Source organism: Chiroxiphia lanceolata, chromosome 16 (assembly GCF_009829145.1).
Source record: "Chiroxiphia lanceolata isolate bChiLan1 chromosome 16, bChiLan1.pri, whole genome shotgun sequence".
NCBI classification, from domain to species: domain Eukaryota; kingdom Metazoa; phylum Chordata; class Aves; order Passeriformes; family Pipridae; genus Chiroxiphia; species Chiroxiphia lanceolata.
This window is the reverse complement of record NC_045652.1, coordinates 14,058,748-14,508,377: the sequence shown is the minus strand read 5'-3', so window position 1 is coordinate 14,508,377 and position 449,630 is coordinate 14,058,748. Positions and strand designations below refer to the sequence as shown.

Genomic DNA, 449,630 nt, shown 5'->3' with positions numbered 1-449,630 from the left:
GTTCCCTTCGTAAAACTGTGAGACAATTCAAGGAAATGGGACATCGCTGCTTGGGACACGGTCGGGGTTGGCGTGGGTCAGGGGAGAAGCTGGCTCTGTTCGGATCACAGCTGGCTCCGGGCAGTGCTACTGGTTATTTAAAACCCAAATTCCTGAGGAGTCTTGCCTTACTGAAGCATGACAAAACAATGGAAAGGTGGAGCAAACTCCAGTTTATGAGGTATGGCTTTAAAGTGAAAGGAGGGTCCAGCCGAGCACTGCAAACTTTGTTGAATCCCAGAATGGTTTAGATTGGAAGGGACCTTAAAGACTATCTCATTCCAACCCCCTGCCATGGGCAGGGACACCTTCCACTAGACCAGATTGCTCGAAGCCCCATCCAACATGGCCTTGAACACTTGCAGGGATGGAGCATCCACCAGCCCAGCCCTTTTTCTCATGGAGTCAGTATCAAATCTGCCATAGATTTGAGGTTTAAATACAGAAGAGCAGGGACTGCGGTGAAACACAGAGTGAGCTGCAGTAAAAGCAACTTGTTAAGAAATGCTGCAAGTTCCCATGCCTTGAACACCATCTGGGAGCTGAGAAGCTCCAACCCTTCTGCAGCAAGCTGCAATGCTGGCTTAGCTCTTAACCTTGAGCTAGGAGAGGTAGGCAGAATTAAATTCTGGGTGAAAAATATAAGGGATCAGCACACATCTGATGCTATCAGTGGGAGCTGAAAGAATCCTTCTCCCTTTTCTTCTTTAGAAGGAAACGGCAAGGATGGAAGCCCAATGTTTCTGTGCACATTCATTAATCCTAATGATCAGGTGCTGACAGCTCTAAAGAAGGAGAAGAAAGCTCTTGGTTAAAATAAAATGGGAAGAACAGAATTGTTCCTGTTGCCTTCTTTCCTGCCTGTCTTCCTTCCAGGTCTGGGCAGACAGCTCTCTGGAGCAGGAGGCGGCTTCCTCATCATTCCCAGCTCCATCCCAGGTGTCTTTCTACAGTCTGAGTGTGGAAATCAGCGAACCCAGCAAAAAACTCCTGCAGCTGGAACATCTCTGACAAAAAAAAAAAATCTGTTTTCTATCAACGAGATCGAACCACTTAGTGTGAGCAAAACAAGCCAGTCAAGTAAAATTACACTTTTTTATTGCTATTATTTACATGTTAATGCCTTAAATTGCAGTGTTCCTGCTACACTGGGCAGGTATCAGAGTGACACAGCTGCACCAGCAGAGATTTGCCCAGGCTGCAAAGGAGGAGAGAAAGGACTCAAGGCAGCACATCAATGCCCTTGTTTTGCATTAGCAACAGGAGGTCACTGCATTTGTCCTGTGATTTCAAACCCAGGACCTGGCGCTGAAAACTTCCCACCCCAGCCCTGCCCTATCCCTCTTTGGAATGGGCTGTACCACACCTTGGATATTGACCCACTCTCAAATCCTTCCCAGCCCACAAAGTTTCAGCTGCATTGGCAGAAGCAGAGTTCAAGGCCATGATTTGCAGTAGGAGTTCGGCACCAAGAGCCAACTGCTGCAGCACCGCCCTCACAGCCACCAGAGCAGCAGAGCAATCCATGGGGAGACAGCAGATCCCAGAATCATGGAACATCCTGAGCTGGAAGTAACCCACAAGGATCATCAAGTCCAGCTCCTGGCCCTGCAAAGGACAACCTCAAGAATCACAGACACCTTTCACCTGACCAAGTTGCCCTATCCCTGGAACCATTCAAGGTCTGGTTGGATGGGGCTTGGAGCAACCTGATCGAGTGGAAGGACGGGGCTTGGAGCAACCTGATCGAGTGGAAGGTGCCCTTGCCCCCAGCAGGGGAGTTGGAACAAGGTGGTCTTTAAGATCCTTTCCAACCCAAACCATTCTGTGATTCTACAAATCCCACCATGTTCCTGAGAGCGTTGTCCAAACCCTCCTTGAGCTCTGTCAGGGTTGGTGCTGTGACCACTGCCTTGGGGAGCTCGTTCAGTGCCTGACCACCCTCTGAGGAAAGAACCTTTTCCTAATATCCAGCCTAAACCTGCCCTGACACAGTTTCATGCCATTGCCTCAGGTCCTGTCACTGGTCACCAGGGATAAGATGGTGACAGTGAACCCAGTGAGTGGGTGTAGAGGGGCTGTAGCATGGCAAGGAAAAGCAGGATAAGGAACAGGAGGATAAGGAGCAGTGCTGCAGTGGGATGCCTGTTGTGCAAGAGGCTCTCCCAGTGAAGATGAGGAAGGCACATCCTCCCCCAGCTCCACCCAGCCACCACTGCCCTCCCAACCAACCTAGGGAAGAGCAGCCGCCAGGAAGCCACGGGAGGGTCTGTCCCACAGCCATAATGGGAATATCGCCCACACAGCGACTAGGGCCACGTGGGGCTGAGCACACCACTAATTAGCTAATGAGTTTGTTCCAAATGTCTGGCCACGGTGCGAGTGACAACAGGGACAGCACTTGAAAAGCGCCGAACAATGACAAGTGCGTCCCTCCCTCCTCGCTGACCCCAGCCCCGCATTAACAAATAGGTCACAAACGACGGTGCTTTACAGTGATCTAATCCTCCAGCCATATGGCGGCTGCCCGAAAGAACACTGGGAAAACGCTGCACCAAGGACGCCCAAAAGCTCTGCAAAAAAAAAAAAAAATCCTAAGGAAAACTTGATAAATATATCCCTGCAGTTTGAAATTTGATTTCCTCGCCCTATTGTTTCTCATTTCCTGAGAGCTGGTTTGGTGGATCTCGTTTTCTGCCTCTGTCTCCAGTGCTTGTAAGCAAACAAGACTGAATCTCATTATCCTGATGCATGGCTCTGGCTGTGTGCAATCCGATCTCTAAATCACAGTCATTTTGCTCCATTACTGATTTTCCTTCCCACTCCTAACTTACAGGTCTTCGGAGCAATCAATTCAAAAATAGAGACGAGCATCATCTAATGAAGGTGTACTTAGTGTTCAGCACTTCGGTCTGTATTAAACAGCCAAGTAAGAACCTGCCTCCTGTCTTGGGAGGTTGGGCACCCTCCACTCACACCAATTCCAGTGGGAGCTGGAGTTTCTCAGCCTTCCTGGGAAGCCACATGCTTTCACATGGGGTAAACGGGGACTTAAGTCCTTAAGTGCCCAATTTGGAAAAATCTGCTAATTAAATAGTCTGGGCAAACACAATCATTATTGTCCTTAGAGCCAAAGCAGTGAGATGTTTCTCAACAAGCACAGACCCTCCTCAGTATTTTCTGAGCTGTCTGCACATTGCTGACAGTGATAGAGAATACATTCAGATTATACAACTTGATGTTCACCCCGGGTTATTCCCTCCTGGATTCATGAATATTTCATTGAAATATGCAAAGTCTGAGTTACATTCTTGTCTGCTTCAATTAGACACATGGATCCACAGGGTCTGCAGCCCTACCACATTTAGAGGCTTCATCTACAAGGCAAGGAGAACCAAAATAACAGTTGAGGTCCCATCACATTTAGCCTGATTCCTTCAAGCATCTTTAAATAATTGTAGTGAGCAGGGAGAAGTCAGAAAGGTGCTGAGTGAGGGAGAGTAGAGCCCAGTGAACCTGTGCCTGAGTTCAGTTGGAATCAGCCCAAGTTGAATCAGAACAGAGCGGGAGGGGTTTCGTTTCATTCGTGATGCAGACAAACTTGTAGAACTGTTTCCAATGCAAATGTTCCTTTTGACAAGTTCAAAATTAATACACCTCTAATATGGGTATTCAAAACAGACCTTTTCCGAACACGTTTGCAGATTCGTGAAAAGAGGAGAGGGAATGCAAGCCCAGCACATTCTGGTTTTCTCAAAATGAATGTGCTCTGACACTGCAAGAGGCAGTGACGTTGGAAATGTGCTTAGTTCTAGTAATTACCAAGTGTTGTGTTTCTTTAGAAGCCGGAGCTGTTCTCATCTGTGGGCACCTTCCCTCATTCCTTTCTCCTTACTGCTCCGTAGGTACAGTTTCTCCCATGCCACAGCAAGGAGCCAAGGCTACTGCACTGCTTACATTAAATCCCACTAAAGCCTCAGGGTGAAATTCCACAAGTTTTAATTGACCTAAGTCAGGGTGTTGTGGTTCCTGCCCTTCCTCCACCACCCCTTCCCATTCCCTCCCTACCACCAACACCAGCTTATACCACCTGTGGTGAAAACTAATCACCTTTTTTGGGGGGGGGGAGTGTTGCTTCTCAGCCAGTTCAGCTCCCTGAACCAGCTCAGAGGGCCAGATGAGCACCACATGAGCAGAAAAGAAGGGGATGGGACCACACAAGGCCTCACTGACTGGTGAGGGGGTATTTTTCTCGTTTTATAGGATACAATGAGCACATTTGACCTGAAGAGCCTGGATTTGCTGCTTGTTTCCAGGCTGGGATTACTCACCCATTAGGACCATCTGCACAGCTTTGAGTGGCAGATTCAGGCCCAGTGAAGTTGGGCTCATTTAGTGTCACCATCTGGCTCCCCAAAACAAGTCACCAAGTCAGAGCCTGTAAGCTCATGCTGGAGGACAAGTATTCCATCACACTTGGTACAGTTTGTTCTATCCCTCTTGGCTTTCTCCTTGTCATGACAAGAGGACTTCCTGCCCGGATGGAGCTGATGGACAGTGTCATCCAGAATTCCTCCTCATCATTCCTGCAGCCACCCAAAGAATGTCACCGGAAGAGTCAGACCCTCCCTTTTGCCCCAGGCCCATCCTCAGACCGATAGAGGCTTCACAATAACAGCCAAACTGCAGGATGACCTGTGTTGTTGCACAAGGATCTCACGTGGCATGGGATTATCCTCACTCCTCCCGGCTGTTCCTTGAGGGAAACCGCCCTGTGGGGCTCACCATGAGGAGAGTGTCAGGAGAGCTGTGCTCTTGGCTCTGTAGCATCCTCTGAAATTTGGGTCTCCTCTCCTCCTGGTGGGACAGGAATTTTGGCAGGAGAAGGTGGCAAAAGACTTTGTACACTCATAGGGTGGGAAGTGATGTGTACCTACAACCAAGCACCCAGCCACTATTCCCAGAGGACAGGGTACACTCCAGCACAAGGTGTTTCACATTTAAGCACAAAAATCCAGAAAAGCATCTCCTTGGCCATGGGAAGCAGGTGCAGCAATTCATCCACCACTTACCCAGGGTCAACCAGGGGTACCAAGGCTGAAATCTGCACCATCACACCACGGTTGTGGTGCTCACAACTGGATGCTGAGCTGCACAGCTACAGCCACTTTTAGCTCAAATTTCACAGCACTGCTCTCAGACAGAGACAAAGATGGGCCCCCAAAGCAGACCAAGGACTGGAAGCTGCAGTTATTTGGGATTCACTCTTTTAAACCAACACATTGAACAGCGGTGCCACATCCCCGGATTACAGCTGGATGCCCATCAATGATTATCCCAGCTGGAAAGCTGGTAGTTTTCCCCCTTGACAGATGAAAACTAATGGCTGTCCGTTTGGTTTGTGTTTGCACAGCACCCAGCCGGTCCTTAATTACTTGGCCCAATTTCTAGGTTTCAGATTCCCACTTCTGCAAGTAACTTCCTCCATTCCCAGGCTCACAGAGCCAGTTGAAACTTTCATATCTGTCTTCACGGCAGTGACTCCAAATGTGTCTCTGCTGCCCCATCACAAAGAGCATCTCATCCTCGACAGGGCTTCCCAGGAATTTTCATAACGTAAAAAACACTAAACAGCAGTGCAGAGCTGTAAGTACATGGTCCCTGTGTGATCAAAAAGCAGATTAAAAAATTCACCAGCTGGGCTGGAAGAGATTCACAACAAGCCATCAGGACTCCACAAAGCAAACAAACTGCACAGCACTGCAGGCTAGAATTTCAATCCTAACACTATCTGACCAGGCTGCTCCATGGATCAGCCCTACTCTGAGCTCCTCAAAACCAGAAGGTTTCCTTAGTTGGGGAAAAATGTCCATCTTCAACAACAGCAGGTCTCGGGAACCATTTGAGCATCTTACCTAGTCAAGCAGGTTATAATGGGCTGTAATTAATACTCCTACGAGCTTCCACATTCTTATGGGCTGAGATGGAGAAATACAGGATTGCTCCCTGACCCTGTGAACATTAGAGGAAGTCAAACGAACCTGTTTCCCTTCTGATCTTTAGAAATCAAACATCTCTGATCAGAGAGGGCAAGAGTTTCCAGCACTGCTGGGAACTGCCTGTGCACAGCCCAGCGTCTTCTGGGGCACAAACCACAACAACCTCAATCAAAAATAACTGCAGAGCAAGTTGCTACAGACAGCAAGTTTCCTCTGTCCCTCAAGAAGCCCCTTTTATGCTTGCACATGACTCAGAGCATGTTGAGGGGGGGCAGGGGGTGCAAACCATGGTGCAGCCACAGATTTTTAGCAATACTGAAAGTGTTGCTTCAGCCTTCGGTGAAACGCGTCAGCTGAACAACCCAAACCAGGAGGGTGAAAGCCAAAGAAGCCCAAACTGCCTGATGTCATGAAACCCCCACATCTGTCACCAGTGGGCCGGAAGGAGAGTTTGTGACACTTGCACAGTTCGGCTGAGAAGTGCTTTGCACTCAGCAGGATCTCACCCACTTGGAGAGGAAGGGCTGTGCCGTGCAGATGGTTTCCTCCAAAAAGCCACCAACTGACCCTCTAATGAAAGATGACAGGCACTTCCACCCAAACAGCCTGTGTACCTTGCTCTTCATTACAGCCGTGTTTCAAAGTGTGTCTGCATCAGCTTTTCCAGCCTGCACTTGAGAAAGAAACGTGACACTCCAGTGTTTTCCCTCCAGGCAGGGCAGGACCTCTTGTTTTGCTCTGAGATCAGAGCCTGGGGGGAGGCAGGAAACTGGAGATGCTGTCACTCAATGAGTGCCTCTTTCGAGATGTATCTTGCAGACACAGCTCTGGTTAGGGAGGTGTCCAAGCCCTGTCTTGCTGCACCCTAGGAGAACACAACAAGGAATTCTGTCTGCTCACCCGCTTTCAATACTTATCATAAAAATCACAGGATGGTTTGGGTTGGAAAGGACCTTAAATATCATCCAGCTCCAACCCCCTGCCATGGGCAGGGACACTTTCCACTAGACCAGGCTACTCAGAGCCTCATCCAGCCTGGTCTGGAACACATCCCTGGGATGGCGAGTCCACAACCTCTCTGGGCAGCCTGTGCCTCTACACCCTTATATTAGGGAGTTTCTTCCCAGTCTAACCTAACTCCACCCTCCTTCAGCTTAGAGCCATTCCTCCTTATCCCCTATCACTACCTGTCCTCATGACAAGTCCCCCTCCAACTGTATCCTCCCAATAACCTCCAAAATTCACTATAAACCATTACTGGTGTTCAGTTTCTGGACTGGACACCTTTGGTTTTAAGCAGGATGGATGCTCTTATCTTCCCACACGTTGGGTTGGCTCCCAGCTCCAAACCTTCATGTTTATCATCTTGGAGAGCAGAGGCCAAGTGCAGCACACCCACATGCTGTTTTTCTCTCAAACAGCTCTCCCAAACAGGCTGTCCTGGGTTTCTCCCAAAAGCCCCATCCCTGTATGCCTCTCCCTAGACTCTCCATTCCCTGGCATGTTCTCCACCTTCAAGGCTAAAGCCTCTACTGAGCCTTGTAGGCAGGTGGCACCTTTCCTAAGCCTTCAGCACCCAGGGGTGCTCAGAGCCTGTCCTACACAGGTAGATTTAAACATATGCTAAAATAACTTATTGAACCAGTAGCTGTCTCTGCCCTGGGGAGCCAAGAACAGCACAGCTGCAAACCACTGGAGGCTGCATTCCTGATCCCAGCTGAGGGAGCAGCAAGCAGGTATCAGCTTGGGATATAGAACCTGAGCTGTTCTCCTGGTCTCCAGAGGGAGAAGACACACGTGCCTACACTGGAGAGGGGCTGTAACGCTTTCCCAAGGCATTTTTGAGGGTCTCCCAGAAGCAACTCCAGTCCTTTTTGCTCAGTGTGCTCAGTCCAGCCTGTTCCTGTACCTCCACAGGTTCCCTGAGCTCCTCCAGCCACCTCATCCTCCACGTCACTGCCAGCCCTGCTTTGCTGCACACAGCCCAACCCACTTGGAACTGGAGCTTTCCCACAATCAAACTCTAGTCCTAATTATTCATCTGAGCCCTTGCAAGGCACCCAGTGCCCTATGGTGCCTCCAACTCTCTGCTGCTAGGCAATACCAGAGGCTGAATCGTGGAGTGTCCTGAGTCAGAAGGGACTCACATGGACCATCCAGTCCAACTCCAGGCCCTGTACAGGACACCCCAACAATCCCACCCTGTCCCAGAGAGCGTTGTCCAAACACTCCTTGAGCTCTGGCAGCCTTGGGGCCGTGACCACTGCCCTGGGGTGCCTGTTCAGTGCCAACCACCCTCTGGGGGAAGAACCCTTTCCTAATATCAAACCTAAGCCTCCCCTGACACCGCTTCATGCCATGAAATGACATTGAAATCCCAGTTCTGCAGCAGGGATGACCAGCAGGGCTATTCAGTGTGATGCACTGGGGACCTCCCTCCCAAATACTTCTCCAGTGAGAAGTGGGGCTTTAGTGGGATTTAATGTAACATTAATATGACAAGTAGACATAACACATGTCCTGCTGCCACCTCATCAGCAGCTCCATGAGCTGCAGAGGTGCTCAGCCTGCAGTGACCATCAACCAGCCACAGCTGCCCAGCAAATCCCCCAAACCCAGTTCCTCTTCCAGCCTGAGGGAGAAAGAGAGGGGAGGGAGGAAGGAAGACAGCAAATCTGCATTTCAGATGCTTGCTGAAAGGAACACTGTGTATAAGCACAGATATGTAACATTTTGCTAAGTGCTTTCCAAGTGCATCTCTGCGTGTGTGTACCATACACACACCTACATGGGAAGGGTTTTTATTACCTGTGCTAATGTTAGTGCCTTACATCACTCAACCCACGAGCCCTGCTGGAGCCACACTGTTCCTTTGCCATCAGCCTCCCAGGGAGATGGCCCAGGTCCCCATTTTCTTGGGGATCTCAAGCTCTTCCATTGAAACAAATGCTGTTTCCAGCTCTACAGGAATATTTCAAGAGAAAGCAGTGCCTTGGCTTTCCATTTAAGATGAAGAATTGCCTCCTAGGAGTGCTTTTGCTAAGAGAGCAGAAAGCAAGAACACACATCTCAGAGCAAAGCCCTGGGCAATGTTCCTTTAACACAGGCCACATCCTGGGCTCATTTACACAGACAGGTATCCAGAGAGGCTTCAGTGAAATTACCCTGAATTTCCACAGCTGCTGCGTCAGAAATCACAACCCAACACAGCCCCAGGCAGGAATCCATCAGTTTTATTGTGGCCTCTCAAAAAATCTGCACTCACTCTTTCCTCTTGCTTTGCACAGGCAAAAGCACCACTCAGGGAAAGTGGCACGAGAGTGCTGTGCCACCAAAGCAGCAGCTTTATTCAGCTTGGTTTTCCAAAGGGCAGCGGATGCAGCAGCACAGTGTGGGTTGGGACAGGCATGATCCCAACCACACGTGTAGATTCTTCCATGTAACCTTTGAGGCTGTTTGCTCATTCCAGACTAGAAGATGACAGGCTGGGCAGAGTCTTCACAGCTACTTGATTACTAAACATTTCCTGCAGATAGTCAGCTAAGGAGGGGAGCGAGGTCACGGTGATGAGGAACAGCCCAACCCTGTGTCAGACTTCAGGGAATCCACACAGACCTGCCTCCACAGGGCCCGGCTCTAGAGGAAAAAAGGCTGCACCAGACACTGTGGCAACAGGAATAAATCAGAGTGAAAGCAGAGCTGGGGGCACTCCTGAGTTTCCCCGCAGGAAAGGGCAGTGTGGAGCATCCTGGGAATCCACAGCTGCACCTGCATCCAGACACAGAGGGCTTCAGTGCTCCATCTTCCCTCCGCTTCCTCCCTCTTGTCTTGCCCATCTCTGCCCTGAATAGGCAGTTTCAGGAGGAGCACAGTGCCCGGATTCTCTGGGGTCTCACAGAGCATCCGGCACTCGGAGCATTATCCCGGTGGGCCCTGCTCCAGGCCCTGCCCGCCTCCTCCCACCGCCCGGCGCATCGCCAGCGTGGCCGGGATGTGGCATCACACACATCCTCAGCCTTAGGAAGTGGCCAGCAAAGGAGTCTCCTCCCTCTGGCCATTGGCCCTCAGCCCTAGGCTATCCCCAAGGCCGGCACCACCTGCTCTGGCACAGCCCAAATTCCTGCCCAAACACCAGGAGCTCAGCCAAACACACAGTGGCCAAACCCCAAGTTGCCTCTGCACTGGTGGTCCCCTGCAGCCCTGGGATGTGTCACCTGGGCATGTCCCCCCCTGCCATGAAGGGACACCTGCCCAAATCTCCCCTCAGAGCAGCAGGGTGGGGTACAGTGCCGAAGGAGGAACCGTGGCCACTCTTGCCACACTGCCAGAGGAAGGCATGACGTGAGCTCTGGCTTAATTGGTTATTAATAACTTCTTTGTTAACAAGCCAGCCCTAAGGAGGAACCGAAATTTGACTACTTCCCTGGTGGAGAGCTCAGCACCCTCTGCCAGCAATCATTCACAATTTCCCCCTGCATTTTTTTCTGTTCCCAGGAATCACAGCCCTCCCCGGTGAGTCACGGCGGTGACAGCACGGTCCCCTCACCTACGCACGCGGCACAGCCTTCTCGGCTGGGTTTTTCTTCCTAAATCCTAGAAAAATAACAGATGCTGTTGTTGAGGGGGAGCTTCTCAGAATCTGTTCAGGCACCAGGCTGTGTCTGGATGTGACCAAATCCGCAGTTCCCCTAAAACAAGCCCCGTGGGAGCCTCGGAGCTCCCCTGCCCATGGGTGGTTATTCCTGCCACCCCATGCTGAGGGCGAGGAGCCTTCCCCCATGGCAAACACAGACAGCAAACAGCCTCCACACCCAAATCCCACGCCTCCCTGCCCACTCTCTTTGGAACTTCCAGTTAAAGGGACCCTTCTGATTTCTCCCCCGTGCAGAGATGTGACCCTCTCCACCTCCATGCTGTGCTCGCAGCATGAAGCACAGTGGGTTCCAGCCTCAGCTGTCTGGGAATGGCTTTTGAGGACCCACGAGAGAGGGCAGAGAATTCCCCACCCCCATCCACGCTACAGCACCAGTCCATCCAGGAAATTTTGGTATGGGGACCTTGCCTTCCCCATAACCCACACAGGCAGCCCAACACCAACGATGAAGATTGGACACCAGACATTACAGCAGTTGCTCCCCCCAGAAACATCCATCAGACATTCCAAGAGCAGGATTCAGCAGAAAACATTCCTCACACAGCTTAAAGCAGAGCCTGACCTGGACAAGGGCACCCAGCAGGTCCCAGAGTTACCCACAGGTGTGTCAGGGACCACAGCAAGATCCCAGGACAGAGCCAAGGACTAGACATGGAACACACAAGATCTCCTGCCAGTTGAACACCAAGTACCTGTCCAGGCAGACCTGAACAGCTCCATCTTCTCCAGGTCACACACAGGGAAACCAAGGCCAGCTAGAGGGAGGACACTGTACAGAGGGACAACCCACCTTCTGCTCTTGGTGTGCCAGGCTGCCAAGGGGAACCATCTCAGGGAGCAGCAGGATCCCAGAAGCATCTTCAAGACATTGCCAGAACACCTCCAGCTCACCAGCCCAAGCACAGCAGTGGCCTCCATCTCCTTTTTATAGGGCCCAGGGAGGCCAATGTGCTTCAGCTGATGCTGGTCCTGGTGATTAACTCATCAATTGTTTACACTTCTGTAACCTGATCCTGGCCCCTGATGGGTTCCCCTCCCAGTCATGCCCTCCACCAAAACAGTCATCACCTGTCCCCAGAGCCAGGTACCAGCACTGCTCACGTCCATCAGTCCAAAACTGAGCTCTGGGAGCCCCGCAGGAAGCACCCAGTGTTCGTTCCCCAAAGGCTGCTCTGTCTGGGCTCTCCCTCCTCATCTAAACTGTGTTTGGCCCTTTCCCAGGAGGCTGGTCCCAGCCACCCTCCAAGGCTGCAACCCTCTTAAGGAGCCTGTTTGGGATGAGTGGCTCTCTCAGTGACCCTCTACTGCCAGTTTGGGGTTGAATTCCACATCTGACAGTTCATGACTTCCAGTCCTTTTCCAGATCCATCCTCAGGCCCAAGTGCTGAAAGTGAGTTCCCATCACCAGCCTCCTGCCCTCGGGCTTCCCCCAGGAGAGCACAGTCCTGCTTTCCATCCCACGTGTACCACAAGCAAGAGGGACCTGCTCTGATTTACCAGCCCAAAAACCCTTATACCAGCCCCAACCACCCATGTTGACCCCAAGGAGATGTAGCTCCATATCTGGAGGCCACCAGCACCTCAAGGAGCCTCTCACGGCCACACTGGGCCAAGCTTGGCCAACTGGCCTTGGGTCTGCAGGCTGCCCCTCCTGTGAATGTTTTCCTACAGATCCTCTGGGATGATGAGAGCTTCAGAGGGCTCTGATCCTCTGTACTCATTTACACCAGGGTGTAAATGGTGACACAAGTTCCTTGATGTGGGCTGGGCTTTGCAGAGAAATAGGGTTCCACAGAAGATCTGATGCTCGGGAGTTACCGACGTGGCCGCTGCTCCAGGGGGAAAGTGCTGACTCTGAAATGCTGTTTACAGGCACTGACGTGGCGTTTTCTAGCCCAGGATGTTGCTTCCTCTCCACATGGGGCCTCAGTGGGGCACCCGCTTCCTCGAGGGACATCCGGATCCCCATCCCAAGGGCTGATCCCGTCCCCAGGCACATGGGCAGCAGCACGAGTGACACCTCTGCTGACCTGTGTGCCTGGGTTTATCCACATGCAGCATCCAGGCAAGAGCTTAAATCCAGGCTGTGCTGCATTCCCAACCCCCTGTCACACTGCTGTGGGATGGGGCAGGACCTGTCTCTCCAGGAGCAAAGCCCCCTCCCCGTGCACTCTGGGGGCTGCAGAACAAGGCAGCTCACCTTGCCCAGCCCTGCACCATCCAGGCCCAGTTCGCAGCCCCTCGGGAGGCAAAGCCAGGTTGGAGACACCCCCTGCTCTCCTGTCCTCCCCAGACAGCACCAAGGGCCATGGCACAGCACGGAGGGCAGGGGCACTGGCCAGAGAGGAGCCGGGGGAGCCCGGGGTGCCTCCACAACAAAGCTCCCCAGGCCCCCGGCGGAAGGGGAAGAGGCTCCCCTCCCTCCTCTTCCTCCCTCTTGAGTGGGGATTTTTCAGCCAGGTAAACACAGGATGTTGATGAAACAGGGGCTGGGCAGATTGGGCAACCCAGGAGTCAGCAGGAGCTCCAGGCAGCTCCCAGTGCCCAGAGCAGCCATAGAGCTGGGAAAGGACAATGCCAGAGCCCCCAGCACCTTCCTCTGCCTGTCCCCAAGGTCATGGAATTCCTCTGCATGGAGGGAGAGGCTACATGGGCTGGTGGTTAAACCCAGGGCAAGGTGGGCTCCCACTCACTGCTGTGTGCCCTCAGGTGATGCACTGCACCTCCCTGGCATCACTTGGCATCTCCTTGCAGGCTGGGCTGATGCTCAGCACCTTGCTCAAGGCTGCAGGCTTTGGCACCCGACCAGTGACAACCCCGTGGCACCTCCTGGGTCCCTCTGAACACGGGAGACAAGCAGGGCACAGGGATGGGGACACAGATGCCCCCGTATCCCAGGCAGCAGATCACAGCTGGCACTGCAGGGACAGGCTCTGCCCTGCTCTGCTCCAGGGTGTGCTGCACAAAGTGTGGCTGCTTGACAAGGCACAAGAGGGGAGATGGTGGAAAAAACCCCCTTGTTTTGATATTTCTTGGATGTCTCAGGTCTGTGGTTAGTCAACCATTGGCTCCCGGTTGGAGCCTGCAGGGCTCAGCAGCACAGCCTCATGGCCGGGCATCTCTGGGATCCAGGCTTCTCCCAAGGGCTGGTGAGCATGGCATGGGGTGGATTTGGAGCAGGCACAAGGGTTTTGCCAGGGAAAGACGCAGCTGGACAACAGGATGTGACAGGCATCTCATGTTTTGCAGTATGAGGATAAGAGATTCCCTAGAGGGGTTCCCTGGAGGCAGCAGATGCTGCACAGGTACCAAACACCTCACTGGGCACTGCTCCTCTCCTGGCATCGGGGAATCCTGTCCTGCTCCATAGCAGCAAGTTGGGATGGGGCACCCAGAAACCACCTGGACATGGGAGTGTTTCACTCTCAACCCAGAAAAGGGGCTACAGGCTGCTCTGGCATCACTCCTGAGGTCGGGGGGCTGCTGTCACCCCCACAGTGACCATGTGTGCTCAGGCAGCAGCCAGGGACAGCAAGGCACAACTGGGACACCAGTGAGCAGGAGGGACACGGACCCAGCACAGGGACCACAGCCGGGGCAGCAGGAAGGATGGAGCGAGGGAAGGGGATCAGGGAGGGGCTGTGATGTAGAAGGTGGCAGGACAGACCTGACCGAGGGGCTGTCTGCTTCCTTTAGAGCAGGAGTAGAGGAGCAGGTGGCCTGTCCCCAGTGTCCCCAGTGTCCCTCTGGGATCTGCTGCCATCTGCTGGCAGGATCCCATCCTGCTGCGGTCCTGAGTCCAGCACTGTGCCAAGGCCTGGGGACCCCTCTGTGACCCCACTGTCCTGTGCCCCACACCCAGGCAGGTGGCACCACCCATGGCTCCAGCCCAGACACCCCGGGGTGGCCCCCAAGCCTCCCTGCTCCCAGCCCCAGGAAGCTGAGCCCCAGTGTCCACTTATGGCACAGGGATTGTCACCCCAAAAACCCTCTCCCTGGGCTGCAGGTTTCTCCCACACCAACCCTCCCAGTACCCAGTCATCCCCCCCACTGCCCTATTGTTCCTTACCAGGGAAATGGAATTCCATTCCTCCACCCTGGAATGGACTTCCTATCATCCAGTTTGGGCTGATGGACACAGGGACAGGATCAGGCTCTTGGCCACAGCAGGGTTGGAACAGTGGCTCTGCTGGGCTGGTTTCCCCAGGGAACATCCAGCTCCATCCTCGCCAAGGCTGCCAAGGGGTAGGGGAAGCTCTAGAGAGCCATCTTCCTGCTGCATTCCTATCCCCTGGGTCTCTTCCTGCTGCATTCCCATCCCCTGGGTCTCTCCGGGACATGGGGATTCACCAAGTCCAGTCCTCCATGTGACAGGCGAGCTTATATGGAGCCTCTTCCCACAGCCTCCCTGACCTTCCGGGCCTTCCCAGTGTCTCCGCTTCCCCTGGGACCAGCGGATCCCAGGGATAACCACTGGGGACAGGGGCCTCGCTGGGTGTGGGGACACCCAGGGCCACCCCACACATCCCTCTCCTCTTCCCATGGGCGTGAGAGCCTGGAAATGGCCTCAGTGGGGTCTTGTATGGGGTTTGCTTTTTGGATGCAGTCAGGAATTGGGATTAAGGTTTGGAGGAGGTGAATCACCGAGCCAGTGTCCCCACAGTGGCCCTGCAAGCACCACGGCTCATCCCACCCTGGGCAGATGGCAGCGGCATCCTGCTCCTCGCTGGAAAGTGCCCAAATCCATGGGCAGGGCCTGAGCTGCAGCTGTCCCTGCTTTAATTCCTCACAGCAAAGCAAGCCAGTGTCTGGCGGATTTTCCACACTCTTCGTGCCCCAGCCCACACACAGGAAGGCTGCACAGCATCGGAGACCTTCCCGCTGGGAACGATCCCCGGCGGGCGAGCCCTGCACACTCAGTGCCTGACGCCCACGAGAGCTGCAGGAAGTCGTTTCAGTCTAAAAGGGATTTTCGTTCCCTAGCCCTGCAGAAGAAGGCTGGGGAAAAATCAACCCACCAAAGGGGCACAGCCCAAAAAGCCAATGACAGTTGTGCTGAGATCTGACTGTTAAGAGCTGGGACATGGAGTGTTCGATCTGAATTCCAAAGAATCCAGGTGTGTGCATCCACCCACCGCCCTCCGCCATTCCCACCCCCTGGGATTTTTTTTCTTCTGCAACAACCATTCCCACCAAGCCACGTTTTGGCAGCTCAGCCTTGACAAGACATCAGAGACTCCCCCCCTCCCAGCACTGCCAGCCTGCCTGTGCCCTCCAAACACACTTCCCAACATCCTCAACCCGTGTCCAGCCCATCACCGTCCTGTTTCCATCCAAATCCCCACCGCTGCCCACCACCCACCGCTGAGGGGATGCACCTGGATCCCTTGGGAGATCCCTTTGTCCCCTGGCACCCAGGGGGGCTGGCACAGCTCCCCACCCCTCCCGGCACATCTGGGCAGCTGTGCCCGCTGGCAGCGCCCGCGTGGTGCTCCGGCAGCGCCGTGACATCAGCGCGGTTTCCTGCCCGCCGGCACTGCCGCGCCGTGTGCTCTGCCCAGAGCCCAGAGCCCCGCGGGGTGCTGAGCCCCAGGCAGCCCCCAGGCACCCCTCCAGACCCCCGGTGACAGCCATGGAGTCGGTGGCTCTGTACAGCTTCCAGACGACGGAGAAGGACGAGCTGCCCTTCCAGAAAGGGGACACCTTGAAGGTACCGAGGGCAGGGGGTCACCAGCCACGGGGGGGGTTGGATGCTGTTGCTTTTGGGGGAGAGGGTGGGCACAGGGCACGGGGTGACACCAGTGCTTTCACTGCCCCTGGTTTTGTTGCCTCTTTGGGGCCCTCTGTGGGGTATAAGGAGCCAACCGTGAGGATTTTGGGGTGCAGAACAGCATTCCCAGCGGTGGGTACCGCTTGTCTGTGCCACCAAGCACATCTCCAGAGAGGGACATGCCCAGCTGGCACACATTTTTCCTGCCCCACTGAGGCACTGGGGGCTGCAGGGATCCAGCAGCTGGGAGCATGTGCCCAAACACCCACCCAGGCACTGGCATCAGGACAGGCTCTTAAATGCCCCCTAGGAATCCCAAAAAGCATCGGGGGGGCTCAGAATATCCCTGGGGGGCTGTAGCCCTGCAACAGGGTGAGAGCACCCACACCCTCCCCTCCTGTCCTGTCCATGGGGCTGATGCTGCAATGCTGGCAACTCCTCCCAGTCCCCCAGCAGCGTGTAGCCCCCCATGGGTGCAGCCACCCCAAGGAGGAGTGAGGGCATGTCCTGGCTGTAACCCAGGGCCCCAAACCCCCGTGCCCGTCCCTGGCTCCCAGCGTGTTTTCCCCGTGGCCCCAGACCATGACCCAGGGTTTCAGATCCTGTTTGCACAGCTGTGCCACCCCCGGGCCCCTGCGTGGGATGCTGGAAAATGGTGTCACACACAAGTAGGTGTCAGCACCCTGCTCTTCTGGGGCACTTCCTCCCATGGGGCACCCACTGCCACTGTCCTGGGGGGATGTGGGGCCTGGCTGATGTCCCAGCTACTCTAGGGACAGATTTCACTCTCTTCCCTCATCAGGGGTTTGAGACAATGCCGGGCACATCCCAGCTGTTGGCATCCATGGCAAGCCAAGGAGGGCTGGAGGGAGCATCCAGGTGCCCCCAAGCCCCCCCAGACCATGTCACTGTTGGCAGAGCCCCCTTTCCCCAGGTTTTGGTGGGTTATGTGGGGTCTGGGGCAGCAATGGGGGTCCCACTCAGCCCCTCTCCCAGGGGATCAGCAGCCAGGCTGATGCCTCCCTGTTCCTCTCCCACCTTAGATCCTCAACATGGAAGATGACCAGAACTGGTACAAGGCTGAGCTGTTTGGCTGCGAGGGCTTTGTCCCCAAAAACTACATCAAGGTCAAGCCACACCCGTAAGTGCCATCCCACCGTGTGGGGAAGGGGAGCTCGAGCACCCACCACCCAGGCAGCGATCCCAGCAGTGCATCCCAATTCCCAAAGGTCTGCCACGAGCCAGGGTAGTCCCACACTTGGGGAAACTGAGTCACAGAGATGGGGTCTGACTGCTCAATCAGCCTGCCATTGCCACCACAGCCCCAGGGGGCAGGAGGCAGAGGAACACCCACGTACCCCCAACACACCAAAATCCAACCCTCACACCGGGCTGCCACTAAATAAATGATAATTGGGGAACAACAAAGCGTTACGGGATTACAACTGCATTAGACACAATCCTATTACCGTGTTATTAAAGCCCACTGTAATCCATCCCTGATTTAACCTGTGTTTTATGTATCATTAGCCCCCGGTAAACCACATTTAAATGCCAGAGCAAACGCGTGGGCTCGAGGCAGCCTGGGGCACATCCCGCTGCCTCTCCAGCTTCGGGGTGGCTGAGGTGCAGCCTCTTCTATGCAGCACCTGGGGGGTTGACTCTGTGCTGAAATCTGTGGCTGATCGTTCATGGGACAGGTAGCAGAGGGTCTCCACGGCCTGAGGGTCCGAAATGCCCGGACATGGCCTTGGCAGGGATGGGAGATGGGGACTCTGCTCCTCCACCTCCTTTTGGCAGCTGCCACCAAAGCAGGCAGCAGGGTTTTATCCTGGCATGGAGGGTTTTCTGCTCTACACCTGGAAGGGCTGCTCCCATGAGGGGCCAAGGGACACGGAGGAGGGGACAGGCAGCAAAGTGGGGGACGAGGCACGTGATGTGAGCGGGCAGGTGACAGGATGCGGTCGCGGCTGTCAGCGATGCTGCGCTCACCCTGCACGTGGGAACACCTCTGCACCCACAGCACGCTGTGGTGCCTCGCCCCACAATAAATCTGGAGGGGGAGGGAAGGGAGTGACTGCTGTGGGGGGCTCCCAGCCCTGTGTGGAGCCCTATGGAGACCCCTCTCCTGCCGGCAGCGGGGCTCTCGCTGCCTCCATCCTGCGGGGTGGGGACGTGGCACTGGGGTGTCCCCGGGTGTCCAGGACTGCCCGTGTGGCTCAGCCCGGTGTCCCTCCCAGGTGGTACGCGGGCAGGATCTCCCGGCAGCTGGCAGAGAAGCAGCTCCTCAAACGCAATCACGTGGGAGCCTTCCTGATCCGCGACAGCGAGAGCACCCCGGGGGAATTCTCCATCTCTGTCAAGTGAGTGGCCCTGGGACACGTGGCAGGATGGGGGTCCCTGCAGCTCCCACTTTGGGGACTGAGGCATCAGGCCACCCTTGCGTGGGGTCCCTGTGACAGTGCTGGGGAAGGGGCGAGCACCCTGCCCGGCCCCTGCCACCTCGAAGGGGTTGGGGGCTGCAGAGCCATGTCCCGGTACATCCTGGCACAGCCTCGCACAGGGCTTTCCTTTCCTTCCTCTCCTTCCCCCCCCCCCCCCCATATCCCCGCGCTCCGCCTCCAGCCCTCTGCTTCCTGCTGCCTGCACCGCTGGGTCCCTCCCAGGGGCACCCCTAAACACAGCCCTGTGGGTGAGGATGGAGCTGGGGACAAGCTGCAAGCACAGCCCAGGGGACACGGCCTGCGGGAACGAGCTGCCCAGAGCATCCCCAGGGATGAAGGGCTGCAGCATCCCGATGCCTTTGGCATCGACAGCCAGGGCAGAGCCTATCTCTAGGCATCTCATCCCATCGCTGCCCCTTCCCTGCCCCAGCTGGGGGAGCAGGAGCCGGCCCCAGGCCAGCCAGGCACTTTCTCACACTGCTAATCCCTAATGAAATGTTTCAGGAGGTTCTTGCCCATAATGAAAGGGAGCCGTGCTCTGCTCTGCGTCACCAGTGTGGCAGGTCCTGCCCCTGCCTGGGGCTCTGGCAGAGGCAGGTCCCTGCAGTGCAGACACCCTGACCTGGCACCCCCAGGTACACTCCAAGGGGTGCTGGCATGGGGGGCTGCGAGGGAAATCCTGGCCTGTCCCATCCTCCTGCAGCTTGGGGGTCCCCAGGAGTGCAGGGAAGCTGGGAGCCCAATCCCAACATTTTCAACCTCCTCCCCATACATGCTGAGCTGAGACCTGCAGCTCTCACCACACGTTCCTCAGATGTGGCCCTGGACAAAGCCACTTGCCCTACACATGGCTGGCACACTGCCCTCCCTGAGCCCACGGGCATCCCGCTGTGCCAGGGCCAGGACTGAGCTTCAGTTGCCTGTGGGATGAGTTGTAGCAGGTCTCAGCTGTAAGCCCTTGTTGCAGGACTAGGAGTGACCCCAGTCATCCCCACCGTGGCAGGATGAGTATAGTGAGACCCCTGGGCTCCTTCCAACCTCCTCAGCACCTCCAGATTTTCCTACCTTGCCAGAAGAGCGTCTGGGTGCTGCCAGCATCCCAAGGCCAGGATAACATCCATCCTCCTTCCACAGCTACGGGAAGCACGTCCAGCATTTCAAGGTGCTCAGGGAGAGGAACGGCAAGTATTTCCTCTGGGAGGAAAAGTTCAATTCCCTCAACGAGCTGGTGGATTTCTACAGGACGACCACGATCGCCAAAGAGCAGCAGATCTTCCTCCGGGACGAGGACCAGAGCCAGGAGGTACAGCCATGGAAGGGCCATGGGGACACGCAGAGCTGGGGTGTGGGGTGATGGCACAGCTGCTCCCAAACCCCTGTGTGTGAGCTCCCTGAAGCCTCAGCGTCCCCATAGAGGGGGGACAGGGACATCCTTGGGACACCTGGCCCTCAGCTCTCCAGGGTGGAGCAGGAGAGGGTACAGCAGCAATGCAGGGAGGAAAAGCCCCCAGAGCAGCTCAGCGGGACAGAACAGGGCAGGGCAAGGCAGGTCACTCTGGGTACTTACCACCATCCCTTGGGCCAGGGATGCTACCCAGGGCGGGTGGAGAGCTGACCAGCCCAGGATAGGGCACAGCCAGCCTGGGGCAAACTCCAGCAAAGCCAAGCCCTGTGGAGGCAGCAAAACTGGACCTTGGGAGCTGGGATGGGAGAGGCTCCAGCACCCAGAAGGGCCTGGGAAGGACCTGGGAAGGACAGGAGTGGCAGCTGCCTCCAAAGGGAAGGGGTCCCCTGAGCACCCATCTCGGCTCTCCCAGCAGCAGGAACAGGGAGTTTCCTGGGCTCTGGGGTGCACCCCTGCACCCCAGGCTCTTCCCTGCATCCCACGCTGCTCCTCTGCACCCCAGGCTGTGTCCTGCACCCCAGGGTGTTTCCCTGCACCCCAAGGTGCTCCTCTGCATCCCTGGCTCTGCCCTGAGCCCCAGGCTGTGGCTGCATCCCAGGATGTTCCCCTGCACCCCAGGGTGCTCTCCTGCACCCCAGGCTCTTCCTGCACTCAGGGCCATCCCCAGCATTCCATTCTTCCCATGGCAGGATTTCCCTAGTTTCCTTCTCTCCCCTCAAAATAGGCACCCCAAGCCCTCCCAGGGCTGGTCCTTGTCCCACAGTGGCACAGTGTCCCTGTCACTCTGGGGACCCAAACAGTGCAACCTGGTGCAGAGGGGCTGGGATGGGGACCCCTCTCCCCCCACCAACCCCTGCCCTCCACTTCCCTCCAGGTGGGCAGACCCCGATTCGTGCAAGCCCAGTTCGACTTCCCAGCCCACGAGGGCTCCCAGCTGCCCTTCCTCCGCGGGGACATCATCGAGGTCCTGGACTGCCCTGACCCCAACTGGTGGCAGGGAAAGATCTACGGCCGGGTCGGCTTCTTCCCTCGGAATTACGTCCACCCCATCCGCAAGTGACCCCCCCCGGCCCCGGGGGCGCGGCAGGACCCGCCCCACTGCCCCCACCCACCGGAGCCGCTTCGTGCCCACACACGGACTGTGTGTCCCTTCATCCCCACAGCCATGAAAACTTTTCCAGAGCCACAGTCCAGTGAGATGACAGCAACAGAGGGGGAGAGCAAGCATCCCCCAAAGCTTGGCTCCTCTCCGGACCCTGTAAGCGAAGAACCCACCTCCAGGGAGGGCTGCAGGCAGCCAGGATGCAGCTGGGCTCCGTGACCCCGTGGAGGGATGCCAGGACTCAGGGTTCCAGGGAAGGCTGATCCAGGGGGATTCAGTTCTGTGGGTGCTGTTCATAGCTGCAAATTGTGGCTTTATAGTATTTTTTTTTTTATTTAGAGCTAATAAAATGAGTTCGGGTGACACCCACGAGTGTGACTGCTCCTTTCCCACCGCTGCCAAGGTGGTCCTGTCCTGAATTCATGCCCCCTCTGCTTTGGTATGGTTTTGCTCAATCTGCAGCCCCCATTTTTCCACCCAAATCCCTGTCCCAAACCCCTCCCAGGGACTTGTTGCCCTCACAAGTGCCCCCCCCCACCTCACACCCCCTGGAAAGCACTCAGGGTCTGCAGTGCTGAGAACACCCAGCTCACTGCACAAGTGGATTTAAACATCATGTGTCCCAAGTGTGACAAATAAAAGCTATCACCCAAATCCCCATTTTCCCCCCCTCCCAGCAGCTTTCCCTCTCTCCAGGGGCTGGCTGAGCACTAGGCAAAATAGGCATAACAGAAAATATTGACACACATCAGGACAACAGCATTGATGCTGCAGACACGGGCCCAGAATGGAGGTTCTGTGGTGTCCTTGAGGGCCACAGCTGGGGGTCCCACGGCCTTGGATGGCTGCTGGATGTCTGGGTTGGATGAGCAGGAACCTGGCACAGAAATAGAGTGAGTGTGGGGGACAGACGGCCCTGGGGACCAACCACCTCCTGGCAGGAGATATCTGTGCCATCCTGCTGCCCGTTACAGGCAGGGAGTGGGGGGCACTGCTGTGCCTCCCCTGCCAGACACCCCCGAGGACACACTCACCATCAGAGGGTCCCTGGGATGTGCCACACACAGAGGGCTGGGGGGGTTCCTGTGAGAGGGTCCACCAGGTGAGATCCTTCAGCTGGAAACCAGGGTGAGATTTACTGAGAAACCCCGCCCAGCCCAGACCCCTGTGGGGACCCCCTGGCCGAGCTCGGGGTGCACAGGGTGACACTTGATGTCTCCATCCAAGGAGATCCAGTGGGAGGACAGGGTGAGGGGTCTGGGTGCCCCACTCACCTGGGCTGGGGGCGGTGGGGGGGTCAGCAGGCTGCCCCCCACCATGACAGCAGCTGTGGCAGTGGCCAGGAGCACAGCAAAGTGCAGGTAGTGGATGTCAGTGAGCAGCCAGGGCCGCTGGTCGGGGACCCCACAGCGGGGTGTGGGGTGTGCCAGCTCCAGCCCCAGCCTGGCCAGTCCCAGCGCCAGCCCTGCCATCAGGCCCCAGAAAGCTCCCTGCAAAGCCAAGGTGTGTTGGGGGGTGGTTGGAACAGGATGGTCACCCCACAGCAGGGACAAACCCCTCGGAGCTGCTCCTTCCAGCCAGCCCTGGGAGAAGGTCCAGTGGACCCTGCGTGTTGGGGCACGGTTGAGCCCTGGCCTCCCCTCTGCAGGGGATGTCCCCTTCCACCCCCATTGGCCATGCCACACTTGGTGGCCATGCATGGCAGCACCTGCCACCTCCTCCTCCTCTTTTTCACACCAGACACCCACCAGCTCCCAGGGGAACACCAGCCAGGCTCGGTTCCTCTCACCAGCCCCTCCAGCATCACCCCCTCCCTTCCTCCTCCTTCCACCAACAACCCCCCAGGCCCTGCTGGGTTCCTGGGAGCAGGGCAGACAGGGGGGTGTTGGTACCACCCATGTCCCCAGGCTGTCCCCAGGGCCACCCCAGTCGTGTACCTGCTCGTTAGCTCGGGGCCAGAAGACAGCCAGGACGAAGACAGCAGTGACAGGAGGAGCCAGGTAGCTGGTGACAGCCTGGATGTAGACATAGAGCTGGCCACCACTGGAGCTCTGCAGGATGGGGATCCAGACCACGCTGAGGGCCACCAGCACCACTGTGACCACCCTGTGAGCAGTAGGGAGGTGGTGCAGGTGATGTTCCTGTCCCACCTGCACTTCTTGTCCCACCTGCAGCGTCACTGTGGCAATGGGGGTCCCCAAAACCAGGGTCCCAGTGCCGGTGCAGGAGATGCAGGTGGGTCAAGGAGAGGACACTCGCTGCTGGGTGACATCCCCAGGGCCACAGAGGGTGCTAATGATGCCTGTGCTGGTTCCATTCTGGGCAGGTGAACACTCCCCAGGCCCCTGCCCAGCCCCAGGGGGCTGCTAAACTGGACCCCCCCATGGGGAAACACCAGGCAAAGGGCACTTTCACTATGAAAAGCCACCAGCTGCAGGTGTTGGGTGCTCTGGCCAAACTTGCTCTCGGCATCCCCGTGTCCAGTCAAGGCACCCAGCTGAGAACTGGGGACCTGAGCTGAGCTGCCCCGTGCTCAGCTGCCCTGGCCAGGCTCTGACAGAGGGGTGTGTTAGTCCCCAACATCACCCTGACCTCATCCTCGCCCAAATCCCAGCCACACCCCACAGCATCACCCTCCTCCGAAGCACGAGGGGTTGGCCAGACCCCAGATTTTGGGCCCAAGCCCAAAATGGGCAGGACCCATCCCAAAAGCTGCCATATTTATAGCTCAGCCTGGCTTATTTACAGCTTCACAGAATTTCCTACATCTCCATCTGCTCATCTCGAAAAGCAGAAGTAGGAAAAAATAAGAGAAAAAATAAGCCATGAAAGCAGCTCTAGCCAGAGCCCCCACTGCTGCCAGGTGCTGGGGAAAAGGGAACCAGCCTGAGCATAAAATACACACCCTGACCCACGGGGTGGGAGAAATCCCTCTGTTCGGAATGTTTGTGAGCCACAGAGGAGAAAATCAGAGAATGAATGGAACGGTTTGACTGGGAAGGGACCTTAAAATTCATCTCATTCCACTCCCTGCCACAGTCAGGGACACTTCTCACTAGACCAGGTTGCTCCAAGCCCTGTCCAACCCAGTCTTGATGCTAAAGGACTGTGGAAAAACACAGGAGTTCTGAGTGTGGCAGGAGCTGGGAGTGCCAGGCGTCCGTGCCCTGCTCCACACGCAGCCCGAGGTGGGTGTCTGGGCAGGGAATGGAGAGCAGCAGCTGGCACAGCCTGCTGCAGGGCACTGGGGGAATTTGGGAAGGATTGGGTGTTCCAACCACCACGCCACCGCCTGGGCACGGAGCACACATCAAACACCAGCGGGGATTTCCAGCCAGGCACCACGGCCCAGCAGGAGCTCAAACGCCCAAGTCCAGGAACTGGGAGCTCTTTCTGATCCTACAATCAAAGCCCTTTCCTCCCTGTGCTGGGAGGGGGTTGGAACGAGACGTGATCTCCAAGGACCCTTCCAGCCCAAACCATTCTGTGATTCCACGATCCCTGGATGGGGCATCCCCACCCCGGTGGGTCCAGGGGGGCGATTGGCCTCCCCTGGCAGCTCCTCAGGAATAACCCCAGGCTGCCTGTCTCTATCTATGCTGGCAGGTAGGAAAACATCAAACTTGCAGCTTAAATAGCTTTTTTCCCTCTCCAAAGCGCTTATCGTTGGCTCTATCCCCGCGATCCGCAGCGTCCTGCTCGCACTAATCACCCGACACGCTAATGAAGCGCCGGGATCCACCGCAGCAGCGACTCCCGCCCCGGGCGGGCAAAGCCCTTTGCAAACACTCATTATCCATCCTCGGGAAAGCTGTCCTGCGTTGTCACACCCTTGTCACCGGCAGCGAAGCCAGTGCCAGGGAGGGGCGAGGCAGGCCCTGAAGCAAGAGCCCTTCTTCCCGTGGGGGAGCACGCGAGACCACCGTTCCCCAGCATCACTGCCCATCCCCTTCCCACCCTCCGGAGCCGGAGGATGCCCAGAAACAGCTGCTCCTGCAGCCGCTGGACCAGCCAGCCCTCCCCGCAGCCCCAGCACAACCCAGCCAAAGCCCTGACCCAGATTCCCTCCTTGTTATTGTCTGCCCCGCGCCGAGGACGCTCCCGGCCCCGTGGCACCGTGCCGGGCATTCCGCAGCGCTGACTCCGCCGCCCCGAGCGCGGCACCGCGGGCGGGTTCCCGGGCTGCCCGCGGGCACCTGCCGTCCCACGGGAGCAGCCGGGGCGTGTGTGGGCAGCGCTGCCCTTCGCCACGCGGCCAAGTTCCCCCGTGTGCTTCGTGTGCGACCTCAGCCCCGGGAGCAGCTGCGGCTTCCCGGGGGGAAGGGGCTGGAGGCGGCGGGGAGAGGCTTCACACCGGCCAAACCGTCTCCATTTCCAGGGCTTTCATACATAAAACAACACAAGGGCTTGCATAAACCAGGCTGAGCACAGGCATTTTTCAGGCTGGACTGGCCCCACCAGTCTCTCCGAAACCCCCGGTCACTACCTGCCCACGAGGAGCAGCTCCCAGTCACCGGCCCCCGGCCTCAGCTTCCTCCAGATGTCCATGGTGAAGAGGGTGCTGCTGCTGTTGAATATGGAGGTCAGGGATGACATGAGTGCTGCCATCATCACCGCGATCATCAGACCCCGCAGCCCTGGGGAGGAGAGGAAGTGTCAGGGAGCAGCTGAACGGGTGAGGTGGCATGGGACAACCCCAGGATAATGCCTAACCCTCTGCAGGCACACTCTGGGGTCTCCTCTGGGGCAAGGATGGGGTTTGGGAACCCCCAGCTGCACCACAGGATGCTGAGACCCTGCTGTCACCCACAGGGTCACCCACATCCACTGACCTCACTTTTGGAGCCGCCCTCGGAGGGGCTGCGTGGGCTGTCCCATGCACAAACCCACCCAGACCATCCATGGGGTCCCCCTCAACACAAACCCACCCAGACCATCCATGGGGTCCCCCTCAACACAAACCCACCCAGACCATCCATGGGGTCCCCCCCAACATCCAAGCCATGGCAGCAGCTCCAGGTTGTGGCAGAACCCAAGGGAGATGGGGTGACCCCTCCCACCCACTTACCACTGGGCATCAGCTCCACCACCAGCTTGGGGTAGGCAATGTTGGAACAGCCCACGGCAGCCCCGCAGACACGGGTGCACTCCTCGGGGTCCACACAGGCCACGGAATCTGAGGGACAGAAGCAGGTGACATGTTGAGACCCCTCACAGGGCAGGGGCCAGCCCTGCAGCCCCTCTCACCCGCTCCCACTGTGGCAGATATTGACCCTTCACCATGGCCAGGGTACCCAGACTTTTGCAGGGGACGGGGTGGAGAAACAGGGAGCACACCCTGTGTGGAAATCCACCTCTGCCACCCCCACTCATTATCCCATCAGCCTCAACACAGAAGGATCCATCCCAGCAGCATCCCCTCACCTCCTCAGCACCAGTGGGACCTACCACCACAATAAATCCAGTGACAGCTGCCCTGGGGGGACCTCCAGAGCCCCACCAGGACCTGGGGCCACAGCCAGAGGTGGCAGAGCCCCAGGGCAGGCACTGTCCATCCCCATACACAGGGGCCAGCCCGGTTCCTGCACCGTTGTGGCAATTTCCCGGGCATGGGCAGCACCAGCAGCTCCCAGGACACACATGGCACCACGCCAGGGCCATCAACGCCCAATTATTTCTATGGCTCAACAAGCACTGAACCCTTTCTTTTTTTTTTATTGTTATGCTCATAAAATATTGAAATGGATGGAAATTAGTGTCAGGCATAAATATGGATGGGCTGCCTGGCTCTCCGGTCCACACCCACCCTCCCAGGAGCACGGGGACGAGCACGGGTGATCCCTGTGATGACAGGGAGCATCATCCTGGTTCTCCTGTGTGGTGACCCCCAACCCAAGTAGGGGGCAGCCCTCACCCCTGGTTTGCCTGAAACACCAGCTGGTGACACCTTGGGGCTTTCCATAAAGGAGCGTGGGGTGCGCTGGGAGTGGGACACAGTGTGGGCAGACCACAGGCAATGCTCAGCACATCCCAGGGATGTCGAAAGCTCCCAGCCTGGGCTGCCTTTCCCCAAGGTGAGAGCCAGTGCTGGGGCTCCAGTGACTCTGTCCCCCAGGAGCTGTGAGTAAAGCTGCCATCACCGTCCCTGCCTCAGTTTCCCCTCCAAACCACCACCTTGTGCTCGGCTCCATGCAAATGGTTGGTGGCTGGAGGGTGGAAGGTGCTCCAGAGGGCAGGGAGTTGTCTGGGTGTTGTATCCCAGCCAAAACGCCCATCCCAGGGCTCAGCTCAGCCATGGAACCCCTCGGTGGGACCCCGGAGCGTGCGGGAAGTGGGAGCCAAGCCCAACAGAGTGGCCAGAGCCCACAAGCCAGGAGCAGAGCCCAGTGCTGGGCCCCACTGCCTCTTTTAGGCCCTCTGCTAGAGATGGAAAATTAATTAGGAGCTTGTAATGACTGCTCCCATCTGCAGCCAGGAGGAGCTGGCTGCAGGAGAGGGGTTGTGTCTGCACCAGGCACTGCCTGTCCAGCTGGATCAGCCCAGGGACACCGGGAATGGTGGGGACCAACCTGCTCAGGCACAGCAACCTGTCCCTGCAAACAGAGGCTGAATTTGGGCACTTAATTCACTGTGTGGGGCAAAGACTCCTGGGTGAAGAAGTCCCCAGGAACTGGGTATGGGGGATCCAGGTGTCTTCGCCCCATACAAGGATCAGGGGATGCTCCAGGTGTGGAGCTCTGCCATCCCAATCCGCCCCCACCAGCTGTCTCCAGGAGCCAGTGCATCACACGATGGATGGGATGCAGCACTTACACCACAGGCAATAAATCATTAGCACACACACCCCGCAAAAGAGCCCGTAAATCTCCTGGCACAATAAAAACAGCCGGAGCAGGTGGCAGTGGCTGAGGTGGGGACAACCACAGCACACTCCAGCCACGCCACACACACCCACGCTCCATGCACCGAGCCAGGGCATCTCCCAACCTACCCAAGGGGGACAACAACTGGAATGAGGTCCTGGAGCCCTCCATGGGTGCTGGCTCAGTGCTTGCCTTTGCCACATTTACTGTCCTCTGCTCATCAGGGCTGGAATTTCACCTAAAATATCCAGTTTTGGCTCCAGCACCCTCAGTCTCTGCTGTACCACTCACTGGCAGGGCCACAGCATGGAGGTGACATCCCACCACCGGAAAATCCCTAAGGGGCCAGCACAGCCTTTCCATAAATTCCTCCGGTCCACCTGAAGCACCTCCTGAGCTGATATTTGGTGGGAACCAAATGCTTAATTCCCCCCAACACTGTAGATGTGGCACTTGGGGACATGGTTTAGTGTTGGACCTGGCAGTGCTGGGTTGGACTTGATGATCTTAGAGGGCTTCCCCAGCCTAAATGATTCTATGATCCCAACAGACAGCTGTCACATCCCTTTGTCCCCCAGCCCCGCTGCCACCTCCTGCACAGGACAAAGCAGGGCTGGGCACAACCCCTCACCTGACTTGTCACCGTGGGATGAGCAGGGCCACTGTGCCTGCAGAGAGGAGCACTTTGATGGCCGAGCAGCTGGGCAGACGGGCGGCTTTGCCTCGGGAGCCTGACTCAAGCAGGGCCCTCATTTATCCGGCTGCAGATCCAGATGAGCCGCACCAACGCGAGGGAGGGAGCGAGACACAGCCCATGGCACTTTCCTTTTTTGCATTGGCGCGAGAATCTGACCCCAATTCCTGAAATTCGTCTTCATCTGAGCTTCCAGGAGAAAGGTCCACATCTCTGGCTTGTGAACAGCAACTGGTGAATCCAGGGTGGGCTTTTTTTGTCCATCTCCCAGTTGCGAATGAAATCTGCCATAGTAAGGTCTGGTGACGTGACCGTGTCCATGTCCATGCTGCAAACCTTATAGAGGAAGGGACTGGACAGGACAGGACAGAGTAGAATATTTTCAGCTGGAAGAGCCCTACAATGATCTGGTCCCACTGCCTGACCAATTCAGGGCTGATAAAAAAATTAAGGGCATTGTTTAAATGCCTCTTAAACACTGACAGGTTTGGGGCATTGACCACCTCTCTAGGAAGCCTGTTCCAGGACTGAACCACCCTCTCCCTAAAGAAATGCTCCCTACTATCCTGTCTAAATCTGCCTTCCAGTAGCTCCGACCCTGTGCTGCCCCCCGGGACCCACCTGGGCTCCGAGCTCCCACACCAGCACAGGAGGGGTTAACCACAGGACAGAGCTGTTTTCCTGGAAAATATTGACTTACCAGCTGGCACACCGGGAGAGGGAGGGATTTCAGGGGAGAGGCGCGCTTTTTTTTTTTTTAAGACGAACACCCAAAGCCCTCTCCAGCCTCCCACCACCCCTCCGGCACCCACACGCTCCGAGGGGTTCCCAGGCTCCGGGTTCTGAGGCGTGAGGACACATCAGCCGAAAGAGTTAATCGGGGCAGGGCAGGGAATGTGTGAAGGCAACATGTGACTGCAGGTGGGGCAGGGCGGAGGGATGAATCACTCTTTTCCTTTTCCTCTTTTCACTTCTTGCTGTTACCTGTCCGGCCCCGGCACTGCGCGCTGGCAGGATCCCCGAGCCATCGACCTGCCAGCCAGGGCGATGCACAGGAGGCTGACGGGGAGCGTTCGCCGCCGCCAGACCCACGGGCTGACCCGCCGCTCCAGGGGGGATAACCAGGGACGGCGTCTCGGCCGAGAAATCCTGCTTCTCGCTGCCCTTCATTGAGCCAGTTTTCTCCTTGTTTCTTTTTTTTCCCCACTTTTTATTTCGTCGGGTGTGTTATCGTATTCTTGGGAGAGCGGAGGATGAGGAGAGCGTGGACTCGGAGGTGAAGGACCTTCCTGGTGGTGCTCATACACCCGGGGCTGTCTCTGCCCCGTCACACAGCCCCGGCCGTGGGAAGCTCCGTGTTTATCTTGCCTGGAGCCCTCTCACCCTGTGGAGCCGGGAGCAAGCCAGAAACCAAATCCTCCTCCCCGGCAGAGAAGAGCTCCGGCGTGGCAGGAGCCGTTGGAAAAGGGAGCGCTGCCTTTCCTGAGCTGCCCGTCGAGCCAGGGAGGGCGAAGCAAAGGGGATCGTGTGTTTAAAGACTGGAGAATAATTAATTCCTTATTTATTGCCGACATCCGGCGCTCGCTGGGGGCACAGAGCTCCCCCGGGAGAGGCGCGCGGTCACCATGGCTTTCTCCCAGGTGCAGTGCCTGGACGACAGCCACGTCAACTGGAGGTCCAGCGAGTCCAAGCCCGAGTTCTTCTACAGCGAGGAGCAACGCCTGGCCCTGGAGGCACTGGCCTCCCGTGGCCGCGACGCCTTCTACGAGGTCCTGAAGAGGGAGAACATCAGGGACTTCCTCTCCGAGCTGGAGCTCAAGAAGATCCTGGACACGCTGGAGACGTACGACCCCGGCTCCGAGTACATCCCGCGCCACGGCGGCAGCGCGGGGGGCAGCGAAGGGGATGGCAACAGCCAAGGGGATGAGCAGGACATGGCTCCTTCCCTGGAGTACTGGCCCCAGAGGTCCGACCGCTCCATCCCACAGCTGGACCTGGGCTGGCCCGAGACCGTCGCCTACCGCGGGGTCACCCGCGCCACCGTCTACATGCAGCCGCCCATCGAGGGGCAGGCACACATCAAGGAGGTGGTGAGGAAGATGATCTGCCAGGCTCAGAAGGTGAGGCGTGCCGCGGGGACGGGGCAGGACGTGCCCCAGGGCATCCTGCTGGAAGTCCTGCTCTGCCGGGCAGTGCCTGTCCCACGGGAAGCTGTGCCCAGGCAAAGGCAGCGCGGGCAAGCGTTCGGGTTTTTCCGTGGAACCAATATTTGGGGGTCAGGTCTTGCTGAGGATGCTGTTCGCCTGGTCCAGCACTCCCTGGGAATAACACAACCCTTCCCATAGTCCATATGGCCGCGTCGTTAATCCCAGGGTCCCTACAGGGCTGTGGGGAAAACCGCTGTGGGGAAAAATGGGTTGAGCTGCTTCCCAGCTGCGAGGCCACAGTGCCAGGCATCCCACAGTTGTTGTTCCCAGTGTGACAGCATGTGGCAGCACGCAGGAACCTGGGGTCACGATCTGGCCTTGGGTCCACCAGCTGTTTGGCCCATGACCCAAGGGTCATGGTCTGGCCTCCGCCCTTGTGTCCACTGTCTGCCCAGTGCGTGGCCCCGAGACCCAGTTCAGCCCTGGGGCAAAGTAGCCAAAGCCTCTGGTCTGGCACTGACACACACGAGGGTCAAGTTTTGTGGTGCTCCAAGCTGGCCTCGTCCTGGCTTTCAGAGGAGAAGGATGAGCCGGTGAGCAGGACAAGGCTGGGCAGATGCTGAAGGGATTTGGGTTGAGACTTGTCCTCCTTGTGTCATCCAACCAAGGAGCAGGGAGTGGGGGTGCATGAGCAATGGGTTCAGGCTGGTGTCATGGGCAGGAGGACCAGGGAAGGAGGGAGATGATGGCATGTGTTGAAGGCCGGTGGTGGCGAGCAGAGGTTGTTGGTGTTTCCCAGTGATCCCCAGCTGGGAAGTGCAGGAGGGGTCAGTACCTGCTGGTTTCTCGGTGCTTTGAAGCTCTTTGAGTTCTGTGCGTCCAATACCGTGAGAGCTCCAGGGAAGGAGTATCCCAACCTGGGGGATGCTTCAGCAGGAAAACAGGGAGACACTGCCAGGGCGGCTATGGAGCAGAGAGAGACAGGCTGGGATGCATCAGGTCCAGCTGGCTCCTCCAGGGACAGGGCTGGGGTTTGCAGATCCTGGCAGGAGAGAGGGAAACCTGGTGACATGCAGCCATCAGAGCTTCTCCAGAGTTGTGAGCACGAAGAGCCCCAGTTCAGGCAGGAAAACTAATCTCCCAACACATCCAAGGCTTACAGGAAAGGCTGATGTGGGTGTCAGGGCTGCCCACTGTGGGCAGGAGCCATCTCTGGCCACTGTCACCTCACGAAAGTCAAAGTGACCTGTCCTTACTTGTGACATTTTCCCCACCAGAGCACTTTGCAGTGAGGGCAAAGGGAAGGAAGGGCTGCAGTCCCGTGGGCTGGAGGATGGGAGAACTATCCCACAACAAATAATGTCTCATCCCTGGGTCTTTCCTGCTGCCTCTGACTCGGGCTTGCAGCTCCTGTCTGGCTTTGCCTACTCACCGCTTCCCACCTGCCCCATGCAAACGGCATCTCCTGAGTCATCCCACAGCTCCTCCTGCTCCAGAGTCAGTGGCTGAGTCAGGCAGCTGCACATCTCCACCTCCCCTTGGAGCCTTTCCAAGCCACAGGGCCATGGCTGATGCTGCTGTGATCATCACCAGGACCTTGATGCCCCCTGAGCAGGGCTGGGCAGCAGAGCTGCCTCCTGGTCCAGGCAGTCCCTGCCAGTGGAATGAGATGTGGTGACACCACTGGTGACATGCAGAAGCCTCCTTGATGCTTATGGCACCTCAGGAAATATACAGGAGGGTGAGTGCTTCATCCTGCAGGCTGCAGGGTCTGGGGATGGAGGAGTTATGGGATCTGGCAAGAGGGCTCTTCCATGGTCTCCCACTCTGTATTCAAGGACCACAGTCACTGCAGCTGAATGTGCTGTCATGCTTCAGAGCCCAGGTGACCATTTGTGGGTGCTCCCAAGGGTGGGGACCCTGGGATAGACCACCCTCCTCTGTGCCTGCTGATTTTAGCCAAGGCTTAAGGTCTTCACGGCAGCTCAGAGGTGGAAGAGTTTGGCTGAGGAAGCTGAGGGTGGACAGAGGGACTGTCCTGCTGCCACCCCATCAGATGTCAAATAGGCTGGCCATGCACTCTGTCCTCCCTGGGGAGATCCCTGCCGAATTGTCCCATCCCACCAGACACCAGCAGTGCTCTTCATCCACCTGCAAAGGGGCAGAGACTTGGGAGAGGTTTACTGTTGCATCCCTTGCTCCTGACATTGTCTCAGATCCTTGGTCTGAAATGCTCCCAGGTGCTGAACCCCAAACCCCACCGCAGGAGTTGCTGTCCTGTTGTCAGAAGATCAAAGTCCCCTGACAGGCCCCAGCTGAGGAAAGTTCAGAGCCCACGTGAGAGCTGCTGGTTCTGGGAAGGTCATGCAGGCAGAGCTGGGATGAGGAAGCAGAGAGCTGGCATGTGGGGCTGCTCTGAGGGTGCAGATGAACCCTGTTGCTTGCAGGAACGAGACCAAGCGCTGCTGAGTTCAGAGCCTCAAACCCAGGCGTGCTGGGCAGGGAGATGCAAATGGTCCTCTCCTCTTTCTGGGATTCCTCTTTCTGGGAATAAATGGGAGAGAAGAGAGGGAGGATCCTGTGGCCACATCCCTGCTCTCCCTGAAAATCCCCATCTTTGTGGCCAACAGAGGTGGTCAGGGATGTGGTGCACCCACCAGGCTTCACTCTGGAGACCTTCACCAGGTCCAGCCATGGCATGGCCATCTCTTCCTCGCTGTGGGATCCCCTCAGTCTGCAAAGCTCACAGGATGGACATCAGGAAGAATTTCTTCATGAAAAGGGTTGTCAGGCATTGGAAGTGGCTGTCGAGGGAGGTGGTGGAGTCCCCACCCCTGGAGGTGTCCAAGGAAGGACTGGACATGGCACTCAGTGCTCTGGGCTGGGGGACAAGGTGGAGATAAGGCACAGGCTGGACTTGATGATCTTTTCCAACCTCAAATGATTCTATGATGGGCAGGAAGTCAGATTTCCCTCCTCTTCTCTAAATTTTGGCTCTGTCTGACCAGAAATCGGAGCAGGCTGAAAACACTGACCTTGGCCCAAAGCCACCGGAGGGAGCAGCGACTCTGACCTCCTCTCTGCACTTGAGGTTCCAGGTTGGGATTGTGGTGATACAATTACCCTGAGCAACTTCCAGTGAAGGTTGAGAGGCCCTATTAATTACTGTTTACAAAACCTTCCTCCATTCCTGGATGAAAGGGTCGACAGGGGAGAGCAATTATTAATGTTACTTGTCCCACCTCTCCTCCATCCCAACACGCTTCCTCTAATTGTGCCTTGGTGCCTGCCTAATTTATTAAATGCCCACGTGGTGTGCCCCAAAACTCATTATCTGATGATTCAGAGTGAGCTAATAAAGAGCTGCAACTTCCTCTATAAGACATGATCCTGCAGTGCTCATCAAAGCTATTCCAAAGGATCCCAGCAGCGTTTGCCCGGTGTCTGGGGGGATGTCATGCTCACCACTTCTCATGGTTTTGGAACCTGCACATCTGCTGTATCCAGTGGATCCTGGCAGCTCCTGGGACCCAGGGAAGAAAAGCGTCACCCTCGTGGGCACGGGGAGCATCCAGCTGTAGATTTGGGGCTGATTTCCTCTGCATCTTCCATATGAATGGCAAAGGGATGGCAAAGCTTCCTGGGATGCCCTTGGCAAAGGGGCTTTGGGAAAGGAGATGTCCTTGCAAGGAGTGCTGCCCTGGTAGAGGTGACAGGGACAAGGGTGCCAGGCTCGCTTCCCACAGCTGGATGGCACAGACAGTCCCATTCCCCAAGCTGGAACACAAATAGCACAGAGGCTTTCCCTGCTCTGGAGCAGACAAACCTCCGTTCTTTGCTGGTTGCCCCCATGCCTGGATTTGGCACAGACCCAGCCGGTCCCAGCCCTAGTTCAAGCACAGGCAGCCCAGCAGCAGATTTCACCTCAGACAGTCTCCACCTGGGGAGTGCTGCCAGGACCATCCTCGCTCTCCCAGCCCACTCCATACCAGGGCAGTGTTGGCACACGGGCGTGAGATCCCGGAGACAAACCGAGGCCAAGCCTGTCCTGCAGGCGAGACGTGGCGGGGAGGGAAGAGGGAGCTGAGCAGTGGACAGGATGCACCAGCCAAGCAGGAGGAATGGGGTTGAAAATGTGGGCAAGAGGGTGAGAGCCAGGCTGCCTCCCTGTGCCAGAGCCAGCCACCCTGAACCACTGCGTGTAGTGCACGGCCCACTCACCATCCCTGTGGGAGCAGGGCTTGGCATGGGGGGTGTAATCATCCCCTGCTTGCACCCATACAAAGCTCCTTCACATCTTCAGAGCCACAGCAGCAAGCCAAGGCCTTGGGAATGCTGGGGCCACAGTGAGAAAATGCTCTTTTCCTCCCAAAATAAAGGTCAGTGCTATTGTCATCCCCATTTTATGAGCCCTCAGCTTCCTCTGGAGAAAACAGAGGGCACAGGCAAAGTGACGTGACCACAGCCATGTGGATCAGCGGTGTCAGAGAGAGAAGCAAACCATCTGCCACCAAACCAACCCTCTTAAACCAGGCACACACCATCCCACCACAGGTGCCCCTCACCCAGGACTCGCAGCAGACAGTTCAGCTCCTCCCCAATTAGTTGCTGTACACAGCAAATCCAAGCCCAGAGCTCCCAGAGCAGCTTTGAACCCATCCCACTTTACATCCATGCAAAGCAGGCACCCAGTTTCCTGCCTCAGTTTCCCCACCGGGACAATGAGGACGAGCAAAACACAGGAGCAGAGGCACAAGGGAGCGAGGATTTAGCCTTTCACAGCAAAGCCTGGTAAGAGGCTCTTGGGTGAGGATAAATGGGAATTCAGCTAAAACTGAGTGGCAGAGCCATAAATCCTCCCTTGTCACTTCCCAAAACACTTGTATGTGGCCAGGGCTGGGGAGGCCAGGGCAGCATCAGAGACAGCAGGGCTGGGGCTCCACACACAGCCTCGCTCCTCACCCCATCGCCTGCAGAAAAGGAAGAGGCAGCAATGTCATAACGCGCCATCCTCTGCTTAATTAAAGCTCTCCAGGTTGTCCTGTGGCACAAACCTAATTAAAAGGCAGCTTGGTGCTTTGAGAGCTCCAGACTGGATGTGTTTGACTGTGCAAGTGCCCAGCACCATCCCGGTCCCTTCCTTCCCGAGGGAGGAGTATCCCAGGGTCTCCCTGTGTCCCCTCACACTCCTATGCTGGTGTCCTCCCCAGCTCAGCCTCGTGCCACTGCCAGCAGAGCCATCCTGGAAGAGCAGAGGGCTGAGAGCACCCATCTTCCCAACCCAGGGCACCTTCCAGGAACAGCCACAGAGATGGGAGCACTGACACCTTTCCAACCATGGGACAATGACATGCCAGCACCCTGATGACAAGTTGCTCCCCTGGGATGAGGGGAAGCAGCCATCCCTGTGGGGCTGCCCCAGGATGCTCAGCTGGGCTGCAGGCAGCTGCCCCCAGCCCCTTTTCCTGCCATATCTCATACAGCACCACTGCTGCTCACTGCCACCGGCAATGCCACCTCCAGAAATCCAAATCCACAGGCACAGAGTGACCTTTGGTGCTCAGCCATTCCATGAAATCCCAGCGCAGCACAGATCCACTTTCCTATCACCTGTGAGACTCATCCTGGCCGTGCCAGGGCAGCAAACGCCCTGGGTACAAAGGGAGCTCCAGCTTGGGAATATCAGTGAGGTTTCTGTGTGACAAACCCAACTGTCACTGCATTCCTGGCACGGCCATCCCGGCTCTGCTCCGCTCTTTACAGCCCAGGAGGGAGGAGGGATGTTGTGCAGCTGGAGCAGCACCCCAGGCTGGGCAGTGAGACCAGGAGGGGTGTCAGCAGCCCCAAACACTGCCCCGGTGCTCTGCCTTGACCCCACAGTGTGGAGCTGACTCTGGATCCAACAGAGCAGCAGCCTCTGGAACAGCCAGGTACGGGAACTGGGAGCTGCAAACTCCTGGCTGCTCTTAAGGAACCTTGTCAGCTCACACCCAGGTCTGGTTTTACAGGGGATTAAAAGTCACTTTAGCTCCTGAGAGCACCTCAGAAGTATCTCAATATGCTCTACCAAGCTTAAAGTCACTTTTAGCTGTTTTTTATAGTGTTTCTCTAAACACCAGCATGTGATTCTCCATGATATGATAACTCCAGAGGCAGCAACCACCCGACACAACACACCCTTGGACAGACAGATCCATCATTTAATGGTTGGACTCGATGATCCTAGAGGTCTTTTTCAACCCTATAAATCAGAGGTCTCCCCTTCTGGTGCTCCCTGCAAAGGGACACCAAACTTCTCAGCCAGAAACTGGATTCTGAAATTTGTGGAGCTCGTTAAAGGCAGGAAAGTTGGATTCACCCTCAGCAACCAATTTTTCCTGAGTATATTATGCTATGGGCCACCACTGGAATCACAGGATCATTATGGCTGGAAAAACATATAAGACCATCGAGCCCAGCCACTAACCCAGCACTGCCATGTTCACCACTAAACTGTGTCCCCAAGTGCCACATCTACACATTTTGTGGAGATGAAACCTCCCACAGTGACAGCAAAGGAATGGGACTGGGGACTCCTGCTTTCCACCCTTGGGCTGGCTGGAGCTGGAGGGGATCCTGGGCTCCTCCACATTGAATCCCAGGCTCCTACAGAGATGACATTGCCTTGCCTCTCACAAAACAAGCACTGACCATACCTTTGGGTTGTCCCCGGCCCTGCTGCCCAGACTCATCTCTCGTCTCCCCTCTCCAGGTCATCGCGGTGGTCATGGATATGTTCACTGATGTAGACATCTTCAAGGACCTCCTGGATGCAGGCTTCAAGAGGAAAGTGGGGGTCTACATCATTTTGGATGAGACCAACGTGAAGCACTTCCTGCAGATGTGTGAGCGAGCCCATATGCACACTGGGCACCTAAAGGTGAGGATGGTCCGAGGAGTCCGAGCTGGGAAACCTCTCCAATGCAGGGATGTAACCAGAGTTATCCACTCTGCTCCCTCCTGTCCTGGGGAATCACAGCTCCTGAAACTTGGGCAGTGCCAGACGAGTTCAGTCCATTTCTCCTGTAGCCAAAGCTGAAAGTGATGCCCTAATCCAGGAGCAGCAGGATGGGGGGGAACGGATGAGAAACAGGGACGTGGATTTCCACCCAGCAAAGCTCAGTGCAGAAATCCCAGGGGGCTGCTGGTACCCAGCCAGTGCTGGAATTGGGGCAGAGGGATGTCTGGGGAGATGCAGCCCTGCAAGAGCGGGCACAGGTCGCACAGGGCACTGGAAAGCTCATGGCAAACCTGCGAGCTCAGCATCTCCTGGTGAGTTGAGGGAACAAGCTGGCAAGAGGGAAGGAGCAGCAGATGCCATGCCAGGGCCGGATCTGTGCCATTGCCAGCCCCATTCCTGCTGCTGCCCCAGGGGCAGGACCGGCAGGAGCAACCTCTGGCCGGTTCTCTTGCTTTCGGGCTTTCCCGCAAGCCAGAGGTTGGAATTAAAAAACTTGATTTTCCCCTTTTCCGGAGCCTGCGCCCCAGCACAGGGCCGGGAGCAGAGCAGGGAGGCACCCACGCTGCCTGCGGCCCTGGCAGCTGCCAAGGATGCCCTCACTGCTCCCGTCCGTGCGGGGCAGCACACACTGGTGGGACTGATCTGCCCACACACACCGTGCTCACCAGCCCTGGAGTGCTGGTGGATGCACGTGGAACAGCTCCTGTGCACAAATCCCATGTAAAACCAGGGATGGCAAAGCAGGAGGAGGGATGTCTGGCAGCACAGGGGTCAGTCCCCAGCCCAAAGTGCCCCGAACCCAAGGAGCCAGGTTGGATGTGGCTTGGAGCAATTTGGTGTAGTAGAAAGTGTCCCTGCCCACAGCAGGGAGTTGGAATGAGATGAGCTTTAAGGTCTCTTCCAACCCAAACAGTTATGGGATTCTAGGATTCTCCTTACACCTCCCTGTGTGTGCAGGGGTTGCAGAGAAACACCTATCAGGGTGTTCTCGTGCAAAGGCAGAGGAAGATGAAGGGGCAGAGGAGAGGATGGGGGGGTGTATCAGCCTCAGGAACAGCACCCGGAGTGGGGACCCTCCCTCCAGCTACAGGACAAAGCCCCAGGTTCCAGCCACAGGACACAGAGTTCCAGGCTTTCCTCTGGGCACAACACTCCCTTTGCCAGCATCAGATGCAAACACAGGGGAGCAGCCCAGCAGTCTCACTCAGGGCCTGCAGACACCCCTCTCCAGCCGTGAGTCGCTCGGCCTCGCCCGTTGCTTGGCAGAAAAGTGATGTTTCTGCTCCTGACGTCACCGGGCCATGCACCGGCTGCCAAACGGCTGCTGGGAAGGCCCATGCCTGGGCAGGCTCACATTTGCTTACGGTGAGGGCAAACCCCCGGCTGAGCAGGAACACGTCGGAGCCACGACACCCTCGCACCTGGCTGGAATGAGGTGGGACATGAGGTGGGACATGCTGGGGCTCAGGGACCCCCACGCAGGGAGCCGAGAGCACCGGCCGGCCAAGCCTCACCGTGCCCGCCAGCCCGGCTTAATTGCTGCTCCCAACAATTAAAGCAAAGTCAACCGAGCTTTTACCTGCGTCCAAACTCCCTGGAGAGTCTGGGATCCCGCAGGCTGCTGCCGCTCCGAGACCAGAAAAGCCAGCGCTGACGCACTCCGGTGTTTTCCTACATTAGCAGCCCGGTGGCAGGACTGGAAAAGCAGGAGAACATCTGCAGAGCTCGGCAAATGTCTGGAAGTTGGGATTTGCCGCACACTGCAGCCGGTTTGCTGGCACGGGAGGCAGCAGGGCAAGGAGGCGGCGAGGAAAGTAGGGCAGAGTCTGGGAGCTGCTTCCTAAGCCCAGAGATGATAACGAAACATCCCTCGTTATCTCGGTGCCTTCGCTTGGCAATTAGTAACTGGCTTGGGCAAGGAGGTCGCTCCGTTGAGCAAGGGCGAGTGCCTGAGGAGTGATTCACCCAGCCCGGCACCCGGCCATCCCGCCGGGCACCCGCCTTGGCACAGGCCAGACAAGCAGAGATACACCAGGAGCTGGGAGGAAAGGGGACTGGCACCAGGGAGGGTTGATCCCTGGGTGTTACCTGAGAAAAGCCCACGGCTGCTCCCTGAGTTTGGGCACAGGGTCGGCTCCAAGAGGGAGGGATCGACACCCAGGCTGGCAATGGGCAGAGAGCAAAGCCTTGGGTGTAAAGTTTGTGCACCCTGGGCACTACCAATCTCAGCAGCACCATGTGTAGGGATAACACAGGACAGGGATGAGAATTCCTACCCCAGCCTGCTTTCCAACCAGCCCTCAGCACCACCAGTGCTGCTGCACACCCACAGAAACTGGGATGTCCCCCCAGACACACCAGGCAAAAAGGCAAACGTTAAGGAAAAAACCAAATGCCACAAAAAACCCCACAAACTTCTCTACTCAGTATGTGAATCTTCCCTGGAAACACCGTCAGAAAAGCCTTTCTTTTCACATCATGCTAAAATCAATGCTGAGTCATTGTCCCTCCTACCAGACACGGGGGAGTGGGGAGCAGGGGAGCCCCTGGGCTATTCCTGATTGTGGTCTACAGGGAGAGAGGAGAGTCCAGAGAAGCAGATGAGAAAGGCTGGAGGAGGGGAAGACCAATATTTTTGGTGCTTTTCTTTAAAAAAACCAAAACCAAACAAAACAAAAAGCACACAAAAACAGCCACGGAGGGCATGACCCCGTGATAACACTGAGCCTTTAGCAATGGCATGACCGACATCCCGGCAGGAACAGGAGGAATGCAGACGCTTTCACAAGAAAATATTTGCTCCCCACCCAAGGGAGCCCTTTTGCTGTGGAAGATGCTATCTGGTGACTTCGGAATGTGCCAGTGCCCTCCACAGAGACTCTGGAGCCAGAAGCCAGACTGGAGATAGAAGAGTATTTTGACAGAGCCAGGACTGCCCCTCCATCCCTGGGCTCCCTTGGGGAGGACACCCCCATCCCTCCACAGGGACCTGCTCCCTCATCACCGGGTTTCACTTCCTGGGGGTGAAAAGATGTTGCCCCACTGCCTTTTTTTCTGCCCCACTCACCCCTAAAACCAGGCAGGACTGAACACTCAGATTTTGGGAGCACAGAAAAGGGGGAGTGTGGCAGAAAGCAAATCCACTGCCACCAGATCCACGTGTGCTGTCCTGGGGTCACCAGCTCTCCCTAAAGCCCTTGTACATCTCCCGCTGGGGAGGAGGAGTGGGATCTCCTCTCCCAGGGTGGCATTTCCATAGATCACAGGGGATGGAGAGTGCTTGGCAGCACCATCACACACTGCTCACCCACGGACACAGGCAGCACGGAGGTGGAAAACAGGGCCCAGCACGTGGGCAAAGCAGGAAATTCTCCAGGCTGAGTCCAGAGTTCACCGCGTGGCCTTGGGCGAGTTATTTTATCTCCCCATCGCTGTGGCCTCCTCTGAGCCGGCCGTGAAGAGTGTTCTGTTCCTCGGAGGGGCTGTGGAGCATCCGGGGGGGCGTTGGTGGAGGGGTGGATGATGCTCTCAGAGCAGCCCTGTGCTCCTGCTCACGCCTGTGCCTTTGCTCTGCAGAACCTGCGCGTCCGCAGCACCGGGGGGACAGAGTTCTTCACGCGCTCGGCCACCAAGTTCAAAGGGGCTTTGGCCCAGAAGTTCATGTTCGTGGATGGGGATCGAGCCATGTGTGGATCCTACAGGTAATCAGCACTCTCCTCCTGCCCTTTTGCCTCCCCCCATGGAGGTGTTGGTCAAAGGATCATCACAAACCCGCATGGCCTAAATCCTGGTCCCTGCCCAGCACGGCCCCAGGACCCCGTCCCAGACTTGCTCCCCTGCTCCTAAACTGGGAGACGACTTTGCAAGGAGATTTGGAATGGGCCCCAAGGAGTCCCCACCACCTCCTGAAACCAACAGGTCGAGGACACCTGCCATTCTCGGAGGTAGTGGGACACACCAGTTTTTTTCTGCCACTTGATGCAATAAGCACAAGGAAGGACCAAAGCACCAAACCACACCACAGCCAGTCCCAACTCTCACACTAACTTCAGCTTTTCCAGCTAAACATTTCCTACACAAAGTATTTTCCAGGTTGTCCAAATGAAAACTTACTTTGGTAGAAACAGATCACCCTCAGTCAGTTTCTGAGCTCTAAAAGATAAGTTTTATAAACACGGAGCTGAAACATTTCCTACTTTCTGGCCACAACAAATAACACATCCATTTGTGAGTTGCTTTTCTTAACTAACCTAAGCTGAGAAAGGAAAAGCAGCCAACACTAAAGTGAAAAACTAACTGACCCGCTGCAAATACCTTTTATTTCAAGTCCACTGTGCTCAAGACTTCAGCCCTTCACTCTAATTTGTGATGAGAGCTATTTCATCAATCCTATTATTATTATTATTAATGTTTACAATGAGATCATGTCCCTGCTGGCACCATCAATCCCCCAGGGAATGCCAGGGTTGGGGAGAGGAGTGTTATTTACCAGTGAGTGCTCAGAGAGTTTCCAACATGTTTCTGTTCCAGCTTCACCTGGTCTGCAGCGAGGACGGACCGAAACGTCATCACAGTCCTCTCGGGCCAAGTGGTGGAGGCGTTTGACAAGCAGTTCCAGGAGCTCTACCTCATGTCCAAGGGGGTGAGCCTCAAGTCCATCTCCATGGGTGAAGAGCCCGAACCTGAGCCCGTAACGCTGCCCTCGGTCGTGCCGGTGACCCCCGCCAACGCCGTGGTGAAGAAGCTGATAAACCCTAAATACGCCCTGGTGAAGGCCAAGAGCGCTGACCAGATCAGCAAGACTTCGTCTGAGAACCAGGACAAGAACCAGAAGGCAGACAACAAAGGCAAAGTCGTTCCCGAGGGCCCGGGGGGTGACCGGCACGGGGACATGGCAGACCTCTCCCTGCTCATCCACCCCGGCCTCCTGAATCTGGAGAAAGCCAACATGTTTGACTATCTGCCCACCTGGGTGGAGCCTGACCCCGAGCCCGGGAGCGAAGTCTTGGGCTACATCAACATCATTGACCCCAAGATCAAGAACGTGAAGCTCTCGCAGATGAACCGCATCAAAGTCTGCGACGTCTCCCAGGCCAGCGCCCAGCACCGGCAGATGCTGAAGAACAGGGAGATGGAGGCCAAGAAAAACTCAGACCAAGAGCCACCTCTGCTGTCCCCCTGCCAAAGACAGATCCCACAGCCCCCCATGGAAGCCCCTACAGCACCCACTACCAGCCACATGGAAGGCATCAGCTGGACAACGAAGCAAGCAGGAACATTTGCCTCTTCACCCTTGGGCCACCACTTGAAGCCACAGGAAGAGACACTGGAGACCATCAAACCACCAGTTCCAAAGCCAAGGACCGTCCCCGTCGGTGTCCTCGTGACCAAAGTCATTACAACCTGTGACAGCAGCACTGCCCTGGAGGGTGACACACAACCACCGCTGGCCGACCATAAGGGTGTGAAGCAGGAGCGGGAGGAGAAACCCAACGGAGCTTCCATGGAGACCTGCCACCTCCAGCCAGACCGGCCCGTGGCAGGGCCACAAGAGGACAAAGGGCCTCCCTGCTCTCACAATGGGCTGGGAGAAGAGGAGGAGGAGGAGGAAGAGGAGTACATCACTCTCAGTGACCAGGAGAGCTACTCCAGCAGCTCTGCTGACCACAGCTACCGCCGCTCCAACGCCTCCTCCATCTCGGACGAGTACTTCGAGGTGAGGGATCGCTACGGGCCGCTCCGGAGAACCAACTCGGACGTCACCCACAACGGGGAGATCCTTCCCATGCAGAGGAAGCTCAGTGACCCCCACATCAGCCGGGGCACCTTCCTCAGCCCCCTGGGCAGCCTCCCGTCCCTGAAGCACGTCCGCGTGGAGGACGTGACGAAGAGGAGGAGCAACGCCGTGGAGATCAGGCGTGTGCTGCCCCGCACCATCCTGGATGGCAACAGCTCCTACCCCAGCAGTGCCACCCAGGTAGGACTTTTTGCGATGACCTTATGTTTCTCCACCCTACAGAGGTTGCAAACCCAGAGGTGACCCAGCCAGCTCAGCCGAGGCGTGGTGTCATCCCGAGCTTTGGTGTCAGGTCCCAGATGCCGAGATAAGACTTCCCATATAGAATAACACCCTACACGTGGCGATGGTAGGAGTTACCCAAGAGGTTCTCCTGGTCGGGAAGGTGGTGGCCATGCCACAGGTCTTGGTGTCTAGCAATGGGAACAGCTGGTAAAGGGGAGGTTTTTGAGAATTAAAGATTATCCCACAGCGCTGGGCTGGGGATGGAGCTGAGTGGCTCCGGGCACAGCTGTGCAGATGTGCCTGGACTCGCTGAGCCCCATCCACAGCCCATCAGCAGCGGCACCGTGCCCAGCCAGGGACAGACTGTGCGTGCAGGCGTGTCCTTCTCAGGCTTGTTTTCCAGCACCTTGCCAGGGCGATTAGCATCAAAGGAGAAGCGCTCGGACACATAATTAGGCAGAGCAAGACAGCGGAGAAACAGGGACGGCAACCTCTGTGGGCGAGTGCCACAGTCAGCAGCTTTGTGGCTGATCCAGCGGTGACGCCAGACCCTGTCACCGCACGGGTGCTGCAATTCCATGGGGTGCATGCCCAGATCCCGCTGCTGGAGCACGGGGTGCACGGCAGCATCCCCACCAGGGCCGGAGCATCACCCTCTCCAGGCAGGGGGATCACAGGGGCAATCCCCTGTTTCCACCCAAGCACTGCAGCCTCTCGCACCACTGCCAAGCGTTTTGGTTTCTCAAGGCTCCCCGCCCGCTGTTTTTGGGGCATTCAAACCCCCAGGGCTAAATCAGCAGCTGAAGTCACTGAAACTGCCTGAGGGTACCCTGGCTGAGCATCTAATCTGTATTTACAGGGAATTAAATTTACTATCCCATAGTCCACTTGCTTCTCCCTTCCCAGCCAGTGACAGGGAGCTCAGAGCTTTAATCCTCACACATCAAATACCCCCTGGTCCTGCAGGGCAAGGAGCACAGAGCCCTTTGATGCTGTGACCCAGGTCCCAGGTGCCACCCTGCTCGGGGTGGCTGGGTATGCTGGTGTTCCTGCAGTAACTTGTTCTGGCCCTTTGATGAGAGGCAGATAATTAACACAGCATCAGGGTTAGGAAAGCCAGTGCTCAGCTGGTAGAGATGTACAGGGAAGAGTTTCTCCCATATGTAAAAACAGTAAACCAAAGCAACCCTTGACTAACTCTAGAAAACCTGAATCCAACAGGAATCACCATCAACCCCCACAAACATCTTTTTCTGGGGTCCACATTTCTCATATGCTGGCCCGTGGCCCAGCATAGCCCAAAACACAGGTGGGGGCTCACTCAGGGCAAACACCATGTTTTCCATTCCATGGAGAACATGGCACCCAAGTTCTCCCTGGAACATCACCTTCCCTAAATACACAACCCCATTCACACCTGGATGCACAGCAGGCTCAAGGAGGGCACTGGGGACACCCGTGTCTTCTCCTGCCCCTCTCCCACCCGCAGAGCCCCCAGGTCTGTGCAGAGCAGAGGTTTCCAGACAAGCCCCCACCCACTCATCCCTTAGTGACAGGGAAAATCCCCATCCCACTGGCTCCACAGCTGCGTGGGGGGGCCTTACCTGGGTACAGGACCCTGCTGATCATCCCTGGCATGATGATGACAAACAGGGGCAGCATCTTCAGGTAGCTGGCCAGGATGGAGCCGGCCTTGGCGTGACTGAGGCTCTTTGCAGAGAGCGAGCGCTGGACGATGACCTGTAGAGGGCCAGGCAGGAGGGATGAGCAGCACCAACACCACAGCAGCCTCCTCCTTGCCAAACTGCATCCCAAATGTTGGAGCCACTGGGCACAGGGCCCAAGCACAGCTCCCAAAAGCAGCATAGATGTGTTCCCAGCCCACAGCGAGGTTTCTCTCCAGACCAGTAACAGGCTGGTGTTACACCACAGCAGCACGTCCCTCCTGACAGTATCAACCATTCCCCACCACTATTCTTCCCACTCTTGCCCTTTCTATTCAATCTTCTCCCCAAAGAGTGCCCACAGTGACAAGGAAACCGAGTCCAGCCTCCTCCTCCCACAACTCCACTGCTCAGACCATCACACCTCAAAGCTCTGGCCAAGCCATATCCATCCACAACACAGCCAGCCCTGAGGTTTTGAGGCAATCCCTCTTAAATAGGCAACACCTGTAGGAATTGCTGATGTAAAAGAGCTCAGGGTCTCCACAAAGGCTTATAGAGAATGCTCAGCACCCAGCAGGATTCAGCCACCCTTGAGCAAGAACTGGCTCATTCCCCCAGTGGATAGGAGGGATGGGGTGCCAAATCCTAGGGTGGAATGCTTGGGGAAGCATGGTTTAACTTCTTTCCAAGAGCCAGAGCATGTCAGGAGCTGCAGGACCCACCAACCAAGCTCAGGCACCATGTGCACCACATCAGGTACATGGTGAGCTCAGAGGGAGAGGAGCTAAATCACCCTTGATCCTTCCCACCTGAAGCCATCTCGGACCTTAACACTGATTTTAAGCATCTAATAAAATTGATCCAGAACCACCTAAGGTAAACTGCTTTAACACAGCCCTCATGGTCAGCACAGGAGGTGCCTGCTCCAGGACCAAAGAGGCCTTTGGGATATTGGGACTAACTGGCTGAACCCTGAGCTGATGCCAACAGCTCGGTGGAGATGGGGCACTGGCAGCATGGCAAGGGTCATGGCAGAGGCTGGGCAGGTTGGCACAGCCAGCTCTGCAGCCTCCTGGCTCCAGCTCATCCTGCCATCAGCACCTGCACTCACCAGATCCCATCCCACCTGGTGCATCTGCAGTCACACCCAAAGAGGAGATCACTATCTGGTGACCACAGCCATGTGTTACAGCCTTACCCAGTCCAGAATTAAGATTAGTGGTGCTCAGACCTGATCCAAACGTGTGTCTCAACCCAGCTAATCAGAGCCACCCCCGCAGTGCTGTTGCAGCTCACTGTTGTCTCCTCATCCCACCTCCTCCCCCAACCCTCCATCCTTTCATCTGATCTTGGCAGTCACCTAATCCCACAGCTCAGGTCTGGATGACTGGATGCTCTTTGTGCCTGATATGAGGGCTTAGATGATTAAGACGGGTGTTGAGGCTGCTGCTGGAGAGAAGGTGTTGACATGCCTTATCCTGGATCTCCAGGTAGCAGGGACTTGGCTCGGGACAGCCTCCAGGCTGCTTGGGAAGTGGCTGCTGAAGCACTGCATGTGCAGGACTGTGTGTTATCACAGTAAGAAATCAGAGCAGCAGCCACGGTTAAGACTTGATGTAGTTCTGAGCTGCCACCGGTCTCAGAAGAATTTGGGCAAGGGACTACACCAAGTGCCAGAGGGATTTGTCCATGAGGACCAAGCCCATGTCACAGAGGTGTCCTTGCAGGGAGCAGCATCCTCACAACAGCCACAGCTCACCTCTTTCTCTGCTCTGTCACGAACAGGGGACGCACATCTATCGCTACCGACCCAGGACCCCCGCGGGCAGAGAGCAGGGCAAGGAGGTCTCCTGCTCCCCGACGCACGAGAAACCCCTCGGGGCCACCAAGTACAGAGGGGATGGAGCAGAACCCAAAAAGACCACTGCAGGCAGCCAGCCCTACTGGCAGAGCAAAGCCTTCAGCCCCAGCAAGCCCACGGCGCCCGGCCACCTCTCCCCGAGCAACCCCAGAGCGTCGGGCAAACGCTTCACCTCCCTGCCCGAGAACCAGAAGCCAACCGAGGAGATGAGGACACCCCTCGGCATCCCGCTCTCCAAACTGTCCCAGTCCAAGCACCTCAAGAACAGGGTCGCGGGAGCCCCGGGTGCTTCCGTGGACTCCAAAAAGCAGCCCCCCGAGAGCACGGGCCAGAAGGAGCACTAGGGGCTGGTGAAGGTGGTCCCCGCGGGGCGAGAGCGGTGGTAGAGCGTTGCCTGGAGCCCAGGCCACGCCGCGTTACACGGGGCAGGGGGTTCTTGTTTACATTTACCTGGTCGGTGCACCAGTACCACGTGGCCATGATGGACAGCCCAAAAGTCATCCCGGTCCAGGGCAGGTCTCCGGAGACCGGGTCTCGGAAGAGGTGCATGGCATCCGCTCTGGGCAGGTGGCAGGAAGTGTTGGGAACGATCTTGGACGGCACCGCTTTTCCGTAGGCCTCTTCCAGGTTGGGGTAACCTCCGATCTCATTAAAAGCTGGAAAGCACCATTGGGGGAGGTGGTCAGAGTGCAGTAAAACCCAGTGGTCTGTGAGATCAGCTGGCAGAGCACTCACCAGCTCGTTAACTCAGAAGTGCTGCCCAGAGAGGGAGGGCTCGTCCGTGATCGTGTTTTCTTCTAGTTATTTAAGAGACTCTTCTATTACCATTTTGCACAGCAGGTCCCATTGCAGCCCACTCTCCCTTTGGAGGGTGACCCGAGTCCTGGGACAAAGGCTCCTCAAGGGACCCACCTCTTTTAACCTTGTACTGTAAAAGCAACCTGTTCATTAAAGCTCCCTGGTCCCAGGGCAGGGGAACCTTGCCCAGGACTATTGAAATGCAAGATTAGGTGGCCTTCGACTTGATAAACTGCAGCTCAAGGTGCCTTGGCACAAGTGTCCAGCCAAACATTTTGTACTCCCCTGAGCATTTCCCCAGCATCCCCCATGTGCCCCCACCCCCAAACCTCCAGAAACCAGTAAAAAAAAAAAGAAAAAGAAAAAGAAAAAAAAAGACCCTTTTCACTGCATTTTTCCTAGGAAATGAGATCCAAGGTCTGAGCCTGAGCCTTGATGAGGAGTATGTGCCATGAACAAGCCCTAGCAAGTGAGCCTCCAAGCCCTTGGCAGATGCCCCGTGCTCCTCCTGCCTGCAGCCACTGCCAACCAGCCCTGGGCTCTACCCTGGCCCCCCACTACCTCCCTGCTCCTGGGGGGCACAGAATGAATGCAGCTCCCCCAGGACCTCCAGTGGGAGAATTTTGGAGCCAGAGGCATCACTTTCTGGAGGAGGGTGGGAGGGGAGGCACCCACCCCGCTCCCCCCACACACCACGGCCACCCACACAGCAGCCTGGGGGAGATGGGCAGGGAGGGGCACTGGCACCCCCATACCCATGGCAGCTGCTGGTGCTCGGGAGCAGAGAGGAGGCTCCAGAGGTTTCACGGAGGGGAGGAGACTCCAAGCAAGACCCACGAGCATCCCTCGCTGGGTTTCTCCAAATCTGGTCCAGCTGTCACATCCCATATCCCTTCTGCCCCTGCAGTTCAGACCCTCAGCTTGGGCCCCTCCAGTGCAGCAGCAGGAGGTGAGAATGTGCTCCCGAGCAGTTTCCCTCCCACAGGACTGTGTCCACAAGCCCTGCTGTCTTTAGACCAAATCCCTCAGGCATCAGGTGCTGGGCACTGGGATCACCATCAAATGCCAGCTTGAACAAATCCCAATTTCCAAGCCACCCATCCTGCCCCATTGTCCCCTCCTGCCAGAGGACAGCCCTCCCCCTCCAGTCCTCGCATTTCCATGACCAACCTACAGCCCCGTCCTCATCCCAGGGCAGCCCCCTGACCTGAGGCTTTTGGGGAGCTGGCAAAGGGGCATCACCCACCGTGTCCCCCCCTTGCAATCCGTCCTCCCGAGTTTCACAGGGAGTCAGCATTTGTGAACTCCTCCTGCTCTTGCACAAGCAGCCCTGGCCCCCCTCCAGCGCTTGGTTTATCCAGGCGCCGGCTACTCCCAAGCTTTGCATGGGCGTTGGGCACCAACAAAGGCTCTCCAGAGGCAGAGGCCGAGTACTGAAAGCAGAGATTGGTGCCCGGGGGTGAGAGCCTGCTCCCTTCCCAAAGGTGCTCACCAGCAAGTCACGGCACCTACGCCTGCCAAGAAGGAAGAGCGGAGCAAAATCCTCCAGGCAGCGGGAGCTCAGCCTGCAGATGCCAGGATGCAGCCCATGGGCTCTGCTGGGATTAACATTCCCGTGCTGAATGGCAGGATGACACAGAGCTAAGCAGAGCCACCAATGGCACTGCCAAGGTTTCTGTTCAGCAAAGTGAAAAAATTCTTCCCTGTGAGGGTGGGGAGGCCCTGGCACAGGTTGCCCAGAGAAGCTGTGGCTGCCCCATCCCTGCAAGTGTCCAAGGCCAGGTTGCATGGGGCTTGGAGCAACCTGATCTAGTGGAAGGTGTTCCTGCCCATGGCAGGGGATGGAATAAGATGAGCTTTAAATCTTTTCCAGCCCAAACCATTCCATGACTCTATTGAAAGTGTCCTTTATTAGCTGAGCTTTACAGGAGCTGGAGAAAACTGAACAGCTTTGGGGCACACCCACCTCCAGGTCCTGAGGTCTCCTGAGACCTGAGGAAAAACCTGTGCAACCAGCAGCTTCATCTTCTGGCTCCCCTGGCTCAGTCCCTCTGCCAAGCCCCCTCACCCCCCTGCACACACTGTGCCACGCTTGCAGGCAGCAAAGCCAAAACAAGCCGGGCTCTGCCGCTGCCGGAGGGGATTTTCCAGGCTTTGCCTACCTGCCCTCCTCCTCTGGCTCTGTGCAGCTGCACCAGCCAAGCCTGGCAGAGACAAGCCTCAGAGAGCCCCACGGCCAAGGACAGCTCCAGACAACGATCCACAACATCCAGGCACCACGTCTAAGGCACAGGCTGCAGCCACTGCTCTGTTCTGCCTCGACAGGCAACGAGCTCCTCTGCCCGGAGCAGCTCCGTGCCGCTGCTGGGGTAGTTAATTGTTGTTGTCCCTTCTCCAGGAAGTCTCTGTCCTTTCATTTGTTTCTTCTAAATACACCTTGCTGTGTCCAAGGGCTTGCCCAGGAGCAAGCTCTGCTCTGGCACAGGGGAGCAGCCACGGGACCAGGCTGGTCACAGCTCTGGGGCTGCTCCCACCTCCACAGCTCTGGGTCAAAGCCTTTCCTGCCTGCCTGCCTAAGCTGCCTTCTCCAGGAGATGGTGGAAATCGTCTCAAGAGTGCCTCTGGAAATCATCCTCTGTAGTTAAACTCATGCCTTTGAAGCTGGGACTTAACTTTTTGCTTCCTGCTCCTCGGGGCCAAGAGCCCCGATGGCAGAGCCAGGCTGATGAAAGCTCCCGTCCTCACAAGGATGCTCTAAGGCTGAATTTAGGGAGACACAACAGTGCTGGGGGTTCAGGAAGGGCTGGTGATGAACTATAATCACTCCAACCTGGAGCAGGGCATGGCACCACACTCCACATGCTCCACATCCCACCCCTGCAGCCGTGCCTTGTTCCAGTACCAACCTTCTGCTGTGCACATCCCCAGGCAGCGGGATCCTGTCTGAGGACCCCACCAAAACACCCGGAGCAGAGCTGGGAATGCTGCTTTGCTGTCAAATATTTGAGCAATCTCTCAGAGCGAGAGGCGAATGTGGAGCAGTCATGTCCACAGGAATGTCACCACTGCTGGGGACAGTCCCATGTGGAGCACCAGGGAGATGCTCCACGGCATCTGCACCGGCAGGAATGGCACACAGGGGAAGCAGGGGGGGACACAGGGGCACCACATTTAGGTGATTGCCACGGACCGAAGTCCTGCTGGGCATCTTGGCCAAACAAAGGGCTCAGACTGAGTGTTTTTATTTACCTCCACAACCACCTGAGTGAGGAGGGAAGGTCCCCCTGGAGCAGCTCTTACCTCTCACTGCCAGCACGACGGCTCCCAGGACCATGATGAGCGTCTGCAGCGTGTCGGTGTAGATGACGGCCGCCAGCCCCCCTGCACGAGAGCGAGGCAGGAGGTCGGGAATACTGCTGGATTCCAGCTTGGAACAGTCAGAACATCCCAATAAAGCTTCCCATGGGGATGTACCTGTCACCAGCCTCAACCTGCTGACACTGGGGGTGATGGGGGGCTGCAGCGGGAAGAGGGAACAGCTCCTCGGCAGCTCTGGTGTTGAGGGGGGCACAGCACCCCCAAAGGTGGGGTGGGGGGAGCAGCCAAAAGCCACAGGGGCTGCAGCCTCACCAGGGGCAGAGAGGGGATCCAAGGGATTGCTGGACAGGCAGGGAAGAGGAGCCAAGGGATGGCAGGAGGGATGCAGCCCCACATCTTCCACACAGTCAGGAGGATGCCAGCCAGCCCCAGCTCTTTGGGTGCTCCAGCAGCAGATCAGACTCAGGACATTGATCTCATCATTCACCAACCTCTGCCTAACACCAGGTTTCCCCTTTGTACACCCTTAGTTCTCCTCCAAACCCTACAGTTTTATTTTTCCAGCACATGGTGCTTAGTGGGGTCCCCTTGGCCATACAGCCAACAGCATTTCTCCCTCCCCATCCCAAGCTCTCCCTCCAGACCTGCTGCAAACCCAGCACCTGCTTACCCAGCCAGAAATCAATCACTCAGCACATGAGCAAAAGCATTAAAAAGTAGCAGAGCTAAGGAAAATGGGTCAAAAATTGAATCAGTTTCAACCCCAGTCACTGAATCACATGCTGGGAATTCAGGGCTGCACCATCCCTGGCCTTGCCTGGGATTTGGAGGGATGTTCTCAGGATCAAGGTGATGCAATGATCACACCTGCCTGAGCTCACACTGAGGTGCCTCACATCACAACAAGCCTTGTGGGCAGGAAAAACCCGAGATGGGATTTGCTTAAAACCAAAGTCTTGCAAAATCCACCCTGTTATGGATACACTTAAACCGTTTCCCCTTTCGATGGCCGGGGTGAGATAACGAGGGAATTTACTGCTGGGTGATTCCACTGGCACTACTAAGGGAGGGAATGTCCCAGCAAACATAATAACCCAAAGGGCTGGCAGGGATACACAGTCCCACGGTCTGAGCGGGGCTGGGAGCCAGGAACCCACAGTTTCCAACTCCAGCTCCAAACCCTCATCACCTCTGGATCACAGAAGAAACATTATTTGTTGACCCTGCACAAAAATAGCTGGTCCCACAATGGGGAAGCACGGGCAAGAAATATTCCTGAAAGCTTAGTGGAGAGAGGGCAGCAGGTTGCACTGAGGGCAGGGCAAGAGGGAGGGAAAGGAGTTGGGTCAAGGGCTTTCCAGTTGTAGATTCCATAATAATAGTCCTGTAATAGAAGAAGCCCTGATTATTGCTGTTACAAATAGGTACACACACAAGAAAGTGTTTAAGTACGTGGTGGGGGAGGAGTTATTACAAATGAAAAGATGTAAAGACAAAGGAGAGGTCATGGGCTGAGTCATCACCTGAGCTGACTCTCCAGGAGGCTGCTCAGATACTGGCTGGGCTGGGGCAGGGATGTGAACCCCACCGGTGTAAACCCCAGGGAACCTTCAAAGAATAACAATAGTAAAATAAAAGCAGGATGGTAAGTGGTGTGGCTCAATAAAAGAAGCAGAAAAATTGAGGCCAGTGGATGATGAGTGACCTACCTGCGATGGTGTAGAGCCCCGTGACCACCAGCATGAGCACAGTGGAGAGGTAGAGGTCCCAGCCCAGGCAGACTTGCACAAAGAGGGCCCCCGAGTACAGGTCTGTCTGTGAGTGGAAGAAGGAACAGGAGGTCTGGGACAGGTGACATCCACCACCCAAGGGCTGTTGCAAGAGCAGCACAGCAGGGAAACAGTCAGCTCTGTGGGTTCAGGGAGGACACAGAACCCTGGAATGGTGTGGGTTGGAAGGGACATTAAAGCTCATCTCATTCCCACCCCCTGCCATGGGCAGGGACACCTTCCCCTATCCCATCCAACCTGGCCTTGGACACTTCCAGGGATGGGGCAGCCACAGCTTCTCTGGAAAAACTGTGCCAGGGCCTCACCACCCTCACAGGGAAGAATTTCTCCCTAATATCCAACCGCTCCTCTTTTAATTTAAAACCATTCCCCCTATCGCTATCTGCCCACATAAAAAGTCACCCTCCCTCTTTTTTATAAGCCCCTTTAAGAACTGGAAGACCACAATGAGGTGTCCATGGAGCCTTCTCTGACATCTCACAGCACATTCCAGGAGGACACTCCTGAAGCTGAGGGTCCCAGGTGGGTGGCCATGTCTCTGCTGCAGATGGGTGTCACAGCCCCAAAGGAGCAGAGCAGGCAGCTCCAGCTGTCATTGTACACACGGGGGGGGGGAGGGTTGTCATGGTTTGGAGGAAATGAGATTAAAGTGGAGACTCGGAGCTGGGGCAGCTCCTCCAACAAAAGCAGCGATGCCGTGGCAGGACAGGACCAGGCACAGTGGCAATGGCAGTGCCACCACCACGTCTCCACCCAGGGCTGAGCTCAGCCATCCCCACGCTCAGCTGGGCCATCTTCACAAAAACCTTGTTTGGAGAAGGGAATGAGGCCAGAAGGGGCAGGAAGAGGCAAGACAAGCTGACTCCTCACCCTCGCCCGGGGCCACGATGGGTTCCCACAGCCAAGACATCAGCTCTGATTTGACATCTCTCTTCACACACCTCCCAAAAACCATCCCCCAGCAGCAGGGCTGTCTTGCCCAATCATGCAGGAGCAGTCTCTTGGGATTAGTAAGGTGTAGGACTGGTGTTATTTCCCATATCACACCTCCTTGCCCCAACTCTGCCCTCCCTCCTCCCAGCACTGCTCCAGGATGCTCCCACACAGGAGCTGAGGACCATCCTCCAGTGATGGAGAGGGGCCATGCTGGATCATGCAATGCAAAAGCCAAGGTGTGTGTTGGCTCCATCAGCCCAAACCCCAGTAGGTGAGCCCATGTCCAGCTTCAGCACAGTACAGAAGCCATTCCCCAGCAGGTGAGTCCACAGCATTGGGCATAACCTTGGTTAAAACAAGTCAAACAAACCAGAAGGGCACTTACACCACCATCTTGAGGATCCTAACTCAGGGACTCTTCCATGATATCTGAACCAGGCTTTACACCACAGTCATGCCTGGCATTCCCAAGGGAGGTACTGCGTGTCCTCAGCTGCACCTGGGATTGGCCACGTGTTTGGGAGAGTCCTTGTGAGCACCAAGAGGGAATTCAGCCCTGCAATGACCTCTTGAAGAGGAACCAACTAATGGGCAACCATGCCATAACCTCTACCAGTGGCTCCTTGATGCCCTTCCTCCACAAATGCAATCCAACCACAGCTTGATACCGCCAAGAACCCTACAAAAGGACACCTAAACCATTCACACAGTGCAAGCTTCAGTGACAAGGCAGAAAAGCCTCAACCAAGGGCCCTCAGCCACCTCCTCACAACACAACCTGAAGTGGGAACACAAAATATTTGAAATCTTCCTAGCACAGTGCCAGTCAAGCATCCTTGGTGTCTTCCAGAGCTCCTCACGTCCCTTGGAGGGATCCATCACTTGTCACGTCAGCGCCCAGCCAGGAAGTTTTTCTCCCCTGTGACTTCCTGCTTCTCCAGCAACCCTTCCCCACAGCCCAGCTGGAAGATTCATCCCTGGACAAGATATTTCATAATTGCTTCTCCTGGCTTTCTCAATGCTTAATCATTTTTGCAGTCGTCTGCAAATGAGTCGAAGGCTTTGCTATGAGGAAGCAGAGGTACCTCCACCTCCCTTCCTGGCAATTCTGCAAGGGTGGGAAAAAATAAAAGCACATGTGACCGAGTTGTTAATAAGACATCCCAAACACAAAAACAAGCTAATTAAAACCAGGCATGACCTATTCATAAAATAAGTCCTTTCAACCTTAAAAGGAGGGGAGAAGCCTTTGAAGTCAGGCTTCATAATCCAGAGAGGTCCCTGCCTCCACCGGTGACCTCACTTGGAAACTCGTTCTTACCCAAGGTTGTTAATGCCTTCCCAATGAAAATGGGCTTTGGAGACAGCTTGGGATTAACAATTGGTGAAGCCAAAGCCTCGGTAGAACAAGTTACCCAGGGTACAGAGGAGTCTGCAGGGGCTCTTCGCCAGGGCTGGGGCTCCTCCCATGTTCCTACCTGGGGGGGTGACATCTCTCAGCGGGATTTTGGGCTGCCCTGCTGCAGCCTGCCATGAAACCTGGAAAGATGGGGTCCAACAAAGGGGGGACTCCAGTAGAGGAGGGACTGTCATCCCCCCTGCCCTGAAAGAAGAGCCAAGGGAGCAGCACTGATACCGTGTCTCAGCTTGGGAGAGCGTGGAGCAGAGATCCATCCATAAATGCAACATCTGCAGGGAGAGAGGGCAGGAAAAGCCCAGCTAATCCTGGGCTTTGAGGCAGCCCCCAGCAAGGACCAAAGGAACCTCCCCAGGAGACAGCCCTGCCTAATTGCTCGAAGCTTCATACTCCCCTCCCACACTCCCCACTGCAGCCACCACCGGGGACAGGGACATGGGGACACTGGGCCAGTTTGGCAACGCCCCTGTGTCTGCAGACATTCATCCCAGCCCACTGCTGGAAACAGCCATTGTCTGTGGGCTTTGCTGTGAATGGAGCCAGATGCCAAGATAATCCCCTTATTAGGCTGATTCCTCTTCTGTTGCATCCTGCCTGACTCAGAGATCACAGAAAGCTCAGCAGACCAAAGAAACTACAGCACTGGCTGAGGAAAGGCTTGGGAAGAGGAGCTTGGGAGTGTCCACTGGGCTCCAAACAAAAGGTTGTGCTGAGAAGGGCCCAGAGGACAGCAGAGGTTCCCACTGGAGCAGGCACTGCCCAGGGGTCATCTACAGGATCATCTGGTGTTAGGCAAGGGTTGACACCACAACCATCTCCCAAGCTAAGGATGAGTTTTTGGGACCTCCATCCCCCTGGGCAAAGCCACAGAGACTGGAAACCAAAGGGACCAAGCACAGCCCCCTGGCATGGTAGGGCACCATCTGGCAAGAGAAGAGGGGATGTGGGTGATAGTCTGGAAAGAGACTCCAAGACAACTTCAAAACTACCAATGGTCTCTTCTTCAGACCATCAAAAACAAACTACCCCGGCAGAAATCCTATCCCAGCTTCCAACTTTTCCTTTTAAACACCAGCAGGGATCTGTGTGGATCCCACAGATTCCCTGCAGATCACAGAACCAGGGTCCAGCACCATGGACAAACGTGCTCCAACATCTCCCCCAGGCTCCTCCTGGGTCTTTGTTGGGAGCACAGGAGAGATGTGACACAGGAGGGGAATCAGGGACAAGAGTTTACTGGACATCAGGGAATAATCAGAGCATCACTGTCCACACTTGGAAACCGAACTGGTGCTCCAGGAGCCACCAAGATGATTTCAGGAATAATGCTGTAGGATTTTCAACAGTATATATGATTAGGATATAAAGAATATTAGTTTTATGGGAAGAACGCCCTTCAGCAGGACAGGGCATGGTTTTGTGGGGGAAATACAGGTGGCAGCTGCACCGATGGAGTCACCAGCATCACCTCTGCCACTCTGGAAGCCCTGAGCCAGCAGGGAAGGGCTGCCACCTCCCCTGCAACCTGCCTGTTAAACCCAAAACATAACTCCTTGCCCAAGGTCAGAGAGCAGCTTGGGAAGGAGGCAGGGGTCTCCTGGAGCCGGGGACATCCCCTCAGTGCAGGGCTCTGCCCGAGGGGGACGCAGCCCCTCCCTTGGCACCAAGTGCTGATGGGTGTGCACAGCGAGCCCTGTCTGTGGGCTGCTCCAGCCCCCACATCCCTCGGAGGGGGACCCGGAGGATCCCCCCATAGCTCAGTCCAGGGCCTGGGGCTGCAGAGACGCCGTGCAGGGAGGGATGCTGCATCCAGCCAGGCTGACAGAGCTGCCAAGCGCAGAGGCAGACTCTGAGCGCCTCGACGTGGGGAGACACACACCAGCAGTGCCCCTCCTGCCGCAGCCAGCCTCTGCTCACAGCCAGCCTCATGCAAAAGCACTTCTCTTGCAGCCAGACACCTGCAAAAGCACTTTTCTTTCAGCCCCAGCAGAGCCCAGGTCGGATCCACCTGCTCCATCACAGCTCAGTTGCTCCCTCCGGCAGATTTTCTCTCCAGGTTTTCCAAGCTGTTTGCTCTTGATCTCTGTCTCGCTGTCTCCAGCCCCCCAGGGCTGTCTGTGCCCGGCTCTCTCCTGCTTGCCCTAGACCTGGTATCACAGGCTCTTTGGCTGTTTTACCTCGGATAAACTCTTCCCATGGTTACCAGCGTGAGCGGAGGCTGCACACGGCGAGTTGTGAACGAGGTCAAAATGAGGGGAAAACATCCCTGTGGAAAAGTGCCTGGAAATCAGGCACTATCTGTACAGGCTTGAATATCTTACAGCTGCAGCAAGGCTTCCTTTCCTCAGAAAACCCACCCACGCTCCCTAAAGCAATGAATGCATTCCCAATTCAGTGCCTGGCTCTGCTGGGTCCCCTGGGGATGCTGGAAGTCACTGCCAGAGCACGGAGACAAATCCAGACCTCGGAGCACATTTCACCCACAACTTCTGCTACAAGGCAAGTTTGGGAATCCTGACATGCCCTGTCTGGGCCACATGGACATGGACATCACTGCTGGATCTGCCTAAGAACTCATGGGGTGTCACAGAGAGCACCTGCCCACAAATTCCCACTTTTTGTCCCACTGCCTCCTGGAGCATCCTGCAGCAGCTGCTCTCCCCTGATTTGGCTACACAAGGTTTGAGCCCAAAAATAACCTTTTGATAGCTGGAAATCAGCTGTGGATTTGTGACAAAGTTAAGGGGGAGCTACTCACTGAGATTTTGGTGAAGATGGAGAGCAGGAGTGACAGGCTGGAAAGGTACATCCTGATCCTCTCCCCTCCAAACCTCCGCTGGAGATACTCGGGCACTGTGACAATCTGCTGGGGGGGAGAGAGAGAGATCACTGCCCTGTCCAGGGCCCACCCTCCAGGGATGGGGCAAGGGGACAGCAGTATTCCAGGGCAGGACTCAGGGGTGCCACGGGACAGTGGTGACAGTCCTCCTGGGAGCAGAGGTCCCCACAGCAGGCTCAGGACAGCTGTACATACCCCAGATGAGATGTAGAGGGGCACGAACACCCAGGCGAGTGCCAGAAGAGCGTAAGTCGCCTGTTGGGAAGGAGGAACATGGCACAGCCAGAAAAAAACATGGATCCTGCTGCAGCTCAACACTGACTGCAGTCCTAGACCATGTCCCTGCTCCTGATCCAGTCCTTAATTACCCCTGAGGGCACATTTACAGCCCCAGATGGCTTCAGACTGCAGGCATGGGATTCTGGTGGAGACCCCCCAGCACCCCTGCCGGCAGGAACCTGCTCCCCTCAGCCCTTCAGCTCCTCACTGGACATTTCCCACCAACTCCTTGAGCACCACACAAGCCAAATGCCTTTTTTTTTTTTTTTTTTTGCTGCAGAACCCAAGGACTTTGGATTAAACGTGCAGGGAAGCAGGGAATGGGTGACCTATTCAGTCATTTCCCTGTCAGGGTCTGCGGGGGCTGGATTAGGAAATTGGATCCAAAATGTCCTTTTTCCCTGAGCACGTGGAGCTGAGCTGACTGCGAACTCACCCTACACGAGCTGGAGGAGCTGAGTTAGCAGGGCTGTGTTAATTACCCCCCTGCACGGCTCCTCCTAAACCTTTCGAGACAGTGAAATGGGCCATCTGCTGCTGCGACAAACTCATTTCCTTAATGACACGGCACCTTTCTTACATTCCACTCGAAGCCGGCGACAGCGATTCCCCCGGCGGCGCCGCTCCCGGCCAGGCCGATGAAGAGCCCGGAGCCTTCGCTGCTGGCAAAGAGCGAGGCCCCGATCTGTGGGAGCAGAGGAGGGGGCTGCAGGTGCCCAAACGCTGGATCCCCAAGGCTCTGCACAGACCAGCTTTGGTGCTTCCCCACCAGCGCAGCCCCGAGGGGATAATTCAGGAAAAGGAGGCAGGGAAAAATAATGCCTGAACGGGAGCAACAGGGCACAGACCTCCCTTCCACTTCTGAAACGAAGCGTGGCCAAAAGGCCCCCACGTGGGATTTCTTTTTTGCAAGAAAATCCCTTAATAGGTAAAACTCGGGTAGCTGTGAGTCCTGGGAACCAGCACGCCCATGGATCCAGCTCATCTGGACATCCCTGGTGGGTTTGGGATGGACTTTGTTGTCTTCAGGAAGATGAGGAAGAGCCACGTGTTGCTGCATTTGCCATGGTGGCCACTCACCCTGCCCGGATGGTGGCCACGTGCAAGGAGCCAGTACCAGACATGGGAAGGACCTACAGCCAGTTTGTCAAGATTGTACCAAAATGAGAAGGAAAAACCAAACTTGGGACACCCATGATTTGTTGGAGCCACCAGGAGCACGCAGGGACAGTGGAGATGGATGTTGGACTCCAAGGATCTCTCTCCAGGCTCAGGGAAGCCCAGTGGGCTCCAGCACCCTTTGTGCAACGAGAAGGGAAATGCAGCTCCAAGGACATAAATCCTGGCAGGAGGAGGTGGGCAGGGTGGGGGAGAGTGTGGGCAGTGGAGAAAGCAAGGAGGAGATTTGGTGGGAGGGACAGTGGTACACGGGATGTCCCTGTGCCCAGGGTGCCACAGAGGGACAGAGAGGTCTCTACTTACTGGCCACCAGGCCATGTCTCTGCCAGCAAGGAAATAGCCACTGACCGTGTTCCTGTTCACCCTGCAGGAAGACTGGGAGGAGGAAAGATCAGCACAGAGCACCCTTTCCCTAAAAACCCAGACAAGACACCAAGGCCCAAGTCTCCCAGACAAGAAGCCGAGAGACAGGAGACTCGATAATTAATGGGAGCTCTGCAACTCGAGCTTAATTACACGAAAGGGTGGCTGCTCCCCAGGAACCATGGAGCCATGAATGGCAAAGGAAGCTCCCTGAGAGGGGGAAGCACGGAGGATGTGCCTGTCCTTGTGCCATCCCGAGCAGACAGGTTGGCTAATAGGGCCCAGTTTTGGCCAGGATTTTTCTGCAAGGCAGAATAAATGGGTTTGGAGAGTCTTTGTCTGAAACTGCTGTAGCTGAGGGTTGTTTGTGTTATCAGGGCATCTGGCTCAACACCCTGTAATAGGCAAGGGGCAGAGCTGCTCACACCCAGCACACAGAGGCCAGGGGAGAGGTTTGTGCCATGGCTGATTCCACCTTGTTCCCAAGCTATAGGAGCCTTTCTATAGGGGGTGAAAGGGGCAGAAGGTTTGCACAAAACAGAGCAAATCACAGAACCCCATAATGGTTTGGGTTGGAAGGAACCTTAAAGGTTATCTTATCCCATCCCCTTCCCAGACCAGGTTGCTCCAAGCCCCGTCCAATCTGGCCTTGGACACTTCAGGGATGGGGCAGCCACAGCTTCTCTGGGCAACCTGTGCCAGGGCCTCACCCCCTCACAGGGAAGCATTTCTTCCCAATATCCCATCTAACCCTGCCCTCTGTCAGTTTGAAGCCGTTCCCTCTCATCCAAAGTCCCTCTCCAGCTCTCTTGGAGCCCCTTTAGGCTCTGCAAGGAGCTCTAAGGTCTCCCTGGAGCCTTCTCTTCTCCAGGTGAACACCCCCAGCTCTCCCAGCCTGGCTCCCCCCACCACAACACACAAAATACACAAGTGAAAACTACAAGAAAATAATGGAGGCTTTCACCGAAAATCCAGCCCTGAAAAAAACCCCACCATTCAAACAAGAAAGCAGAAATGAACAAGAGAAACGACTCTTACCCATATTCCCACACCAACGTTCAAGGAAAAATAAGCCACTACCACAACAAGGTCAGCAATGCTGAACTGCTGCGAGGGGAGAACGGCCCCGGCCGTGGAATTGCTCTCCATCATCCCTCTGCCTCCTTCTTCATCCTCAGCCTCACACGGACAGTCACTCAATCAGTAACTCGTTAGCAGCCCGAGGGCATTTATCATTAAACAACCTGGCAGCAGGAATTGCACTTCCAAAGGCGCCTGGGTGGGCAGTGTGGCCTCCGCTGCCTCCCACCCCTCCGCTCCCCAGGCGGCTGAGACACCTCAGTTGTGGTGCCTCACAAATGAACAGGTACAAAAAAATGTCCCAGTGATGCTGTACACGCTTCAATCCTTCTCCACCACTCCAGTGACAGCAATCCAGCCCCAGGGATGAAATTTGTCCCCAAATTCTTGAGCCCTCATCAATACCATAATTGCTTTGCATGACACGAGACAAGGCTGGGGTTTTGTGTTAAAGGAATGACTGAACACGAGTTGGGTGAATGCCTGAGGTGGAGCCTCAGCATGGCAGCAAAGGGCTGACCAGGAGAAACCCTCACAGAAGGGATCATAAATCCTGGAATCATTTAGGTTGGGAAAGCCCTCCAAGATCATCCAGTCCAGCCGTTAACCCAGCACTCCCATGTCACCACCAAAACCACGTCCCCAAGTGTCACATCTACACGGCTTCTAAATCCCTCCACCACTGCCCTGGGCAGCCTGTTCCAACGCTTGACAACCCTTTCCATGAACAAATTTTTCCCAATATCCAACCTAAACCTCCCATGGTGCAACTTGAGGCCGTTTCCTCTCGTCCTGTCACTTGTTACCTGGCAGAAGAGACCACTAACTGGCTGCGCTCTCCTTTCAGGGAGCTGTTGAGAAAGGAAGACATCGTTATTCCTTAAAGGCCAACACGAAACAGACACAGGAAACCTTTGAATTCCACGTTTTTTGGGTATTTAGCCATCAGTTTGCTGCACTGGAGGCTTGGCTGGCTCCTCCCCAAGTGGCAGCACGCTTCCACGAGGTCTCACTAATAAAATAAACACAGTGCAACTAATATGCCCATCACTGAGTCAGGTCAGCATTCCTCCTCCCTTTGAAGGAGCCGCCAGCAGCGGGAGCAGCTCCACACATCCGTGAGGAGCCGACCTTCCCCCTCGCTGCCCCGCTGGAATTTGACCCGCATTAACACATCCAAAGTACTGACAAGTGTGAATACATCAGCCTGGTGTACCCATTAACTGTTAAGGAAAACACCTGCTTTTATCCTCAGAAGTCAATGAACCCTCCAAAGCCCTTGGAAGTTCATCTCAAGCAGAGAATTGGTGTCGACAAAGGTTAACTTTCCCTTCTGAACACGCCAAAAGTTTTATGCTCATTTGTAGGACACGATGGGGAGATTAAACCAAACCACCTCTAAATGCTCCTCAATTCCAACGCTGTTTTCTCTGCAACAGGTGAGGAACTTCAAGTCTCCGGGACCAGAAGCTGTCTGGCAGCTGTTCCACCCACACCTGCCCAGGGATGCTTGGGAAAACAAACCCCAACAAGTTCAGCTCTGCACTACAGAGTGTTTTTTAACTCATCCACGCTTTCAGGCCAGGCAAGAAACCTCAGAAAAGGCCAGTTTACCTGTGATGAGCTGAGTTGGATTTTACCAGCTTGAATTTCCATCCTCCACCAATATTCCTAAGTCACAGAATCACAGAATGGTTTGGGATGGAAGGGACCTTAAAGGTCGTCCAGTCCCACGCTCTGCCATGGGCAGGGACACCTTCCACTAGCCCAGGCTGCTCCAAGCCCCATCCAACCTGGCCTTGGACACTTCCAGGGATGGGGCAGCCCAGGTCTGGGCAATCTGTGCCAGTTTCTAAGTCTCTGTTGCTCCCTGATATCCACCTGTAACACCAGCCAATATTTAAGAGGACAGAGTCTGGAAGACAAGGGACCAGCACGTGAACATTTTTAGAAAGCTCACACAAAACAAGTCTTTATTCTTTGTCGCAGAAAATAAATACAGGTGCATATTCCATATGCTTTTCTATAAAAGCACTCCTACAAAATCACTGAACTGCATACAACAGTACAACCTTTTTGGCTTTTAAAATGCAAATATTATACAGTCACTTCATTTTGTTATCATTTAAAGCACTTGTAGCAAGCAGCTTTGGAAAAGGAATGCTTAATTCAGAAGCCAATTTCTTGCCTCAAGTGTTTTGTGGGATTTTTCCATCGTGTATAGTGCAACTAACCTAAAAGCAACTAGAACAGTTTTTTGTAAAATGTTTATTCCCACCCATCCCCCCCCCAAAAAAAAAAAACCTGCAAAGAAAAAAAAAAAAAAAGCTCTCAAAAACTGTTCTACATCAATACTTAAACCAAGAGAAAACAAGAAGTGGCTCAACGGAAAGATTAAGGTAAAGCACGATGCTTCACAGCTCGTTCTCTGTTCGCTTCCAGTTTGGCCCGGGGTGTTTCTTTAGAGTAAGAGGCATTAATCATCCAGTCCTATATTCCTGAAAAGGTACGACATGGACTCCCCGTTGTGGATCCTGCGAATGGCTTCCGAGAGGATCATGCTGATATCCACAGTCTTGATTTTAGGGCACTGGAGTTTCTGTATTTCATGTGGAATTGTGTTTGTAACAACCACCTACGGGAAGACAAAATGATCAGGAGGAGGTAGCTCCGTTATGTTTTCCACCTTCCCTATTGGAAGTGTGAAAGGGAGTTTCACGGATCCTATCAAGCCACCACTGCTGATAAGATTTTACATTATTGTCAGGGTCAAAATCCTAGGAAAAGCCACACGTTGCCATGGATACCAATGGCACTGTCCTTCCTTCCTTTCCTTCATTCTGCCATGCAGGGCCAGAGGAAGGTACAAAAATATCCCCCACGCTGAGGGGAAAGCTCCACTGACACTGACAGTCCAGTATCTCACCACTTCCCACGTTTCCCTCTCCTGCTGTAGCTTAAGGACATACAGATGTTTCCTTAAAAAAAACCCCAATCATTTGATCAGGATTCAGAATCCACACTTACTTCATCGATGGCAGACTCCTCGATGAGCCGGGGAGCGTCTGAAGACAAGAGGCCGTGGGTGGCCATGACAAAGATCTTGTAAGCCCCCCTCTCCTTGAGGGTCTCGGCCGCAGCCAGGAAGCTGTCGACATCATCGATGATGTCATCCTGCCAAAACACCACCGAGTCACCCACGAGTCACCACGGCCTCACACACAGCACTGACTGACAGGGCAGCTGTAGCAAGTACAACAGAACCCAAACTATCAGAAGACTGCCCTTTTTTATGACAAGCCCAGAGATAACACTCTGCTTTACAGAAACCATGACTGAATCACACAATTATGGAATGGTCTGGGTTGGAAGGGATCTTAAAGATCATCTCATTCCACCCCTTGGTGTGGGCAGGGACATCTTCCAGTATTATCCCAGGTTGCTCCAAGCCCCATCCAACCTGGCCTTGGACACTTCCAGGGATGGGGCAGCCACAGCTTCTCTGGGCAACCTGTGCCAGGGCCTCACCATCCTCACAGGGAAGAATTTTTTCCTAATATCTAATCTAACCCTACTCTCTGTCAGCTTAAAGCCATTCCCCCTTGTCCTGTCACTCCAGGCCCTTGTAAATAGTCCCTCTCCATCTTTCCTGTCGGCCCCTTCAGGTCCTGGAAGGCCACAGTTAGGTCACCCCGAGCCTTCTCCTCTCCAGGCTGAACAATCCCAATTCTCTCAGCCTTTCCTCACAGCAGAGCAGCTCTATCCCTCTAATCAACCTGGTGGCCTCCTCTAGACTTGTTCCAACAGGTCCATGTCCATCATCTCAGCTTCACTAAAACTCCTGGACAGAAACACAGTGATTCTCCCCTGCTCTAATGTGCACCTGAAACCCCTGTCCTTCAGGGAAGCACTGAACAGAGTTTCACCTGCCCTACTCATGGAAACAAGGTCCAAACTCTGCTTTTCAGCATGGATCACTTCACAGTGTGCTCAGTCCTGCCCCATGGAATCAAAAGTCCACCAGCAATCCAAGTTTAGTGGCTGATACCGAATGTTTACTTGATTTCTTCAACTTTAACATGTTTAATATCATTGATGAGGAGTGAGGACATCTTACCACAATGATAGCTATTCTTCCTCCCACATCTCCAACAACTGTGATGGGTGGCTTTTCCTTGGGAATCAGCACTGATTAAGGGCAAATTGGTTTAGAGAGATAGAAAGGAGAAAGAAAAGAGAAAGTTTATATGATTTACTTTAATAATGTCTGCTGGGTCACCACAGTTAAGAGAGAGACATGGATCAACAACTATTTCAACAGCATTACTGGGAAAACCAGCAGGACTTTAATACATAAATGATCTTTTTAAGCTTAGTTAAAATATTAACTACACTCATTTACACTCAAACTGTTAACCAATTCAACAAATTCTTAATTTTAGCACAGAAACAAAGTGGCTGGCAGACACCACCGGTTCCTTTTCGATGGCCCATCACTGCCAGCCCCATTCCCCAAGAGAAGGCCAGGTAACACTTTCCCACACACACTTACTTACTGGGGATCTCCAAACTGGGGTGAATAGCAGCTACATATTTGGCTGTAGGTGGGGAGTGCCGACCATCCACCATGTCAGACTCGGCATCCTGAGCTTCCCCGTGGATCACAGCGATTCCCAACCGCAGGCGCTCAGCGAACGACTGTGCCCTGCAGGGAAAGGATTCAAAACCACCAGGAACGCGTTACATTTCAAATAATTCACCTACATACAGTCCTAACCTATTGCCATTTTATTTCTACCGTTTCAGAGGAAAATGAAATGATCCTAAAATTTTAGGAGAACACATGGAAGGAACCACTTGCCCCTTAATATCTTGATTCCACCAGGTCTGTGAGTCAGAATAACCCTGAAAGTGCCCATATGGGCCTTGAAGCAACAGGATAAATGTTGCAAGTCACATAATTCTGATTACTCCCTTCTGCTTTGCCCAATGGCCAAAAACCATTCCCTAGCCTTTGGCATCCTTGGGATTCCAATGCTTTAGGAAACTCATGTAACAGTAACCAAGAATAGTCTTGATGTCTGGATTGTCTACATTTAATAGGAAAAAATATATATTCACATGAAAAAAAAAGTATTCACCTATTTATTTTTAGCACTAAATAAAGGCAATATCCCTGACCTGCTGACACAATCTGAGATACCCTGTGGAAAAGGGGGTCCAGATGATCATTCTGCCTGGCAAACCACACTTCAAGTTGAACAGCCTGGATTTTATTATTAGCTGACATAAAGTTCCTTCACAGCACAGTATTTCTTTGACTAAAATTAGAAATTTCTGGAAAGAAGTGTGAGGTTAGCTGGGGGAGTGGGCAAAGCAGAGAGCCAGGAAAATGGGAATTTCACAGACAGTGCTTGTATCCCAGATACTGGAAGCAGCAAGTGTAAATCAGCACATCTATCCCACCTTACCTTGCACACCCAAAGTTTGGGACCCTGCCCAAGCCACCCCATCTCACCTCCTCTGGTCCAAGGGAATCCAGCACATCTAAAGTGAGTCACTCTGCTCTAACATCAGCACCTCAGACCTGTGCCTGAATCACCTCCTCTATCCTTAAGCCTTGTTTCACTATTCAAACAATCCAGAGTCCAGAGAATAATTTGCCCATCATGATACTCAGTTAATTAAAAATGAAGAATCTTCCACCCTGTGGTTATCATACAGTTACAATATTCTTGCAAGTAGTTAATTACAGGTAATTATTATTCCAAACATTAGGAGTTAGGACTTAGCAGGCATAATCCTATCAATAAAACCATAATAATTACGTTAAAATGCAATATTAAACTGAACAAAGTTCAAAGTAAGAGCAAAATGATTTATTAATTTTCCAGTGAGCTCAGAAACCGCAGAAACATTGTGAACTCCACCAAGCACGGGTTCTTTTTCACAAGTAGGCATTCATCACAAGTATTTTCCTGGACTGTTTTCAGCCTGGATTAGGCTGAGACATCCAATCACCCTTTCCCCAATACAATGTGCCTCTTCAAATACTGCCCTTAAGTGCTCGTAGGTCCACATGAAGAAGTTTAACAATACAGCTCTGGGAACCTCTCCTCCCCAAATCCCTGTGTGTGCAACTCATCTGTCTGGTCAGTTTGAACAGACTATTTGCTGGCATTGACAATTACTGGATGAGTGTTAAAATGCTTCAACAAAAGCCTGTCTACACCCAAGTGGCAACACTGACACCGTGGAAAAGAAATGGGAGAGAAACAAATGGAAAATGACTGGCCAAACCAAAAGAAATCACAAAAAGTACTGCTGGAGAACAAAGATGACACAAGTTGAATTGTTACATAAAATAACAAAAACACAAAGTATCACAAATTCCTTGGCATCAAAGTCTAAATAACTCTTCAACAAACCCTTGGTTCGTCACCACAGCAAATACAGCATCTCTTAAACCATTGTCCAGCTCTTACAGCACCTGCTGACAGCAGTGTAATTCCAAAGCATCTGGGAACAGTCAACTAAAAAGCTTCATGGATTAAGAACAGTCATTCAACCACAAGGACTTCACAATCAAAATCTTCTCAAATATCAAATCCTGTTTTACCATCTGTATTTAGGATCTGATCAACCATGTTCTTATAGTTAAGCCCACATTAAGCAATTCCCTTGGATGAATGGCATTACATTTCCAGCCATTTTTCTTCATTTACAGCAGGAAATTTATAATGTAAATGCACACAAATACAACGTGATTAAAAACCTTCTTTATCATAAGCACTGCACTGATTTACCTCATCCTTTTGTTTGTTTTTTTCAAGTCTCCTTAGATTTATTGTGATTACAGAGATGATGTAAAAACTACACAGCTGACAAGGCAGAACTGGGAGGGGTTTGAAGGCTGCATCTTCTAATTATTGGATATCTGTCCTTCACTTGATCCTAAGAACAAAATCCCGACAGAGATTTCCTGCTCTAAGGCAAGAGAGCAGATCTTACCCACCTCTTTGCAGACGCAGGAGATTTGGCCACAATTACAGCATTCCTGTAGTCTGGTATCTGTAGTAAATAACAGATAGCAATGTCCACTTCATATCTTTAGACAAATTTAAACTCAGTAAGAATCAGAGAACTTTATTTTGCCAGAAGAATTTTAAGCATCGAACATTTTCACCTAAGAAAGCAACCTCAGGAATCCATGGTAAATGATCAGAGTTGACAGCTCAGTAAAAACAGGTATTTAGAAAATTCAGATATTGGAACTGTACCTTTCATATACCCCATGTTATAGTAGAGATTACAGAAAAGTAACTGCTTTAGAACATCAGGGCTAGGCAGACAAGTGTTGAAAGAAACAGGAAACCATCAAAATTAAAGTTTCCTGTTCAACTTTAATTGTCTTTCATCACTTGAAAACAGCATTTCACCCATTTCCTATTGCTTTAGAGAGTACACCGAGAAAAGTCACACCTCTCCATCACGTAACACCGACTATTTCTATGGACAATCAGAAGGGACAGAAGTTCCACGTTCACTGCACTCTCCTGGAGTCACAGTCTCACAGTGCTGCAAACTGTCCTCCACACTGACCAGCACGAGGAGATGCTGCTGCAAACGTCAACAGCACCAGAGGGGTAAGGCCAGGAAGTCTGGGTTTCCTTTTGAGGTTTGACAGAGGCTTCAGTCACGTTTCACAAACACAATCTACTCCTCAGTTTGCTGCCCCTGACCCATTTTCACACCGGTTTTTCACTCCAGACTCCTGCTCTCTGTTTAACCACCATTTTAGTCCCCATCTCTCAAAAGTTTCTTATCCTCATCTCCATTTTCCCTGCAAACAGTGACTCCACATCAGACTCATCTTGCCTTGTCCCTAACTTCTCGAGCATTCCACTATTCACACTTCCAGCCCTCCTTTCCACAGCAACCTACGCTCCCTCTCATATCTCATCTTACCCCATTCCTTGCAAACTCAGCAGTTTCCTTCACTGTGTTTCCCTGGGATGACCCATCTCTATGGAGAGCAGCTGAAAGAGAACCTGGCTGGCCCTCTCTCCATCACCACAGTCCTCAGCCAAGCAAAGTCCTACAGAGCAGCTCCATCCTCAGACTCCCAGAGTTAAGGGACCTGCAAATTGATCTGTTACAGATGCAATTGCCCAAATTTGGGGGGCTGACACCCTGTCATGCTGCTCACCAACCTTACTGCCAAGATGTCAAATACTCATCCCAGGGCACAGAAACAAGAAGGTTTTCTGCAAACACAGGCAACGTAAGTTCTTCCACAATCTTTTCCTCAAACACACAAAACTGAGTATTTCCAAAAGCTCTCCCTGAAACGAGCACGGGAAAGAAAAAAACTTGGGCAAGGATCTAATCAACTGAAAACAAGAACTTTTCTGAGGACGTTGTCGGGCAACATTAATAACCCACAATGTTACTAACTCCACCTATAACACTGGGAATTCAGCATGTTCTGTCCTTTACAAACACTTAGTTATACAAGAGGCTACAAAGATTAACATGACGGAAGGTATGGACAAGGCAGGGCCTGTCACTTGACATAACAGAGGCTTTGATCTTGTTCAGACACCACTGCCTCATTTTTCCCCTGCCAAATTACCAAATTTGTTCTCAGCTCTTCAAAAATGAAGTCAGAAAGCCAGAAGTGTCATCCACAAAGCAGTAAGGTATCAACAACTCCTCGAAACAAAGAGCTACGTCACTCTGGGATTAACTTGTACACACAGGAAAGAGAAGACACCAAGTATCCAACGTTTTCTAAGCAATACAGAGGAAACCCAACAAAATTATTTTCATATGAGTTTCACTGATTGGAGTGTCTTCATCCCACAACACTGAGTAATTCTCTTCACACCTATGCATAAATTCCCAACAGGGAACAACTACAAGCCCTCGTCCTCTCAACTTGCAGTTAAACGCTTTTTAAATGGCCTCCACTCTTACCAAGCTGGACTCCATTTCATGCTACTCAGTGCACCCCATCGTGACTCCAGCTGCTTTGAAAGCTCTGGCATTCCCAATGAAGGATATCCAGTAAGTTGTGGCCACCAGGAACTTGGGATGAATACTAAATTCCTCCTGAGCAGCGCTGGATCACAGTCTTAAGATACTATAAACGACTTGGCTGGTCAAGGTAATTGCCAGTGTAGATCCCAAGTGATCAGATCCAGTCAGCCAACTCTAGTTTCAACAAGTCCCCTCATGGACGAGCAGAGGAATGAAGAAACAAAGAACTGAAAGTACCTTTTAGGACTTCTCTACACGTACTTCAGATCCCTCTGTAAATGTTCATTTGTTAGACTGCACAGCAGTGCCAGACTCGAAGCTGCAACAATTCTTTGTAAGCCATTAAAAGCTCATGAATCAAAAAGTGTTTCAAGACCAAACCAGGACCATGATCTTGCTATCGACTATAAATCACACACTGTAGCAACATATAAAGGCACAACCTCTCTTGTGTCTGCATGCTTGGTTTTCCACTATTTTTCCCTTTTTTTTTTAATTTAGGAAGTCCTTACAATGTGCAATACTTCTCTCCTGGAACACAAGACGAATGACTGTGGCAAAGCCAAAGCCTGGGGTTTTGTTCTGCCACCCTCTTTGATTCCATTACCAAATGAAATGATAAAGAGAGCTTCAAATGGTAACTGATTCCCCAAACAGATTTTAACACTGTCATAACAAAATCATGTGGGTTTTCTTAGGGGGGTGGGGCGGGGTGTGTTTCATTTTGGTTTTTAAATTGGGGCATTCATAACCCTATAAAAAGAAATAGCTTGGAACCAAAAGTAAGAGTGAACCCAGCCTTTTCTCTCACCAGGAAGAAAGCATTTGCTTTATTCCAGATTATCATTAGTCAGAGGCTTAACATGTATCTTATACCTACAATTATCATTTGCACAATTTGCATGGATGAATCTACCAGTAGCCCTTCTCAAAGCACTTGTAAAAATAAGATGGAGAAATGGAAGCCCAGAACGCCCCAAGTTAAGCTGCTCAAGTCAAGACATGCTGAACAAACAGTGGGTGAGATTTCCACACAAGAAATCAGCTGGGCTTGCTTTCAGAGCATGATCAATAGGCTCCCTCATAGTTTACAATTCCCAAAGTGGTTTTTATCATGAGACATTAATTACACCCACGCAAGCACTCCATCCCATAAACGTCAAGGAAACTGGAAACAGGAAAGGAAGAGGACCTCAAGAGCACAGAAATCCTAACTTTTTTTTTTTTTTTCAGTATTAGGGGAATATATCTAAGAAGATAGAGCAGCATTGCTGCACAGGTAAGAAAACACCAGCTCTCCATGGAAGTAAAAGTTAAGCACGTGGGGAGGAAAATAATCAACTGCCCCAACACCATTCCCTGCCACAAACTGGTCCTTTCCCCTTAAAATGCTGTTTGAAGAGTTAATATTTTCAGAGGAATTTGTTTCAGATGCCTTGAGACATGACAAAAAAGGTAATGTAAAAAAAAGCAACTGCAACAGCAGGCCTTCCTCACCTCTTCTTGGATGTACTGTAGTAAAAACGGGGATGCTCTCAAGTTATCAACTGGAATGTTGAAGAAGCCCTGAATTTCCTTCTGATGTAGATCCATGGTAATAAGATGAGTTAGTCCTTAAAAAAAAAAAAAAAAAGGAACAAGACATAGAGAGAAGCACATCAAGAAAAGGAAGAGAGAACAAGACAAGATAGTCTTTATTTTTCTAAGTTTCACTGAAGCTTGTCCAGAAAATCTCCAAGCTGCACGAGAACAACATTGCACTCAGTGAAAGTACATAACAAATTAACTACGTCCCTCTTGAGCACACGGGCAATAACATGTTTTGAGACTTCTACAGTGTCTTTTTAAAAGAACCTCAGAACACTCCACATAAGTGACTCAGTAGTGCCACACTGAGGCAGGTAAGATCCTTCTCCGCGGGACAAAATGGAAGCACTAATTTGCCCTGTGTCACAGACCCCAGCACACTCACTGTAGTCCTGAACTCCTGAAAAAGGGGCCCAACTCCTAAACACCAAACCCCACTTCTCTCAGAATAACAAACCAGCTCACACTGGGTTTGGTATGAATGCCTGGTTTTTTCCCAGCGATGGGAATGAAAGGAAAGGAGCAGAAAATGTGCTGAAGGCTGTGGAAATGAATAGTCTCATTCTCCCACATCATCTCAAATGTAAAGGACAAAGTGCATTCATCCAGCAGGTAAAAAGCAGGCCAGAAATGACAATGCACAACTGTTCAAGAGTGCTAAAAACATAAAGAACGGTATTAAGAGATGGATACCACGGCAGCTGAGCCCAGCAGATTCATTCTGCCAGCTCAGCAGGGCTCGGTGTAAAATGGCTGCTTCAAGTTTGGGTTTTTTACAAACTCATAGTTCAGAAACATTTCTAATTAGAAACAACCTCTAATGAGAGAATTTCTAATTCTCCTTTTTATGTGGGTTTTAAACACATGAAAAACTCGCCAGTTTAAAATTTTTAGAGTCCCAATTTGTGCACAGACCTCTCTAAACCCGGAAGCTGACAGCAGGAGCCCCCTTGCCCTGATAATTTCAGAACAGCCCGCACTCTTACCAGCTTTGCACATCATTGAGGCCAGTAACTTAGAGACAATGGAGCCCCTTTTCCTCATCTTGCACTGTTTGCTGTATGGGAAGTAAGGGATCACTCCAATAATGCTTTTGGCACAGGAGGTTTTACAGGCATACACCATGATCAGGAGCTCCATGATCGTAGTATTCACATCCCTGCAACGACAAACATCCAGTTCTGTATCCCGGGCATAAAAATCCTGTATTCAGCACAGCATTTATACCCACTCCAGGAATTTCATGCCAGGGTAGCTCAAAGTGTGGAGACTGAGCAAACTTCACTAAGCTTCCAGCTCTGGACTTCAGGATGACAAGTGCCCTGGGCCCAGCACTTGAATTCTTCACCAGAATTACACTTCTTTACTCTTTTCACTCTGCCATTTTGGACAATTCAGCTGTCTTTGTTGGACGGTGTTGCTATAAAAAAGTAGCCCATAATTTATCCCCAATGTCACTTTCTGTTGTCCACAAAACAAAATATATGTATTTTCCCATATAGGTATGCTTTTAAAAAAAAAATACTTTGTACTTTACAACAAATTCTTGTCTTGTTAAGCCAAGAGCAAGCTAAATACTTAACAGTTAGCATCTATTCTCTAAGAGAAGTGACCATCAACTAAGACCTATTATTTCTGTTGCCATTAAAAAAATAGTCTTAGCATTTGTAAAGTTCACTTAAAATAAAAGATGCCGTTTTCTGAATCATGGGACACATTGCCCAGGAAATTTTCCTCCTACATTTACAGCTCTGTGATGGAGCTAGAGATGGGCAGCTGAAAAGGGAAAAATTTAAAGAGAATGACATAAGGAAAAGAATACACTTAGGGAAAGAAAGCAGGGACCCAGGGGAATATTTTGTTGATATATTCACTGAAAATTAAAATAAGAGAAGTTTGCTTATGCCAAAGTTGGCTTTGTGCACATATTAAAAGAAAAACCCAAGACAAATAACAAAAAAGAAAAGACTCTCTCTAGTTAATCTAAGCTTATTGCACTGTATCACATACATAAGAGATGACTAAAATTAAAACCAGAAGCATTCCTAGGGACAGCCCATGTCAAATGCTAGCACAGGGTCTTTAAACAGTTACTCACTTTGAAACTGTTTGGATGATAAATACATCCTTTCCTCTCACAGACTCCTGAATCTGCACTCTTGTTTCTGCCAAGAAGAAAAATATGTAATATTTGCAATAGCAAAACTCAACAGAGTCTAAGAAAAGGGGAACCAACACATGCACATCAGTGTTGGGTACAATTCCAGCTTTGCTAATTAAATGCTCACCTCTGTTTGGCTCCTGATAAACCTGAACCTTCCCCATCTCAACTCCCAGGCGCCTGCAGGAGCAGAAAACAAGGAGAAGTCAATATGGGGAAAGGAAGGACAACCCAAATGCAAATCCCACCATGCAATAGTTACTGAAAATGCTGTATTCCACGGCAGAAAACCAAGGAAAGAAAGTCTCAAACCGTAAAACCAATAATTACAGTGGACATCTCTTTAAAAAGCACCTACAGTTTCCATAAGCTGCACTGCAGACTAAGCTAAACTCATTTTCAAGTCAAGCTCAGAAGAACAAGCAGCAGGAAAAAAAATGCTGGAATACTAAATCATGCAACAATTTCTAACTTTTAATATGTATTTCTTGCCCTATATATATGTATGTATATACATGTGGCAGCATACACAATACTTAAAAATACAACTTTTAAGTTGTTCTCCTCTACAGAAAACAGTCAATGTAGAGTGAAGAGGAAATACAGCAAGCACTATTCTGTGGATAATGGAAGACTAATGTCTGCTGTATTTATTCCATGCCAGGATTAGCACAGATCCCCATCACTACAAAAAGGAGACAGTTAACAGAATATGACACACACTCATGCCCAAATTATTGCCACACACAGCCTGAGTTCCTTTGCAGCCCCTTTCTCCTCCTGTCCACACCTAACTTTGGGCACATAAGCCTCAGGAAGAAATCCATCATGTGAAATATTCCCAGTAATGTTATGCATCCTAATTAGCACGCTGAAAATGTACTTAAGCCATAAAAGTTCTGCTGAAGCTATTCATGGGTTTAAGCTAAAGGAATGTTCCCATCCCAAACATACAGCGAGCAGGAGAGATGTAGTTTTGCTGCCTAAGAAAACCCCACTACAAGGAGTAGGAAAATGATAAAAAACTTCTGCCACGATTATTTAACACTATCCAAACACTAATTTTGCCCACGTGTTTCCTATAATGTGCTGCAGCCAATCCCAGCCTGCCACGGAACAATTCCAACACAAATTATTCTCCTTCTATTCCAGCTGTTTGAAATATGCTGTGCAACAGAGCACACACCACGTTCTTGCAAACCATGGCAGTTTTCCCATGTAATTTTCCTTAAAGAGAGAAATCAGAATTAGTAAAATAAGACTGTACTTACTCAGCAATCCTCTTGGACAGTTCCATGCAGGACGAATTGGAATTAGCTGAAAACAGCACCAGCCCACCCTTGGTGATATTCATGATGGCCCCAATTTCAGTTGATGACACACAAAACATCAACCCTAAGTTGTTTTTCCACTTCTAAAAGGCTGCAAGAGACCAGAAGTCAGTTAGAGCCACAATGTTAAAAACAAGAAACAAATTTTCCCTGTTTCGAAAGTGAAGAATTTCCTATTAGCCCGTATTTTCCAGCATCCTTAGTACTTGTTTTCCCCACTTCAACAGCTTCCCTAGAGCTCTCCAAAGATCCCCCTGAAAATCTCCTAACTTAACAGGTTTTTTCCTATTTCGAACTGTTTTCCTCAGGCTGTCATCTAGTAACAGAGATCCTCTTTTCCATCAGCCTGTCCAGTTCATTTAAAAGAACTGAGCAACATTTATTGACTTTTCCAAGATCACAAAGCCAGTCAGGGGCAGAATGGAGCTGAACAGAGCTCCTGGGTCCTGGCTAGAAGAGTCTGTTTCCATACTGTGTCTCTTTTCATCACTTTGCAATAAATGATAAACTTACAAATAGGGATGAAACCAAAGGAAGAGTTCAATAAAGCTGGCAGCTGTAAATAATGACCTCTTGCACAACGAATCCACTTGCAGAAGCAGCTGCTGTCATTCTTTGAGATTAATAATTCTCCTGTGAAAACAGGAGAAAAATATCACAAGGAAATCAATACAATTTTTTTTTGTTTCAAATAAAGGCACAAATCACTAATCCCGCCAAGGATTTGATGGCTTCCATCTTTTTATTACTCTTTATAAATTACATTTTCCTTGACTTCTTCTGCTGTAATATTTTAGTCAAATAAAAGAAAAAAAAATCACATTGTCCAGCAGCCCCTGACAGATCAAAGTGAAATTCAACTCAAAAAGTCCTAGACTACTGCACTTCACTCACTTCTGTTTAAGAAATATAATCCTTCATCATCCATTTCAGCATTTTGTAGAGGACTGGAAATATTAAATATGAATGGCTTAAATTATGAAAGAAGTAACTTCTTTCCTGATAAACATCTCTCTGCTGAGAAACATAATTATTGAACAGTCACAGGTAATTAATTAGAAAAAGCTGATGGTTTATCAACTGTTAAGTACTCCAAAACAGCAACACAAATGAAAAAAAACAACCATTTTTGTATTAGAGGGATAGCTGGCTGGCTCTATAAAGAAACTCTTCACCTCATCTTTGCAACTTGACATTCTCTTGGTCAGGTTGATTTTGTCACAGAGGAACCTGGTTCACCCTCATGAAGAGCCAAAGTCAAGCCAGGAATTTCCTAACAACAAATCTCTTGATGCCCAGTCTGAGCTCTGCTTAACTGCTGTGAATGAAAACCTGCCTGTCATCAGAACCTCCAAAATGTGCAGAGAGTGAGCACAAACAGCAACAATTTCAGCCTCAGAACCCCGGGATGTTTCACTCTACTAGAACCAGGTGAACCCCCCACACCTCAAAAGCCAGACCCGTATCCCTCCCAAACAAAGTGCCCAACAATTTCAGGATAAACCTAATTCTAGGCTAGTGTTTCTCTGTTCTGCTGCTCAGCCACTCTCTGCAACTCCCAGCTGTTAACTAATGGCCATCACCCATCAAATATTCATAATAGTGCTCAAGATCCATCTCAGCTCCAAAGAAGGCACGGACTAGAAATGCTTTTAGGTCTCAGAACACCACCTGAGAGCTTGTGTGGCTGGATGGGAACAACGTGGATACAAGTTTCCCTGTTACTAAAAGCATTCATACAGAAGGCACTCTTTCACCCCCCCCAACTGTGTGTCTTCCTTCCATGGATTAGGGAAATGAGAAGCATTAAGAGATCTGCTGAAAGACAACAGTTGTTGTTCCCCATTATTGCTTAAGGTGCATTTTACACCACCATAAGATACTGATGTATTCAGCAACACTGAACACTGCTCTTCACATCATAAGTCAAGGACTTCTTTGTGGTCATACTTCAGCAGCTACAAGTGGGCCACGGCGTGTGTGGGGAGGGAAGGCGCATTTAAAGAGTAATCAACCTTGAAACGCGTGTTGGGATGACAGCAAGCTGGCAGAACTTTATTAGATGTGCAAAGACGTGACTCCGCATGGGTACCTGGGACCAAAACCCTCTGGTTTCAGGTGGACAAGGTCTGGGAGAACACAGGTACCACAGAGGCTGAAGCACCAACTCCTGCCCTGCCTTTTGGGCTGCACACAGTTACACAGACACGCCACGATGAACACAACAATTACTGGGTACACATGGCTTTACATCTCCATGAACTGAGCATGTCCGCACAGAAAGCAACAGAGGCAGGAATAACTGTATGGGATAACCGTGGTACTAAGCAATGGATCCCCGTGGGACGGAGGGAATCTGCACCCTCTCACCCATCTCCCCACAGGGAATTTTCCCGGCCCTCCACACTCACCTATCCCCCTGGGCTAAGGGATCCTTCCAGCCCACGCCTCCCTACAATCCTTCAGCTGCTCCAGGTGGGTTACACAGGCCCTGTGGTCCCTGCGGATCCCATCCCTCCTATACTGGAGCGGCCAGTGCACATCGCAGCCCCACGCCGCTCCTCCTCACCTGTGGGGCTGCCGGGGAGCCCGATAAGCCCTGCAAAGGGCCCGCCCAGGAGAGAGTCCCCATCTCCTGAGGGGAGGGCGACGTAGCCCCTTCCTCAGGCGGCAGAACCCCGTGTGTGGGGAAGGGGGGATGTCCTGCCCACACAGCCAGCTAAAGCGGGCTGAGCGGGCGGGAGCGCCCCTCGCTGAAGGCCTTACCTGCCGGCTCCGGCCCCCCGGCCCCGGGAGAAGGCGGCCCGGCCGGAGGGGAAGGAGGGGGTGAGGCAGAGGGAGAAGCAGAGGCGGCGGCGGAGCTCAGCCCCTCCAGTTCTCCGCGGGCAAGATGGCGGCGGGGCGTGAGGGAGGGAGCGCGGGCGGGAGGGGCGGGCCCGGGGCGACGCCCCCCCCCCCTTCCCGCCACAGGCTCGCGCCGCGCTGAGGGGACCCGGCGCCATCTTCCCCCTGAGCCCCGCAGTGAGGGGGGGACACCGGGACGGGGTCTATAGAATCACAGAACCATCAAGGTTGGGAGAGACCTTGAAGATCCTCCAGTCCGACCGCCAGCCCAGCACTGCCACTGTAGCCCCTAAAGCATCTCACCCATCGCCAGATCCAGACGCCTCTGGAAAACACCCTCCAGATAAGGTGACTCCACCACCTCTCCCTGGACAGCCCGTTCCAATGCCTGACCACCTGAACAGTGAAAAAAAAAAATTTCTGGTGTCTGATCTGAACTTCCCCTGTCGCAGCTTAAGGCCGTTTTCTCTAGTCCTCACTGCACGCACGGTAGAAGAGACCAGTCCCCACCTCACTGCAACCTCCTTTCAGGTTGTTGTGGAGAGCTCAAACAAACCTTCTCCAGGTAAACAGACTCAGCTCCCTCAGAAAACACATTTTCTAGACCCCTTCACGAGTCAAAGAGGAAGGGCACTTCTGGGTCCCCGTCTGGCATGATGTGGGAACCAGAGCATCAGCGCCGCAGTTCAGCTCCCACCCACCAAAAAAGACCTTTGCCAGCATTGGGAGAGCCCCAGTGCAAAGTCCATGTGGAATAAAAGCAGTGGATGTCCTCAGGGTGCCATGTTTCGGAGCTCCCATGCCTGCAGCCCTGTGAGAGGGACGGACGGGCGGCTGCCACGCTGCTCCGGGCACCTCCATCGCTGTGGCTGATCCTCTCCATCCCCACTGGTTCCCGTGGTACCATCTGGCCTTTGCCAGCAGACCCAGCAGTGTCTGTAGGGAAAGGGGCACTTCTGGAAAGTAAATTAGAAAAAGAAACAATCTGTGATGTCTCAGTTCCCTGTCACCAGCACACATGATTAATCCAGAGTCCCCTGTCAGGACTCCCCTTGCCACGTACATTGATTAAACTGCATGAAGATCCTTTTGACATCTGCAGTGAGACTCTTATTTTAAACACCCTGTTTAAAAAAAACCAACCAAACAAAAAAACACAACAAAACACCAGCTTTATCCCAGGACACCCATGACAAAATTGTCCTTTCACTGCTTTGAGGAAGTTACAGTTATCCCACACAGACATAGGAGAATAAAGGTCCCTGCTTTAAATAAAAAACCAAACATTGTGAGTTTTCCCCTAACTGCATGGCTAGAACCTGTTTTAAATTATGCTTCTCAGTATGCCCGAGATGAACAGTGTTTTATGGATCAGAATTTTAGCATTTAGTATTAAGGTACAAATTAGGTACTTTTGCTGCAGCTTTTCTCACAAAAAGCAATTAAACTTGATTATTCTTGGCCTGCAGGGTGCACTGGAGCAAAGCCTAGCATCCCAGCAGGTATTTCTGTCCACGCTGGCCTTACCGTGAAAGAGGAGGAAAAAAGCCATTGAATGCCTCACTTAAACATGCCTGTGAAAGGACAATGTTAAATTCATAGTTTGAAATCATTATGAGCTGCATTTTCCACCTTAAATACTCATGGACAAGTGTTTTCCCTGTATTTCACATTTCCTTCTTGCTTCATTCATTCCAAGGCTTCATCAATTGTCTCCTCTTTTTGCTTTTTTCAGCAGACTGGGAGCTGGGGAAGGAGAAGCCATTTAACCAGGAGCAGCTGCCAGATGTCGAGCACTCCACTTGCAGGCTCACACAAAGCCAAGACATCTGTTTGAAATATGTGAGCAGAGAGGCCATCAGCCTCTTTTTACCCTCAGAGATGCAGCACTGATCCTCTGACTTTCCTACAGCCTCTTCCAAATTACAGTGGAGGGTAAGAGAATAGACCTCTCCCATCACCTCGCCACCCCCACTGTTCCCAGTCTGTGTTTTCCTGTTTCCAGGCTGGTGCTTCCACAATTGATTTGGGGTCATTGACCCCCAGTAGGTTCTTGTTTTGTTTCAGGGCTTTTAGGACAAAAGGGAAGGGGTTTTGAGCTTTTTGTTGGCCTCTTCACAGGGCAGAGGAGATTTCTCTTGGCATCAGTCTCTGTCGCAGGATTTCGCTGCAGCCTGGTGGGGCAGAGCAGTTTGATGCAGAACAACTAGAAACGACACTTGGTGAAGCACTGACCCGTAATGCAATTAGCAGCCTTCCCCAGAAGCATTTTTCAATACCCCAGGGCACCCAGAACTTGCTGACTGTTTGATTTGTGCTGCCCCAAATTCCTGACATTGCTCAAGCAAGCCACAGGACCAGGAACTAAGAGATCCTGTCTTCCGATCCTTTTTATAACGGCACTGCCTTTGTCAGGGAAAAAAAAATCAATTTCTCAATTTCTCACCTCTGTTTTCCTGATCAGAGGAATGTGAGTTTAAATCTCAGCTCCCAAGGGAGAGGGATTTGTTAATCTGACAATATGCTATCCAAACACTAAGAGTTTAACGAACAGTTGCTCCAAGATGAGCACACGGATTTTATTTTGTTTACAATGGTTCAATTAGCAGTCATCTAAGGAATGCTGAAAATTTGCTGGGTGTGAATACACTGGCTCACAGAGATTTGTTGTCCTTAATCCAGATGTGACCCTGGCAAGCAGAGATGTGCAAAAAAACCCCTCCATACACACCTAGTCCAGCCAAGGTGAGGGGCACTGCTCATCCAGCACTTGGCTGGACAACAGCCTGCATCCATCACCTGAGAGAAGATAAATGCTGCTGTCATCCAGGCTCCTGTGCTCCATCCATCACTGCTCAGACAAGTTGGCTTTTTTTTTTTTATTTGTTTGTTTGGGGTTGTTTTTGTTTAAAAAAAAAAAAGATGGATATTAAAACTCACCTACCAAACCACCTGACAGTGAGAACAGACATGGCACGCCAAAGAAACACTCCGATTTGATCCTGACAGAGTCCTGTGAATAGGTTTGGTCTCCCCCAACAGAAAGAGGATCCTACAAGGCATCCCAAAAGCATCCTCGACCCTACACAGTCCCTCTGAGCCTGCAGGGAGGTTCTGCAGCACAGACACCTCCACACTGAGCACAGCCCAAAGGCCACCACCTCCCTGCTCCCCTGCCCTTGGCTTTTCTGCCTGGGGAACAACTGAGTTCAGTTTCCAGAAGATTCTGCCTTGGATATTACCCAGCTAGGGAGGCAGAACTCAAAGTGGCTATAAAATGCATTCAGAACAGAGGGAAGGAGGAGTAATTTTATCATGTCTTCGGAGTGATTTGGAAATAGCATCCCCCACGTCTGGGAAGCAAAGTGCCTTAAAAAAGGCCCTGGAGCAGAGAACACGTCTTCTCTGTGTGAAGGGCTGTGGCTGTAGATAGCACTCATTGCTTTATCGAATATTACTGCTTGGCTGTCTGCAGAAAACAGGCAGCCACTCATTTGTCACAGTCCTGTTCCCCCTGAGTCACAGAACTTTGACTGAAGGACTCCCCGAGCTCAGTGTGTTCTCCTGTTTCCAACTGTGCTCCCAGTTCCGGGTCAGTCTGTAATGTTTAACAGATCTGCCACGCCAGCTCTGGCATGGACACAGGGTTCTCTCCAGCCAGCCTCCCAACAAAGAGACGAGACGTTTGTGGGAATACTCGTTGTGGAACAGGTCCTGCAGACACGCAGCTTGAGCTGGGTGCAAGGGTTTGGACAAACACTGCCCTGAAACAAGAGCCGGTGATAGCCACTCTTGCTTGGTTCCCAGACTGTCTTTGCTGTGTGTGGGCAGCTCTGTCCTGCAAAGTCTGCATCACATCCTGCTCACATCCATCACCTGATGTTTGTGGCTGTGGTTTGCCCTTTGATTCGCATTTAGACAAAAGTGGTTGAACTGGGCAGTGAAGTCACGCCATTTTAGGGAATTTGAACAGCTGCTCAGTTCATGCCAAACACTAGTTAGTGCTCTGTTCCTCCCTGTCCTACCCACTGGGTCCCAGCATGGTTTGCCATTCATCTCACTGAGCTACAGCTCCTCTACAGAGAGCACCCAGGCACCCTGCCCCGTGCAGGCATTTCGTGAGCACACAGGAAGGACTCGAGTTGGCCACTGCAGAGCAACTTTGCAAATTAAAGCAGAATTCAGTGCAGGAGAGCAGGTCCTGTGCCTTCAGTGCACAACTTGGGGGTGTAAAGAAAGATTTGGTACCAGCCCTGCCCCGTACACTGAGCAGGAGCTGGGAGAGGTGCAGGGAAGGAGCAAAGTGCAACCAGCAAAGAGCACCCTGTGTCTGCCCCAGTTCAGTGCCAACCAGGACCAGCCCTGGCTCAGGAAGAGCAGGTTAACCCCCTTGCTGGGAGCAGGACCCTCACCCCTTGGCTATGCCAAGAAAGGCTGAGGAGACCTGGGTAAGGCCCAGCCTATATCACTTATTCACACTATTACCGACATCTCTCCTGCACAAAGAAGCTTTTGACCAATACAGGTCTTCTAATTTGCCCTATTATTTCCTGCCTGATTTCAGCAAGCTGTGGAAGAGGTTCTGCTCTCAGACCACTGTGCACTGTCTTTCCTTAACCTTATCTAACAAATCAATTCCCCAAGCTCAAGAGTGAGACACTTAAAGATTTTACTCACCAGGAAAGTCTCACCAGAGGAGAGGCAGGGGGACCATTAGGCTTCCCAGAGGCTTTTATTGTCTCATTAAGCTCTCCTTAATGAGAACTTCCTCACCTGCTGCAGTCTCCCTCCCATTCATTTGTATTCACTATCCTGCTGCTGGTACTTTCAAGGCTGTCTTAGTTCCCACTCCTTCCTTCCTCTTTCCTCTGAACTATTGAGCCCAGTTTCTATCTCCATGCTCCCATCCAGGTCCCAGGGAGAAAACACTTTCTCCTCTTGAGTTACCGCTTGCCATGTCCTCCTCAGCTGGTTTCCTCCCTCTGCAGCTTCTCCCAGCTCCAGAGTCACCTGCAATAGTCTCTCCTCCAAAGCAAGGCAGCAACAGCTCCTGGTGAAATCCCTGGTTAGATGCTTGCTAAAAACTTGCTTGTTCTCCCCGCTAAGGCTCTCCATGCACAGCTTGAACCCCCACACCTCAGTGGCTCTGCCCGAACCCCGCGCGCTCCAGTGGCTCCGCATGTCCCAGCCCACTGTTTGTAGGAGCGGGGCTGTCGGATCAGCCCCTCCGTGGGACCAATGAGGGCCTCACACCAGCAGGGCAGCGGGTTCAGCACCTTTCTCAATGACTGCAAATACTGGGGGGTTCAGGCTGTTCCACCCACCCCGTGGCATCTGAAAGAGCCTTGAGAGCAAAGCTGCGTCAGAAGGGGGCACAGCTGCCAAAGCGGCCGCTCAGCCTCCTTGGATTGCTGGTTGGAGAATTCCTCCCCCTTTTATTTCATTCAGGCTTTTCTAGATAAGCATATGGCAAATGCGAGTATCAGAGAGAATGAACAGCCTGTCTCCTAGTTGGGAATGAGGGACTACCACAATTATCCCTGTGATAAAGAGGTAGTCTGAACATGAGGGAACTCGATACAACAGGAGATTTATCTTGAAAGAAGTCCCTTGGCAGCCTGGCCCATATTCTGTCAGCATGGTTTCCCATTGCACAAAGGGCAGGGATCAGACCAGGGATGACAGATCCACCTATATGTCAAGCACATCCTGCTCCATAGCTTAGTTACCTACTGCTATTCCAGTGGCAATTCCTTGGATCACCCAGACACTCCTTCATTCAAATCATGTTGTCCCTTGGGAATCCTTACGCACCTTAGATTTCTAAATGACCCAGAAAATTGCTTTCTTCCCTACCACAGACTGGGTCAACACTTTAAAACCTGACTCTCAAGGCTACCAGGATGAGGAGAGAGGCATGACAGGAGTCTGAGGTCTTGGTCCAGCACTCGTGGAGTCTCTTGTCACAAGGAATTACGTGGGATCTGCAAACAGATAAGGAAAACCAGAAAGAGCAAAAACGCAGGTCTGCACAACCTTGACACAGCAATCGATGCTGTAGTTCACCATAGGAGCAAGTAAATAGCCCTGGAGTTACGTGCTGCATAGCAAACATTGCAGTTTTATCTGAATGACAGGCAGCAATTTGTGGCAAAGGGTAAATCTCTCTGTTCACTCAAGCTTGACATATGGATGGTCATGTTACATTCCCTGTTCTCAGCGGGTTTGTGCATGAATTTAAGGTTAAGTACATGTGTGCCTTTAGGATCACGACCTTCATTCAATATTGCATGGCCCAGCAGACCCATAATTAATCCCCAGCAGGTCCAAGTGACAGCTCTCACTCGGTAACATCATCCATGCAGAACAGTGAGGCACATGCAGATTCATATATTCCAGCTGGGAGTCAGAGATTTTCCAGCCATCAGAGCAGTGAGACTCCAAGGCAGATTTCTGACAGGATGAACAGGACAATTGGTGGCTTGGGCTGTTTTACAGGTGAATTGGGCACGGCAGGAGAGGGGGGTGTGATACCCTGAGGAGGGTGGGCTGGGAATGACAACACCTCAACACTACCGTTCCCTGTTACGTGACCAACATTTTCTACTCACAAAAATTTAAGAGTTTCAGAAGCTGATGAAGCCTGGGAAGAAAACCTCCACCATCTTCCTCCAGGGAAGTCTGCAAATGTGAAATTTGACCAGACTCAGCTCCGCTACTTGCTCTTCTTTCTCCTCCAAGTCACTGTTTTTCAAATGTACCCAAAGGTCTGAAGCCCAGCAATAAGCCATAAGCAGGGTCTGGCAATCAGATCCATGTAGTCCAAGTGCCCCAGGCAAGTCCTCACACTCAGGTCATGTCCTGTCTGCTTCACTCAAGACAGCTGCTGCTAATGCCAGTGGTTTGTTTCCAAATTCTGGGTAATTAATTTTTTTTATCTAGTTGTTCTATTACCAAAGATAAACCTGCTCAGTCAGGTTGGATCAACACATGTTTTATCCCACAGGTAACACAACAGGCTGGGTAAGTTTTACAGAAGTTTATTGGGGTTTAATGTTCATTCACCAACAGCACAAAATATCAGATCCCCGCTATTTAAGGGCTGGAAACGTGTCAAACACAAACACAAACCATCATTGCTCAGAAATAGTTATGTACATCAAACCTGAGTAACAGGAGCACAACCACCAATTTGTCCTTCCTGGGGAGAGAAAAGATGAGTGTCTTACAAAAAATACAGAGACATTGCATTTAACCCTGTTTCTTTGAAAGATGCATGAACAAGAGCCAAAAGGCACAAGGAGTAAAATGCTGCTACTTTAACCCACCTTGCTGCAGCTCCAGGGAGTTCTTTCACTTCCATTGTGTCACAGTATGTTTGAGATACCCCCAAGACACCAAATTATACCTTGCACAGCCCTTCACAGCCCCCAGTCCTGCCATTAGAGCTCTGAAATAAGGGAAACTGCAGAGAAACACTCAGAGCCTCGGGACCTCTGCTTCCGAAGCAGACCTGGACTTCCTCCGGCTGCTCAGGCTGCCCAGGACCGACTCCTCGCTGAAGGCCCCTTCGAAGGTGGACAGGATGGACTGGCGAAACTTCTCCTTGAAATCCGGCCCCACAAAGACATACAGGATGGGGTTGATGCAGCTGTTGAAGAAAGCAAGGCTGGAAACCAAGGGGATCCCTATGAAAAGGGCCAGTTTCATCTCATGGCTGGAAGAGTTTTTGGATATCTCCAGTAAGGAGAAGACGTGATAGGGGAAATAACAGAGGAAAAACGAGACTGTGACAGCAATGATGATTCTGTAGGGTTTTGCAGAGCTGGCCAACTGCCTTCTTTTCAGCCTGACAGCAACGACGCTGTAGCAGATGAGAATCACCAGGAAAGGGACGAGGAACCCGCACAGGAAGCGCGTTACGATCATGGCTTTGTGCCGCACCCTCCACAGCCTCCGCGTTGCCTCGGACGAGTAGTCGTCGGACAGGGCGAAGTTGTTATAGCAGCTGGTGATGTTCCTGGAACTGACCACAGTGTCCCGAAAGACCAGGTACGGGGAGCTGAGGAGCAGAGCCAGGACCCACGTTCCCAGTGCGATCCTGGCCGCCAGCTCCGGGCTCCGGTGGTTGTGAGACCAGACGGGAAAGGCCACGGAAACGCAGCGGTCGATGCTGATGACGGTCAGGAGGAAGACGCTGGCGAACATGTTGAGGAAGGCGATGGTGCTGTTCAGCTTGCACAGCAGCTTCCCAAATGGCCAGTGGAAGCCCAGGGCAGTGTAGGCGATGCTGAGGGGCAGGAAAAAGGTGAAGATGAAGTCAGCAACGGCCAGGTTGAGGAACCAGACGGAGTTCACCGTCTTCTTCATCTTGAAGCCTGTGATCCAGATGACAAGGCCGTTCCCTGTCACTCCCAGCACACAGGCGATGCCGTACACCACCATGGACAGCATGTGCATGGTCTTCTGGAGCCCGGAGTAGTAGTCCTGGTCAGTGGCATTCTCAGGTAGCTCAGTGGGGCAGCTGGCAGGGAAGGGGGAAGGGGAAGAGGAGACGCTGTCCATCGCTCCAAGCCAAAACCTGAAATCACAACAGCACACAGCACTGTTATCTGCGGCTCCTGCAGTGCAGGAGAGGTGGAAATCATTGTGAGCAACCCTGCACAAAATGTTTGTGCAGAGCCAGTTTAGATAAATTAATATATCATTAATATAAAGTCCTTCTCTATAGCATCTGCAGCTGCAACTCACACAAACCACCACAACCAGAGAAACAACCCCAGTTTTGGTGTTGGTGCTCTCAGAGGAACACCTCCATCAACAGCCCACAGCAGCAATCCACATGGGATTGCTGAAATCCCATGGAAACCCAGATCCCCCTGCCTTGACAAGTTGTCTTTGGATGACCAGTGACAAATCAAGACAGCAAAACCCATCTAGACTGGCAACAATTATGTTAACAGACCATTTCTTCACCAAGTGCCTGCCAAGGAGGTGCACTCTGAGAGCACCCCACCACCCGAGCTGTATCCAGGTGTAATCCTCAACCAACCAACACCCTCCCAGTGAGCTCCCCCATTCTCCTCGCCCCTCCTGCTCACCCAGCTCGGCAGGTCCTGGCAGGACTCTCACCCTGGTGCTGTGTTCCTTGGCCGCTCTGCCCACAGCAGGTGGTCTCGCCTCCTGGCTGACTCCCCTTCTGCTGCTCCTCTCCAGAGTGACTCACACTGCCTTCCCATGGCTTGGGATCACGAGGAATTTAGTAGGATCGCTTATTCCCTAATCTTGTTCCTCAATTTGTGGTGTGTTGATTTAACTCCTGAATCCCCAGCAGCCACACATTCCCTTGGGTTGGTTGGTCAAGCCCATCCAACTAACTTGGACTTGAACAACGAAGGAAGCACGGCCCCTCTCGTGCCTGTGCCACTCATCCCACTGGCAGCTCCCTCCCTCCCTCCCACCTGGATATCACTCCGGGCACCGGTGCTGCCCTGCCACGGTGGGGGGACAGGGTCAGCTCTGCTACCCACGACAGTGGCCCCATGCCCAACCCCTGCCGTGGCCTGGCACACCGGCTTGGTCTCCAAGAGGGGAGCTTTGGGGGTGGCCGGAACTGCTCCTTGCCCGGTGTAGGGTGGGGGGAGCTCCCGTCTTATGGGGGAAGCGAGAGGCATCCCTGGATCGCGGGACACCCCAGGGCTGGGGGAGAGGCACCTCGGGGTGCACGGCAGGCAGGGCTGGAGCTGTGGGTAACAGGAGGGGTGACAGAAGGGTGACACCCGCGCTCCCCTGCCCGTCCCGCCCCGTCCCTCCTCGTCCCTCCCAAGGTCACCCGCGCCCCGGGCGCCACGTGTGGACCCCCCGCCGGCCCCCGCCCCCGGCGCGGGCCAATGGGGTGCGGGGAGGGGGAGGAGCACGGCGCTGATTGGCCCAGGTGCTTCCGGAGCGCCGCCGTGCCTGGCGGAGGGCGGCGCTGATTGGCCCAGATGCGGAGGGGCGGGGCCGGGCGGGCTATGGTAGCGAGCGCGCGGGCTCTACCGCGGCAGGGATCGGGATCGGGACTGGGTTCGGGATAGGAACTGGGATCGGTGCGGCGCCGGTAGGAGCCGTGTGGGGCAGGGGAGGGAGGGCAAGGGTGAGAGCGGGGCAGGCAGCGCCGAGTCGCAAGGTGGGCGCGTCACCGGGAGCCGCTCGGGGATGTGGGAGGAGATAGATCCGGGATGCAGGAGGTGCAGAGCCAGGTGGGGATGGAGCTTCAGGGCTGGGGTTCGCCCCTGCAGCAGCTGAGCTGCCAGGGCTGGACTGGTGTCCACCACGAGGTTGGGCATGGGGCTCTTATCCTGACTGGGGAATAGGAGCTCTGTGCTCCTCGAGCCTTCTGTGGGTTTGCCAAAAGCAGGGGGTGCTGTAACATGCACTGGGGGGACAGGCAGGACCCAGCCATCCTGCTCGGGGCCAGAGCAGTGCACTCTGCCCTTCCCTTCGCAGCCCTTTCCCCAGCAAAGCCCCTCTGGCAGTGGGGATTCCCACCCTGCCAGTGCAGCCCCGAGCTGGATCGCAGCCGAGTATCCCTGCCCAGTGAGGGCAGCACAGCAGGCCCACAGCGAATGGACTTCAGCAGCTTGGCACAAGGAAACCATGTGGAATTGCTTAATAACCTGCTCACGGCCCTTCGATGTCCTTGCAGGGTTAATGAGTAAAAAGATCCATTGTTTTCTGCCAAGGCAGCAGCTGGGCTGTTATTCCTCCCTGGGAGCAGCAGTGACATCAACCAGCCCAGAGGGCTGCCAGGCCTGGCCGTCACGTGGAGCCAAGCAGAGGCAGAGCTCATGTGTTTCCCTCTCCCAACAGCCCATGGCCGGTCCCTCTGTGTTCCCGGGGAAGATGTGGGATGGGAGCAGGCAGGACATGGGGACCAGCCCCACTGCCATCCCACAGATCCCACAGACTCCCCTCTCCACTGGCAGGTGACTCAGCCCCAGCAGGAACATGGCAAACTCAACACAGGGCCTCCCCACCGCCGAGCTCTGGGCCTCCCATAACAAGATGGTGATGGAGCCACTTGACACCAACGACCCGGAGGTGAGACCCCCCCTCTGGAGCCTGCCCAGCCAGGGATGCTGAGGATGCTGAACTCCTTGGGCCAGGGACATGCCAAGGTCCAAGGCTGAGCTGATAGAACCCATCCATCCTCTGTGCCCTGTCTATGGGATCAGCTGCACCAAGAAGGGATCTTGTCTCCCTTCAGCACCTTTCCAGGCCCCTCTCCATGCCCTGTCCCCTCCAAGGGTGCAGACCTTATGGTGGAGCACCCATGTCTCCATGAGAGCTGTCATGGGTGAAGCTGTTTCTCCCCTCTCCCAAAGGTGCACAGCATCATCAAGAAGGAGAAGCAGCGGCAGAGGCTGGGGCTGGAGTTGATTGCATCGGAGAACTTTGCGAGCCGAGCGGTCCTGGAGGCCCTGGGATCCTGCATGAACAACAAATACTCCGAGGGTTACCCGGGACAGAGGTACAGGGCTGGGCCGAGTCCCACCAACCTAAACCCTGACAGGGAGGGGGAGGGACCACCCACCCTGCCAGGCCTCACTTCTGGGCAGGAGGTGATGTCTGTGTGCTGGCAGCCAAGCTCTTCCAGGGCAGGATCTGACCCTCTTGGCTTCTGTCCTTGGCCACACGTGGGACAATCTCAGCAGGGTCAAGAGTGCTGTGGCTGCCACAAACAGGGCACCACCCCAGGTTCTCCCCATCTTGGTCACAGGGACTGTTCTGGGTAAGGAGTTTGCTTTTACTCCCTGCCCCATCCTTCACCACAGGTACTACGGCGGGACGGAGTTTGTGGATGAGCTGGAAAGACTGTGCCAGAAGCGAGCCCTGGAGGCCTACCGGCTCGACCCCCAGAAGTGGGGTGTCAACGTCCAGCCCTACTCAGGTAACGGGGTGCTCAGCAGAGCCAGGACAGTTGCCCTGGTCTCTGTGTGCCCCAGCACTCACAGCCACGTGGTGGGCTCTCACTGCAGGGTCACCCGCAAACTTTGCGGTGTACACGGCCCTGGTGGAGCCCCACGGCAGGATCATGGGGCTGGACCTGCCCGACGGAGGCCACCTCACCCATGGGTTCATGACGGACAAGAAGAAGATCTCTGCCACCTCTGTTTTCTTTGAGTCCATGCCGTACAAGGTACAGGGAGCTGCTCCAGCTGCAGCCAGGATGTGGCCAACATAAGTGTTGGTGCCCCTTAAAGTTAAACATTCTGGCATGGGGCTCCCGGCACTGTGTCCTGCAGGACAGCGCTGCAGCTGCTCTTCACCACACCAAGGGGGCTGAACCTTCCTCTTCCTCTCCCAGGTCAACCCCAAGACTGGTTACATCGACTACGACCAGCTGGAGAATAACGCCCGGCTCTTCCACCCCAAGCTGATCATAGCAGGTAAGGGCACACCTGTACCGACCTCCCTGCTGACACACCTGGCTGGGGGGGGCTCCCAGAATCCAGTAGCACTCCAGTAATCCCACGGATGCTGCAGCACCAGGGGGAGACCTCCAGCACATCCACCCTGTGTGCTGTCCCAGCTGCAGGGCTGGAGCCGGGGCTGTCCGATTCCTGGTGCATCTGCTCCTGCCTCCTCCTCATCCCATCCCCCCGCAGGTGTCAGCTGCTACTCCCGCAACCTGGACTACGCCCGCATGCGGAAGATTGCAGATGCCAACGGCGCCTACCTGATGGCCGACATGGCCCACATCAGCGGGCTGGTGGCCGCCGGCGTGGTGCCCTCGCCCTTCGACCACTGCGACGTCGTCTCCACCACCACCCACAAGACCCTGCGGGGCTGCAGGGCCGGCATGATCTTCTACCGCAAAGGTGCCCGGCCCGGCTGCGCTGCCGGGAGAAACGCTGCCCTCAGGCTGGGGGGTGCAAGTTAACGCTCCTTCCCACTCTAGGTGGGAAGGAGGGAGGGAAGAAAGATCCTGGGAACATCTGGGGAGCTTCCCTGGGCCGACCCTGGCTCAGATTTGAAGAGGAGCAGCCACCATACCCGCTCTGAGTGGCTGGGGGTGAAAGCAGCTCGTGGGAGGGAGAAGGGTGGCCGTGCTGCCTGATGAGCGACCCTGCCCTCCCCTCCTGCAGGCACCCGCAGCGTGGACCCCAAGACAGGCAAGGAGACACTCTACAACCTGGAGAGCCTCATCAACCAGGCGGTCTTCCCGGGGCTGCAGGGAGGCCCACACAACCACGCCATTGCAGGTATGCACACAGCTCCAGTGTGGCAAAGGTGTCCTGGCAGGGCTCTGACTCCCGGCAACAGCCCGGACATACCACAGCAAAGGGCAGCCAGGTGATCCGTCATTGCCCGAGGAGTGACCAGGCTTGTCCATCCTCCATTTTGGCTCCTGGCAATGTCACCAGCCTGGATGTGGGAAAGGAAGGGACTGTCCATCAGTTTGCTCAGCTTCCAAGATGACTTGTGCTGGCATCCCCCAAAAGCTCACCCCAGCCTCCTCCCACCGCAGGGATCGCCGTGGCACTGCGCCAGGCCATGACCCCCGAGTTCAAGGCTTACCAGCAGCAGGTGGTGGCCAATTGCAAGGCCCTCTCATCAGCGCTGATGGAGATGGGCTACGACATCGTCACAGGTGAGGAGGGGTCTCGGCAGTGGGATGGGGTCCGAGCCAGGCCAGGAGGGCACAATGGGAAGAGCTCTGCAAGCATGATTCCTCAGGACATCCACAAACTTGTTCTGAAGCAGCTCCATTTCCCAAGGTCAGGCCCCCTTTAGCCCCCCACACTGGCGGCAGGCCCTCGTGCAATCCCAAGACTCTTAGCTGATGTCTCCTGTGGGAGCAGCATTTCCCCAGTTGCACATCACCACCAAACCCCTCTCCTTGCAGGGGGCTCTGACAACCACCTGATCCTCCTGGACCTGCGCAGCAGAGGCACAGACGGCGGCCGGGCCGAGCGGGTGCTGGAGATCTGCTCCATCGCCTGCAACAAGAACACCTGCCCCGGTGAGGGATCCCACCAGCTCTGCCATGTCCTGCCCCACATGCTGGGGATCTCCCGTGGCCTGTGCAGAGCTTCCCACAGAGCTCCCAGCTCTCAGTCCACCCCTGACGCTGGGAACCAGGCTGAAATACCACACCCGGTGGTTTCAGTGCCGGGTTTGGTCACGTGTGCCCTGTCCTGGTGCAGGTGATGTCAGTGCCCTGCGCCCCAGCGGGCTGCGGTTCGGGACACCCGCGCTCACCTCCCGCGGCTTCCAGCAGGACGACTTCCGCAAGGTGGCTCAGTACATCCACAAAGGTGAGCAGGGCTGGGATTCAGCTCCAGCAGCATCCTGGGCCAGGGCAGCTCCCCTGGATAAGGAGGCACTGGCTGGCAAGGGAGCACACCCACAAGTGAGGAATAACCATTCCACCTGCACACCTGGATGTGGGAGAGGACATGTGGCCACAGCTGAGACCAGCCAAACCCTTCCCTGTCCCTCGCAGTCTTGTCCCAGTTGTCCTCAGGCATCCCACACTGGTTTCCCAGGGCAGCAAGTCCCTCACATGGGAGGGAGGGAGGGAGCAGGGCTGTGTCCTGGGGAGCAGCAGGGCTGGGAGAGCTGTGGGATGCAGCAGCTGCGAGGGCTGACCAAGGCAACTCCCACACTGGCAGGGATCGAGCTGACGCTGCGCGTGCAGAAGGACATGAGCCCCAAGGCCACGCTGAAGGAATTCAAGGAGAAACTGGAGGAGGACAAATACCGTGCGGAGCTGAAGGCACTGAAGGAAGAGGTGGAAGCCTTTGCAGCCACCTTCCCACTCCCAGGGCTGCCTGTCCTGTAAGGGGAGACACCCGTGCTCTGCTCCCGGAACCCTGGGAGGACCTGGGATCACGGCACGCTCACACCCCAACACCCCAGTGCCTTCTCCCAGCACCTCCCTGCTGGAACTGCAGCAGCAGCTCATCCTTTGCCTCTTACTCCCCTCTCCCTCCCGTGTGGGGCACAGGGACCCCTGAGCACAGCCCCTGTAGGGACACCAGCTCTTCACCACTCAGTGTCACCACTGGGACCGAGCACCAGGTCACCCTCACCTCAGAGCCAGGTGCCACCCAGCTCCTACTGCCTGTGGGAGCAGCACATGAGGCCGGTCTGTCCACATTCCCTGGACACACTGCCCACAGCAGCGGGAGGGATGGAGGGTCCAGCTGCACAAAAGAACTCACAACCACTAAAAGCCCCCCTGGTTTCAGCCTCAAGGATTCCCCTTCATCCTATGTGCCTTCCCATCTCCTCTGCAGGCTCTGACAAGGCCAGGCCTTGTCCCTAACATCCCTCCTGGGATTACCTCCCATCCTAGCCAGAGCCTCAGGTATTTTTCTCAGACCTCTGAGCACAAAGCTTAGGTTGAACCATTTTTTAATAAGCACGGTAAAATTAAGAATTTAACCACAATGTATGACAAGAATTATAAGCTTTAAAAAATACAACCGATTTTTTTTTTTTTTTTGTATTTCAAAAATATCTGAACCCAAATAAATAATTTTTTTTTTTTAAAAGTACATTTCTCAGACTAGTCATTTGGTGTTATTAACATCTGTTAAAGTCTTGTGCAGTAACACTTACAGCACGACACTAAGACATGCTTCTTGGATTTCTCCCGCTCACACTCGCTCTAACTACGGACGCAAGCATTCGGCACGCACAGGCACACACACGGAACTCAACATGCAGGAATAGGATACAGTGCTTTAAAACAAGATGAGAATTCATCACAGCCTCCTGGCAGCCCTCAGAGGCAGCTCCGAGCCCAGCCCCATCCCCGTGCCAGCGGCGGTGCCGCCGGCAGGGCCGGGTACCCTGTTTCTGCCTTCCAGTTAAATCCATCTCGGGGAGCAGCAGGCGCTGGGTTTGTGGCCCCTCCGCTATCAGGTGCAGTCTGGGGCTCTGACATTGTGCTCTGGGGCAGGTGTTCTCCTGCAGCCTGGGGAGCTCCCTGAATTCCCATCACACCCTGTTAGAGGAGCCTTCTCACAGCACTGCTACGAGCCCGGGGGCCTGCCCAGCTCCCCGGAATCTGCAGCGGAATCTGCAGCATGGGGTGTCACCCACCACCAGACCGGGGGGCTCTGGGATCCCCACACTCAATGAAAACCTAAGAACTGGCCTGAGGGCACAGAGCCATCAGCTCCTGCCCCTGGAGTGCCTCTCCTACCCCTCCCAACACGGTGAATATTGCTAGAGTATAGGCAGCACCTCCCTGCCAAGGCAAGGCAGCTGTGGAGCTGCCCTGAAGGGCTTGCTACCAGATGAAAGGAGATCTGAGCAGTTCTCTGAGAAATGAAACCTGTGTAGGGTTAAGATCACCTACAGCTATGGCTGACCCTCCTCGGGTGGGAGCTGGAAGCGGCAGGTTAGTGGAGAGCAGAGCAGGGGCTGGCAGTCGGGAGGAGTGGGAAACGGGAGCCCTTCCTCCCGCCCCGGGGGGACTTTGCTCTGATGAATTCTCGGTCAGGTTTAACACCTCCTCTCCCCGGCAGCGAGGAGGGAGCCGGCGCGGCCGTGCGGGAGGAGGGGACATGCTGGGCTGGCAGCACTCACGGAAGCAGGCGAGGGCCAGGCCAGGGCACCGCTGGCTCTGGCAGCTGAAAGGCTGGTGAGGATGGCAGTGCCAGGAACCTGCCCTGCTCCTGGTGGAAGGACGGCTCGGGCAAGCCGACGACACATGTGCCAGGACTCATGGCGGGGGCTGTCAGTGCAAAGGTGGTGAGTTGTTGTAAGTCTGTGAATATCAGAAACGGGTGAGGTACCACAGCGAGATGGGGAAAAGTCCTAAAGTGCCGATACAGGGATCTGTACTGTACAGGAGCAGAAGGTCAGGCAGAGGAATCACTGAGGAAAGAGGAATTCAGCCCCCAAGCATCAGCTGCGCTCGGAACCCCCCCATTTCTGCCACCACAAGCAGTGAGGGCAGGCTGGGCTCTGGCTGCACTGAGGTGCCACAGCCAGGTGTAACTCCCACTTTTCCAGTCCAAGCTCAGAGGTTACACGGCCAAGAGGAGGACAAGCACTCCAGGGCATGTTTCTCCACAGGTCCCAGTTGCAGATAACCACTGAGCTCCCATTTGGAATGGGATGATGTCCCAGCCAAGCCCCCGGGGCATCCTCCCAAATCAGAGCTGCTTTGTGGTGCAGAGGTGAAGCAGGTCAGACAGGTGGTAGTGCAAGTATTGCTCAACACAGCCTTGAAAATCAGATACTACAGGTTTGACAGAGGGAGCAATGAGAAGTGAGTTATTTATCAATTTGTGAGCACAGCTGAACACCAGAGGTCGAGACCACTGTGACTAAGAGATGAGCCACCACTAATCATCCTCCCGCTCTGCGCTGTCAGCCTGGAGGAAGATGGTGAGTGAGTCAACAGGAAAAAAGTTCCTCCCTCCCCCCCTTCTCAAACCCAAACAGCACCGGGTTGTTTTTCATCAGGAAACAAGCTCCTGCTCTGACCATAGCTCCAGAGCAGGACACTGGGAGCTTTCATCTGTCTAGTGGCACCTGCATTACTCATTTGCTGAGATGCCTCTTCCCCCAGGGAGTTTGGGTGCACATGGATCAACACCTTGAGTCACTTCAGGAAGCAGACAATTTGATGGACACAGAGGCCTTTCACCAGCAGACCCAGTTCACATGCGACAGGAGGGCAAAGGTAGGACAGAAAAAGGCTTTAAATGTGCTTTAAAGGTGAGCAGCCACAAGAGAGACATACAGCTCACCTTAAGCAAAGGCCACACCACACTGCTTTCAATTCTGACTTTAAAATACCATCACAAACAACCTCTGGCCTGGGAAATCCCTTTGGAGAGTACCACAAGCTCAACTGGCTCAGCTGAGCCACCAGAAACAGCAATAACCTTAAAACCAGCCTTTTTGCACTGTTGGCCTATACCCCAGAGAGCCCTTTCCAGGGGAGAGGAAGAGGTGGCAGCAGTACTGTAGAGCTGGTTCCAGACAACAGCCTCCCCAGGGAGCCTCCCTGCCTTTGGGACACGGGTTTTGGAGCAGTGCAGGTCTCACAGCAAGTCTCAGCGAGGCTTCAGCCACGCTGGGGAACCCCAGGCTGTACACAGAAACTTCCCAGGCTCAGAAGGAAGATCACATTCATTTCCAGCGCTGCCTCACATCGTCACCAAACAGAGGTTTAAAAAAAAGCAACAAACCAAACAACGCATTAGCTCTTGTACGATCTCAGCTGTTCTCGCCCCAAAATCAGCGTTAAAAAGAAATAAAACCAAGATTATCTTTCCTAGCAAGGCTTTTCTGGCTCAGAAGGACCACGGGGGCTGCTACTGCCACATGGCACTGGGCAGAGCAGCCTGGGCTCAGCATCTCCGATGAGACTCCGGAGGGAAGCGCTGTGCCCGGGCACAAAACTTTCGGCACTGACAGGAACAATCTGCGAGTGTCACCACACTGGTGGCACATCCTTTATGGCACAGAAGCTTTAAAAGGAGAAGTTCTCAGTATCCAGGCTCAGAGAGCAGTAGTTCTGCCCTGTCCAGAGCCATCCAGGAGCCCCAGGAGAGGTAGTTGTGACACGGCAACGGCTCAGCCAGGAGCGGCACACAGCAACGCCAGCCTTGTTTTACCACAAAGCACAAACGTCAACTCCCCAACAAACAAAAAAAAAATAAACTATTACAGATACAACGTGGAATCCAGTACATTCATCCCTGATCTCTCCTGAGCACTAGTACCTCACCAGCCAGGCAGCCTGTGCTAACAGCCTGCTGTTTCACAGCGTAGCTCCAGCTGAATCGCATCACTTCCCCATCACAAAAAGCACGTAAAAATGAGGGCACTCACCCTCATTCAGTTCCCTTCTCTCCTTTAAAAGCCACCCCTGACATCACATGCTTTGAGGAATCCCAGTCTCCCTCCAGCCTTCTCAGAGGTCGCCCAGCAAATAGGACGTGACAAATGAACAAGGCACAGTGCTCTACATTCATGGCAGCCGGTGCCTCGGGGCCCAGCATTAGGGAGTGCTTCCACCTTCCTGATTTTAACAGAGTTGGGGGAAACTGGCAAACACTTTCTGGAGATAAGCACATATGCCTTCACTGTGCTCCTACCCACCCAGGGACAACCTGTCCTGGGAAGTGCCAGGAAACTCAGAAAATGCAGGAAGGGACACCATCCACACGGCTGCGCACAGATGGGTACCTGCAAGCTGCCACCCTGCCAGGGAGCTCCGAGCTACACTCACATGACACACCAGTGGATTAAAAACTTCACGTGGCCTTGACATCTCCCCTCTGGTCTCTGCCCTGGCTCCACGGAAGGGACTGGCAGCATTCAGGGCTCTGGCACAAGCGTGCGGAGCACTGTGTTATTCCGGGGGCTGCACACTAGTAAGTGTTGATCCCCGAGACAGCCCACCTCTCTCCATGCCACAATCCCCCTGGGGTGCTGCCAGGATCCTCTTTAAAAGTTAACAGTGCCCCTTCTAAAATTTACAGAGTGCCCAATGGTTTATGTGATGGAACACGTACGCTCTTGGCCACAGGGAACACCCAGGAATCGGCTCCCGCAGACATGGATTTCTGCGGAGCAGAGACACAAACCCCTCGGCCCCTTCCCGGCGCGTGAGAGCTACTGCAGACAGCGGCAATGTCAAGCACGGATGAGCTCTGTCAGACTCCGAGCACGCAGGCACACGGCCTGGGCAAGGCTAGATTTTGTACAAAAAGCTGGGGACATAGTCAAATCTGAGCAGGGGGCTCCCCCCCCTCCCCGGTTCCTGAATGTAGTGCAGCTTCAGCAGCTCGGCCAAATACTGCACGATTTTGACATCTTCATTGGCGAGGCCCAGCTGAAGCTTCAGGAAGTTCATCCTGCGGTTCACGACGGATTCCTCCGGTTCCCTTTCGCTGATGGGAAGGTGCAAATGATGGCAGAAGGTGAAGAGGAAGGCTTTAGAGCACAGCTGGGTGAGGATGCTTTGGACGTGCATGTAGTAGGTGCTGCCCCGCTTGATCTGGGTGCGGTGGTCGGCCAGCCGGGCCACCACGGTGCCCTTGTAGAGGGGGCAGCGCAGAGTCTTGCTGTCGGCGTCCAGGATGCTCAGGTAGCGGCTGTACCGGCTCAGGGCGTGCAGAACGTTCACCCCCGCGGGGGACACCGTCCTGGAACAGCAAGGGGAGAGGTCACGGCTGGAGGGGAGCTGTGTCTGTGCCCTGCATCTCATGCTCCTTCCCTCTAGTTCATGAGCTGGTGTGAGAGCCTCTGCGGGAGAACGAAGTCTAGCATGGAAGAGAGGGGACAAACAGCCTCTCCAGCCTGCCAGATCCCAAACAGACCTCGATTCCCTGGCCCCCATGTGCCCTGATCTGCACTATGTGTGTGCTACTGCGTAAACCACCCCACTCAGGGTCAGCTTCCTTCCTCAGCAACACAGACAGGGAGTGATAGGACATCTCTGGTGAACAGACACAAACCCTACAGCAGCTGGAAGCTTCTGGATGTGACAACAGGGACACAGAAACCCAAACCAGACCCCTCTTTCCATGAGCTCCTCTTTCCCCCATATCACTTTGGGATGGCGCTGCTCTGAGGTGGTCAAAGCCCTGAGTGGAGCAGAACCTTCCACCTTTCCTTTAGAAAGGAGAATAAAACCAGAATATTCCCTGGCAGAGCCTGTCCATTTGTCACTCAGGTGCAAACCCACAACACACCAAGCTTAGCCTGATGTTATTTAAATGCAAATCACGAGCCTACGAAAACCTTCAGCTCCTCCATTCTCTGTCTCTGTGGTGACAGTCACTGGGCTGAGACAGCTCCCAGCCTCCAACTGGGAGCCCCAACTGGTGTAAGGGCTGCCCCATGCCCAGGCAGCACCTGGCCTTAGGAGAGGCAGGATCCTTACCAGAATAAATTATTTAGCCTGTAAGTTCCTTCCCAGAGCCCTCGTACAAATGGTTTGCTGAGAGCACCCACATTAAACCCAACACTTAATTAACATTCCACAGAGGAGAGCTGAAATGACTGACACACGTTACAGGCAGTGCTTAAAAAAAGATTTCTGTTTATAAAAATTGCATCTAACCACAAACATTGAGCAACGAGTAAACACTTTGGGCTTTTAAAAACCTCACTGACAGACAGAGAGCTCGTGAGCAGCTGTTGCAGAGCTGTCATCCCGCCTCACGAGCACAGAAATGAGGGTAAACTCACAGCTTTGGGTAATTTCACCATCCACAACCCCCAGCAATGCAATACTCCGCAGCCCAGAAAGCAGCTTTCTGTGGCTTAAGTTCCACACTGCTCAGAAACACTCTTTCAGGAGCTATTCCAGCCCGGCTCTGAGCACTGGGCTGCCACTGACTCATGTTTTCCACACTGGTAACAGCAGTGGCCATTCCCTGTCACACCTGCACCCAAACACGTCCTGCTAACACACGAAAAAATCCTTGTCATAACAGCAACAAAGGCAGGGCTGAAATCTTGGGTTGAGCAATCACTGTTTGCTAATAATGAGCTGTGAAGCCACAGTTCAGGACTGGGTGTTGGGAAGGGGTGCTTGGTTTTGGGATGGTCCTCGCCCCAAGCAGAGGTTTCCAGCAATCCCAACACTGCACCTGCACAGCTCTGAGGGCCTTTTTTACTCACCAGCACAGCCCAAGGTGCTGCACTCCAATTTCTGACCTACGGATCTCAGCACTCTTCATTAGGGTCCACGAGGAAAAACTCTCCCCCACAGCAAAGCACCATTTAAACCCCAAAAGTCCAGCTAGAAACATCAGAAGGGTTCCAGCAGGAGATGGGAAAGCAGAGCACACAAGGGACTCCGGGAATACTTGTATCAGATCGACCAGGAACCCAGCAGGACTCAGGTGTTTGTTCTCCACTTTGCCAGGCAAAGACCTAAACCAGAAGGAAACCTCCTGGCCAAATAACTCACCTGAGGCAGGCAGCAAACACCCAGCAGACTTTTAAATATTAACTTTCGAGTGAGGTTGGACATAAAGAGACAAATCTACCCCTTTTCCAAAATAAATCCCACAAGCAGAAATTCGTGGCAGCCGTGTAGGTTAATTAGAGACCTCCCCTGCACACCCCTTCCTCTTTGAGGTGGAAGTTCTTACCACACACCTCGACACCACTAAAGCAAACAGATCCTTGGATTTACCTCTGGAGTCCGATCAACTTCCACTTCTGGAAATCCACCAGGTGCAGAGGGGAGGTGACCCAGTGCTTGACGGGCTTGGTGTACATGCCGCAGTTGGGCACGAAGATGGAAAGCGCCGTCACCAGCTTCTTGACCATGGCCTCGTCCTCCCCCAGCACCACCAGGGTCCTCCCGCTGAGCAGGGAGTAGATGGCGGGGTGGGCGAAGGGGTACTGCCGGATGAACCGCAGCGCGTTCTGCCCGGCCCTCTTCCTGTGCCTCTCTCCAGCCTGGCAGGCGGGATGGGCGGGAGAAGGGGTCCTGTCGGAGCACGTGGAGGCGGCGCTGCTGATGTAGCTCGTGGAGTCCGAGCACTCGTCCAGGCTGCTCTTGCTGACCTCCCTGCTGCCCGACAGGTAGCGTGAGTCAAGCTCGTAGGGCAGGAGCCCCCCCGGGACGCCGTCCTGGGCAGGGAAGCCCCCGCGCAGCCCCTGCTCGGCCGCCCGGTACGGCTGCGGTGGGATCCGCACCACGCCGTCCTCCTCGCACGGCTTCTGCCCCAGCTCGGGCAGAGGCTCCAGGAAGTTGGGGCTCTCCTTCCCGATACAACAGGCAGCATCGACCTGCACCAAGCTCTCCTGCTTTGAGACGTCGTCCTGCTCGTCGGCGACGCCCGGGCTCAGTCTGGGGGCGAAGCGAAGGCCGTGCTCGTCGTCGTTGTCTGCGTAGTTGTCCGTGTAGGGCTCCTCGTTAATGGCACTTGGGTAGCTCGCCTTGAAATCCTCCGGGATGAGGGACTCGGAGGGACACGTGCTGAGCACCTCGATGCTGTCCTCGCTGACCGTGCGCCGGCTGCCCACCTTGCTCCGGCCCGCCTGGGGGCTGGGCATGACAGGCAGGCTGGCCTGGCTCTCCGACTTGGTCAGCCCTGACCCCGACTTCTCCGTGCCCAGCACCTCGATGCTCTCCCCGCTGCTGATGCTGCCTTTGATGTCTGCATCCAGATAGTCCAGGTTCTCCTGGGCCTCGGACGTCACGGACTCGGACATTTTGGGTTCTTCGGAGTCCTCCATCTCCTGCTCCATCTTGATGGGCACACACTCCACACTAGACTTGTAGGAGCCCAGGCTGACGACCACTTTAGGGGTGAGGGACTCTTCCAAACACTTTCCATCCATGGCATCTTGGCCAAGCCCCTGGCAGCCTCTGTACTGTTTTTCAGGAGGTTTTTCATCCAGAAAAGACACATCCTCAAAGAGGAAGTTGGTGACACTCTGCTGTTTCAGGAGTGCCCGGCTAATCTGCTCTGTCAGGAGGTAACACACGTCACCTCGGAAAGTCCTCTCGATATGGTGCAACTGGTCAAGGGTTTGGGTGAAAAAATAAACATCACAGAGCTCCTCCAGCGTCTTCAGCTTCTTGTCAAAGCACTTGGCAGACTTGGCTTTGATGAGCTTGGGGGTGTAGGATGGGATGTGGGTGTAAAGGTGCATTTCACCGGGCTCTGCAGGGTCAGAAGGAGCCGGGTCCTGATCACAGCCCGCATCGGCCCGACCCAGTGCACACTCCGGCTCGTAGGGGTGGAACTCTGACTCCTTCAGCTTCCTGTAGGGATAGGACCGGATTTGTCTCAGCAGGTCTTGGTGCTCGATGATGGACTTTTCCACGCTGGCCAGCTCGTTGGCCTTCTCGATGGCCTGGGTCGTGTAATACCCCTTGTCATTGGCTCTCTTCTGCGCCTCGGTCTCATTGTGCAGGACAGTCCTGGTGTAGTCGAGGTCTTTCAGTTTCTTTTCCAGTTCGTTGGCAAAGGCTTTCCGGTTCCCTGTCTTGAGGCATTCGGAGGCTTTGGAGAACTCAGCAGAGAGTTCCTGAAACTGCTGCATGATTTTGTGCTCGTCAGCAGAGATGTAGGCCATGCAGAAGGGCCTCACGAAGCCACGGGCTTCCAGGTCATACAGGGTCAGGTGGTGCACATAGGCGAAGGCCCCTTCCTTGGAGTCCCCCAGAACCACCTTGGAATCCTCCACAAAGTTCAGCTTTGGGTAGGCAGAGCCAGGGGGGTGCCCCACGAAGGATGCCTGGTAATCCACAGACATGATCCGCAGGGAGAAATAGTTGAGATCGAAGGTGCCCGACACCTTGGCGTCATCGGGGATGGTCAGGAGGGGCTGGGGCCCCACTTGCTCCGAGAACTCGGAGATGAGGATGAAGTCCCGGGTGAACTTGGAGCCGGCGACCTTGGCCCAGGGGTTGGCGCCGTGGCCGGCGAAGGGGAACAGCGGCACCGAGTACTCCTCGGGCAGGGGCGGCTCGCGGTACAGATCATCCTCCAGCTCCTCCTCCCTGGTGAAGGCCACCACGTCAGGGGCGCTGATCATATTTCCCGCAGGACGGGGCCGACATGGAGCGGCGCCGCGCCCCGGGTCCCCTCCCGCCGCGGGAGGCGCCGCCGCAGCCCCGTGTCGCCCTCAGGCCGCCGCCCCGGCCCGGCCCCGCCGCCGCCGCAGCCCCGTGTCCCGCTCACGCCGCCGCCATGGCCGGAGCCGCCTCCTCACGGCCCCGCAGCCATCTTGGGGTCACATGACGCGCGGCCTCCGACCCCGCCGGCAGGAAGCGACACCGCCGCCACCTCCCCCTCGCCCGTGGCTGATATTTCTACCGTGGTCGTCCTTTGTCGTTACCGATCCAGGGACGGGTCCGGCGGCGGGAAAGGGGGGAAAACCGAGGCGGGGCGGCGGCGGGGGGGACACTGAGGATGAGGCGCGGAGGATCTCGGGAGTTGTAGTTCTCTGGCACCGCGCGGCATCCCGGGAGTTGTAGTTCTCTTTGCGGCAGGACGTGACGGTGAGGGGAGAGCGACCGGGAGAGCGCGGGAGGGAAGGAGGTGAGGGGGAATGGGGGAAAAGAGGGGGAAGGGGCAAAAAAAAGAGAAAAGAGCAGAGTCGAGGGGGAGAGGGGAGGGCAGGGGCTGCCCTGGGTGAGGGGGAGCCCGGGGCGGGCCGAGGAGGGGCTGCCCGGGATGAGGGAAAGCCCGACCTTAGGGGGAAACAGAGCGGGGGAACCGCGGGAAACCGGTGGGAAAAGGAGGGGAACCGGGGAGGGAAAGGGCTGCCCCAGGTGAGGGAGAGCCCGGGGAGTACCGGGGGGGGGCTGCGCTGCCGCGGGTGCGAGGGACGAGGGCAGGAGAGGCCCGAGGCCCCGCCGGTGCCCGGGGGATGCGGGACCCCCGGCAGCGGTGTCTGGAGGGGGTGACACCTTCCCCAGCCCCCTGCGGCCCCCAAGGGGCTGCCATGGACCCTCCCGGCGTGGCTGAGCGGGGACACCAGCGCTCTCTCTCCATGCCCGCAGGGACGCGGAGCAGCACCATGCCCTGTCCCCGCGGGAGCCGCCCCTGCCCCCCGTGATGATCCTGCAGGTGAGGCTGTTGGCCAGGGGCAGGATGCTGCCCCAGCCCTGGCGCCTGTTCTCCCGGGCCGCCGAGGACGGGGCTCTCCAGAGGATCCGGAAGGTGCTGTGCGTGGCCGAGAAGAACGACGCTGCCCGAGGGATCGCCGATCTGCTCTCCAACAGCAGGATGCGGCGGGTAGGGACATGCTCCCTGGGACATGTGGAGACACGCCACATCCCACTGCTCCCTGGGACACCTAGGGACTCATCATATCCCACTGTTTCATGGGACACCAACAGGTGGGGCTCAGCTGGCTGGGGAGGGGCAGCAGCACAGCCCTGGGCTCAGCTATGTTCTGTGTCCTGTGTGGGAGCCTCAGGTCCTCCCACCTCGCTGAGGCTTGTGGAAGTTTCTAGGTTGTGCCTTTGTTGCTTTTTTTCTACAGGAGCAGGATGATTTCTTCCTTGATCGGGACTGTCAGCGCTCAGGTTCTCAATAACACCTTGCAGTCAAATAAAGGAGGTTGTGTGAGGTGGGGGGTTGCCCTCTTTTCCCAGGTAACAAGTGACAGGACACAAGGAAACGACTTCAGGCTGATTTTTGTCTCTGGACACTTCTGACTACGTGAGGGTACAAGAATGGCCTTCCTTGTTCTGTAGACAAACACCACTTGGCCAAATGTTTCTGAGAGTCTCAGATCCCTTTTCCTTGTGCTTTAAGTGCTGTTGGAACTCAGCTCCCTCTGCCCAGACTGCCTTTCCCAGGCACTGATCTCCATGGTGAGGGCTCTCTGTGTCATTCCTAGATTTGCAGTGTGTGCCAAAGGCTTCTGGAACTGAAACCATCTGTTGGCATTTCCCAGTCAAAAAGCACCACCTTTGCAGCATCAGCAAGTGTCAGGGGTTTACTGGAGTTCACAGAATAAAGCAAAGATGGCCTGTGGTTTGGAGAAGAGGAATTCAAAGATCTGTCCTCTCTGCTGCTCTGTTTTGTGACCTTTAACAGTTTGTATAAGTACTTATTTTCCAAACTAAGGAACTAGAAGGTGATTCTAGACCAGAATCAGAGAATCATTAAGGTTGGAAAAGACCTCCAAGATCGAGTCCAACCTGTGACCAATGCCCACCTTGTCACCCAGCCCAGAGCACTGACTGCCACATCCAGTTTTTCCTTGAAAACCTCCAGGGATGGTAACTCCACCACCTCCCTGGGCAGCCTCTTCCAATGCCTGACCACTCTTTCCAGGAAGAAATTCTTCCTGATGTGCAACCTGAACCTCACCTGGCACAGCCTGAGGCCATTTCCTCTTACATGAGAGAAGAGCCCAACCTCATAGAACCTCCTGTATTTGACTGCAAGGTGTTATTGAGAACCTGAGCACTGGCAGTCCCAATCAAGGAAGAAATCATCCTGCTTCTATAGCAAAAAGCAGCAAATACACAACCTAGAAAATTCTACTAGTCTCAGGTTGGAGGTAGCCTTGGGGACCCGGAGCTGGGACACTACTTGTCATGTGGAGCAGGACAGGTGTTTCTCAGGAATTTCTGTGATTCTATGGTCATTGGCCAGCCCTGTTAAACAAATCAGTTCTTCATTATCCATGGGGAGATAACCATCCCTGAAGGTGACTTCAGGGTTTAAAATACCCTTACCTTGAAAATCATCATTTCAGCATCTCCATAAACGATAACAGGCAATTTCCATTCCTCTGCTGTAATTCCCATTAGCCCCAGGACCTGGTTCTCCGTTGCCCTGTATCTCCTGTGCTCCATCACAGCGTGTACAAAGCGAGGCAGGATGGATTTGTTTTCTGTTAAAGAACCAAAACTCAGGAACTCTCTTTTTCCTTCTAGAGAGAAGGGTTTTCCAAGTTCAACAAGATCTACGAATACGATTACCAGATGTTTGGCCAGGTAAGAGTTTCCTTTCAGTCTGCTGCTGGATTAATGAAATGCAAATGCTAATTAATAAAAGCCATTTGTCAGGAGTTATGAAACACATCTCCAGTGCTAGGGATGTTCTGCCCAAAGATGAGGAAATGACAGATGTTGTTTTCTTGGCTCGACCACCTGTTTTGTTGCTTAAAGTCTTTGAATTTTCTGGTTTTATATCCATTAAAAACACATTGTAGTTGTTTAGAATTGGGAGCTTCCTGTAAAAATTGAGGATAAGGCCGTGGATTTACCTGTCAGTAGAGAGAAGAACTTGTTATGATGTATTAGTTGTGGATGTCCCATCCCTGGAAGTGTTCAAGGCCACGTTGGCAGAGGATGGAACAAGATGAGCTTTAAGGTCCCTGCCAGCCCAGACCCGTTCTGGGATTCTGTCATTAACAGGAGAGAGGTGTCACTGGTGGTGTCAGTTGAGAACTGGAGGAAGATTTTGGGGCTGTGGGTAGTTTTTAGTGAACAATGGGCACTAATTATCTCGCTCTGTCTCTTGCAGAATGTTACCATGGTGATGACATCTGTGTCAGGACACTTACTGACACATGAATTCAGGATGCCGTTTCGCAAATGGTTGGTACCTCGTGCCCTTGGCAGGGAGGGGTCTGTCACCTCCTGCCCTCCACAGGAAAGGGTCTGTCACCTCCTGCCCTCCACAGGAAAGGGTCTGTCACCTCCTGCTCTTGGCCCTGAGCCAAGCGGGGCACTGCGAGCTCAAAGACAAGGGGGCATGGAGGGACTCTGACACGGAGCAGGGTGATGGCATCCAAATTTTATGGAGAATACAAAAATATTGTTTCAAATTCCTGTTTTCAGAGCGCTGGTTTTTGATTCTGTTGCTTTTAAGTGTTACTCAGCATTTCACGTGAACTCTGTGTTGTCTCAGATAGGCCTGTAATAAAATACATTATTAATTCCAGTACTTAGGCAGCACTAGTTATGTCTCACAATATGTGTTTATCACTGCTTATCCTGTGTTTCCCAGGCATAGCTGCAACCCTTTAGCTCTTTTTGATGCTGAAGTTGAGAAGTATTGCCCTGAAAATTACCTGGATATCAAGGTACGTTGTGATCAAGAGTTGCCATGAAACTGAGTTCGGGGATTAGTTCAACAAATACTGTCCCAGGCAGAAGGATGATTGCACCTTTGTCCTTAACATCCAGATTTCTAGTTTAGCAGATTCCTCCTGCATTTCCTAGGACTATTAATGCTGTTTGCTTGAACATTGAAACTCTCCTGCTCGTGCACAAATAGTGCAGTAAAGGAACAACTACTTTGCTAAAGATAGAAATGTTTTTTTTCCAACAAGGTGGGATTGGTGATTGTGTCTCAGTTTTACAAAAAATTACATTTTTAGAAAACGGATTGTGGTACAACCCGCTCCTGGCCAAGCTTTTTAACGGAATTAGATATAAATAAATGACTCAATTCTTTTGAAAGCTGCCTAATCTCATGAGACACACAATTACCGAATGTTATTGCAACAATCCATCTCCATGGATACACGCTGCATTTCGTGTGCAGTGAGTCATTCCAAAATTAAATGACAAAGCGAGTGGCCTGGAATGTCTCCCTGTGTTGTTTTCTCCTCTCAGAAAACCCTTGAACGAGAAATCCAGCAGTGCCAAGCCCTGGTGATCTGGACTGACTGCGATCGGGAAGGGGAGAACATCGGCTTCGAGATCATCCACGTGTGCAAAGCTGGTGTGTAGAATGTCTTCATCAGTCTGAGTTCCATTAAAGGTTTAACAGCCCCTCAGGGATCTTTTAGCAGAGGCATATTGTCAATCTTCCTGTGTCCAGGTTGAATGCTCACTGTAGTTCTGATAAATAAATGTGGCTCTGATAAACCAGAAATACATTCAGCTGTTGGAAAGCTGTAGAGCAGGTTGGCAGCGCAGTCTTTTGGAAGCAGCTGTTTATTAGTTGCTCCTCTCCATTGGTGTTTGAGTCAGTCTGATTTCTTTTTCCTGTGTATCTGGCAGTAAAGCCAAACCTCCAGGTTTTCCGAGCCCGTTTCTCGGAGATCACCCTTCACGCTGTCAGATCAGCCTGCGAGAACCTCACCCAGCCGGACCAAAGAACCAGCGACGCCGTTGACGTCAGGCAGGAGCTGGACCTCAGGATAGGTCTGTAAACATCTCTTCCTGTATGCTCAACACAAGGCAGAAATGCCCTCTGTAGTGTCACATACCTGATTTTTTGATCAGATACAACTTAATGACATCTCGTGTTTTACTGGAAAACATGCTCTTGGAATGAGAGAATCATTTAGGTTGGAAAAGACCTTCACGATCATCAAGTCCAACCTGTGACCGATGACAGCCTTGTCAACTAGACCAGAGCACTGAGTGCCACATCCAGTCCTTTCTTGAACACCTCCAGGGATGGTGACTCCACCCCTCCCTGGGCAGCCCATTCCACTGTTTAACAACCCTTTCTGAAGAGTTTGTTTCCCTCCCAAAAGGAGGAAATTGCTCCTTGAATCAAATATTAAGTTCATAGGCCACACAGCACTGACAAGCCTCTGCAACTGAGTATTAAACAGAGTAAAATTAATACTCAAGGTATGAAAGAGAACCATCTGAAGTGCTGTGATTATCATTCAACATTGTTGTATTCAGTTCTGCTGCACATTTTGTTTTCCCAGGTGCTGCCTTCACCAGATTCCAGACGCTGAGGCTGCAGAAGATCTTCCCTGATATTTTAGCAGATCAGCTGATCAGCTATGGTAGCTGCCAGTTCCCAACGCTGGGATTTGTAGTCGAACGCTTTAAAGCCATTCAAGCCTTTGTTCCTGAAACCTTCTACAAAATTAAAGGTGGGTTTGGGGCTCCATCTCAGAGGGTTTGATGTGCATAGAAAGGAAAAACATTGGAGCAACAAGCGCACAATGTTGCAGAAGTGGTTTCCTCTTCCTCTGCCATGACCACTGAGCAGAATTGGAAGGTTTCCAGGTGCTTTTTGTGATGTTTCCATTTTGTGACTGCTCTATCAGCCAGCTCTGTTGTTCCCCACAGTGACCCACAACCACGAAGACGGCAGTGTGGTCTTCAACTGGAAGAGGAACCGGCTCTTCAACCACACAGCGTGCCTGGTCCTTTACCAAATGTGTATGGAGGTAAGAAAGCTTGTAAATAGCTCTGTAATCCAGATTCAGCCAAACATTCCCTGTATCAAGATGTTTAAAGAACAGTTTGTGCAAACTCCTAAAGGAGATTTGGGATTTGCTTACTCTGTTCAGGATCCGGTGGCGACTGTTGTTGAGGTTGTGAGCAAGCCAAAGAGCAAGTGGAGGCCCCTGCCCCTGGACACTGTGGTATGTTTGAACTTTGGAAAGGAATTCTCTGAAAGGAGCTGTGAACAGATGTTTTACACACCACCCTGAATTATGCACTAATGCTTCTGGGTTTTTTTCTGGCCCTTCCCACCACAGGAACTCGAGAAGTTGGCTTCCCGCAAACTGAAAATAAACGCAAAGGAAACCATGACAATAGCAGAAAAACTTTACACTAAAGGGTAAGAAAGCAAGACTTGGCTTGGTAAACTTCATTATTTTAAAAGTAAATGGCGTTTTGTCCAAACTGGGAAGCATTTTGGAGCACCCCTTTAAGTGCTCTCCTGTCTTTCTTCCTAAGGTTCATTAGCTATCCCCGAACTGAGACCAACATTTTCCCCAAGGAGCTGAACCTCTCTGCCTTGGTACAACAGCAAACAGAGGACCCAAACTGGGGAGCATTTGCACAGAGAATTTTGGATCAGGGTGGGCCAACCCCTCGGAGTGGAACCAAATCCGATCAGGCTCATCCTCCCATTCACCCCACCAAATACACTGCTAACCTGCAGGTGGGTGAAACCAGAGCTAACTCATTTGTGTTGCTTGATAAATAAAGATAAAAGCCTTAATAACGTGGTCATTAGCACAGGATCCTCACCTGAGATCCCACTGATTTCTGGATGGGAGGACACTGACTCTTTTCACTGTTTGGTGTCAGGGCAACGAGCAGAGACTCTACGAGTTCATCGTGCGCCATTTCTTGGCTTGCTGCTCTCAAGATGCCAAGGGGCAGGAAACAACTGTGGAGATCGACATTGCCAACGAGCGATTCATTGCTCAAGGACTAATGATCCTGGCCCGAAATTACCTGGAAGTCTATCCTTACGACAAGTGGAGTGATAAGGTAATCCCCTTGAATAACATGGGTGGGAGAGGCTAAAGTAGCATTTCACTGCCAACTTCAGCCCCCTCTGCAAAACATCCTTTGGCCGTTTCTGGTTGTTTCACTGAGAGCTTTCTCTGCTGGAAACCTGTGCAGGCTTATTGTGCCAGCTCTGAGTAGATTCTCCTATGTGTGACACCGCAGCAGAAACCATTCAGGGTTGTAGGGTTGACTTTACCCACCAAGAGCAGCTGTCCCACGGTCTCTCTGGCAGCTCATTGCTGGCTGATCCCGAGGCCCCTGAGGCTGGATTCCCTCCAGAACAGGCTGCTGCTCTCTGACTGCATTGGCTGTTGGTGTGGCATTTTGTCCTGAGTGAATGGACCAGGAAGCAGTTTCAAAGAGATTCTCCTTTCCTTCAGGTTATCCCCGTGTATCAGAAAGGGTCTCGCTTTCAGCCCACCACAGTGGAGATGGTGGATGGGGAAACCAGCCCTCCGTTGCTCCTCACGGAAGCGGATCTCATCGCTCTCATGGAGAAACATGGCATTGGTCAGTATTGGCAGCGTGGCCTCTCACTCTTGGCAGAGGGAATTCTCTAAATGTCACTTCAGATAAGAAATCACTTTAAAAAGCAGAACAAAGGGTTGTAGAGACCTGTGGGCAAAGTCCAAGCATCCTACGGAGCCTGCGGAGTGCCTCCAGTGCCCAGGGAGATGGGTGATTTCACATCCAGGGTGTGCCACCAACACCTCGCTGGCCTCAGTGCCAGTGGGGTATGAGGGCAGTGCTCACCATAAGTTGCGTCCTTGTCCCTTTAGCCCCTTGCACTCTTCACCCAGGCACAGAGGAAGTAACTCCTTGGTACCTGCTCCCACTGACCCCTGTCTCCTTCCAGGGACCGATGCCACTCACGCCGAGCACATCGAGACGATCAAGACGCGGATGTACGTGGGCCTTACAGCAGATCAGCGGTTCCTGCCCGGCCACCTGGGCATGGGGCTGGTGGAAGGTGAGGGCAGTGCCCACCAGCAAGGTGGCAAGTTCCTTATTTTCGCCTTCCTTTCGCTTACCTTTCCATGTATTCCTCAGGCTATGACTCCATGGGCTACGAAATGTCCAAGCCTGACCTTCGGGCTGAGCTGGAGGCTGATCTAAAACTGATCTGTGAGGGGAAGAAAGACAAATCTGTAGTGTTGCAGCAGCAGGTCCAAAAGTACAAGGAAGTCTTCATTGAAGCTGTGGCCAGAGCCAACAAGTGAGTCCTGTCTTTGCCCTCTTCCCTTTGCTTTGCTGTTCTGGGAGATGCTGGCTGCTCATCTGGGGCTCAGCCTGGAGTGGGGGATCCTGTCACACTGTTTCCCTGGAGCTCTGCCCGGTGTGTGTGGGCATTTGCACAGCAAGGGATGACTCGAAGCCTGGCACACTGTCATGAGTTCGTGCCAACTAAAGGTTTAAACCAAGATGAGCAGTTAAGATTAAATTTGGGGATGGCAACATGCACTGACCTCTTCGATGTTGTTCCCACGCCTTCCCCATCCCAGAAATGTGGTGCTGAATCAACATGCTCACGGAGAAGCTCGGAGGGGCTGTGTGGGGGGCAGCAGGTGCTGAGTCACTGCAGCACCTGACTGCTCCTCGCAGAGACACACAGGATGCTCTGCTTGTTTCATTACAGGTTGGATGAGGCCCTGGCTCAGTATTTTGGAGAAGCTGCAGAGATTCCAGAGCAGGATGAGGTGTACCCAGCAATGCCCGTTTCCGTTCGGAAGTGTCCACAGTGCAACAACGACATGGTCCTGAAGACCAGGAAGAACGGCGGGTTGGTGACCTTCCCTCTTGTAGCACCTTCTGTGCTGGTTTGTGTTTTCCCAGGCACTCGTTTACCTCTTTTGGTAAAAACTTGGAAGCCTTGGGCTGCAGCTCGCTGACTCCACCAGCCCCATAAGCTGTGTGGACTCAGCTGAACCTCTTCTCAAGTAGGTATTTGCCCTTAAAATCTGTGGTTTTGACAATTTCTGATGGCTCAGAAGATGGGAGAATGGATCACCAACTGTCTTGACTTTGCCTCTTCCTCATCTGGTGCCTTTGTCCCGCGGCAGGTTCTACCTGAGCTGCATGGGCTATCCAACCTGTAAGACTGCAGTCTGGTTCCCTGATTTTGTGCTGGATGTGACCAGGGATGAGAGCATCTGTGATGTGTGTAAACCCCATCCGGTTCACAGGTAGGTCATACCAGTTATCCCTTGGGGAAACACGGCCCCTCAGGCATTACCTGAGGGTAATCAGACTTCCACGGGCTAGGCTGGGAACCATTTTCCATTCCAGTCTTGGAAAGCTGAAGCATAGTGTGTAATCCCCAGGACCTGGGGATGGAAAGAAGAAAGAGGGGTTGGGGAAGCTGGTCTATGTATAGCAGAATTAAAAATATGTGTAAAAGTTCAAGTCTAAATTGAGGTCTGTTGATGAGAAATGAGATGAACTGGGAGACTTTGACTCCTCCTTTCCCTGTAGACTGAAGTTTAAATTCAAGAGAGGCAGCGTTCCGCCCGTGATGCCCCTGGAGTTCGTTGGCTGCATTGGGGGCTGTGATGAGATGCTGAAGGAGCTCTTGGACCTCAAGTACTTACACAGACCATCCCAACCCACGTCGTCAGCCGCCCGACCAGCGCAGCACCTGCAGGTCAACCACTCCTTGAACAGAGCCAACAGTGAGAACAGGCAGGGGAGGGGGAACACAAACCCTGCACGGGGACACCTGCTCTCCGTGATCTCCAACAGAACATCCAGGGATGCTCCTCCGGCCGCTGCAGAGGACGGGAGCAACGCCGTGGTGTGCAACTGCGGGACTGAGGCGCTGCTGCTCACCGTGCGCAAGGACGGGCCCAACCGCGGCCGGCAGTTCTACAAGTGCAGCTCCAGCTCCTGCAACTTCTTCCTCTGGGCCGACGAGCAGACAAAGGACAGAGGCACCGCGGCTCCACGGGGGTCTGTGCTCCCCCAGCCCACAGCGGGGAGGGGCCCGGGAGGAAGGAGAGGCCCGGAGCCGTTTGGGAGCGGCAGCTCCGAGCCTGGCGGTGGCACAGTGTGCAGGTGTGACCAGCCCGCCGTGACTCGCACCGTGCAGAAGGACGGGCCCAACAAGGGCAGGCAGTTCCACACCTGCCCCAAGCCCCGGGAGCAGCAGTGCGGCTTCTTCCAGTGGGTAGATGAGAACGTGGCACCAGGTAAGGCCGGGCTTGGGGTGGGACAGAAAGGCTGGAGGATGTTCTTAAGCTGCTGGAGAGGGTCCAGCAGAAGCCAGGAAAATGATGAGGAGTCTGGAGCAGCTCTCTGATGAGGAGAGACTGCGGGAGCTGGGCCTGGTTAATCTGAAGACAGAGGGGGTCTCATTAATGCATATAAATATCTCAAAGGCAGGTGCCAAAAGGATGGTGCCAAACTTTTTTTGGTGGTGCCCAGCAACAGGACAAGGAGCAATGGCCATAAACTAAAACACAAAAAGTTCTACCTCAGCGTGATTTTACACTGAGAGTGGCAGAGCACTGGAACAGCTGCCCAGGGAGGGCATGGGGTCTCCCTCTCTGCAGACATTCCAAACCCACCTGGACATATCCCTGTGTCACCTGCTCTAGGTGACCCTGCCTTGACAGGGGGGTTGGATGATCTCCAGAGGTCCCTTCCAACTGCAGCTATTCTGGGATTCTGTAAACTGAACACACCTCTCACACATTCTCATGCTGCACAGCTCTTGTGGCACCTCATACATTTAAGGCATCAGGTTTGTCTTCAGAACATCTGTCAGCAGCTTTATAGCACTGCAAATGTTGCTTTTAACAACAAGGTCTGGCTTACCTCTCCAAGTGCTGGCAGGATACATCCTCACAGCACACATCTGAGCTCTGAGCAGGATGCTTGGCTTCTGTGTGCAGTGAACTTGACCATCTGTCTGTCCATGACTCATTGGATAAAGCCCAGGACTCTTTCCAACAGTCTGATTGGGAATTTGTCCTCCCAAATCACAGTGCTCAGCTTTGTGAGAGCTGTTACCGGCTTGGTGCAGAGTTGAAGCAGTGGCACCACTTCTGGAGATCTTAAACCCCACCCTGGCGTGCCAGGGAAACTCTGCTGCTCCCTCTGCCCTACTTTAGGGGTGTAGGGAAAGGCCAAGTCATTCTGGAGCTTTGATCAGAGATCAAACAGAGTGTGAGAAGATGCTGAAAACAAAAATAATCACAAAATAAGGATGCAAAAGAGAGAGCACTGACAAAGGGACAGTAACCAAGTACAGAAGGGGAGATGTGGTCTGTGAGGGATCTTCAGCACTGACCTCCTCCTCCTCCTCCTTAGAAATGTGGGCCTAAAGGGGTAGAATCAAGTTTTCAAAACTACTTAAATCCCAGGTTTTCCTCTGGCATGTTTTGTTTCTGATTTAGCTGTAGATCAGAGCAGCTTCCCCTGTTCTGTTCCCACGTCTCTAATGCTGCAAGACAAATGGGTTACATTTAACTGTTCAAACAAGTCTGAAGCAAGTGCAAATTCAGGAATAATCTGAGAATCCTGCTATTTTGAACTTACCCTCTGTTTCTCACCTACTTATATTTTCAAAGATGCTTAAATTCAAGTCATTTCTCTCTAGGTCCTTCTGGAGATGTCTCTCTGAACAACTTTGGCAGCAGTGAATACTCAAGAGGGTTGGGAAGCAAAGCCAAGAGACCAGGCAGTTTCTCCTCAGGATCCACTGCCAAGAAACCACGGACCTGTGGCATTTGCCACCAGCCTGGGCACAATAGGAAAAACTGCCCTCAGAACCACTGAGCTGGGATGGTCCCCTGAGAGCCTGAAAGGACCAGGGTTGTGAGCTCCTACAGGAGCAACTACTGCCACAGGGAACTGGAGTCTGGAAACAAGTCCCTTGAGTGTTTTTTGGAAGAGCTGGTTGCAGGCTGCTCCTGCCAAGGGATGCCATCCATTACAGCAAGGGTTCCACCAGCTTGGAAAAGTGGTTCTACTATCAGTGTCAGCTTTTGTTTTCAGCTGCTCTTCTGCTGAGCAGATTGGGATAGTCTAAACATTTCAAGGAAGCACTTGGATGCTGAATCTGCAGAGAGGACTGTGCTGAATCATCCCCCCTGCACCATCCCAGTGGTTGTACCAGCATTTCCACAAGGAAGAGCTGGACTGGGGCCATGAGGACAGACACCAGAGCTGCTGAGCTCTGCTCAGTCCCTGGCTTTCCACAGCGTGGAATTTAAGTTCCCCTCTAAGTTGATGTTACCTGAGCACCATTCCCCTTTTTTGTCACCCTTACCTGGGGTTGTCCCTGCCAGTGAAGGAGGGCCAGGTGCTTGTCCTGAGGGAAGCTCAGCTGCAGTGCTCAGGAAAAGCCTTCATTTTAGATGGTCACTGAATTTGAAACAGAGTTCTTCCTCAAACTTTGAGACATGCCTTTGTGATGCTGCTAGCTGATGGAAACTATTTTTGTCAAACAAGTTTCTTATTAAAATACTATTTAATTTTTAAATTTGATGTGGTGACACCTTAACTCGGCCTTGTTATTTCTTCCTACTTAAAACAGTGAAGCTTTTACTGCAAAAGCATCCACCCAAATCTTGCTCTTTCCACTCACTGGAACAATACAGGAGCTTTCTTGGCAGACACTCCCTGCAGTAATTTAGAAGTGAACTGCAGAGGGGTAGGACAAGTGGTTTTATCTCACCAGCTGCATCTGCTGCTGTGCTGCTGCCTCAGGACAGGCAGAGCTGGCTGAGCTGAAGGGAGGCTCTGTTTTCCTGCTTGAAGTTCAGCCTGAACTCCCTGGGAAGCCAGGATGTCTCTTCCCTGCTGTTGGGGCTTCCCCTGCACATCAAAGGAAGGAGATCTACAGGATTCCTGTGTGCTCTGCTGCTCAGGACCTGGGCACACAGCAGTTCCCAGGGTCAATCCTTTGAGAACTGGCAGCACATGGGGTGGGCAGGAGGCTGGAGCACCTGGAGGGCAGCAGAGACCACACCAGCACAGGTTCACTTGAAGATCTGCACGAGACAAGAGAGCCTTAAACCCTGCAGCAGCTCATTGCTACCAGGCCTAAATCCAGGGAGTTACTCAGGAGAACTTAGGATGCATTTCCCTGAACCCCTCACTCCCACCACTAACAGCTGTGCCCTAAAAATACAAACCCATGGGCTAAAATAACAGGATTACAAAGCTTTGGAATGTGATAAAGCACAGCAGCAACCACCTTGGAATGGCAACAGCAGTGGGAAGCACTTGTGCAGGACCCAGGGAGCAGGTTAAACCTCACTGGTGGCATCAGCCAGGACCAGCTTTACTGGTCTAACCCTGGTGAATGCTCAGCCGAGCCCTGGGAAAGTGGTACTAGCTCAGCATCCAGACAGCTCACACACTGCAGCCAGGCACTCTGGGGGGCCAGGGGTTTGGAAGAGGAGGAGGAAGAAAACCTTGCAGGAGGGATTTGACCACCACCAAGCTCTCCACACAGTGAGGGGACGCCCTGGGTGGTTCCTGGGAAGGTCACCACAGCCAAGGAATCACTTCAGGCCTTACCACAAGAAAGGAGACAAACCAGAGCTGACACCAGTGTGCACAGGGAAGGTTTATTCTCATCACTAACACCTGGGAAGTGGTTTGGAGGAACAAAGTAATCTTCAGACAGGGAGAAAAAGCAGGTTTTTTTCCTCCCATAAACAAGATGATAGTTGTAAAGAAAATTAAACCACAACAGCTGCTCACGCTGAAGTCCACAGGATTTCTCCAGCTCCACCCTTGTGCAAAGCCAGCTCTTCCCATTAAATATAAGAATAAATTCCTTTGCCCTGGGACTAGAGCCAGACCAAACCCTACTAGCAGCCACTCAAAAAGAAAACCAAAAAACCCCAACAAAATACCCAAACAAAACATATTTTCTTAATAAAAAGCATAAACCACTTCAGTTCTTGCAAGCACTCTGCTTACAGCATCATTCCTGCCCTGCTTCCCCACCCCATATCATGGGGCTCCAGGGAAAAAGGACCTCAAGACAGCAGCACTACATGTGTGAAAAGGTGACCAGACAGACTGGAAGTGACACTGTACCCACAGACAGACACTGGCAGCCACCTACCCACCGGGGAGGGGACACAGCCCTGCTGCAGCCTCCAAGGGACTGACACCAGGAGCCTCCCCAGAGCCAGCAGCTCTTTTTCAGGACATCTTCCAGCAAAACACTGCGTGGGAAAAGAGCCATGAAGCCCCAGCTCCGTGCTGGAAGCAAACCCCTTCCTCGGGGGGAACAAAGAGGTAGAGCTGAGCTCACTCCTTTTGGCAGCTGAAAGGGTTTCCAAGGAATAAACCCCCAGCCCCATTTGCTATGGCCATACCACCCAGTGCCCAGATAACCACCCAGGTCATCCACAGGGCATATTTTGGATTGGCAATATCCTACAGGCAGGCGAGGCTCTGCCACCCTGTCCCAAGTGCTGGCACAGTAAGACCAAGTGCTGGTGAAAGGACCCACCCAGGGCGCTGCACCTGAGGGGTCTGCAGGACACAGCAGCAGGAAGGAGCTGCTCCCCTCCAGCTGGTCTGGGAGCACGAGGGGAGTCTGACAGCTGGGACAGGCAGAGGACATTGGGAACCAGAGAGTAAACATGCTTCCCTTGGCTCCCAGCACACGGGACTCACCTGTGGGTACTCCAGGTTTGGGCTGCCCTCGCCTTGGGTTTGGCAGAGCCTCCCAGCCAAAGGCTCCTTCTGCCAACACCCACCTCTGCTCAGGCCCGTTTTATTCACACAGGAACCATTTATTTTTTTTCCTCATAAAGTGCAAGAACTTTGCCTCTTACTGACTAGTCAACTAGAAGCATGGCAGCCCTCACAGCAGGGAGCAGCAGGCGGGTGAGGAACATCCCACATCCGGGAGCTCCCGACGCACTGGTCACTCCAGCAGGAGCTCCGGCTCAGACATGGCCCTGTAGAGCACAAAGCCCATCTCATCGATTTCCTCTTCCAACAGCCCGGAGAACAGGTTGATTTTGGGGTTGAAATAGGAAGGCAGGACCCCTTTCTCCAGGTAGGCCACCAGCTCCTCGAGCACCTGCTGGAACCGGTCAGCCAGGCTTTCCTCTGCCCAGTCGGAGCCGGAGCCACTGAGGTGCAGGATGACGTGGGTCACGGGGCTGCCCCCCAGTTTGTGCAGGGTGGGGTGGCTCCTGCAGACACCGTTCAGGATGCGGAGGCAGCGCTGCCGAGCCCCGGAGTCGCCGGCATCCAACTCCTTCACCTTCGAGACCTCTGCCCTGTAAAAGCTCTCGAGCCAGAGGTTTTCCACCAGTCCCTCAGGAGGAACAGCCAGAAGAACCTTGTCCTCCATTTCCACCACTGGGAAGAGGGTGATGCTCAGCTCGACCTGATCATGTTTGACCTCCAGCTTCAGCTCCCGGGAGGCCACGACGGGGTGGATGACACACCCCAGCAGGCCGCCGATGGCAGGCCAGTTGATGGAGGCCACCAGCATCTTGTGGAGGGTCTCGTTCAGCACGTTGGAGGAGAGGTACCGGCCCACCATAAACCTGTCCCAGGGGCTGCACCCACGGGGGAAATACCCCAGATCGACCCTCTTGATCATCCAGTACTGGGGGTTCCTCACCACGGTGTCCTCTCCCGGGATGAGGCTCCAGAGCCCGGCGTCGAGGACCACGGGCAGCATGAGGTGGATGTGGTCGGCTGCCAGGACCTCCAGGCCGTCCAGGAGGGCTCCGCTGAGGAAGAGGCGGCCGAAGGGCAGCTCTGGGCACTTGCTCCGCAGGAAGTTCTGCAGTTGGGTGCTGATGCTCCTGGCCAGCTGAGGGACAAGGGACACCTGGATCTCGGGCACGGCCAGACGGCTGCTGTGGTGTGAGAGGAGCTTCTCCTGCAGCGTGAGGCAGCGCAGAGGGCTGGACTTCACCCGAGGAGCCCCCACAGAGGCAGAGCATGCCCTGGGATCTGTGAGAAGGGACAAGTCACAGCTCTGGGCAGATCATCTGTAACCCACAGCAGCAGCTTCTGCTGAGAGTGTTACTCCCTGAGAGTGTTACCCAAACGCTCCTTGAGCTCTGTCATCCCCAGGGCCCTGGGGAGCCTGTTCAGTGTCCCATCACCCTCTGGGGGAAGAAACTTTTCTTAATATCCTAAACCTCCCCTGACACAGCTCCAGCCATTCCCTCGGGTCCTGTCACTGGTCACCAGAGTGAAGAGATCAGTGCTGCCCCTCAGGAGAGTCCTGCAAATGATCCTGCCCCAGGTCCAGTACCTCAGGACCTGCCCTGCAGGCTGCTTTCCCACTTGGAAAAATGCCGTCTCTGTAGGCAGCTGGACAAGGCAGCCTTTGTCTGCGGCAGCTCCCGAGCACACCTTCCTGCAGGCAGAGCTGACCCAGAAAACGAGGGCAGCCAACACCACTCCAGAGACAAACCCCGCCAGCCCCCGCTGTGCTGCACTGGCCAGGACACCCAGGGTGTTATCAGAGCTCCTGTCTCCACAGGCATTGCCTAAAAAGGGGCCATGGCTCAGGAGCCTCCCAGGAGGGCAGGCTCCATCGGGTCGGCTTCCCGGACACCGAGCTAAAAATAACACAGGGCTCCCAGAGTGGTGGAGCAGGGCACAGCCAGCCCAGAGTACAGCAAGGTGATCTTCCCAGCTGGACACCCTCACCTGGCACCAGTGGCTGAGCTGGGGAGAGCAGGGGCTCGCTGAGGTCTTCCCTTCTCTGCTTCTTGGGGGGCTTTGGTGTAGTCTTGATCAAGGCCAAGTCCTGCCAGGTCTCCTCCAGGGTCTTCTGCTCGGCTTTGGGATCACCTTCATCCCGAGGGCTGGTGGCTCGGTCAATCAGCTGGAGAGAAGGAAAACCCACAGGGATAAATCGTTATCTTTGTTTCCCCTGAATTACAGGTGACAACAGCCTCTCTGGTGCATACAAGGGGGGACACAGCCCCACATGGGGTTTCCACTTGGAAAAACACCCAGTTTGGAGGGCCACAAAAGTGCACATCTTCTTCCCGTGGATTTTAAGTGGAAAACAGGTGCCCAAATATGCCTTAAGCCCCAGGTGCCTTTCTGGATGGGATACTGCATCCCAGGTGCGTGCTGCTCCAGGCAAATGGAGCACGGGCCGTTCACAGTGGGAATGGGCAGCTCCACGCCCACAGCACTGCTGCCAGCACCTGTGGGCATTTGTGCCAAACACGAGGCACCAGCTCGGGAGCAGCCAGCCAGGTTTGTGGCACATCTTTCCCCACCACACTGGGGACCCAGGCAGCAACCCTGACCCTGCTCCCGTGGGTGCCAGCCTTACCCTCTTGACGGCCAGCGTGGCGATGGCCAGCACGGCCGCGCCGCTCACGCCCAGCACCAGCCTGGCGTTGGCCAGCAGCACATCGAACACGCTGCCCAGCCCGTCGATGAGACCGCCCAGCCCGCCGTGCTCCTGCCGCCGGCCCCGCTGCTGCCAGAACGCCGCCATGGCCGCCCTGCGGGGAACAACGGGGGTCACCCGGGGCCGCGGAGGCACAGCCTCCGGGGAGGGAGGTTTTTTGGGGGAGCGGGAGGTTCCGCCGTCCCCCTTCCCTCCACCCCCGGGGCAAAGGCTCCTGCCGGCGGCGGGACGGCTGGGTGGGGCGGAGGGGCAAGGGTCACCCCGGGGAAGGGTCACCAGGGAAAATGGGCACCCCGGGGAAGGAAGGGGCACCCCAGGGAAAGAGGGGGCATCCCGGGGAAGTGACACCCGAGGGAAGGAAGGGACAACCCAAGGAAGGAAGGGGCGCCCCAGGGAAGGAAGGGACACCCCGGAAAACGGGTATCCCGGGGAAGGGACACCCTAGGGAAGGAAAGGACATTTTGGGGAAGGAAGGGACACCGCGGGGAAAAACCGCTCATGCCGGGGAAGGGTCACCCGCTCCTCACCCGGCCCTGCCGCAGCCGCCCCGGAGGGCACCGGCGGCGCTGGGGCGGTACCGCGGGTTCCGTGAGGGGCCGGGACGGAAACCCCCCCGCTGCCCGGGGGGAGGCGGCCGGGCCGCGGCACCGCCGGGAGCGGAACCGGGACCGGAACAGGGACAGGGATCGGGTCCGGCCCCCCCCGCACTTACTGCGCGCCCCCCGCGCGGCCTCAGCCAATGGGGGCGCGGCCCGGCGCGGCCCCGCCCACCCGCGCGCGGAAGTGGCTCCCGGCCCCGCCCAATCGCTTTCGCGCGTCACGGCCGGGGCGGGCCCGGGGGCGGGGCCTGTCAGGGCGCGGCTCCGCAGGGTCCCCCCGCCCCTCCCTTCCCGTCCCGTCCCGTCCCGTCCCTCCGCCATGGCGGCCACCGGAGTCCTGCCCTTCGTGCGCGGCGTCGACCTGAGCGGCAACGACTTCAAGGTGCGGGGGAGAGGGAACGGGAGTGGGAGCGGGGACGCCCCGGCCACAGGGATCGGCGAGCCCGGGCCCCACGCGGCGCTGTCAGGCCCGGTCCGGTCCCCCGGGCTGGGGAATCCCGGTACAGCGGAGGTGGTGTCCAGGGTGGGCGGTCCCTGAGCCCCCACCCTCTATGGCTGGGCAACCTGTGGGCCCCCATGGGGTCCCAGAGAGACAGGTGGTCCCCGATCCTCTACTTCCCAATCCCATTGGACTGGGGGTTTCTGGCCCCCAGCCCCATAGTGCTGGGGTATCCCAGCCCCTCAATTCCCCATCCCATAGAACTAGGTGATCCCGACCCTCTCCAAATCCTAGTCCCATGAAAGCGGGTGATCCCGAACCCCAGTTCCCAATTCCATGGGACTATGTGATCCCAGACCTTAATCCCATAGGACTGGGCAATCCTGGTCCCCCAGATCCCAATCCCATGGGATCCGAGCTACCAATCCCATGGGATTGGACAATCCTGGTCCCTCACCCCCAAAACCACAGTATTGGGTGCTTCCAGCTACCAATCCCATAGGACTGGGTCATCATGGCCCCGAGCTCCCAGTCCCATAGGACTGGGTGATCCCAACCCCCTCAAGGTCCCAATCCCATAGGACTAAGTGATCTCAGCCCCACAGCCCACAGTCCCATAGGACTGGGTGATCCCAGTCCCCCAGTTCCCAACCTTATAGGACTGGATGATCCCAGCCCCCCCCAACTCCTGATCCCATAGTAATGGACAATCCCAGCCACGCACGACCAGTCAGAGCGCGGTCCCCAGTTCCCCACCCCACGGGCAGGGGGTCTCCTCACCCTCCTCCTCCCGCAGGGCGGGTACTTCCCGGAGCACGTGAAGGCCATGACCAGCCTGCGCTGGCTGAAGCTGAACCGCACAGGACTCTGTTACCTGCCCGAGGAGCTCGCTGCCCTCCAGAAGCTGGTGAGCCCCACGTTTCAGGAGGGAATGGGGCTCCACTGTCCCGCTGGAGCCGTGGGATCCGATGGGAGCCTGCTCCCTGCCAGCCCTGTGGCTCGTTGGCGGATGCTCCAGTGTCTAATAATAGGGCTGAGCTACGACGTGTGGTTGAAATCAGATGCAGGAGCTGTCAGGAGTGGGGTTGAGACAGGCTGGTAGTTGGTTTCACCTTGTTTCCTAGAAACCAGAGGAAAAACCATGCTTAGATCCTATGCCCCTTAACAGATGGGAAGGGGGATGGTTAGTGTGGAGAGGATTAAGGTTTTGGGGCTTTTTCTTCCTCCTTTTCTGCTGAAATATATAAGGAGCAGGAGCTGGCAGCTGCCTGCCTTTGTTTTTTGGGTGGCTCTACCAGGCCCTTCCTTGCTGGAGCTCCTTGGTGAGCCCGTGGCTCAGCTTTGCTTTGGTGGTGTCCAGGAGCACCTCAGGAACCTCTTTCAGTTGGTTCAGTCAGACAAACACAACGCTTTAAACGCTGCCAGGAGTCCCCATCCCTGTGCCAGGTGCAGGGAATCCCTCCCTGCTGCTCGGAGCCGTGCTCCCCCTGGCCCTGCCACATGCTCGGGGGACACGGCGAGACTTAAATCCTTAAATCCTGGCATCCCGCCCACAGCCTGCCAATTCCTCGTTTTCCTGAGCAGGCAACAGCCGGGCTGGTGATACCCAGAGGAAAACGTTTCCCCTGGGAGATTCCTCCCACCCCCCACCTACCCCACGTCTGCCCGTTTCCAGATCACCCTGTGAGAAGTGTTGATTTCCCGTTTCCAAGGACTGTTTGCTCAGGGATCTATTTGCTCAGGGACTGTGTGGGACTGCTACAGGCCAGCCCGGTGGCATCTCAGAGCAGGGCTGGGGTGTCCCAGCCAAGGCTACCCCAGGAATGGGGGATGTGAGGGCAGTGTGGACACTCTGGGGCCAACCAACCGGTTTGAAACTGGGAGTGTCCCAGCAGCCCTGTGAGGGTCAGGGCTTCCAAATCCCCAGTTCTCTTGGAATGGAGGAGCCCCCACACCCAAGTGGGGTCCCAACTGTTGCTCTGAGCAGCCCTGGCTCCTCTCACTGGGGCTTGTCTGGGGCTTCCCTGCAGGAACATCTCTCCGTGAGTCACAACAGCCTCACCACGCTCCATGGAGAGCTCTCCGGCCTGCCTTGCCTCCGGGTGAGTGTCCCCCTCCTGCACCAGGTGTCCCCAGGCACCTCTTGGATCTGGGGGCACACAAGGATCATACATGGCCGCCTTGGGATGCTCAGCAGGCAGCTGAATTCCTGCCCGTCTCCCCTTTCCAGGCCATTGTGGCTCGTGCAAACAGCCTAAAGAACTCAGGAGTCCCTGATGACATCTTCCAGCTGGATGACCTCTCGGTGCTGGTGGGTGCAGAGTCTCCTCCTGAATCCCATTCCTGCACCTCAGTGTCCCCTCATGCCTCTTTGAGGAGCACCAGTCCCAAGCCCATGCCTGAGCTCCAGGGAAGCTGCCTGTGGGCTGGATGACCCTCTGGCAGTGCCTCCAGCCATAGCTGGGTTCCCCATATGCTGATCCAGCTCCTGCTGCAGTGCCCCCAGAGATGCCCCTCACTCCTCAGGTTTGGGAGGTGGTGGCTGGATGCAGGGCCGGGGGTGACACCTGCTTTGTGCTCTCATATTTCCCAGGACCTGAGCTACAACCAGCTCACAGAGTGTCCCCGGGAGCTGGAGAATGCCAAGAACATGCTGGTCCTCAACCTTGGCCACAACAGGTGGGTCCAGACCCAGGGTGCCCATCTCCCCCTGGCCACGGCCACCTCCATCTGTCACCGGGTGCTGCTCTCTGCCCCTCCTCGAAGGAGGCCCGGGGCTGGTGCAGCTCCCAAGCAGCCCTGCACATCCCCATGTTCCCACAGCATCGACACCATCCCCAACCAGCTCTTCATCAACCTGACCGACCTGCTGTACCTTGACCTGAGCGACAACAAGCTGGAGAGCCTCCCGCCGCAGATGAGACGCCTGGTCCACCTCCAGACCCTCATCCTCAACAACAACCCCCTCCTGCACGCACAGCTCCGGTAAGACCCTGCTTTCCAGGCTGGATCCCAGTCTGCTGGTGCCTGCTCCATCCATCCTGAGGCTCTCCCTGGCCTGTGCTCCGCAGTCAGCTCCCAGCAATGACAGCCCTGCAGACCCTCCACCTCCGGAACACCCAGCGCACGCAGAGCAACCTGCCCACCAGCCTCGAGGGCCTGGTGAACCTGGCAGGTAGGCCCGGGGCCCCATGGAGCCCTGCAGGGGCTCTCCCAGCCCTGGTATGGGTCTGGCTGCTGTTGTCACCGTGTTGTCTCATCCCCCAGACGTGGACCTGTCCTGCAACGACCTCAGCCGTGTCCCCGAGTGCCTCTACACCCTGAGCAGCCTGCGGCGCCTCAACCTCAGCAGCAACCAGATCACGGAGCTGTCCCTCTGCATCGACCAGTGGACCCAGCTGGAGACCCTCAACCTGTCCCGCAACGCGCTCACCTCCTTACCTGTATGTCCCTTTCCATACGTGCCATCCCTGCCCGTGCCTCCATGGTTCTCCCTCACCCCGCCTTCTCCCCCTTCCCCAGTCGGCCATCTGCAAGCTGACCAAGCTGAAGAAGATGTACCTGAACTCCAATAAGCTGGACTTTGATGGGATCCCCTCCGGCATTGGCAAGCTCACCAACCTCGAGGAGTTCATGGCAGCCAACAACAACCTGGAGCTCATCCCCGAGAGCCTGTGCAGGTAGAAAACAGCCCACAGCTGGATCCCAAGAGGGGACACACAGACTGTGTGGTGATAGGACGTCACCCTGAGCTGGCCCATCACCAGCATCGCTGTCCCACAGGTGCTCCAAGCTGAGGAAGCTGGTGCTGAACAAGAACCGCCTGGTGACACTGCCAGAGGCCATCCACTTCCTGACAGATGTGGAGGTGAGCACCCAGCACCCCCCTGCCTTGGGCTGGCTGCACCACAGCCCCAGTGCATTCCTGGGATCCCAGGGCTGTAGGGTGGGATGGGTGAAGTGAGGTCAGGGGGCCTTGAGGCACCTGGCACATGGTTCTGCCCAGGCAGGGAGAGGACTCGGGGCTCTCTCCACATCCCCTCACCTCACCAAAGCCCAGGGTGCTCCAGAGGTCTCCGTCCCACGCCACATCCTCGATGTCCCTGCAGGCAGGTGCTTCAGAGCACTGAGGTCTCTGTCCTCTCCTTGGCAGATCCTGGATGTCCGCGAGAACCCCAACCTGGTGATGCCCCCGAAGCCGGTGGATCGGACCTCGGAGTGGTACAACATCGACTTCTCCCTGCAGAACCAGCTCCGCCTGGCTGGAGCCTCCCCAGCCACTGTCGCTGCCGCCGCCGCGGGTCAGTGTGCAGGGATGGGGGGGACAGCCCCTGGAGAGCCTGGGAAATGAGCTGTGCTCCATAGGGTGCCCCACAGGTGTCCTGGCTGCCTCTCACCCCGTCCCCATATCCCCAGGGAGCAGCACCAAGGACCCGCTGGCCCGCAAGATGCGGCTCCGGCGGCGCAAGGACTCTGCCCAGGACGACCAGGCCAAGCAGGTCCTGAAGGGGATGTCAGACGTAGCCCAGGAGAAGAACAAGAAGATAGAGGTGGGAGAGGGGCCCTGAGGGCATCACAGTGACCCTGGCCCACCCTGTGTGCCAGCAGGGACCTTGTTGTTCCCAACTTGCTGACCTGCCCCCGTCCCACAGGAGAGCGGGGAGGCGAAGGCGCCGGACCTAAAGACGAGGCGGTGGGATCAGGGCCTGGAGAAGCCACAGCTGGACTACTCAGAGTTCTTCAGCGAGGACGTGGGGCAACTGCCTGGCCTCTGTGTCTGGCAGATTGAGAACTTCGTGCCCACGCTGGTGGACGAGGCTTTTCATGGCAAGTTCTATGAGGCCGACTGCTACATCGTGCTCAAGGTAGCCGAGGAGGACTGAGGGTCCCCCACATCCCCAGCCTGGGGATGCAGCTGTCCCATCTCACGCTCTGTCCTTTCCCAGACCTTCCTGGATGAGAACGGTTCCCTCAACTGGGAGATCTACTACTGGATCGGGCAGGAGTCCACGCTGGACAAGAAGGCCTGTTCCGCCATCCACGCTGTCAACCTCCGCAACTACCTGGGGGCCGAGTGCCGGTGCATCCGGGAGGAGATGGGGGACGAGAGCGAAGAGTTCCTCCATGTGAGGCCAGCCCCTGGCTCCGTTGTAGCCCCCAGTCCCTCCTCTCCCACCCTCACCCCCTCCTTGCCCCCAGGTCTTTGACAATGACATCTCCTACATCGAGGGTGGCACAGCCAGCGGCTTCTTCACCGTTGAGGACACACAATATGTCACCAGGTACTGCTGGGGACAGGGGATGTGTGGGGTAGGCAGTGCCCCATGTCCCACCATGGCTGTCCCTCCCCCAGGCTGTACCGTGTCTATGGGAAGAAGAATGTCAAGCTGGAGCCAGTGGCACTGAAAGGGACATCACTGGACCCCCGGTGAGTGGCCAGGGGACACCAGGTCCCTGCAGAAAGTGCAGCAGGGTCCACCTGAGACAGTGTAGCTGCAGCTCTGGGGTGAAAATGGGCCATTCCAGCACTTTCCTACAATGATGTGGGTCCAAACCCCACTTGGCAGATGTGATGCCCTGCAGGGACCCCCAGGGTGAGGGGGACAGTTGGTGCACCCCACTCTCTCCTAACTCTTCTCACCTGTCTCCACCAGGTTTGTCTTCCTCCTGGACCACGGCCTCGACCTCATGGTGTGGCGTGGGAGACAGGCCACACTGAGCAGCACCACCAAGGCCAGGTAGGGCTGGTGAGGGGGTTGGGGGTGTGGGGAGCCCAGCTGCCATCTCACCTGCTCCTGCCACAGGCTCTTCGCCGAGAAGATCAACAAGAACGAGCGGAAGGGCAAGGCCGAGATCACGCTGCTCACCCAGGGCCAGGAGACCCCCGAGTTCTGGGAAGCACTGGGGGGGCAGCCCGAGGAGATCCGGCCCTGTGTCCCTGATGACTTCCAGCCCCACAAGCCCAAGCTGTACAAGGTGGGGAGCTGTGTCCGTTGGGCTGTGGGCACTGCTGGGGTCCTGCAGCCCCCCCTCACCTGTGTCCTCGTCCCCTCCGCAGGTCGGCCTCGGTCTGGGCTACCTGGAGCTGCCCCAGATCAATTACAGGCTCTCGGTGGAGCACAAGAAGAGGCTGAAGGCTGATCTGATGCCAGAGATGCGCCTGGTAGGATGGGGCGGGGAGGTTCTCCCAGTCTGACCAGTGAGACTGGTTTCATGCCCCCTCTGCCTCCAGCTGTGCCCTGGGAGAGGCAGGTTTGGCCAACAGCGCCCGGCTAGGGGATGCTCTGCTCTTCCCCGCTGTTGGGAGCAGGCAGGGTGTTTTCCAGCTGGGAATGCCTGACCCTCTGTTCCCTGGGGTGCCCTCAGCTGCAGAGCCTGCTGGACACCAAGAGCGTGTACATCCTGGACTGCTGGTCTGATGTCTTCATCTGGATCGGGAGGAAGTCGTCGCGGCTGGTGCGGGCGGCGGCACTGAAGCTGAGCCAGGAGCTGTGCACCATGTTGCACCGGCCCAAGCACGCCATGGTCACCAGGAACCTCGAGGGCACCGAGTGCCAGGTAGGATACAGACCCTTTGGATGGGGTGCTTGGGTGCCAGGGAGGGTGCTGTGGCCCAGGGTGTGTTATCTGCTCCCCAATTTACACCTTGAACACCTGGAGGTGTTCCAGAAACGACGGGACGTGGCACTCCGTGCTCTGTCCTAGTTACTAGGTGGTGATCAGTCAGAGGTCGGATTCAATGATATTGGAGCTCTTTTCCAACCTTAATGATTCTGTGATTTAGGTGTTCAAGTCCAAGTTCAAGAACTGGGACGACGTCCTGCGCGTGGATTACACCCGGAATGCCGAGACGGTGCTGCAGGATGGTGGCTTGGCCGGCAAGGTCCGGAAGGACGCCGAGAAGAAGGACCAGATGAAGGCCGACCTCACGGCGCTCTTCCTGCCCCGGCAGCCTCCCATGCCCCTCAGCGAGGTAGGGCTAGGGGCTCCTGTGAGTGCCCCCCTGGCATGGGCCGGGTGCTCGTGGAGGGGCTGGGTGTCTGACGGAGCACATGGGGTCACAGGCAGAGCAGCTGATGGAGGAGTGGAACGAGGACCTGGATGGCATGGAGGGCTTCGTGCTGGAGGGCAAGAAATTCGCTCGCCTGCCCGAGGAGGAGTTCGGCCACTTCCATACCCACGACTGCTACGTCTTCCTGTGCAGGTGCTTGTACCCACTCTGGGGCTGTTGGACCACCTTGTCCCCCACCTCCCTGCCCAGGCCCCCAGCCTGCCCCATCCCTCACACCACTCCCTGTTCCGGCCCTCAGGTACTGGGTGCCAGTGGAGTACGAGGAGGATGAGGAGAAGAAGAAGAAGGGTGAAGGCAAAGGGGAGGAGGAGGGTGAGGAAGAGGAGGAGGAGAAGCAGCCCGAGGAAGACTTCCAGTGCATCGTCTACTTCTGGCAGGGCCGGGAGGCCTCCAACATGGGCTGGCTCACCTTCACCTTCAGCCTCCAGAAGAAGTTTGAGAGTCTCTTCCCTGGCAAGCTGGAGGTGACGCTTCTCGGGTGACACGGGTACCCCTCTCTGCTTCCAAGGCTGAGGGCAGGGGACAGCAGAAGAGATGGGGGCTGGCAGGGGGGTGCAGCTGGAGCTTGGGGTTGCATTTGGGGGGGTCCCCATGGCCCTGCTGACACCCACCCCTGTCCAGGTGGTGCGCATGACCCAGCAGCAGGAGAACCCCAAGTTCCTCTCTCACTTCAAGAGGAGGTTTGTGATCCACCGGGGCAAGCGGAAGGAGCGGGCCAGCCCTCCCCAGCCCAGCCTCTACCACATCCGCACCAACGGCGGGGCCCTCTGCACCAGGTCAGTGCTCCAGGGGCTGCTCCAGGCCAGGCAGCACCCACACGTTCCAGGGTCCAGGTGGGATACCCACCGGTGGGCACAGCTGCCGGGTCTCCCGCTGCTTTGTACCTCGGGGGCTCCTTCTCTAGGTGCATCCAGATCAACACGGACGCTGGTCTGCTCAACTCCGAGTTCTGCTTCATCCTCAAGGTACTGCTCGGGGCTGAGCATCCTCAGGGGTGCCTGGGTGCCCTCCTGCCCCCCTGGGCAGCCCTGACTCTGTGCTCCCCAGGTGCCCTTTGAGAGCACAGACAACCAGGGCATTGTCTACACGTGGGTGGGCCGGGCGGCCGACCCTGACGAGGCCAAGCTGGCTGAGGACATCATGAACCACATGTTTGATGACTCCTACAGCAAACAGGTGAGTGGGGCTGAGCACCAGCTTACCTGAGTGACAGGGACCACCCAGGCCACGCTCAGCCCTGTCCCTGCCCTCATAGGTCATCAACGAGGGAGAAGAGCCCGAGAACTTCTTCTGGGTGGGCATCGGGAGCCAGAAGCCCTACGATGAAGACGCCGACTACATGAAGCACTCCCGGCTCTTCAGGTGGGTGCTGGCCCAGGGAGGGCTGCTCCAGTCTGTTGGTTCCCTTCCTCCCACAGAGCCCAGGCTCCTCCTCTCCCAGCTCTGTCCATCCCTTGGGAATCAACAAACTAAAACAGAGCTGCTCCATCACGTCCATTCCCTTTGCAGGAGCTGAGTCCTAGCACGCTCATGCCTGATGCTGTCCCCTTCTGGCTCTCCCCACAGGTGCTCCAATGAGAAGGGTTATTTCTCCGTGTCAGAAAAGTGCTCGGATTTCTGTCAGGATGATCTGGCTGATGATGACATCATGCTGCTGGACAACGGGCGAGAGGTGAGCTGGGGACAGGAGGCTCTCCTGGGTCTGGATTTTCCAGCGGCTCCATGTGCTGAGCCTGGCTGCTGGTCCTTCCCACAGGTCTACATGTGGGTGGGCACCCAGACCAGCCAGGTGGAGATCAAGCTGAGCCTCAAGGCGTGCCAGGTAAGGCCTCCCTCCTTCTCCAGCTTGGGGCTGTGGGAGGGAGGATTTGGGCACTTCCGTCTCCCCTCGAGGCCCTGGTCAGGGTGGTGCAGAACTCCTGGGCTAGGGAATGCCAGCCCTGGCGGTGGGCGAGGGCTGGGGACCCCCACAGCTGTGCTCTGCCCCAGGTCTACATCCAGCACATGCGCTCCAAGGACCCCACACGGCCCCGCAAGCTCCGGCTGGTGCGGAAAGGCAACGAGCCCTGGCCCTTCACCCGCTGCTTCCACGCCTGGAGTGTGTTCCGCAAACCACCCGCCTAAGGACCGGGGGCACCCGGTGCTCCGGCCACAGCCCCCCCGGCACGGCCGGATCCCGGCACCCTGCGCTGCCGCACACGCCTGCTCCCAGCCAGGCTCGGCTTGGAGCCGCTTCCCCCCGAGCCGGGGCCAGTGGGGAGCGCTGGGGCTCTGTCCCCCCCTTCTCCTGGCAGGGCCCCTCCCCTTCCAGGGGGGCCCCTGTTACACCCTGCTTGGGGATGCTGCTGCCCCAAACCAGTGCCGAGCTCCCCCTGCGACTGGGGGGCAGGAGCGATTCCCAGTTTGGGGGGAGGACGCTTTGCTAAGGAGAACTGGGGAGAGCCGGGGGCTCTCAGCCCTGGGCCTTACAGCTGGGGGATGTACAGCTGTCCTGGGGGATGGAACCCTGGCAGGGATCAGCCCATCAGGATCATATCAATAAAGGCTGCACTTCTCACCCCGACACTGTCTCAGGCTCTGTCTCACTCCCAAGTGGGGTCCTGCCCACCCTGATCCTGCCCCTCAGGGGAACCCCAGCACTCACCTGGCTCCAAGGCTCCCCGAACACCTGCAGCCCGGGCAGTTGATATTAAATGCTTTATTTTCAATATTAAAAACCAGTATTTTTAATAACTAAACAATGCTAAATTCATCTTACCAAAAAAAAAAAAAAAAAACCCAACAAAAAAACAAAAACCAAGGATGAGGTGTGGGGGGGGTTCTACCAGGGACGCTACAGCCCCGGCCTCGGCCGGCAGCGACGGAGCCCGACCCCCTCAGCCACACATGTACCGCAAAAGAGCCCGTGGGAGGGCCACGACAGCCCTGGATCCCCAAAAAGAGAGGGGCAGGGACCAGGCTGAGCCCCATGGGGACAGCTACCATGGGCCAGGGGACAGAGCCGGCATCACCACATCCCCCTGGGAGGGCAAGGCTGGGCTCAGAGCCCAAGAGGGATTTGGCACAGTGAGACCCCCAGGGTGGGGCAGCCCAGCCTGGGGCAGGAGGGAGCTGGGGCAGCCCCATCTGCCCCCTCCACCCAGCACCAACACGGACCAGGACCAGGAGCTGGTGTGTATTCCCACGGTGTGATCCCATCCCAAACCCACCCGTGGCAGGAATTAGTGTCAGAAAGGAGCAGCAGGCACAGAGCCCAACCTGGAGAATAGCCCTTGGAGAAGCCACTAAGAGAAAAAGGCCACCTGTGACCCCCCACTGTGCCCCTCCCCGGGCTGCTCAAGGCCTCCGGTGCCTGCCTGGGAGCCAGGGGGTCCCCGCTGGGCTCCCCTGGGAAGGGGACAGTCCCTGTATGGCAGCCGGAGCTGGCAGGGGACGGGGCTGTAAACTGCAGGGAGCCGGGCATGTAAACACAGACCAGGGTATGGGGGGGGCCGTGCCCAGGGGCTCCTGGCCCCCCACCTCCCCGAGGGACCAAAACCGGCGGACAAGGGGGATCCCACGAGCCCCAGCCCTCCCCACAGAGCCGGGGAAGCAGCAGCATCCCCCAGGAAGGGGGCTCTGGAGCAGGGAACAGTGACACTTAACCGTGTATAAAAAAGAAAAATATCTTCCCCGGGAAGAGTTTGTGCCCCACAGGCCCAGCTCAGGGGTCCAGGGCTGGCGGCCAGGCAGGGAGGTGTGGGGGGAAGGTGCCGGAGCCGGGGGTGCCGGCGGCCGGCGCGGTGTTAGAGAAGAGGCGAGTCTACGTTACATGGGGAGGGGGCGCGGGGGGTCCAGTCGAGTCGCGCATCCCGGGAATCCGAGCACTGAGATGGGTCAGGGAGGCCGGCGATGCCTGTGGGGGACACAGCCCCTGAGAAGGGGACCAGGGGGGCCCGGGACACACGTCCCCCCTGCTCCCCTTCCTCCACAAGCCCCAGGGACCACAGCACATTCCCATTCCTCCCATGAGGAATTTGGATGCCAGGGCGTGGCGTTGGGTTCCCAGGTCCAAACCCCACTTCCACCCCAGGGACCAGCCCCTCACAGACCTCACTTGATGAGGATCCCCGTGGGCCGGGCCTCGTCCTCGCTGGTGTTCCTCAGGTTCCGCTCTGCTTCCTCTGAGGACCTGGGGCAGAGCAGGGTCAGGGGTGGCTGAGGGCACTCCCACAGCCCCTTGGCACCAGTCACCCCATTCCCACCCCACTCACGCCAGGAAATCCTTCACTTCCTCCACGGTGGTGTCCCCGGTGGTGTCCAGCGGGTTCTCCAGGCTGCTGTTGGGGGAGTCAATGGGGCCAGGCGAGAAGGCAGCCAAGTGCTCCTCAGGGGACCCTGGAGAGCAATGGGGACGGGAGGGATTGGAGGCAGCCAGGCCATGAAGCCAGCCCCAGAGCAGAGCCCACGGGACATGGTGTCCGTGCCGGGACAGGGGGATCACTCACGGTCGCTGTCGGAGGGGGAGTGCCGGCCCTCGGGGCTGCGCGGGACGTGGGTGCCGTTCGCCTGTGGCAGCTTCGGTGTCGCCATCAAGCTGTTGCTGGAAGGAACGGGACAAGTTACATCCAGAGCCGGTGTCAATGGGGTGGGTGTACAGGGCTGCTGCCACAGCAAAGCCCCCCACGCCCCCAGGGCACGTCCCACCTGAGGCAGGAGGTGTCCTGGAGCCGGGCGACCTCCAGCCGGCACAGCGGCTCCGTCACGTTCCTAGCGCTCAGCGAGAAGCGCTCGAACTCGGACGGCGAAATTAGGTAGAAACCTAGAGAGGAGACAAAAGGGAGCCTCAGGAGGCTGCAGCAAAGGACAATGTCCCGTCGACATGGGATGTCACCTGGTGCCCTCACCTTGGCCATGCTTGGTGAAGACACAGGAGGCGATGCCGCTGATGTCCTCCTTGCGGATGCAGCCGTAGTGGACCTGGGGCCGCAGGCTGGGCACGGTGAAGATGTGGATGTCCCCCAGGTTGGTGAGACAGGCCAGGCAGTTCTCCAGCCGCTCCTCGGAGCCGGCGCTGGCCAGGCTCACCAGGGCCACCTTCCGCACCCGGCAGCCCTCGTGTGCCGTCAGCTTGAACTTGGTCTTGGCACTCACTTTGGGCAGCGTGAAGACCTGGGAAGGGGAGAGGAGCCAGGTGTCAGAGGGAAACAGGAACCTGCAGGGTTTGGGTGGGCACCTTTGCCCTTAGGAAAGGGCAGCACCTTCCCCTTGGATCCAGCACTCTGGGGACAGGCATAGGAGGGCTCCCAGACTTGGCTGGTCACCTCCAGCCCTGTTCCTGCACAATGGGGACGCAGGACATGTTGTGTCTCACCCCCTCCACACCAGGACAATGAACCCCACGCTCACCTTGAACTGCTCCTCTGAAGAGATGAGCATGGAGTGGCTGCCCTGCATGTCAGGGGCCTTGGCAAGGTCCCGAGACACCTCGTAGGGCTCGGGCAGGGGGTTCCCCCGCCCATCCAGCACTGCAATGGCCACCACTGGCGCCCGGTGCATCAGCTGGATCTCCTTCCCCAGCACCGCCTCCACCGCCCGCTCCGAGAACTTCTCCTGCGACGGCACCTCCAGGGCGTAGGCGAACACCGACCCCGAGTTGGTCCCTGCCCACATCGTGGGGCCGTGGTGGGCGGCTGCGGGGGTGGGAGCAGTGTCAGAGCCCCCTCCCCAGAGCATGGCACCAGCCAGACCCAGCTCAGGGGCTTTTCCCAGCGAGGGAGGGGGATCTCACCGTCCCGAAGAAAGGTGTCAGCAAAGTAGAGGCACCGCACGACCCCCGAGAGCGAGTCATCGGCCGAGCGGGGCTCGATCCGCCGCTGCACCGGCGTCATCTCCACCTCGGGGGGCCCCGCCTGCTCCGCCAGCTGCGCGTTGGCCTCCTGCACCTGGGGAGGGTGACACGGGGTCAGTCCCTGCCCGGCGGGGACAGGGACCCGCCGTGGTGGCCCCCGCTCCCTGCCCACCTTGCTGGAGGGGCTGCTGGCGTTGAGCCTCTTCTTGCCGGACACGCGGCTCTTGCGGATGCGGCGGAAGGACTGGCGCAGGGACTTCTTGAGGGACTTCACGCGGGAGAGGGGCCCCTCCATGGCCAGCGAGTCGTTGGGGTGCAGGGTACACCTGCGGGTACCGATGCTGCTCAGCACCCAGACCCCGCCACGTCGCCCTGGGGTATCCCCAGCACCGAGAGCCCCCATACCTGGCCAGCACAGGGTTGCGCCTGTAATAGTCGAAGAGCCCGAAGCCGTGGCTGGTGCCGAAGGCCACGAGGTTCCACTCGGAGTGGAGGGTGACAGCGGTGACAGCAGCGGGAGGGACACACTGCACCAGCACGCTGGGCTGGAAGCCGGGGGCAAAGTGCAGGGGGCCGTTCCGGGGGGCCAGCCGGTCGTGGCCCTTCCAGGTGAAACCCTCACGGTCCTGCAGCAGGTCCACTGTGGCCACACTGACCGCATGCTCCGACTTCTCGTCACTCAGTTCCATCACCAGCACCTGCAGGGACAAGCATGGATGGCGGGACACACGCTGGACCCTCCAGACAGCCACCCTGCAGTGTGGCAGGGGCTAAACCCCGTGGGTAGGAGCCCTTCAGGGACAGCCATGGGGGTCTGTGGGGTCTGCAGCCCCCACCATGCTGTGGGTCCCCAAGTGGGGAGCTGAGAGGTTCCCAGGAGCCCCCACTCTGCTCTCCCTGCCCTACCTGCCCTGCTGTGCCTGCCACCACCATCTTGGCTGTGTACTTGCAGAGCGCGATCTTCTGCACGCCCAGACGTGGGTCATCGCTGTAGGGATCAAAGCAGCCCACCTGTGGGGGGGGGACAGGTGAAGGGGGGCTGGGACCCTTCATACAGCTGTGGGGTGGGCCCTCTGCTGCACCCCCACATCCTCCCAGCAGCTGTGGCACATGGCATCACGCCCAGGGAAGGTCTGTCCCCATGCACCCCCCGACTCTCCCCCTCCACCAGGGCAGACCCGCGGGACGGGGCCCACGGAACAAACGCCCCTTGTGTCCCCACGGTGCGTCACACGGCAGCTGTGCCCTGAGCCGGGGGACACGTCCCCGGGGCACAGCCGGGATGGCTCCGGCAGGTGCACCCCCCGTGCCCGCCTCTGGGCTTGCCCCCCTCTGTGCTGGCAGAGCCAGGGGGGTGCTGGGGTCCATGGCAGTGCCCCCCTGCCCTGGGCACCTCACCTTGCGGAACGGCGGCCACTCCTCCTCACCCGCCTGGTTGAGGCTGTCATTGTGCTCACAGTCTGTCTGGAAGATGCTGGCGGTGCCCAGCTTGTAGAGGGGTTTCAGGGAGACCCCCGAGGCGTCCCAGAACCGCACCGTGCCGTCCTCGTGCCTGCGCGGGGGGGCCTTGTCAGCACGGGGCCCCGACATCTGCCCGGCTAACAAGAGCTGCCTGTGTGCTGGCAGCCACTGTGCCAGAGGGGGGGACAAGGGGGGACAGCGCAGAGGGTGACACACTCATGCCCAGCAATCAAGCTGAATGAGGAAGGGCAGCCCGCCCAGCAAGAGTGGCTGGGCCTCACCACCACCCCATCCCAATCCCCCACCGCAGGAAGGAGTGAGGGTGTGTGTCCCCCAAGGTTTCCCTGGGTTTCCCAGGCCCCCCTCCCACTGCCAGGCCACTCACCCAGTGAGGAGAAGCCCCCTCTGCGTGGGTTCCTGGGCCAGGTTCTTCCCCCCATCAATGGGCCAAGCCTGGAGGGAGGGATGGAGAGTGGATGGAGGGAGGGAGGGAGGGAGGGATGGAGCCCACCAGCCCAGCCTTGGGGGCTCAGGGGTCTCCCTCCCCACCACCCCCATCACTGACCGCAGAGGACTGCCGGGGGCTCTGCTGCTCGCCGACACTGACGATCCTCTCCCAGAGCTTGAGGGGCACGTTGGAGATGTGGCAGGAGCAGGTGATGGCAGAGGAGTGGAGGGGTGCCAGGTACGGGGCGGGGATGGTGGGCCAGCCTGGCGTCTGGAGGTCGATGGCCACCAGCTCCTCCTCCACCAGCACCACGAGGGCTCGGGGGTTCTCAAAGCCTGGGGAGAGGGGAGATGGCTGCAAGGAGAGACCCCCACACCACCACCCGCTCCCCGGGGTGGCCCCAGCTGCACATACCTCCCTCGGGCACCTCCGCGCCCTGCACGGTGAAGAAGTCGATGACGCGGGAGGTGAAGTCGAGCGTGGCCAGGCTCTGGCCCTGCAGCACGCTCACACAGTGACGGTCACCGTAGCTGGCCCGCGGCATCCCCCCGCTGAAGATGATGAAGGGGTTCCTAGGTGGGAGAAAGCAGCTTCCATCAGACCCTGGACCCCCCTCGTGCCCCCTGTGCCCACCTCCAGCCCACCCACGTACCCCGACTCGCAGGTGCGCCAGAGGATTTTGCTGATGGCTTTGCAAGGGAAAGGACCTGAAAGGAAGACACCGACCCTGTGGTTGTGGCACCAGGTTGGGGGGATCAGCTCCCAGCCCCAGAGGCCCCCCAGATCCCCGTCCTATACCGTAGGGGATGGTGGACATGACGGGTTGCTGGGTCCTCTGGCCGGTGCCGCTCACCGCCCACACCATGTACCCGCCGTCGCTGTGGGAGCTGACGATGCTCTTCCCGCTCTGCTCCCAGGCCAGGCTCTCCAGCTGCTGTGGGGGTACACGGGGGGTTCAGCACCAGGATGAGGACACACAAACAAGGCCACAGCCCTGCCAGCCCCCCATCAGCCCCAGTACCTGGTTCCCCAGGAAGAGGTGCTGGACAACACGCGTGCTCTGCTCCCAGAGGACCACCAGCCCCCGGCTGTACCCGATGAGGAGCCTGCTGCCGTCACGTGGGTGCTCCTGGATGGATTCCACCGGCCCCAGCGCCTTCCCGCAGCGGTAGTCATCGGGGACACTGCGGGGGGACACACACACAGGGGGTCAGGGGGGACTAGGGGTGGTGGGGAGGGGGCACGGGGCCTGCAGGGCTCTCACCTCTGCAAGATCTCATCTGGGAACAGTGTTTTGTCCTCCAGTAGCGTCAGGGTGGGCAGGGTGAGGAAGTACACAGCACCGCCCTCGGTGCCCAGGCAGACCAACGTGCCGGCGGACATCGGCAGGACCACCGTCACCCGTGTGATGCCGGGGGAGCAGCTGGAGGGGGGGTTGGAGGCTGTGTGAGCACCGTGCAGACAGACTCCGAACCTTCCCTGCCCCATCTGTGCATCCCCATTCCCCTTGGGCCCAGGAGAATGGGGACAGGGACGGCCTCAGTGCTGGCAGCAATTAGAGCCATTAATCATTCCAGGGCCCTACCAGCACCTACAAAAAGCCCAGGGCTTCACTGCATTCCCCCAGCACCCCTGTCGGGATCGGAGGAGGATCTTGATGGAGAAAACACCACCACTGAGGGGACCTTGGCCACCGTCCCGCCGGAGCAGGGCGGCTGCTCCCACGCGCCGTTCCCAGCCGGCAGCGGTATCGCTTTGGCCGCAGCCCCGCGGGGGAGCGGCCAGGACCCCCCCAGGCAAGTACTTAGTGCTGCCGGACCCTGGGCGTCCTGGGAGGCCGAAGCTGCGCGTCTCTTCCAGGTGGGAGCAGCCCTCCTTCTGGCAGACCTCCCAGAGGTGCACCGTGTTGTCATCCAGCAGAGAGAGGAGCCAGCCCTGAGGATGGGGGGATAATAGTGGGGTGGGGGGGGGTCCAGAGGGCTGCTGCCAGGCCCCCTCAGGACACCCACGTACCTGGCCAGGCAGGAAGTGCAGCTGAGTGACAGTGGCTGTTTCCTTGTGCAATCCCGTCAGCTCCACGCCCGGCGCACCATATCTGGGGGGGCCGTCAAAGAAACAACAAGAGTAGAGCCCCCCCTGCCCCGAGTGAACCCCAGGACCCCCCCCCCAATTCCTCTAGGTCACAGTTCTGCCAGCAGGTGCCAGTTTAGCCTCCTGTCCCTGGGAGAGCCAGGGCAGAGCATCCCTGTTGTGCCACATATCGGAACCGGCCTTGGCACCACTGTCCTCATCTGAGATCCACCAAGAACCTCTGACTGGGACACTCCAGGCCAGGCTGGGATCCATCAAGCACTTCCAACTCCAACCGGGACGTCCCGGGTCAGGCTGCGGCCAACACACGGCCGGGGTAGGTGTGTGAGAGGCGCCGGGAGCCCCGGCACGCACTGGCAGCGGGGTGGGGTTCGGCATGCGCCGGCACAGCCTCACTCACCCAACTGGTCCCGGCTCCTTCAGCGACGCCGCTCGGCAGGAACCGGGGCAGGACCCGCACAGTGGCTCCAGCAGCGCACGGAGCACCCCAGTCTGGCATCCCCGACACCCCCCGGACCCAGCCAGCTGCTCCCCCCAGCACGGTGTCACCAGTGCATGGCACAGCCATGCCTGGGCACGCCATGTGCCGGGGGTCCTCGCCCCCAGCTGCCTCCTGGTGCCCTCAGCACAGGGAACCAGTCCGTCGGCTCTGCCCAGCCGGACAGGCAGGAGCTGTCTGGCAGTGCCTGGGCACAGCAGAGCCGGCAGAGCCAGACAGGAGCCACGGAGTTTTGGGGAGAGCAGACAACGGGGTGTGCCAGGTGGAGCATGCAGGGGGCTCTGACTGCCAGGTAGAGGGGAGATGCCACCCATCCTCGCTCATCCGGGGGTCTTTCCCCACCAAAACTGGTGCCGCCAGCTGAGAGCCCTTGGGACAAGTAGCTCAAGAACACTAGTGTATGGGACAGGGGTCCAAGCCCAGGGACCCCCAGCTGCCCCAGGAGACCCCCCAGGCGATGGCATCCCCTCGATGCTGGACTGCCCCTGCAGCCAGATCCACCCAGCCCGGCTGGGGAGCACCCATGGGTGCCCCCACTAACCAGTAACGCCAGTCAGGCCAGCTCTGGCTGCCGCCTCACCCGGCCCGGCTTCCCCAGCACCGCCAACCTCCAGAAGCATCTTTTTGGCAGCAGCTGGAACGGGGTTGGGTGGGCATGGGCTGCAGGATCACGCTGGTGGTACCACTCCAAAACCACCCCCGCAGAGGATGCTCGGGGCACCGCAGCCCCCGCAAGGGCATCCCCACAAGGGTGGGGGGGCTCAGCCGGGACCAGCAGCCCCGGGCGGGCGGACGAGCGGGGCGGCCGGCGATGTCGCGGCCGGGCTGGCACCCGGGCGGCCCCGGCAGAACAAAACACGCCATCTTTGTGCTCGGGAGGCCGCGAGCCGCCGGCCTGGGGGAGGGGGAGCAGCGAGGCCCCCCCGCACCCCGACCCCGACCCCGCTGCGGGTGCAGCCGCCCCCGCGCCCCCACCCCGCATTCCTGCGGCGCGGGGGCCCCCCGAGCATGGGCCGCATCCAGCCCTGGCCGCCCGCCAGCAGCCCTCTGAAGTCTCCCTGCACGCTGCCGGCAACAAAAGCCCAGCCGGCGTCCCCTGCTTCGGCCCCCCACCCGGGACCGGGCTCAGCGCCCACCGCAGCCCCTCACCCCGGCGCCGGGCCGGCCAGAGCTCCCGCTGCCCACCCCCTGCCCCCCCCGAGGGCTGCACGAACGAGGCCAGGATGCACAGGAGCCCCCCGGGATGTGGGGGTGACACCGGGAAGGACCCCCACTTGGGATGCCACCCAGGACGGCCAAGCCCCTTTGCCCCCCCACACCCCCCGATGTTTTGGGTGAGGTGGGGGTTTCCTCCAGCCTCCCCTTCTCCACCCGGCCCAGCTGCAGCACAGCTGGACGGATGGATGGACGGATGGACGCCAACGGAGCAGGGGCTGCCGGATGGGCCAGAAGCAGCACAGCCACGTCTCCAAGCATTCTCCAGGATGGAGAGAGCCAGACGAGTCCAGAAGGGCTTGGGGGGGGTCCTTACCTCCTGCTCATGGGGGGGAAAAGGATACAGCTTGACGGCTCCTGCCTTGGTGCCGATGGCCATCACACGCAGCACGGGGTCGTAGGCCAGGGCGCTGGGCTGGCTGGGGAAGCCATGCTCCACTGTCTGCCACGGGGACAGGCAGTCAGAGCGGGACCCCCCATCACTGACTGCCCCCCAGACATCTCCCACGGCCCCCTCTAACCCCCACAGCCCTGATCTGCACCAGCCTGAGCATCACCCCTACAACGGGGGATCACAAAGATGCTGTCTGGTCCCCCACTGCCACCAAGGGGGGACTTGGGGAGCGGGGACATCACTTCTCACCCCATTTCTACTCAGCAACCTAAGAGCCACACTGAGGACCAGAGTAGGTCTGAGCTTGCACAAACCACTTCACCACCCACCGGCCCTTTCGGATGTGACCCCCTGCTCTAAACCCCCTGCCCGAGGCAGGGACACCCCAGGAGGGGCGAGCGGGACCCCCACCGTGGCATCACTGGGGGTCCCCGATGCCGGGCGGCAGAACCAGGCGAGCGGGACCCGCCAGCACCCGGGACGTCCCCGCTGGAGCCGCGTGCCGCCCGCGGGCACCTTCCCAAGGAAGTCCCGGCCGGCGATGGCGTGCCTGGACTCGCCGGCAGGGGAGGGGCTGCCACTTGGCAGCGAGGGGACGCGGGGGGCACCCACCGCCCCGGCCCCGAGGGGACCGCAGCGCTCCCGGGGGCAGCTCGGCTGAGCAGCCACGGCGCGATCAGACGATACGGAGCCCGCCGGAGCCAGACTGGCCGGATCCTGACCTGCTCCCTTTGTCTGGGGCATCCCGAGAGGCGCAGCGGGGCGGCTTTTCACACCCGCCGGCGGCAGCCACGATCACCCAGCTCCTGCTCCCCTCCCAAGGGACACCTTGAGGAGCGCGACAACGTCCCCAGCCCATCCAAGGCATCCCAGCCTATCCAAATGGGTCCCAGCCCATCCAAGGGGTGAGGTAGTGGATGCTTGTGGGTGCTGATCCCTGTGGCAGCCCCACCCAGGGTCACCCCGATTCCCCCCAGGATGCACGCTGGGCTGGAGGAAGGAGCTGGGACAGCAGCAGCGCAGGGACGCCACAGTGATGCTTTAGGCCGGGGTCCAACACGATGACAGTGGCAAAGACTCCCCAAAAAGCGCTGTCCCGGCTGCTCCCCAGCACTCCCAGCCCCGGACGGGGGCCCGGCTCAGCCCCCCGCCCGCAGCCCTCCCTCCCGCCCGCAGCGGGGCCGCATCCGGCAGGCTGTGCCGGCCGGCCAAGGCGCGCTCCCGGCCAAATTACAGCAAATCCCAGGCAGATCTGGAGCTCGGGAGGAAAAACAACCGTTAATGGGAGGCAGGTGGGCAGCCGGCGGCCTCAGCATTGGGACGGTCGGAGTGGGGCTCTCCCCGGCCCCCCCCCAGGACATCCCACCGGCACAGACCCCACAGGATGCCCCCTCGGGCAGGATCCAGCCATGAGAATGCACTCCCCAAAAACGGGGGGCTCCAGCTGGGCTGAGCCTTGCACCCCGGCCAGACCCCCTCCGGGGGGATCAGGGCTGTGCTGGGCAGGGGCTGCTGGCTCCGAACTTACCCCACAGCACACCCCGACACCTCCCAGCTCAGCCCCACCGTGGGACAACCCCGGGGTCCCTCTGGTGCACGGCGGGGAGTTGGGCAAGTACCCAACGGCAGTGCTAGGATGTGCCAGAGGATGGACAGACACGGTTTGGGCTCATCCAGGGGCCACTACCGGTGGTCTCCTACCCCCCGGGGCCAGCGCGGGAGGGTGGTCCCAACGCCGCGGGGCTCCCGGGATGGGGTGCAGGGAGTCCCAGGCGGGCACCCGCCGGCACAGCCCGGTGCCCTGAGGGAAAGGTCCCCCACCCTAGAGTTTGCAGGGTCCCTCCAGCGTAGTTTGATGAGCTTGGGGGCGTCCCCCACCCGAATGAGGGAACCGAGTGGGAAACGTCCCCAGTGCCCAAACTCTGCGAGTCCAATGACCTCCAAACCCCACAGACACAATTTGGGGTACAAGGGGATCAAGCCTCGGGGGTCATTGCCACAGCCCTTCCTGACGACACAGGGGGTCCGGCACCACCAATATCCCACTCCTGCGGGGATTGAGGCGAGGGCCTGAGCCCCGCACGGGGGGTGCAGCCAGGGATGCTCCAGGGCCAGACAGGGTGGGGGACCACGGGACACCCCGAAACGCCGGCGAGCGAGGCCTGGGGGAAGCCCCGGGACAGGGCGAGTGCGGGAACAGGGACGCTCCGGGAAGGGGTTGGGAGAAGGGATGTTGCGTCGGTGAGGGGGTCGCATCCTGCGCCCGTGCACTCCGCGGGAGGAGCGCAGCCCCCCGGGGCGCATCCCGCACCCGGGAGCTCCCGGTAGCCACCCCCGGGGGTGTATCCTCCCGCACCCCTGATCCCGGGGGTCCCCCGCCCCGGCAGCCCCGTCCCCCCAGGAGTGCCCCCTCCCCGGGGGTGCCGGGGGGTCCCGGTGCGCGGCTTCCCGGGGATTCACGGTGCTCCAGGGGGAGGTGGTGCCCTGCACGCCGCTCGCCTCCCCGCGGGCAGCATCCCGCGCCGTGGGGTCCCGCAGCCCCGCGCCCCCGGGGACGGGGGTTGCCCGCACACCGCACCCCGCCCGGTGCCTCCCGATGCCTCCCGGTGGTCGCCGCCCCACCGGGACCCTCCGCCGCGACCCGCGCTCGCCCTGGACGCACCTTGCTGAAAGCGAAGAGGTCGTGGCGGAGGCGGTCGCGGTGCGGGTCGGCACCCTGCCGCCGGAACCGAAACTTCATCATGGTGGGGCCGGCGGCGGCGGCGGCAACAGCGGCGGCGGCGGCGCGGTACCGGGCGGGGCGGGCGCGGCCGGCGATGGCGGGGCCGGTCCCGGTCCCGGTCGGCGGTGTCGGTGTCGGGGCCGGGCGGGGCGGGGCCGGCAGGGGCGCGGGGCCGGTGCGGGATCCCCGGTGCCGGTGCGGGGTCCCGGTGCGCGCGCCCGCCGAGCCCGGGCAGGCACCGCCGCGGCGGGGGCGGGGCGGGAGGGGGGGGCATTGACGGACAGCTGCGCCCGCCAATCCCCGCGTGGCAACGCGCGCCGCGCGCCGCGGCCCCGCCCACCCCCCGTCGCGCATGCGCTACCGTGGGGCACCATGGGGGTTGTAGTCCTCATCATCACCCCCCCCTGCTCCGCTCCCTCTCTGCGCTTTATTTATTTATATATTTATTTGTTTCAGCTTTTTCTTTCGTCTTTTTCTCTCCGCATGGGGCAGCGAGGGCACCGCGAGCCCGGTCACCGTGGTCACAAAGCCCCCACGTACTCGGGGTGTCGCGGGTTTAGGTTCTCACCGTGTGCCCCACAGCCATGGGGTGCATCAACATGGCGGCGCCCCGGCCACAGGGCCTGGAGCATCCCGCCGGCTCCCAAAATTAATGTTCGAGCCTCATTCCTGGCTAGCGACTCATTATTCCCACCGTGGCACCGGGAATGTTGTTCCCCACTCCCCCCACGGCACCGTCCCGAGGTGGGAGGGGGAGCGACCTGCCCCGCGCCCGGTTTTGGGGTGACTCACCCCGGGCAGGGCACGGCTTCCCCTCCCTGCTGACTAACCCCGGCCTGGGGAGATGCGGCTCTGGGGCGACGCGGGGTTTTGGGGGCGGAGAACAGCCTGGGGGGGGAGCGGGGAGCGACGGGCTCACGGAGGCATGGAGGGTCTGAGCCACAGGCACAGCCCCGGGCAGTGAGGGTGGAGAGGAGGGAGCCAGATGTGGGTCATGGCTGGGGAGGAGGGAGAGGAGGAGGAGGGGAACAGAGGGGAGAGGGAGAGAAGGTGGGAGGAAGAGGGGGAAGAGGAGAGAAAGAGAAGAGAGGAAGAGGAGAGTGAAAGCAAGAGGAGAGGAGGGAGAGGAGGAAAAGAGGAGAGAAGAGAGGCAGAACAGGAGAGAAGGAAGAAAAGACAAACAGGAGAGGAGGAAGGAGGGAGAATGGAGGCCACACATGAGGCCAGCAGCCCCCTTCCATCCCCTCTCTGGCACCTCACCCCCATCTCACCATCCCCCTCGAGCAGGAGGAAGGCACGAGGAGGGTGAGGGGCTCCATGTGAGGCCGAAGCAGAGGGTGCTGGGCCCATCTGGATCCAGGCTCCAGCTGTGGGCAGGGTGGGAGCTGCAGGAAGAGGAAGGCAGAGAGCCCTGTCCCTGCTTTCTAGGACAGCACAGGAGGCAAAGCCACCACATTTGGCTGCCCCATCCTCAGGGAGCCAGTGACTCCCTTTATTTAGAACCAGTTCCCCATTCCCAACCACCTCTTTTCTGCCTGGGGAAATCAAGGCACATCCCAGCCCACGGCACCACCACACAGGCAGGCAGAGCGATGCTTTCTGCTTTTATTCAATTAATGCAGCAATCTATACAAGAAAAAAAATAATAATGAAACCATGAAATTCCAAACCCTGACAGTGAAGAACCAAATTCTTCCTAAGAATCAACCAGAATTAAAAGATTCCCCCACGTCAGACTGTACATAAAATAATCTCTGCCCCATTTACAGCGTTTCACACAGTACTTCTCGTATCTCAAACTTCAGAACTGTACAACTTTGTTACAAACCACGCTTTTTCCTAGGAAAAGCTTACGGAAAAAAATATTGCCACTTTCTTTTTTATTTATTTTTTTTTTTTAATTTTTATTTTTATTGGTAACCAAAAAAAAAAAAATTAGAATCTTTTAAAAAAAAAAATTAAAGTCAGCCAGAACTTGTTAAGTGTGGGCAGGGGAAGGAGCATAGGCGCTTCTTGGCCAAATGTTTCTCCTCCCAACGGGGAAAGGGAACATTTTTGGCAGGTAAAAGACTCTTTGCTGCTGGTGGGGGTTCAACCCCAGCCCCCCTGAGCCCTCTTCAAAGCCTAGCAGCTGTTTTGACCCTTGGGCTTGGATAATTCCACCACTGACTCTTCTGGAGATACGGGCAACAGCAACAAACCCCAATTCCTGCTGTTCTTCACAGAAAAGCAGGGATGAATCCCACTGAACTAGGGATGAACCCCACCTCCCTCCCCCTTCCTTAGGAAAGACAGTTCTCCTGGTCTGGGCTGTGGGTCTGGGAGCATGGATTGTCACACTGGATGTAGCCTTATTCCCAGTTTGGGGCTGAGCAAGGACACGTTGTGGGTGGATGGAGAGGAGGTCGGACCACACAACTGGATCAGACACAGGACAAAGCCGAGGGGGTCAGGGCAGTGCGTGAGCCCATCCCACAGAGCACATGGGAAAAGTTTTGCCTCCAAAACGGAGCTCTCCGCCCTCCACACTCCCACACCAGCCCCATGGCACCAGCCTGACCCAATGCCTGCGGGCAGCCCGACAGAGAAAAGGTGTGGGATCACCAGGAATTCCGAGCCACAGTTTCACCAGACAGGTTACAGGAAGGGATCCAGACCTCTGGACCCACGTGAAAAATGCGTCTTCTGGTTTTGAATCCAGGTTTCACTCCGATGTTGTTCAGTGCAAAAGAGTTAAAAAACCATGTTATCTACACATATACATCCGTGTCTATAGAAAATGTCTGTACAAGTGGGAAGATGGCCCTGCCTGCACGCTGGGGACTCCTCTTCCGAGGGATGCCGCGGGTCCCACCGCTTGCACCCCGCTCCCTCTCTCTCTCTCTCCAAGGTGTCAACCCCCAACCAGTCAGATTGAAAACCAGGTGAGCTATGAGAAGAGATGGTGGCTGGAGCTCCTCCTGCCCCCCCAGCCACGGCTGCCAGCTCTGACCCACTGCACGGATGCGAGGCAGGGAGGAAGGGAGAAGGGAAGAGCTCCCAACCATAGCATGCAGGAATTCCAAAACAAGCTGGAAAAGGATACTTGCACACATATGGACTGCACAAGGACCAGGATGAGGTGATGCCTGACACCAGGCGAGAGGTAAGACCTCAGGATGCCTAGTTCAGCCTTTGGCAGAGATACAGCCAGCACCTCATCCCACAGGAATCCTGCTCTGGGAAGCTGCCCCAGGAAAGGCAGGCTACCTCCAGCTTCGTTTTGAGCTGACACCAGGGTAGAGTATCCATACTGCAGAGGTAGGCATAAAACTGGGAGCCAGGAAGGGAGAGGGGAGAGCCAAGACCTCCAGCAGTGACCACTGTCACTGTCACACCCGTGGCAGAGCCCAGTGCTGTGGTGGGCACAGCCAGGATGAATCCAGAAAGACAAAGCCATAAGGAGAAGGGATTGCTGCTCCCCACATGCGGTTTTGCTATCAGGGGAATGCCAAGCTTTCCAAAACAGGGGGTTTGTAGCCAAGAGCTGGCCTGGATTCGCAGCAGGAAGCTGGGAGGGTGAGGAACATCACTTCAAATGCTACGTGTGGTCTGAAAATGGCATTTTAAAGGTTTCAGAAGTGGCAGAAGCATGAGCTTTCAGATCTCTGGGCAGGTAAGATGGGTTCCTTCAAAGGCTCTGCCTGTACCTCGGCATGGAGCCAGCGGGGGCTCTCACCAGGAAAGCAATCAGATAAAATAATCAAGAGACAGGCACGGGGTACCTCAGGTACAGACCCCCACAGACCAGCACTGTGCTGAAGGTGATGGCAACATCCTCTGTGCTACTGTGACCACAAGATCCAGCCTGAGCAGAACCCCAACAACAGGCGAGCGCCAGGAGCTGCAGAAATAATCAGCAGGGAAGGAAAAGGACAGTGGGATCCAGATGTCAGCAAGTATTCTGCAGGGAACAAATGCCTGGGTGGCTATTTTAGACCAGGAGCCCCTCAAGACAGCAGCAAACGGGTTTCAAAATATATTACATCTTTTTATTGCCAAGCGTGCAGACCACAAAGTGTGTGGGGGACACAACACTAAGAAAAACTACAATTGGAAGGAGGGAAAAGCAGTAAAAATTTAAAAATAAGACTACTCCTTACAACTGCCAACACTTGGGTTCAAAGAATCAACTGGAGGAAGTTTTCCTTAAAAGTAGGGTTCTAAATATGGTGCTGGGCCCCAAAACTTTGCAAACGCCAAGGCTTTGGTCTGGGCTAACGCAAACCGGGTGGGAGAAGGATGAAGGCAGATGTTCTAACACAACTCCACAGGGCTGAATGCCTGATTCGTCTCAGCATTTCCTGTAGCAACCAGAAAGCTCCCTACCATGGGAATACAGGCAGGAATAAGCCAGAAGGCAGGCAACTTCAGTGCTGGATGCACTGAACCGGGGCCAAACTAGACCCCTGCAGTGTCCCCACTCCCAGCCTTGGAGGGGACAGACCATGGCCGAGGCCACGGCAGCGCCTGTTCCTGCTCTGGCAGAGCACAGCCAGTCCCTCAGGATGGGACACTGTGCTGGGATGCTGTGCCTCTCAACTCTCTCCACCTGAAAGGGGCAGTGGAGAACAGCTCCTCTCCAGGGTCCCAAGGCACACGCCCTCACAAGCACAGCGTCTCTCCTACTCCTCCTCGCTATCCCCAGCTCTGGGAAGCAGCACATACTCAGTGTGATCCCTCACTCGGCAGCCCCAAGGTTCCAATATGGATCTCAGGACAATGCTGGGCCATCCTCAGGGAAGCCAGCCATGATTCCTTCCTCCCCAGTCACAACACAACAACACACCCCTGTCAGACCAGCACTGAGAAACCAGAGCTCTAGTACATTCTTCTCGGAGAGGGCAGCGCAGGGACACAAGGCTGCGAGCCCACGCTGGCTTGGGAAAGGGTCTGGAAAGGAAACCTACTGCATTTAAAACACTAAAGTGCAACGAAAATGTCCTAAACCCTTTGAAATCAATCGCAGTAAGAGGGGTCTGCAAAGCTTCAAACTTCCAGTTACTGCAGGGCACCCTTAAAACAGACCCAACAACCACCAGGAAAGAGCAGACCAAGGAGCCCTTTGGTAAAACAAGGAATATGATGCCACCATGGAATTTCAGCTCCTGGGGTCAAACATCATATTTAGAACATTTGGAAAGGAAGAGTGTTAAAGCGAAAAAAACCCAAACAAAACAAAAATACAATTCTTGAATCTTGCGCAATGAAACAGTTAAACTTTTTGGTGTTTTCAAAAGAAATCCCAACAGACAGCCTGGCATAACTTTATCTGCTTCCTAAGGGAGAGATGCCCGCTCGACCCATGACTCAGGACAGCATGTGCACTGGACATGTTCCATCCTTACGTATGTCTCAGCATTCCTCCATTCATAAAACTCAAATCCTTCCTGTTTACTCTTCAGCCTGAAAGGAAAAACCAAAACTGAAGCTAGATGGAAGATAGCCAGAGGGAGGAGAAAGTTTTCACAGACTGGAGGCCAATCTCATCAGCTCCAGGAGCCTGGAAAGAGCAATCCTCAGTGCCGCCTCATTTTAACTTTCCTGGCCGGGCTGCCGTCCTCCTCCTCCTCCTCACAGTCCTCCGTGTACTCGTACGACCGTCGCCAATAGTTCTCGGAGCTGAAGTTGCTCCGTCTCCTATGTTTTGGTAAGAGGACCGAGCGCCTGTTCTCCTCTTTATCCATTTCTAGGATCCGTGGCCTACGGAGAGAGAGAAAGCAGGAGTGAGAGCACAGCCAGGGTGGGATGCAGGCATTCCTCCTGCGGACACTGTCTGCAGTGCTGCACACTCGGAGTGACAGCCCTGCCTGCTTCCACAGCGCCTTCCCAGCACCGGGCACTCGGCAGAGCAGGAACAGATCACCAAGCTGCACCTCCCACGGGGAGCTGAGAATTTGCTTTGATGGTGCAAGTCCTTCCCCTTCCCAGGGCAAGTTTTGGTCTTTAATCTCCACCAGGAACACTTCCAAACAGCCCAGTCACCTCTAGGTTTTTTAAGTGCAGCTTGCGGCCCCAAGAAACATCCCTTGGGCAGTGGGGTCTGTCTCCTGCATCAGAACTCACAGCACAGAGCTGAGCTCCTCATGGTGTAGGATCACAGCACAGCTCCAAAATCTTTTGTCCTCTCAAAACATTAGCACAGTGCAATTGTTATTTCTGCAGAATTGCCTCTGATCACTTCATAGCAGGACTGGGCTGGTGGGCTGCACAGACCCCCTTATTTTATCTGAGTGGTTCCTCTGAGAGATACCACTATGATATGCATGCTAATTACCTGTTATATTGGAGTCTTTGAGGCCACAGGAAGAGAAAAACATGTTTTTCACACCCATCTGCTGCAGGAGCCTATGCAAGCCATCCCCCACACCCTGATAAGGTCACATCAGGCTGAAAAACAGCTCTGACAGATCCGCACATTTGTCCTGCATGATCGCTTCCCTAATCGGACACTGCGTGCTCGGAGGGAAGCTGCATTTGCAGGCCAGCTTCAATTCTTCATCCATCTTCCCAGCCTGCATCCAGGTGAATGAACACAGCTCACAAACAAGCCATCCCCACCCTCCTCCCTCCAGGACAGGTTGAAACAGGGCTGGGACCGCACAGCAGCCAAGTCCCGCGACCAAGGCGACTTTTGGGCTGTATCCAGTGTGCAGAGAATGCCACCTTGATCCTCAGGAAGCTTTGGAATTGGACTGTCCAGGCCAGCTGGCAGACTGGCTATCACTCAGGGCTATCGGTGTGTTCACACCAAGGTGTTTAAGGGAAGCCTTGCTGCAGAGCTCAAGCTGTCTGAGACCTTGGCAAGGAGCTTCCCTGAAGGTCAGGCTTAAGCATCCACACAGTCTGGTTTCTCACACAAAAAAATATACCCACGCAGCTCTGGAATCACAACAGGTCTGAGAAGCTTCCCAAAAGGCCTTCACCTTTCCCAGATAGCAAACCCTCATGTTCTCTCCCAGGACTGCTTTCATAATATAGTTTGATGCAGCTGCACAGGTTGCTTGGCAATAGAGGTCAAAAATGATTAGCTGCAGGGAAACTATTGTTCTGAACGACTGCATTATCAAAAGCCAGCCAAATCTATTGCTTCTTCATTATGCCACTCACAGGATAAACAATGTAAGCTGCTTACAGCCAGAGCTCAGCCTCCACAAGTCTGGGAGCAACATATAAAGAGCTCATTCTGATAAAACAGATCTTGGCACCACAGAAAGCACCTGCCAGGTGCAACAAAGATGTTTTTAAGTGTGTTGTGCAGCCAAGGACCTCAACCATGCACTGACCCAGAAACCCCATCCCAAACATTGCCCTTAGGAGAGATCACCCTACCTGTGAGCAGCATCAGGATCTGCTTTGCGATGGGACCGCTTTGGTTTCAGGATCTGGTCCCGGTTGCTTCCCGATAGACGGTCAGAGTTATAACCTGGTGGCAACACAGAGCTACTCAGGGATTTTGTTTCCAATCGAGGTGCATCTAGTCTTGTTCTGCAAATATTTAAAGAGAAGAGAATTTGCAAGGAGTTTCTACAGAACCACCAGTGTGCTGCAGCAAATATCTGCCCGGGATGTGCTGCAGGAGAGCCCTCCATCCCAGCCACACAGCTCAGGAGGAGGGGCAGGATACCACACTCCAGAGCAGAACAAGCTGCAGCTTTTTGGTACTTCAAGCTTTATAGAATCATGGAATGGTTTGGGTTGGAAGGGACCTCAAAGCTCATCCCGTCCCAGCCCCGTGCCATGGGCAGGGACACCTTCCACTATCCCAGGTTGCCCCAAGTTCCACCCAACCTGGCCTTGGACACTTCAGGGATGGGGCAGCCACAGCTTCTCTGGGCAACCTGTGCCAGGGCCTCACCATCCACACAGGGAAGAGTTTTCTACTAATAGCCAATCTAAACCTGCTCTCTTCAAATTTGAAGCCATTCCCCCTTGTCCTACCAGAGAAAAGAGGGACACGTAGTCATGAGGTGAATGCAAGAGGTGCTGGCTCACTGCAATCCCAGTGGGATACAGAGCAGAGGTGCAGGAGCAGCTGTGAAATCACAGTGACTCGTCAATAACTCACAGCTCCAGTTAATCCACCTGGGTGGGAGATGTCCTGCAAAATTCATCACCACCTCCAACAGTAATAACTGCTTCCACCTGGAAACTCCCTCCTGCCCACAGATCTCACAGGGTCAGGTGTTCCTCAGGTTGACTAAGAGGTGCAAAGAGTTGAAGTACGAGTCAAGAGCGGGTGTAGCAAACAGGAGCTGCACCACATCCTTTCCAGCAGCACAGCACACACTCAAGATACACCAGAGAGCAAAGACAGCTCATCCCAGAGGAGAACTGCTGCTGACCCAGCCACAACTGCAGCCACACACACGTGGAAGGAGGCAGCAGGAATGAAAACTCAACGAAGCAGCATCTTATCCCAGTGCTGTGACCATCTCCAAGCACAGCACAGTCACCAGGCTCAAGTTATAAACTCTGCTAAAGTCTATTTCAAAACACAGACTGAAGCCTAAGAATGGGCAAAATATAGTAAAAGGTGCTGGTGCTCCAGAGCTGCCAATTTCAGGAGGATCCAAGCTACTTCCCAGAAGGAAAGGCATCCTGATGCTGTTGTTGCAGTCTGTCTCCCTCCTTAGGATAAGGAGGGACTACAGAAGGGGTCTGGGTAAAAGAAAGGGGAAAATCACTACTTGTTCTCCTGTGCTGAACTTTAGCTCCTGAGGGAGGTTTCCACAGGAGAATCCCAACCTAAACTCCCGTTAGGAAGCACATCCAGCTGCCAAGGTACACTCTGCCACTGGGGAGAGCCCCTTCAGTCAAGCAGGGTGATGCCAGGCTGGCACAGGTGACGCTTGGCATGACAGCCTGAGTTTGCCCAGCATGCCAGAAACAAGGAACACTTCCACAGGCAGCTGCCAGGCTGGAGCCTGTGATAGTTCACGCTGTTGTCCTGAGCTGTTCTCAGCTCCAGGACTGGACCCAGTCCAGCCAGAACACCATAGGCATTGCTGATCCTGCCCCAGACAAGGTGGTTTAAGTATCTCTCAAATACAACAGCAACTGCAGGGCTGCAATTCAAACAAACCAACCCTCAAATACACTGGAAGGGCAAGGGAACACCAGCCATGCTCCCTCTGGCCACAGAGCAAGGCAGGAGCAGGTTCAAGTTAAATAGAGTAACTCCTATTTATGAAGCAGAATGGCAGCAGAAACCCTCTAAAATTACTTTCAAGACCCACTTCAATAGGTCTCATTTCTATCCCCTCCTCCCACATTACCTCTTCCAGCACCTCATGAAATTGAGAGCAGATTCCTCCACTCTCGCTCAAAGCGCTTCCAAACCTCGCTGGCTCCCACAGCCCTGTGCTCTGACACGCAGGAAAACACTCAATATCATCACACTACAGCACTGAGGTGTTTATGACCTACTTGGTAACCACGCTGCTCTGGAGCATCCTGCAAAATCCTGCTGCTCCTCCAGCTCCCACAGCTTTGTTCTGCCGCTGTCAGCGAAAACACGCTCGGAGCAGAGGCAAGAGCAGAGCCAAGTGCAAACGTGTCTGGGACCCAGCAGGATCTCACATTCAGAGCTGAACATCCCAGTTCCAACTGGGGTGACCCAGCTGATCTGATCCCGCTGGGAAGCTCAGGGCTGATCCTCACCACGAAAACGAGGAAGAGGAGTTTTACGAGGCCGCGGGCTGCTCCCAACCCTGCCGTGCTAGCAGGCCACCAGCGGAAGTAGCTGCTTTCCCGGTTGCATAACACACTGTTTCAGAGAAAAGTCGTGTGATCCGGGAATCGGGAGTGGCATTTGTGCAGTGATCCAGGGCGTGGGGACACAGCACAGACAGGGGTCACTGCGGCCCCGCCGCGCGCGCACGGACACGCACGGAACACCGGGAGATGGCCGCCCTCACCAGGGATAAACAGCAATTAATAAGCTCTATTTGGCAGCAGCTGGAGCACGGCCTGTGGCAAACAGGGAATTGCCATGGATTCACCGGGGGTGCTAAGCTCTGCAGAGGTTACACGGAAAGAATCACCAGGGGGGTTTCCGCTTTGCTCAAGAGAAAAACCTCCCTGTTGGTTGTGTCTGGCCTGTCAGTCAGGTCAGCCCGCGGCTGTGTGACTGGGCAGAGACACTTCTGCTCTAATGTTAAGCAAATCAGACCCCAAAAATGAGGGGAAGGCAGAAGGACACACTTGTGGAGAGGGATGGCTGAACAAACACAGCTGGTATGGCTCTGGTAGGAGCTGCAGGCTTTGTCTACTCAGCAGTGATGCACCAGGTCAGCTGGCTACACCACTGCTCCTTCCAGGATTTAAAGGAGGCTTATAAAGAACAGGCAGAGCTACTTTTTACATGGGCAGATAGATTTAGATTAGATATTAGAAAGAAATCCTTTACTCAGAGGGTAGTGAGGCACTGGCACAGGTTGCCCAGAGAGGTTGAGGACTTCCCATGCCTGGAAGTGTCCAAGGCCAGGTTGGACAGGGCTTGGAGCAACCTGGTCCAGTGGAAGGTGTTCCTGCCATGGCAGGGGGTTGGAATAGATGAGCTTCAAGGTCCCTTTTTTGCTCAGTTGCACTTTGATGGCAGCCAGGTTAGACTGAAATAACCCAACATTCTCAGCTTACAGAGGTTGGAGAAAGCAAGAGGCAGAGCCAGTTTAAACAGGTATTTTCAATATCTGCAACAGATATTGGGCAGCTTTAGCTTATTTATCTGAGTCTGTCTTTTCCAGGGAACTGCTCCACAACCAAGAACAGGCAGCTTCTCTATCCTAAATCCCAACCAAAGCAGCTACACGACTTGGAGATCCCTCCTCGTCAGCACTTTTTGTTGTTTGCACCAACACCATGAACACAACAGCTTTAAGTTCTTATCACAACCCCCTTACCCCAAACCTCACGTGGCCATAACCAGCTGTGGGGTGGTTTGGCTACATCCTGTCTTTCATCCCACTCTATCTCCTGCCACATGTCATCCTGCCTCCCTGGGTTTGGGCTGATTTTGCCTGGCTAATGCCTTGGGGCTGCTGTTTTTTCTGCCTTCATTTCATGGGTCTCTCTAACCAGATGTCCAACTCCACTCCACTGGCTTTGTGCCATATCTTCACAACGTTGCCAGGCTTGTTTTGAAACCAACTAAGCCATCCAAAAGCTCATCCAGTCTGAATCCATACCACTTGCCTGATAGCCTTGTGCCAGCCTGGGCCAGAACCACAAGCCCTGCCACCAATGCCCACGCTTTTGGTTGGGTTCACAGGACTCAAAATCGTTGTGTTTTCACTTACAAAAAGATTTCTTGACAGCAGAATTACTGCTAACACCTTCTAAGTCACGGTCACCATGGGTCTATGTGTGCCAGTCACATTTTTTGATCTCCTAGTAGAAGGAACTGATGAGAGAGGACATTTCTGGGCACAAAAAAAGGTAATATTTTAAGGAGTTTGGGGTGGGGTTGGCCTATTTTTTCTCCCTTTTCTTAAGAGTTTTAGGAACAAGCAATGCTTGATGAAATGCCATCAAGACAGTGTAGATACTAGAACAGGAAACATGTTTCTAAAACAGCTTACAGAGCTTGGCTTCCCAACACAGACTCGAAGGACAAGCCCTGTAAAGTGAGCACTGAATTCACTTTGTTTCTCTCCCAAGTCAGTGCCTTCCTCCCTCTCCCCAGGAAACAAAGGCCATGCTACCAAGTAAACTTCATCTGCTTTTATAGGAGATTCTTCATCACAAGCATCAGCTTCAAAGGACTGTCCAGGTAACTCACACAGGGAGGTATCATATGACCAGACACCTGAATACACAACCCAAAACAAGACAGTTTGAAATCTGAGCTGTTTGGAGCTGGGCAGCCAAGGAAAGACAGGTGTTTGGACACCAACAGGGCTTGCAACCCCAGCCCTTTCAATGAAGTGCTGCTCACAGAGCCAAGAAGTGATTAACTCTGCAGGAACTGGTTCCAGCTACTTCCACTGCCGGGTACGGCAAGAGTGTCAGAGTGACATCTAATCAAGGTGTAAGATCAAGCCAGCAAATTAACAAGCAAGGCAGTTTTTAAGTGTTTAAACATCACGACACCACATCCACGTTTATCTTACTGTCCGGAGGGCTTCCACACTTACTTCCTCAGGATGATGACAGCTCTTCTCTCCTTGATGTCCTGTGGTCGAATACAGTGTGTGATTTCGTCGGCCGCATACCCACTGACAACAGAAACAAAAAGCCACTGTGAGAGACATGCCAGGCAGAGGCAGAAAGTGGTTTCCAGCCTCAACAACTCATTTTGGCCAGTATTTCCAAACTTCCATCAGGAATTCCTCCTCCAAACACCGTTCCCCAGACACACGGGAGCTAGACTTGTAGGAAGGAACAAACATCAGGAAAGAACATGGACAGCCAGGGTTTGGGTTTTTTTTGAGGGGGGAGCTTTAGGACTCAATTTTTTAGCATACACCAGAGGAAACTGCCACCTGCTACAGCGCTGTGAAATAAGACAAGTGGAAATGCGTGTATGGATTGTAAATTCAGACAATTCATTTACAAAGAAATTAGAAAGCAACAGGGGAAAAATCAGCACGTTCCTCCAAAGAATCCCCTCATGCACATCCCTGAGAAAAGCCATCTCTCACGGCTGAGATGTGCAGCACACCCAGACACGAACACAAACCAGAGTCAGTGAGATTTGTTAGTCATGGAGGGGTGCAGTGATGGCAAGAGTTGAGCCTCTCACCTGGGCACAGATTCTCTCAGCACCCTCATCCTCCCCGCTCCCCATCACGTGGCACATCCTCAGCCATGATACGAACATCACCAACCCCAACCCAAAGCACTTGGGTTATAACCTTCAAACTCAGACCCGCAAACCAAGCTGCACTCCCAAAACCTCCCTGTTACAGAGAGAAACAGCTCCCTGGGCTGAGGAAAACGACCCCAGGTTCAAGCAGTAGCCGCTCTGGGCAGGAGCGTTTCACTGTGTGAGGTGACTTCAGATACTCCATGTTTCCAGCAGGCTGGAGAAAAACCAAGGCCAAGGACGACCTCAGCTTCCTACAAAACACTGGAGCATTTTTCTCGTGGCTGCTTCTGTTGTCGAGCAGGTGAAATCACAGTGGGTCCATGGAGAGCAGCCACCACCCCTGCTCGGACACACAAACCACGCTGCGGGAGCACATCCCGTCACTCCCACGGTTCCAGCCAGCAGGTCCGAGAGTGGGGCCTGCCCTCTACCTGCCGTTTGGAGAGTGTCAGCTCACACAGAGCCTTCTAGACTCCAGCATAGGAAAGAGAGAAGCTAAACACCTTCAGAGCCTCCTGGAACACCTGACAAGGGCAGGAGCACCTTGAAAGGGATTTGGGCAAAGGCTGCTGAAGCCACACAACGCTGGCACACCCCCACGCTGTTTAACCTGAAGCAGAAATCACCAGGCCCGCAGTCCCCACGAGGCTTTTCTTGGCACACCGGCTGCCAGGCAGCCCTCAGAAGCACGGCCAGGGTCAGGGGCTGGCAGGTTATTCAGGACACTCAGAGCACAGAACACATCTCACACATGCAAGTCTTCTCCGGGGACAGGACCGGGTTTCCTTGATCTGGTTAGATAACCCACCCACTCACCCAGAAACACGCACCTCTCCTCAAAGACAGATCTACTGCTTTAGGAGGAGAGTTAAAAAGTATAAGTCCTGATCAGTTAAAACAGGGGTGATGTCCATGCCCCCCACCCTCCAGGCACTGCAGAACACAACAGTGTTATGCCAAGGGGCTTACGGTGATGCTCTTTTATGTTCCAGGAATCTCTGCGTCAGGCTCCAGCGAATTCATGAATATCACCCACGTTAACATTCAACTCGGCGCATCCTCGGCACCACCCTGAACATCAGGAAAAGGTCTGTTTCCAGACACGTGCTCTCCATCACGAGATGTCAGCCTGGACACTCCTTCTCACTCCCCAGGCAGGAATCCCCTTCCCAGATCAGTCCCAGAGTGGCCCCAGATGCACATGGGCAGCACCAAAGCAATAGCCCCAGTACTCCAGTCTGAGGTCCTAAAGGGCACCAGTCTGCCCCAGTGCCTTACTGGTGTGAGAAAGCTCTGCTTGCACCATATCCCATATAGCGATGGTGTCTCTCTGCACAGGCAGAAAAATGGAAGAAAAAGATTATTTGGTTGTGTCATACTTATGCTGCCTTGTGCCAGCACAAACTTCTCACCCACTGCCCAGCCTTGCACACCCCGATGACGGGTGAAGGGGCAGACACTGGGGAAAAATACCCATAATGGGTCTACCCGCAGATTTCTTGCCCAGAGAACAAACCCAAAGCAATTTGCTAAGGAAAACCCTAAATTCCTGCCCAGGAGAACACCTGAATAGGATATCTCTATCCCAGAGTGTTTTTCAGAAGAACACAGGGGGGTGCTGATGTTACCCACACGCCCCCCTCAACCCACCCCAACTCCCAACTGCCAGACCTTACACAGTCAACTCCTCCCTTCTCAATCCAGAAGAGCCACTACAGAACTGATTCACATGGAGATGAAAGTGGAATTTTTCTGTGCAGACATCACCAGAAAGGAGGCCCTGAAATTCTGCAGAGTCTCTAAAGAGAACATTTCTATGACAACACGTCCCGACGACAGCCAGGCCAGCTCAGAGGCACAGGGACCTGGCCCACTGCAGGGTTTGGGCAACTCAAGGCTTTACTTGTGGCTCAGGAGAGCTCCTGCCACAAACCATGGATGTGACACCGACCAGTCTGAGTAGAGCTCGAACAAATCTCTGCCTCATCACCACTGGCACACGCAGAACTTCCTCTGCACCAATGGCTTGTTCAGAGGGATCAGGCTTTTTTGGAAAAGCATCTAATGCAGGCAGCTGCAGAGAGATTCCTCCAGCTGGGAAGGAAGCAGGTTCATCCTCCAGCGACTCCAAGCAGCTCTGATTATGCGCCACCAGGCATGCCTGGAGACAACAGGAGGGACACACATCACAGTGTTTCCCTGCCATCACAAACAGCCAGGAGATGACCTGGAGCACTCTCCAGCTGCGGGAGGGAAGCCCACATGGCACACCAGCTCCCAGAACTTGGGAAATGTTACCTGTGCCATTCATTCCTCCAACTGCAGCTGCACTATTTCCAAGCACGGCGCTGAGAAAACATTCCTGGCAGCTTCAGTGCTGAGATTTGCTACCTATGACAGCAGCTGCAGGGCAGGGATCTGGATGGAACCCCCCATCCCAGCTGGATCTGCATCCCCCAGCTCCCTCCCTTTTTCCCAGCCTAAGCATTGTCAAAGCACACGTTCCCCAGATGAACAGGAAAATTCCTCCATCTCCTCCCCACTGGTTCAATCGATTGATGCTTATCAAATTATTGCTAAAAAAAGAAAACCCACAAATGTGGTGCAGCCAGCCCCCCCCCCCCCGAGAGCTGATGGGCCACAGGACTGGGATCCAGCAGCACACACTGAGGTGATGCTTCCTCTTGGACTGGCTGGCAGTGGGATAAACCTGCAGGAGCACCTTCTTCCCAGGGCTGCAGAAGAGGAGATTGGAGGAGGTTGTCTTCTAAATCTCAAAACCTACAAAGGCAAATCTTCCCTGCAGATGAGAAAGGAGAGGACAAAGGGCCTTGCTGGAAGAGGGAAGGGCTCATTAGCAGGTCATGGGTTGGCTCGGCCTTTGGTTTCTGGCAGAGGGGCACCGCCCAGGCAGGTGAATTCTGTTCCACCTCACCTGTAGTTTGAGGTCTGAACCCTTTCCAGCAGGTTCAGTGTTGGCAAACACCACATCTTGCTTCAGGGCAGGCAAAGTCAAGAGAGGGATATGGGGAAAGCCTCAATGCAAAATCCCTGCTGGGTAGGCGGCTATGAAATCAGGAGGAGAACTGGGAACAGGCTGCTGAGAGCAAGAACAGGACAGGTGTGATCTGGGGACAGCCTGAGAACGCTGTGAGGTCAAAGAGAGGGATCCAACAGCTTCCCTTAGATCCTCCTGACTTCCACAGGCTACCCTGGCTTCCCCAAAAGGCAGCAGGCCAGGAGCAGCCACTGACCCAGCAGGATTTGAATCCCAGACATTACAGGCATGCCACTTCTATCTGCACCCGTTCCCCATCTCCAGGGCAACTGCCTCCAGCAACTGTTTACCCACAGCGAAAACGCCAAGTTTGGGGAGTTGACTTAATCATAACCAAGGGATGGATTTGGTGATACACCCCTGAGAGCCTACCAACAATCTGCACCTCTCCTGCTCCTCCTAAACTGTTGGGGCTGGAGGGGAGGCAAGGAGATCTGCTGTGAGGCAAAGAATTCGATTCCAGCCAGGATCATATCAAGGCAGAACAATCACTTTGGCAGAATCTCATCTTAAGTGAGTGCTAAGTATCTGCTAACTGCTGTACCAAAATTGAAATAATCCATTCTAAAGTCTATTATTTGTTGGAAAGCAGAACATCTGACCGTGATGAAGCGGCAGCGGGTGAAGGAGAAAGCAGCCCTTCTATTTGCAGGGAAAAGACACTGGAGGGAAAAGATACTTCATTTGGTTTGTGCAATTGCTTCGGCCCCATTAATAAACTGGTTTCAGCAGCTGGGTGATGCTGGTCAACAACCCAGAGACCCCGGGAGACATGACATGTCAATCCTGGGAGCCCTGAGCCAGTGCCTCTTCCCAGCAGTTCTGAGGGAAGAGCAAGGTCTGGGATAAGAAAACATCATTCTCTGGTCCTGGAGCAGAGAAAGCACCTCTTCTTCCTCCCACCATCCTCCACTGCAGAGTCCCAATCCTCCTGCAGACATAAGGCCATGAGTTTTCCGAGTGGCTTTGATTGGAAGACTCAAGGCTGACCTCTGTTAGGTTATAAAAAATATAAAAAAATGCCTCTGGCTGTGAAAGAAAGAATAACTATTTATCCAGACCCAACGGGGAAAGACAGCAGAGAGATTCTCATCACCAGCAGAAAAATTAGGGTAGAAAGTTTCCCTCCTGGTGCCTCGGGGATGTGAGGGAGCGGAGTGGCTGCCTTACACCCGGCAGTCTCCATCCCTAGGGTGGATGGAACTTGCTCTGCAGTAAAAGGACATGGGGCAGGATGAGTCCCCTCGGGTCCTATTTCACAAAATCACCCTGACCTCTGCCCCCTCTGCCCTGGTCAACCCACCAGAGAGCGAGAAAACGTCCCCAGTGCTGCTCCCGATTCCCTCCGCAGCCTCCCTCATCCCTGGCTAATCCACAGAAGTTACCTAACGCCGGGGTATGGCGAGGATTAGTTAATGTTTGTGCAGCTTTTCCGAGATAAAAGCTACGCGAGATCTCAGCATTTATTATTGATGCACCAGTCAAGGAGGCCGTGTGTATGTGGGGGGAAAAATTCCTTCCCGAACCCTGCAGCGATCACTTTACAAGCCAAAGCAAGGGATTGTGTTACAGCCTGGGAGCCCGGAAAACCGGCCTGGACCTTCACCAGCCCAAAAAATAGCCACTCAAACGAGGATAAGTTGGTAGCTCAGAGCACTGCTGGCAGGGTCCCGTCCCGGTGATCCCTGCTCCTGGCAAGGAGCACTCTGACCTTCAGGGATACAAGGAACTGGCAGCCCTGGTGCCAGGCTTCGAGCCGCCCTCCCCAGGAGCTGGACACTGGTGGGTCCGTACGCTCCAGTCCTGCCTGTCCTCTTACCTTCTTGTCCCCTCACCTGCCTGCTCTCCCTCCCAGCCCGTGCCAGGAAGGCAGCGGGATTAGGAAGCAGGCGTTTCCCAGTGCCAATCCCAGCTTTACTGCCGACCAGCTGCATGACCTTGGGCAGGTCATTCCACCTCCACAGCTCTTCCTCATCACACGTAAAGTCCTTTCCTGCCTGTGACCTGCTGTGCTTCCAAGTGACAATCCCACAGGGCTCTGCACTCGGGTCTTGGTCTCCCCATCGTCACTGGGCAGGGAAGGGTTCAGTATTCCCAGTTTACAGATTGGGAAGACAAGGCCATTCACACCTCCTCTCCACGTTTAAGGTCAGGTCAGGGAGGCACTGGCCGAGCTAAGAATAGTCCCAGGAGTCCAGTCCCAACCAGCTGCTCAGTTAACAGTTAAAATAACACGTCTGACCACTCTTGGGCACAGGATCCATTTTGTGTCTCGACGTGTTATTTTAACCATTTACAGGAAACTACAGCTAAGCTCAGCTCGGCGCATGGCCACACTCCCACCAGGACTCACCTCAAGCCCCATGGAGAGGGCACCCTCCCAAATCCTCACCCACCACAGCAGCAGGACCGCCCCCAAACCCCTGCCTTACCCCTTCCACCACAGTGAAACCCTGTGCGTGTCTACGGGCGAGGGAGATGGAGCCCGAGGCGCCGTCGGGGCGCATCCATGAGCCTCGTGATCCGCGTTACACAACCGAGCCCCGGCAACGCGGGCGAGTTACCTGAGCACCGTGACGCTTCCCCTCTTCACGGGCAGGAAGAGAACGGGCTCCGAGACCCTGATGGGCTTGAACTGGAATTTACACCCGAAGCAGAGCGCCGAGTCGCTGAAGAAGGAGACGGACACGATGGGCCTCTCAAAGATATGGATGGGGTCAACGTGGGAGACAATGCAGCCCCCCGGCTGGTAGTCGTTGATGACGGCACTGTTCACAAAGCCCTCGGGGATCACCCGGTGCTCCACCAGCTTCCTGATCACCAGGTCGTGCACCCACTCGGGGATGGCGTCCACCTCCCCCCGCGGGTACAGCCGCTCCTGGCCGGGCCCTCTCCGCTGCAGCTGGGACCCGTAGGTGTAGCCTTCCCCGAAAAAATACTTGTTCCGCAGCGGCGCCCGGTCCACCGTGTGCTCCTTGTAGAGCCCCTTCTCGGCCCGGGACACCACGTCCTCGATGCGCGCCTCGATCTTGGCGCACTCCTCGGCGCTGAACAGGCGAAGCTGGCGGATGCCGCTCTTCACTTTCCGGGCTTCCTCCTCCTCCTTCTGCTCCTCGTAGTCGCTGGGCTCGGAGCCGGAGTCCTCCTGGTGCCGCCGCTTGCGGTCGTAGGGGGGCTCGGGGGGTTCCCGCGGGAGGCCCCCCCCGCCGCCGCCTTTGTGGCCGTCCCGGTAGGGCATCATGGACTTGAGCTTCTCCCGCAGGTCCGTGTAGCCGCTGCCGGCCATGGCTGGTCCGCAGCCCCCGCCTCTATCGATCCCCGCGCTGCAGGCGGCGGCGGGCGGCGGCGGGGGACGCGCGGCTGCTGCTCATGGCACCCGCCGCCCTGCCGGGAGAGAGAGCCCCGGGGCACCGGGGGGTGAGCACGGGGCCGCCGGGACCGCGCCAACCACTCCCCCCCACCCCCGGGGAGATGGGACCCCCTTCCACGCACCGCTGCCGTCCCCTCCCTCCCTGCCGGGGCACACTCACGGCTCGGCCCGGGGCGGGCGCAGACAACGCTGCCGGTGGTGTCGGTGCTCACGCGGCGGCCGGGCCTGGCACATGCCCAGCAGCGGCCCCGGGCGCCCCGCCCGCTCCGGCCGCAGCGGCGCTGCCCATGGCGGGGAAACCGGAGGAGGTCGGTGCGTGTGTAAGGGAGGGTATCCCGTGCCGTGCCGGGAGAGCAGCGGCGGCGGCGGGCGGGGGGGGTGGGAGAGGGGGATCTGGCGCGGCCCTTCCCGCTACGTCACCAGGAGCCGGCCCGACATCCCGGATCGCCGCGGGGCCGCCCCGCGCCCCGCCCCGCCGCGCACGCGCGCGCCCGCCACCGCCCCCCGGGCCCCGCCCCCTCGCACGCGCGCACCGACCGGCGCGCGCGCCCCGCCCCGCCCCGCCCGCCGCCGTTACCGGCACCGGCGGCACCGCCCCCGCCCCGCCCCGCCCCGCGCTGATTGGTCGGGAGGCGGGCGCGAGCGCAGAGGGCCGGCGACTGATTGGACGGGTCGCGCGCGCGCGGCGGCGGAGGAGGGGCGGAGAGCCCGGAGGTGGCGGCGGGTGCGCGGCGCGAGCGCCCCCTACCGGGCGCGGGGAGCGCAACGGGGGAGCGGGGGCGTGACCGGGAACGGGTGCGAGTGAAGGGGAACGGGCACCGGGAAAGTGAGGATATAGGGCGGGATAGAGAGGGAACTGGGGCACCGGGATGGGGAAACAGGCACGGGGATGGACGGGGAAAAGGAGGCACAGGGATGGGGAAACGCATGGGAATGGATGGGGAAAATGAGGCATGGGAATGGATGAGGAAAATGAGGCATGGGAATGGAAAGCAGGCACAGGGATGGAGAGGGAAGATGAGGCACTGGGATGGGGGAACGGATGAGAAAAATGAGGCACCGGGATGGGAAACAGACACTGGGATGGATGGGAAAATTAAGGCACTTGGGAGAGGGAAACTGAGGCACGGGGGTCAGCATCCCCCCCGCGGCAACAAGTGCGGCACAAAACCACGGACAGCGAGTCGTGCCGGGCTCCCGGGCTTGTATAAACCCCGTAACAACATTAGCTGCGAGCGGGGACGGCGGCACCGGCCGGGCTGGGGACGCCCCGGGGGCACCGCACCCGCTGTGCCCCGCGGCGGGGTCCGGGGTGCCGCGGCGGGCTCAGAGCAGGGTGATCTCGCTGGGCGGCAGCGTCAGCCGCTTCTCCCGGGCACCCAGCAGCCTCTCCATGTGCACGGCCACCACCCGGCACAGCTCCAGGCCCTGCCAGGGGGACACGCCGGCGGTCAGTGGCCGTGCCACTGCCATGGGACCCCCAGCGGGGCCCCCCCCCGGGTGTCCCCAACCTGCTCCAGCTGCAGCTGGGTGATGCCCTGGGCCAGGAGGTCTCCCAGCGTGATCTCCACGTAGGGATAGCTGGATCCGGCCGTCGGCCGCTGCGTCCGCGTGGACTGGATCTCGTTCAGCGAGAACTTGGCGATGGGTTCCTGGTGGGAACAGGGGGAGTGGCCCTGTGAACCCCACCAAGGGGAGCGGGGACCTCAGGTTGGACAGAGCTTGGAGCAACCTGGTCTAGTAGGAGATGCCCTTGGAACTGGATGAGCTTTAAGGTTCCTTCCAAACCAAACCATTCCATGATCCCACGTGTCCCACACAGCCCCCCACCTACGTGGGTCTCCTTGCTGAGGAAGTTGAGGCCGTTCTGGTTGACGGCCAGGATGCAGGGTGAGACAATGGCGTTGTTGCTGCAGCTCTGGATGTAGAAGAAGGATGAGCCAAACATGGGGTAGGCACTCAGCAACCCTGTGGGGTGGAGGATGGGGTCTCAGTGCCCACTGCCACCCACTCCTGCCAGGTCCCCAGGGTGGACTGCACCCACAGGGGCTCTGCCAAGGGCTCAGCCAGCTCCATGCCTGACAGGAGCTGATTTGGTTCCCGGAGCCTTGCACTGCTTCAGGCTCTGGACCCCGGAGCAGCTAAGGGAAACTGGGGCCTGGGAGCAGCCTGTCCTGTTCTGCCAATGCATCCTGCCCTCCATGTGGAGCACCTCAGGCTCCACACAGGGAGCTCCCTGTCCCAGAGTCTCTGCAGAGGAGCCACCAGCAGAATTCCATCCCTATCATCATCATCACCCTCCAGGCAGGATGATGCTTCCCATACCCATCACCTCCTGGGCAATTCCCATCCCCAACAGCCTTGTATCTCCAGCAGGACTGTGTCTCAAGCAGTACTGCATCCTCATTAGCATTGTGTCCTCATTAGCATTGTATCCTCTCAGCATCCTCTCCCTATCTGTGTCACCTCCCTGTCCCCATCCCTGTCCCCTCACCCAGGAACTGTGCCCTGGCCTGGTGGGCGCTGAGGGCCTTGGCTTGCTGGACGTGCTGGGTCACCATCTGCAGCCAGGACTGGGGCTTCAGCAGGCGGAAGAGCTGTGGGGGGACGTAGTCCTGCATCTCCCGCCTGCGGGGAGCCCGAGGTCAGGGCCAGCACTGGCCAGTGGGTCCCAAACCCCACGGGATGCATGTTTTTCCCCCCACGATGCCCCATCCCTGGCCGTACGCAGTGGGGAGGTGGTGGTGGTCCTTGGCTCGGTGCTGGAGGGCAGCCAGCTTGGCCACGTGTGGGAAGTGCTGCTCTCCCGGCCTCGAGGGTGGCAGGACGGTGAACAGCCCCTTGAGGTAGTCAGGGAGCACCTGGTGGGGGGAAACAGGGCACAGGGACACAGCTTGGGGACAGGGCACGCTCTGGGGGGGACAGGGAGGTGGCCCTGTGGGAGGCTGATGGGGTGGCCCGACCTGGTTGTAGTGGACGGTGACGTAGAGCTCGTTGTCGAACTTGAGGGGCTGGCTCCAGACCACGCGGCGGCACCAGAAGGTGTAGCTGGTGTCCCGGCACTCCGTCTCAGCAGCCACATCCAGGACATATTCCCGGCGGGTCAGTGGCCGCACACTCTGCCCTGTGCCACCCGAGAGCCTGAGCGTGGCCACCACACCACGAGCATGGCCACCCCATCCTGTCCCATCGCGTTCCCGCCAGCCCCTCACCTCTGTCGGTCACCACGAAGAGGATGTACTCCTCCAAAGCCTCTGGATGCTGCAGCCCCATCTCACAGCACAGCTCCTCGATCACATCCAGAGCCACCTGGGCACAGGGACAGGTGGCTGGGGCACTGCCACGTCCCCCTGTTGTGCTCCAGGCCACCAACATGTCCTGCATTGAGGCTCGTCCCAAGCAGCTGCCCAGGGAAGGGATCCGCCTTTCCCAGTGAACAAAGTCCCACAGCGGGAACAGCCGAGGAGCGCAGCCCCCCCACATCTGCACCCTCTGAGGGGTCACCACAGTCCTGGGGTGCACGGAGCCTCCTGCCCCTCTGACTCACCGAGCACGTCTTGATCTTGAGGTGCCTCTCGATGCCACCGGGCAGGAGGAAGAGCTGGCGCTTGGCGCTGCGTCCAGCCTGCATGGGAGGACTTGTTGGGGTGCAGGGGGCCCTTTGCACAGCAAGGCCCCAGAGGACACTCCAGCTATCCCACAGGACCATCCCATTGGGATCATCCTATCTCTTGCCCATCCTGCCTTTGTGAGCCATCACACCTCCAGCTCTGTGTCCACAGAGCTGCATCCCCACTGAGGACCCCTGCAAGCTCAGGGCACCCCCAAAGCAGTGAAAAGCAGACCCCAAAAAGGACTGTGTTCTTTTGGGAAGATCCCAAAAAAGGATCAGCTCAGTTCCAGAGCAGTGTCTGGGCAAAATCCCAAGCCCACAGAGGGATCCCGAGACTATGCAGGTATCCAGAACTTCTAGGGGGCACCTCAAGTTGATACCAGCCCTGCCCCACATTCCACAGGCACTCACAAGCTCCCAGCCTCACCACCATGGCCTTGAGCTCCATGCTGCTGGGGAAGAGGCTGCGGCCGCCGAACTGCAGGGTTTTCCGCAGGTTCTGCTCGCAGGCTTTGGCGATGCCTGGCAGGGATTGGGATGAAGGACGGGGCTGAGCCGCCACTCCTGAGCCCTGTGACATCCCAGGGTGTCCTTCCCCACCACGCACCCAGCACCCTGGGGCGTGCACAGCCCCTACCATGGAAGGGCAGCTCCGGGTGCCTGCTAGCGTCCTGCAGGAAGGCCAGGAGAAAGGGCCGGAGCACCTCGGAGCACTTGTAGTAGGCAGCGAGGATGTAGAGCAGCCTCCAGCCCTTCTGGCAGCTGTCCCTGTGGGAAGAGCCAGGGCTAAACCACTGAGCAGGGCGAGGGTGCCCACGGTGGCACCCATCACCCTGGGGATGGGGTCCCCGGGTCTCCCCCCATGCTGTGGCAGCTCAGCCCAGCCAGGGACACAAATGTCCCCAGTGCCAGCCTCTGCTGTCCCAGCTGGGTGTAGGGACTCACGTCTTGGAGCTGGTGTTGTTGGTGATCTGCTTGATGATCTGGCAATACACCTCGTCCCGCAGGACCTCGTGCTGCGCACAGAGCTGGGGACAGACATAGCTGCCACTCCCTGCCCAGGCCACCCCCAGGACTCACTGCCCCGGTGGTGGATTTACCTTGAGGATGGTGCAGACAGCGTCCAGCTCTGTCTGCCCCCGCAGAGGGTGGTCGCCCATGAACTTCATCACAGCTGGGGATAACAAAGCCACACAGTGACACAGCTCAGTGAATCCCCTCCCCAGGGACACACTCCCTGGGTGGGCACGTTCCAAGCACATGGGGCAGTGGGACCAGAGGACCTAAGTCCCACAGGCTACTCCATCTGCCCGTCCTGGTCCTGCCCCCACAGCCCTCAAAGGATGGGCTGGGAATGGCCAGGGGACAGGGGGACATGATGCTCATGTCCCTGCCTACCTTGGAAAGCCTCAGCAGCCAGTTTGTTGATGCCACCATCCACAAATTCGATGAGCGACTCCTGAATGGGGATCTGGAGTGGGGGGAGAGGGTCAGCTCCCGGGAGCAGCCAGAGGGATGCTGGAGTGCCATTCAGGGAGCTCCCCCTGGGATCTTGGTGGGACCTGCAGGTGACAGCAGGGCAGGGGCACCCCAGGCTCCCCGCTTCCCTGTACCTTGGTGAACGTCAGCATCTCCAGCACACTGGGCACATCCCTCCTGGCCTTTGTCCCACAGGAATCCCTGGGACAGAGGTTCAAGGGAGCAGGTGGGCACAGGTGTCCCCACCACGGCGTGTCCCTGTCCCACCGCCGGACACTCACATGGTCCCATGTCGTGCCGCACGGAAATGCCGCTGGGCAAAGGCCAGCATGGGGCAGGTCCCTGTGACATCCCTGAGCTGCTCGACACCGTCTCCCTCCAGACCCTCCGCAAAGGTGGCACTGGCCGGGGACACCTGCAGAGCAGGGCAGTGGGCACCGGGCACAGCCAGCACCGTGTGGCAGCCCCAGCCCAGAACCCACCTCGGTTTTCCGGTCCAGCTCCTGGGCGGCAGCAGTGGAGGCCACGGCCACGGCCACGGCCGCCGAAGCTGCCACCCTGCCCTGCTTGTCCCTGGGCTCCTCCTTCCTCTCCGCGGGCAAATGGACAAAGTCGGGCGCCGCGACGGGCTGGACGTACTCGGCAGGGAAGAGCCCTGGCCTGCCATGGATGGCCCCGAACTTCCACCCTGCAGCGGAGAGATGGTGGGGATGGCCCCGGGCTGGCAGCCCAGGTGGACACCCCCAAAAAATCTCTGTTTGCTTCCTCCTGCCTTTGCATTCCCAGCCTTTTCCAGGGGTCTGGCCACAGATTTTGGCTGGAAGCAGCTGCAGTTCAGCAGCATTTGAGGTAAAGGCAGGGAAGAGGGGCCACAAAGCCCGTCACCTGCAGGGACATGGGCAGCACCCGGTGCCACCCAGTGTGGGACCCACAGGGGAGCATCCCCCTGCATTGGGTCAGTGCCGAAAAGATCCCAAGCCATCCTGCTGAGGATCCTGCCCTATCCCCCAGCCCCAGGAAGGGACACAGCTCAGGGCACACGAGGGACACATATGGGGCAGCGTGGCACTCACCAAAGTCCTGGGTGCCCGTCTTCAGCTCCTCCAGGTACATCACCTTCTTGCGGACCACACAGCCATAGTAGTAGTCTGACACCATGGGGACAGGGGGTGTCACAGGGTGCAAGACAAGTACATGGCCACCTCTGGGGCAGGTGAAGCCATCAGTCCTGCCACCCCCATGAGGGTGTTTCACTGTGGGGGGCTGTGTGGAGGCCTCTCACCTCTCTCAGGATGCTCCAGCGACTGGAGGTGGATGATGTCCCCTTTGTGGAAGCTGAGCTGTCCCCCATCCTCTGGGCTGTAGTTCCTGACAGCCACCACATACTGGGAGTCCTGGGCACAGCAGGGGCTGGCACAGCCATTGCACACAGGGACACCCACATCCCACCCAGCACAGGGGCTTCGAGCACCCACAGCCCCAGAACCACCCCAGGGTGTCCCCCCCAGTTCCATGCATGGTCCTATTCACAGGATGCCCTCTGCTGCCCACCCCAGCCCCCCAAGTGTGGGCACATGGGCAGGGTCTGACCCCCAGGACATGCCCCCCCACACCTCCCGGACCCAGGGCACCCCCCACCTTCCTGAGCTCCGTGATGAAGTGGTCGACCATGACCTTGACCTGGGGGGCTTTGGGGGAGAAGAGGATGAGCTTCTCGCTGCGCAGGTTGAACTCCAGCATGTTCCTGGATGGGGTGGTCACGAAGAGCACGTCGGCGTAGCTGGGGCAGGGCGAGGGGAGGCTGAAACACCTGGCACCCATGGCACCCATCCCACCCCGGCCTCCCACGGTCCTCACCCCCACCTGTACGCCCGCAGCACCCGCAGCTGCTCCCCGGGGACGTTGGTGCCCTTCACCAGCCGCAGCAGCTTGATGCCGGCGTGGGACACGGCCAGGATCTGCACACCCGTCCCCACACTGCCCTGTGGGCCAGGACAGTGCCTCAGCCGGGGGCACGGGGCCATGGTGGCCCCCATGCTGACCTGCCCCACGGCCAGACCCTCACCGTGGCGGGGAAGAGACGGGAGAAATACACCTCACAGCCATCCCGGGCTGCAGCGATGATCTCTCTCTTGACGCTCTCGGTGGCCACAGGGCTGAAGGAGTCCAGCTTGTTTTCCGCTGTGGGGAGAGGGAAATACCTCTTGGTGAGCATCCTCCCTCTCTGGGAAGGATCCGGGCATGGTTCCCAGCAGGAGCAGGGATGATCATAGCCTTCCCACACCTGGCAGGAACATGATGGAGAGACCTCTGTCCCCCCAGCAACTGGCTGAGACCTGACAGAACTCGTGACATTACGGAGCACTAGGTTACCAGGGGGTCATTGCATTTGGAGGCAAAACTACCCCAGCCAGTCATGGCCCCAGGAGATGAGGCTAGGCACTAGAGAGGCTGCGTTTGAGCCCCCCAGGTGTGTGAGCCCCCCCAGGCAGGGAGCAGCAGGACACGGGGATGTGGTTGAGGGTTACCAAAGAGGGATTTCAAGTGGAGCCGCTCCTCCTGGCTGATCCGGATGCAGGTGTCAGACAGCACATCGTTGAAGATCTGGGAAAGGGGGTGAGGAGCAGTGAGGTCATGTGCCAGGGAGCGTGGTGGGACCCCAGCCCCTCTGCCCTGCCCGCTCCCCCTGGCTTGGGGCAGCTCCTACATGGCAGCTCAGCAGGGGAAGATGGGACATCTGCGGTGGGATGAGTGAGCCATCACCCCACTGGGGAATACCTCAGCTTCCAGGGGACCCCGGGGGGGCTTAAGGGGCCAGCTTGGTGCCTCACCTGCCTGAAGATGAGGTCGAGCAGCAGTGGGTTGTTGATGCTGTCCTTAGGGTAGAAAACCTGTCAGGAGAGAGAACAGGGCTTGGTGAAAAGCCCCCTTTATCTCTGTAGCACCTCGGCACCAGCCTGCCCCTGAGTGTCCCCATAAATCAGTACCTCCTTCCGGATGAATATTTTCCAGGGCACGTTGTGGTAGGTGTAGAAGTCCTCACTGCAGCTCCGGTGCAGCTGGGTCTGGACTTGCTGTGCCTCAGACGGGAGCTCCCGAGAGACAGAGACTGTGAAGGGACAGAAAGCTCTGCAGGAAGGCCCCTCCACCCAGGGAAACTGAGGCACGAGGAGCAGTTGTCAGGTTGAGCCGGACACAGTGGCTATTCCATGAGGGTGCTGTGGAGCTGGACTAGCACCAGGCTGCATAAGGCATCACCCAGTGCCACTGGGAGGATGAGGTGCCCCACTCCACCCTGGCCCCCCCCGTGCCACAGCTCTGCCCAGCAATACCTGGGGGCCGGGTGGCTGCTGGACGCCCCGTGGGTGCTCGCAGCTGGTACCTGGCACTGGGCACCGGCTTCACCGTGGCCACCACCTCCTTGGGCCCCTGTGAGGCACAGAGGGGCTGTGGTCAGTGCCAGTGACACCCCCAGCCTAGTGGGGGGGACATGGGGGCGGCCACATCCCTACCACAGCCGTTGGCACCGGGGCTGCCGAGAGCTGTTCCTTCAGGATCTGCATGGCTTCCTCATGGGGGTCCACCTTCTTCCCAAAAAGCTTGCTGCAGAGACAGCATCCTACATTGCCTATACCTGGAATCACCTGCATCCTGGCATCACCTGTACCTGGTATCACCGGCATGCTGGAATTACCTGTACCCCAGCATCACCTGTACCTGGCATCACCTGCAACCCCATCATTCCCTGCACCCCACCATTCCCTACACCCTGGCGTCAGGGCCAGCACATGGACCCGCCCATGTGCCCATGGCTTGGCTGGGGACCCGAGTGGGTACCTGGGGGCCTGGGAGCTGCGCAGGGCTGGCTGGCACTGCCGGATGATGTTCCGGATGTCGTGTGTGGGCCGTGGGAAATGCTCCGAGTTGAGCCGGGAATGCCGCACCAGCTCTCCCGGCCACCGCCGCCCCATGGCTGCTGCAGGGTCAAGAATGGCTATGGGGGGGCTGGACACTGCCCCCACACCTGGGCCCTGGCTCGGTGCCACGGGCTCCCGTGGCCGCCCCACTGCACCAGGACCCCTTACCGGCTTTCTGCAAGTAGGGCCGGGGCTGGGGGGTGCGAGGTGGTGTCCCCTCCGCTGCTCTGCCCTGCAAGGGACACTGTGCCATCAGCACCCAGCACCCCCAGCTGCACCCATCCCCAGGGGCTGCCCAAGGGAGCTGCCCTGAAGCGGAGGAGGGGCTTGACCCCTTCCAGCCCCCCAGCACTGACCAGGAGTCCGAGTGGCTGGTTGGCATCTGGCCGGCTCTGCGGGGACAGGGCTGGCTCTGTGCCTGCAATGACAAAGAGAAGAGATCAGCTGTGAGGTTCTGGGTGCAGGCATGCCCCCCCACCAGGGACCAGGCTGGGAAACTGAGGCAGGGAGCTGGGGTGGGATGTGGGAGTGCTCGGGGCGCTCACCCCTCGGCTGACGCATCTCCGCAGGCACAGGGGGTCCACTCTGATTGGCATCACTGCCACTGTCCCCCCCTCCCACTCCACCTCCTCCCTTCATCCTCTGTGAGAGGATGGCCGGCTTCTCCAGCTCCTGGGGGGGCAGGAATCAGGGTAAGGTGGCCAAGCCACCTGCACCCCAAAAATACCTCGGGCAGGGGGATGCCCCTCTCACCCCATTGCCGTAGGAGAGCACAGGATCGAAGAGGCTGTCCAGGTACCGGTCCAGACCCTTCTGGCTGCGTGGCTCCCCAAATTCCCCGTCTGCAGGGGGACAAGGAGGGATGAGCTGCCAGCAGCAGAGCTCCACCAGCATGGCAGAGCTTCACTGCAGCACTGGGACCAGGGGGAGGATGTCCTACCATGGGAGTGGTACATCTCTGTGGAGGGCAGTGTGGGGGCTTTCACAGCTGGGGGAGGAGGCACCTCATCCAAATCCAACCCATGTCCCAGCACCCTGTAGAGAGGGAGGATGTGCTCACCGAGCACCCACTAGGTGCCAGATCCCCTCCTCCAGGAGCCCACCCACCCCTATCCAGCACCCATCCAGCCTGGTTCCAGGGTTCACCCACCAGCCCCACAGCAGGCGACCCATCCCTGCCCGGGTACCTACACCCGGCTGTCCCTGCCGAGGCTCTCAGTCCCATCCCATGCGATGAGGAAGCAGGATTTCTGTCTGGGGAAGCCCCGGAGCAGCTCGAGGTCGGAGATGAGGTCCAGGACATAGTCATGGCCAGACAGCTCAGCCCACTGGGCACCCACCTTCATGGCCACAGACCAGCCACGCCAGCCCTCTGCCAGTCCCCTGCCAAAAGCCAGATGCTGGGGATGGGGATGGGCACGGGCTACCAGCGGTGCCCCAGCTTTTTAGGGACACCCTGCCCACAAGCTGGGCATTCCCACTCCCCGATCCTGGTGACACCCAAAACAGCCCTGGGGTGACACCGTGGGTGCCAAGCCAGTGCCTACCTGTGCTTCAGGACATCCCCTGCCAGGTCCTCACCCGTGCTCCAGGAGTGGATGGGGCAGGAGAACTGGTCACCTGGGGAGGGATGGGCGGTGAGCTGGTCCCACCAGTCCCCTCCTGCCCGTGAGGGTGGTCACCCTGTGACCGCCCCTCGCCACCGCCCTGCCCGGTGCTGTGCCAGCCGCACCGTTGAAGCAGTGCAGGTCGAGGGCCATGCTGGCCTGCTGCCGGTTCGCCGTCCACTCCAGCAGCGAGGGCGGGAAGGTGCGGGCGGCCGCCGTGCCCAGCTGGGACTGGGCCATGGCATGCATCAGCTTGCGCTGGCACACCGGCTTGTAGCCAGCGAAGGCATAGTCAGAGACAAACCTGTGGGGAAGGGACGGTGCTGCAGGAGGGACCTGGGTGGCATCCCCAGGCACGTGTGCCAGGTTGGCACAGGACCACAGGTCCTGGTTGGACCTAAGCAGTGTCCTCAGGCACAGGTGCCAGGAAAGTCCCCTGAAGAGCCACAGCAATGTCCCCAGGCATGAATGCCAGTCTATCCCCAAGGGTCCCAGCCATCCCTGCTCCCCATCCCCATGCCCATCCCTGGCTCACTTGAGCAGGTACTTGTCGAAGGTGGCGGACGGGGGGAAGGCACTGAGACAGGTGGCCAACAGCAGCCAGCCCCGCTCCTCATTGTTGACGTTGGTGTTCCGCCAGACCTGGTTGGCAGCTTGTGCCAGGAGCTCATCCCGCAGCCCTGGCACCGACAGCCCCTTCTGCACGATGTAGTTGCCGAAGAGGGTCTCCTGCAGGCCGCCCAGCCCCGGGTCCCCCATGAACCGCAGGATCTGCCATGGGGACAGCCAGGTCCTCCCTCTGGCCCTGGGCAGGGAGCAGGCAGGGGATCACAGTGATGGATCCTGTGCCATCCCACCTACCAGCTGGAAGATGCTGAGTGCCTCGTGGCACAGCTCCTCGTCCAGCCGGGTGAGGGGGGCCTTCAGCGGGGCCGTCAGCATCCCGAACGCCGGTTCCTGCGGCAACACCCGCACCCGTGGCTACCTGGGGACAGCCTCAGGCCACGAGGGGCCGGCCCCAGGGTGCTGAGCGTGGTGCTGATGCTGGATGGGGACTATGGGGCTGCCAAAGGGCTGGGCACAGGATGGGGCTGGCAGCCTGTCAGGAACGGGGAAGGGACGGGCTCAAGCTGTGCTGGCAGCACCAGAGATGGGTGATGAGGCCCTGGCACAGGTTGCCCAGAGAAGCTGTGGCTGCCCTATCCCTGGAAGTGTTCAAGGCCAGGTTGGACAGGGTTTGGAGCAACCTGGGATAGTGGAAGGTGTCCCTGCCCATGGCAAGAGGTTGGAACGAGATGGGCTTTAACATCCCTTCAAACCCAAACCAGTCTATGATTGTATACCAGCAGTTTGTTGAGGCTGAGAGGAGGATCCAGCATCAGCCCTGATGCTACCACTCAGGATGCCGGGGACAGGGAAACACAGGGCAAAAATAGAGGGCAAAGAGGAGGAATGGGGCAAAGTGGCCAGGGATGGGGCCGGGGTCCCGGGAGCAAAGCGACCTGGTCTCCCGCCCCAGCGTTCCGGATCCGCCCCGCGTCGGGCGTCCAGGAGGGCTCAGCGGGTCTCTCTCCGATAGCCTCAGCATGGTCCCCCCGGCCTCTGGAGACGACAGGAACCCACGGGGAGGGAGGGAGGTGGCAGCCAGCTCACCACAGTACCACAACCACCCCGGATCCAGCCTCTCTTGCTCCCCGTGGCGTCCCTGGGGCCAAAGCTGGGGCAGAGCCCGGTGGGATGGTGTGGGGAACCGCCGCAGGGACCCTGATTCTAAACGCTCAGCCACAACCGGGGTGCCGGGGACCCCCCAAAAGCTGTCTGGACAGGCTCCCCACTGCTGGGCCACGGCATCCACCTTACCTGGAAGTGGCCCCGCACGTACTTGGCCATGGGGTAGTCGTTGATGTCGAGCGGGAGGGTGAGCTTGGAGTCAGGCTGCAGTGCTGGCGGTGGCACCAGGACCACGCAGCCAGCGTTCACCTCCTGGGCGGCTGTGGCACAGCGGGCAGCTATGGCACAGCTGGGGGGGTGGGGAAAAGGGGCTGGGGGCGATGGCACTGTAGGACCCGCTCACCTGCAGCGGCCTCCAGCAGCCCCATCAGCTCGGCCGGGATCTCCAGGTGGGTGACATCCACCACCTCCCTCCGTGTCAGCTCCTGCCACCACAGCACAGGGATGTGCCCACTCACCACACTGCTCCCTGTGCCAGCACCCATGGGTGCCTCGGTGGGCGAGCACATGGCAGGGACAAGGGCATAGCAACACATGCGTGCTGAGTGCCTGTTACCTCCTTCATCCTCTCCTTCTCCTCCTCAGCCCGCCGGCGAGCATCCTCCTTCCTCTGCAAGCAGAGCAGCCATTCTGAGTCCCACAGGGAGGGAGGGAGACCCAGAGGCAGCAGGAACTTGGGGGGTGCCACTGCCTCCCCAAATGTCACCAGGTTTTCATCCCAAGGAAGTACCATCAGTGCCCCATGGGACATGGAGGAGGTGGTAGTATGGGGCCTGGAGGAGCTCAGGGTTTGGGGGGGGCTTTCTTCAGACCCACCACTGAACATGCAGCAGGGTGGGAGCAGGTGCCCAGGACATCCCTGGAATGTGCCAGCCCCCACCTCACCTTGAGGTACTGCCGGCGGTTCACGTAGATGTGCACCAGCGACCTGAACTTGATGAGCGTGTGCCGCATGCGCCGGTACCGCTGCCTGCGGGAGGGCACCCATCACCCTCTGCCACCCATCACCCTCTGCCACCCACTAGAGCCCCCGTGACGCCCCCCCAGGACCCCCACCTGGCCAGGAATCCCCGTGCCCGGCTCTGCAGGAGGACGATCTTGCGGCGGAGGGAGCGGAAGCGCCGCTTGATGAAGAAGGTGCGAGCGTAGCGCTGGAGAGTGAGCGCGGCCAGGTGATGGGCACGGGCTCGCTTGCTCTCCAGTGCCTGATACAGCTGCTCCTTAAGGAAGAGCTGGGAGCAGGGATGATGCCATGAGCTCCCTGCCTTGGCCACCACCCCCAGGGCACCACCAGAGCCAAAACCCCTCCCAGGGCAGTACCTTGGTGACGCCAACGTAGTACATGCCGGGGTTAACGGTGCAGAGATTCCTCAGCATCTCCACGCAGTTGGCTCCATTGGGAATGATGTTGGACCACATGTCGACGAGGCAGCGGTACCTGGGTGAGCCCATGACACTGTGACCCTGCCGGGACCCCAGCATGGACCCTCCCTGCGGTGACAAGCACCGTGCTTGGAGATGCAGCTTCTCCCGGAGCTGTGCATCAAAGTAAGGGGCCCCCAGCTCCCACTGTGGGGGAACCCCGGCCCAAACACTGCCCCCCAAAACACCCACAAGTTCTGTGGTCTCCTCTCACTGGACCATATGGCGGTACCCCACCCACAGCCCCAGGGCACCTGTCGATGAAGACGAGGAAGGGGATGCGGATGGGGAAGCCCTCCTTGCGGATGCGGATGGTCTCCAGGATGCCCGAGTAGCGCAGCTGGCTGCTGACCACGTCAGCCTCGAAGAGCCCCGGCTCCTGGGGAGGGAATGGGGAGAAACCTCAGTGGCTGCCTGGGCAAACCCCTGCTCAGTGTGTTCCCACCATGCTCCCAGTGCCAGCGGGGCAGGCAGCACTGGCATCACTGCAGGCTGGAAAGCCTTGGCTGTCACCTTCTTGTTGTTGGGTTTGAGACAGCGCACGAAGAAGGGGTTGCACCTGCAACAGAGAGACCCCATTAGCCACGAAGGACAGAGGACAAAGCCAGCCCGCTCACCTCGGGCTCATGTTCCACTGTCACCCTGTCCCCACCAGCCCAGTGCATGGCCTGGCTGCCCACTCTGCCCACTCTGACCTCTCCATCTTCTCCACCAGCTCCAGGAGCGACTGCTGGAAGCGGGCGGCCACAGTGGGAGCCTTGTACCTCCGTGTCCTGGTGCTGCTCCTCCGGATGAGGCTCCTCTGCCGGGCCATCACCTGGGCATGGCCAAAGAAGAGGTTGGCCACCACCTTGGGGAGACGGGAAGGGTTAGTGAGGAGGAAGGTGGCCGGGATGGTGCAGCTCCCCTGGCTCCTCTTCCCAGCCCAGCCACTGCCTTTTTGCCCAGCTCTAAGCAAGCTGCATCCCCTATTTGTGGCTGGATTCCCTGGATAGGGATGGGAATGAGGATATGGATTAGGATACAAAGCATAAGAGCAGCCAATGTGCCCATTTGTGTCAAATGCTTGAGGGGTCAAAGCCCAGAGGACCCTATGAAAGGAAGGCACAGGGTGGAGCCAGAGGCATTTTCTGCTTCAGGTCCCCCTTGGCTTCACTGGTCATGGGGACACAGACTTGGGGACATGAAAAGAGATGTATGGCCACCAGCACCCTGTGTCACCACCAAACCAGGCTCAGGCAGGGCCCTACCTTGGTCTTGCTGCTGATGAACAGGTCCAGCACATCCTGACGGACCTGGTCATAGTTTTTATCCAAAAATTTGTGAACCTGGCAAAGAGCAAAACCTCATGGTGAGGAGCCTGGCAGCATGAAGGGGTGAGGCGAGGAGCTCCAGGCTGGGATGGGGGGTCCCAGCCAGACCCCCCCTGTGCTGCACCTCCCTGCTTGGTGCAGGATCAACCTCCTGCTTAACACCCCAGCTGGGCATGCCCCTGCCACACACCTGGTAGGTCACCTTCCCTGCATAGTGCTTGATGGTGAACTCGGGCAGTGGCATCTTGGGCTTTGTGTAGAGTGGGTTTGTCCCATGGTGGTAGTGACACTTCTGGAGGAATGTGTGGTCGGTGGCCTGGGGAGGGACACAGGGGTGAGACACAGCTTGGGCAGTTCAGCAGCAGATTGGAGCTTCAAGGTACCTTTCAACCCAAACCATTCTGGGATTCTATGATGATTCTATGATTCTTGGGGCTTATCCAGTCCAGAGAAACCCAGAGGATCTCCCAGGTTGTCCAGGACAGCCCAGGAGAAGAGCACCCCTGGGCCACAGTGATTCCATAACCACAGTGATCACCCAGTGCTGCTGTTTCATTACCAGGCACCCCTCACCTGGGGGAAGCAGCTCTGGTCATCCAGGATCCGGAGGATGCCGTAGGGCTTCTGGGAGATGAGGTCGATGCAGGGCTGGTTGTCGCTGAAGGGGATCTCCTTCCACTCAATCTGCTCCCGGAGATACTCCTCCTATGGGAGCAGATGCAGGTCACACCTGAGCTCTCTCCCCTGGCACGGGAGCAGAGCCTGGCACTGCCCACTGACCCACCTGCTCCTCCTGGAAGACGATCTTGTTGAAGAAGAACTGCAGGTACTCGTTGGCGTAGTTGATGCACAGCTGCTCGAAGCTGTTGAAGTTGAGGTCCTGTGAGAAGGAAGGTCTGTTGAGCCTGAGACTCCAGGAGGATGGAGCAGGGATTGAGCCAGGATGGAGCTGGGATGGATCCTGCTCACCTCGAAGCCGTAGATGTCCAGGATGGCGATGGAGAGGGCCTCCTGCCGCGGGTACACCAGCTTGTTGATGCGGTCTGTGAGCCAGCCAAAGAGCAGGGAGTAGAGGGTCTTGGCAATGGCATCCCTGGGAAGGAGAAGAGTGATGGAGCTCTGGAATGTCATGGCATGGCACTGTGTACATCCCCACTGCCATGGCCAGCACCCATCACAGCACAGGGCAGCCCTTAGGGCTGGAGTTTTAATCACTGGAGAGCCTAATCCACACTGGGGGACCTGACCACCTCTTTTCCCAGCTGGCATTTCACCTCCCACCCCATTCCTGAGGGTCAATCCCCCTGTGTCCCCCCAGCAGCACAGCCCCCCTTCCCTCTACCTGGCATCCACGGCGCTTTCAACAGTGAGAGGGGTAAAAATCTTCTCCCGCAGCGTTTCCTGGTTGGGAAACAGCGTGATGGAGTTTTAGCAACACCAGCCACGGTCTCCAGGGACAGAGACCCCCCCTCCCTGCCTGTGCCCCCCTGCACTCACCGTCACCTTGAAGGTGATGGCTTTCTGCAGGCCCTCAGGGGACACCTGCAGCAGCTCAGCCACCGTCCGGATCTCCGTGGCGCTCACCACCGTGGCCACCTCCTGGCAGTCGGTCTGCGGGACACAGGGACGTGGTGGGACGTGGTGACCCCCCCACACACACCTGCCACATCCCAAACCACACCTGAGGAGCACATTTTGGCTCCCTGCAGGGTACCTCGTATTTCTCAAAGTAGACGTTTCCCAGGTGGAGGACGGAGGAGAGGATGCGGAAGATGCTGTTCTGCTCGTCCACGCTGAAGCTCAGCACCTCCATGGTGTTGAGCAGCCGGCGGAAATCCTCCGCGTCGTCCTTGCCGGGAATCTCGCAGTTCCCACCCTGGCACAACCCCCTCGGTCCATCAGTGGCTCTCAGCGGGGGGAGAGGGGCCAGCAACCAGCGTGGGGGGATCACCCTGCCCTGAGCACCCTCCCCATCCACACACTGAGGACTCAGGGACCCACCAGCACCCCGAGGTTGGGCAGCCCCCCAAAAATCAGGCAGCGTGGGGGGGCTGGGGAGAAGCACACTACCTGGTTCAGGTAGTAGTAGGTCTCGGCACCCTGCAGGCAGTACCGCTGGCGCTGCTGGGCGGGCAGCCCTGCCAGCATCTCGTAGAAGATGTGGTAGTTGCGCTCACTCTTGGCCTGGGGAGCAGAGGACAGAGCTGAGGAGGGGGAGGCAGAGGGGGCAGAGTGTGGGGCAGAGCCCAGGACCCCCTCACCACACACCTGGAAGACCACGCGGGACTTCTCCAGCAGGTACTGCGAGGTTATGGCACCGCAGATCAAGCCGCTGCAGGGGGGAGAGCGGGCACCCGCTGCAGCCTCGGCGTGGGCAGGGGCTGGGACCCCCCCGAGGCACCCACCCACACCCTGATGATCCCCCCAGCACACAAGGGGTCAGTGGGGGTGGAACATGGGGACAGGGATAGAGACTGGGAGTGGTCGGGGTTCCAGCCCAGGGCACAGCGTCCCTGCCCCTACCCCAGGGACAGTCACCTGTCCTCAGGTGTTATCACCTTTCCAGCTCATGGTTTGTCCCCAAAAGCATCCCCATGTTTTCCCCCAGAGCCAAGGGTCAGCCTGGCAGCGGGGTGAGGGGCTGAGCTGGGCACTCCCAGGGCAGGGGGACACAGGGGGGAAACAGCCACACACAGGTATTGCTCAGCATTACTTACTCTTCCAGAAAGATTTCCACAAATTTCCCAAACCTGCTGGAATTGTCATTCCTCACGGTTTTGGCGTTGCCGAAGGATTCCAGCAAGGGGGTCGCCTCCAGGATCTGTTGTGGTGATGAGGAGAGCTGGGGGGTCATCCTGGGCACTTGACACACCACAGGCTGTTCCCATGGTGGGGGCAACCCCCTTGTCACCCCCTGCCACACTCCCTGCCACCCCTGCCCCATGCAGACACCCGTGGGTGCCCAAATTCGAGGTGTGCACCACAGCCAGATTAAATGAGGATGTGGGAGAGCACAAGGACCCCATCCATGTTCATGCACCAAGCTCCTCCTGTCCCTCCCACCATCCCCCTGCAGCTGGGGTGACATGGCCAAGATGCCATCACGATCTCCATCCCCTTGAACTGTCCCAGCTCACGTGTCCCCCTCAGTACCTCTATCTGCCGTGGTCCATGTGGAAGCGTGGGGACAAGGAGAGAGCAGCCAAGCCATGAGCAGGGGTGGAGGAGAGCACAGGGAGAAGAGGACAGGGACATAGGGACACAGACACACAGGGATGGGGGTGTCCCCAGGGCAGCAGCCTACCTGCGGGGCAGTGCTGCGTTTCTGGCTGACGGCTGCCAGGTAGCGCAGGATCAGCTTGGTGGCTTCGGTCTTCCCTGACCCACTCTCCCCACTGAAATATAGAGTGGGAGCATGGTTGGGGTCATCCCCAGCCAAGCAGGGAGCACCCACCCTAAACCCTCCTCAAAACCCCAGCACCCCATCCCCAGCAGCACCACCTCAGCAATTAGGGTGGTGCTGATTAGGGGCCATGTCCCACCTGATGATGATACACTGGTTGTGTTTGGCATCCATCACTTTGGAGTAGGCGACGTTTGCGATGGCAAAGAGGTGCCTGTGGTGGGGGGAAGCAGAAGAAGGAGGGGGTGTGGTGCCTCAGTGCCCCAGCACAAGGACCCCAAATGTACCCCAAGCACCCCCATGCATGGACACAGATGGTCCAGCACCCAAGGGTCCCCAGGGGCTTGGGACCACCCAGGGCTGCTGTGGGACCCAGAGGAGGGTGACAGCAGGTAGGAGTGCCCCCATCCCTACAGGATATTTGGAGCCACCCTGGTACTCACGGTGGGTTCTCCCCCAGGGCTCTGCCTTCATACTGCAGCACCTGCTCTGTCCCGTAGATGTTGTAGAGCCGGTATGGGTTCACTGACACCAGGATGCTGCCAATGTAGGTCTGCCAGAGAGCGAGATTTGAGACTGCAAGGTCTGGGAGGGCGATGGCCCTCCACAGACCTCACACCAGGGGTCTTTGGGGGATGCTGCGCCCCCCTAAACTTACATAGATGAGCTGGCGCTCGAACCGTGTCCGGATGTTGTTCAGCACTGCGGCCTCCTGGAGGTCCCTGGCACGGGGCAGAGGCTGCATTAGGGGGTGGCAGGGGGATGGAGGGATTCCCAAGTGTGTCCCCAGCATCTTCAGCCCTGGGAGGCTGGAGTGGCCCCCATGTTGGAATGGGATGGGGTGGGAGCAGCCGGGCCAGGGTGCATGGTTGAGGGAGCAGCCCCATCAGCCCCCTGGGTCACAAAGGGGATGGGGACACTCACTCCAGCTGGGTCATGTCCTCCAGCCCGTCCTCCTCCTGCGGCTCCTGGTACCGCACGATGGGCAGGCTGCACAGCGACTGCATCTGCACGGAGCAACCACCCCAGCTCTGTCATGGCAGGGCTGTGCCAAACCGCTCAGCTGTCCCACCCAGTCACCACCACCCCCCAAAACCCACCATCTGTCAACCCAAACCAGGGGACACACAGCCAGTGATGGCAGGAACCTCAAGAAAACACCCTACAGCCCTGCAACCCCCCAGCGAGAGTGTTGTGTGTCACAGAAGAGCAGCAGAGCTGAATACAGGGACACGGGGCCACCAAGGCATCCTTGGAAATGATTCCAGGAAAGACTGGTCCTGAGAAGCCCAGTCTTGCTTGCTGTGCCACCCCCATCACGGCTGCAAGGGCTGGGCAACGGAGGCTCCTGGGCAGGATGGCACCTCCAGGGAAGGTGATGGAACGGGGCCGAGCCGCGGGGCTGAGGCTGCTCCCCATAGCCGCGGGCAGAGGTGACACAGGACGGGTGTCACCCAGGAGGCTGCGGTGGCGGCCGGCCAGGTGGTGGGCAGGAAAGCGGACACCCGCCGGGTCACCGTGCCACCCGCACCCGTCCCCGCCGGATCGCGTCTCCACATTTCCATACACCAGAGTCAAGTGTCCCCAAAGGGGCCGTCCGTGGGGGGACACACAACGGGCGATGAGCTCCCCCTCCAGCCTGCTCCCCACGGCAGGACCCCCGCCAGCACCCAGACCACCCATAGCCAAGTACCCTCCACCCCGAGCGCTGCGAACCCTCTGGCACCAGTGGCTTTGTTCCCCGGGGAGCCGGCAGCCACCTCAGCACGCCACCCCATCCCTGGTCCCGCCGGCTCGCCCCCCGGCTCCATCCCCCCGTGAGGGGCTCCCCGCCGGCGTTACCTTGGTGCGCCAGGGCTGCTTGGTGCCCAGGTACCCGTCCGCCCAGGGGTGCCTGTCCCGCCAGCCGCCCCCCGGCGAGCGCTGGCTCAGGTATCGGGCGATGTCGGCTCCCCGCTGGCTCGCCCACCGCCGGCCGCGCTGGGTGGGCTGCTGGGGGGGGCCCTGCTCGGCCGTCCAGGCGTCGGGCATCTCCCGCACCCGCACGACGTGCTGCGTGGACCAGTGCTGCTTGTACATGCGGGACGCGCGCCGGAAGGAGCCCAACCTCTGCACCTGCGGCGTCACCACCGCGTAGCGCCCCGCGCCCTCCTCCCCGGCCGCCCCTTCGCCCTCGACGGGCTCTGCCGGCCCCGGGGGCCGAGCGCCGTGGCGGGGGGCTACAGGGGAGCCGGGGGCTCGCCCGTGTGGGGGTGGGAAAGCGGCGCGACGCTGCGGTGAGGGGCTCCGGTTGCCACGCGGGTTGGAGGGGGGGACGGGGCGCCCGGCGTCGGCCCAGCCCCGGCGCCCCGACGGTGGGCTCGGTGACCTGCGGGTGCTCCCGTCCCGCCGGGATGGGCGCCGGGGCAAGGAGGGCGAACGGGTGGAGGGGTGGCGGGAGGGTGGTGAGGATGGGGGGGCTTTGGTGGAGGCCATGCTCCTGACGAGCAGCGATGCGAGGGACTGCCCCACGGAGCGCCCCGAGGAGGGGCTGTGCCCCCCTGCTTCCGCAGACGGCCTGGCCGGCGGGGAGTGGGGGGCCATCCCAGCAAGGGGCTGCCCGATGCGCTGGATGAAGCTTTTGGGGGTGCTGGGAGCGGGGCTGGGCGGGGGAGGCACCCCGGCGAGACCCCGCGGGGTTCCCTGCCAGGGGGGCAGTTCTTCATCCCAGGAGGGGCCGGGGCGGCCGAGGCGACGGCTGCCGGGGCGGGAGGACGGTGCCAGGAAGGGGGTCCTCTGCAGCGGCTTCACCGCCTTGGTGGGGGGCTCGGGAAGCCGTGGCCAGGCCTGGGGGAGCGGCAGCCCGGGGGGGCTGCTCCGCCGCGTTGACAGGGTTCTCCCCGACCCCGCCGCGGGGCCCCCTAAACGCCTCCCCCCCCCGGGCCCCGGTGAGCGGGGGGCGGCCGGCGGCGGGGCGGGGGGCTCGGGGTTGAAGCGCCGGAGGCTGGCACGGAGGGATCGCAGCGACCCCTCGCCCCGTGTGCTGCCGGGGCGAGGACGGGCTGGCGGTGGCGATGGGGAGCGCCCGGGGTTGGCGAAGGGGTTGCGGAGCGACGGCCGCCGCGCAGCCCCCGGCTCCCGGGGAGGGGGCTGCACCCAGGGCCCCGCCGGCGGGGAAGGGTCCCTGGCTGGAGATGCTCGCGGTGGAGGGTCCCGGCTCCCCAAACCGGCGCTCTCCGTCCCCGCCAGCCTGCGGCTGGAGCGTCTGTAGGAGGGCTGAGGGGTGCGGGGGCCCCGCAATCCCCCCGTACCCCGCGGCGGGTGGCTCTGGGGCTGCGAGAGGGAGCGCTGGAGGAACTGCCCCAGAGGGCTCCCGCACGCCCGCGCTGCCGAAACCCGGCGTGCAGGGGATGCTGCGGGGCCGGGGGCTGCCGGGGGACGCGGCGGCTCGTACTCGTCGTAGTCGTCCTCGTCGCGGGCGGCGGGCAGGTGGGGAGACGGCGGGAGGGGGACGTCCAGGCGGTCCCTGCCGAAAAGCTTGACCTGGGGCCGGGGAAAGAGCCTGAATTTCCTGTTGAGGGAGAGCTTGGAGGAGAGAGTCTCCCGCATGCCCCGGAGTGAGGAGGCACTGAGGATGGAGAAGGGATAGTCCTTCTCCTCCTCCTCCCCTTCCTCCCACTCCTCCGGCTCCTCGCCCTCGGCGATCTCCTCCAGCCCCAGGGCATAGGGGTTGCAGGAGGACTGGGCGTGCGGTGCCCACCCCCCCTCGCTGTACTGGATGTGATGCTCGGGGTACTCCCCGCCGGGGTACCCCCCAGCAAAGGGCTCCCCAAAGTCCTCGTAGGGGTCCCCCCTGTAGCTGAAGGGCCCCTCCGCCTCCTCTCCATACTCGAGGTCGCTGCCATAGGGGTCGTAGAGGCCAAGGGAGGATCCACCCCCAAATGGCCCCTCATCCTCGAGCTCTGTGTAGCCATAGGGATGTCCCGGTGGGTCACCCTCCTCCCAAAACCCCCCATAGACATCGTACTCCTCCTCCTCCTCTGTCTCGTAGCCAGGGTAGTCAGCATAGGGGGTCAGCATCGCATCCTCAAACCTGTACCCAGCCGGGTAGGCTGGGCTTTGCATGTAGCCTTCTTCCTCCTCAGAGTAGCCATGTTGGGGGCTGAAGGCTCCATCTTCCTCATCAGTGTAGCCGTGCCACGGGCCATAGGCTCCATCCTCCTCAGCATAGCCATGCTGGGGGCCGTAGGCTCCACCTTCCTCCTTGGGGTGGCCACGCCAGGACCCATAGGCTCCATCTTTCTTCTTGGCATAGCCACGGCGGGAGCCGTAGGCTGCGTCCTCCTCCTTGCCGTAGCCACGCCGGCGGCTGAAGGCTCTGTCCTCCTCCTCGGCCCACCCGTAGCGCGGCATTGGCGGCTCCGCCGGCGCGTGCTGGGAGCGCCGCCGGGACGGACGCCTCACCATGCTGCCCTGCCGCGCAGCGCCAGGGGCCAACAGCCCGCTGCTGCCAGGGATCCGCTTCATGTTGGCCCGGTGCCTGAGGATCTCGTCTTCCGCAGGGAACGGCAGCTTCCTGGCACCGATACGGGACAGCCAGGCCGTGTCGGTCGCCCGGCTGCCCCCCGTCAGCCGCCCGCGCCGTGAGAGCACCTTCCTGGCCAGCCAGCCCGTGGCGGCGGCCGCCTTGCTCAGCACCCGTGCCCGCGGCTTGAATTTCCTTTCTGGGCACCGGCGGAAGAGCAGCGCGCCATCCTCGGCGGCCTGCCCGCCCCGCCGCAGCAGCAGGAACGACGGCTTCGATGGCGCCTCCTTCTTGGCCTCCTCCTCCTTCTTCTTCTTGGCCTCCTCCTCCTTCCTCTTCTTGCCCACGTGCTTGAAGCGCATCATCAGGTTGGAGGTGGACTTGAGCACCGCCTTGTTCTTCTTCTTCTTCCTCTTCTTGGTGCTTTGCTTATGCAGCCCCCAGAAGAAGCGGGATGTGTTCTTGAACTGCCCCTTCTTGGGCCGATGCAACCCCAGCTTCTTGAAGCCCATGAAGAGCTTTGAAGTGCTGCGGAGGCTCCGCTTCGCCCGGGTCTTTGGCGCTGCCGCCTCCTCCTCCTTGGCCAGGCCGGGTTCCGCGGACTCTTTGGGTTGGCCCTTGGCCTCCGCGCCCTTGGCCCCTTTCTTCTTCTTGTCAGCCGCCAGCCCCATCACCATCTTGGAGGTGCCCTTCAGGTTCTTCTTGGACGTCGTGGCATCACTTTCATCCTCCTCCTCCTGCGTCTCCAGCTGCATCTTCTTTCCCCGGCCTATCTTCTTTGCCACCCCCGCCTTGGGCAATGCCTTCTTCTCCTTCCCCTTCTCCTTCTCTTTCCCCTTCCCCTTCCCCTTCTTGGGGTCTTCTGCAGCTTCCTCCTCCTCATGCTTCTCCTCCTCCACCACCTCTGTCTCCTCGGTCTCCTCTTCCTTCAGCAGCTCTGCATCTGAGGCATCCTCTGACTCGCTGGGATCCTCCTTCTTGCCCTTCTTTCCAACATTCCCTTTCCCGTTGTCCTTCTTCCCTTTGGCCTCCTTTTTGGGAGCCCCCTTCTTGCCAGCCATCCCGGCGGTGGCGGGTGCTCATGCTCCGGCCCCGGTGGGGCTCTGGAAGATGATGCCCTGTGCCGGCATGAGCCGGCTCCCGGCACACCGTCCGGCTCCCGACCCCGCCGCCTGCCCCGGGAGGGTATTTACCTGTGCCTGGTTTTGGCGAGGCACATGCCCGTGCGTGGCTCCCTCGGGCACCGGCGGCCGCCCGCTTGGCATCGCGCTGGGGCGGCGGGACGGGCCCCGGGGCAGCCCGGGGAGCTGCCTCCTGCCTCCCGCACACCCCGCGAGTCGGTGGCTGGGCTCGGGCTGTAACCCAACCGCCGGGCTCACGGCGGCATGAATAATGCAAGGGATGCACCACGCTGGCCCCGAGACTTTTCCGAAGGAGCAGGGAAGGGCCCCCGCTGCTGGGAGCGTCCCCCAAGACGGACACTGCGGAGGACGGCGCTGTCACCACCCAAAAACTGGACCCTGCCACCTCCCGGCCTCTCGGGACTCCCTCTGCCCTTCCCTGGGAAATCGGTCTCTTCCTGCAGTCAGCACGGAGACGGATGAAGCCCAGGGATCCCTGAAGCCAAACGGCGGTGCCAGGAGAGAGGTGACAATTTTGCAGAGCCCAGGGCGGCAGGGACACAGCCAAGAGGAGCAACACAGGGGAGGAACCTGACACCGGTCCAAATCCCACAGCCCCACAGAAGCACTGAGGAGCCCGGAGCCCACAGGGATACCCCCAGTGCCACACCAGGCAGGGTGGCAGGTACGGGCAGGGTGCCACATGTGCCCACACACAGCCAGCGAGGGGGTTTGTCTGTGCCACACGTGTGCCCTGCAGCAGTGCCAGCAGCCTGTTGGCACACACAGGTGCCCAGGCGTGGGGTGACCACATCAAATGTTAATGCCAGAGCTGGATTCCTGCAGCTGCAGCTCATCAAAGTTTAAGCAGCAGCAGTGGGAACTCACTGTCCTTCACAGATCACCTGTGGGCAGGGACAGCACCTGCTGCACTCCCTTGCTGGAGGTATTTGGGGAGATCCAGGGGGGAGCAGCAGCATCGAGCTGTGCAGCAGCTGGTGGAACCCAAGAACAAGCAGCACTTGCTGGACTGAACCTGTTGGTGTCCCCCAGGACCAGGAGAGCCCCACGGCTGGCATCTCCTGGAACTCCTGGTGCCTCCCTGCCACATCTACAGCAGAGAAGCACCAGCCATGATCCCATGGCTTTGCCTCCTCCATGCGTTGATTTCTGAGAGGGAGACACCTTAGTGGGGTCTGCACAGAAAGTGGCTGCCCTGGAGTGCAGGGAGAGCAGAGGGATGGAGCAGGAGGAGAGGCATCTGGCAGATACTGGGAGAGGGTCTATGGGGTAACAGAAACACCAGATCAGTGGGAAAAGAGCATCAGTAGAGTCCAAGCCACATGGAAGCACTACCCTGCAGGAGTCCCACCTGGCACAGGCACAGTCCACTCACAGGTCTGCCATGGGCACCAAGGCATGTGGGGCCGATGGACCCTGCCCTGCCTGGGCACAGGTGCCTCCCCATACTGCCCCATCCCTGCTCCAGCACAGACACACAGGGCCTGGGCACCATGATGTGGCAGGGAATCACCTCTGACACAGACACAGCCCCTCCCTCTCTGCTGGCAGTGAGCAAGGGGGTACCCAGTTGGCAAGAAGCTGCTGCAACCCGCATCCCACCACTCGTGCAGTCCCTGCTGCCATCCCACTGCCCCTACAGTCCCTACCTCCATCTCTCCCAGGCAGGGCAGCAGGCCCTGCAGTGCTTTCGGTGCCCTGGGTGCTGGCACAGCTCCCTGTGCCATTTCCATGGCTGTGCCCACGGTGCCTCCCTGCCCATGACAAGGGCTTTCCAAGAGGAGGAAGGAAGGAAGAAAGAGAGTGAGCTTCATCCCACACAGGTGCTGCCTTCCACAGTCTGAGCTCACATACCAGACCCCTTCACACCTCCCCATGTTCCTCATCCTTGGGCACAGCCTTTGGCACAGCAGAGCTGGGAGAAGGGCATTCGTTCCCAGACTCAGCGGAATGGTGGCAGATGCTGGAGGCTGGAGGGGAAACCCAAGGCCATGAACCCCAAACTGTGGGCACCCACACTCGGTGGCTGTTTCCAGGGTGTCTGGGCATGGCTGCATCCAGCAGCAGGACATGATAGAGACTGTGGGTGCAAAATCTGGCAGTGAGGGGTCCCTGGGGTGGCAGTGGGTCCCTGGGGTGGCAACAGGAGAAGATGCCCAGAGCATCCTCTGACCATGTCACTCCTGAACGGCTCCAGCCACGTGGGCGAGCCAGGGAAAGCCATCTCACCCCAGGGACACAGGCTGGGACAGTCCCAGTCCCATTGCCACAGCCCGGGGCTGTGCCATGGCTGGATGCAGGGAGGGGATGGAGACAGTTCACCCGCCCCAGCCCGGCAGGACGCGCGGCTGCCCGACACTGTACCTTTGGAGTGTTGCTTTGGAGTGTACCATCGGCGGGCAGAGCTCCGGGGGCAGCAGCTCCGTGTCTCCAAGCAGGTCTGCGGTCACCAGCCGGCCCCGGGTCCGCTTACAGCCTGTTTCCAGTTACAGCCGGAGCAGGGCTCCGTGCCACCACACCACACCACGGCGGCCCCATCGCTGCCGTGCCTCCCGGGAGCTCTGTGCTCCAGCCCCAGGGAGCCGGCCCGGGCACCTCCCGGCTGCAGCAGCGTCTCTCTCTCTCACCATATCCCCTTCCCTGTCATCAGTTCTGCATCATTGCACATCCACTTTCAAACACCTGTGGGCAGGCGGGGCCACCCTGCTGCAGCTCTTGTCACTCCAGTCACAGCCCCAGGAGTGCCAAGAACACAGGGATAAGCTGGACCAAGCCAGCAATGTGACAGCAGCACAGACCTCCAGGCCTCCAGGGCAATGTGGGGTCTCTCCATGCTCCTCCAAGCACCCATCACCCCCCTGATCTGGCTAATTTCCACCCCCTCCAGTTCCCCCCTCCAAACTGAGCAGGGGGACCCAGCACATGGACAATGCACGGCACATCCCTGCCTGCCAGCTGCTGCCTGCTGCCCACGAGGGAGGTGTTATGGGAGGAGAGAGGCTGGAGCAGATGCTGGAAGCACAGACCAGCTGGGCATGATGCTGGCGTGCACCCAGGAGTGCTGGCTGGCAGCCCTGGAGCCAGGTCACAGCCCTGGGCCATCACCTCAGTCCCAGAGCCAAGCCCAGGAGCTTTCCCAGGGCAAAACAGCCCCATGGAAAAAGAAGTGTGGGGAAGGGGTGGTAGGAGACCTAGGGCAGAGGGTCCTGGGGAAGGAGGGGGCATTCAGGGGAGGCTGCTCTGCTCTGGAGGGCCGTGGAAATGTGGGGCTATTGGGAAGGTGGGAGGCAGAAGATGAGATGGGGGGGATAAAGGCAGTGAGCACACAGGTAGGGACAGGCAGGGACAGGCAGGGACAGGCAGAGGCAAGAGGACACCACACACCCTTTCCCAGAGGATCTGAGCTGCAGCACTTGCCTAAGGACCAACGTCACACACAAAGGTCAGTCTGGCCAAGGCAGCGTGGCACCTGTGAGCCCAAGGGAAGTGCCACCCGGCTGGGGGACCCGCAGTGACTCACCTGGGGTAGCCAGCTCGCCTGCATGGCCTGGGGCTGGCCCGGTGCTCCTGGCTCTGCTCCTGCCGGGGACCATCCCTCCCCATCGGTGCAGCAGCAGCTGCAGGACCCAATGCATATTTGATGAGTGCTATTATTCTCATCTCCACTCATGAGCGCAGGGATGGGAGCTGATCTTCCCTCGGCAGAGCTGGGGAGGGGCAGGGAGGCAGCGAGGGTCCTGTCCTCCCGTGGTCCCTGTCCCTTCCCTGGTGACACAGCTGGACAGCCCCACAGCCCCTTCCCTTCTGGAATACAGATCTGCACTTCAGTGCAGCCCAGATGTGAACAGCTGGAAAATGGCCCTGACCCATTCCTGCCCCCAAAACCAATGCGAGTTTAGGACAAGAAATCACTGGGACATGGGAGCTGGGGACAAATGCACCCCCCCCACACCCTTCTTCAAAGCCGGGTTGGGAGCAACCAGCTCCTGAGGCTCTGGCAGCCTCATACCAACAATACTGAACCACCCTCTCCTTCTCAGGCAAGCAGGGCATCTCCACCTCCCTTCACAAAGCTTCCTCCTCCTCCTCCCAGCACTGGGTTCCCGCATCCCACCACACTGGGGACCATTTTCCTGCAGGGATGGAGCCTGTGGCTCTCCCAGATGCGAGGGCAGCAAGAGCATCCTGCTGCAGCACCCGAGCCGGGAAAACCTCCCCACTTCCTTCTCCTCCAGGCAGGCACGTCCCCGCCGTAATGCGGTGGGTATTTATTATGCTGATTCCTCAGAACTGCGAGGGCTTAACTGCAAATTACAATCAATAGCCCCAATCCCCTCGGGGCAGCTTCATCATTTAGCAGGCGCAACCAGAGGAATTCAAAACTATTTGCCAGCCATAAATCCTCCTCCCCGCAGCCCTCCCGAGCCGGCCCCCCCGAGCCGGCCCCGCGCCACCCGATGGCTGGTTGGGGTGACCCTTGTCAGCATTTGAGACAATTAAGCTGTCACTGCGGATCGTGACTCTTATATACAGCCCCGAGCGGCACTTGGGGATGTCACCGTGATGGGGTGAGGGGAGCTGGCTGAGCTGAGCCCGCCGCAGCAACCGTCTCTCATTGAATTAAATGAATGTATTTGGAGGCAGAGTCGCTTTTTATTACCTTGCAAACGATTCCTGACTAAATTAATTTATAAGAAGGGTGTTCAGCCAATCAAACCTGCTTGATTGCCTGGAACAGGCATTTTAAACAGAGCACGCCTGGGGCCGCCGCTGGTTCCAGAGATGGAGGGTGGCTGATGGGCTGCAGCGAAGCTGATCCGCCCTGCTCCACACCTGGAGCGCTGTGCTCAGCCAGGGGAACGGCCCCGGGGATGGGGCAGGATGAGCACAGCCCTCTGGGAAGAGCAGGAATGAACCTGGAGACGGCTGGAAGAGCAGGGGAAAGGCAGGAGCTGCGGCACAGAGCATCAGCTGGACTGTTTGAGGGCGGCTTTCTCTGAGCATCACCCAGCCAAGGCTTCCCTCCTACAGCAAAGAAATGCAGGGTGCTGCTGTTTTGGGAGCAAATCCGCAGCTCCTGCCTCTACCCATCCTCCCAGAGAGAACAGCCCTTCCCTAAACACACAACAAGGAGTCTCTGAGCACATCTCCCTTCAGCAGTTCCCCTATGGAGCTAAGGGGGGGTCAGGCCAATGCATAGAAACATCATAGAATCACCACAAAACAGTTTGGGGTGGAAGGGACCTTAAAGCTCATCCTGTTCCAAGCCCCTGCCATGGGACACCATCCACTAGCCCAGGTTGCTCCAAGTCATGTCCAACCTGGCCTCGGATGCTTGCAGGGATGGGGCAGCCACAGCTTCTCTGGGCAACCTGTGCCAGGGCCTCACCACCCTCACAGGGAGGAATGTCCTCCTAACATCTAATCTGTATCTCCCAAGTCAATTTAAAACCATGCCCTTTGTCCTATCACTGTCTGCTCATGTAAAAATTCCCCCTCCACCACTTTAATAAGCTCCCCTTAAATACTGAAATGCTGCAAATTCCATAAACCTCAGGAGACTCCAGTACAACCCCAACGCTGCAGCAGATTCTCCCCTCGCCCTTTGGATCTTGCCTCCTCAGGATTCAGAGATGGCCATGGAAACCCACCCCTGCACGAACTGCAACGTTTGCAGCTTTTTAACATCAGTGCAGAACAATTAGGGAAGTGCCTGGAAGAAGGAATACTGCAATTAAATGGTGCATTTTCAAGTGCAGCTATAAACTCGCTGCCAAAAAAGCTACTCTCACTGAAAAAAGAAGTTGGCTTCTTCTAGCTTCACTATTTTTACTTCATCCCCATTCCAATTTTAATCATGGATCAGTTCATTTTGAACAGGAAAAAATGCCCATTTTCCTAAATGAGGCTAATTAGGCAGAGGGGGGTTTAACAATATGCTAAAATCAATTTGGAACCCAAACACAATGAGGTAGCACCAACTACCCAAGAATAGGAATTAGCAGGTAACACTGTGCATTCAGCCTCACACCAACCATCTCCCCAGCTCCCTGCACTAGCTGGGCTGAGGATGAAGCCCTGTCAGCAGTTCTGGCTGCCCAGCTCCATGCTGAGCCTTGGCAGCCTCCAGAATTTTGAGGGAGAAGTCAGAAACTCAGGGACAAAACGAAACCAAAAGTCTTTGTGAGGGCAATTCTGCCTGTGTGACCTTCACAGGAAATGGGAAGGGTGAGTTAATGTGCTGGAACAGCATCCCACCCAGCTCACACCAGGAAGGGCCTGCTTTCCACTGCCAGCTCAGGGATAATGTGGATAATTTGGAGCTCGTTCCCCACTCGCTGCCTCTGCATTCAGGGTTTGCTCTGTGCTCCAGCTGTGAACAAAGCCAGGAACAGGGAAGAGGACTTACAGAGTTCAAAGTCACCTTCTTAGCTTGTGTGTATAACATCTATTTATCTCCCATCACCAGCCTCTTCCAGGCACTTGACCTTCTACTCCCCCCTACAACCTCCTGTGACAGCATCCAGGATTCCTCGGGTGGCTGGAGGTAAAACAGAGCGTTAGGAAACACACCAAACCATCCACCCACCGTTCACATGAAATAGCAACTTTTTATTTTCTCAAATAAAATAATCCTTCCATTTCTGCTCCATCAGGTTGTGAGGGGTGGGGAGGAGCAGGGAGGAGAGAGGAGCCCTGCTCAGACAGGTGTCACACCTGTCCTCACAGTTGCTCATCCACATCAGACCAAACCCTTTTCCAACAAAAGAAAATAAAAGCTATTGGCAGCTCTTGATCCTAGAAAGGAAGAGCTGTCCTCTATCAGGCACTCTGAATTATTTAGCAACGGTATTCAATGGAAAAGCATGATTAGAAAAGTTCCAGACTTCTGATGAACAATATCCAGACAAGCAACAACGTTTAACAGGGCTGGCGGAAAACCCATGGCATGGGATGGTACCTTGAGCTCCAAAGAGCTGTGACTGGAATTCAGGGGCATGGTTAAGAAGAACTCCAGCTTGGGGACTAACAGGCAGGACAACTCCTGCCCAACAGAGGAGGAAGCTCCCAGGGCAGCTCCTTGACGAGTGATATGCCAGAAGTGAATCCTCACTGCAGACTGTGGCTCTTGGATCGTACCCTGCTGCAGTTTGGTCAAGATAATCGTTTATTAACAGTTTAATTTCTCATCTCTCAGTACCAGTTGGACCAGGATGTCCTATAAACCCCACTGCAGGGCTAAGAGAGGCACAGAGTGCCAGGTGTTAATGTTAATTGAGGTGGGACCGTTATAAATTGGGGCTGTCTCGGCTGCAGATGTGTCCAAGGAGCAGGGGAGGGAGAACTTTGATTCTGTTTCAGATCAATGCTTAAATTAAGTGAATGGATGAGCAGCAAAGCATCAGCAACGTTCTCTGAGCCCAAAGCACAGGGCCAGATTGGTTGACACCAACCCAAACACTTTCCTAGGGAGGTGAGCACTTGGATCCCTGTGCAAACCCTACAAGAGGAAGGACGCTGCTGGATGTGGGAACTGTGTCCTAGGAGAACTGGCTCCCTTTTAATTTTTAAGAAACATTACTTGGCCTGAAACACTGCGAGATGGAAACCCATCTTCCCCATCCCCACCTGCAAGCACAGTAGCCTCGTTTTCTGCCTTCTTCCAAGAGAAGGAGCTTCACAGAAGCTTTCTTGGCTGTGGAACACGTCTCCCTTTTCCTTTTTCTTTATTTTTTCTTTTTGTGTGTGTGTGTGTTTTGTTTTGTTTCTATGTCAGTTCCAATTGCAGTGATTAAAGACAAGGCCAGGCACCAGCAGAGTTACTTCTTCACGATCTGAATGACATCCTCATGCTCCATCATATGGGTTAAGCCCACTCTTTGAGGGCTGTACTTTGTGCTTGTCCCCTTTAAAGCAAAAAATGGGGAAAAGGATTAGGAGAAGCGCAGTCAGAGACACCTGAGGACAGGAATTCCATTAGCTGTCACACACTTACCCACACCAAGGCATATTTGAACTGGCTGGCTAATGATCTGTGAATCCGATGGCACTGCAAGACAGACAGGTAGAAGGTGAAGTATTTAGTGGCATCTCTTTGCAAACAACTTTTTCAATATCCAGGAACTAAAAGACATGAAGGTCTGTGTCAGAAATTACTATAATGACTTTAAGAGCCAGTTAACAGCACTTGAAACAATACAGAACAGACACAGGAATCACTAGCCCACAAAAATCCCCCTTCCACTGCTTCCATGTGCTTTTCACTGGGCTGCACAGCAGCTGTGAAAGAAACCTGAGGCAGATAAAAATCAATCAAAGCAACAAAAGGAGAAGCCTAACTAAACACTGGCAGGTCCTGAGCTTTATGAAGCACAAATCACAGCAGGTCCAAGAGGAACCTGTGCTTTCTGCACACAGGGAAATGTAAAACATGCAGAAAAATTACCACATGCTCCACAGAGGCCCCTTTCCGTAGAATAATGGCATCTGTAAAGTCTGGTCTCTCTGTGGAGAAGCAGAAGGGAAGGGAAAAAAGCATGGGATTTTCATCAAGTGTGTTCTAATATGCTGACTATCTCACATCACCCTGCGCTTACTACTCCCAAATTCCTCCTCCCTGCTCCCAAACTGAACAGGTGTCCAGTGGCTGAAGGCATCAAATCAGTTCTCCACTACCCTCAAGTGCAGTTACCCACACCACAGCCAGCAGCTTCCTCACAGCCCACCTGATCCAACTCCATCCCAGACACTTGACTTACGACAAACAAAACCACCCAAAGCAAAACACACCTGCTCAAGGAAAACCAAACTCCCCCAGATTTCAATGCTTAGCAAGCTCAGAGAAAGTTCCTTCATCTCCCCATATCCACCCAAGTTCAGTTGTTCACAACCAACCTGGAACAGGTTATAGATGGGCCTTTATCACTGTGAGAAGCTGCAAGTAGGTTATAAAGCAAAAGGAGGATCAAAGGCACTGCCAAGGGCATGGGAATCATCAAACTACTTGCAGTAGGAACAGGAAACTTCTTCTGGGTTGTGATGGGCTGAACTGTTCATCACAGCGTGCATAACAAGGAAGAAAGCTGTGAACTTGCACACTTTATTTCCTTGTATCATCAAGCAAAGACTTATTAAAATTCAGCTCTTGTAAGACAGAATAGGAGGGCTGTGGGGGGATCCACACATGGCAGGATTAGATGGAGCAGAAAGCTCTTCTCAGGAGCTGAAAGCTGGTGAGGGAGAGCATAATTCCAGCATTTCCAAGGCACAAGCCCTACTGGCAGCCTGTCTTTCTTTGATGAGTAGCAGCCTTTGTGCTTTTCAAACCTTCTGTTCAGCTCATGGTCACTTACGTCCTCGTTTCTTGGTATAGATGCAGGTAAGTGCCAGGTACTCCCAGAGCTTTTCCAGCAAGTAATCCAGGTTCAGTTTCATGCCACAGCTGCAAAACACCAGGAACATCTGTTGTGATTTAGAGATCCAGGAGAACAAGGTGAACTGTCTTATCAAAGTGCTGGGGAATGAGGGAAGAGTCTTTAATGAGGCCAGGAAAGGAAAAACACAAGGTGAAATGGCCTTAAGCTGAAGGAGGGCAAGGTTAGAGTAGATACTAGGAAGAAATTCCTTACTGTGAGGGTGGAGAGCCCTGGCACAGGTTGCCCAGAGAAGCTGTGGCTGCCCCATCCCTGGAAATGTCCAAGGCCAGGTTGGACAGGGCTTGGAGCAACCTGGGCTAGTGGGAGGTGTCCCTGCCCATGGCAGGGGGTGGAACTGGATGAGCTTTAACCCAAATCATTCCATGATTCTATGAAATAAAACAGGCTTCCAGAAGGGTGAGCAGCTTTGAAGCAGCAAAGCTCCATCAGAAATATCAGCACTTCTAAGGAAACAAGGTAGACTGGAGACAGCATGGAGAAGCCAAGCTGCCTGCCTCTCCAAGGGAAGAAAGTCTGGAAAAATCTGCACAGCAACACTGCTTCTCACCCCAGCAGCCCTAGGAGAAGCCACTTTCTGGGAGAAGCTGGAGGAAGGGGTGTGAAATGACCCAACACACCATGAAACCAGCACAAAAGGCAGTGTGACAGCTCCTACCTGATGACAACACTGTGGGGCCTCCGAGCAAGACGATCCACTTCCTCCATGGATATCTGGTCAATCTTGTTATAAACCTAAACCAAAGGGAAAAACAACACAGCCCTTAGGAAGGCAGTTCAGCAACACTGTAACACATGCACATGTAGGTATAACAAGGTAGTTCCAGCAGCTGAAATAGAAATGCAGATCCTGTCAGAGGATAAGCCAAGGCTCTCAGTAAAACCAACCGTTAAAATTCAGAAGCCTGAATATAATTTTTGGCCTTTTAAAATTCTCCCTTTGGGATGACTTGGAACACATTCTCCCATGGTTTTTATTTCATACAGACCCAGTGGCTACAAACAGAGCCGTTAAGGGAACTTTGGCACACAAGGGACCTGCAGTGGAAAGCCAAGCACGGAGCTGGCAGCAGGGGAACTGGAAGTTCCACACGTGGGATCAAACTCCCAGCACCAGGACTGGCAGCTCCGCTGCTCCAGGGCAGCATCAGCCACAAGAGGGCCCAGGGAACACACACAGCACGGCTGCATATCCACAGCTTATAAAAAAACTCCCCGTTGAGCCATTTTCCACCTCTTAAACCTCAAATTGTTATTGTTTTAGGAGCAAGGAACAAGGGCATGGAGTGATAGGACTAAGGGGAATGGCTTCACACTGACAGAGGGCAGGGTTAGATGGAATAGTAGGAAGAAATTCTTCCCTGTGAGGGTGGGGAGGCCCTGGCACAGGTTGCCCAGAGAAGCTGTGGCTGCCCCATCCCTGGAAGTGCTTAAGGCCAGGGTTGGATGGGGCTTGGAGCAACCTGGGATAGTGGAAGGTGTCCCTGCCCATGGCAGGGGGGTGGAACAAGATGAGCTTTAAGGTCCCTTCCAACCCAAACCATGCCATGATTCTGTGAAGATCCAGTGTTTCCTCTGGCAGAGAAAGGAGATGCTGGATGTAACAGAAGCCCAAGATACTCACATAGAGGCAAGGCATGTAGACCCTGTTGCCTACAATCACATCAATGAACTCATCAGGGGAACAATCCTCTCTGAACAGGACCTCAGCATTGAAGATTTCTGAGGTGAACATTGTCAAGGCCCAAATCCCAACACAACTCTGCAACCACTACGAGCCCCAGGCTGAGCTCCCTTGGGAGAACCAGCACCAAAGTGACACCAAGGCTGTCCCACAGCAGGAACCACTGGAATCATGACCTGCTGATGGCTGAAGGGTCTCCTGCTTCAGGAAAGGATACTGTATTCATGGAGGATGAGCTGCACCAGCTTCTCGGAGCACTGAGTCAACGTGACAGTGGAGTTGAAGGAGATGCCTCCACCCTTCTTGGGCTACAGGAGGCAATGAAGCAACATGAGAATATTCCGCAAAATCGTCAGCCCCCCTCAGCCTGTGCCACATCAGGGGCAGCAAACAGTGAGCTGGGCTTTGAGCAGGCAGCCAGACACCTGCAGGAGCTCAGGAAGCCTCACCTTGAAGTAGATATTTGGTTTGCTTTTGTTCAGCCGGATTCCTACAGATTCCAGTTCTTTCTCCAGCAGGGCCCTGCAGGGACACTGCATGTCAGTACCTGTGAGGCTGAGCATGGCCAGGTGACACCCAGACCTTTCCTCTTTCACTTCTGTGTTCAGACAGCCCTGCCAGAAGCTTTCACTACAACCTAAAACCCACCTAATGCAGGCCAGAGTCTGTGGTGGAGATCCTGGTTGACATTCCCATCTCTGACAGCCATCCTGTGGGAATGATCCTTCAGCTGAGAACCCAAGCCAGTCAGCTATGATGCTTCTCATGGAGTACAACCTCCACCTCATATCTAATAGCTTAAGCACTCATTCCCCAAGTGCTCTCTACAACCCCTCAGGGAGCTGTGGCACATTTCCTGGGCACATGGGAAGCCCTAAGCCCACCCCCCTTGCCCAGCACACACTCACCTCTGCACCTCCCCCTTGGTGGCATCCAGCATCATGATAACAACATCTGCAGTCCTGGCAACAGCGATCACCTGCCGACCTCTGCCCTTCCCTGGGGAAATAGCAGGTGGATGTGCATCAGCAAGAGAAAACAGCCATGAGTTCCATGACAGATGGTAACTCCTGCCCTGTGCAGCAGCTTGGAAGCAAGGAAAAGGGTCCTGCAGGGCTGCCCTGGCTGCAGTCAATTGCTGGGGGCCCTGGCAGCAGCTCCAGGCAGCACAGAGCTCACCCACAACAGGGGCATGGGCCTGGGACACCCATGCAGAGGGGTTACACTTTCTGGTCAAAAAGGAGAGAGATCTTATTAACCAGGCCATGCTCCTCCAAAAAGAGACCATTAGGAGATTTTCTAAAGTTTCCTAAGGCATCTTCTGGCACTGATCTCTTCTCTCTGGTGACCAGTGACTGGACCTGAGGGAACAGCTCCCCCTGTGTCAGGGCAGGGTCAGGTTGGATCTCAGGAAAAGGTTCTTCCCCCAGAGGGTGGTTGGCACTGACCAGGCTCCCCAGGGCAGTGGGCATGGCCCCAAGGCTGCCAGAGCTCCAGGAGTGTTTGGACAACGCTCTCAGGGTCAGGGTGAGATTGTTGGTGTGTCCTGTGCAGGGCCAGGAGGTTGACTGGATGGTCCTTGTGAGTCCCTCTCAACTCAGGATATTCCATGACCATGATTTCCTAAGCTGTCTTCAGACATGCCCAGGCAATCAGGACAATGACAATGCAGAGAGACAAAGCCAGTATCTCTTCCCAGAATCAGGAGTCATGGGAGGACTGGCAGGAATTCAGGGAATTAGTCAAATGAGGTTACTGTTTAGCTGTAATTCCCCCCTCCACCTCTCCAGCATCTTTCTTTAGATTTCCTCAGTACCGGAAAACAGATGAGCCAGATAACACCCAGGCAAGGAGGTGAGAAGTGATTGGCTGGCTTTGGCTCCCACCTCCAGAAAAGCATCCTTCTGCTACATATAGACCCTTATGTCAGCTCAGGGATGGGAATTGTGCCTCACCATAGGATCAAGGACTCTAAGATTTGGAAAGCCAATGTGGGAACTCTTGGCCCAGGAAATCTGCGAATGCCTGAGACACCCAGGGGCACTACTGAGAGCAAAGCCCTCCTTTCCATGAACACAGAGATGGGCCAACCTTGTGCTGCTCCTTCAATGATTCCAGGCAGATCCAGCAGCTGAATATTGGCTCCTTTGTACTGAAAAGGAAACAGAAGGATGGGAAGTTGAAAGCTTTTTGCAGGGCACCTGAGCTGCCCTGAAAGCCCCAAGCACATGATGGGGTCCGAATCCTGTGGAGAGTGGAACTGGATGGAGCTGGCAGAGCTGGGGAACTCTGCACAAAGCTGATATCTCTGTTCTGAGGCAACTTCCAGAGCATTTGCTACGAGCTGTGCTCAGCGCACACAGCTGTATGTGAGGTCCTGACCCCCTAAAGCCTCCCGTGACTGCAGCTGGACAAAGCACCAGGAAAAGAGCATAGCAGTCATGTTATCCTGAGCTGGTGAAGAGGAAAGGAATGGAAAAACAGCCCTTACTTTCTTGGTCTAATGAGAAAAGTCAGTAAAAAGCAAGTGCCACATCTCCTACTGTGATGGTTCAGAACTATTCAGGTGTGTTGCAGGTCTTACAATACCAGGGGAAACACAGGAGGTTCCCATTCCTCAGATCTGCAGGGTATTGGCTTTCAGCTCACAGCTGTGCTTGGATGTGTTACACTATTTATGTCCCTTTTCACACCAGTACAGCTACTTTCATTATTTAATTCCCCTTTCCATCCTGACCCAGATTTCCTCACCACTCTTGGACACTTTTCAGTTTGATATCCTTTATCAGTTGCTTTACTGATGGATGCTTAGGCCACCACTAACAAAACTCCTCAAGGACAGGAGGAGCTGCATTTTGTTTCAGAATTGACCACAGTACAGATTGCCTCTTTTAAAGTTTCATTAAAAACAAATCTGTCAAGGTTTGCAGCCATCTGGTCACTGGCACCGACAGCAGTTATACAAACTTCAGTTGAGCACTGTTGTATTGCTCTGGTCAGTCAAACAGCAGCACACAAATCTTGATCAGGCAGTCAATCCTGAAGAGTTATGGAGTTTAGGGAAGAGCTAAATCAGCACTGCTGGCTGCAGAAGCCCTGAAACCCCAAGCACTCAAGATCTCCCAAAGCTTAAAGTGAAATTCAGCACAGACCTTTGGATGTCTCTGCTCCTTAGCGGCACACACGGAACTGGTGCAAACACACATTTACACAGCTGCATTTCCAAACACTACTGTGCCAAAGGGAGGAGAATCCCACTTACCTCTATGACTCCTGGGATACAGGTCAGTGTGGTGAACTCGTACGACGCGGCTTCGCTGGCGGTTGAGGTCATTAAACTCAAAAACGTGGACTGAAAGGCAAGAGATCACCCCCACTAGAGACAGGCAAGTGAAAAGGCAAAACAAGTGACACCAAAGGGCTCCTCAGCCTGTGGGAATTATGGCTGTTCCAAGGGAGTGAGGTGGTGACACTGTCACTGAGCAGAGGTAAATCCTTTACTCCCCCCTCTCTCCTCAGCAGTGCTGGGGCTGGGCGAGAACAAGTTTCAGGCCATTACCACAGAGCATGGAATCAGAGAACATCCTGAGCTGGAAGGGACCCATCAGGATCATCAAAGTCTAATTCCTTGTCCTGCCCCAAGAATCCCACCCTGTGATTCTCCACACAGATTAAGGAATGTTTCCCTAGCTCCAACTTTCAGCTCCCAGAGTACAAAAACCTCCTCTGAATTCACAGCAAGAAGATCAAAGATGAAGAAAACATGGATATCAGGTTGCCCAGAGAGCTGTGGCTGGCCCATCCCTGCAAGTGTCCAAGGCCAGGGAATTGGAGCAAACTAGGAGAGTAGAAGGTGTCCCTGCCCATGGCAGGGGATGGAACAAGACCATGGAATCATGGAAGAGTTTGGGTTGGAAGGGACCTTAAAGCTCATCTCATTCCACCCCCCCTTCCACAGGCAGGGACACCTTCCACTACACCAGGTTGCTCCAAGCCCTGTCCAGCCTGGCCTTGGACACTTCCAGGGATGGGGCAGCCACAGCTTCTCTGGGCAACCTGTGCCAGGGCCTCCCCTCCCTCACAGGGAAGAATTTCCTCTGTATGTCTAACCTAAATTTCTCTTCTTTCAGTCTGAACCCATTCCCTTGTCCTGTCACTACAGTTCCTGATGAACAGTCCCTCTCCAGATCCTGGAAGGTGCTTTGAGGATCTCCACACAACCTTCCCTCCTCAGGCTGAACATCCCCAGCTCTCTCAGCCTGTCTCCATAGCAGAGGTGCTCTAGTCCCCTTATCAACTTTGTGGCCTCCTCTGGACTTGCTCCAACAGCTCCACGTCCTCCTTAGGTTGGGTGCACCAGACTGCACACAGTATTCCAACTGGGATCTCATGGGATGAGCTTTTGAGTCCTTCCCACCCAAACTGTTCCTTGATTCTGCGATTCCAAATCTGCTTTGCAGCCACTGCAAACCACAGGAGCCTGGAAACACAGCCCCTGACTGACCTTGCCCACGGAAGGAAACCCGATCAGTGCCACGCGGGCATCTCCTGATTTCATCACATCGAAGCCCTCGCCCTTGGCCGCCGGGGACTTGGAGGGTTCCAGCAGCTGAGCTCTGTACTTGGCAAGCTTCGCCTTCAGCAGCCCCAGGTGGTACTCAGTGGCTGGAATGAAACAAACACAGCAGAAAGTTGTTGGTAATTCACTTCTGGAAGTAAGAACCTTCCTAAAAGCAGACGCTGTGGATCTTGGTCAATGTCTTCACCGCTGTCGGGCACAACGCTGCCCCCAGGATGTTCTGTCACCTTTTGGGACACTGGGCATGGAGAGGAAACCTTCCAGGGACTGCACAAAGTCAGAATTGAGGGAAACAGCCAAAAACTTCCCCAAGTGAAAGGAGCAAGGCAAAGGGAGAGCAGGTGCAGGAATGAAGGGCTGAAGGGAGCCAGTTCAGGAGGGAGAGACCACAGTGAGAAGAGCCATTCCTGGGAAAAGGCCCCTCCTCACACATGGTCACATTCAGCACTCCAAAACCACAAAATTATCTTCCCCTGCTCTCGACAACTTTTAGAGACACATTTAACTCAGAGCTCGTATGTGTGGCAGTACTTTACTGCCTCATTCTTAGCAGAACACCTGAATTCACACCTGATCCAGAAAAAATGAAGGCAGTTGTTTCCCTCTGTAACAGCAAAGGGCATCAAACCAGGAGCTTAGAGGTTTTACTGATTTTTATTTCTACCATTTACTGTAGCCCAAAGCCCCCCCCCCCCCCCAACCTCCAGCAGCAGCTCTGACAGAATCCATGGGGGGTTCAGCTCTCCAGGCCCCTCTTTAAATTAAAACATTCAAACACCAGCTCAGGGACCCCCAAGCAACAATTGTGGGGTATGGGGCAAGAGAGGGTCCCATCCACTCTCCCTCCCATCCCCAGGGCTCACCTTGCTCCTCAATCTGACCCAGCCCCCAACACCCCCCATCCAGCCCCCTGTGCTCCCAAAGACCCCACAGCTTCACAAACCACCCCCATCCCACCTCCACCACGGCCCTGACTGACACCTCTTCACATGGACCCCCTTTCAGCCCCCCACAGCACACAGCCCCATCTTCCCCCGGCCCCCCTTCCAGTCCCACAGCCCCCGGTCACTGCTTTCCCCAGGACCCCCTCCCAGACCCCCATAACTACCAGACCACCATAACTCCCAGTCCTCTCTTCCATCGTACCCCTTCCCAGCTCCCCCATAACCCCCAGCACATCGCACCCCCAGCACCCTCTTCTGGACCCTCAGCCCCCCATAACCTTCAGGCCCCCACATCCCCACTCCCCTTCCCCTCCCAGCCCCCCAAACCCCACCTGCTCCCCCAATCCCTCATACCCCCAGCCTCCCATAACCCTTAGCCCTCTCTTCCCCTGGACCCCCTCCCAGCCCCCCAGCCCCCTCAGCGCCCCCAATACCCCTCACTCCCCTAAAATCCCATCCCCTCATCCCTCTCACCCTCTCCCGGCCCCCCCATCACCCTCACCCCATCTGCCCCCCCCGCCCGGGCTGTACCCGCCCGCCGTCCCCGCGGTCCCCGGGCGCCCTCCCGCGCCCCGCACCTTTGTTCTTCTGCGTGCGGGCGATCTCCTTCTCGATCTCCGAGATCTTTTCCAGGATTCCCATGGCGGGCCCCGCTCCGCGCCCGCCGGAAGCGCCGCCGGCCCGGCCCGTCCGTCCCCGTCACGCGTCCGGGCCGGCCCCGCGCCCCGCGCGCTCCGCCCGCGCCCCGCGCCCCGCAACGCGCGTTCCGCCCGCCGCCACCGCGAGGGGACCCCGGTGGGTGACACGGGTGGGGGGGACACGGACGGCAGCGAGAGCGGCCGGGAAATGGGGCTGCGGAGGGAGCTGCTCGTAGGAAATGTCGCAGGAAGCAGGGGGTGTCGAGGGGAGCCCTAAACGGGGCTGCCCCACTCCTGCTCCTCTAATTACGGTGGATCCTGACAGGAGCTGGAGCCAGGGCGGGGTCGGGCTCTGCTCCCAGGGAACCAGCGAGAAGACAAGAGGAAACCGTCTCCAGGAGAGGTTCAGGTTGGGCATAAGGAGGAATTTCTCCATGGAAAGGGTGGTCAGGCATTGGAAGGCACCATCCCCTGCCCAGGGAGGTGGGGGAGTCCTCATCCCTGGAGTTGTCCAAGAAAGGACTGGACCTGGCACTCATTGCTCTGGGATGGGGGACAAGGTGGGGATCGGGCACAGGGTCGACTTGGTGGTGTTGGAATTCTTTTCCAATGAAAATAATTCTGTGATCTTGTGAATTAAGGCCACCAGCAGCTGATGGGACTCCTGGAGAAGCCCTCAAGGGAGGAGATGAAGCACAGCAACGCCCTGGAAGCGGGAAGCGCTTTGTTGGACAAACACACACGGACACAGACCCTTTCAATACAGTTCATGTTTAATTTGGACGTTGATCGCTCCACAAAGCACCTCCTCGGCCCCCCCCTCCATCCATCCCACACGGACACCCCTCCGCTCCCACACGGACACCACACTGCAGCCAGCGCGGGCCAAGAGACACCACCACCACCTCTCCCACCCCAAACACCCCATTTCTCACCTCTGCCCCCCCAAATCCTCCCCCGGGCCCTTCTCTCTCACCACACCAGGACATACGTAACGTTCCTCCACAGCTCAAACAAGTCAAAGAAAAGGAAAACCAAAGCCAAGGCTCTCGAGGAGGGAAAATCCACACCCTGACAGCCCCTGTGAGGAGCCCCTCGGCTCCTCGACCTGCTCTGCACCCGCCACATGTCAAATCTAGACAGTTCTGGAATTCAGCTGAAATTCCCTTCAGGACGGTGGGAAGGAGACAAGCAGAGAGCAGGATGCTCCTTCCACACCCTTCTCACAACATGTCAAGTCTCAAGGTTTTGTGATAGTTACACACGTTAAACACTCCCAGGACCCTCCTAACTCAGCTCCTGCCAATGACCAGGGTCAATTCACCTAAACCATGTCAGATATCCAAGTGTCCTGCCGGCACTGACAGCCCTGGGAGCACAGGGACACTGGTGCCACCCCCAATATTGCACAAACAGCTCCGGAGGGCTGGGAAGAGCCCTTGGAGCCAGGTCCCTGCACCCACACAGCACCTGGGAGGAGGCTTCACCCCCACCATGGAGCAGCACCACAGGTTTTCACCCCTAAAACCAGGACATCTCCCAGCACCATCTGTGAGGAAACCCCTCTCCCCAAAAGGGGGTGAGTTCCTCCGAGAGAAGCAGAATAAAACAGGAATGCACTTCCCAACTGCTTTGCCCGCAGCCCCAAATCATCTCCATGCTTCCCTACACGTCCTCCTGCAATGGCCAAGGCACCAGCACATGCTTCCTGGAAGGGCCAGGTCTCCCCCTTCTCCCCTAAGCACCTCTCTGTGGGGAGAAGGACTAATCCACGGAGCACAGCACACACGAGGCGGCCAAATTCCGCATCATCTCCCAAGACCAGCCCGACCATGCAAGATCCCGACGTGGAATAGAGGAAAGGGGCTCACCAAGCCCTGAATCCTTCCTCGTTAAGGCTTAAACAAGCGATTCAACTGCTGCCAAAAAGAAGGAAGTTAATTCAAAAGAAGCAAACCCAAAGCACCTCAGAGGCTTCGCTCCCCTCTCCCGGGCGGAAAACCCGTCCTCGGCACCCACTCGTGCCATGAGCCTGCCTGGCGGGGCTTGGGTTTTAAACCAGCCAGAAAAAGGCAAACTGAACTCTCACAAAAGCCCCTCGGGTGGGACTGACACGGTAAAAACACAACTGAGGCCAAGTTTTAAAGTGTCTTGGAAAAAAAAAAAACCACCCCACACGCCCGTACACGCACACACACACACACTTTGGCACACGGAGCCTTAAGTTGTGTCACTTGGAACATTCAGAGTCAGAGGGAGCTACTGGGAGGGGCTTTTTTTTTTTTTTTTCCTGTTTTGTTATTTTTCCTTGTAAAAAGGTGTCAAGCAGTGGTGGTGAAGCACGAAGGGTGAGGACAAACGCTGAGCGGTGCCAGGGTGACCCTGCTCAGCGCTTGCGCTCCGGTTACGTTCCCAAAGCTCAGCTGGATACATACACGGATATAAAAACACAGACATTCCTGGTTTTCAATGTGAAAACGGTAACATGGAATCGAGTACTTGTGCATTTGCCATAGGGTCCTTTGGAAAAGGAACCATAAAAATAGATATATTTTTTTTTAATAAAAGTCTTTTTTTTGTCCTTTTTTTTTTTTTTTTTTTTTTTACCCTTAACTTAAGTAAAGAGCAAATATACACCTACAAGCAGAGTTCAGATCCACTTTACTGAGAGCCTGGAAGTCCGTACATCAAATTTAATTCCCAGTGGCATATCCAGACATGGGAACAGCTCCCAGCTCCAAAGGGCCGGTGTTCCTGGCAGATCTGCAGCTCTGGCTAACCTTGTTAGCCAGCAAAGCCTCATTCCAGCCTTACCTCAGCCAACACTCCCCAACAGACTCCACAGCTGAGCCTCACACCCAGGACCCGGCTCCGGGAGCATCAGAGCTGGAAAGCTGGGCAACAAACCCAAATCCCAGCAATTTCAATCCACATCAGGATGTAACAAGGAAAATACAAGCCCTGAGCTTACATTTCCTTATTACTCAGCAGCCAGAGCACTGATTCCAGCTACTGAGAAACAGCTTCCAGAGGAGAGCTGGGAGGAACTTCAGTGACAGAGAAACGAGCTGTGCAACAAGAAAGTGCATTAAAGTAGCTTAAAACCAGAGTAAAGATCAAATGGCCACTCGACAGGAGGGAGAATCAAGCTCCAGCAGCTCCTCGGGCTGGGTGAGTTAACATCCAGGCTCTCTCTGGCAAGTCCAAGGGGCAGGAGAGAAGAGTGCATTCCCGTGCTCCCACAGGGACACAGTTCTCCTGGCAGGCCATGCTCTCCTGCCCGGTTTGCTTCTGGGTGGTATCAGATCCGGACTGTCATCGGAATTCGTAGATAGGAGCACTGTGCTCAGGAACGTGAGTTAAATTCAATGACTGATACCTGGGAGAGAGGGAAAACATCGAGGAGAGGATTACAGGGAGCTCCTGCTGGCTCTTCTCTCCCCCTTTACAGTCTCAGAGGTGTTCAGGCATCCAACACCCACTTCCCACAGTGCCAAAATCCCATCAGGACTCCTCATCACTCTGTACAATTCCCTGACAGGAGGCTGGAGCCAAGTGGGAGTTGGTCTCTCGATAGGATAAGGAGAAATGGCTTCAAGTTGTGCCAGAAGAGGTTCAGGTTGGATATTAGGAAAAAAATACTTCACTGAAACAGTGGTTAAGCCCTGGAACGGGCTGCCCAGGGAAGTGGTGGAGTCACCATCCCTGGAAGTGTTCAGAAAACAGGCAGGCTTGCCACTTAGGGTTTAGTGGGAATGGGGGGATTTGGTCAAAGGTTGGACTCAGTTTTGGAGGTCTTTTCCAACCTTAATGATTCCATGATTCCCATGCTGGTGCCTCTGAGCCACCAGCAGCCAGGCAGAATTCCAGGTGGGCTGCCTGTGGTGGGGTTTCTTTGGACACTCTTTGAAATTCAACAACTTTCATGTTCAAACAGTGTTTGCTACAAGTGCAAATTACACTTGAGTCTTTCAAAGCTCAGCTCGAGGGGATGTGTCTCAAAGTCTCCTGGCTCCTTCCCTCCCCCTGAGAGCTTTACTTGCTGCTCAGGACAACGATCCAAGGGAAAAGAGCTCTCCAACAAAACCTCCACCAATTAGCCTTGACTGTTCCTTTGTCTTAAAGCAACACCCCAAGGACCTCGGAATACAAAGCCCTGGTCTGACAGGATTTCTGCCTGAAGGGAACAACAGCCAAGCTGTTACATGTGAGAAAGCACCAAACTGCCTCTCAAAGCTCCCCTGACATCCTCCCCAGACTCTGTACCTTCCCCCTCCTCCACCCTGCCAGCCCAAATTTCCCCCCCTTGTGCCAAAAGGGCAGCACTTCATACCACACCAAGGGGCTGCCCCAAGCTCAGGCCAAGCACAACCCACACCCCTCCCTTCTACCCTGAGGTCCAGCCTGGATCTCCTGCCTGGACACTCCCAAGGCTGTGGATGAGCAGGACAGGACTCACAGCCTGGTTTGAGTCCTCAGGAGGCAGGAAGCTTCCTTACCATTCTGAACTCCTATGGTAGTAATAGCCCTCTATAGATGCTGCTGACTTCTGGAAGCAGATGTAATAGAAACCAGCAAAGGAAGCACCACTGATGTCCTTGATGGTGTGATCTGGGACTAGGAACTGCTCCTGCACACGAAATACAGGTTGCATTTTAAAATTTTGGTCAAATATAGCCCCACCCCACCCCAATCTGCCCTCCCAAACCAAATATTGGCACCCACTAACGCGAAGACATTCCTGGCTGAGCACTCCCTGCACTTGCAGCAGCCCAGACCAGAGACCAGAGTGTCCCTTCACCACCTGTCACCACAGGCATCTCACAGGGAAGTGGATAACTGAGAGCAGAACCAGTTTTAAGAGTGCAGGAGATCAGTTTCAGTTCAACACCTGCCCCTTGCGAACCAGAAGCCAATTGCAAAATCGGGAATCAGAGTCTGAGAAAGAAGGGAAGGCTCCAGGGAGATCTTACTGCAGCCTTTCGAAACTTGTGAGGGCTTGTGAAAAAGCTGGAGAGAGACTTTTACCAGGGCATGGAGGGACAGGACAAGGGGGAATGGCTTCACACTGACAGAGGGGAAATTTAGATTAAATACTAGGAAGAAATTCTTCCCTGTGAGGGTGGGGAGGCCCTGGCACAGGTTGCCCAGAGAAGCTGTGGCTGCCCCATCCCTGGAAGTGTCCAAGGCTAGGTTGGACAGGGCTTGGAGCAACCTGGTCTAGTGGAAGGTGTCCCTGGGTTGAACCAGATGAGCTTTATGTCCATTCCAATCCAACCCATTTTGTGGTGACTCTCTGATGATCTCAGCTGACAAACAGAGGTGCAGAGTGGCCACTCCACATCAAACACACACAGGCCCCACACTGTGGCTGGAGACACCAATTCTCTCATCCTCTGAAGCACCACCAAGCAAGATTTTCCTGTTGTGTTTTTAGCCATGACTGCAGCCCTTAAGGACACAATTAGCTGGCTAGACACGAGTCACACTGCAACTTGCAAGTACAGTGGGTTTTGGGGTTGGCAGGGTGAGATCCTTCATTAAATCATCATAGCTGAAAAAGCTTTCAGGCACTACAAGCCTCTGCCAGCGGCTTGCAAGCAGATCATCAGAGAAGGAGACACGCAGAGTTTACCTTCCATCTCATGAAGACATAGTCTCCATTTTTCAGATCTTCATAATCAAAGTCATCAGAGTTAAATGTTTTTGCATACTGGTAAAAAGCCTGGAACTTTCCCTGAAACAAAAATGAAAGAAAAAAAAAACAACAAAAACAAAACAGGCTGCTTATTCCAGGACTAGAGCTCTAATGCCAGCTGTTGTTTAGGAAGGAAAAACTACTGACACCCACAGCCACATCCAGGCTAGCTAGAGAAGCTCCTACACTTCCAGAGGAAAACATTTTGACAGAAGCATAATAAACATCAAAGCCTGGCAAACAACAGCAAGGTCATGGCTGCTGTGGCCCCAGATTACAACAGCAGCAACACCCTGCCCTGAGCAGACAGAGAGGTACCAACTGCCAGAGGGGTCCCTCTCCTCTTCTCCACTCCATTTTTTCTTCAAAAATAAGGAGTGTGTTCTCTTAAGGGGTCAAGAGATGGGGATTGCTCCTGCTCCCTTCTAACCCCAGGGCCAGCAAGTGCAAAACAAGATGTCCCCTCCCTCATCACAGATCACAGTTTGCTGAAGCGACTTCCCAGTCAGGGAAGGAGGGAAACACCCAAAAGCGAGAGGTTTCCAAGCATTTCTGACAGCTCTTCCACAGGCACACCTCTCCTCCAAAGCAGCTGCCCAGACCCACGTGTATCCCAGATTTATTTACCCAGTGTTTACGATCCACATCTTCATCAGCGTCCCACTTGCGCGTTAGGAACGGGTGTTTCTTACTGATTATCTCGCCTTCAAAGAACGTGGTGAGGGTTGGGTACTCCTGGGAGAGAGGAGAGACACAGGTGGGGTCAGAACTGTCACCTACAGACAAAAACCCAAATGCAGACAGAGCTCCATGCACTCAGCAAAAAGCATCTCACAGCGACAGCTCCAGGAAATCCGAGGTCCCTCCGGCCCCACACCTCTCCAAGGTTGACTCCTCCACAGCCACAGCCTCCAACCTCTTATTCCAGCCCTTCTCTGCCTCTCTCTCTGCTTCATAAAGCCAGAAGAAGCCATGTCAGAGCTGAAATGCAGGGGAGGGTCTGGAGCAGCTGGGGGGACTCAGCCTGGAGAAAAGGAGGCTCAGGGGGGACCTTCTCACTCTCTGCAACTCCCTGACAGGAGAGGGGAGCCAGGTAGGGGTCAGGCTCTGCTCCCAGGGAATATGGGACAGGACAAGAAGAAATGCCCTCAAGTTGTGCCAGGGGAGATTCAGGTTGGATATTAGGAAAAATTTCTTCACTGACAGCATGGTCAGGCATTGGCAGAGCTGCCCAGGGCAGTGGTGGAATCACCACCCCTGGAAGTATTCGGAAAAACATGTGGATGTGGCACCTGGGGACATGGTTTAGTGGTAACATGGCAGTGCTGGATTAATAGTTGGACTGGATGATCTTAGAGGGTTTTTCCAGCCTCAGTGATCCTTTGAAGCTCCCAGCTGGACAACCACCAGTGACATTTACAGCCAGCACCACTCCCCAGTAGATACCTCATGATCAAATCCACAACATGCTCAATCCCTCCACTTCCCACTTCTGGTAGCAGCTTCTCCTACCCACCCCACCAGGAAAAAAAAAAAAAAAGAAAGCCTTTAAACAGCACTTTTTTGTGGCGTTTTGCAGTTAACACTCACCTCTGTAAGGCCTTTAATCTTCAAGTATCCACAGAGATAGGAGTTTTCCATATCCACATGCTAGAAAAGAGTACAAAGTCCAACCATAAAAATAGGCACGAAGGTACATGGTTGATCCAAAGCAGCTTCTAACCCTATCAAGGATAATTTCAGCTTCAGCTGGTACAGCTGCCAGCCCTTTCCCACACTGAGAACCACCTGGAAAGGTCATTTACAGGTGCCCAGCTCACCTCTGACAGTCTCTACATCCCAGGCCTGTTTCCAAGGCAGCACCCTCTGCCCAGAAGTCTCCAGCAGGAAGCAAACCCCACTTCCCAGCTGGAAGGAACCCAACCCACAGTGTTCTCCAAGCAAAAGCATCCCTGGCAGAATCACCCACACACCCACAGCACTTTGCAGGAGGCCCTTCTCCTAAATCTAAAGCTTTTATGCCACCTGTCTTAGGAGTTATCAGGCTGCATCTCTCTGCTCTTTCTGCACAGAAGCCAGGCAAGGCCTTGCCTGCTCCAAGCACCTCTAAAACCAGGGGATTTTCCAAGCTTTTCCCTGGCATCTCCAGGGATGTGAGTTATTCAGGGAAGCGCAAACCTCAGCTGTGAGAAGATGGATCTTCCCCACCTGTGATCAAAGACCGGTGACGTTTCCCCGTGCTCAGCACGGGCAGAGCTGGCAGCCCCCCTTCTCCTCAGCTGACACCGGCAAAACCAGCCGCGTTTTCGGCACAAAAAGCAGCGATTTCTCAGCACAAAACCCACAGCGTTTCTAGCACAGGGTGTGTGCGGCAGAGCCCAGCAGCCACGGGATACCCCCAGCACAGCCACCACCACCACCAGGAACGTGGGGGAGAATTACACATAAACGCGGCCCAGCGGGCATCAAGGGAAGCATTTAGGCCGGGAAAGACCCCTCTGAGATCGAGCCCAAACCGCCTGACTTCCCTTAAAACACCGCCAGGGATGGCGACTCCGCCACCTCCCTGGGCACCCCCTTATGATGTTTAACGATGTTTAATGAAGAAACTGGCGATGATACCGATAGGATGGGGGTGATGCGGGTGCTGTCGCAAGGGGCCGGCGGGGCGGGAACGGCCACCGCGGGCCTGAGGCGAGCGGGTCCCCCGCTCGCCTCAGGCCCGCGGTGGCCGTTCCCGCCCCGCCAGGGCTCGTCTCGCCACGCCACGCCACCCCCCCCTCACCTGCATGACGACCTCCACCTCATAAGCGTTGCCTTTGCTGCGCTGCTGCCCGCGGAACTTGGCGCCGCTGTACAGCAGCGAGGTGGCCACCCCGGGCTGCGCCGTGTTGATGGGGGGCGGCGGCACCAGGCTGCTGGCGGCCGCTCCCCCGCCGGTGGCCGGCGAGGAGGAGGAGGAGGAGGACGAGGAGGACGACGACGACGACGAGCCGCCTCCAGTCCCTCCGGCGCGACGCCTCTCGCTCCGGACAGGCATCTCGGGGGGGTCCCCGGGCGCCAGCGTGGCCGGGGCCGGGGCGCGGCCCGGGGCGGGGAGGGGGGAGCACCGCCCGCTCGGCTCCGCTCCGCTCTCCCTCACGCCGAGGCCGCCGCTGGGTCGGGGCCTCCCGGCAGCGCCTCCGCGCGCTCCCATTGGCCCCCGCGCGCTGCGCGCCGATTGGTCGCGGGCGGCGCCGCCGCGGCGCCGATTGGCTGAGGGCGGTGCCGCGGCGGCGCCGATTGGTTGCGAGGCCGCGGGGCGCTGGTGGGAAATGTAGTTCGCGGCGGGGATTGGTCGAGGCTGCCGGCAAGATGGCGGCGCCCAGGGAGCGGCGCTGAGCGCGGTCGGGAGGGCGGGTGGTGTGTCCGGGTGTCGCGATGTGGCGCGGGTGTCGCCGGCTGCTGTGGGATCGCTCCCTGCCCATCTGGTTTCCCCGGTTGCCTTCTGCCGCTGCCGGGAGCGGCCCGGCGGGGCCATGCGGGCGCCGGGCCTATGCCCCACCGGGAGGTGAGGGAGCGCCGGGGAGGCTCCAGCCGCCCTTGGGGAAGGGAGGAGCTGCCCAGGGGTCCTCCTGGTTCCCCAGGTCACCCTGGGCCAGGGCAGGGCTGGGATCGGAGCGCTGAGGGCGGGAGGAGAACGGCCCCGCGTGGACCGGGTTCCCCACGGGCGGAGAGCGGCCCCGTGCCGGGGCTCCCCCCGCGCCCTGCTCCGGGCTTTAGGGGGTGTTCCGAGCCGGGGGGTTCGCTGGCAGCACGGGCGAGTCCTCAGTGCACCAGTGTCTCACTCGTGGTTTTGTGTTTCGTTGTTTTCTAGGGATTTTGGGGGGATGGGACCCAGTCGCGGAGGGGGGGCTGTTCAGGCATGTTCTGGGCCGTGTGTCCCCCTCCGCAGATTTTGCTGGAATCGTGTGGATTTGAGGGCAGTAAGATTAGTCTCCTTCTGTCCGAGGTGAGGCTGCAGAGTCGCGGTGACTCACGGCAGGGTTTTGGGAGCCCACTGACGTGCCTCAGGGCTCCTCTGGGAGACACACACACTTCAATCTGTTTTTAGAGCTGTGCCTGTGGCGCTTTCTGAGGCCCCAAAACTCACAGGTCGCTGAGCCTGAGCAAATCCTTCCATTTCCCCAGTGGAAATGTGCTTTTTTTAGCCTGGAATAACAGACCTGCAGCCTGACCTGCTTGCTGTGCCCTTCACAAGGCAGATTTATGGGTTTGGCATTAACAACCTGGTTGCTGTTGTCAAGGGAATGGGTTGTGGATTCTTCCTACCTTGTGGGAGCGATGTGAGCCTTTGGAATACGTGTAGTCCTGCTCTCAGGTGTTGGGAGCAGTGCTGGTAGGGAAGAAGGCTGCTCCTGAAACAGACCTGCAGTTCCCTCAGGCTCACTTTGCATGGAACAGTGTATTCCCAAACTGAGTAGCGTAGAGAAGAGGAGACTGAGGGGAGACCTCATGGCAATTACAAATTCCTCAGGAGAGTAAGAGGAGGGGTAGGCACTGAGCTCTGCTCTGTGATGACCAGGGACAGGACCCCAAGGAATGGCTTGGAGTTGTGTCAAGGCAGATTTAGGTTGGATATTAGAAAAAGGTTCTTCCCCAGAGGGCACTGACCAGGCTCCCCAGGGCAGTGGGCAGAGCTCCAAGGCTGCCAGAGCTCAAGGAGCTGAGCCCCCAGCCTGGCAGGAGTGCAGTTGGTTTCATTCACTTCCCAGCTGTGCACTCTGGTTGTCACCAGTTTCCCGGTGCTTCCCAGCCGAGTGGAGCTCAGTGGAGTGTAGTGCTGGGAAGCTGTGGATGAAGGGCTGGATTTTTGTGGCCAGGCCACCTTGACAACACCAGGGGCTCTGTCTGTTCTGGGCTGTGATGGGGAGCAAGGGAAGGGGCTGAATCTCCTTTAAGTGCCACCTGAGTGACTCTGTTTCTGTCCCCAGAGAGGAAGAGGTTCTACCAGAACGTGAGCATCTCGCAAGGAGAAGGTGAGTAGGGCCACAGGATGGTCCCTGGGAGGGATGTCATCACCCCACACCACGTCAGCGTGGGTCCCACAGCCCAGGCTGTGTGAGGGGGGTGTTTGTCACCAGCTGCTCTGCCCCTTCCTCATCTATGGCGAAGCTGCGTGGTGGGAAACAGCTTCCAAGTGGTGGTGGGAAACTTGAGTATTCCTGGTCCCTCGTTCCCCCAGCTCCAGCTCTGACTCTGCTCCTGCTGTGGGGTTGTCTGTTGTTCCTTAGTGCCTGCTCCTCTTTGATTCCCCAGGATTTCTACTCTGATTCCCCAGGAGGCTTTGAAATAAACCTGGACCACCGAAAGCTGAAAACGCCCCAGGCCAAACTCTTCACTGTCCCCAGCGAGGCCTTGGCCATTGCAGTGGCAACCGAGTGGGATTCCCAGAAAGACACCATCAAGTTCTACACAATGCACCTGGTGAGCACAGCAGGGTGGGATGCTGAGATCTCCAAAGGGTCTCCAGATGCAGGATGTGGAGGGAGCAGGTTGTCCTGTTCCTAATGACTGGATGTGGCATTCAGTGCTCTGGTGTAGTTGACAAGGTGGTGATTGGTCAAAGGTTGGATTTGACGATCTTGGAGGTCTTTTCCAACCTAAGAGATTCTGTGATTCTGTCCTGATGCCCATGGAAACAGGGACAAGAGGTCAGGACTTTCTCTGGGCACCCTGCAGTTGTGAGAGTGATTAGATTAGGGCTGGGTGCTTGTCTAGGGGGAATCTCTGCCACTGTGGAGCCTCAAGAAGGGGCTGGACAGTGTTATTGGGAATAGTGAGGGTCAGGAGGAAAGGATGAGCTCTGGAGTAGTCCATGAACCCTCTTCCCTGCTGCTTAATGGGCTACTCCCAAGGGTTCTGAAAGATTCTGAGAAGATTCCTATTACACGAGCCATGTTCTGGCCCTGCACTCCCTTTTAGCTGCACCCCTCGGTTCTCCATGTGCCATGAATTCCTCTGCTTCTTCTTGACATTGTACCATGGAAGCTGCTGCCTCTCCAAGCCTTGAATAACAGCGGTTTAAACTGCCTTTATCCCCAGACCACTCTGTGCAACACGGCGCTGGACAATCCCACACAGCGAAACAAAACGCAGCTGATCCGAGCGGCTGTGAAGTTCCTGGAGACAGACACACTCTGGTATGAGGTGGAGGCCCAGCTGGATTTTGGGAAGGTGGTTGGGGAAAGTGAGGGCAAATGTCTGCTGTAACCTGGTCATGGCAGGGCTCTGATCTGTGCTGGTTTGGGCCCAAGGGTTTGAATTAGTTTAGACCAGTCCTATGTACTCCTGTGCCAGTACAGACACCTCAGACTACTTGTACCAGTAGGAAAAGGCCCTTCATTCCTTAAAGTCCTTGTGGGCTTGTTCATGCCCAAGCTGTTCATGCCCAAGCTCCTGTCTCACAGTCCCAGACTCCACTGGCAGCTGCACAGCTCCTGGAGGGAGAGGGAAACAGGCCCCTGGGCCTCCCCCATGGCTTTGGTCAGACTGGGAGCAGGGAACACTGAACTGAGCTGCTGGGCAAGGAGAGGCATGAGTGGCCCCACACAGAGTTCCAGTGGGATTTGTCCCCTCCTCTAACTGCTAAACCTCACTGCATCTTGTGGCTTGGGGCTACCTGCAATTTTCACTTGGCCAGTTCATTGCTCTGTTTTGTAGTAATATAGAATTGTCCTTCCTGGAACAACAAAAAGCTCCAAATTTAGGGAAGAGTGGGGGAATTGTTCCCAGTCACTGCTACCTGGGTGGACAGCAGGCCCTTGCTGCTCTTGCTGTGGTCTGGTGGGGTCAGTGTCCTTCCCAGAGGTGTGTCCCAGCCTGGGAGTGACCATTCAGTGTGGTTTTGTCCCAGCTATCGTGTGGAGGAGCCTCCAGCCTTGGCAGAGCTGCAAAAGAACGAATGGGATCCAGTGGTTGACTGGGCTGAGAAAAGGTAAGAGCTCAAAGGTGTTTTTGTCTGATTATGCCCTGCCTTGCTGAGCCCAGGAGCTCTGGTGCTTGTGGCTGCCAAAGCCACAGCTCCACGAGCCCTGGGCTTTTCCAAGGGCTTGGGTGTCATTCCAGGTACAACGTGACAATTGGCTCCTCAACCAGCATCCTGGGGCCCAACATCCCAGCCAGCACCAAGGAGACCTTCATCAGCCATCTGGCATCCTACAACATGTGGGCCCTGCAAGGTGAGTGAGGCTGGGCCGGGAGCTGTTGGCTCAGCCTGGGCCACTGAGGAGGTGGTTCCTCTCCACAGGGCAGGGAGCGTCCATAATGTTTCTCTTCTCCTGCTTAGAGTGTGGAGGTTTATGTTTTAAATCTGCAGGCCAGGCCCTGAGCTGTGTTTGTCACGGGCAGGGAGTCTCCCCAGTGCCACTGGCGTTCAGGGTCTGACCGTGCTGTCCCATAAGCTGGTTGCTCCCTTAGCACAAATAACTTCTTTAATGCCAAACCTTCTAATTATTTAATCCCCAGCTTTGTTACCAGGAAAAGAAATGGGGCTTAGTACTCCAAAGTGCCCACACTGTGCACTGTCCTCATTTTTTCATCCTTATAACCTGCTTGTTCTTGCCTGAACCTGCTGAATGACACCTAAAAGATAAAGAAATGAAGTGATGTTTGCTCTGCTCAGGACCTGAATGAGCAGCAGGCAGTGAAACCCACAAAAGACACAGAATGCTCAGGCCTGGATGGATATCTCTTCCCTTTGCACAGGGAGGAGGGATTGTGGCAGACTAAAAGGAGGTGGTGTCCAGGGCATGGCCTTTGTCACTGTGGTGGCAGGGCCAGCACAGTGCTCTGTGCCTGCTGTTAAACAACAGATCTGAGTGTCCAGGTGCAAGTGGGAGGATCACTGGCCCTCCTTGAGGGGTTATCACACCCTCTCTGCCTCTTCAGAGTGTGTGAAGATGGTGCTGTAAAGCTGCAGAAAACAGGCATGAATCCTGTTTGTTTTGGGTTATTCCCTTCCAGGTATAGAATTTGTAATCACCCAGCTGAAATCGCTGATCCTGTCCATGGGCCTGATTGACAGGCACATTACAGTAGAGAAAGCTGTGCTTCTGTCTCGCCTGGAGGAAGAATACCAGGTAAATTATGTCACAAAACAGCCCTATAATTCAAATAGCAATAATCTCAGCATGACAAATGCATCCCCCACCACAAATAACTGCCAAGGGAAGTGCCTGCTATAGCAGGAGACGTTCCACTCCACCAGTCTCCACGTCTGAGAGCGTTTGGAGTGTGCTGCTGCAGAGCAACACCATGGGCACAACAACCCAGAGTGCTCCCAGGGCTGCCAGTTTCTTTTCACAGAACCCAGATGGCTGCTTTTCTCCCTCTCTAATCTGAAGTGCAAAGTTGTGGCTGGCTTCTCTTGCTGTGGGTTATCCAGCCTGGAGGCCTTGGTAGATGCCAAGCTACCAAGCTTGCTGGAAATTAGCCTGGTGTGAAGCTTTCCTTTCCCCAAAAGTGGCTGAAGTTGGGAATCTTTTCATCATCCTTTCAAGAGGCTTTGCCTCAGACCCCAGTACAGATGGAGCATGTCCTCATCTGGAGATGTCCTTAACCCAGCAGTCGATGATCAGAACGTTTCGGGGGGGTTACCTGTGCTTGACACAGGCTGAAAGTTGCTGAGCAGCTCTGAGTATAGTCCATGTTCCCCCTCTCCTTCAGATTCGGCGCTGGGGCAAGGTGGAGTGGGCCCACGACTACGACCTGTGCGAGCTCCGTGCCCGCACGGCAGCTGGGACTCTCTTTGTTCACCTCTGTTCAGAGAGCTCGACTGTAAAACACAAGCTGTTGCAGGACTGAGGCAGCTGGGCTGGGCACAGGGGAAAATTCCCACCTGGGAATTGCTGGCCTGACCCAGTGGATGGTAGGCCAGCACTCCTGCCATCCTGTTTTCCCTGGGATCAACCTCACGTGCTATGACTTTGTGGGCAATTCCTCACTCGGCCTGCCTGCTGCAGTGCAGTGCCAGCAGTTTGAGCCCACAAGGAGGAAAGGTCAAGGTGAGCTTCCCCAGGGCAGCAGCTCCATCCATTCCTGGCGTCTGTAACTCATCTGAGGAGCTCCTGTGGAAGAAACAGCTTCCTGGGCAGGGCACGGCACAGACATACCCAGCATATGCCACATGTCTTCATAGCTGCCAGCTCCTGACACACACTTGTTATGGAAATCTGAAAACAGACTCCACTGCATCTGTTGTTCATCCCTCGGCGTGCCTGCCTGTAACACCAGGGTCTCTGTGTTCCATTAAAGGCTCGCCCCTGCGAGGTACCAAAAGCTGTGTGTTTCTTTGTTTAAATCACCAAACCATGGGGTGGGTCCTGAGCTGCCTGACTCCGGGCAGGTGTTGGGATAGCTCCAGGCATTTAAAATCATGGAGCGGAGCACACACTTAACTACTGTGCCAGCCTCTCCATGCAGCTGAGGAGATAGCAAGGAAACAACTGTGCAGTCCTGGAGCAAGAGGAGGGCAACCTGGGCTCCAGCCATTTTCAGAAGCGCGGAGCAGGATGAAATAAATCAGTGTTTGACAGGCAGCACCAGCCACGGGGTTTTCTGAGAGACCCGCTCCCTCCCTGGTGTGCATAGGCAGCCACCCTCTCGTTTAACCTTCCCACCTTCTCCTTGCTGCCTGCCTGGAGCAGCGCCGCCCCGGCCAGCACCGTTCCTCAGAAGCTGTCCAGAAGCGAGCGTGGCAGCGGCTGTCACCGAGCAAGGAGGGGAATTAATGACTCCTCGCTTGGCTGTCGCGAGCGGTGGCGCGTGAGCTCCTGTGGAACCATTGATTTCCCTTCCTGCTGGCTGGGGGCTGCTCTGCTCACGCTGCAGAAAAGCCGCTTGCGAGAGGCGGTGGGAAGATGAGGCTCCCAGGCATGCGGAGCCCCCGCCAGCCTTGTGCCTGCTGAGCTGGAAACCTGCTGTTATCTCGGGGGTGGTTTGATGGAGAGCGCTCCTCTCCTGAGCTGCTGCCTCGTGCCTGCGGCTCACAGGTTCCTGCCACTGTGCTTGCAGGTACCGAAGCTTTCAGGCATGATATGCTACGATGATTTGGTTCAATCAGCTCACAGCTGATCCATAACCCCCTGTGACCAGGTCTGAGCTGCCTGTACGGGCTTCGTGCCAACATGATGGAAGAGACAGAGCTTCAGATGCTTTTCCAGAGTCAAGAAGTAGCTTTTATTTGCGGTTTATGGTGGGATGGAAGAAATGTGCTTTTGGTTGGAAACGTCCCAGGCAGCTCGGGCATAGAGGCAGCTGTTCCCGCTGGGGGCTGTCCTGTGTGCCCCCAGCTGCCCAGCCCTATTCCACAGGATCCTAGATCTTTGTGTTATCCAGCTCCTTCTGGAGAGTGTTGATGTAGGACATGATCCTTTTGATACAGGCGCGGTTTCTGTCGCTCTCAGTTTGGAAAGCCTGGACAGATTGAAACCGAGCAGTGACTCTGCAGGTGTGTCAGGGTCCCTTCCCGGAGTCCCTGGAGCACAGAGAGCTCCAGCAAAGGTCCGGGAGGGTCTCTCCTCACAGTGGCCCTGCCGCCTGGGCCAGAGCTGTCTGTGCCCCGTCCCCCTGAGCACGAGGGTCTCTTACCTTCTCGGTCACGGAGATGTGCCAGTGGTAGGTGTTGCAGAGCATGTCACTCTCCCGTTTATCAATCTTCCGCAGGCGGATGCTGTGGGACATGTTGACGGCGTTGACAATGGTGTTTTTGTCCACGAGGAGCTGGGAGGTAACGTGACCGGATGAGGGGAGGGGGTGGGCACACAATGAAAGCAGCAGAGCTCGGAGGGAGCAGAACAGCAACTGCAGTGCTCCAGGGGAGAAATCAGCCCTCTGTTCAAACTGGAATATCCTTAGTCATAGGGATGAATCAAATGTTTTACCCTTGGCCTCACTACGGTGTAATGGAGCTTTATCCCTAGTGCACGTGGGGAAACTGAGGCAGCAACCCTGGTTTCACGTGCTGGGAGCTATGTGCAGGCAGGGATCCTGTGCAGCTGGTGCTGAAGCACAGCTGCATATGCTCCAGCATGCCTGGAAATGGAAAATCACACTTGGAAGGGTCTCCTGCATTGGTGGCACTGGCTGTAAATCTTCATTTTTGGAGAGACCCAGCTTCTAATGGAAGCAGTGACTTCCCCTGTGGCTCTAAATAGAGGGTGGCTTTGCTAACCCGTAATGACTCTTCTCCTGCAGCCAAGTGCAGCTGTTGGACAAATGGAGATTGCTTCTCCCTGGAAATGGATGGCAGTGAGGCAAAATGGGTGCGTGGCAGCAGAGCAGAACCACCACCATCTGCATGGCCCATAAAGCAGGGAGCTCCCCCCGGGGCTCAGGGGTCTGGTTTGTGTCTGTCAGCTCTTGATTACCTGGAGTTACGGAGGGCTGGGATAATCTGGACAGAGCAAAACCACAGCTAATGCAAACTCAAGTAATTGAGACACTAAATGAAGGAATAACCAAGGCAAAAAGGGCAGCAGGAGCACTGCAACAATCCCCGTGGTTTTGGGAAGGCTCCTGGGATCTTTGCTCTCACAGCAAGACTGAGGGGTCGGTGGAAGGCTCCATTTAAAATGTCACATCCTGCCTCCAGGTCAGCTCGAGGGCTGGGGGATCTCCAGGAAGGGCTTTTGAAATCACTGAGGCAAACAGAGTCCCGGTGCATGAAATTCAGAGTGCTGTTTAGATTCTGGTGTGGGAGCAGGGAGAGTCTGTACAAAACCAGCTGCGAGTGAATGCTGCAAAGATGCTGCCTGAGTGCCTGGAAATCAGCCAGAGCACTGAGTTGTGCTGGAGGCAGCAGAGATACTTCTTCAGCATCCCTCCTGAGCTGCTGCCACCAGCTCTGGCAGCACCCAGGGAAATGTGCAGTGCAGTTATCCCCTCTGCTAGTCAGTGGAGATGTCCAGAGCCAAGTGGGGCCTCTAGGAAGGAGGTTATGCTCTGGTTCAGGGATGGCTCTGGCAGCACTGAGTCTCCTGGAAATCCTGTCCCTTCAGAGAAGAGGCTGTGGCCTCCTTTTTGCTGACTCCCTACCAGACATGGATTGTTTGGGGGGCCCTCACCATTTGAACATCAGCTGGCAAATCCTCCTCAAGCTTGCCCTTGAGTGATTTCTCCAATGTGGTGAGGGCAATCTCCATCAGCTTTTCATGGTGCTGGTTTTCCAGGTCCCGGCACTGGCCCATCGTACAGAAGATGTCAAGGAAAACGTTGACCACACCCCTCACCAGTGGAGATTAAACAACTTCCTGTAACTGGGACTAAGTGTCCACAGTGGCTTTTGCAGGAAGGAGCCTGGCTGCCCCCAGAAGCTGCTGTGGTGGAGGGTATCTACTTTCAGCTCTTAATCACACATTGGGCCTCATCTCACTGCTAAAAATGACACAGAACTGAGAGAGGACCCAGCTTTGCAAGGGAAATCAAAGGAGGCCTCCAGGTAAAAGCTGAGCTCTGAATGCAGTGCAATTATTTGCACCAAGCCAACAGATTTCTAGATTTAAAGCAGTGTAACCTGTCACTGAAGCACTTCAGTGTTCTCATCTCCCTTTTTTTCCAGAAGACATCACAAACACAAAAATGAAGGCCATTTAAAGAAATTTCAACAAGAATTGTAGGTATTTCATTGGCTGCTATGGCAGCAATGTATCTAGAAAACAGTCTAACCAGATCTTCCCATGGTTTTGTCTTCTCTGTGTGGAGAAGAAAGGAAAATTCCCAACAGGGTGAAAGCTGCCTAAGTCCTACAGACTTTCAGCACAGGAGAATTTAGATCTTTTTGTGCTCTCCACAGTCTCCACAGGAAGAAGCTGGGCACCTTAAATGACTGTTCCTCAAGGCTGGGAAAAAATATTTTCTATTGATTAAAAAAAATAAAATTAAAAAATAAAGTTTTTATACTGATGGCTCATTTCTGGATTTAGAGGTGAGGTGTAGGTACATCGCTGGAAGGTCCAGGCCAACATACTGTGAAAAGGATATATCTCTTTAACATTTTCCATGAATGCTGATACTATGACATCAATGGTTCTTTTAAAACCCTGTAACTGCTCCTTAACAGAGGGGAAAAAGAGGAAATATCACAATGAAAACTTGCATAAACATAACAGGGAGTCAGGGAGTCTAGGAGGAATCTACAATTTATTGTAATTTGGACTCACTGCTGTTATTAGCATAGTCAGAAACTAAACTGCCTCGAGCATTTAAAGTGTTTTCAAAGTGCTGCAAGATTTTCTTTCCTCCTTCAGGGACAGAAAATCAGAACCAGTTTATTGGAGGGAAGTTGACTGAATGATGCCTTTACAAAGTGTCTGGGGCAAGCCAGCTGATCCTTCCTTACCCTCACCTAAGGAATGCCTGGAGAGGGCTGTATTCCCACCCCCTGCCATGTCTCCTTGTCTGTGTGAAGAGCCTCTTGTCAGAAGCATAACCACTGCCTGGGCTTATTGCAGCTTTTGGGTTAGTCTTCAGAAATTAAAATTGCTGCTGCCTATTCCCTCCCTCGGAAATGGCTGATGGAGAATCTGTGAAGTGTTGCACTTAAACGTCTTGATACCCAAATCCTGCACATCCAGGAAGGCACACAGGGGGAAGTGCTTCTGCTCATCCCATCAGGGACCTCAGATTGTGAAGGCCAACTCAGGAGACACTAAAAGGCACAATCCTGATGCGCTGAGGATCCATTCTGAGCTGCTGATTTCTGCCATCCACACTCCCCAAAGTAAACTGCTGCCTCTGGTTGCACACAGGCCACAGCTCCTGCCTGTTCATTTTTAAACAGATTACTTGGGTTTTCTTCCTTAAATGAAGATGCACATTAGCAGCCCTGCCCTAGTTTTTGAGGAAAAGTCTGGGGAGCAAAAGGCAGCTATTATGCAAGCAAATGCAGTAAGCTGAGCAGGAATGTGTGTAATTTTATTCATAGCAAAGATCAGCTTCAAAGAATTACACCTCTAGAATCCCAAATGCACACTCCATGCTATGCAGCGACTTGTGCAGACCTATAAAACGACTGCACAACCTCCCTTTCTCTGAAGTGTGGGAAATCAGCTTGGGGAGATGGGAAGGACATACAGTGTTCTGCTCTGAGAAACAGAAATCTGTTGTAAGGTGTGCAGGGCCTGATCTCACCCATATCAACTTTGAGCAGAGGAAGAATAAGATGGAGACAAAACTTTAGCCTGGGTGAAGTCCCGTGCCCCCCTCTTTGTGGAATGAGCTGCTAAACAGGAGTGCAGCAATAGAAAAGTGCCCCCTTCCATGTTCTGGCTGTGAGGTCTCACAGGTGTGTCCTTGGTCCTTACCTCCAGCTCGTTGGATAGCAGCGCTTCCAAGGTCATGAGTGTACCTGACAGCTGAAGGATGTCCTCCTGGCACTCGGCTCGTTTAGACTCAGCAACATCGTAACTCCTGGCATGATGAATCTCATCCAGCCTCTAAACACAGAGATACATAAATTACTTACAGTTTGTGTTCAGCACTCCATTGCAATCTAATTAACTTGTTACATATGTGAGAAAAGTTCCTGCTGCTGATTAGCTGAAATGAAATGTGATGATTCAGGGAAGTCTCCACATTTACATACTGGGTAGTCAACAATGCTGAGGTTTGCTACTGCACTAATGATCCCGATCCAGGGGCAGTGCAGTGGGATTGGGAAAATGCTTCCTCATCCTCCACTCAGCAGAAGACTTTGGCCCTTTTGTGCTTCCAACTTTGGTTTGCCTTCTGACACATTTCAAGCAAAAAAAAAGAAAAGGAATAATATTAAATTCCCGACATTGCTGGCCACGAAGAAGAGATTAACAATTGGGAAAAAGAAATGCAGGCCTAAATCCTGATCCACTTCACACCAAAGAGTATCTTGACCGACTTCCATAGGGTCAGGATTTAGTATTCTGAATATGGAATACCTATCATTGCCTGCCTTCCTCTTACAGCAAGGATTTATTGCCCTTCAGAATTAAATATTGACGTCAGTTTTGTATCAGGCAAGATTTATGTTTTCTTGGATCAAAAAAAAAAATCCCCTTGTGCTGAGCAATGTATTCTTTTCAAACCTGTTTAAAATAAGTTAACAGTTGTTAAAAAAAAGGAGAAAAAATATATATGTTTTATTATACCTAATCCACTTCTCCTGAGTGGGAATGGAATGGGATAAAATAAAGAATTCTGATAAAACCACTCCCAAAGGAAATGGACCAAATTATCTAAATTTTGCAGTGTTAAAAGGGGGAAGGGGAGAGCAAGGTATCTTCTTCTCCAATGTAAACAAGTTAGGAGGCTCAAAAGGCTCCAGAACCATTCAAGCTGCACCTCTGGGAGCAATAACTTCAAAGTTCAAGGCCTTTAATGCTCTGTAACCAACTTCAGAGAGCACAGTGATTTTACAGGTTACCCAAGTTTACATGAAAGGATTACAGCCAGACAAACAGCCCTAAGAATGGCTCACAGACTGGAGTCTGCTGGGGCCTCTGTGCCTTTTGAACTCCTCCAGCAATTTTAAGTGACTGGGGAAATGCTGTTAAAACACTGTGTTCAGTTTTGATATCAACTCCTCCAATATTTATATGAAAACTGTCATGCTGTGTCCTGTTCAGAGAATCACAGAAGGGACTTGTTCTAGCCCCTGCCATGGGCAGGAAGACCTTCCACTAGACCAGGTTGCTCTTGTCCAACCCTGGCCTTGGACACTTCCAGGGATGGGGCAGCCACAGCTTCTCTGGGCAACCTGTGCCAGGGCCTCCCCGCTCTCACAGGGAAGAATTTCTTCCTAATATCCAATCTAAAACTCCCCTCCTTCAGCTTAGGGCCATTTTCCCTCGTCCTGTCCCTCCATGCCCTTTTAGCTCAGTCCATAGCTGATCCTGTAGGTCATCAAAGATGAAGAGCCAAAATCTGGCCTTTGTCGTGTTTCTTTGGGCTTGATTTCAGATTTTTTGTTGTTGGGCTTTCTTTCTTTTTGTGCTTTTTTAGCTTTCTTTTGTTGGTTTTAGGGGTTTTTTTTTATGGAAGGTATAATGGGAATTAAAGTGCAAGTTTAACTGAACATGCACATCAAACTTTGGGTTGGAACTGGAGGATCCTTCAGCCCCTTCCAACCCAAACTATCTTGCAATCCTGTGACTCTGGCAGTGCTGCCAACTCATGTCCCAACCAGAGCTGCTGGAGCCAGTTTTCCAGCATGAGTCAGCAAGGTCCAAGGCCCCAGGAGCAAGGTGACTCAGCAGCTGTCAGCATGTGACGAGGCACTGGAACAAAAGTGACCTGGTTTGCAGCCAGCGCTCGTGACTCTGCTGGTGTCACTTGTCAGGGACCTGCTCTCTCAGCTGACAGTGTTACCAGGCTTTAACCACCTCCCCCCTTTATTTTTCCTGTGGAAACAAAATCATGATCCATCTATTATACATGGTTAGAAAGGGATCCAGCTGGAAGCTACGCCCTGAGCAGCCACAATGGGTGGCTGCAGTTGAACAGAATGAAAAGAGAGAGTTTCTGCTTTAAAAAGACTAGAAATACATTACAATAACTTCATCTGAGGTTTTTTTTTTGTTATAGTTCTTTGAGCTGTTGTTGACAAAATGAACTGAAGCAGAAAATTACTTGAAAATAAACTGAATACCCTGCAATTTCCTTCCTTTTCTTCCCCATTTTTCAATGAAGGGAGAGCTATCAGATATATCAAAGAGAAGGGGAATGGCATTAAATCTGACAAATCTATATTTTAAATCAACTTCATAAAAATATTTAAGCTAAAAGAAAGGTTGAGCATATCCATTTTCTTAAATATTGGTAACTTTTCTGGATGGCAAAAACCAAGTTAAAAAACTCCACTCTGTTTAGCCACTTCTTTTTCAGCAGAGCCTTGAAGGACCTTTACCTTTAGAGATGATAACTTTATGACATGTTCGTTTTGTTCTACGCTGAATTTCCAGTATAGATAAAGGCTGTATTAACTGGCTGTGCTTTGCCCAAAGGGTGGAAATTTCAATTCCCAAATTTTTTTCCAACATAAACTACTAGAAAACTTTTAACATTATGGTAATGATGTCATATTAGCTAAAAAAAACCCATTTTTTCCTCACGCAAATTTATACTGTAAGAAACTTGTAAAGAAATATCAGTGAGTGAGCACTGGAAGAGGTTGTCCAGAGGGGCTGTGGAGTCTCCATCCTTGGAAATATTCAAACATAGTCCTGGGCAGCCTGGTGTGGGTGGTCCTGCTTGACCAAGGGCATTGGACCAGATGACTTCCATAGGTCACTTCCACCTATCACTTCCACCTTCAACCACTCTGTGATTCTGCCATTAGGCATCAAATACTGATTCCCATAACAGCAGTCTCAATCCAGAATAATTTTCCTAATTTTAGTGGACTACACCCTCGTTTTCAGTGACATTAAAAGCTGGCATATGATGTAGAGAAATCATGTATCAAACAAACAAAAGTATAATATTACCTGTTTGTTCCGATTTTCAAAGTCAAACATTGCTTTCTTGCTCTCTTCCTGGCTGGCTAATAGAATTTCATGAAGTTTTTTGTAGAAATCAGAGACTTCAGCTTCTCGTTTTTCATACTCTTCCAGTCCATAGTTATACAGTTTCCCACAAACTGAGACAAACTCCTTCCTGTATGTGACAGCAGAGTCAAGGGCTTTGCTTGTTCAGTGGAGCAACATGTTATGTTCCCTCTACCTCTGCAAATCTGAGGAACAAGAGCTACAAGCTACTTTTATGTAAACTCTGTGGTTCTTGCTGGGAGCAGGCTGCCAAATATTCTTTCTGGGGAAGGACTGGGTCACCCCTTCACATTTTATGCAGAGGATTTTGCTGCCTTAAGGGTATGGAGAAAGCTGTGGCAATTTGAGGGGGCAAAAAGCCTTGAGGAAGAGAAGGAAATACATACACTTGTCTGACTCTTCTGACACAGCAGCAGAAGGAAGCGTACAACCCTATCTGTCTTCACAAGTGTGAATACAGTGCCTGGGTAGTTAATAAATACAGCTCTGGAGCCTACAGCCAGAGCACAGAATAAACTACTGACTTGGTAGCATCACAAAAATAACGTCAATTTTTCTTCTGCTATTATCTTGGCAACGGAATTGTTTTTGGAGTCTACTGTAGTTAAGCCGTGATGCATTTTTCCCCAACAGTGTAATGCAATTTTAAGGAAGGTCAAGTTACTGGCCTTGACAATACTCTATTAATCTGAATGAGAAAAGAAAAAAGGCAAAAAAAGCGTCTGCTTTCTGCTCCCCCGTGTAGGAGCAATGATCAGAAAAATGTGCTGGCCTGGAAACTTCCCGTTGCCAGCTCTGGCAGGTTGTGAGATATGCGACTCGTATCGTTCTGATTAGTCTGTTCCTATCTCCCACCACTTCAATTTCAACATGATTTTAGCGGCTGCGCTCTCACAATCTAACTGACAGAGATTTATCTTCCAGCTCATTTTAAACTTTAAGTGGATTGCAGACTTAAAGAAAGTACAAAGCCTTGATTCTTGCGGGGTCACAAAAGGAGGCCGCCGAAATTGTGTTTGGTTCAGGGGAAGGAAAAGGAATATGGTAATTACAACAGTGAGAATTTAAAAAGCTGGGATCTCATGACCTGTCGGGGATAGAAACGAGTGGTTTTACAAATGGGATGTTTCAAGCTGGGCTGGCCAGCTTGCCAGTAATATGAACCATTTGTTTGGAGCCCTCATATTTCACAAGATATCAAGCCTTAAAGCTGTCAGTGGTCTCACAGTCTTGCAGCGTAATTTTTGGTACCATTCCAAAATTGAACACAGACTGTCTCAGATCTTAGATCAATGTAGCTTTCAGCCCTGGACAAAAGCAAAGGATGAAGAGTCCCTGTGGGTACACCTCTTTCTTAACTCCAGGCATTACCTTTTAGCTGTAGGTATTCCAAACCCAGGAAGGATATGCCTGCAGCAGGTCCCCCACTCCAGGGAGGGAAGCCAGTTTGGCAGCTTCTGTATCATCTTCATACAGACTGTCAAACAGGAATGATCCATTCAGGTGCTCAACAAAGGCTGTCTTTGAAGAGAAACAGAGGAAAATAAGTAAAATAAAGATGCCAACCTGCTGCCAGTCCTCAGGATGTGTCTCTCTTACAAGCACCTCACCAGCAGCTGAACACTGGTGCACACACAGTTATACCAACACAGCAGACACACCAACCAAGCCAGGAAAGCACCTTGCAACTGGAGTGAAACCCATCCCAGGGGCTTTGCTGCTACAACTCTGTAGCCTAAGGATAGAAAACACTGTTTAATCTCATATCATAGAATCATAGAATCATAGAATCATAGAATCATAGAATCATAGAATCATAGAATGGGTTGGAAGGGACATTAAAGAGCATTTCGTTACAACCTCCTGCCATGGGCAGGGCCACCTTCCACTAGACCAGGCTGCTCCAAGCCCCATCCAGGATGGCCTTGGACATTTCCAGGGATGGGGCAGCCACAGCTTCTCTGGGCAACCTGTGCCAGTTGCCAGTATATGACCTTACCACATACAAACACATATTGCAAGGCTTTTAAGCCTTTCAGATAAAGTGTTAGTGGACTTTGGAGAGGGCTGGAGGGAAAACATGCAGACATCCTCCCTGTCACTGAACCACCTCCTGCTCTTCAGCCCGTGTGACCTTCCAGAGGTCTGAAATACAGAGCCAGGCCACAAATGAAAGCACCATTCTGCCTGGTGTTGTTTTCAGTCTGGTCACAGGACTACAGGGATCTCTCAAAACCCTGAAGAGTTTAACCATAAAACTAATGAAAAGCCATTAACTTAGTGTGAAGGAGAAAAAAAAGTCACTTCCCCATGAAAATTCTAACAGTTCCCTCAGACCTGTAATTTTCTCAATCTCATGTCAGGCTGATAAGTCCTTGGGTATGATTTACTATTTAGCTTTGCAGGGTCTATATCTGTAGTTCCATTGTTCAGCCCAAAGAATTATGTTCTCCCACGTCATGTGTATTCCACAGCAGTTCCTGTTTTCATTCAAAAGATGAGATTCAGAGATCACAGAGATTAATCCAAGCCTTAGTTTTAGCAGAGTCGATGTTAACCTCTCATTAAATCTCCAAGCATGTAAAAGACAAGTCAATATGTGTTTGTGCTTCTTTCTCCTGAGACAACACACGGCCAGCCAAAGAAAACCTACCTCATGGTACTCCAGCTCTTCCTGCTTTGCCTGTTTTATCTCCTGAAGAGCAAGGGCCCGAGCCTCCTCTTGTTCCAAGGGCTTAGTAAGATCTTGATACTTTGAAACTGCATCTTCTCTCTGAGAAATACAGATAAAGCATTTGTATTAGATTATCCAGCAGTGCTCAACAAATCTGGGCATAGGTAATTGATCTTTCTAGAAAAGGCACCTGAGTGACATCTGCATCTCCATCTATTCGTGGGCTTTTTATTAAACTACTTATGAAGGTTCTAATCCATTCCTCATACCATTTTCTGTTGGCATATTACTCGGCTTCTGCATTCAGTGCATCTGAGCTGATTCAGTCCCAGGAAACTTTTCTCTCTCCATTTTCTCATCTTTGGAGTTGTTTTTTTCTCTCTTGGCAGGAAGTACTATTTTGACTTCTAGAATTTGAGCTCTGATTTGATCAGCCAGTGAGGTTAATACATTTTCTAGGGAGGAGAAGGCTCTTTGGAGGAGTGGATAGCAAGGTAGTACCAGGGGCAAGAACCTCATTAGCTTGAAACTGAAGCTTGACAAATTTAAGTATGCAATTCTCTGACGTACTGTCTGATGATCAGGGACTGCACTCCATGACCTGGAAAGCCCTTCTAGTCCTATGCTAAGACCAGTGTATCTTCCAAGTACAGCTCCTGCTCTGTGCCAAACAAATTTACAATTAATCATGTTCCTTGGTTACTAAAAAACCACCTGAACAAAAAAACCCTCATCTTTGTTCCTTTGAGCTGTGAGATGAAACAGCATCCCACGGGTTACTGGTGAGAATGAACTATCAGAAATCAAGAGTGGGAAGTGCATCCAGGCACCTCCTTGCCTGGATGGTCTGTCAGTCTGTCACTGAAATAAATGTCTCTGTGAGCAGCAGGACCACCAAGCTTCCTTCCCCCTGGATCCTTGTCTCAACACTCATTTCCTTGAGATTCTCTAAGAAGACTTGCACTCACACTGCAGCCTCTCTGTGGCGGCAAGAACCAGGCCCCTCTCCCACACACAGCTGCTGATTTTCACAAAATCTGTGAAGACATCGTGCTTCTGACACCTTTACCCCTCTGTCAGATTTGATAGAATTTGGCCTACAGGTTCACAGCTGTTAGGTGGAAGCAGAATAAACACTGTGTGCTTCTGTGAGCCTGATTTCTGCAGGGAGCCTGCCCTCAGTGCTGGAATATTGCTGGCACACCAACAAAGGAAAGGCTCTGTAAGAAGCTGTTGCCTGATTTCCCAAGCAGGGAATTGCAGAAATCTTACCGTGGTGTCTCTCACGAGCTTGAAGTCCAAGTATACCAGGTTTGGAAGATGAGCAACAACAAACAGCATGTACTGTTTGTCATCACAGAAGGGGTTCCCAGACAGGTTCAGTGTCCGTAAGCTTTTTAACCTCCTGAGATAGACAACCTGTGCCAAAGGGAAAGAGACCTGTACTTCCAACTGCTGGGGAAACACAGCCTTGAAATTCGTTGCTCATTTTACATTTAGGTTGGAATATGTTTTCTGCTCCACTGCAAAATTCATATGACACTCAATTATGGGTTTCTAATGCTTTTGGGAAACAAAATACTTAAATTCACATTGGGAATATCTAGACAATGGGTGGAGAGAGAAGGCAGATGGGGTAGGCAAATCACAGGTCTTAGACTGGTAAAATGCCCTGAAAAGAACCCCCAATAAATCCTAGTCTCCTTCCTTTTCTCATATGTAACCACTTATCCCTTTTCTAGCTTTCATGGGAGCCAATAGGAATTTTGCCATGGCTGACAGCAGTGACAGAACTGGGCCCCCAGGAGTCAATAATCTAAAGGAGAAGTGGCTGCAGGAAGGACTCAGCACCAGGACAGAGGATCCAAACCACAGTGGACACTAGACTACTTAGAAATCCTAAGGAGAATTTTCTCCCCCAAGGAGGGACTTGGACACAGTGGCAAATGTCAGTTTTAGAATATCTGATCCTTTGACAAGGAATATTTTCAAAGGCAGGGAGCACTCACATTTTCCAGATTGGTCAGGTTATTCTTCCCTATGGAGAAAATCTGCAGCTCTTGCAACGTGTCCATATTCTCAATTTTAGATATTCTGTTACTGTAGAGACTGAGGTCTTGCAGTTTGACAAGGGTATCCAGGCCCTCAATTACTTCAATATTGTTGAAGGACAAGTCTGGGGAAGAGTTTAGAAATCAAAGGTAAATTATTTCTAGCAGAATGCCCTGATTCAGACCTTGCATTTAGCCTGGCTCTGGATTTAGGAGTTTATGTACAGATTTTCCTCAGGAGTGGTCAGTGTCCCCACAGGAAAAGCTTGGCATTAAATCATTCTTGATTCCTATCTCCTCATTGCAACTGTCCATGCAAATTCTAAATGAGAGGAATAGCTGAAGTTACTCCATGCAGAATCCACACACACAGCCTGAAAGGGACTTCTGCCTTACGGGGAAACCCAAAACACAAGAGGTGGGGAAATGCCCTAAGAGGGGAATTTCTGTGACAAATTTGACACTCCTTGCCTTGTTTCTTTCAGACTCTGACCTGCCACACCAATGTCACTGTTGTGGTCACTCCCATAGGACAGACACATCCCAGTTCCACATCAGTGTTGGTTTGCAAAGGCATACACCCTCTTTAGCTATTTCAGTCGTTGAAACATCCTTTTCTGCCAGAACATCTATCCTAACACCACGACTAAGGGCAGTATTTGCTCTCTGGCCAGTACTGAGCAATTCAAGAGTCCAGATGAGGTTACGTGGGCGGCTGAGACACTCGTGCAGCAGCAGCAGCTGAACCACTGCAGCCTTTGGGCAAACAGAACATGAGAATGTGCTTCAAAACACTCTGCTTACACTGTGGTGATCACTTGGTGATTCACAAGTGCATCAGTCATCTGTGGAGCAGAACAGTGCAGACAACTGGGTGGAAGAGCCCATTAGACACCTCACGATGTGCTTACGAGCTGTAGCCCTGCGTGCTGAGGATATATTTAGACTTCCAGCCAGCAACGTGGCTGCAATTCCAGAGAATGCTCCAAGCTGTGCATCTGTGCAGCTGAAAGGAGTCACATAAGGCTACAAGGACAGGCACTTCTTGGGACAACAATGACACCAAGCCCTTAAGGATGCAGGGGTAAAGATGGCGGGTTGCAGGCTCTGAAATGCCTGCATTAGCTTTGAAAACATGCTTCTAAATCACAGAGGTGCTTCCATAAATATTCCTGAAAGTCATCTCCAAATACAATACGAACCCTGGAAACAACCTTGAAACCTCAGCATCCTGTTCCTGCCACACCAAATGTATTAAACCCGGTTTTGAAACACATGAAGGATTGTTTTGCAGCTCCGATACTCAGGCGTTTTGACATTTGACAGTCAAATAAGGAACACACAGACAGCTGACAGCCTTCCCTGGGAAAGCTCCTATCAGTCGTGTTTGAGAAGAAAGGTGACATCCTGGTTTATCCCAGATTGCTCTGCACCTGTGAAGGACCCAACCTCCTCTGCCTGTATCTCACCAAGCCATACAAGGTGAACCAGACTCTCCAGAGCTTCTATCTTCTCAATGACATTGTTGTCCAGCTGCAGTTTAGTCAGATTCTCCAGCCGCCAGAGATTATCAATCTGCAGGATACCTAAAGCCACAGGGGAAAAAAAATAAAATAAAATAAAATTGCTTTTCATGTGAGACAGCTTTCGGTTTACCAGACACGCTGTCTTGCACAAGAGAAACATGTCCAGTCCTACCTCCAAAATGACTTTCAGCGTGTGATGAGTGCCCTGGAGAGCTCAGAGGTGCACTGGCTGGACGAGATTTCAATGAAACAGCCCAGTTAACCTCAGTGTCCTGCACCAGTGCACGCTGCTCATCAGTGAGGCCAACGAGGCGCGGAGGGGCTGCTGACTATGGCCCTGCACTCCAGTGGCTTCATGAATCCACCAGTAGGAGGCCTTGACCTTCATTTTCCCTTCCAGCTCCAAGAGGGACATTTGGGATGAGCTCTGCTTTTCTCTGCATTTGCAGTCTAGCAGTTCCCAGCTCCTGCTTTTGTAAATGACTCTCCCACTCCCGGCATTCTCATCACAGGAGAGGAAGTTAGAGTCTACTCTTTCAGTGAAGGCTGCAGTTTAGAACTAATCAATATCCCTGCATTTAGCTTCCTCCAAAAAGCAGAATCACAAGGGCAGGCTGTTAGGCACTACATCAAAACATCAGCACCAAAGTGACAGGAAATACAGAACATTCTCATCCCCATTTCTCTTCTCAGAACTCATCAGTTGCTCTCCAGCTATCCTCATTTACTGAGGGCACACTAAAGCAAGAAATTGCATGCACAAACTATTCACACTGTCTGTATTTTGTATGTGCAAACAAATCTATGCAGGATCGGGTCAAGGGAGTCTTTTCTAAGGAAATCAACTCATACACACATTATTTTACTGGAGCACACAATGAATAATCAAAAGTAGATTTTTGCCCATCAAATTACCTCACCCTCCCCCCAATACTCAAATATTGAGCCAAATGTTCTTCCTTTTCACTTTTTGAATGCAAGTTTACAACTGGTTTGACAGTAAGAGGCAAGCTGTAGTAAAGCTATGGATGATCAGAGGATGCCACCGAATCGGACTGTAATCATCATAATCCCCAAAATTGCTCTCACACAATCACCAGCCATGGCAGAGCCTGCCCAGGGTTGGATTTGTCCATGTATTGAGGGGCCCTATAGGCCCGTGGCCTGTAGGTGTCACCACAATATAAATGTTAAATGAGAACAGCAGTGACAATAACAATGGGAAGCAAAGCAGCTTTGAGGTTACCCATCAGCAAAAGCACCCAGCTCGCTCATACTTTGCACAGGGATGACCAAAAATGTAAGTCCAGATGTTACTTTTCACATAAAAAATCCAAGCTAATTGTGATTGTTTAATTGTCTGCCTTGTGCTTTGCTCTATTACCTTCTAACAAAAGAAGAAGGAAAGAATGCATATATTCTGATACTCACTTTTAAAGCTAAGCTGTAGCTCTGTCACATCCTTAAAGTTAATATTTTCCCCTTGGGCAAGTTCTCCAAGGTCCTCTGGACACGTCTTTTCAACGGCTTTCAGAACCATTTCATCATCGATAATGTTTGGCTCGACGTCATTGTAAAACTGACTCATTGTGAGAAGTGTCAGCCTTAAAGGACAGAAAGGAAAAATAAATTAGATCACTGCCCTTCTACAATTTCCAGCAGTCACAGAATCACAGAATCCCAGAATGGTTTGGGTGGGAAGGGACCTTAAAGCTCATCCAGTCCCACCTTGTGCTGTGAGCCGGGACACCTTCCACTAGCCCAGGTTGCTCCAAGCCCCATCCAACCTGGCCTTGGACACTTCCAGGGATGGGGCAGCCACAGCTTCTCTGGGCAACCTGTGCCAACGCTTGACAACCCTTTCAGTGGTGAAATTCTTCATGGAAATTTAAATATCCCTAATGTTGCCCTGGAGGCATGAGACTATTTGTCTTTCCAGAACCGTGCAGAGCTAATGAGTCAGTGTGAAGGACTGGAATCATCAAGCTTTTGCTTGTGCAAGATGTCTGTAATTATGGAATTTGGTTTTTTTTTTTTGGTTTTTTTTTTTTGTTTTTTTTTTTTTTTTTGCATAGGACAGGAAGGATAAATGTCTGAGTTTAGAGAGTTCTGTCCTCATCATGGATTGTTATTAACAAACCAAACCTATTGCTGTGCTCAGTAAAGACTAAAGGGCAGCAGGTTCCGGGTTTATCCATCCTTGACCTTCCTTTCCCCCTTTCTTGTAGAATTCCAGAATGGTTTGGGTTGGAAGGGACCTTAAAGATCATCTCGTTCCACCCCCTGCCATGGGCAGGGACACATTCCACTAGACCAGGTTGCTCCAAGCCCTGTGCAGTCTGGCCTTGGAGACTCTCAGCGATGAGCTCTTGTCCATCGTCCCTTCAGTCAGCGTCGCTTCTAACCACCCCTCCCCGGTGTGCGGGAAGAGGCCACCGGTTCCCCCCGTGAGACCCACCGATGCCGAGATCCCGACCTCTCAGGCCTCTCACCCGCAGGTCCCCGGGGCTTCGAGTCGGCTCTACGCCCAGTTCCTAATTCTTTATTCCCGATCCCCTATCCCTGATCCCCTATTCCGGTTCCCGGTCCCCGGTTCCCACCCGCGCCTCGGTGCCCGTTGCTAAGGAAGCTCGGGCGCGTTGCTAAGGGCGGCCACATGACCTCCTCAGGCGCCAATGGGTGCGGAGTGGGTGGGAAGGCCAGCTGCCAATCAGGGCGCAAGAAATCCGTGTCAGCCAATCAGCGCCGGGATCGTGCCCTGGGGGGCGGAAAGGGGCTCTCGTGATTGACGTTTTCCTTACCCAATAATGTTACAAGAAGGTTTGGACTTTGCCCAATGGCGAACGGCAATCGCAGTGTCCCCGCTGTCCATCAACCGGGGGCGGGGAAACGGGCGGGACTACCGTGAGGGCGGAGCCCCCGTTTGACAGTGATGGACACGTCTCTTAACCAATGACACCGCGGCTCGTCCGGACAGAGCCCAATGGAACGAAGGGAGGCGGCTCGCTCTGGTCAAAGCGCGCTGCGATAGGTGCGCGCGGCTGTCAGTCAGGGCGCGGTGCGGGAGGGGGGGCACCGGGCCGCTGTTTGTTGTCATCCCAAGATGGAGTTTCTGCTGGGGAACCCGTTCAGCACCCCGGTGGGGCAGAGCCTCGGTACGGCGGCCAGGGGGGCTCCGCGGGGGCCGGGCGAGCCTGGGGAGCAAGAAGGGCCTTTGGAGGGTGCGGGGGGCCCCGGGCAGCGCGGGGGGCTGGGGGTCGGTGAGGGGCTGTGGGGGCGGTGGGGGACTGTGGGGGGCTGTGAGGGCCCATGGGGGGCTCTGGTGGTCGGTGAGGGACTGTGGAGGCTCGAGGGGGTTGTTGAGGGGTTGTGGGAGGGTCTGTGAAGGCCCATGGGGGGCTCTGGGGGTCGGTGAGGGGCTGTGAGGGTGAGTGGGGGTGTTTGGGGGTTGTGGGGATCGCTGGGGGCTGGTGGGGGTCTGGAAATGGTGAGGCAGCTGTGGGGCTGTCGGGGGGCTGTGGAGGTGTGGGCGGGTCTGTGGGGAGCAGGGGTTCCAGGGGTTGTTAGGTTGGTGGGGGCTCAGAGGTGGTGGAGGTTTTTGGAGTTGGGCGGTGCTGGAGGCCTCGGGGGGGCTCTGGGGTTAGTGAGGGTCGTGGGGGGCTCGGTGGGCAGCCAAAGGCTGGAGGGCAGGGGGGCCTTGGGCAGCCTGTTGTCCATGGGGAGGGAGCGACTCCACATCGAGATGGATTAAGGAAAGTTGTTGCATCCCCCATCTCTTTCTCCTGCATTGTGAGTGCCTTGTTCCAGACCACCCTGTCATTGATCCACCTTTTCCCAGAGCGCTGAAATCCCCCTGGACCTGTGTGTGTGCAGGGGGGGTGACATGGTTCAGAGGCACAAACACGGGCTCAGTGTTCAGCCTGGAGCTTGAACTGTGGTTTTGGTGACGCTTTGGTGCCATTAGCAGGTGGTTCTGAGCCAGCTTTCACTGCCTGGCCAGTCAAAGCCTCCCTGGGCTGCTGGGGCTATTTCCTGCCTCCCACAGACATGTTCATTCATAGCAACCCAGTTTCAGTCTAGGTTGCCACGGAGGGCCCCTCGGGGAAAGCCTGGGCACCATTTGTGCAGAGTTTGATAACTCTGAATTCTGCCTTGGCTGGGTGGGCTCTCAGTGCCTCCTACACTCCTCTCTTGGGCCCTGAAGAAATATAAGATCTCTGACATTGTGCTGGGAAGGAACAGGTTGGCTCAGGTTCCTGCAGTGCGGGGCTGTGCTGGGCAGTCCCCAAGCCAAGGTGAGGCTCAGTTGAACAGCTATTCTGGGAGGAAAGGCTAGGAGAATTGGGATTGTTCAGCCTGGAGAAGAGAAGGCATCAGGGTGACCTAATTGTGGCCTTCCAGTTGCCTGAAGGGAGCTGGAGAGGGACTTTGGACAAGGGCAAGGAGTGACAGGGCAAGGGGGAATGGCTTCACACTGCCAGAAGGCAGGGTTAAATGCAATACTGGGAAGGAATCCTTCCCTGGGAGGGTGGGGAGGCCCTGGCACAGGTTGCCCAGAGAAGCTGTGGCTGCCCCATCCCTGGAAATGTCCCAGGCCAGGTTGGACAGGGCTTGGAGCAACCTGGAATAGTGGAAGGTGTCCCTGCCCATGGCAGGGGGTGGAACTGGAGGGGCTTTTAAGGTCCCTTCCAACCCAAACCATTCTACGGTTCTATGAATGCTCTTGTGTTGGCATCCCCCTCCGGAGAAACCATGCTCTGTTTCCTTGATTTCTTAAGCAACAGGAATTCTAATGCCTTTTTTATGGGTCATATAGAATATAATATTCAAAGCCAAGTTGGATGGGGCTTGGAGCAACCTGGTCTAGTGAAAGTTGTCCATGGCAGGTCTTTAAGGTCCCTTCCAACCCAAACCAATCTACAATTCTATAATGTACAGCTATGCATAGTGTAGCCTATAGCTTTTCTATGTTAATTTATGGAATGACGGAAGTCTTTGGAAATTGTCACGGAAAAATTTTGCAGAGCAAACCTCTTTTATTATAGTCTTTTCACCCCCATGTGCAGGGGCAGCCCCTGGTCAAGGTAAAAGGCCTTTGAACTGGTGAGTCTCATGCTGTGCTTTGAGCAGGGCTGGACTCTTTGTCAGGATATATGGAGCATATGTATAACTTGCTGTTTGTCCTCAGCCATCTGGGGTGTTTATTTCTGCTGCTGAGGGAGAGAAGTGCCGAGAGTCAGAGGATAATAATGAGAACAGCACAAGTCAAAAATGATTTTAGAGTGAATTTGCTTTGTTGTGTTTGGCCATCGGACCACCCCTGCCAGGACAAGCTGCTCCTGGGCCAGGCCTCTGCCTCATCTCTTCACTGATAGCTTTTTTAAGCATCAGTCAGTGGTTTGAAGAGACTTAAGAATTGGTAGGGGGGAGGATAGGAGCAGTAAAATCTGCTATTTTAGCCTCTTTAACTCTGGAGTGCAAAGGTTTTCACAGCTCTCACATCCCTTTGCTCGCTGCCAACTTTGGGGCTTTGAACACTGAGCTGCTTCCATCAGATAAGGTCAGGTGTGCAGCTTCCCTTAATGCAAAATTCAGCTGCACTTTAAGAATGGGGGGCTTTTCACTCCCAGGGGGAAGAGATAGCTGCAGATTTTATTTTGGAAGACAAATTTTTCTGCTTCTCCTATTGCTGCCAGTTATCCCTTTCTGAGACAGCAGTAAAACAAAAGCATGCCTTGTTCTCAGACACTGCTATTTGCCCAGTGCTTCCACAGTTTGTTTTCCCAGTGAGCTTGTGGAATGTAATTTTCACTTATGTTTCTCTTCATTCTTTAAAAGAAACTGAATAATTTTGTATTTCTGTTTAAACATATTGTGTTGAACACAGTTGTGATGTTTTCAAGCAAGGCCTAACACTCACCATAAGGGAGAAGTGCAGAAAATCCTGTAGGTCCATCGGCACACCAAGAATGTGTGTTCTCTGCCAGGAAGTAGCAGAGGTTCACGTGAAGATTTAATTAGGGCTCTACAATGTCTGCAGATAAATGCCAGGTCTGAAAGAACAAAGATGTCAGAGAAGGTCTGGGGAGAGCCTAGAGAGGTAATACAAGGGATTTTCTCTTTTCTGCTCTTTATCTGGATAATGTCTGAAGCCAGGCAGGCTTTTTATGTTAACTCTTTTGCTTAATGTGGGAAAGTAATGCTGGGATGAGCTCAGAGGATTTGTAATGGAGATGGATAGAGTCTCCTGCATCTAAAGTGCCAATTGAAATGGCAGCCAGGTTCCTCACGGCTGAAAGCTACCTGAATTTTGGGCTGGCTTATATGGTACCCTCTATTCAATTCCCAGTGGTGTCATGGCAGAAACTGTATAAGCCATTACCATGGCTGGTAATTACAACCCTCTCTTAATTTTGCTGTAATACTTTGATTGACCTGTGGACACTGAACTGTCCTTGTGTCTTCAGCAAGGTCTTCTCCTGAGCAGAGGGGGTAGGGTTTTGGTGGGATGCTGTGTTGGAAGGCAGGCAGCTGTGCCTAAGAGATTCCTGAACTCACAATATCATTTTCATTCCATATTACATTTTGGCTGGAGGTTGCTGAGAAGGGAGGTAATATATAAATGTATAAACTACAAATCCCATTCAAGATTTTGTAGTAGAATCCAAAACTTCCCAAAGGTTTTGTGAGGTGCTTTTCAGAAGATCCTCGTGGAGGCTGGTGAGAGTCCAGAGGGTGGAACTGGGTGCCGTGGCTCTGTAGGCTGCTGGGTATGTTGGGGTTGACAAGATCCTTTGTGCCACTGGGTGCTGGCCCTGTTCTTGCAACTGGACTCTTTATTTTTTTCCAATTAATACTGTAAATACTAGATCCTTAGAGGAAGTCTATTTTGAAAAATATCCTGACAAGTTGAGGAAGAGAAGAGCAGGAAGATGTGTAGGAAAGCAGTGCTGACAGAGTGCTCGCTGTGTGGAGAAGGGCTGGCCTGGGGAAAGAGCTGCAATTTACAGTAGTGGGAATTTGCCTTGAGATTCACCATCCTGCCATAAATTGCATTTTTATCTTTCTTTGTTCAACGGAGCCATCTTTAAAGTGTCACCACTCTATTCAAGGTTATTAGAACAAATACCCTTCCTGCAGGTTAGCGAAAACATCTCCGATGATTAAAGCTGATTGAATTACAGGAATGTGGAGTGCTGGTGACTTTTTTTTTTTTTTTTTTGTCATTCTGCTTATTTGATATTGGCCATATGGCTTACACATGAGAACACAGGAAAACCTGGTTTAGTGGTTTTGGGTTTTTTACCCTGGAGACTTCGCAAAGGCTTCAGGAAAGTATTTATTTGTTTGAATCCAAACCAAGCCCTGCTGCTGCCCCCCTGCCTGGCTCCCTCAGGTGAGGAGGGCTGAGCTGGGACAGTGGGGTGTGAAATGAGGTGGTGAATGGGGGCATCAAGGTCCCTTTTGGTTGGGCTGTGAGTGCTGCTGAAATCAGCTGTTCTCCCTGCAGCCCGAAATCTGCTTGACCCAGAGCCAAAGACCTCCGGGAGAGACATTCAGCACCTCAGTTAAGTGCACTGAGACCTGAAAGTTAATTTTTAACCATATAGTAGAAATTAAGTTGTTCTGTGTGACTGGAGGGGGGGTGGCTCAGGTGCTGCTGGTTTACAGCCCTGGTCCCTGTTGATGAAGGGAGGTTTCAGAGCAGGGTGCTGGTCTGGGCACGTGCCTTGGAGTCTGTTTTCAGAGGAGGAACAGTGCAGTGATTTAATACAGAGTATTGTTTAAGGAGGCTACAAAAACAAGGTTTCAGCAAAAGATACAGAGGCACTTTATTGAAGCAACAGTGAGGCAGACAGCTTTTCAATTGATTTTTATCAAAGCACTTGCAGTTTCCATTCAAGGCTGTTAAATTGATAATATATATGGTGGATAGTGTCTGTTTCCAGAGCTGCTGTTTTGTTCCCCCCCGTTTTTTTTTTTTCTTTTTAATGGGAAAATGCTTCAGCTTGGGGGGGTTAAAACACCTTTTTATTTTCCTTTCCATGAGAAGCACTTGAGCCCTTTCTTCACGTATGAATCTTAGAATAAAAATGGTTCCTAAATAAATGAGTTGATGGCTACATGCAGGAACAGAGAAATGCATTAGAGGCAGCAGCCCATGGCAGTCCTGTGGGAGGCATTAATCCAGGCTTTCTTGTCCACATTTTCCCTAAGTTCCCTTCAGAGTAAACTTACTACTTTGCTGTGCTGTAAGTGGAACATTTTTTTAAATACAAGCCTTTTCCCAGTGCTAGAAGTCAGTGTTTAAAGTGCACACCATAATCTTAGGATCTGCTCCCAATAAAATTCCATTTTTGCAGCGTGCTGTTGGGCTCTGAATCGTCTCTCTCTTCATTCATTGCATTATAATAAAAAGTCATTTGCATTTACCCATAACCACAGAAGCATTCTGCCCTGTTCTAAGGGAAGCTTTCCTCAGTACAAGGTGGCAGAAACTTTTCTTGCTGTGTCAAAAAGATGAGTTTTGTCTTTGCCAGCAGTGAAAAGGGCACAAGAAGTTCTCTCCTCAGAGTTTAAGTACTTTTCTAGGTACTCCTGTAGCTGGTCAGTTGTTAGAAATCCAGCCCCCCACTGCTCATTCAGAATTGTGCTTGTCATGCAAAAAGAGAGTCTGATAAAGTGCTTTTAGTTTTATAAGATTATTTGGATCTGCTTTCACTTCACGACAATGGATTATGTTGTAAGGAAAATCTCCATGAAATATGAAAATGGATATCTTTGCTTTTAAAGGAGCAAATAAATACTGAGTCATGAATCTCGCAACTTGGAGAGAAACTACATACACGTGTGAAGCTGGGTAATTAGTATAATACCATTTAATACTGGGTTTCTAAGACTGGATTTATTTTAGAGGCACAAAAGCAGATTGTAGTTCATGAAGGTATTATAACATGTATTTTTGGGTAATGCAGTTTTATCTCTTTCAGCACGATACGCTTAAATGTGTATTCCATATGCTTCTAATATAAATCTATATGTGAGAGTGAGGGCAGCTCATTCCCAGTTTGTTTCTGCTCTGTTCATGGACTCAGCAGATTTTTTTTTTTTAAACTGCATATTTAAAATAGGCTTGACTAAAACCCACAGAAAATCCCCACAAACCCTTCCAACCGATCCAATATTTCACCCAAAACAATGTTCACCAAAAAAAAAAGTATTGCTTGTTTTCCTTAGTTAAGAACAGTTTTAAGTTAGTCCGACTTTCCTTTGTTTTCATAAGCTACACTGAGTTTTTAATTAACGACTCTTTGAAGGTGATGAAGCCATTTGGTGGCATCCTGAGTGATAATGGTGAGTGGAGGGACAGCAGCAGCTCTGGCAGAAGTTTTGGTGAGATGATCCTTCCTGGGGAAGGTGCTGCGTGGCACCTGCAGGGCTGGGGCTCTTCAGGGCTGGCCCGGCAACCTCCTTCCTCATATAGTGTTTTCATACTTGACTGAAAATTATTTCACCCTTTGAGTTTTGGTTTCAAAATCTGTGCAGTGTATAGTGGATAGGGAGCACAGGGAGAAAGGATGTTGTGGGAGCCCTGAGAAGCGAGGAAGTGACCCGAAAGCCCAGCCTGGGTAAACACAGTGATGAATCTGAACAGATCACCCAGAACTAGTTTTCCCACTTTCTTGTTTGCTTCTGCCTGGAGAATTCCTAGTTTTCTGTATAAAAGAAACTTGTTGCTGAGTATAAAAATCCTATCAAGAATAAATAAGCCTTGTTTTCCATATTTGCTTACTCTGCTGATGGTTCTCCCTGGTCTTTTCCATTACCATCAATGGCAAAGGGCTCATTTAAAACCGAGGATTTGCCAGGACAAAAGATACTGGTCTAAAGGCTTTGCTAGAGCTGCATCTCTCCTCCCCTAAGAGCAGCTCCTTTGCTCCAGGTAAACATGTCTTTACACAGCCCATGGAGCCAGATCTTCCCATCTGTAGGTAACTCTTTCCATTGCTCAAGAAGAGGAGATGCAAATAAATCCAGCCAGTCTACTACTGGCAGCACTGTCCTTAAATTGAAATATATGCTCTGTGATTGTCCCATACCTGCCAGAATTTCAAGGTGGGCTCCATAAAGTAGTAACTCGTTTCAAAAACAAAAACTAGGGAAGAAAAAAATGTCCATGTATGTACATGCCCTGTCTGTGTCTGAGCAATTCCTGGCATGGCTGTGTGTGGACTATTTACTCATGGTGCTGTATGTCTCAGTTCACAGCATTTCGCAGCTCAGCATAGTCTCAGAGAGCATCAGGAGACTCAAAAAAAAAAAAAAGAGAGAGGATATTCAGAAGAAACCTGTTGAATAATTTGGTTAGCTTCTAAGCCTGCTTAGTCCTTGAGAGTAAGGCTGTCTGTTCCCCAGCTGGTCCTCGGAAACCTTCTGGGTTAAATTACTTTGGGAAGAAATTCGTTGTTCAAATTCAGATGAAAGAAAACGTACACAAAGTGAAGGCACAGATTGGTGTCATAAACTGTGTTTGAATCCCAAGAACTTTGCAGAGCATTGGTTTCTTGTTCTTAAGGCAAGAAAGACTTTGCTGCATCCCAAATGTGGTCAGGAATGTTGTTAACCTGGGCATGTTGCATCCTCTGTGTTTTCATGGGATAAATCTACTGCAAGAAGTGTGACTGGCTTCGTGTTTGACCCAAATAACAAAAATGCATGTTTCTTGCCTAGCTGAGTAAATGCAGAAAAGTCCCTTTTTAAAATCTGGTATTTCCTGACTTTTTTTTTTTTTTTTTTAACTTTTATTTTGTCTCAGTTATAGCTTTCTGCATTCATTTTCCTTTTGGAAGGAAGGGAGTGTCTTTCCTTGCCCATAAACACAAAGAGCTACCTTGAGCATATTAAATAAATTGCAAGCTTCAGCAGCTTTGCCAGCAAGTTTTGGAAAGTTTTTATGATATTCTGGGCCTACAGGCTTGCAGTGTTTCACAGCTCCCAATCACTTTGTCTTCTGAGACTAATAAATATGTCTGTTTGCTCCAATCAGTTAACAGAGTGTTAAGGAATTTCACCAGTTAATTGCTTCCTAATTTAAGATCAGGAGAGAAAATATGCAAACTTTATTGGAATATTTCATTTGGAGTGAGTCTGGAAATCCATCTCCACACTGTGACCCAGGTTATTTCCTGGATGCTGTCTGGCATTTTCCTGAGCAGTTGTTATGGGATATAGGCATGATAATAAGATGATTGACAGTGGGAGGTAGAGGTTAAGCTGGATGCAGCATATATTTGGGGTTGGGGTACTCTTATTTCACATTTAAGCTGTTGTAGTAAATAGCCTGTTTTTTCATTATGTTTGAGCTGCCCTTTCTCTGCTGATTTTCGTTGTTTTAATTAGAAAGGTATTTTGCTGAAAAGAGCGATCTCAGACCTTTGTGAAATTTTCTGCTAGTACAAATAATGGTAAATCTGAAATCACTTATTAGACAAGAAGTTGTTATGGCAACTATAAGATGGTTGGCTAATCAGAGAGTGAGATCAGTTTTTATTTACAAGTGTAATGAGCAATTAAGTTTGAGCAGCTGTCAGACTTGGAAAGTGATTAAAGTTCAGCAAACAACCCAAATGGGTCAGTGTTCAGTTCTGATGGTTTTCTGACTCTGCAGCTTGATCATCTGTGGGTTTTACCTACTATAATTAAAACTGCCTTTAAAATCCTCATCCGTGCCAATGACTTGGCATAGCCAGTGAGTAATGAAAATTCCCTTTTCCAGCCGGGTTCTTTAACAGATATTGACCTGGAGTCTTGCTGTGGGTAATGAGGTATTTCACGTGTAGCATTCCTTAAAGCAAAGCTCAGTTTGGATGCTGGTTTGCAGAATCATCTCCTGGCTGTCAGGGATCACCAGGAGGGAGCTGAAATGGTGCAGCCTCGCTCAGGGCTCGGAGCACCTCTAAAGGCTCTCTTTCATTAAGGGCATCATTATGCTGTTCTTGGTTGCTTAGGAAGCTGCTGCTGGGCTCATAGGAAGGACGTGCACAGTGTGCATGAACATCAAACCCAAAAGAAGGGGAGAAGGTCTTGATTCACCCAGAAAGGTACAGGAATGCCCAGGAGAGCCAGAGCTGATGAAGCTCAGTTGTTGGGCTGGTCACCAGCGACAGGGCAGGCTGCTGATCCTCATGGCCTTCCCAAGCAGGAGCTGGTTCTCTGCAGATTCTGGAAGATTGGATGTGTTCACAGTGGGAAAGTTACCTTCCCATCCATACTCTGCACCAGATCAGCCTATTTCATTGCTGGGGTTTGCTTCCCTGCTGCACGTGTTAAATAAGCCAAACTGTTTGTAAGCCTTACTCAAAACCTGTGTTTTAGTTAGAGTTTTAACTGTACAAGGACCAATGGAGCTGTTTTCCAAAAGTATGCTGCAGTCCCCTGATACATTTACATTTTTATTAATTTTGCCACACTAATAGTGTGATGTAATGGAGGTGATTGCAGTGGAACGTGAAATGGATTGGGACAGCTCCTGACCTGAAGAATTTACGAAGTCGTGTGACTAGATAACACAAGTTGCTGAATGGAGACTTAAGGGGAAATTAATACGACAGTCTCAGAAATAGGCATTTGCATACTTGACCTAAACTTCTGGTATTTACATTTCCTATTTATCAGTCTTTTCCAGGCTTATCTACAGCAGTGGCACATGAGAAACAGGGCTGTAGAAACGGAGCAGAATTTTTAGCAGGGTTATTAGAGACCAAGAAATCCGCATTTCTCAGCCTCCAAGATGGGATTGCACACATGTATGTTGTTATTACTGTTGCCTGATTTGCTCTCGGGTTTCCTGAGAAGATTCTTTGGGAGTGTTTATCCGCTAAGCTTCTGCCGGCATAACAAGCCTGGCTTCTTGGAATGGGCAGCTGGCAATGGAGCCCTTCAGCGACCACAGCGTTGGCAAAAGTAATTCCTGTTACCCAGTGGAAGAGGAGCCAGCTCTCCCCTCTTCCCGTGGTGAAAACACTTAAGTGTATTCCAGACGCTGATCTTCAAGCCGCGGAGATCTTGAAGAATTGGAAGGGGGTTGGAGCTGGCTGCCTCTTGCATAGGCCTGCTGTGGTCCTGTAGAGCAGTGTGAGGGAAGGCTGGAAAACCGAAAAGCAGACTGGAGCTTTCACACTAGAAAACGTGAGCTGTGAGCCCTCAAAAGCTGCCGACTCCTCTGTCTAGTTCACTCCACGTGGGGGATAATTGTGGTTTTCCAGAGGACGCAGCTTCGTAGTTGTAGATATGTAGGAGAGCTGGGGGTGGGAACGTGGAATAGTTACTTTAGGAGTTGTTTCATTTCATTCATAACACATTTTAATTACCACATACGAACGTTTGCTTAAAAATCTGCTGTAGCAAAGGGGTAAACTTGTTCTTGTAACTGCTTCCATGTAGGAATGGGAGATTTTGCCTATTTTTTCCCCTCACTAAATAGTGTTTCAAGTTTATTTTAAGCATGTGAAAATGTGGGCAATTGACTCATAACCTGTAAAAAATAATACAAATAATACTAACGTAGGAGCCTGATGATTCTCTCTGCTTTATAGTTTGTTTGCAGCAAACAACATGTTACAAGTGAGCAGGTGGGAGGGGGAGTTTTAAATATATGGGGATGGATTTTTAGAGTTTGCAGCTGACGTGGATTAAAAATTCTTAGAACATTTCATCCATGAAAGGCAATTAGTTTTGTTTTATGAATATGAAAAGCACGTAGCTTGTAAGTACTGGAGTGAAGTCCCAAGTGAGTTATTAGAACTTGCTTTACTCATGTAGTACAAAATTAGCCATCAAGAGCTGATAGATTTCAAATATAGCTCACTGACACACTGATCATCCATAACTTTTCATAAAGACATTTTTTTGGGCTCACCTGTAATTACTGGATGCTGTTGAAGTCCTGAATGGGGCAGGTAGTCACAGATCAGGACACCTCCTTGCTCTTGATGGTGATTACAGCATATTGTGCAGCTGAGATATTGAATTGTGATACCTCTCTGCCCTCTTTCACAACTTTCAGCTGCTCCTTTCTGTCAGATTCATAAGTTAAGGCTGATAAAATGGATGGAGTATGCTCTTTTTTTTATTTTTGACATTAGGATAAATTCATGTATTAGACGGGTTTTTTGGAATAACGGGGTTCTTTGTGTGACTTGTCTCAGTGGTGAGAAAAGCTTCTCAGCTACTCTCAGGTGTTTTAAAAATTACTATTTTTCAGCTTCTTTGCCTGGTTTCTTTGTCTGGATTTTTTTTTTCACAGTGAGGGAGAGCCAAATGCTCATCTGTTAAGAAATTTGGTATTTCCAGTGTTGATCAACCGATGTTACTCATCCAGTACGTCAGTGTTTTAACACCTGAGATTCTCAGTTAAGGAACTGGTAGCCCCAGTTAAGGAACAAGGTCATCCGAATTCCATGGAGAAATTAAAACAGTATAAAAGCTCTTTGGCAAGCGCTGAGCTAAAATCCAAGTTCTGCCTGTGGAAATGACTGAATGTCAAGTTGTTATAGAGCACTGGCTGCTGTGCAGTGGCCAAAGGAGGAGGAGATTTGGGTGACCATCCCAATTCACTGACCTGTTTAAACAGTGCTGTGCTGATAAATTCTCCCCCACGGAGTCACACGGACACGTCGCAGCAGTGGAATTTAGAAAAGGCAAATCCGAGGGAGACCGTTTTGTCACCCGGGAGGCTTTAATTTATGGTTTTGTGCCTCTCATCCAGAGAAGAAAGATGGACACTCAGAGTGGGATGATATTAAACTGCTGGAAGTGCCGCCTAATAGATCACAGATGTTTGTCAAGCAGCAAATCATCATCCCCCCCGACACAGCAGGACGAGGGGACACTGTCACGAGATGTGACGTGTCATAAAGGAACATTGATTTGTTGCTCCCCTACAGTAAATCACGCAGCAAACATCTCCATTCAAATCCATTAAAATCCATTAATACAGGGCGTAGATTTTAAAACTGCTCTGACATTTCTGATTGAAGGCTTTGGCGTTATCGATTCCTGACGTGAGCGGGTCGCTGTTTGTCAATCGTCAAGTAGCACCATCATCTGAATGTCACGGGGTTTGCAGTGAGGTGGGAATCTGGCCAAGGTCACTGCTGAAAGGGATGAAGAAACGTGCAGTGCAGGCTGAATTTTGGGGGAAAGTGCCTCTGAATCATGCAAATGGCTTCATGAGCCTGGGAGCTGCTGCCGTATGACCTCGCGCTGAAGGACGGCTATTTACGGTACACGGGTCAACATGTGAGCTCTAATGAGTGTCAGGGCATGGGAGGAAGGAGGTTTTCTGTGCTTTGTTTCTAAAGCCATGTAGAATGGAAAAGTCAGAGGGATTTCACTGGGTTTTAAAGAAGCAGTAGTCTCTCTCTGCCATCTGTTTTGGAAGAGAGCAACTTACATACACATGTCATTCAGTGGAGCTTGCTGTCAGCAGCAACAATTTCTGCTGATGGGGGAACTTCAGGGAGAAGATTCATAACAAAAGTCTTTATTGTATGGAAACACACCGTTCTTCTTGGGATCCTGCTTCCAAATGCCTTTAAGGACTGTGACTAAACCACTGTTTGTGCCTGAGATGAATGACATCTGAGTACAGAAGCTGCCTGGACCAGGTTCCCCTGCCAGGCCATTTTTGTGCAATACAAGAGGGGATGGGAAAGTCCACCTGGTTTTACACCCTCCAATGCATCAAGACCTTTGAGATGTGATAAACTGAGTCAGGCTGATATGCTTTCTTGCCTGCTCTGATATTTCTCTTTCTGTTTTGGTTTTCTTTTAATTCAGGTGAAGCTCTGATCTGAGTATGAAAGAAAAATCTTCTTTGTTGTACAGCTGCTAATTTTTGTTTAATATGTATTAATCCATTCACCTTGCTCTGTTTCTGAAACTGCAGCACAGCTATGCTCAGTTAATCACCTGGAGTTTCAAGCTCCTGAGAGGCTGAATTTGTGGGAGATGGTGGGTGATGTCTTTCCTGCAGCATATCTAAATCACAAGAATGTTGTAGCGTGGCTGTGGCTGCCATGTGGTCCTTAAAAAGGCACAGTAATTACGTACTACATATTCATGATTGCAGGTACATGTGATTTGGAAAGCAGGTTGGAGGAAGTTTGGCATTTGGGTGGCACCTTCAAAAAGAAGAAAACCTGAAAGTTAACTGGAGAAAATGACAGTTCCCAGTTTACTGCTGTGCCTTCCGACAGCACTCAAGCTAAATACTCATTAGGACTGCACACGTGCATGCCCATGCTGTCTCGTTATTTTATTTTAACTTGGACTCCACAGCCATTACCAGCTATGATTATTCATTTATTCAGCACCAGAAACTCGGGCAAAACAATGAGTGGAGGATAGATGACTAGATCCCAAAGAGTTTCAATGCGAGCATAGCTAAAACTTGAGTGAAAAAATCCCACCAGTCAAAGGGGATGGCCAGTGCTGCAGCAATCCAGCCCAAATCACACTTTCTGTAATGCCTTGCTGTTCAGATTGAGCCCGTTTGTTCTAGCTGACTGGCTTTTTCCTTGGAAGTGTGAAGCTCAGCATTTTCAGAGCAGTGTGAAATAAGGAATGTAGAAAAAGGACTTGGAGCAGTGAGGTGGCTAATTGAAAAATGCTCTTGGAGCCGTGTGCTCTAACAAAGAGGCTCTGGCAGGTTTTTATGAGTTAAGTCGCTCCACAGTTGAGTTTTGATCTTGAATTTCGAATGAGTCGCATTTATTTTTTAATAGCAGTGTTTTGTTAAAAAGGAACAATCCTCCTGTTGGTTACCATAATGTCTAAGTGGCCATGACTGTCTTTCTAAAAGCAAATATAGAGAAACAAAAATAGACTGTTGGGTTCAGGAGTGTCCAAGTGTGTTAGTTGAATGTGTCTCTGTCTTCCAAGTGATGTGTCTTAAACTCAACAGGTCTGTGAATGCTGAGGGTCTTTAGTCTTATCTTCATTTTGCTTGGACAGCTGAAATATGTTTCCATGGCCTCTGGATGGTCTTTCCCCAGGTCTTATTGATGGTGCTGTGCAGATCATTGATGATTTGTTGAATCCAAGAGAGACAACTGCAGTCACAAATGTAATGATGCTTTAAAGCAAAACAATTCTATAAGCTACACCTTAGAGATGTCATTGTTGAGCAATCTTGTCTGGTTTGCATTGCCTTGCAAAACTCTTGATATTTTCCTCAAAGTCCAGTCTCTAAAAGCATTTTGCTTTTGCCTTCAGCTAATAGCCCTCACTTCTGAGAGAGCAACACTGCACTGAAGGGAGGGCAACCAACAGGATAGAAGTGAAAAGCTGCTGATAGTGTGGCTTCTTCTGATCCCTGTCACATATTATGCAGAGTGAAATATAACACATCTGACTGTTTGATTCACTAATTTGACTTGTGGAGCACAGCTGGTAGGCAGGTGGACTGTTAAGAGACAAGACAAAGATCTAAGATCTACAATCTTCTGAACTTCCAAGCAAAAAAAAAAAAAAGGCAGCCACAAAAAGCAAGATGTTTTATGCTGCTTGAACACCAAACGCTGTTGGAGGGAATGGGAGAAGTTTGGAATCAGAACTTTCTTGCTTTTGGATCTCTCTAACGTGATGGACTGGTGTGCATGTTTCTTTGCATAAATAGGAGGTGATTTTGTGCATGTAATTCATCCCAAATGTATGAATTGAGAGCCTCTGAAGCATCTGAAACATCTGGAGAAGACCCAAGAGAGAAAACTGTGATTTCTCCAAACACAAAGATCTGTTCATTCATGAGATTCTCTGGTGTTCAAACAGAAAACAGCAGTTCTGCTGTTTTCATTTAATGTTAATTTCTAGCTAGTGCCACCCTTTTGTCTGTGCCATTCTGCACCACCACAGTGGCTTATTGGTGGACCTTTTGGGGAGAGTTTCACCTGGCCCTGTCATCATTCAGCTGGAATAACTGCTCTCTGCTTCCAGCAGTCAGATTTTCAGTCTCAGCTGCTTAAACATACATACGGCGCGTGACTAAAGTAACAAAAAGATTTCAGCTTGTGCAGTTGCAATCCTGATAAAAATCTCCAGGCTGTCTCCATTAGGAGGTTTCATATAATGGTCAGAGGTGAGATTGGAAGGGGGAAACAGGGAAGAGTGAGGAGTTCTGCTTTATCTCATCCATATGTGAATACAGGCAAATTTTAAGAGTTTATCAACATTGGAGCAGAAGTAGTATGGACAGAACAGGGCTGAGAGGAGCCTCTCAAGGACAACCAGTGCTGCTGTTTCTCTGTGAGGTCACTTTTGGGCCGGGTTCAGGATGGGTGGTAAAAGTTCTCCTGGTTTTCCCTGCATTTATAAGATAATTCCTGCCCTGCCCTGTGCAACCTGTTTGTTACGGGGTGATTACACGGGAATTTCTGACCTGATTTCCTTGTGGTGACATCTCAGGTCAGAGCAGGTTGCTTGGGAAGAGGTTTGGCTGGGGGTGTGTGCCCGAGATTGTTTACACTGGGAACTTTACACTGCTGAACCTTCTGAATGCCATAAAATGCCCAGGATTTCAGTGTGAGCAGGGAAATGCTGATACTGCCATTTGGCAGAGTGTGGAAATGCGGCCACAAGAGTTGGATCTCAGAGGGAAGGTGTGAATGAAAAAAATAGCACAATTTTTTCTCCCTTTCCTTGCAGACCTTGCAGATGAGCTGGTGCTGCCTGTGCATATGCAGTGCCCAAGGTCTGCCACGTGTCAGGCGTGCAGGGCCAGATTGTCTTTCTCCCTACCAGAACATTTATGCTTTAATTTGGGACACGTGGTGGGAACTGATAGCGTCTTGTTTCAGAGAGAGACTTTCTGATAATCTCACTGGTATCAAGTCTCTGTGTGAGACACAAACTCCCAGCCCAAGCTGTATCCCAGCAGTCTGGGAGCTGCTCTGGAGTCAGGTGCTGTGCAAGGAGCCCTTGGCACCAGGCTGGGAGCTGCCAGCCTTTCTGTGATGCGATTAAACTATACCAGAAACTCTTCAGTTCAGGGAGGACTCCTCCACATCACCTTCTTGCTTGTCTGATTTAACATTTCTTATTGCACCCTGGAATTCTGGTCACGTTCCAGAGTCCTCATGTGAACTAGAGCCATTTAGGTGCCTTTTAATGAGTGAAAAAGGTGGAGGAACTCTTTTAAAGGGGATTTGTATGATTTGCATGCCATTCCTTTGCTGGTCTGTGATAGTTTCTGTTATAAAATCTGTTTACCTTGTACGTCATATCTACGTGCCGTTTGAGGAGGAGCCTCTGAGAAATGCAGGGCTTCCAAAATGTCCATTAAATACTGGACAGGTTTTTGAGTATTTTTAGTTTACTGCATTTTGTCTGTGTTGGGCAGGGGTTCTCCAACAGATGAGTTCAGGCAGAGCTGTTTCACCAGAAATCCAGAACTAAAACCTGCTGTGTTTTGGTTCTGGAAGAGCTCTACAAGCTTTCAGTTCACTGCAGTGTAATATTGCTCTTCAAACAAATCCCACCCAAACCTTCTCTGCAGCCAGTGAACTCCTTTGTACAGCTGAGAGAGCACTGCAGCAGCAAATCTGGGTCACACACCCTACAAAGGACACAGGACTCCAGATGACAAGTGCTCGTGTGCTCCCTGTTGCTGAAAAAGAGACTAAAATTAGCTTCTGACTCTTACTTGAATTAAAAATTACCCAAGGGGAAAAGAACTAATTCTCAAGAAGACAACTGTTATGTCTTAAACCCACACAGTCTCAGCCATGTATTGCTCCCAACTAAAGAACAGAAATGCAAAAATAAAAAAGCGATAACCAAGGTTTTTGGGAGAAAGGGGATTTTGTTTTCCCCAGAGCATCTCAGATGGGGAATATGAAGGAGGTTATTCGGGGCCCCAGATGAGTGTTCCAGTGCTGAACTCCATACTGTGCTGCAGCAGCATCTCTTCACTCTGCCATCTCCAAAACACCACAGTTTTTACCTGTGGAGTGCTGCCATATCCACATTTTGTCAAAATAAATCTTAACTACATGGGTTTTACAAGACCAATGAGTGAATTGGCTGCCAGCACAACTTTGTGCAGGATCAGCATTTTCCATAATCATATATAAAAAGTGATTATAGCAGACCAGAGAGTCTGAATATCTTTAAGACACTGATGCCAAATGCTGTCAAGAACACACAAATTTGTTAATATAGTTTAAGATTAGGGAAACAGATTGTGTGCCCAGCTTCAGGAATACCTTCTCTTTAAGGCATAATCTTTTATTTTGGAGCATTTGGCTTAAACATCCTTTGCAGCTCTGGGGATCACCACCTCCAGCAGATCAGATGTAGTGATATTTTTCTTTATATCTCTGACTATTAAGGTTTTCTTTCCAAATGTTAAATAAAATGTTTTCCTAAGCAACAAGGACTATATGGAGCTGAAGGCAGATCACATTCTGTAGCAATAAAACCTTATGTACAGTATAGGAACAAAAAGCAACTACTAGAAGTGGTTGTTACAAGTAGCTTTGCACAAAGATAAATTCCTGTATCCCAGAATACATTAAGTAGCTCTGCCTGCTGTATATTAACAATACTCAGTAATCTGTCCAGTATTTACTGGACATTTTGGAAGCTGTGCATCTCTGAAACAGAAAGAGTTTTCCTTGACCAAAGTCAACTTTACCACGAGGTAGTGATGGCTGAAGAAGGTCCAGCTGGGAGTTTTTTAGCCTCTGTTCCCTCCCTGGTGGGTGCCTTGCAGTGCTGCTGCTCAAAATGGGAAGTGAGGTCTGAAAAGAACATTCTCCTGTTCCATAATCTCCTTTTCCACGGTGTCCTCTCCTTTCTGCTCAGCTCTCTCTGCTGGGATTTTGCATAGCTGCCAGTTTTGTCTCAGACTTCTGTAATTACTGTCCTTGGTGGAGCTGTTTTAACCATGATTCTGGGGTAGAGGAGTCACTGCAACTTGAATTACCCAGACACAGTCTTTCTCCAAATAATGTCCCATAATTATGGCCTGTGGGCATCTGTATCCTCAGTCACAGTGATGGAAATGTTAATAGAAAAAAACAGTGTTGGTAAACAAAAAGAGAGATGTGAAGTCCTTGGAGCCTGGTCTTCCCAAACAAAATCTGCCTTGTTCCAGGGGACAGATTGGGGTTGGATGCAAAGACAGAAGGATAGTTGGAGAAAATGGTACTTGCGGTTTGGTTGCTGCTTTAAAATGTTTAAAAGGGGTTTTTTTTTCTTGGTTTACTTTACATTTTAAAAATGCTTTTGTTTACCCTGTTTGCCTTCTAGCATTGGATGCCAGGGATTTGTAGAAAACCCAGACTAATTTAGAGGAGAAGGTCATGTTTGGCTCGAAGGTCCCTTTTTTTAGGTCTCTCTGGTGAAAAGGCTTTACCTTCAACTCATCATCATTCCAGACTGTGGGTAGCTGATAGGATTTGAATGCTGCAAGTGAGGAGTGTGAAAAATTCCAGGGATGTTCTATGCACTGCTAGACAGAACTATATTGATTTAGGAGGAAATCCCAAGGAGGAAATAGTTCTTGTCAACTGATTACTACAAGTTACGGTTATGCTACTCTTGCAGACGCCTATAAATTAAACTGCCAACAGTTGGCATCTGCCACTGTCACAGTGCTATAGGTCATCCTTCCCTGGGAACTGAGTGATGCCAGAGTGACTTACCTGCCACAGAAATACTGAGGGAGGATTTGGGAGCTGGGAGGAAGGCAGAGTGCGCTTGGGAGGCGTGTAAGTAGCCCCAGCGTGGAGAGGAGACTGAGGACCTAGTGTGGGACAGAGGGAAGCAGTGCCTGACCCCCTGGCAAGCAGATATGGAGGGACTGTGATACAGGAGCCCCCAGCACAAGAGGTGCCCATGAGTGATATCATGACCTGAACTGTTATGTGCTAAATGTTTTCACGTGGCAGTGGTTCTTTTCATGCTGAAATTCCTTGAATTCTGTCTCCAGGTTGCTCTTTTTGCTCCCTCGACTCACGTGGAGGTATTATCTGCTAAAGCAGGGAAGAGGTCATGTTGATTTTGGGGGATATTTTCCTACCTCATACCTTGCCAGCAATGCAGCATCTGAGGAGTTTAAACTGGAATTAGCTGACATTTTCCTACTCTCCCAGGAATTCAGGAGTCTTTGAAGAACAGCCCATCTATGTGGGCTGAAGGTAGTGAGCTTGAGGGATAATTGATTCTGTCTGGAAACCTCTATGCTGATCCCTAAAACCAGGAGGGAAGGATTGACATTGTTTACTGTCAGTGGGGATTTGGTTTTTTTTCTGCTTTTTCACTGGATAGTTTCAGCTCGGAGTAACTGAAGATGGATTGAGGTGCAGACCTAATCAGGAAGATGTGAAAAGATTCATTTTTCTTTACTTTACAGAAAAGGCCACAGATGGCTCTTTGCAGAGTGAAGACTGGACACTTAACATGGAGATCTGTGACATTATCAACGAGACAGAAGAAGGGTATGTGCTACTTCAGCAGACTTTGAAAGGTCCCTGAACACAATCTTACTCAGCATGTGAGGAGGTGCAGCGAGGCTGGGGGCAGGTGCTCAGGGTTTGGATGCAGTTTGCAGATCAGTTCCTTAGTTTTCCTGCTCCTTAGACATTTCCTGCTCTTTAAACCTCTTGGAAAATACTGTATGATACAGTACTTGTAGTACCCAGGACCAGGTGCACTTGACATAGTAGGAAAAAATTCTTCACTGAAAGGGTGGTCAGGCATTGGGATACACTGCCCAGGGAAGTGGTGGAGTCATCATCCCTGGAAGTATTCAAAAACATTCAGATGTGGCACCTGGGGACATGGTTTAGTGGTGGGCTTGGCAGTGCTGGGTTAATGGTTGGACTCAATGATCTGAGAGGTCTTTTCCAACCTAAATAATGCTTATGTCCAAATGGAAATGGTAAAGGATTCCCTTTCCCACAGTTTATGGGATGTGAAAAGCCCGTCTAAGCTGTCTGTTAAGTGCTGTGTTTCTCCTTCAGGCCCAAGGATGCCATTCGAGCGCTGAAGAAGAGGCTGAATGGAAACAAGAATTACAGAGAGGTCATGCTGGCACTGACGGTGAGTGGGGGCAGGCTGGAATGCCCCAAAGGGCAGAACCCTGCTCCTTTGTCATTTCCCTTTTCCTGGCACTCTCTTGAATGTCCACAGTATTTCCTTTAACAGCCACTGCTTTGCCCTTTGCTTCTCTCCAATTGCCTCCTTACTTCCTCGGGGAGTGTTGCTGGAAGCTTTGCATAGCAGTTTTCTGACTCAATTGATTTCTGCTTTTTTTCATGGCTCTTATTCTTCCGGAGTACTGTCTGAGGAAAGTTAAAGTAGCCCTGTTACTTCCTGAGGTTTTCCTTTCTACTCTCTTCTCCCTGTGTCCAACCATTCCTCCACTCCAAGGCAACAGCTGTGGGCATATTTGCAAGTGAGGATGATGAACTTGCCATATTTTCAGCTTCATCAGTAGCTGATGCACAATTTCCCTTGGGAATGAATCTCTGTAGGAGACTTGCATTAATTTGCGCTGATCTAATTTCACTCAATAAAGTGTAAATTATATTCTGTGCATTTAGGCAGCGCTGCTAAAGGTGTGGGATAATTTGCCAGTGACCTTTCCTGCTGATGACTTTAGCTGGGGGTTTCCTGGGAAGTGCAGCACCCCTGAGCGTGGTGCTCTGTGCCACAGTGACCTGAGGAATGAGCAGCAGGAACTAGATGGAGTTATCCTGCTGTGGGAAGGTGATCTGTATGATTCTTTCACGGAGCTCTTGTTGCATCTCCCTGACGAGGCGTAACCGTACTTTCTGTCTTCTTGCCATTTCCTATCCTGGATTGTCATTTTGACAGATTACCAAAGTCCAAACCATGAGATTATCCATTGTGCAGGAAAGAGAGAAATTCATCAGGAATGAGCCCGTGTCATCATGGCTGATGAAAGTAGCTGAAGTAGGAGAGTAATTACAGACTGCTCAATACGGAGTCGCAGTGGTTATTAGGCATGGCTGTAAGGAGAAGTGACGCCTTGGATTTATCTCCATGCTAATCATGTTCTTCAGAGAAAAATCAACAGCTGTTCTTCCATGGCAGTTGAATGGCAAGTGGAAGGTGCCTCCAGCTAGGTTGCAGGGGGAAAATGTGTCAAAGTATAACCTGTCAGAGCATTCACAGGGGAGTGTTTTGAATGAGTGAAGATCATTCACCTGAATTCCCAACTCTAAAACATGGCTTATAGCTCGGAGCAACTGGGTCCAGCTGTGTTCCAGGCACACAGAAAATGGTGGAGTGCCACAGCACAATAATATCTCACTGTGACAGGGTGTCCTCTGTCTTACCTGCTCCTGATGTGCTGCTGTGTACTTGGCTGTTCAGCTGCGCAGGCTGGAAAGTTCTGCTCTGAAGAGGAAGAAACTTTCTTTACCTTGAAAACGGGCAAAGGTGGATCACAGAAATGCCCAATATGTTAATGGTGGGTGAGGTACAGCTAAATGTATGTATTGAGAGGAAGCTTTTTGGTAAAACTGGGGAAGAAGGGAATCATTAAGAATATAAGTGTAATTTCTCCTCTATCTTCTTGCCCTCCCATCAAAAACTTTAAAATTAAATGGATTAAAAAATCAGATGCTGTGTGTGTGATCAAGCTTTGCTCCAACAATGAATGGGTTTTTTTGTGTGTGTGTAGGTGTTGGAGACCTGTGTGAAGAACTGTGGCCATCGCTTCCATGTCTTAGTGGCAAACCGTGACTTCATCGATGGTGTTCTGGTGAAAATCATCTCGCCCAAGAACAATCCCCCCACTATTGTACAGGATAAAGTCCTAGCACTGATTCAGGTACCCAGCTTGTCTCTGCTTCCATATGTTGCTGCCTGAAATAAGGACTGTCTGCTTCGATGCTACGCATCGCTAAACACGCTGTCATCGTTAAAAACGTGGCAAGGTTTTTATATATAAAATCAAACAATATATCCAGATTGGCAGGGAAGGGCAGACATGCACACACATAGATATTTTATCCAGGGAGAACTGTCTGGATTTGAGTTAGAGAGATACCACTCTACTCTAAAACAGGAGGATTTAATAGAAGATAAATGGATGGCTTTGCAGTTTAACAGTCGTATCTTAGAAGCCGGAGACTTGCTGCTGCAGTGGGCTTGTCATCTGAGGCCAGGAGATTTCAGAGGCTCGTGCTTTTGGTGTCAGCTGCAGAACACTTGCCTTTCTCTGTCTGTTTTCCTGACCGTAAAATGGAGCTGTTTCCCTCCCATTAGAAAGCATTCTGCATTCCTTTCAAAGACGGTTATAGAAGAGTAAATGACCATATAGGAGTTAAAATGGTTTTGGTGTCTTTTCTCTGGTTATTGTGCAGTAAAAGCACGCTGTCAGATCCTTGCCTGCAGTGGGGAAGTTCAGACATGGGCCTGTCTGCCACTTCTCCTTCTGTGCAGCACAACAATAAACAGCCGTGTTAATTCCACAAACCATTAGCCACACATGAGGAAACATTGGTGCCTGCCTGGAGGAAATCTGACAATTATAGGAAGCTTTATCACTAAGCTTCCACAGGCTACTGCGTACACCAGAGACTAAAAGACACTGCGTATTTAAAATGATATAAACCTGCTGCAGTGTTCCTTGTGGGAAGGTATTTACAAATGCAGAGCATCATTTGCCAGATATACTTCTGATTTTTATGGCAAAGCATGCAGTTGGATTTCTGCTGGTTTATTTGTTATTAGGATACAGGGATAGGGCATCGTTAGAGCATGACTGTGTAAATAAGTGATTTTCAAACAGAAAATAGGCAGGGTGATGGAATTAGGTGGGCATTGCATAGGGGTCTGTGGGGCCCCTTTATTTCTGGTCTCTGATTTTAAGGCTTTTTTTTTTTTCAAATAGCACAAAATTAATGAAATTATTAAAAGCAATTCTTGTGTATCTGAGTCAGCCCTCCGGTGTCTGCCTGCTTGCAGTGACCAGGAGATGAGGTTAAATACTGTCAATAAAGAGAAACTGGGTGTGTTTCCCTATTGTTTTAGAGAATGCTGGTTATGCTGGGTCCTAGATTTAAATGGATTCCCAGTTGTCAGTGCAGCTAAGAAGTAAGTGTTTGTAACATAATCAGAAAGCCACAGTCGTTGCCTCAGTGTATTAAACAGAGCTTTATCTGAGGAGACTTAGTGCAGCAGAGCTAAAAGCCTCACTCTGGGTACTAAATGCCTTTTGATATAAAAAGCCTGAAAATTATGATGGTTGCCTGTGGGTGGGTTCTGTTAGTGTCTCTTTAGCTGGAGGTGGTAGGGGACTTTGTTTTCCAGACTGCCCAACAAGTTGGAAAGAGTGATTGCAGTAGCTCATCCCAGGTGCCCTATGGACTCACCCCCCAAAATACCTCATATGTCGTGACCACTTCACTCAGCTTAGACTTTGCTCTGTGGAGCTCCCTGGGGTTGCAGTTAACCCCCTTCTGGGGGGCTGATCTCTCAGCTCTGCTCCACTTTTAGTGGCATGCCAAATTCTTTTGAGGATATATGTAGTAAAAAGTGTCCAACACTGGCAAAATTGTCTTGGGATGGTCCCTGATTTAGGGGCTGGATTTACAATGGTATTTAATTAACCTGTTTGGGCACACTGAGGATCCAAGTGGGATTTATACAGCAGCAGCCTGGTCTAGAGTCTTGGAAGATCTGAATTGAGTGTCACCTCTGTCCTGCACCTGTTTGGACAATGGGCAGGTCTCCTAAGCTCTAGTGTAGCTCCTTATCCATAAAGCAGAGCTAATATTACTGTTGCCTAGTTGGATTGTAAGCTGTCTAGAACAGGGATTGTCTTCAATGTGTGTAGACAGCACTTAGGACAATAGTGTCCTGTCCTGCTTGTGACCTCTGAGAGAGACTAATACAGATAATGCTCCCAGCTCAGGTGAGGAAGAATACAAATGGAAGTGTCTCCTTTCTCCAGGACAGAGAGTTGCAGAAGAGAGAGAACACATTAAAAAGGTGGAGTGCAGATGAAGTGAGTTCAGTTTGCAAAATCTATAGGAAGCCAGTGAAAGAGGGGGTGCATTAGTACATCTTCTTGGACAAACAAGCCAAGTTAAAAGTTAGGGGTGGCAATGCAGCATATCTTGGCCTCTGACTTTCTTTTGAGTGATGATTATTAAACAGAGCATCCCTTGCCTAACATTTTCCACTCTTGCTTGCAAATAGAGTTGAAGTGGGGAACACCATTATGTAGAAGTATCATTAAGATGATTTGTGATGTAAATTGAAAATGCAGTGAAAGAGTAAAGTTGAAGTCACTTGTGCCATCAAAATCTCTTTTAGAACTGAGGATGGTTTGGAAGGTCAGTTCCAAGGAAACAATGGCTATGTGCAATCAGAGCTATTTTCTCTGGCTCAGGCAGGGCTGTCTGGGCTTGCACTGCATCAGAACAGTTGATGCAGTTAATTTACTCTTAACAAAGCTGAGAAGCAAACCCAGGATTTCAGCTGGCACCTGATAATGGATTGTCTCCTTGACATGGAGGGTAGGAAATGCTCTTTCTCAGAATTGAACAGAAGAGGAATGCAAGTTAAATATTAATATTATTTCTTATCTTGCTTTGCTATCTTTGATTTTTGTCCTCTCAAATATCAGAAGTGATTAAAAACAGCTTTTAAAGTAAAAATAGTCAAAGAACTAGTGTAAAAGTGATGACTAAATGAATTAAGTTCAGAGCCCACACACCCGTCTCGCAGTAGTTCTGGATCCAGCATGCTGATACTCTGCCTCACATATGTGGGGGTTTGTGGAATGCTTCATTTTTTAATGGAGTCATAATATTTCAGTTTCTCCTTCCTCTAAATTTTTAATATTTGGCTGATTTCCAGCACAAGGGAGAGGGGGTTGAGGCTTTCAGGGTACTGTGCAGCTCTGTGAGTGCGGGAGCCTGGCTAGCCAAGAGAAGCACTTAGTACTCCCACTGAAGGAAAAGCTTAAATGTGAATTGAAGTCTTTTTAGACACCAGAGAATTCCTGCAGGAGAGATATTATGAGTGTTCTGGCTGTGGGAAATTCTCCCTTTTAAACTTGTTCTTTGTGCCCCACCGGGGTGTCTGAGTGTTGGATGTGCTCTGTAGGAACCCAGGCGCCGTTAGTTCTGCACAGGGACTGCCTGTTTCACAATACAGGAACCTCAGAAACTACCTATTTTTATGAAGTTTGGTCCAAATAAAACACTGAAGAGAACGTGACAGCTGTGTTTTTTTCTTTGGCAACAAATGAGGATGCTTCACAAAGTGAATGGAGGTTACTGAAGATTATTGTATGACTCTTATGAATTTTGCTTAGATCAATTGAATCTTTCACACAGACTTTTCCTGGTGGGTCATTGGCTATAGAATATGTCAGAAAGATCAGCATCAATCACTGCTGAGGAGACTGGAAGAGGCTTTAATTTTGTTCACAGATTTTGATGATGTCAGGCACTGTGCAGAGCTGCTGTGCACTAACTTCTGGTTTTTATTTGAATAAAATCTGTATGTGACTGTCTTAATAATATTTGCAGGATCTTTTAGACCAGGTCTGATGATTACATCTTCCCTTTGAAGCTGGAATACATGAAAGCTTTTATAGTCAGTATCTGAGGTCAGGGTGGAGCTGGAGCTTTGGAAGGTTTATGGATGATAATCCCTCGTGTTTTCCAGGCTTGGGCTGACGCCTTTCGAAGTAGCCCTGATTTAACTGGAGTAGTGCATATTTATGAAGAACTCAAGAGGAAAGGCATCGAGTTCCCCATGGCAGATCTTGATGCTCTGTCTCCAATACACACACCACAGAGGGTAAGCTGCAGCATTGCAATTCCAGGGGTATTTTCCCAGGATGTTTGAGTAGCTGGATAACTACTTGTTTTTCCCCTTCTGTTTGTCTGAATTTGGCTCATTTTCTCACTCCTGGAAGGACATTTTAGTAGTGAAAGGGTACGTAGGAGAAGCATAATACAGACTGATAAGCTAATGGTATCTTCTCCCTTGAGTCAATCATCAGAGAAGGGGAAAAGAGTTTGCAACACTTATACACAAAACCACCAGACAAATGCACCTAATTTGTTCAAAGAGAACCCAGCAGGATATGTGACTGAGATTTACTTCTTTTGCTCAAAAGTGTGGTGTTTTCTGTTGGTGATACCCCTGAGCCTGTCCTTTAGGGGTGCACAGAGTCTGAATCTCACACTGATCATCCCATGGTAACGTGAGGTTTTACACCTGTGGAAAGTTAAGTCTGGAAAGTTGACAGAACTGCTGCTAAGAAGTAACTTAATGATCACAGGTGTTCTGATTATTCACTCTGAAAACTGAAGTTAATGAATCTTTGAAGCGGTAAATGCAAGTGATCAAGGACTGAGAGATTACAATTCTTGTGTCAAGGTTAATTAAATTCAGTACCTTTGTATCACATAATTTTTTGTGTAAGCCTGCAACTTAATTCCTAGTTTAAAATAATTTTTAATTAGTTCTCTTTGGCTCTTGTTTTTATTTTGCTTATCATTTTTCTTGTAAAGGTAAATGGACTTAAATGCATGTGGGTTGGATCAAAAGATATGGGTGTGGAAGATTGCTGGAGCTGCCTGTTTATGGGCTGTCCTGCCAGTCTGTTCTCGTAGCTGCACTGACCTTTCCCGCAAGGTGCAATTATGTTCTATATTTGAGCCTGTTTGGCCCGAGGTTGCTGATAAAGCAAGTGCTGTCCCAATTCAGCTTTTGAACTCGTGTCTTTCTGATGTGGCAGAGTGTTCCTGAAGTTGATCCTGCAGCAAATATGCACAATTCACAGTCTCAGCAAAGGATGAGCAGCAGCTCTTATTCTTCGTCCTCCCCAACGGCGTATTCTGCTCCTCAGGCCCCAGCCTTGAATGTGACTGGTCCCATCACTGCTAATTCTGAACAGGTATTGGCATCATGATTCTTTCGAGTGAGACTCTTCCAGCAAGTCAAATTAGAAACTGATCTGCAGAGGAACTTTCATTTTAACTCTGTGGACTTTGCCTCGTAGGTCTGGCTCTACTTAGCAATCTTTCCTCCCATTATGCTGTAAAATCTGGGCTTTGGATGTGTCTATGTGACCAATCCACTCAGCAGTAATTTAGCAGTTATTCCCATTAGCCCCTCCTCTTTAAAGGCCCAGAATGTCTTGCAGATGCAGGAAGTCAAGCCCTTAGAAACACCCTAATATAGAAAACAGAATTTTCTTTTCTCCCTGTAAAAAATAATAACTTTAGAACCAAAGATCCTGCTTAAAATGTGTACAGCTTTCCCCACACTGGAGTGAGGCACGCAAGGTGTACCACAGCCAAGGTCTGGTTTTAGGTGCTGTTTTAATTTGCTTCCCTTCCATGCAGGCACAGCACATCTGGGCTAGTGATGATAGTTCTTTTCTTTTTCTGTTCCTTTTCTAAAATTCTCTCCTGGGTAAACTTTTTATCTTTACTTTTTGTTTTTTCCCCGCTAGAATGTCTGGAGCCTCAGATATCAAGTCAGACAGAACGAGAGATATCTCAAAGTCAGTTCTTGAAAATGAGCTGCTTAAACCAAAAGATTATGCAGTGTTTTGTTGTCTTTTTACCCAAATTCAGATTGCCCGGCTGCGCAGTGAACTGGATATTGTTCGTGGGAATACAAAAGTGATGTCTGAAATGCTGACAGAAATGGTACCTGGACAGGAGGATTCCTCAGACCTTGAGTTACTCCAGGTAACAGTTTCCTCCAAATATGATTCTGATCCTTGAGTTTCCCAGGGGGTGGGTTTTGTTGTAACTCACTTCACAAACTGGGTTTGCTTGGTTTACATAATGAATGTGGGCTGTGCTTGACCCTGGCCAGTCTCATCATGTGATGTTCTTCATTTGTTAAAGCTTCCAGTGACAAGAATTTCCTGACTTCCCTTGAAACTTGTTCTTTCCTCTTTATGTAGCCAGAATTTTTTTCCAGTGTTGAATATCAGGTCTCCATTACCACAAAGCAGCTTAGAATTGCCACGGGCTCTATAAGCCCTGAGCATCTCTGTTTCTTTTACATCCTCCATCATCACTTTTACAGTGTCCAGACATTCGCAGTCACTGTGCAGGAAAAAACACTCCATATTTCCAGCTGGACTAAATAATGCCAAGGGTCTGTGGATTCTCTGCCAATTGAAATCTTATATATGAACAAAATGTCTTTCCAGAGGCTGTGTTCTCAGGGTCTTAAGGTGTGTGCTCAGGTGAAGTTTCAGAGTGTCCAGAGGGTAATCAGAAGGGATTTCTTTGCTGGAAAATCTCAATCCAGTGAGACATTTAGTATTTCAAGAGGGTAAGCAGTATAAACACAGCTCATGTCTTGGGCTTCACACCTGCTTCCCAAGGCCAGTGGTCACGGGATGGCCTTTTGGCTGAGGAAGGTCATGCAGTCCCACATGCAGCACAGATGAGGAGCACTGAGATCTGGCATTCCGGCTGCTGCCCTTAACGTGGTATTTGCCTTTCCAGAGCTTCAGAAATAGCCTTCTGTTTTGATCCTCCAGCAGGGAGGATGGGCTCCTGCAGCAGTCCGTTCGGAGGAAGGCAGGGAATTGCTCTCTGTGATACATCAGAGTTTGAAATCCATCCAAAAACTGGTCTCTCCCATGCAGTGGCATTGTGTGTTTGTCTCAGAGCCATCATGGCAGCTGATGAGAGGCTTTGCAATAAAGAGCCTTTCAGTTACTGCCCATTTGGGTCGAACTGCTCAAAACAAAAGAAGCTTCCAGGAAACCATGACAGGCCAAAACAGCATCGAGCAGTTTGCTTACATTCAGAAACAACCACCAACATCTTGACAGCGTAACCTTACAGCATAGCTTTAAGGTGAAAGAATTTGATCATAAAATGGAGTGACAGCAACGATTCTTTATCCCAACTGGTTCCCTTCTTTGACTGATGCAGCCTAAATCTGAATCACAGAGCTGGGGAGAACCTGTTTTTGATCACAAAGGATGGTTAGCCTTTTGAGAGCTGTGAGCTGGGTGCTGCATGCAAGGACTCCCTGCTTTGAGGTTTATATAGCCCTCCTCCTTAAATAATTCCTGACATTTTCTCCAACAATCAAATGTAAACAGCCTGCTAGAGAGCCAACTCTGAGCAGAATAGATAGGTACTGTCAGCCCTCTCGGAAAGGCAGCAAACAAACCTCTGAAATGTCACAATCTGCTTCGAAAGTGATGGGATCAAAACTGACATTGGAGAACACATTCCTCAAGCTGTTAAGGCAGCTGGATTGCACTAGGTGAAATTTATCCAGAGCTTAGGATGTCATACCAAGCAAGGAAAACAAACACATTTTTGCTTTCATCCCGAAGGTTGTGTACCAACAAGTCCTCCTTGTTTAGTGCTGAATTTTTGCTGTGAAGTGGAGCTGGGAGGGGTGGAAGATGACAGAGGGACATGCTTTAGCTGGAATGTCAGTGCTCACTGAAGTAAAACCGTGGGCCTGATCAGAGGCACCCTGCCATATGTTACGTTTCTTCTTGCAGTCATCATCAGCAGACCAGTCTGACCTTTGCTCTGGAGGCCTTTACAGGAGTACAGAATTCTGCTAAGTAATTGGTGATGGAAGAGATGTCCTGGAAGCTTGAGAACTCCTGGTCTGGGCAAACTCAGATCTAGATTTCTTGATGAGAGACTTCTAAAATAAATGCCCTCACTCTGTATTCTTTAAAATGTTCTTCTGAAACTCCCCACTGCCTTTGTGCAGTCTCTTGTCTGTGCACTTGCTCAGTGGAAGGGAACATCACTGTGTGTGGTTCAGGTGTGTGGAACACACAACTTTTTATGCTCCTGGTTCTTGTTTTGTCTTCACCCTCATGTTCTCTGTAGTTGGTGAGTTCTCTGTCCTCAGCACTTCTCTTCTAGCACCCACTTTTAGTACTTGTAGCCCCAATGAATCTTTTTCCCCACTTCTTCCACCATGCACATAATTTGGTTTTTAAGGATGGTATTGCCAAAAAGATTGAATTTTCCTTGAAAGCTGTTGTATTAACGTGTTTTATTCTTAAAACAGATGACTGTAACACAGATATTTATTTTCTGAAGTACTCGGAGTTAAAGAAGAATCAGGAAGTCGAATTGTAAATAGGCTCTCAAGGTTTTATGCCATCATCTCTTGAAGGGCGTTTGATTAGATGTGCTTTTGGGTGACATTTAATCATGCAAAGATAAACTTGCCTTAGTGTTTCTCAGCTGGGGGATATGTTTGGCTGTGAGCAAAGCTCAACTAAATCTGCTTATTGCTTGTTGCTTATCAGAGTGTGTGTGCACAATGCATTCCTCCTAGGAACTGAACCGAACCTGTAGAGCCATGCAGCAGAGAATTGTGGAGCTTATCTCACGAGTGTCCAATGAAGAAGTCACAGAGGAGCTGCTGCATGTGAATGATGATTTAAATAACGTTTTCCTCCGATACGAAAGGTGGGACACCTTTCCCATCCACTATTTGCATTCATTCTGGGCTCTCACTTACATATAAAATAGGTCAGTTGGCAAGATGGGGCCTACTGGGCCAATGGTCCAGCATAACACAGAGAAGCATTTACAAAGTCTTTTTGTGGTCTTTTATGGTACCGTGCCTGTTTCAGCTGATTCCTTTAATACTATGATTTGGGGGGGTTTTTTTGATTCTGCCATTGAATTTTTGTGGGACACATCCATAAAATGCAGGGCAACCTTGTGCAAAACTCTCTGAACTAGCTGCAAGTCCCCGTTGTGCAGGGCTGTACAGATGTAGGGACTTGGGACCAAAAATAGCACAGCCACAGTCTCTAGTTCCCCTTGGCAGCCTGGGCTCTGCACAAATGCCTGTGCTGCTTCCTGGCTTAGGGAGGCTCCTGTGAGCTGGCTCCGTCCTCTGATCTCTCCAGTTCCAGAGCTGGTGCAAATGGAGGTGGCTGAGGTGGGCGGGAGCTTAATGCACGTAAGGGTTTTGTTTTTAAGTAACACTTAAAATCTTGGGAAAAAATAAAAGCCTGTCTTGCGTAGAACTGATGTTTTGAAGAGCTGGTCTGCAAGAATCATCCCCAGGGACAGGACTTGGGGCACAGGACTTTCGACATGTCAGACAAAGGCGCTGTCAGGCACATCTGCTGCAGGAGGTGACACGTGATGCAGCAGTCTTGGGAAAGTTTAATCTTCCCCTTAATGACAGGCCTGGGGAGCGAGGCACTAAAAAGTACCCTTTGTTCCTTGCTCTTAGCACAGGGCTTTGTTTCTCAAGCCTTTAAAAATAAATTAGACTCTAGATCTGTGAATTTGTGCTGTCACGGCAAAGGCTGGAAACACGACTCGGTGGCCTCGATTCCGCCTTTGATTTAGTCGTTCAGAGGAGATCGGGGCAAACTTTGAAACAAACGCCGGCTTTTTGTGTGAAATGCTGTGTGTTTCATGCACGAGCAGGATTGCACAAGTGGGAGAGGGTGACTGTCAGTAAGGCTCAGTCTGGTCACCCTTAATAGTTTTTCTGTTTTCCTCCATCTGTGACTTTGCTGGCTGGGGCTGATGTGTTTGTAGTCATTATTCAGGAAAGGCGAGCTGAGTGATGTTAGCAAGCTGTTTGTGGTGTGGGCTGAGCGTTCAATAAATTCCAGTTCCTCCTCTGCTATTCCAAAAGCTCCGCATCCATCATGCTGATTTCTAGCAGGGCGACCAGGCTCTGTCAGTGACTCAAGCAGGAGCTCTGGCCTTCGCTGTGAAGCCTTGGGATGTAAATGAACAGAAGCCTTTTGGTGAGAAATGAGGTGGGAGGTGTCTTAGGTTTCCAGCAAGGGAGTTGGATTTCCAGTAATAGCAAACACCCACGGTTTCCTAAAATTGAAATTTGGGCCAGAATTTGGTTTTGCTGCCTTTTAAGTCTGCATTTTCCACTGTTACATTAAGAAAACATTTTAGTTTGCTTGAGAGTCCCTGTTTTATTTTGTCCATCTGGGAGAAAACCCAGAGGATTATATGCATATTATGGGCTTTTTACTGAAAAGAGAAGTTACATCTGAAACTAATTTTGAAGGAGGAAAAATTCAAATCTCCAAGAAATCATGGTGCTTTTCCTGGTAAAGAAGGAGACTGGACTCACTTCAGTCAGGCCATGGGAGCAGGTGATTCCCCTGCTGTTTTGGCTTCATAGAATCACAGAATGCTTTGGGTTGGAAGAGTCCTTAAAGCTCATCTTGTTCCACCCCCTTGCCGTGGGCAGGGACACCTTCCACTATCTCAGGTTGCTCAGAGCTCAGCCTGGCCTTGAAGACTTCCATGAAAACCTGGTTTAGGGTTGTGGCCCCAGATGCACAGAGTAGAGACCAGACCTTGACTAGCCAGGCATCTTCCTCTAAGAAGGAAGAGGTTGTTATCCAACATCATTACTTTTCCTTCTTGGAAAGTACCAACCTATTTAAACATAATCTCGGAGCATCTTTTGAGTTGACCCATAAAGTTCTAAGCAATGCTGATCATTGTCCCTCTTGCCACATGTGCCTGGGTCAGGCTGTGCCACACACATGTGGCTCCTCATTTACATTATTGCAGCAAGAGGGAGCTGGTAAGTGGGAGTAAGATGTGCTGCTGCTCGGCTCGTTGAGCTGTGAGCATCAATCCTGCTGCAGTTCCTCCTATCCCTGAACTAACACAACAGTCTATCACAGAGCACTTAATGATTAAAAACCCCCTGAAACCAGAAGACAAATCCTACAGTGTTCTTCAGGCATGTTTGTCCTGCAAGATCAGATTAATCGACTTAAAATCCACACTTGCCAAGAGTGCAACTTCTCAGCTATCCTCCCTTTGCCCTGCCTTGGAGTTAAAGCTTTCAGGCTTCCCCTTTGAACCAGAGAAAACTAAATGTCAGTGGCAAACATGTCATGGCTTGGTCATAAATTCATAGTTTTCATTGTTTTATTGGTGGCTTTGATAATCCATGTTGGTTTTGGGTTTTTTTCCAAACAGATTTGAACGATACAGATCGGGACGTTCAACACAAAACACCAGCAACGGAGTAAGTACCTCACTCCATTTATTATGTCAGCAGCTGCACCATACTAGCTGTAGTAATACCAGTAGTATCACACCTTTTGCCTGTCCAGCTCTGTGCCCTGCCTGTGGTGGCTAATGGTGGGTACCAGGAAAAGAGCATAAGGATGTGACAAACCCCAGGTGATGACTTTTAGCTCAGGAAGTCGCTTCACTAAAACATCTCTGTGTTTACAATCCTTGATGAATTTTGTTCCTCTGTTAACTTTTTTTGATTGCTTTTGAGTCTGTGTGGACTTTAGGAGTTCACAGTGTCCTTACAGTTTCGCTATACATTTTTATATATTTATTTTACATTTATATATAACAAATATTTTGTTTACATTTGATCAAGTCACTTAATGATTTTTGTTTGCTCCACCTAATTCTTCTTCACTGTGTCTTACAATACCACTGTTCAGGTTAATTTTCTTCCTGCCACTCATAATTCTAGGAGCCACTCTCCTCTCCTATTTAAGCAGCCCTTTCCAAGCAAAAGAGTTCTAATTATTCTTTCACTGAAAACTCTTTTGTAGTTGTTTTAGTGTTCAAGGTCTGAGTTCATGATGAATTGTACTTCTATTACATTTTCTATTCTGCATTCTCATAACTATTTCCTCTATTTACTTTGGTTTACCCCTTCTCCTGCAGTGTGATGCAAACTTCAGCACAGGCTCTGCATTGACACTTTAGTCACAAAAACAAAAGAAGTTTTGTTTCTGAAAACAGTTTATACCTAATATGGAAGCAAAGTCAGTTTGATCTGATATTGGTCTGGTGTTAAACACATTAGCTGACTGAAGAGATGTAGATGACCTCCAGGAGAGCTTCCTCCTGTGCTGAGCAGTCAAACTGAGGTTTTTCAGTGTCTGACCCTTTTTATTCTGCATTCACCACTGTAGTATCCAAGAAACTCATCCATTTAGCAGCATGCAAGAGAATAGAGATCTTTATAGGAGGTGCCTGTTATTTTATGGTGTTTAATGCTGCACTGCAACTAGAAATTTCTGGCATGTAACTTCTGTGGGTTTTGTGTCCCAACAGGTACTGAATGAGGTGACAGAGGATAATTTAATAGATTTGGGTCCTGGCTCTCCAGCTGTAGTGAGCCCAATGGTTGGAAACTCAGCACCTCCGTCCTCACTTTCTTCACAGCTTGCAGGGCTTGGTGAGTGCCTGATCTAAATTGTGCTCTCCACTATCTGATTAATGTTGCCATGTAGCCTCTGAAAGGTTTGGGAATATGGCTTACAGCATTAGGAAGGCATTCCCTACTCCCCTGTACTGTGGCAATCTGTAATTGGGAACCAGCCTGGCACAAAGAGAGGGATTTATTAAACTAAGGAGAGAATGAAGGAAAAGGTGAAGATTCTTGTCCATGCTAAAACTTGAACTGCTTTTATTCCTCCTCAGATATAGTTAAAATATGAAATCAGTCTGGTAAATGCTCTTGATTCTCCTTCTGCAAGTATTTGAAACCTTTAGGTGAAGGGTTTTATGAAACTATTGAAGGTTTATGTCAAGCCAAAGATTACTTGACAGGATCACTGCGTTTGACTGAAGGTTCTCCACCTCTTTCAGCACTGCACCAATACCATATCCCTTGGTTTGAAACTGCTGGTTTCACAGTCAGTAACTGAGAGAAAACATTGTGGAGAAAACTACTGTCCATGCCCAAAATTTTGGACCATGTTAGTGACTAGTAAATATCTCAGGATGAGATTGGCAGCAGGTGAACACCAATCCCCAAATGCTGGCTTCTCAATAAGGAGCACTTGCAGAGTGCTACTTCCAGGATAGATAAGTAAAATCTCTACATTTTACTTTCAAGAAATACATGATTAGCAGCCTCCAGCCTTTTTTGGACAGAACTGTGCTCAGTGCTGCAGCTGTTAACTGGATGATGGTGTTTGCATGTGGTTTGCTGTTTCACTGGTTCACTTTTTTTTGCCTCTGGTTGCAGACTTGGGCACAAACAGCGTCAGTGGCACACTCAGCTCTCTCCAGCACAGTAACCCTCGTGATGATTTCGACATGTTTGCACAGACAAGAGGCAGTTCCTTGGCTGAGCAGCGAAAGAAGTGAGTTGGAGTTTGTCTCTAGCATTGAGTCATGGCATTGCTGTTTTCTAAGGGCGTAAATCTGGAACTTCCTGACTTCAGTCCAGTCTGAAAAAGTAGTTTTGTTGTATGTCTTTGTGTTTTTAATACAATCCCTATCTTTTTGGTCATTATTAATATGAGCAAGTGGAGAAGTTCCTGCTGCTGGACAGAGCAGACTGGCTGACTAATGACTTAGTTAATGAGCTCACTGGAAACTTGGAAGTGTACTTGCCTTTACTTCTGCAGATGCCTCCTCTCTAAAGGCTTGTCATCCCATCCACCCATGCTTGAAATACAGGAGCAAAAGGGTCCTTCACCTGAAGGTCATGGATGTACTTCAGTGACTGAATTACTGTCATCGAGGGCTTGGAAACAGAATTACCATCCAGTTAACTCTCCCTTTGGCCCCAGTCAGACTCTCACATGCTATCAATGCAGTGTAGCTTGCCTGGCTGCCATGCTACCCCTAATTTGTTTATATGCATAGGGCTTGCATCCCTAGAGCTGCCAATGTGGCACTTTCAAGGGCACTTAACAGGTCAAATTATTTTAATGTGAAATAAATATGCACTTATTAAGAAATCCTTTGATCCCTGTCAAGGGAGATGCAATAAAAAACACACTCAGGTATTTTTCTTTCATATATTATTTCTTGCCTCCTTCTGATTTCAGATTTTAAAGGATGTACTAGGAGTCAGAATATCGATATCTGGTCTCAAGCTAAGGAATGTTGTTAAATAGTTTATCAAAAACTTACCAGCTCTGGAAAACTTGAGCCAGCAAATTTATTAGGATCTTTTATTTGCAGTTATCAGTGCAGCTATTGGTACTGCCTCAGCTGTGGTATCAGTGCTGAGAAGATATGCTCTAATGTAGAGGGATATGCTACCACTGGAGATTTTGGGCTGGGAGCCCTGATGTACAGTCAGAAAGGAGATGCATTGCAGAGAGATTTAATCGAGGTCCCTCTGTCTCTTGTGCTAAATGAAGCACGAAACTAGTCTTCCCACACGGTACCTAATGGAACAAGGAGCATGGAGCAGTCCGTGATTTCACAAGGGAGGATTGCTCTATCTTCCTTGGATTGTACACTGTATAAACAGAGCAGCAGGGAGGAGTGAAGGCATGAGTGTGACTTGCTGTGGTGTGTAGGTGAGAACTCTGGGTGCTGTGCTCACAGCTTGGGAGAAGCCAACACACTGGAGGAGAGAGGGCTCCTCCTGCTCAGGCAGCTCCTCCCAGGGACTGATTTATGGGCATGTGTTGGCGTCTGCTGCAGCTCGTGTGTGCTGTCTGCTGTGCTCTGAGAAATGATGCTGTTGCCTCTGTCACCTGACTGCTACATGTCCCTCTTGCACTGCAATCGAAGCAGCTTTTAAAAGCTCTGTAAATAGTGCATTTCTTTGTCTGCTTCACTGCAGTTGCATAACTCCACCTGTCTTTGAGTCTCCCTCCGCCTCCCCCCTTGCACACATCAAGGTCAGGCTTCCAAATGTCATCTCCAGAGCTTTGCTAAATGTAATCTGGAATCAGACCTCTTTTCACAGTCTCCTGCTTGCTCTTGGACATGCTTAGAGTGCCTCATAACCTGTTTGCCTGCCTTTCATAATGCTGCTCCTATTCTGTTTGCTTCAAGGTGCTTTCTGAAACTGATGGTCTTTGTACAGAGCACACTCCTCTTTTTGGGGATGCACTCAGTGCACTTAGGTCTTGTTAAAAAAAAAAAAATGTGCTTTCTGATTTCCAGGGGAGTAAATCTGAGTATCCAGTGGCACTTCTCCTATGAGGAAAGGCTGGGAGAATTGGGATTGTTCAGCCTGGAAAAGAGAAGGCATCAGGGTGACCTAATTGCGGCTTTCCAGTACCTGAAGGGAGCCTACAAGAAAGATGGAGAGGGACTATTTACAAGTGACAGGACAAGGGGGAATGGCTTCACACTGACAGAGAGTAGAGTTAGATTAGATAGTAGAAGGAAATTCTTCCCTATGATCGAGCTGAGGCACTGGAACAAGTTGCCCAGAGAAGTTGCAGATCTCAGGATGTGTTCAAGGCCAGGTTGGACGGGGCTTGGAGCAACCTGATCTAGTGGAAGGTGTCCCTGCTCATGGCAGGAGGGTGGAACTGGGTGGGTTTTAAGGTCCCTTCCAACCCAGGCCTTTCTGTGATTCCGTGATTCCTCATGGGTGACTGCTGGACTTCCTTCTAGTTCTGTGGTTTCTTCCTTTCTTTCAGTGTGACGTACGAGGATCCACAGGCTGTCAAAGGACTGGCATCTGCCCTGGATGTTCGGAAACAGAACACAGGAGGGGTAGGTCACGGCTCTGTGTTTTGTTATCCATGTGGAATCCAAGCTGTAGGCAGCTGCTTCGACCGAGCTTCTCATTCTGTATTCCAGCAACGTGCTAGCACTGGCTATTTTGAAATTGATATCTGGGAGCAAGTACTTGCTCAGTAATGATCTCTAAAGAGCTGCTGCTTAGCACTCTAGCCTAAAAGACTTCAGAATCATAGTGGGTAAATTCTCCTGTGTCCTTGTAGCTTGTCTAGGGGGTCCAGCTCTTTGGCTGGAATCTCTGCTGGAAAGAATAAGTGGGAATGTCCTGTGAACACTGGTGTGCATTGGTTTTGTTTGGTTTTGCTTATGAAAGTTGATAAAGTCTTAATCTACTAGACTTTGCTCCAAGTGCATGGATACATGAGCAAGTTACAGGGAGAGAAATTATGCAGACTTTTAATGCTTCACTGCCCACCCATGCAGCCTGTTCTGTGTGCCCAGGGCAGGCTCCTGCTCTCTTGTTTTGGCAGAGGAGGCCCATGTGCTGTCACCCTGCAGCAGCCAGCACTAAAAACATGGTTGAGAGAGCTTGGCCAGTTTTGTCTGCATCCCTCAGTGAAGGCAGAAGTGAAAGAGCTTTCAGATCGTTCCTCAACCCCTTCCTACCGCCCTGCTTTTTAAAACTGTCCTGCTCTTTTGTATGCAGCTGTGTGTAAGTTTTGAGAGGTCCGAGCAAGTTCAGACCCTTTCCCAGTCCAATTTTGGGCTGTGCTGACCACTAGGGAGCACGGCAGAGCCAGCATAGCATGGGAGAGCCAGTGCAGCGTGAATTGCCTCCCCATGCCTTGGCTGATCCCGCCCTGGTTCTTTCATGAGATGAAATGGGAGTGCTCTGGGCAGCTGGCATGCCTGGCAGCTTGTGCTCTGAGCCAGGGGGAATTTGTGTTGGGAGCCAGCTGGGGTCAGATCACAGCTGCCTGCCTGGGCCATCCTTTAGTGGGAGCAGGGCCTCAGCCATGATTTCTTACAGAGCATCCCCCCGACCCCACAAATCTAATCTGCTCCTTCCTGTCCCTGCCCTCCTGCAAAAAAGGGTAATTTATAACTGAGGTCAGCCCCGTGACCGGTTTCGAGCTCAGCCCCACAAAAGCTCATGCCAGCAGTACTGAGGGAAAAGGGGAAGCACAGGGAGGCAAGGGCAGAAGTGCATTGAGGGTAGCGGTGAGAGAGGAATTCCTGAATCCAGAGAGACATCCCAAGCCCCCAGTATGGCTGAGCTATTACTGGCAGGACCTGGGGAAGGATTTGAGATTCTGCTCTTTGTTCCTCGCTAACCAAACACAAGGGGCTTGCATTTAGCTGCTGGTCAAGGGGGCTGGATTCCCCTGGTGGCCTCGGGGTCATGTCCTTATTTATTAACACTTTTGTTCCCAGCCAGTTCTGCTTGAGGCACCAGTGCAACGTGTCATTCACACCAGCAGAGCTGCTGCTCTGCCCCAAGTGTTGTCAGTTCAAAGGGCTGTGGATAAGCTCGTCTGATGGTCAAAGTTTTTTGGGTCAAATGCTTTATGGGTTGTGGAACTTGGGGCTCTGAGGTGTTGTAGAGACTTTCAGGCTCTTTTCAAAGTTCATGATGACTGTATCATGTAATCCGAAGAGCTTGTTTTGAAATGCACTCGCTCAGTAATTGGTAAACACTACTTTTTCTCAACTGTTGTGAGGCTTGTGGGTGTCTCTTCTTAAAGGAAACAAAAATTAAACTCTCCTAAATTACCAGCCCCAGCATGTGTAGCAAAAAAACTGGCAGTGCTTTGTAAATGAAAGACAGGCTTTAATTTGGGTAGAGCTAATTTAAGAACAGCTCTAGGGAGGAGCCAGAAGCTTTGCAACACATTCTTCACACACGTCTCGTTCCAGCACAGTTGTCCAGTGGTAGAATTCAGCACATCCCACATTTCTAATGTAGTCATTCTCGGAATGGTCTGTAGAGAGGAGGCTGATCACGTGACATTAGCTGTCTTTTAATGTGATTTAGCAGCTGGAAACAAGATGAGCTAAAAATACACCGTTTTCTTAATATTGCTTTTCCATGTTGGGAATTGCTTTTGTTGCCACAGAGTTGTTGCGTGATCACAACTGGGAGGAGAGGTGTCCAAGAAACAATTCTCTGGTGTTACACGGAGAGTAGATGAAATTGGAGTGATTTCCCCTGTTTATTTTTTTTTCCTCAGGAAATGAGACATAAAAGGTTACAGCTGATTCTCCATTACCTGTGGTAATGGGGACAGGAGGGGTGTCCCATGTGTGCAGGTATCTGGGTGGATGCACACAACACTCCCTGTTGAGCTCGCCCAGTTCTGTCAGGGCTGGTGGGCTGGAACCGCTGCGCTCTGACGGTCCCAAAGAAGCCCCTCCAGAGCTAGAGATGACTCTGCATCCCACCCTGGCTCAGGGAGGAGATGCTGAAGGACGAGAAGCCATCTTAGAGTGTTTGTGGTGCTGTGCCATGCAGTCTGCAGCCTGCTCAGGGGAACTGGATGCATCAGCGCTCCTTTAACCTCTGCGCTCTTCAGGAGGGGCAGTTTGAAAGGCTGCCAGGACACTGCAGCAAACTGCCCTGCCTAACCCTCCACTCAGCACCATCACTAGAGCTGCTGTGCTGTTGGCGTGGGGCAGTCTGTCTGCTGAGGTCAGGGATGTGAGCAGGGCGTGCTGCACCCCACAGCTTCATAAACAAGGGAAACTCCACAGAGCGTGACACGAGAGTTTCCAGTGCACTCTGACTGATTTCAGTAGCTTGTACAGCCTCACTTTTCCTTCTTCTAAGAAGATGACAAACATCAGCCTCACTTCTAGCCAGTGACTGTTTTATTTTATTACTTTTATTTTTAATATCAGCATGAAAGAAGTGCTAAGACCCTGTGAACTGTCTGCAGGAAGTGCAGATTGGAGGGTGAGGTCTGTCCCCCACTGGACAGAGCTGACAGACAGCAGAGAGGAACACAGCTGCTGCCAGAAGCTACCATAGGCTTTGTGTGTATGTGTGTGTGTGTGTGTGAAGTTTTAAATTGTTATATTACTTGATTACGGGTTGTTGCTGTGGTTTCTCTCTTTATGGACCTTTCTGTTCTCAACACAGAGGAGAGGTAAAGGTGGGAACTCAGACATGGAGCCCATAGACAAGTGGCTAATTACACAAGGAATGGTGAGGACTTCACCAGTGAAGCGATTCCTACTGCCCACCCCAGTCCCTGACCTAGAATAACCATCCTCTGTTCACCTCTCGTCCTGCCCTATTGAACCGCTTGAAATCGGACAGTACAAGGAGTTCATTTCCCACCTACATCATTACCTGGGGAAAAGGGAAAGATTTGCACCAATTTCTGGTTTATACAGCACAAAGACCTGTAAACAACTGAATCATTTGTAGGATCCCATGTCACCTTCGGAAGAGGCCTGGGGATCCAAGTGGTTCCTTCTACTGTCTTGATTTATTTATGCAGTATCCACTTTTCGAGGGATAAACACAAGTCTCATGGATCTTATTCATAAAGAGGACACTTGCTATTTGTCTTTAAAGCAGCCTTTTCTGGTAGTGATTAACTTCATGGTCTGGAATAAGCATAGGGAAGTTGTGGGATCATACCTAATTGAATTGATTAATGTAGGGATAGTTCTTTATGAAAGGAAGGGAATGGGAGAACTCCTACCCAGACTTACCTCTTCCACCCCACTGGCATTAAGAATCAGACTCCAAAAGGTACAATAGTGTTTCTGGCTTTAAGGATTTAATTCCTGTGTCTAGTGATGCCAGTGCCCTGATAAAATCGGGCTTCTGAAGATCACTGAACCTGTGCACATTCTGACCTTGTTTGAAGTTGTCCTTCATCAACATGCTTGCAGAGAGAAGTTCAAAGCCTGCATTAGGTGTAGAAGCCAGAGGTAGGGAAAAAATAGCCTCAGCTATGCCTTAAAGCCAAGTTCTAAGACCAGTTTTATACCTTTGGACGATGTAATCCATCACTTTTAAGTGTTTGAGATTAGTACCAATAATGGGACCTAACTGTAGAAAATTCTCCTGAGACAGTCCTGGCTGTAGCCGAGTTCAGAAAGGTGCAGGGAGAATTCCCTTTGGGCTGTGGAGTGCTGGCAGTGCAGTGTGTGGGTCTGGTGTCAGGAGGCCCATGGAGCAGGAATGCCTCACTCCAGAGAGATCCCTGAATGTCCCAGACTAAGCTGCCCAGTGCTACAAAGAGAAACAGCCCAGAGAGTATAAAGCTGAGAAAATCCAGAGTGTGCAATATCAACTCTGTGAAACACTTTGCATTTATTCTTCTGGATTTAGGGCTAATCCAGATTATTTCTCAGGGACATTTTGGCAGTCTGTCCCAAATTTGCATGGCTGGTGCACACCCAGTGATTGGACACGTGTTGTATCTGCCTACCCTTGCAAGCACCCAAAAGCAGTTCCATGCCTGCTCACACACATGGATAAGCCTACTGTGGCTACCTGTCCTTGGGAGCCAGAGTGTCATTTTGGTGCTGTCCAAGACCCAAAGCTCATAAGATGAGAGTGAAAAGCTGTAAAATGAGCAGCAGTATCAGCTTTGCCTGTGATACTGTTGACTGTGGCTCACAGAGGCTCTCGCTGTTCGGTGGCTCTGTTGCAGCCAGGGATGTGCTGTGCCACTGTTAGATGTTCATCCATAATGAATAATCCAGTGATTGAGTTAGTTCCTCTTCTTTGCCTTTCCACTGTTTACAAGAGCGGGGAAGCATGAAATCGGCACCCCTGCTGTTCACACCACTCACACCACTGCTTTATTAAAAAAACAAACAGCATATTCCTTCATTGGCTTGTGGTTATTCAGTCTGGAAAAAGGATACTGCAACATTCATGGAGGCATATGGATTTGGGGAGGGAAGGGGGTCTGGCTGTCCAACCAGCCTGTTACCTTGTTTGTATGCTAAATATGAGAGAGAAATACCTAAAATAAAACTAAACTAATCATTAACTCCATTTCTCTCTTAACTGGCTGTAGTTCTTAACTGTATTTATTAATATGACCTGTAGCATTCGCAATGCCAGTGGATAACTAGAATCCCAGGTATGAACTTGATGTGCCCACTCTGGTAATCTTTTGTACTTCTGAGATGAGGGGGAAAGAGGGGTGAGCTGACACTGCTGTTCCCTGTGCCTGTACAACACTGAGACCACTCAAAGGGAATTCTCCACCTGCCAGAGTGGTTCTCACATCCCTCGTGACCTCATGTTGTTCTGTCCAAACTGTGATACATTGCAGCTTAGGGTTGAGTCCTTCCCACTCCATTTCTGTGCATCCCAGTTCACCACAGGCTTTTGCAGAGGCAGTCTCTGGCTCTACTGTCCCAGTGAATTTGGCAGCGTTGTTCTTGTTTCAGCTTAACCTGTAGCTCAATTCTGCTGGTGAGGTGATGCCAGGACCATGCAGACACAAGCCACACCTTTATCCATTCCAGCTCTGCCTACAAAACTTACACAGGCAAAATGATATCAGCCAGAAAATGTTTCTGGTTCAAACATGATTTAGGGATGGGAGATGAACTGTTCCAGTGCCAGATCTGTCTGCAGTGTGAGGTCAGGGTTTTGCCATGCAGGTATCACGTGGGTCTGTACCAGCAGCTCTTAGGACAGACTTTAGTGCAGGTGGTTCCAGTTCCCTTCTCATGAAATTGGACAGCTATTGAGATTTGCATTAATATGCAATAATATTGCATATATTCCCTTTGTTGGAATAATCTGTCACCCCATTCACATGCCAAGTGGATTATTTGTTATGAAAGTGAGAAGTGGGTGTTGCTTAAGCCACCATGTCAGGACATTAATTGGGACAGTGGCAAGGGAGGGATGAAACTGAACCAAAATTCCCAGAAAGTGGTATGAACTACTCTCAGCATTGTATCCTGACCACCAGCAGCATGCCTGGCTAGAGAGGAGAGCGCTCTCTGTAGTAAAGATATCTGAGCAAAGATTAAATGAAACCTCTGTTAATTAGTAACCAAGTGAGATTCCGCTATGTGCCTTCAAGAGAGAGACAGGATCTGACATGTGGAAATCACTTGGGTAACAGACTGTAGAAATACGTCCTCATCTTGGAGACTGAAGTGCTTGAATTGTGGATACACCAAAAAACAGGCACGAGAAGATCTCATTTGTTCCATGTGGTAGGACCCCTCTCCCTTTTGAAGGCAAGCAGGTGTGTTCCCTTTAGCTGAAGGCCACGTGGGTCTCCTTCCCTGTCCAGCTGTGACGTTTTTCAGAGCGCTGGACAAGGGTGATCCCACACCCCACGTGAGTGAGGTCTGTCACTGTCTGGGCACGCCTGTCAGATCCAGATGGGCTGGTTGTTGTACGGGCACAACAGGCTCTGTTGGGGAACACGCTGCACCCGAGCTCTGCCTTCCCTTCTGTGCAATGTGTAAACACAGCTACAAGTGATCAAGTTGTTAATTTAATCCTTACATGTGAAGTCAAGCGTGTTCTAATATTGAGGGCAGGCAGCTATTTCAAGATCACAACAGCTTTAAATAGATGGTAAGGCTGTAGTAGTAAGCTGGAGTAGCCTACTAGTGTGCTCTTAGTGCTGCCACTAAGGAATGACAGACCTTTCCTTACTACTCCTAACCAACGAGGAGGAGTGAGTAGCAACTAACCAAGTACTGGTGTCAGCTTTGTTAAACATCTAGAAAGAAGTGGAATTAACTAAGCTATTACAAGGCAGTAGTCTAGCAACAATTAGCATAAACCTTGTTAAACATTTTAAGAACATTAATGAGCTCACCTAGAGACCTGAATTGTCATTTCATACCTGCTTCTTTTCCAGTGGGATCATTTTTAATAGAAATAAAATGTGATAATAATAACCTTAAACTGTCTTTTTAAGGGTAGAATATTGGATCTTATGACTTGTGAGGAAATATATTGGCAATACTCTTTGGCTTTTGATTGCTAGTGAGAACATCAACACAATCTAACTGAGATAAGTAGGAACTTGAATTCCAGGTTCCTGTGGGTTTTGTGGGATTGAACACTCGGTTTTGTTCTCCCAGCCCTCCTTTTCCATTTCCCTTTCAGGACTGTTGGGATGATCCCATTTGTAGGATTTTCCGAAGACTAAATAAAAAAGGAATTTGGACAATCAACCCAACTTTTAATTAAAGCCAGTTACTTAAAGCACCCAAAAATATGTTGTGACTTAATTTCCATTTACTTTGAGTATAGACTTTTTTAAAAAAAATTCACAATATCTTTATAAAAACAGCTCTTGCAGCCAGAACTGACTATCTGGGGAACTGTCTTGCCAAGACTGAGAGCTTCACTAGACCATGGATGTTTGCATAATCAAAGTATTAACAAGACAGTACCCCATTCCAGAGCCTTTTCCATGTAGTCTGTGGCTGCCACTGCTGTTTGTTCCCAGAAACTGTTGTCTTTTTTTAATATGTAAACCAGTTAATTTATTTTTACATCTCTCCTGTTGGGATTTAGGGATTAGTTAACAAAACTCCCCTCCACATTTTTCAGTTTAGGGCTTTTGGAAAGGGAAGACTTGCCAAATACCCAAGTGACTGGCAAAAAATGAATTTCTCTGTGTGGTTGGTTTAAAATGAAATACAAATGGTACAATGTGTAGTTAAAATCATTTAAAACTTCCAGTTGCTTTTTGAGAGTTCTCTCGCCTCTTTATTCTCGAACAAATGAAACCTGACATGTGTAACCCATGTTTTATGGGGAAAATGGGGCTCAGAGTCTAAAGAGAGCAAATGGGAAGTTTAAGCAATAGATAGAAACCCTCAGCTCTTCTGTGGGTGTGCTGGGAGACAGGGGAAGCTTTTTAAAAGGTCAGTGCTGAATAGCAAACGGCTGACACACTCAAATGTTTATCTTACAGCTTTGTCTGCTTCTCTGCAAGAAGTGTTCTTGCACTTCTGAGGGCTTTGTTTGTTTGTTATAAGTAGCTCAAGCTGAAAGTAGAATTCCTGTTTTTTCTTTTTTTTTTTTTTCATTTTTTTTTTTAAATCTTAAAAAGCACCACAGCACAAACTGCTGTGCTGTTGAGCTTTTCTTCGAGGACTCCTGCAAACTCAAGAGTCCCGTGATTCTTGGGAATCCAATCATCTGTCATGTTGTCAGGATAACCAAGATTTGGGCTGCTGTTCCTTCTCATACAGGGATCACAGGACTGCCATGCTTTTTAGAACAGCTGCTCTTATTTTCATAGAATTATAGAATCCTGGAATGATTTGGGTGGGAAAAAACGATCATCTCATTCCAACCCCCTGCCATGGGCAGGGACACCTTCCTCTAGCCCAGGTTGCTCCAAGCCCCGTCCAACCTGGCCTTGAACACTTCTAGGGATGGGGCAGCCACAGCTTCACCTACTGCATTCAGGTTAAGCAGCACAGGAGAGAGACAGCAGTGCAGCCCCTGCAGTGGGTTTTAGGTTGCTGCTGGCCGAATAAGTTCATTACTTTATATCTCTGAAGCCAGTGTTTTAGAAAGCTGTTAAACTAACAAGGCAATTCTACAAGATGCAACTTGTCCTTGGGAAGGAGCATGTTGGAAGATGTCAGAGAGCCCTCCTCTTGTGAATAGCTGTCTGGGCCAGCTCACAGCAGCCCCACCACACTGCAATAGATGATCCAGCAAATTTATGCTAAAACTGGCCCATTCCAAAGGAAACTTTAGGAACTTATTTTCTGTTTGGGATCTTCGTATATTGGCTGAAAGCAAAATGACACCTTGACCCTTCTTGGATCTGTCACGTGCACTTTGACCAGGAACCTGCAGAGTCAGAACCCAGTGCCTGTCTTGGGGGGAGATGCTTTGGGTTGAGCCCTGAATTTTCAGTGCTTTGACACAACTAACCCACCTTAGCAGACCTCACCTCAAGCAAGGGCTTAACTGACCTCCTCAGTACAAAGGACCATTTGATTCCATAAAAAAATTCCAGAGGAGCTTTGCTAAACAGCCTCAGCCTGTGCTGCTGCCTCTATGCTCCAGCATCTGCCTTCCTCTGCTAGAAGTGCCTGAGAAAACCGCATCTCCCAGTAAATTTATCTGCCTTTTTCAGCTCTTTTATGGAATCACAGAATCATTAAGGTTGGAAAAGACCTCCAAGATCATCAAGTCCAGCCATTAACCCAGCATTGGCAAGCCCACCACTAAACATGTCCCCACCCACTACATCTACATGTTTTTTGATCACTTCCAGGGAGGGTGATTCCTCTGAGGGGTTTCTGGCAAAACTGTGGAGAACCCCTGACACCTTTTCTGCCTAGGAAATCCTCTCCAGCAGCGCCAGGTCTCCTGCCTGCCAGCCCCAGTGCTTGGCCGCCGTCCTCTGGCCTGGAACCTGCGTGTCTGACATTGTTTTCCAAGTATTTTTCAGGTTGTCCTTACGAGATCTATTGTGGTGTTTTCCTGTTTACCTCTTCAGGCCTCTGTTGTATTTAAGCAGTGTAGCTGAGTCAGGAAATTCTACACCTAATACCCAGTGATTTCCCTTCACTGACCCAGTTGCCTCCAGCGCTGTGGGAAATCACTGCACTTCAGCTGCCCCTGCTCTGTCTGTAGCAATCACACCATGAGTGCCATGAGTGGTTCCACTGCAGGGGCTGAGGCAAACCTTCCATGCCTGGATGTTAAACTACCCCTGGAGACATACAGGCAAGCTCTGGAGAGCCCTGCTGCAGCTCTGGAGCCGAGGGCAGTGTGTGCTGTGCTCTCCTTTGTCCCATCCTCCTCCTCACCCTCACCTTTGAGACTCTGCACTTTGCACTGCCAAACCTTGGGTTCTCCTGCCTCTGCTGCCGAGGTGTAGGAATAGGGAGCTGGGACAGGTTTGCTTTAAACCGTTGTGTCAAGGCTTGCCAGGTCCCAGTGGTGTGGTGGGAGGAGGATCTGGGAGGAAGCATGACTGTACCCTGGGCTCTGACTCCTCCACCTGCGAGGAAAAACCAGATTGTTTTCATAGCAGTGTTGCCTGAAGACTTTGAGCCCCTCTTTTTGCTAACTCTTCACTGGGGCTAATGCTCATTTAAAAAAAAAAAAAAAAAAGGTGTAAATTTAACATTTCAAAACCTAACTGATATCCAGTATTCTACCCTTAAAAGCTTTTCACGATCAAGATTAGAATCATCAGTCCATCCTGATGGTTTTAATACATGGTCGAGAAGTTACCCGTCTTATGCTGGCATCGTCACGTCATCCCCCATAATCTTTCTCTTGTTTTTTTTTAGCCTTGTTGTTCATAATTTCCTTTCCAAGTTGTTTCTTTATTCGAAATGCCATTTATATTTTGTTACCTTTTTTTTTTTTCCAGCACATCTTACATCTTTGTTTTTTTTTTCTTCTGTTTGTTTGTTTTTAATCTTATTTCTGGCGTTTTCCATCGCTCTGTGGCCATGATTGTGGATGTGTTTTGGTTTTTGCCTGCCTTGCTGTTCTCTCGCTGCACTCCCTAGATCCCTGTTGCACAGTCCTCTGTCATGGATGACATTGAGGAGTGGCTCAGTACCGACTTGGTGAGACTCTTTATATTTTCATTTTTCACTTGTATGGGTAACTTTCAATGCATTGCTGAGTTCCTGGTACTTCTCGTAGCAGGAAGCAGTGAAACTTCCCAACCAGAGAGCTTGGTTCCCTTTGAAGGGAATATCTAAGCAGGAGGAGACAGGGTTGTGTTCAGCAACTCAATCAAAACACTTTTTTCTGAACGGTTTTATTTTCCCTTCTCCATGTGAACATCACAGAAAAACATGTGTTCCAGAAATCATGGGGTTCTGGTCCCCAAATAGGGAAGCATTAAATATGGGCTGAAGTTTTCTCCACCAGGTTTAAAGCCCATGTTTTAAAGCTGAATTATTTAGACAGGATCTAAGTTCATGTTTATGTTGAGGTGTGCTTTTAAGAGATGCTGGATCAGGGCTTAGATTCCTTTCAAATCAAGATGTCTTTGTTAAACTGGTAGGCAATCTTGACATGTTTCATAATAGTAATAATAAAAATTTGTAACAGTCTCTCTTCAATGTTTATAACTTTCAGTTTCTCCTAAATGATTATTGTCTGGTAATTATTAAACAAACAAACAAACAGCAGAACTAAAAGTAGCTTTTCCTACGCTCTGGATTTTCTTTTGCTGTCCCAACACACATTTGGTTTAAGCAGGGTACAACTAGTACACATTTATTCTGTTGGGTTCTTTTAATGTAAGCATCTGGCTCAAATTAACCAAGTGCATTTTGGGGGGGAAGGGGGGCAGGTGGTGGGTTGTGTTCATGTGTTCTTTTAAACATGGTTTTAGTGAACTGAACTTGTGGTCACCATATCCCCAAGGATCATCTCCTTCCATTCTTCCAGCTTTAGACAGAACACTCCCTACTCCTCAGGGTCTCTCCCAGCCCCTTGCTGTTGCCTGCTCAGCTCCCAGCTGGGAGCTGTGGGGTTCTGGCTCTGGCAGCAGCACGTCAGCCCTCCCCTCCACCACTGGAGGAGCTGGCTGGACTGGAAGGGAGAAAATTCTCCAGCTGCCCAAAGGTGCCTGAAGTGCTTAAACAGATTCTGGGTTCAGCCTTTGAGCTTGGCTGTCTCTGAAATGTCACTGGGTTCCAGCTGCAGGTAGGTTTGTCAGGCCCCGGCACAGGAGTCACTTTCAAATTTAATTACAAACTGGCCTCATTTTGTTAAAGAAATACAGTAAATGTAGCGTGTCCACTCTGTCTTTGGCATTTAAATTAATTTAGTGGGAGAGAAGATCTGATGGAGAGAGATGGAGGTAGCTCTGTGCATCTGTCATGCCCTGGACAGTCCTGCCTAAAAGGAGCAAACGAGAGAATTGTCCTGTAAATGCCTGAGCAAGCCTGGGGGTGTCCCTGGGTCCCCACCCCAGCTGTATGTGGGTGCAGCAGAGAGAAGCCTCTGAGAAAATTTGGACTGGATTTTTGGTTTTCACTCTGGGTCCCCCCCTCCTTTTTTTGTTCATGGTTCATTTCAGTTCTCTGCTTCCCAGCTGAGGAAGTTGCAGATTAGGTTAGACAATTGTTATTTATTTCTTTGCCCTTTTTGGGGTGCTCTGGAACGAACTCTCCCTGTGAAGTAGTGGCTACTGTGTGAACCTTTGGAAACCTCAGTGCAGTAGGAAACCAGGAGATGCTCAGGCACTCCAGTCAGTATGTCCCCACTCTCCTGGCAGAGAAGCCAGATATAGACAAATACTTTTCTTTTTCAAAGCAGGTTCAACATCAGGTTTTAAACTAGTACTTTTATCCATCTTTAATATCCTGACAGATTGACAAGGATGCATATCACTGGACTTCTAATTTCCTTATTGGAAATTCACATGTGAAAATGCACACAGCTGGTAGAAATGCAATGACCCCCCCCAGCATTCCCAGCCTTTGATTCTCATGGACAGACCCTAACTGCCATCATATCCTTTTTCCAGCCCACCCTGGATTTGTCTTTGTACAGCATGGATACAGGAAAGCTGCTATATTTTTGTATGGATTTTAAAATTAACTCCCACAGGAGGAACGTTGGCCCCAAATGATTTTGTAGCGCGTGTCCTTTGTCAGCTAAAAGTGCATCTTATTTGAAGAGACAGTGCAAACCACAGTCCTGACTTTCTTAAGGACTGTGTGACAGGAAAGATGCCATCTGGTACAGTGTGTGTGTGACTCACACAGCTCAGTTTTGGGCCAGAATTACAGTCTGAAGGGGAAACAGTGCTGGACTGACACTCAGATCCAATGGGGAAAGCTTAGCTATCCACCAGCAATCTTCAGAAACATCTCAGTGCTTGTCCTCCTGCTCTGCAGTGCAGGGAAGTGTCAGTCCTCACTGGCCTCCTGACGTGGGAGCTGTGTGATTTCCCCAGGTCGCCGTGCTCCGATGGTTAATATGTGGAAACGAGTGGTGGAAACTGTCCAGTTGTATTAAAGGTGGAGGGGATGACAGGGAAGGGGAATTGCTGCCTGTGTGCTCACGTGCCTTTTTGTTCCCATTGCAGAAAGGCAACGAACTGGAAGAAGGAGTGACCAGTGAAGGTAAGCAGAGATGCCTGTGGCTATGAGCCCTTCTCAGGTTAGTGCTCAGATGGAATTTGCTTTGATCCCTGCTGAGATGCTGCCTTCTCCCAGCCTGATGTTCCCCAGCAAATGCTTCCGTGCTCGGAAAGGCGGGAGGAGAGCATTTCAGAGCAAAAGGTTCATGTTTATGGTGTGGGGAGCCCTCCTGGCTGTAAGTGCTTCCCTGCCATCTTCCTTGGCTGAGCACTGTGTTTGTGCCAGCAGGAATGTGTCCCCAAGCTGCTCAGCCCTTTGGAATGATGTTTCCCTGGTTCTGTCACAGCCGGTGGCATTGTGTGGGTTTGATTCCAGCTGCTGCCTGAGCTCGGGTGTCTCCAAGGACGGCTGTACCCTTTCCCGAGGAAGTCAGGCTGTGCCAGTATGTGTGCCTGCAAACTCAGCCCTGCAAACTCATTCCAGGCACTGGAATTTAATTCCGGGACACTAGGCACTGGAATTTCAGCCCCCCGCTAACCTCTGTCCCTGGGGCCCCACAGCCCCAAGTCTTACCTGTCTTCCTTCTTGTTTGTTTTTTTTTTTTTTTGCATTGCAGAGTTTGACAAATTTTTAGAAGAGCGAGCCAAAGCGGCGGAGATGGTTCCCAATCTGCCATCCCCTCCCGTGGAAGCCCCCACCCCTCCGACAAATCCCTCCGGCAGGAAAAAGCAGGAGCGCTCCGAGGACGCCCTCTTTGCACTGTGAAGGTGGCTCGGAGCCGCCCTCCCACCCCTGTGCTCCGCGGGCCAGTGGGCCAGTGTCGCTGTCAGGCCACTTCGTCCTCCCACAGTCCTTGGCTAACAACGACCCCCCTCCTCCCCATTTCATAGTTTGCTTCTCCTTCCCCCCCCTCCTCAAACGGTCCACCCCCACAAGCTGACTCTTTCTATTTAAATCCAACACTATTCCTGCCAGACCACGATTCTCCAGCACTCGCTTAATCCCCTCCTTCCTGTCCCAGCTGCACAAAACCAGCTCTTGATGCTGAAAACCCCTTCAGAATGCACGAGTACGTCACACTGGGCTGAAACAAAAGCCCCGGGGGGAGAGAGCAGCCTTGCCCTTCAATTTATGTAGGGATCATCCTCTTCTGTAGGCAGGTCCTGCCAAGTAGACGGCTCCGTCAATCAGCATGTAATTGACTGAGCTGGAATGTTCAGGAGGAGTGTGTCTTTATTTTTAGATAAAATGTTAATGTATTGGCTTTCGTGTCGGATTCGACAGCAAGGAACAACTGTTCCCCTTTCAACATGTGCTTCACAAGTTAAAATCCTTTACTCTCCCACTCACACATCTCCCGATACCATATGGTGGCCGCTTTTCCCCACTTTCTGTGGCGTTTCATTTCTAAATCTCACAGGGTATTTTTTGCCTTGTGTTTTATCTGGGCTTGCTCTAATTTGAAGCAGTCTGTTGGCCATGTCCAGTAGCTCTGGCAGTTGATGAGAGTGGGAAATGCTGGGCTAAATGGATGCTGTAATGCTGATGCAAGGAAGCACCTCGTTCCTTGGGAGAGCAACTCTCACACGAGGAGTTTTCCTGGTGTGTTTGCCTTTTAAAATAGCTCAAGTTATTTTTTTCTTTACCTTAGATTCCTTCTTGGGTGACTGTAGAGCTCTGCATTTGGTGTAAATAACATCCATGCAGATGGATGGGACTTGCTCATGGATGGGGTGTGAACTGAGGTTCCTGGATTCCCTGCCATGCCTGGTAGGATAGACATGCTGGTTCTTGGGGGTAGGGATGAGAAAGAGAGGCAAACTCCAGAGGCTTGTATGGAACGCTGAGGGAGATGGTTACCATGGAGGGATTAGCCATCCCAGCCTGTGCTGGAGGTGAAACTCCTCATTTCCTTCTAGTTTTGCACCTGAGAAAGTGTTGGATGACTGTGGCTGTGCCATTTATAGTTTTTGGAGAGTCCTTTGATCCCTCTGCCCTTTATTAACGCCCAGCTCCTACAGGGCTGCAGTCTCTGTGCAAACAAGCATATTCCCTTGCTTGCCAGAGGCATGGCTCAGAGTGCTGCTCCTCTGGAGCTGCCAGAAGGGATTCCAGCATGTGTGCCTGCCTTGCTGGGCTGACAGGCAGAGCTGGAGCAGGCAGCTCCAGCCATCACTGCATCCCCCAGCATGTTCCTTGGGAGGAAGCCAGTGGTGCAGGATGGCAGGATCAGAGGGCTGAGCAGTGCATGGCAGGAGAATCTCCCATCCTAACAGAGAGGCACTTTATCAGCTGAACACCCATGCAGGCAGGAGGCTCCAGCCCCCCCTTCCTCAGGACGCTCCTTGGCTTAGGCAAGCAGCCCCTTCCTTCTGACCTGACATGTCTGAGCTTCCCAGGATGCTGATGTGTGTTGAGCTCTCTTGGAAGTTGCTCTAGACTAAGTGATAGAAGCTTTTATCTCAGCATAGTGATTTCAGCCCATACCACACTCTCTGGGGACCACATGCTTTGGGAGGTTGGGACACACAAAACCTGTTACCAAATGGCCTGATGGCAGCACTGATGGTCTGTGAGAGCGGACACATTAATCTTTGAAGGGAAGTGTTAGTGCAGGATTTCCAGCCTGTCCCAGGTCAGGTGTCACTCTGTGCTCTCCCTGCTCATCGTCTCCTCTGTCCTGCCCTGCCTGCATCCTCTTCCAGGATTTCTCCATATGTAGCTGGGCCCAGGCAAGGCTGCCCTGCCACCCCTCTGCACTGATGTGGCACCTCATTGCTGCTCTGTAGGTCACTGCTCCCTGCAACCTGGCTTGCCTGGGCAGGGAAAACCAGTGTAAGGATGGAGATCGCTTGGGGATCAAGCTTTCCTCCCCACTTGCTGGCCCTCTCCCCAGTTGAAGCCCTTCTGTGTGGGTCTGCAGAGGGTTTCTCCCGTTCCATCTTCTCCGTGGCTGCTGGAACGTGCCAGGACAGTCTGCCTCAGCTTCGTTGTGCACTGCTGCTCCCACCCACTGCCCTCGCTCTCAACACATGGTGAGCCCAACGCTCAGGGATTAGCACTGCCAGCTCCTGCCTTGCTGCAACACGTCAGATGTGGCCACCAGCTCCCAGAAACCTGAGGAACCTTCTTCAGCAGCGCTGATTTGATTTCAGATGGTCTGGTGATCGCCTGAGCAGTCTCGCCAGCTCAGAATGAATTGCTGGTATGCCCGTCAGTGCAAAAAGCTCTGTGGGTGTTTTAAGTGTGTATTTTCTCTTCTAAATCCTTGAAACACATTGACCCTGTAAATGGCCACATCAGGTGATTCTAAGCATGTTAATCCAGCTTCCCTGCCAAGCTGGAGGAGATAATCGCATTGCTCAGGCCTGGGGACACTGTCAGATGATGCAGAGTGGCACGGATGTCACCAGCGCTGTCACCGAGCCCCTGCAGCGTCCCACTGCTTCGGGACTGCTGGCCCTTCATCCTCCACCCCTAAGCCAAAAGGTGCTGGGGGCAGTGTGCTGTCAACGCTTCTTTCTGTCACATTAAACCTGTCCTGGGACCTCCAAGGTGTTGCTTTAGGGACAGTCTGGTCCCTTTCTGGAAGATTCTGCAAAGCTGTTGGTGACTGTTCCCTCCAGCTGGGAGGAAAAGAGATGGAATGAGAAGGGTGGGGCTGGGGGAGATACAGAGCATGTGTTGGCTCAGCTTGAGGGGCTGTTTTGGTGTGTGCAGCCTCAGGCACTCCATGGTCCCCGCTGACACCCCAGGTTATCCACAGGAAAGCCAGGATACTGCTTGCAGGGGGTGGCAGTGCCATCGGCACAAGTGGTGGCTTTGCTGAAAGTAGGGCAGCTCCCAGGAGATGCCTGCCTTGGGAGGAAACGTACTTTTGGAAGGACCCTGGCCGAGTATAGAGCCCAGATCCACCAGACCTGGCTCTCAGGGCTGGAAGCACTGAAGGAAGAGAACAGAGCGTGCGGCAGAACGGGTGGTTTAGCCCAAACCTTCTTTAACAAATACAAGAGTTACGCTAGAGCTTCCCAAATGTCCTGTATCAGGATCTCTCATCTTCCCTGTCCTCTTGTGGTCTGCAGAAAACCGGAGCGGTGGGAACTGTCTGAGGGAAAGGGAAGGGGTTTTTCACTTCAGGAGACCAACTTCTCAATTTATTCTTCCTTTGCTTTCACGCCAAGTGCTTCCTCTGTGCAAGTGGGCAGAGGACTCGTGTGGCTCCAGTGCTTGCGAGAACAGGGATGGAGCTGCAGCCTGATCCACTTTCCATAAGAAATAACATCCCAGCGCTTTCTAGGCATATTAGGAATCACAGCTTGACGCTCAATGACACTAAATTATTCTCGGGGTCCTTTGTAAGTTCTAATCATGTCCTGTTCTAGGTTAAAATATTTATTTTGTCAATATATTTTCTTTCCAGTGTGTTTTTTAACCTCTTCTGTTAACCCTTCATGTGCTGAGATGTAAGAAATGAATGGTTTCTATTTAAATATATTCTTTGGGGTTTTTTTAATTGTTCTGTGTAGATTTCAGCTGCATCTTCGGCAGGTGTAATAGATAACAATGTGCTCTACAGACATTTAGGGTGTTTAGGATGTAGGTAAGGCTCATAGGAGAACTGCTCATAAAAACGTAGCACGGTGTCTCTTAAAGGGAACAGCATAAATGCAGACACTAGTCCATACTGGGACCCTCACGTAGCCTCCAACATACCTTTTCCCTTCTGATTATCACAGCCTCCATCTCTGGGATGTGCTGATCAAACCAGCTCTGCCATTCCCAGGGCTGGTTTTGCACCTCCAAGCTGAAAGACGTACAGTGGGGATTTCTGTTTGTTTGACTTTGGCTTTTTTTTTTATGGGATACATTGGCTGTTTCCACTTTGAAATGGAGGACTCGGAGCTGGCTGTGGTGGCGAGATGTTTCCCTCCAGTGGTGGAAGAACAGATCCGGGCCATGGTTTCAGGCCCAGGACAGGGTGATGGTCCCTCCATGAGCTGCTGAAGGAGCCCTGGCTGTTCTGCTCCCCTAGTCCCTGCTCTCCTACTGTCACCCACGGGGAGAGGACATGCAGCCCAGGAGAGCAAACACAGCTGCATTTCCAACACTGTTTTGTCCAATGAGTTGTCGAGTCTCTCGTGGCTGCAGGGAGTCCTGGAGTGGGAACTGCTTGTGCTATCTTCATCCCCGTCCATCCCTGTCCAGCTCCGTCATTGTTTACCTCCTCAAGTTTAACCACAAGGCTTGCGGAGCCTCCCCTGGAAAAAAACAGCTCAGGACAGTTATTTTTATGGAAATAATGAAGCAGTGAGTGGCTTTAGAGCCATCTCGGAGGTAACCCTTCCACTGCTGGGGGCTCCCACCAGCCGAGGAGATGAGGCAGGAGTCCCCTTGCCAGGTGCCCTCACAGCACCTTCCACCCGTCCCTCCCAAACCGCAGCCTCCGGAGCAGGCTGTGCCTGTCTGCTCCAGCCCCAGGCTCCCCACCCTCCTCCTCACCTGGAGAGAGCTGAGGCTGTGTATCACCAAAAGCCAACCGGCCTCGAGCAGCGCCGAGCTCCGGTGCTGGTTCTCTTTAGCCCACGGCAAATCCACTCCAAACTTCCCACCCTGCTCCGTGTTTTTATGAGTACGAGCTCCTCATTCCATACATGTTCCTATGAGCTGTCGTTAACCCTACAAATGTAACCTGTGTAATAGCTTCTCTGTATATTACAGCTGTAGGCTTTCCAGATAAAAGTGGATAATATTTATTTACTGAAGGTACTGAATATTTTTTTGTTTGGGAATGGGGTAGGGGGAGAAAAGGGACATAACTGGTTAAAGAAATCGACTATGTAAAGAGAAACAAAATACACAAAAAGCAGAGAAACCCAACACTAAAACATTGCTGTATTCACGTAGAAAGTGTTTCCGTTAAGGACAAGACAACTGTATTAATCTGCCATTGTTTAACTTGCTCCAGAAATCATCTCCTTGGTTCCTGCATGTGAGATATTCCAATAAATACACTATTAGTGTGAGTTGGGGGTGCTATTGTCTGTCTCAGCTGGGGACTCGCTCAGTTCCACTGCCTGGCCTGAGGATAGGGAATGAGTGAGCACAGGGGACATGTGTGGCTCTTGGGTGCCCATCAGATGTCCAGACTGGGAGTCCTCAGTCTCCTCCAGATGACAGAACCCGGGTATTCCCCCTGGGAGAAGTGCTGTCCCCTGCAGATGCTCTTTGTGGGTCATGCTCTGTGTGGTGCTGCGTTGCCACAGCTGGTAAATTCATTCCCCACTAAATTCTGGCACATCTTTCGAGGCTGACAACAGGCAGGCACATGGGTGACAACCTGAGTGCGTGGTGGGACAGCTGCCCACCCTGCAGGGTTTGCCTGATGGTCCTTGGGGCACAACTGTGGATCACTGGCCTTGGTGACCTAGAAAGTGACGGGTCAGGAGCTGTTGAGCACTGCACACGGGTGATGTTCCCAGCCCATCCAAGGGCCACTTTCCTGACTCATCAGTCAGGAATTTCTTCCAACATCCCCATTATGATGGTGGTTTTGATGGGCAGAGGATAAGGGAGAGCATCAACTTAGGAACCCTGGAGAAGTGACACTGGCCAATACCAAAACAGTTTGTCGGAATGGTGCCCTCCATCCTGCCCGTGGAGATCCAAGCTGATGGTTTAAAGCTGGGGAAGGGGTTGTGGAACAGCTGGAAAGATGGGTTTCCTCTCCCTGTAGCCACATTATTAGCATTAAACCGGCCCTGCCCCAGCTTGTTTACCCCGCACCGATCATGTGCCTGGTTTGCTGTTGGATACATTCAGGGTGGTTCTTGGCCTGGATAATTGGGAAAGGTGTGGAGCTGCTGCTGCCCTGAGAGGGCAGAAATTGCACAAAAAGCACCAGGTCAGAAATGTCCAGCGCTGTGCTGAGGGGCTGTGGAAGGGGGGGCTGCTGAAGCAAGGGGCTGCATCACACTGTCCTCTGCAGCACCACAGTCACACACATGAGGCAAAGATCCCTCTAACCCCAAATTCTGCCTTCAACAGGGGCCAAAGTGGGTGCAAAGGGAAGACTGTAAGAGCAAGATAAGCATATGGGGACCTGCTTTTCCCATCTGTGCTTCCCCCAGCCACTGGTCATCCAGCTCCCTAAACCGAGCATGGATTCCCCAGATTTGTGAACCCTAGTGGGCTTCTCCTCTCCAAACCTGCTCCTGTAAAGACCGTGCATGGGCTGGGAGCTTCCACACATCACTGCCCTGTGCCAGCAGAGTGCACGGCACCAACCCCCACATGGGCAGAGGCCTGGGCAAGGTGAGTGTCATTGCTTTTTGGCACTGGGGAGCAGGTTTGGATCCCAGTGTGAATTGGAAATGACCACACGGGCATTTGCCTTTTCACATTTCACCTTGGGATAAATAAATCTGGAGCGGGGGCTGCACTAGAGTGACACTAAGCCCGGCTTCTGTGTTTTCCCAAGCCATGGCTTGGGAAGGGGCAGTTGGCAAAGCAGAGTTACAGGCAGTGAATGAAAGAAGAGGCTTTAAATCTGTTTGCGACACAAATTAATGATTAACGCCGCGCTCTCCCATAACAAAACAACCCCGGAGCAGGCGGGATGCCACAGGCTGGGAGCACGTCCTGCCGCCTTCAGCGCAGGGCTCAGGTGTGCTGGCAGGTGGGAAACATCCGGGGGCTCACTTCGAGGGGGCTCACTTCGAGGGGGCCCACCTGGCTGAGCAAGGGTGCAGCAGGATGTGGGATGCTCCGTACAGGGTGCCTGGGGCTGCCACATTCAGGCACAGCCCGTCCCGGAGCTGTCGCTGCCGCCGGTGCAGCTCGGGGCGATGCTCCACTGGTGAGACCTATGGAGCCGCATGAGCCGGCCCGGCCGGCTCGGTGGCCAGAGCCCAGCCATGCCGGGGCCAGTTTGTTTTCTGTCTCATCCATCCCTGCGGTTTCCTCCCAGCCTTGCGCTCAGGAAAATGTCTCAGTGACTCCGGAGCGACCACGTGGCCCGCCCGCCATCCCCGCAGGACCGACATGATGTAATCGCGGGCCCTGAGCCGTGATGTAGAATCACTCCACTCCGGGCTGCTGCGCTTATTGGCTGCGTGGCCCTGGTCCTACGGGCGGGGTTTTCCCTATCCCGCAACCCAGCGCACCCCCGGGAGCCCCGCCCCGCGTGTCATCCATCACCCCCAAACCTGGCCCACGGAGCCGCCGCGCTGCCTCATCCTTCGCCGGTGCAGGCAGGATGCTGCTCTTTGCTGTGGTCCCCCCTGGAACAGGGGAAGTGTCCCGTGTGGGTCCCTGCGATGCACAGACCCTCTGGATCTGGATCGGGGAAGGGGGCCTGGCAAAATCCGGCTTCTCATGCAGTTCATGCAAAAATAAAGCCGCGTTTGTGCGTGTTATTTCCCTCCTCCAAGTTTATGTGAGTGATTTCCCTCCTCTGTGTTTATGGGTGGGATTTTCCCCCTCCATATCCCGCGGGGAAGGCTGTGCCCCTTGTGTGGGTTATTAAAGGTCTGTGACCCCTATGCTCACAGGAGGCTCCTCTAAATCCGGGGGGGGGCGGGTGACAGCACATCCGTCTCTCCAGCCTTGGAAACCTGCCTTCTCCTCCTGCAGCACATGGACTGCTACAAGGAAAGGGAAAACCCAGCACCAGAGAGACTGGCTTCTCCCTGGTGACCCCAGTAAAAAGGAGGGGGAAGCACACGGCCCCCCTGCACACTCCGTGGCAGCTCGTGGATCTCCCAGTGGTTTTCCATAGCAGTGTTTGCCGTGCTGACGGATGTCCGAGTGGCTGCTGGTGCCCTGCATGTGGGTGACGCTGCCCCAGCTGCTGGCGACTGAGCTGAGCCAGGACTGCCTGGGCTCAGCCCCAGCTCGGACACAGGTCCCCAGAGTGAGGAGGCTGGAGTGGGGGTGAGGGTGCAGAGGGGACCTGCAGGGCTGTGCACCCCCAGTTCTGCCACCACCACATGCACACACAGGGTGCTTTGCGGCGTCCTCATGAGTCCCGTGTTGCACTGGGGTGTCCTGTGCCATGCAGGGGATCCCCATATTGCAGAGGGGTGCCTGCTGTGCTGCCAGGTGGGAGCCAGTGAGGCTGGGGGGAGGTTTTTGAGATGCAGCCGGGTTTAATGAATTCCCAGGTAGCCTCAGATTGTGCTTGGTGGTAGGGAAGAGGAGAGGACAAACTTCAGGGAGCTGATGTTGCAGTGCATTTTCTTTTCCTAAATGAATCCTGGCAGCAGGACAAACCATGGAGCACGGCAGGACACAGGCCCTGGTATTGCCCTGCTGTGAGTCTCCTACACTGAGACCCACCAGCCATGGCCAGCCACAGTGCTGATCCCAATGACACCAGTATTTTTCCTGGATCCCACAACTGGTGGCATGTGGAAGGGTGCATGGTTCATCTGGGGCTCACGGGGCAGCATTGATGTGTCCCTAATCGAGTCTATGGGAGCTTCTCCCACCCTGGGCCATGCCATAGATGGGCAGTGGAGCTGGGACTGCTCCAAACCCTGGACCTGGGATGGGGAAGGCAGGTGCCCCCAGCCTGGGAACCACAGGACCTTCAGGAGGTGACACGATGGCCTAAGCTCACTTCAACACACGGCCTCCATGAGATGCTGAGGCTTCTGCAGCCATGGCCCCCACCTCCTGCACATGCCAGCTGCCCTGCTTGCTCTCTGTGCACCCTGTCTGGGGCTGAGGGGGGTTTAATGCCCAGCCCAGGTGTTTAGGACCCAGCCCAGGGATTTGGTGCCTGTCCCCAGGGATTTGGTGACTGTCTCCAGGGGCGGACGACGTCCCCAGAGCTTGGCGATGTCCCTAGGGGTCAATGACTTTTCCAGGGCTCAGTGCCTATTCCCTATTCATCTGCTCCCAGGGCTCGGTGCCTATTCCCCGGGGTCGGTGACTTTCCCAGGGCTTGGTGCCCATCCCTAGAGGTCGGTGACATTTCCAGACGTGGTGACATCCCCACAGGGAACTCTGCCCTGCTCAGGGGCTGCAGCGCCTGCCCTGCTCCGTTGCTGATGCACCGGCTCCCTGCCTGATGCCGCGGGGGTCCCGGTGCGGCGGGGCGGTGCGGGGAGGCGGCGCGGGGCGGAACGCGGCTGCGGACCCGCCTCCCTCCATCCCCGGCGCCCTCCCCTCCCGGTGGCAGCTCCGGGCACGGTTCGCGGGAGCAACTTGGCGGCTCGTCCCCGTGGTGCCTGTGCCGGGGCCAGCGCGGCCGTGGCGGGCGGGCGGCCCCGCCGCCCCTAGAGCCGCCCGAGCACCCCGGAGCCGCCGGGAGCCACCGGAGCCGCCGGGATGAGCGCTCTCGCCTTCGACGACGCGGGCCTGGAGGGGCTGGCACCGTCCCTCGGCCTCTCCGGGGCCAGCGACATCGACACGGCCCTGCTCAGCGACATCGACGGTGCGTCCCGGCGGGGCCGGGATGGGGCATGGCCGGGGCTGGGGGCACAACCGGGACCGGGCTGGGGAGTAACCGGGGCTCGGTGCACGGCCGGGGGGCTGGGCTTGGTGCAGAACTGGGGTTCGGTGCATGAGCAGGACCGGGCGGGGGCACGGCCGGGACCGGGCTGGGGGATACCCAGGCTCGGTGCATGGCCAGGGGCTGGGCACGGTGCAGTGCCGGGGCTCGGTGCGCGGTCGCGACATGGCTGTGGGTACAGCTGGGGCTGGGGCACAACCAGGACCAGGCTGGGGGTATAACCAGGCTTGGTGCACGGTCAGGACCGAGCTGGGGGCAGAACTGGGTCTCGGTGCGTGGCCGGGACCGCGCTGGGGGTATAACCGGGGCTGGGTGCATGGTCGGGAGCGCGCTCGGTGCATGGTCGGGGCCGGGGAGCCCAGGCTCGGTGCACGGCCAGGGAACTTCATACCGGGACATGGCCGGGGCGGCGGGGTCGGTGCATAACCGGGACTCCGTGCACGGCCGGCGGACCGGACTCGGTGCCGGGCCCGGCGTGGGGCGGGGGGATACCGAGCTGCTGAAGCGCGGAGTCGGTGCAGGACCGGGCTGACTCCGTTATCGGGGGCCGGTCCATAGCGGGGGGCTTGGGAGGAAGGGGGGGCACAGGACACCGGCCCCCCTGGGCTGGAGGTGCTGATACCGGGACAGCCCCGACGATCCCCCCCCCGTTCCCAGTCACAGCATCGTGTCTCCGGTGGCCCCGCCCCCCGTGACGTCACCGTCGGGGTTACTCTCGGTCGTTCCCTCCAGGACGCCTGGGTTCCTCCAACCCATCCAACCGGCATGGGCTGGCATGTAGGGGCTCTGCTCCGGCCCTGGGGCTGGCATCCACCAGCACCCACCTCCTCTGCGCTTTGGGGGTCCGTGGGATGGGGAAACTCTAACAGGACCCATTCCCGGAGGGGACCCACTTCCCAAAGGAACCCATTTCTCGAGGGGACCCACTTCCACCCACCGCAGTGGCACTGGGGGCTCACATGCGCTGAGTTCAGCGATTCCCTGGCTTTAGCAAAAAACTGGGGATCCCGAAAAGTCTGGGAGCCCAGCCATCAGTGAGCCCCCCCGCCTGCCTCACCGCGTGGTCCGCCGGCCCTGCAGGTCCGCGCCATCCGGCACAGCCGGCGGAGCACGCGGTGAGGCGGGCACAGGGCCGGCCAAACCCTCCGACACCTGCCCCAGCTCCTGATCCGTGGGGATCTCTCCTCCGGGATCTGGGATGGTGGTGGCATCCCAGGTCTGGAGGCTCATCCCAGTGACAATCGGGGCGGATCAAAGCAGGTCCAGGTGCCACCTGCTTCTCTCGGCAAGGTTTTGGCGTGGGCAGGGAAGCAGGCACCGTGCCAGGGCTGAGTGCTGCTATATGGGATGAGGTTTTCCCACCGTGGAGTTTTGCCACACTCCTTTGTACCGTAGCCAGCTGGGCCACCTTGGACCCCATAGTTCCCCAAAGTTGGTTTGTTGTCAGTCCCTGGGTGGCCGTGGTTGTTCCTCATCCCCATCCCACCACAGGGTGATGTGGGATGTGTTCCCAGGAATGTGGGTGCCGTAAGCCTGCTGGGACCTGCCAGGATCCACAGATGTGTGGCTCTGCCCCACAGGCTCCCATGGCGGGGGGTAGAGGTGGCACTGGTGGGTGCCCATGTCATGCTGATGGTGTGTGTGGCAGCAGGTGCCACGGGATAGAAATATCTGGTTGGAGCCAGGAGGCTGGGACACCCGTGCCCACCTCTGGGCTGGGCAGCAGGAAGGGGGCCAGGAGGAAGCACCCCCTCTCTGCAGCCCCAGACTTTGCTCTGGACCACGGGGGAGCTTTGGGCACCCCTTGAGCAGGGGGGTGGGAAGGGGTGAGGCTGGGAGACCCCCTGGAAGGACACCCACCTGTGAAGAGTGGGGTGCCGAGAGCTGGAAGTTTTCTGGGGGGAAAGAGAGCACCCGGTCGTTGCGGGGCGACTCCTGGGCAATGAGTGAGGACGGACCCATCGGACTGGGGGTTACGGGAGGGCGACAGGGCGCGGGGCGAAGGGGTTAACGGAGTGTGACCCCGAGTAACCGCGGGCGGGTTGCGGCGAGTGCCCGGGAGTAACCCGGTGCCGGGCTCACCTTGGGCGCCGGGGGCTGTTCGGGGGCGGCCGGCGGGCGCGCAGGCGGCGATTGGCGGAGTCGCATCACCCCATCGCCGGCCGCGCTCCAGCCCTGGCGCGGGCAGCGCGGGGAGGGCGCCGGGAAGGAGGCGAGAACATGGCTTTAAAAAATCCCGGGGCCTGGTCGCCACCCGGAGCGGGGCTGAGCGGGGGCCGCAGCCTCCTCCTGGGGACCCCCGTGCCCCTACCTGCATGGAGTGCACCTTCGAAGGTACCCCCGCCTCGCCAGCTGCCTCCTCCCCGCCCGGCGGGGTCACCGCCGTGGCCCCTCTGGGGGTGCTGCACCCCACGGGGGGGGGGGGTGTTCGGGGGCTGTATGGCTCGGTGGGGGCATCCCGGGGTTGTGTGCTGTGGGAGTGCCTTGGGGGTACCATGGTGGGGGCATCCTGGGAGTCTGTGTGCCCTGGGGGTTGCACCGAGGCGTGTTGGGGTGGGGGCATCCTGGGGTCTGTGTGCCCACGAGGGGGTGCGCCGGGGGTACCAGGGTGGGGGCGTCCCTGAGTGCTTTGGTGGGAGCATCCCAGGACACCTCAGTGGGGGTTTCTCTGGAGACCCCAGTGTGTGGACATCAGGGCAAAGTGTGGGTGTCGGGGCGATGTGTGGCTGTCAGGACGTGTCTGTGGAGCCACCCTGGAGCACCCAGGTCCTGATGAACGGGACAGAACCCCCCGAGGCTGTTTGAACCCTGTGCTTGCCCGGCTGCCCTCCTGGGTGTTGTTGTGATCAGTCATTCCTGGCAGGGGGGTCTGGCACATCCAGGGGGTGTCACCCCCTGTCATAGCCCGAGCAACCCCTCCCCTTGATACAGAGGCTGATTTGAGGGTTGTAGGGATTCCCAGTAGAGGATAAATGAATGAACTGCCACAAGCACCGCTCAACCTCAGAGACAGGCTGAGATCCACCCTGGCATGCCTAGACAGGACTGGAAAGCCCTGATTGTTGTTGGCCAGACTGCAGCACCCCCCTTGTGAGCGCCGTGCCTCAGTTTCCCCACTGACAGGGTGGCTGAGAGGCTGCGAGGAGCAGGGCACAGCGGATTCCTGGGCTCTCAAGGAATTTTGCACCTGGATTATGGGAATCCAGCCCCAAAGTGCTGAGCTGTGGGGTGGGCAGTACAGAGCCAGCATGGGCTCCCCTTGGGAGCAGGACAGTCTCTGACAGCACGGAGGTGTTTGTATGTGTTTTGCAGACATGCTGCAGCTGATCAACACGCCGGACAATGACTTCTCGGGGCTGTTTGACTCGCCATTCGGTGCCCCCGACAGCACCGTGCCCGCAGGGCTCCCCTCCACCCCGGGCACCCTCAACTCTTACCTGGGTCCCAGCAAGCCTCCCCCCACCACCCCCACCGGCAGCTCCTTCGCGGGGCCCCCCGGGATGGCGGCCTTCCCCCCTCAGCCCCCGGCCCCGCTCCTGCCGGCGCCATCCCTGGGTATCAAGGACGAGTCGTCGGCCGTGCCCAGCAGCCAGCCCCAGCCCCAGCCCCAGCCCCAGCCCCAGCCCCAGCCTCAGCCCCAGCCTCAGCCCCAGCCCCAGCCCGGTGTGATGCTGACCCCGAACTTCGTCCCCGCATCCCCCAGCCCGTTCACTCCCCAGCCCTTGGTGGGCTACCAGAACCAGCACAGCTTCTCCGGTGAGGATTTAAGGATGCAGGGGGAGTTTGGGGCTCCCTGGGTGGGGGGGGTTGTGGTGGTGGGGGTCTTGGTGGAAGGGGGATATGTCCCTGCGTGATGGGGCTGAGCAGGGTGGGCTGGTGTCGGGGGCTCTGTTAATGCTGTATTCTGCTCCAGCTGTGCAGCCCGGAGGTGCAGGGCAGACCCTGCCCAGCCCCCTGCCCACCCCACAGCCCAGTCAGCCCGTGGCACTGCCTGGTCCCGTGCAGAGCGTGGCACCCCAGCAGCTCCTCGCCCCTGCTGCCTCTACCACCCAGTCGATCTCTCCCCAGATCCAGCCGGTGCCGGTAAGCCCCGGGCCAGGGGTGGGGTATCCCAGTGACCCCCTCAGCCCTGCTGATCCCCCCTGCCCCTCAGGTTCTCCTGCAGCCCCACTTCATCAAGGCTGACTCCCTGGTGCTGACGGCTGTCAAGACGGATGCTGGCAGCGCCAAGACCTCCACCATCGCCTCCCTGGCCACCAGTGCCAGCGGCTCTGCCACCCCGCTCCAAGTGCCGGTATGTCCCCATTGCCGGGAACCCCAAGGTGGGGGGATGCTCCAGGGCCCCCACTGACCCCACCCTGCATCCCTGCAGGCACTGGTGAGCGGAGGGACCATCCTGGCCACGGTCCCGCTGGTGGTGGATGCAGATAAACTGCCCATTAACCGGCTGGCGCCCAGCGGGAAGCCGGCACTGGTGCAGAGCCGGGGGGAGAAGCGCACGGCCCACAACGCCATCGAGAAGCGCTACCGCTCCTCCATCAACGACAAGATCGTGGAGCTCAAGGACCTGGTGGTGGGCACTGAGGCCAAGGTGGGAGCCGGGGAGCAGTGGGGCAGGGGCAGGTTGTGGGGGTTCTTCGCCTGGCATTTGGCCTGAGCCATCCATGCCCACCGGCAGCTCAACAAGTCGGCGATCCTGAGGAAGGCCATCGACTACATCCGCTTCCTGCAGCAGAGCAACCAGAAGCTGAAGCAGGAGAACCTCGCCCTGAAGATGGCCGTGCAGAAGAACCGTGAGTGGAAGGGCAGGTCTTGGGGTAGGGGGCTATGCTCTGTGCCACCCAGCACCCTTTAGCTTGTCGTGCTTGCCACAGAGCCCCTGAAGGACCTGGGGACCTGCTGCAGCAGGGGGGTCAAGGCGGAGGCCCCCATGGAGGTGGTGAAGGCGGAGGTGATGGAGACGCTGACGCCGCCACCCTCGGACGCGGGCTCACCATCCCACAGCAGCCCCCTCTCTCTCAGTGGGGGCAGCAGCAACAGCAGCAGCGACTCGGAGCCTGACAGCCCCCTCTGCAACCGTGGCAAGGTGAGGGAGAGCTGCTTCACACCAGGGGTGCCAAAGGCAAAGTGTGCCCGATGAGGAGAGGAGCTGAGAGCCCTGCCTTGCTCTCTGAGGCTGCTCCTCCCCCGATTTGGGGTTTTTGGGGTAATTCTGAGGTGCGTGGGGCTGCACCTCATGGTCTGTACCCCAAAATCTATTCTGTGCCCCCTGCCCATACACAAAAATCCATGCCTATTTCCTTATACCATGCCTGTGCCCCATCCCCTCACATCCGTACCCATGCCTGGGGCTCACAGCAGCTCTGCCCACTCAGGTGAAGCAGGAGCACCTGCCACCCTTGCCCAGCAGCCAGGGAATGCTGGACCGCTCTCGCATGGCTCTCTGCACCTTCGTCTTCCTCTGCCTCTCCTTCAACCCCCTGGCCTCCCTCCTCCGGAGCTCCAGCTCCCCGAGCCCTCTGGGGAGCCCGGACACTGCCAGCCCCAGCAGGAGCATCATGGCTGAGTCTGGCACTGTGGGTAAGCTCTGGTGTGGGGTGGGGGCTCTTCGTGTGGGGGACATAGGTGTGCAGGCTGTTGGGACGGGCACGGGGTGGAGGCCGTTGGAATGGAGGCTGTTGGGATGGGTGTGGGTTGGGGGCTGTCAGGGTGGGTATGGACTAGAGGCTGTTGAGGTAAAGACCATCGGGGTGCAGGATGTTGGGGTGCATGTGTGGTAGGGGCTGGGATAGGTCTGAGATGGGAGATGTTTGGGGTGGAGGATGCTGGGGTAGACACGAGGCAGAGGCCACTGGGTGGAGGCTGTTGGGGTGGTCACGGGGTGAAGGCCACCAGAATGGAGAACCTGGGGTGGATGTGGGGCCATTGGGTGGAATCTTGGGTTGGACACCATTGGGTGGGGGCTCTTTGGGTGGGCACAGGGTGAAAGCCACTGGGATGGAGACTGGGGTGGGCACAGGGCAGCATTTGCAGGGTGGTGCTGACCCCCTTTCTGCGCAGAGGAGCCATGGGGGTGGTCACAGTGGCTGTGGCCCACGCTGGCCTTCTGGGCACTGAACACGGCGCTGGTGCTGGGGGCGGTGGTGCGGCTCTTCGTCTGCGGGGAGCCCGTCACCCGCCCCCACTCCGAGCCCTCCATCCTCTTCTGGCGGCACCGCCGGCAGGCCGACCTTGACCTCGACCGTGTGAGTCCCACCTCGCGTGATGTCCCCTGTCCCACCCGCCCTGTCCCCTCAGCCCTGCCCACACTGACAATGTCTCCGGGGCCACAGGGGGACTTCGCGCAGGGGGCCCAGCACCTGCGGACGGCGCTTGGGGCGCTGGGGCGGCCGCTGCCGGCGTCCCACGGGGACCTGGCCTGCAGCCTGCTCTGGACCCTCCTGCGCCACCTGCTCCAGCGCCTCTGGGTGGGCCGCTGGCTGGCCGCCCGTGCCGGGGGGCTGCGCCCGGACCCCCCACCCCCTGCCCACGTCCGCCAGAGTGCCCGCGATGCCGCCATGGCTTACCACCGCCTGCACCAGCTCCACCTCGCCGGTACGGCCCCGTGCCATGGGGCGGGCTGAGGGATGGGACCCCTGCACCCCACATCTCCCCTGAGCCCCCCAGCCCCATCCTTGAGCCTCCTGTCCCCGTTCCCACAGGGAAGCAGGCTGGGGGGCACCTGCTGGCCATCAACCTGGCGCTGAGCGCCGTCAACCTGGCCGAGTGTGCCGGCGATGCCATCTCCGTGGCAGCACTGGCTGAGATTTACGTGGCAGCCGCCCTGCGGATCAAGGCCAGCCTGCACCGCTGCTTCCACTTCTTGGCGGTGAGTGTGGGGCAGTGGGGGTCCCCTGTGTCCCCTGGGATTGGGGTCTCAGGTGCCCCCTGACCTCCTGATCTCCCCACAGCGCCCCTTCCTCTGCAGTGCCCGGCGTGTGGCCCTGTCCCACGGTGGGGCTGTGCCCCCTGCCATGCAGTGGCTCTGCCACCCCTTGGGCCACCGCTTCTTCGTTGACGGGGACTGGGCAGTCAAGGGTGTCCCCAGGGAGACCATCTACAGCTCTGCTGGCAACCCAGGTGACCTCAAACCCCCAAAGCCCCACACTCCCCATTTTGGGGTGTTGACATACCCACTGACCCTGTCTCTGTGCCGCAGTGGATCCACTGGCGCAGGTGACCCAGCTCTTCCGTGAGCACCTCCTGGAGAAGGCACTGTGCTGCGTGGCCATTCCTGAGCCCGGCCGCCCCACTGCCCAGGGAGAGGGGTGAGTGCCAGAGTGGGCACCCTGCACCTCCAACCTGGCACGGGGCCAGCCCCCTCACAGCCCCTCTCCCGCAGGCGGTTCTCTGATGCCCTCGAGTACCTCCAGCTGCTCAATGGCTGCTCGGATGTCAGTGGCATACCTGGCCCCACACCTTCCATCACCTCCGGCTTGGCGGCTGTCACAGGTGAGGCTGGTGTGTCTCCTACTGGGGACACTTCATGTGGGGGGCCATGAGAGTAAGGACACCCCACTCCTGTGTACTTCCCACTCTGCAGGCACCGACCCCGTGTCCAAGTGGTGGGCGTCCTTCATTGGCATCGTTATCCACTGGCTGCAGGGAGATGAGGAGGGGGCTGAGCGCCTCTACCCGCTGGTGGAGACCATGCCCCGGGCACTGCAGAGCTCTGAGTGAGTGCTGGGGCTATCAGGGATGGCCCTTCCTCCTGTCCCCTTTGGGTTGGCGCAGCCCCTCTGAATGCACTTGGAGCACTCAGTGTGTGTTGGAGAGGGGCACAGCCACGCCTGGCAAGGGGTCTGCAGTGACCACGTCCCCTCCCCCTCGCAGGAAGCCCCTTCCCCGTGCTGCCCTGCACTCATTCCGAGCCGTCCGCGCCTTGCTGAGCAAGCAGGACGGGAACCAGGCCACCCTGAGCCACTGTGAGAAGGCCAGTAGCTGCCTGCGGGAGAGCCTGGAGCTGGGCAGCCCCCCCAAGGGCACCATCGACAAGGTGAGCTGGGGTTTGGGGCACGAGGTGGCCGCGAGCCCCCAACCCTGGCGGGAGGTGCCCCCGACCCTCGCGGGGGTGCATTGTAGTTGCATTGCATGTGTCAGACTGGGAGTGCAATGCCCCTGCCGTGCAGCCCGGCGGGGGTCCCGCGCAGCAGCGCCTGCCCGCAGGAACCTCCTCGGCACCCCCCCATCCCTCTGTCTGTCCCTCTGCTCACCCAGCTCCTCTCGTCCCTCCAGGCAGTCCAGCTCCTGCTCTGTGACCTGCTCCTGGTCACCCGCACCAACCTGTGGCAGCAGCAGATGGGGGCCAGCCAGCAGCGCAGCTGCCTCTACCAGGCGTCTGCCCTGGAGCTGCGCGGCTTCCAGCAGGATCTCAGCAGCCTGCGGCGCCTGGCGCAGACCCTCCGCCCCGCCATGCGCCGGGTGAGCCCCCAACCTGTCACCTGGTGGGTCCCCTCGTACCCTGCACCCGGCTGTGCTCACTGTCCCCCCCCATCCAGGTGTTCCTGCATGAAGCCACTGCCAGGCTGATGGCCCGGGCCAGCCCCACGCGCACCCACCAGCTGCTGGACCGCAGCCTGCGCAGGAGAGGGGTGCAGGGCAGCAAAACAGGTGGGCACGGGGTGGGAGAAGGGGTGGGACACCCCACTCCTCACCCCCAGCACCCCAGAAGCCTTGGATGGTGGGAGACAGGGAGAGACACAGGGTGGGATATCCCTCTCTGCACCCAGTCATCGTGGGCAGTGGGGTACAGGATGGGACATCCCACTTCATACCTGCAGCACCCCAGCACCTTGGTTGGTGGGATACAGGGTGGGATACCTGATTCCCTACATGCAGCACCCCAACACCTTGGGTGGTGGGACATGGAGTGGGACATGGGATGACACACCCCTCTCCACATTCAGAGCACCCCAGAACCTTGGGTGGGGGGACACCCTGCTCCCCACCTTAGGTGGTGGGATGTGGGGTGGAACACCCCACTGGCAGCACCCTAGTGGGACACATGACCTCCCATCCCATCCTTTGGTGGTGTCACCCGCTCCAGGGTGGGCGAATAACCCCATCCCTGTGCCAGAGCCCCCAAGGTCTACTCGGTGGCTTCCATCCCCCTTGGTGCTGACCCCTACTCTGTCCCTTCGCAGCTGGGGAGCCGGAGAGTCACCCCACACCCCGAGAACATGCCGAGGCGCTGCTGCTGGCCTGCTGCTACCTCCCGCCCAGCTTCCTGGCTGGCCCGGGGCAGCGCGTGGGAATGCTGGCCGAGGCTGCCCGCACGCTGGAGAAGCTGGGAGACCGCCGGACGCTGCACGACTGCCAGCAGATGATCATCAAGCTGGGCAGCGGCACCACCGTCACGTCGGGATAGGTGGGGAGCTGCCAGCCCCCCGCCACCCCCCCGGGTGCGGGATGTGGGGTGGAAGGGGGCGTGTGCCTCAGTTTCCCCGCAGGACACGGTGCTGGGGAGCGGATTTTGAGGTGAAGGGGTGGGTGGGGAGGGGCAGGGTGGTACCTGATGTGGGTGCGGGGGGGGGATGTCCCAGCGTGGGGTACCCCGGGTGGGCTCCCCGCCCCACGGCCGTGTCTGTGTCCCCAGCCCGCGTGGGGGACGGGGCGTGGAGACCTCTAGTGACACTGTCACAGTATTGCAGGGCACGGGACGCTCGGCAGCTGCCCCTGGTGTCACCTGTACCCCTCGGTGTCACCTGTACCCCCCAGTGCCACCTATACCCCCCTGTGTCCCCTGTACCTCCCAACGCGCAGGATGGGGACCCTGCCCGGCCCACTATGGATCCCACTGCTGCTGCACCCCTTGTTTTTGGGGCTTTGCCCCCGCTGTGAGGGGTAGGTTTGGCCCCATGGCAGCAGCAAAGCGACCTCTCCCCAACCACACCAATGGTAGGCAAGAGGGGACCCCACCCACCCACCCTATCCCCACCCCTAGCACTGACTAGTCACCCCATTAGGAGCTGCCACCACCCCTGAGCATGGACAGGCTTTTGGAGAAGGGATGGCAGGGTGGCACAGGGCTCCTGGGGGGCTGGTGGGTGCCCCTGTGCCCTTGCTTCATCCCTCTTGTATATAGACCCCCCTTCCCTTGGCTCCCCCCGCTCCCCTTTTCCCTTTTTAAACGGTATTTTCATAGTTGGAGAGTTTTGTACAGACAATTAAAGCTGATTATTTATACCGGTGTGTGCTGGATTCGGGGGGGGCTGACACTAAAATTAGAGGGCAAGGAACCCCCTACAACTGGGGTTGCCTTGCTCCCACAGGGCTGATGGGATGGGGGGGCATACGTGGCAGGGATGGGGACACTGGGTGCAAAGGGATCCCAAACACCCCCTCCTTAACCCACGATGTCTTGGGGGGTGCTGCCCCCTCCACCTCCATAAACCCCCCCATCAGTGGGACCCTCGGGGATGAAGGACCAGCCAGGGGCTGGCACAGCCCGGGGGGGACCCTACCAGCCCCCCAGAGATAAAGAGAGGCCACGAGCAGGGCGCCACGTACTTCCAAAACAATCGTTGTATCTTTATTGACGCTCTGAATGCAATGACCTGTTTTTTACTCTTAAGGAAAATAAACATCTTTTAGAAACAGCTTGTTACACACAATCTTCAGTGTGAAGCAATATACTAATAAGAACACTAGTCTTAACATTTACAGTCTTCATATATATTATATATATGTATATGTATACATATATATACACTATATAATGAGGCAATATATAATACACACGGTTTACCATTTTACAGTCATATGTACAAGATGTCACTAAAAATAGCCAGATTTCAGGCAACACTGCCAAGGACACCAGGATTTTTATTTTTTTTTTATCTTTAAATTAATTATTTTTTATTATTATTTCTCCCCTTTTTTTTTTTTTATTTTTCTCACCTCCTTTTTTGTGTTTTTCGCTCCTGTGTCCGAGGCAGCTGCTGAAACGACAGACATTGTGTGGCCAGCAAACCTTGGGGTGAGAGATGGATGGAATGGAGGGAACAAGAGAGGTGGTGGGGACACGAGGCGCTGGCTCTGCGGGGGACACAGATGGGGCCAGCATTGTGCTCCCCTTTGTAGGATGCTCTGGAGTTGAGGGGTGGCTGGTGGCTGTTTTTAAGATGGGATTTGGGGTGGGTTTGCCCTGGGTTGGTTATTTGCTGCCTGTGTCAGTGTGCAGGTGACAAAAGGCTGGGGCGTGCAGCCTGGGGACAAGGGCAGGGGGTCACCCCAGTACTGGGCCCCCCAGATCCACCGAGGCAGCCAGGAAGGGAAGCAAAAGCCAAGGGAGCCGAGCAAACCCAGGGCAGTGAGGGGTGAGCCAGGGCCATGTGGAGGGAGGAGGCAAATGACTCCTCCTCCTTCTCCTCCGGTTCAGAACCCAGAGCCATGGGATTTGCACCCAGATCCTGGGGTTTGCACCCAAAGCTGTGGGGTTCAGCACCCAGAGCCGTGGGGTTTGTACCCAAAGTCATGGGGTTCAGCACAAGCACGGGGAGCAAAGCCCCCCGCACGAGGAGCCGCAGAGAGGTGCTGGCGAGGCCAAGCAGAGGCAGGAGGGTGGGCTTTGGGGGTCCTCACAAGCAGGACCAGGTGTCCCCAGCCCAGCAGTGCCAGCACCCCATGGAGTGTGAGGGTGGTGGGTGCAATGAGTCAGGGTTTGGGGTTCAGGAGCGGGGCTGGGCCAGCCTGGTGGGTGCCCCACCGGCCTGACCAAGCACCCCTCGCCCCCCCCGGCACCCTGAGTGTGGGTGGCGGCAGACAGGAGATGGAAGAACAAAATGGAAAAAGCAGAGTGGTGTTTCAAACAGCAGGCCGTTGTTTGTTTTGTTTTTTTTTTTCCTCATTTTTCTCTTTTTTTCTACTTTTTTTGGTCTTTTTTTTTTTTGTCTTTTTTTAATCCTTTTCTCCGCTGAACTATATACAAACACCGTGAGGTTTGCTGAAGGCAACATCTCAGATCAGATCAGTGTGATATGGAGAGCCGGGACCCACGGGGAGTCCGGCGGCCCCACAGTAAGACAACGTCGTCGGGATCCCCCCCTTGTACGTGGACCACCCCCCCGCCCCCCCGTGCAGCCATCGCGGGTGGGGGATCCCGATCCGTCCCCCGTGTATCCAGACCAGGTTTTACCGGAGGCCCGGCGTGGGAGAAAACCCGGCGCTGGCTCCGCCCGCGCGGAGCGGGCTCGGGGGGTCCCGGGGCGCTCACGGGCAGCGGGGGGTCCCCGGTACGGCCCGGCCCCGCTCCGGCCGCTGCCTCCTCCGCCGGTCCCTCACTGGCGGCGGGGCGGGTGCCCGCGGGCGCTACACCGGCTGCCTCTGCGGGGAGAAGGAGGGTGTCAGCCCGGGGGTCCCGATGGAGGCGGGGTGATAGCCCTGGGTTGTCCCCATCAGCACCCCCCACCAATAACCGGGCACCCATCTGGGACGCGGTGCTTAGAGCAGGGATTCAACCATCACCCACCACCTCATCGGTGCTCAGAGAAGGGAGGTGAGACCCCCACCCCAGACCCAGCACCCACTCACTGGCCACCCCCCCAGTATCGCCAGGGATGCGATGCCCCCCGCAACGCCCATGCGGGGCTGAGTGCCCAGGATGGGTGGCCCCAGGAATTTGGGGTCAGAAGGCAGGTCCTCCTGTCCCAGGGAGCTGTGGAGCTTTGGAGGGTGCACAGGGGGCCTCTGGGCTTACCTTATGTTTGGGACATCTCAGAGAGAAGCTTTCCTCGGTTAATAAGCAACCTGAGAGGAGAGAAGGATGTGTCAGGGGAAACCTCGCACTGCAAGAGAGTTGTCCCTGGGCAGGGGGACACAGTGGCCCCCTGGTCCACAGCCACCCACTACCTCCTAGACCAGCTACAGCGTTTGTATGAGGGACTCATCTGAGGCCACATAAAGACATGCCAGTGCTGCTGGTGCAGTGGGCATCACCATCCCAGCAGGTGGGGAGCCACAGGCTCACCCTGACCTTGGAGCAACAGGCCCCATGTCCAGAGGGTGCCCAGGGACCCCGCACCCCTGTCCCCACAGCTAGGCTCACCTGTGTCGATGGCACACGCGTAGTGGTAGGTGTGGGGACACCCCTTCTGGCAGCAGCCCACAGTGGCTCCCACTTGCTGGCAGCTCGAGCACTTCTGTGAACGCACCCGGGAATTCGGAGCAGGGAAGAAGAGATGTGGAGAGACAGAGAAACTCCATCAGAGCCCAGCACAGGTGCGGAGAACCCCAACGGCCCCAGCAGTGAGGGCAAGGCGGGTGTCCCCGCTCCTCTCCAGGCCCTTGTTACCTATTCCAGGCAATATCCTTCCTCCTGTGCCAGCACACCATGGACCACACTGTACCTCTCACTTGGCCGTCTGCAGCCATGCACAAGGTTTCTACCTGCCATACCCCTCCTGTGGATGGCACTGAGCCTGCAGCCATGCTCCATGGGGCAGGGGTGCGGAGGAGAAGGGACATGACCTGGGCTGTGCCATGGCTTGGTGGCAGAGGTGGTAGAGGACCACAGTGGTCCCCATCTCCTGCCCCGTGCCCAACGGGTGCTGCAGGGAAGGGAGTACCTGGACCGTGGTGAGGGCAGCAACCTCCAGAGAGCCATGACATGAGCACTCAGGTTTAGGAATACAGCCAATCCCAAACCTGGCACTGAGGGACTTGCTAGAGACCCTCTGCTCAGCCTCTGCTGGGGGGTTGTCCCCTTTCTCTCTCCAGCACAAAAAACCCATGTCACAGAATCCCAGAATGGTTTGGAAGGGACCTTAATGCTCATCCAGTTCCAAGCCCTGTCATAGGCAGGGACACCTTCCACTAGATCAGGTTGCTCCAAGCCCTGTCCAACCTGGCCTTGAACACTTCCATGGATGGGGTACACACAACTTCTCATCCCCCTATGGTGGTCCCCATCAGTGACCTCGCTATTTTGCTTGCTCCATGTGCCCATGCTCCAGTGGGTCTGGGAGAGGGGCAGGGTAGGGTCGTCCCATCCCTGCAGCTCCCCTTCCCCTGCTGCTCATCACCACAGCACCAGGCCATGTTGAACCTACATTCATCTTCCATTCCTGCTGCATCTGTCCCACTCTGAACCACCCCATGTGACGCATGGCTGGGCCAGGGGATGTGACAGTCCCAGGGAGCCCAGCCACCCTCCCAAAACATAACCCCATAAATACATTTCTGCACCTAAAAGGGGGGTTTTAGGTGCACAAATCTCACAGGGACACAGCGTGGTTCATGGCACTGAGCACCTGCTCTGCTTCCAAGGCAAAACTATTAATTTTTCATCCCGACCAGAGGCACGGCCAGGGGAATGACATTGGCTGAAGGAGGCCAGCAGGAGATGCTGCCTCAGGATGTGGTGCTGGGCGTGCAGCCGAGCTCTTACCAGGTCGGCAGCCGCCTTGACAGCCTCCTGCAGCCCGTAGAGCTTCCCCGCCACCAGGAAAACCCCAGCGGTCCATACAGCACAGGCCTCGTGCAGCCAGTGCTCCTGCGTGTCGCCCGCCGGCTCCTGCGGCGGGGACTCAGCCTTGTGACATTCGTGCCGCCGGGGCTTTTCGGCCGCCTCCTCGCCCTCTGTCCTCTCGTCACAGCAGTAGCAGCTCTGCAGCCTACGGAACATGCCCCGTGGGCTGGAGCGCAGCGCACTCTGCTTGGCCGCCTCGGCAGCACCCTCCGGCCGCGCCGCCTTCCCGCCGGCACCGCAGCTGCCCTCCATCCCGCGGGGCACCCGCTCGGCCATGGCGGGTGCGATGGTGTCCTCGCCCAGCCCCTCCACCCGCACCTTCTCCTTCAGCCGTGACTTCTTCTTGGGCAGGCAGTCCTCGGGGTAGTAGGGCCCGCAGAGGTCCCCCAGGTCCTTGTAGTTGGCGGGGTTGCGGCAGAGGCAGCAGACCAGGCACGCGGCGCTCAGCGCCTTTGACACCACCGGCCCCATGTGCATGGTGGAGGAGGCGGGCAGGGCTGCCCGCGGGCGCGGTGCCAGCCCGGCCGGTCCCCGCTGCAGCCGCGCCTCATCGCCAGGCGAGTTGATGATGGTGCAGGTGGTGGTGAACTCCCCGCGCCGCTCCACGCGGACATAGGGAGCGAAGGGGGGAGCCCGGCTGTCCGCCCGCAGCCGCTTGCAGGAGATGTACTTCAGTCGGATCTCAGGCTCGGCGGGATGCACCAGCGGGGCCTGCTGGGACTGCCGCCGCCGCTTCCCGCGGCTCTTGCACCGCGCCGGCACCGCCTTGGCCTTGCCGTGGCCCAGACGCTTCCGCTGCCGCTTGGAGTAGCCGTTGTAGTTGGAGTGGTTGGCCCGCGGCTTTGGCCCCCGCGCTGGCCCAGCAGCAGAGCGTCCCTCAGGGGGGCCATCGCTGCCCCCCACCTCCTTCTCCTCAGTCTTTGGTTTCTTCTCCCGCGGTGCCTCCTCCCCACCGCCTGGGTTGGCCACACGTTCCCGGGGCAGCAGCGGTGGCGCAGGGCCCAGCGGCGCCTTGGCCATGCCCAGCGCTGCCGCTTTGCCCTTGCGGTTCCTCTTCTTGGGCAGGAGCCCGAGGTTCTTGGCCCCCATGGTGGGGCTGGACTGGGCCCCCAGCGTCGGCCCACAGGCATCACCCTGGCAGCCTTCAGGAGAGAGCTTCTTCCCGCTGCCTGGTTTCCCTTTCGGTGATCGGCCGTTGGGGTTCCGGCACAGCGGCTCAGTCACTGGCATGGTGGGCACCTTCTGTGCTGCCACTGGCTTGGGCAGCCTCACGTCACCCACCGCTGCAGCCACCCCACTGTGCTTCACCACTCGCTCCCGCTCCGCCCCGGCTGGGCTCAGGGAGGAGCCATAGGCAGTCACGGTGGCCACTGCCGCCGTGGCCGCCGGTTTGCAGGTGAACTTCTTCAGGTTGGGCGAGGTGATCTTCTGGACAATGGCCTCCAGCTTGAGGCCACGGCCCTTGCGGGGAGGCAGCACTTTGGTCTTGGTGGCCTCCTGGAAGGCTGCCCGGGAGGTGATCTTGATGCAGACATCAGGGGCCTCCTTTGGCAGGGGGGGCTTCGGGACGGCTTCACCAGAGCTCTTGGGAGGCAGCTTGGCTTTCACCTTCTTGGCCACTGGCATCTTCTTGAAGAGGCTGGGGGGGCCCTCTGGCTTCTCCTCCTTCACGCCGCCGCTGTTGCTCCGCAGGACAAGGTTCCTTTTCTTGGTGGGGATGGGGGAGATGAAGGTGGACTTCCTCTTCAGCGAGTGCAGTGGCCGCTCCGACATCTTGCCCCCCATGCCCGGCCCTGCTTTGGGCAGCTTCATCCGGGCACCCACCTTGCCCTCCTTGTGGGGGCTGCCCGGTGCTGCCAGCTTGAAGGCAGGTGGGAGGTGGTTGTTGGATATGAGCTTTTTGGGTGCCTTGCAGTTCTTCAGCCGGACGTCGGCTGCCCGCTTGCCCCGCTGCCGCTTGGTGTAGAAAACCTCTTGTGTCTTCGTCCGGGAGCGCAGGATCATCGACCGCTGGTCCCTCTCCCCCGCCTCCACCGCATCCCCCTCCAGTGGTGTCGGCCCTGCCGCCTCCTCTGCCGCCACCAAGCCAGGCACCAGGAGGGTGGCATCACTGCTGTTTTGGACCACCCTGGGGGCGGGCCGGCTGCTGCGTTTCCTGGCTTTGAAAGCCACCCGCTGCTTCACGCCACAGCCGGGCTTCTTCCCCAGCTTCTCCTGGTGTGTGGGAGCCTTCAGCCCCTCCAGCGGGGCCGGGGCGCGGGGCTCGGCGAGGGCGGTGAAGGAGCGGGTGCACATGCGCGCCGGGAGACCCTCAGCTGGAAACCGGGGCGTTTGGCTCTGGGCGCTCTTGCTCGGTACCTCCGTCTGTCCATCTGGCCCCAGGCAGGCACTGGCCACGCCGCCTGCCGCTGGCAGCTCATCAAATGGGGTCAGCACGGCGCTGCCGGGGTTGTCCCCCTCCGGCAGCCGGCAGTGCACCCTCTTGTTGCGGAGGCTCTTGCCCCGTGAGACAGGCTCCATCTTCCCGAGCACATTTTCGGGTGTGAGTTGCTGCTTCACTGTGACTGACGAGGCAGATTCGGCATCAGCAGCCTCCAGATGGGATGTTTCCCCTCCACCGCTCTCCTCCTCGGACTGGATGTTGGGAAGGGAGGACTTGAACCAGCTCTTCACCTTGGTCTCCGTGCCCACGGCAGGGCCCAGCAGGATGACAGACTGGCCGGAGAGGCGCGGGGTGGGAGCTGAGCCCTCCTTCTCCACCGTGCTGACGGTCTCCTCGGCGGACACGGGCACCTCGCTGGAGGACAGCACAGCTGGCATCTCCGGGGGCTTGGGCGGCGAGGCGTCATATGTCACCGACTTCTGCTCTGAGCCAGCCAGCTCACAGAGCGAGGAGTACTCCTCTGCCTCCAGGTCTGACTCCTTCAGATCTGGTGAGGAGATGATGGGGATCTCGCTGAAGTCCCCAGCTGAGCAGCAGTGCCGGGTGTCCTGAAGCCACCTCTCGCTGTCTGCCTTTGTTGCTTCATCGTAGGTCAGTGCCTCCTCCTCCTCCATCGCCTGCTCCCCGAAGTCCTGGGCCGGCTCACTCTTGGCTGGCTGCTCTCCGTCGCACAGATCCAAGCCACAGGCGTTTTTTTTCTCCTTGCAGGAGCTCACCAATTTGCTGGGGAACAAGCCCTTGGGGAGGTCAGTGGCCTGAAGCTCCTTCCACCGCAGGCATGCCTCTCCCAGGCTCTCCTCCGGCCAGTCGAAGTGCTCCATAGCATTCTCAGACCCCACCGAGTTGGCAGTGGTGTTTGAGTAGCAGCTGTAGTCAGTGGCTCCTGCACTCGATGTCGCTGCCGGGATGCTGGGCTTGGAGTTGAAGGCCAGTGGGGCAGTGTCCTTCAGCACATCCTTGGTTTCGGTGGTCGTGAACTCCACCTGGGGACCCTCATACACCTCCTCGCCAAAGTCCTTCTCTGCGCTGGCCCCTGAAGCTTTGTCCAACTTGAGGGGCTCGGTGAGTGTGCTGGAGTCACCCTGACTGGGCCAGGTGCCCTTCACCATGGAGTCCAGGCTGGGCCGGTGGTTCTCCAGCTGGAAGGGGGACTTGTTGGCCTCCTTGCTCAGCATGGGCAAGTTGGCCCAGGCTTTGTCCGCCTTCTCACTGATGGCGTCCTGCAGGACAATGATCTCGGAAGCCAGCTCCTCCTGGGACAGGGCGCTGAGGAGCAGCCGGGGACAGTCCCGTTCGTTGGTCACATACTTGGTGAAGGTCTCCAGGGGCAGGGTGGCGTGGATGCTCTGGAAGGAGTCGTCCGATTTGGTGGACATGTCGTCCGGGGAGGTCACGGAGCAGGTGGACACTGACTCGGGCTTTGCCTTGGAGTTGCTGTTGACACGGGCAGGGCTGCGGTTCTGGTTGCAGTACAGGAAACTCCGCTCCAGCTGATCCTCTGACCCACTGAGATAGTCAGCGTCCTGTGTCTCGGCATGGACTGACTGTGGGGTGCTCAGTGGGTCAGACAGGGGAGTCCCCACCTGCTCTGCTGAGTAGGTGCTGCTCTCGGGGCTGCAGTGCTGCCCCTTGAGCTGCTCGGGGGTCCTTGCTGGGGTCTTGATACCCTTTTTCTGGGGCACGGCTGCTTTGGAGAGCAGCAGTTGCTGGACAGTGTTGGAGATGTTCTCCACCTGGGAGGTGAGTGCTGTCAGGCTCTGCAGGCTCAGGTCCGACAGCAGGTTTTCTGGTAGCTTCTCCTTCTGCAAGTTTTTACAGTTCCCGGATTGAGCATCAGGGCTCGTCCCATCAGTGGGAGAAGGGTTCAGCAGCGGCATGAAATGGCTGTGGTCGGCAATGCCGGCCTGGAAGGCGCCGGTGCTCAGCGGCTGCTGGCTGTATTGGAAGTTCTCCAGGTTGGGCATCAGCGGGGAGGGAGTGGAGCTGTAGGATGGGGATCTGCCGACGGAGCGAGCTGGAGAGTGGCTGGCGCTGGGGCTGAAGGTCTGGTAGTACTGCTCGGGTGTCCGGACGGGTGTCGCGTCGCTCTGGCAGTAGGTCTGGCCTGACTGGTTGTAATGTTGGTACTTGGCCAGGTTTTGGTAGTGGAGGGACTCCGGGGTGTGATGCCGCCCCTGCAAGGGCTGTGGCGGCTGCGGGGGCTGCGGTGGTTGAGGGGGCTGCGGCGGCGGTGGCTGTGGGGGCTGCGGCGGCGGCTGTGGGGGCTGCTCGTAGCCAATGCGGTTGGGCTGGTAGCCGTGCAGGTTGGGCACACGGGGGCCGGGGGCCAGGCTGGCGGCGCTGCCCAGGGGCCGCTCCAGCGGCGGCTGCCCCGAGGGCGCCGTGCAGCTCTTGTAGGAGTGTGCCGGCTGGCTGCCCCCCGGCACCGAGGAGTAGGTGGAGGAGGCAGGGAAGGACTGCGAGTGCTGCCCAAAGTGAGGGCTCTGTGAGAAGGGCATGGGAGAGGAGACGTCGTTGGGCAGCTTCTGCCGCTGCAGTTTGGGGTAGGGGAGCGCGGGTGGCTGCTGCTGCTGCTGTTGTGGCTGCTGCTGCTGCTGGAAGTGAGTCCGGAAGGGCAGTGAGGCGGCTGCCGGCTCGTGGTACGGCCGCCCACCTGCCAACGCCGCCGTCTTCTTCATCAGGCTGTCCTCATACTTGGCCACGCCACCGGGCAGCGCCTGTGGCTGGCCACCCCATGCCTGCAGGCTCTCGTCCCCAGAATACCGGGCTGGATAAGGGCTGTTCTCCTGCACGGTGTAATTGGAAAAGGCCGGCCTGCCCTGCAGCTGCTGCCCCGCTAATTGCTTGTTTCCCCGGTGGTATTTCTCCACGGCGCTGTTCTCGTAGCCCGCGTACGGCAGCTGCTGCTGACTGTAGTACTCCTTTGCCACCAGCCTCTGCCGCTCGCAGTTCGGCCCTGCCTGACTTTGATGCCTGTAATTCTCCAGGCGTGATGTATCTTGTGAAGTCGGCTGGTAGCTCTGCTGGTTGCCATGGAAACCACACCTTTCTCGAAAGGACTGCATGGCGCGGGCTCGTTATCTGCGAAGAGAGAGAGGCAAGAATTCAAATGAAGCATTGCCACCATGGCAGGCCGGGGACCAAGAGGGCCCATGTCTCCTGCGCCACGGGGGCATCATCGCCTCACCTCACCTTGCCTGCTGGGCACCACCCTGATGGGCATTGCCTCGCTGCCACCCTGGAATGCAGCACCTGATGCTGCATCACCTCACCTCACCTGTGTTGTCTGCCCTGCACTGCCCCACATCGCCTTGCATCGCTCTCCATCACACCTCACCTTGTGTTTCACCTCCCTGCATTGTGTTGCCTTGCATCACATCACCCTGTTGCGCTGCCCTGATTCACCCTGTATTGCATCGCCTCACACTACCCTTGCATCACATCACTTTCCATGTCTTTGCCTCGCTTCATGTTGCCTTGCATTTCATCACCCTGAATTGCATTGCCCTGCATCACATTGCTTTGCATCCTCCTGCATCGCATCACCTTCCATTTCATCTCCCTGCATCATGTTGCCTTGCATTGCATCGCCCTGAATTGCACTGCCCTGCATCGCATCCTCCTGCATCACCTCACATTGCCCTGCATCACATCGCCCTGCATTTCATCTCCCTGCATCACGGTGCCCTGCATTGCATTGGCTTGCATTGCACCCTGCACTGCATCCCACCCCATCATCCTGCATCCCATCCCCGTGGGCTCCATCGCCCTGGATTGCCCTGGATCACAGCAGCTGGCTTTGTGTCACCTTGCATCGCTCTGCATCGCGCCGTGTCGCCCCACATCACATCTCTTGGTGCTGCATCCTCACCTTGCAGCGCCCTGCATCCTCCGCTATCCCATCTCCTTTCATCACTCCACACTGCAGCATGGTGCCCACAGGCAGGGGGGTGCTGGGTCCAGCTGCACCCTCCCTGCCAGCAGCAGGCCCAGCCACCTTTCTGCCCCTGCTGCTGGGAGCTGCCCCATCCCTGCTGCCCAACCCTCCCTGCCTGCCCCATGTGGTACAGTGACCCTCCCATGCCATGTCGGGGTCCCCCAGCCTCACGCTCTGTGTTTCACACACCCACCAGCCCTCAGCTCTGCAAATCACTCCCCCTCTCCTTGCACACCCTCTCCAGGGACTCCTGGATCCTGCGAGCCCCTCTGCACACCCCGCTTATCACCATTCTTTTTAATTATTGGGCTAATTACTGGAAGCAGCAGCGCGGAGGGCCAGAACCACAGGCTCTGCTGCAAAAAAAGTCATTTCAACTTGCTGGCTCTGCCCATCTCTGCCGGCTGCTGCCTCCCACAGCCCCCCCTGCCCCAGTGATCCCCCTGCCCCGGCGCGATGCCATCTGGAAGCTGTCTGCTCCCGCCGGCAGCCGTCATTTCCGAGCGCCTCGCCACCGTCATCATTAGAGCTCCCTGTTTCCTCACTCTGCTTGTGCTGGGTGCAGGGACACACCTGGGTCACTGGTTTGATCTCTTGAGGCAGCTGAGTGGCTTGTGAGGGCTAATGAAGGGCTCGGTGAGGGGGGGATGCATCCTGCCCATCTCCAGCACCAGTGGGTCTGGGGCGCTGGGGTGGACAGAGCCTGTTTCAGACACGGATTGAGATGTCGGAGCCTGGGTTAGGGCAGCCCCAAGGGTTTGCAGGTGCCTGGGGACATCCCTGGCGTTGCTCCCTTGGCACTGTGATGCAGTGGTGACACCAGTGCTGTCCCCTCAGCCTCCATTAAGGCAATGAGTGTTATGAGGGGAGGGGACGAGGTGCTGGTGGTGTGCGCGCCAAGACCATCCCACACTTCCCTGTGGTGCCAGGCAGCCTAGAGCTGGGACATGGATCCACGTATGTCCCCATGTGTCTCATCACCACCCTCATGCCACCACCATGAGTGGCTCCAGACAGTCCCTTTGCTGGCACCTCTGCCACAGCTGCACAAACTGCACAGATGGTTTGATGGGTCCCAGCTCAGCCTTGTTTCCTCACAGCACCCACTGGTAACATCTCAGCACCTTTTCGGGGTCTAGGTACACACACAGGTCTTTATTTAGTTCTATTTCCATAACTACTGGAAGCTCAGGGATGTGCCGATCACATGGTGCCCTCTGGCACCACTGGAGCCACCACCAGTGGGTGCCACCCACAGAACCTTGTCCCTCCCTCTTTTCCATCCCCTTTTGGGATGTTTTCCACACCACTTCCCCTCATTGCAGTTGCATCTTACAGGCTATGTGGGTAAATGGATGCAGTTAAAGCCCAAATTCTGGGAAAAAGGTGGGTCAAAAAATTCTGGAAAGGCCAGTGAGAAACCCCAACCATGGTGTGGAGTGGTGCTGTCCTGTGCCAGGAAAATCAAAGCCAAGGTTGCGGGGCAGTCCTGGGTGGTGGTGGGAGAACTAATGGGAGCAATTCCCATATTCTCTGTATGGGAGTGGGTTTGAAAAATGAAATTGGCTTGAGAAGACCCTGGACTGGAGCTTTAGGGGGAGCTTTTCCCTCCTTTCTCCTTTATTATTAATTATCGTGATTAATTATTGTTATTAATTAATCGTTAATTTTCCAAACCACTGAGACAATGCCTGGATAAGCAAAAGTACGTGGTGTGAGGGGACGGATCAGTCACCAGCATGCAGAGGTGGGAACGCACAGAGGGAATGTGTGTTCCAGCCGAAATCCCATGAGCCCAAAGGCCATGGCCCCATCTCCCTGTGGACCACCCAGGCACCCGGCTCTGCCTGGGAGGGGACACGCTCATCGCCAGCAGCACCCGGACCATCAGCAGACCCAGAGGCCAGCTCTGCCCTCGGATCCACCGCGGCTTTGCCAGGGAAGGGCCGCGCCAGATGTTGCTCCTGATGTAGCTGTTTCCCAGCAAACGCTTCAATGGCATCAAATCAAGCTGTCGACAGCAGCGAGGTTACGGCCCTTCCCGGGAGGGGAAGGCGACTATGGCTGGTCCCGGGGGCCCTGTACAGTCACTGCCCCCGCCACGTCCCTGTTGGACGTGCTCTCCCGGCACTTCCAAAGAAGTTTCCACTGCTACCCCCATGATGGGAATCGATACGAGGCTTTTGGTGGACGGCTGCCACTGGACACCTGCCCTTGGCAAAGCTACTGTGCTACAGCCAAGGCTCATGGTGTGGGTGCCTGGGAAGGGTCCCCAGGGTATCCATCAGCGAGGAAAGGACTTGGGGCCATCGTGGTGCCCAGCACCAGTGTGACCCTGTCCCTGCAACACAAGGAGCTGCGCTCACTGCTGGCTATGGCCATCCAGGAGCATCCTGTCCCCTCTGTCCCCTGGGAGTGTGGACAGCCCAGCACAGCCCCTGTGTCACCCACGGGGGATACAAAACCTCCCAGTGCCAGTGCAGCACCCAGGGCCGTGATGGTGCACAAGGTCATGCTGCAAGTGCAGGGGGCTGACACAGTGCATGCAGCCGACACGGTGCCGGGGGCTGATGTGGCACACGGGGCTGATGCCGGGAGCCAAGCTGGGGCTTGCCAGCCCAGCACAGCTGCCTGATCAGGGTGGCCCACAGCCTGCCTGCTGCTCCAGAGGATTTGTGCTGCCTGGCTGGATTCGGTGTTATTTTCCTTCCCCAACCCCTCCTTCCTTCTCTGCCTTTTCCCCTTTCCTCCCCCTTTCCCTTGCCTGACGGGGACATGGCATGGCTGGATCTGGAGCCCTCTGAAGGCAGCTCAGGATTTCCCATGGCAGGGACCCTCGGTAAGCACCCAAGACCCCCAGCACCTCGGACCTGGAGGGCAGAGGACGTCCCCCATTTCCCTGTGCTCCGGCCTCGCTTCCCAGCTGCTGCTCATCCCGCGGGGCCTGATCCAGCCCTGCTGCTCCTCTGGCTGCTCCCTCGCCTTTGCTGCTGCGCCATCAACAAGGACTCAGGGACTAAAAATAGCAGCGTGCTCTCACAGGGGGATGCTCCGCCATCAGAGCTGCGCTGGCACCGCGGACCCCTGTTCTCCACCCCAAAACCCCCGCAAAAACCCCCTTCCAGCCCTCACCCAGGGGTGCAGCCCCACACGGTGAGGTGGCATTGGAGTGGGAAAGGAAGGGATAGGACCCCCCCGGATCCCCCAGTGGCTCTCAGGGAGGGGAATAAGCGCCTATCAAGTAGCGTCAGCCCCGGATTTGTTTAATTGTGAGCTGGTGGAGTTTAAAGAAACCCTTTCTGGCTGGCTGCCACACCACAAAGTGCTCCGGAGAATTTGATTATTAAGGGAGGAGAGAAAAGGGAAGGCTGCAGGGAGAGGGGGGAGCCAGGGTGTGTGGAACAGACCAGGAAAGGACATCCTGCCCCAGGAGCTGGGAGTGAGAGGAACTGGGGGGATGGAATACAGACAGACCCCCCCTCCCCGGCAGTGCAAAGGGAGGGGCAAACCCTCCAGGCAGTTGTGGAGATGCCACCATCCATCTGTTCCTGCCCCACTGTCAATGCACCCCCTGTTAAATGCCCCCTCTAATGCCCCCCACTAATGCACCCTCCCTGCAGTGAATCCCTTTAATGCACCCTCTCTCCAACGCACCCCCTTAATGCACCTACTTACTGCACTGTCCCCCAGTAAACCCCTTTACTGCATCCTCTGTCCAGGGCACCTCAATAATGCTCTCCCTCCCCAATGAACCCCTTTAATACATCCTCTCTCCAGTGCACCCCTTCCATGCACTCTCATTAGTGCACTCTTGCCCCAGTGTGCCCTAATTATGTGCTCTCCCCCCAACGCACCCCATTAACGCACCCTCTCCCCAATGCCCCCCCATTACCACCACCACCTCCTGCCACACCAGTGCTCCGTCCCAGTGCAGTGCCTGGGGGGTTATGGTACCCCCAGGGCAGCCTGTAGCCCCCCCAGCTCCCCCCAGCCCCGCGTCCCGCCCCATTTCGGCGCTCAGCCGACCGGAGCAGCTGTTCCCTGCACACTTCACTTGCCCGCAGATGATGATAAATGGAGCTGGGGCTGCACCGCCCATTGCGTGGGGGTGGGCGGATGTGGGTAGGGAGAAGGAGGAGGAGGGATAGGGTCCCCATCTCCTGCAACCCCCCCAGATCGTGCTGCTCCTCCCATCCAGCTGCTGGGGAATTCCCTGGGTAGCCCCCCCACACACACACCCCTCCTGGGGGTTGGAACCTGCCCAGGGAATTCCCATCGCAGTGGGGTGCATCCCCATCCACACATAAATGCCCCATTTGGGGGGCACAGTCCTTCAGCGCTGCCCCCCTCTCCAGCTCTGCTCCTCCCCAGTGAGGAATTTTACTTGGGAAAAAATCCATTGCCTGCGAACCACACTCATGACTCAACGTTTCTGCTGGCCCCGGTTCCTCCGTCGCTTGCCAGGGGAAGCCCGTGGCCGCCCCAACCTCATCCCCTCACATGGAAATCCGGCTCAGCTGCCAGCTCCAGCCTCTCTCCCTTTGGTTTTCCTTCCTTTATTCTGGAGGGGGAATTTGGGTCCTTTATGTCAGGGATGGGAAGTTTGCAGAGGTTTGGGCTGGGGAGGATGATGGGAGGCTCTGGGAGCAAGTTGCTGGTTTTTTTTTTTTCTTTCTGGTGGAAAATGTCAGTTGGTAAGGAACAATTTGAAAAAGAAGGGAGGGAAAAAAGGGGGGGAAAAAAGGAAGAAAAAAGGAAAAATAGGAAAAAGAAAGGGGGAAGGGGGGGAGAAAAGGAAAAAAGGCAAAAGAAAAAAAAAAGAAAAAGGAAAAGAGAAAAAAGGAAAATAAAAAGACAACAGAAGAAAGAGAAAAATGAAAAAAAGAAAAAATCGGGGAAAAAAAGGAGGGGAAAAAAAAAACAAAATAAAAGGCTAGAGGCTCACAGCAAAGCAGATGCTCAGCCTGAGTCTTCCTGGGCAAATTCCCTCTCCAGAGGGGAATTGCGTTCCACTCCGGAGCAAAATTCATGGCCGGATGTACCACGGAGTGAGGCTCCACATGCTCCCGCTCCCAGCCAGCAGTGAGACATCGACCATAGTGTGCTGGCAGGAAAGGAAAAACAGCCCATCAGGAGGCTGGAAATACAGCTGGGATTAGGAGGAATCCAGCAATCCCAGCCTCCAAACCTAAATCCTGGTGCAGACCTGCCTGCAGCCACCAACACAACGAGCCTGTGCTGGGGCACAACTGTGGCCATGAGGCCACTGTCACCCCCACAGTGACCTTCAGCCACCCCTCCAGCCTCACCCCGAGTGAGCAGCACGGTGCCGGCGTGGAGCGACAGCCTGGCCGGTTCTCCACATGCTCCTGTTTTTCTTCTTTACTCATTTTCTACCTGACAGGTTGGGTTCCTTCTTCCTTCCTCCCTTCCTTCCTCCCTCCCCTCCTGCTCTTGGCCTGACTCACTTCAATTCCACTAATAATTAACCATTCCAGTCATTACTGTGACCACTAATATTCACCCCCTTCCTCTCCCACATCCTGTTTGTCCCCTGCCTCAGTTTCCCCTTGAAGCAGGGCAGGAGCTGCATCCCTGCAAGGAAAGATGGGGAGCAGAGCAGCTGGACCGATGCCACGTCCCTGGCACCCTCCTTGGGGATGCTGAGGTCCCAAGGGGTTCATGCTGCATAAATAAAAGCAAACAAAACCTCTCCCAAGGATGGGAGAGAGAATGGATCCTCATCCCAGTCCCAGATCTGGTCTGCACAGATCTGTATCGTGAGCTGGTTGCTCGTGGATGAGGTCCGGATGTGTGAGGCTGCACTCCCTGGGGAATGTGACAGGGATAGCTCGTGGTCCCCTGGCACCACCGAGCCCTCTGGCCTGGCAAAGCCACACCAAACCTGATGGCAGGACCTGGCACCCACCCAGCAGCTCAGAGCTGGAAAACCTCTCTAGCTGTGCCTCAGTTTTCCCACTCATGGAGTGGTCTGGGTTTGTGTTGTCCACAGCATTGGTGCTGGGAAATGCCAGCCCAGGAGCTGACTCGTGTTCCAGCCCTGTGCTGGAGTTGTGGACTTCCTCCCCAGTGGGTCTCTCCATCCCCAGCAGGACTGGAGACCCCAAAGGATGATAGGTGGCCATCACCCTCAGGACTCTCCTGAATGTGCTACTGGGTCCATCCCCTCTGGCTCTTCCCTAGTCACAGCCAGGTTTTCTTCTGGGAAAACTTGCAGCAGATTCATGCTGCAGCGTCCAAAACCAGGAGGCCTTGGCTGCTGTGGGATGGCTGCTGACAGCAAAGGACAGACCCTGGCACCATCCCATATCCTCTCCCCCTCCCACACTCCATCTCCCTCTCTGGGAGGTGATGGGGCTTTGACACTGGTGCCCCCATGTCCCCACTACATCCAGCACATGGGGACATTTATGCCTGTGCTTCAGAGGAGTGTTATTAAATGTTACCAGTGGTCCCAGAGAGACCCCCATTCCCAGTCCCAGTCTCAGTCCAAATGGTTCCCAGTCCCACTGAGACCCCCTGGTTACAGGGGCACTGTCCCATCCCCCTAATTTCACAGCACCTCCTGCCTCCCCTTTTGGGGCAGCCACTCCACCCTGCTGAATCACAGGACCCAGCAACCACCAGCTCCCCACCAGCACCTCAACAAACCCCCTCGGAGACGGGTGCCCCACGGATGCCACGTTTCAGCATCTGCCCACAGACAGGTCCTCCCGCCGGAGCCGAATCCGGCTGTGCCGCTGCCAGGCTCTGCCCTAAGCCATCCCTGCCGGCAGCAGACAGCTCGGTAATGAAGCGTAATGCTCTGACACTCCCCTGAGTGACAGTGGCCAACACCGGCTGCATCCCTGCGGCTCAGCACGGCCTCCTCTGCCTGCCAGGGAGGGGATGAGCATCCCCCTGCCACCAGCAGAGCTGGAGGGGCTGCAGAGTGGTCCCCTGGTTGGGTCCCTCCTAGGGCATGCTGAGCAGGAACCCACCGGGAAAAAGGAAAAATAAGAATAAAATGGGGTTGAAGGAAATAAATCAAGTAAAAAAAAAATTGAATAAAAGGAGGTAGAAAATAATAAATCGAGGTTTGATGCTGTGTGGTAAATTATTTTGGAATTATACATTCCCTGGTTTCAAATCCTGAAGACAAATACTGGGGCAGGTGAAGTGGGAAGCAGATTTCCAAAGGCCTTCTCCCTGCTCCCAGTTATTGACTCTGTCAATCACAGTGGGCGCCGTCCCCACCTTTGGCACTCTGCAAAATCGGCTCCTTTTGTTCCTGTTGAAAAACCATGGAGGGGGAAAGAGGAGGGGAGAGGAATTTGGGGCAGGGAACTTCCAAAAGAGATGATTAAGGAGTTAATCTGCCTGAAATAGATAAGGAGCTTAGAGCTGCTGGTATTTGACTGTCCAAGTTTGGATTCAGCGTGTCTTAAACACTGGCTGGAATGTACTTAGATATGACCAAAGAACATGTCCCCCCGAGGAATTACCAGGTTGCCAATTAGATTTGCTTCCCAGATTCACTCAAACCTTCACAAGCTTCTTCAGAGCAGGAAAATTGCTGCCTGTCCCTGGGGAGACAGTGGAGCAGCCGCTGCTGCCTGGCCCTGCAGCCGGCACAGCACAGCATGGCACGACACAAGATCCCAGTGGGCAACCACCAGGATTTGCAGGAAGGTAGCACAGCCAGGATAATGGCAAGGCAGGAATGCCCGTGCTGGGGCATGGAGGCACCAGGCATGGCCTAGTGCTGGGAGCATTTGGGTGGTTTTGGGTGCTTGGGGTGCCGGTGTGAGCCTCACCATGGTCATAGCTCGGCACTGAGGATGCCGGTGCACTGGTGGGGCTCTCACCAGACCAGGCTCAGCATTCCATGGGGCTGCAGAGCTGGGGTTCTCCCTATCTCCAACCAGGCTCATGGTGCTGCCACGCAGCCAAATCCAACCCAAACTACCCCAGCCCAACCTCCACGCAGGGGACACAACACAGAATGGAGCCACGATGGCACATGGGGAGTGCGCACAAACACCAGAAGGTGGACAAATCCCGGCGGTGAACACCTGTCTCCCGGTCCCCATTGGCACCCAGCACACCACAAACTCACCACAACCCAATGCTCAGAGCAGCGAGACCCCCACGCCAGGGTGGAGGTCACCACCTGGGGGCCACAACAACCACCAGTACACTGCGTGAAGTGTTGATAAAAAATAAAATACCAACCTCTCCAAAAACCCCTCCCTATCCATTTGTTTTAACCTTTCCATTCCCAGCCTCGTTATTTATGGTGCTCCATCTGAAAGTAATGGAGTCTGGGGGGTTCCATGAGTGACACAGAGATGGGACCATGATGGGGGATCCCACCACCAGCTCCCACAGCTCAACATGCAGGCACTGAGATTCTGTCTTATCTTGGCTTGTGCTCACTAAATCTGAGCTCGCCTTCTCTGTCGGCATCCCAATCCCATGGAAAGGTATCAGGAGTGGCAGCCAGTCTCACTGGGCCAGTGTTGGCATCACCAGAGCGGTGGCTGCATGATGGAAAGTTGCTGGAACATCAGCTTTGGATGCCGAGTCCTGGTAACAGTTGCTATGAGAAACATTCAGAGGTGGAATTTACTGTCACAGTTAATAATAGATGAAGGTTTTAGAATTTTTGATGCTTTACATTTTAAGCTGTTTGATTTATAATGTTTCAGAGAAGGGTGGGGGGAGGTAGGAGTTGAACAGCAGCACGAGGTAAACACGGTGAGTGGGGAGGTGGGCAAGGGGCTCCATTCATCCCTGCCTACTCCAACAATATGGTGAGATCCCCCACAGCCACTGGGATGGGGTGTCCCAGCCAAACCCCAGCACTGGGGAGCATCCCCGCAGGAAACAAGGCCACGACTGGGACGGAGCCCCTCAGTTCCACCATCACACTTCATTTTTGTTCTTTTTCTTCTGCTTCAGCCGCTGCATCTCTTCTCCTCTTCTCCCCTTTTTCATTCCGGCGGGTTGCTGGGTTATTTACTTGCTGGCGCTCCTCTCTCCTCTCCCCTCTTGCAGGTGTATTTCAAGTAGCTCCGTAAATAGCAGCGCGCGGCGTGCCCGCGGCGGAGCGCGCCGGGTCCTGCTGATTAGCAACGCGCTGCCAAAAAAAAGAAGGGTCTTACTTCCCTGCCGAGCTGTCGCTGTGTTTGCACAAAGAGGTGCCCATACCCCGGCATGTGGGGATGCTCCAGCTGGATCCCAGGGGGCTGGCGCTGCTGTGTCTGCTCCTTCCTGGATAGGAGCAGCAAGCACAGGTACTGTATAAAGGACCTCGGTGTTCCTCCGTGTCCTTCAGCATCCCTTGGTGTCTCCAAAGCTGCCTCATGTGTGATGGCTTCAGTTCTGGCACCTTCTTCCTGCTTGTCCGAAACCTTGGAGCACCTCAACATCCCAAATGTATGTGTGGAGCATCCCGAAGCCATAGATGTGTGTGGTCAGGAGGACTTAATCCAAGCTCAGTAGGACTTTAGATCATGATACAGAGAGCAGAGGGGGACCCCACACCTCTGCTACCAGCGCTGGTCACTCAGTGACGTCTTAACAAAATTGGGGTGTGGGATGGATGAGAGGGGGTTCTCCTCTGCTCCCCCAAACCAAGAGAGGTGCCACAATACAGAGAGCAGGATCATCACAATGCTGTTGGGAGAACAGGGCTGGAGCCTCCATCATCTGGAAACATCCCAGCCCTAACCAGCTCCATGGCTTCTGCCAAGGCCTTGGATGCACACACAGCCTGCCAGACCCTGGGAGGTGGCTGAGGCACATCCCCCACCACCAGCACCCTCCAGCCCTTCCAAAGCCCCTACTCCCCCCTGGCTGGAGATTCCCAGGGGTCCCAGGCTGAGCAGCCCCATGATGTCTCAATCAGGGTTGTGCATTGCCCCATTTACATATGCACAGCCCGTCTGGAGCTGACAATAATTTCCTTATACAGCGGCTTTGACACACGGGGTAGCTTGTCCTAATGAGGAGGGTTTTTCCACAAAGATCTGTTACTAACGGGCTTGGGGCAGGCAGTGCCCGATGCCTGCTGCCAAACCCAGCGCCACGACACGCCCCGAGCTCCCACGGACACAGGGTCCCCACTGGAATTACAGCCATGGCTGAGCTACTGCTGGTAACCTCTGGCTTGGTGGGATCCCACCCCAATCCTGGCAACGTCCCAGTGTCCCTGCGCCTCTGCCAGCCGCCTCTCTGCCTTGCATCAAAACCCACTTGGAGGTCCAAAACCGCAACCATGACGTTCGTCTTGGCATGGAAACCATTCAACCCTTCCCAAAAAGCAGCTCGAGAGAGGGAGATTGAGGCCAGCATGGCTCCAGCATCCCCCAGTACACAAGGTCCCCAAAACATCAAACCCTTGGTGTCCCCATGTCCATGGGCACCCGCTCTCCAAAGACACCGCTCCTGCCTGGGCACCAGCTCTGCCACCGATCAGCCCATCGTGTCCAGAACCACCTTATTAAAAAACATATTAAAACCTGGGGCTCCCCCAAGAGCATGTCCCTCCCCACAGAGCCCTGACAAACTCAGTGCACGGGTACATCCCTGCCACTCCCCCTCGGTCTCCCCCGGGGACCCCCGTTAGCGGCGGGTGCCTCGTTAGGCAGCGTCGTGCCAGCGATTGGCTGGAACTCGTTTGCGGCGTCAAGCGTCTCTGCCCCAGACACCTTCTCCTGCGACTGGAGGCGCGGTACGTCCCAGGGCACTGTCACAATATATTAAGACACTGTGCTAAAAATAAGCAACGGCAAAAATAAGCAGGAAAATCGCGGTCCCTGCCTGCCCCTGCCGGCCTCGCGCCGGCGGAGCCCCCACCGCTGCACGCGAGTTGGGGAGGCACGTCAGGAACGAGAGGATTTGGCTGGGTTTTATTAAAACGACGTGTTTTTCCCTTCCCTCTGCCCCCATCTCCAGCCTCTCTGAGGAGCGAGCCCTGCGGTGACACACAGGACTTGGTGACAAATCATCCCGGGGGTGGGCGGTTTCTCTGCACGCTGGTGGTTCAGGGCATGGCCATGGCTGGTGTGAGGCCCTGAGCGTCCCCTCACAGCTGGAGTGGACCCTTGCCCACTCCATGCAGCCCAGGATGGGGCTCTGCTCCCCGATGGGGACATCCCCAGGAGCTGTGGGTGCTGCTTCACGGCGTGCCATCAAATGATGGCTGGGTTTTGGCCAGCCCGGTGTTATATACATAACCGGTGATACAATACCCAGGCTGGCTCCCTGCGGCCATCCCCATTCCCACAGCTCCCCAACGGGGTACCCATCTGCAAACACCCCATTTTACCCACAGGCTGCTACCCAGGCACACGAGCACAGCCCACGGGATGGGAGCTGGGAGCATCCTCTCTGCAGGACTGCATCTTGGGAGCACCCGGGGAGAGGGCAAGAGGCCGCCCTTACCCATCCCGCTGGGCCCGCACCCTGTGGGGAACCATCCTCCATGCCGGATCCCTTGGGGCTGTCGGAGGCACCAGCAGGGGCACAGCCCCTGTTTGTCTCCGTGAGATGAAAGAGCAGCTCCAGGTGCAGGGACGGCTCCGTGCCTCCAGCCGAAGGCGTGCGGCCGCCCCGCTGCCTCGGCTGCGGCTGGAACGAATGCGTGCACATACCTCTGCCCCGGCACGGGTGTTTGCTCTTCTCTTCCGCGGCTGTGATTGATTAAAGGATCAGGGACATCTGAGAATGGAGGCAGCAGCGGCAGCAGCAGAAGCAGCTCCCTTTGGACTTGGAGAGCTTCCTTGCCTGCTGCTTGCTGCTGCCGTTGCCTGTCAGGCAGCTTTTAATCAAGGTTTGCTTATATCTGCAAAGGCCTTTCCCAGAGGGATGAAGGGAGGAAAAGAGGGGGGGAGAGTATATTAACATGCCAGCCACCCTCCCTCTCCCTCTCCTTTGTTTATGGAGAGGGTCAGTGCTTGGAAATGGCTGGTGGGGACCGGGAAAGGCGCTTTGGGGGTGCTGGGGGTGCCGGTGGTGCCGTGCAGCTCTCGGCATGTCTGGGTATTGTGGCATAGCCACAGACAGGGAAGGTATCACACCCAGTTGGGATGCACCTGGTAATGGCAATGGCATGTGGAGGGAGCAGCATCTGGCAGCCAGGGATTGGTGGCTTCCTCTGCGTGGCCCTGGACACCTGGCATGTCCCTATGAGTGCTTCGGTGGGCACGGCGCGGAGGGGGACCAACCTGCACACCCCCAAATTGGGGTCTCAGCCCAGAGAGACCAACACCAACCATATGCTGAGACCAGCACTGTCCATACACCACGACCAGGCAAGAGGGGGGAGCCCAGGCCCCTCCAACCCACCCCTGGCCTCATGAAAGGTCAGGGTCTCCATCCTCATCCTACAGCCCGCCGTGACCCCAGGTGGCCACATCACAACAGCCTATCTCTCCTCTGTATGGTGATACCAGGGCTGCAGTGTGACCAACACTGGCCCCACACCTGCCCCAGGGATGTATTTGCCTCATGCCACAGGGATTTCAGCATGGCACAGGCTGAGAGCACCCTGACATCACCCACCAAACCACCATCACCTGCTGCAGCCACCACCGGAACCGCGCACACCCGTACAAGCAGTGTGGGAGGACGGGTGACCCCCAGCCCTGTGTCCCCTCATCAAGCGCCTCCACTGCCATTCCCGCACATCACTTTGGCTCTCCACGTTATCTTATTGCTCAGCTAATGACCTGCTAAAAGTATTATGTGAAAAACCGCGCTCTTAGCCAGCCATTAGACTGGTTAGGACCAGCGGGTCATGCTTTATTGCTTTAATAACTGAGTTTATGAAAGGTCGCCTCATAACTGATAACATGCATAATTTTTGTAACTTAATTAATGCTGCTAATATACTGGAGTCTCCATCAGCTGCTGGTGCAACTGATGCACAGTTTGCGTCCTGAGTGGGGCTGGGAAGCATATCCCGGGCCAGGCACTGTCCTGCTGCCCTTGCCAGGCTTCACCCACAGAGTGGGAACACAGTTCAAATCCACACCGAAACCCTGCCAGGACGCTTTTCCACACTGGAGCATCCCATTCAGAAATGCTCCAGCTGGGACAGGAATTGCTGTGAGTGGGTAGAGGGAAATGGGGCCAAACCCAGCTCCCAACTCCACAAGGCTGTAGAGGAGTGCCCAGACCATGGGGCAGTTAAGGGTGGATGTGGGACCTGCAGTCAGGGGCAATTTTGCCTGTGGAAGGAGCAAAAACCCCGGTGGGATGGGAATTGCTCCAGCAATCCCATACTTCCCTGCCTGGGATTAAACTGAGCAAAGGAGCTTTGCCCTGAGTGGGGATTTGGGGTTGTGCTCCAGGAGGGTTCCCCTGGGACTCCCAGGACTGACCCTGCTCCTCCAGTGATGCTGCTGGCAGCCAGGCTGGCACGAGGCAGGTTCCTGGTGCTGCACGTCCATTATGGCTCCACAGAGGTAAATGCCATGGAGCTGCTGCCTTTCTTCCTAGTGCTCTGGTTTTTAAGGACAACCTCCTTGACAACAATTTTGACAGTATTTTGTGAACATTTCTTTTAAGAAGACCCTCCTGTGAGGGTGGTGAGGCACAGATGTCCAGAGAAGCTGTGGCTGCCCCTTCCCTGGAAGTATTCAAGGCCAGGTTGGATGTGGCCTGGAGCAACCTGGTCTAGTGGAAGGTGTCCCTGACTATCAAAAGGGGGTGGAACTGGATGATCTTCAAGGTCCCTTCCAACCCAAACCATTCTACGATTTGATGATTTTATGCCAAGAACACATTTTTCTCATTAAAAGGGAAAAAAACACAGCAGTAAACAACCTCTCCCCCTTTCCCTAGCACACACCTGGGGGGGCTGAGTGTCTGTGGGGGGAAGCTGGGAATCAAGAAGCATTTTTCCAGGCGGCAAAACCAGGCCCTTCCCTTGCAAAAAAAAAAAAAAAAAAAAGAAAAAGAAAATTAAAAAAATCATGTAAATAGGAGCCCAGGTGCATGCGGTGTGTGAGTCCCTGATATGCTGCCACCAGCAAATCTGGTGAGCTGTGAATCCCCGGCACCGCGCATCCAACGCTGCAAATCCGAGCTGCTCCAGTCGCCTGCTTAGTTTTGCAAATTCTTTCCTGCTGGCTGAGAAAAGCCAATATGTCTGCTGCTCCCGCTCCAGCGCAATAATTGTTCAGCGCTGGTTATCATCCTGCCAGAAAGGCACGAGCTACCGCTGGGGCACTCTGCTTGCTGTAAATGCAGCGAGATGATTTCCTAGCAAATGCAAGTTTTTCCAAGGAAGTGGGTGGAATCTGCTTGTCTCTGATTAGACAGCTTGGGTTTTTGTTTTCCTGGTGCTTTAGAGAGAGAGAGAGAGAGAGAGAGAAAAAATAAAAGAGGCATAAAATATGTGGCTTTCCATCCCCTCTGCCCTGAATCGCAGGCTCGCATGCATCCAGGCGATGGTCCCCTTGGGACACGCAGCTTTGCCCACACTCTGAGCAATGATCCCGTGGAATGAGGCTATGATCTTTCATCAATCATTGCCGAGCGCTTCTCCCTCCCCCGCCCGCTCCCTGGGCTGTGCCCGCTGCGAGCGCACGGCCCCACAGCTCCGCTTTCCCTCCACCCCTCCAAAAAATCAAGGGGTGCAGGGCTGGCACCCCAAATGCCTGTGGGGTCAGGACCCTGCTTGGGGATGGGGGGCACAGGGCAGTCCTTCTTCCATCCTCCCAGCTCGGCAGGATCAAGGGATGCTTGGGCGGGATGAGGGATTCTGGAGAGGGTGAATCCCGAATCCTGGCGCAGCATCCAGACTAACCAGCATGCTGTGAGGGAGGTGGGATCAGGACAAGCCCTGAGGCTGCAGAGAGGCAGGTCTGTCTCCCCGCCCTTGCCAGGGGAGGAAAAATGACTTGAAATTAAGATTTCCTGATGTTTAGGGGCTTGGAGACCTTGACACCCCCTGCGTCCATCTGGCTCTTCCCCTCTTGTGGCGGCTCACTCCTGCGTTCCCGTCTATCCGTGAATACCAATTATGGTTTAGGAGAATGTATATCTGAGATGTGCAAATACAAAAGGCAGGAAATAAAAGTCATCTCTTACTGAAGAGGAGAGGTAACCATGACTACCTGGGACCTCATTTAAAACTGTGCCGGCCGCAGGCTAAAAGGCAACGCTTCCTATTGTTACACACGTTTACGGAAAGCTTTGAAAACCCGTTTCCCCCTCAAAACCAGCTGGGAAGTAAGAATGAAAACGAGAACTGGGAGTGGGGGGGAGAATATAGAAGATATTTACTGGTGTTTGTGGGCTGGTTTTGCATCCCCCCTGCATGAAAACAGCCGGTGAGCTGAAACTTCAAATGAGCAACTCGGAGGGAGATGGAGCGCCGGCGGCTGCGGCATCGTGGTTCCGGCGCCACGTGGCAGCCGGCCGGGAGCCCGCGCGGCACAGGCAGAGCTGCGGCTCGAGTGCTCAGAGGGAGATGCACCCCTGGAAGAAAGTGGGGAGCGAGTGAACCTGAGAAGGGCCCCCCATGCTGCAAATGCCAGCAGGATGTGGGGGGAAGCTGGGAGGAGATGGTGGCTGGCACCCAGACACGCTTTGCCCACTGGCACAGCCCGGGGTTGGTTGGGTTTTGGGAGTGCCCTGGTCTTGCTGAGTTCTCACGTGCTGCGGCTGCTGTTTGCATGCTAGATGCTGCAGCCTGCAGAAGGAATACCTGGGATGGCAGAGAATAACTGGGAATCACTGGCTGCCCAGCCTATCCTCTTCACCAGCCGGGTCTGTAGTGCTGGTGCAGAGCTGGGGGACACCAGCTCACTGTCCTCGGCAAAGACACCCAATTGCTCTAACACGTGTGTAACCACAACCTGTCCCAGCCACATCAAAGACCAGAAGAACTGTTCTCTGGCCACCAGCCTCGCCAGGACCTTGCACCACTCTCAAGCTTGTGGTTACAAGGCCAACAACCAGGTAATTAGACTCCCTGATTTTTGGTTCAAAAGTCATCCTGACCATGCTCACTGGTACACACAGACAGCGGGAACCACCTCAAAACCAGATGCCTGTTTCTCAGGGATCTGTGTTCAGCACCAAGAGGCATCACTGTGGATAAAAACGATCATGGTGCTCACCTTTGCACCCGTCATTCCTGGACACCTGCCACAAGTTCCCAATGGCAAAGCTCTTCCCTGCCCGCTGCCAGCACGGCCGTGACCCTCATGCCCCCCTGCCAGTACTCTGGACCCACACCTGGGACCACACAACGGGGCTGCAGGAGCCCGAGCCAGGAATTACGGTCTGTACAAAAGACAATGACAGTGAATCTTGTTACTGGCTTTTCAGCAAACGTAATTCCTTTTTATTAGAAAATTAAAGGGTATGAAAAGCTTTCCAAGGCTGAAGAGCTGAAATGTGCTTTCATAAAATATGCGGCGTCTGATAAAACGGATTTGCTTGTCTGCCTGCCCCGGCCCCCTCCCCCTCCTGGCTATTATTCCTATGGGCAAGGTGATGCCTTTTGCCAAAACACCGATTCTGACGTGGCCAGCTCTCAGCTACAGGGACCCTTGGGGGACCAGTGTTGGTCCCCAGCACCCCAGTCATCTGGCCACGAGGCACCTCACAGCCCGCGTCTGTTTGAGGTTGGGTTTGGGTTGGGATTTTTAGCTAAATAAACCTCTGAGGGACAGTTTTTTCCCCTCCAGGGTTGCAGGTGAAGGCTGACAAAAATCCAAACTATCACCCCAAACAGCCATGCAGCCATGAGGACGCAGCAGCTGCCGGCAGGAGGAGAGGTGAAGCCAGGCAATGGCAGACAGAAAGCGATGGATTCCCCCAGACATCACACAAACAGCAACTATTAAAATCCTCCTGGGAAGCTCCCTCCCGAGGAGAAAGTCATGTGCCCTCCCGTGCGCCGGCACCGAGCTGCGTGCGAGAGGTGTCGAGGGCCTGCGAGTTGCCGGCAGCGGGCAGCTGAGGTAACCCACGGAATCTCCACTTCTTCCCTTTCATCCTTCCCTCTCCCTGCCTCTTTCATCTTTCCAACAGTCCAAGTCAACCTTTCATGTTGTTGAGGTTAAAGGTTCTTGCTATCACCCACTCGGGGCTGTGGGGCCGACACAGGTGAAGGGACCACCCCACCATGGGGTGATGCTGGCAGGCAGGGCTGCCTCTTCCATCTTTTGAGAGCAGAACACCCTCTGATGGTTTGTCACCCTTGGCACGGCAGAGATAGCGGAGGAGAAACAACATCCCCTGGGTGCCATCAAGGAGCTGATGCCTTGGCTGGGAGAGGACCTGGCAGTGCTGGCCACTGTTCCCGAATAACTCCAGCCCCGGCCATGTGACACAGGGGCAGGTGGCGAGGGGACAGCAGCACCGCTGCAGCATGTGGAGTCATTGGGCTGGTGGGGACAGGGACAGGCAGCATCCAGCTGTCTCCATGCCACCATGCCAGGCACCAGCACCGCTGCCATGGGGAGACACAACCCCAGTGGCAACACTGCTTGTGCCACGGGACTGCATCCCCGCATGCCCCCTCTCTCCCCTTGCAAGCAAGCGCACCGTGACCCAGCTATAGCATCTTCTCCTTCCCACCCCATCTGCCCCGGTAGCCTTTCTCCCTGTGCCGCTGCGGGGGCTCCCTGTGCCACTGGCAGTGCTGTGCGAGTGACGCCCAGCCGGCTATTACCACAGGAAGAGCTGTAACACTACAGCAAACCTCCCTGCTCAGCCCTGCTACAAATCAGGGTCAGGCGGCAGTGCTGTTAGACAGAGCCTGCCGGTACGTGCTCCTGCTCCTAATGTCCTCCCAGCACACACTTAATGGGGACGAGCAGGAGAGCGACGCGACGAGGCGGAGGCTCGGCCCCGCTGCCCATCCGGGGGTTCCCACCCTCAGATCCGGCTCCCAGTAACCAGCAGAGCTGAGGGTTAACGCCGGGCAGGCATGGCCAGGGATGTTTTCTTCCCCGGCGCTGCTCTGGCTTTACCTTTAACATCTGCAAATGTGGTTAAAAGTTTGCCGAGCCTATTTTTAGAGCTTCTCACCACATGCGATTTCTCCATCGTGAGACAGGAAACGCCGATGAGATTGTTCGCCACGGAGCTGCTTTCTCCTCCCTCCCTGGATGGCCTCTGAGCTCCTCTGGTCTGCACGGTGCTGCCATGCCACAGGACCCCCTGGTCCCCACCTCCCTGTGAGGGGCCTGTGTCCCACGGTGGTAGCTATGGCAAGCCCGAGAGCCAAGGATGACAAATGGCTGGAAGGTGACAAACTGCTGGAGGGTGCTGGCCCTGCACCTGCCAGCACAGTGGTCACAGCAAGGTCCCTGGGCTGTGGCAATTTCTGTGTGGGGATGGATGTGTCCTGCTGCTGCGTGGCACTGGCGAGTTGGAGGCAAAACTAACCCTGGCTATGGAAATACAGAACCTGGAGGGTCAATCCAGTTCCCAGCATTGTGGACCTTGTCCACCAACTTGCCCCATGCCTCAGTTTCCCCAAAGGAACAGCATTTCACTTTGCTGCCCACCCTGGAGCTGCACTAAGAGCTTGGTGGTAGGTACTGCATCTACTTGACCACGGGATGCATCAGCACCGGGCACGGCAGGTGCCAGCAAACAGACCCCCTCAGGGATGTCCACCACCAACCCTCATGCACGGGCTGCTCAGCATGTCCCCAACATCATGCTTAATACAAAAAGCTTTGGAAGTGAAGCACAGCCCGCTGCCCCATCGGGCACCGGCCCTTCTCCACGCCTGGATCCGTGTCGTGGGCTCGGCAGCGCGCAAGCGCGGCTGTGGCCGGGCGGCGCGGGTACCTGCTGTTTGAATGTCAACACCTCATTTATACATCTTGATTGGCTCTCATCAGCCATGCTGCGCTACACCTGATTGCTCCGAGCCGACGCGGGGTGCCAGGCTGCAGCGCCTAATTCCAGTTAATTGGCCCTTCATCCGAAGCAAAACAGAAATAGAGGAATAAAGAAACAATAAAGCATCCTCCCCCGCTTAAAAAAAAAAACAACAAAACTGAAATCTCAGCGTTCTGGAGGTTGGTTTTATTTTGCAACCACGAGCAGGCCATGCTGTGGGCTGTGGGAATTCCTTTCCGGTGGTGCCGGACCCTGCGTGAGCTGGGAGATGCTTTGCCACCCCACGGGCTCGGTGTGCTCGTGTTCCCCCCCGTCCCGCGACGCCCCGCGTTCGTGTCACGCTCGCCTGTGCTCCTTCTCCCGCCCGCTCTCGCGAACCACTGAGGCTGAAATTTCAATTAAGAACGAGAAATAATTACCCGCCGCTCCACATTTCCTCTAAAATGGTAGCCAATGCCGGCAAGCCGAGTCACTGCCTCCCACCGCGTCCTGGCGCTCACCGGCAGGCTGGCATTCGGATGACATTTCCAGGATAATGCCGGTCCAGCCGCCGTGCTGGTGGCTGCTCCCACAGCCGTGCTGAGAGGCCAATGCCAGAGGATGCTTGGAAGAGATGTTCGACTCCTTGGTGGGAGTGGGGCTGCCACAAGCCCCCGCTGCCCTGGGTCAGCCTCATGCCGGGTCTGAGCCCTCAGCCCGACGCTGCCCGCTCCCAGTCGTGCCCTGGGCAGGGACACTGGTCCCCTGCTCTCCACCTGGCAGAAGTGATCTGTGATAATGACTTGGCTCACCTCCTTCCAAGCCGCACGTCACAGGAAACTGCCATGCTGCCATCCCTGGCAGTCCCCATGCACAAGGATGGGGCACACGGGGATGTTCCCCTCACTCCAAGGAAGACACTACACTGAGGTGCTGGAGCATGTCCAGAGCATGTCCCCAGCAATGGAGCTGGGGAAGGGTCAGGAGCACAAGTCCTGTGAGAAGCAGCTGAGGGAGCTGAGGGGAGAAAAGGAGGCTCAGAGGGAACTTCTCGCCCTCTACAACTCCCTCAGGAGGGTGCAGCCAAGTGGGGTCAGGTTTTGCTCCCAGGGAACAAGGGACAGGATAAGAGGAAACGGCCTCAAGTTGTGTCGGGGAGGTTCAGGAAAAATTTCTTCACCTAAAGAGTGGTCAGGCATTGGAACGGTCTGCCCAGGGCAGTGGTGGAGTCACCATCCCTGGTAGTGTTCAAAAAACGCATGGATGTGGCACCTGGGGACATGGTTTAGTGGTGGGCTTACTGGTTGGACTTGATGATCTTAGAGGGCTTTCCCAACCTTCATGATTCTGTGATTCAATTATTCTATGCAGGAGAACAGAAGCAAGAGGATGGGTGCACTGGGGCGGGCAGCAGCTTCAGCTGCACCGCTGGCATGTGGAGTAGCGCTGGGAAAGGGCAGATGGACCCACTTTTGGGACATGTGCCCAGCCTGGGGACACCAGCAGTGTGGCTGTGTCAGCTTCCCCATGGTGCTACTCCAGGCAGATGCCCCAGCCCAGCACTCGCCAGGGCACCTCAGACCTGCACAAAACTCCAGAAATCACACTTCTTGCACTGTTTTATATTAGCACAGCCAGAAATAAAAGAGGAAGAAACCCCATCAGGGTGGGAAAGGGTGCAAACCCTGTGGCATCCCAAAAGTGCTCCTACAGCTTTTCCTGGCCAGCCAGCCCATCCAGGCTCCAACTCACACCCTGTTGGGGTGACACAACTCTTGTCACAGTGGCACAACCCCATTGCAGACCCCCATGGTCCTTCCCTGGACAGCAGTGAGAGATGCAAACCCTGGGACAAAGCAGAGACAGGACGCTGATCTGGGCACAAAAGGCTCCTCCATCATGAGGATGGCTGAGGATGAGGATGAAGATGAGGGAAGGGGTAGATCCACATTGCTGCAGAAAAAGCTGGTGTGGAAGATGTGCCATGTCCCCAAAACCAGACCCTCTGCCATCAATGGGGATGGTTTTCCGTGGGTGTTTTCCTATTCCTTTTCCCATAATCCAGAGAGCTGGGAGGGCTGCTGCAAAGGCTGTGAGTCCCATGACTCTGGGGGCAGGAGATGTGGGAGCCCTGGGCAGCGATCACAAGAATGGGGAAAGCAGTAACCTCAGGTTGCAGATTAGCTTTGTTTTATAGCCAGGGCGGCAGAAACCTCCCGTGGTTCAACATCTCGCCAGAGACCACACAGGGAGCCTGGGGAAAGCCAGGGAGAGGTCACAGGTCTCTATGGGGTGAGAGCATCCTCCCTCGGGGGAGGGAGGGAGGGAAGGAGGGGGCTCGCTCAGAGCCAGCGGGACCCCACAGCTCCCCCAACCCATTGCCGCACCCCAAACCTCACATGGGGCCACACACTGCACCTCTTCCCCCTCTGACCCCAAACACCCACCCCTGCAACCGGCAGGGGCTGCAGAAACCAGTTTGGCGAGGAGAGGGAGGCTCTTTAACCAAGTTTAAATGCACTTCCCTTGACTCGGTTCCCAGTTCAGCGTAGAGGAGACCCAGCTTGGCCAGCAGCCACAGCGCTCAGCTCTGCACGTCCCTGCTGAGAGACACATTCCTCAGCACTGCAGCTAAGTGCAGCACAGCCTTTGAGGCCTTCACCCCTCCTTCAATGATAATTTATGCCCTCTGACCCAACTCCCCCTTTTAAATCAAGCTGATCAATAGAGAAATCAGACAATCCTTTTAAGAAACTATCTCATCTGATCCTTCCAGCTAATGATCTCTGCTCTCCTTACAGCTGTTTGCAGATCTGTAGCCCAGGCTGCTGGGGGAAGCAAGAGGAAAAAATGCCACTGGGCCAAATTCCTCCTTCCCCAGTCCAAGCAGGAGCAGCAGCAACACCGATGATTTGCACGAGAGCAAAATGGGAGATGCCAACTACCATCTTTTTGAAAACAAGCTGAGCACCATGCTCCAGGGAAGCATTGGTTCCCAAAAACTGCTCCCTTGCCCATCTCACCATCAAACATGTCCTTATCCCACCCCAGGAGCCCTGCCACCAAGACATTCTCCTTCATCCTCGCTGTTCCTACACGTTCCAGCTTCCAGGCATGGCTCTTCAATGCCTCCTCTCCAAATAAAATCCAGCAACACAAAGTAACCACCCCAAATCCGGTTCCTGGCTCAGCCATAGTCACCTGCACCCTGTTCCATGCACAGCCACGGCACCATGGCTCCAAGGGGATGCCATGAGCACTGGGATCTCCATCACTTGGCTGGAAAACCCCCGTCCCTCATGGCAACCCTCGCTTCACCATGGCAGCAAAAGCTCGGGGGTGCAGCTGCCTTCTGCCCATGGAAGAGTTAAACCAGATTAGTGGAAGAGGGAGCAATGTCCAGCACAGCAGCAGGAAGAGAACAGCGTGGCTGTGTTCACGGAGGAGCCTCCAGAAGGGCTTTATTGACGGCGGCTGCATTTCTATTTAACTGGCAAAGGAACAGGGTTAACCAGCAAAGAGGGAAGCATCAGAGAACCCTTTAAGTCTTCAAAGTAAATCAGCTCCTGGAACAAACGCGCTCGGTAGCCAAATGTCCCCTTCTCCTTTGTGTGCGCGGAGATATTGACATTTATTATGATGTCCAAACCACCCAGAGGAAGGATGCTTTCCTTGCATCCAAGGGCCATTTCTCACCCTGGCACACTCACAGGAATTTCTCCTCTGCTCAGGCTGGGGCTGGCCCCCTGCACTCCCTCCTTTAAACCATCCAAGAGGCAGGATGGGACCATGCCCCAGGGATTCTCAGCACCTTCCCCGTGCCCAGTGGGATCCGGGGAGCAGGCTCTGATCTTGGGGCACCTCCAAGGTCCCTCACCACGCGTCCCCTCCCACCCAGACCTTGCCACAAAGCCCGAGAGCAGACGCAAAAGGCAAGGGGTCTGAAGGGCTGCAGCAGCACAGCACGGTGCAGGTCCTGCCACAGCAGTCACAGTGAATTACAAGGTATTAGAGCCCCGTGCTGCCGTGTCTCCATGCAGCAGCAGTCACGGTGAAGGACATGCTATGATAGGACTAGAGTCTCCTCCGGAGAATCCAGTCTCCGGCCTGGTGGAAGGCAGCGGTATGAGAGGCCAGTCCTGTTCTATAGATCAAGTAGTGACAGGTATGTGAAGGACACACTATTACAGGACGAGGAGGGCTGGAAGCCATGGTGTTTGGGGAGGGGGGGACGGCTGTGCCTCGCTGGATCACTGAGTGCCCACGCTTTGCGAGCCAGCAGCCGTGAACGTTTTTAATTATGCTTTCCTACTTTATCGAGCATCTCATTTTCATTTACACGCCATCTCCACCTGAGAACATGGCCAGTGATGCTCTTTTCCAGCACTGTTCCCATATCCCCTCACGCACGAGCCGAATGGGACCCAGCAGAGCTGATGGTCCATTCCCAGAACAGGGGACCCATTAGGTGACCAACCTGCCCTGCAGCTCCCCTACACGCCCCACACGATGTTAAGGACCGTAAGGGAGCTGGGCAGAGCCTCCCTGATGCTCAGTGTCCCTCCCCGTCGGAGCAGCCAATTTTAGTGGCTGCCATAAATGCAGCAGGAGCAGTGTCCCCTGGTGAGGCATCGAGCAGTGACTAAGAGCGGAGATGACAATAAAGAGGAGGAAGCAAGGTCTGACTGCAAAGCAGCAAACCAACCCCCCCGAATCCAGCTCAGAGGCACTGACTGATGATGCTCCCCCAAACCAGAGCCTGAGCCTGGTGATGGGGAACTGGGCTCTCTGGGGCTTGGGCTGAGCTTGGCCCTGGCACAGGCTCGGTTTGGGTGGAAATCCCATAAACAGGAGGGGAGAAAGGCTTCCCCCATCACGATGCTGGGATGGAGTTCAAGCCTCTTAGCAAAGCACACAGGGAGACTTGTGTGCAGCCCCTACAGATAAATCCACCCCCTTAAAACATTCTCGGTGGTAAATGTGGTAGAGACTGTGCAGGACTTGACAGCTCGAGGAGTATTTATGGTGCTTTGGCACCAGGGATACAACCAGTTGGGATTTTTGCTCGGCTCTACCACTTGGGCATAGCGCAGCCACAACAAACCCATTTGAATACCTCTTGTTTCAACCAAGGCAGAGATCCAGCCTATTCCCCGCGGAGCAAGCGCCAGACCTTGGGCCAAATTAATCTCCGATGGATCTCCATCAACTTCATGGGAGTTACAACCACAATTTGGCCCATGCATGACATGCAAATCTGCTCATTTTTCTTCTGAATCGTCCAAATACGGCAGCATTTGTTAGCGCAGGAGAGGGACGCATCCTCCGGGAGAGATCTCTTTGGATACCGTGCCAGCCCTTCCTTTTTTTTTTATTTCCTTTGCTGCCTGGATAAAAGGCAAGCGAGACGGACCATGGTACGTGTCTGAGCTGTTTGGGAAAGAAATAGGAATTTCCTCCTGCCATTCCCATTCTTTTGATAGGCAGGTGGGATGCGAGCAGGAATAACTCAATCAAGACAGAGCAATTTTTAATTAATTTGTGGATCCCTTCGCCGGCTGATTGCCTTGGAGACAAAAGGGAAGCCTCTCCTTTAACACTTGTGTGTGCCTGGTACTCTGAGCCTCCCCTTTTCACCGGCGCATCTTTGGTCTTGAAAGCTGCACAAAAGGAAGAATTCCTTGATCTTTTGCCTCAGCTTTTGCTAAGACGGAGACACACATGAGGGGGAGCTGGGTTGGGTTTGTGGTTTTTTTTTTTTTTTTTTGGTTTCTTTTATATTTTGGGGGGAATATTAAAGCCCAAAATGCACACAGAGAGGGGCGGGGAAGGAAAAAAACCAGAAGGAAAGGGGAATAAAAGCCCTCAAAGCTAAGAAAGCAGAGCGTTTTCCGTCAACACCTTCTGCCCAGCCCGCTCCATCCCCAAGGGGAGGGAGTTGAAAGGTTCAAGCTACATCAAGTGGTGAGTAATGCAGCGGGAGGCTCCTGCTCGGGGCCGGGCTCTCGCCCTCCGCCATCGTTCCCTGCCCTGTGCCCGGTGCTGTGCGGGGCAGAGCTCAGCTCTCGCCCTCCCCTTCTCCCCCCCCCCCAGCGACCGTGGGGATGCGGGAACTTCCAAGGCAGTGAGTGACACCACAATTATCGATTGCCGGCTGCAAAGGCTTGCTCTCGCCTCCCCCCCCTCTTCTCACTTGTTTTCTTCTGTGCAGCAGTGCCAGCCTTCAGAGACTGCTGCTGTAAAAGGCTTGGATTGACGGGGTGTCAAGATATCTGCTGCCCCTGGCTTTTAACGTTCCCTTGCAAAGGGGGGGGAGCGGGAAGAGCCCCTACACAGGTGAGGGGAGCTTGGATAGCTCCAAAAGAAAGGGAGGAATGAAAAGCCTTCCTCTCTCCTCTGTCGAGGAGATGCTCTTGAACCACAAGCAGCTTTTTCAGCCTCAGCTTGGCTGTGTGTGTCTTGGAAATCTCAAGATGCTGGGAAGGAGAGGCGGCGTGCCAGCCGGCCCCCGCCAGCGCCTGCGCCCTGCCCAAAATCAAGGCACCCAAAAAAACCACCACCCTCCCCATCACGTCTCTGTGGGGTGGCACACACACCTGACTGCCCATGACATCTGGCAGTGGCCATTTTGGAGGTGGGAAAGGCAAGACACATCCAGGCCAGACGAGGTCACCCAGCAAAGGCTGCAAAAGGACTGGGACTCCCCAGCTCGGGTACATCCTGTGCTGTGCAGCAGCAATGGCACGGAGGGGCCAAATCAGAGGATTTTCCTAGAAAAGACTGTCTAAGCAGGAGCTCCAGGTGACTCCTGGGTCCCCCACCAAAGGCTATGATGCCACTCTGCCCAATGGCCCTGGGACCCAGGGCTCCTGGGTCCCCTGCCAGCCCTGTCCCCATCTCAGCCAGCTCCTCACAGCAAGTGCCATCCCTGCCACAAAATGGGGACGGCCACCTGCCTGCGGAGGTGTTTGTTTGCAAAGCTCGGCGGTACCTTGGGACCACAGCTAAGTGTTACGTGCTGGAGCCAGAGGCCTGAAATTAAAGCCGGCTCCACGACTGTCGGTGTCGACACCTGGTGATGGGAGGACAGGGATCGATGATGGAGAGTCTGTCGCTCCTGATGCATCGCTGTCAGGGTCAATACACAATTCCCGGGGAGATCAGATGTCCAGGTTAACTGCTTTGCCTCCATGCTAAGCCGATGGGCTGGCGGAGCCCCATCCTGCTCACACATCCTCTTTCCTGGCCACACTCATTCCACAGCCACCAAATGCCACCAAGAGCAGCCCCAGGGCTCGTGACTCTTGTTTTCACCCATGCAGAGCTCAAGTGCAGCTCCAAAAAGTGCCCAGGGATGGGAAAGGGACATGGGAACAGGGACCTGACCCCCAGGACCCTTTGGCCGCACCAAACCAGCCCACTGCCATGGGCAGCATTGCCAAGGGACCACAGGGGGACACGGGGCTTGGGGACAGCCACCACCTCCTCTGGCCACCCAAGGGGGCTGGGAGGGGAAGTGGGAGTGATGATACCCCCACAGGGGGGAGCCTCATCTGCCAGTCCCCCTGTCTGCCCCCATCTTGAACTGCTGGGCAATGGAAAAGACAGGAGAGGGGTGAAACTCGCCTCTCCTGCCCAGCACAGGTCCTGCCAGTCAGTGGCTGTGTCCCACTCTGCGCCCTGGGTGGGTAGAGGATCCATGTGGCTTTGGTACAACACCTGTCCCCTCCAGGTGACACCCCAGATCCCTCTGGGGCAGGAGAGCTGTGAAGGTGGGTTGCATTGTGCCCTCTGCACCAAGCAGGCTTGCGGTACCCCATGGTACCCCAAAGTCACTGCAGTGAGCCCAGGCAGGAGGTACGAACCCTTTGCACCCTCACTGCTGCTATTCCCACATGCCACTCTGGGCAGGATCCATCCCCCATCCCAGGGGGTCCTGTGAGGACGAGAGCCACCCGCAGCCAGACTGCAGCGTCTCACCCCGACAGCTCCCAAGGGGTTCTGGCTGTACATCTCCAGCATGGAACAACCCACCCGGGGGAGCCCAGTGTGACCCCCTGAGGAGGGGACCAGGGGGTCCTACTGATGTCAGCCCACGAAGCCACCCTTGGGGGACACAGCATCACACCCCGACCCGACCCAGACACAGCCAGACTTGCCGTCAGCCCCCCCCCAAAAAAACCCCCAAGAAAACAGAGCACGGCATGAATAACAAAAGCAGCGATCAGTAAAGACTCTCCCAAGAGGCTGCAAGTTCTTCAATTAGAGCTAACATTATAGGAATGAGAAACTCCACGCCGTCTTCCGTACGGATAACACTTTTTTCCCCCTCTCTTTTAAAGAATAAAGGGAGGGAGGGAGAGGAAGGCTGCATCTCTAATGCAACAGACAGGTCTGCTGAGATTCACTTTGGCTCTTATTTTGACTTTCATCTAAAAGAGCTGCCCTGGGAATCCATTAAGTCCAATTTAAATCGGCTCTCCGCCCTCACGGCTTCTCCCCGCCTTCGCGCCCCCTCCAGCTCCCTTCTCCCCCCTCCCTTGGAAGCAAACAAACACAAAAGCAAGGCCAGGCAGGGCAGGCAGCGAAGGGCAGGCAGCGAAGGGCAACACCGGCGTGGTTTCGGAGCCGTTCCCTGGGGGATTACAGCCTTCCCCAGGGCAGTTGCTCCATCTTTATTTCCGCCCAAATAAACACAATCCGGCCACGTTTGGATACCGCCTCGGTATCACCCCCTCGCCGGTGCTTTTGGGGGGCCGGAGGGGTTTTGGGACCTGCTTCTGCTCCCCACACATCTCCCCCCTTCAAGCACAGGCATATTTTCCTCTGATTTCATTATTTGCCAGCACAGTTAGCTCCATTAACGCTGCAACCGGCAAAGTTGGATGGGATATAATCACACACTTCAGGTTTGGGGTTTTTTTTCCCCCCCAGTGAGCTTCCCCACCCCAAGACCATTCCTCAGCCTTTGGGAATCACCACCACCCCCCTCCCCGCAGCCTCACAGCCAGGCGAGGGACAGACCCCTCGCCTTTCATCTCACCACACTCATTCAAGCTCTGCTTCTGTCGTATAAGCAGTTTTCCAGCTCTTCCCCCCCCCTCCCAACACACCCGCTCTGCACTGCATCCTATTCATATGTTTTCAATCATCGCCGTTTCGTTATTTAAAACAAAAGCACACGGTTCCCCCCCGCCCCCGGCAGCACTCCAAGCCCCCTCACCGGGCTCCACGGTTATTCCCTGGTTTGTTTGTTTATTAATGTCAACGGAGGATTTGGAGGCAAAATTTGCCGTGGGAGAAAGGGAGCAGGAGGTGAAAGTCCCACCGAGGGGCTTTCCAAAGGCACAGCCAGATGTGCAAACCCCACGATTCCTTGGGTTATCTGCTAGATCCATTTTTTCCTGCCCCGCCAGCCACCGAAATAAAAGAAAGAAAATCCATCAAGTCAGCGTTCTCACGTGCAGACAACGGCAAGGAGAGCCAGGCGCCCGCCCGCGGCACCGCCGCAACTTTTGGAAGTATAAAACCATGCACATCCATAACTCCTCAATTAAATAAGCCTCCCTGGGAAGATTTCCCTCTGCAGAGGCTTTCGCAGCCCCGCGCCCGTTATTATTTTAACTTTGCAAAAGTAGGAGTCAGGGCAAGCCAACTGAATCCATCCCTTCCACACACAAATATTCCAAGTCTCAGCTGTATCTTTGTTCAGACACCCATCAATCGGCAAGTCAGGAGGGGTTTTGGACCGGTTGCAAATTTCTTTATTACTTCCAGAAAAGCAAAACAACCCCCCACCATACACACACACCCCACCCCACACGCACCCCCCGGCTCCTCCGCTGCTGCTGCAAATAGGACACACGGACACGGACACACACACACACACACACACACGTATAATCCCCCCTCCCTCCCCAAACTCCGCGGTGCCGGCGCCGTGCATCCATTCAATCGCAGCGGCACACGAGTTGCACAAGAGAAAAATAAATCCGGAAAAAGCTCTGTCCGCGCACACCCCCCACACCACCTCCAATTCTGCTGCGCCTTCAGGAGGAAAAAAAAAAAAAAAAAAAAAGGGCAGGAAAAAAAGGAGGAAAAAAAAAAAGCACAAAGATGTAGCTTGCAACAATACCTGCGATGGTCCTCGCTCTCTCCTCTCTCTCCTGCTGGCTCGCTCTCCTCCTCTTCCAGAGCACAGTAGCCAGATTAGATCCTTAGAAAAAAAAATGTGAGAAATAGCACAATTCTCCCTTTTTTTTTTTTTTTTTTTTTTTGCTTCCCTTCTCAGCAGCCCTTCTGAGCTCCTTCACTAACCATTATTCATAGACCACTAGGGGATATAAGGTAATTAGAAACGGCCCTATAGCATCCAGCCTGAAAATGTAATGCCAGCGGTAGGAGTGGTGGAGGGCTCTGGCTGCGGGCGGCTCCGGCAGAAAGTGCTCGCTGGAGCTGGGGACCGAGGTGAGAAGTGGGGTGGAGGAGAGGGCGAGAGGCAGCGGGTGCTGGCGGCTCTCCCAGCAGAGACCAGGGTGGCCAGGGACACCAAGCGGCACCGGTTTGGGTTGGATTTGGGAATGGTTTGGGATTTTTGGGGGATTTTTTTTGGTATTTTGGAGTGGGCTCGCCGTGCCCGTGTGAGCCGTGCTGGGGCTGTGTGTGTGTGTGTGTGTGTGTGTGTGCGTGTGTGTGTGTGTTTGTGCCAGGAATAGCAATCAGCAGAGGCAGCACACAGAGCGCAAAAATGCCATCATGCAGGGTCAACAGAAAGCTGCAGACATTTTTTTCTCTCTCTCTCTTTTTTTTTTTTTTTTTTTTTTTTTTTTGGTAGGCTTAATCCTCTGGAGCGGGGGAGAGGGAAAAGGAGGAGGCTGCTGCCTTCTTTATAGTTTTGATTTTTTCCCTCTTCCAACCTCGTAGGATCAGATTAACCCCCCTTCCCCCCTCCAAGCTCGCACACACACACAAACACACACACACACACACACACACACACACACACACACACACACACACACACACACACACAAACACACTCTCCAGCCCCAGAGATCCCAACCCTCCACCAGCGCTGCGCTGGGGAGATGCCGGAGCCGGCGCAGGGTGGGATGCGGGTCTGGGTGGGATGAGCTAGGTGGGCTCGGTGGCAGCAGGGAAGGAGAGCAGGAGGGAGGCAGCACGGGGGGGGGTGGTGGTGGAGGCAAATGAACAAATCACACCTGCAGCTTTCTGCGTGCCGGAGCCAGCTGCAGCCCAGGCAGCGACCGGCAGGAAAAATCCAGGCTCGCAGGCTCCCAGCAACATCATCTGCGGGGATTTAGGTGCACAGCGAGCTGATGGCAGCTCATCGCTGGGAGCGATTGATTTTGGGGGAGGTTTATTATTAGCAGGAGGGGAAAAGAAGACGGTAACAAAGAGCAAATCCTTCCACACACACTGATTTTTCCAAGGGGTAAATAAAACCCGCTGCAGGGGCGAGGAGGGGAGCTGGTCCCCTCGCCAGGGGACGCAGAGCTTTGGTGGCCCTGATACACCGGGACAACCGTGTCGTGCCGCCGGCGGCGCCGGGGTCGCTGCCGTGCAGCTCCGAGCTCCCCGGCTCCTTCCCAAAGGGTGCAAACGCCCAGCCCTGCCTCCTCCCACGACTCCGCTCTGAGCCTCTCGTTAATTGAACTAAAGCTGTTCACCTTGATAACGCAGCACGGCAGCAAGTTTCCGAGCCGTACGCGGGGGGCTGGAGAGCTATTTGATCCACTTCCAAGGCGCTGCCTTTCAATTCAACCCCTTGCTCTTGAAGGATGGATAACCAGGCCCTCTCTTTTCCCTGTTAATTACTTGAGATAGGAGGTATCAAGCTGCAAACCAGACCATACCTCATAAGGGGATCCAGCACCTGCCAAAGCAGACTACTTGTTCTTGTCTTCCCTGTCCTTTTCTCCTCATCCTCATCCTTACCCTCATCCCCATCCCTATCCCAGACCCAGCCTGGCCTGGCTGTTTGTATCTAATACACCACAGCACAACTCCCAGCCACCTCTGACTTCACACACACCTCTCTGCAGGATGGTAAACTAAGCTGGGACCTCACAGCTCTCCCAGGACTCAGTGTTATCCCCCCTAACCACCAACCATGCTGCCCTTCACAGGGAAGAGCTTAGCACCACTTGGCACCATGGGCTGTGACTGCCACCCTAGTAAAGCCAAGGTGAGACAGACCCAATGGACAACACCCCCAGCTTCTCCTCTGGGACTGAGAGACAACTAAAGGATGTGTTATTTTTACACTAAAATCCCATAAATTCAACAGTCTGGTCCATCCATGTCATTTCCTGGCTCTGGTATGTTTAAAATCCCCACCTCCAGGAGCCCTGTGATTTCAGGAGAACCTCAGCTCTGCTCTGCTCAAACCCTCACCGTGGTGAGGAGAAAGGCTGAAATCACAAGCCCCCGAGAGGCCCATATGCAAATTAAATCACCACCAAACACTGGTTATTAAACGCTGTGATTTTTCCGGCACCTTTACAGTTCTGCGCCTACGATTTACGGGTTCACAAAGGCTGATTTCATGACTTCTCAGCATTTCTGAGGTGTCAACACCCACATCACCTCTGTTTGTGTGACATGGTGGTGGTGTCTGTCTCAGCCCAACCACTGGCTGGGTGGGAGACCACCACCTATCACAGCAATTAACTTTACTCGTTAAAGCCTCCAGGCTCATAGAGGATGCTGCTGCACAGTGGTGTGGATGGGAAGGTTCCCATCCCTTGCTGAAGTCTGGCTCCAGAGCATCCAAAGATGTCATCCTGAGCTACCACATACCAGCACAACCACCATCAAAAAGCCTCTTACTATCTTCTCTGAGCAGGGCTCACCTTGCTGATGAAACCTGGAGGCTTCTCTGGATGTACCCCTGCACCTCCTGCCCTGGAGAGGCTAAAAAATAATGACTCATTGCAATGTCATTTCTGGAGCTGCTAAAACAAAGGCGCTCTGGGTCCCTCAGTGTCTCACCACTGCAACCTAAGCAATAAAGCCTCCTGAAGAAAATGAGCTTTTCCCCACCAGCCTCCTCCTCCATCCAGCCCTACCATGCTCTGCCAACCCGAGGTCCCTAGGACCTCCCCAAGACCCATATGGGATGCTCTTACTCATTCATCTTCCTCTCATCCCTCTTCCTGGATGATTCTCCCCCAGCCCCACTCCCAACGATCCCAATGGATCACTCTCATTCCCTGGCCTGGGTGACACCTCTAACCAGGTGCCACACACCCCACACGCATGATGGCTCCTCACAGGCAGGGAGCAGCAGCCCTGCCCCAGCTCTCATCAAGCTCCTTGCATCGGCTCTGAGCGGATCCGATGGATTTTCATTTCCTAACTTTGCCCTTCGGGCTATTTCTAACGAGCTTCCTCACGCTTAAAAAAAAAAAAAATAAAATCCTTCATCTTGCAGCACGGTGTTGGAACAGCAACACTCGGGATGACTGTGCCTGCGAGGAGGCTGGAAATTAATTATATCACAGTGGCTTTAGGTAGGGATCCATCCACTGACCTCCTCAGCCTGGGACCCAGGGAACAGCCAGAATCCCCCTCCCAGAGCAAACAGGCTTTTTCTGGCCTTGAAAAATCTATTTTCCTGGTGTGATGTTTGGTCCATGCCCTGGGCACGGAGCCACCCATGTCCTCCCGTGACCCTGTCCCCTCACCACAACCCACATCCCCAGCCCCGAGCCCCCTGTGTAGCCTCTGCCTGAAGCACCGGGTCCATCCACCCTCCCAGACTCCTCCCTCCCATTAGGAAAGAGGAATTGATCCCGGGTGCCTTAATTTCCACTAATCAGATGTTTTAATGACTTTCTCAGCGCCCAGCACATCCCCACTTCCCACCACCACCCCCTCCAAGGCTGGCCCTGCTCCCAGGCCACGCTGAGGCCCCTGATGTCTCGAAGGCTTTCCTTGGTGGGAGAGCAGTGATTATTTCTCTCAAAAGGTCTCTTATAATGGAAACCATCTCTGCATCCCTCCTTGGTCTCCTCCTGCCGTGACCCAGGCTCCGTCGAGAGGAGCTCTACTCTGAGGCAGTGCTGTGTTTCCATGGAAAGAGTGAATAGCAGAGTCTTCCCAGCGGTTTATTAGAATTCCTTTTACTTCGATGGAGAGTTTTAGAGCAAAGTAAAAAGGCTTTAATGTGGGGCTAATGGAGCCCCTGGGAAGTCCAGGAAGGAAATCTCCCCTGGAGAAGAGGGGGCGTGAGGAGAGGGAGGGCAACTTTCAAGACAAATTCCTGGACAGGTTGAAATTTTTTTGCAGGAGCCATCTCAGGCAGCGAGAAATGGAAATGAATGTTTGTTTTATTTTTAACAGATGTTACAAAAGACCTGCCAGTAATTCAGTAAACGATGCAAAACCTAGATCCCACTCACTTTTCCCGGCATGTCTTCCATCCCCTCCCTCTCCTCCTCGGTACAAATGCTTATTTGCATTTAGCATATCATATTTTAAAAAAAAATATTAAGCAATAAAATAACAATCATATGCCACTTCATTTCCTCCCTCCCTGAGGCTTTGGTTTCAGTTTAAATCCTTGGTTGGAGCAGCTATTAATTGTTTTTAATAAATTTTTCTGTCTCTTCACATTTCCCAAACCTATTCTCTACTCACCCCCTTTGGGGGGGTCCCCTCTTGCCTGCTCCCCCATCCCTCTCTCTCCCTGCTGTTCCCCCAAGGAACAGTTCTTGACTCTGCAAGGTATTTGGAGCCTCAGTGTAAAACACAGCCTGCAGCCTCTTTGGAGAGAAATACAGGGATTTGTCTGCAATTAAGAGATAGGGAGATGGAAAGGGGAGGAGGTGCAATGGGGGGGTCCTAAAACCACCCAGCCAGGGGCTGGAACAGGAGTTAAGACTGAGACCCTCTGAAAAACACCCATAGGCAACTTTGAAGTCAATCTAAACCCCACCATGATGCCAGAGGGGCATTTGGGGTGAGATACAGCATTTGTGTCACACATGAAACCCTGACCTGGGAGGCCAGAGACAGTCATGGAATCCCAGAATGGTTTAGGTTGGAAGGGACCTTAAAGACCATCTCATCCCACTCTCCTGCCATGGGCAGGGACACCTTCCACTATCCCAGGTTGCTCCAAGCCCCGTCCAACCTGGCCTTGAACACTTCCAGGGATGGGGAAGCCACAGCTTCTCTGTGCCAGTGCCTCATCACCCTCACAAGGAGGAATTTCTTCTTAATATCCAATCTATCCCTGCCCTCTGTCGGTGTGAAGCCATTCCCCCTTGTCCTGTCACTCCATGCCCTTGGAAAAAGTCCCTCTCCAGCTCTTTTGTAGTCCTGGCCAGAGGAGCCCTGAATCCCGCAGATAACAGATTTCCTGAAAATGAGCAATTTTGGCAGCTCCTAGTTTAACTCTTGACTGCAAAACACAAGCTGCAATGGTTCCCCTTTTCATGCCTGACTGTGGAATACCACTTCTCCTCCCAATACCTGACTTTCAAAAGAACAAGGTGCCAGGGAAACCCGGACCAGGCAAATCCAGGGTGATTTTCTGCCCTGTTTCCCATTAGCACCCCTGCATGCAGAGCCCTGAGTCCACAGCCCATGATTCCACACACCAGCACACCCTGTGCCGGATTCATACTGCATCGATGCCTTGTTTGTGGGATTCCAAGTAGGAAAGGAGAAGATTGGCTCTGGAGAGCAGCCACAGAGCAGTGCTGATACAAACAGGGTGTCCCTGAGCCCTTTATAAATCCTAAACCCTGCCTGATTTCCAGGCAGAAAATGGCATCCGTGTGCATTTCCAGGTGACGGAGGAAAACTGGCTGTTTTCACTGAGCTTTCTCCTCTTCCCGTTACAATCCTGCACCTGGTTAGCAACTGTCGGAAAGAGGTTAATCACAGTCCTTAAATCAGGAACCTCGTTGTGGTATGCTCGGGATGCACATCTGTGCTCTCCACGGCTCATCCCCAGCGGCATTTGGGAGAAGGCAATATGCCAAAAAAACCCCCACCCCCAAATAAGCCAAATCCCCCTCAAAATGAGCGACAAGCATCCCAGGGTGCAGGATCCTGCTGATTCCGGGAGCCAGTCCTGCAGCACATGTGAAAGGCTCACGGGTGCCCCTGGCCCCGCCATGTCTGTGGGTTAAAGGCATCTTGGATAACACGGTGTTGGCACAGCTGTTATGGGGCAGAAAAGGCTTTTTAGGGATTGGGATTTTGCTTGCTGGCCAGCCTTGTGATGGAGGGGAGGAGGTGTCACCTGGAAATGCCTTGGGTGCAGGAGCAAACCATGGGGACCAGGGGGTGGTCTCACACCCCAACCCCAGAGCTCAGCCCTCGGCAGAGGAAAACCTGGAACTCCAGCAACCACCGACTGCCCAGCCTGGCTCCTGATTTCCAAGCACTGCAAAGCCTGGCCTGGCCTTGCTATTTCTAGGCCTGTCCCAGGGGGATCACCCTGCTCTCTCCCTGTTTTGGGAAAAAGCAGCATTTCGGAGCACTGGAGCCCCGGTGCTCAGCCGGGTCCCCGGGGCCGCCGGTGCTCCGCTCCCCACCGGAGACCGGGGCTGCCCCACGCGTGCACGCACCCGCACGTGCACAGCCCGGAGAACGGAGGGGAACTGATCCCGGAGGCAAATCTCTTTTGTTCTAACCCCGCCGCTGTAACTGGATCTCCCCGGGTTCTCGGCTCAGGAGCCGCAGCGGATCACATCGCTTTCATGCCTTCTCCCAGTGCCAGCTTGTCACATTCCCCCGTCGCCGGCGGCGGGGAGGGGACGAGCGGGAAAGGGGAGGCATCGCTCCCAGCGCTTGTTTACCTCGCCACTGCGCACGAGGGGAGTTCGGCGGTAATGAGCAAAAACCTGGAGGGAGCAGATTGCAGATCCGCGGCATGAGACCACCCCCAACTCACAGGCTGCCCCTTTTTAACGAGGTCCCCCCCCCCATCCTCCTCCCAGCCAGGCTCCCCGTGCCCTGACATCTTCCTGCCTTTCCCCGCTGTCTCATTCCGACTGCAGAAATGCTGATTCACAGAGCCCGGCGCAGGAGGCGTTTGGGAGGCAGAGAGAGCAGCACAGCACCGCCCGAACGCACCCGACCTCCCCGGGCGCCTTTACACCGGTGACTGGCGACAACCGAGTCGCTGCAGATTAATCCGCTCTGCGATTATTCCAGCACCTCTTTCCCGGCGATTCCCTCGCCTCTCAACAAGGTGAATCCATCCCCTGTGCTTCCCGGGAGAGCTTGCATGCGAATTTCTCTCCCCTTTCTGCACAGGGGGAAAGCAAGGTGAAAGGTTCCACGCGCCACGCAGCGACACGCCGGGATAGCGGGACGGGGGCGGAGGTGGGGGGGATGCCACTTCCCCGGGGAAATACTTTGCTTTCCAAGTGGTAAGGGCAAAGCGAACGGCACCTTGACCTGCTGCCAGGCATGTGTCAGACCTCACTCGTGGATGCTTTGATGCATCACCAGCGATCCAGACCCTGTTTCCTCCTCCCAGGGCAGCCAGAGCCCAGAGGCAGGGTCCGTGCCCCGGCTGGCTCCTGGCATCCACAGCAATGCCAAGGATTCTGCACCGTGACAGCAGTGGGCACAAGCCGAGCCTGCCTGCCCTGCCTCACCTCCCCTCTCCTCCCTTGCCAGCACGGTGCAGCTGGTGCAGCAGCAGGGCTGAAATCCGAAACAGCAAAAGGATGTTTTTTCAGGGCAGGCAGTGGGGACAATGTCCCCAGCAGCCCAGGGCAAGCAAATGGCTTCAAAAGCAGGAGATGGCTGTCCAAGCATCTTGCTTCTCCCAGGTCCCTTCCCGCTGGGACAACCATGACACATTGTAGGAGAGCTCAGGAGAATAGATCCGACCTGTTTTATTCCATCCTGCATTCAGTGACACCTTCACTTCTCCTCCCTGAGGCCACGCTTCATCCCAAAGGCACCTGTGGTGCCACGATGGATGCAAACACCTTGGGATCTCATGCACTGAACAGCATGATGTGACACAGACCTTCCTTGTCACCCTCACACTCCACCCCGTGCCATGTCCCTCTGGACCAGCTCAGCACTGCTCAGACCAGGTCGGATCTGTCCCAGGGCAGGTGATGCAGGGGGTAAACCCAGTGAACCAGGCTGGGAAGCCAATATTGCATTCGGCTTCCAACCTCATGGGGACACACTGGAAGGGTGTGGGAACACCAGGGCAACAGGACACCCCTTGCCACCACCATGCTGCTGCATCTGCAGCCCTGAGGCTCAAAAGTCAAACCCACTTTGTACTGTATTACTTCTAAGGGTTTTTTTTGCTGGATGTATGGAAGCTGTGCCAGTCCTCTGATCCCCTGTGCAAGGGTGACTGCCTGCCTACAGCCAGTGGGCAAGCTGGGCTGCTCATCTGGCTCCCTGAAAAGCCATGGTTCATCTGAATAGATTTCCACCATGCAACTGTAAAGGCCCCAGTGGGTTTGAATATGAGCCCTTGAGGTATTATCTCAGAAGTGCCTCAAGGCAACCACCTGAATCCTTCTGTGACTGCTGCACAAACCTGGAATGTCTCCAGCAGCTGGGGATTATGGATAGGCCTTGCACAGGAGCCCCCACAGGACCACCACAGCCAGCACCATCAGATGCTCCCACGTGCACCCAATCCTCAAAAAACAAGGCACGGTGATGCTAAGAAGACCAAAGCCCTGATGCCAAGGCAGGAAACCAAGCTGAAGTTTTCACATTAATCATATCGAGCTCTATTCTTTTTCATCTATTTCAAGGCAAGTCAAAAAGAGGTTCACACTCTCCCCTGGCAAACCACAGAGGATGACGTGAGCCTGTCTCTTGCATTGCAAGTAGAGTGTGTCAAGCAATTAGCAAGTCATCAGGAATTCAGATAGGGTGGGCAGGATACGATCCCTCAAAGCTCTGGCAGGAGCAGAACCCACCCCAGAGTTTCCCATCAGGCACGGAAGGCAGCAAAGGGAGCAGGGGCTGTTGGTGAGCTCTCACGAGCAGAGGGACACCATGTACCAGCAGAGCCTGGCGCCATAAACCACTTTACTCACGTTTAGCCTGTGCTGTAGCTCAGAGACCCCAGGCATTCAACACAGATTTCTCTTCACTCATTCCCAGCCTCAGCAAGGTGGCCAGGGCAATTCCAAGAGCTGGTCCTCAGGCATCCTGCAGGCCTGCTGGGTCACCAGGGCACCCCGTGCATGTCCCATCCCTGGGCATTCTGGCATTGCATCAATTCTTGCTGCTGCCACCAGTTTCACTCCCAGCAGCTCTGACCTTGCTGGTTTCCACTCAGCATCCTCCCAGCAGCCCAAATCCCGCTCTCCTGGAAGTTAGTGGCAAGACTCATCCAAGAGCCTTCTGTGCTCACCTTGGGAAGCCGCTTCCACTTTGGTCCCCCAGTGCTGCTAAACCCACACCACACAAAGCCATGGCACAGCACACAAGTTCTATGGTTCCATGTCACCGAGAGCACCTTGGAGGGGCACACGGTGACCTGCAGCCTCCCCAGACACTTCGCTGGTCCCCGTGAGCACCCAACCAGCCCCAAAAGAAAAGAGGGAGGATTTATCCTGAGGTGTGAGCTGCCAACCTGGGCGCACACCTTCCTCCAGAAGGATCCGGCGTGACGGGCAGGTTGCACGGGGGACGCCTAATCTTCCACCCGCCCTTTCTCCTCTCCATTGCCAAGGTAGCAGCAGACAATGCTATCTGCTGGGTTGTCAGCCGGCCCTCCTCCCGCAGTCTCTTTAGCCAGAAAACTCTCCATCTGTCTCCAGATGGGGTGTTTCTACCACTCCAGTCAAACCGATTCAGGGTGGAACAATGATGCTTTGTTAACAAAACAATTTTTGTGTGTCAAGCCCTCCTTCTTGCGGGTTTCCCCCCCACCCCCAGTCCCCAGTGGGTCAGCTTTGTGTGGCGTCCTACATTTTGTTGTTTCTTTCACATTTTAAAGGCTCCGTATTTTAGTACAAAAGGTGCCTGTGGAGCAGCTTTTATCTGCGAGGCAAGATTTGACACATACGCAGATCACAATTGCGACAGGAGGTTCGTGATGTGGTGGTTAAGGGTGGTGTCAGGACCTTCAGAGTGATGAAGCGTTATTTCCAGTGATTTTTGCCTCCAGGATAAAAATTAGAGCTGGTCCGACGCTGCAAATAAGGTTTCTGTGAGCTGGAATCCCCCAAGGGTTCATGGAGGGGGCAGAGAGAGAAAGTTTGAGCTTGTTTTGGTGCGGGGCAGGCTTCAGCCGTGATCATCCATCCTTCTTGTATCCTCCTGTGCAGGACAGGGCACATCTATCACTTGTGAGAGGAAGGGACAGGTATGTGGAACAAATCTACGTGCCCGTGAGTAAACCACAACCCTCTCCCCAGCACAAACCCCGTAGTGGTCAGGAAGACCAAACCTCAGCCCTCCCATGGTCAGAGTCTCTGACTGAAGATCCTGGAGTGTGTTTAACTCCTCCCCAGCTACCCAGGGTTGGATCATCCCCCTTGACACACTCCCTCATCCAGCAGCAGGAAGGATGTAGAGGCCCAGGATGGGTTGTTACAAAGGAGATCCCTCTTTTCTCTTCCAAAGGCATCTCCACCCAGGCCTCCAAGAAAACCAGCTCTTCCTTTATTTTTCTCTCTTTTTTTGCCCTGAAGCAACAAGCATACAAACCACCTTTTGCTCTGCACAAAACCAGCAACTCCCAGCAAACAACCAACCCTCTGGCTCCAGAGCAAACAGCTCCGTGTTCCTAAGCAGGCTGGATATTTCTGCATAAGGGGGACCTTTTCTTCCAGCTCCCCCCACATTTGCAGGCGAGGTCCCTCCTCCTTCCTGTCCTCAGGTAACAGCATCTTCATGGAAACGCCACTATTTTTATGAGTCACCCCCCTTCTTTCCCGCTTCTGCTCTGTGGCCAACACCCCTTTGCTTTCAAGATCAAAGCCGAAGGGGACCAGCTGTGTCGCATCCTTTCCTCTCCAGCCCTTTCCATCTCCATTTGCAGCCGTTGCCAGCGGAGTCCCTGCTGTTCTGACAGCGCTTTGTGCCGCCCATCCAGCACCACAGCTCCATGCCCGCCGTCTGCTCCCCCTCCATCCCTCTCCTGCCATCCCTGCTCCTGCTCCAGCCACACTGGGAGCACAGGGAACCCTCCAGAGCTCTGGGCTCAGTCCCCTCTGGCAGGCACGGCATGAGAGCTGCCCCGCTGGCTGCCTCGGCTGCCCTGCCTGTCATGTGCTGCTTCAGTGGGAGAAATGTGCTCAGAGAAGAGAGAAATGGGATAATCCGCTTCCACTGAAATCCCATCCTAATACCTCGTGTTTGGAAACTCCTCCGCAGACTGGAGCATGAGACTGCATCTCCTTCCAAACCAGCAACTCCATGGGGACCTTCGCTCTGTGCTCCTTTTGGCACGAGGACAACTTCGGCTGGACAAGTCCAGGTACTGCTGAGAAAGTGGCTGAGGGAACAGGAATCTCCCTCCCTGTCCCAGAGGCTGAACATCTCACATGACCCCCTGTGCTGCAGCAGGAATTTGCAACATGATGAGATAATGAGAGTCAGGGATGTGCTTCACTGAGAGAGGGCAGGTTTAGATTAGACATTAGGAAGAAATCCTTCCCTGTGAGGGTGGTGAGTCCCTAGCACAGGTTGCCTGCATCCAAAAAGCCCTGTCCATTTTTGGTCTCCCAGTGAGTTGTTGGCGCACATTTCATGGAAGCTGCTTACATGTGCAGCGACTCACAAGTGTGACGGGTCCACCTTTGGGGAGTACACCCCATCCTTCATGGCAACTTCTCTTGACCACACCACATGCACCTCCTGGGTGCAGCAATGCAACCCCTGCTTCCCAACACCTCGCTGTAACTCAGCCGAAATCCAGCCTGGAGTTCTCTCTTCTACAAGGACTCAGAAGAAAGCATCGCACAGAATTAAGTCTCAATGCTTTTTATATGTAAAACACTGAATTTAGCTGCTAATGGCAATTCCCAGCAGAAAAGGATGGTTAGTAGTGGCGGGTATATTTATGAATACTTTCTAAGCAAATGCCGTGAGGCGGGAAGTGTATCGGTCCTCACGGAAAGCTCCCCAGGCTGCTGCTGCAGGCATCTAAATGCAAAGTTTCATCGTGGCTTTTGAGTTTTGTGCTCTGCTATACATATCCTTCTCAAATCTCTCCTCTCAGGAACGGTTTCCCAGCCTCTCTCCCATGGTCAGGCGTGTGTCACCGTGACCTGCCCAGCTCAGCAAGGGCAGCAGCATCTCCGTCCTTCGCCAGACACTCCACTGACTTGCCTGTAAATAAAAGTCAAGGGATCTACTTGACTGGTCTCCTTAGCTGCTCTCTCCAAAGTGGCTGAGAGCTGACATATAAAATACCCACGTCCTGGATTTCTGGGAGGTTTTCACTGAGAGCACATTGTTTTTCCCCAGCAAAGCCAGGAAAGAATTTATAGTCAGTCTGCACAGCAAGACTGCTCTGCTTTCTCTTTCCTGGGACAGGAACCCAGTTTGAAACAGATTGCTAGCAGCTAAATGCAAGTTCCTTAGCAGCTTCCAGGGTGAAAATATTCCCTCTACAGATCTCCTTTTATGTCCACAACACATTATTCCGGTGGAGGGCTCTCTTGCTAAGAAAAGCTTGGGTAACTCCCAGCCTTGTCTCCAAAGTGGTTCAGGTGTGGGAGCCAGCTTCCCTGCAAGCATCCCTTGGTCCTGCTGCCCAGCTGAGATGTCCTTAATTCCTCCATCTGTCCCCTCCAGGCTCTGGCTGGCTCAGCTCTCAGACAGTGAATACATACAGCAGGCTGCAAGGCTGCTTCTCCTACATATACACTTTTCCCACAGCTTCAGGAGAAACGATGTCTTCTAAGTCCCCCAGCCCACTCCTTGGGGTGTTTCTGGGGCTTTCCACGCTAAACTGCCTTTGTCCCACCCACCCCATGCAGACAGACAGGAGGTTCACACCAAAACCCACCTCTCCTCTCTGCCTTTAACTGAACCAAAACAAAAAACAGATGGAAAATCAAATGCTGGCAGTGTGAAGCATGTGGGCTGCACTTGCATCAGCCCTCCTGGAGCTGCAGAGTGTATTCCCTCCTGCTCCAGGGTCCCAGGGCAAAGCCAGCCCTCCCCAAAAGGGTTATTGCTGGAGGGGTCCTGTTATTCCCCCCTGCCAGCCACTGAGCAGCACGGGGTGGGAGAGAGGGAAAGAAGGGAAAGCCAGAGGCAAGAGCAGGCTTAGCATTTTGGGATAGTCCAGGAGGAAAAATTTCTCCCTCCAAGCAGGAGTTGCACAATGCACAGCGAACGAGGCACTGGGGTTGCAGACAGAATAGTGTCACAAACTGGACACTGAGCTGCTTTCAACCAAATTCCATCCATCCCATACTTCCTGAGGCAAAGCCCCTGCGGAAGGAACACCTTGCAACCACAGAATTAAGACTGTGCCCTAATGAATGCACGGCATTCCGTGGCCATAAGCCGCTCAGGTGTCCTTAATTCCAGGATTTCTTACACGCTCCATGCCTGACTTTGTAACCTTAATCATGTATTTTCTAGTGTTGCTCTTGTGTGCACGTGAGCTTATCTTCTTTCACTGCAGCCTCTTCTTTTCACCATCTTTTTAGGATACACAATGCCCAGGACTCTTCCACGTGTTTCCTTGGGAGTGCATCAGTGTTCTGAAACTTCCCTGAACGCTCCCCAGTTTTGCAACTGACCCTCCAAGCTGGGCTGAGCGCAGTGAGTGATGGGGCTGTGAAGGCTCAACTCCAGTTCCCGCGGGAGTTTTCCTCACCCTCCAATGCTCGGAGGTCACTCCCACATGTGGTCAAGCATCCGATAACCCCTGTGCCAAGCCAAGGCTCACGGCACAGCAGCAGGAAGAGCAGGAGCAGAGGGAGCCTGCGGTGGGGGCAGGGACCAGCGGCGTGTTTGTGGAGTAACGCTCAAACTGCCGTAACGGATTGCCTTGTTTACACTGGGCCCGGGGAAAATCACTCCAGGGATGGAGACAGAGAAGCGTCCAGAAGCCTCTGAGAGCAGGAGAAGCTCTGCCTCCTCCTGCCTCTTACTTTTGCTTTCAAAAACATCCCCCCCCTCCATTGCTATACAGGGGCGGAAGCTTTAAAATCACTGTAATAAGCACGTGAGGGATGGGGAAAGGAAAGGAAAAGTGTTATCCGACAGGAATGTGGCTCTTCCGTGGGAGCGTGTGCTCCCCCTCGCCAAGAGGAGCCATCTGCAGCCAAGGATGCACCAAGAAGGGTCACTGGGCCACGGAGTTGCCATGAAATGCTGGGAGAGGGAGAAGAAGAAATAGGAACCACCTTAAGGGAGGGGAGCCGCCAGCAGAACAGTTAAAATGACTAAATACTTTCCCAATATCACTCCTCCACGTAAGCATTGCTGTAATTGCCCTTGGGATGTTGCACAACGGCAAGAGGGAGGGGCAGGTGCTGGCAGGGAGGGAGTGAAGGCGTGCAAACCTCCAAAATCTCTGTCCCAGGCGCTGCTGTCATTGAGGAGAGACACTCACAGACGTCTCTGCCACCTCGGGGCCCCACTGCTGGATTTAGCCCCCGAGGGGCCATTCCTCACACGAGCTGGAGGACTCCGGGGAGGACTCACTCCTCATGCCTCTGAGACACAGCGGGCTGCCCCAGGGAGCAAGAGCAAAAGGCGAGGAGGAACAGAGCCCACGCTGCACTGTGTGGCAAGAAAAAAAAAGGGAAAAAGAAAAAGAGAGAGATATAAGGGCTTCATTCAAACGTTCTCGCTCTCTGGAAGTCTCACGCAGAGCAGCTGGTCTTTAAGACTGTCACAAGCACGCCATGCAAGCACAGAGCCCTTCCATTTCTGGGTGCTTTTATTAGTGACACTCAGACAGGGGCAGCCACTCGACCCCTGTGTGAAGGAAAAAGGCTGACTCATTCTTCCAGTGATGCTCAAGAGCAGGACACAGTGCTCTGTAGCAGCAGTGTGGGTCCTCTCCCGCTTCCTAAGCCAGATCACCGGATCCGGGCTCAGATGCCACACACATACACACGCACCAGCTAATCCACAGATGTGCCGGGTCCCTGGATAGAGCATCCACAGCCTCTGCTTCCAAAAGCTGCCTGCCGATGCTTGAGTCGAAAGGGAAACCTCTGAGAGATGCAGTCTCGAGGTTTAAAACATCTGTGGGCCATCAGCCATTAAATGGGATGCTATGATGGTTTGCTGCTCTCGGGTCTCACGCCAGGTTCATCGCTGTGCCGGCTGGGTCCCGTCCAGCAATGCATTAAGTGATGTGACTATTTCTGTTCTCATCACATGTTTGCTCTCATCCTCTCCAGGGTGTGTGCAGGGGGGAAAAAAACCACATATTCATTATGGAGTGTCTTATTTTGGCTTTTCCTTTCTCTGCATAACGTTGGGCTGTTGGCAGAGGAGAAGGGGGGGGATTTTGTTTTCCTAATGTCCATGTACTCAGGTATTTCTGTTAGAGGAGGCAAAGTCAAAGAAATGCTAATCAAATATCCAGGAGTGCACAGTGCTGACATCCGCACCTCGCTACTATATGGCCTTTCATTAGCATTACCTAAATGTACAACCGTACAAAGAGCAGATTTCCTTAGCAACAGGGCTGCCTTCATATTTCCTCCCCACTACCCCCTGCCCTTAGAAGAAAAATGACTTCAGCTCTTTCTCTGAGCAGTGCTGCAGCAGTGCTCCACGACGCTGCCAGGCTTTGCTATATGCTGCATCTGGGACGCCTGGCTCTCCACGCTGGGATCTGCCAGCCATAAAGCAGCCTCTTGACTTAGCTCTTCTGTACAGCCACAATAAAACTCCTCTCTTTTCCTCACGGAGCATATGCAAAACAGCCCTGTAACAGCAGAGGGGGGATCCTCTCCTCCAGATGACTTACAGCTCCCCTTGCTGAGGGAGGATGTCCAGCATGCTCGGTGGTGCCGGCATCGCCAGCTGATGACTCCTCTGCTCCCTGCCACCTGGTTGTGGGGTGACAGCTGCCCGTGTCCCCAAATCGCACTTTAAGCCACCTTCGCCTTGGGCAGGGAGCTGCCAACCCCCCTCTCCCCGGATCTGGGCCAGGAAGACTGAACACTTCATCCTCCGCGCTCTCCCCCGGTGCCACAGCCTGGTGCGCTGGGCTATTTTAAGAGCTCGTCTGGGAGACTGGCACACGCACCGCGCTGCCGGGAACTCCCTGCTTCTGTTTCAAAAAAGCCGGAGGCTGGGAGCCTGCTGGGACTCACCCCTGTGATTCCCAAGGTCTGACCCTCCTCTCGCTGGGACTGGCGCAACGCTGCTGAGTCAAACGGAATTAGTCCCAATTAGCACCGGTGAAACCGGAGGAGAATCGTGCCCTCCCCGGCATTTCAACTCCCCTCCAGCCAGAGGCTGGGACCACTGAGCCTCCCCCTCCAGGCATGCCCCTGCTTTTCATCTCCCCGCTCTCCAACCTGCTCGTTCTGTGTCGCCATTCCCTGCCTTTTCCACATGGATACTTCTCCCTTTCCTATTATGATGGGGTCTTTGATTGCACGATCGCATAACTATAATGAGACAAATATTTATTTTGCAGATATGGGTTAATCAGACCGAAGGTATAGAAATATTTCATGCGCTAATCAGAGTACCTTCAGCAATCAGTATAGTAAATAACTCAGGTAAATTAACATAGGAGAGTTCCCTTATCAGGTTTTAGTCTAAGATATATGTGCATTAAGGACTAATTTGCTCTCCCCCCTCAGATTTGGGCTGGAGCCCAAGATGAGGTTGAGACCAAGGTTCCCTCCCATCAGCTTTCAGGGGAGCTGTGCGGGCTTCGCTCCTGGCAGGATCAGACGCCAGGATGAATATTCAGCAGCACAAATGCCTTTGTTTTCTGTGCTCTGCACCTTTAAATTTCCAAGGGCTCTGCTGTTTGCAGCTCAGACAGCCTTTTTGCATTCAGTTCGCTGCAAGCTGACACAGAAGACACGATGGAGCAGGTTGTGTCTCCTGCTCTGAGCCCTTCACGCCACTCTGGCAGCGTTCAGGGGCCATATTAAGAGCTGTGAGTAATTAGTGAATTCCTCCTGCCCCAGAGCGGCACGGAGCAGCCATACGGGGCATCTCTTGGCAGGCTGGCAGTGGCCAGCGGGCATACGCAGTGCCAAGAGCAGAGGTGGCTCAGGGACATTGGGCTCTCTGCAGGTCCAGAGGGGCCGAGAGTAGGATGAGCCAAGTGAAAGCTCAAGAAGGGTTCTTTGCTTCAAAAGGCCTTCCCAGGGTGCTCACCCAAGTGCCTGCAAATTAGCAGTCCCAGGAGACACCTTACAGGATCATTAAGGTTGGAAAAGACCATCAATAGCTGCGCAGATTTCCCCAGCCTCAGTGTCCCCCGAGCAGGAGTGGCTGTGCTCCTGCCCCAAAGCAGCTCCTACAACTGTATTTTCCCTGTTTTGCTCTGAAAAAGCTCCCGCAGAGGAAACGCAGAGGATCTGCCCTTGCCTCTGTCATGTTTTGGGATCCCTGAGAACAAAAAGCACCGGAGGAATGGCAGGCATTATAGTAACGATGGTGACAAATTTAATTAGAGCAGGAAGCTCTGGAGTGGATTTCAAATGGCAACACGGCATTTTGTGTGAAAGCATTGCCTCGCTCCCCCCCTCCCCTCCCCGCCTCCACCACGCGGCTCCATCCAAACCCACCCCACCCCGCGGGATGCATCCCTCTAATTTTCCCACATGTTGTCCCCTTCATCCTTTTCCCCCCCAACTCCTGAACCAACACATTCCCGCGGTCTGGAAAATGCAACCGTAGGAGCAATTCAATAATACAGCGGCCAGATGTGCAACAGTATATCCAACATGTCATTCAAAGGAGCCCTTCAGTGGAGCCGAGACATGCTATCCCGCAATCTTAACTAATACATCCTGAGGCCCTGGAGGAGTTGATGGATGTATACAATTCCCTTTCCTACAGCTGTGGTCCCTTTTAGAGTGGGCATCCAGACTCAACAATAGCCCTGCTGTTGCTTTCAAGACAGAACCTCTTCAGACAAACCGGGCTTAATCCTGACCCCGCTTACACCCACCCGGGCTCTGCTGAGGTCGGTGGGGTTTGGGAGCCAAGGGCTGGGAGCAGGATCCAGCCTCATGGAGACGCTGTCTGCTGTTTCACCTTGTGCTACAGGCTCTGAGAAACCTTGGTAACTGGTTGGAATATAACCACCTTGGGGAAAAGGCAAGCAGAGAGAAGCAGGTAATAAGATTTCTAACTGGTGCTGGTAGAAAGAAGGAAGTAATATAACAGTTTAATTAATCTATGCCTATTAGCGTTATTAAAGAAAACAGGGAGCTATTGGAGATTTACCTCGGAGAATATCATCAAACGGGGACCTTCTGCAGGGAATTTTATGTCTCTGTGCCCAATTTATAACCAGCACGGAGGTGTGGTGTTAGTGACAGCCAGTGCTGAAATGTCACAGTGCTTAGAAGTCATTAGCTGGGGACACAGGGAGAGAGAAAGAGAGGATGGAGGAGGGGACAAGGGAGAAATGGGGAAGGAAGGAAAAGGAATTAATTTAATTAAAAATATCTTTAGAGTCTGTCTCTTGATTTGTGTGGTTTTGGGGCTTGGCAGAGCTGCTGAGAACGGTGTGGAAGGAAAATCAAGGTTGCTGGGGCTTTTTGAAGCTGATAAAAAAAAATAAGCACACTTTTCATGTTCAGGAAGATAAATCCCCATTTTCTCAGTCTCAAGACAATCCAGTTATTTACTGACAGTTTTACTGTGAAATAAAAAGGGCTTTAAGCTCCTTTCTACTTGATGTCTCCATAGCCTGAATATTATTAGATCCCAGCCTGGTGCAGCTGGAGTTTTGGTTAATAAATTTAACGTCATTAGACAGAAAAGCCTTCGACTGAATGTTGCAATTCTTCCCCCCCCCTTTTTTTTTTTGCTGTTGCAGTCAGACTGTATGTAGGTGGTAAGAATCAAAAGAAAGGAAGTACGCTTGGCAAATAGGGGAGTGCTAAAAAAAGGTTTTGCTCAGGCTGGGGGTTCAGTGCGAGGATGTTTCACCCGCACACAAGGCAGGGCTGAGCCCCCCCCAGGGGATGCACCCTGACATGGCACTGGTTTCACAGCATCTCTCTTCAGGAGAGCAAAACTGATTTCACAGTGGTAGGGTGTCTCGGGGTGCTTGTCCCACTCAGAGTGGTGGCACTGTGGGTGGCCATGACACTGCCACCGCAGCGAGGTCTCAGGTGGTCCCTGGGAGCAGCAATGCCACGATGCTCAGGGGCTGTCTTGGTGCCACCACCACAGGGTTGCACTTAGGGTGGCTTCTCTGAGAGGAAAAGTCTGCTTTTCCACCCAAAGTCTGCCTCAGAGCCATTGCAAGGCCAAGTGTTGGTGCAGCAAAATGTGCCTTGGTGGGATGAGGAGGGGAACAGCCACGGTGGGGTGTGCGAGGGGAAGGCAGATGGCAGAGGAGTTGCTGTTCTTCCCCACAGGGAGACAGGCAGCTGCGGCCCCTCAGAGTGGGGCTTGCTCCCGTGGAGGGAGAGCTCCCACTCAAAACCAGGCAGGTCCCTGTTCTCCCCTCAGGCTCGCTGTGTCTCCTCCTGCCAGCCCCTGTCCTCAGCTGCTGCCCCACCATGGCCACATGCGTTCTCCTCCCGGCAAACACGTTGACTGGGAGGAAGACACCGAGGAAGGCACCATGGAAAACACCACAGCACTCTCATCCCCCACCACACACCTCCTCTACCTATTCCCCAGCTCCTGCCCTGCCACCTTCCCACCACACGCAGACGGTTGCCATGGTCAGGTCGTCCCTCCCTGCTGAGCCTGAAGCATGTCAGGTTTGGGGGGATGCTTCGCTTTGGGGAGCTGGTCCTGGTGTGTTGGCTAAAACATGCCCCAGGTGGTGGGTTTCTGATCCCAAAACCCCGTGGGTATTGTGGACACCAGCAGAAGGCTCTCATGGTGGAAGTGAGACGCTGAGTGACCCCCCCACACGGGCAGCCCTGCGGCCATGGGATTCACTCCAGGAGAAAGAGCCTCTGAGCCCTTTTACAAAATAAACAGCGGTGGCTGGAAGCGCAGGAGCAGGAGAGGGGTCTCAGGGAGATAGCGAGGGGCCGGGCAGGGACGGTTGCGGAGCTGGGGGCTGCCGGGACGGGAAGGAAGTGGTTGTTGTGGGAGTAACGTCAGGAAGAGCTTTGGCTGGGGCCCGGGTGGGTAGGGAGAGGGGAGATCAGAGAGTTCATGGGACAGCAACGGGGAGGAAGTGCCCAAGGGACAGGAGCCGAGGGGAAGAGCCCAGTGTGGGGACGGGGAAGGGCTGAGCATCCACCCAGTCAGGAGATACCTACCCTGGGAGCACAACCGACCCCAAAATCCTGCTGGAATCGGTTTGCTCCCCTGCCCAAAGCCATTTATGAAAAAAAGTTGTTTTGTTTTTGAAAAAAATCCCCCCTCCGGTGAATAAAAGCAAAACAAATAATCACAAGCGGCGAGGTCGGGTAATGAGCAGCAGATGGCTGGCGATAACAGGTACCTTCATACCTGCGCACCCCTAATCCACAGCCTTCCCACTTGGAGGTGCTCCCAGATCCGCGGCTCTCGCCAGCCCAACAATCCCAGCCCGGTTAGAGGATACGGGAGTGCAGACAGCAGCGAGCTGCTTTAGGGAAATCCAGTTTGGAGCCAAGTCAATGCATGCAGAGTCATTAATCTAGGTCTGGTGCCAATAGGGATGGCTTTGCATTAGCCGGGCCCCTTTGTAGTTCAGACAATCAGTCGTATTCAACCAGCGCGAGATAACGCTGCAGAAAGCTGAGACCATCGCAGCTCATTCCTCCTGTAAGGGGCGGGGGGAGAGGATTTACAGGCAAAATAGCATTGCATTAATGGGACTGCTCAGTATTCTGCACATACGCTGGCGGATAATGTCTTTGCAAACTAACTGCAATAAATTAATTAAATTAATCTACTATGCCGTGCTTGTCCCCACCCAACATCAAATTCAAGGATGATCAGGGCTTGCCTTATCCTCCATAGCCTACGAAAGAATCTGATCTCACTTGCTCTAGAGTTTCTGAGGCACTGAATTGCAAAGTACCACCTGCCTCACTAAACTAATCACCAGCCTGGTGGTTTAGATCACATCAGTTTTACATGTAATTAAGACTGTCCAGGAGGGCATGCAGCTGCTTACATGGTCGTTCCCTCTTATACAGCAACGTGCCTCCTGCTCAGATAGGTGCAATTAAACAAGCCTGTTCACAGTCATTAAGCATTAATGCACCTCATTAGCATAAGAACTGGAAGAAGCTTTGATGCAGGGAACCCCGCAGGAGAAGGAGATAGAGAGAGATGTACATACAGACAGGAAGGCGAAGGGCTGGGCCACCACCTTCTCGTGGCCCCGACCAACCATTCCAGCTCCATTTCTCCAAAGCAATGAGCCATGCCGTGCCCTCCTCCCCAGAAATGGGACTGGGTTATCTTTCTCTCCCCCTCCCCCTCTTTCTAAATTATGCTGGTGGAAAGGGAAAAAAAAACCCCACCACACCAAACTGTTGGGATATTAACCTAGCGAATCCATTAATAAGCTGAACTCTCTGTTGGCTTTGACACAGCACACTAAAGCTTTAAAGAGACAGGGCCCCAGACACTGGAGATAGGGGCAGAGACAACAGCGCTAACAAAGAGCCACTGTTGCCACGGCCGTGGCCATCTCGGGTAGGTCCAGCTGTCTTTGGTGTTCTGTTTTCCAGACACAAAGAGCAGACTGAACCGTTTTGGTCTGAATGGCTTTCATTTGATGGTAGAGAAAATGAGAGGGAAGAAAGAACCTAAGTAAAGTGTCCAGGAGAGAGAGAAAAAAAAAAAAAAAAAGGACAGGAGAGGGAAAAAAAGAGCATGGTGTGCTGCAGGTCTCCAGTGAGAGAGGCTGCAGCTCCCCTGAGCACAAAATGGGGCTGTCTCAGGGTGCAAAGGAAAGGCGACGTGATTTTGGAGCAGGATGGAAGTGAGGATCTGTGGGCAAGCAGGATGTACGCTCCAGGGGAGCCGGGATGGATGCTGACTGTGTCCTACCTGCCTGCCCAATGCTCTGCACAGCAGTGTACAGGTCTCTCAGCGCTGCCAGACCACAGACAACAAACAGCAGCTTGCCTAGCTTGGTTTTAATCTCACGGGACAACATGTGTTTGTACAGTCCCTGGCCCCACCAGACCTCGGTGTGTTAGTATGTGGAATCTGAGCGAGCGTTACTGTCACCTCATCAAGAAACGAGTGAATCAGCTGGAAAAAGGGAATCTCTGAGTGAAATGGCTGTAAGGAACCACCAGATGCTACCATGGAGCTGTTCTAAATCCACACCTCAGCCCAATCCATATCCTAAGGCTCCATCCCAAGCTGGGACAGGATGAGCTCACCCTGAACAGCCCTTCCACTGCACCCTCAAGGTGCCCAAGTCATGCCCTTGCACCTCTACCAGAGGCCAAACCTGCACCCCGTAAGCTTGAAAAACAGGTCTGAAATGCCCAGTCAAGGTTCCTCTTTTATAAAACACAGCTCTGAAAGCCAGAAATGGAAGCTGAGACTGGACAAATCCGTAGCCACCCACTGGAAAGCCAGGCGGGCTTGCCCGTACAATACACTCTCCAGCCTCCATCTAGTCCAGCTCATAAGTGATAAAAGCGTCCACGACTGCAGCTCTCATCTGGGAAGAAGAACAAACAACCCAAGTAGATCTTACCACTGGGAAATGGTTTCTAAGGGTCTCCAGAGATATCCTTTTTCCTACGCTCATTCCATTAGTGCTGTGCATGCTCCATTGTCCCAGTCTCTCCCTCCTTAGTGGTTACATCCTACAAACACAAACAGATTTCGAATCCCCTGTAGCTCTTTGGCCCATGTTGATAATAATTCTCCCTCCTTGAGCACCTTTTATCTAGAGATCTGGAAGCATCTCCCTGGCATTATTAGCTATTAGCTTCTCCACCATCACACAACGTAGGGTGAGCAACTGTTACATCTCACAGCTGAGGGGCACTCTGGCACAGCACAATTAGGCATTCACTCCTGCCAAGTGGTGCATCCCCTTGTGCCCTGTCAGTGGCACAGAGATGGCAGCATTTGGTCCCTGGATGATTTGGGCTAAATCCTAAAGGATTTGCCAACAGCATCAGCGAAAGGAAGAGATCCCAGGTTTGTGCCTGAATCACCAAACCCTCTGTTTTCCCTTCTGTGCATGGGGAAGTCAACGGAAAGTCTCCCATAGATGATAATGGGAAATTCAGGCTTTTTGAGTCAGTTGAAACAGCTTTTTTGGGGGGGTGGAGATTTGGGCAAAGAGGCTTTTACTGCACAGTCATTTTGATAAACCAAGGAGCCGAGCTTTTACCCAGCAACAGGCTGGGAGAATGACTGATGGAGACCATGACCCCAGTGAACCACAGCCTTGCTCCCCCAGTCCCTTCCCATTTGCCTTTTGTGATTACAATTAGTAGTGGGGGCTGGCAGGTGGGGGAAAAATGAAATAAAATAAACTAGAAGCCCCCCCCTGCCCCGCTGCCAGCCCCTCATTGTCTGCAGAGGCTGGCTGGGGCTCTGCACACTGCAGTCCTCTGCCCATTGTACTGCTGAGAACATGCGAACAGACGCTCTCGGGCGATGGGTTTTATTGAACGCAACTTCAATGGCAAATGGAGAGAGAAAGGGGGGGGAGAGGAAAAAAAAAAAAGCAGCCTTGAAAATCCATGCCAAAAAAAAGAGGTGGGGAGGGTGTTTTTTAATGCAATCAATGGCTCCTTCCTATAACTCTGCCTGTTGTGAGGAAATTTCTTTCCAGTAGCAGCCAGCAGCAGTCCCAAGGCTGTGACATTGCTGTAACGCTTGGAGCTCAGCTCTCTATCTCTGGCAGCAGCCCCGTCTTTTTGTCATTATTGGCTGTGATTGCAGGGGGTGAACGCCAGCTCGCCGAGTGCTGAGATATTGCTGCCTTCCCCTCCCTCTGGACAACCTGCCCTCGGAGAGGAGTTTGGGGAGGGGATGGGGGTGAAAGAGGGAGCTGAATCCTCTCTGTGTCCCCTGAGTATGCTCCGATCCAAGCCCACATGGAGAGGTAGAGGTCCCCAAGGCCCTTTTCGGAAAGCTCATTAGGAAAGTAGTGACAGATGCATTAGCTATTAAAAAAAGGGGGGGGAGAAGCTATCATAGAACTTTAAAAAAAAAGCAGCAGCAGCCGCCCGACAGTTTTATTGCTGTCAGATCCTTTTCTTCGTGGGCACATTGCAAAGCAGGAGAGGTTTGGGTAAATATCTGACGCATGCACGCACTTCCCATGCTCTGGGCTGTCAATAATCCAGCTGGGGTATTTCTCACACCCTCGGGAGGGAGCTGCCAGCTCTGCCCATTGCCACTGCAGCTACTCACCCTTCCTATCCACCCCCAGCACCTCCTGGAGAGGAGTTTTTGGAACAGGCATGTCTGGCTGCATGCAAAGCTGCGGGAAGAACCTGCCAGGATGCCACGGGGGGCGAAAAAAAATGGGCGTCAGCTGCTGCCATCTCTGACTCTGAGCTGCAGCCTGGGGAGGACAGGTCTTGGCATGAGATGTTCCCTCCCAGTCTAAGCAGAGGCTGCTGAGATGGAGATAGAGTCCTGCATGCCAGGACCTGCTGTCCCTACAAGCTCCAGCAACGCGCTCCATGGAAGGAGGGGTACAGGTCCCACAGTGCAACTGCATCGGACACACAGTGAGGCCCCTGGCCCTGTCTGACACCTCACATCACAACCCACATCCCTTGGAGCTCCAGGAACAGGCACACACACATCAGTGGGGAGCACACAGGCAGGAGGAATCACCTCCATGCACCCAGGGTGAGTGACATCTGGCAGCAGTTGGAAGCCATGGAGACCCACGTAGAGACTGGGGACCAGGCATGAGTGCAGGTTGGAGATGGTGGGTGCCAGATGAAGATGGTTAGGATGGAGGTCCAGGCTGGTGAGCTGCAGTGGGCAGGGGGGCAGATGATGGGGAGGAAGAGCCAGGATGATGGTGTGGGTTTTGTCCCTCCCTATCCTCTGAACTGAAAAGGCCACCACTGCTCTTACACCTGCATGAAGAGCAGAGCCCAGGTAATAACAGAAGAACAACAGATGTTGCACCTGCATGACGGCTCCCGAACGGCGCCAGACGAGCTGGAATTCACATCTGAGCCGCAACGGCAAAGCTCTTCACACAGACAGCAATGGGAAACAGGGATCAAAATACCACTTCCACAAACACGCTCCCAGCACCAGGTACTGCCTCCACACACAGACCATCCTCATCACTAGTAGACGCTCAAGCCAGATACATCCCCTCCAAGACCTCAGCATCCCTCAAAAAGGGGGCACAGCTATTTCAAAAGCAAGTACGGGGGTACCAGAGGCAGCCCTCAGCCCACACCCCCCGACCTCCCCTCCTGCCATCTCCCAGCCACAGTGAGGAGGCAAAAACCTCACCAGAGGAAAACAGCAGCAGCAGAAGCCGTCCCCCTCGGTCGAGTTTTAAATGGTTCTCAGATCCCTTCAAACAAATCTAAATGCACCGATCCTATTGTGTGCATAAATCTTTGCACCGGGGCCTGCACGCCTCCACACTATTGATAAAGAGAAACGAGTCTTAAATATTTAATGAGCGAATAAACCCGTTAAGAGGATATGATTAACTGCACGCCACAGCTCTGCATTTAAGGTGTCCCTGCTGTACCTTTAGAGGGGTTTTATTTTTAAGGGAAATCGGCAGCAGCAGCTGGTGGAAGCAAGCAGCCGGGCTGTGCGGGTGCCGCACGAACGGGAACGTCGGCGCAGCGCTCCACTTCGGAGGCATAAATATGCCACAGGAGCCCGTGTTATTAAGGGGGGGCTGAGAGGGGGCTGTATTGACTCAGCCCAAGGGTGAGGGGCAGAAAATAGAGCCAAGGAGGTTTTAGGTGAGGTGGCAGGAGCCAGGCTGTCGGTTAGAGCAGACATGTGAACTCTGCACCTTTCCGTCTCGCCTGGCAGCGAGGGGGCTGCTGGGGGGATCAGGAGACCTTGGAGCTATTTCCAGCTGAACCAGGGAGCTGGAGTGTGACCTTGGGCAAGTCACTTACGGTCACCCTCTGCCTGGAGTCGAGCTCTGCATGAGGCAACTGGAGTCTTTCCTGCTGAGGGTGCGGATCAAGGCAGTATGAGGTGTGACACCTGCTCCTACAGTGAGGTGCCAGGATGGTTGAACTTTCCTTCCCTCCACTGAGCCGGCAGCAGCTGCAGCCCAGGCCTGGAGCATCAAGGGCCAGGGTACAACACACCAGCCAGCCCACAGGATGTTTCTCAGGCACAGAGAACCGCTGACGGGAAGATTTTATGAAACCAAGTGCTATAAATGTCCCCTTGCTATGTGACTTTTTATGTTTCTAAATTATTTTCATCATTATTTTTACCAGAGTGAGGTGAATAATACACAACAAACCACTGTGAATCATCACTCCAGTTTTCAGATATGTTAAATTTAGCTGTTTTGGTGCCACCTTTTTGTTTATATTCTCCAAGTGTTTCTTGCCAACAAGTTACCGACAGGGATTTTTGGCCAGGAAAGGGAAAAAAAAAAAAAAAAAAGCAAGACAGACTGTTAATGTTAAGCGTCAACTAAAGATATTGGAAGAAAGTGAATTTCAAATTCTTAATTGCAAGTTTCCCTCCCCAAACCTCAAGCCTAAAAATTAAGCCTGCCCAATCGGGAAGCCAAAACCCATCATGTGATGTGAGATCCCAATTAAAACGACTCTCATTCTTGAGACCGAGTATTCACAAAAGAGCGAAGACTGCGAATTATTTGCAGAAATTATCTGGAGAACAATTTTGAATAATGAATACGATGGGGGAAATCGCAGCCACTCGGAATACTTAATGCAACTACAAAAAAATCGCCAACAATTTGCGAACAGGAAAGAGGTGAAACGTGTGGAATAGATCATTTAGCACAGTCCTGCCACCATCAGTGGCTATTCCATAGGACCGAGGCCCCTGCTTGGCTGTAAATGCTGCAGGAATTAGCTATAGCGACTGACGGGCAGATGGAAGTCATGCTTGGAGATACACCTAATCAAAGAGGCTGTGCTGCCACGGCCAAGTGAGGGACCCACACGCCTGTGACCTAGTATAAATCAGGGCAAGGCAACTCGGGAAACAGGATGTGCAAAGCCACCCCTGGCAGGAGGAAGGGATGCTCCGGGTGACGCAGCCGAGCACGGAGCAGCTGGAGAGGAAGAGGCGCGTAGCCCTGACACACGCTGGCCAAGTCCCAAGAGACACGAGCACAGAGTAACATCGAGGATGAGCTTCTGGACTGTGTGATTGCAGCTGGTGGAAGGGGTGGGAGATGCCCAGGGAAAGGAGAGGTTCCAGGCAGGTTCTGGAAAAAACATGGATGTGTGCTGCTTCACCAAATGCTGGGTCTGCCATGGGAAATACCGCCCCAACAGCCAGGGACTGGGAGCATCCAGACATCTCCAGAGTCCGAAAGTGAGAGACAGGGCTTCAGCATAACCCACTCTGCCTCATATCCTCAAGCCCTGAGCTAAGCCAAACTCTGGCTTCACCCTGAGAGGTGCTCCCATGGCCATGCTCAGAGCGTGTGGGACCAGAGAAGCAGGAATATGCTAAAACCTGAATGCTTTCTCTTGCCCAGGAGCCAAACTCCACATCTTTGTTAGATTTACTTTATCACAGCACAAGCTGTGCATTGCACCTACCAGCACTGAGCATAGAGGCCAAACCCTCACCTCTGCCCTTGGAGCTCAGCTCAGAGAAAGGAGTTAAAGGGAGAAGTCAGGGAGAAGGTGGGGGGCAGAAGTAGGTAAAGGAGAGAGGATGCTGGAGGACCCTGGGGGGCAGGGCAAGGAGGAGATGGAGACCTTGGGTGGCCAGGCAAAGTCTGCAAGCAGTGCTCATGTGGGGAGATGCTGGGCCCTTTCCTGCCCAAATACTCTGTGTGAGGCAGAGCAACAATGGTCTGGTAAAGATGGAGCTTTTTTACATCCCAGCCTGGTCAGCTGACATTTATCAGGGTAACAAAAGGATACAGCCTGATCACAAGACAGGCTGACAGTGCATCTTCCCCTTCTGGGGAGGAAAGTCAAGTGCCAAAGTTGTAAAAGTAGTCCAGTCATCTTTCGTATCTTCCCTTGCCCGCAGTTTGACACGTGCAGGGATAGTTCCTCTCATCTTCCTTTGAAATAAAAGAGGAAAGAAAAGTGCAGAAAATTCTTCATTTCAGGTGCAGGAATTAAAAAGAAACCAAATTCTTCCAATGTTTCATGTCAAATATTCCCCAAAGCTTCTGTTACGGCAGTCTAAGAAAGTAGAGGCTGGATCTCTTGAATTCCCTTGAATTCAGGATGTTTCTATCAATCCATACCAGCATTTCAACAAGCCTAGCTGAGAATACTCAGGAAAGCCAGGCTGTTATATGCCTGGACTGCGGCAACAAGAGAACCACTCAGGAACTGAGAGACTCATTATTCGTTATTAACTCACCTGGAATCTCTGATTTCTTACGTGTTATTTTGCTACTTGGCTGCAAAGTGAAACAGCTCCTTAAAAAATAAAAAAAGGAAAAAGTGAACCACCCACCACTGCAGGATCATCTTTCCAGTGGATTCTAGTAGGTCATCAGCAACTGCATCGAAAGAGTGTCCTGGGGGCTTCAGGGTTTGCTTCTTGTGCCCCTTTATTTACTTCAGTTCCCTCTGTGTGCACTACCAGCCCCTGCAGAGATTGTTTTGCTCCAGCCTCTGCTTTTCCAGGTTCAGGCACTGGGTATTGCATTTGGCTGTTTTCAGAGCGTGGGTGTTTGCTTCACATGTCCCCATAGAGCAGAGTCCCCTCGGAAAGCTGTTCCAGGCAGGAAACTGCTGCTGCTCCTGGTCAGGGAATCACATGGGGAAAATCAGTTTCTTTTTCAAAAGAGCCTCCAAGTGAGGAGTTTGTTCCGGAGAGATGGAGAACTGCTGAGATCCCATGGGCTCTGCTCCTTCCTCTCTGACAGATTCCCCCCAGCACCAATTTGGCTAGTATGGTGCTTTCCGTAATTCATAACTACTTGTTGGGATAACAACTTGCCAAGTTAACAACTTTCTATGCCCCAGCTCTCTTACAGCATCTGTGTGTTATCCTGCTGACCTTGCAGACAGGGAAACCGAGGCACAGAGCTGGAGAAGGACAAGGCTCCAGCAGCATCTCCAGCTGCAGCACTTGGGAGCTTCATGGATGCTGCCCACGTGCTGCGATATCAGCATCACCCACAACCTGGCTGAACTTCCCCAAGGTCCCCTGATGAGGGATCTCCTGTGTCCCCTCTGTCCCCACTCAGCTACCATGAGCTGCTGGACTTGGTCCCTCTCTTCTGAGCATCACTTTCTGTCTCTGGCACCCAGCAGGCACTGCTCCTGACAGCAGGGCTCTGCCCCAGGGTACCACCTTGCCCTGCACCATCCCCAGGAGGGCATCATAGCAGGGTTGGTGCATCTCCACCGTGGCTGGTGACAGCAGGGAGGACAATGACATTTGCTGCAGGAGCCTGACATTGAACCCAGCCAGTCAGAATGGCGGGTGTTTTGCTGGCAAGGGTAGCAGCTCTGCTCCGACACCGTCAGCGAGGGGACAGGAGAGGGAGGGGAAAGGAAAAAAGCCGAAGCAGCAGCCAGACAGCTGCCTCTTCCTCCTCCTCCTTTTGTGCAGAAATGTGGTTTTGTTTGTCAGTCAAACAGATTGTTTTCTCCTTCTTTGCAGGCCAATTGTTTCTGCTCCTGCAAGATAAGGGATTGAAAAGGGCTATATTTTTATGGCACTGAATCTAGGCCCTCTGAATTGGAGGGGAGACATCATGTGGGTGAGGGATGCCTGTTCAAACCAACAGTTTCTCTCCCCAGTTCCACTCTCCAATCCTATTTCCACCCCCATTTGCCTTTTTTCTCCTTCCTTCTCCTGCCTGGAGCTGCCTCTCAGCCCTCTCACTATTTAATCTCCGTCTCTCCGGTGGACTCAGGAGGTTTACACAGCTTCATCCTCTTTGCACCATCTGCTGAAAAGAATCTGTCTTTCCTCTGCTGCTCTGTCCAGCAGCTCCTCCTGCCATCCTCCCACCTAAAAATGGCAGAGCTGAGCTGGTGCCACAGCACATGACATCCTGAAGAACAAACCCCAGGAGAGGAGTTTCCTTTTCTGTGAAGGATTTGCCCAGAAAGCACTTTGGAGAGTCAGACCCCACAATGTGTCATGAACAGGATGCAGATGGGGGAGGAAAACAGTAAATAAGAGCAAGCCCAGGCCAGGGAAAGACAGCAGGATCCTCTCTTGGCTTCTAGAGTGGGTTCAAGGAGCCTGTGTCCAGTCTTCCTCCCTTCTCTTGTTGTTGAACTCCCCCAAATTCACAGTCCAGATGGGATTCTATGATTCACAGTGATGGAAATGCCAGAGCAATGATCGTCAGCATCCCCAAGCCAATGGACCTGGAGAAGGTCCTTGCTCCAGGGATCACCAGGGCTGGAGGCAACCTCAGCCGTGCTGTATCCCAAGCATGAGTCCTCTGCTACTGTGTGTTGATCACATCACACACCAAGGACCGGAGGGAGGATTTGCCTCCCCTCCTTGGGGGATGAGAGCCTGGAAGGGGGCAGCGTGGTTCATATCCAACTCATAAGCCTCTCAGAGCTCAGGCTTGAGGACTGAGATTCACTCAATTAATTTTGCTTTGGCAAAAAGTCCATTTTTATTGCTATTTCATGCCTTCAGTATAGATTTTCCCTGCTCGTCTCAAAGGGATAATAAAACCCGACTCGTTCTTTTTATAAAAGTCTCACACTCCCTCTCTCACCAGGCTCTGTGTTCCCCAGCTAGAGATGTAAATTTAAAGGGGAAATGCTGTCATTTAAAACAAAACAAAACCAAAAAAAGCAACTCAGAAAGCCCAGCTTTGAGCATATTCCAGCTCTCAAAACTAGGCCGTGCAACCGAAGCAAAAACCAAGCTGCCACCTTCCCGCGGTGAAGCGGCATTCCCACAGCAATCCCACCCTCCCGCCGGGGACCGGGGGTGACTGCCAGCCCCAGAAGGCAACTCTCCATCTTGCAGAGCTGGTGATGGCCCTTGACTGCCTGGAATGTGTTGTTTTTTCCAGCCTGGAACTGGTGGGCACAGGTGGTGACTGCTGCTCGGAGACGGCTCTTTGCACTTGGATGTGACACCGGTTCTCCAGCACCTGCACCTGCCTCCCTCCTCCTCTTCCTCCTCTTCCTCCACACCTGGTGAAAGCTTCCTTGCTGCTGGCCTCAAGCAGTTGTATACCAGCCCTCCTGGGGAAAATCCCAAATCCACACAATGTTGAAATCCCAAACCCACGCGATGCTGAGCATGTGGATTTTGAGCGTGTTTCCGAGCAGGCAATGGGACAGGATGGTGGCAGGACGATACACAGGTCTGCCTGTTCCACCCCAGCTGGGATGCATCCTGCCTGCTCTTCAGAAGGGCTGTAGCTGCAGAGCATCCCTCTGAGAGGTGAAGAAGGGAAAGGGAAATGCCTTTCCTGTGTCTCGTGCCCCGCTGTGGGGGATAGGATGCAAGCAGAAGCCAAGTAGAAGCCTTGTCATTAGTGAGTGGCAGCAATTGCCTGGGGAGAGGGTGGGGTCCCCAACACCAGCTGGATTTAAGAGCAGATACAAACCTGGCAGGGCTGATCCAGGCCGCTAGGATGGACTCAAGACGGTTCCCCCTCCCCTGGCCGTGTGTCTGATTTGGTGACGTGCAGAAATCTACCATCACTGGGACTCTCCTGTCTCAGCAGGAACCAGGAGCGAATCCAAAGCAGAGCGAAGCCATGCGAGGCGAGAGGAGACACGCAGGTGCCTGCACGGTGCCAACCCAGCACGGGACCGGACCGGGCTGACGGGTGACAGCCAAACCCTTCATATTCAAATGTTTTTCCTTCTCCCCATCCTTTCCCTTTTCCTGCGCCTCACTGCCAAGCTGCCTGCATGCCCTGGCTGCCGGGAACTCAGAGCCCTGCCTGCACCTGGCAGGGGAGGCAGCGCCCACGGCGAGAGGAAACCCACAGCTCGCTCTGCTCCTGCAGGTGTGCCTGTAACCCACAAAAGTTTTAGGGCAGCTAACAAGGATGGGCAGGAGAGGAAAGATGAGGAAACTCCCAGCGATACCACACTCCCTGACTGACTGATGGCCCGGCATCTCCGGGCTCAGCTCCAGTGCTGCCAGTGAGGCTGTGGAGTGGCTCCATCAGTTAAACCAAAGTTGTGCCATTTTCTCTGACGGCAGAACAAACCGTCCTTCCCTGCCGTGAGCTGCCAAGCCTGAGGGACTCTATAGAAAAGAATTCTACAGCTGCCCCATTTCAGAGGGAAATCAGTTGGAGTCCCTAGATTTTCCTGCAGAGCCCTCACAAGGTTCGACCCTCCGGGCTGGAAAATCCTTAGCGAGCTGTGACAACCTCTGCAGCTCAGGCATAGGCGAGAGATGATTAAGACTGGCTGAAATCTCCCAGGACTCTGACATGTGAGAGGCCCCATGCAAGACAGAGAACCACCTCGGGCTGCTCCTTGCAACCTGCAACTCCCCTCACCTTAGCACAGAGCTGAAGGGAGACCTCGGACTGAGTGAGGCCAGGAACCAGGTCACTGCTGCTGGTTTCCAGGCAGCAAAGGTTTGGAAGAGCAGAGGATCATTTAGCAGAGCGACAGTGAAGGTTCAGAGCAGAGCCTTCAAATTACACGCTACAGAGCACTTTTCCTGCCTAAAAGGTCTCTGAAATGACTGTGGCGGCTCTGAAACGAAGCACTCTGTATGCAATTGTTCCCTGGGGCTTGCAGCGGAGACAGAGCTGGGAGAGGAGAGGTGGGTCTGCGGTCCCTGGCACGGGCAGCTCCTCATCAGACAAGGATGCACACTTTTTCTGGGCTCCACGGCACAGCCGTGCCGCTTCCCTAAATCTCCACGGCGGTTTCTACCGGTTATGGTATTTTTTTTTTATTTTTTTTTTATTTTTTATTTCTCACTTACTGCCTTGAACTTCACACAGCTCCCGGCCCCAGGCTGCAGAGCTGCTGCTCAGGATGCAGTGCCCCCAGCCTTGTGCACAGACCCCCCACTGAAGCCCCCACCATCATCGCTCTCGCCATGCCTTGAGGCACACCTCGATCCTATGGGAAACAGGGAGGGAAGAGCACCCGGGGGGAACATGTCCTTTCCTCCATCTCACTTGGCTTCTTCCCATCCTTCTTGACTCCATCCCCCAGCAGCTCGAGGTCCATTTTCATCAGGCAGTGACAGACACCAGGAGACACAGTCTCAGCACCAGCAGGCACCACGCACAGCCAACCTCTGCCTCACCCCCCGTGGGTCCCCCAACCCTCTGCCACCGACACACAGGTGACAGCACCCACATCCACAGAGCCACCACGGCGCTGCTCACCCACCTGGGGAACACACGCTGCCACCCCGGGGAAGGCAGCTGCGGGGTAGGAGCACTCCACAAAGTCCCGTCACTCAGCAGGAAACCATTTCTGGACCACCAAGGAGGCTCCGGAGATGCCCAGGAGCTGGGGCTGCTGGAGATGAGCTGGAAGAGCTCTTGGAAGGTGCTGGCACCACCGGCAATGCCCTCCCTCCACTGGCACAGGGCCCTAGGAGCACTCTCCCATGCAAAACCCCAACTGTTGGGTTTGTTCTTCCAAACCATCACTTTGGGAGGTCACCTGAGGGCAGCCAACCCGGTCACCGCTCACAGCCAAGGGGATTGCTGGCAGGGGCCAGTGGGCACAAGAGCTTTCACCAAAGCCAAAACCTGCTCACATCTAAGGCATGGCACTGCACTGTCTAAGGCAGTGGGGGACAAACACGCACCCCAGCAACACCCCGCTCTGACGTCAGCAAGAACCTCCAGCAGGTCTGCGACGTCAGCCCGACACTTCCACCGGCCGAAGAGCCCTCGGGATGCCGACCCCCGGGCAGCTCAGCATCTGCATTGGAATCCCACCACCACGCTCAGGGTGCTACTCCAGCTGCACATTTCCAGCGGGGGTGGGAATACACACACACACACACACACACACATACACACACACACACAGAGGAATTTAAATGGAATTTCACAGCTGCAGCAGAAGGGCTCAGGGGGGGCTCGGGGCTATCAGAGACGCACCATGTCCCCCCTCGGCGTTTCGGCACCACCAGCTGGGAGCACCGCGGCCACCCGCACCCGCGGGACCGGGGGGGCCGGGGAGCCCCTCCGTGACGTCACCGAGCCCGGCGCCAGGCTCGCGTTTTGGGGGGGTCGAGGCGGGTTTCGGAGGGTTGGGGGGGGGACCGAAACGGGCTGCGGTTGGAAATGCGAGTGCGGTGCGGTGGGAGCGCGGGCGGAAGGGAAGGGAAGGGAAGGGAAGGGAAGGGAAGGGAAGGGAAGGGAAGGGAAGGGAAGGGAAGGGAAGGGAAGGGAAGGGAAGGGATAGGGATGTGGCGGCGGTGCCACCGCCGCTCCAGCGGCTGCAGCCGCCGGGCGAAGCGAAGCCCCGGGGGGGTAACGGGGTGGCGGGCAGGGTTCCCCCGGCCGCCGGCAGCGCCCGCTCGCTCGGCCCCTCCGCTCCTCCCGCCGGCCCCTACCACCCCCCGCCCTCCCCGGGCCCTCCCCGGGCTCAGCGGCCCGCCCGGTTCTCCCCCCCCCCGCCCCGGGAGCCGCGTAGCCGGAGCCCTCCTTACCTGGCGGGCCGAGCCCCGCTGCCTCTCAGCGGCGGCGCTGGGCGGGGGCGGCCCCGGCGGCCATGCCCGGGCGGCCGCGCCGCTCTCCCGCGCCGTGCGAGCCGCCTCGGCGGTGTCAGCGGGCGGGAGCCCCGCGCGGCGCCGGGAGCGAGGGGAGGGACGGCGGGGGCATGACCGAGCGCCGTCGGAAGTGCACGCGCGCCCGCCGCCTGCCCGCGACCGCGGCGACACCTGCCGGCAGCGCCGCCGGTGGCACCGGGCACGCACCGGGCGGGGGCGGCGCGCACCGAGAGCCGCGGGGCACCGCGGGCACCGGGGCACGGGGCGGGCACGGCACGCGGGGCACCGCGGGCACCGGGGCGGGCGCTGGGCAGGGCATACCGGGCACGGCGGGCACCGGGACAGGGGGCGGGCATGGCACACCGAGCACCGCGGGCACCGGGGCACGGGGCGGGCACGGCACGCCGGGCACCGCGGGCGCCGGGGAGGGCGCTGGGCAGGGCACCGTGGGCACTGGGGCGGGCGCTAGGCAGGGTATACCGGGCACCGAGGGCACCGCGGGCACCGGAGCGGGGGGCGAGCATGGCACGCCGGGCACGGGCATGGGCGCTGAGCATGGCATACCGGGCACGGCACGCCGGGGTGGGCGCTGAGAATGGCAGAACGGGCACCGGGGCACGGCACGCCGAGCACCGGGGCACGGCACACCGGGCACCGAGGCGCGGCACACGGGCACCGGGGCATGGCATACTGGGCAACGGGGCGAGCACTACGCATGGCACACCAGGTACTGGGCACTGGGATGGGCGCTGGGCATGGCATACCCGGCACTGGGGTACTTCACACGGTGCGGTGGGTCCTGGGTGCCAGCAGCAAGAACCGTATGGCAGCTTCTGGGCAGCACGGGCTGAGTGTTAGGGAGCGGGCATGGGAGGGTGGCAGCAGTGCTGGGTACAGGGAACCCTCCCGGGCAGCACCTGCCAGGTGCTGGTACTGGGCACTGGTGCTGGGTGCAGGGTAGTCCACTGGGCAGCATCCACCAGCTGCTGGCAGTGGGCAGGATGAGGACCCTGGGTCAGGGCTCAGGTCTGGGTTTGGAGCTGGGGCTGCTTCTGGGTTTCGATCCACATCCGGATTAGGGCTGGACCATGTGTAGGTCTGCACTTAGGTGTGGGTCTGGATTTAGATGAGTATTTGGATCTGGATTCTGATCCACATCTGGATTTGCATTTGGAGCTGGATTTGGATCCACATCTGGACTTGCATTTGGAGCTGGATTTAGGTATTCATCTGAGTCTGGATCACACACCCTTCATAAAGGGTGGAGGTAGCCTGCCCACCCCCCTCTCTCCAAGCCTTCCATGGGTGCAAGAGAGCACAATCACCCCACAAGGTGTTTGGGGCTGCCCACTTATCCTGCCCCGGGCAGAGTGGGAAACTCCAGGGGGAAGCTGGGATGTGCAGCAGCGTGGCAGGAGCCCTGGCCTGGGAGCCGAGGGGTGGGATGAAATGGCAGCAGTCCCGCTGGCCTTGGCTGCGCTCAGCAGTGTGTCTGGGGCTGAACGTGCTCCAAGGAGGAGCCGAGGTCAGGGAGGGGGACGAGTGCAGGAAACATATTAAGTGAGGAAAATTGGCTGCAGCCAGCAGCACTGCCTGATGCTTGCCTGGGATTTTCCTCTCCATCAGGTATCTGGTGTAAGCCCTTGCTGTTGGGAGGTTGCAGCTGGTTACCCGTGTGCATCTCACACGTGCCAGTGGCCACCAGACCTGCTTTGCACCAAGAGGGGTGGCACCCAGGACCCCTCTGTGCGTGTGTCCCCGGTGCTGACGCCCGGCTTTGGCCACGGCGACGTGTGCAGATATTTTAAGAGGAAGATTCTGTGCTCTCGCAGCTTGACTGCTAATTTATAATCCTGTTTTCCTATTAAAATAAAAGCCTCTCTCTTATTCCCGAACGTGAGAGCCAAAGCGGAGCTCTGAGGAAGTGCCCTGTTTGCAGAACACACTGAAACGCACAAAGGAAACGAGGCAAAACCAGCGTTTTGCACGTTTTTGAGCCTCATTTTAGCTGTGACTTGGAACAGCAGAAGGGAAATCTTTTCCAGCAGGATGTGCACAGCGGGGGTGTGTGTGGAGCTGCTGGTGTCCCTTTGGAGCAGGGCCACCTGCCTGCCGAAGGACAGCAACCGCTGCGGGTTCCTGCTTTGTCCCTGAGGGGTGGCAGGTCCCTTGGGGGTCCCAGGGACTAGAGCTGGAGCAGTGTGTCCCCTGTGGGGCCAGTTGGGCAGGGATGGCAGTCGATGGCAGGAAATACCTGCTGCTCTGCTGCTTCCCGGCCAAAGCGAACAAGAGGGAGAGTGTTCCGAGGGCGGCTGCGGCCGCGTGCAGCAGGAGGGGCCTCCGAGGGACACACAGGCCATTGTTCCTTGAGGATGCGGGGCGGAAATTTGGATGGACCCGTGGCGTGCCGCCCTCACAGCACTGCCAGGGCTGTGAGTGGGACCCAGGATCTGATGAAGTGGATCAGGGTGGGAATTCATTAAACCTCATGTCTGGTAGTGGCATCACTGATGGTGGTGCTGGGACAGTCCTGGTGGGACAACCCACTTGAGAGGGCTCTCCTGCTCTGTGCAGTTGGAGCGTGGCATGTGCCCAAGGACTTTTAGCCTTTCCAGACCTCTTACTGGTATTTGTCATGGTCCAGCAGTAGCTCTGCTGTCTGTCTGTCCATCCTCACCCTGTCAGCCTTGCAGTAACCTGGAAAGACACTTAGTACGGGCTGGGTTTGATCCACACTTTGACATTCCTTCAAGTGCTCCCTGGTGTTTTCCTGTCGCTTGCACAGTGCCTTTTCCCACCAACGCTCCCTCATTTCTGTGAAAAGGAAGAAAAAGACTTGCAGAGTGTGCCCAGCCTTGCAAATCCCTAATTACCCACCACACATCCTGGCAAACGGGCTTCCCTTTGAGCAGCGTTTCTGTCAGCAGGGATGGGGCACAGGCTCTCCCCACTGTGGCTGATGATGCTGGTCCTCCCCCCTCACAGGGAGAGCCCTGAGGGGTTTGTCTGGCTGCTCCCACCGAGCTCCCACCCAGCTCTGCTCTCCTTCCCCCAGCACCTGTCCTCACACCAGCTTCCAGATCTGAAGAGGTTTTTTAGGAGGGAGGAAAAAGGGGGAGAGAAGAGAACGTGCTGCTCTCCTTCCATGCGTCGCCCTTTCTCAGGAAGCGGCCAGATTGTTTCCATTAGGAAAAGCTGAGGATCCAAGTATTTGTCAATGACCAGGAGATTTGCTGATGGTAGCTGCTGTTCCCTAGAATAATGTTGAGCGAGGTCCTTGGCGTGGACCCATCCTTTTATGGTAAAATTAGGGCTAAATGCTGGGGGGATTTGCATTTGAAGTTGATTGATATGTGGCATTAGTGCATGCATAGATAATTTTGTATTTTGAGAGCGCTGAGCAAGGAATAATTTTTATTTTGGGTCAAAGATAAGGGCATTGCGTTGAGATGAAATATGCAGGGGTGCTGATCTGTGTCACGGGCACTGCATTTCTCTTGGCTGGGTAAGGAGATGGCAGACCCACATTACCCATTCCTGCCCTTGCTTTTAAGTGCTTTGGGTCTGTGCCCGATGCAAGGAGCAACCCCCCACTGTCACTTAATGCCAGGACATGGTTCCAACTTTATGAGCTTTGGAGTTTCCCATTATAAAAAGAAAAAAGAAGAAGAAACCTCTGTTCTATTTTATTTGCTTATTTTAGTAGCTGAAGGCTGTGCCACTGAGAAACATTAATTAAATAGAACAGGGTGGCTTCATCATTACAGGAAAGGTACAGACAGGCAGAGTGTTCCCAAGCTGGTGGTGCCTTTCAAACCCACCTCTGGCAACCTGGACTGATGCTGTTGGAAGAGTCTTGTCCCTCCCTGTCCTTGTCCTTGGAGCAGTTCTTATGGCACATCTCAGGATATGCACAGGACTGTTGGCTTCCTTGTGTTGCTCAACCTCTCTGGGCTGCTGGGTGTTGAATGCAGTCAGGATTTCAGGAGGCTGGAGCCTGGTGTTCACCTCAGCTGGGCAGCTCTTCCTTCAGCAGTAAGGACAAGGGTTCAGCCCTCTTGGGGACTTGGGGGTGGAGGAGAGGGGCTTCCCTTTGGGTCCCCAAGAAACAAGGGCCAAGGAGCTGGGGACAACTTTGCTAAATGCATCAGCATAGGGCAATTCCAGACATTAGAGGTCACCCCTCCCTCCATCCATCCCTCCTTCCATCTATCAATCCCTCCAGTTCTCAGAGGAGGATGTCTCCAGGAGGGTGGCTCCCAGCTGGGCATACAGACTGTTTTGGCAGGAGCACGTGGCAGGACTGATGGGTTTCATGGGGTAAAGGGAGCCCTAATGAGAGGGAACTGTGCAGACACTAATTAGGCAGTCAGTGAGATCCTCAGGTGCCAATAACTCAGCAGAAGCACCGGGCCATTTGCATGCAGGGGATGACAAGTGATCATGTCCCAGGCACAAGAAGTGACCCCCCGCTGTCCCTCCTTGCCCCTTTAGCTGGGTCCCAGGGTCACTGCAGCTGGCAGGGCAGGGGCTGGCAGTGGGGGGCTGTGTGAAAACCCCATCCTCTTCCACCAAAGCAGGTGGAGGGAGATAAAAAGGAAGGAGAAGGAGGAGGGAGCAGAACTGAGGAGCAAAATCAGCTGCACTACAAAACGCCCTGAGCAGTCACTTGTGCTTGAGGCCATCCCTGCTGTGTGGCCGAGTGGCTTTTTCCAGGCCTGGCAGGAGAACCCCAGAGAGGTGGAAAGGGGGATGTGGGTGAGGGGAGGAGGGAGACGGCTCCAGTTTGAGCCTCAGTAGGTTTCAGAGGCATTTTGGGGATGAAAGCTGCCCTGGGGCCCCTCCCAGCAAGCAGTAGTGCTGTGGGTACGCTGCGGGCATCGTGTTTGGCTGGCTGACGGCTTCCTTGGTACACTGAAAATGGTATTAAAAAAAGAAAAGGAAAAAAAAGCAAATCCTACAAGAACAAAAAATATAGCATCAACCCCCCTCGCTCCCCCCCCACACCCCCCTTATCTCCACCACCCAACAACAACCAAGAAAGGCAAAATCTTTCACAAGCCCGGAAGATGTCACCATAGAAACAGAAATCAGACCCACTCCACGGATCCTGCCGCCTGGGAAGGTGATAAAATGTTTTCTATCGATTGCTGTCGGGAAAGTCACTGCTGATAAGCCATCCGAGGAGAAATGGAGCAGGGATGTGGGGACGTGGGAGCTCTTCAAATGAGCCTCCAGATGGTCCCTCGGCTGCCCCTGTGCAGCAGTCGGGGACCTTGGGACCTCGGGCTGGCCAGGGGCGGCTGCTCTGCCCCAAGCTGGTGCCAGTGTGTGCAGCAGAGGTGTGAGTGTGCCATGCCTTTGGTGTGGCGATGTGAGCGTGCTCTGGCTGCTGTGAACACAAAGTGGAAAGCCCACTGTCTGCTTTCCCGCTTGCTTCTGCAGCAGAGCAGCTGTTCCTGGCTTTAATTTGAAAGAGGAGAGGTTCAGATTGGATATTAGGAAGAAATTCTTCCCTGTGAGGGTGGTGAGGCTCTGGCACAGGTTACCCAGAGAAGTTGTGGCTGCCCCATTCCTGGAAGTGTCCAAGGCCAGGTTGGACAGGGCTTGGAGCAACCTGGGCTAGTGGAAGGTGTCCCTGCCCATGGCAGGGGGGTGGAATGAGATGAGCTTTAATGTCCCTTCCAACCCAAACCATTCCCAAACAATTCTACGAAAAACATCGGGGCAGATGAGCCTTCCCCTGGCTCCCATTGTGGCAGCACCACAGTTTCACCTCCTCTTGCCCCCCTTTGGTTGGTATCACTGTGATAATCCCCGTGGTGCCTTCCAGCCCTCTGCCCTCCCAGAGCCCAGATCCCCAGTCCCCGTTTGCACGCTGGTGGCTGCTCTGCAGCTGGGAGCATCCCTGTGGCTGTGGTGCTGGTTGGGAGGTGTGGGATCTTCCCGGCAGCTCTTCCCAGGGCGCCACACAGCACCGGGGCCTGGCTCGAGCGCCCTTTGAAGAGATGGAAAATCCTATTATCTGCTCATTCTTCTCGCAGTGTGAAGCCTCAGAGCATTCAGCAGCAGTCGAGTGTGGTCTGCTGCCTGCAGGCTGGTGCTGCCTCCGCTCCCACCCACAAGGGAAGCTCTCTGGGTCACCAAAGATGGGCTTCACCTTCCCATCCCCTGATCCATGCACCTTCCAAAACCCCTGATCCACGACCCTTCCCATTCCCTGATCCATGCCAGGGCTCGGGGATACAGCTGTCCCCACAATACCATGTGCAGCATCCAGCAGTGGGATGCAAAGGACATGCAGGGAAGCAGGGTGGGGGGCTGTGTGCTGATCCCCTGCTCCGTGGGGAGCCGAGGCTGCTGCTCCAGCCTGCAAATCCTCACGTCATTAGGGCTGGGAAGGTGTAACCCATCTCACATCCTTCATCCCTGCGGCAGCTTTGCTGCCAGTAATTGGCAGCAATAAAAGAGGCGGTTAATCCAGGGCAGCGTGGGATGCAGGCACAGGGATGTCTGCGGTGAAAGGCACCCTGGAAAGGAGGGGCTGAGGAGGAATATGCTCCTGGGCACAATTTACAGCCCTGGAGAGCTGGTTGGATGCCACAGGGAGCATTTGCTGGGGATTTTGTTAATGATGTAGGCGCAGCCTTCCCAGCTTGGCCTGTGCTAAAGCCCTGGCTCACACAAGCTGAGGCTCTTTGGCTTGAACTTAGACCAGCTGCTTTCCACTGGCTGGTGGATTTTTGTCTTGTTACTGGGTGGTTCCATGCGGGAGATGAACAAAGGAGAAGTTAGTGGGTGATTTCACCTTGGGGTTTCTTCTTTTGGAGGAGGAAGGAAGGGTTAAACCATGTCTTGTTACAGAGTTATTTTAGGATAGTAGCACTGAAGGGACTGCAAGAGGATTTGTCTGCACATGGGAAGATGGAATTTAATCAATATTGACAAGAGCCATTCACCAAAACAGGCTCATTCGCTAATGAAAGCCAGACCTGGTGTCTCCCAGGGGAAGGACAGCTTTGGGAAAGAGGGGAGGGAGGCACTGGGAAAGACACGGCTCCCACTCCCATGCTCCTGGTTCTTATGAAACCAGGCTGCATTTGGGATTGATTTTCCCAGCACGGAAAGACTTTGGCTTGTTTGCCTTGCAGCTGCAGGATGCCCAGGACTGGCCCTTGTGACCACAAAGCAATGTCCCCATCCCTGCCCAAGGATCTGGGTCCATGTCACCCCCCAGGCACCAGTGTCACAGAGTCAGGCAAAGGCTGGGATGTGTGTGCTGACAGCAGAGCCAGTCCGATGGCTTGGGGGGCAGGAGGGCAGAATGGGGGCGCAGGGCTTTGCCCTCCAGCTCAGATTAGACCTGGGATTCCCCACACAGTGAAGTCTCCTTCCATGAGTAGAGATGTTTCCATCCCAGCCTTGTAATCTGTTGAGTTTTCTGTCACCTGTTTAACTCAAACACCCATGGAGGCAGTGGGAGAAGACTGGTTTTGTCAGAGTTGTTTGTTTTCCCCTCTATCCTTGCAATGAGAAGCAGAAAACAGTCAAGAAACTTCTGAGACCAGCCCCTCTCAACAATGTACCACATGGAGAAGAAACCTGATTTCTGTAGTTGGCAGCTGATATTTCCCATGGCTGCCAGCTTTGTGTCCTGGAGCTGGGCTGAGCTCACTATCCCACAGTGGTCAAAAAGTCCTGACATTTACCCCCTGTGCATCCCTAGATTCCTGGAACACCATGGAAGACAGAGATCCAGGCATCACTGTGCTCGATCACAGCACCGGTGGGGAGGATCGACCCGTCTCTGCTGTGAGGAGGAGTCGGCTTAATTTGTTGGGCACTTTTTTTTTCCTTCTAAAAGGCAGCACCGCATCCCCCAGCCTTCTGGTGCAGCCGCGGGGCTGTGCCCGGAGCGTGGGGGCTGAGAGGGATGCAATTGGAAAAAAGGAAGATTTTGATCCCCTGCCAAGCCCGCACAATCCCATCCAAGTTCACACTGGCAGATAATGAGCTTTAATGAGCAGGCCACACTAATTGGTAAGTGATCCCAGAGCCGTCTGTGGCAGAGGCGAAGGAAGAGCAGTGGCAGCTCCGGGCGAGGAGGGGGTCGGGGCTGTGCAGCCCGCGGCGCTCCAGAGGGCAGGGGCTGCCGGGGCTGGGAATGCCAACAACGAAGGCTCTGCCTGCCCCCACGGGGTGCTGCCTGAGGGTCTGCAAGCAGGACCGTGAGAGGCATTGCTGGATCTGTTCCTTGGAGCTCAGCTGTATCCTGGGATGCAGCAGCAGCAGCAGCGTGGCCAGCAGGTAGAGGGAGGGAGGGGATTCTGCACCTCCTCTCTGCTCTGGAGTAGGTAGCTGGGCGCAGCTCTGGCGCACCCAGCATCAGAAGGACATGGACCTGCTGGAGAGAGTCCAGAGGACACCACGGAGATGCTCCCAGGGCTGGAGACCCTCTGCTGTGGAGACAGGCTGGAAGAGCTGGGAGTGTTCAACCTGGAGAAGGCTTTGGGGAGACCTTAGAGCCCCTTCCAGTGCCTAAAGAGGCTCCAAGAGAGCTGGAGAGGGACTTGGGACAAGGGCATGGAGTGACAGGACAAGGGGGAATGGCTCACGCAGACAGAGGGCAGGGTTAGATGGGATATTAAGAAGAAATTCTTGGCTGTGAGGGTGGAGAGGCCCTGGCACAGGTTGCCCAGGGAAGCTTTGGCTGCCCCATCCCTGGAAGTGTCCAAGGCCAGGTTGGATGGGGCTTGGAGCAACCTGGGCTAGTGGAAGGTGTCCCTGCCCATGGCAGGGGGGTGTGAATGAGGACCGATGGTGTTAATCAGAGGCATTCCTAAGGCAGTCCTAATCGAAGATCATTGTAAATTCCCCTCTCAAATGGAGTGGAAAAATGCTATTAAGCTAATATAACATCACCGGGGAAGGACGTTCTGCCGCCGAGGTCTCCAGGGAATAGGGCTGTAATGAGGGGAAGGAGCAGGAGATGACAGCAGCCAGCGTGCTTGGGGCAGTGGGAGCTGCTCAGGACCACCCAGCCCTGCTTTGCTGTGCCCTGCCTCAGTTTCCCCAGGTGCCCAAGGGGCACTGAGCTCTGCTCCAGCAGCCAGGAGACCCTGGGAGCTGGTGGAAGGGCTTGTTTCCCATGGACCCACTGCACAGTTTGGGGAAACTGAGGCAGGGGAGAGCTTGCCAGAGTCACACAGGAGACCAAGAACAGCAGCCAAATCCTGCATCCCCTGGATACCTCAGTGCCACATTCTCTAAGAAAAAGGGGTACAAGACACATCATTTAAATAGAAACATGTCCAGGAGGCCAGCTGGAGCAAGAGGCTCCAGGGAGAGCTTAGAACACCTTCCAGTACCCAAAGGGGCTCCAAAAAAGCTGGAGATGGACTTTGGACAAGGGCATGGAGTGACAGGATGAGGAGGAATGGCTTCCCACTGACAGAGAGCAGGGTTTGATGGGATATTGGGAAGAAATTCTTCCCTGTGAGGGAGGTGAGGCTCTGGCACAGGTTGCCCAAAGAAACTGTGGCTGTCCCATCCCTGGAAGTGTTCAAGGCCAGGTTGGACAGGGCTTGGAGCAACCTGGTCTAGTGGAAGGTATTCCTCCCCATGGATTGGAACTAGATAGTTTTGATAGTCCAATCCAATTCTGTGATTCTATGTTGGATAATGCGATGCCAGCTGATTTGGGCAGTGCCCAGGGAGGGGTGAGGACCTTCATCGGCTGTCTGGGGGTTCAGGGCTGGTGAGGGTGAGCTCTGCCAGCACCCCAAGGGATAGGGCAGGGGATGGAGGAACACGAACCCCATTAGCACCATTGCAGAGTCATTGTTAGATGGGACCACCCGCACCCAGAGATGCTCAGGCACCCCGGGCTGTGAGCAGGAGCCTGGGAACAGTCCAAGGAGCATAGGAGTGGCCTGGCCCAGCTGCAGGCGCTCTGCCAGGTCTCTGCAGCAGCCGTGCTCCCTTCCAACACTAAGTGGCAGCCTCTGCCCAGCTTTGGGGCAGCCCCTGGTAGCACCGGGGCAGCAGAGTCTGGACAGCAGCATCCTCCAGGGGGGCTGCAGCATCCTCTGGGTGGGCTACAGCATCCTCTGGCTCCCAGGACTCCCAACCTGACTGAGAGCTGCCTGGGTGCAGACCATGCCGGGGGTCCTGCGTGGGGACATTTTCACCCACACAGCCTTGGGTGCCAGGCTGAGCCCTGTGCGGGGTCAGATCGGGTCAATGCCGCCTGCTAGGAGGGAGACAAGATGCAGAGTTGGCAGCTGTTGGTACCATCTGCTGAATTAGAATCACAATCCACTAAACAAACACTGTCTTGGGATAAAAACGTGCTGCTTAAGGCAAGGAGATATTTCTGCTGCAGGTATTGCTATGACCTGGGAACCCACCACGGGGATTTGTGGTGCTATCAAGAAGCACAGGGATAGAAATGAGTCCTGGGAGCTGCATCCTGCCTGTGCCTGTCGGTGTGTCCGTGATTATGGAAGCACACTGGGGCTTGTGCTGTATAAAGTGCTGACACTTCGGGGAGAGGCTGCTCTGGATTTTCTGTAGCATAGAATGAGGGGAAAGTGAAATAAAAATAGGTCATGGGGGTTTTGGTGGAAGGCAGCAGTTCAGCCCAGCATGGGAGATCAAAGAGATGGGCAGCGTGGCACAGGGCAGCCCTGGCTCCCTCCCAGGCATTGTCCTTGGCACAATGACAAATTTTATCCTTGGGAATTGCACCCAGCTTGCCAAGATATCCCTGTGCAGAGCAGAAGCCCTAGCTCCCACACCAAGCTGCTGTTGGTCCCACAGCCTGTCCTGCACCATCAGGGCACAAAATGCTGTGTGGGAGGTCAGGATCTTCCCCCAGTCCTGATCCACCTCAACACATGCAGGTAATACAACCCTGCATGGACCTTAAAAAAGGGAATCATAGACTGCTTTGGGTTGGAAGGGACCTTTAAAGGTCACGTAGCCCTTTCAATGAGCAAGGACACCTCTAACTAGATCAGGTTTCTCAGAGCCCCGTCCAACCTGACCATGAATGTTTCCAGGGATGGGGCACCCACAGCTCCTCAGGGCAACCTGTGCCAGCGTTTTACCACCCTCGCTGTGAAAATACCTTCCTTATATCCAGCCTAAATCACCACTCTCTCACACAGCAGGCTACATGTATATGCACCTCAGCTCTGCAGTCATCTAGAGGGGTACGTGCAACCCGCAGGGCTGCAGGTGCTTTTTTCCCCTGGGCTGGGGACAGGTACAGCTGCTGTTCACCCAGGGACACCGCGGCTTTTGGCAGCACAGAGGGTGCTATCCAGCCCCTGCTCCCTGGAGCTGGCGCGGCCGCTCCGCAGCTGCGAATCCCGATAAAGCACGTCCCGGCTCTCCGGCCGCCAGCTCAGCGCGTGTGAGCCCCTCGGTGCCGGTGCTTTGTCACAGCTAAGCGCTCACGCCGGGTTTGTCACAGCTGAGTCGGCTGGCACACGCTCCCCTCCACATTTATCCCTTCCAATTTTGGAGCAACCAGCCGCTCGGAACCGTTCGCCCGACTGCAAACAGCCCGGGGCTGAGCTCGGTGCCTGCTCACCCCGTCCTGCACCGCCCACGCTCCACAAGGATCCATGTCCTGCAGGACAAACGGGATACATGCTAGAACACGTCAAAATCCTGGAGAAACCCAGCCTCCAGCAGGCCTGGGAGGTCTCCAGGGAGTTCTCTTCTCCCTGGGATACAGCGATGGGATGAGTGGGAATGAATCATAGAATCACCAAGTCCCACCTTTGAATGGTTCAAAGGGGTGTTAGAGATGTTTAGACCGGACATTTGGAAGCATTTCTCTCTGAAGAGGGTGGTCAAACCCTGGAACAGGCTTCCTACAGTGGTGATCAATGCCCCAAGCCTGTCAGTGATCAAGAAGCACTTGGAAAATTCATTCAATAACATGCTTTAGCTTTTGGCCAGCCCTGAAGTGGTCAGGCAATGGGACCAGATGATCATTGTAGGCCCTTTCCAGCTGAAATGTTCTGTCCTATCCTATCCTATCCTATCCTATCCTATCCTATCCTATCCTATCCTATCCTATCCTATCCTATCCTATCCTATTCCATATTTCAAAACTCATTCCCACTGCCACCTTGAACCCCTTCCTCTTCACATATCTCCCTCCTCCCCACACCCGAGCTCAGGCTGCTGCGTTATTTCCATGGCTGCCGGACGATTTGTGGCCTCCTGCCACCACTCAGAGGACAGAGGTGCTCAGATGAACCATCCAGCATCTCCCCCACACACCCCCCCAGAGTAAATCAGCACAGCACCGGCGATTCCAGCCAGGCTGAGCTGATTTATGCCGGCAGAAGGACACTCCGAAGCACAGCTGTGATTTAGCATTCCCATTAGGACCTGGCCACTTCTGCAGAAGAGGTGCAGCAGGTCAGTTTGTCTCCTCATGAAGAGAGGGATGCAGTGATGAGCAGTGATGGCACTGGCAGCTGGCTGTGCTGCTGCTCCCCGGCTGACTCCAGCAGGATCAGTGCTCTGAGAGCACGGCTTCATCCCAGGAAGGTAAAACCTCCTCTGTGATTTACAGCAGGCAGGAGATGCCAGTCCCATCTGCTACCCCAGGCTCTACTCTCTTTTTTATTAAAGTATGAAAGCTAATGTGAGAAACAACAGAGATGCAGGAAAAGTGTCTTCTGTGGGCACGGTTCTTGGGGAGGGAAGAGCTGCAAGGCAGTGGGAGCTGAATTTACCTCCACGGGAGCCCTGAAGAAGATGAGAATCATTTTGTAAAAGGGAGAATGAGGCAGACAAGCCAAAAACATCGCTCAGAAAAAAAAATCTCCTCTCTGCTCTCTCATCCTCCTTTCCTGATCCTTCCTCTGGTCTCCACACACACTCAGGGCATTTTGCCCTATGTGATGCTCTGCAGCTGGTGCTCAGCCACATAAATCACCCCTTGGCCTGGCTAACAAATGACTAAACAACTACAAAGGCACTTTGCAGCATCATTTTTTTTCACCAGCTTTAGCAGCAGACTGGCTTTTACAGCACAGCTCTCCCTTCCGTTGCTTTATCCAGCCTTCATAATGTACCACCCCCTCAAGAAAAAAGAGGAAAGCAGTTCAAAACCAGGCTATTGCAGAGAAATGGCTCCCACATGGAAAATGGCTCCTCCAGGGGTGCTGCAGCCCCCCATGCTCCTATGGAAAGGCCAATTAGAGCTGGGAAAGCACTCATGGGAGTGCTCAGGTAGGAGGTTTGCTGCTCTTTCGGGGTGCCGAGGCTTGGAGCAGCCAGTGCTCAGCTTGGTGTGGGGTCTGCTGGTCCCACCGGTGGGAAGAGGTTGCTGGAAATGAAGAAAACCCCTCTGGAGGATGCCTCTCTCATCTTTTCTGGGCACCCCAAAGGCTAGTTTACTTGCTCATGGCAGTATTGCTGCTGAGAGCTGTGCATCTTGCACATCTTTCCTTACTTCTTGTCAGCACCATCACCAGGATGCTCCATCTCTATCCCTGGAGGTGGGGGACCCAGAGGGACACACTGTCCCTACCACCACTCACCTCACAGGGCCCTCCCAGCACTCTCTTCCTGGGGCAATTTAGTGATATTTCAGTACCTTTTTGCAGCTCGTTGTGACAAATGTCCCCAGGTTGGTTTTTTAGTGCTTAAAGCTGTTATATATGTGCTGGTGTGCCTGTGTGGCAGCCCACGGTGGGGTTTTGTGGGTTATCCATCCTCCCTTTTCTCTCCCCTCTGCTGATGGCAGGATCAGGCTGAGCCACCAGCTCCTCTCCACAGTTGTCCCCAAGCTCAGTGCTGTCACTGACTGTGTTTGGAGGGCGAGAGGGGAGCTGGGGGGGAGAGGAGCTGCGAGTTCTGGGAGGACACAGGGCATCCCAGGGACATCCCCAGCCCCATGGCAAGGTTTGACCTTCATGGGCCAAATCTCCTCTCTTTTTCCACCTCCCTCCTCCTTCCATTTCTCTAAGAAAACAAGACTTCAGTGGTTTGTCTCACACAGAGGTTGGGCTGGGGCGATGCTGTGCCAGCAGCCACAGCCTTGGAGAGCTGGGGACATGCTGTCCCTCCAAGGGAATTCCCTGAAAATTCAAGGCCAGGCTGGCACTGTGTCTGGCATGCTCAGAGGAGGCTGGATTTACTTTTGACCATAATAATCATGTAATGCCACAGCCTTGCCATGTGCCCTTGGTCATATCCCTTGTTCCCGATGTTCCCCAGCGCTGATGATGCTGTTGGAGACCGTGGGTGAAAATATAAGCATGATGGAGGGATGGAGCAGGAGGCTGCTGGCCACACACTGTGCTCCTGGCAAGACTGGGAGCCGCAGACGTGTCACACCGTTTCTCCCTCGCGGTCTCCAGGATTAGCTTAATAGCACAGGGAAATAACAGGATGAAAAATTCGCTCCCCTCCAAGCACTAAAAGCCAAGTTTCAAGGTTAATTGTCTGCCCTGTAGGAATAGCTTTTACACACTGCGAGGGGCTTAATTAGTGTCATTTTAGCCAAGCAGAGAGAGCGTGCCCTGGGTCCATACTGCATGCCCCCAAGCCTATTTTCCTCTCCATGAGAGATGATGGATTGCAGGCAGCTTCCCTCCACCAGCACTCAGCAGGGACAGTTTTGGGGCTGATCATGGAACCCTGAGATGCTCCTTGGCAGCTGCTGCAACCCCGAGCCCCACCCCTGCACCCACTGCACCCTTGGGTCCTGCACTGATGTGCTGCAAAGTGGCTGGATCCTGTCTCTGTCCCCACATGCACCCCTGTTTCCCCCTGGCCAGGAGCACCCATCCCCATGGAGCACCCGCCTGGAAGAAAAAGCATATGCTGCCAGGCTTGGCTTTAAGGAGAATACAAGGAGATGGAGGAAATTCCTCTCCCCAGTTAGGGTTGTCCTGCGTGTCCCTACCAGCTGCAGGACATGACTGCTCTCCACGCAGCCAAGGTTTGTTTTCAGCCCAACACCAATCCCCAGCAGCCAGAGCGAGGCCAGACATCATCCGGCACCAAGGGAGGAGGAGAGGAAACTGGATACCAGGGCTGTTGCCAGAAGCGGGGTCTCTGGTGGCACAGGGGCAGCCAATCCATAAGGTGATCCAGGGCTTTCCCAGCCCAGGGCAGCTGCTTCCCATTAGAGCATCTTTGGCAGTGGGCAGGGAGCTCCCATGGAGGGTCCCTGTGCCCTGGCATGGATCCACTGGCAGCCCCTTAGTGAGGTTTCCCATCACCCAGCTTCCATCTTTGCCTGCTTTCAGCTTGCAGATCCCACAGGGAAAGCCATGACCCTCTGTGAAATCCAGGCCAGGAGGCTCTCCTGGAAGCCAGCCCATCTGGGCTGGAGCAGACCTTGGAGGAGAGCAGCCTGTTGGGATTTAAAGTTTTCTCCATGTTGCAGAAATCATGGCAGACCCCACTAAACCCATCTGGTGGTAAAGCTTCCTCATTCCTGCTCCAGCCACACTTCCAGCTGGGCTGTCCTCCTCCCACCCCTGTCGCGCCCACATCCCACAACTTGCCATGGGCCTGATGGGTGCTGGATCCACCCCATACTCCCAGCCCCACTCCAGCCTCTCCTTCCCCCTCTGCCCTTTGGATTTAATTTCTCCCTGGTAGACGATGTCCAAACAGGGTCCCAGGGGCTCCCCACCAGCAGCGACAAACCACGGCAGAAAACAGCCATCCTGACAGACAGGGCTGGCACAGACAGACAGACAGACAGTTCCCAGGCAGTGACCCAAAGCCCAGCTGCTTCCCTTTTTTATGAGGATCTGCAAAAATATCCCAGTTCTTGGTGAGTGGGGGATTCTGCAGGCAGACATCCTGGCAAATGGGACATCTGGGGTAAGCTGCTTCCAGCCAGTGTGGGAAGGAGGGATGCATGGAAGAGGGAATGGAGACAGCATCTTTAGCAGTAGAGGGATTAAACACCTTAAACCTTAAACAAGGTGCTTTGGCTTAGGTGGGGAAACCCCAGAACTTTTGCTTCTGGCCCTGTTTTCTACAATCAAAGATCAGTTTGGGCTGAAAAGGTGAAGGAAGAGAGGTAAAAGTTGGCTTCGGCAGTTTCTTTTTGTTGAAGCCACTTGACACCCAGAAATGGCACCCAGCAAAGGCACCCAGCTCCCAGTCTGCCTACAGGGAAGATTATGGCAGCAAAAACTGGTTACTCAGTCTGGGGAGGGAAGGGGGGGGTAGGGGCAAGAGCCAAGGCAGGAGCCCCCCGTGTCCTTTGGCCAGGTTAGTGGGGCATCTGGCACTCATGGCTCACCCTCCCCTCCTGCCACTGCAGCTCAGGACTCACGGTGGTGAGGAGTGATGCATTTTTAATTTGTTTAAGGGAATTAAGCTCATCTGTGTCTGACTGCTCACATCACCTCCACTTTCATTAATTTCTGAGCTGCTCGCCTGGATTCCTCTGGCTCTGGCAGGGGTTTGGCATCGCAGGGAGACCAATTTCCTGCAAATTCAACAAATGTTGAATCTGGAGAGCAGCAGGAGGTCCCATTTGCCCCATCTGCACAGTGGGGGTACTTTTGGTTCCTCACCACATCAGCTCCATGAGGACATTCTGCCTCATGAACAGCCACTGGTTCAGGAATGGCACGGGGAATTCACTGTGCCAGCAGCTGACAGTGCTTGGTCCTGGGCTGCAGCCGAGCGGGACCGGTTCATCCCGACAGAGGAAAGTGTCTGGCCAAAGGTTGGGTGGAAGTGGAGCAGAAAGCTCCCAGGATGCAGCAAGGAGAAAGTGGGAAAGGCTCTGCCGAGCTTCTACACTCCTCCTCTTTTAATATCAATCCGGCCTGAGGCAAGCACAATGCCCAGAGTGGAGGAGCTCCCTGCTCCAGGGGCTGCTGTGTCCCCCACCGGTGAAATGCAAGAGCAGAGCTCTTGCTCATCCTGTGCTCCTGGCATCCCCAGCCTTCTTTCCAGGTCCCAACCTCCTTCCTGGGGTCTCTGACCCTCTTCCCAGGGTCCCCGACCGTCTTCCCATCTTCCTTTTGAACTGCTTCTGTGATGCAGCTCGTAAACAGAGACAAAAGCAGAGGGGAAAGAAGAGATAAGATAAAAATAACTGCCGCGGGAGTGGGTTTGAAGTAAATAACAGGAAAACATCAAAGAGGAGGGAGAGTGATGCTCTGAGGAGGTATTTATAGCTGACTCTGTGGTTCCTCAGGACAGACCTGCGTGCCCCCCATGGAAGCCTCTTCCCTGGCCCCCTCAACTGTGTGTTTGTGTCCCAGAAAAGCATGTCAGCCCTTGCCCAGGTTTTTTTCGTGTGGATTCAGAGGCAGAGCACATCCCCACAGCTTTTAGAGACCACTCAGGAAAGGCTGATGCCCCGTATAGGCTCTGAGCCCAGCCCTCTGCAGCACTGGGATCAGGTACCTGCTGTGGGAGCTGTCACGTGCGGCACGAAGCAGCCTCCACTTCCAGGCTTTTCCCCCCTCCAAGTCCTCAGTGTGGGGGTTTTTTTCTCCCCAGAGGCCTCCTGCGTGTCACATCTGAGAGCAAGGCTGATTGCCTGGGAAAAGCTGGTTGCCAGTGGAGTGAGGGATGAGAGATGGCCGTGGAGGGGATGCTGGGTGCGGTGACTCAGCTCCCTCTATCATCCCTGCTGTGCCGAGCATTAGGCATCTGGATGGCTCGGCATCCAAAATCTGGCTGCTCAGCTAATGGGGACACCCTAATTAGATGTCTCTGGAGCAATGCACCATATCCCTGGGCTGATGATGTGCAGAAATGTTTCTGGAGGCTGGTTCAGCCCTCTGCAGCTTGCACCATATGGGCAAAGACACTGGGGGTGCACAGGGTGGTTTGTAGGTGCACAGAGGACCTGGGGGTGCAGGAAGTGATAGGGAAAGCTGCTCAGCCTGTTTGGATGGATCCAGGGTTGTTCCCACCCCCAGCATGGGACATGACCCCCTAGGGGCCAGGGGACATGGTAACAGTGACCTTTACAGCTGCCTCCTGCTTTGGAAAGTCCCAGCTTCTCTTATAGCATCTGTTCCCATGAAAGGTACTTTGGAGGGATTTAAAAGGTTTGGGGGATTTAGGGCTTTGGGGGAGAACAGATTGGCAGTAAACCCTCCAGCCAGCTGTGCAGAGTCAGGACCTTTTCGAGAAGGGAAAGCTGGGGGATTTCCACTCTCCTGGAGTCCAAAATGTCCTCCCTTCTTGCAGCCATCTCCCAGGCTCGGGGAGCAGCCGCTGCTCTGACGGGCTGCAGTACCTCTGCACACCCTCACTGCTGCTCTCTAATCAGACACAGGGTTTGCAATTAAGCGACACAGAGTACCCTGGGGACAGAACCTGCTGTTTGAGCCCAGCTCAGATGAGTTTGGGGAGGGAGAGACCTGATTTCCCACTTAGCAGACAGGTCACGATCAGTGGATTCATTGATCCCAGAAAGCAAAGCCTCCGCTTCATTAGAGACATGCTGGTGATGAACGTGGCCTTAGGGAGCAGGGAAGCTGTGTGAATCCTTCCCTAAATGTTATCTCCACAAGGCTGAGTGCAGATGTCGGGAAGCTCCTCTGACAGCACGGCTTCTTTAGGACGGAGCCTGCTCCTTCCCACTGAGCCCATCACACGTGCAGCTCCAAGGGGCATTGGAGCTCACTGGAAATACTGAGGCTGGAAAAATGCACCTAATGCCTCTGTGTCTGTCCCAACCCTTTCCGTGGTTTCCCCACTGATGTGTGATGAGGGCAGGATGCCCTGGGTTAAAGCAATGCAAGCTATGGCTGTGCCAGGGCAGAGCACCTGGGTGAGACCCACGGGGTGCTCCAGAGCTTCAACGTAAGGTGCACCTGGAGTCAGCAGGGGATCCCCAGAGTCAGGGGTTGGCAAGGGATGTTAAGCCACAAGCATGGACATGGCAATACCTTGCAGAGCTGGTTGAGGTGCAGGCAGCACAGGTAGGGCAGAGAACAGGCATCCCCGGGCAATCAGGCACACTGATGCCAGGCAAGACCCCAGTGCAAGGTCCTGCCTACTGTGCTCTCAAACCAGGACGATGTGTACACAAAATGTTCTGGCTGTAACAGCCAGATCCTGCTCTGTCCTCTGCTGCATTCCTGATTTTCCCTCCCCAGGCTGGCTCTCATGGATGGACATTGCCTTGCTGGCTCCTGCCAAGAGTTACTGGCAATAACTTCTCAGTGCCCTTCAGTGCAGCTGCTTGAGGCAGCAGATGGGGAGAGGGGCTGTAGCTGTGCCAGACTGGCTGCTCTGTGAGCTTGGTTCAGGATAAGCTGGGCTTATGCAAGTAGCTCCCAAAGTTCCCATTCCCTCTTGTAAATTCCTGCTGAGATACTGGTGTAGTTACTGGGAGCACACCAGGAGCAGCTTCACTGAGGTGAGTGCTGCCCACGGGCTGGAGCAGGGCCCTGCACCGTCCCCTTCCCTGAATCACGACTCTGCACGATAACAACACCCACAGGCGAAAAGCAAGGCAAGAACTGTGAGCCTTCCACATGGAAATTTTGAAGGTTTTCCTGGTTCTCTGCATGAGGGGAACCACGCAGGGGATGTGGCTTTTAAAGAGGTTTCTGCTCCAGGGAATCACACTGTGCTGCTGGTTCGGGGCAGGGATGTGTCATTCTGTTCCTGCAGGTGTTAGGACTTCTTTTTGCCAGTTCTTCCAAGAAAGCATTTCCCGTGGGCAAACCTGCCTGGCAGGATGCCCCAACGCCAACACAGGCATCCTCAGCTTTGATAAGCCTCCCACACCGTGACACGTCCCCTTTGCAGGGGCAGATCCTGAGCTCCCAAGCATTTGGCTCTGGTTTTTGGCTCATGCTGATCCATGGACAAGCTGGAAGCAAAGCATCCTCTTCCCAGCTTGGCTGCCAGTTTGGGAGCATCTCAGGCTTTTGGAGAATTTAGGTACATGGAGGTGGTGTTGGTTGTTCTCTGCATCCCTTGATATTTAAGGGAGGAACAGCGAGGGCATGGGAACAAGGAAAGGAGCAGATGCCTCTCTCAATTTACAGGGATCAGCAACTGAGTGAGTCCTCAGCATAAGCAGGGTGTAACTGGGAGCAGAGTCTGCCTCACATACCATATGCTCCCAATCTACCACGTTCAATCAAGCCTAATAAAATTGATAGGGGAACATTGAAAATCTCGTGATTAATTCTTTATGATCTGTAATAGGGGAGCTGTGTGCCAATTACTCGAGTAAATCATTCATCAGAAAATAAATAGAGCTAACCTCCAGCACAAACACTAGAGGATTTCCACCAGGATTGCAGGTCTGGATTGCAGCATCGCACCGCTGGTGCCAGCATGTTATCTGATGGAGGACACAAGAGTAGCTGCAGTTTTGCTGCTTCTCCCCAAGGTCTCATCTCTGTGCTCCAGCACTATTTGTTGTCCTTCACCGTGTGTCAGTGCTCCGTCCTTGATCTCCGTGACCCACCAGTCCAGGCCCTTGCAGGTTTGCAAGGGTTAAACCCATAGGGATCAGTTTTATTTCAGGGCACATTTGAACACTGGGACCACGGCACAGGAAAGGCGGCACAAAGGAATGGGAAAAAGGCCCCAGACCCATGCTGTGCCCATAGGACTTCTGTCAGCAAGGCACAAAGCTGGGGTGGGACCAGGCAGATTGCAAGCTTGGATACAAGAAACCAAGACTGCCAGCCAAAAGTGGCCCTTCCAGGATCACTGGAGATAGCCAGAAAGCCTGGCTCACTTGGCTGGAGCAAGGGGTGAGAGGGCAGCTACAGGAGCCACAGGCAAACAGGGGAGTTCATCAGCATGTCCTGCATCAGAGGATGGCAGCAAGAGTCACCTGAGGAGAGTGAAAGCCATATGTCCTTTATATCCCTCATTTTCCTTTTTTTTTTTTTTTTTTTTTTTCCAGCAAGGAAATCAATCCTTTGGCCTGGAAACTTTCTCCTGAGCTTGTAAGGAGAGATGACCCTCTGTGCTGAAGTTACCTGGATGCAGTTTCCTGACCAATGTCCCATTTCTAAGGGAAACTCACCCAAGAGCACTCCCTGCCCTGGATTTCCACACGTTGGGAATTCCCTGGGCTGTGTTTGAAATGCTCCTGAATAAACTGCATCTCACCAAGCCAGTGTGTCCTGCTAACACACATGCAGCATCCTTGACCGGACTGATGCAACTCCATATTCACCAGTGACCTCTTTGGACCATGGTGGGATTTCAAAGGGCACTGGGGAGTTCAAGCTAAGAAGAGAATTGGGACAGCTGAGGCATGCCCTCTTCCTGAGCTCAGTGGTTGGAAACAGAGAGCTGGATAAAAGGCATGCCATGGGGAGAAGAGGAGGGATGGGGACACAAAGAAAAATCCAGTCCATGCAGAAAGCCCTCTTTGTCTCCTTCACAGCTGCAGGGATCTATCTAAGGTGGGATGAAGACCAGTATGGAGGGGCCTTGCTGCCACAAACATCCCCTTTCCCTCTTACATGGAAAATCTTCCCTGGACAGGGGATTTGGCAGTAGGAATGGTGTGAGAGCTCAAGTGTCATTTCTTGCCCTAAATGCTGCTGAGATGGTGGTAGGACACTGGGTCCTGCAGCACATGCCTCCACTGGGGTGACAGGACAGACGTGTCCGTAACACCCCAGCTCTGCTGGCCTCAAACAAGGAGCCAGTGAGACAGCTCATCCCTCTGCACCTCCTCACTGTCCTCCATCCCTCAGCCATTCCTCCTCCCACTGTGCCACAACATCCTTGTCCTTTCCCAGCTGGCAGCACTGGCATCACCAGGACATCTTCCCCTTGCAGCCGGGAGGACAGTTTGGAGGTTTCTCCCTGCTAATTCCCTCCCAAAGGGGACATTCATTGCTTTCCCCATGGCATCCCCATCGCCCTTCCTGCTGCTCCCAGCACCCAGCTGGTGGGACTCACAGAACAAACATCCTCCCACCTGCTCCTGAGGCCCAGCCCGGGAGATGGCAGAAGCAATAATTACACACTTGGCACAGCAGAATCATCCAGAACGAGGGAGAAGAGGCCAGAAGCAGCCGGAGGTCATCCAGGGGAAACATTGCACCCAGCCAGAGTGCCTCGGTGTGTGCCTCACCCCAAACCAGCCCAGTTTATACTGTGACTGTGCTTGAGAGGTCCTGTGTGAGCACCCTGTGCCTGTGGGGAGGTGGGGGTGTGCTGGTGCAGTGAGGTGTTTGGAGCAGCAGAACCAAGGAAAGCCAGTTTCCTGTGGAGCTGAGCTGGGATCCCCTGGCTCTGCTGAAGCAAATCCTCCAAGGATGCCATTTTCCTGGGGAGGGCTTCTTGGGAGCCATCACTCACACAGGCTTTCAGTACCTGTCAGGGCATGAGCACTGGGACATCCCGTCCCTTCCCCACTCCCACGAGTCCTTGGGAAGGACACTTGCAGCTGATTCACACCAAATTCTTTCTTGAAGAAAATTTATTTCCTTGCAAAGCAGCGTCTGCAAAAGCAGAGACCCTCAGAGGTCTGCAGGGATGATACTACCTGATTTCCCAAGCACGAGCAGGTCTGGGACTGCAGCCCATCAACCACAAACATCCCAGAGAGGAGCAAAGAAGAGAAATAATGAGCAGTAATAATAATAACAGCAATTAAAAATATACCACACTGCCTGAAGGGAGAAGACTGCAATGAACTGTCCTTAAAATACATCCAGGCTTGATGGCTTTACATTTTGCTCTGAAATGACAAGTATCAGTCAAGCAACATTTAATTTCCAGTGCCAGGGAGCCACTGGAGTTGTTTCCCAGCTCCTGGCTCTGGTGGGAGCGCTGAACAGAGGCAGGGCAGGGGATGGAAAGGGGTTGGGCAGGGGTCAGGCAGGGAATGGGCAAAGGTCATGGAATCATAGAATCCCAGAATGGTTTGGGTTGGAAGGGACCTTAGAGATCACTTAGTTCCAACCCCCTGCCATGGGAAGGGACACTTTCCCATGGCCAGGTTGCTCCAACCTCACCTTGAACACCTCCAGGGATGGGGCAGCCAGAGCTTCTCTGGGCGAAAGGGAATGGAAAAGGGGTCGAGCAGAGGTCAGCAGGAGACAGGGCAGGGACAGGCAGGGGTTGGCAGTGCCCGTCTCTGCCCCCGCAGCAGCGGTGGCCCCTCTGTTCTCGCCCACTCTCCCCCGGGGCTGCCCCACTCCCATTCCCACTCCCAGCCCCACTCCAGCTGCCCGGGGGGGTCGAAGCCCAGGCCCGGCGGCCGGACGCGCTCCCGCACCCGCGGTGGAGGCGAGGTCAGTGCCGTGCCCGTCCCGCAGGCCCCGGGCCCGGCGCGGCTCCTCCCGCGGAGGCGGGACCGCGGCTCCGGCAGCGCCTCAGCGGGCCCCGCGCTCGGCCGCGGCCATGGCGGGGCGGCCCGGGCCGGGTGCGGGGCGGCGGGAGGAGGCGGCGGCGGGCGGGGCCCGGCGCTTCCCGCGGGAGTGCTGCGAGGGGCTGGGCGGCCTGGACTACGGCCAGGTACCGGCGGGCCGCGGGCGGGCGGGAGGGCGGCCCCGGGGAGGGAGCCCGGGGGTGGATCTTGCCCCCCCCACCGGTGCCCCCGCGGGGCTCGGCGGATCCGCTGGGAATAACCCGCGGGTTGTGCCCGCAGGCGCAGCAGGCCCGGGGCGCTCGGTGCCCGGTGCCCCACGTGCACCCGCTGCCCTCCCCAGCCCGGTTCCGCCCAAGCCGCGCTCCGGCCGCGCAGCAAGGACAGCACCGGCACCGCGCAGGAGGCCTGTGATGGCTTACGCAGGTGCCCCTGCAGCTCTTGTTTGAGTGCAGCTCTTGTTCTCAGCCAGGTGGCCGTGCAGCTTTCATTTGGGTTCCCATGCAGGTCTCACCTGGGTGTCCATGCAGCTCTTGCCCAGGTGCTTGTGCTGCTCTCACCCAGGTGCCTGTGAAGCTCGTTTGGATGCCTGTGCAGCTCTTTACCTTGGGTGCCTGTGCAGCTATCACCCATATATGCCCCTGCAGCTCTTGTTTGAATGCCTGTGCAGCTCTCACCCAGGTACCCATTTATCTCTCACCCAGGTACCCATTTATCTCTCACCCAGGTGCCCATTTATCTCTTACCCAGCTACCCGTTTATCTCTCACCCAGGTGCCCATGCAGCTCTCACGTGGGTGCCTGTGCAGCTCCCACCCAGGCACCCATATATCTCTCACTCAGGTACCCATGTATCTCTCACCGAGGTGCCCATTTATCTCTCACCCAGATACCCATATATCTCTCAGGTGCCCATGTATCTCTCACCGAGGTGCCTGTACTGTTCCCACCCTCCCTGACTTTGAGGCTGTGGACAAGCGGGCAGTGCTTGCCACGGTCATTGATTCTCGCCGGGGAGGAGGGGGCAAAGTTGAATGTTCTGTGCCTGTTACGTGGCTGTCCCAGCAGCTCGCAGAGACAGCTCATCCCATTAGGGCTCCCCTTTTATCCCGAAAAGCACACACCAGGCACAGGCCAATCTGCCTCCCGCTGGCAGAAGCTGCGAATTTGGTTGTTGAGGAGCAGAAAAGAAGGTGAGTGCAATGTTAACGATGTTGCCAGCCGGGAGTTAGTAGGTCAAGAAGCTTTTGTTCAGCCCGTGCTGGCGGTGTGCTCGGCACCGTACAAAACGAGAGGAAAGAAGCTGTCCTGGTCCTGCAGGATTGCAATTGAAGCAGGATTAGACAGTTCGGCCCCGGTGCCAGCAGCTGTCTGGGTGCTTGGGTTACGGCTTGACAGTCTGAAGGGACAAGGTCTGGTGGGAAAGGACTGCTCGGGGGTGAAGGGAGGGGAGGAGAGGCTGGCAAGTGTGGGAACAGGGGGAGACGGGTCAGGATCAGGCCCTGGGGGCTGTTCCCATCGTTTCTCACCAGCACCCTTGTCCCCAGGGCTCAGATGAAGAAGCCCGGGGGAGCTGGGCTGGTAGTGGTTTGAAGGAGGCTGTGGACCCCCATAAAGATCCCCCCTTTCCCCGTGACTGTACAACCTTTTCTCCTGTACTTTGCACTGTGGGTGGTCATGGCTGGGCAGGAGGCACTTGGAGTGACTGGATGTGCCCTGGGCCAGCACGGGAGCTATTCCCACAGCCTTTTCTTCGGGCTAGGAGTGGTGCTGTGCTTACCAGCCCCTCTCCGTGAATCATACTGTGGCTCTGGTTCTTTCCACCTTTGAGGAGCCAGTAGGAATTTCTCTCCCGGGTGGATGAGGTGGAGCCGATGCCTTTTCGAGCCATTCTGTCCCCTGGCATCCAAAGGACTTGCAAACACAGCTGTGTTGGGGAAGCAAAAATCTTCCATGTCTCAATGTTGTCTTTGATTTTGTTTCAAGCGAGGGAAGGGCTTGGGCTGGGCTGTTTTGTCTTTTGTTTTCAAAGTTTTTGGCAAAAAAAAAAAGGCCCTGGCTGTCTTTCATCAAATACCAGCACAGGGAGAGGGAGTGAGGAGGGAGAAGCAGCATGGCTTACTGCATGTAAAAAATGCTGACAATGTCAGGAGCCACCCTGGGGAAAAAAGCTCTTTCTTATAAGGAGAACAGTGAGTTTTAAGGGTTTTTTGTTGTCATTAAGACAGGAAATTCTTTTGCAGCTTCTTACAATGCAAATGCATCCCCCTCGCTGTGGAAGGGGTTTACATCACTATTCTTTCATGGAAGACAAGTTTAAGGCTGACACAGTTCATTGCTTGGAGTTTCCATACAGAACAGCATCCCTGGGGCAGTTCTCTGTCCGCAGGGACACTGAGGTGCTGTGGACAGTGCTCCCTTTCCTGAAACATATTTGGGTTGGCAGCTGCCCTGTGAGACTTGTGAGACTTTGTGAGCAGCAAAGTAAGAGCAGCAGTGTCATTGCAGTGCCCATGTCCTTCTGGGCACTGCTGTGAGTGTGGGGCTCCCAGTGAGCCCAGTGCCCCTGGGGTTTTTGGGGAATGGCTTGGAGGAGCTCCCATTCTCCTACTGGGCTTTGCACCCTGACACAGTGCTTTGCAAGGTGTAACGTTGCTTTGGGCCATTAGAAGATTCATCCACTCTTGGGGCAGCTGATGGGTTTGATTTGAGGTGAAGTGCCCCATGTTCGGGTGTAATGGCCAGTGTCCCAGGGAAACCTGCACTCCAGTAACCATCTCTCCTTCCCCAGGTGGATGTGGCAGCCATGGCACGGCTCTTTGGCTACGTGGATGTGACTGACACTGGCTTCATTGTGGCTGTGCTCTCCATCGCCTTCAACCCACTCTTCTGGAATGTGGTAAGAGCTGCCTGCACTCCAGCTGCTCCTTCACTCTCAGCCTTCCTTTCTCAGCTTCCTTTGTGATGCACTTTTGGAGGAGAAACCTCTTTTGGGGGAGTCTAATGGGCTGGGTGGGGGAAATGGTGCTCAATTAGACATTAGAGGTGGGTGAGCAAGGAGCTGTGCTGCAGAGTGAGCTCCTGGGGCTGGAGGTGACCATGAGGGATGTCACAGAGGAGGTGAAGGTGGGAGCCAGCACAGGATGCAGCAGGAATTAGGAGCTGAGCTTGGGAGAAGGGGGAGAGCAATCAAACCCGTCCTTCAGGCACTGGTCAGCACTGGGACTGAGCATGAACAGCATTAACCCCCATCGGGGGGCTGCACTGCATACAATGCCCGCTGCTTCCCCTTGAAATACGTTGGCAGCTGTTTGTGTGGATGGCAGGAAGGAAAAACACTCAGCCAAAAGTTAACCTGAAAAAAAATTCCCCCTCCACCATGCTGCAAAGGCTGGCAAAGAGCTGCAGGGTTGGCAGCAAGCCAGCCCCAACGGGAGCAGGGTACCTGTGCTCGGGTGGTGTTCACTGTGTCTGTGGAGGCCACAGTGCTCTGGGAACCATGGCTGGAAGAGTGTCCACTGCCCTGTACCACTGTGGTTTGCTGCCTCCCTGCAAGAGCAGGAGGTGTCATTGCTGGCCCCGTTTCTGAGCATTGCAGAGCCAATGGGCCAAGCAGGGAGAAGCTTTGGGCAGACTGGCTGCAGGATGAGGGGACTCTCACCCCACAGCACCCTCAGCAGCACAGCTGAAGTATGGGGTGAAATGTCCCTGCCAGCACTCATGGGAATGGGATGTTGTTTCAGCCATGATTCCGAAATCTGCCCACCAAACCTCCCGACAGGGATTCTCTCCCTGGAGAATTCTCCTTAAAGAGGCCTTATTTTTCTGGAGGGGGAGGACTCATCTCTCTCTGAGCGTGGGGGCTCTTGAGATTGTCTCACACTGGGCTTTGGAAAAGCGAGGCTCTCCTGGCTGTGAGTCACTTTGGAAACCTCTGTCAGAGCTCTTTGTTGCAGCCTCCCTAATTTTTCATGCAACTCGTTATTAGAAAGTCTCACGGTGTCTGAAATGCGAGCTGGAATATGCCACATTATTTCGACTGCAGAGTCATCATTTAGCATAAAGAATCAATGAACAAGAAGATTCAGGATGTGGTCTCGGGGGGGAGAGACTGGCTCTGGCAAAAAAACTGCATGAAAGAGAAAGAAAAAAGTACTTTATTAGCATCTGCTGCTACGCCTGTGACTCGTGGGACGCCTGCAGCTTGGGAAATAGCGTTGCTTTTTGGCTCAGGAGTTTGGCTGCTGTTAAAGGACAGGGAAAGCTGATGTAACAGCAGGAAGTTCGTTGCTCTGCGTTGCTGTTGTCCCCTCCCGGTGACTGGAGAGCGGTGCCGTTGGCAGCAGGTGGCACTCCAAGCCAGACGTGCAAGGCTGGGTCTGGGAGCAGGAGGCACCTCGGCGTAGGTTTGAGTGAGCAGCCCGAGCTGGGCGTTGGGGGAAGCTCTGGGGAGGTGAGCGTGGTGTTCCATATTTCCCCGGCTGTAACAGCGGGTGGATCTCAGTCCCTGGGCCTCCACCCCTCCGTGCTCTGCTTGAGCACCGGAGCATCTCCCTCGAGTTTTCAGTCACAGTGTGTGGCTCACATCAGGCACTTCTGGAAGGCTCTTGCGGGGGATCTGTGGGTACTGCAGACCTAAACAAGCCCCCAGTGTTGGGTACATTTCAGCAAGAGTGGCCCCAGACATCCCTGATTTTCTCTGACCTGCTTCCTTTACCTCCTCCCCGTCCTTTTTTCCATGTGATCAGTGTCCCCTGCCTGCACCCAGCCAGCAGCTCTTTCTTTCCCTACATCCCTGCACAGGCTCCCTCTGTCCCTGGCTATTGGGTTCCTTCCCAGCAGCTGAGATCTCTTCTGCATCTGAATTACTCTGGGTTTCCAAGAGCTTAAGTGCAAAGACTGGATTTCTGCACGGCGCCAAGCACTCTCTGCTCTCTCTGCTCAATAAGTAATGTGGGACCATGCTCAAAATCCCTCCTGTGCATGAAATTCCTGATTTGGATAGAAATTGGGTGGGGATGGATTGATTTAGTTCAGTGTCTTAATTCCCTCTTTCTGCTGAACTCCAGCCAGGTCTGCCTCTTCTGAAGTTTGGCGCCGGGTTGTCCTTGCTATGCAGTGCCTCTGTGGTGGGGAAACCCTGGCTCCATGCGGTGCTTGGGTCATGGAGAGGTGCATATCAAGGCCTCCAGCACAGCAAGGTGGCCTAGTAAGCACCAGGCATGTTTCTCTGGGACTAAACCTGCAGAGTTTGGGGATGAAGCACGAACTCTGCAGGCTGTGGAGGAGCGTGGCTCCAGAGAAAAACCTGATGCTTGTCAGGTCAATGGATGTACTTTGGCTAAGAGAGCAATTTCAAGGACCAGAGCCTAAGTGGGGCAATTTGCAGATTCCAGCTGGATTGTGCTGATGCTCCCTCCTGTTCTCCACAGGGGAGAAAAGCTATTCCAAAAAGGCCTCGGGGCTCCCAGTTCCCACCCTCCTCCCTGTGGGCATGTGCAGGAGGCCACCATGAATGTCTCCCCAGGGCTGCCCACTGCATTTCCCCATCAAACTCAGGGCTTGCACCCCTTCTTCTGCTTCCATGTCCTCTGTATATGTTAAAATCCCATCCTTGCCTGGGCAGCCCATCCAGCACAGCTTGGATGTGTTCCTGCACTATTCTCTGGTTTTTCCCTTTTTTTTCCCCTCTCCTCCTCATGCTGTCTCTGCTTTCCCACCCGCCGTGGCTGTTATGAAAGGAGCTGCTGGGAGCCGTGGTCCTGCATGAGGCAGGAACACAGGTGAGGTCCCAAAAGGCAGCAGTGGAGCTGTTTTGGGAATGAAATCACTTCAAACTCCCCAAGGATGTTCCGTGCAGCTGGGAGACCTGAGGTACTGTGGGGCTGTAGAGGGGCACCCGGCAAGGAGCAGGCACATCTCTGGAGCTGTGCCATAAAACGTTAATGAGGCCAGAGCAGCAGGAACTTCAATAAATCCCATCTGTGTTTGGAAAGCTGCAGAACCATAGGAGAAGGTTCCCATCCCTTGGTAACTAAGGAAGGTATTAAATAACAACTCCTCAGGGACAAATATTTTCAAGTCAGGAGAGGCAGATAACCTGCACGCAGGAGGCTTTAAAGAGCTGGCTGAGCCTTTTTACAGGGGGACTTTCCAGAAAGCTGGAAGGTTTCTGTCACTCTCAATAGCAACCAGGCATAGCCATGAGGCCACTAGTCTGACGTCCATCACCACGCAAGTGAGTTTTAAGTGGGAAGTGCATCCATCAGCAATCTTTTCCTGATTTGAGCCTCTTAAAAATTTAGGTCTGGCGTCAGGGACCGATTTAGAAATGGCTCATCTTCAGCTGCCGCCCCAGAGCTCGCTCCTCCCGTCACCTCTGGTCACCCCCTCGAGACACCCGTGTGTCTCACAGGAATCTGCAGGGTGAAACCCCAAATGTCACAGTTAGGAACAGGCTTGGCGTAATTTAGCGTGATTTTAAAGAACACAGACCCCGTCAGACAGCGATTTTATTCTTCAAGGTTGCAGCTTTTCCTGTTCAGGGTAGCAAGATCTCTGTTCTAGACCTCTTGTCAAGCGTTTAAGCTGCATGAGGTTTTGATTAAAGAAGTAGTAGCTGCACAGGGACCTGGGCTGACAATGCCTGGCTCCTGATGGATGTGTACCTCTTGGTTCATTTATTTTTAATTTCCCATCCTTTTCTCCTTCTTTGGAGATTGGAGGAATCTGCCAAGTGGGTAAGAAGTGCTTGTGCTGGTGGGGAGGGGAGAGATTGCAGACACTGGCAGCCTGATTTCACCTACCTCTGACCACTTCTTGCTAAACTCGGAGGAAGGTGCCTGGCCCAAAATCTCCCCACGTTGCTGGGAAGCAGCTGGAAGCTCAGAAGTTGCTGGGATTCAGACCTCAGTGAGAACTGAGAACTGAAACTCTGAGTAACCTTTTTAGGACAGGAGAAAAAAGCCTGATGCTGGGGGATTTCAGCAACTCTCACTGCCTGTCTTACAGAAGGGAAGGATTGAGCAGTGGTTTGATGGTGGTGTGTCAGCACCTCGCTGGGGAAAGGAAATTGCAGGGTATGGAATAGCTGCGTGAGGGCTGAGATGGCAGCAGGGAGTACACCTCAGTTAGCTGAAGTTTACAGCGCTGGGAGATGAATGAGTTGGGGTTGATTTAATGTTTTTTTTCTGGCCTTCAAATTCTGTAAGCCTGCGAGATTTTTGTGGGCTCCCCCGCAACCTCTGCCTGCCTGCAGCCGTGGGGAGAGCAGAAAACAGCCCTCAACCAGCTTCTGGAAAGTGCTTTTAGACCCCATCATAGAAGCCGCGGCACAGTGGCGATGATTATCTGCTTATAACAGATGCTAGATCAATAGCGGGGCTTCAAGCTATGCTGCAAGGCAATTGACTGCAGAAAGTGTTTCTTTATTGGGGTAAAACTGGGCTTGCAACGAGGCTCAGATTCGCTCTTACATCTCCGGTCTTAAAATGTCACCACCAGCTCTGATGCCTTTCATCCTTTGTGCAGGGAGAGAACGCACATTATTCATAATTGGACTCTCTAACAGGCAGCAATAGCCGTTTTCATTTCCTACAATGGCTGAGAAAGAGTGAGGATTAGCCTTTTTTTTTTTTTTTCCTGTCTCCCAAACAGCATTTAGTGGCAATTTTATTCCAAGTGACTTGGTAACGCTTTCACTCAGGCAGCGAGGGCTTCGCGTGTGGTTCGTGGATGGCATCGATTCTCCAGCTGTCTTATAACAGAGCAAGTCCTGGCTGGGTGTGTAACACCACCAGCCCTGTTTGTCTCCTAAATTTAGCTTTTCCAGTGTGTTGACACTGCTGTGAGCCACATAACAAGCACCAAAACTGGGTCACACCCTCCAGTGTGCCGGCTGGAGAGGCACAATTAGGAGCACTGGCACCTTGAGGGAGAGCCACATCCTTTGTCCCAGCACTGCTTCCCACAGCCTCCCATCTGGAGGTGGTGATGTTTTCATCTAAATCCTCTTGAAGAAGCTGTGCAATATATTTTTATGATGTCCTTGCAGGCTGAGCTGCCTGAGGTGGGGGAAATCGTGGAGCCCAGCCCGGCCAGGCAGCTGTGAGCTGAGATGCTTCATCTGTGTGTTGAGCCAGGCACGGTCTCGGCCCTTGGGACTCCAGGCAACGTGGTGGCAATCATTCCAACAGCTGCCCACCCACTGTGCACAGGTACCTGCCAAGACAGGCTGTGCTTGGTCAGCTGAGCTGTTTCTGTGCCTATTCCTAGCATGAATTTGGGATCCAGCTGGTGTGCGACGTGCCTGCTCAGCATTTCTCAAAACCAAGGTCAGAATCTGTCTCTCACCTCACAGCTGACCCAAAAAGCAACCTCCTTTTTTTAGCATCTGGAGAATGCTTCTCTGAAAACCCAGGGTCTTTGTTGTATGTACTGGACTTCTCTTGTTTAGTGTTTTAAAAATAAACTGCAGGCTGCTGGCAGCCCTGCTGGAGTAGCTCAGCACACGTACACAAAAGATGAAAAAAATTTATTTAAGCCAAGAGTCTTGTTTCCATATGCATCAGAGGATTACCTGTAGACTCTGGAAGCTGGAAGAGGTCCTTTGTTCTCTATCTCATGCTATCCCTATCCTGCTATCCTGCTGCTAAACCCTTTCACCTGCTGATGAGGTGCTGATCAGAGATATTAGTCTATGAAATGGCAAGTCTGTGACCACCTGCTTCTCATGGGACAAGGCAAAAAATGCAGCTGGAGGCAAAAAAGAAAGTGATATGATCTACCGAGACCGGGAGGCATGGAAGACATTGGGTCCTCCCACATGGTCCTGGGCTTTGGCAGTGTTTGTGCGTAGCCTGGGGACTGGGAACTGCTGGATCCCTGAGGGGAGAAACCCACTGACATGCCCGGGACATCAGCAATCCGGGGGCTGGACAGGGACTTCCCGTGTTCTGTGCCTGCCACAGTCACAGACGTGAGCCGGCTGTTCTCCAGCTGTGCCGTGGCACAGACTGTTTTGCAGAAGCCTACCCAGTTCCCAGAAGGATGGGATCTCCCAAAATAGGCTGTCTTGACGAAGAAATGCAGAGACATGCAGTCTGCTGGGTGCTCCTGGGAGGTTATTCCTGTAAGCCCTGCAGCCGCGCTCCCGTCACAATGCAGTTGGATCTCCTGCACGTCTGGAGATTCATGTGGAGGGAGACACTGGGGTTTCATGGATCCAGCTTGTGGCAGGGTGGTGGCACACAGGTTTGGCACCCCAAAGAAAATGCCACCTCGTTTTCTCTATTTCCCCCCCTCCATGAACTCTGAGGTGACATCTCCTCCAGTTGCTCACATGGCAGCAGCAAATGGGTAGAAAAGTAGATTAGTAAATCAGTAAAGCAAAACCCTCCTTCTCTTTTCCACCTATATGATGTCCCCAATGACAAGAGCAGCTGGAAATGGTTCTTGGCAGGAGCATCCCACATCCCTGCTCTCCTGAGTGTGAAACAAGATAGTTCAGCACTCCGATCACAGCAGCGCTTGTTGGAGGCTGGTTCTTAGTAAATATTGGGAGCCTCATCTCTGTTAAAGCAAACAAGTATGTGCAGCCCCCTGGGCTGCCTTACAAGGCTTTAAAACCCCTGTATCCCAACCCAAGGGAAGGGTTGTGGAGCCACTGCCTGATTTTCCTTTTCCCTGCCAAGCCATCTGAACTTCTGTGCTTGCTCCCATGCAGGAATGAGGGGTGACTTTCTTAGGAAATTAAAAATTTTGTTGCCAGAAAAGCTGGAAACCCCAGGCCTGTCTGTGCACCTGCACGTGGCTTCATCAAACTCCCCTGATCTCCCAGCAGATGTTAGTGTCAGGGAGAGGAAGGCTGGTGAGAGCTCTTGATTTTCCCGTACATCACGGAAATTGTGACCCACCGTGGTGCAGTATCTACTCATCTGGATTGGACAATATCTTGTTTGGCTTTTTTTTCCTTGTAGAACCTTTTTGTTCCCTCTCTTTACTCCCCAGAGCAAGGATGATGTGGCGTGGGCTTGTTCTGCGGGTTGGGATGTGCGAGCTGCTGCTTTGTCTGGCTGAAGGGTTTTCACTCGCTGTCTGTGTAGGCACATACATTTTTGGTGTGCTTTGGAGAAGAAAAAGGCTATGAACAGCTCACACCCCTGAAGAGGGTGAAATAGAGATGGGTTTTAGCAATTTTCTATGCTTTTGGCTGTTGTGGGGAAGCCTGGCCGTCAGGGCTCCCAGAACACCTTCGTCACCTCCTTTGTGCAGTGGGAGGTTTGCTCGTTATCTGGTTTCTGCTTCGCTTATAAAAGAAGCTGTAATTGTAGCAGCTCCTTGCCATAAAAGCACAAAGACATTTTCAGGGAAGGAAGGTGTGCATGCAGCTTTTATGATCCTTTACAGTACTCCTTCTGCCCACTTTTCTCGCCTCCTGCCCTTTGTCCAGCATCATCCCTGTGCCTGCCTGCTGTTCTGCACGACCCCCTCTGGCTCAAACCTCTCCTTTGCTATAGAAATGCCCCTCTAAGATAGAAAGCATCCTCCTCATCAGTCTTCTTGGGTTAAGAGAAGACAGACTCCCAAATGCCCCCACATAGCCAGGTGTTCCAGTTCCTGCCTCTTTCCTCAGAATTGTGAGCCCAACAGCAGATGCTCAATCTGCAAAATCTCAGGGAGGACTTTGAACTGGGGAAAAGAACCTTTCCATCTATCTGTGACTGCAGTGTACACCCGTTAACAGGACTGAAGTAATACCAAATCAGATCACCTTGAGGCACGCATGCTTGTTCCTATTAAAAAAACCAGAATGACCTCAGACGAGATACAGTATTTTTAACTATGAAGCATTCCTACTAAGTGCCTTTTCCTGTTTATTTTTACCAGGACATTGTTGTAATGACTACAGACTTAGTCATTTCATTCCCAAGGCTGGAGAGCAGCAATGAATTCGTTTCATTTCGAGATTTTGTTGTACAATCATTTTCCAGAGACTGATGTTCTCAGAAACCAAAGCGAGTGCATTGCCCAAACGAGGAACATTGCTTTTCTTCCTGTAGCCATTAAGCTTTGGTACCTGCTGCAGATGCAAGAGGATCATAGCTGAAAGGACTTGCTCAGCCTCCTTCATCCACCTCTGTGTAAGGACTCTGGTAGAAATTTGTGGAGCAAAGGACCGTGAGAGGGTTTGAGCACTGGATGCAGGGCTTGTGTCTGCATCCCTGCATTGGGCTTTGAGGCTGCAGAAGGGAGAAGGAGCTCCCCTGGGATGTAGATCACAGGGTCTGAGGATGACTGTTCACCTGGCTTTTGGGTTACGTTTCTTGCACTGAACAACTGCAACGGGGCACGTGGTTACACCCACCCACACCCGGAGGAACCCCGGCGCCAACCCCAGCAAGGCCGAGGGGTTCGGTGGTTGTATTTAACCCTTCAGGTTGTTGTTACTTGTTGTGCCTCACGGGTTGAACATCTCATCCCCGAGCAGAGGGGAACAGCGCGCGGCTGCCGCGTTACATAAAGATCACATTGTCCCTCTCTATTGTTGGCCGCCCAGACGGCAGCAGCATCGCAAACATGCGTGTCCTCAGTGCCGTGGGAAATGTTCCCAGGGGTGGCTTAACACAGAGTGTGGAACGTGATATGACGAGCAGGGAGAGGACAGGAGGCCCTCCAGCCGAAATCAGTGCTTGCCGAGCGCAGCCAGTGCAACCAATACCTCTTTTCCAGTGAACTCTCACTACTCTGCGAAGGGGTATTAGATTTCTCTTGCATTTTGTGCTCTGTGAGGCATATTTATTTTCTTCTCTCCCCCCCTTCCCTGTCCCCCTCCTGTCACAGCTCCTGCGGGAGCCTTGAGCGGGTACACTCTGTCCAGAGGATGGGTGTGTTGGGAGTCCTTATTAGCAGACTTATTCCAGAGAATTAAACCCTAATTTCACAAAAGGGCAGTGAGAGAGCGCCTGCAGCTCTGGGAGAAGCTGAGCTTTGTGTGTTGTTTGCAAATGGCACAAGAAGTCCTGGTCTGAGCCTGCTGGTCCTGGTCACTGGGGTATTGTGACCAGAAGAGTAATTGTTGTGTTTCTTTACTTCTTAAAACAAAAAATTACAAGTGGTGTACAAGGAAACCAGCCATGCCTCCTCTGCTGTGCTGTCACTTGTGCCTCCACTTGTTTTTTGGTCTCGGGGCTTTAAAATGTTCCTAATCCTCTTCCACTTCATCTTTTTACAACCCTGCTGCAAAATGTGCCTCTGCGACACCTGTCGTTGTTTCTCCCTGAATTAATAGTTGTGTGTAATTGTGACCTGCCACAGGATGCTGTCTTGCTCTGTCAAAAAGAGAGATGCTAATGAAGAACATTGGGTACCACATTACGGGAGAGCAAGGCTCGACTCGCCGGGATGTGGGACATGTACTTGCCGTACTGTTAATTGCCAGCCTGGGCAGAAATGGTATTTCTGTCTCTCATCAGTCACTGGCTAATGATTGTAATTTTTACTTGCTGAGAAACTCTGGATATAATGGACTTCATTAACAGATACATAAGATGCTACCAGACCTGCATTAGGGGAGAGAGGAAGAAAACAACCCCTGCGTGGAGGAAATTTTATTATTTATCTGTTAGCAGTAGAAGTGATGCGGAATTAGTGTGGGATTCGGCGGTGTGGCTATGAGCTGGGCTGAGCTGGAATCCAAGCAAACCTATTAACGTGAGCAAACTGCAAAGATGATGCCCAGGCCTGAAAACCCTCACATCCAACACGAGATCCAAGCAGTGTCTGGGATGGCTTGGCTGCCTTATCTTCCTCTCCATGGTCCGGGTGGTTGCTGTTGTGTTTGTGTCTCGAGAGGCTGCTGTTTGCTGTCACCCCCCCAGCCTTTCTCCTTCCCCTTCTCTCCTGCCAGCTCCTTCTTACTCATACCTGGGTGAATTGGAGCTCCTGATTTAATCTTAAGACAACAGAGCCAAAGTATTTGCGCTCCCATGGGCCACAGCTGCTTGAATAATTGCCCGAGCTGAAACATTGCGGTTCAGCCCCGGTTTTCAGTTGCAGGCAGTGGCCACATCTGCAGGTCCAGCTGATTGGGGTCCACAGTGACGAGCTGAGTGCTCATGCTGGTACCCAGGCATGTATCTGCAACTAAATACAGGCCATACAGGAGAGGAAAAAGCACCTGATTTAGCTGACATCTGCAGTATAGCTTTATACAGTCTCTTTGCAATGATCAGAGGCTGAAAGAAATGTCAGAGTCGTTAGATGACCTCAATCTCCTTTACCTGGAACCTGTGAAGGCTTGTCTCAGTTCTGGAACAGGGTATTCTTACATAGGATACACTTGCTGAAGATTGACCATTTTCATTCCAGCTAGAATAACTGGTTTTTAATCAGGCTGACCTTATTTGCAACAGCAATAGTGATTTGAACTGGAGGTTTGCAGCAACGTTGGAAAGCTTTGAAGAGCAGAATAGATGCCTTGTGACACAGATAAAGCTTTATCCCCACATTTAAAACCAAATCCAAGGCACTGAGGAGAATTCAGAGGGACTTGACCTCAGCACTGTGATCCATTGGGATCCGGGCCTAATTTGGAAATAACGCAATGGAACGGAGGCGAGAAAATAAAAGGAGAGTCCTTAAAAAAAGGAGAGACATTTGTCTTGTAATGTGGCAATTTGTACTGAGTGCTTGCTGACAGTGTGGTGCAGCAAAGAGCTTGTCTTCCTAAATCGATGCCAGTTCAAACATCATCAGTGCTATTGTCGGATCGCTTTGTTTGGAAGTGGGTCTGTTGGGTAGACAGCCTGTTTTGGTGAAGCAGCTGTGTAGAAAACTTCAGACACTTCCCCGGCTTTGCTTTTTTTAGGGTTGCATGAGTACGAGCAACAAGGGAAAAAAAAAAGCAAATACAGGATGTGAGATGGATCTGAATGTTCTCAGTCACTGGAGACCAACACACACCTTGGCTTCTGGTTGGTTTGGGAAGGTGCCTGCTACAGACTGCCTGAGCAAAATCCGATCTGTTTCACCCAGGGAAAATGCTCCCAGCTTCAGAAAAATGTATGAAAATACGAGGTTTGTGGTTTTCTGGATGGGAACTGTGTGCAATGGGAAGCTGAGTGTGGGCCAAGTCATCTGGGCATGGAAGATGAAAAGAAATCCGGCAAAATGCTTCACCGTCCTGCGCATGAGATGCTCATCTGGCAGCACTTACCTTCCCTCTGGGCTCCAGCAGAGCCCCAGATACTTGTGTAGGGGCAGCCTCTGCCTTTCCCCTAATCTCAGGAGATTGTTTTATTTGGTTGTATTCATGGTTTAGAGGAGCTGGGTGTGTCCCAGCTGCTCCCCATTCCCTCCTGCAGCCCATGAGTCCCTCTCACTGCTTGGCCATCCCCACCACATCCCAGGCCGGGACTGGAAAGATCCTTCCCCATCCCGTGCTGCGCTCTGGAGAAATCATTATTTCACAAATATTTTTCCATGGGATTTTTTGGCCGGGAGAGTTGGTTTGGGCCCTGATTCCCTGTGCTGGAGCGCATCACCCTTTCCCTTCACTCTCCGGGGAGCTGCCATAAGGGCTCCCCATGCCCACTCTCAAAATTAATTAACACAGCTCATTCTGGCTTATTGAAATCACCTGCCTTCAGCTTCCAGCACTTTGGACATAATCATGAGCTCTTTGCTTGAGGAGAAACTGTTCAGATTTTGTGTTTGGAAATTGCTAGCAAATGCAGCCCATATTCCGTGTCATTTTTGTTTTTATTGAAGAGGAGAGGAGTGTGCTCATGGAACATCCATGGACCCTGGGCTGCCTTGGCATACGCTAAGCAGGGCTTGTTTTCGTTGCAGCCTGCTGATGAGATCCTACTTTGACAAATCACATAAACACTATTAGAGAAATGAAATTTTTTATCTAACTGTTTATCATGAGTGGATTCAAGGTAAAGGCTCATATGGAGGTAATTCTCAAGGGATAACTCTGAGGTAAAGCGTACCTAGTCCTTATGAAACCCTTATCTGTTTACCTGCCAGCTTGTTTTGTTTCCCCAACTCAAGGCTGTTAGCTGGGGTGACCTGTGCCGTTTCAGTCCAATTACTTTCACTGGAGATGGATGCAGGGGGGGTTATTTTTTTAGGCTAAACCTAGTGGAGGCAGGCTGGGTTTCTTTAATATCTTTCCACTTTTAAAGAAGTGAGTCACTTTACTCTTCTCCCTGTGTCAAAGTGCTCAGACTGGACCCTGTTGACCCCCTCGGCATTAGCATTCATTGGAAAAGAGACACTAGAAGAGGCACTCCAGCTTGTGTTTCAGCCTCTTAACTTGCTGGTTTGCGTGATGGGCTTTAAAGGCAGTGAGGTTTGTCACGCTGGTTTGTCTCAGCACTGCAGCTCCACAGCCAGTCCCTTGGTTTTGGAGAGGAGCTTGCCCTGCTTTCTGCTTGTGCTAGTTCTGTTCTTCAGCCCCTAGGATGTTCTCCATTGTTTTTGAAGCACTTTGTGTGGTTCCAAACCAACTGCTCCACTGTGAGAGCCTGCAAACGTGTGGCTTTTCCCTCTTTGTCACCTGGTTGTGCAGCCCCACCGTTCCAGCTGGCTGTTCCACACCGCAGTGTCCTTGCACAACCAGTCCACACACCGCCTTGTCTCTCCAAACCCCTGCTCCTGTTTCTTTTTGGCTGGAATGAACAACAACGCCCCATCCAGAGCCCGTGAAAGGCGATGGTAAAAATCTCCTTGCGTCAAATCGACACTTTCCTTTCCAAACTGAAAACCTTGGCAGAACACGGTGAGCTAAGCCTTGGCTGCTCGGCAGCTGTTACTGCCATGCACCAGTGGGGAAATGGGAGAGGGGAAAAACGAGCTGGTATAGTATCCTGGGGAGACCTTTTGTGGCTGAGCTGGCCCATCCCCATCTCTTGGGACAACCTGTGAGGTCTCTGCCCTCAAAGCCTCTGCCCAGAGCCTTCAGTCTCTGCCAGGAGTTCCTGCCCTGCTCTGGCTCCTCGTGCATGGGCACAGGCTGTCACCTGTTGTCCCCAGCACCTGTTGCTCATCATCAAACCATCTCTGGGTGCATCTTTCCCTGGGGCATTACGATGAAAAAGCCTTTACAAGCTGCGTGGGCACAGTCTCTGACCTGCTTTGCCTCACAGTCCACATGAAACTGTGGTAAGACGGTGCCTGTCTCTTCTCATATCACTTTAGTGTTTTAATTGCATGAACTGGAAGCTGCTGCTCCAGTACTTGGTGGGGGAACTTCGCAGAGCTTTAATCACTTGCTAAAAAGCTTTCAGGCTATATTACCATCTCATGGCTCTCTGTAATGGAGAGTCTGTGCCCTGAGAACCTTCAGAGAAATAACTCAGTCTCTGGATCAGGTAGTCCAGAGCTGCCGCAGTTTTTCCTGGTGCAGGCAGGAAGCAGCTAAACAAAGTGGAACCCATTGGGGTACTGACAGGAGCTGACAGCCTGTGACCACCTCCTTCTGGGCACTGTGCTGGCAGGAGGGACTTGTAGTCTCGTGGTGATCTCATGGTCACCCCAAGTGCCAGCCTCTCCTCCTGGAAAGTGCAGTTGGGAGAGCTCAGCCTGCAGCTCTGCAGTGTTGGTTTTCCATGATTTAGTGCTTGCCCTGTGGCACCCACTCCCAGCCAGGCCTGGAGCCAGTGCCCACCTCACTTGTGCCCTGTGGATGCATCCTGTACCACGGGCTGTGCTGGGAATAATGGGGGTGAGCAGCAAGGGACTGCAGGCAGTGCTGTGGCAGGACGGAGGGATGGGTGGGATGAGGGCTTTGGGGAGGGCGGGGGACAGCTCAGATGGGCAGAGTTGATGCTGCCATCCTGCCAAAGGGATTGCAAGCGATGGCATGTGGGTTAAAGACTGCTGAATAATCTGCTGGCCCAACTGGAGAAGCACAGCTGAGAACTGGTGGTTCATAGTATAGAAGAGGTGGTGGATGAGGGATGCTGAAGGGACTGGCCTGCTAAAGGCTGCAGGAGGGAAGACACCATAATGTGCCCTGTGTTGGTAGTCACTGACCAGCAATGTGAGTGCATGGTAGACCATTACCTGTCTGCCAGGCCCTGCCCATGGGCTGGGTTTAAAGCCCTTGTGGGTTTAGGACCCCTTCCCAGGGCCATGTTTCCGTCTGGGGCTGGCCTGGTGCTCATGGGCAGCACGGGGAAGGCAGTTCTGTGCTTTGTATCGCCAGCACTGCTGCGCCGGGAACGTGACTGCAGGGAGGTGACGGCTAATTGCTGCAGCGAGTCAAGGACTGTTTAAGCAGCTAATTAATTCCTCCTAATCAGCCCTTGATCTGTTGAAAACTGCATGGCATTATCTCCTCTGCTGCAACACCTTGATAATTCCTGTCTGAATGGCCTTCCACGGAGAACATATTTAATAAACTCAAATAGAGATTTCAGACAGATAGCAACTATAATTACCAGCTTGTACAAATTAAAACCGTGGTTTGTTCTGTTCTTTTCTCTGCCTTCGCTGCCCAGAGCTTCTACTATCATGTTCCTGCTGCCAATGGCACGCCAGTCCCCCGGGCATTTTCTGCACATGCCTTTGGAAAGCCCGTGCCGGTGCCTGGTCCCGGGTGTGCCGATGTTTCAGATGAGCCTGCACATGGGCACATGCCAGCCTTGACTGGTGTTTTTCCTGTGCCAGGGGCTCACTGCCATGCAGGGGAGCTGCAGGAGCAGCCCCCACACGCCCCTCGGAGTTGCCATGCACTATCCTCCCCAGGACCAGTCCTGCAGTTCCCCCCCCACCCCAGTCTCTCCTAAGGTTTGCAACCTCCTGGAAATACAGAGTTTTTCTCACCTAGGAGGGGCACAAGCACTCAGACATTGGCCTTCAGTGGCCACAGGAGCCCAGGCTGGAGCTTTCAGTCATGGTGTTCAACTGTAGGTGCTTCCCTACATCACTTTGGCAATGGATTGCCTGCACTGAGCGCTGCTGGCTGCAGCAGGGCTTGAGCACACTTCGTTAGGAGGGGTAAGGTCAGGCCACACTCATTTCCTTCACAGTCACTTGGGACAGCCAGAAGGGCTGGCTCCTCTGGCATTTGGCAAAGGTCAGCCAGTCCTGGTGCTCACATTTCCATTCCAGCTCGCTCTGCTTCCCTGCCTGCTCCTGGGAGCACCAGAGCCACGGTCTGGGTGCTCAGGTCTATCTTTTAGGTAAATGTAATAGCTGCGAGGAGGGTGGTCTTTCAGCATCCAAGCAGTGGATAGCAGAGAGAAGAGAATGTTGCTATGCTTTAATGAGGCATTACAATGAATCAGAAAGCAAAAATGGATTTTTCATAACAGGAAGAGGTCGGTGCCTCTGGTCCCCGTAGGTGAAATAAGGGCAGTATCAAGTTTCCTGCCCATTCAGCGGGTTGCGAGCCAACTGGGGCACATCTTCCCCTGTGGGAGGTGCTCTCTGACCCATACTTGGACGATGAATATATTTATGCCAACGATTTGACCAGGGCTGGAGCATCCCTAGAAGTGCGCAGAGCATCTCCCCAGGTAGACCCAGGATTTTGCAGGATGTGGACACATCCCCTCTACCCTGCTCCTGGGAGAGCTGAGAAGCAGGCACTGGCCTTAACCCTTCAGTGCCTCAGTTTTCCTTGGTTGAAGGGAGCTGCTAATCCATCCCAGCCTCCCAGCAAGGCTAAATTCACTAGCTCCTGCTCGGTTTTTTCGGATGCCATGGCGATAGGGCAGTGTGAGGACATAAAATGACTGATTTGCATCGAGATGCAAAATGTCCCTTTGTCCTGAGCCTTTGGGTTATCTGGTTTCGTTGCCCATTTCTGGGGCGAGCCAGATATAGCAGTGGAATCACATGGAAGAGCACAAAGGCTCTAATTCAGAGCTGGGACTGAGCAATTAAAATGTAGTGTGTTCCAAAGCCAGGTTCCCTTGCAGACAAAAAGAATCAATTTCCTTCAAACAAATACTAAATATTAATGAGAGGCCGTGGTCTGCCATGCACAGGGAGCTGGAAAGAGCATTTCCCGTTGATCACTGCAGAGGCAGGTTCATGGGATGAAATTGCTTTTCGAGTGGTTATTTGTGGCCTTTCCCGAGGTGCCTCGGGATGGTTTGCCAGCCCGAAAAAAAAGAAAAGGAAACTCAGAGCATTTCCATTTTCCATCCAGGCAGGCACTGGGAATGCGTGCTGGAGCTTTCATTTTTGTTTACGCACTTGCCCGGGTGGTTGGGGAGATGGCTGGGATTGGTTACGTAGAAATCATCCCTGAATTTACGTCTAGAAGGAAGCAATTCCCTGGGAACATCAGCCAGCTGAGCCTGCCCCCGGAATGGCCTGCCAAAGGCAGAACATGGGACCCAAGAGCATCCCCAGCTTTGCAGCCACATCCGCTCACTGATTTATTTCAATAATGAGCATTGGGGGAAACATTAAAAAAATGACTTACGGCACTCACCAAGTATCCTAAAGTGAAAGCAGAGGGCTGGGAGCTTTGGAAAAGGAATTTTTTCTATTGCTTTGACCCTTGGGTAAGTCAGGAACTCCTTGTATTAACTCCATTTCCAAACTTGGAAGAAAAATGAAAAGGCTTCTCTCCCTACCTCTCCAGGACACACAGCTGTGGTGTGGGACTTTTCTCCCAGTGCTGTGCTCACCCATGGGCAGCACAGTGCCAGCCTTGGCTGGGAGGGCAAAGAGCACAGCAGGAATGGTCTCAGCCCTGCTCTGTCCCACACGCAGCCATGGAAGCTGCTGGAAGCATTTTGCATCCGCCACGCAGTAAATAATAACATGTCTGCTCATGATTTTATAAAACCATTAAGGCAGCTGCTTAGCTGTGGGTCGATCAGGAGCTAATATTAGCTCGAAATGACTAAAATTAGAAAATTAGAACCAAGCCAGAACTAATTAGTTGTTCAGGGAATAGAACCAGAACCGGAACTAATTAATTGCCACTGAAATATCGCCGCGGGCCCAGTGGGTGCCGCCGCTTCCAGCTCCGCACCAGCTTTGCTTGGGATGACTCCTGTGTGGGCTCGGAGAGGAGCCCAGAGTCCCATCTGAAGGCTGTGACAGCTAAATAAGAGTTGGCGGCTCAGTCCCAGCTGTGTGATGCAGCACAGACTGGGCTGTGCTGGGAGCAATCCCATCGCAGCCGAGGCAGCTGCTGCCGGAAGGGCTCGGAAAAGCGTCCCTCGCCCTGGCTGCCCAGATGTGCCTTTCTAAAGGTGAGGGTAATTACAGTGCCCACCTCGAGGGCTCCCAGCAGCACACAAGCTCTTCCCTCCATCCCAGCGGAGGGTGCCTCTCCTCAGCCAGCTCTGCGCCACTGTGATGCTCTGCAAAGTCTCTGAGGAGCCAGGAGCTGCCATCTCACATGCAAAGCACCGCAGAATAATTTCCAGGGAATTAGAAGTGTTTACTATCAAAGGCACGATGCTGGAGTGTGTTTGTTCATCTGTGACTCCGTCACCGTAGATGGTCACTTCTTTTACTTCCAAGGTGGTAACTCACCCTGTATTTCTTTTCCTACTCTCTCAGCGCTCAAACAGCAGCTCCGATTTTAGCAGCAGCATGACGCACAGTGTTTTAAATTCAATTTAGAATACAAACTATTTATACCAGCCAGAAAAAGGCAGTGAAGCAGCTCTCTCGTCATGAGTGGATTTGTAATTTCGGAGCAATCATTGCATAACTAATTGAATCAGCTCTCAGCATGTGAAATCAGTGCCCTGCTTATCAGAGGTTTTCATCGTTCCCCCCTCCTGAAGCCATCAGTCCCCTCCACCAGCAGCACTTTGTGCTTCTGCAGCAGCCTGGGAAGAAAGCGAGACCTGCAAAGCTGCCTTCTCTGCTCAAATTGAGCCAATAAATTACCAAATACATTCAGAGTAGATGAAGAGCTGGGTTGCAGGTGGCCCCAAAAGCTGCCCAGGCCCCATGCGAGGGAGTGAAGTACATTTGAAACTAATCAAGTGCCAGCCGTGTCTGAGAAGCAAATTGGTGCCGAGATGTTCTGCTGACTCCCACTTCCTGCTTCGTTGCCCAGGTGTGCTCTCCTTGGCTGGAATTTTGGGTGTGATGTCTGATCCAAACCTCCGGCTTGGCACCTGAAAATGGAGCCTAAGAGGGGCGATAAATATAGCGACAGCTTTCCAAGGGGTACAGGAAAGGCAGAGAGCAAAGTATTTGTAAGGATTTTTATCAGCTGGGAGTGCAGGGCCTGGATTTGGTGGCTGGGGTGGATCTGGTCCTGCGGATTTTGGGAGCAGCTCCAGCCACCTGCATGCAGCAGCCTCCTGGGGTTAGAGGGCACTTCCTTCATCTGTGGGGCGGTTTGGGCAGGGGCCCATCAGCATCTGCAGAACACAGCTGAACCTTGCAGCCAGGGAAAAGTGTGCTGTAAGGGATGTTAATGCCTCCTCAGGGATGCTGCCTGTATACATGTGGGTCCCAGGCTGTCACTGCTGCACTGGGATGGGTGAGGAGGGCAGATGAGCCCTAATGGCTACAATTGCTGAGTGCTAATGAAGGCCAGGCTGGTTCAGCTGGTACAAATGGAAGCAGTTCTCTGGGCAAGGCTGGCAGATCTTATCTTGGGCAAGCTTGAGGGAACGCTTGCAAATTTTCTGGATGTGCACAGCGAAGGGTTCTTCCCGGGATCAGATGTGATCCCTGAGACCAAGGCTGGACACAGGAGGTGATACATCCTAGAAAATAAGAGCGGGTGTCCCTGTGGTGCATCTCCTCAGGGATCTGTTTTCCTTCTTAGCAATGCTCTCAGCCTTGTTGAATGCCAAGCGTCATATTCCCCAAAACTAATGTGTAGGGTGGTTTTTTTTGAATTTTTTCCATCAACCCAGGCCTTGATGCTGCTGGCTGACCTGGTGTACAAGGGCATATGCAATGCAAGCAGGGTCTGGCATGGGTAGGAGAAGGAGCTTTCATCCCCAGGCTTGGTTCAAGGCATGTCCCATCAGTGGCCTCCACTTGCTTCTTGCACAAAGCCACACAGACAGTGTCCCCAACATGTGAGACCAAGGCTGTGGGATTTGGGCTCCTGGGGCAGCATGTGCCAGGCATCCCCAACCACCCACTTTGTTTTCTGTTGTCCCTCCAGGTGGCCAGATTGGAGCACAAAACACGAGTGTTCAGCCGAGTCTTCGGCTCTGCACATGCTGCCTGTTACTGCCTGGGCGCCGTGATCCTGCTGCTGAACTGTGTGCGGAGCCACTGGTAAGGAGCTCACCCTACTGACGTGTATCCATGGAAAGAAATGCCCCTATAGAGTGGGGGGGATGAGGGATATTTGCTCTGCAGTGCCGAATCCAGCCCCAGTGCATTGCTCTTCCATGGTTGGATAACTCCAGCCCGCAGCAGATTTATTCCAGGGTTTGTAATAAAGACAAGGGATGTGGCAGGATGGCCAAACCCATCAGTTTCACCAGCCACTGAGTGTCACAGGTTTCCTTGCTCTGCTCCCTGGGGACGTTTCCTCTCCCCTGTGAGCAGCCCAGGTGACAGGAGGGCTGTTTGCACAGGATGGATCATATGTAACAGCAGGATTTTTTAATTTTCTCATAAAAATCATAAAATTAAAGCTGCTTTTAAGAAGAGTGCAGAAGAGCAGGATTACCTGTGCACTTAGCAAACAGTCTCTTGAAACTCTTATCTGCCATCTCTAAACACTACCTGGGCTTGCTAATAGTATTGTATGGCTGATACACCGTACGCCGTGGGAATACGTCCTTTAGCATTCCCAGTGCAGCAGAGAGGTTTTACTGCAGAAGATTTCCTCAATGCCAGCAATTTATCTGTGATCTGGTAGGCTTTATCTTCACTGCTGTTAGTCGAGACAGACTCACTAAATTCCCAGATTCAATTATACCAGGGTCAGAGCTAATGGGTTGTTTAGTACTCTGGGTAATTTCCCAGGCGCAGAGATCTCTGGTTGGAATTTGCACATGTATTTAAGAGCTATGCCTTCCTGGAAATGACACCAGGACCTGCCCTTGCCCTTCTGTGTTTGTCCCAGCTACTGCTGATTGCAGAAACTAAGAAAGCTTGCAGTGAACAGGTCTGTAATCGAATGCAGGCAATTCAGAGGGCATGTGTGTGTGCTGCTGATGTCTCAGTGACACAGAGAGCTTGGATTTCGCTGGGGAATGTCTCAACAGTCTCTTGCACAAATTACATAGTCATTTGTTGTCTGGGAAGCAATGCAAAGCCTTGTCCCTGCCTTTAATTAAAAACATGGGTGATGGAAGGACAGTCTCCATTCCTGCTGGCTCCTGGGTCAGTGAGGCTCACTGGGTCACTGACAAGACACTGACTGGGAACTGCTGGGAGAGCCAAAGGGGCCTTGTCTGTCCCAGCACTATGTCCCACATTCCCCCTGTAGAGCCCTCAGAGCCCCACCAGGGCTGGCATCACTGGCTCTGCTCTGTCATGAGCCTGTAGACTCACTGAGTTTGGCTCTGCCTGCACAGCACAGCAGTCGGGCCCTGAAGAAACAACAAGATCAATTCAGGGGGCTGGAAAAGCCCCATCTGGACCTTAGTTTTGGAGGAGAAAAGATGGGGCAGCTCACCCCTAGCAGAACACAGATGAGATGCCAGCCCACCACAATGGGCCAAAGCCTTTCACATGACTGCAGTGGGAAGTTGATTTTGCCCAGATGTTTCGACATGGTTGGGTTATTCTCACACCTTTCCTTGGCACTGAAGTTGGCCTGAGTGATGGCTAGCAGGCTTTGGAGGCTGTTCAAGCAAGGCACTTAGCTCTTAACTGTGGGAGTAATGGGACAGTTTCAGGGGGATCATCAGAGCAGCAACTGCTGGAGTTATCCCAAAACATACCTGGGAGACTTGCTGCCTTCATTCCCAGCCCAGCGAGCCCTCCAAGGCTTACTGCTCAAGCCTGGAGAGCTTTTGCTTCCTGGGAAGGGTTCATCCTGCCCCTTGCCCTTGCATGAAGATACCAGCCAGGTGCAAAGTGGGGTTCAGCTGACCAGAGGGGTTTTGCACCACACGGGCACCGTCATCTCAGCAGCCAGGGACGCTGCAAGGGACACATCTCACCTGCTTTTGCTGTTTTGTTTTTCCCTTCATTTTATTCTCTGAGTCACTTGTACTGGGCGTGCTGGTGGGAGCAGGTTTGCTGCTCCTCAGCCCCATGGAAGCTGTGCTTGGCATAATGGTCGGGATTGCTCGTGCAGAGCATGCAGGCTGCTGATAGTGAGCAAAAAGGCAGCCTCGGGGGTCCCTCCACCTCCAGTGCTGTAATCCAGCCTTTAAAACTCCTCTCTGCCTCCTCTGGGGACTTGTTACGTGGGTGGGGGCTGCCAGGGAGTGATGACGAGCCCAGGGGATGTCTCTTTTGGTTTTAAAAACCTGCTTCCTTTTCGCAAATGAATTTTTGAAAGGCTCCAGGCTGGGGCGGAGGAGGGGAGGGCAGAGCAGACAGAAGCTTCGGAGTGGGTTGGAATTTCGACTGACAGCACCCGGGAGCTGGGCTGTGCGGCTGCTTCACCGCCCACCCCACGCGGGGTCTGTGCCGTGGTCCTGTCCACAGCTGGACTGATGCTCTCATGCCAGCTTGGCTCCAAAGGAATGCCTTGCATGTAAGAAGAGGGATGTCTTTGTGCTCAGTTAAGCAATTAGGTGCTTCCCAGCTCTGAGCTTCATTATCAGCTTGCAATCTTGGCTTGCAATTTGGAGTGACCTGTGACCAGGTGGGACCTGCCTAGTCAAGTGCACAAGACAAGCATCCTTAATTGCGTAGGTGCAATGATTATTTTCATTACAGCCTTTTCTTTCTGCAAGAAGCAGGGAACTTCCATCGCTGAGACTCTTATCTGGGGAAAACAATTCCTGAACTTCTGAACCATCTGCACCACGTGTGCTGGCCCGGCGGTTTGTGACTGTTATCTGTGTGACATGGGACGTGACAACCTCACTGTCCTCCAGACTTGCATCCAGTGTCAGTCTCTCTTCCCTCACCACCTTGTTGATATCTTTCCCTGCATCAGCTCTACAATTAGTTGCTGGTGCTGCCTCTGAGCCCTTCGTGCTGCCTTTGGCACACGTTGGCACAGCCCACCTCAGGGCGGTACGTGGGAACTTCTGAGCTTCAGGTCTTGGGAGGTTTCCTTGAGCTTAAAGGCAGCACCCACGTGCACACCTGAAAGGGGGTTGCAGGGGGTTGGGGTACCCAGGGCTGTGATGTCCCAGTGGAAATAAATCTCAAAGAGGCAGTGCCACTGGCAACATGCTCGGTGGTACCACACTGCTGGTTGGCATGAAGTCCTGTACACATTGCCTCCTGTGTGGATTTCTCACTTGAAGGTGACGCTTCCAGGAAAATAAATCCACCTTGGGATGGGGTTTTGCCAGGAAAGGGGCTGTTTGTCATTGCCAGGTAGTGCCTCTCATGAATGAGCTTGCCGTAAACGGCATCGATCCCAGAACCACGTGGCCCTGTGTGCAGAAGTGACCAAGTTTGATGATGGGAATCGAGCTTTGCCTGCTGGAGCTGATGCCCCTCCGAGCCACGCTGCCGGCAATCTCTGATGGCTGTTCGGGAAAAGCCCCAGGCAGCCGACGGCACCTCCTGCCCACGGCATCCACATGAGGAAACCAGGCAGCTGAGATGTGAGGTGGGGGGAGAAGCTGCCACAGCCCCCAACTGACCGAAATAACACACACACACCACACACACACCAGTGCTGTCAGAAAAGCAAGTCATATTGGCAAAAGAAGCTGTGAAGATGATGGCTGGGCTGACAATTGCCGGTGGTATCAGCAGGACGATTTCAGTGTTGTCGAGGTTGCTGTTTTCAAATGAACAAGATCTTTTGTTGCAGCGTGTGCTGCTGGGCACTACCGGGTGGTTTATCCCCATTGCATCCTTAGCTGAGAGGAAAAAACCTCAGGTGGGGATGAACCGAAATCCCGCACGGTGACTGTGGCACCTTGCAGTGGTGGCTGTGTCACTGAAATCCTGGTTGCCTGCACCACCGCTGCTTCCTTGCTGCCTGCTGGCCCCTGGCCCAATTCTGCCCCAATTGCACTTGCTAGCCCCAGTTTCCAGGCTGATTTTTGGGATCATGCAAGGAAGCACTGCTGGGCTGCTCTCCGCAGCGACCCAGTTTGCTGGATGAGGTCTTTGTCCTCCTTTGCAGGAGAGGGATGACAAAATACATTTGCTGGGGGCCACCGAGAGAGGCCCCCAGCAAGACCTAAAAAGCTCAGCTTCTCTCTTAGTACAATATTTCCAGGCTTTCTTCTTCATGTGGCCTTTGGGGATGTGTTTTGGGCTTGGTTTGTTAAGTTTTCTGGTTGAATAAATCAGCGCCTGCTTATGCAAACCTGGTCCTGTCAGTGTCCCAGCCAGAGGATCCGCTGCCGATTTCCTTTGCTCCCACTTTCTTCCTGGGATCCCACCAGCATGACTTGTCCATCCCCACATTTCAGAACCATTTTGAGTGGTTTTCCAGTTCATGGGGTTTATTATGTGGTAAACGGGAAGACAAGAGATTCAGACTAGATATAAGGAAGAAATCTTTTATGAGGAAATGTTTTATGGGGAAACACAGGCACAGGTTGCCCAGAGCCACTGTGGCTGCCCCATCCCTGGAAGTGTCCAAGGACAGGTTGGACAGGGCTTGGAGCAACCTGGTCTAGTGGAAGGTGTCCCTGCCCATGGCAGGGGGGTGGAACTGGATGACCTTTAAGGTCCCTTCCAACCCAAACCAGTCTGTGATTCCCATGGAGCAGCAATGTAGTGGCTGTGCCTGAGCAAGTGCCTCTCTGTTTTGGGAAGTGTGGGCAGAACAATGCCCGCTTCCCTGGCTGCTCCCATCCTGCCAGGAATTGGCCATATCTGCTAGTTTGGCCAGAGCAGAGTTGATGGATTTGGGCTTCTCCCAGCTGGTGGAGAGTGTGTAGCTCTGGTGTCACGCTTCACACTGGCAAGCGTGGGGAGATGTCAGGGGATGCCCCATTTCCCCAGTTTCTCTCTTCCAAAGCTGAGGGCACATTCCAGGCCCCTCCCTGGTGGCAGCCATCCTCACGACAGCAGCCAGGTCTGTGATCAAAGTAGGTCGCAGCCCCGCCCCTCCCCTGCGCTGGTACGAGGGATGGATCCTCCTCACCATGGCAATCGCTCCGCTCGGCACATAAAGCAATTCCAGGTACTGGGACAAAGCATGGATTTAATTGATGTCCTCTTGGGTGCTGAGCTGCGCCACTGCCTTGTTGTGCAGCCAGAAATAAATGCTGTAACAAACGTGACTTAGAGGCACATGAAGGAAGGGACTGGCTGCACAACTGGTGCTCTAACAAGGGAAATGCCCAAAACCTTGTCTGTCCCTACCAGGGAGGGAGAAACATAGCCAGGGAGGCTCCCTCACCATCAAGGAGCAGTTGTAGATGCTGGAATAATTGATGACTCTGTGCTGCTTGTCATGGCCCAGCACCCTAAATGCTTAAAAGGTTTATTTACCAATTCTGAAAACTCCTGAGCGCATCATGTTTAATGCAAATAGAGAGTGTGTTTAGGAAGATATAAACCATTCCTAGAGGGAAAGGCAGTCCATTATCTCCGTGCAAACACCTCCTTCTGTAGCTGTAAGCCAAACAGCAGGGAACCGAGTGAGACATGCTGATGAGAATAACTAATGCAGGCCTATCCAACCATGGAAAGGAAGGATGTGATCATCTGGAGCAGGGGAGACAGCTTTGCCAAAACAAACCATACCATGTGCTGGTTACAAAACTTCCAGTGCTGATTCTCAGTCAACCAGTTCATGCTCTTGAAGCCACTTTTGTTCCATGTTCCAAGACAGAGTCGAGTCACCAGCATCAGATAGAGGAGCCTCAAGGATGTGAGACAGTGTGAGTCCAGCTTATCCAGAGCAAGAAGCCTCCAAGGGCTGTGTTCTCACTGTGTCTCTCTGTACTCTGCCATCTCTTTGCCAGGGCCTGGGATCCAGGCAGATTCCAGCTCAGCACCTGCCTCCCCAGGGATCAGCAGCAGTGACTTTTGATTGCTCTGAGATACTTCCCAGTGCTGCTACCGTCTGGAGAGGTCCTGGCTGGATGTGGAGCCAAACCCCACTGCTGTGAAAGGCATTAGCATCCTCCTCTGTGTGACCAAAGAGCTCCAGAGCATCCCCAGGGATGTCACGGTGTGCTGTGAGTGCACAGCCAGGCCAGGATTCCTCAGGCAGACAGACACATCCCTGCAGGGGGATTGCTTTCCTCCCAAACCCAGGCAGTGCTGGTATCAGGGACATGGATTTTTTTGGCTTCTTCTTAGAGGAGACTTGTGTCATTTAAAAATAAACACTGGGGAAGTGATGCAAAGGGGTGTGCAGCTGCTGTTGCTTCACAGTGCAGCCCGATTTGTGTCTTCCCATCAAAAATGATTTTAAGCTAATCCAGTGTGAGCCTGGTGATTGCAAGGAGCTGTGCTGGGTGCTGGAGGAGGGCCAGCCTGGGGACACCATTACATCACCTGGGGCCACGTTGTCGTCCTCTGCCTGTGCTTGGCTCCGTGGAAAAGGGAATTTCTCTGTAATTTCCGGAGTGTAAATCACCAAGATGTGTTCTTGCTCACTCCCAGGCATGTTACATTTATTCCATGTTTTGTTTCCTTGCTTCAGTCCAAAGCGAAGATTAAATGTCTTGTTCTGGGGTCCTAAAAACCTGTCAACAATGGAAAGTCTAGTAGGAACAAGCTCCAAGGAGAACAAGAAATATCATCAGGTCCCTAAACCACAGAGTTTAAATATTATCCTGGACTTTCTTGGTGCTTTGAACTTACCATCATTTGAGCCTTCAAAAGATTTCCAGCTGCCTTTCCATCAGCCATGAAGGCAGGACTGGCTGTCTCTCTCAGTTTTTATTTGGGCAACAGAGAAAAAATCCAGGGATTTGCAGTGCTTAGAGAAGAGGGACATCAGGGAAAAAAAACTATCCCAAACCCTGCAGATAGCACTGTGGAAGCACTTTCCAGCCGAGGAACCTGGGACCGCAGGCAGGAGCAGCACTACTGGCCCGCCACTCACAGGCAGCAGTGGCCAGAAGCATGGGATAGCTGTTATTCCGCTTGAATTTCAGCCTCCAGGGTGCTCATTAAAAAAAGGCTCAAAGTTTCCTACCTCATGTGTCAACAACATGTGGAGAAACACTGTGTAGAGGTCTGCAGGTCTGTTATCTCCTCTCGCTGTTATTAATGGTGTTTTTTTAATCACAGCGTTGTCTCCTTTGTCACCGTGCGTTTGTGTCGGAGCCATGTGCGATGCTGAGCCTGCCAAGCCCGGCTCTGGGCAGAGTTCAAGGGGCTGAAGGGAGGGGGTCACCGTTATTCCAATCACAAATGAGTGTTTGGAAGGTCAGACCCAAAATGCCTGAGCCAGCCTGGAACGGAGGAGCTGTGTTCACACTTGAAAACGCCTTGTCTCTCGTATTTTCCTTTCGCCGTTCCAATCCTCCCCCTGACTGTCAGGCTGCAGCCATGAATCACTCCTGGGCACGTGGCTAACACATGAACGCTGCAAAATATTTTGATGGAGGGGAACGGGGGTGGGAGCACGAGATAATCCAGCCGATTGTTCCCAACCCCTCGAGTCCTGTGCCGAGCCATCGCAGCCTCCGGCATTCGCAAAGGCGCCTGTCCCAGAGCTCCCAGTCACGATGAAAGCTGGGATTTGGTGAACGAGACAAAGGTGTTGATATCACAAGTCAGGGGGGTTGGTATTTCCAGGAGTGAGCAAGGGTTGTGAATAGAAATAGCTGCCCCAGGTCAAACCCTGGCTGCTCATAGGCTTCGGCTCCTTGCTTCTGCTGTTGGGAGGCTGAATAGGTCCAGGTGGGAAAAGGGATCCAGAGAAGGGACCTCCTCAGCAGCATTCTCTCCCAAAGCTCCATCTCTCAGGGAGAGGTGGGTCATGTTGTTAATGAGTTGCTGTTTTTAACAGCCCTTGTTGTCTCTCCAACAGCTTCACAGAAGCCATGAAGAGCCAGCCAAAGCTGGAGGGCTGGGACTGCCACTGGACCTATTACTCAGGCGTGGCCATCTCAGCTGTGGGGACCTTGTTTGTCATCTCCAGCTTCTTAGCACTGGGATTCACTGGGACATTCCTAGGTAAGCACTAAAAATCCAACAGTTTAACCAGAAAGTGCATTTAATCCTTGCAGGGATCTCTTGCTAGGGCAGAGTCCCATAGGAATTCCCTTGTCCTTGCCTTCAGGGCTTTATGATGCAAAGCATGATCTAACCATGCTGTTACCTCACATGGTGCAGTGGTTTTATACAGCGAGTCCCATCACCTTCAGTGTTAAACCTGAAAGTCTGGAGCACAGCTGATCGTCTGCCAGTCCAAACACCCTCCAGAAAAGGTGCAAGGGCAAGACCCCACGAGCAGCACCAGCACAGTGGGTGTGAACTGTCCAGCAGCTTTGCTCTGAGCACCCACCTGCTTGTCACACGTGCCAAGGCAGGATCTGATTTGCTCTTCCCTCTGCAATAAACCTGAATGTTCGTTGACAGATCCTTTTATCTGCCACTTTATGGCAGAAGGCATTTTCCACTGCGCCTGCTTTCACATTTAGAGAGTAATTCTTTTAGCGTTGTTGGCTTTAAAAACATGCCAGTATGTGTGGAATTCAAAAATAAAGTAGAGACAGGAACAATAAATATCCAAGGAAAGGGGCAGCTCCCGCTGGCTGAAATAATCACAGCCCCAGCTCTGACACCGCATTTAGGCTGTGCTTTTGCAAGTGCTTTACAAACCAAATTCAATTAGCTCCTGTGGCGTCGCTAGGAAGAAGAGAGGGACATAAATAAGCCTTCCTGGTTATCAAGTGAGTTGCAAAGAAATGTGTTGAGTTGGCCAAAATCCTGCTGCCAGAAATAGAGCTCAGCACTCCTGAATGCATCCCCTCACCTTCATGTGCAGCCCTGTATCACAACCCCTGTCGCTCAGGCTACTGGGCACCAGCATCCTCCAAATCACCTGCAGCCTCCCGGAGTGATGCTGTGCCTGTGGAGACATGTCCAGAGGGCTGGGCACAGGAGCACCCGCCAGCAAGAGCTGCTTGAATTGCTCCTGAAGTTCAGCCAGGTCTGGAGTTGTTACGTAAAGCCTGATTCATCCAACAGAGGATCCAGTGGACTTGAACTGCTGGGAGAAAGCAAACAAGTGAGTCAGGCTCAGCGTAAGCTGTGAGAGGGGCCCTGTCCCCTGCCTCTGTGTCCCCCGGGGCAGGGAAGGGATGGGTGTTAGTTGTCCACATGGGGCATTTCTGCTCCATCCACTCTGCCGGGAAGGCTCTCCCTGGAGTGTCCCGGGCTGAGGCTGCCCGGCTCCAAGCCTTGCATGAGGCAGCAGGGACCAGCTCCCTCTACCAGCAGTGCATGGCAGGTAACAGGGCAGAGCTGAGTCAGGGTGGGGACTTCACAAGACCACATGCTAGTGCAGCCAGGCTGGCTTGGGACCTCTGTACCACCGAGGCATGGCCCAGCTGGAGCCCCACAGAACATCTGTCCTTGGACCAGTAACAGCTTCCCTGTTGAGTCCATGAGTCCAAGTCAGCAAACTCTTAATGGAGAATGCCTCTCAGCGTGGTTTCTTAACCAGCCATGGGGAAGACAAGGGGTTTGCAGGTCTCTGAGGATCTCACATGGGATAGTCTCTTGCTCAGGACTCACTTGGGACTGTATTTCCAACATCCTCCTGCATGCAGGATTTTAGTGCTGCACTGGCGCTGCGGGAGGAGGAGGGGTTACAGGTAGCAAAGGGCTGCACTGCTTTGGCTAGAAGGGGCATCCAGCTGCTTCTCAATATTTATAGCTGAGCTCAAGAGAAGTTTTGAGAGAACCTCTGACACGCGAGCACTTCAAAAATTACCAGAACAGGATTTGACCCTTAATTTTTCAGTTTTCCTACAGCACCGAGGGCTGAACCAGGGAGGGCACAGGGACCACATCAGAGCTGCCTGTTAGATTCCCTCTTTACAGCACATTTGAGCTTTGGAGCAGCTGCAGAACACTTTGTCTCTGAAGTGTGCACTGAACGGTGCAGTGGGAGCGGTGTGAGTCACCCTTCTCCAGCAAGCCTTGCTGTGCCACCCCATCTCCCGAACAGCAGCACCAGCACCAGCCTCTGCTTGCAACAGCTGGATGCAGGTCTACCTGGCAGATCCATCTCCTGGTGCCCTGTGTCTGTGCCATGCCCATGCTGGGATTTGGGCATCACTTCAGCACCCTCCACCTCGCTGTTTGCCCCGTTTCCCAAAAAAAACAGTGACAAGGACTTGGAAATCCTGAGGCCAAGGGCACAGAAAGTCGGCTCTGCCTGCTTGAGCCCATCTGTTTTGTACCCCAGTTCTGTTCCTTCCAGCACTGACCAAGAGTTCAAGTCAATCCGACTTGACCAAAGTCTGTTACTGGGCTTGGAGAAGCTGATGGTTCTCCAGAGTGAAGTGGGGTGGGTTTTCAGCCTAGGTCAGGCTCTAGGGACCGTGGGGGACCTTGTAGAATGCACCAAATGGCTTTTTGCTGCTATGATCCCAGGTGCAGTGAGATGGTTATACAGATCTCCAGCAGAAAAAAATCCTCCAGTTAGCTGCCAAGGTCCCTCAGCTTTACAAGAAGCTGATTCCTGATTTGGGGGCTTAATGGAGGCTCAGGAGATGCCGAGGCTGATGCTGCACAAAACAACACACAGTCCTTTCCTGTGAACATAAAAACATAAACCACCTCTCTGGTGGTCATGCTCATTGAACTGTGCAGGTTTAGAGGCAGAGATTACATTGGAAAAACTGCCAGTGTGCTCCTGCTTGTGGGGAGCCTCCCAGGAGGGTCCCACAGCCCCACCAGTGCCGGGTACAGAGAAGCCCCTGCCAGCCCCATGGACCCAGGGCTTTGTGTGAACCTCCCCAGTGCCACTGCCATTTGGGGAGCGAGGTGTTCAGCCCAAAGGCAAGGGCGGGCAGAGGATAATGAAGCATTTTGACACATAAAAAAGCACAGAAATGGGCTGTGGCAGGGGGTGATGTGTTCTTTCTACCAGAACAATCTCAGAGATGTATTGCCAAGTAACTGTGAGAACATATAGTATGAATACGAGGCAATTATCTCACTTAGTGGCCTGTAGTTAAAGCCCAAAGCATTGTGTAATTGGGCAGGGGCTGTTTATCCTTAGAAATAAATGTTTAGCACCATGTGAGGTCAAAGAAATTACACTGCGATCCAGGTAATAATAATACCTTGAATAGTTTGCTCTCCTTAATGCCTTTCATCTAGATTTGCGAGCACTTTCTCACCATACATTAATCCTCACCACCCTCTGTGGCCGTAAGAAAGCACTGATATTGTGATCGGTGCACAATAGCACCAGGAGGGGACAGAGGAGACTTGCCCAAGGTCAGGGAAACAGGCTGGCAGCAAAGCTGGGAACACAGCCCGGGGTGGTGGCAGCGCCCTGGGCTGATGGACTGGCACTGCTCCTCACGGATCAATGCTTGTCTTGTACAGGGGACAAGGAACATGGAATTGTTACAGTGGACATGGAACAGGGACCAGAAGGGCTGTCCAGCCCTGGCACAGGCTGCCCAAGGGCAGCGGTGGAATCATCCTCGGGGGGATTTAAAGCACTTGTAGATGTGGTGGTGCTTTGTGGTCTCACTTGTAAGAACCAACACAACCAAAAATCTGCATCCTGGCCCTTTACCCACCCCCCCACCCCCAAAATGCTGCTCACGAGCTACACATCTTCTTGCTGTCATTCCTTTCCAAGCTCCTTTCGGGAGGGTGGAAGGATCGCTCTGAGGTAGATGGGAAGCTGGTTGGATTCTGACAGTTCTGAAAGCTTTCCTCATTACAGATGACAATCACCTATTATCATCATCATCATCGTGCCGATAATTGAGTGTTTTGTAGGCAGAGGTGCTATTTTCTGAAATTCTGAGAAATTCTCTGAACTGCGAGATGAGGGTGGCACTGGATGAGGGCATTTGGTGGTGGTTGTCATGATTATAACATCTCCAAACACCATTATAGGGCACTGGGCTTATTTTCCCATTAAATGGATTTGATCCTATGCACTTACTTCCTCGTCAAGTGCATCCAACAGGCAGTTTTCAAATGAGAAAACCAGAATTACCATTTTGGACCTGAGAGCTGCCTCCTGATGAGGATGTGGCTGCCATAAACCTCACTGCAATGCAGGAACCTTCCTCACGGGCAAAGAGCCATTCCCGGAAAAGCTGATAGGCACAGAGTAAACAGGCGACTTATTTGTTGCTGTTTTCTCAGCCTGGAAGTCAGCAGTGAAACCCCTTTGCTCTGCATCCCTGGCAGGGATGCCCGTGGTACAGGGAGGTACCAGTGTTCCAAAAGCCCGCCGTGACTCCCAATTTCATGGAGACCAACCAAAAACTCTCTGTTTGCTCTTAGGTGATTACTTTGGCATCCTGATGGAGGCAAAAGTGACCAGCTTCCCTTCAGCGTCCTGATACCCCATGTACTGGGGCAGCACAGCCATCTACCTGGGCTGGTCCCTCATGTGAGTACATGTCCCTACAAACACATTCTGTTGTAGGGTGAGTGTGGGGTCTGTGTTTGGCAGGGCATGAGGTGCCAGCTGCAACCAGGGGCCCGAAGGGGGCACTTGATGATGGCAGTCAGCAATTAAATGGCAGGGAAAGTGCAACATGCCCTGGCTTCTGGCCTCCGGCTATTTTTGTGCGTGGAAAATCTTGTGCTGTCATAAAAGACTTGCAGCTTTAGTTGTAGAAAAATAAATAGCGGGCAAGTGCTGGGGAGAGGAGGCATCAGCAAATGCTCTGCAGCTGAACGAGTTCCTTGGCAGGCTCTGCACGTGGAAAAATCAACAGTCAGGGCCAAATTCGTGCAGGGTGTCACTCGGCAGGGCATTGATATGGGGAGCAGTGTGACCCTGTAATTACTCTGAAAAAAGCAAAACAAGCCAAGCCACCCTTTTCCCCCACTGCACGGTGATAACACTTCCGAAACACTTCTCGTGTGATACAACACAGCTTAATAGCCTGCTTAGGAGGAAATGAATAGGCTGTAATTTAGCAACAAATGAGCAATATACTCTATCAGTGTAACAAGTTTGATGTGGTTTTCATTTAATACCACAATTTTATTTATTTACCCAGGAGGAAAAACACCCGGCTGTGTTTACTTCAGGAGCCTGTGGAGTGTTGTGGGCTGTTATCACTAGATATTTTACACTGGTGCTCCTGACTGTGACCACCTCTCTCTACTTGGGTGGAAAAAATTAAGTGCTTTGCCACTCTCTAGTCATTTTTTCAGCCATGCAGCCCTGGTAATAAGTAAAGCTGATGGTTTCTCTCCTGTCTCCACTGAGCTTGTTGCAGTTTGTTCTGCATTGAAATCACCCCCGGTGCCATCAGGGCTGGTTTGCATGAGGCTGTTTCCCTTCCTGCAGAGCCACAGCACTGGGATGGGGTCTAAATCCTGGGAAAGGGTGCACAAGGGCCAGAGTGAGCTCACTGCTGACAGCGCTGGGCAGGATAGCTGGCCACAGGACTGGCAGCAGCACGGTGGAAAGCATGGATATTGCTGGGGAGAGTGGGACAGACCTGGGGCAGGATGACCCACCTCCATACCTCACCATGACCCCCACAGCAAAGCAGAAGGAGGAGGAATTAGAACCAGGAGGAATTACAAGGAGAGTTTTATTTGTTTTAAGATCAGGCAACCATCAGCTACTTCCTAGAACCTTTGCAGAATCCACGGAAACCCTCCTGAGCTGTTTCTGTTGCAGAATCCCTTCTCACCCCTCTCACCAGGTGCACATTGTTTGGTCTTCCACCACAATTCTGGGCAAAAGCAGCTCTAAGCAGCTCGAGACAGCAGTGATTGCCTTCTTTTTTCTCGTTAAAAGGCTGCCACCATTAAGGCCAGTGAGGCATGACAAATAATTGCTGTTAACAAATTGCTGGAGCTGTGCAAAGTGGCACCAAGGCACCGCCCGCCTGCCCGGGGGAAGCTCAGCACAACCCTTCTCACGGTGGTTTGGCTGTTTCTCTTGCCTGTGATCTCAGTTCACAGAATCATGGAATCATTTAGGTTGGAAAAGCATTCTAAGATCATTGAGTCCAACCATTAACCCAGTACTGACATGTTCACCACTAAACCATGTCCCAAGTGCCACATCTACACAGCTTTTAAATCCCTCCAGGGATGATAACTCCATCACTGCCCTGGAAAGCCTGTGCCAGGGCTAGCCAGCCCTTTTGGGGAAGAAATTTTTCCTAACATCCAATCTAAACCTCCCCTGGCACAACTTGAGGCCATTTCCCCTTGTCACTTCTTCCGTGGGAGCAAAGATCAACCCCCACCTGGGTCCCCCCCTCCTGTCAGGGAGTTGCAGAGAGCAAGAAGGTCCCCCCTGAGCCTCCTTTTCTCCAGGCTGAGCCCCCCCAGCTCCCTCAGCCGCTCCTGGTGCTCCAGACCCTTCCCCAGCTCCATTTTCCTTCTCTGGACACCTTCCAGTTGCTGAGGTTTTTTTGAGGAGTCACAGCTCTCTCCTTAGGTGCCAGGGCTTACAGAAGTTGTTGGTGTCTGCCCTTGGAAGCCAGAGCTAAAGTCTCAGCTCTGTGGTAGTGGGAGGGATGCTGGAGGAATGTGTTTGCCATCTGGTTCCGGTCAGACCTAAAACACAGAGCATGTTTGTTCTCCCTTGGTGATGTATCACACTCCACATCATGGTGTCAGAGCCCAAAGGATTGATTATTTTCATCCATAAGGTCATATAAACACATCACATAAACCAGCCTACCCTCTGACTTCATTCCAGCCTTAAAAGCATCAAGTGGGGCAACAACCCGCTTCCCATGGGGAGCTGCAGCAAGGCTGGGGATGGACAGACTCCCTACCCAAAAAAAAGCCCTGCCAGGACCACAAAACCTTCCTGGCTGATCATCATTGATACTGCTACGATGAGTCCTTGCCCAGTATGTAGGTTGAGCTTGTAAGAGGAGAGAAACAGTTCACCCAAATGCTGCTCATCACCTGCATCCAGCAGCCTCATTTCTTCTGCAAGACAAATGGAGCATTCACTGTTTAGGGACAGCTTTGTGTGTCTCTGGTAGGGAAGTGTTCTAACTCACAGCAACAGGCTGCATAAATCAGAGCCGGAGCCGAAGCCAAATGATGCAATTAGAGGTCTTGCTGTCAACAAACAATCATGTAAATTTGTTCTCTCTGATAGGAATCAAGGAGGAGACATGACTAAGCATGTAATAGCAGGGGTTGGGGAGAAGAAGAAGTTGCCCGAAGCTTCCTAATGAGGGAAAAGTTATTGCAAAATGAAAACAATGAAAAGGTGAAGATTTGTGGGTGCCTCTTCAGGAAGCGATGAGGCCAGGTGGTACCTGAGCAGGGCTCCAGTATGAGGTTTAGGTAGCTCAGTCCCTCCTCTGTAGGCATGTTTTCCCAGCAGCACGAGTCACAGAATGGTTTGCGTTGGAAGGAACCTTAAACCTCATCTCATTCTCACAGCTCATCTATGTTTCTGTGACACCTCTCTTCAGAGCAGAAGGTGATGGGGATTTTTGGTCCCAAATCTTTGGCCTCAGTGCTAAAAGGCACAGCCATCTCTATTGCATCCACAGTTCTTGATCACCTTGGCCCACAACCAGACAGTGCAGAGCAGTGGATGGCATCAGTCCACTGTGCTGTGCCTGGTGAAATCTTGCTGGAGGACACCATTCCACTGGGCCTTGGGAGGTGACAGGACACGTTTCTAAAACATCTTGAAATGGGTTTAGAGGTGAACCAAGCCCCCAGCACCCAGCCCAGATGCAGCACCCACCCCAGCACCTTTCAAAGGGCAGACAGGAACCTTCCCATCCCTTTCCATCCCTATCCCTGCGATGGCTCAGCCTCCACTTTGATCTATAGGGTGCCATACACTGCTCTCTCTGCCAAGAGTCCCCTGCACCCTGGGTGGCCCATCTTTCTGGGACATCAGGCACTTCCCTTAGAGCACGGGCTGGGAGCCACAGCCATACTTCAGCAGCTGCTCAGCCCTTAAACATCTCTATAATCTCAGGATTTAGCATCAAAGCAGAAGCTCTTCTAGCAGAGACGTGCAGGGATCAGACTTAAAATAAGTCACCGAAGTAGGCTGGGGAAGAGTCTTTGCCAAGTAACATCTGTCTGAGACAGTTAACACTGAGCACAAAAAAAAAACCTCAGCCCTTTTGTTTGCTTCTGTTTAATGAGCGAGAGCTCTCATGGAGCCCAGCGTCTCATTTCACTTTCTCAGCCAGGTCTTGCATAAGCCCGTGTACTTACCTGATCTTTTCCTTCTCTTTCAAAACAGGCACGCCAGCCCAGCTGGCCTTTTGCTGACAGCTGTAGTGGCAATTTCCTACACAATCGCCATGCTGTATGAGGGGTGAGTAGCTGTGCAGAACTGGAGAGCTTCTAATTATTTCTGCCAGCTTTAACTCCCGAGGTTTCGGAGAACTGCACAAGTAGAGATGATTTTTTCCAATTAATTCAGCAGGGGAAGAAGGAAAACAGAGGATTGTTTTTCAATTGTTTTGATAATGGGCAGATTCCGCTCTGGAACTATTTGCTGAGTTCTAGGAACATTTGTGCATTTGTTTGTTTTTATCAAAATGAGATCTTTTTTCTTTTTGGATGCCTGATTTTGTCTGTGGAAGAACAATAAGGAAGGCAGTGAGACGACTCATTGTGTCCTCTGAAGAGTCCCTACAAGAAGTGCTTGCATTTTGTAGTTCTTTGGATGGGCTTCTCTGATATTTTGCACCACAATAGCCTGGCAGCAGAGAATGGAACAGACTGGAATAATTCCCAGAAGTAGCAGTTGTACTGCAGCAGGGAAAGGTCTTTTGTGTTTGCAAGGGAGGAGAAGATGCAGAGTGGTATGGTCTGCATGCAGGGGAGTCTGAGTGTGTGCTGAGCCTTGTCCCATGCAGCACAGGGATGGTCCTTGGTGGAAGCAGCTTGCAGCTGCTCCACAATCCAGAGAGACTGAGATGAGGATTGCCATGGCACAGGAATAGTCAGGCTGTGCCAACCTGTGAAGGACAGTTTCTGGGTGCACAGTAATCTTGATTTTAATTCTTCCTCCCTTCTTTTGCCCCTCTCTTTTGTCTCTGTCCCCTCTCTCCCCAAATTCCCGTCCTCCTAACCACAGGCCTTTCACAGAGGAAATCTACCGGCAGAAACAGAAGGGAGTGAAGAACAAGTAGCCACAGGTACGTTTGCTGATCGGCAGTTTCAGCTGCTTTGCCAGGCTCCCCCACCTACGAGCACCCCTGCCCAGCCCTGCCTTCTCTGGCTCCTCCAGAGCCCTTCCCACACTCCTCAAGGCTTATGAGCTTCAAACTTCTGCAAAAACCCAGGCAGGAAGGCTTTTCACAGCAGCAGCTTTGTCCGCCTCCTGGCACCCGACCAGCAGCCCCCAAATTGTTTTGATTATACACTTGAGAATCAGTGCGAGGCAAAATCGCTGGGAAGCTTTGAAGCTCCAGGCTTAGTCTGAATCAGGGAGAAAAAAGCAGCTATTGGCCATGGCAGGTGCTCCAGTGAGCGGCAGGGATGGTGTGAGAGGGCATGTGTTCCCTTAGGGAAATCAGGCATCCCTGCTCCGACTGCTCCTTGTCTGAGCCGAGAGCACTTCTGCCCATGGGCTCACCCTAAAAACTCAGCCCAGGCTTGTTTTGGGGGCCAAAGGCTTCTGCAAAAGCACAAGTTCCTGGCCAGGCTCCTTTCCCTGGGGTTCAGTGCCACCCTGGAACCCCCAGTGCATCTGCCCACTGGTGGTTGGAGAGTTGAGACAATCCCACGGCACTGCTGAGGTTTTGGCAGCCCCGTAACTGCTGCTCTGATGGAAATGCTGTGGCACCACTGAGGTCCCTAATGGACTCCTGTCCCTTTGCCTTTTGCAGAGCACTGTCTCAGGTACCTCGTGCCTCTCTGGTCCCCGCACTGTCAGATTTCCCTGTTTCCTACTGAGATGTATCCTACTAATTATTAGCCCAGCAAACCTTTAATGAGCTGACCGAGCTCCCTGCAGCACTGGAAGTGATCAGAGGAACAGCCCGAGCGTGGTGGCATCTCCTCACCACAGCCCACGGGAGATGGAGGTCCCTGTCCCCAGGTTTCTGTCCCCAACTCCGGGTCACTGCAGCTCCTGATGCTCTCACAGGAATTACACAGTGCGGGACCTCCTGACCTCTTCTCCCCCAGTGATTATTGGAGATCTTCAGGGGAAAAAGCAATTCCCTCTGGACTGGAAGGGCATTTCACAAGTGAGCTCTGAGCATGGGGAAGCACTGGCTCCAGCTGTTCCTGAAGATCATCTGAAGATGCTGCCAAAGAGCCATGGGAAGCAGATAAAAGCTCAGACGAAGCAACAGAGAGGGTTCAGGAGCCCCTGAGGATTCAAACAGAGCTGGGGAAGGAAGAGGGGAAACTGCTGCAAACTCAACAACAGCAAAACATGCTGCAAACCCAACAACAAACCCCCTCTTTTTCGGAAGAGGGAAGCTCCCCATCCAGAACTGCAGTTTCCACTTTGCAGAGGTCTCCCGCCACAGAGAGCCCTGCAGTGTCTCTGCACAATTGCAAATACTCAGAGAAAGGTGACTGAAAAGCACAGAGATATGAATGTATGACCCAACCCACTGCCCAAGGGGGGTGGAGGGACGGCAGCTGTCCCATGGGGAAACTCTAGCATGGAGAAGACCCAGGGGAAGAGTCAATCCCTGTCTGCACTCTGCAGATGTCTCACCCCTGGCCCTGTTGATGCCCCGGCCCCCTCCACACCCACCCAGTCCCTCCTTTTCCCTTATGGGCCACATGAGGGTCCTTCTGCTTTCCCCAGCACCCAGTGCCTTCCAGCTGTTTTTCACTGCCTTGCAGGGACAGTGGGTGGGAGGGAGAGAAATGGCTGCTTCTGCCTTCCACACCATGCAGCAGCCATGTATAGATCTGCCCCTCCGCCCTTGCCACCAGCCTCAACAAGTCCCAGAATTGCCCAGTGCTGGATCCTGTCTTGAACAGAAAGACTTCAGAGGTGATGGTCCAGAGCCAGTCTCTGTGTTTACAGATTCCCAGAACAGTTTGAGAAATAAACTGTAAATGATCAAACAAGCAGCAATGGCGTTGGAGAAGGAGCTGCTCCCGCACGGGCACCGGGATGTGGTGCCACATCTCAGCATCACAAAGTCCCCTCCATGGAGGGTCCTCCCTCTTCCCAGTGTCACCTCCACCAAACGGTTCCATTTCCTTTTGCTTTTGCATTTTGTAATTCACCCTCCAGGCATCGCTCAGCAGGAATTAAAAGTGTTGGTCTCTTTTCAATCCGGCCTCCCATTTCCTCTGGACAGGCTCACGGACGCCTTGTTTGTGTTTCATCATTTTAGGACCATTACACATAGATTTATTTTTTTATTGCCACCTCAACAACCTTCCTCTTAAAGATTTGGGCATAGTATTTTATTTTTAGATAAGTTTCCACATCCCCTTCACAGTTAATGTTTATAGACAGAGGCTAAACCAGCCCAGTACCCATAGCAACCAGTGAGGAGAGGATACATTGCATTATTCAGACAATTTATGTCAGAGTTGCCAGTCCTGGCTCAAAGTCTCTGATGTCAATAAACTTGGATTTGTTGATAAGTGTAATCAGTATTTACCAGAGAGACACGTGCTGGGTCGGGAAGAATTATCCTTCATGAGAAGACAGCGAGGGCCGTATTTGTGCTGCCTCATTCCCCGTCTGGGGACCTTGTGAGCCCTTTCCCGTCCCCACTGCAAGGCCAAGGGGGGACCCCAGTTGTACCATTCCCCTCCCCAGCCAGCATCAGCCTCTTAAAATGTGTGTCTGTCACCATAAATCCCAGTGATGGAGCTGCTTCCCATCCTGTGCCCACAGCATCCCAAAAGCACAGGGGTTTGGTGCTGCACCGGGACCGGCTTCACGGACTCCTTTCCCATTGATCTGCCATTTCCAACCCTTCCCACTTCCCAGCTGTTCTGTGTTGGCTTTGCATTGCACAAGTGTTTTTCTGGGGTTATGCCAGATGCATCCCTGCTTTTAGTAGCTCTTCCTGCAGCAGCCAGCACGGATTAATGTGTCGCTGCCTTTGTAGAACTGGTTCTGGCTGCCATAAAGCTGGAGTCTGATATTTTAGAGGCATCTGCTCTCTTCCCTAAAGCAATCTGAGGAGCTGGAAGGTGATGTTCCAGCCCATATCACGGGGCCCAAGCCCACCTTTCTCCCTTGGGCAGGGAATGGCCCTGGCCAGGACCAGTCCTGGGTGGTGCCGTGCTGGTCCCCAGGGCTGCAAGGAGGGAAACACAGACATCGTTTATGTTGTTTTATGGTATTTAACAACAAGAGTTATAGGACTCTCTTTGGTTATAGGGAAAAAAATTGTGATTCCAATTACCTAATATTTCTAAGAATTTGAGATTCCAGAGGGAGGGGATGAAACCTTCAGGCTGAGCATGAAGCATTGGTATTGTCGCAGATGTTTCCCCACTTCCCAGCTGCAGCTGGGGCATATTCTACATTGATGCAGGGATGGACCTCGGGGCCTCCAGGTCACAATATGAGTCCTGCTGCTTCCAAAGGAGAGACCTGCACTCTGGGACCCCCAGGACCAGCCGGTTGCAGCCTCAGCTCTGTGCTGGCACAGGCGGGTGCATCCCTCCAGCTCTTGCAGAAGCATCGAGGACCAAATGAGGTCCCTGGAAAGGGGGTCATGGAGCTATTTTCATAACTTCATGCCTTCAAAATACAGTGTGGGGCTTGCTGGGCCCACTGGAGGTTGGCAAGGGGGTTGTTTGCAGCCTTGGGAATTGCTTCACATGAGGCTGTGTGCTGACGCCACAGATAACGCTTCCATTGAAGTTTGGGATATTTCTGCAGAGCAAACACCAGAAAAGGAGAAACTAGTTAAATCACAACTACCTGGCAGAGACAGCTGTGTCACCAAGGTCATTGCTCTTCACTGCCTCAGGTCACTCTGTGTCACTGCACAGCCCCCACAGCAGCTGTGCCCACCCTCATGGAGGTTTCCTCCCCAGGGTCACTTGCGTGGCTCCTCCACACACATCTCCCTTCCACAAAACAATTTTTTGGGGATGAGGAGATCACCTGTACAAACCCAAACATCCCAGCAATGCAGGGCCAGCTCCACACTCACGGGATGCTTCATCCAGGAACACTTTGGGAGATGGAGCCTGCATCCTGTGGTCCTTTCCCTGATGGTGGTGACATCCAGGGCCAGGGACATGTTCCCAAAGGCCCCTCCCTCTGTTGTGACCGCCCATAACCCCGTGTTTGCTTTTGCCCAGTGAAGCTGGGCTGCCTTGCCCCGGGAGAGGGACAGCCAGGGGCCCTTACGTGGCAAACAACCACGGGAATAAACACGTGGCGCAATCAGGGCAGCACGTGTGGCACTGGTAGGATGGGGAGTTTGCCATCCCCACAGGGCTCCTGCTTGCTGAGGCTGCACTTTTGCTATTTGGGAAGATGGAAGGGAAGGAAATGGGGGTCTCAGGGCTCTGGTGGTGGCTCTCACACCCATCCCAGTGCTGAGGCTCAGCCTCGGCTTTTTTGCCCACGGTTGGGATTTGATGTAAAAGCAAAGATGAGCTTGGAGTACAGGTGGTACAGGAACAGTTTGGGCACTTAATCCCTTAATCCAGAGAAGATGGACAGGGGACACAATGGGACTTACATTTACAGGGGAATATCCAGCCTCTTCTATCCCCACTTATAGGGAAAACAATCTAGGCTTTAAATGGTCACAGAGAAATGCAATGGGAAGAACAGCCTGATGGGAAACTATTCCCAGGTGGGAATCTGTTTCTGAGTGGGAAACATCCAGAGCTGGAGCCCAAACAAATGTCTGGGGCAGAACCAGGATCCCGGGGCAGAG

At 54.1% G+C, this 449,630-nt stretch overlaps 21 protein-coding genes across 55 annotated transcripts; 9 read left to right on the top strand and 12 right to left on the bottom strand.

Annotated features, from left to right (window-relative positions):
* Positions 1-16,230: 16,230 nt before the first annotated feature.
* On the top strand, positions 16,231-21,781 carry GRAP (GRB2 related adaptor protein). The gene is made up of 5 exons (XM_032703554.1): positions 16,231-16,402; positions 17,506-17,603; positions 18,703-18,825; positions 20,041-20,209; positions 21,186-21,781. Exons 1-5 carry the CDS (start codon positions 16,325-16,327, stop codon positions 21,369-21,371), a joined length of 654 nt encoding a protein of 217 aa, XP_032559445.1. The 5' UTR covers positions 16,231-16,324; the 3' UTR covers positions 21,372-21,781.
* On the bottom strand, positions 21,434-61,770 carry SLC5A10 (solute carrier family 5 member 10). 3 transcript variants are annotated; one of them, XM_032703542.1, is made up of 15 exons: positions 61,625-61,770; positions 60,527-60,598; positions 59,625-59,729; positions 58,961-59,020; positions 58,685-58,789; positions 53,493-53,598; positions 51,766-51,846; positions 48,118-48,323; positions 45,744-45,879; positions 26,482-26,589; positions 25,900-26,050; positions 23,351-23,519; positions 22,688-22,903; positions 22,406-22,529; positions 21,434-22,371 (listed from the first exon to the last, which is right to left on the bottom strand). In XM_032703542.1, the coding sequence occupies exons 1-15, from the start codon at positions 61,736-61,738 to the stop codon at positions 22,124-22,126; spliced, it is 2,001 nt and encodes a 666-aa protein (XP_032559433.1). In that variant the 5' UTR covers positions 61,739-61,770; the 3' UTR covers positions 21,434-22,123. The 3 variants fall into 3 exon arrangements, with proteins under 3 accessions (XP_032559433.1, XP_032559434.1, XP_032559435.1); XM_032703543.1 differs by having other exon boundaries at positions 21,434-22,290; positions 22,448-22,529; XM_032703544.1 differs by lacking the exon at positions 21,434-22,371 and having other exon boundaries at positions 22,511-22,529; positions 22,688-22,692.
* On the top strand, positions 29,759-48,805 carry FAM83G (family with sequence similarity 83 member G). 2 transcript variants are annotated; one of them, XM_032703540.1, is made up of 5 exons: positions 29,759-31,090; positions 37,869-38,036; positions 41,694-41,818; positions 42,648-44,094; positions 47,592-48,805. In XM_032703540.1, the coding sequence occupies exons 1-5, from the start codon at positions 30,596-30,598 to the stop codon at positions 48,009-48,011; spliced, it is 2,655 nt and encodes an 884-aa protein (XP_032559431.1). In that variant the 5' UTR covers positions 29,759-30,595; the 3' UTR covers positions 48,012-48,805. The 2 variants fall into 2 exon arrangements, with proteins under 2 accessions (XP_032559431.1, XP_032559432.1); XM_032703541.1 differs by lacking the exon at positions 29,759-31,090 and adding an exon at positions 32,641-32,858.
* A 1,840-nt stretch (positions 61,771-63,610) lies between the features above and the next one.
* Positions 63,611-83,827, bottom strand: PRPSAP2 (phosphoribosyl pyrophosphate synthetase associated protein 2). Of its 8 annotated transcripts, none has more exons than XM_032704024.1 (13): positions 83,309-83,827; positions 79,333-79,587; positions 76,358-76,420; positions 75,728-75,878; positions 74,584-74,636; positions 74,394-74,460; positions 73,282-73,454; positions 72,206-72,321; positions 68,682-68,737; positions 66,223-66,371; positions 65,784-65,854; positions 64,694-64,840; positions 63,611-64,301 (listed from the first exon to the last, which is right to left on the bottom strand). In XM_032704024.1, exons 4-13 carry the CDS (start codon positions 75,844-75,846, stop codon positions 64,143-64,145), a joined length of 1,110 nt encoding a protein of 369 aa, XP_032559915.1. In that variant the 5' UTR covers positions 75,847-75,878; positions 76,358-76,420; positions 79,333-79,587; positions 83,309-83,827; the 3' UTR covers positions 63,611-64,142. The 8 variants fall into 8 exon arrangements, with proteins under 8 accessions (XP_032559915.1, XP_032559911.1, XP_032559913.1 ...); XM_032704020.1 differs by having other exon boundaries at positions 76,301-76,420; positions 83,309-83,826; XM_032704022.1 differs by lacking the exons at positions 79,333-79,587; positions 83,309-83,827 and adding an exon at positions 78,935-79,126 and having other exon boundaries at positions 76,301-76,420.
* A 1,828-nt stretch (positions 83,828-85,655) lies between these two features.
* On the bottom strand, positions 85,656-88,421 carry LOC116794860 (chemokine-like receptor 1). 2 transcript variants are annotated; one of them, XM_032704017.1, is made up of 2 exons: positions 87,764-88,421; positions 85,656-87,212 (listed from the first exon to the last, which is right to left on the bottom strand). In XM_032704017.1, the coding sequence occupies exons 1-2, from the start codon at positions 87,868-87,870 to the stop codon at positions 86,111-86,113; spliced, it is 1,209 nt and encodes a 402-aa protein (XP_032559908.1). In that variant the 5' UTR covers positions 87,871-88,421; the 3' UTR covers positions 85,656-86,110. The 2 variants fall into 2 exon arrangements, with proteins under 2 accessions (XP_032559908.1, XP_032559909.1); XM_032704018.1 differs by lacking the exon at positions 87,764-88,421 and adding an exon at positions 87,597-87,684.
* Positions 88,422-88,624: 203 nt separating this feature from the next.
* SHMT1 (serine hydroxymethyltransferase 1) lies at positions 88,625-94,147 on the top strand. Of its 2 annotated transcripts, none has more exons than XM_032703914.1 (12): positions 88,625-88,730; positions 89,599-89,713; positions 89,998-90,143; positions 90,448-90,563; positions 90,652-90,812; positions 90,981-91,062; positions 91,282-91,494; positions 91,762-91,878; positions 92,145-92,267; positions 92,523-92,639; positions 92,824-92,934; positions 93,292-94,147. In XM_032703914.1, exons 2-12 carry the CDS (start codon positions 89,621-89,623, stop codon positions 93,459-93,461), a joined length of 1,449 nt encoding a protein of 482 aa, XP_032559805.1. In that variant the 5' UTR covers positions 88,625-88,730; positions 89,599-89,620; the 3' UTR covers positions 93,462-94,147. The 2 variants fall into 2 exon arrangements, with proteins under 2 accessions (XP_032559805.1, XP_032559806.1); XM_032703915.1 differs by lacking the exon at positions 88,625-88,730 and adding an exon at positions 88,857-89,462.
* On the bottom strand, positions 94,020-103,261 carry SMCR8 (SMCR8-C9orf72 complex subunit). The gene is made up of 2 exons (XM_032703913.1): positions 100,803-103,261; positions 94,020-98,799 (listed from the first exon to the last, which is right to left on the bottom strand). The coding sequence occupies exons 1-2, from the start codon at positions 103,160-103,162 to the stop codon at positions 98,346-98,348; spliced, it is 2,814 nt and encodes a 937-aa protein (XP_032559804.1). The 5' UTR covers positions 103,163-103,261; the 3' UTR covers positions 94,020-98,345.
* Positions 103,262-103,574: 313 nt separating this feature from the next.
* Positions 103,575-115,816, top strand: TOP3A (DNA topoisomerase III alpha). 3 transcript variants are annotated; one of them, XM_032704400.1, is made up of 20 exons: positions 103,575-103,628; positions 104,133-104,367; positions 106,026-106,085; positions 106,618-106,691; positions 107,104-107,179; positions 107,715-107,823; positions 108,105-108,248; positions 108,770-108,940; positions 109,140-109,240; positions 109,364-109,438; positions 109,556-109,638; positions 109,758-109,965; positions 110,115-110,300; positions 110,702-110,831; positions 111,178-111,291; positions 111,372-111,537; positions 111,958-112,101; positions 112,382-112,504; positions 112,794-113,506; positions 114,919-115,816. In XM_032704400.1, the coding sequence occupies exons 2-20, from the start codon at positions 104,188-104,190 to the stop codon at positions 115,095-115,097; spliced, it is 3,036 nt and encodes a 1,011-aa protein (XP_032560291.1). In that variant the 5' UTR covers positions 103,575-103,628; positions 104,133-104,187; the 3' UTR covers positions 115,098-115,816. The 3 variants fall into 3 exon arrangements, with proteins under 3 accessions (XP_032560291.1, XP_032560290.1, XP_032560289.1); XM_032704399.1 differs by having other exon boundaries at positions 103,622-103,662; positions 104,131-104,367; XM_032704398.1 differs by having other exon boundaries at positions 103,626-103,668.
* Positions 115,817-117,403: 1,587 nt separating this feature from the next.
* MIEF2 (mitochondrial elongation factor 2) lies at positions 117,404-120,787 on the bottom strand. Its single transcript, XM_032703908.1, has 3 exons — positions 120,613-120,787; positions 119,973-120,150; positions 117,404-119,264 (listed from the first exon to the last, which is right to left on the bottom strand). Exons 1-3 carry the CDS (start codon positions 120,778-120,780, stop codon positions 118,216-118,218), a joined length of 1,395 nt encoding a protein of 464 aa, XP_032559799.1. The 5' UTR covers positions 120,781-120,787; the 3' UTR covers positions 117,404-118,215.
* Positions 120,788-121,550: 763 nt separating this feature from the next.
* On the top strand, positions 121,551-131,366 carry FLII (FLII actin remodeling protein). Of its 3 annotated transcripts, none has more exons than XM_032703902.1 (30): positions 121,551-121,674; positions 122,528-122,638; positions 123,762-123,833; positions 123,962-124,042; positions 124,325-124,410; positions 124,555-124,716; positions 124,803-124,906; positions 124,999-125,174; positions 125,254-125,411; positions 125,515-125,599; positions 125,885-126,029; positions 126,142-126,281; positions 126,384-126,596; positions 126,678-126,857; positions 126,931-127,013; positions 127,085-127,159; positions 127,386-127,469; positions 127,536-127,707; positions 127,790-127,894; positions 128,098-128,289; positions 128,516-128,704; positions 128,796-128,935; positions 129,042-129,267; positions 129,425-129,579; positions 129,708-129,768; positions 129,851-129,979; positions 130,059-130,165; positions 130,370-130,475; positions 130,560-130,625; positions 130,793-131,366. In XM_032703902.1, exons 1-30 carry the CDS (start codon positions 121,612-121,614, stop codon positions 130,925-130,927), a joined length of 3,801 nt encoding a protein of 1,266 aa, XP_032559793.1. In that variant the 5' UTR covers positions 121,551-121,611; the 3' UTR covers positions 130,928-131,366. The 3 variants fall into 3 exon arrangements, with proteins under 3 accessions (XP_032559793.1, XP_032559794.1, XP_032559792.1); XM_032703903.1 differs by having other exon boundaries at positions 125,885-126,032; positions 126,148-126,281; XM_032703901.1 differs by having other exon boundaries at positions 125,885-126,032; positions 126,145-126,281.
* Positions 131,367-131,494: 128 nt separating this feature from the next.
* LLGL1 (LLGL scribble cell polarity complex component 1) lies at positions 131,495-143,499 on the bottom strand. Of its 3 annotated transcripts, none has more exons than XM_032703906.1 (23): positions 143,404-143,499; positions 140,692-140,789; positions 138,556-138,637; positions 138,362-138,477; positions 137,807-137,965; positions 137,564-137,726; positions 137,341-137,476; positions 137,195-137,249; positions 136,957-137,114; positions 136,660-136,877; positions 136,480-136,547; positions 136,032-136,185; positions 135,540-135,644; positions 135,039-135,331; positions 134,806-134,959; positions 134,574-134,727; positions 134,192-134,475; positions 133,690-133,954; positions 133,490-133,604; positions 133,291-133,385; positions 133,057-133,180; positions 132,895-132,974; positions 131,495-132,698 (listed from the first exon to the last, which is right to left on the bottom strand). In XM_032703906.1, the coding sequence occupies exons 1-22, from the start codon at positions 143,482-143,484 to the stop codon at positions 132,896-132,898; spliced, it is 3,156 nt and encodes a 1,051-aa protein (XP_032559797.1). In that variant the 5' UTR covers positions 143,485-143,499; the 3' UTR covers positions 131,495-132,698; position 132,895. The 3 variants fall into 3 exon arrangements, with proteins under 3 accessions (XP_032559797.1, XP_032559795.1, XP_032559796.1); XM_032703904.1 differs by having other exon boundaries at positions 138,347-138,477; positions 143,404-143,484; XM_032703905.1 differs by having other exon boundaries at positions 133,291-133,379; positions 138,347-138,477; positions 143,404-143,484.
* A 1,555-nt stretch (positions 143,500-145,054) lies between these two features.
* On the bottom strand, positions 145,055-163,186 carry ALKBH5 (alkB homolog 5, RNA demethylase). Its single transcript, XM_032703880.1, has 5 exons — positions 162,902-163,186; positions 161,936-162,755; positions 155,640-155,720; positions 150,835-150,990; positions 145,055-149,205 (listed from the first exon to the last, which is right to left on the bottom strand). The coding sequence occupies exons 2-5, from the start codon at positions 162,655-162,657 to the stop codon at positions 149,022-149,024; spliced, it is 1,143 nt and encodes a 380-aa protein (XP_032559771.1). The 5' UTR covers positions 162,658-162,755; positions 162,902-163,186; the 3' UTR covers positions 145,055-149,021.
* Positions 163,187-164,053: 867 nt separating this feature from the next.
* On the bottom strand, positions 164,054-186,791 carry MYO15A (myosin XVA). Its single transcript, XM_032704057.1, has 64 exons — positions 183,069-186,791; positions 182,151-182,233; positions 181,885-181,948; positions 181,670-181,779; positions 181,366-181,440; positions 181,128-181,218; positions 180,977-180,982; positions 180,541-180,644; positions 180,092-180,155; positions 179,894-180,007; positions 179,538-179,699; positions 179,321-179,434; positions 179,166-179,224; positions 178,793-178,916; positions 178,608-178,703; positions 178,397-178,528; positions 178,014-178,139; positions 177,761-177,838; positions 177,206-177,360; positions 177,024-177,069; positions 176,765-176,889; positions 176,409-176,526; positions 176,145-176,320; positions 175,974-176,058; positions 175,645-175,698; positions 175,432-175,513; positions 175,218-175,348; positions 174,219-174,314; positions 173,893-174,128; positions 173,483-173,661; positions 173,298-173,370; positions 172,942-173,133; positions 172,691-172,785; positions 172,504-172,592; positions 172,296-172,422; positions 172,107-172,168; positions 171,919-171,982; positions 171,671-171,809; positions 171,346-171,436; positions 171,166-171,262; positions 170,821-170,942; positions 170,665-170,724; positions 170,362-170,437; positions 169,899-170,014; positions 169,697-169,815; positions 169,472-169,613; positions 169,116-169,227; positions 168,907-168,981; positions 168,316-168,521; positions 168,115-168,248; positions 167,968-168,034; positions 167,753-167,825; positions 167,455-167,528; positions 167,300-167,382; positions 166,992-167,122; positions 166,782-166,876; positions 166,289-166,366; positions 165,954-166,050; positions 165,705-165,865; positions 165,469-165,602; positions 165,236-165,369; positions 164,576-164,709; positions 164,253-164,393; positions 164,054-164,169 (listed from the first exon to the last, which is right to left on the bottom strand). The coding sequence occupies exons 1-64, from the start codon at positions 186,789-186,791 to the stop codon at positions 164,068-164,070; spliced, it is 10,503 nt and encodes a 3,500-aa protein (XP_032559948.1). The 3' UTR covers positions 164,054-164,067.
* A 6,672-nt stretch (positions 186,792-193,463) lies between these two features.
* DRG2 (developmentally regulated GTP binding protein 2) lies at positions 193,464-204,221 on the bottom strand. The gene is made up of 13 exons (XM_032704283.1): positions 204,092-204,221; positions 202,495-202,655; positions 201,253-201,342; positions 200,082-200,142; positions 198,899-198,989; positions 198,440-198,512; positions 198,208-198,298; positions 197,931-198,028; positions 196,965-197,041; positions 196,226-196,314; positions 195,319-195,377; positions 194,869-194,922; positions 193,464-194,779 (listed from the first exon to the last, which is right to left on the bottom strand). Exons 1-13 carry the CDS (start codon positions 204,153-204,155, stop codon positions 194,693-194,695), a joined length of 1,095 nt encoding a protein of 364 aa, XP_032560174.1. The 5' UTR covers positions 204,156-204,221; the 3' UTR covers positions 193,464-194,692.
* Positions 204,222-206,722: 2,501 nt separating this feature from the next.
* On the bottom strand, positions 206,723-212,999 carry GID4 (GID complex subunit 4 homolog). Its single transcript, XM_032704066.1, has 6 exons — positions 212,635-212,999; positions 211,440-211,499; positions 210,477-210,584; positions 209,787-209,888; positions 208,651-208,781; positions 206,723-207,530 (listed from the first exon to the last, which is right to left on the bottom strand). Exons 1-6 carry the CDS (start codon positions 212,887-212,889, stop codon positions 207,467-207,469), a joined length of 720 nt encoding a protein of 239 aa, XP_032559957.1. The 5' UTR covers positions 212,890-212,999; the 3' UTR covers positions 206,723-207,466.
* Positions 213,000-213,194: 195 nt separating this feature from the next.
* ATPAF2 (ATP synthase mitochondrial F1 complex assembly factor 2) lies at positions 213,195-219,167 on the top strand. The gene is made up of 8 exons (XM_032704064.1): positions 213,195-213,399; positions 214,823-214,867; positions 215,170-215,315; positions 215,934-216,031; positions 216,745-216,825; positions 216,957-217,069; positions 217,854-217,969; positions 218,556-219,167. The coding sequence occupies exons 1-8, from the start codon at positions 213,270-213,272 to the stop codon at positions 218,691-218,693; spliced, it is 867 nt and encodes a 288-aa protein (XP_032559955.1). The 5' UTR covers positions 213,195-213,269; the 3' UTR covers positions 218,694-219,167.
* An 876-nt stretch (positions 219,168-220,043) lies between these two features.
* DRC3 (dynein regulatory complex subunit 3) lies at positions 220,044-236,371 on the bottom strand. 4 transcript variants are annotated; one of them, XM_032704062.1, is made up of 13 exons: positions 236,259-236,371; positions 235,090-235,262; positions 233,602-233,718; positions 232,091-232,257; positions 231,354-231,500; positions 230,061-230,180; positions 228,816-228,928; positions 227,348-227,522; positions 224,192-224,323; positions 222,870-222,940; positions 221,954-222,077; positions 220,479-220,610; positions 220,044-220,304 (listed from the first exon to the last, which is right to left on the bottom strand). In XM_032704062.1, the coding sequence occupies exons 2-13, from the start codon at positions 235,244-235,246 to the stop codon at positions 220,206-220,208; spliced, it is 1,554 nt and encodes a 517-aa protein (XP_032559953.1). In that variant the 5' UTR covers positions 235,247-235,262; positions 236,259-236,371; the 3' UTR covers positions 220,044-220,205. The 4 variants fall into 4 exon arrangements, with proteins under 4 accessions (XP_032559953.1, XP_032559950.1, XP_032559952.1 ...); XM_032704059.1 differs by having other exon boundaries at positions 236,151-236,259; XM_032704061.1 differs by lacking the exon at positions 236,259-236,371 and adding an exon at positions 236,117-236,239.
* Positions 236,372-236,469: 98 nt separating this feature from the next.
* TOM1L2 (target of myb1 like 2 membrane trafficking protein) lies at positions 236,470-293,176 on the top strand. 5 transcript variants are annotated; one of them, XM_032704493.1, is made up of 16 exons: positions 236,470-236,669; positions 256,076-256,160; positions 256,686-256,764; positions 258,374-258,523; positions 262,378-262,512; positions 263,459-263,617; positions 264,303-264,419; positions 267,016-267,149; positions 269,670-269,718; positions 270,777-270,900; positions 271,696-271,813; positions 274,067-274,142; positions 277,249-277,314; positions 284,616-284,675; positions 287,159-287,195; positions 287,770-293,176. In XM_032704493.1, exons 1-16 carry the CDS (start codon positions 236,642-236,644, stop codon positions 287,916-287,918), a joined length of 1,566 nt encoding a protein of 521 aa, XP_032560384.1. In that variant the 5' UTR covers positions 236,470-236,641; the 3' UTR covers positions 287,919-293,176. The 5 variants fall into 5 exon arrangements, with proteins under 5 accessions (XP_032560384.1, XP_032560383.1, XP_032560385.1 ...); XM_032704492.1 differs by lacking the exon at positions 236,470-236,669 and adding an exon at positions 236,684-236,813; XM_032704497.1 differs by lacking the exon at positions 236,470-236,669 and adding an exon at positions 237,934-237,953.
* SREBF1 (sterol regulatory element binding transcription factor 1) lies at positions 280,725-307,212 on the top strand. Of its 8 annotated transcripts, none has more exons than XM_032704490.1 (20): positions 280,725-280,729; positions 297,491-297,591; positions 300,982-301,425; positions 301,583-301,752; positions 301,823-301,963; positions 302,042-302,260; positions 302,348-302,462; positions 302,544-302,755; positions 303,045-303,249; positions 303,730-303,914; positions 304,002-304,263; positions 304,371-304,537; positions 304,620-304,788; positions 304,868-304,976; positions 305,051-305,160; positions 305,252-305,384; positions 305,542-305,704; positions 305,944-306,129; positions 306,207-306,318; positions 306,852-307,212. In XM_032704490.1, exons 3-20 carry the CDS (start codon positions 300,984-300,986, stop codon positions 307,073-307,075), a joined length of 3,324 nt encoding a protein of 1,107 aa, XP_032560381.1. In that variant the 5' UTR covers positions 280,725-280,729; positions 297,491-297,591; positions 300,982-300,983; the 3' UTR covers positions 307,076-307,212. The 8 variants fall into 8 exon arrangements, with proteins under 8 accessions (XP_032560381.1, XP_032560377.1, XP_032560379.1 ...); XM_032704486.1 differs by lacking the exon at positions 280,725-280,729 and having other exon boundaries at positions 297,378-297,591; positions 300,982-301,257; positions 301,294-301,425; XM_032704488.1 differs by lacking the exon at positions 280,725-280,729 and having other exon boundaries at positions 297,378-297,591; positions 300,982-301,271; positions 301,314-301,425.
* Positions 307,213-308,214: 1,002 nt separating this feature from the next.
* RAI1 (retinoic acid induced 1) lies at positions 308,215-382,317 on the bottom strand. Of its 3 annotated transcripts, XM_032704482.1 has the most exons (7): positions 380,970-381,373; positions 370,211-370,322; positions 347,555-347,635; positions 312,095-317,699; positions 310,754-310,847; positions 310,406-310,455; positions 308,215-310,032 (listed from the first exon to the last, which is right to left on the bottom strand). In XM_032704482.1, exons 4-7 carry the CDS (start codon positions 317,681-317,683, stop codon positions 310,018-310,020), a joined length of 5,748 nt encoding a protein of 1,915 aa, XP_032560373.1. In that variant the 5' UTR covers positions 317,684-317,699; positions 347,555-347,635; positions 370,211-370,322; positions 380,970-381,373; the 3' UTR covers positions 308,215-310,017. The 3 variants fall into 3 exon arrangements, with proteins under 3 accessions (XP_032560373.1, XP_032560371.1, XP_032560372.1); XM_032704480.1 differs by lacking the exons at positions 370,211-370,322; positions 380,970-381,373 and adding an exon at positions 382,249-382,317; XM_032704481.1 differs by lacking the exons at positions 370,211-370,322; positions 380,970-381,373 and adding an exon at positions 347,737-348,098.
* A 23,390-nt stretch (positions 382,318-405,707) lies between these two features.
* PEMT (phosphatidylethanolamine N-methyltransferase) lies at positions 405,708-447,042 on the top strand. Its single transcript, XM_032704241.1, is given in 8 exon segments — positions 405,708-405,789; positions 408,431-408,538; positions 427,760-427,875; positions 435,644-435,789; positions 440,104-440,212; positions 444,029-444,103; positions 444,872-444,932; positions 445,626-447,042. Coding segments are annotated over 6 exon segments (594 nt in total). The 5' UTR covers positions 405,708-405,789; positions 408,431-408,445; the 3' UTR covers positions 444,927-444,932; positions 445,626-447,042.
* The last annotated feature ends 2,588 nt before the right edge of the window (positions 447,043-449,630 follow it).

What these genes read in the sequence shown, in the direction of transcription:
- LOC116794860 (XM_032704017.1), bottom strand. Translation starts at nt 87,870, where the DNA reads ATGGGAAGGCAGTGTGAGTCACTCTGGAGAGGAGCAGCAGAAGGGGAG. An exon ending in CCAAGGAACACAGCACCAGG is followed by an intron (nt 87,213 to 87,763) that starts GTGAGAGTCCTG and finishes TTGTGATTTCAG; the next exon opens with GTTTTGGCTTGGAGCGATGG.
- SMCR8 (XM_032703913.1), bottom strand. Translation starts at nt 103,162, where the DNA reads ATGATCAGCGCCCCTGACGTGGTGGCCTTCACCAGGGAGGAGGAGCTG. An exon ending in AAGTTGATCGGACTCCAGAG is followed by an intron (nt 98,800 to 100,802) that starts GTAAATCCAAGG and finishes TTGCTGTTCCAG; the next exon opens with GACGGTGTCCCCCGCGGGGG.
- DRG2 (XM_032704283.1), bottom strand. Translation starts at nt 204,155, where the DNA reads ATGGGAATCCTGGAAAAGATCTCGGAGATCGAGAAGGAGATCGCCCGC. An exon ending in GTATCCCAGGAGTCATAGAG is followed by an intron (nt 200,143 to 201,252) that starts GTAAGTGGGATT and finishes TTTCCTTTTCAG; the next exon opens with TACAAAGGAGCCAATATTCA. An exon ending in AACCAAATATCTACTTCAAG is followed by an intron (nt 198,299 to 198,439) that starts GTGAGGCTTCCT and finishes TGCCTCCTGTAG; the next exon opens with CCCAAGAAGGGTGGAGGCAT.
- DRC3 (XM_032704062.1), bottom strand. Translation starts at nt 235,246, where the DNA reads ATGAGTCAGTTTTACAATGACGTCGAGCCAAACATTATCGATGATGAA. An exon ending in ATGGAAAATGTTAAAGAGAT is followed by an intron (nt 222,078 to 222,869) that starts ATATCCTTTTCA and finishes CATCTTCTGTAC; the next exon opens with GATGGGCCAGTGCCGGGACC. An exon ending in ACATCTCCGTGACCGAGAAG is followed by an intron (nt 220,305 to 220,478) that starts GTAAGAGACCCT and finishes CAATCTGTCCAG; the next exon opens with GCTTTCCAAACTGAGAGCGA.
- FLII (XM_032703902.1), top strand. Translation starts at nt 121,612, where the DNA reads ATGGCGGCCACCGGAGTCCTGCCCTTCGTGCGCGGCGTCGACCTGAGC. An exon ending in ATCCCCGAGAGCCTGTGCAG is followed by an intron (nt 125,412 to 125,514) that starts GTAGAAAACAGC and finishes GCTGTCCCACAG; the next exon opens with GTGCTCCAAGCTGAGGAAGC. An exon ending in ACAAGCCCAAGCTGTACAAG is followed by an intron (nt 127,708 to 127,789) that starts GTGGGGAGCTGT and finishes TCCCCTCCGCAG; the next exon opens with GTCGGCCTCGGTCTGGGCTA.
- RAI1 (XM_032704480.1), bottom strand. Translation starts at nt 317,683, where the DNA reads ATGCAGTCCTTTCGAGAAAGGTGTGGTTTCCATGGCAACCAGCAGAGC. An exon ending in TCAAGGCGGCTGCCGACCTG is followed by an intron (nt 310,848 to 312,094) that starts GTAAGAGCTCGG and finishes GTGCGTTCACAG; the next exon opens with AAGTGCTCGAGCTGCCAGCA. An exon ending in CGCGTGTGCCATCGACACAG is followed by an intron (nt 310,456 to 310,753) that starts GTGAGCCTAGCT and finishes CTCTCCTCTCAG; the next exon opens with GTTGCTTATTAACCGAGGAA.
- TOM1L2 (XM_032704492.1), top strand. Translation starts at nt 236,762, where the DNA reads ATGGAGTTTCTGCTGGGGAACCCGTTCAGCACCCCGGTGGGGCAGAGC. An exon ending in TCACTGCTAATTCTGAACAG is followed by an intron (nt 263,618 to 264,302) that starts GTATTGGCATCA and finishes ACCCAAATTCAG; the next exon opens with ATTGCCCGGCTGCGCAGTGA. An exon ending in GTTTTCCTCCGATACGAAAG is followed by an intron (nt 267,150 to 269,669) that starts GTGGGACACCTT and finishes TTTTCCAAACAG; the next exon opens with ATTTGAACGATACAGATCGG.
- TOP3A (XM_032704400.1), top strand. Translation starts at nt 104,188, where the DNA reads ATGATCCTGCAGGTGAGGCTGTTGGCCAGGGGCAGGATGCTGCCCCAG. An exon ending in TTTACCAAATGTGTATGGAG is followed by an intron (nt 109,241 to 109,363) that starts GTAAGAAAGCTT and finishes TACTCTGTTCAG; the next exon opens with GATCCGGTGGCGACTGTTGT. An exon ending in ACGACAAGTGGAGTGATAAG is followed by an intron (nt 110,301 to 110,701) that starts GTAATCCCCTTG and finishes CCTTTCCTTCAG; the next exon opens with GTTATCCCCGTGTATCAGAA.
- PRPSAP2 (XM_032704024.1), bottom strand. Translation starts at nt 75,846, where the DNA reads ATGTTTTGTGTGTCATCAACTGAAATTGGGGCCATCATGAATATCACC. An exon ending in ATCATCCAAACAGTTTCAAA is followed by an intron (nt 73,455 to 74,393) that starts GTGAGTAACTGT and finishes TTGTCGTTGCAG; the next exon opens with GGATGTGAATACTACGATCA. An exon ending in GAAGAATAGCTATCATTGTG is followed by an intron (nt 64,841 to 65,783) that starts GTAAGATGTCCT and finishes GTGTTTTGGCAG; the next exon opens with GATGACATCATCGATGATGT.
- GID4 (XM_032704066.1), bottom strand. Translation starts at nt 212,889, where the DNA reads ATGCCTGTCCGGAGCGAGAGGCGTCGCGCCGGAGGGACTGGAGGCGGC. An exon ending in AGATTAAAGGCCTTACAGAG is followed by an intron (nt 210,585 to 211,439) that starts GTGAGTGTTAAC and finishes CCTCTCTCCCAG; the next exon opens with GAGTACCCAACCCTCACCAC. An exon ending in TACCATAGGAGTTCAGAATG is followed by an intron (nt 207,531 to 208,650) that starts GTAAGGAAGCTT and finishes CCTCTCTCCCAG; the next exon opens with GTATCAGTCATTGAATTTAA.
- ALKBH5 (XM_032703880.1), bottom strand. Translation starts at nt 162,657, where the DNA reads ATGGCCGGCAGCGGCTACACGGACCTGCGGGAGAAGCTCAAGTCCATG. An exon ending in GCTGTCATCATCCTGAGGAA is followed by an intron (nt 150,991 to 155,639) that starts GTAAGTGTGGAA and finishes AAATATTTGCAG; the next exon opens with AACAAGACTAGATGCACCTC. An exon ending in GATCCTGATGCTGCTCACAG is followed by an intron (nt 149,206 to 150,834) that starts GTAGGGTGATCT and finishes CTCTCTCCGTAG; the next exon opens with GCCACGGATCCTAGAAATGG.
- LLGL1 (XM_032703904.1), bottom strand. Translation starts at nt 143,484, where the DNA reads ATGATGAAGTTTCGGTTCCGGCGGCAGGGTGCCGACCCGCACCGCGAC. An exon ending in CCAGATGAGATCTTGCAGAG is followed by an intron (nt 137,727 to 137,806) that starts GTGAGAGCCCTG and finishes GTCCCCCCGCAG; the next exon opens with TGTCCCCGATGACTACCGCT. An exon ending in TGACACCTTTCTTCGGGACG is followed by an intron (nt 134,476 to 134,573) that starts GTGAGATCCCCC and finishes CCACCCCCGCAG; the next exon opens with CCGCCCACCACGGCCCCACG.
- MIEF2 (XM_032703908.1), bottom strand. Translation starts at nt 120,780, where the DNA reads ATGGCGGCGTTCTGGCAGCAGCGGGGCCGGCGGCAGGAGCACGGCGGG. An exon ending in CCACGCTGGCCGTCAAGAGG is followed by an intron (nt 120,151 to 120,612) that starts GTAAGGCTGGCA and finishes CCTTCTCTCCAG; the next exon opens with CTGATTGACCGAGCCACCAG. An exon ending in AGCTCAGCCACTGGTGCCAG is followed by an intron (nt 119,265 to 119,972) that starts GTGAGGGTGTCC and finishes CCCTTCTCACAG; the next exon opens with ATCCCAGGGCATGCTCTGCC.
- ATPAF2 (XM_032704064.1), top strand. Translation starts at nt 213,270, where the DNA reads ATGTGGCGCGGGTGTCGCCGGCTGCTGTGGGATCGCTCCCTGCCCATC. An exon ending in GGCCTATGCCCCACCGGGAG is followed by an intron (nt 213,400 to 214,822) that starts GTGAGGGAGCGC and finishes TTCTGTCCCCAG; the next exon opens with AGAGGAAGAGGTTCTACCAG. An exon ending in CTGGAGACAGACACACTCTG is followed by an intron (nt 216,032 to 216,744) that starts GTATGAGGTGGA and finishes GTTTTGTCCCAG; the next exon opens with CTATCGTGTGGAGGAGCCTC.
- GRAP (XM_032703554.1), top strand. Translation starts at nt 16,325, where the DNA reads ATGGAGTCGGTGGCTCTGTACAGCTTCCAGACGACGGAGAAGGACGAG. An exon ending in GAATTCTCCATCTCTGTCAA is followed by an intron (nt 18,826 to 20,040) that starts GTGAGTGGCCCT and finishes CTCCTTCCACAG; the next exon opens with CTACGGGAAGCACGTCCAGC. An exon ending in ACGAGGACCAGAGCCAGGAG is followed by an intron (nt 20,210 to 21,185) that starts GTACAGCCATGG and finishes ACTTCCCTCCAG; the next exon opens with GTGGGCAGACCCCGATTCGT.
- MYO15A (XM_032704057.1), bottom strand. Translation starts at nt 186,791, where the DNA reads ATGGCTGGCAAGAAGGGGGCTCCCAAAAAGGAGGCCAAAGGGAAGAAG. An exon ending in CTGGTGGAGAAGATGGAGAG is followed by an intron (nt 177,070 to 177,205) that starts GTCAGAGTGGGC and finishes TCTCTGTTGCAG; the next exon opens with GTGCAACCCCTTCTTCGTGC. An exon ending in GCGGCACGACATGGGACCAT is followed by an intron (nt 168,035 to 168,114) that starts GTGAGTGTCCGG and finishes CCTCTGTCCCAG; the next exon opens with GGATTCCTGTGGGACAAAGG.
- SLC5A10 (XM_032703542.1), bottom strand. Translation starts at nt 61,738, where the DNA reads ATGATGGAGAGCAATTCCACGGCCGGGGCCGTTCTCCCCTCGCAGCAG. An exon ending in CGTCGTGCTGGCAGTGAGAG is followed by an intron (nt 48,324 to 51,765) that starts GTAAGAGCTGCT and finishes GGTGCTTTCCAG; the next exon opens with CTTTTAATGAGATCGGAGGT. An exon ending in GGCCCCGAGCTAACGAGCAG is followed by an intron (nt 22,904 to 23,350) that starts GTACACGACTGG and finishes TTGGCTTTGCAG; the next exon opens with GGAGCTTTCTGGGGCCTGAT.
- SHMT1 (XM_032703914.1), top strand. Translation starts at nt 89,621, where the DNA reads ATGGCAAACTCAACACAGGGCCTCCCCACCGCCGAGCTCTGGGCCTCC. An exon ending in TTGAGTCCATGCCGTACAAG is followed by an intron (nt 90,813 to 90,980) that starts GTACAGGGAGCT and finishes TTCCTCTCCCAG; the next exon opens with GTCAACCCCAAGACTGGTTA. An exon ending in CAACAAGAACACCTGCCCCG is followed by an intron (nt 92,640 to 92,823) that starts GTGAGGGATCCC and finishes GTCCTGGTGCAG; the next exon opens with GTGATGTCAGTGCCCTGCGC.
- FAM83G (XM_032703540.1), top strand. Translation starts at nt 30,596, where the DNA reads ATGGCTTTCTCCCAGGTGCAGTGCCTGGACGACAGCCACGTCAACTGG. An exon ending in TGATCTGCCAGGCTCAGAAG is followed by an intron (nt 31,091 to 37,868) that starts GTGAGGCGTGCC and finishes TCCCCTCTCCAG; the next exon opens with GTCATCGCGGTGGTCATGGA. An exon ending in GCCATGTGTGGATCCTACAG is followed by an intron (nt 41,819 to 42,647) that starts GTAATCAGCACT and finishes TTTCTGTTCCAG; the next exon opens with CTTCACCTGGTCTGCAGCGA.
- SREBF1 (XM_032704483.1), top strand. Translation starts at nt 297,486, where the DNA reads ATGAGCGCTCTCGCCTTCGACGACGCGGGCCTGGAGGGGCTGGCACCG. An exon ending in CCCACTGCCCAGGGAGAGGG is followed by an intron (nt 304,977 to 305,050) that starts GTGAGTGCCAGA and finishes CCTCTCCCGCAG; the next exon opens with GCGGTTCTCTGATGCCCTCG. An exon ending in GGTGCAGGGCAGCAAAACAG is followed by an intron (nt 306,319 to 306,851) that starts GTGGGCACGGGG and finishes GTCCCTTCGCAG; the next exon opens with CTGGGGAGCCGGAGAGTCAC.